This window comes from Pinus tabuliformis, chromosome X, assembly GCF_031772625.1.
Source record: "Pinus tabuliformis cultivar Carrire ecotype Pingquan chromosome X, CPIR1, whole genome shotgun sequence".
NCBI classification, from domain to species: Eukaryota; Viridiplantae; Streptophyta; class Pinopsida; order Pinales; family Pinaceae; genus Pinus; species Pinus tabuliformis.
In genome coordinates this window covers 677,913,617-678,490,332 of record NC_142308.1, presented here as the reverse complement: position 1 = coordinate 678,490,332, position 576,716 = coordinate 677,913,617, and the positions used below count along the sequence as shown (strand labels likewise).

At 38.0% G+C, this 576,716-nt stretch overlaps 1 protein-coding gene across 11 annotated transcripts; it reads right to left on the bottom strand.

Moving 5' to 3' along the window:
• Nucleotides 1-99,709: 99,709 nt before the first annotated feature.
• LOC149141796 (calmodulin-binding receptor-like cytoplasmic kinase 3) lies at nt 99,710-422,288 on the bottom strand. Of its 11 annotated transcripts, XM_089450426.1 has the most exons (9): nt 342,921-343,086; nt 342,630-342,749; nt 323,014-323,162; nt 302,846-303,088; nt 216,321-216,562; nt 186,403-186,571; nt 186,170-186,259; nt 100,540-100,838; nt 99,710-100,304 (listed from the first exon to the last, which is right to left on the bottom strand). In XM_089450426.1, the coding sequence occupies exons 4-9, from the start codon at nt 302,958-302,960 to the stop codon at nt 100,077-100,079; spliced, it is 1,143 nt and encodes a 380-aa protein (XP_089306552.1). In that variant the 5' UTR covers nt 302,961-303,088; nt 323,014-323,162; nt 342,630-342,749; nt 342,921-343,086; the 3' UTR covers nt 99,710-100,076. The 11 variants fall into 11 exon arrangements, with proteins under 11 accessions (XP_089306552.1, XP_089306554.1, XP_089306555.1 ...); XM_089450428.1 differs by lacking the exons at nt 323,014-323,162; nt 342,630-342,749; nt 342,921-343,086 and adding exons at nt 421,882-422,004; nt 422,174-422,288; XM_089450429.1 differs by lacking the exons at nt 323,014-323,162; nt 342,630-342,749; nt 342,921-343,086 and adding exons at nt 421,882-422,001; nt 422,174-422,216.
• Between the last annotated feature and the right edge of the window lie 154,428 nt (nt 422,289-576,716).

Sequence of the window (576,716 nt, the reverse complement as noted above, 5' to 3'; positions counted from 1 at the left end):
ATTCTCTTGAGTCCCGAAATGACTCTCCTTACCCAACTGCTCCCGAAGGTTCTCCTTCGGTTCCTTTAGCACATGGGGGCAATCATACGATTCCCCCACCAAGTAGTCTGGTCGCTTCCTTTGATTGGAATCGCCTGATCGCCGGTCGCCTTCCATCCCATATGCCTTTCCAGATCACAGTACATGCCTGTGCTAAGGTAGTACCCGACACTGTTTTGGATGAAGGGGCATCTGTCAGTCTTATGCCGTACACTACTTGGCAAGCTTTAGGTTCCCCACAGCTTGGGCCAGTCACTCAGAATCTGTTGGCGTTCGACGGAGGAACCTGTCCTTCTCTAGGAGTTCTCCCGAAGTTCCCTATTACTTTGGGAGGCAAAACCGTCTATATAGACGTCTTGGTTACCCAAGGTGTTTTAGACTTCAGTCTTCTCCTTGGTCGCGACTATGTTTATGCCATGGGGGCCCTCGTTTCTTCGCTTTTCCGTGTGGTTTGCTTTCCACACGATGGAAGAATTGTGACTATCGATCAATTGTCGTTCGTTAGTCCCCCAATGCCTCCTACGCAGTTGTCGTCCCCTCCTAGTTTTTATCCACTAGTTTTATCTACCCCACCGCAGATCAACTACGTGGCCACCTACCCCGTGCCTGTATCCAGTGATGACACCGTCGTGCATAGTGTCCTGGGGGCATTAGGTCCTGACTTCCAAGATGTGGCCCTTTCACTGGGAGTAACACTCTTGGAAGCACCGACTTCCTGTCCGTTATGATGCAGGTCTGGTCGGAGCATAGTTCCTTTCCTATGTCAAGCTCCTTAAAAAATGAAACTAGGTCTGGTCGGAGCATAGTTCCTTTCCTATGTCAAGCTCCTTAAAAAATGAAACTAGGTCTGGTCAGAGCATAGTTCCTTTCCGGTGTCAAGCTCCTTAAAAAATGAAACTAGGTTTAGTGGAGCACAGTTCCTTGTCTTGTGTCAAGCTCGTTAAAAAATGAAACAAAGTGTCCCGAGCATAGTTCCTGATCTTGTGTCAAGCTCATTAAAAAATGAAACAAGGGTTATGATGATAGTTCTTTTACTGTGTCAACCTCATTAAAAAATGAAACCCCTCCCTTTCCAAATCGAGTCTTTTGATTAAGATCTCGTAAAATACAAGCCGAGTCTTTCATCGATCTCGAGAGTGAACCTTCATTCCATCCACTTTGTTGAATGCAATGAAGCTTGGGGGGCATGTACCTCGATTTGCGTTATTATGCTGGGGGCATGCGAGCTTATAACAAGCATAGTTTTTCGTTTCAAGCTTGTGTAAACATGAAACAGAATCCAAGCAGAGTTCTCCATGGTTCAAGCTTGTGTAAAAATGAACCCATACCCGATTTACATCTCGTGATTGCCATTTTTATCCGCTGAATTCTGCTAGATGAGCCTTGGTTGTTTCATTCCATTGCTACCATCTCTTTGGCCGATCATATGCTCTCACTTGGTTGTTTATCCTTTCCTGAGGAACCGCAGCGATGAGTGGTTTTATTAGCCAGCCTCTTGAGCATTACATGTTTTGAGCAGTTCCACCATTGCCGGAACCAGTTGCTACCCGTTATACCACTCGTTCCTCTAGGACGAGTCTCCTTTAAGCTCTTTTCTGACTCGTAAAATGTGAAAAGATTGTCGAGTATTTTTTCCTTTTTGACTCGTTAAAGAGAATAAAAATGGAGGTCTGCTTTCAGCTCTTTTCTGACCGTTTAAAGATGAAAAGATTGCCGAGTCCCCCTCTCGACTCGTTAAAGAAATGAGAGGTGGTCGCCTTTAAAGCTCTTTTTTCGACCGTTTAAACTAAAAAAGATTGCCGGGTTTTTGTCGTTTCGAACTCGTAATTGGCTCCAAAATGACGTGCTTCTGACCGCTTTTCTACTTTTTTGGGTCGAAGTCACTACTTACGAAAAGTACTCCTCGATCATACTGGTCGGGCGGTTCTTTCGAGCATTGTTTTATACTTTTTCGGGCTCGAGAGACACAACTTTACGAAAAAGGACCCCCCTGGAGTTTTCTTTTCCGCTGTCTTTTCAGACTCTCTAAACAGGAAAAGACGTCGAGTTCTTCCTTTGTCAGGCTCATTAAAACTTAATGACATCGGACATCGTCGAAATGACGCCTTCCAAGCATATGCTATCCCCGTCAAGCTTGTCCTCCAAAAATAATCGGGGTACCTGCCAGAAATGGTGGGGAAAATAAAACTGTAATAATGGTCGTGTCGGCAGTATGTCGCTCTTGAACATGGCACTCGTCTGCATTCGTGTCTGGGTGGGGATTTCTCATCTTGTTTTACACTAGCCTCCGTGGGTTTGGGTTATCCTATTTGACCTCTCATCTGCTCATTGCCTTGTCACCATGACCTCTGCTCAGTTGATGTCAGATACTGCCAAATCCGCTGTCGTGCCGCCGATATGTTCAAGAGAAGTTGGCCTCTGCAAGCTTACCACCTCCCTCTGATGTCTCACACAAAACATTTTATCCTTCTCTGTCTCGTGTCGATGATGTGGGAAACGTTATGGCCCACCTTCGATCGAGGTTACTTCCTGTCGACTTCAGCTCATTATCCAGGAAAGTGACCTAGAGACTCCCTTCAGGTGCCTTAGAGCCTGCATGCCTCAATGGCAGGTTCTTCGTGTTCGACGCGAGGTTTTCATCATTGGCCTCCGATCGGATGATTCTGCGGGTGTTCGACACCAGCTCATTGATTCACACGCCGCGGATTGTACCTATAAGTACCTTGAGGACCATTGTCATTATTGGTGGTACCTCTCGCGTCTGTTAACAGTTTTCATTATTGGCTGGTAATCAGACGATGTTCATGCATGTTCGACCTCGGCTCATGTATTCACATGCTTGGACTTGTACTTTGTTCGGGTTGGGATGGAGCGCAAGACACAGGTTTTTGTCTGTTGCGAATCAGGCTGCGATTTTGTGGATTATTATTACATGACTCATTGATGGATGGCTGCGCCCATACCTGAGTCTTTTGGGATGGCTGTGACCATACCTCCTTATCATCATGGTCTCTTCAGCTGGGTGGCTGCGTCCATACCACAGACCTTTTCGTATGTCTTTTGGATGGCTGCGCCCATGCCTAGACTACGTGTAATAGAGATATCAGTTGTACATATGTGCAGGTTCTTCCTGGTGGTGTTCCAGTTCAGCGAGTTTTGTAAAGCATTTCACCCCTCCCACTCTCTCGGGCTTCATGCTTTAGGGGGCATCTGTTACGCAGTAATTTGTCACTGCCTCCCTGTCAGTCTCCCTACTGTATCATGAATTCAAAATAACCATGCTCATGCTCTCTAAACTGGCCAAATGACCCACTTTGCCAAAGTTTATTTCATCAGCGCGACTGTTATTAAAATAACCGCGCTGACTGGCGGCTGATAGTGCAACTGATGCGCTGCCAGCGTGGAAGCACACGGGTTTTCCGCGCTGGTCGAATTTCATAAGACAGCGCATCCTATATTTGTATTAAGTCGCGCTGACACAGCCTGCTCCGTTATTAAGATGCGATGTCAGCGCTCCAGTCCAGTTATGCACCCGCGCTGATCCTGTTTGGGCGAGTTTGTTCTAATAGCCAGCCTTCCAGATGACTCCAGACCTGGTTGTTGGCCTTGTGAATGTCGCCCTACCTTCTATGGCATGTCTGTTCGTCATTTGAGCCACCTTCCTTGGAGATAAGCTCATCCTCCCACCATTCATGGAGACTCCTTCTGCTATTTAAACCTCCACCATTGCCATGAGCAGCTAGTTTTCTGGATAGTGTGGAATTCAAGTGCTTAGAGTGCTGCTGCTAGTAGGTAGTTGGTGTGACAAGTGTGGATTTGCTAGAGGAAGCTTAAGGAAGGTTGTGAGTATTGCTTGTGTGAGAGAGAGCTTTTGGTTTGGGAGATCTACCTCTAAGGGTGAATGCTTAAGAGACTTGCTGGCTGGACCCTCTTGAGAAGGACTCAACGTCAGAACTTTGGTTGTACCTTTCTCTGTTATTGATTAATAATAGATGACTACTATTATCGTTCCATTCTCATTTGTCTTTGTAATGGTTAATGTGAATTACATCCTTTCTGACTGATGTATAATTTCATTTATTAGATTTTACGCTTGTGTTTGTGTTTCTCTTCGTGTGTGCAGGTATCTATCTACGGGGATCGTGGAAGATCGTGACCGGCCAAAGCGAAGGAGCGAGAACGACATCTCTTCATCAAACAATAGCGTTGGAATCCAAGTAGGTGTTCATTGCCTATCTCTTATTTGCAATTAGGAACTTGCACAGTAGCATTGATTGATTGTTGCTAGACCCATTCTGGGCTAGTAGGGATCGCCTCTATCCGTAGAGGGGATTTACCTTGACAGCGTGTGCCAGAGCCTTGGTTCTGTTCTATGTATTCTTCTACACTCAAATGCGAATTTGGTGGATGCTATGATATTTTAGATTTACAATTTCAAGGCGATAAGACTTATGCATAGGGATTCAGGCCCTCTACCTTGTCTAACCTGTCCTTGTTCAGCTCTCCTTTTCAGTTAAGGAATTGGGTGCCTTTCAACGTCTTCATCGTTCTTTGCTGGCATACCTTGAGCTAGAAGACATCCTTTGTTAGCCATTATATCAACTTCCTTGTTCAGAGTTCGCAGGACATGGTAGAATGAGCAGGAAGTGAAAATTTGAGTCATCTTTCTTATTCTTTCAATGGTCTTTTTTAGAGCAGAGCTATTGAGTTGGTCGTCCATGTTAATGATTTTAATCAGGATTTCGAAGTCCCCGAAGATTTAAAGGTTTTCCCCTCTGTTCCTCTGAGCTAGCTGACACGCTTTGAGCAGTTCGAGAATCTTGGCCTGGTTGTTGGTGCTCTATCCTAGGCCCCAATTGAAGTTGTCCTTTTTGTTCCCATCTGTGGAGTAAATTGTTCCTCCAGCCCCTGATATCCCCGGGTTTCGTTTGGAGGCTCCGTTGAAGAATATCGTGACTTGCCCTGATTTTTCCACCACTTTTTAAATTCCGCCTCAGAGATCCAACGTCACCACTTTGGATTGTGGCTAGGCAAGGAGATATTCTTTTTGATTCACGTAGCTAGCTGAGCTCTTCAGGGAGTAGGGAATTGTCAGACTTATGAGGTCTATTTTCAAAAGTTTCCAGTAGCAGAGCTTTGGCCTTGGCAGTCACTGAGTTGGTGGGTTGAAGTTTGTTGTTGAAGATGGCTTCATTCCTTGCATTCTAGGTTTTAGTCCATGTTGATTTTCTATTCAGAGTGTGAGGATAACGTTCTTTCCAAGTTGCGAAGAGACTAACAATTGATGAGTCCTCAGGGATTTGGGCGTTGAGCCCCATCATTGCTCGCAACCAGACCTCTTGAGAAAAGGGGCAGTCTATGAACAAGTGTTCGATCGTTTCCTGAGCCTTGCAGTAGAGAGGGAATCTGTGGGGACCAATAATTCCTCTTTTCTCTTAGTTGTCTCCAGTGAGGGTCCTTTTGTGCATGAGAATCCAGCAGAAGAAGTTGATTTTTGGGAGTCCAAATGGGTCCAAAACATGTTGCCAAAGCTTTGTAGTATGGATCTGATGTTGTTGTTCTTGAAGAGCTGCAAAGCCCAGCCGTGATGAGTAAACTCTGGTCTTCCCCAACCCCACTTGTCCCTCGAATGGAGATGCACAGGAGTCGGACCAGTGATTTTAGCTAGTAATTGATGGAGTTGAGGGAGCATCTCGTCAGGGGGGCAGTGGAGGGCCCAATTACTCTAGTTCCCTGCTAGATCCCAAGTGCATAAGTTTGTGGATACCTTTTTGGATGAGCCAGTTACGCAAGTCTGCTATTTCTGGTGCAAGATTTAGGGGTTGGAGGCCCATGATCTTGTCTTCCCACAATCTAATTCTTTTCCCGTTTCTTGGTATTATGTAGAGCTAGTCTTTAAAGAACTTCCAGCCTTGGCTGCACAACTTCCACAGCATGGTTCCTTTGTGGGAAGCTCCTTCTTCCATATTCTTTATTGAGAGTCTGTGCAGACATTTTTTAATTAGAATTTGACTTACAGGGTGTCTTTTATTTGAGAAGATTTTCCAGAAGATCTTACCTCCCATTGCCAAATTGGCCAACCCAAGATCTCTTACCTGATGTCCACCTTCAGATATTGGCCTTTTCACTATGTCTCAGCTTACTATATGATTTTTTTTTGGTTCCCCTTTCCTCCTTGCCATAGAAAATTTCAAATCAGCTTTGCTAGCTGTTCAATGATCATTTTTGGAGCTAAAAGGAATGGATCTTGGTAGATAGGAAGGGATGAGAGAACTGACTGGACCAGAGTGAGCTTCCCAACTTTGGTAAGCCATTGTTCGCCCAAAGCAGTCATTTGTGCCTTTATTTTGCTGATAATTTCCATCCAATGAGGGGCCTTACTAATACCCAAGGTTAAAGGTAGGCCAAGATACTTGAATTTTTCCCAAGAGACATAGCCAGTGAAGCCCATGGCTTGGGCAATCCTGTGTATAGTTTGCTGGTCTACCGCCCAGCCGTGCACTGCACTTTTCCTCTTGTTGACCATAACTCCGGAGATTCTGCAGAAGCTTTGGACTACTCCATTAAAGGATCTTGCTATTTTAAAGGAGGTTCCTCCCATAAGGATAGAGTCATCGATGAACAAGGCATGATTGATTGGGGTTGTTCCAATTATCGCCCTAATGCCAGGAAGTGTCCCATTGGGCTTCTCAGTTGTGAGCTTTCGGCTTAGAGAGTCTGCCATCAGAATATATAGGAAGGGGGATAGAGGGCAACCTTGCCTAATTCCCCTCGAAGCTTTGAAGTATTCTGCTGGCCTGCCATTTACTAGAGGGGCTATCCAAGGTTCTCCAATGCATGCTTTAATCAAATTTACAAATTCAGAACTGAAACCAAATGCAGAAAGAACTTGGAGGAAGAAAGAGTGCCTTACTCAATCGAAGGCATTCGCCATGTCCAGTTTGATGAGCATACCTTTATCTTTGCGTTGATGGCTGGAATGGATGATTTCCTGCACCAAAATCACATTGTCCAGGATATGCCTTCCTTTGACAAACCCACCTTGGTTGGGTGAGATGAGTTTTTCCAGCAAAGGCTTTATTCTATTTGCAAGTAACTTGGTGAGAATTTTGCAGGATGCATTACATAGCGAGATTGGCCTAAATCTGTCGAACGCCTCTGGGTTGGCTTCTTTGGGAATTAGAGCTAAGAAGATGGAGTTTATGCTTCTTCCCACTTTGGATTTTCAGAGGAAGCCTTTGATCATTTGGTAAAAATCAGCGTTGATGATGTCCCAGCATATTCTATAGAAGTGTATGGAGAATCCATTAGGTCCCGGGGCTTTGTTTGGTTCCATCTTCTATATGACATTGCTAATTTAGTCTTTAGTGAATGGCTTTAGGAGTGTTGCATTGTCCTCCTCGTTAACCATCCTTGGAACGTGCTTGAGGAAGTCATGAGATTCCTTGTCATCCTCCGTGCCTTATTCTTTGAACAGTAGCTGAAAATGAGAGGTTTCCGTCTCTTTTATCAGAGTTGTGCCTTTGAGAACAACCCCATATGGCGAGGTGATTTCAGCAATGTGGTTTCTAGAGAGGCAGGTTCAAATTTGCTTGTGGAAGAAGGCTGTATTTTTGTCTCCAGACGTAAGCCAGAGATTGCATGAATTAAGCCTCAAGTATTCTTCCTCCTCTCTGAATGTCTAGAGGGTGCTGATTTGGTGTTCTTGCCGCTATGAATTTCTACGCTGGTAACATCTTGCATCTCCAGGCCCATTTGCAGATCTAGCAGCTGCTTTGTGCTTTGTTTTCGTTGGGTAGTGGGAGAATCTGTGGGCTTTTTTATCCATTTTTTCAGGGATATTTGGTGGCTTTTATCTTTTTCTCCCAAACATAGCTAGGTGATCCAAGAACATCGATGGACCATGCCTTATTCATTGTATCCATAAACCCTTCTTTGTTTTCCCATAGTGGGCTGAAACAGAAGGGGATTGGCCCTAGGTTTTCTTCTTCTTCCATAAGAAGGAGGATGGGTTTATGGTCTGAATTCCACTTTGGTAGAATTTATGTGGAAATGATCATCTTCTCAGAGAGGAAGGAACTATGAAGAAGGAATCTATCCAACCTGGCTGATATGTGCTCCTCCCCTATTCTGTTATTTGTCCATGTGTAAAGCCCTTTTTTGGCTTGAAGTCCAATAAATACCATTGTTGAATAAGGTTTTCCAGAAAGTGGTCCCTACTGCTGGTTCCTCCTCTTTTTCCCTTTGGGCCGAGGATTAGATTGAAGTATCTCGCAATAATTATATTCTTGAGGGAGTATGCTTCCAGAAAACCAGTTAGAGTTTTCCAACATTTTTCCTTTTCTGCATAGAGGATAGGTACATAGAGATTAAAGAGAGCAAAGTTTATCTTACTTGAGAGGTGTTGGAGTTCGGTGTAAATCCAGTGCTACGTCTGAAAGGAGCTCTCAAGCTGAAACTTGTCAGCCTCCCAGAGAGTGGCTATCTCGCTGCATGTACCTCTGGCGCTTACTGCTTTTCCAACTTTTGTTTTCCATTTTCCTTTGCTGAGCTCCAGAAGGGCTTCGCCTTCTATTTTAGTCTCTTGGAGCATGAGGATCTTGGGAAGTTCTAATTTCAATAGGTTCTTGACTGCTTCAGCTTTTGATGGATTCCCCAGTCCTCTGCAATTCCAAGAGACTAATCACATTATTTATTGGCAAGGGTTGGGGCAGCACCTCCCTTGGGAGGCCTGGTTCTAGTATTTCTACCGATAGACATCTCTATAGTGGCCTGGCTGCCTTGCATTTTTTGTCTCTTTGCTTCTTCTTCTCTGGCCTCTCTATGAATTTTCCTCCCCACACTTTTCGAGGGCCTCTCAGTTGTTTCATCTTCCGAGGATCTTGATATCTCTAAGGTCTTATTCCTTGTCATATCTGCATAGGTTGGGGATCTAGAGGCACCTTTTGGGGTTTCGCTTTGGAGAGGGACTGTTTCCTCTTGCCTTTCGTTTTCTTCCATGTTGTTAGCCTGTTGTTCATCCTCTTTATCTGCTGGATCTTGGAGTTTTTCTGGTGTGCTGAGTATTTCAAATGGATTTGTGGGTATGTATGCTCTTGGTCGGACTACGCTTCGTTCTACTCGGGCTTCGGGCGGAGCACCCCTCCCAGTGGACAAGGTTTTCCCTTTGTTCCTGTTGCTCTGCTTAGTTGTTCCTGATTTCTGAACCTGAGTCCATTGATCTCCTTTCTCCTTCTCAGGTCCATCCTCTGATTTCTTTTTACAGTGCTTGGCAAAATGCCCATAGCCATGGAAGTGTTGGCATTTAAATGGGAGTTTCTCATAGTCTAGCACTTATATGTGTGTCCAGTCAGCCACCATGAGTTTAATAACTTCAAGGAGACCTTCCTCCAGGTCTACTTCTACGTAAATTATTACACAAGAGTATTGATCTCTTCTTTCTGCTCGATCGATGTATTTACCGAGTTTGTTGCCTATGGATTCTAAGGATTTAGGGTTCCAGCAGTGCAGAGGTAGATGGGGCAATCACACCCAGACCAAAACAGTCGAGGGCACATCCTGAGTTGGATCGAAGTATGGTGTCCATTGATTTAGATACAGACCTTGAGGCCCCATGAAATACGAGTTGTTTCTGAATATGAGGTTCTTGTCTTCTATTGCTTCAAATACGAATACAAAGAAGCCTTTGTCGATGAAATGGCTTTTTATTCCTTCCTTGGCCAGAGATTGCTAGTTCCTTTACACCCAGGCATCTACAGCTTTAGGCGAGGGCCATAAGCTTGTGAACTGTCCAATAAGTCCTCATTCTACCAGGTTTAATTCTGCTTTGCAGGGTTCTTCAGTCGGCAGAGCAACTGTGGGGATGGATTCCATTTTTTTTACAAACTTCTACTGGTTTTCGGTTGCTGGCTGTTTATTGCACGCTGCAACCAGATCCCGAAATGCAGCTAGCTCAGGTGGAAAGGGTGGGTCCTTTTCACGACCCCCTCCTGGGGCCATGTCTCTGAAGTTGCGCGCAGTCTCGTGGTTGACTGTGGCTCCTCACGCGCTCCCCGGGCTTCCTCCTACCGACCGTGGAGGCTGCACTAGGCTCCCACTATCTGGTTCCTCACGCACAGACGAGAAAAATTCCAAATCCGATAAGATTCCAATTAATTTAAAATTTCTTTCATTGACTTTTGATGGCCTATATGATTGCTAATTTTTTGTCATCATAGTTTTGGCAAATGGTTATGGGTACCTGGTTTGGCCCGAGACCTTGGAGGATCTACTCTCTGTATGTTACTGCTTTACCTTTTACATTTGTTTCTCACTATATCTCATATGATGCACTTTCCCACATATGATGGACTCTATATGTAGCTTCCAACTGGACATGATGTATTAGTTTTTCATTCATTAATATCAACCAATGTTTTTTTCTTACGGAAAAAAACTTGGAAGTAAGAAAATGTCCCAATGAACAAGTTTCTCATTAAAATAAATCCTCATTTTCATAGAAGTTCCTCCTTTCAAACAACTCGAGAGTAAGAAAATCTCTGAGTGAGTAGACTTGTAAATAACAACTAAAATTACCATGGAAACCACGTGGATTATTTTCAAGAAAACAATATCTAAATATACCATTAGAAAGCTTGAGTTGAAGCATATGATGTTCCATTCCAATGTCCAACATTTTTCTTGAGGTCTCCATTCTTATTATACGCCGAGGTGAAGGTTTTTTTGTTTTTGTTTTTTGTTTTTTGTTTTTTGTTTTTTGTTTTTGTTTTTGTTTTTGTTTTTGTGTTTTTGTTTTTGTTTTTGTTTTTTTGTTTTTGTTTTTTTTGTTTTTTGTTTTTTGTTTTTGTTTTTGTGTTTTTTTTTCCTCTGTTTTTCTGGTAGTTTTGATAGTGAAATTAGTTGTTTGAAGAATCTGTGACTGCATATAAAGACCATGATGATGATGAGAAAAATAAGGCTTGACCAAAAGAAGTCAGATGCTCAATACAACTGAGATGAAGGAAATGATTTAGTAATTTTTACTGATTATAAGAAAGTAAGAGACCATGAATCTTTGTGCCTTAAACATTGACAAAGCCCATATCCATTAAACAAATAAATTCACTTGGGAAATGCAACTAGAAAATCCAAAGCCACCTAAAACCAAAGAATGAGATGGTAATCTCTACTTTTTAACACCTCCACACATACACTCTCTTCAAAAATTTCATGTCCGAGATTCAATTTTGTTTTGTGGAATTTAAACCCTAGGTGTCCATGCTCAAGTTTCTTCTTGAGATACTACAAGATATGTTTTGTCACAAGCCTTCAAAGAGAGGAGAATTAGAAAAGACAATAATATTCACAGAATTTAAGATCCAAAATTGCTTATCTCTTGCTCTGATGTGGCCATAATGGTGCAGGGTTTGAAGGTACCATACACTTTGATCCGATTGCAAGATAATTTTTTCCTCCAAATCTCTTGGGTCTTGACGAGGTGAAGCTTTGCAATTTCACAATATCTATTCCATGTTGTTTTCCAATAAAATGGAAGAGGGGATGTTTGAATGGGTGGAAATAGATGTGTAAATCCCTCAAACCCTAAAATCTTCAAGAAAAAATATCTCTTTGAAGACCGAACCAAAATGAAAGTCAATACTTCAGAATCAAATGGTTTTGGGAAAAGTCACATGGTTTAAATAACTTGGACTCAAAATAAAAAATAAAAAACCATTATATTCAAAAATAATTATCCTTAACAAAATTACTCATTATTAGAATGGAGAAAAAGTGGCTAAGGCGAATTGTAGGTCTACTTTTTTGTTATATTATTCAGTAGGTTAAGTAGCGAGTTGAAAAATCCATCCCTATATCTAAACAAGGCCCCATAGCTAGCGTTCACTATCGCTTAGTTTAATTACTGAACTTTGAAAGGCATGAACTAAAAAAAAATAAAGACATGCATGAATGGATAAACAAAGTGTTTTTTCAGCAACCATACAATATTGCTAATGACCTCAAACTTATAGTATGTAGACCATGGAATGAAATCCTAGAACCAAAAAATGTTTCTACCTTATTATACTAAGAGAATATTGGAAAAGTGACAAAAAATATTGTTATGTTGCATTCAAAATCTAACTAGAACTGCAAACAAACAAACATATATTTATAGGCACATGCATATTAATTCTCATCAAATTCTATTTTTGCACAATATTACATATGCAAGAATACATAAACATAAATATCACAAATATATAATAATCATAAAGATAAATATAATTTCGTTTTTTTGTAAGCAAGGAAAAAAGAAAAACAAGAGAAATAGGGAAGAATCCTGACACTAAGATTATGTAATGTTCATCTAAAATTAATGAAAATTCAGATTTCCATGATTTCCATACATAATATTTATTGATTTTTTTTTCTAAAAGTTATATTTAACCAACTTCAATTATATTAAAAATCAATATATAAATATATATATTGTAGTAATTAATTATAAATAGTTTTAGTTATTATTTTAAAAGTGATGAATATATAATTTTGTTTTCAATAATAAGAAGTTTGATTAAAATATGTTTAGCCATCTTATCTAATAATTTATTAAAATTTAATTGCCAATTAAATATCGAAAATAATTATTATTAATTTCTAATTATTATTTATAAAATATAAATTATAACAATTATATAATGAAATTTTAATTGTCATTATTTAAAAATAAATAAAATCAAAGTTTAATACCTTTATCAATATGCTGTGCATACATTGAATTTATGAAGTGAAATATAAAACTGAAATGGAAAGCAAAAGATGATTAACTTGAACCAATTATTTCCACCAGGAAATCGTGTTCATTCATTTTTTTGGTGGGAGAGTATTGTGGGTTGAGTGATAGTGGGAAATTTGGAATACATCGGTGAACAAGATATGCCCATGTTTTACTGATTTGATTTGAATGATTTGAGTGGGTCATAGATCTGAGGTTGTTCTTCATTGAGAGGGTCCAAAACGATTGAACTATAACAAGGTACTGGGTCGTTTTTTACTTGGTTTTGTTTTTTTGGTCCTCACCTTCATCCTTATAATCATAATTAAAATTAAAAGCAGGCTAGTGTTCACAGAACACAAAAATTTCAAATAATTATGTCGACGATCAGAAGAATTCATACGAATTCAAATCTAAGTATGAAACTTTTACATATCTTAAATCAAATCCTATATGTAATGCAACACGTGTAGGTTATTGAAAATTTAGTTACAGATATGACCCATAGACTGCTCAGTGTGGGTGGTCGTATACTTTTTTTCACGCCACCTCAGGCACCCAATGTGCATAGAATTTTTTAAAGTCAGTTGTGAGCACAAGGAATAGAGTTATGCCTCCGTGGCATGGGTGGAATTTGATGTATTGGTGGAATTTCAAAATAGATCTTCTCATATGATCTTCATTCAATTTTCTGACTGTTGGTGAAAAATACAATGATTGCATAATAAGACCTGATTAATTTTAACCAATAGAAATGGAAAGAAATAAATTAAATTAACAAAACAAAAAAAAATACTATAATGTTAACTTTGCTTAATCTCGTTTAATTTTTGGTCAGCAACAAAACTAATTGAAATTCAATGCAAAATCAATTGCACTACTACTTTTTGCAGCAAGGTAATAACAAAGGTAGTCTAATTGTTTTTTACTTCTTCGGAGTGGGGTGCAAAATCTTTTCCAAATCTTAATGTATATTTTTTTATTTAAGAATATTAAAAATATGTAAGGTTTTGAGTAAAATTGGTCAGGTTTTTTTTATACTTTTTTTTTAAAGCGATCAATTATCTAACCACTTTGTACCTTGAAGCATGGTATTAAATTATTTTTTACACATAACTATGCATATGCAAATCCAATAATATTATGCAATTTCACTATTTAATACTTTTCTCACAAATGGTTATTGATCATGATTTTTGGTGGGCGTTTATGTTGTTGTTGTTGTTTGATGTCAATTTCTGGGTATATGATGTGTGCAAGATTAGAATCATTTGATGTTAATCATATTTAAAAAATAGAATATAAATATGTGTGTGTGTGTGTGTTAAGCAAAATGTTAGGCTTGAGGGTATAAAATTTGAGCTTTCATCAGAAATTCATCTAAAAGAGAAAGATGATAGTAATGATTAATTGGCAGGAATAAATTCATAAGATAATATTATTAATAATAATTGTTGGTTATTAATTAGAACTAAAATGATTAGAAGAGTAATAATCCCGAGAGAACTTTCCAGATAGAATGTGTGGAGGATTTTTTTTTTTTTTTCGTCCAACCCATCACTAGGGACCAAAGAATTGAGTGATTACAAATGAGTGATTCGAACCCTTTAAATAGACAGAGGTTTGACAAATAGTAATTAAGGAATATTAATAAATTAATAAATCTCCGTTAGGAGAAGAAGGTAAAAGTAAAGGATAAATATCAATAAATAAATCAATAAAATAAAATTAAAATAATCATGAGGTGAAAGTAAAGAATTATTATAAATAAAAATAAATATTTAAAATAGCGATAGTAAAGAATTATTATAAATAAAAATAAATATTTAAAATAGGGATAGTGTAAATGTAAATAATTATAATAAATAAAAATAAATAGTTTAAAATAGCAATAAAGTCAAGGTAAATAATTATTTGAAATAAAAATAAATAATTTAATGTAAAATTATTAAAATAATAATAAAATATTAGAGGGTTAAAGCGATTAAAAAAAGGTGGTGATGAAATTGAATTTAATTGAACTAAGTAACTTTACTAAGATGTAAATAAAGAGAAATAGAAAAACAAAAGGAATGAATAAATGAAAAGGAGAAGGGTACACATGTAAGATTAAATATTATAGAATATTGTAAAATAAATAATGAAATAAATGGATAGAAACAGCAAGAGTGAGGGTGGGAGGAGGTGGGTGTTAGAGAAAGATAAGAGGGTGAGAGATTAAAGGACAAAACGATCAAATATAAGGAAGCAAGTAAGAAACAAGAAAATGGGGGAAACGAAAAAAGGGAGGGGGGTACCAGGAAGGAGTAAAGGGAGACACCAAAGGAAAAGGAGAAAATAGAAGGGAAGGAGAGCCCACTTAGCGAGGTGGAGGATAACAAGTTTCCATGAATGACTTAATTTATAACCATCTTCTCTATTAAAGTTGTTTGGGTGCTTTTTATTTCAACGGCTTCCCTTATGATTATAGAGTTATGAAATGAGACAAAGGAAAGGAATTTGGTTTGATTAAATCAGATCAAATGTTTAGAATTGAAAGAGTGCTCAATAATGGCGAACTTTGACAAGCAAAGATGATTTCTATTAACAATGTGTTTTTTGAGGTGAGCTTTGAATAGACGCTCAGTCTGGCCAATCTATGAATTTCCACAAGAACAAGGAATTTGGTAAACCCCTGAACATTGCATGGGGTCAGACTTATCTTTGGCTGATTAGAAAATTTGTTTCGAAGTTTTATGGGGTTTAAAAATGGTCTCAATATTCCTTTTTAACATGATTTTACCAATGAGGTTGGAGGTCCCTTTTATGTAAGGGAGAAAACTTGGACTTGAGGAGGAGAGGAGACATGGAAATTAAGATTAGGATTAGAGATGGTTTTAAACACTTTATTGATTTGAGAAGAGGTATAGCCATTAGCTCTAAAATCTTGGACAAGGTGGGTTTTTCAGAGAGAATAAATCAGGGAGCTGATATTTTAAGGGCCTGGTAGATAAGAGTTTTTAAAACAACAAATTTTTGGGATGGGCGGTGGTGAGAATGGGTGTGAAGATAATGATCAGTGTGGGTTTTCTTTGTGAAGACTTGATGGGTAAGAGAACCATCATGATGGTGGGTAATAAGGACATTTAAGAAAGGAAGAGAATTATTAGATTCAATTTCCATGGTGAATTGAATATGAGGGGAAATGTCATTGAGGTGGGCGAGAAAGGCATTTAGTGTTGGTCTACCATGTTTCCAAATGATAAAAAGTATCATTGAAAAACTTGAACTAGAACTTAGGCTTTTGATGCTAGGAGACAAGAGCTTTGGTCTCGAAGTATTCCATAAAGATGTTAGCCACAATAGGAGAAGGAGATGAGCCCATCGTCATACCTTCTGTTTATTTATAAATGGTTCCTTTGAAAGGAAAAAGGGTTGACAAAAGGTAAAGTTTATCAAGGTTAAGGGTTTCAGAGTCAACAAGATTAGAGATTAGCTCAAGATCAATAAAGCGTTTAAAACCATCTATAATCCCAATCCTAATCTCCATGCCTCCTCTCCTCCTTAAGGCCAAGTTTGTCTCCATTACATAAAATGATACACTTACCTCATTGCTAAAATCCTATTAAAAAGGTAGATTAAGACCATTTTTAAACCCCATCAAACTTTGAAATAGATTTTTCGATCAACCAAAGATAAGTCTAACCCAATGCTAAGTTCAAGGGTTTACCAAATTCCCTGTTCTTGTGGAAAGTCATACATTCACAAGACTATGCGTCCCTTCAAATCTCACATTAAAAAACACATTGTTGATACCAATCATCTCTATCTGTCGAAGTCTGCCATTATTGAGCACTCTTTCAATTCTAGACAAATGATCCTATTTAATCAAACCAAAATACTTGCCTCTATCCCATTTCGTAACTCTAAAATCATAAGAGAAGCCCTCAAAATTGAAAAGCTTCCCAAAAATTTTAATAGGGAAGATAGTTATAAATTAAGTCATTTGTGGAAACCTGTTATCCACCACCTCGCTAAGTAGGTTGTCCTTCCCTTCTGTTTTTCTCCTTTTCCTCCTTCCTGATGCCCCCCTCACTTTTTTGTTTCCCTCCTTTTTTTGTTTCCTACTTGCTTCTATATATTATGACCACTTTGTCCTTTCATCTATCACCCACATATCTCTTTTTAACCCCCTCCCGCCAAATTTCCATCCACCCCTTATTTCTATCCATTTATTTCATTATTTATTTTATAATATTCTGTAATATTTAATCTTATATTTATACCCTTCTCCTTTCCATTATGATTCATTGTTTTTGTTTTTTTTCTATTTCTCTTTATTTACATCCTAGTAAAGTTACTTAGTTCAATTAAATTCAATTTCTTTTTTTTTGTAAGCTTAGGTGGGACCTTCTCATTTTCGAGTTTTTACATGTCCGTTATTCACCCCATTTCCGGGGAGGGTAGCACAAGAATCGAACCCAAGATCTCCGGTTCGGTGAGACTTCATTTCCACGGCCATTGCCACTTGAGCTACCCCATGCGGACACAATTAAATTCAATTTCATTCCCCTCTTTTTATCCCTTTAATTTCCTTTTCATCCTCTAATTCATGCCTTATATTTTATTATTATTTTCATATTTTTAAATTGAATTATTTATTTATATTTATAAAAATTCTTTGCTTTGATACTATGGGTATTTTAAACCATTTATTTTTATTTACAATAATTCTTTATGTTCACTCTATGGCTATTTTTAGTAGTTATTTATATTTATAATAATAGTTATTTTAATTATATTTATTTATTTATATTTATCTTTTACTTTTACCTTTTTTTCCTAACAATTATTTATTAATTTAATAATATTCCTTAACGACTAGTTGCCAAACCTCTATTTATTTAAAGGCTTCAAAGCACTTATTTGTAATAACTCAATTATCTAGTCCGTGATGATGGGTGGAGTGTCCACTCGAAACATTGGATAAGATAATAAAAAAAAACCTCCACACAATTCTATCTAGAAAATTCTCTCAATATAAACAATTGTAGAAATATACACCCTATCAATAATAATCCTTTCTAATATAAAAATGGTAGGGATAATAAGTATGTACAATTAATAATATTATAACACAAATATACTAGATATAATGCATCAAGATTGGGGATGGGGATGTCTTAGGAAATTAAAAGGGAGGTAAGAGAGGAAATGAAAATCCAATTGTATTAATGAGATATTACATAGAAAAGAAAGATAGAGGTGGAGAAATCAAACAAGGCAGAAGAAAGAGAAAGCGAAAAAACTAAGATTAAGGAAGGAGGAAAGGAAGAGGGAGAATATATTCAAATAGTCGAAGTGGAGAGAAGAGGGAAGGGAGAAACAAGAAGATCTCCAAAAGGAGGATCGATTAATGACTTAGGTGGTGGATAAGAGGTTTCCAAGAGTCACTAAGTTTGTACCCATCTTCCCTATTGAAATTGTCTGGGTACTCAAATAAGGGTGGTTGACTTGAGTGGAGTAGGGATGGGGGTTTTTGTGAGATCAAAGTTTTTTTCAACCAAAAGAGATTTCAAGAATCAGTTGTGAGTTGTATGGGTGATGTGCTACTTTATTTTTTTTAATCAAAATCATGCTATTAATGAATTTTTAAGTTAATGTACAAATTTTTAACTTAATATGTCTCTTAATTTAAATAGAAATAACTATATCTAGGACCAAGCATATGGTAGATCAACACCATAATATGCACTTTACCAGTGGGTCTGCAACGTATGTAGTTTGCTGAGTCAGTAGAACCAAAGGGATAGGACTCAACAATCCGATTTAGAGTGATGGCTACCGGAAAAGGTGAGCTTCTTGGTGAAAATTGTGCACCTTTCATTAATGTCATGGATAAATGTTCACTCTACACGTAACTATGGGAATGTATTTACTAGGGGTATGTATTTCGTTTAAGAACCATATATTTTAATTTAGGGAGAAGAAATGAATACCTAAACAAAGTTCACAACTTTATTATCCTGTCGCTGGCAGGTATTACATATTTGGTAAGTCGTTGACTACTGAGTTAGTGAGCTCTTGACTAAAAATTAGAAATCGCTTTCTAACGTGAACATTGCAAAACCAAAAATATTTATTTTTTAAAATAATTTGTTCTTGCATTCTATTGGTCATGCTCTTATTTGGTAATGATTTCACTCTACTGACAATAGTAAATATGAACCAAATCCTCCAGCGAAATGTATAGAGTTTGTACTGACAACAATGAATGCTCCTACCACAAATTGGATCAAATCGGATCCTCCAACGATCTTCGCAATGGTAATGTACATAGTTCCGTGGCTAATCATCATGACAAAATAAATAAATGACAAGATTTCAATTTGATAGGGTATAAAAAAACCTAAAAAAAGTTGAGGCGTTAGAAAATATTAATGACTAGACAAATAAAAATCATAAAATATTTAAAAAACAAGATAAAGGTAATATATATATATATATATATAATAAAAAGTAATAATTTAGGAATAAATAAATAAAATAAAAATGTTTCTAAGGGATCTACGCACAGAGAATTTGATGATGCTTTATCCATTAAATAATTTTTTAATCAATGTGAGAGGACAATTGACTTCTGAACATGACAACCATCCTCAATACTCCCATGAATATTTAATTTACTTTTGGATCCATCGATTTGGTCTTAAATGCACATTTATCACGTCGTCGTACACTACAAATAACATAATAACAGAGAATAAATCAAATGGCTGGAATAACTATTACAAAAATTGTTGGACAAATAAAGTATATATTAACCTAAGAAAAGACAAAAAAATAGATATACATCTAAATTCACTGTGAATAAACCTCCAAAAAAACCCACTGGATGGACTGTGCATCCATAAAAATAATAATTCCTATCCTTCCTATCCCATAGCCAATCAATTAAAAGCCATATGACTCTCTATTACCTGCATGTGCATCCACGAAAGCAAGAAAATAATGAATTCCTATCGCTGATTAGCCATAGGAAGGCCTCCATGAATTCCTATTGCTGATTAGCCATAGGAAGGCCTCCAAAGTAGAACGAGTCTTGCTATTGTACCTGATGTGGCAACTTATAGATCATTATTTAATGCATTTAGGGTTAATTAGTTCTATATTGATGAAAAATTTATATTATTTTATATAAATATTATATTTATTATTATTTTTTAATATTCAAAATTATTTAGGTAATTTTCATTGAATTATTGATGGAGAATCTTATTGCAAGGCCGATAGTAGGTGTACTGATGTTAGATGTATTAATGCCCACCACTTTCAATCATTAATTTATTTTAGATTCAAAATTAAATGAAAAAAAGCATGAGTATACGTGTTTTTCTTATTATACCTGCTACAACAAGGTATAATACAACCATTCAATAAGACTGAAAACCTATTCACAATTACATCAAAATGAAGTCATAACCTTACGAGTAAGTAATATCATCTTCAAAATTGAACTCTAATGAGAATGTAATTCATTAGGAATCCAAAACAACATGTTTTAATTATTAGTTCACAACAAACATTGTATTCTATAATCACATTAATATCAAACCAAACAAATATGTAACTAGACAACTATAGGTGATACCATGTTCACAACTGAGCTAAAAGTAGAATGTAACTAGACAATAGTTAATAGCATGGTCCACTATTTATCCATTAAATCATGTGTATTTGAGTACATATATATAAATTCCATATAAAAAAAACTAAGAACAAAATTCACATTTCCATATAAAAAAACCCATAAAACAAAATTCACAACTCACAACAACGCAATGAGTTCTAAACAAATCCAATTATAACTAAAAAATTATTTATGCAAGAAAATTATTATTATTAAATAAAAATAATAAATTTATTGATTTAACCAATCAATAAAAGCATTTAATGTAAAAGACATAGAATAACTTCATGTTATGCTTTTGTTCAAATTTGAAAGTTCATTCATATTTTCAAAGTTCTTTAATGTAAAAGACATAGAATAACTTCAGGATAAGATTTTGTTCAAATTTGAAAGTTCATTCATATTTTCAAAGTTCAATAATTAAACTTAGTGGTAGGAAACGCTAGCTATGCGACATTATTTATATTTTATATCATTATTGCCTTGAGATTTACAAAAGATCAACTTTTGGGGAAAATGATGTACCTTGAATTGAGATGGGGGGATATTTCAAATATCTTTACACTTGGATCATTTCATATTCAATATTTAATTTTAATAGGTGAATGTTTTTGGCAATTTTTTTAATGAAATTTTAATTACATAATTTTTAGTTTATTATTTAAATTGCATTTTTTTAATGTTTTTATATATAGAATTTGGTTTATTATTTAAAATGTATTTTTAAATATAAAATAAATTTAGAATTTTTAAATATTTTAAAACATTTAAATTATATAAACGAGTTGTCTTTAGTGAGATTTTTTGGAAGTTTTTCAAGTGGGTTTTTTTCCAGTCTAATTTATCTAAAATCTGACAATAATTTATTGAAATCATAAGCTTGATGGGTAACCCCTACACAATCGAAGTGCCCTAGGGGTTTTTCAGGGTGCTAAATCCATATATACAGTAAAAAACCCAGTTTAAATAACACAAGTCAAGATTTCACCTCAATTTTTTCCGTCGGATTCTGGCACCGGAAAGTCCAAAAAGTCACACTAAAGACAACTCATATAAATATAACAAAATAAATTTACATTTTTTATTTATTTAACAAATAAAACTATAAAATTTTCAATTTTTGATTAAATTTTTAAACAAAATTAACTTTATGCTCCCACACTTCTATATTCTCTTAGCAATATCACTTTTACCACGTGTTTCTGGAAATAGGTCAATAAGGTAATAGAAATATTATGGCTCTCAGTATGTTCGTGCATTTTCATTCCATAACAGTAGCAGAAAATCTTGGTGAGAAAATGACAACAAGTCAATGGTTCTTATCTCAAGTGGTTGGGATTGTGGCTTACCCATCCACCTAAGTTCAGGTCTCCATAGGCATGCTCTAGCCTATATTGATTAGGCTCAAGGAATAGGTAACCCTAGGGAGTTTTCACTCCGTTCTTGGTCAATATAAGACGTCTCAACTCTTGCTTAGTCATTGGGTATTTATAGGAAAAAAAAATGCCAACAGACTGGTAAAAGTGATAGTCAATTTTAATTTGAATATGAGCGTGCCCATTGTTGGAACTTTGAGTGCCATTATGTTCATTCCGATCCATTCGAATTTGTCCGGTAAAAGTGATGGTCAATTTTAATTTGAATATGAGTGCACCCATTGTTGGAACTTTGAGCACCATTATGTTCATTCAAGTCCATTCAGATTTGAGCAAAGTGTGGTTAAAGCCATTCTATTCATTCAAATATGAATTTGATGATGGCCATGGTTAAAACTTGTATACAAATTTGTTGCTTTTAATGGTGTTTGCAATTATACGTGCCGAGTTTCGTGAAGTGCAACTCCATTTCTTAGTAATGCAAAATTGTTAAAATTGGCAACCAGGGCAAAACTTCATGTGGGTCATCTTATTCATGGCTATTAATATTTTTATTAGATTCCTCTCGTCGAGAGGTGTAGGATTGATATAAAGATCATCCAATTCCGATAAGTATTCATGGAGATATGAATTTATTTTGATTATGGAATTATTATCAAGCCGACCTACAACTCATGTAGGCTCAAAAGCCCAACAGTCGCATCTATTCACCCACCAACGTTGTGTATAAATATAAGAGGACTTTTCCTCATTTGGACTCACTCATCTCATCACATCTCTCTCTCTCTACTGCTTAGATATGAGTCTCTTCTCTACTGCGCTGAAATGGGTCTCTCTCTCTCACACATGTGAAGCCGGAAGCTGTTGAATTTGAAGCTGCAACTGCAGAAGTAAAGATTGACTTGCGTGGCCTAGAAGATCTCCTCTTTGGAACTGCGTTGTAGGTTCATCTGAATCTCCTTTGAAAGCTGCAACTTTTGGTGGTGGAATGAAGTCAATCCGACGAACGGTTTGCAAGATATCCACTGCCCTAGTTTGAAGTCGGAAACTGCTGAAACTGAAGCTGCAACTGTAGAAGTAAAGATTGACTTGCGTGGCCTAGAATATCTCCTCATATGAACTGCGCTGTAGGTTCATCTGAATCTCCTTTGAAAGCCGCAACTTTTGGTGGTGGAATGAAGTCAATCCGTCGAACGGTTTGCAAGATATCGACTGCCCTAGTTTGAAGCCGGAAACTGCTGAAACTGAAGCTGCAACTGCAGAAGTAAAGATTGACTTGCGTGGCCTAGAAGATCTCCTCATCTGAACTACGCTGTAGGTTCATCTGAACCTCCTCTGGAAGCCAAAACTTTTGGTGGTGGAATGAAGTCAATCCGACGGTCGGTTTGTGAGATATGGTCTGCCCTAGTTTGATAATGAAGCCGCTAATGCTGATGCTGCTGATCTAGGGTTTGCTACTGCTGATATGAATCAGATTTATTGTACTATTTCTCTCTGCTGAATTATTGAAGATAAAAGAAGATTTTATCAAAGGGTTTCCCCACACATTGTGGGGTTTGTCCCTGGCTAGCCGCCACATCTTGTGTCTCTTGTCTTGGCTTGTTTTCTGTCGATCGTTTAATGTTCTATCTGCACTTTACTTTATGTACATGTGATTGCTAATCGGTGGAATATAATAAGAAAAAGAAGTAAACTGTTATAAGCATAGAACATACCATAACTTAACATGGTATCAGAGCTGAGGTGAAGACAAAGCCCGAGCAAGAGCAAGAGCAATCATTGAAGAGAAGATTGGCAAGGCTATCCTAAAAGAACTATGGGGTCCTCAACACTCTTTCATGCCGAAGACAAGCTCCGTGAGAAAGCTGACTATCACGGATGGAAGATGTCTATCGATCTAACCCTTGAGAATCAAGGAGTGTTGGAGGCAATATTATTGAGCCTCCATCAAATGCATCCGCTGCTGCCTGGAACAAATGGAAAAATGGAGAAGTCAAAACAATAGAAGATCATCCGGGACTCTATCAACAAGCACTTGGTGGCCTACATCTCTGAACTGGACACCTCCAAGGAAATCTACAATAGACTGGTGAGTTTATTTAAAGTTAATGATGCAAATCAAGTTTTGTTTCTTAGAAATAAGCTGAGGTAAATCAAGAAGAGTAAGGATGAAAGTATGCAAGCATACTTCTTAAGAATCACCGAGATCAAGAACGATCTCCTATCTATTGGGGAAACTATTACTGACAGAGAAATGGCACTTACAACTCTTGGAGGATTACCATCCGAATGGTACGTGTTCAAGACTACTCTTCTGAACTATAATGTAATTCCTGGTTTCGAGGAATTAATGGCTAGATGCATTCAAGAAGAAACAAGGGAAGAAGTGCAAGAAATGCCCATGCCTAAAGGTCCTCCTACTGCCTTTTCTTCTCATGCAAAGAGATTAAAGGACTCACACCGGGACGATGATCAAAATCCCTCTGATGGCAAATCAAAGGAATGACAAATTCAACAAGCAAAGGTAAGAGGAGAGCTGGAGATCGAGGAAGAGGACAACCATTCAAGAAGGCTAGAAAATCCAGGATGTATTAAATGCACCTAACCTTAAAAGGAACCTAGTGTCCATCTTGGCAATGGAAGACAGAGGCTACAAGGTAACCTTCAGTAATGGCAAGGTATGTATATGGGAAAATAATGTTAAAGATGCCTTTACTCTTGGGTTTAGTGTTGATTCATTATATCAGGTCGATGGAAGTCCGCTAGGTGTCATGGCTTGTGACTCAACTCTTTAGTCCGAACTTTGGCATCAGAGGTTTTCCCACCTTCATTACAAAGCTCTACCCGATGTAAGATAGATGGTAACAGGGATGCCCGAATTCCAAGTAGAGAAAGAAGGTGTATGTCCGGGATGTGCCAAAGGAAATCTCAAAAGGGGACCATTCCCCTCAAGCCAAAGCAAGACCTCCGATATATTACAGTTGTTTCACTCAGGCATACCTGAGGTTGGCATTAAGAGGGAGACTACTACACCACATACTCCTGAGCAGAATGTGTGGTGGGAAGGAAGAACCGCATGATTGTGGAAGCTGTCCGGGCCATGCTACATGATTAAAGACTTCCAAAATTTCTATGGGCTAAAACTACAAACACTGCCGTATATGTACAAAATTTGATGCCCTCATCAAGGATTGGGTTCCAAGACTCCTGAAGAATAGTTCACTGGTAAGAAACCTGATGTTTCTTATTTTAGAATTTTTGGAAGCCCTGTATATTTTCATGTGCCGAAAGAGAAAAGAAATAAATTGGGTGTATCTGGAAAGAAGGGAATTTTCGTGGGCTATGGTGAAAATAATAAAGGCTATAGAATCCATGTAGCCGGTCAAAGGGAAGTCGTAATTACTCATGATGTCACCTTTGACGAAGATATGGCTCTCAGCAAGGTGAACAATCTTCCGACTTTGAGGAGCTCTCAAGAAGCCAACAACAGGGAATCAAAAGGAAAGGCTGATGAATCAATGCCTGATGTAGAAGAACCCATGTATCCGATTGATCCTCCTCCACATGAGCCTTCCTCTTCTAGGAAGAGGCCTTCATGGCTTAGGGGCCTAGTTGATGATGCTGAAGGACATGCTGCACCCCGAGGAACTTTTTGTGAAAGTAAGAAACCTAATAGGTATAAGGGATACCTGACCATCATGAGCACGATCATACAAAATGAGCCTTCATCATTCTCATATGTCGTCAAGCATTAACTATGGAAGGGTGTTATGACCATAGAATATGAGTCTATTATGGAGAATGATGTCTGGGAAGTAGTTCCCAGACCCCAGGGCAAGACAGTTGTTACTTCCAAATAGATTTACAAGATATAGCATGCAGCAGATGGAAGTATGGAAAAGTATAAGGCTCGTTTTGTTGCTCATGGTTTCTCCCAGAAGGAAGGTATAGACTATGATGTGATATTTGCACCTGTTGCCAGATATACGACCATCCTCTCGATCATAGCCCTTGCCACTTCACAAGGATGGAACCTACATCAGATGGATGTCAAGACTACGTTCTTACACAGTTTGATCAAAGAAGAGGTCTACGTGGAGCAACCCGAAGGATTTGAGATTTATGATTGAAAAGCTCATGTATGCAGGTTGAAGAAGGCTCTCTATGGGCTGAAGCAAGCACCCCGAGCATGGTATGAGAGGATCGATAGCTACTTGATGAAGTTGGGATTCACTAGGAGTGAAGTCGATCCTAACCTTTACTTTAAGGTTGAAGATGACAAACCTATCACACTGGTGTTGCATGTGGATGACCTCTTTCTACAGGTGCAAACCCTCTCATTCACAAATGTAAGAGGGAGATGGCTTCTGAATTTGAAATGAAGAACCAAGGACTTGAAGTGTGGCAAAAGCCAAGGGAAACTTTCCTATCTCAAGGAAAATATGTGGTAAATATATTGGAAAGATTCAGTATGATGCGCTGCAAGCCTGTGACTACCTCGAGGATCTTAAATTTTAGAAGTTATATGGTAGTGATGTCGGACCAGACTTGGGAAATGCCTCTGAGTTTCAAAAAAAAAACTCATTCGCATTAATGTTATTGGTGAACCTTTGTCCGAACATATGTTTTGCAGTTAGCATTGTGAGCTCATATTTGGTTGAGCCTCACTGGATTGATGCTAGGAATCTTTTGAGATGTCTTCAGGACACAATCTCTCATGGATTAAGATACACTGCAGGACATGTGAGACTACTTGGATATACTGATGTTGATTGGGCAGGCAGTGTGATGGACCATAAGAGCACTTCCGGGTACTGTTTCACCTTGGGATCTGCTTCGATATCCTGGATGAGCAGGAAGCAGAAGTCGGTGACTTTGAGCACCGCCAAATCAGGATATATTGTTGCTAGCATGACCTCGTGTGAGGCAGTCTGGTTGCGAAAGCTCTTCAGTGAGCTGTTTGGATTTACATTAGATACCACTGTGATTATCTATAACAACCAGAGGTGGGATTCGATTATTGAGGAATCCCGTATTCGTCGATTGCTCCAGCAGATAGACATCATCTGGGATATGGTAATTTGACGAGCAAGGAAGCTCCATCACATTAAGATGATGTACAGGTTGATACACCTTGTCAAAGCCCCGAGGAAAGATCTAATCTGTGATTTTCCAAAACGATTGGAGTCGGCAAGAAACCTTTGTACAAGGGTCCTGCATGTTGCATACATTGAGCTCTGGGAGCTCTAAGGGCTTGCGGTTCCTACTGGAGCAACATATGACCATAGGGTGACTCACCCTCCCCTGGTGGTGCACACTGGAACAAGATGATTCGCTCTCTTGTGGGACAAGATGATTCGCTCTCTTGTGGAACAAGATGATTCGCTCTCCTGTGTAGCAGGATGATTAGTTCTCCTGTGAGGCCTGGATTGATGTGTTCTCCATGGCAGCCTGGATTGATGTGTTCTCCACGGCGATTGCAGTAGGATTGATGTGTTCTCCTGTGAGGCCTGGATTGATGTGTTCTCCATGGCAATTGTAGCAGGATTGATGTGTTCTCCTGTGAGGCCTGGATTGATGTGTTCTCCATGGCAATTGTAGCAGGATTGATGTGTTCTTCTGTGAGGACAGGATTGATTAGTTCTCCTGTCGAGGCATCCTACCCATGCAGTCTGGGACTCATGGGAAGTACCTCTCATTTGATCAATGAGCAGGGAAATGAAGTTAGGGACCATAGTAGTACCGATGGACGCATCATTGTAACTACCATACTCCCTACTCTAGGATGACCTCCATTGATCTGGGATCAATGATACTGGTATGGGACCAGTGGTAGGAGTTGTACCATACTATGACGCTGACTTCGGGTCGGTTGAAACTGGTCTGGGATCAGTGGTACATACTCTGAGTCTGACTTTGAGTCAGTGGAGGATGATATTGGTCTGGGACCATTGGAGTTGTACTCACTATGACGCTGAATTTGGGTTGGTTGAGTCAGTATGATACATCCTCGATCATTTCTTCTTCTTCATAATTCGGACAAAAGCAGAGCAGAACATAACAATGCAAGAGCAGAGCAGAATAGAGCAAAACAGTACAGATCAGTGCAGGCAGAACAAGACAAAGCAGAACAGGCAGAATAGAGCAGAGTAGGGCAAGGGTCAGGCTGTACAGGGCAGTGCATTTGATGGATGAATAGTAACGACCGATAGACAGATTGCAGATGAAGTTCTCCATGGTTGAGAGGGAGTGTTAAAATTGGCAACCAGGGAAAAACTTCACGTGGGTCATCTTATTCATGGATGATAATATTTTTGTTAGATTCCTCTCGTCGAGAGGTGTAGGATTGATATAAAGATCATCCAATTCCGATAAGTATTCATGGAGATATGAATTTATTTTGATTATGGAATTATTATCAAGCCGACCTACAACTCATGTAGGCTCAGAAGCCCAACAGTCGCATCTATTCACCCACCAACGTTGTGTATAAATATAAGAGGAATTTTCCTCATTTGGACTCACTCATCTCATCACATCTCTCTCTCTCTACTGCGCAGATATGAGTCTCTTCTCTACTGCGCTGAAATGGGTCTCTCTCTCTCACACATGTGAAGCCGGAAGCTGTTGAATTTGAAGCTACAACTGCAGAAGTAAAGATTGACTTGCGTGTCCTAGAAGATCTCCTCTTTGGAACTGCATTGTAGGTTCATCTGAATCTCCTTTGAAAGCCGCAACTTTTGGTGGTGGAATGAAGTCAATCCGACGAACGGTTTGCAAGATATCAATTGCCCTAGTTTGAAGACGGAAACTGCTGAAACTGAAGCTGCAACTGCAGAAGTAAAGATTGACTTGCGTGGCCTAGAATATCTCCTCATCTGAACTGCGTTGTAGGTTCATCTGAATCTCCTTTGAAAGCCGCAACTTTTGGTGGTGGAATGAAGTCAATCCGACGAATGGTTTGCAAGATATCGACTGCCCTAGTTTGAAGCCGGAAACTGTTGAAACTGAAGCTGCAACTGCAGAAGTAAAGATTGACTTGCGTGGCCTAGAAGATCTCCTCATCTGAACTGCGCTGTAGGTTCATCTGAACCTCCTATGGAAGCCGAAACTTTTGGTGGTGGAATGAAGTCAATCCGACGGTCGGTTTGTGAGATATGGTTTGCCCTAGTTTGATAATGAAGCCGCTAATGCTGATGCTGCTGATCTAGGGTTTGCTACTGCTGATATGAATCAGATTTATTGTACTATTTCTCTCTGCTGAATTATTGAAGATAAAAGAAGATTTGATCAAAGGGTTTCCCCACACATTGTGGGGTTTGTCCCTGGCTAGCCGCCACATCTTGTGTCTCTTGTCTTGGCTTGTTTTCTGTCGATCGTTTAATGTTCTATCTGCACTTTACTTTATGTACATGTGATTTCTAATCGGTGGAATATAATAAGAAAAAAAAGTAAACTGTTATAAGCATAGAACATACCATAACTTAACAAAAATTTTATATTCATTCACATTAATATGTATTGAGTTTTATCAATTTAGAGCATGTTAATGATGGCGTATTGAAGTAGCACAACCACATTAAATAAATGTGATTGATATACACTGATAGGTACATCAAACACATGCATAACCACATTAGTAAATGTAGTTAATATACATCGGTTTATATCATCCACATTAATAATTATTAGGTGTATCATAGAGATTTAAAATTGATTATTATATAATATTATTTAAATATTTATAATAGATACATAAGTAATACTTAGATTTTATAATATTAGGTTTAAAATATTGGGATTTAATATTAGCATTTTAATATTGAGTATAATATTAGGGTTTTGATATAAGTAAGCACAAGTTAAGTATTCAACTAAGTGAATAAGATTGAATTAACATTGAAATATTAAACCCAATATTACAAACCCAATATTACTCAATTTTAAACCCTAATATTGAACCCAATGTTATAAAATCTAATATTAAACCCAATATTATAAGCCCAATATTATGTTGGAAATACTGAGAGGGGGTATTAATCAATATTCCACTTAATTTTAATTACTTTCATAACATTAAATATCATTTCCATGAATCAAATAAGATAACCAACAACACATCACATCACATGAATAACACAAGAAATTTTGAGGTGGAAACCCTTATGGGAAAAAAACCACTGAATGTTTTTAATAAATGTCTTGAAAATTACATCAACAAGAAGCTCCAACTGAAAGGATGCATCAACACCCTACTTTTACCAAGTCCAACTCGAAGGATGCCCTGACACCCTGGTTTTATAAGCTCCAACTGAATGGATACTCCAACACCATGCAAGCTCCAACTTGCCCTAGTACCAACCTGCCACCTTGAATTGTTCTCGGGCTCCAACCTATATGAGACTCCAATTTCCGTGTTGCACCACCCTACCACCCTAAATATTAAAGATGTTCTCAAGATCCAACCTGAAGGAGTCTTTGGTCTCCTCTGTGCACCACCCTGAATATTGAAGGTAGAAAAATAAATGTGGGCTCTTATACCAGGGACAATGACCCACTTACAATGATATGGAAATGCCTCTTTACTACTATACAAGATGTATATAATAGTGATCCAGCAAGAAATGTCCAGGAATTCCTTTCAAAATTTTGTTGTTGTAGTTATACTTGCAATGAATGTATCAAGATCAACAATTAAACAAATTTGAGAATCTACCTCATACCTCATATCATAGAGAAGGATCAATTTGTTGCCTCTAAATTGCCTTTTGTTGCCTTTATGCTTAAAAGTTGACATGATTTTTCCTAAAATATTGGCCTCAAGTGTAACTTTGAAAGAGGACAGAAACACACCTAAGTCTACTCCTTCAAATTTTATAGTAATTGTCCCCCTTCTGCCTTCAATCAACTCATTTAGTAGCCCTTTGATCGTAACTTAACACTGTATTATGTATAACTTGATACAATCTTGGATAGATTGAGATGTACCTCAAGTTTCCTAAACCATTGATCTCAGTAACATGAAATGTTACCTTAGACTTTAATAGGCCGAATTAGTCATTTGTAAACTATTACAAAAAGGAACCGAGATGAACCTTGGGACTGGTGCAAAAATTTGTCCATAGATATCCTCAGGAAGGGTTGATTAGGCCTTAGATAGGGTCTGTTTTTCCTCCAAGATGAGCCTTAGGGAAACATCTTCAAAGGACCAAAGAGCCTCAAATATTTTCCTCAAAAATATCTTTTAAAATTTCCAAAAAATAACCCTTACACAAAGCTCTTCCCTAGCCACAATGGGGTCCAAATTTGGCCTTAGGGGAGTCTAAAATAGTTTTAAAATCTTCACAGGAACAATCTAAAAAATATTCCAAAGTCCACTTTAGGATAAGCATTAAAACAATTGAAGTAAGCCTCAAGAAGATGCCCAAACAAGCTACAAAAAACCTTCAAAGTAGGGCCGAAGGAGCCTCGGACTAACCTACTAGCCACCTCAGAAAATGACCTAAAATTTTTTCTCTGACCCAAAAAATAATCATCACATAAAGATAGTACAATAAGCCCAGATGATCTTAGAAAATCTCAGCCTAACACATAGATCAATGTGACTACGCAGGCCTTAAAATATCAGAGAGAGTAATCCATAATTAACCTTGATTTATGCATTTGAAGGGAACTGAGCTCTCTTATTTATAGTGAATGAGGGGTTTCCAAAGGGTTGGATAATATCCCCATCAAACTATGGGACTAACTTGACAATAAGATCAATAATTTCAATTTTTGTAGGCTGGCTTGATCTCTAACAAAAAAAACCTTTTAGGGAGTTAACTCGATTCTTCATTTGAGGCTGGTTTCATAATGAAAGTCATCAAATTTGGAGAGTTGAATTGGATAGCTCAGAAATAATATAAATTATCCAATATTCTATTGAATATTAATACCAAATTTAACCAATAATAAAGCTGCCTTTAGCATCTCATTTTGGGGTACCTTGACCACACAATGAGGCTTCAAATTCGACAAGACATATATCCTCAATCATAAGGAGTTATGAGGTGTGCCATCTATCATTAGAAATGACACGAAGAGTACTATCATCCTATGATGGTCTTACTTGCAATTCCATTGATCTTTCCAGTCAATTCCTAATTAAGTGTGGGGCTTCTTCTAGCTACTGCTTATGTTGACATCAATGACAACCGGTTTTCAACAATATCCCCCTTTGGCATTGATGGAAACACACTGAACCCCCCTGCAGCCATTACTTCCCCTGTCTCCATGCTTCCGATCTTCTCTCTTTATTTCCCTCCCCATTTGAAATCAATGGCAAAGGGTGACCCCCCCTTACGAAGTATCTTCCTTTGTCTTTCTGCAATATGCCTTTCTTCCCTATCTTCTGTTAGTTTTTGTAGAATCGAATGTGTTTTAGCCACTAAATTTTGTGGAGTGGCTAGAATACATGAGTCATTCAAAACCTAGAAATCGTTTCTACAAATTTCGCCTAGAAGTGTCTCAATTAGATTATTAACCAATTTTTAAATATTTCCTAAGTCTAAACTTAGGGAATATGGTTAATTAATCAATATTAATTGAGATAAGGTGTGAATCATATAGAAACTCAAACAGATCGACCCAGAAATGATCCTAGCCATTGATTAAGTTTTAATCTTGGTCGTTGGTGCTCCAACAATGGATTATAAAAGAAAATTGATGTGATGATATAAATCATCTAGTGCAGATACTCAGTTGCCCAGAAAATTTGATTTTCTCAGTAGCAGCAGCTCAACGGACAAGATAGAGCTAGAGGGTGAGTAGCAAGTGGAAGAGGAGAGAAGTAGCATTGTTACACATCAATTTGTCACCGTTTGTCACCGTCCCTGTTACCCCTTACCCGCACACTGGAGGACTCATTCCGGGACCTGTGAGAAGTGACATGACCTGAAACCACTTGCATCTTATTCCTCTAAGTATGAAGTTCATTTTCCCTGAAGACATCTCCTGCAAAATACCCAGGAAAACAACTCTTTTTGCATTAGCGCGGGTCCACAGTTCACTGCCCGCGCCAATGAGGGAAATCCTCTAAAAAGGGCACACCATTGGCGCTCTGTCTCAGAGTCGCACTCGCGCCAACCGAATTGAGTAAAGTTTTTAACCAACAAACTTCCGAAGGTTCTCTTCAACCCATTCACCAACTGAATCCATGTTGAGCTAGGATGGTTTGGCTTCGAATCTCCATAGAAGGGAAAGTGGTTTGCCACCTTTCATGGAAGTTTCCAAGTGATAAAGCCAATCCCATGAATAATGTGGTTGATCCTATCTCTTTCTTCTCTATCTATAAAAGCTTGCCTCTATGCCTTGAGCAAGCTAGTCACAATAGTCAGAGTTACAGTAGTTCTAGTTCCAGCATAGTGATAGAGAGTTTGAAGCTGCAAGAGCCTTCTTTGCACCCATAAGGCCAAATCTAAGTAAGGAGATTCTTGTCACCCAAAGAGAGAGAGGCTTGTTCCTCATCCTAACAAGCTTTGCAAGACTTGTGTAGCTGACTACCCAGCCAAAGGAGGATTTGACGTCAGAACAATGGTTGTATTCTTCTTTGTTATTTATTAATAATAGATGACTATCATTATGGTTCCACTCTCATTGTCCTATGATTGATGTTGAGTTATATCTTTTCTGACTGATATATAATTGCATCTACTAGATTTTATGCTTGTATTCGTGTTGTTCTTTGCATGTGCAGGTGTCCAATCACGGAGATCGTGGGGATCATGACCGGCTAAGGCAAAGGAACGAGGGCGACATCTCTTCTACGAACACTAGCGTTGGAATCCAAGTAGGTTCTCACCATCCACTTTTATTTGCAATTAGGAACTTGCGTGATAGCATTGTGTGATTGTTGCTAGACCCGGTCTGGGCTAGTAGGGATCGTCTCTGTCCGCAGAGAGGATTTACCTCCACAACAATTTGGCGACTCCGCTGGGGAGATCTTGTTGTTTGATTTGTAAACTTTAGACGGAGCCTGAAGTACGGCCAGGTAGCCTTCGAAACGCTATTGTTGTGCATTAGCGAAGTAGATCAACGCCACTTCAGTCAATCTCCGGTTTGGTTTACGGACTAAACAACTTGGAGTTTGTCTTGTCTCTTTGGTTTTTCTTGCTTTGATTGCTTAGATAGCTTTCTGGGTTGGACTTCTTGCTGTTTCTTGCTTCCTGGTTTGCCTAGATACTGTTCTCAAGCCTTGGGTTGCTTGCTTTTGTTTTTGATTTAGCAAACTTGATTAGCACGCTTTTTAGCCTTACAGTCGCACTATTGGCGCAAGTTGCTCAAAGACAACCCGCGCCAATCCTATAAAAGCGCGAGTTGCAGCCTGACAGTCGCGCCAGGCCTGTCAACTTTTCAGTTCGCTTGTCTTCAAGCCCTCTGAGCTTGGATTTGTATCTTGTTGTGTCTTTTTCAATTACTGGAGTGTGTTTGATCCTGGTTTGACTGGTTTTAGACCTTCATCATTCGGGTGTTTGCCTCTTTCTATCGATTTCACATTTTAGCCCTAGGGCATCTAGTGGCTTTGTGCGTCGAGCCTCCCGTAGGTGTTTTGTGTTCTTTGATCATCCGGTCAACATTGTGATTATTCTTTTGCATTTGTTCGGTAGTTGTCAAAGCTTTTTCTTGATATTCAAGTGATTTGCCTATTTTTCACTTGGGTTTCGCTTGGCTTCGTTTGGGCTTAGATCACATAGCTCATAGAGGTCTTTGTGCTTTCTTCTTGGTTTGAAGGACTGTTTTGGTGTTTTGGGGATTCGATTGTGTTTTCATTGAGTGAAATTCATCTTTTTGCTCGGTGTTACTATCTCTCAAAATTTGTTTAGTGCACTTTGCCATTGAAAAGAAAACGAACAATCTCTTTTGCGTTGAATTAGTTAAATTGAAATTAGAAACTTTTCATTGATTAGTGATTCAAATCAAAAGAAAAGTTTCGTTTATTTGTCATTAGCTGCATTAGAGTGGTTCTTGCTTGTTTGTGGTCATTTTGTTTGAAAAATCCTTAACTCTCTCGTAGTTAGTATTCATCGAACGAAATGATATTCTTTGGCATATAGTTTGCATTTAGGGAATTGTGAGAGATTACATACGGTAGGACCTGGAAATTGAAACTTAACTAAAGATCAACCATAAAATGAACTGAATAAACTTAAAAACGCATTGGAACATAACGCTCACTGATTAGAGGTCTAGGCTAGAGACGTGCTCCGGCGTCGTTAAACCTAGTCACTGTTGTTTCACACTACGGTTGGGTGATTCCTCCTTTTGTGACTCAATAGTGGTCTAGCACAGACTTGATCTCCCATGTACCGTCGCGTATATAGGGGAGACCCCACTAGGTTATCATCCTTTATCCACAGGAAGCCGTGTCTGCCGCCTTACAAGCCGTAACGCACCGAACACAACATTCGGGAAGATTCACTGCCGTACGGGAAGTCCTTGGTTTTCATACGATTGCCAAGGTGTATATGCAGTTTTACGGATTTGTTTGGTAAACCCTTTTGCCTAGTTCTCCAGAGTAGTCACTTTTGATCCTTTTCAGACTCCTTAAAAGAAAAGGCTCACTTGAGCAGTTTGTCACTTCGGGCTCACAAAACATTCGAAGGCGACTAGAGTCACCTTTTTGTCCTTTTCTCGACTCTTAAAACATGAAAAGGTCAAGTTGTGTCCTTGCGTCTTAAAATTTATTTGGCCGCGATTAACATTACCTTGTTAGATCTTGTTTGCATTAGCTTGAGTAGGCTTCTTTTCGTTCCCGATGGCAACTTTTCCGGGGTTCACCAACCCAGGGATCCCCTCTGACGGGAACCCTGGTCATTTCGCTCCTTTTGGAAATGTTGGCGCTCCTTATATGGCGACGTTGTCCCTCCTAGGGTTAACTGTTGGGTTGCCGGTTTGGTTGTTCTCAACCTATTTGGTCCCTGTCGTCTCACCGTCTGGTCAATCTGTCCCTCCACCTGAACACCATCATGTTGATTCTAAGGTGGATCTCTCCCCTTCTACGCCCACTTCTACGTCCTCATCTTCTACTTCACCTGGTGAAAGTCTAGATTCGAGTAACCGGGTGGCTAAGAAGAAGAAGAAGAAGACGAAGAAGAAGAAGGCTCCTAAGGGAGAGGTTACAAGTGTAGCTACCCCCTCAAGTACACCTGAAGTCGGGCCCCCTTCCGCTCCTCCGCGGAAGGTCAAGTTTCCTTGTCGATTATGCAAGGAGGACCATCTTCTTCGCGATTGTCCTGGCATTCCCAGGGTACTAGAAGTATGGTCTCGCGACCCGGCCCGCCCCTCATCGTCCTCTGAAGCTCACCTCGATGCTACCTTATCAGTTGGGAATGGTAATGGAAAAGGGAAGATTCGAATCCCCTATAGACTTTGTGAAGGCAATCATCCCCTTCACCTTTGCCCACTCATGGATAAAGCCTCCGTTGTCTTGGAAAGTCTTACAGCTCCTTCACCCCAACTTCTCGCTGGTTATCAACGTCTCTCTGCAGCCGCAGATTGTTCCCCTGCTGACAATGAGATTGATTCATATTCTTCTCTTGTCCAGCCTCCTCTTCCCGACCCTGGTTGTGCCCAGCCTGTTCCAGACCAACCATTGGTCGAAAAGAGTGTCGACTCGAGTCCGCCACTCGCTCACTCTGTTTCGAAAGAGAATCATGCCCATGTTCTTCTCGTCTCTTCAGATTCTATTGAGTCCCGAAATGACTCTCCTAACCCAGCTGCTCCCGAAGGTTCTCCTTCGGTTCCTTTAGCACATGGGGGCAATCATACGATTCCCCCACCAAGTAATCTGGTCGCTTCCTTTGATTGGAATCGCCTGATCGCCGGTCGCCTTCCATCCCATATGCCTTTCCAGATCACAGTACATGCCTGTGCTAAGGCAGTACCTGGCACTGTTTTGGATGAAGGGGCGTCTGTCAGCCTTATGCCGTACACTACTTGGCAAGCTTTAGGTTCCCCGCAGCTTGGGCCAGTCACTCAGAATTTGTTGGCCTTCGACGGAGGAGCCTGTCCATCTCTAGGAGTTCTCCCGAAGTTCCCTATTACTTTGGGAGGCAAAACCATCTATATAGACGTCTTGGTTACCCAAGGTGTTTTAGACTTTAGTCTTCTCCTTGGTCGCGACTATGTTTGTGCCATGGGGGCCCTTGTTTCTTCGCTTTTCCATGTGGTTTGCTTTCCGCACGATGGAAGAATTGTGACTATTGATCAAGTGTCATTCGTTAGTCCCCCAATGCCTCCTGCACCGTTGTCGTCCCCTCCTAGTTTTCATCCACCAGTTGCATCTCCCCCACCACAGATCAACTACGTGGCCACCTATCCCATGCCTGGATCCAGTGATGCCGCCATCGTGAATAGTGTCCTGGGGGCATTGGGCCCTGACTTCCAAGATGTTTCCCTTCCACCGAGAGTGGCACTCTTGGAAGCCCCGATTTCTTGTTCATTATGATGAAGTTCGGGCGGAGCATAGTTCACTTTCCTATGTCAAGCTCCTTAAAAAATGAAACAATGTGTCCCGAGGATAGTTTTGATCTTGTGGCGACCTCGTTAAAAAACGAAACAATTTGTCTCGAGGATAGTTTTGATCTTGTGGCAACCTCATTAAAAAATGAAACAATGTGTCTCGAGGATAGTTTTGATCTTGTGGCGACCTCGTTAAAAAAAGAAACACATGTCCGGAGCACAGTTCCTTGTCTTGCGTCAAGCTCGTTAAAAAATGAAACAAAGAGTCCCCGAGCATAGTTCTTGATGTTGTGTCAAGCTCGTTAAAAAATGAAACAACCATTTTTCCCAATCGAGTCTTTGATTAAGATCTCGTAAAATCCAAGTCGAGTCTTTCCAAGATCTCGAAAGAGAACCTTCATTCCATCCACTGTGTTGAATGCAATGAAGCTTGGGGGCCATGTACCTCGTTTTGCGTCATTATGCTGGGGGCATGCGAACTTATAACAAGCATAGTTTTTCGTTTCAAGCTTGTGTAAACATGAAACAGAATCCAAGCAGAGTTCTCCATGGTTCAAGCTTGTGTAAAAATGAACTCATACTCGATTTACATCTCGTGATTGCCATTTTTATCCGTTGAATTCTGCTAGATGAGCCTTGGTTGTTTTCATTCCATTGCCACCATCTCTTTGGCCGATCATATGCTTTCACTTGGTTGTTTTTCCTTTCCCGAGGAACCGCAGCGATGAGTGGTTTTATTAGCCAGCCTCTTGACCATTACATGTTTTGAGCAGTTCCACCATTGCCGGAACCAGTTGCTACCCTTTATACCACTCGTTCCTCTAGGACGAGTCTCCTTTAAGCTCTTTTCTGACTCGTAAAATATGAAAAGATTGCCGAGTATTTTTCCCTTTTTGACTCGTTAAAGAGAATAAAAAATGGAGGTCTACTTTCAGCTCTTTTCCGACCGTTTAAAGACGAAAAGATTGCCGAGTTTTCCCTCTTGACTCGTTAAACGTAAATAAGAGGCGGTCGTCTTTAAACCCTTTTCCGACTGTGTAAAAACGAAAAGATCGTCAGACCCTTGTCGTTTCAGGTTCGTTAATGGTTACGAAACGACGTGATGATGATCGTTTTTTTTACTTTTTCGGATCGATGTCACTATAAATGAAAAGTACTCCTCGATCGTAATGGTCGGGCGGTTCTTTCGAGCATTGTTTTATACTTTTTCGGGCTCGCGAGACACAATTTTACGAAAAAGGACACCCCTGGAGTATTCTTTTCTGCCGTCTTTTCAGACTCTCTAAACAGGAAAAGACGCCGAGTTCTTCCTTTGTCAGGCTCGTTAAAACGTAATGACATTGGATTCTGTCATAATGACGCCTTCCAAGCATATGCTATCCCCGTCAAGCTTGTTAAAAATAACTGGGGTACTCACTAGAAATGGTGGGGAAAATGGACCCATAATTATTGTCATGTTGGCAGTATGTCGCTCTTGAACATGGCACTAGTCTGCATTTGTGTCGGGTGGGGACATCTCATCTTGCTTTACACTAGCCTCCGCGGGTTTGGGTTATCCTATTTGACCTCTCATCTGCTCACTACCTTGTCACCATGACCTCTGCTCATTTGATGTCAAATACTGCCAAATCCACTGTCGTGCCGCCGATATGTTCAAGAGAAGTTGACCTCTGCAGCAATACAACCTCCTCTGATACCTCACATAATTTTGATTCACCACAACATTCTTCCTCTGTCTCGTGTCACTGATGTGGGAAACACTATGGCCCACCTTTGATCAAGGTCACTTCCTGTCGACTTCAGCTCATTATCCAGGAAGTTGATCTAGAGACTCCCTTCCGGTGCCTTGGAGCCTGCATGCCTCAATGGCAGGCTCTTCGTGTTCGATGAGAGGTTTTCATCATTGGCCTCTGATCGAATGATTCTACGGGTGTTCGACGCCAGCTCATTGATTCACACGCCGTAGATTGTACCTGTAGTACCTTGAGGGCCATTGTCATTATTGGTGGTACCTCTCGCGTCTGTTAACAGTTTTCATTATTGACTGGTAATCAGACGATGTTCATGCATGTTCGACTCCAACTCATGTATTCGCATGCCTGAACTTGTACTCTGTTCGGGTCGAGATAGAGCGCAAGACCCTGGATTTTGTCTGTTGGAATCCAGGTTGCGATTTGTGGATCATTATGTTCATTACATGACTCATTCACTGGATGGCTGCGACCATGCCTGAGTCTATTTATCGATCCTCTCTGGATGGCTGCGCCCATACCTTGGATCTAGATTATTATGTACTCTATTATGGATGGCTGCGCCCATACCACATATATCATGTACTTGAGATATCAGTTGTACTTCTTTATGCAGGTTCTCCGGCGGCCGTGTTTTCAGTCACGCATGTTCTTGTAAAGAATTTCCCCCCTCTCTCTCTCGGGTCTCATGCTTTAGGGGGCATCTGTTACACAACAATTTGTCACCGTTTGTCACCGTCCCTGTTACCCCTTACCCGCACACTGGAGGACTCATTCCGGGACCTGTGAGAAGTGACATGACCTGAAACCACTTGCATCTTATTCCTCTAAGTATGAACTTCATTTGCCCTGAAGACATCTCCTGCAAAATACCCATGAAAACAACTCTTTTTGCATTAGCGCGGGTCCACAGTTCACTGCCCGCGCCAATGAGGGAAATCCTCTAAAAAGGGCACGCCATTGGTGCTCTGTCTCAGAGTCGCACTCGCGCCAATCGAATTGAGTAAAGTTTTTAACCAACAAACTTCCGAAGGTTCTCTTCAACCCATTCACCAACTGAATCCATGTTGAGCTAGGATGGTTTGGCTTCGAATCTCCATAGAAGGGAAAGTGGTTTGCCACCTTTCATGGAAGTTTCCAAGTGATAAAGCCAATCCCATGAATAATGTGGTTGATACTATCTCTTTCTTCTCTATCTATAAAAGCTTGCCTCTATGCCTTGAGCAAGCTAGTCACAATAGTCAGAGTTACAGTAGTTCTAGTTCCAACATAGTGATAGAGAGTTTGAAGCTGCAAGAGCCTTCTTTGCACCCATAAGGCCAAATCTAAGTAAGGATATTCTTGTCACCCAAAGAGAGAGAGGCTTGTTCCTCATCCTAACAAGCTTTGCAAGACTTGTGTAGCTAACTACCCAGCCAAAGGAGGATTTGATGTCAGAACAATGGTTGTATTCTTCTTTGTTATTTATTAATAATAGATGACTATCATTATGGTTCCACTCTCATTGTCCTATGATTGATGTTGAGTTATATCTTTTCTGACTGATATATAATTGCATCTACTAGATTTTATGCTTGTATTCGTGTTGTTCTTTGCATGTGCAGGTGTCCAATCACGGAGATCGTGGGGATCGTGACCGGCCAAGGCAAAGGAACGAGGGCGACATCTCTTCTACGAACACTAGCGTTGGAATCCAAGTAGGTTCTCACCATCCACTTTTATTTGCAATTAGGAACTTGCGTGATAGCATTGTGTGATTGTTGCTAGACCCGGTCTGGGCTAGTAGGGATCGTCTCTGTCCGCAGAGATGATTTACCTCCTCAGATGGTATCAGAGCTCGGATTTACCTCCACAACAATTTGGCGACTCCGCTGGGGATGTCTTGTTGTTTGATTTGTAAACTTTAGACGGAGCCTGAAGTACGGCCAGGTAGCCTTCGAAACGCTATTGCTGTGCATTAGCGAAGTAGATCAACGCCACTTCAGTCAATCTCCGGTTTGGTTTACGGACTAAACAACTTGGAGTTTGTCTTGTCTCTTTGGTTTTTCTCGCTTTGATTGCTTAGATAGCTTTCTGGGTTGGATTTCTTGCTGTTTCTTGCTTCCTGGTTTGCCTAGATACTGTTTTCAAGCCCTGGGTTGCTTGTTTTTGTTTTTGACTTAGCAAACTCGATTAGCGCGCTTTTTAGCCTCACAGTCGCGCCAATTGGCGCACGTTGCTCAAAGACAACCCGCGCCAATCCCATAAAAGCGCGAGTTGCAGCCTGACAGTCGCGCCAGGCCTGTCAACTTTTCCAGTTCGCTTGTCTTCAAGCCCTCTGAGCTTGGATTTGCATTTTGCTGCGTCTTTTTCAATCACTTAAGTGTGTCAGAGTCTTGTTTGACTGGTTTTGAGTTTTTTTTGGCAAATTATTAATTTGATTTCCTTTGATCATTACTTGGAGGTTTGTCTCAGTCTTTTCACAAGTTTGCATCTTTTTGCTTTTGTTTTTGCAAAAAAAAAATTCCCCCTCATTCGCCGGGGGGGGGGGGGCTAAATTGTGTAATGAGTGCTAATCGCCTTTGAGTGTTTTTAGTTTATGATCTTTGGAACTCACACCCGTTTTTCTTGATCTGCACTTGATTTGTTCTTAGATTACATTAGAATCATCGTGTGTTTGAGAATTCTCTTGCATAGATCACACTTCTACGAACACTAGCGTTGGAATCCAAGTAGGTTCTCACCATCCACAACAAGCATTATGGGAGGAAGTTTTTCAGTTCCCGAAAGAGTCGAAGGAAGGTTGAAATCTTCAGAGGGCTAGCGTAGGTACTACATAGAGGGTGATGCAAGCGTCTCAGCGCAGAGGCTGGGGAAGCTATTTCGGAGGTAGAAAATAGTTGTGGGGTGAGAGAAAATTCTAACAATATTTTGCCAATATTTTCTTCATATTAGATTGCCAATTGGGCATCTAAATTATTGTACTTAGAATTGTTGCTAAACATTAATAATAAGACCCTCATCTGCTGCATTGGTTTTCCCAAGTTGGATTTTTCTCAGGAAAATTGTCCAAAAATAACTGTGTCAAATTTATTTTGTGTGTGCTAGAATTTCTCAGTTTCCAATATTTTATTTTCTGCAGTATTTTTATGGTGAAAATTGCAGCAGTGATTTTATTCGTTATTTGTCGTAGCAAATAAACTGCATAATTAATTTTTGAGTTAGAATAATAATTTCTAGTAGTTGCAATAGATAAAATTTCACATGGTATAAGATCTTAATTGATCAACCGAGAAGCTCAGAAGCAGAGAAAGGAATTTCGCTGTTTAGAGGGAGAAACAAATCAAAATTCCCAAAGAAACTGCGCAGAGCCCATAATAGGCAGTTCGAGTTGCTAGGGAAACAATTCGATTTTTCAATTGAAATTAGGAAGGAAAATTGAATTGCCCAAATTAGTAATTCCAACAGTCAGAGGGAGCAATTACAACTCATATTTTTGCTGAGCAAAATCCTGGTTGGACGCAGAGAGTTTTTGTTGTAGGCTGTAGAGCAGAATCCGCGTCTAGAGAAGAAGAGGAATAACACACTAAATTTGTTCAAGTATAGCCATGGACAAAAGTAACATTCAAGAGACTTCAGAATTATCTTCCAGATTGGAAGACAAATTTGCTTGCTCGGCAGGATCAACTTCATAGGGAGTCTGGCATATAGACAGTGGAGCTCCAACTCACATGATTGGGGTTAGAGAATATTTTTCTAGCTACAAAGAGGAGCAAATGGATTTCCAAATTACTATTGGAAACATAAATAAATGTACTCCAATAGGGAGAGGTACCATAGATTTTCAGGGGGAGTCAGGAGCAAGCACTAACACTTCAGATGTACTGCATGTGTCAGGATTGGGTATGAAACTGATTTCAGTATCCAAGTTACAGGATAAGGGGTATGATATTCACTTTGTGGGGAAGAAAGTGTATGTCAAACACCCGAGCTAGAAAAAGGTAAGACAAATTGGAGTTCAAAGTAACAGATTGTACTAATTACACTGATAGGTAGTAACGGTAGCAGTGGGAAGTAGTTGAATGGATTATGGCATAGGATAATGGGACATCTCCACCATGGAGCACTCAAGATGCTCAAAGAAACTGTAACATGGGTTCTTGAATTTGGAACTGAAAAAGATGATGTGTGCAAAGGGTGTGTACTTGGGAAGTATGCTAAGGCGACATTTCCAAGAAGTGACATTGTCACATGATTTTATTATATAAATGTTATTTTTTTAACTATAATTAAAGGGGATATTTTGATATTAATTATTAGTTAAAATAATATTTCAGTTTTAAATTATGATTGTAATGAGATATAAAAATACATGTTAACAATTCAAAGAAAAAAAATATTCTGCAAAAACATAAATCTAATTCTACACATCACCGATAAATTATTTTATTTAAACAAATCCTTTCAATAATAAAAATATTAATATATTTAATATTTTAAAATTATTATTACATTATCAAATATTATAATTTTTTTCTCCTATTTCTAAAATTTTAATAAAACAAAAATCAAGTAATTTTGCACAAACACAAAAACAATAACTGGCATTAGCATTTGATACTAGAAAACAATTAAAATCTTGTCACTGCGGTCACCAAAAAAACCCAAAGTGATATCTTTGATTTGGTAAATTCCGTAATCAAACCATAACTGATATAAAGTGGGATCAAATTAAAGATTTGTTTAAAGGGAACACATCTCCCAAAGTTTAAGAAGTTCAATGAATTTATTGAATTCGAAACCCTCAATTTATGGATTAAAAAACTCAAAATTAACATTCTTGGTCTAGAGAACTCTGAGTGGCACTCTCGCCATTGCAACGTAGGCAACATAAGTAAAATCAGATTACATAAGATAATTAGACATTTCGCAGCAAGCATGACTTGACCTGTAAGCTTGTTATTTAGTACATTGTCATCATTACTTAATAACACCTTAAAAACCATAACCAATCAAAGTGCAGATAAAAATATTCTAAAAATAAAATAAATTTATTTGTAATATTAACTTTGTAAACCGTTGTTTATTTTTTTTTGTCAAACCCAAATTAATTCATAGTCAACGCAAATCGATGTGTGATACCTACTGCGACAGGGATAATAAAAACTAAAATTACCATGGAAACCACGTGCATTATTTTCAAGTAAACAATGTCTAAATATACCATGAGAAAGCTTGAATTGGATCATATGATGTTCCATTCCAATGTCCAAAGTTTTTCTTGAGGTCTCCATTCTTATCATATGATGCCTGTAATCAGGAATGATTTACAATTATGTAGCTATAGCACAAAGGTGAAGGTCTATACTTTCATTCTGGTGGTTTTGATAGTAACATTAGTTGTGTGAAGAATATGTGACTACATATAAAGATCATGACAATGATAAGAAAAACAAGGCTTGATCAAAAGAAGTTAGAGGCTCAATACAACTGAGATGAAGCAAATGATTTAGTTTTTTTAACTAACTGCAAGGAAGTGAGAGACCACGAATCTTTGTGCCTTAAACACTGACAAAGCCCATATCCATTACATAAATAAATGCAATTGGGAAATCCAAAGCCTCCTAAAACCAAAGAATGAGATGGTAATCTCTATTTTTTAACACCTCAACACATACACTCTCTTCAAAAATTTCATGTCTGCAAGATTCAATTTTGCTTTGTGGAATTTAAACCCTAGATGTTCATGCTGAGAGTTTCTTATTGAGCTACTACAAGATACGTTTTGTAACAAGCCTTCAAATAGAGGAGTATTAGAAAAGACAATAATCTTCACAGAATTTGAGATCCAATTTTTCTCGCCTCGTTCTCCCATGTGGCACTCATGGTGCAGGGTTTGAAGGTATAACACATTTTGATATGATTGCAAAACAATTTTTTCCTCCAAATCTCTCGAAGGTCTTGACAAGGTGAAGCTTTGCAATTTCACAATATCTATTCCATGTTCTTTTCAATAAAATGGAAGAGAGGATGTTTGAATGGGTGGAAATAGATGTGTAAATCCCTCAAACCCTAAAATATTCAAGAAAAATTCTCACTTTGAGGCCTGAACCAAAATGCAAGTCAATACTTCAAAATCAAATGGTTTTGGGAAAAATCACATGGTTCAAACAACTTGGACTCATAATATGGCAGAGGAAATAAAAAAAAACCATATATATATAGATATATTAAAAATAATTATTCTTAACAAAATTACTCATTAACAGAATGGAGAAAAAGTGGCCAAGGTGAAACATAGGTCTAGTTTGTTGTTATATTATTCAGTAGTGAGTTGAAAATTCCATCCCTATATCTAAATGAGAAAGACTTAGTCTAATTATTTTTTACATCTTTTCGAGTGGGGTGCAAAATATTTCCCAAATCTTAATGCATATTTTTTTATTTAAGAACATTAAAAATATGTAAGGTTTTGAGTAAAATTGGTCAGGTTTTTTTTATTATAGTTTTTGTAATAAGCAATCAATGATCTAACCACGCTGTACCTTGTAGCATGGTATTAAATTAAATTTTACACATAACTACGTATATGTAATAGGATTAAATTTAAATTTACACATAATTGCAATCATTTAAAGCCAAAAATATTATGCAATTTCACTATTTAATACGTTTCTCACAAATTGTTATTGACCATGATTTTTGGTGGTCATTTTTGTTGTTGTTGTTGTTTGATGTCAATTTATAAGTATATGTTGTGTGCAAGTTTATAATTATATGACGTTTTGAGTGGTCTCACACCCATAATCAAAGGACTCAAGCAAAGCATAATATATCAAAAAAGAAAATTGGAATTGTCATAAAGGTAGAAATAACCATGTGAACGTTAAGCATATTTAAAGAATATATATATATATATATATATATATATATATATATATATATATATATATATATATATATATATATATATATATATATAATGTTATGCCCGAGGGTATAAAATTTGAGCTTTGATCACAAATTCATATAAAAGAGAAAGAAGATAGCAATGATTAATTGACGAGAATAAATTTATAAGATAATATTAATAATAATAATAATTTTTGGTTATTAATTAGAAATAAAATGATTAGAAGAATAATAATAATCCCAAGAGAATTTTCCGGATAGAATTGTGTGGAGGATTTTTGATGTTGTTAAACGTTTCAAGTGGACACCCCACCGATCACCAAGGACCAGAGAATAGAGTGATTACAAATGAGTGCTTCAAAACCTTTAAATAGAGGGAGGTTTGGCAACCAGTCATTAACGAATATTAATAAATTAATAAATATATGTGAGAAGAAGGTAAAAGTAAAGGATAAATATAAACAAATAAATTAAATTAAATTAAAAGAGTCATCGAGTGAAAGTAAAGAATTATTATAAATACAAATAAATATTTAAAATAGCGATAGTGTCAAATGTAAAGAATTATAATAAATAAAAAGAAATGGTTTTAAATAGCCATAAGGTCAAGGTAAATAATTATTATAAATAAAAAAATAATAATTCAATATAAAATTATTAAAATAATAATAAAATATAAGGTGAAAATTAGTGGCTTAAAGGGATAAAAAAGGGGTGGGGATGAAACTGAATTTAATTGAACTAAGTAACTTTACCAGGATGTAAATAAAGAGAAATAGAAAAATAAAAGGAATGAATAAATGAAAAGGAGAAGGGTACAAACATAAGATTAAATATTATAGAATATTATAAAAAAATTAAAGAAATAAATGGATAGAAATAGGAAGATGAGGGTGGGAGGAGGGGGGTGTTAGAGAAAAATAAGAGGGTGAGAGGTTAAAGGACGAAGCGATCAATCATATGGAAGCAGGTAGGAAATAAGAAAATGGGGGAAACTAAAAAGGGAGGGGGTATTAGGAAGGAGTAAAAGGAGAAACCAAAGGAAAATGAGAAAATAGAGGGGAAGAAGATCCTACTTAGCGAGGTGGAAGATAGCAGGTTTCCATGAATGACTTAATTTATAACCATCATCCCTATTAAAGTTGTTGGGGTGCTTTTCTATTTTAATGGCTTCCCTTATGATTATAGAGTTGTGAAATGAGATAGAGGAAATGACTTTGGTTTAATTAAAGTAGATCAAATGTTTAGAATTGAAAGAGTGCTCATTAATGACGAACTTTGACAGGCATAGATGATTGCTATTAGAAATGTGTTCTTTAAGGCGAGATTTGAACAGACTCCCAGTCTGGCCAATCTATGACTTTCCACAAGAACAAGGAATTTGGTAAACGCCTGAACATAGCATGGGGTCAGATTTATATTTGGTTGATAAAAACCTTTGTTTCAAAGTTTTATGGGGTTTAAAAATGGTCTAAATATTCCTTTTTAACATGATTTTACCAATGAGGTTGGTGGTCCCTTTTATGTAAGGGAGATAAACTTGTCCTTGAGGAGGAGAGGCGACATGATAACTAAGATTGGGATTAGAGACAATTTTAAGCACTTTATTGATTTGAGAAGAGGTATAGCCATTAGCTCTAAAATCTTGGACAAGGTGGGCTTTTTCAGAGGGAAGAAATTGGGGAGCAGATATTTTAAGGGCCTGGGAGATAAGAGTTTTGAGAACAACAGATTTTTGGGATGGGTGGTGGTAAGAATGGGCGCAAATACAATGATTAGTGAGAGTTTTCTTCATGAAGACTTGATGGGTAAGAGAAACATCATGATGGTGGGTAATAAGGACATATAATAAAGGAAGAGAATTATTAGATTCAATTTCCATGTTGAATTGAATATGAGGGGAAATGTCATTGAGTTGGACGAGAAAAACATTTAGTGTTGGTCTACCATGTTACCAAATGACAAAAGTAGCATCAAAAAACCTGAACTAGAACTTAGGCTTTTGATGCTAGGAGACAAGAGCTTTGGTCTTGAAGTATTCCATAAAGATGTTAGCCACAACAAGAGAAAGACATGAGCCCATCATCACACCTTCTGTTTATTCATTAATGATTCCTTTGAAAGAAAAGAAGGTTGAAAAAAGGAAAAGTTTAACAAGGTTAAGAGTTTCAGAGTCAACAAGGTTAGAGATTATCTCAAGATCAATAAAGCATTTAAACCATCTATAATCCCAATCCTAATCTCTGTGTCTCCTCTCCTCCTTAAGGCCAAGTTTGTCTCCCTTACATAAAAGGGACCACCGATCTCATTGCTAAATTCCTGTTAAAAAAGAACATTAAGACCATTTTTAAACCCCATAAAAATTTGAAATAGATGTTTCGATCAGCCAAAGATAAGCCTAACCCCATGCTAAATTCAAGGGTTTACCAAATTCCTTGTTCTTTTGGAAATTCATATGTTGGTCAGACTGGGTGTCCCTTCAAATCTCACCTTAAATAACACATTATGATACCAATAATCTCTATTTGTTGAAGTCTGCGAATACTAAGCACTCTTTTAATTCTAAACATTTGATCTACTTTAATCAAACCAAAATACTTGCCTCTATCCCATTTCATTACTCTAAAATAATAAGAGAAGTCCTCAAAATTGAAAATCACCCCAACAATTTTAATAGGGAAGATAGTTATAAATTAATTCATTGATGGAAACCTATTATCCACCACCTCGCTAAGTAGGTTTTCCTTCCCTTTTGTTTTCTCCTTTCCCTCTAGATTCTCCTTTTCCTCCTTCCTGATGCTCCCCTTGCTTCCCCCCCCCCATTTTTTTGTTTCCTACCTGCTTCCTTATGTTATGACCACTTCATCCTCTCATCTCTCACCCACTTATCTCTCTCTAACCGCTACCCCCTCCCTCTTATTTCTATCCATTTATTTCATTATTTGTTTTATAACATTTTGTAATATTTAATCTTATATTTGTATCCTTCTCCTTTTAATATTGATTAGGCTCAAGGAGTAACCGACCCCAGAGAATTTTCACTTAGTTCTTGGTTAATATAAGATGTCTCAGCTCTTGCTTAGTCATTAGGTATTTCTTGTAAAAAAGAATGACAATAGACTGGTAAAAGCGATGGTCAATTTTAATTTGAATATGAGCGTGCCTATTGTTGTAACTTTGAGCGCTATTATGTTCATTCAAATCCATTCAAATTTGACCGATAAAAGTGATGGTCAATTTTAATTTGAATATGTGTGCACCTATTATTGGAACTTTGAGTGCCATTATGTTCATTCAAGTCCATTTGAATTTGAGAAAAGAGTGGTTAAATCCATTCTATTCGTTCGAATATCAATTTGATGATGGTCATTGTTAGAACTTGTAGACAACTTTGTTGCTTTTAATGGTGTTTGCAATTATATGTGACGAGTTTTCGTGACGTGCAACTCCATTTCTTAATAATGCAAAATGTTATATTCGTTCACATTAATATGTATTGAGTTTTATCAAGTTAGAGCATGTTAATGATGGTGTATTTAAGTAACACAACCACATTAAATAAATGTGGTTGATATACGCTTATAGGCGTGCATCAAACACATGTGTAACCGCATTAGTAAATGTAGTTAGTATACATAAGTTTATATCAACTGCATTAATAATTATTAGGTGTATGATAGAGATTTTTAATTATTATATAATATTATTTAAATATTTATAATAATTACATAAGTAATACTTAGACTTTATAATATTAGGTTTAAAATATTGGGATTTAATATTAGGGTTTTAATATTGGGTATAATATTAGGGTTTTAATATTAAGTTTTTATTTTATAATATTAGGTTTAAAATATTGGGATTTAATATTAGGGTTTTAATATTGGGTATAATATTAGGGTTTTAATATTAAGTTTTTATTATTAGGTTTTAGTATAGGGTTTTAATATTGCATTTTAATATTAGGGTTTTAATATAAGTAAGCACAAGTTAAGTATTCAACTAAGTAAATAAGTTAGAATTAACTTTGAAATATTAAACCCAATATTACAAACCCTAATATAAAGTCCAATATTACTCAATATTAAACTCTTATATTGAATCCAATGTTATAAAATATAATATTAAACCCAATATTATAAGCCCAATATTATATTGGAATTACTGAGAGGGGGGATGAATCAATATTTCACTTAACTTCAATTACTTTCATAGCATTAAATATCATTTCCATGAATCAAATCAGATAATAAACAACACATCACATCACATGAATGACACACAAATTTTTTTGAGGAGGAAAACCTTATGGGAGAAAAACCATTGAAAGTTTTTAATATATTTCTTGAAAATTACATCAACAAGAAGCTACAACTTCCAAGATTCTCTAATAACCACAGGAAGAAGGCTCCAACCCCCTGATTTTATCATCTCCAACTAAAAGGATGCATCAACACCGTGCTTTTACCAAGTCCAACTCGAAGGATGCCCTGACACCCTGATTTTATAAGCTCCAATTGAAAGGATGCCCCAACACCATGCAAGCTCCAACTTTTCCTAGCACCACCCTGCCACCCTGAAGTATTCTTGGGCTCCAACCTATAGGAGACTCCAATCTTTGCGTTGCACAACCCTACCACCCTATAGATTAAAGATGTTCTCAAGCTTCAACCTGAAGGAGTCTTTGGACTCCTTTGTGCACAACCCTACCACCCTGAATATTGAAGGTAGAAAAATAAATGTGGTCTCCTGTACCAGGGACAATAACCCACTTACAATAATGTACAAATGCCAATTTACTACTATACAAAATGTGTATAATAGTGATCCAACAAGAAATCTCCAGGACTTCCCTTCAAAATTTTGTTTTTGTAGTTAGACTTGCAATGAATGTATTGGTATCAACAATTAAACAAACTTGAGAATCTACTTCATACCTCATATCATAGAGAAGGATCAATTTGCTGCCTCTAAATTGCCTTCTGTTGCCTTTATGCTTCAGAATTGACTTAGGATTTTTCCTAAAATATTGCCCTCAAGTATGACTTTGAAACAAGACATAAACACAACTAATTCCACTCCAACTATTGTAGCAATTTTCCCCCTTCTACCTTCAATCAACTCATTAATTAGCCCTTTGATCATAACTTAACATTGCCTTATGTATAGCTTGATACAATCTTAGAAAGACAGAGATGTACCTCAGGTTTCCTCAACCATTGATCTCAGTAAGATGAAGTGCTACCTTAGACTTTAATAGGCTGAATTAGTCCTTTGTAAACTACTACAAAAAGGGACCGAGATGAGCACTGGGACTAGGAGAAAAATTCATCCATAGATAGCCTCAAGAAGGGTTGATTAGGCCTCAGATAGGGTGTGTTTTTCCTCCAAGATGAGCCTCAGAGAAACATCTTTAAAGGACCAAAGAGCCTCAGAGATTTTCTAGCAAAAAAATCTTTTAAAATTCTCAAAAAATAACCCTTACACAGATATTTTCCCTAGCCATAGTGGGGCCAGAATTTGGCATCAGGGGAGTATGAAATAGTTTGAAAACATCCATAGAAGCAGTCTAAAAAAATGCCAAAGTATACTTTAGGATAAGCCTTAAAAAGGATGAAGTAAGCCTCAAGAAGATGCCCAAAAACGCTACAGAAAACCCTCGAACCAGGGTTGAAGGAGCTTCAGACTAACCTACAAGCCACCTTAGAAAATGACCTAAAATTTTGTCTCTGACCCAACAAATAATCATCACATAAAGATGACACAGTAAGCTCAAATGATCTCATAAAAACTCAGCCTAACTCATAGATCAACGTGATTACACAAGCCTTAAAATATCAGAGAGAATAATCCATAATTAAGCTTGATTGATGCATTTGAAGGGAACCAAGATCTCTTATTTATAGTGAATGAGGGGGTTCCAAAGGGGGGGATAACATCCCCATCAAACCATGGGGCTAACTTTACAATAAGCTCAATAATTTCAATTTTTGTAGGCCAACTTCATCTCCAACAAAAAAACTCTTATAGGGAGCTCACTTGATTCTTCACTTGAGGTTGGTTTCATAATGAAAGTCATCACATTTGGAGAGTTGAATTGGATAACTCAAAAATAATATAAATTATCCAATATTATCTTGATTATTAATACCAAATTTAACCAATAATGAAGTTGCCTTTAACATCTCATTTTGGGGCACCTTGACTACACAATGGGGCTTCATATTTGATAGGACATATTGCCTCAATCATGAGTTATGAGGTGTGCTACCTATCATTAGAAATGACATGACGAGTAATATCATCCTAGGATGGTCTTGATTTCAATTCCATTGATATTCCCATTCATTTTCCTCATAAAATGTGGGGCTTCTTCTAGTTGTTTCTTGGGTTGACATTAGTGATAACCAATTTCCAACAATACCCCCCTTTGACATTGTTGGAAACACATTGAATCCCCCTGCAATCACTTCTCCCCCTGTCTCCATGCTTATGATATTCTCTCTTGATTTCCCTCCCCATTTGACATCAATGGAAAAGGGTAACTCCTCCTGACGAAGTATCACCCTTTGTCTTCATATAATATGCCTTTCTTGCCCTATCTTCTTCTAGGGATTCTTGTCCATTGAAATTACTACGTAATGAAATTCACTAACATATATTAAAATCATTCATGTTGAGAATTTCTTTCTTTTATTTGCATCTCCTAAAGAGGATGCACTCTCACAATTGATCCTGACATCAATGAAAACATCATTCAACCATCTCCTTTTGACAACTACTCTCCCTGTCTTACTTTCCTACTTGAATAAATCAACCTATCTAACATGAGATATTCCACAAATATATCATCAAGCCACTGTGAATCTTCCTTCCCAAATCAAACTGCTTGAAGGATAGATCTTCAAATTTGTAATCATTGCTAGTTAGACTCCCCCTCTTCAACATTCACAATATTGGAGTCTTCAAGCTAGATTGCCTATGATGATATATGAACCTTCTTTGTTGCAGGATCATTATGAACCTTGACCTCTTCCTTTTCACCCATAGATTAATCATGGTCTTGCGACTTTACAAATCTTGTGAGCATGACCTCTGAGATTTCTTCATTCACATGTTCTTCTTGTTTTTGTTGTCTTCTCCAAACCTTCTTGTACTTGATATCAATGTTTTCCCTCATGGAAGACTTCATCATGCTTCTGCAATCACGAGTTATATGTACATAATTATAGTATATGTAACACTCTATGCGGTTCCTAAATGATGGGGAAATTGACATATACTTTTTACTGATTAATCTATTTCAATATCTGCCTTGTGTTCCTACAAACTTTCTTCTAGGGATTTGATAAAAAATTTAGTAATAATTCATGTCATAAGTTTTGCAATCCCTAGGATTATGCCCAAAGTTAATACATGAAAAAGAAACCAGGAAATATACTAGGGTGCCTGTATGAGGGAAATCATCTAGGTGGAGTAGTTCTCCAGAAGGATTCTTATTGAGTTTTCTTCACTGATGGTTGTTGATTCGACATTCTCTTGATTTATTTATATTGAATTTTTATTGGTTTAACATTCTCTTTCAAAGGATTTCATTCCTTCTTCTTCATAGGACCCTTGATGACACTTGCACAACTCTTTTGTTTCGCTTCTTCTGTTATCATCACGGAGCTTGAACCATTCTTAATAGAGTTTGGATTATATCCTAACCTAATTTTTTCATCGCATGGAATTTAACTGCTGATAATATCAAACAAATTTTTTGTGTTGTTTACAAAATTTTGTTGGAATTTTTTCTTCTAAACTTTCTTCCTTAGTGAAACTATCTTTGCTTCCAAATTTTCCTTCAATTTAGCATTTTCTTCCAATTAGTTTTTTAGTGTTTCTTTGATTATTCCAGCTTCCCCTAACTAGAATTTGAAATTGATGATGGCCTTCTCTAATTATTCATATTTTTTCTTGAGATTCTTAGAATTCTCCTTTAGCTCACTTTTCTCTTTCTCCAATTCCTTGACTTTCTTTCTTTCTAATTTAGAATCATTTAAAGCACTGACCAATTTTGTTTAGACCTACTACATCAAATTTTTCCTTTTAATTCTCCATTGCCAAGAATAACATTATTTCTGATCCACTGTTGTTGTTTCTTTCCTTGTCATAAGAAGAGTTGTCATCTTTTGAGTAGAAATTTTTCTTGAAGATTTTTCTTTTACCTCGGTTCTTGTCCTTTTTCTCATTTTTATTTTATTCCTTAGGTGATTCTTCTTCTTCATCACTATCTGAATTCTTTTCATAAGGACATTTCAAAGAAAAATGACCAATTTCACCACAATTAAAACATTTCAAAGGAATCTTACCTTTGTACTTTTCAATTCCTTTCTTTAGCTTCCTCACAAAGTTGGCTATTTCTTCATCGGAAACATCACTACCACTATAATTGGTGTTAGAATTTGATCGTTTCTTGTTCTTTCTTATTTTCCTTGATGCCTTGAAAGATGCTTCTCTTTTATATGGCCTTTTTTTTCTCATTTCATAAGTTGTAAGTATACCATGTATCTCATCCATGTTTAACATTGCAATACCTAATATTTCTTCTAGAACTGATACCTTAGAACCAAATCTCATTGGAAGACATATTAGAACCTTTCAAACACTTTATTTTTTCTCCATTTGTTCTTCCAAACCTTACAAAGTGTTTATTGTTTCATCTACACAGAGGAAGTAGGCTACAATGCTTTCATCTTCCATCATTTTTTGCTACTCAAATTATGCTTGGAAGATTTGATATTTTTCCTCTTTGACTTTCTGATCTCCTTCATATATTCTTGAAGCTTGTCTCAAACATATTTTTTTGATTTTCAATGCATTACTTTAACATAAAATGAACCTGCTAGGCCATTTAAAATAGCATTCTTGGTTTTTTCATTTCTTTCATAAAGTTTCTTACTAGTATCATCTATTGGAGGAGTAGGAGGTTTAGGGTACCCACTTACTACAGAGTGCCAAACATCAAATCCTTGTCCTTGCACATATGCTTTCATCCTTCGACTCTAGAACACATAATTCTATCCATCAAGAAGTGGAGTTCCATTCTTGGTGGAATCTATGATATTCCTCCCTGTAGTTAGACTTCTTGTGAAAGAACCCACTCTGATACCAATTGTTGGAAACACTGAGAGGGGGGGTGAATCAATATTTCACTTAATTTTAATTACTTTCAGAGCATTAAAGATTGTTTCCACAAATCAAATAAGATATTCAACAACACATCACATCACATGAACAATACACAATAAATTTTTATGTGGAAACTCTTTCAGGGGAAAATCCATACGCTTTTAATATATGTCTTGAAAATTACATCAACGACAAGCTCCAACTTCCAAGATTATCCAATAACCACTGGAAGAGGCTCCATCCCCCTGGTTTTATCATCTCCAATTAAAAGGATGTGTCAACACCCTTCTTTTACCAATTCCAACTGGAAGGATGCTCCAATACCTTGGTTTTATCAGCTCCAATTGAAAGAAAGCTCTAACACTCTGCAAGATCCAACTTTCCCTAGCACCACCCTAAATTGTTTTGAGGCTCCAACTTGAAGGAGACTCTAATCTCTGCCTTGCACCACCCTACCACCCTAAATACTGAAAATATTCTTAGGATCTAGCCTAAAGGAGTCCTTGAAATCCTCCATGCACCACCCTACCACCCTGAACATTGAAGGTAGAAAATAGATGCAGAGTCCTATACTAGGGAAAATGAACCACTTACATTGATATACAAATTCCACTTCATTGCTATCAAATATATGTATAATGGTGATATAATAAGCAATCTCATGACTTCCTTTCAAAATATTGTTGATGTAGATCATACTTGCAATGAATGTATAAAGATCAATAATTAAACAAACTTAAGAATTTGCCTCATACCTCATATCATAGAGAATGCTTAATTTCTTACTAATGAATTGCATTTTGTTTCTTTGATGCTTCAAACTCGACTTAGGATTTTACCATAAACTATTGATCTCATGTCTGAATTTGAAAAAGGATAGAAACACACCTAAGTCTACTCCAACTACTGTAGAAATCGACCCCCTTCTGTCTTCAATCAACTCATTAGGTAGCCCTTTGATTGGAGCTTAATTCTACCTTAAGTATGGCTTGATACAATCTTAGAAGGGCAATATATACCTCATATTTCCTTAGCCATTGATCATATTAAGATGGAGTGCCTCAAACTTTAACATGTCGAATTAGTCCTTTTTAAACTATCAAAAAAATTGAACGAGATGAGCCATGGGACTCATGTGAAAATTTGTTGACAGATAGTCTCAGGAAGGGCTGAATTAGGCTTCAAATAGGGTCTATTTTTCCTCTAATACGAGCATAAGGAAAACGTCTTCAAAGGACCAAAGATCTTGAAATATTTGCCTCAAAACTTGCCTTTAAAATTCTTAGAAAATAACCCTTACACAGAGCTTTTCCCTAGCCACAATGGGGTCGAAATTTGGCCTCAAGGGAGTCCAATATAAGTAAAAAATATCCACATAAATAGTCTAAAAAAGATGTTGAAGTCTTCTTCAGAACAATCCTTGAAAATGCCAAAGCAAGCCTTAGGAAGATTCCCAAAAAAGCTACAAAAAATCCTCAGATTCACGCTAAAGGACCCTCAATCTAACATTGAAATTGACTCATAAAATGACCTCAAAATTCGTCTCTAGCACAACGAATAATCATCACAAAAATATAACATAATAAGCCTACATGATCTTAGAAAAACTCGTCCTAACCCATAGATTAGCATGACTACACATGCCTTAAAATATCAGATAGAATAATCCAATTGTTAAGCTTTATTAACACATTTGAAGAGAATTGAGCTCTATTATTTATAGTGAATGAGGGGGCTCTAGAGGGGGGGTTGAAATGCCCATAAAAATGTGGGGCCGACCTAACAATAAGCTCAATGATTTCAATTATTGTAGGATGACTTGATCTCCAACAAAAAAACCTTTTAGGGAGCTGAATTGATTCTTGATTTGAGGTCGGTTTCATAATGAAAGTCATCGCATTTGGAGAGTCGATTGGAAAACTTAAAACCAATATAAATTATCCAAGATTTTTTTGAATATTAATACCAAATTTAACCAATCATTAAGCTGCCTTTAGCATCTCATTATGGGGCACCTTGACAACACAATGGGGCTTCAAATTTGATATGACATATCTCCTCAACTATGAGGATTTATGACGCATGCCACCTATCATTAGAGGAAACATGATGAGTACTATCATCCTATGATGGCCTTGCTTGCAAATCCATTGATCTTCCCATTCAATTTCCTCATCAAATATGGGGCTTCTTCTAACTGCTGTTTGGGTTTACATCAATGACACCAATTTCCAACATATTAAACCCTAATATCAAAACTTAATATTAAACCCAATATTATAAATCCTAATATTAAACCCAATATTAAACTATATATTATCAACCATAATATTATAAACCCAGTATTATAAACCCTAATATTAAACTTAATATTATAAACCCTAATATTAAACTAAATATTATAAATCAAATATTAAACACTAATATTGAACCCAATATTATAAACCCTAATATTAAAAACCCTAATTTTAAAATGCAATATTAAGCCTGATATTATAAACCCTAACATTAAACCAAATATTATAAACATCAATATTAAACCATAATATGAAACCCAATATTAATCCATACTATTAAATCCAATATTCTAAACCCAAATACTAAACCCTAATATTAAAATGAATATTATAAACCCAAATATTAAACAAAAAATTATAAACCCAATATTAAACCCTAATTATGAACCCCAATATTAAACCCTAATTTTAGAAACCCAATATTAAACCATAATGTTAAATCCGATATTAGATACCTAATATTATAAACCGTAATATTAAACCCAATATTATAAATTGTATTATTAAACCCTAATTTTAAACCCACTATTAAACCCTAATATATGAAGCCCAATATTACAAATCTTAATATTAAACCCAATGCTAAAAACTCTCGTATTAAACCCCAATATTATAAACCTTGATTTTGTAAATGTCACAATGTGACGACGAATAAATTGCAATATAATGTAACATTGTGACAATGATTGTTACATTGATTGTTACATTGTAGTAATGCTTCTCATAATGCAACGTCAGATAGATTTTTGTACCATTATAACATCACAATATTAAACCCTAAAATTATAAAACCTAATATTATAAACCCTAATATTAAACACAATATTATAAACCCTAATATTAAACGGAATATTAAAAACCCAATATTAAAAACCATAATATTAAATCCTAACTTTGTAATGTTGCTTTCGAAATTGAATAAATTGCAATGTAATGCAACATTACGACAATGATTGTCTCATTGCAGCAATGTTTGTCACAATATGACATTTGATAAATTTCTATACCATTCCAATGTCACAATATTAAACCCAATATTTTAAACCATAATATTATAAACCCTAATATTAAACCCAATTTCCCCAAAGAATAATCAGAGATTAATTATGATTATGGATTGGACACTTCAACTAATAATCAAGCTAAATATTTGGCACTTTGGAAAGGTTGGAGCCTGCTATCAGAATGCCGGTCTTAGGATATTCAATGATTGTCATAAGAAAATTTTACAAATTAAAGACCAATAGAGGATCCATTAATTCCACAATGTTGCAAAGGATTGATTTGTAGTTGGAACAATTCGAGGAGATTGCTTTCTATCACATATACATGTATTTGAATGTAGTCACGAATACACTTTCCAATCAAGGGAAATACTAAGGTAAGGTATATTGGAAATAAATCAAATTCATAGGATCATATATTTTTCTCCCATGAGGTTCATTTTGTTGTTCTAAATCGAAACAACTTGTCAATATGGCCATTCTTTGAAAAGTGGGTGAATTAATGTATTTGAAGGCCTCGGCATTAGAGGTGATGTTGACCCTAAGCTCTTCACATATGACTATTGTTGTAGTTGTGCACTAGTGCGTGGAGTTGGGGTGTACAACATTCCTTGCTTCTTCATTACAAGTCTGTGTTGACTCAACAATTGGCAAGGGAGTGATACACGGTTTAATTGGGATGTGGACTGGTATATCTCGTTGAAATTTTGATCATATAAGTTTTGCATTTTAGTCTTTAATGCAAAGCACTGTAGTGAAGGTTAAGGCTTTAACTCCATGAAAGATCCATCCTGTTCTGTAGGGATCAAAATTCAAGTAGATTTAGAATTTAATCATTTCCTTGAGCATCATTACCTTTGGCTTCATGAGTCACCAATATATACAGAGAGGATCCTTAGGGGCTTCTCACGAGCTTCAACAACCCTGAGGCTTTCTTTGTGTTTCTGTAAGACGAGTCTGAAAAGGAGGGAAGTAACAATCTCTAAGGAGCATGCTGCAGAGAAAGACCAGAAGCGTTGGAGGAAGTCTGTTGAAAACTTGTTCAATGCAATAATGAGGATGATAGAAATCTCGATTATAAGACTGCATCTAGTGGAGAAAGAAAAGGAAGCTTGGTTATAATTACTGGAGAAACATTGTGAATGGTTGCAGACAAAAATGAACAAGAAGTTGGTCATTCTAGAGGTTGAGCTTTTAATGTTGAAACTCCAAGTCAATGGGGATGCCCCATAAATTAGTGAATATAAATTCAAGTAGGAGGAGGAGGAAAGATATAGAGAGAAGGTGACCGAGGTTCAAGAGGCTAAAGCATAGAGAGACGATACTACCCACAGCCGTGAAGAAGATATGGTAAGTGTTGCAGAAGTTGGGCCCTCTGAGGTTTGTTAATTTTCTAATATTTTTATGTATTTCAAGTATGCACTTTTTTGGGGGTGTTTTGTAAAATATATGAAAGATATGAATGCAAAATTGTAGTTCAAAAATTCCACAGAGGCAACAAAATTATTCTATGGATATAATGGAATATGGAAGCCTCTAAAATCACATAAGCATGTAAATGGTTCTTACCATGCATCCAACTTTATAATACAAATAATATATATATTAAAACCAATATTATAAACCCTAATTTTGTATTGTCGCAATGTGATGTTAAATAAATTGCAATAATGTTCTAACGTCACAATATTAAAACCTATTTTTTCGTGTAAGATTGGTAGATCCCTTTTTTCTATTAATATTTCATGAAAATAATTTTGATTCCTACAAAATTGTAGGTGGCCTCAACCTGTTCGCAAGAAACTAGGTCTGTTGGCCACTTGTCTGCATCATACGCTGTCCAAAATTTAAAAAGATTTTTTCTTACCATCCATGCTACATTGGAAACTTTATCATCTATATAATTCTTACTAAAAAAGTAAATGCTAGCCGTCATATAGACAAAAATATACTGGCTGGTTTGCTTCATTCATCTGAAGAATCAATTGGGGCTGGGGCTTTCACGCTTGAACCCAGAACTTCACTTCTCATCATATTCTAGAAGCTTTGTTCAATCCTATTTAGACTGAGGTTGTTGTGGTACAACTGCATTTGGACAGATTGTATCTCCTTCTGCAGGTCCTTCATACTTTGCTTTGTAAGTCTATCCTCCTTCGGGTCTTCTCTTTCCTTATAGGTTATCATAGCGCAGGCCAGGATGTTTTTCATGACCTAGTACTATTGGATGGTTTGGCGAAACAACGTTTGGCGACCTCTGGTATTACCTGGATCTTTGACAATTATTTCCCATTCCTCTACCTCGATCTCTTGATTTTCAATGTTTATGTTTAGTTCTCTTTCCCATTCAGAGATTACCATTTTCACCTCAGCCGGGGTTCTTACGTAGTATGCGTTGATTAGGTTCTGCATACTCTCCTTCCATATTTTCCTGCCACTTTTTCTCGGTCCTTTTCTTGAATTCGATTCCAGGCCTTTCATCTTTTTTTCCGTCTTTGTCTGTCTTCTGTTTCCTTTCCTTCCCAGTTGGTTGCCTTCCTTCACCATCCAATTCTTCTTTTTGCTTTTTTATTTCCTATCCAAGCGGCTCACCTGGACGAGTGCTGGAGCGTGGTTCAAGTGCACTCTGGTTTTTAAGCTACCTGTATTAGAAACCAGAAATAAAGCATTATAAACTGTCATCAAATTTACCATAGTGGGCTTATAGTATTTTTTTCTCTGTAAGTTGGTCATGTAATTGACATCATTCCTTATGTTCTTGTTTGGGTACTCGGCCTAAGAATTGGCCTCGCTCATTTCAGGGTTCCCCACAAACTTTCCCCATTCCGGTTCAGACTTCCCAGGCGCAAGCATTTTCATCTGCTTCCCCTGCAGAGATTTGAAGGATAATAACAACACCATCATCCTGGGTTCTTCCCGTGAGGATTTGAATTGCCCCTCTGTTCGGCTCTCGCAAGACTTCCCTGCACCTCCACCCTACTATAATTTCAACCCTACCACTTGGTTTCCTAGGTTTCTTTCTTCCCTGGTTTTCGCCACCCCAGAGGGCAAGACAATGCTTCTCATTTTCCCACCAGACTACAATTCTAATCCCAGTCCATGAGAGAGCTACCATTTGCCATTGGGTCCCCTCGAAGGAGCTAAGAAAAATCCCACTTTGGATGGTTTCCCTTCCCCAAATTCGGCCCCAGTTACTGCACCTTTTTCTGCGAACCTTTTCCAGGTCCAGGATCGACTCTGGATTGAGGAAAATCGACCCTGCCAACAGGCCAAGGGAGGCACCAAGGCCATGTGGAACTTCTAGCCTTCCATAATTATCTGTGACACCTTCCTTCTCTATCCACATTCCCATCCTTATCAGCTTATATAAATTGTGCCTACAGATGCAGTGGAAACCACTTAGGATGACCCTGCTGGCTGCAATTCGACTTAGCCTTCTTCTTACTCCAGAACCTATCTACCCCGAGGCTAAGATAAGGATTCCCAACCCCCCTTCCCTGGATGACAAGCCAGTCTATCTCCCCCCAGATTGATAGGCCAATTACCCAAGAAGACTGGGAGGCCTCAGCATTTAAATCAACTGGGGACACCATTAGAATTAACCATTGTTCTGCTTCCAGATTCGCTTTAGTGCCTCTTTCTAAATGAGTTATTTGCAAGAGCCAATTCACATTTTCCAAACAACTGTAAGTGAAAGCAGAGAGCACACACCAATTTTTCCAATCGATGCCGAACAATGCTCGATGTCCTCCAACGCTTGACTCTTACCACCTTCAGTGGCACGTTCTTCCTTTTCTTTCTGCATGTGAATGCTTCTCTTCCTAGCCTTCTTTCCATTTTGTTTTCCTATCCACCTACCTAGAATGCCGCCCAAAATATTTGCCACGTGATCTCTTCCTCTATCTGTCACCCTTCCTCTCGCATGAGGGTCTTGGGATGGGGTTCCACTAAATTTCCCATAAATGCAGATCATTAAATTTTGCCTATAGTTGGCTTCTCTTGCTGCGAGTTGTCTTCTTCTGCCTTGCCACTTTCTGACTTCTGTGCCATCTATGCTTTTTTTCTTCCCTCTGCCGATCGTGCCAACTGGCGATTCGCTCTTGCCTCTGTCCGCCTTAACAACTAGCCCTGCCCTGTATTTCCCGTTTCTCCACTTCCATTTGCAAGCTCTTGTGGCCCCTGTCCTGCCTCTTCTCCCTCTGCCCGCCTTTCCATCTGACCGGTTTCTCTGTCCTTGGCCCACCATGACCTCTGACCGTCCTCTCTCCCATCTAATCTGCAAGGTCTGTCACCCCCCCATCAGGGATTTTCTCCTTTTTCCTTGTCTATTCTTAGGATTTCCTCTAGAATACTCATGCCTACCATTTGACTTAACTCATCGCCCCTTATATCAAGGTTGTTGCCTGCCTGTCCACACCCCTAGTTGGCTAAGTTGTCTGCTGCCACGTTCCCCAATCTGCGGACATGCGTCGGGACAATGTAGTCTATCCTTCATATTAGATTTCCTATTTCCTAGACCAGCCATTCCATTATCCAACTTTGGCTTATTTTCTCCCATCTAGTTCCTTGCTGGAGTTTTTTTACCATTTCTATTGCCAGTTTCGAGTCTCCTTCCACCTCAATTCTCTGAAAGCTTTCTCTCCTTGCAATTTCTAGCCCCCGCTTCAACGCATAGAGCTCAACTTCATTATTGCTCACTATACCACAATCCATGGCATACAAACAGATGGTATTGCCTTGGGAATATCTGAACACACCTCTGGAGCCTGCTGCCCCCGGGTTCCCTTTTGTTGCTCTGTCAAAATTAAGTTTGATGAAGTCTACCTGGGGGATCATGAATATGTTTGGGGATTCGCTGGGAGGAGATTTCTGTTTCCAGGAATTATTATTCAGCATTCTGGGTTTTAGACTTAATCTTGCCAATATACGTCCTTCCTGAGGATTGGTTTCCCAATCCTCTAGGTACCAGTTCTCTGTTAAGATCATTTCTCTGATATTCTGGACTGTCATTCCCCATAATTCTACTACTGTTCTCTTTTCCCCTTTGAAAATTCTTCTATTTCTTTCCTTCCACACCGCCTAGAGTAGTAATCCAATGGATATCTTCCAGGCATGGTTCAGAATGGTATTCTGGTAAGGCTTCCTTCTCCATTTTTCCATTGTTAATTTCGTGCTTGTTTGACCCCTGTCGCTAAGGTTGAATATCTGCTCACGATATTTCCATAGCACCTCACTATAACTGCAGGCGTTTAGTAGATGTTCCATTGATTCCGATTGTCCTTCACATGTACAACAAGCCGATGGTCCATGCATCCCCCTTATCTATAGTTGGTCCCAAGTGAGTGCTCTACCATGTCGGATAATCTACAGAAAGAAAGTTATTTTCGGCCATAGTTTGTCCTTCCAGATTTGATCCCATATGGTTGGCCCTTGCTGTTGTTGGTGTGCTGCTTGTAGGTGGTATCCTTCTTGTATGGTGAACATTCCTTTTATTTTGAATCCACATCTTATTATATCTGGTCCTTCCGATATCACTATTTTTCGGGACTCCATCTCCTTCTCGTAGGTTGCCCAATGAATAGATTCTAGAGCATCTGGGTAGTCTTGTTTCTTCTTCCATTTTCTCCAGTGTTCCCCCGTGTCCGGTCCCCAATAATTTTTCACTATCTGATTTGCAGGGTTATTGGTGAATTGACTTATTTCCACTATATTTGTTCTACTATGTAATTTTTCTCTCTGTTGCCACGCCTCGTTCCAGAATCTAGCTTTGTCTCCTCCCCTTATTTCCCAGAAACTATGAGTTCTTATCAGTTCTCTATTTTCTGATGCCAGATTCCATATGGCCGACCCCTTTATGTTTTCCTGGACTCTTAGCCTTCCTTTTGTCGATCGTGGCATTCCATATTTTCTCCCCCATATTTATTTCCATAGGTCTATTCCTCCCTGAATCCATCTCCACCATAGCTTGGCCCCCATGACCTAGTTTAAAATATAGGGGTCTCTGAGTCCCAACCCTCCTGCTTTTATCGACTTGATAAGCCAATGCCAAGATAGCAATGCCCATTTTTTATCTGTGTTTGGCCCTTGCCACAGGAATTTCTTAAATATGTTAATCATCCCTTGACACACTATTTTAGGGACAATTTGGCTAGATAATTGGTAGATCAGAATTGACTGAAGAACTGCTTTCAACAATATTACTCGACTTGCCATGTTCAGAGTTCTGAAGGTCCAGTTCTGTAGTCTCCCTTGGATTTTCGCCAGAAGTGTCTTCCAGTTTGCCACTCTGATTGGGTGGAGACTTAGCGAGATCCCTAAGTATTTCGAGGGGAGATTACCTATGCGGAATCCCATGATTCTTGCTAGAAAATCTTGGGATGGGGTTGTTGTATTGAAAAAGAAGATGTCTGACTTATCCTTATTAATCTCCGTCCCAGAGGCACTCATGAAATCGTTCAAGATTTCCATCAGGGCTCTAGCTTCCTTGAGGGTTGCTTGCCCAAACATCATTATGTCATCAACAAACTGTTGATGTGTTAACGGAAAATCATTACCCCTCATTCGAAGACCTATAAATTGTTCGCCTTGCACTTTTTCTTTTACATATCTTCCTAATCCTTCAACAATTAGTATGAACAAGAACGAGGACATTGGATCACCTTGTCTTAGCCCCCTTGTTGCTTTGAAAGCCTCCGTTGGAGTTCCATTAAGAAGGATTGAGAATACTGGGGTCGAGATCATCGAATAGATCTAGTTTATCCATATAGGATCAAAGCCATACGCTTTTAGGATTCCTTGTAGGTAATTCCAGCTCAGGAGATCATAAGCTTTCGATAAATCTAGTTGTATCATCATGCCTTTAGATTTTTTAGTTTTCAGGGAATGGATCACCTCTTGAGCCGTAACAATTCCATCCACAATTTGCCTCCCTTTGACAAAGTCGGTCTGCTCTTGAGAGATTAATCCAGGCAGAATAGGTTTGAGGCAGTTTACCATGATTGTGGCCATGATTTTATATATTAGATTACATAGAGCTATTGGTATGAATCCTTGAGGATCTTCTGAGTGGTTAGTTTTGGGGATAAGAGTTGGGGAGGTGGAGTTCAGGGCTGGATGCATTATTTTATTCCGTCGAGACTCCCCCACGACTATCAGGATATCTTCTCCTATGAACAGATAAGTTTCCTGAAAGAACTCTGCTGTCAACCCGTCCATGCCTGAAGCTTTGTTCTTCCCAAGGCCTTTGATAAAATCTTCCACCTCAGACTTAGTGATTTCCCTTAGTAAGGCCAAGGTCTGGTCCCTACTCACTAATTGGAGGATATGATGAGTTATTCTGTTTATATTCGGTGCCCTGTCTATATTAGGGTTTGTCAGCAAATTTTGGAAGTGATGGACTAACAGGTTCTCCATGTCATCCTTTTGAGTGAGGCGATTCCCTTCCTGGTCCACTAAGGAGAAAATCCTATTATGTTGGCGATGTTGAATCATCACTTAATGAAAAAAATCTAGTGTTCCTTTCCCCTTCCCCCAGCCATTGAAATCTTGATTTTTGTTTCCACAGGATATCTTCCTCTTGCCTCCTTTCCTCCAATGTATTTAGAAGTTGTCCTTATTCCTCCACTAGGGTATCAGTTCTTCCATAATTTATTATCTGTTATTGCACCTTCCTCATCTTTTCCTGTAGCAGTTCCTGCTCCTGTTGTATGTTACCAAACTCTTCCTTGTTCCATTTTTTTTTTGTCTTTGAGTTCTTTAAGGCAGAGTTGGAATGTATGCATTAGGTTTCTTCCTTCTTTCTCACTTTCTTTACACCATTCCTTTAGTTTTCCAAGGAAAGTCAGATCTCTTAACCAGAATGCTTAAAACCTGAAGGGTCTCTTAGTTTACCCTTGTTTCATATCCACTTCCAGTCTAATCGGCCAATGATCCGAACCCATAGATGGCAGGATGGATGCATCGTAGTATACATCTCTGCTGATTAAGTTTTCAATTGCCAAGAATCTGTCTAAGAGAGATGCTATTTGCCTATTTCCTCCTCTTCTATTGTTCCACGTATACATTCCATTGATTGTTGGGATGTCCACTAGATGTAACTCTTCTTGGATGTCCCTAAATTGTTCCATTTTGGGTTCTTCCATTGTAATCCCTCCTTTTTTCTCCTCCAACGATGTTACCAGATTAAAGTCTCCTACAATCAGCCAAAGCTTTTCATCATGCATTTGGTTTAGGATCCTTATATTTTTTATGAAATTTTCCTTTTCGATTAGAATGTGTGGTTTGTAGACTGTTGAAAGCATGAACCATTCTTTTGTCCCTATGTTTCAGAACTGACCCGTGAGGATTCGCTGCATCCCTATCCAATAATATGCTTTTACCTCCGTTGGGTTCCATATTATTGTTATGCCTCCTGTGCTTCCTTTCGCATCTGTTGCTACTACCTCATACCTTGGTTTCATTTTCCTTAGAATCTCTTCTAGTTTTGCTCCTGTTATCTTGGTTTCTTGGAGGAGCATTATTTTAGGCTTTTCTTTTTTCAGTCGATCCATTAAATATCTATGTTTTCCCTGGCTATTTAGGCCTATTATGTTCTAAGATATTACTATCATTGGGTAACTTTGTTTAGTTGTTGGTATACCGTTGATAACGGTACCACTATGCCCGTGTTTACCAACATCTATCCCATTATCTGTATTGATTCCTGTAAATTTGTCCCTCCTCTTTTCTTTCCTCCTTTTGCTCTGTTTTGATATTCCTGGGGTTTTCCTGGTGCATACCCAATTGCTCTGCGATCTCTACTTGTCTCTGTCCTTGGTTGGCCTTATATTGTTGGAAGGTCTCCTTGTACAGTTTCCTTTGGTCCTCTGGGATAAATCTTTTGTCTAGGTGCCTCCATTCATTTAACAAATTCTTGAGAACTTCCTCTTCCATGCTTAGCTCCTCCCCCTTGCCTGGGTCGATTTCCATTGTAGTGGTTTCCATCCCTACATCTACATATTTATCTGTGAGATCTATTTGAGCTTTCCGATTTGGTGTTGTTTTTGCATGACTTGAACTAATTTCTTTTCCTTTTTCCTGGTAATCCATGAGTTTGGTTTCATTTTTTTCTTCTTCTTCCTCTTGCAGTACCTCATATCTGTTTTTACTGCTCGACTGAGATTGGTTGTCTTTTTCTGGGTTTTGGGATCCCTTTGGTGGCCTTCTCTTGTTCTTAACCTCTTGGAACCCCTCATTTCCTTCCTGTGGGGGTTTCAGTTGTTTTTCTTTTAGCTCTAGGCCTTCCTAATTCAATGGGAATTCTTTAAATAAGTGGCCATATTCATGGCACCTTCGGCATCTGAACGAGATATGCTCATAGTCCAGGGTCTGTTTCCAGATGTCTTCATGGTATTCTAGCTCTACTGATTCAGGGATGGGCTCTGCTATATTCATATACACGCAGATTCTAGCATAGGAAGTATAGCGGCCTCTTTTTGTGGTTTCGACTATTTTAACAAATTTTCCTATTGTGTTCCCAATTCCCTCTAATATTTTCGGGTCCCAGAAGTCCATTGGGAGTCCAAAGAGTCTTACCTAGACTGGGGCTGCCAGGAATTTCTCTTTATCAGGGTTGTAACATTCTTCCCAATATCGCATGAACATGCCTGCATTATAATGAAAATAGGGGCCATTTTCAAATACTCTTTCCTTATCTTACAAGTTTGAGAAGATTACCGTGAATAAGCCTCTTGCTCCTAGCTTAAGTTCAATATGGCCTTTGGGTTTCCATTTCTGTTGTATCCATTTGATTAGATCTTTCTCTGTCAGTCACACTCCTATGAACTTGCAAATCATCGCATGGTCCTTCATGAAGCTGCGGTATCTTTCCAGTTTGTTCATCGTGATTACAAATATGGGTTTCTCTGCTACACATGGCAGACACTTCCCCCTACTTCTAGCCTGCCATCGCGCTCCGAGGATTGGGCCATTTGACGGATTAGTTGTTTCTTGGGCATGCGGTTGGTTTATTAATTTTCGGCTTGAATCTCCCACCATAGCATCCCAGTAAGAGGGGATATCCTCCCCCCCCAGTGTACTTATGTCATCACGGGTTGTCTAACGATTTATTGTCTGTCGAATTTGCTGAAGATGTCAGGAAATACAGGTTATGATGTGGCAAAGATGTTGAACATGTTACTTGGCATGGATTGGTTGTATGCACACAAGTAAAAAATGATTGCTTTCCATTTGATTTAGCTCTAGTTTAGGACTAAACAAAAACACTAACTTGCATAGTGTGTAACTTTGAAATTATAACGAATAAGATTCCAATTTTTTTTACCAAATATATTTTGCTCTCTTCCCTCTAAACCATAGAATTTCCATGTAACTAAAATATTAAAAAAAAATGCTATAAAAATGGTAATATGGTTCATTTGAAAATAAAAAACAAGGATTGTCCATTATAATACTAAAAATTGTGAATCCTAATACATAAAATAGCATTAAAAATTAGTATACACACAATTTACACCAAATATGAGTGTGAAGGACAACTCCAAAGAGATACAGTGATGATATTCATGATTTCTTATAGAATAGAAGACCTCCTTCACATAACCGAAATACATCCCTATATCCAAATCATATGTTCATGTTTTAATAATTACCATAATAACCTCTATATATACATTCTCCCCCATTGCATATATAGGTTCTCCATTAAATTAATCCCTTGCCAATACAGTTGACCTCTTTACAAATACATTCAACACAAATTATACCCCATGGGGTCATATGGATCATTATGGGCTTTCGAGAATGGGGCCTTTATATAATTATTGGGCGATTCTAGAAACAAAAGAAAATAAAGTGACAATTATTCTTTTATTAATTTTGCATTTTGGTCTTATGCCACCGTAAGGAACACCTAGCGTCCCCATGAGACATCCATGGCAAGAGATGATGTCTTTTACATTTGAGTGTACTAACGTATAGGTATGCATACAACTTTAAGGGGGCTTTGTTCCTTTTAAAGGTGTCTCTTTTAATATTTATTTATTATATTTATCACTTTTTAAATTTAATTAAATTTTCATATTATATATATCACATTTACATTTATTTTTATTACATTATCCATGGTTTTATATTTATTTATGTTCATAGTAGTGTGGATATGCGTTATATTCTTTCATTGACTAGTTCTATGTGCAATTTGTATGTGTCAAGGGAAATAGGGCAGGTTAAGAAAGGGTAGTATATTCCCATGTCCAAGCAGTTTGCAGGATTCCTTGTCTTAAGTTTCAGGAGTGAAACCTTAAAAAAAAAATAGGGTGGCATTTTGCATCTTTTTGGTAATTTTTGACACAACTTTTGCTTTTAGTAGTTTCGTGGTGCATGATTTGTTAGCCCATGGTTTTCTAATTTTAGTTACGGAATTAAGGTTGCAATCTAATACAAGTCAATGGGTTATGATTTCGATTTGACCATGCCACCCTGCTTACCTCGGAGCTTTGCTGGGCCTCACTCAACGCATTAATAACTCTCAGCATGCCAAAACACACATGTGTGCATTCTCCGATAAGCATGTGCATTCGCCGAGAAAAGCCCCCTAGCAACTTGAATGCCAGTTCTTGCTCCAGCATGAGAGTTCCATTTTAGGAAGGACGGCGTACTACGATATCTTGGATTCCATAGGATCTTATATATTGTATTTTAAATGATGAATTTGATTGATAATAAAAATTAGAGGTGCATCTCTAAACATTTTGTTGGTTTTGCTAGTTAAGGGTTTCTAGGGTAAATCTCTAAGTATTGTATGTGATTATCATTGTTTATTTCTTTATTTATAAAGAATCTATATATTCATCACTTATTGTAAATGTTGAAAACTTGCATTCAATATTAGTGGTTATCATATTCATGGGGATACCTTTGTTGCTAAGGGTTTAGTTATAATGGGTCTATGATAAACCTAGTTCCAATGCGAGTTTTGCAATGGTGATTCTTGTGCTAGAAAAGAATGACAAGCAATTTAAAATTAGCAATCAAGAAATTTAATGGGAAATTTTTTGAATTGTGGAAGCTCAAGATGACATATCTTTTGGTACAACAAAAATTAGTGGCTTGTTATGGATCCAAGTACTATACCTACAAAAATGTCAACAAAAGTGGAAAAAGTTCGATTAGAAGGCAAAGAGCACAATTTGGTTGAGTCTCTTAGATTTAGTATTACCAAATGTTTCGGTAGAAGATACAACCAAGACATTATGGGATAAGTTAAGGGTTTTGTATCAATCTAAATTCATGGTAAGCAATTTTTTCCTACAAAATGAGTTGTACAATCGAAAGATGAATGATGCAGACCTAGCGACAGAGCATCTAAATGCCTTCAATATTGTGGTAAGTTAGTTATTATATATTGATATTAAGATTTATGACGACTATAACTGTATCATTTTACTATGATTTTTAATAGGCTTATGGTATAGTTTGGTTGTAACCATAAGGAGTAATGCAACCACTTTACGATTTAATAATGTGCTATCATCCTTGTTGTTGAAGCAAATGAGGTGGAAAAATATGAAGAGTTAGAGAAAAAATGCTTTAACTATAAGACAATGTTCCCTAGATATAAATAAAAATAATTCCTCAAGTGGTATATCTAAATCTCGAGGAAAAATTCTAACAAAGTGTTGGAAATATGATAAAGTAGAGAATTTCAACAAGAATTGTACATCCAAAAGTGTTGAGAGAGGGAATTAATCTAATTATGGTTCCTCCAAGGAAGATAATACCGCCTTAGAGGAAGGAAAGGATGTGTACTTGTCTTCTATAAGCACACAAGTAGATCATGGTGTATGATTGATTAACTCAAGTGCCTCTTTTCTTATGACTCCCTAGAGGGAGTGGTTTTAAGAATGTGAAACATATCATGGATATTATGTTTTATTAGGAGATGAATCAATAGCCAAAATCATAGGACAAGGAAAATCCAAATTGATGCTCAAGGATGGAAGGATTAGAGAACTCTCTAGTGCTCTACACATTCCAGGGATGACTAGAAACATGATATTTGTAACCAGAATGAGTGATGTCATTGTAAAAACTATGTTTGAAAGGGATATTGTGAAGTTATGGACAACCCACATGTTAATCCTCAAACCTCTTATTAATCCCCAACTATTGGGTTATTACATTTCTATGTTATATTGTTGTGTCAGCCATAATATTTCATGGTATCCTTTGTTATATATATATATATATATATATATATATATATATATATATTAGAGTCATCAAATGTTGTCTTATACATTGTATTTATTGTAAAATGAGGTTTCCCCTTAAAGAGGACTATAATTATTGGCTTCTTATCATTTCCAAGGCGTATGGTTCATAACATTTGGCATCAGAATATATAAACCTAGGGTTTACTACTTCAAATGTGTCATCATGGAATTTTCACCATAATTCCTCTGTGTGAAGATTCAAACAATAAAGTTTTGACAAAATTGGTAAGATATCTCTAAGTACATCTAGTGAAAATTTATGATTATGTTTCATTGTACTTTCAGAGATACGTCCTATGGAAGTTAGGGTTTATGAATGGTCCTGAAATCAGGTTCAAATGAGTGATCTTGGAATTTTCACTATAACTTATTTTTGGGACATTTTGATCATGAAATTTTGATATAATTGAGGAGATATATCAAAGTAAATTTTCTCAAAATTTCAATTTTTTTTTTTTTTTCACTATAATTTCAAAGATACAACCTATGGAAATAAGGGTTTGTGAATGGTCCTAAAATTAGTTTCATATGAGTGACATTTGAAGTTTCACTATAATTTTTTTCCTGGGACATTTAGACAATGAAAATTTAAGATATTAGGGAGAGATAGAACTACAAAAAAAATCGGATTATGTTTTGCTACAATTTTGGAGATATAATATATGGAATTTAAGGTTTGTGCATAGTCCCAAAATTGGTTTCAAACTAGTGATATTGGAATTTTTGCTATAACATTCTCCAATAAAAGTTAAAAAATGTGAATATTTAGGCTTTTAAGGAGGTATAATGAGGCACCTCATCTAAAAAATTTGTAATCATACTTAAAAAAAAATGGGCAACTGGTATGTTTTATAAGTTTACTCTTGGGAAGAGGCCAAAAATCAAGAAGTTTAAGGAAATTTACCATAAATTTCACTTGGAATGCCAAATTTTATTTATACATATGGAATTGCATAGAATACATATCAAAGTACTACATAACAAAATTTCATATTCAAAAGGGCTCAAATTTCAAAGATATAGCAAGACAAAGATTAACCATCTAAATAATCTATAAAAAAGGTTTTTGAAAGGCACATAACTTATAATTGGCATAACTTTTTATTGGAAGATCTATTTTGGGGATTCAATTTTGTGATAAAGAAGAAAAATAGGAGAATTATAATGTACTCACATGGATCCTAAGGGTGCTTCAAAAGTTACTTCACCACTTAAACCTCCAAAAGGTTCATCCATGACTCATAAATGAATAGAAGATGTTCAGTACCATGTATCTAAGTTGGAAGGTTAGTTGTCACAAATGTACGGATTAGTAAAAATTATGGAACAAAAGATAGAGGAAACCAAGGAAGAAATGCAAAACTCCATGAATTCCATGGAAAATATTTTCTTAGAAAGGCTTCCTAAAGGAGATATGGAGATCCAACAAAACCATGAAAATAATGAGAAAAATTGTATTGGAACTCAATCACATATGGGGAGTATTTTATCATAATTGGAGAGCACAGATATTGAATCATGGAACTATAATTGTGATTTTTCACTCCAAGATACACATCATCGGGGCTTCAAATCAACACCAAGGAACTACTTCATTCCAAAGATCGATATGAAAAAAGTTTGATGTAATGATACTATAACATGGATATTCTAAGTGGAGAAATGCTTTGATACATTGAGTGACAACCTTACAAAAGGTGTATATTGCGTCCATGTTTTTAGAACAATATCAATTTGTATGGTATCGATGTTGAGTTTTATAGCTTGGGAGGTACTCCATAGCATTGGGTACTGGACTTGTGTGATTTGGCACTATAAAATCTCTTTGTGGGAAAAGTAACTAAGCAGTGGGAATTGCAGCCAAAGTTGTAGGCACCAAACCAGGAGTTATTTTGTTGATTGAACCTTTGTAGCATGTGTGACACCCTTAATGGAGTAAGGTGACACTAAGACAACCAAGGGATAATTTTCAAATGCGAGAAATAAATTTTGTATTTATGTGTAGTGAGCCTGTGATAAGATTTACAAGTCAACTGGCTTGTAGAGGTGCCCTAGAATGGACTAGATGTTGCACCTTAGAAACATATAAATAAAGGTAGGAAAACTCATTTGGCACATGACATGAGTAGCTCATTATAGAGGAAGAACAACTTTGACTTGGCCATAGACCTTTGGAGCCTAGCCAAAGTTGAGAAGGAGACTGTTTGTGTCTTTCTTGTGATTGGTTGGAGGCCGAGTTTGGTAGAGAGAAGGACAACTGGAAGAGGAGGAGATTTGGGCATATGTTTGGGCTTGAATACTGGGACAGGGCTGAGTTTTCTATGTTTATTGAAGGTAGGATTGAGCCCCTGAAGCACCTTGTTTGGAGGCCAAAAATCTTGTTGGAGGACCAAACAACCAAGAAAGTAGTTGGGAAAGGGCCGAGCAATAGAGCAGGAAGGAAGCGCTGGTAAAGAGGGTTCAATGTAGAGATTGCAAAGGTTTTAAAGCCAAGACAAAGTGCTAGTCCAATGCCCTAACCAGGGTCAAAATACCTCATACCTAGAGAATGCACACAACCAAGTATTATGGTAGTTTGTGACGTCGTTATCACAGGTATTTGTTTTCCATGGTTGATGTTTGTTGCTTAATTGATGTAGTCTTGTTGGACAACTTTGTTGACATCTTAAGTATAGTTGGAGGGTTGTTAGAAGGTGTTTATCAAGCCCTAATTTTTTTGAAGTATAACAAGGTTGGTAGAAGGGAAGGTGATTTGATGCCTAAGGTTGGTCTTTGAATGGAAGAGAGGGCAATCAAGAGGGATAGTGAACAAGCCCTAGTTCGCTGATTTGTAGAGGACATATTCAGGAGAAAGTGGGCAACCTCCATAGCCCTAAGGCTTGTCTTTTGTGGAGTAGTAGTGGAGCAAGTAGTGGGCAGATTGAAGACCCTAAGTGTTGCATACCTTGAAGGACAAAGAGGCAGCTAGAGGGAAGATTTGTTTGAGCCTATGTTCAACATCATAGAGGAGTTGTGTTGAATGATAGAGGAAAATTGAGGAGTTGCAGAAGGGAAAGGCAAAGGACCACTAGAAGTGTTCAGTGTACATGGACTGAAAGGAGCTTAGGAGTGTGCTACATCAACAAGTAGGTCAACTGTACTTGTTTAGGGATGATTGGTTATCATAGTTGTTGTTGATACCAAGCCCTAGTTGTCTTGTATCAAGGGCCATTATCCTTGGTTCAGGAGCCCTAGATTGCAATATTAAATATTGTTAATATAATGAAGTTGGGTTGAAAAATTGAAAAATTGCGTCTTGTGTATGAGTTGATTCACTGCTATTGTTTTACACTGTGTAAAGTAGTATTGTTGTCACATTTGACTATGTTTGTGTTTGAGATTGTACAACCCAAACTAGATTCTTGAGTGCCATGGAAATTCAACATGGTATAAGAGCTACTTTGAAGGGCCAGTGAATTAGAGTTTGCACAACATAGTGTAAAACTCAAGAGGGAGTTGGTTTGTTGTTGTTGAAGGACTAATAGCAATGGAAATGTTTTCGGTTGGCATGAGACATGAGAACATGTTGGATGGGATATCTAACTATATTTTGTGGAAGGAAAGGATCAAGTTGGTCTTGATGCTCAACAAGATCTATCATTTTGCAGACAAGGAGATCAAGAAACCAACTTACCCTATGGAGTTGGAGGTATATGAGGAGTTGGATATGAAGGCCAAGTTGATCATCCTAGATGGTGTTAAGGATCATTTGATACCTCATCTATTGGGGAAGAGTATTCCCCATGAAATGTGGAAAAATATTGAGGATCTGTTCGAGAAAAAGAACGAAAATTGACTGTTGGTATTGAAGGACAAGTTGAAGAGCACCAAGATGTTGGATGGAGAAGAAATGACTGATGATATTGTCTCAGGTTTGAGCTGAGCTTGTTGCCATCGGTGAGACTATTACAGATTCTAAGATGGTGAGGATTGCTTTGAAAGGTTCACCAAGGAATGAAAGCCCTTCATCAAAGGGATCATTCCCAGAGGGAAGCTTCCAGACTAGAACAAGTTGTGGGATGAATTCATTCAAGAGGAATTGTGAGACAAGGACCTTCATCCTAAGAAGACTTCTGATGATGACATGGATCTTGTAGGGAAAATAAAAGGCAAGCAAAAGAAGGACTTGAGTAAGCTAAAGTGTTTCAGTTGTGGCAAGTATTGTCATTATTCGATGAAGTGTCTAAAGAAGAAGGGAGATATTGAGAAGATGAAGGGGAAGGAGGTAGTAGGTGTCGCCACTTCTTATGAGTTGGATGATCTCTCAAGAATATTGGAGAGTGAAGATTTTTCTCTAGTATGTCATTTCTCCAAAGGTGTCATCGATGAGACTACATGGTACATGGATAGTGGTGCGTCGAAGCATATCACAGGTTCGTGTGATGTATTTGAGACTCTAATTGAGTGAGACTTGAAGCTGCACATGATGGTGGGTGACAAGATTTAGAAGGAGATCAGAGGATCATGGGTCGTTCCATTCAGGATATATTTAGGTCAATTAATGTGAGTTCAAGATGCATTGTTTGTACTAGAGCTCATATATAACGTATTGTTTGTCTTGGTGATCAAGCAGAAGGGACTTGGCATGATTTTCCAAGATGGGAAAGAAAATCTCAAGCCCAAAGGCTCTAACGCTGGTGGAGTGGTCTTCAGAGTTAGAGAGCATGGTCTATATAGGCTTACAGGCAAGCCCATAGATCATGGAAAGAAAAAGCGAGTACAGGTTACCGAGGATCAGTGGGAGCCAAGTTCTAGCCAGAGTATGCAGGTTCAAAGGGAGAATGTGTAGCCCAAGAAGAGTGTGTGGTCAATGGGGAGTAAGGGTACTTCTATAGTTGGAAAGAAGGAACTATGGGATGACCTAAAAGAATTTTAGGAGAAGAAGAAGCAAGAGTATTCTTGTGGTAGAGGCACTACCAAGACAAGCGTAGTTCATTATTCAAGGTATGCTGGAATGGTGAGCACCAGCAATTGGGCTAGTGTCACCGGCAGCGATGATGACATGATACTTCATAGTGGTGGAAGTACCTCCCTCACTAAGAGGGAGTGTGTTAGTTTCTGTAGCATCATATGTGTTCTAGCCACGAAATTTGGTGGAGAGGTTAGAATACATAAGATCTCCAAACCCCATAAATCGTTTCTAGAAATTCCACCTAGAAATGACTTAATTAGATTATTAACCGATTTTTAAATATTTCCTAAGTCTAAACTTAGCGAATATGGTTAATTAATCAGAATTAATTAAGTCAAGGTGAGAATAGTCTAGAAACTCAAACAGATCAACTTCAAGATGATCCTAGCCTTTGATTAAGGTTTAATCTTGGACGTTGGAGTCCCAACAGAGGAATACAAAAGTCGATGGGCACTTGGAGATTACACTTGTGGAGTTCGATTTCCTTGGCAGTTCAATTTGCAAAGAACAACACTAGTTGCCGGAGAGTCATCGATCAAAGAATAGATAGTAAGGGGCAGGGACAGTGAGTTTAGAGGAGATTTCCCAAATCCAGAGAGTCAGCTATAGGAGGTGTAATATCCCTAAGGAAATTTTACAGTAAATAATGAATGCATGCATAGACATAAACACACAAAAAATTACTCAAACATCAGAACACCAATTTAGAGCCAAAAACTGTGTTGTTGATCCATTTTATTGATAAATTATGAAGTACAATAGGTGCTTGGAAAGTATGCACTTGGGCTTGTCCAAGGCAAGATAGCTAAGCCCAAGTGATGAGTGTGAGATATCCTCCAAGCGTGCTAGCTCGTTCTCCTTGGATTTGCACTGAAATGCCTAGAAAATGAGTTGCTTGCTGTGTAGAATGGCCGCTAGGGCCTCCTCCGATGCTCACAAAATTCTGGGAAATTAACCTTGGGCTCTCCACCAAATACCCAGAATAACCCACCAAGGAATTGGCCGATGGTTGACCTTGGAATTTTGGCCTTATTTTCCTTCAATGGCTCCACTTCTGGGTAATTCAACCCTCCTGTAAATCCTATTGCAAAAATCCCCCAAAATAGCTGCAATCTCCACCAAAATACTTCCCCAGACTCCTCCTCAAGTTTCAACCCCAAACTCACTCCACTCCTCAACCTCCAAGTGTGCCTCCTCCAAGAATTGTGTAATCCCTGTCCTACTGTTGTTGAACCTCACCACAAACTTGCACTCCCTCTTGCTGGTACAAATTGGAATAGATGAGACTCCCTCCTTGGGTTGGCACTCAAAGTCCACCGAAGCAAGGGTTGATATTTCCACTAGGAAACACTCTTGTGCTAAACAACACTTGCATACTTGGCTTCAGCTCAAGCATTCTATGTCAAAGACAATTCTCAAATATTCATGAGCAACCAAAATGAGTGCCTCTTGCTCTTTTTGTCAAAGAGCCTCCAAAATGCCCATGTGGGCCCAACTCAATTTCCCCCACCAATTTCACTCTAATGAGAGCATGTTTCTCTTGTGGGCCGCATTTCTCTACGAGTGGCCCCCACGTACCACTAGTTGCACAATTTTCCTCCTCCATCCTCTAATGCTTGAGCTCACATTTGACCAAAAATACATGTGGGGCATCTAAACCCACACTTCCTAAGTGCTAATGCGAATTAATTCAAAATTGGCCAAAAATTGATATTTCCCTTAGCAATGTTGCTAAGTGGGAATATCATAGAAGGGTTGAGTTTCCTCAGTGAAGTTGTGCAAAGGAAGCGCAAAAGCTTTAGACGCTGAGTTCGATTTGGCTAAATAGAGGGTCGATTTAGTTGTTGGAGGCTGGGAAGATTTCTGGAAGGTACTAGTGAGTCATTCTCAGAGGCTGGATTAGGCAGACGACTTGATTAGTTACAGTTCTAGGAAGAGCATTCTAGTACTTGCGTAGACTTGATGCAAAGGATGACACATGGGTTTCATGGAGCCCATTTGGAGCCAGTTTCGAAGCTGGATCAGTGCCAAGTGAGACAAAATTTGTCTCACTAATTTTTGTGGCTAGTTTCTCCTGTAGTGGATTTCCATTTTGTGCATCTAGATTGTACTCAGATTATTTCACTATTGATTAATAATAAAACCCTCATCTATTGCACCGATTTTCCCAAGTTGAATTTTTCCAGGGACAATTGTCCAAAAATAACGATGTCAATTTATTGTGTGTGTGCTAGATTTTCTCAAAATCTAGCATTATTCTTTTCCGCAATATTTATTTGTGAAAATCACAATGTGAATTATTTGGTTTTTGTCGTTGCAAACTCCAATTAAATTGTTAAATAAATTAACAATTAGGAAAATAACTTCCAGTTATTGTGATACATGAAACTTTCACATGGTATCAGAGTGTGAGTGATCAAATGGGAAGCTTAGAAGCATAGGAAAGAATTTCGCTACTCAGAGGGAGTAGCAGGCCGAGATTCCTATAGGTTGCACAGTTCATTGACAAGCATACTGACTTGTTGGGGCAGAAATTCGATTTTCAGCTGCAAGGTTGCGTAAAAGTCGAGTTGCTTGGGATTTTGATTCCAGTAGTTATAGGGAGCAACAACAACTTAGATTTTCGCTGAGAAGATTCCTTGGTTGGACGTAGAGGGTTTTGTAGCAGCAAAATCAACATCCAATGGAAGAAACATTACACAAAACAGAGGGAAAATTTCTCTCAAGGGATTTCGAGTTCTATAAATCTGATTTTCCAGATTGCAGATTGGCAGTTGCTGAGTGCATATTTCCTCACGCGAGAAGGGAGTGCGTGTAGCAGAACTATTAGCCTAGCAGAGGGAAAGAGGAAGTTCTTGACATATTCAGAGATGGTCACGATTGGGCTTAAAGATCATGATAGGTTGGAGGGAGCCTCCAACTATGTCATCTGGAAGGCGAGGATGTCCTTCCTTCTAGATGAATATGGCCCGAAAGTCTACATAGATAATGTGGTGGAAATTCTCCAGGATGAAGATCAACTCAAGAAATACAGGAAGGAGATGGAAAGGGAAAAGAGATTGATCTTGGATGGAGTTCGAGATCATATAGTTTCACATCTGGTAGATAAAAACACAGCTAGAGAGATGTGGATAGCTCTCTCCATGCTACATTAGAGTTCTTTCGAGAAACGAATTATGTTCTTCGAAGAAAAGCTCAGATGCATAAAGATGAAGAAGGGAGAAGGAATAGATCCCTTCCTCACTAGGATTCAGGAGGTCCGAGATCAACTTGCAATAGTTTGGGCAGTGCCTCAACCATCAGAGCTAGTACGGTTGGCACTAAACAATGTCTCAGAGATTGGCAAGTCTTTTTCGAAAGCATATTGAGCAGATACACACTACCTAGATGGGACAGGATGTGGGTCAATCTACAACAGAAGGAGATGAGGTGAGATTTTCTTAAGAGCTCCATCAGTGGCATCGAATGAAAGGGTGTGAAGGAAGAGGAGAATGAGGCCCTTCCATCGAAGGGTTTTAGTCAGGGGCAGGGGGAGCAGAAGAAGAAGAAAGACATGCCAAAGGTCAAGTTCTTAAGGTGTCGAAAGTTTGGTCACTACAATACCCATTGTCCTCTTAGGAAGAAGGACAAGTTGGAGAATCAAGACCAACAAGCAACATCTATGGAAATAAATAAGCTTTCCTCTAGGCTAGAGGAAGAGTTTGCTATGTTTGTAGACCTACCTCCAAGAGTGAGTTGGGGTGATTTGGAGTTGTAACCTCAGAGAGCTACAGAGATGGGAAGGATCCTTGAGTTGTCCTCCTCATGGATCAATACCTTGCTACGGGGGACCACAATGTTCAGTAGCAAGATGGATCAGTGTCAGTGATATTATCAGATTCACAGTGATAGTTGCAAACTAGTAGCAGTCAGATGCCAAGGAGCACAGTGCAGTGTTGATAGCAGAGTAGGTGGCTCCATGCAGAGTTGGCACAACGCAAATTATTCAGTGACAGAGTAGATGCTAGTAGCCATCAGAGACTTGGGAGACATAGGAAACACACTGAACACAATTGGTTTAGTATTTCAAATGCTTCTCAGTTGTAGTTGTTGAAGTTGCAGCAAAAAAAGATGAGAGGTAGTTGTAGTGCAAATGTAGAGTTGGCAGCAGTACAACAGTGTCACGAGTAGCATAGATGCAACATCATAGTTGCACAGTAGTTTGCAGGCAGCAATAGCCAGGCATCAACAACGTGACATGAGGTGATACAAAGACAGAGTGTTGTGGTAGGATGTGCAACACTAGAAAGAACACAATCCTCTCTAAGAGGGAGTGTTAGTTTTTGTAGCATCATATGTGTTCTAGCCATGAAATTTGGTGGAGGCTAGAATATGTGAGATCTCCAAAACCCAGAAATTGTTTCTGGAAATTCCACTTACAAATGACTTTATTAGATTATTAACCATTTTTTAAATATTTCCTTCGTCTAAACTTAGGAAATATGGTTAATTAATAAAAAATAATTAAGTCAAGGTGAGAATAGTCTAGAAGCTCACACGGATCGACTTCAAGATGATCCTAGCCCTTGATTAAGATTTAATTTGGTCATTAGAGTCCCAACAACGGATTATAAGAAGAAGTCGATGGGCACTTGGAGAATACACTTGTGGAGTTTGATTTCCTTCGAAGTTTGTTTTATAGAGAGCAGCAACAGTTGTCGGAGAGCCAGAGATCAAAGCAAAGACAGTGAGGCATAGGGACAATGAGTTCCGAGGAGATTTTCCAGATCTGGAGAGTCATCTATAGGAGGGTTGAGTTTCCTCAGTGAGGTAGCAGAGAAACTTCAAAGGCAGAGTTTGATTTCGCCAGACAAAGGGTCAATTTAGTTGCAGGAGGCCGAGAAGATTTTTGGAAGGTGCCAGTGAGTCATTCTCAGAGGATGGATTGGGCAAACGACTTGATTAGTTGCAGTTATAGGCAGAGCGTTCTAGTGCCTGCGTAGGCTTAACTTAGGGGTTTCGTGGAGCCCATTCAGAGCCAGTTTTGGAGTTGGATCAGTGTCGGGTGAGACAAAATTTGTCTCACTAATTTTTGTGACCAGTTTATCCTGTAGTGGATTTCTATTTTGTGCATCCAGATTGTACTCAGATTATTTCATTGCTGCTTAATAATAAAACCCTCATTTGTTGCACCGATTTTCCCAAGTTGGGTTTTTCCAGGGACAATTGTCCAAAAATAACTTTGTCAATTTTATTGTGTGTGTGCTATGTTTTCTCAGATTTCAACATTATTTTTCTTTTGCTATATTTATTTGTGAAAATCACAGTGTGAATTATTTGGTATTTGTTGTAGAAAACTACAGATAAATTAACAATTAGGAAAATAATTTCCAGTTGTTGTGATAGATGAAACTTTCATAGAGTGTTTAGGTTTGCAGCTTGGGAGGTACTCCACAACCCTGGGTACTGGCCTTGTGTGAGTTGGCACCACAAAAGCTCTTTGTAGGTGAAGTACCCAAGTAGTGGGCTTTGCACCCAAAGTTGTGGGCGCGAAACCAGGAGTTATGTTATTGATTGAAACCTTGTAGCATGTGTGGCATCCTTAATAGAGCAAGGGGCTAATAAGACAACCAAGGGAGCATTTTTCAAATGAAAGAACTACATTTTTATTTCTGTGTAGTGGGCATGTGACAAGATTTACAAGTCAGATGGCTTGTAGAGGTGCCCTAGAATGGGCTAGACATTGCACCTTAGAAACATATAAATAAAGGGAGAGGAGAACTCATTTGATACATCACATGAGAAACTCATCATAGGGGAAGAACATATTTGATTTGGCTGCAAACCTTGGAGCCTAGCAGAAGTTGAGAAGGAGATTTTTGTGTCTTTCTTGTAATTGGTTGGAGGCCGAGTTTGTTAGAAAGCAGACCAAGTCGAAGAGGAGAAGATATGGGCATGTGTTTGGGCTTGAATAGTCTTGGAACAAGGCCGATCTTTTTGTGTTGATTGCAAGTAGGGTTGAGCCCCTGAAGCACCTTGTTTGGAGGCCAAAAATCTTGTTTTAGAGGACCAAACAACTAGGCAAGTAGTTGGTAAAGGGTTGAGAAATAGAGCAGGAATGAAGGGTTGGTAAAGAGGGTTCCATGCAGAGATTGCAAAGGTTTTGAGGCCAAGACGGAGGGATGGTCTGGTTCCCTTACAAGGGATGAAATACCTCAGACCTGGAGCATGCACAGAGCCAAGTATTGTGGCAGTTTGTGACATCCTTTTCTAGAGATATGTGTCTTCCATGGTTGATGTTTGTTGCTAGGTTGATGTAGTATTGTTGGACAAATTTTGTTGACATATTAAGTACAATTAGAGGGCTATTAGAAGGTGTTTACCGAGCCCTAAGTTTGACATTTTTCAAGGATAACAAGGTTGGTAGAAGGGTAGGTCATTTGGTGCCTAGGGTTAGTCTTTGAAGGGAAAAAAGGAGAACCAAGAGGGCTAGTGAACAAGCCCTATTTCACTAATTTGCAGAGGACATATTCAGTGGAAAGTGGGAAACCTCCATAGCCATAAGACTTGTCTTTTGTGGAGCAGCAGTGGAGCAAGTAGTGGGTAGGTTGAAGACCCTAAGTGTTGCAGACCTTGAAGGACAAAGGAGTAGCTAGAGGGCAGAGTTGTTTGGGCCTATGTTCAGTGACCTAAAGGAGTTGTGTTGACTGATAGAGGTAGATTGAGGAGCTGCAGAAAGGGAAGGCAAAGGACCGCCATAAGTGTTCATGGTACATGGACTAAAAGGCACTGAGCATGCTACATCCACGAGTAGGTTAGTTGTACTTAGTCCATGGTTGATTGGTTAACATAGTTGTTGTTGATACCAAGGGCCATTATCCCTAGTACAAGACCCCTAAACTATTGTATTAAAGATTGTTAATATAACAAAGTTGGGTTGAAAATTTGAAAATTTGTCTTGTGCATGAGTTGATTCGATGTTATTGTTTTCCGTTGTGCAAAGTAATATTGTTGTGGCATTTGAGTGTGTTTGTGTTTGAGATTGTACATCCCAAACCAAATTCTTGAGTATTGTGGAAATTCAACATGAGTTGCAAAAGGAAAATTGATTCATTATATCTCGGTCCACTTTTATAAAAGAATCAATAGCACATTATGGGAATATTATGAGCAATACATTCTTTAGTCAATTGGTAAATCTTCAACAAAAAGGTCAATTTACATAACACACTTAACAATTCAAAATTTGAGTCTAAGGGTAAAGAACATTTCAAAAGATATTTTGTTAGACCTCTTTATGGGAAATTTAAAGGAAAGAATCCATGTGAGTTGCACCTCTTTGATCCTAAATCCTTAGAGTATGCTTTCACTCTAGAAAGGAAAGTTGAAAGTAAAAATATGGTAATTAGAAGTGTGGTCACTAATAACCATAGAGAAAGTAATCATCCCTTTCTTAACCTCACTTAACTGATAAGGTTAACACATATAAATAGATGAAAGAAGAGCAAAGGGACTATATTTCATTTGTGATAGAAAGTGTAATGTTCCTTTTTATGGTGTTCCTTCTGACATGGTTAGGATGGACTTTCAGAGTTGGGGGTGGACAGGTCACAGGTGCAGGTTGGTGTCATCAGCGGGCCCAAGGGCTTTTGGAGGGGTTTTGAGGAGTTTCTGTGAGGTCTGATGACATTCACTTGGTATATTCCATCATTTGCATAGTTTGCCTTTCATTCTGGCGCATTCCGAAAACTTAAAAAAAACAGAGTTATTATTGGGACTGACTCAATTAATTACACTTAAGGTGGCATTCCGTGAGGAATACTTGACAAAACAACTTAGTGTAATAGCTCGTTGGAACGGGAAAACAAAGATATACAGGATGGGATGGTTAGATATGAGTTTCAATGACATGAGGAGACATGGTGGTCGAGTTACCCTTTTCTCGCATTAAAAAGATATTTTAATTAAAATAAAAGAAGGAAAAGTGCTACATGATTAAAATAATGATAAAATAAGATTTTCTAGAGGGTTCCATCATATCTATAAAAGGGAGGAGGTCATAAACTCTCGGGTGATTCAACTTCACTGGACGAGTACCCATCTCCCCTTGGTGAATTCATCCAAAATTCACATGAGAGCTTAGCAGTGGTAGTTCAGTTCAATTTTGGTGGAGGACCTGTGCAACATTGAAGCAGATCCTTGAGGTTAGTTCTATCTCAACGATCTCAGTGATTTTGTTATTTTAGCATATAAAACCCCAATTTATATATTATAATAAAAGCTGAGAGTATTCCTGCTCATTGTATGATTGAATTGCATGCATTCTCTTGTTCTATTTTACATGGCAATCTTCTATAAATTGAATGGTCATTTTATGGAGAAATTTTGGTTGAATTAGTTTTCTACAAAATTGGAAAAATATCCCATTTGCGACATTATAGTGGTATGAGAGATGTGCATCCTGCTAGCCTAAAAGTTATTACATATAAATTTTGAAGAAAAATCGCGAGCAAATTACTGAAAATATTTTTCCAAAAACTGTGTGAAATCTTCACTTAAATATTCAACAATTTCTATTTGAAATTGTCAAATTATTTGGCCAAGAATTGTTGAAGCCGGTCCAACTCATATTTCATATCAAATTTTCATTTTATAAACAGCCATGAATTAAATTTCACATGGAGGGAGCCAAGGCCGATTATGATAGAAGTCGTACGCATTAAAAATGCGGTAAATAATTTTCATTATCAAATTATTGAGGAGGGGCCACATTGAAAATTAATTTCATTTTTGAAGTGGGCCGAGAGGTATTCTTGCTGGAAACCAAAGTTGAAAAAAATAAGGGGCCGTATTGAGGTTATTTTATAAAAGAGTTCGAATATCATTTGTAATAAATCGTGGCACTTAATTTTATTTTAAAAGTGGGCCAAGCCTGCATTTCATCGTAAGGCCGAATTTCATAGTGTTGTCAAGTAGTAATCAAAGCGCTGGAACCTTGAAGAGGCCAAGTTAATCACGCCATGGTTCTTGGTGGGCCAAACTTCACATGAACGCCTGGAGTTAATCATTTTTGGAAGACCGTCTTAAAATGAGGAGGCCAAATTCTTTTTCGTTGAGGGCCAACTTTTAATTTTTTTTGATGGTCTAAATTATTAGCCCAATTATAAACAGCTGCTGTGAGCAATATATGGATGGTCGAATGTATCTTGGTAGCACATTCCCCCTTTGTCACTGAACGAATTGTTGACTCGTACCCCATCATTTTCATGCTGGACGAGGCTTGAAGTTGTACAATATTCCTTTATCTCTACTGCTAGATATGTTTTCTTGTCATTGGGTTCAATATCTGCTACCAGCGAACGAGCTAGATCTCTGGCTGCTCGTGTCTCGAATACCGGTGCGTTTGGACTGTTACACTTTCCAGAGGCCCGATTTTTGGAGTTTCCGTGGCTCAATTATGCATGGATCATTTCTGGAAGAAGATACGGGCCACAAGCATGACATGAGCCCTCTTTTGCTGGATGTAAATAATGTTGATTTCTGTGAGGAGTATGGTGTGAATGCAAGAAATGGATTGGAGCAGAAACAAACTTGAGGGTACCCTGTAGCTATGCATGATACCAAATGCAGAATACACAAGTGCATATGAACTAGAGATCAAATTCCACCTGTAGCAGAAGTCACATCCTCAGTTCATTACCAGTACACCAGAGCCTTGAAGGAAATTCAGCCATAATAAATAGTCAATATCTCCTTGTTCGAATAACAGAGGAGGGAGGCTACTGCACCCATAATTTGCATCAAGGTCGAGTTGCCTGCATCAGTAGAGTTATCTCTGGGCGTGATTAAATCTTGGTTGGAGAACTGAGATCCACTATATTTCTGGACAAAACACTCATCGTTTGGACCCTCAGTAAAATCTGAAACATGAATTGGCAGAACAAGAACCTCTAGACAATTGAGTGAGATTCATATTTATTGGAAAGTCGAGAGCCAAGTAAAATCAGAATGGAAGCTGAAGCCTCTTGCGTGGATCATTGGAATTTAATGTTGAAGCTGGTGTTACTCACTGTTTGTTGAGCTTCGGAGTTGCAGAAGGGGCAGGAACCGAGCATTGATCATAAGTGAGCTAAATGCTGGACTGATATTATGAAGAGTATTTTGTTGTCGCGGGACTCAGGTTTATCTTATAATCCCCGTTCTCAATTAATATTATGTCCGAGTATAAAGTGACCTGTGTTAATTGTCTAAGGGACCAGTGATCAGTGTTATTGTTGAGAAGGTTTAGTGTCAAAAAAAAATTGCCTATTGATTAGCTGCCTGATATGCTGTGTTTTGAGTCAAACACTGCTTGTTGTAATGAATATCCATGGAGGTCACTGGCATAGGCTGAGTTGTTGATGTAAGAAGGCCTGTGCATTGAGTTGTCCCGCAAGTAAAAATTTCCAATTAACACCTGCAACAAAGCCCTCAACACCTATTACTTAAAATTCCATTAAACGCAGATTTGAAGGGAATTTCAGGGGTTATATATTGTCCATATCCACATCTGTCATATACACTGTTGAGTGCAGGGTGACACTTGTCAGGGTATTGAGAGTGGCTTGGTGCCTTGTCCATTGTAGTGTGGCCGCTAGTTTATATGCTACTGAGACCTAAGTGTGGTGTTATAGTTGTCCTCTAAGTCACTGCGTTCGAGTTCGGCAACCTTGAAATCTGAATAGAGTTGGGCATCTAAAATTTCGCTCCTAAAATTTGAAATCTTATATAAAAGTTAAATGTAAGCAGGGTGAAAAACACATTTAGCCACAATTCTTCACAAATAAATTATGTAGATTACCCCATAAAAAGCAAAAAATCACCATTAACTTTCACTAAATTCATACATACAATTACAAATTATTCCACCGACAATACATCACAATGGAATTATATGCTGACTAATAGAACTTAAATTGACAAAAATACAATTGTCCAACTAGACAAAAATTCATTATTCCTCCCAATGATTCAACCCTCTCAATGGGTTGGTTGACAGAAACATTACTTGAAGAAGATTTATTATTGTTCCCATTAGAAAAGTTTGTCAATCGGATCAAAAGCCTTTCTCGTTTTTTCAATAATTCCAAATGCCCCAGTGGCCCAGTCGCCTAGTTATCCAACTTCCTGGTGGCTAGTTATCCAACTCCCAAAGGCCCAATTATCTCACCGGTTGATGGTGGAGTGAGAAAGTGTGACTGTGAGTGAGGTAGATTTTCACGTGTCGCCAAGTTTTAGCCTCAAGTTCACTAGGGTTACCAAACATACCATTTTTTCTTTTTTAATTATAAATGATGGAAAAATGTCGAACCACAAAACCCTGAAATGAACTTCAACGAATTTTTGGCGAATTTCATCGAATTTGTTCGTGTTCGTGTTCGGCATAAAGTTCATGTTTGTGTTTGGCATAAAATTCGTGTTCGTGTTCGGCATAAAGTTTGGCGAACATAAACGAATTTGTTTGAATTGTTTTGAGGTTCGGCGAATTTCGAATTCCAAGGATTAAATTCACCGAACTTGATGACTTAGGTTGTCATTTGAGGACTAGATATGGTTGTATGAGTGATGTATGCACTGCTTCCATGTGCCAGAGTTTGATGTGTAGAATTGTGTATTAATTCCATATCTTTGCGGAATGATGGAGTTTTTAAAACACCTCATGAACCAGCAAATAAATACTTCTATGGGCTGCAATATAGATCAAAAAACAAAATTGGCCAACAGAGCTTTCTCAAAAGAGATCCATGCCATTCTTAACTATGAGCAACCAAGAGATTTGCATAAGGAGTCAAAGATTGGACACAAAATCCTTGCACTTGAAACAAATTTGAAACACATGAAGATCACATGGAAAGTTCTTTTTAAACTTGATGAATTAGATGCACTCGTTTCCAAAGTGAGCCAGTTAGAAGGGAAGAAACTAATTTGGGCTTTAAAACTAGCTATGCTTGCTTTCATACAACACAAGTTCTTGGAGGAACCTTGTGAAGGGGTTAGACTTCCAATTGCATCTTGTCTCAACAACATCATGAGACTAATGCCCCTATAGCTCCCTACAATGATGATGTTATGAGGAAAGTCTTCAAACTAATGGCAAACACCTTACGAGACTTAGATAATTCCATGGATCCTACATTTGAGAAGAGACTTCAGGTTTTGGAAATTATGGCCATGACTAAGACTTACGAAGTCATGTTTGATCTTGAGTGTGACGATTTTATCTCAGAGATGTTCCAATGCTTCTTCAGCATTAGGAAACATCATCCTGACACAATCATAGCACACATGCAATCCATCTTATCATCATGTATGAGAGGTCATGATGCCATTTACCGGGAGTTGCAGTCGCGATTTCTGTCCATTTGGAGTAGAGAACAGTTGGTCTCACATGCTGCTTATGAACTAGTTGAGAGGTTGGTTGAGCAAAACATTGGGTTGTTCAACAGAGAATTGATCAGGGAGGAGCTACTCAGGATTGGTGGACCATGTAGCAAGAATGAGTTAAGGAAGAGGGGACTTTGCTTCATCTGCAAAGAACCTTGGGTACCTGACCACTCATGATTGAGAGATGCAAAGGAGATGGAAAAGGTAAAGCAGGGAGATATTCCTTCTACCTTTCAGGATGATGACTCTTTGTGGGATGAATCCATGGAGTCATACGAGGAGGCCTCTGGGGAGCATGAGCACTCATGTGGAGTTGTTGACATCGGGCCAGATTTGTATTCTAATTTATATGGTGAGTCGTCAGTGAACCCTATGGGAGACATTCAAGATGATGAGTCACCAATGATGATTCAGCGTGAGTAGCATATGGTGGAGCATGAGTCAACTGAGGAGGAGGATGTGCATAGTATGCATGATGAGCCTTCTGGGGAGAGCTAGTTGGAGGTTCATATTGAGTCCGTGATGGTGGAGGATGAGAAGCCACCCTTGGGGCCAACCATTGATGAGGAGCAGATAGTTGTACAAACAACTTGTAGGGTGGCACTATTTGCAGACACTTGTCCTTAGGCAGTGTTGGAGGCTGACAGGGTAGCTTTGCAAGAGGCTAGTAGACAGTAAGAGCGCGGAGTTCCTGATCAGAGGAGGGAGGAGCTGTTGGAGATGGTGGTGCATCCATCTTTGGGCCTACCCATTGATGTAGTGCAAATAGGTGTAGCGATAGCTGGTAGAACTGTAGTATTTCTAGGACGCAACCCTCTCTAGGAGTACATAGATGATGCAGGAGCACCCCGCTCAAGAAAATCATTGTATATTTGGTTGACTTAGGGGATCTGATGTTTTTGATTTCTTAATAGGAAATTTTGTATATTTTTAATAATTTGAGTGAGAAATATGTGTGTGAGGTTTTACTTGTAAATATTCTCAATTATGTGAGAATATGAGAGATGTTAGACTTGTGAAGATCTCATAAAAATCTTGGAGATTAGGAGATCCTAGAATAGGAAATTAGTTGAGTTAAAAGTGGATTGAGAGATTTGGTATAATCTGCTCATAAAGGCAGAATTTAGATATAGAACTGTTGTTGAGATCCTCAAGGGATCATTAAGAGATTTTAGGAACTAATTGAGAGATTTAAGTTGAGAGATCTATGGAGAAGAACTAGGAACCAAAATGATCCATAACTATGTAATTATTCCTATAATTGTAAGCCTATGGGCATGTAGAGAGGAGAGGTGTGAGAGAGAGTGCGAGTAGAGAGCGAGTGTTAGTTAGATAGGAAAAAAGAATGGCCAAATGCATGATAAATCAAGCCATAGAGAAGATAGACCAGAACAAATGTTTTTGAGTATATGTATGTGCAGGTTTTGTAAATGAAAGGAAGTTTTCATTGTGTAATTGTCTCCATATATACGGTTGAATGGAAGAATTCCAATATGTGTGCATAATCTGGAATTAATGAAGTTTCAATAGCTTTATAAAGTGTAAAAAAAATGATTGATTAGTGCCTTAATCTGTCATAGATCCATGTGAGGATTAGAGACAATTTAGTCCTAAATGAACTAGAGGAAGAGTTTTGTGCATGTAGCAAGATTCTCTATGAGCGGTTGTTGTTGAATCCAAAGGGCATTCAGAGCATCAGGTTATGCTACGAATCGAAGTCGTTATGTATGATTTCTGAAGGTAATTGTGTTTTCATGACTGGTGGAAAAGTCTATTGGTGAGATTGCTGCGAATTGTCGATTCTTTGTGTTGAACGAAAGAGGGTTTTGGCACCTGAGTGTAAATAATATTATCAGACTTTTGGTTTTAGAATCTGTTGTTGATGAAAGTCAATTTCATTCAAAGGAGAGCGAAAATGATTCCAAATAGGAGCAAGCAAGGGAATCACACATATTGGGACAATTTGGATCGTGATATAGAAGAGCAAAGGATGAATGACAGAGAATTGTGAATGCGTTGAGAAGGGGTCGCACTAGAAAAACAGAAAACAGATGGGTCACGCCTGGAACAAAAAGGTTACGCAGGAGTAGATGGGTCGTGTCGTGGGTTGCGCCTGAGACAGAAAGGTCACGTCGGAAAATAGAAAGGTCGTGCCAGAAAATAGAGGCGTCGCGCCAGGTGACAGAGGGTCACATCAGCCTGTAGAAGCACCGCGCTTGGTAAACTCTGAAAATCAATCTTTCCTTGTTTATGTACACTGATATGAGGGAAGTTTAATGAATCAAGGAGACATAAGAAGGGTTAAAGTCTCTTTGTTAAGACTTGTAGTGTAGCATTAGTGTCTTAAGACTACCGATTGTGGAGTATAGACCTGGTAGGTCATCATTTTGGTATCAGAGCAGATGAGTCTTGCGTATGAGGATTTTGTGGTTGCGTCATTTGAAAACGCCAGAGCAGGAAGAAGTTTTCAGAGAATCAGAGGTGCAGCAGAAGCAAAGCAGAAAAGAAGAAGAATCAGATTTGGAATCTGATTGAGGTAAATATTGTTTTATTATTGAATTTGGAAGACTGATGATTGCATGATTTAAGCTTGAAGAAACAATGAAGAGAGATGGAAGGAAAATCTACTTTGAGAGAAAGTAGATCAGATTTTCCTTAAAGACAGATTGAGAAGATTGTTTTGAGGTATAAAGAGCATTGATGACTGCAACAGTAAAAGTAGAATCAACAGAAGAGGAAACTACAACAACAACATATGCAACAGAGATTGGACAATGAGGTATGGTCTTCTTATTAATTATTGATGAATCATTGATTACAAGTAACAATATGAGGATGTTTTAATGATTGTAGCCAGAACAATAAAGTTTGATGATGATGATGATGATGAACCTATCCAACTAGAGGTTGGAAGAAAGGAGAGAGGTGACTGAGTGCAAAAGAGCAGAGAAGCTCTAGAAGGTTCAAGAGAGTGAACCAAGAGAGAGAATACCCAGGAAGAGATCAAGCTTAGAGAGGAAGCTTGATAGGGTATTTAGTAGCAAAGGAGAATTGTAGATCACCAAGATGAGCATGGATGAGCTCATGAGAAAAATGATCATGGAGGATCATAGAAAAGGTTCAAATAAATGCCATAAAGGTAAGATGAGTAATGAAGAGCATGAGATAAGTCTTGCAGTGATAAGAGCACAGTTGGATATGCTAAAGGAATGGCTACAAGAGAAAGAGAATGAAGACCAAAGATATGGATGGAGAATGAGGAAACGGGTCAAATGGAACCTATTGCAAAAGAAATGGAATGCCAAGCTGATAAACAAGTTTAGAGAACTTGAACAAAGACATATTGCTTTGTTGGAGAAGGAGAGACTCAAAGGAATTGAGTCACAACCAAGAAGATTTGTTGAAACCCAGAAAGTCCATTATGGAAGATTGGTGCTCGAAGCATTAAACGAGGTCGAAATGTCTTGTATTTTTAAAACTAATAGCTTGTTTATGTATGCAAGTACAATGCTAAATGATGAGTTTGTTGCTAAGAAGGAGAAGAAAACTATGACAACTAATGACCATAGCAAAGATCCAAAAAGAAATTATGGTCAAGAAGATGTTCTTTGTGAACTTGAAGGAAATTGGGATGATTGTTTTTCATTCCATGAAGTTGAGTTTTCAGCTCAATTAGAGAAGGAAACAAAGGTAAAGGATGATCACATATGTGAACTAGAAAAAAGAAGAATCTTTGTAGAGAATGGCAAAGACGCTAGAAGAGCTTTGATGTCTGAAACATCAAATGAGGCTAGAGAGCCTTATATTTTAAAATCTAATAATTTGTGTAAAGATTTTGTTATAGGTGCAGGAAAACCATCTATAGCTGATATGAAGACAGAGGGAGAGGAAGAAGAACAAAATCTGAATTTCGTTCTAAGCACAGATGAAGTAAAGCATTCAGATGCTATGCTTGAGAGGTATGATGCTGAAATAGATTTTCTGGAAGAATCTGAGTCAAAGAAAGAACCTCAGATTGCAGGACCACACAACAGTGGTACAAATGAAGATAATTTGCAGAAAATTATGAGCAGCAACAACTTTAAAATTGTTTTAAATCAGCAGGGAAGAAGACATTTTAATGTCTTCAATTTTTATGAAATGAAGTATGATGAAGAGGAAAATAAGAATTTTAAAATTTTTATAAGTAATTTTCAACAAAATGATTATTATTTAAATGTTGAAATTGAGAAATTAAAGAAGCTGATGATGAAAGTACCCAACAAAAGGTACATGAATGTGAAGGAGATAACCAGTAGTAGAAAGAAAATGATGATAACAGAATTGATTAGCAAGATGAAAGGAAGGCTATAGCATAAAATTTGGAGACCAGAAGAAAAAAGGATGACAGGAACAAAAACACAACAACATGAAGAAGAAAGATTGAAGAACCAACAACAAAACAAAGTTTGGGATCTTGGAGGTAGCAAGTCATTAAGACTTGTAGCTGTCACATTACTACAGAAAAGTGACAGACCTCATAGACAAGAGTTTATGAATATTTTTTCTACTGTGGGAGTCTAATGCAGGAGCATTCTGCTCGAGAAAATCATTGTATATTTGGTTGAGTTACGGGATCTGATGTGTTTTATTTCTTAATAGGAAATTTTGTATATTTTTGATAATCTGAGTGAGAAATATGTGTGTGAGGTTTTACTTGTAAATATTCTCAATTATGTGAGAATATGAGAATGTTAGACTTGTGAAGATCTCATAAAAATCTTTGAGATTAAGAGATCCTAGAATACTAAATTAATTGAGTTAAAAGTGGATTGAGAGATTTGGTATAATCTGCTTATAAAAGTAGAATTTAGATATAGAACTGTTGTTGAGATCCTCAAGGGATCATTAAGAGATTTTAGGAACTAATTGAGAGATTTAGGTTGAGAGATCTATGGAGAAGAACTAAGAACCAGAATGATCCATAACTATGTAATTATTCCTATAATTGGAAGCCTACGGGCATGTAGAGAGGAGAGGTGTCAGAGAGAGTGCGGGTAGAGAGCGAGTGTTAGTTAGATAGGAAAAAATAATGGCCAAATGCATGATAAATCAGGCCATAGAGAAGATAGACCAGAACAAATGTTTTCGAGTAAATGTATGTGCAGGTTTTGTAAATGAAAGGAAGTTCTCATTATGTAATTGTCTCCATATATACGGTTGAGTGGAAGAATTCCAATATGTGTGCATAATCTGGAATTAATGAAGTTTCAATAGCTTTATAAAGTGTGAAAAAAATGATTGATTAGTGCCTTACTCTGTCATAGATCCGTGTGAGGATTAGAGACAATTTAGTCCTAAATGAACTAGAGGAAGAGTTTTGTGCATGCAGGATTCTATGTGAGCGGTTGCTGTTGAATCCAAAGGGCATTTCAAGCATCAGGTTATGCTACGAATCGAAGTCGTTATGTATGATTTTTGAAGGTAATTGTGTCTTCATGAATGGTGGAAAAGTTTATTGGATTGCTGCGAATTGTTGATTCTTTGTGTTGAACGAAAGAGGGTTTTGGCACTTGAGTGTAAATAATATTATCAGACTTTTGGTTTTAGACTCGGTTGTTGATGAAAGTCAATTTCATTCAAAGGAGAGCGAAAATGATTCCAAAGAGGAGCAAGCAAGGGAATCACACATATTGGAATAGTTTGGATCGTGATCTAGAAGAGCAAAGGATGAATGACAGAGAATTGTGAATGTGTTGAGAAAGGGTCGCGCTAGAAAAACATAAAATATATGGGTCGCGCTAGAAAAACATAAAATAGATGGGTCGCGCTAGAAAAACATAAAATAGATGGGTCGCGCCTGGAACAAAAAGGTCGTGCAGGAGCAGATGGATCACACTTGAGACAGAATGGTCATGTCAGAAAATAGAAAGGTCATGCTAGAAAATAGATGGGTCGCGCTGAGATAGAAGGTTCGTGCCATGGGTTGCGCCAGGTGACAGAAGGGTCGCATCAGCGTACAGAAGCGTCGTGCTTGGTAAACTCTGAAAATCTATCCTTCCTTGTTTATGTACACTGATATGAGGGAAGTTTAATGAATCAAGGGGAGATAAGAAGGGTTAAAGTCTCTTTGTTAAGACTTGTAGTGTAGCCTTAGTATCTTAAGACTACTGATTGCGGAGTATAGACTTGGTAGGTCATCAATAGACAAGGCTTGTAGCACATCTTGCCCGTTTTTCCTATTATAGTGAGAGGGGCAGGTTTCCTTAGATAGATTTGGTTGATTGACCAAATAGAGCATCATTAGTTGAGTAGGGACCCATATTAACCTAGTAGACTTGTTCCTTACACAAGTGTCCATGCATTGGATTGGCGAGAGATCATGAGTTGGTACCCTATTGATGGATTATCATTTATAGTCAGAAGCATTGTACTGCAGGAGCCCTTAGAGGTGAGGGATATTACATACTTCAGTTGGAAACATAATGTAGGCTGGCCACTCATCAATATTTCAGCACATCATCAACATGAGGAGATTGACCTTGGTCTATGCCATGTGTTGGATTTGAGAGAGGTGATGAGTTGGTACGCGGTGGATGGAGCAACAATCATGGTTGGAGTTATAGCACATCAGGAGCCATGGAGCATTGATACTTGTTCTTGGTGGCATTGGGATCCAGAAGGATTTGTTGATGACAGGTTTAGTCAGAGATTAGTCTGGGATCCAAGCATTGAGGGGTCCGTTCATGGTGGGTTGACACAGAGGCAAAACATCACCTAGTGGTTCATATGGGATTCGGGCATTGGGTCTTAGTTGCAGTGGGCCACCTGATTGGTCCATAAATTTGGATTGCTTGAGGGCAAGCAATCTTAGGGTGAGAGGATTTTAATGTTCCTTTTTTTGGTGTTCCTTATGACATGGTTAGGATGGAATTTTAGAGTTGGGGGCAGACAGGTCACAGGTTCAGGTTGGCGTCATCAACGGGCCTAGGGGATTTTGGAGGGGTTTTGAGGAGTTTCTGTGAAATCTGATGGCATTCGCTTGGTATATTCCATCATCCACACAATTTGCCTTTTGTCCTGGTGCATTCTAACAACTTTCAAAAAATTAGTTATTATTGAACCTGCCTCAATTAATTACGTTTAAGGTGGCATTTCAGAAGGAATATTTGACACAACACCATAGCATAATAGCTCTTTGGAACCAGAACGAGAAGATCTACAAGATGGGATGGTTAAATATGAGTTTCAGTGACCTGAGGAGACATGGTGGTCGATTTACCCTTTCCCTGCATTAAAAATAATATTTTAATTAAAATAAAAGAGAGAAAAGTGCTCCATGATTAAAATAATAATCTAATAGGAGGTTCTAGAGGGGTCCATTAGATCTATAAAAGAGGATGAGGCCATGAGAGGACATCTTGGATTTGGTATTTCTTCTTGTATGAGAGGCTAAGAACCTGATTCTCCACTTCAGCAGTAGCCCTAAGACGGAAACCCTCGGGTGATTCAACGAGATTGGACAAGTACCCATCTCCTCTTGGTGAAGTCATCCAGAATTCACAGGAGAGCTTAGCAGTGGCAACGGCAATTCAATTTTGGTGGAGGGCTCGTGCAAGATTGGAGTAGATCCTTGAGGCTAGTTCTATCTCAGCGATATCAACTATTTTGTTATTTCAGCATGTAAAACCCTTGTTTATATATTATAATAAAACCTGAGATTATTCTTGCTCATTGTATGATTGAATTTCATGCATTCTCTTGTTCTATTTTACATGGAAATCTTCTGTAAATTGAATGGTAATTTTATGAAGAAATTTTGGTTGAATTAGTTTTCTGCAAAATCTACAAAATATCCCATTTGGGATATTATATAAAGTACAATAAGGGACATAAATTCCATGAGAAGAAAATATCCTTCGTAGACTATGAAGAAGAACAAGATCAAGAATTGGAATCCTCACAAGATATAAAGCTAAAAGAGACAACTCCAAAAACCCTCAAAATAGAAGGATATATCGAAAAGACAAAGGTAACAATGTTGATTGATTCAAGTAGCAACCATATCTTCATCAAATACAAATTGACAAAACTTCTCAATTGCTTTGTATATCTAGCACCAAAATTTCAAGTAATGATTGCAAATGGAGGTACCATAAATTATTCATGAGAGTTCCATAGTATTAGGCTAAATACGAGGGAGTATTTACTCGGTAATCCCATTATTACAATCCAAATGGGTGATGTTGATGCGGTATTAAGGGTTCAATGATTACAATCATTGGAAATAGTGGCCCTTAATTTTCAAGATTATTTCATGAGATTTTTCCTAGAAGGCATGTAAATTGAGTTTAAAGGTATCCAAAAGAAAACCTCTAAAGTGATAAGCTCTAATAGCCTGAATTCTCAAATCAAACAAATGGTCCTTTTTGAATTACACACTTTTCTTGTAGGATGTCATTTAAGGTTTTGGAAAACATACCATAAGATCAAGAAATATTTTTTTGGAAGGTCCTAAAGCAAATGTGCAAAATGTATCCATGTCTCACCGCTTTGATATATATTATATAGTATGTCAATACAAAACATGTTATATAGTACAGAGGATGGGAACTTGTCAAGTGCACAAGACACATCATCACCTATAACACATTAAATTAGGCACACACAAAACCATTGGACAGCAAACTATTTTTACTCCAAAATGATTCTTGTAACAAGTCATTTTCAATATTTTCATTATAAATAACCAATGTTGCACAGATTTTCAAGATACGGTAATGGTGCGGACAGGGGAACACACCCCAGGAAAGCTAGAGTGCACCCTCAAAATTTTGAAGGGATGGCAGGTTGGGACATATATATATATATATATATATATATATTAGAATTCACCATAAACATTTGTATTTGCTTGTAAGAACAACAAACTATATTGTATAGTATTATGCACAGCCCTTACATATGCCAATTCCAAAAAGACTGACAATCTAAAAAACTGCCGAGTGACATCTGATTATTGGTCCCTAGATACGAGCAAAAAATAGTTTAGCTTTATTTGCAACAAGGTCCATGAAGCGTATATGAACCAAAAATCTCTCTATAGCAGCTTTTCTTCCTCGTAATTCTTGCTGATGATGATTACATTAAAACATAAAAGGCATTCCCTTCTCAAAAGGCTTTGGAGATTTTTACACTTGTGCTGAAAACCACTACAAAACGCTTTGGTTTCATAAAGATAATAGATTTGTATTTTAGATTAAAAAGTATTTGAATAGGAATTTATTCAAACATTTAGTACCAAATCCATGTCACTACTATTTGATTGTTTTCACAATGCTTTGATGTTAGGAAGGTGAAAGGAATGGGACTTGAATGACCCTTGGAAACCCATGTACAAAATGTAAACACTGAGATGACCCCAAAATGAGAAGAAAAGCAATACCCAAAAGGATCATCCATCTGAAATGTTGCATTTCCTGTTTTTTTAACATGAAGGCTTTGCTAGTTGTAATTTTGTTGCTGAAAAGACAGTTAAATCACCAGAAACCCATATCAAAACCCATCATACAAACCCCATGTTTTGAGCTGCAACTTGCACAGATTTAGATTCAGTTTTGGATTGGAATAAATGATCATATTGTCCAATCATCAATGTCCATTGTCAAAACTGAATATACATGCCCAGAGTATCCCTGGAATCTGCCCAGGTCATCCCTGAAATCTGTCCAGAACATCCTGAAATATGCCTGGAACATCTTGGGGATGGCCAGAAAGTCTTCAATGAAGCGCCCAGCAGTTTGGGAACATTTCCTAGGGTTCCTTAAGTCCCTAAAATGCCAAAACAGTGGGTACAGTTCTTTCTGGGGGGCAGGTCCTCGTGCAACATAGTAAATAATAAATATTGACAGGTAAATAAGGGTTTATGTTGGATTATGTAGGCAAATCATCACTATATCTGTACCTGGCAAATAAGAATTCCAAGAAAGCACAGATTGATAGTTTCAAGGGAAGACGCCTTGGGAGGCTAGTCTTTTCTGTATCACACATACACAGACCATCTAACTGGGACATAATTTACTTGCCTTCCAGAGATGGAGCAATACCACCTGATGCTGGTTTCCCTGTGTTATCAAAGGGGTTTAACACGTCCAACATGCTGAATTGGTCTAAGTGGACATTAATAGGATTCTGCCTACTTTAGCCTTTATAACATACATCCCAAGCACTGCAAAAAGCCAATGACAAACTCATAGATAAAATGGAAACAATTGCAAGCGTTGGTACAATTTTGAGTTCAAATCCACTACCTGTATGCTTACATCCAGAAGCAAAATGCACTGCTAAAAGCTATTCAGTTCTGCTTTGTCCATTTCACATGTGACTATGATTTTTAAGACCCAGATAGTAGCAAATAATTTGGTTGTATGTGAATTCGCTCTTTTAAATTCAATGAATTTGCAACATAGCATGATGAATAATATTGATATATTTCAACATGTTCTTAGTGCCAAACTCACTTTAAGGGCAACTTATTATTTATTGTCGAAAACCACTACATTTCAACCACATAAGATACTGAATATCAGTCTATTTTGACATTGAATTGAGCTCTTCCTTTGCCACCACCATGTAGCACCTACAATTCCATTTACTGAACCTTCTCAAAGACTATTAAAAAGGAACTTCAATCCAGAACACAGATTGTCAGTTTGATTACATTTACATCTCAGGACTACTAATAGAACACGTTGAATTAGCAGATCACACATATGTTACCTTCTTTAGATACAAAGGCATTATGGCCAGGTCAAGTTCGAATAGTTACATGGATTCTATCTAATACTTGCTATTTTTTAAGAATAAATTTATACTGCGCTGATCACATCCATACTTCAGTTACAGTGTTAAAAAATGTACAAGACGTGGAGCTTCCAAATAATTGCTGTTATCCCTTAAAAAAGGACACAACATTAGATTTGTTTTGAGGTAGCCCTATAAAACAAATATTAAAAAATCAGTTATAATTAAGATTATCTCTCAACTTCAATGCCTGATAGCTTTTTCTTATAGCCCAAAGTTGCTCTCCTGCTTGCTTCATAGTTGGTCTGTCTGATTTCATAGGCGCAGAACATTGAAATGCCAGTTCGAACAACTTTTCCGCCACCGTGTCTATCCCTGGAACTCTTACCAAGTGTTCATCCAAAATTTCAGTTGCCCTACCTCCATTGAATTTGGAGAAAGCCTGGAAATGGCCACAAATGTCTTAGCATAGCCCCAAACTTAAATGGAAATAGCATAAGATAAGAGAGTTATGTCTGCTGTAGCTTTGCAGAAATAATCCATCCATACTGCCAAAACTAACATTCTTATCTATAACAATGAACAATAGAAATTTTATATATTGGCTTCAGAAAGACATTCCAACATCAATGTAAATTTCAGAGAAGATGCTAAAAAATATATATTCCAAAGATTACCCATCTGATAGTGATCCGCTCCTCAATTTCCTTCTTGAACTCTATGGGGCGTCGTCCAGTAAGAATTTCTACTAGTAAAATTCCAAATGAATAAACATCACTTTTCTGTGTTAGCTGATATGTCTTCAGATAGTCTGGATCAAGGTAACCTGCAGTTCCCTTAACTTGAGTTGAAATATGGGTTTCATTTGCTTCCGATGGACCAATTCTGGAAAAGCCAAAGTCAGCAACCTTGGCCCGGAAAGTTTCAGTCAAGAGGATGTTTGAAGATTTTACATCTCGATGAATTATTGGCTGATCTGTTGAGCATAATCAGCATAGTACAACCAGTTAGACCCAAAAGATTTTCATTTACATTCTCTCTAAATCATGAGCATACACAAAAAACATAGGAAATAAAAGTATCACGCACGTCCATAGCTGATAAGAGAGAAAGCAATGAACATGGAAGCAATAAGACGAGATCACAGAAACACATGAGAGAAGTATTTGCTACCTGTACATTCTGTGCACTCTATATCGTATTGTGCGTATATAAGATAAAGTACAGTGCGTAGCATTTTAAGTAAGGCTCCCATTAAAGGGAAAATTCTCGGATGAAACACTAAAGTGGAGAAGATAAAAGAGTAAATGGTACAGGAAGAATAAATAAGCTTATTTAACAACCACCATTTAGAACATAGAACCTACAATTCCATTTACCACACATATGTTACCTTCTTTAGATACAAAGGCATTATAGCCAGGTCAAGTTCGAATAGTTACATGGATTCTATCTATTACTTGCCATTTTTTAAGAATAAATTGATACTGTGCTGATCACACGTGAGAGAAGTATTTACTACCTGTACATTCTGTGCACTCTATATCATATTGTGCATATATAAGATAAAGTACAGTGCGTAGCATTTTAAGTCAGGCTCATTCATAGAGGGAAAAATCTCGGATGAAACACTGAAGTGGAGAAGATAAAAGAGTAAATGGTACAAGAAGAATAAAAAAGCTTATTTAACAATATTACATCCACTTTTTTGACATTAATATTAGGACATCTCATCAATTTTTTCCTGCTTAGGAGAAAGTGACCACACTTTATGCTGTGAGTCGGAAAACTGCTGTTAAAAAAAGGATTCACATAACCATTTGCCTTGAGTAGGTAAGTTCCCTTGCCAAAGTGACAAAACTCAACTCGGTAAAAAGCTCAAGGTGGCCAGAGAGTAAGACTTTGTCTCAGACTTAACAAAAGCTCAGGAAAACTTTGAAGAGAAGAATACCAATTCCTCTAACAATCTATTTGTGACTGAGAATCATCATTGCACATTCCTACCACATACGGTTTTCATATAGGAAGTCAAGTCGGTGGGTTTCAACTGTCAAAATCAGATTAATTATTGTTGGAATGGCCCTTTTTGGACTTCAGATAATTTTTAGCGGAGTGGAGGGGTGGTGGTTGCCTTCTTGTATTTGCAAAACTTTGCAATAGCTTTTGGCTTGGATCCAAAGGATTGGTGTGTTTGGGTCACTCTTTTAATCTAGGACTTGTTGATTGGTTTGCAGTCGGTTTATGATCTAACCTCAACATGGAGCATAGTAGAGTTTGTGATTGGATGGCTTCCTCTCTTCCAACAACCGAGTGGATTGTTGGAGGGGAGTTGAAGATGGTGGAGTGGGAGTGTAACAGATGTAGCAGTCTAGGTTTAGTGGTTAATGGTGCGGAGAAGCAGACACTGTTGATTTAAGGACTCCCTTCAAATATTTGACCCTAAATGGAAACAAAAGGGGCTTGACTATGGCAGTTGGTTCACTTGGATCAATTATAGAGAGGGGAAGGATCGAATGTAGGATGGATTGGATTGTTTCTATGGACCTCAAGACTCGGTATCCTTTGCATGTAGTCTTCATCTAGTAGATGTGTTGATGGATGTAACAAGTTTGAATCACCTTCCAATTTAAGCCATGGTTTATTTGAGTCATGTTGTTAACTTGCCTTCTCTATTCAAGCTGATTGTATCTCATTTGGAGTCACTAGATTTGCATGCTCTAATTTAGTGATTTTGATCCTGTTAATGAAAAATCTAGCACCCTAAAGCAAAGTCTCACTAAGAACTCTAAATTAAGGGCAACGATCAACCACCACTATCACCTTAGTAACTATTCCCCCTCTATTCCGTGGATGGATATTATCCCTGTTACCCAACATCAGTGGGTGACCCCTAGAGGAGAATTTTTCTCCTAGATTTGTCTTCAGCCAACAGCCAACAGCCCCTTGCAGCCACCAGATAGCTCGATGTGCCACCATTCTCTACCACCTGAGCCGGCTATTATGTGCCCTCACCCATCTATTATGATTGTATGTTTTAAGGTGGGCCTTCCAAACCCGAGGGTATGGCTTTTCATTATGTAATTGGGTGTTTTTGCTTACTTATCATGGACACATCTGGACATAGATTATTGGGGGGATTCGACAAAAAGAATGGGCTTGGTTTGTATTCTTGTCCCCTTGTCCAACTTCATGGTTAGTCTTGTATCCTAGTCCCATGGGATCTCCTTTATTGGCCATTAGCTTTAGAAATGGCACTACATGGGAAACCTCGATTTTGGTTGCATGGCCCTACTTCCTGACACCACATATATCACTCCCCTCCGCTCATTATAATTTCTTTCCACATTTTTTCCCATACGGGTCAACATTTGTCTATTGGGTCCACAAGGAGTTAGTCTCACCCTCTCCTTGTCCACACTTTGGGCCGGCCTTGGAACGATGCCCCGGAGGTTGATGTAGCTAAAAAGAAAGTTAAAAGCATAATTTGGCCACTTAAACAGGAAATGTAACATAAATTGCAAAAGATGGTCGAGACATAAGAATTTAGCACTTGGGCAAAAGCCAAGCATGAGCTCTACCGCCTATCATCATGGCCATCATCCTGGTTCCTAGGACCCCTTATGTGAGCCCCCAACATCATTAAGGAACCCATGATTGTCCCAACCCTTAGTGGGCGATGACATGCCCAACCTTAAGGGGGTATTCAATGCCATGTCATACACATCATGCTCTCATTCTCTAATACCCTAATTTTGGAATTTAACCAAAGAACCTAAATTTAATAATTAACATCAATTCTAATGCCCTAATTTTTGCAATTTAATCAAATATTCTGAATTTAACAATTCATTTGCAAGTATTTACCTGAAAATCTCGTTTGAAGGCATTTATGGTTTGTTGTTGCTACTGCTCCTGCTACCAAACCGATCTTTTCCTAACAGTCTATCTGGGATCAACCTATCCAGTTTCTAGACCCAAAATATTTCGAAATAGAGGTATTTTGTGTAAAAATTTCAAGTCTGAAATCCTATTGCAGCGACTATAATTAATTCTTCTAATTGTTAATTAATTAACAATTTATTTGTTACCGCAAATATCAAATAAATCACACTGCAACCTGCACAAATAGAACTGCAAAAAATAATAGCGTCGGAAACTGAGAAATATTCTAGTGCGCACACAAAAATTTTGACACTTATTTTTGGTCAAAAGTCCCCGGAAAAATCTAACTTGGGAAAACTGGTGCAACAATTGAGGGTTTTATATTATTATACAACAGTGAATTTCTGAGTACAATCTATGGATGCTCAACTGACAATCCAATCAACAGAATAAACTAGCCAAAATATCTATAAGGCAAATACCTCAACGCCATGCCTGATCCTGCTCCGACAACTGATAAATCTGGGCAATTGTATAACCTCTGCGTAGTGCTTGCGCTGACCCTAACTCGCTATGCTCGAAACTGCAAGAAAATGACGTCCTAGCTGACTCTGCCTTTGGGAGAAATTCGTTTAACCTTCTAGAGAATTTCCAGACCAACAACAACTGAATTTCTCTCTCCTTCAGCAAAATCAATCTCCCTCTGAAGCCTTTTGCACTGCCTCTTCACACTCCACTAGGAAATACGACCCTTCTGTCACTGACTCTCTGGATCTGGAAAAACTTTCTCCCAAACTCACTGTCCCTGCCCCTCTCTGTCTTTGCTTCCTTCTCTGGCTCGAACTCTTTCGGCTGCTGCCTCTGGAAAATTGAACTCTCCAAGGAAATCGATCTTAGGAGTGTGCGTTCTCTATCTACCTATCGACTTCTTATTATCTTCTGCTAGACCTCCAACGACCAAGATTAAAACTTAATCAAGGGTTAAGATCATATTAGAGTCGATCCGTGTGAGTTTCTAGATGAGTCACACCTTATATCAATTAATTATGATTAATTAACTCCTTTTCCTAAGTTTAGATTTAGGAAATATTAAAAAATGGGTTAATGATCTAATTGAAACACTTCTAGGTGGAATTTCTAGAAACGATTTTTGGGTTATGGAGAACTCCTGTGTTTTAGCCTCTCCACAAAGTTTCGAGACTAGAACACCTCTAATGCTACAAAAACTAACACTCCCTCTTAGCGAGGAAGGTGTTCTAGTGCCGCACTACTGCTACAACACCCTATCTCTGCATCACCCTCTATACGATGCTGATGTCTGGCCATTGCTCACCAACCACTGCGCAACTTTGACGTTGCATCTATGTTGCTGCCAACTCTCCATCTGCACCGCAACTCCCTCTCAACTATTGTTGCTACAACTGCAACTCAGAAGCATCCTAAATACTGAATCAATTGTATCTCATGCTGCATCTATCTTCTGAGCATCTGACTCCAACTAACCATTGCACTGTCCACTGAAGAATTTGCGTTGCTGCTGACTCTACTACTGAGCCTCCTCCTTTGCTGCCAACACTGCTCTGCACTCCTCCGCCCCTGACTACCACTAGTTTGCAACTATCACTCGGGTAATCTAACTGCATCACTGAAACTGATCCATCCTGCTACTGAATACTGTGGCCCACTGTAGCTAGGTAAGGATCTATGAGGAGGATACCTCAAGGATCCTGCCCAAATCTACAACTCTGGGACTGTAATTCCATATCACCCCACCTCACTCTTGGAGGTATATGCATTGCAAAATCCTCCAGCTTGGAGGACAACCTATTAATCTCAGCAGACGCTGCCGCCTGGTCCTACTTCTCCTGCTTGTCCTTCTTCCTAAGAGGACACTGTGTATTGTAGTGGTCGAACTCACCACATCTGAAGCACTTGACCTTTAACAGGTCCTTCTTCTTCTTTCCCCCCTATCCCTGACTAGGACCCTTTGATGCTAGGGCCACATTCTCCTCTTCACACTTCGGTCCCCTGCTACTGTTGCCGCTGATGGTGCTCTTTACTAGAGCCCGCCTCAAATCCTCCTGCTGTAGGTCGGACCACACCCTGTCCCATTTAGGAAATGTATTTATGCCCAAGATACTTTGGAGAAACATCTGCCATTCCTATGAGAAACTATTCAGTGCCAATTGTACAAGCTCTTTAGGTTGGGGTGCCTCCCAAATGGCTGCAAGATGGTCTTGGACTTCCTGAATCCTGGTGAAGAAGGCGTCTATGCTTTCGCCTTTCTGCTTCCTGATGCTCCTCAACTTCTTTTGTAGGAACATCTTCCTCTGTTCGGAAGTACTCTGATATAGCTTGGAGAGAGCATCCCACATTTCTTTGGCCATACCTTTGTCTACCACATGTGAGACTATATGATCTCAGACTCCATCCAAGATTATCTGCTTCGCGTTTGCCATCTCTTTTCTTTACTCCTTTAGCTGATCAGGGTTCTGGGGTATTGCCACCAGATTCTCTGCATAGGCTTTCAGGCCAAATTCATCCATAAGGAAGGACATCCTAGTCTTCCATATGACATAGTTGGAGGCTCCCTCCAACCTATCCTGATCTCTAAGCCCAGTTGTGGCCATCTCAAATCTGATCGAAAATCTCCCTCTTTCCCTCTGCTCGGCTGTTGGATCTGCTACACGCACTCCCTTCTGGAGCGAGGAATTCTACCCACAACTCCTGCCAATCTGCAACAGGAAATTTGGATTTCTAAAATGCGAAATCGCCTGAGAGAAATTTCCTTCTTCTGTGTGTTATTTCTCTTCCACCCGATGTTGATTCTGCTTCTGCAAACTGCAGGAAAACCCTCTGCGCCCAAACAAGGAATCTACCTAGTGAAAATTTGAGCTATTGCTGCTCTCTCTGCTCGCTGGAACCACTCAACTAGCAAGCCAAATTTTTCTGCTAACCTACACTTAAAAATCGAGCTTCCCCAAGCAACTCGATCTGCCTGGCTCAAACTCTGCGCAACCTCCAAAAATTCGTCCTGTTGCTCCCTCTTGAATAGCAAATTTTTGCTTCTGCTTCTGAGCTTCCCTGTCTGATAAAACATGCTGTAATACCATGTGAAAATTTCAAGTTTGAAATCCTATTGCAACACCGAAATTAATTCTTCTAATTGTTAATTAATTAACAATTTATTTGCTACAACAAATATCGAATAAATCACAATGCAACCTTCACAAATAAAACTGCGGAAAATAATAGCACTGGAAACTAAGAAATATTGTAGCACACACATAAAAATTTTGACACACTTATTTTTGGACAGAAGTCCCCGAAAAACCCCAACTTGGGAAAATCATTGCAACAACTAAGGGTTTTATATTATTATGCTTGCAGTGAATTTCTGCGTACAATCTATGGATGCTCAACTAGCAATCCAATCAGCAGAATAAACTGGCCGAAATATTTGTGAAGCAAATACCTCAACACCACACCTGATCTTGCTCCAACAACTGACAAATTTGGCCAGTTGTACAACCTCTGTGTGTGCCTCTGCGCAGTGCTTGCATTGACCCTAACTTGCTAGGCTCGGAACTGCAAAGAAAATGACTTCCTGGATGACCGCCTCTGGGAGAAATTCACTTGGCCTCCCGGAGAATTTCCAGACCAATGGCAACTGGATTTCTCTCTCCTTCAAAAAAATCGATCTCCCTCTGAAGCCTTCTGCGTTGCCTCTATGCAGTTCCACTGAGAAATATGACCCTTCTACTGCTGACTCTCGAGATTTGGAAAATCTTTCCTCCAGACTCACTATCTATGCCCCTCTTTGTCTCTGCTTCCTTCTTTGGCTCGAGCTCTTCAAGCTGCTGCCTCTAGAAAATCGAAGTCTCCAAGGAAATCAATCTCAGGTGTGTGTGTTCTCCATCTACCCATTGACTTCTTCTTATAATCTTATGCTAGAACTCCAACAACCAAAATTAAAACCTAATCAAGGGTTAAGATCATATCGGATTCGATTCGTGTGAGTTTTTAGATGATTCACACCTTATCTCAATTAATTCTAAATTTCTAATTAATTAACCCATTTTCCTAAGTTTAAACAGGAAATATTAAAAAATAGGTTAATAATCTAATTGAGACACTTCTAGGTGGAATTTCCATAGACGATTTTTGGGTTATGGAGGACTCATGTGTTTTAGCATCTCCACAAAGTTTCGAGATTAGAACACCTCCGATGCTACAAAAACTAACATTTTGGCCTCCGTGCCCAAAACTCCAAGAACAACTGCTTAGGTTTCCTATTCTATTCACAGATTTACTCAAGCGGTCTATTCTTCATCGTGGCTCTCCTCTCTTCTGTCTTCGCGTCCCCCACTTATATCCCCAACCCCACCACCTCCAAGCCTTCCCCCCACCGTCTCAACATCACAAATTTTTATTTAACTATGATTTCCTCGCTCTATCAATAATTGTGTTGTCATGAATGTCTTTTATTTTAACCAATTTTTAGAGGTGGTCGATTCTTATGACCAAAATGAGTTTGGTTAGTTTGGTTCATGAATCTATTAAAGAATTTCCATAGGTTCATTTAATTAATGAATTAAATAGGTCTATTCAATAGTTTTTTTTTGTTTTTTTTTTTTTATGAATTAAATGGATTTATTTAATTAGAGAATTAAATGTGTTTTTCTAATAGGTTTATTGATTTAGTAATTCTACTAATTTATTTATATTATACAATCATCATAATCACCTAGTGTGAATATATATATATATATATATATATATATATAGCGCAATGCATGTGATGCATGCATATGTAGCTATCATATACATGTTTTGTATGCATGATGATAATCACTTTTGGCGATAATTCGAGATAAGTCATTACATACACCCTTCCTTTAAAACTTCATCCCGAAGTTAGGGTTTATAGTATAACAATAATTACTTTATTGATTATTATAGTTGTGCAAGGTTTGCATTTTGAGATTGAATTTTCATTTATAATGTGAAAACACTTCTAAAATTTGTGTTTTAAATATTTATTGGTTTACAACTTTAGTAGTCATGCCCTGCCCCAGCAGAGCTTCTGAGCTATTCTAGAATCATTCTATCTTTCCTAATCTCTTTCGCTCCCATCCTATCTATCTTCTACTGGGATATGCCATGTCGTCAGCTATATTGATCTAACCATTCATAAACATCAAGGGTGTCAGTGTCAACTATATCGACCTGATTTCCCAGTAGGCATATGGCAGTGATCATCACACAGTTAGGGGAGCGTGACTTGCACAGTGCTCCCATGACTCCAGGTTTTGGAGGATAAACAGTGGGCAACACCTCCACCCCTCCTAGTAGGACCAAGGTCAATGCTTTATCATGAAACCTCATTGAGCTTTAATTGTTCTTGGAGTTTTGTCATACGTAGTCGGTTTGGTAATGATACTATCTGCAATGTAAACACTTGTCCACACATTATAACATATTCATCAACATATTCAAAGCCAATTGTATCCAAATAACAATTTCTATGCATTCCAAATATGTTGTTATCTATGATATTGATCTTTAAATTCATATAACGTATTGGCTATGTCTAGCCCATATATCTGTAAGTTAGCTTTCATATTAAGTAGTCAAATGTAGTCAGTCTTTTATTTCCATCTCATCATTCATGTTGATATGTAAAATAAAAATTATAGACATCACATCCATAACATAATTTATAATTCATATTAATATCATGTACCAACAATGTTAAGAAAATAACATACTTCATATTGGTATCCATGTACTAGCAATGTTAAACAAATAATTTGAAATCATTCTTATGTGTAACCTTTCATAGTTATTGAATAGTTCAAAATGTTAGTTTCAAGTATACAACCAAAATAAGTAAAGATATACAAACTAAGGTTTTAAGTGCTTCAAAATCAAAACAAGTTGGGGCATTTCTAGCATATGGTCTCTATGTCTTCCTAGGTAGTCGATCCAAGACTATACTTGTCCCATTTGACCTTAACTTGATCTACCAAGCGATTCCTGCACTATTGAAATTTACGTTCCAGTGTATGTAATGGTTCGACTCAAATGGTTTTCTCGTTCGATACCTGCAATTCCTTTCATTAAAGGTTATGTGATTTCCTCCAGACTCACTATCTCTACCCCTCTTTGTCTCTGCTTCCTTCTTTGGCTCGAGCTCTTCAAGTTGTTGCCTCTAGAAAATCGAAGTCTCCAAGGAAATCGATCTCAGGTGTGTGTGTTCTCCATCTACCCATTGACTTCTTCTTATAATCTTATGCTGGACCTCCAACAACCAAAATTTAAACCTAATCAAGGGTTAAGATTATATCAGATTCGATTTGTGTGAGTTTCTAGATGATTCACACCTTATCTCAATTAATTCTAATTAATTAACCCATTTTCCTAAGTTTAGACAGGAAATATTAAAAAATAGGTTAATAATCTAATTGAGACACTTCTAGGTGGAATTTCCATAGACGATTTTTGGGTTATGGAGGACTCATGTGTTTTAGCATCTCCACAAAGTTTCGAGATTAGAACACCTCCGATGCTACAAAAACTAACATTTTGGCCTCCGTGCCCAAAACTCCAAGAACAACTGCTTAGGTTTCCTATTCTATTCACAGATTTACTCAAGCGGTCTATTCTTCATCGTGGCTCTCCTCTCTTTTGTCTTCGCGTCCCCCACTTATATCCCCAACCCCACCACCTCCAAGCCTTCCCCCCACCGTCTCAACATCACAAATTTTTATTTAACTATGATTTCCTTGCTCTATCAATAATTGTGTTGTCATGAATGTCTTTTATTTTAACCAATTTTTAGAGGTGGTCGATTCTTATGACCAAATTGAGTTTGGTTAGTTTGGTTCATGAATTTATTAAAGAATTTCCATAGGTTCATTTAATTAATGAATTAAATAGGTTTATTCAATAGTTTTGTTTTCTTTTTTGTTTTTTTTAATGAATTAAATGGATTTATTTAATACATTTATTTAATTAGAGAAATAAATGTGTTTTTCTAATAGGTTTATTGATTTAGTGATTCTACTAATTTATTTAATAGGTTTTTTTAACTGATGAATTAAATAGGTTTATTCAATAGTTTGTTTTTTTTTTTTTTAAAGAATTAAATGGAATGATTTAATTAGAGAATTAAATGTGTTTTTCTAATAGGTTTATTGATTTATTAATTCTACTGATTTATTTATATTATACAATCATCATATGTGTATATATATATATATATAGGGTTATTTAATTAATGAATTAAATGGGTTTATTCACTAGTTTTTTTTTTTAAATTTATGAATTAAATGGATTTATTTAATTAGAGAATTAAATGTGTTTTTCTAATAGGTTTATTGATTTAGTAATTCTACTAATTTATTTATATTATACAATCATCATAATCACCTAGTGTGGATATATATATATATATATATATATATATATATATATATAGCACAATGCATGTGATGCATGCATATGTCGCTATCATATACATGTCTCATATGCATGGTGATAATCACTTTCGGCGATAATTCGAGATAAGTCATTACATACACCCTTCCTTTAAAACTTCATCCCGAAGTTAGGGTTTATAGTATAACAATAATTACTTTATTGATTATTATAGTCGTGCAAGGTTTGCATTCCGAGATTGAATTTCATTTATAATGTGAAAACACTTCTAAAATTTGTGTTTTAAATATTTATTGGTTTACAACTTTAGTAGTCATGCCCTGCCCCAGTAGAGCTTCTGAGCTATTCTAAAATCATTCTATCTTTCCTAATATCTTTCGCTCCCATCCTATCTATCTTCTACTGGGATATGCCATGTCGTCAGCTATATTGATCTAACCATTCATAAACATCAAGGGTGTCAGTGTCAACTATATCGACCTGATTTCCCAGTAGGCATATGGCAATCATCATCACACATTTAGGGGAGCGTGACTTGCACAGTTCTCCCATGACTCCAGGTTTTGGAGGATAAACAGTGAGCAACACCTCCACCCCTCCTAGTAGGACCAAAGTCAATGCTTTATCATGAAATCTCATTGAGCCTTAATTGTTCTTGGAGTTTTGTCATCACGTAGTCGGTTTGGTAATGATACTATCTGCAATGTAAACACTTGTCCACACATTATAACATATGCATCAATATATTCAAAGCCAATTGTATTCAAATAACAATTTCTATGCATTCCAAATATGTTGTTATCTATGATATTGATCTTTGAGTTCATATAATGTATTGGCTATGTCTAGCCCATATATCTGTAAGTTAGTTTTCATATTAAGTAGTCAAATGTAGTCATTCTTTTATTTCCATCTCATCATTCATGTTGATATGTAAAATAAAAATTATAGACATCACATCCATAACATAATTCATAATTCATATTAATATCATGTACCAACAATGTTAAGCAAATAACATACTTCATATTGGTATCCATGTACCAGCAATGTTAAACAAATAATTTGAAATCATTCTTATGTGTACCCTTTCATAGTTATTGAATAGTTCAAAATGTTAGTTTCAAGTATACAACCAAAATAAATAAAGATATACAAACTAAGGTTTTAAGTGCTTGAAAATCAAAACAAGTTGGGGTATTTCTAGCATATGGTCTCTATGTCTTCCCAGGTAGTCAATCCAAGACTATACTTGTCCCACTGGACCTTAACTTGATCTACCAAGCGATTCTTGAGCTATCGAACTTTACGTTCCAGTATATGTAATGGTTCGACTCAAATGGCTTTCTCGTCCAATACCTGCAATTCCTTTCATTAATGGTTATGTGATTTTTTAATAATGCAATATCTTAATACATGTACATGAAAAACTTTATGAACTTTATGCAAGTGGGGTGGAAATGCAAGACGATATGTGACAGGTCCAACTTTTTCTAGAACTTTAAATGGACCAATAAACTGGTGCGACAACTTTGTTCCTTTTCCAAACCAGATGGTGCTTTTGTTTGGTCTAATGCGGATAAAAACTTGATCCCCTACTTCATAATTCCTATCCGTCCTATGAGTATCATCATAAATTTTCTGTCTATCTTGTGCCTCCTTTAACTGTTGTCTAATTTGTTTTACCTGTTCTTCCATCTCTTGAATTAATTCTGACCTTACTACCACTCGGTCCTCTAACATGTTCCAATTTAGCGGTGTTCTGCAAGGTCTTCCATATAATGCTTCAAATGGAGACATTCCAATTGAACTATGGTAATTGTCATTATATGCAAATTCAACCAAGGGCAAGTACATTTCCCAGTGTGTTTGTTGATCCATAACATGCATCCTCAGCATATCTTTTATTATTTGGTTCACCCTTTCTATCAGTGCATCAGTCTCAGTATGATAAGTTATACTTAAATTTAATTGAATTCCTAAAGTTGACTACATTCAAGACCAAAACCTTGAAGTGAATTGCGAATCTCTATCTGATATGATATTTTTAGGAACTCCATGAAATCTAATGATTTCATTTATAAATACTCGAGCTACGTCAGCAACCTCATAAGTATCTCTTACAGGAATAAAATGGGTGTTTTTCGTTAGTTTATCCACCACAACCAGAATGACATTATGCCTTTGTGGGGTAAGAGGTAGTTCGACAATAAAATCCATATAAATCACTTCCCATTTTGTCATAGGAATGTCGTGAGGTTGCAAGTGTTACTGATACTGAGGTCAAGGAGGTGGTATTGCTACCTCCTTGTCCTGAATTGCAAGTTAATCTATTTTGATGTATAACTATGTGTAACAATAATACTTATTTGTAATTCACAGGTGTTCATAATTCATAGTATCACTTCGTAAAACTATCTAGCATTTTCTAGCCCTATTATGGCCATGGAAGTGGGTTTTAACACTTTTTTTTAAATTTAATTTTATAGGTATAAGGATCATATTGTATATTATGATTTATATGTTTTTAAGAATTAATGTAGTATAATTGTTAAAAAAATGATAACAATCTAGTAGGTAAGTTCTTAGATTATGCGATGCCTAAAGTTTATTGCGCGCACACACACACACACACACATATATATAGTATTAGGAATTTTAGTTACAAAATAATTTTTTACAATTTTGTTCTCACCGTATATGACTCCATGATGATTTAATAATCATAAAAGCATTTTAATAAGTGACTGTTTGTCTTTTCTTATCCTCAGTTAAATTGTCATTTTCATTTATCTTTGTTTGAACCTTTAAATTACTATAAATTGTAATAAATTTTATTTTGACAATGTGATATTTTGGTAAAATTATTATTATTATAATATTATTAATATATTTTTAAACAAATATAACTTGAAAAGTAATATAATATCCTAATTTTGGAATTTAACCAAAGAACCTAACTTTAACAATTAACATCAATTCTAATGCCCTAATATTTGCAATTTAACTAGATATTCTAAATTTAACAATTCATTTGCAAGTACTTACCTAAAAATCTCGTTTGAAGGTGTTTTTGGTCTGTTGTTGCTCCTGCTACCAAACTGACCCTTTTCCTCCTAGCCTATTTGGGATCAATCTTTCTAGTTCCCAAACCCAGAAGACTTTGAAACACCGGCCCCCGTGCCCAAAACTCCAAGAACAATTGCTCAAGTTTCCAAGTCTGTTCACAGATTTACTCAAGCGGTCTATTCTTCATCGTGGCTCTCCTCTCTTCTGTTTTTTGCTTCCCCCCTTATATCCCCAAAACCACATTGCCTCCAAGCCTTCCCCCAATCGTCTTACCATCACATATTTTTATTTAACTATGATTTCCTTTCTTTGTCGATAACTATGTTGTCATGAATGTCTTATATTTTAATCAATTTTTAGAGGCGTTCGATTCTTATGACCAAATTGAGTTTGGTCAGGTTGGTTCACCAATTTAGTAAAAAAATTCCATAGGTTCATTTAATTAAATGAATTAAATAGGTTTATTCAATAGTGTTTTTTTTTTTTTTTTAATGAATTAAATTGATTTATTTAATTAGAGAATTAAATGTGTTTGTCAAATAGGTTTATTGTGTGAAAAATCGGAAACCCGATTTTTATTGCAGCAACTGGAAATAATTCTCCTACTTGTTAATTAAATTTAACAATTTATTTACTGTGAGCTACAACAAATACTGAATCAATCACACTGCAACCTTCACAAATAAATTGTGGAAGAAAAACACTGGAAGAAATACTAGTACACACACATAAAATAACACAGTTATTTTTGGACCAATGTCCCCCAAAAAAAACCAACTCAGGGAAATTGGTGCAACAGTGAAATAATCTAAGTACAACTAGATGTCGAAACTAGCAATCCTACAACGAAATACTGGCAAGAAAATCTAGTGAGGAGAAATTCCTCACTCCACAGGTAAATCCCAGTACTAACCTCAGCTCAAATTGAGCCATCCAAATTGCCTTTGTGCAGTCACTGCGTCACCCTAGCGCAATTGCTATTGCTCTCAGCTTGGAACAACTTCTCCTCAAGCTGTATGACTAACTACTATCTGGGAAAACATCTCTCCTGGCCTCTGTAACCTCTGCCCAACTTTTGGCATTGAAATTTTGCTTCTCCCCAACAATTCAACTTTTCCTCTAGAGGCTACTGTGTTGCTCTATGTTAGCCTCTCTGTGGCTTCTCTGCCTCTCTGCAAAGGCACTCACCAGATCAGGAAATCTTCCTCCGGATTCACTGTCCCTGCCCCTCTCTCACTGCTTCGATCTCACTAGCTCTCTCTTTGGCCACTGACTGTTGCTACTCTGGAAATCGATCTGCTCATGAAATCGTACTGCTCAAGTGTAATTTTTCCAAGCCCTGTCAACTTCTTCTTATAATTCTCTGTTGAGACTTCAACGACCAATATGAGATCTTAATCGATAGCTAAGATTAACTTGAAGTCGATCCGTGTGAATTTTTAGAACATTCACACCATAACTTAATTAATTCTGATTAATTAGTCATATTCCCTAATTTTAGACTTAGGAAATATTTAAAAACTGATTAATAATCTAATTAAGTCATTTCTAGGTGGAATTTCTAGAAACGATTTCTGGGTTTTGGAGATCTCATGTATTTTAGCCTCTCCACCAAATTTTGTGGCTAGAACACATTCGATGCTACAAAACTAACATACTGATTTAGTAATTCTACTAATTTATTTATATTATACAATCATCATAATCACTTAGTGTGGATATATGTAATGTCTCGAATGAAAAAAATTTGGAACAAACCCTTCACATAAAATTATCATCTACTTAATAGAAGATTTCCATGTAAAACCCAAACCATAAATCCATAAATTGCATAAAAATATCATTAAAAATCACAACATGAAGAACAATGAGAAATGCAGCAACAAAATCTAGCTTTATTATATAGAATATATATGCCAATATAATAGCTGGAAACAACCCTCCAAGATAATAATACTGAAACTGGCCTCCAAACTGAAACAAGAAATCAAATAATTGCAACCTATGAACCCTCAATGGATTCACCAATGGAAGAGATGGGCGCTCGCCCACTCTCACTGAATCACCCAAGGGTTTCGTCCTGGGGCTACTGCTAAAGTAGAGAACTAGGTTCTCAATCTCTCATACAATAAACAATACCAAATCCAAGATGTCTCCAAATGACCTTCTCCTCCTCTTTTATAGATCTCCAAGCCTCTAGAAGCATCTTATTTTATTATTATTCTAAAAGCTCCTCCATTGAATTTATCAAGTGACCTTTTAATTTTATTTTATTTCACTTAAGTCACTTTTGGCCCTTTTCTTCCAAGTAATTAATTTTCCTTAATTAAATGATTAATTAAAGTCATTTTTAACTATGGAAAATGGAAAATCGCCCACCATACTCTCTTCGACCATTGGAAGTCTCATCTCAGCATCCCATCATGTAGATCTTCTCATTCCAGCTCCAATGAGCTATTATACTGAGGTGCTCCATCAATTAATATCCCCGGAATGCCACCTCGAGCATAATTAATTAAGTTATGCCCAATAATAACGCTGATTTTTGAAAGTTGTTGGAATGCGATGGAACAAAGGCAAATTGTGCGGATGATGGAATATGCCAAGTGAATGCCATCAAATCCTATAAAAACTCCACCGAGACCCCTGATGACATAAACTTTCCTGATTGACCTGGCCATCCCCTACCCTGGAAATCCACCCTAGTTGTACTATGAAGAAGAATAAAAATGGAAATATGACAATCCTCCCACCCCAATATTGCTTGCCCTCAAGCAATCCAAATCTGTAGACCAATTGGGTGGCCCGACGCAACTGAGACCTAATGCCCGAATCCTATACGAACCACAGGGTGATGCTGTACTCCGGATCAACCATCATGAACAGACCCTTCAACGCCCGAATCCCATACGAACCACTGGGTGATGCTTTGCTCTTGGGTCGTGTTAGCTCTGCTACAACTTCAGTGTTTAAAGGTTATAATCAGATTGAACAATGCTGATTTCAGTTGCAAAGGAGCTTGCAGAACTTCATTGTATTCTTTCTCCTTCATGTGCATCATTCCCTTATAACCCCGCTACCTCCATTTCCTTCTTTCCTTTCATCCTCCTTGTTCTCCTAACTCCATTATTACTGTTGTCTTCTATAAACCATGTTTAAGCCACCTTCTGCCTCATTCATCCTCAATCCTCCTTTTTCCCGGGGTCCTTTGTTTCAAATTACATTTAATGGTTTTTGTGCTTAGCCCGAGCGCAAAGTTGAAATGGCCATATGACCATTTCCTTATAACCGCGTGCATATAAAATATAACCCTCTAACCCTTTTTTCCTAGCTCTCAAGCTTTTTTATTTAAAACCTTTAAAAACCCGATAACCTGTTAAAATCCCCGTATTAACCTTTTTTTTGTTTTAACCCCCGAGCGCAAGGTTTAAATCCACATGACCATAGGCATTTAACTGCGTGCCTATACCACCCCTGTCACATTACCCCCCGGTTAACCCTTTACCTTTTTATGCTGTTAGATCATCCGTTGCCATAATCCAACGCTTTTCGCTGCCCCCGCATCGTGAACTTGCACGACTGTTAGCCCGCGGGGAAGCGGTTTCCCGCCGGCCACGTGGCTCACCCTGACTGGATCGCACCCGCCCTGTACGTAAACCGCTCAACGCCAAAAGCGGTGCGGGGAAACCATGAAACCGCCGTCCTGTACAGTCCCCGCCGACTATCTGCCGCGCATCTTTCGTCCCCGATCACCGTCGGATCTACTCGGCGGTGATCCGACGACCCTCATTCACCCCGATCGTTTTCCTCCCAATGGCCGCCATAGTCTGATCTCCGCCGTTGATTTGTATGATCTGACGGCTGAGATTCATTCCTCTGATGCAAGTCTGCTTCCACCATTCTATTCTCGCCTGTAACCTGTTTTGTGCTCCCGAAAGATGAAGGGGATGATCTACCTGCTCTCTGCACAGTTAAGGCTTCAACAACTGCAATTAAAGACAAGATGGCCGAAGGACAAAAAGGATTGCCTTGAGCAGTTAAAACATTTATCATTTATGGGATTCATTCGGTCAGCATTCCATCTGAGCAGAGAAGGACAACAGAATATCCAGAAGGGTCAATTTTGTTCATTAAAGCTCTCAAACTGCAGCAGAGGCCTAGTTCAGATTGTAAATGTGGTTGGTGGTCATTTATTGACTCCTCCACGCATAGTTTAGCAGACTGTTTTTGTAAACCAACCTCAATATATACTCGGAGATAGAATGTTAGAGGGGTTGATGAGTGTTATCTTGCTATAAGGTTCAACTTCTGGAGAGTGTAACTGCTATGATACCTGCAGCGTCTGGTCTTCATTTTCAGCTAATGCAAGCTTTTTTTGCTGTTAATTGCTCACTGTCCACTTCTTCTTCTTTGTTCCAGGCTGTGCCTGTTATACTTTTTTTTATGTGCTGTGGATGTTTAGCATTAGAGGGGTTGTCATCCCACCTCTGTGTTAAAATCTAGTTAGTTTCATTGAATTTGTATGCAGGTTTCTGTTGTTTTAATGCCAGAGAGTTGTCATCCTGTCTATGTATTAAAAAACAGATTTACAGACCTTTTAACTGGTTACAGCCGGCCATCACGGGATCCTGTGCATCTGTTGGTGTGGTCAGTCTTCTCCATCATCACATTTTCCTTAAACTGTGAGTAATTGGTGGTCTAAAGCCTTGTAGTCTGGGGGTGTTCACCCATGTCTGGGGTTAAGCATAGTAGAAGTGGTTATCTGGCTTGAATATGCAACGTTTCTTTTATTCATCGACCATTTTCCAACATTTTATGTTGAGTTTGTAATGTTCCCGAGCATCTCTGATATACAACCTAGGAGAGTTTCTTGGGGTGATAACATTAATTGGCGCTGTTGTCGGGGAGAGGAGATTGAAGCTCAGCTTCCCTGGGAGAACAACACAGTTCCAAGCTTTGATGATAGACAAGGTTTGGACACATATTTTGGTTGTAATCATCTATCTGGCGGCTCCACTGGAGGAAGACCATCATTTGGCGACTCCACGTTGCAGTTCTGGCACAGTTGGTGAGGCATGCTCGTAGAAATCCTTAGAAACCATCAGCTGAACCATTCCCTGATCTTGAGAAGAGCATTCAGCAGAAGAAAATATCGCAGTAAGGAGCATCAGGATCAAATAAGCCTTGGAATTTTTATGTATCTCTGCTAGTGTAGAAATACCTTCAGAGATTCATTCAGCTCCTTAGTCATTCATTTCCCTTTCGGACCTCAGTTGAAAGAAGCATCCATGTTGTCCATCATATTCCTCGGTTTCTGTCATTCTTCTCATTGATCTATTCCACTTGGTCCACCAGTATCCCTTTCGTATACCTAAGTCATGGCAAGCCAATAAGCCCTCACAAAGATAGAAAGAATAGTTGCTGCTAGGTATGGACCCTTAGTCTTGCCTACCCCTTTGAATGCCATGCCTGCAAGAGATTATCAAGAATTTATGCCTAAGTTTACTAGTGCAGAAGGAGTAACAACTGAAGAGCATTTAGAGGCATTTTATAGTTATGCTGATAACTTGGATATCAATGAAGAGGATGTCTGGATGAGGGTTTTTGTTCAAAGCCTAGATGGGGAAGCTAGAAAATGGTTTAAAGAATTACCCCCTAGGTCTGTTGCAAACATTGAGGCCCTAGATGATGTATTTTTAAAGCACTGGGGGAATAATAAAGATCTGCTCTTTTATCATGATGAATTTGGGAACTTGCAGAGAGAAGATGGTGAGATGATGTCTAAATTTAACATCAGATTTAATTATATGTACAACAAAATGCCAGCTGAAGTAAGACCTAGCCCTTCTTCTGCTATGATTACTTATGCTAATGCTTTCGATTCTCAATTCTGCATGCTGTTAAGAGAAAGAAGATGTACTTCTTTCGCTGATATGCAAGCTGCAGCCTTTGAAGTAGAAACAAATATAATTGCTGCAGAAAGACTCGAAGGTGATGCTGAAAGAAGAAGTCAGGGAGGTGTATCCTCATCATCCTCAGAGCCTAAGATAGATGAATTAGCTAGGATAATTGAGTTTTTGGCCTCTGAAGTTTCCAAACTAAAGGCTGAGCAGTATTATGAAGAAGCAGGAGTTCCTTGTGAATTCTCTTTTCCAAAGCCAAATCCACATAGAGAAACATATGAGCGTTCGCAGATTTTGCAGAGAAATCAGGATACAAACGAAGATCAAAGGGTGAAGACCCTTTGTCAAAATATAGTCATGAAAGAAGAGCTGTTTGAAGAGGAGGAGGTCCATGGTTTGGAAGGTGCTCATTTCCTAACCAGAGCTGCCTATGAAGAAGCATTGTCCAAAGACACTATTTGCCAGTTTGTTGTAGCTGCAAAACAACAAGCTGATCAACAAAATCAAGTAGTAGCAGATCCCTTTGTCCTCCAAGAATCTGTGCTCGATGCTAGCTCACCTTCACATGGCTATGCAGATCTGCAAATTAGCCTGCCTGCTTTTGTCCCCGGACCAGTGATTAAAAAGGGAGAAGAAAGCTCCCCATCATCTTATGTTTCTCTGTCTGATCAAATGACAATCCCTCACAGTGGCCCCTTGAACACTGAGGCAGGAAATAGCTCTATTCTCAAGGCTGAAGTTGATCATCTCAGTCTTGATATTCTGAAACCTGCTCAGGTGGCCTCCACTCAGATCGAAAAAGCAGCTTATCAGATGACAGAGGAAGAGAATGTACAGTTTTGGGACTCCTCCTTGGATGAGGATTGTTCAAAGAAAAATTTAGGAGCAGATCATGTTTCTGTGTCCCCTACACATGAACATATTGGTGCACCATTCATATTGATTATGCAAGCCATAGATGATAAAGATAAGTACACAGCAGCAATGATTATTTAGCAGGTGTACAAAGGCTCCCATAAAGAACATCCAAGAAGGAGAGCACACAGAAGGGAGATGAAATTTGATCCATATTTACCTATTAAGCTTAAATGTCCTAAACTTTTTGAGGTAAAGGATAAAATAAACCCTGTTTTGAAGCTCTATGATGAAGGGGCCGAGAGCAGGAGAAACAATTTTGATGGCCCATCAGTTGACCAGTTTTTGAATATTTATGTTGTTTAAGGCTCTCAAGCCTTAGTGATTGTAATCATGTTCTTTTACAGGTTTCTATTGTAGGCTTAGTTGACTCCATGCCCAATGGATACTAGGCACTGTTTTTAAGCTGGTTTTGCATGAAGGCATTGGTCTGCAGTTCTTGAGACCTCACAGGGAGGTTCTCATCCCTAGAAGGAGCCAGTGTTAGCTCTGCTACAACTTCAGTGTTTAAAGGTTATAATCAGATTGCACAATGCTGATTTCAGTTGCAAAAGAGCTCGCAGCAGTTCATTGTATTCTTTCTCCTTCATGTGCATCATTCCCTTATAACCCCACTACCTCCATTTCCTTCTTTCCTTTCATCCTCCTTGTTCTCCTAACTCCATTATTACTGTTGTCTTCTATAAACCCTATAAACCCTGTTTAAGCCACCTTCTGCCTCATTCATCCTCAATCCTCCTTTTTCCCAGGGTCCTTTGTTTCAAATTACATTTAAGGGTTTTTGTGCTTAGCCCGAGCGCAAAGTTGAAATGGCCATATGACCATTTCCTCATAACCGCGTGCATATAAAATATAACCTTTAAACCTTTTTTCCCAGCTCTCGGGCTTTTCTATTTAAAACCTTTAAAAACCCAATAACCTGTTAAAATCCCCGTATTAACCTTTTTTTTTTTGTTTTAACCCTCGGGCGCAAGGTTTAAATCCACATGACCATAGGCATTTAACCGCGTGCCTGTACCACCCTTGTCACATCACCCCCTTGTTAACTCTTTACCTTTTTATGTCGTCAGATCATCCGTCGCCATAATCCAACGCTTTTCGTTGCCCCCACACCATGAACTTGCACGACTGTTAGCCCGCAGGGAAGCGGTTTCCTGTCGGCCACGTGGCTCACCCTCACTGGATCGCACCCGCCTTGTAAGTAAACCACCCAATGCCAAAAGCGGTGCGGGGAAACCGCGAAACCGCCGTCCTGTACAGTCCCCGCCGACTATCTACCGCGCATCTTTCGTCCCCGATCACCGTCGGATCTGTCTGGCGGTGATCTGATGGCCCTCATTCACCCCGATCGTTCACCTCTCGATGGCCTCCATAGTCTGATCTCCGCCGTTGATTTGTATGATTCGACGGCTGAGATTCATTCCTCCGATGCAAGTCTGCTTCCACCATTCTGTTCTCGCCCGTAACCTGTTTTGTGCTCCCGAAAGATGAAGGGGATGATCTACCTGCTCTCTGCACAGTTAAGGCTTCAACAACTGCAATTAAAGACAGGATGGCCGAAGGACAAAAAGGACTGCCTCGAGCAGTTAAAACATTTATCAGTTATGGGATTCTTTCGGTCAACATTCCATCTGAGCAGAGAAGGACAATAGAATATCCAGAAGGGTCGATTTTGTTCATTAAAGCTCTCAGACTGCAGCAGAGGCCCAGTTCAAATTGTAAATGTGGTTGGTGGTCATTTATTGACTCCTCCACGCATAGTTTAGCAGACTGTTTTTGTAAACCAACCTCAATATATACCTGGAGACAAAATGTTAGAGGGGTTGATGAGTGTTATCTTGCTGTAAAGTTCAACTTCTGGAGACTGTAACTGCTATGATACCTGCAACGTTTGGTCTTCATTTTCAACTAATGCAAGCTTATTTTGCTGTTAATTGCTCACTGTCCACTTCTTCTTCTTTGTTCTAGGCTGTGCTTGTTATATTTTTTTTAATGTGCTGTGGATGTTTAACATTAGAGGGGCTGTCATCCCACCTCTGTGTTAGAATCTAGTTAGTTTCATTGAATTTGTATGCAGGTTTCTGTTGTTTTAATGCCAGAGAGTTGTCATCCTGTCTGTGTATTAGAAAACAGATTTACAGACCTTTTAATTGGTTGCAGCCGACCATCACGGGGTCCTGTGCATCTGCTAGTGTGGTCAGTCTTCTCCATCATCACATTTTCCCTAAACTGTGAGTAATTGGTGGTCTAAAGCCTTGTAGTCTAGGGGTGTTCACCCATGTCTGGGGTTAAGCATATAGAAGTGGTTATCTGGCTTGAATATGCAGCATTTCTTTCATTCATCCACCATTTTCCAACATTTTATGTTGAGTTTGTAATGTTCCCGAGCATCTCTGATATACAACCTAGGAGAGTTTCTTGGGGTGATAACAGGTCAACCCATCATGAACGAACCCCTCAATGCCTGGATCCTAGACCAATCTCTAACTGAACCTGTCGTCAACAAATCCTCCTAGATCCCAATGCCACCAAGAACAAATATTAAGGCTACACGGACCCTGTTGTGCTACAACTCCAACCATGAATGTTGCTCCATCCACTGCATACCAACTCATAACCTCTCTCCAATCCAACCCTTGGGATAGACCAAGGTCAATCTCATCATGTTGATGCCATGTTGAAATATCAATGAGTGGCCAGCACATCCTGCTACCAACTGAAGCATGTGATATCCCTCACCTCTGAGGACTCTTGCATTATAATTCTTTTGACTAAAAATGATACTCCATCAAAATAATACCAGCTCATGATCTCTCGCCAATCCAATGCATGGACACCTGTGTAAGGGATATGTCTGTTATGCTGAAACTTGTCCATGCTCAACTCTTGAGGCTCTACTCGGTCAATCAAAACATGTCTGAGAAATTATGCCTTTCTCCCTCTAATGGGAAGAAGTGGGCACATTGTGCTGCAAGCCCTAACTATATACTCCTAGAGAAGGCTGCTCCTTAAAAGTCCTGCAGCTTTGCTAGTTGCTTGTGCATCTACCTTCACCTCATCAGTGGGTCGGCCCAAAGATGGATGCACCACCATCTCCAACAGCTCTTGTCGTCTACTAGCCTCCTGCAAAACAACCCTATCAATCTCCAACACCTCTTGAGGACAAGTGTCTGCAAATACTAACTCCCTGTAGACTGCTTGCACATCTGTTGGCTCCACCCCAATGGTTGGCCCCAAGGGTGTCTGCTCATCCTCCATCATCACAGGTTCAATATGAACCTCCAACTAGCTCTCCCAAAAAGGCTCATCATGCATACTCTGCGCCTCATCCTCCTCATGTTCCATCATACGCTGCTCATGCTGACTCATCACTGGTGACACACTATTATGAATGTCTCCCACAGGGTCCATTGACTGCTCACCATACACACCTGAACATAAATTTGGCCTGCTATCAACAACTCCACATGACTCATGCTCCTCAGAGGCATCCTTGAATGAATCAATGGACTCATCCAAAGAAAAATCCTCGCTTTGAGAGTCAGAAGGAATATCCTCCTGCTCTACCTTTGTGATCTCCTCAGTGTCACTCAAGCATGAGTGGTCAGGTCAAGGTCCCCTACAGATGAAGCAAAGTCCCTTCCTCCTTAGCTCATTCCTACTACATGATCCCCCAAACTTGAGTAGCTCCTCGCTGGTCAACTGTCTCCTGAACAACCCAATGTTCCGCTCAACCAACCTTTCGGCTAGTTCATAAGCAATAGGTGAGACTAACTGCGCTTTCCTCCAAACAGAGAACAATCGAGACTGCAACTCCCGGCAAATGGAATCACGACCTCTCATACATGATGACAAGATGGACTGCATCTGTGCTATGACTATGTCAAGATGATGTTTCCTAATGTTGAAGAAGCATCGAAACATCTGCAGAATATGATCATCACACTCAAGATCAAACATGACTTCATAAGTCCTAGTCGTGGCCATAATTTTTAGAACCTCAAGCTTCTTCCCAAAGGAGTCTACACTGTTGTCCAAGACCTGAATAGTCTCCATTATCAGCTTGAAAACTCTCCTCATGATATCATCATTGTAAGGAGCTATAGGGGTGGTGAGTCTCATGATGTTATTGAGACAAGATGCAACTGGAATTTGTGTTGTATGAAAGCAAGCATAGCTGGTTTTAGAGCCCAAATCAGGTTTCTCCCTTCTAACTGGTTTACTTCAAAAAGGAGTGCATCTAATTCATCCAGTTTGAAAAGAACTTTCCAGGTGACCCTCATATGTTTCAAATCAATCCCCGGTGCAAAAATTTTGTTTCCTGTCTCTGGCTTCTTTTGCAAATCTCCCGGATGCTCATAGTTAAGAATGGCATGGACCTCTTTTGAGAAAGGTCCATTGTTTGCTGCTGTTAGTTTATTAAGGAGGTTTATAAAGGTTTGATCCATTTTGTTTAATGATGGAAAGTATATCAAGAAGTACAATAATGACCAATTGACCCAATACATAGATTTCTCACATCCACAACATAAATCTAACCCCATAGACAAGACTTTACTCAAAACTACAGACTCATCATACAAGATACTAGTAGCATGTTACCCTCTGCCACACTATGGCCTGACACTGCTGAGCAATATTAGACATACACTAGTGCTTACTATTTTTCTTCTTGACAACATAATCAATATAGACATTATAGGGCTTTTATGAGCCACTTAGCCATGCTACATCATACAGGTCAATAATATCTCTGCTCAGTATTAGCAAGGACATAATGCCAATCCCAGGTCCATGATTCAATGTTTTATGCAAGGATTTTCTCAATTACTTCTAGCACTTCATGACTTTGTTTATGGTTACAAATTTCAAGCATGGCTTAAGAGCAGACAACTACTTCATGGCTTTGTTTATGGTTACAAATTTCATGCATGGCTTAAGAGCAGACAACTAGAATAAAGAAAATTTTACATGCCTAGACAGTGCTGTGCTTAAATAGTTGTTGATGAAGCTCCAACAAAGTCAAAAAAACTGTGATGTGTCAGCCAGGATAGTCGATCACTGTTGCAATGCAATTCTACCACAGGGTCTCCTCAACTGAGAATATGACTGCATCCTTTTCTGAAATTCAAGCCTCTGCCTTAGTTGTTACTCTCGTGAAATTTACTGTAATAAGCTTCCACTGATAATAAAGTTGAATTGGATGCCTCAACTCATCCCTTTGCTAGAAATTTTCAGATTTGGACCTATAAATAATTAGTCGCCTCCTCAACTATTGCCGAAATGTTGTTCAACTTCCTTCAGGTCATCCAAAGATATACCAGAGATGGATCTCGGTCTCTGAAAATATCAACGATACTTGATCTTCAATGCAGATAATATGGGCTTCCGATAATTTTGGTGATCATGCCACTGGTATGAGGCTCTGGCAGCTCTGAGAGAAAAAACACCGCCCCTGAATGCAACTTCCATGCTCACTTGTCAGCCACCGTCTCACTTGTAAATTCCACGCAGGATATCTACATGAATATTTTAATTCTTTACCTCAGCCTGTCTTCACAACTTGTCCCCCACGATCACTCACTCAACCCAATTTACTCAACAAAGCACACATGCACACTTAACTCCACGCAACAACTGTCTCACAGATGCTTGGCTCCTTCTGTCAGGCATCGATTCCGGCAGTGTACTCTGAAATTTTTCATGCTGGATGCGGCCTCTGATAATGACACCGACCACTAGCAAATCATCCCTCAATCCTTTTGGCAGTGTGGTCGTCAAAGGAACACGAACTCCCCTATAGAACGACAAGTCGACAGCTACAGTCCACCCACAACACCGTGTCCATGTCAAAAGTCGACCCGCTGACTCAAAGCTGCCAATGTCATCTCTGGCCCAAAACACGGTCCATGGATCAAAACGACGAGTCGAGTCATTGACCCCTTTTTAAAATAATTTGATTGACGTCTCCCTCAAAAAATTAGACTAACGACTTCTTGCCCTCGAACTGGAGAATGAAACGGCGACGATTTGAGAGAAATCGGTTTAAAAATATTTATTTGGCCCTCGAACCAGCAGAAACCGTTTTACAATCAATTTCTCAATCTCGGCCCTTCACTAGAGATGATGCCACCTTGTATCCATTATGTCCACCGCTAACTCGACACAACCACTACGAAACTTGTATGCTTTCCTAGGCCGATGAAGGACTCGGCTTTCGACCCCTATCACAAGACGTCCTTGCTACTCTTCTTCGTACATTTCGGGCTAGATTTCCATGGGAAGCCTCACAATCCCATGCATGCACGTCCGCTTCTTCATTCTACTCCTCGAGTGGCGGCTCTAACACTGCGCAGTTTAACTCCGTAACAATAGTCAAACTATACGTGAATCGAGTGTGGGCCCGTAACTTCATAATGTTAAATTTGGTCTTCAAATCATTCATATTCTGTCTTCATGCGTCCCTCCATAAAAAAGACATACGGATCTCTTAAAAGATGACTTGGACAACTCTCGCAATGGCCCTTTAAACTTGCTAAAATTTGCAATATGATGTTTGCCTAAAACAATTTGGCCGTTTTAACATTTCGTCTTCTCCAATTCATCGAATTTTTGTTGTGCCTGCAGCAAATTGCCATAAATTTGTTGCACATTTAACAAGAAAAATTTGTCAGACCCTTAATAATTTCTCATTCCATTGCAGGAATTGGATCTTTGTTTCTTCAACAAATAGACAATTCTAGTACTGCAAATAATCTTGAAACCCTTGAACCATAATAGCGGCCACTGAAAAACCCACAGGCTGAGCCAAGATCAAGGCTCTGATACCACTGTAATGTCCCGAATGAAAAAAAATTGGAACAAACCCTTCACATAAAATTATCATCTACTTAATAGAAGATTGCCATGTAAAATCCAAACCGTAAATCCATAAATTTTATAAAAATCTCATTAAAAATCACAACATGAAGAACAATGAGAAATGCAGCAACAAAATCCAGCTTTATTATATAGAATATATATGCCAATACAATAGCTGGAAACGACCCTCCAAGATAATAATACTGAAACTAGCCTCCAAACTGAAACAGGAAATCAAATAACTACAACCTATGAACCCTGAATGGATTTACCAAGGGAAGAGATGGGTGCTTGCCCACTCTCACTGAATCACTTGAAGGTTTCCGTCTTGGGGCTACTGTTGGAGTAGAGAACTGGGTTCTCAACCTCTCATACAAAAAACAATAACAAATCCAAGATGTCTCAAAATGACCTTCTCCTCCTCTTTTATAGATCTCATGGATAGACCTCCAAGCCTCTAGAAGCATCTTATTTTATTATTATTATTCCAGAAGCTCCTCCATTGACTTTCTCAAGTGACCTTTTAATTTTATTTTATTTCACTTAAGTCACTTTTGGCCACCCATGTGCAGGCTTCTCTCATTATACCTACCCTTGTACCATGGCATGTGGCTTGGAGCCCTCCCCTGCTACCCCACTCCGTTCCACTATTATTTCACATAACACTTGCCATTTGATGGATGTACCATGGACTTGTCATTCTCTTAGAGGTTGAAACCACCTAATAGGGTCCTTTATTAACCTCCCTCTTGAGCCTGGGGACACCTGTACATTCTAAAGCCCATTATGGAAGGGCATGCCACTATGAAGTGTCCACTTGGTTCCCTGATTTGTAAGCTCATTTACTCAATTGCACTAATGAATTGTTGTACTGGAAGGTGAAGAGACGCATTGGATCTTATACAAGATTGCATGTGGGTCTTTGCCTTGGGTTTGGCCTCCCTATATGGGATCCAAGCCCTCCAAAGGGTCATGATGGCATTTGTGGGCTGAGCGTTGAGAGCCATGGGCCTCCTCCACAACAGAGCGGTGATTGCCACATCATGGGATCCTTCAGCACCAATATAGCTTGCTCCTGCCCCACTCATGCAGAGATGATGATGCACTTGGACCACAATGCCCAGTCAGCTACATGCTTGCACCAGACGCTTGGCATCTAATCCAGAAGCCCAGATGGGGTTTTGTCTCACCTAGGGAGACATGGGAGGGCTCGTCTCATCATTCTTGCCCTTATGATGGAGTATCAACATGTTTGATCAAGTTGGAGACCCATGTGACCATTCACTATGCCCCCACGACCACTTGGAAGCACCACAGATGTTTTGCTTGGAAACCAAGTGGCCAACCCCTTGGTCATGATTTTAAGAACCCTCTTCGTCATTTTGGCACATGAGGGACATATATTGGCCTTCCAACGACCCTTTGCACCATGATTATATCATTTTTGCCTCATTAGGAAGGCTTGTATTGTACTTTTGAAGCTATTTGGGTGGCATGTCACCAAATAGATTGTTATTTTGCACATTAGAGTTGTTTTAAGGGCTTATATGGCTAATTTAGCTAAATCAAACCCCTTAGGTTCATATAAATTGGAAAGACCTCATTTGTATTGCTCATCATCACTTGGATTTCTATTTATCTTGTGAAAAGAACTTAGACTTGCAACTGAAGGACGAATTGGATATTTTGGATGCATTTTGATGTTTGGAAACTTCGCTATCTTATTTTGGAGCTTCTCTTCGATGTCTTGATGGATGGATATATTCACTTTCTCTTGTAAGTGTTATTTTTAATGCTATTTTCTTTACAATGCTACATGATTAATGTATGGAATGTTTTGTCAAGTCTATTTGTGCCCTACTTGAAATGTGAATTCTTGAAAACACTGGGATTTGAAGTATTGCATGCAATACATGTTGAAGATTAAGTGAATGAATGTCCCTAGAGGTCTAATTGCACTTTGCATTGCCTTGAAACTCCATCTAACAGTAAATGAAATATAAATACTTATAATATGTATGTTGTCGCATCACTAGGGCTAGCGAAGCTGCTTAGGAGTCCTTAATTGATCGAAATTTTGAGATCAAAATAACTCTTGACTCCATTCTCCCAATTGTAAGGCACTGGGTTTTGAAATCCTTGGTGATAATCCTTAAACCTTTTAACCTTTCTCTCACCATTTTTCCCTAACCGTAGAAATATCCTAGGGCCTAGTGCAACATGCATTAGGCTGACCCATTTGAATAGCGAGTTGGTCCACTACTGCGCTAGGGTCTCCTCGAAATTTGAAGAAATTAATGTGGCTTGATTTGGAGATATCCCAAGCCCTAGCTCCAACATCATATCTAACCCTTGGTTTCTTTAGTTAGTGGCTTTCTATAGGTCAACTATACTTGAAAACTCATTGGAAGTTAACCATCTATTGACATATCTTACCCTTGCTTGTATTAGGGTATCATATTCCCAATTAACCTTTGAAACCGTAAGCCTATTTTGGGAACCCCCTTGGTCTCTCTCTTGTGATCCCAATCATTGTATGATAGCCATCTCACAAAACCCTAAGACAAGTCCTTCTCCTTCTTTAGGGTCCTTCACCTAGGCATATCTACCATATTAATTTATCCCTTTACCTAGGGCTTAGCCTGCTACCAATAAGCCTTTCGTGGAGAGCCCTCCTCAATTTTGAAGCAAGCAAGCCTTCATCTAAGTCTCTCCTTTGAATGGGAATTTGGAAATCACATCATATTTAATCAATGACCTCCTCTTTCTAGTGATTTCCTTCATACGGGGACTCCTCCCATCGGTGAAAGTAGTAAAGAACAAGGGACATCGACTGAGGTGACAGTGGGTCCTTGTTCCATTGTTGCCATTGGTCTAGTAATTGTTATTTAGGTACCCCTCCTAGGACATTGTGTGGTAACAATCCCCACAAGGGAGGCTACCCTGACAAATCTCAAAGATTAGACATCCCAAGAACTCCTAGGCTAAATACCCTACAAGGGTTTTGCTAAATACAACACCCAAAGATGATACTCAATGAAGTACGGCTCTAGGTGAAGTGAGATAATTTAAGGCAATGAGTTCAAAGGAACTATGGCTAAGTCTAGAGGGCATCAATAGCCCTAGAGAGGCTCAAATAGATCCCAAACACATGCTACCATTAAATTATCAATTGCTATTATAATTCAGGATTTTTAATCAATACAATTTACAGCATGCAAAATTTATGACAGCAATAACAAAAATAGCCTCAAGGTGATGATAAACATTAAATGAGCAAAGGCTATTAATGAGTAAACTAGGAAAAAATTTGCAACAATTTTACAATGGATGAAAATGCATAAAACAACTATGAAACCCTAGAAACAACTATGAAACCCTAGACATCAGCCTTAAAGGGTGGCTAGAAAATGCATTAAAATTTTTATTTTGTTTTTCCAAATTAGTAGATGCAAGGCTACTCCTAGGACTATGAGGTGCAAAGATTTTATCCTATTAAAATGTGAATTTTACCATAACCTAAACCTAATTTACCATAGAAAACATTAAAAAATAGGGTTTCAAATTGATTAGGATCAACACACTGATAAACTAGTGCCTTTTCTCAATCTCGGGCTAATGGAGTCAAAGGGCAAGGTCTATGGAAGAAGACCGATTGGAAAGAGATATGAGAGAGAAAACTTCTCTCTACCAAACCCTAGCGACTTTCAATCAATTGGAGATTTAAGAGCAAGGAAGTTATCCTAAGGTTTCTTGATGGAAAGTTGGTGATAATTTTGCAAAGGAGATGTTAGAGACATAAAAGATTCAATACATCAAGATGAAAATTTCAATGAAACCATAATTCTACAACAATTGCAAAATGGAAAAAGATACTCACAATAAAATTGCACAAAATCACCACAAATCACTTCTTCATCCAAGAGAAAATTCCCTCCAATCACAATATCCTCCCCAAGACAATTCACTACATCAACACTCCATTGCATCCAAGAGAGAAAGAGACCTAGTACACACTCTCTCAAGTGAGTAATGAGTGTGTGTGACAATGAATGCTCCTAAATTGTCTTCCCTCTATTTATAGGAGGGCAACCAAGATGATTTATGTCTAAAATTGGCTAAAATCCCTCAAAGTAATAAAATAAGTGATCACAAGCTAAGTAGGACACAAGCCAACCTAAGTGATAGTTATCTCAATGATAAAACATAACAATTAGCCTCTCTTAAACCCACATGTGTGAGTAAAAAGGCCTCCAAATGTGACATCATCTTCTATAAGTGAGTTCTCCATCAAAGTGTTTCATGGATGAGTCAAAAGAGTGCTATTCACTCAAAAGGCCATCTCGTCATCAATCAAGGTGTCCAATCATCATCATCAACCAAGCTTGTGTCATCATTTCAAGCCATATGAAGGGGATGTCACAAGGCTTCATCATTCATCATCATCAAGTGTACCATCCCCTCTAGAGGGGTTCCAAATCATCATCCTCATCAAATTAGCTCAACAGGGAAACATCCATCAAGAAGGTACAATGCTAGCCTAAGGGTGTCTTGTTATCTCTAGGGTACAACATCTCTCTAGGAAATGTCTCGATCTAAATGCACAACATTTCAAGTTTTGAAGGGAGAGGAGAAGGTCTTCATTAGCACTGGATACATCACGAGGTCAACACTCGTCAAAAGGTGGTCAACATCTTGGGTTTAGTGCCCAGATAGGTCATTAAGTGGGGTTGGACATCCTCTCTGAAGTGCTATAGAATTCCTATAGAATCCCTCAAGGGATGGAAGCTACACCTCGGTGTAAGCATCTAAAACATTCCCTCAAAATTGGGTGAGATCATCATCATAGATAAAAAAACCATAAGAGTATCATAGTGGTCCATATCTAATGCAAAAAGGCACAAAAGTACTCACACAAGCACCATTTTCAAATGTCTTCCTAGCTTATGATTTGTAAACATGCTACCATGCTTAGATATGGGCAAGTTATTAAAAAACCCTATTAGGTGCTTCCAACCCTAAGGGAAGGAACAATTTCTAGGTCAACCTATCAATCAATAGGTGCAAGTCATTAATGATATGGTAGGGGTTCACTTCATGGAAAATGCCATAGCCTTTGTACTAGCTATGAAATTCTATCATTCTTGAGCAATATAATGTGAAGATAAAGAAATCACGGGACTTAAGTTACCCCTTTTCTCAACCAATTTTTACCTTATGTGCCTTTTCTTCATTGATTTTCTTGGGTTATAAGCTTTCATTCATGCATCATTAACCCATAAAAGATGAAGCAGTTAATTGCTCATCAACATTGGGATATTCATAGTTTCTTTCATTTTGATTTCTCATGCATTAGCTAAGAACTCGGCGAGGGCTAATGAGGGGGGTAGAGTTCAAGCTATGCTTTTATCCACACTTTATTATATCCTAGCCAATTTTTTTGCAATTTGTCATCATGTCTCATGCTCTTTCTTTTCTTTCTGCTACATCAACCTATTAGGGAAAAGTTTCCAGGTCCCTACTCGAGAATGAGGAAAACAAGGAACCAATATTGGTGATAGATAGTAATCGACCCGAAGATGCTATGTGGGCATAGCAGAAAGATGGAAAATGTTAAGTACAGATTACCCTAGGCATGCAATATCAATCAATTCCTCATATTTGTGCCCCTCCTAGACAATGGAAAGAAAGACCTCAAGGAAGGTCACACTAGACTAGGGGCAAGGGATAATCACCAAGGTGAAGCATGGGAACAAGAATACAACCAAAAGTAGTGTATCATCCAATTCAACCTGTGATCCATACTACAATGCCCCTAAACATTAAATGTAATTACTTGATTACAAAATGGTTGATGTACCTTAAAATAGATGACCACCTTCATCTGACAAGTAAGCTAGATGAAATAAAGCTCTGACCAAAGCATGGATGGAAGGTCTTGTTGAATTTCCATGGCACTAGAAAATTGAAGTTAGGGTCTTAGAATATTTGACACAACCAACTCAAATGCCACAACAAGACTACTTTGCATAGCGGAATAAACACAATAGTGAATCACCACGTGCACAATAGACAACTTTTTATAATTTTCAACCCAACTTCGTTAAATTAATCAATCTTTAATACAACATTTTAGGGCTTCCGTACCAGGGATCATGGCCCTCATACAATCACTGACACAAGAAATAAAACTAGGGTTTGGTGTCAATCCTTCGACAACCAATCTACCCTAAACAAGACAACACTTGACCTACTTGCTAATGTGGCACCCCGTAGCCCTTTTAGTCCACGTGTCCTAAACACACCTGTCGGTTCTTTGGCTCCCAATTTGTAGCAACACCAATATTCCTATATCAGTGATAACAAGACCCTTTGTCCAATGAACTTGGCTCACCAACTATCTGCCCTCTAGCTGATCATTAGTCCATCAATGAGTCAACACATAGGGTCTTCATCAACTGCCCACTTGCTGCTCCTTAGTCCTTCAAGAAGTCAACACTTTGGGACTCCACAACTCTTCCCACTTTTGCCTTCCTCTACTGCTATATGAAGACAAACTTAGGGCATGGAAGCTACCCACTACTGTTGTAGATGTCCTCTCATTAGCAAACTAGGGCACAATGACTATCCCAATTGGTTGGTCCTTATTCCTTCAAGTATTAGCCCTTAGGGTTTTCTTCTTTTTCCCTTGTAACAACTTCTCTTTGTCCTTCAAGGGGTTTGATAACCACTGGAGTGACACCTGATGATTATATGAAGACTCCATGCCCAAGGATGTACCAATGGCACTTGTACCATCAAATATCATCAGTCAACATAGTTTTTAAACTTTACTTCTATCTTCTCATCATCTTTCTTGTACCCAGATTCCACACCCTGCGGGGAATTGTAATAAGTGATACTAGTAATGATGAGTTTTTGAGTCTGTAATAGGCCTAGGATGTTGGGACTTGATTAGGAAACGAGCACACCTTAGAGTGTTTTTTTTATCTGATTAATTATCCCTTCTTTTTCATAGGCAGATAATTTTCTAGGTTTTTTCACTCACATTTTACCCCAAAACCGGGGTGACGGTTTGAAGGTTGAACCTCTAACACATCTTAGTGTCTAGAGTTGATGTATATTACCATAGTAGATCACACAAAAAAATTCGTGAAATTTGGTTAGGTCTAGGTAGTTATCTTTTAATTTTTTAGATTTTCTGCACTGCGGAAATTGCTAATAAAATTATACTTGTAATGTAATAAGTGATGTCTAGAGAAGTTGTATGGGGTATGAGTAATGAAATTTGCACCTCTCACCCTCAAATTTCTACTATGACACACTTTGATGGGTTAAAAATGTGTTTTGAACTCTCAAAACCCACTTTTCCTAAGTTTAGTGGGAAATCTGGCAATTAATTAAGCCATACATTAAATAAACGGAGAAAAATAAATATCCACACATGCTAAATGTTGTGGAAATGAGGTGGAAAATTATGGGGAAGTTAAAGTGAAGTCCCAAGGTAATGTGGACTCAAAAAATCAAGAAAAGACATGTGCTTAAATAAAATCGAATTTCTGGCATTAAATGAGAAAGCTACTTACTTGAAAATTCGAATTTGTGAAGTTAACACACATTTGAGAGGATCTGGGAAAATATTTGGTGGAGACTTTTGTGGGAAATTGTCCCCACATGGGTTACCACCCATATACACTTGTCATTCTATCATAAAATTCGAATTTGGCACATAAGGGAAGAAGAAAATGATGTCCACTTGCCATAATTCGATTTTTACACTTGGCATTGGAGCTTCATTCAACAAATTCAAATTTCTCTTTGAGATTGTCACCTCATGTCACTTGTTTAATGACTTCTACATTGGGATTGGCTCCAATGCCATTTGTCATTGTCATTCTTCATTGGGATTTGCTCCCAACTCTCTATATAATAGAGCCATGGGCTCTCATATTGTATCATGTAATAAGCTATTGGGCTTGAGGAAACTCTGCCATTTTGTACTTGCATACCTTTTTAATAAAATCAAGACTTTCGGGCTATCTAGATGGTGTTCTCGTGGCATTATGAGGTGATGTTCTTTCATACTACTGCTATTGTGTTTAATTTCTTTCGCATGTTGAATTAATATTAGTTTATGCTTGTCATCTTGCTTGGATTGATGTGTGCAAGCTATCTTGCACATATCATTGATTTAAAATAATATTCTAGGGATAAGCTTGCCAATTCATTTTAAGAGGAATGTTTGGTTTATCTTATTCATTATATTGTTCTAGTCTTGTGCAAACTAATATATGTTCAAGTGTGTAGGAAAGATCTTTTGTATTGTGTGCAAGAATCCAACTAGAAGTGAGAGAAATCTCAATTAGATCAACTCGATCCTAGAGTCACAGCAATCCAAGACTCGGCCATTTTTTCGCTCCAAGTTTTCCATCCAACAAAGAACAAAAGGGAGTTTTCTTAGTCTATAGCTACCTGGTCATCCATTTAAATTAAAAAAAAATACTTCTTTGATTCTAATTCTTTCAAAGTTATATCTCCTATTCAAGAGTCATTTATAAAGCTAGGCAAGTATGGGGTTTACTCCCATTACTTGAGTTATTACTTTGTAAATTAAATTCTAAGTTTAGTTTTGGTTTCTTTTTCCTAATTTACACTGACAATTGGTATTTTTTTTGTGTTTTGCAACCCACAGATAGGCTTGAGCATTGGGCAACAAGGAGCTTCAGGAGAACCTTTGGAAAACTACTCACTTGTGTGTATGCAGGACCCCCTCACACTATCCAAACACTAATTTCTAGAGATGCCATAAGCACTTGGGAGAGAGTTGCAAACTCATCGAGGCTGTGGGCCTTTTAAGCCTTGTGAATCTCTTTTGGAGAGTTTTTTCCATCTTCAAGTTTGTTGTTGCTATATATTTTGGGGAGAGAGTCTAGCTTTGTTAAAGTCCCATCCTTGTAAAGATCTCTCTTGTATTGTGGGCCACCCTCTTAGAGACATTTTTACCCGCTTTAAGTGCTAAGAAAAGATACAAAAAAAATTATTGGAGGGAGCTTGGGATTTTTCTGATGACACCCCCTTCCTCATTTAGAGGAAGGATTCTTGTGGGTGACCTAATTTTGCTTTTAGTTTTTCTTAGCTTTCTAGCTTTTAATTTCATATTATGCATGCTTAAAATCAACACATTTCACTCCATATGCAAAATTTTACTAATCTTGTATTTAAATTCCCACATGCATACACTCTCAAGTTTTGCAAACTATTTCTCTTTGAAGCATTTGCATGAAGCATTAGCTTAATTTGGGGAATTAACACAATTTACAGTTCATCTAAGCATTTTAGTATAGGAAGGCCCCAAGCCTCATTAAAACTTACCTCCAACTTAAGTTGGTTGAATAGACTTTTTGGGACCCTCTACCTCTATTAACTCCTCATTGTGAGATCCAAACATTTGGGCGAGGACGAGGTCAAAGGACTAGAGTTCAATTGTAACTTTGTCTTAGCACTAATTAATAAAATAAACCAAGAACTCATTCCATCATATTCGCTTTGTTTGCAAAGTTTTTAAATTTCTTGCTACCTTGATGGTTTAAAGTCTCACATGCAAATCTTATTTCAAGAGGCACTTTGGATGCAAGCATTGTAATCTCTTTTAATTTTGCAACAAGTTTAATTTTCTTGTACTTGCAATTGACTCATCTTTTGGTTTAATTGCTTATTGTCATGAATGGTTGATTTCACTTTCAAGTACTATTATTTTGGCTTGCAAACTTAATTGCGTGTTGTCATCTTGGTCTAACTTTTGAGTTATTTTTGTATCCTTCTAAGCAAGATAGTTCCATGCTTTGCTTTGTAGACTTATTCATCTTCAAAGCATTTATAATATCTTGTGCTAACAATTTAGGGTTATTTTGGTTTTCCATTTGAAAGCATTTCACTTCATTTTAAGCAAAATACAATTTCATTTCTTAAAGAGCAAATACTTGGAAGGCACTGGTTGTTTATGTATTTCATGCTTATCTTATGATGGTTATTGCTCATATCAGTTTTTTCTTATTAATCTTAAAGAAATAATCTATTTAAGTCTAACAATTCTCCTAGAAACTCACATTATTTTTAAATTAACTTTTCATTAGGGACTACCCCACTTTGCTAACCTAGGAGATAGCTCAAACAGAGAGAGTCAGGATTAGTTTGACAACCCCTTCTCTGAGTTCTCTGCCACCAACCACACCTTGTGGAGTTGAAGGCTTTTCTCACTGACTTGTAGGTTGGTGTAGGCGGTAGGGTCAACATCTTTGGCACCGTTGCCAGGGACAAGTCTTGTACCTGGGAGATACAACTAACTTTTGGTTTTTGCATGTTGGACTTTAGAGTTAGATTCTTGTTCAAGTGGCGACTCCACTTATTTCATTTTCTACAAGAATTTACGCTTGAAGCTTGCTTCTTGTAGATTTCTTGCTAATCTTGGACAGGAGCCTCTCTCTGGAATCCATTTTCCCTTTTAGGGTCAAGTGAGCATAGCATTATGATTGATTTGTTCACCCTTTGTTTGCCCCTTGTAATTTTACTAACATTTCAAGCTATCCGAATTTCATTATGGATGAAGTCATTGAGGCTATTGAAGAGTTACCTAGTTTTCTAGGTGACAATGCCATCAATACTGAAACTCACCGTAGGAATTTCCATCTTTGTGTGAGAAAATGGTGCTATAATATTTATTGTTGCGAAAATCGCGATTTAATCGCAATTTTTTGACTCAGCCGATATTATCACCCAATTTTTACAAAGTAGTTTTTTTTTTTTTTTTTTTTTTCGAAAAAATCTCGATTCAAACGGAAAAAATTGCGACCCTTCAGGACAGCACATTTTATAAGCAAATTGATGAGTTTTATTTCTCATTTTTAGCAGACATCGGACTTGTTTGAAAACTAAGAAGGAGAGGAAGGCGTCTACTAGGGTAGAGGAGGAGAAAAATAAGAGATTTTAGCATCCCAAGTAAGAGAACTTCATGTTTGGACCAAATTTCTTCGGCAAACCGTGGTTTCCAAGTATGGGCACCAAATTTAGCCATTTTGTTTTGGTTTTTTCTTGTTTTTGCTTGGGTTTCTAGAACCCATTGATTATCAATGATTTTTTAGTGGATTTGATGGTGCTTTTTTCATTTTTGTTGCATAGAGTGGAGAGGGTTCATTTTGGTCAAAAATGCAAAAACTTGTTTGTTAGATTTATTAGTTTAATTTTTTCTTGTGCTCTATTTTTTTGCATCATTTTTTATTGGGTTTGAATGTACACTTTTTCTATTATTGTTGGATTGAGTTGAGGTTTTTTGTTTGTTTATCAAAAATTCAATGTGTTGTGTCATGTATGTAAATTTATTTATTTATTTATTTTTATTATTATTATTATTATTTAACTTGCAATTCTTATCATGCCATAGGTTCAACTTCAAACTTCATCTTACATTAAAATTCAAAAGTTCAACCAAGTTACAAACATGCCAAGGAAATTGGACCCTTTGTGAGAATTTGGTGAACCTGATGGAGGGTTTGATAGAATAAACTTGTCTTACAAGTTATGTGGATAGCATATGTTAGGGGGGGTTTATAGATTGAAGTATCACCTTGCACAAAACCTTGGACGTGATGTAGGGCCTTACACTAATACAAATGCGGAAATCATCCGAAGAGCCATGAGATCATTGGAAGAATTAGAGCAAGACAAAGTGACCAAATAAGATCTGAAGAAGCAACTAGCAGGGGGTGTGTTAGGATGTGAATATGGAAGTGGCACTGGTTCTACTTCAGCATAAATGTATACAACCAACCCTGTAGCTACCTCATCATTTTTTTTCCTAGAACCAAGACTTGTTCACAACCATCTATCACTTCAATGCTTCAAAAAAGGAGAAAGAACAAGTTGACAAGTTGTTGGACAAATTTCTCCTTTAGAGTGATATTCCATTCAGCATTGCAAGGAATGATCCATTTTTCCAACCTACTGTTGATACTATTGCAAGTGTTGGCCCAGGGTACAAAATCTCTTCTTATGATGATTTTAGAGGCCGCATTCTTCAAGATGGAAAGGTTGACTGCACCAAAAGATTGGAGGAGTTTAGGGCATCATGGGCACAAACAGGATGCACTGTGATGTCATATGGTTGGACCGACCAAAAGGGGAGAACTCTTATAAACTTCTTGGTTAATTGTCCCAAGGGGACAATGTTTATGAAATATGTTGATGCACCTTCACATATCAAAGATGCAAAATTATTATGTGATTTGTTGGATGTGTTTATTTTGGAGGTGGGTGCAAAACGTGTTGTCCAAGTCAGAACGGACAATGCTACAAATTATGTTGCTATTGGCAAGATGCTTATGGAGAGGCATCCTACTTTATTTTGGACACCTTGTGCTGCACATTGTATTGATTTGATATTGGAAGACATAGGAAAAATTTCCTTTGTCAAAGATATTGTTGACTCATCAAAAAGCATTACAAAATTTATATACAATCATGCATCTGTGCTTAGCTTGATGAGAAAATTCACCAACAACAAGGAAGTTGGTGCACCCCACCATTACATAGTTTGCCACTAGTTTCATATCTTTTCAATCCCCCTTGAATTCTATGTGGGATGTGAAGAGAATGTTTCTTTCAGATGAGTGGCGTGCTTTGACATTTAGCTGCAAACCAGAGGGAGAGGCCATATGCATATTAGTTTCATACCAGGAAAAATTTTGGGTGGGATTGCAGGAGGTGTGCAGCATTACTGAACCTTTGGTAAAGGTTCTACGATTACTTGCTGGTGAGAAGCCTGCAATGGGCTATTTGTATGAGGCCATGGACAAGGCCAAAGAATCCATTCGGGCCTACTATGATGATAAGGGAGATGAGGGATTTCAGAAACAACTCCTCTTATAGGAAGTGATTGATGAGCGATGAAACACACTCCATCGTCCCATTCATGTTGCAGGGATCTACCTAAACCCCACATTTTCTTACCCATGTGGGTTCTTATTTGATGTTGAGCTCATGGATGGATTCTTAACCTGTGTTCAGAGGATAGTGTGATCTCCAGCAGAACGTGCAAAAATCTTCAAAGAAATGGAGATATACAAGATGGCAAGTGGCACATTTAGCTTTGAGATGGTTGTGGTTGATAGGAAGACTAAAATGCCAGGTATTTTTTAGTTTGTTTCAAATTTCATTGTCTCTTCAAGTTCATAACTTCATGCTTTGCTTCAACTTTCAAATTTCATTTTTTTTCTTATGCTTATCTTATTTGTAATTTTGCTGTAGATGCATGGTGGACTTGCTATGGTGCCAGAGTACTCCATCTGCGAAAGCTTGCCATTCGAATCCTCAGCCAAGCATGTAACTCCTCAGGATGTGAGCGCAACTGGAGTGTATTTGAAAAAATACACAACAAGAAGTGCAACAAGTTAAACTTAAGCCCCCGAGGGATAGCTCAAATGGTCGAGTTCCCGTTGATAGTACTCTCCCGGTTTGAGAGGTCACGGGGTCAAATCTCCTCGATGCCCTCGGGGGTAGGCCTGATGGCCGTGACTGTCTACGTGGACGTAGCGGCCCACCTCCGGTGCCCCGTGAACCACATCGAAAAAAAAAAAAAGTTAAACTTAAAATTTGAAATATTCCAAATTTCCGATTATTTTTTTGAATTCATTAAATAATATTTTTTTTATAATTATTATTTTATGATCTTTGTACAGGTTGGAGTCCCAGCGACTTAATGACATGGTCTACATCTACTACAATCTTCGATTGTGGGTGAGGCAACTTGAGAGGATATCTGATATGGAGACCATCTCATTGGATGGGATTGACACCACTGTTGCATGGAGGGTTGAGGCCGAGAGGCCTCTCATGGAGTCTGCCGATGATTGGTTAGAGTAGGAAGTAGTGGAAGGCGTAGAAGGGGAGGAGGAGGAGGAGGAGCAATAGGAGGAGGAGGTGACACCACCTACCCAAGCTACCCCTGCCACCAATAGAGGACGTGGTCTACCTCCTGTAACTCCTAGTTCTTCAGCTTCTAGAGCACAGCAAAGTCCACGACCAACTCCACCGGCATCTGCATCTAGAGGGAAAGGATATGCTATTGCATTTTCTCGCAAGAGGGGCAGAGGAAATCAATAGTATTAGTTATTTGGTTCATCTCATTGTATATAACATTATGACTCATGATATGAGATACATTATTATATTTTTTGTTGATATTTTGAGGCTGAGTTGGGACTCAGAAGTTAGGACTTACTATTCAAGACATGATTCACTGTTATGTGTGATGTAGCAATAGAAATGATATTACACATCTTAAATATTAGTTATTTTATCATATTTATGTGTCAATGTATTTATTTTATGTTGTAGATGCTTTAGATATTAAAAAAATTGAAAAAAATGAATATTTTTGTATTTTACGATTTTTTCCCAATTTTTACCAATTTTTTCCCAATTTTTATGATTCTTTCCGATTTTCTCCCCTCGCCAATTTAATTCCGATCGCAATTTTTCAAACATTGATATTAACCATGAGGATGCTAAAATGAGACTTTTCATCTTTTCATTAGATGGAAATGCAATGGATTGGTTCATAGAATTACCTGCTAACAGTTTTGATTCTCTAGAATCAATCATTGACGCCTTTGAAGAAAAATATGGAGATGAAAGAAAGATCAAAGCGAAAGCAAATGAGAATGATAAGGATCTCATCAAGGGGTTGACTCAAATGATTAAGGATATACAACTCAACCAAGTTCAACTCATTAAGACCAACCTACGAGTTCAACTTGTAGGTTGGTGTAGGCGGCAGGGTGAACAAGGCTCTACTTAGGGCTTGGAGCAAGCCACTACAACCCTCGGAAAACTACTCTTTTGACTACTAGAAACAATTGTCCAAACTAGGACTACTCATCCACTAGCAAAAACATCAATACAAGAGGGCTAAACCATACCTCGTTTACTAGCCTTTCATCGTCCCTTTAGACCTCAGCGTTATGCACAATCTCTGAGATTTTTGGCCCTCTGTTAGGGCTTCTGTAACTACTATTACAACCCCACAACTAGGGTAAAAAATGCCTCTAATAACTGCGTTTAGCTTCTCTAACAAGCCCCTTTTGTTCGCTGTCCCTTTATCCCTTTTGCAGTCCACTGCTGGCCTTTTCGGCCCTCCAAAAAGGCCCCTATAAGACTTGTCATGCAACTAGGGCACACTCAAAAAATTTTAGACCCGTTTCTTGAGAAAACCGCCCTGAAATTTGGCATAGAAATGCCCAAAAAACTGTCCTCCACATTGGCTGCAACCTTCCCAACTCAACCTGCTGTCACAAGAAGATAGGACCCAAAACAATCCTATTTCTCTCCTTCACTAGGGCTCCTAGGTATGCGGTTGCCACAAAGGTTTTCTCCTTGATGATTTTTCACTTAGGATGTGTTGAAATGAGGCTCCCTCCTCCTTTATTTATATGTCTCTCTAGGCTAACGTCTAGCCCTTCCAAAGGTTTTCTTCAAGTCAAGGCCGACTTGATCCTCTAGCCATTTAGCCCACACAAAACATATAAAAAATATTTTCTTGCAATCTACAAGGCCTCTCTTAGTGTTCTTTGCATCCCCTTGCTCCATTAAGGGTGCCCTATAATCTCCAAGTGCCAAGTTATCAAATCCTTGCATGATTTCACACCCACAAGCTTGGGTGCAAAGGCCACCTCTCGGGTACTTAGCCCACAAGGCACTTTTGTGGTGCCAATTCCTCCACAACCCTGTACTGAAGGGTTTGGAGTACCTCCCAAGCTACCAATCTCAACAGGTCTTTGAGGCTAGCTATCTGTAGATCATCATAGGAATGTTGGCTAGCAAGTTGAACAAATAGGAGAAAAAAATTCTCCTAGGGGCTACCCACCTAGGTGGGTAATAGGTCCCTTTCCCCTAATATTTCTTGCACTATTGAGTACATGCATGGTCAAGGCTAGATGATGGTTAACAAACGAATAAGAGTTATAATTTAATCAACTTACACTTGAGGAGGTTTGTATATTTATGGAGGAGAATCTTCATAATGTCTCTCTTCAAGAGGAGGTTTCAACGTTGAAGATGGGAGTGCACAAAGGTGAGGGCATATTTCAAGGGGAGCTTGGGTGCATTCCCACCTTTAGTGGATTCAGGAGGAGGAGAAGGGATCAAAAAATTTCTTTAACATCCTCAAGTGGAAAGTGGTCGCAGAATAAATGCTTGGTCTTCACAAGTCACTTGGCTCTTTCACAAACAACCCTTTTGAGGTCAAGTGTTGGTTCCCATTTTCCTAATATTTTTGCTCCTTTCACTTTGACAAGTCAGCGATAAGCGATCATCCAAAGTGTGAAGACCATGCTTGAAGAGCTCAACCTAGAACTCCTCATTTGCTTCTTTGTTGGTATTCATTATTCTAACTACCTCTAGATGTGAAAAAAAGTAGCTAACAAGTGGGGGGAGAGATAACTTGTATCAAGGGCTACCTAGGGTCCAATGTTATTGAATTGAGATTGAAACTTGTGGAACCAACCAGTCCAACCAATTTGGAGGCAAACCTGGTTTGAATCGGTGCTTTGGACCTATTACTCACCACAAGTGGGTGACGGTTGACCCCATAGGATAATTTTTCTCCTAGATTTTTCTTCAGTTGGCAGCCAAAAACCCCAGATAGCCACCAGTGTAGCCGATATTGTGCCAGATGACCTACGCCCCCTGAGCCAATCATATGTCCCCTCACCCATTTGTTGAGAGCGTATGTTTTAAGGTGGGCCATCCAATCCTAAAGGTATGTCTTTCATTGTGCAATCGGGTGCTTATGCTTGTTTTTCCTTGGGCACACATGGGTATGGATTATTGGGTGACTTGGAAGGAGGAAGGGTTTTGACTGTAGTCTTGTTCCCTCACCTTAAATGGGGGGTTAATCCTCAACCCTAGTCCTGTGGGATCTCCCCTATTGGCTTATAGCTTCAAGATGGGCACTACTTGGGAAACCCCGATTTTGGTAGCGTGGTCCCGTTTTCTCGTTTCATATTTTTCACTCCCCTCCGCACATTACATGCCCTATTTCATCATCTTTCGACTCTAGGTCCACATGACCACTGGGTCCACAAGGCTCTGGTACTCCCCCTCCCCTTGTCCACATGTCTAGTTTGGGCATGGAACATTGCCTTGGAGATTTATGTAGCTAAGAAAAAGGATTAAAAGCATATCATGGCCACATACCAAAGGAAATAATACGATAAAATGAAAAAGATGACTGGGACAATATATTAGCACGTGGGCAAAATCCAAACATGAGCTTTGCCCCTTATCATTATGGCCATCACCCAAGTTCCTAGGGCACCTCTGAGCACCCCCTGCATCATTCAAGAACCCATGCACAAGCCCTTTTAATCATATCACCGCAAAAAATATCAATGGGGAACCCCTTCAAAAATTCAATTTTTCATGCCCAATGAGAAATTTGCACCAGATGAATGAGATTAGCCCTTTAGGTCTTGCAGCCATGGAGAAAAATGCATGTAGCTCCTTCACAAAAAAAATCAATTTAAAATTTTAACGCCACAAAAAATTTCTTTGAAAACCCTTCGATTTTAAAGGCTAAAAGAAGCCTCCTTATGCTCATGGCTTAGGGAAAATTGACCCTCAATAGCTCTCGTCCAAGCAATGAAATAGCCCAAAACTTTGATTAAATTTTACAAAAAAAAAGTACGATAATTTTCTTAAATTTGAAAGCCTTAAACCCTTTAAAAATATCGTCTATCTCTACAAAATGTCCAAGTTAGCAAAGGCTTTTGAATCAGAGAAAGGTAACAGCCTCTTTATCTCTCGATCAAAGGAAAGAAGAGCTTCAAATGCTTGTGGCCTTCTCAATAAAAAATTATAAATCATCTCCAAGCCTTTAATCATAGATCCTTCGCCAAATTCGAATTTTGAAGCCTTCAAACCCCAACAGCTAGAATAGGCACAAAAACAGTAGAAAATGAGGGTTTTAAAAGCCACGAGCAAGGGATTTGTTATGAAACCTGCTCAAATAGATAGAAAAGATAGATCAACGCATTAAAATTCAGCCTCTTCGAGAGGACAACCTCCTTTATATTACATAAATGAACAATTCTTGGATGATTCAAATGACAAAACCTCCTTTCTATATATAGGAGTCCAAGGGGTCACAAAATAACCAAGCAAACCTAACAATAATAATATAAGGGCACAAAAATAACAATAGAGAGATTCCATGGGGCACAGTAATAACAATATGGGGACAATAGAGGCACAACAATATTAATAAGGGATACAACTACAATATTAATGGGGGCATCACTAGTATTATAGGGACCTAACATGCCCCTCTCCTTCAAAGTGTTGTCCTCAACGCTTGAGTAGTTCTGGATGCTTTTGTATAAAATTCTCATCCTCCCATGTGGAATCTTCAGCAGATAAGTTCTTCCACTTGATGAGATACTCTAAAATGGATCGATTTCGTAGTTGTTGAGTTCTTGTTTCTATGACTGCTTCCGATTCCAATATAATTTTCCTTCCTCGTCAAGTTCTGCCAATATTGTTTGAACTGGGAGCTTGTCACCTATAACCTTCTTTAAACATGAAACATGGAAAACTGGGTGCACTCGAGAAGCTGCAGGAAGCTCCAATTTGTATGCCATAGTACCAATCTTTTGCAACAACTTGTATGGACCATAATACTTTGGTGACAATTTGTTATCCTTCTCAACTTGCTTGAGGGACATTTGTTTATATGGTTGTAGCCGTAGGAATACCCAATCACCTACATCAAAACTTCTTTCACTGTGATGTTGATCTGCCTATTGTTTCATTCTATTATGTGCCAACACGAGGTTATTCTTTAAGAGTTGGAGAACTTGTTGTTGATGCTCGATGTGATGTTCCACTGCTTGAACCTTAGAATTTTCTCTTAAATATGATGTGATGGATGGTGGCTGATATCCATAAAGTGCCATAAATGGGGTCATTTTTGTTGCAGTATGGAAGGAAGTGTTATACCACCATTCAACCAAAGGCAACCATTTGTCCCATTGTGTCCGTTTATCAGATACAAAGCAACGAAGATATCCTTCCAAACATTTGTTTACTATCTTCGTTTGCCCATCAAATTGAGGATGATAAGATGAGCTATGAGCTAATTGAGTACCAAGACAAGAAAATAATTATGTCCAAAAATTTCTTGTAAAAATGGGATCTCTGTCACTTACAATAATTTTTGGGTTTCCATGTAGCTTTTGAATTGTTTCCATAAATGCCGTAGAAACTGTACTGGCTTTAAATGGATGTGATAATGCACAAAAGTGTGCATACTTGGTAAGTCTGTCAACTACCACCATGATGACACTCTTTCCCTCAGACTTGGGTAAACCTGTGATAAAATCCATTGAAACCTCCTCCCACCGTTGGCTTGGAATGGATAAAGGTTGTAATAGACCTGGCGTCTTAATTTTTTTAGCTTTATTTTGTTGGCATATCAAACATTCTGCCACAAACTTTTGAATATCCGATTTAAGGCCATCCCAAAAAAATTCCTTCTTAACCCTGTGGTAAGTTTTTAAAAATCCTGAGTGCCCTCCTAAAGGAGAAGCGTGCAATTCCAGAAGAATCTTTTGTTTGAGTTGGGAATTCTTACAAAGGTATAAGCGATCTTTGTACCATAACGAATCATTTTTCCAGCTAAATGTATCAGATGTACTGGAATCTTGTTGTAACTTTCGAATAAGTTCCCATACTTCTTCATCATTCTTCCATTCCTCCCTTGCTTCGTTTATCCAATCTGGTTGGATAATAGAAATGGCGCACAACAATTCTTCCACATCCTCATCCTTTCTTGAGAGTGCATCTGCCACAACATTTTGCTTCTCTTTTTTGTATATGATTTCAAAGTCATAACCCAACATCTTTGTGACCCATTTTTGTTGTTCTTCAGAGGATAATCTTTGTTCTAAAAAGTATTTAAGGCTATCATGATCCATTTTTACCTTGAAGTGTCTTCCCATTAGGTAGGGTCGCCATTTCTCAAGTGCATGTAGTATTGCCAACGTTTCCTTTTCATAAATAACTTTGTGTAAATACTTTCCCTTGATTAGACAACTTTCGAAAGTAATGGGTCTTTCATCTTGCATTAAAACAACACCAATTCCATTTCCAGAAGCATCACATTCCACAATAAAGGTTTTTGTGAAGTCTGGTGTAGCTAAGACCGGTGCTTGGCACATTGCCTCTTTAAGATCTTCAAAGGCCTTTGTTGCTTCTGGAGTCCATGAAAATGCATCTTTCTTCAACAATTTTGTTAGAGGTGCTGCTATTTTCCCATAATTCTTAACAAACTTGCGATAATACCCTGTCAACCCGAAAAATCCTCGCAAATGCTTTATGGATGTGGGGATTTCCATTCGTTAATGGCTTTACTTTTGCTAGGGTCTACCTTAACTCCTTCATGAGATACAATATGACCCAGATATTCCACCTCTTATACTCCAAAGAAACATTTGGATCTTTTTGCATATAATTGTTTCTCTTCCAATAGTTGTAGCACCCTGTCAACGTGTTCAACATGATCCTTCCAAGACTTGCTGTAGATTAGTATATCATAAAAAAATACTAACACAAATTTTCTAAGGGTTTGAAAATGGAATTCATCAAACCCTGAAACATAGAAGGTGCATTGGTAAGGCCAAAAGGCATGACCAAAAACTCATAGTGACCCTCATGAGTTCTAAATGCTGTTTTCGGAATGTCTTGAGTCTTCATTCTGATTTGATGATATCCTGAATGAAGATCTAACTTGGTGAAGTAAAATGATCCATGCAATTCATCCAATAATTCATCAATGACAGGAATGGGAAACTTATCTTTAATAGTGAGCTTGTTGAGCTCCCTATAATCTGGACACATGTGCCATGATCCATCCTTCTTGTGCACCAATACTACTGGAGCAAAGAAAGAACTTTGGCTAGCTTGAATTATATCAGCCTCAAGCATTTCTGCAACCATACGTTCAATTTCACTCTTTTGGGCATAGGGATATCTGTACGGCCTGATGTTTGGAGGAACACTTCCTGGAATCAAATGAATAGCATGATCATGATCACGAATAGGTGGGAGACCTTTGGGAGTCACAAATACCTTGGAATGATTGTCCAAGACTTTTTGGAGATCTCGAGCAATAGATGAATTCTATGTGGAAACATCTAGCGAACATAATTGTGCAATTACACCTCGTTGTTCCTTTTTTAGAAGCTTTGTCATACCATTGGAGCTTATTATATTTCCCGGTTTCCCTGCAATACCCCTTAATTCAACTTCCTTCCTTCCGCATAAAATTTCATGAAAAGTTCTTGAAAGTTAAAAGCTATTGTACCCAAGGATTGTAGCCATTGGACTCCTAATACAACATCAACACCTCCTATTGGAATGGAAAGCATTGGGCTTTTCAATACATATTCTCCCATGGATAGCTTGATATTATGGCACTTTCTAGAGCAATTTATCGTTCCTCCATTTGCAACCATCACTTGACACTCTGGTGCTGGATATAGGAAGCAATTCAATTCTTTTGCTATCTTACAATGAATAAAATTGTGGGTATTGCCTGAATCAATCAATACTATTACCTTTTTTTTCTTGATTTGTCATTCTATCTTGATGGTTTGAGGAGTGGTAATTCCAGCCAATGCATTACAAGATATGGTCGGATTCATTTCTTCTTTATCTAGGCTTTGTTCCTAGAGTATATCCTCTTCTTTTGACCTTTCTTGCTCCTTTTTTCTTCCTCTTCACAATTTATGTAGAATAATTTCTTCTCAGCACACTTATGACCTTAGCGTATTTGTTATCACAACTGTTACAAAGCCCTTTTGCTCTTTTTTCTTCCAATTGTTGTGATGTCAACCTTATAAGTTGTGGAAGGCTAGGGGCAACAACACTTCCATCTTTATAGTTGTGAGTGGTATGCTTCCTGGTTGCCATAATTTTGCTTTCCATTTTCCTTGCTAACCTGAATGCCTTTTCTAATGAATCAGGTTCCCAAAGGTGAACATCATGTTGGATATTATCCTTTAAAGTCCCTATGAACACATCAATCCTATGCTCCTCTAGAATATTTTTTACCCTTATGTTCAATTTTTGGAACTCCTCAATGTGCTCCATTATTGAACCCTTTTGTTTGAGACTTATCAATTGGCTAAAAAAAGTGTTGCTTTTTGTATCCTCATAATGTGCTGTCAATTCTTCTGTAAAAATTGCCCAAGTGATAATCTGTTTACGAGAGCAAAGCCATTGATACCATACAAACTGATTTGGTTCCAAATATAAAGTTGCAATACGTACTTTTTGTGTTTTGCACATTATTGAGATCGAAAAATTGCTCCATCTGTAATATTCATATTGCGGGATCCTTGCCATCAAACTTCCTCATATCGATTTTTGGAATATGGTGGGTCTTCGATCCAACATTAGAGTCTATGGAATCATGATTAACATTTCTTTTGTTTTCATCATGAGTTTCCTTTACTACCCTTTCACCATTAGTGACCATTTTTTGTAGCAACTTATTCATATTTATCTTCAATTTTTCCATCTTATCATCTATGCCATCTATTTTAGCGTCCATGCCATTCATCTTAGCTTCCATGCCATCCATCTTAGCTTCTACGCCTTTCTTTAAACAATCCACCTTAGCTTCTACACCTTTCTTTAAACCATCCATCTTAGCTTCTACATCTTTCTTTAAACCATCCATCTTAGATTCTGTTACTTTTTGTGCAAGTGACACTTGTTGCACTTAGCCTTCTAATTTTGATATATCATGTTGCATTTCTTTCTCTTCTTCATGAGTCATGCTAGAGCTTTCAGGTTGCTTACTAGGTGTTTGCATTTTCTTTCCTCAGGGCATCAATTACCAATAATAATGCTTTACTATGCCCTTTGAATTCCTTCAAACTAATTTTTCAAACCAAGCTTATGCAAAAATTTAAAAAAAACTACACACCTTTTTTCACTTTGTAGGAGCTTGATATTGAATCTGATGTATCTTTGTAATTTCGGATCATCCAGTTCTGAAATTGCGACCTGTAGTAGCCCTCTACATCCTCTTTCCAATGCCACCAGTCTTATCCAAATTGGATTCTCCAAGGAAGAGTTATGCACAATCTCCCAAGATGACCTGATTATAGACCTTTCCAGAAGAGCGAACTTGTATGAAGTGCCACGTGTCACTGTTTCGACCTTTGGCTCTGAAAAATATATACAAGAAACTACAGTCCATCCTCTTTCTGTACCTTCTTATAAAATTTCAATCTGATGCTCATAGAGAAAGTTATGACGATTTTCCCCAGGTCACCTGTTTGGAATGTAATTCAGGAGTCTGCAAAAAGACCAACTTCCTCATATCATATCTCCGCAAATGTAGCGCGAAAAGCTCTGAAATTCGAACCCAAGGTTCAGTGCGATTTCATCTCAAATGGTTTTTTTTCGCTCTGAAACGTCACAGAAAAAAAAGTTATAGCGAAAATGCCACGATGACCAATTTGGAGTAGCGAAACCCTAGAATCCAAAGCTCTGATACCAAATGTTATGAAACCTACTCAAAAAGATAGAAAAGAGAGATCAACGCATTAGAATTCAGCCTCTTCGAGGGGCAACCTCCTTTACATTACATAAATGAACAATTCTTGGATGATTCAAATGACAAAACCTCCTTTCTATATATAGGAGTCTAAGGGGTCACAATATAACCAAGCCGACCTAACAATAATAATATAAGGGTACAAAAATAACAATAGAGGGATTCTATGGGGCACAGTAATTACAATATGGGGACAATAGGGACACAACAATATTAATAAGGGATACAACTACAATATTAATGGGGGCATCACTAATATTATAGGGACCTAACAAGATTTGATCTTCAAAAAAATTTCAATTTTTTTCTTGATGCCCAAACAATCCACCTGCAAATAAAAGTTACAAAAATTTCAAGAGAAAACCTCCTTCCTTCAACTGGATCTGCGCAAACCAAAGATATAAGAAAATACAAGATGAACAAAATTAAATTACAAGGGTTAGGATATATATATACAACTTTATTTACAAGAAATTACAAATGCCAAATCAAAGGAGTGTGAATCTTTGTATCGTCATAGTAATGGGACTACAATTGCAAGTTGTAGTGAACATAAACCAAGCTCTCTGCACAGTCTAAATTTATCCTATTCCTTTTAACATTGTGGATGAAAGAATAGGAGCTCCTACACCTCTTTGCAGAAGAAGTGTTTACCACCTGTGATAGGACCTGAAATGCCAAAGTTTGTAGTAGTGGAGTAGCACCTCCATGCATGTTCCACCTCTCAAGAGAAGATAAATTCTCTCAATCTCTAATTGCATGATTGCTCCCAAATGGACCAGTGCCAAGCATATAGTTTCTCAAATGTCTATGGAGCATGGTTGACTCCTCATCAAGGACTAGTTTATCCAATGCTTTCATATAACTAGATAAAACCTCTAGATCTAGGTGTGGTTTTCTCCTGCTCCCCCCAAGGCGCTGGTGTTGAAAGCCATGATGGGTGATAGTATTTAGGTGTTAGAGCATATGCTAAGGCATGCAATGGAATGTTTAGCATTTCCCATCGTTTTTCCACCTTGGCACAAATATAATTGTACAAGGCAATATCTCTAGGCTCAACAATGTCCTTAATCTGCCCCAACATGCCATCCATTTGCTCATACACCTCCACAATTATTGGTCGATCTGATTATGCAAACTAGATCATGTAATAAATAGGATTGGTGAATTGCAAAACATATTTAATCTGTGACCAAAAGTAGTTGTCAAGAATAGAGTCCTTGACTACATTAGCACCATCTCTATCAATGTTAATGTCATCCCATGATTCAGAGGTCACCATCTTAGTTAAAGCTTGTCTCACCTTCACTAGCCGCCTAAAGGTGAGGTAATAACTTGCAAATCTTGTTTTTGAAAGTTTAAGCAACTGCAACTTGGAGTAAGTCCCATAAAAGTAGTTTATCCTTGTATGCCATGTGGTAAATTTAATGAGTTGGTTCCCTCTCTTGTAAAGCTCAATAATCCATCCACATTCTTTATGCTTCATAATATCATGCATCTAAAGGTTCACTGTGTGCACCAAGCACTTGGACCAAAAGATGTGTGGATGAGCATGCTCAATAATTTTTCCTGTTGCCTTACAATTTGCTGCATTATCAATGATCACTTTGACCACATTATTAGGACCAACATCTTTGATTGATTGCAATAGGAGATTTGCAATTGTTTGGAAAGTTGCACTAATGGAGGAGTCATGACTTGCAAGAAACACTGCACAACTAGCAGAAACACCAAGAACGTCTATCAAATGTTGGTTTCTAACATTTGTCCACCCATCTGATACAATGGATGCCCCAAAATCCACCCACTCATTTGTAAAATGTGTCAAAGATTTTTGAACCTCCGTTTTTTTTTCTTTCTAATAACACAATTCTAGCTTTCTCATAGTTAGGGATCTTGTATCCTTTTGGGCTTCATTGATGGCCTTAACCATATCATGCCAATAGGGAGAGCGAAGAACATTGAATGGTACACTGCAAGCACAAAGAAATCGGACCACCTTTCCATCCTCATCATCCCTCCCAACAAAATTTAGGAAATTCCCTATTGTTCTTCTACTTCTAGAGGTTGCGGAAGCACCATGAGGAGATGAGCTACCAAATATAGAAGTTGCACTTAATTCAGAATGAGTTTTTTGTTTCTTGTTTTTCTGTTGTGCAACCTCCTCTATTTCAACATATTTTTGTCTTTGTTCCTTTGAAATCTTTGGGAAAATTGCTATCCCCAAGGGATCCTTTTCTCATCACTCTCGATCACCCCACAAATATGCCTTCTCATGCAGGTATATGAACCACTATATGATTTTCTTCCATGACAACCATGAGGGCACACAAACTTGTAGCTTCCGCCAACTTTCCCCCCCTTAAGTTTGGTCACATAATTCCACAAGAGTGTCAATGCTTTCCCCTCATGCATTTCAGTGTCCTCATGAAACCCTTCCTCCTCATCATACATTGGATCACTCATATGGGTACCATTATCCTCTTCTTCTTCTCCCCTTCTATTCCTACCCACCACCATCATGAAAACCAAAAGTGGAATGATATATATAAGCCAAAAGAACACCATTTTGGAATATGAATATAGATGGAAAACCTGCAATGAAATGAGCAAGAAGAACGAAAGAGAAAGAATAGGAGAGAGAGAAGAAAAAATACAAACAGTGACAAAAAAATAGGGGAGTTTGGGTTTGCACTTACCTCTTTAGCTCTTGTAGATGACAACGCTTTTTTACTCCTTGTTCACTCCTCCTAGCTCCTCTTTCACTCCACCAAGCTCTCCTCAAGCCTTTCTTCTCCAAGCTCTCTTCTCCTCTCTTCTCCAAGCTCTACAAAGATGCAAGAATGAGGGAAAGAGAGGGGGAAATTGCTTTCAATCCCATCTATATTTTCCCTAATGCACCATAAACCCACCCCCAACCCAAGTTAGAAGCTATAAAAAAAAGGAAAAATTCGTTGGTCACGGAAGCACCCATCGAGCCTCAGAAGCACTTGTGATATGCCTGGATTTGTGACCGATCCATCATGGATCTGAGGCGGATCTCCATCCAAAAAAGCGGTTCCGAAATCTGGACGTGGGTTCGAGCTCCCGCGGTTACAGATTTTCAGGAATACCCTAAATTTGGCAGAACCGCGGATCCAATTTTTGGATCTACAGTTTTGCCAGAGGATCCCCCAAGGATCCGTACGGGATGCGGTTTTGCCTTTACATCCTTGGGAAGGGGGAAGAATTGGGCAACACCAGGGTGACCCCATAGGAGAAATTTTCTCCTAGATTTGTCTTCAGCCGATAGCTAGCAGCCCTTGATAGCCACCCGTATAGCCGATATTGTGCTAGATGATCTTTGCTCCCTGAGCCAATCATATGTCCCCTTGCCCATTTGTCGAGAGCGTATATTTGAAGTTGGGCCATCCAACCCTAAAGGTATGTCTTTCATTATGCAATCGGGTGCTTAGGCTTGTTTTTCCTTGGCCACACTTGGGTATGGATTATTGGGAGACTTGGAAGGAGGAAGGGTTTTGACTGTAGTCTTGTTCCCTCACCTTAAATGGGGGGTTAATCCTCAACCCTAGTCCAATGGGATCTCCCCTATTGACTTATAGCTTCAGGATAGGCACTACTTGGGAAACCCCGATTTTGGTAGCACAATCCTGTTTTCTCGTTTCATGTTTTTCACTCCCCTCCGCACATTACATGCCCTATTTCATCATCTTCCCACTCTAGGTACACATGATCACTAGGTCCACAAGGCTTTGGTACTCCCCCTCCCCTTGTCCACATGTCTGAGTCAGGCCTGGAACATTGCCCCGGAGGTTTATGCAGCTAAAAAAAAAGATTAAAAGCATATCATGGCCACATACAAAAGGAAATAATACCACAAAATGCAAAAGATGATTGGGACAATATATTAGCACATGGGCAAAAACCAAACATGAGCTCTACCCCTTATCATTATGGCCATCACCCTAGTTCCTAGGGCACCTCTAAGCACCCCCTACATCATTAAGGAACACATGCACAAGCCCTTTTTATCCTATCTCCTAAAACAATATCAACGAGGAACCCCTTCAAAAATTTGATTTTCTTGCCCAATGAGAAATTCGCACCAGATGAATGAGATTAGCCCTTTAGGGCTTGTGGCCAAGGAGACATGCCTGCAGCTACTTCCAAAAAAAAAAAATCAATTTAAAATTTTAAAGCCACAAAAAAATTCTTTGAAAACACTTCCATTTTAGAGACTAAAAGAAGCCTCCTTATGCTCATGGCTTTAGAAAAAATTGACCCTCAATAGCTCTCGGCCAAGCAATGAAATAGCCCAAAACTTTTGATTAAATTTACAAAAAAAATTATGATAATTTTCTCAAATTTTGAAAACCTTAAACCCTAAAAAAAATCTCGTCTATCTCTGCAAAATGTCCAAGTTAGCGAGGGCCTTTGAATAAGAGAAAGATAACAACCTCTTTAGCTCTCGATCAAAGGAAAAAAGGGCTTCAAATGCTTGCAGCCTTCTCAATAAAAATTTAGAAATTAGCTCCAAGCCTTTTAATCATAGATCATTTGCCAAATTCGAATTCTGAAGCCTTCAAAACCTAGCAACTAGAATAGGCGTAGAAGTAGTCAAAAAGGAGAGTCTTAAAAGCCACAAGCAAAGGATTTGATCTTCAAAAATATTTCAATTTTTTCTTAATGCCCAACCAATCCACCTGCAAATAAAAATTACAAAAATTTCAAGAGAAAACCTCCTTCCTTCAGCTAGATCTGCTCAAGCCAAAGAGATGAGCAAATACAAGATGAACAAATTTATATTACAAGGGTTAGGATATATATACAAATTTATTTACAAGAATTTACAAATGCCAAATCAAAAGAGTGTGAGTATTTGCATCATCGCAGTAATGGGACAATAATTGCAAGATGTAGTGAACACAAACAAAGGTCTCTGCCCTATCTAAATTTAAATTGTTCCTTTTAACATTGTGGATGAAAGAATAAGAGCTCCAACACCTCTCTGCAGAAAAAGTGTTTACTGCCTGTGATAGAACTTGAAATGCCAAAGTTTGTAGTAGTGAAGTAGCGCCTCCATGCGTGTTCCACCACTCAAGAGAAGATAAATTCTCTCGATCTCTAATTATATGATTGCTCCCAAATGGACCTGTTGACCACTGGTGTGGCACCTGAGAATTATCTGAAGACTCCATGCCCAAGGATGTCCCAAAGAATGCTTGTACTATCATTCATCATCATATTACCAGAGTTTTAAACTCTACTTCTTCTTTTTATCATTTTCTGTTGTACCCAAATTCCACATCCTTGCGGGGAATTGTAATAAGTGATGCTAGTATGATGAGTTTTGAGTCATGTAACAAGCCTAGGTAGTTTGGTACCTTGTCATGAAGTGAATATTACTCTCGGAGGTTTTTTTTACTTGTTTAATTATCATCTCCCTACCAAGACTTGATAATTAATTGAGCTTTTTCCTCCAAATATACCCTAAATCCGGAGTACAGTTTGATGGTGAGGCCTTGGGTGAGTCTTAGTGTCTAGGGTCAGTGTATATTACCATATTAGATCACACAAAATATTTAGTGGAATTTGATTAGGTCTAGAGGGTCATTTTTTAATTTTTTAAATTTTCCGCAAGGTGGAAATTGGAATAAAATTTGTATCTGAAATGTAATAAGCAATGTTTTAAAACTCCGACTCCGGTTTAAAAACGACCGAGGATTGGCTCCGACTTTGACTCCGACTCTGTATCGACTCGACTGGTTTGATTTGAATGACTCAGTCGTAAAAATACATTAAATATTTATTTTTTATAAAAAACATAATTTTAAAGATTTTCGTTCATGCTTCCAAACACAAAGCTTTAGAATATAGAGAGAAGACAACATATGATCAAAGTAGGCTCATGAATATATCCATTATGTCAAAATGGCACCCATTGCATTGTCCAATACATACATGAATGAAGATATGGAGATCAAAACAAAAACACATAACCAAGGAGGCTAGAAATGGCCTCTACAACAAAAGTAAACTGTGAAACATCACTAGTCACTAGTACTACTGGCTACTCCTAGAGGAGCCAACATCATCTGGCTCAAACTCTAAATCAGAGTCAGACAGGGAAACCCATGGCTCCTCCTCATCATCATCTCCAACTACAATTGTAGAAGTGGTAGCACTAGCAAGCCATGCAACAACTGCATGCTGAGATAGACGAGATATGTGCTTTCGTCGTGGCTGAGTAGAGGAAGCACCTGCAACTGTAGGACTTGGGGCTGGGCCTGAGGCTGGTACAAGTGGATCTGCATTCAACTGAACATTTTGTTCAACTAATGCCTTCATCTGTAAATCCAAATCAAGACCAATATCCTCATCAAAATTAAACTCTGCTAGATGACTCTCCACTACCCAATCTGATGTTGGATCAATATCTTTCAACACAATGGGACCTGAATCAGGGCTTTTGTTCAGCGATTTGTTACATCTGAGTTGGAGGTTGTATTGGACATAGACTAGATTATTTAACTGTTTTTTATCCAAACGATTTCTCTTCTTTGTGTGAATGCTCTCAAAGACAGACCAATTGCACTCACACCCAGTAGCACTACAAGTTTGACCCAAATACGAATTGCAAACTTCTGCAATTGAGGAAAATGGCAACCAAATGCCTCCCACCATTGTGTTATAAAAAACATAGTTATGTAATGAGTTAGCTCAACAACTTATACCCAACTTTGAAATTATAAACAATTTAACAAAATAAGGATTTGAAAATTGAAATTGTTTGTTTACCTGGCTCATCTGCTTCCCTTGCAATCCTTGCTAGGTTCTTGCCAAAGGTACCTATGGCTCTGCTGAAAGAAGTGACCTGTCAGTGTATCTCCAGCTGATCACTCTCCATTGGGACCATGCGATCAATGCATTCAATCAATCCATCTCTAACCTCCCCAATCAAAGCTCCTGCCTCCAGAGCTTTATAATGATACCTTGAGTTCAGAAAAAACTCAGCTGTATATATAGGGCGATGGAGTTGATTGTTCCATCTTTCATCAATGATTGCCCAAATGGGCCCATACTTAGCCACTCTATCTTTGTATGATGCCTTTATTTTCTCCTTTGCTTGATCCATAGCCTCATAAATGAAGCCCATAGCCAATCTTTCCCCATCCACCAATCGCAACACCTTAACTGGTGGCTCAACAACCTTCACAATCTCTGCTGCCCTTTTCCAAAATATTTCGTCATTAACTTTCTTATTTCAAATCTTTTCCATCCTGTTTGTGAGATCAATGGCTTTCATTCCATTCATCACTGGAAAACAACTTTTGCAAGTTACTATGTTGGTAAAGCATAGATTGCAATGTCAAAAAATGAGTTGCAAATCTAATGATGGTAGGCCTAATAATATCGCTACCCCCTGTGTGTTTCCTCATCAGGCTCAAAATCCATGAATGGTTGTAGATACATTTTGTTATGCTTTTGGCATGCTCTACAGTGTTCTTGACCCAATCTAATTTGCCAATATCCCCATGCATGAAGTCTATGCAATGTGCAACACATGGGGTCCAAAAGATGGTTTTGTGTTTTTCCTCTAACAGTTTACCAGCAAGAACATAGTTAGAGGGATTATCTATGATGATTTCAACAACATTAGCCACTACCACCTCCTCAACAACGTCATCCAACATTTGAAACAACAATTGTGCATCTTTCACCCTATCAGATGCATCAACTGACTTTAGAAACATGGTTCCCTGTGGACAAAAGATAAGCAAGTTTATGATGGTATGGTTCCTTTGATCAATCCATCCATCTGACATGATGGTGCATCCTGTTTTTGCCCATGAGCTTTTGAAATCTTTCAAATACTCATCAATGGAGGAAATTTCTTTTCGCAAAAGAGACCCCCTTAACTCATGCATAGTAGGGCCTTTGAAGCCCTTTCCAACAGCAAATATGGCATCAAACATAGGCTCATAATATGGTGAACGAGAAGCATTGAAGGGGATATCAGAATCATACCACCATCTAGCTATGTAATCACAGGGAGTCTCTCTCAATTCTTTCTTCCAATGGTCATCTAAAGTGGGCTGCATATGACATCTACTAGCTTGAGGACCATGTGTGAAATAACTTTTTGATATCACCCCTCTTTTTCATTTTATCCTTACCCTTTTCTTGCATAGACTCCAAAGAGGGAGGAACATAGCGAAAGGGGTTGGATACATTAGTACAAGGGATAGATGAAGAGCCCTCAAAATCAAAATGGGGGTTGGTAGCCATTGTTTGTTGTATACTCCTTTTCCTCCCAATTTCAGCCTGTATTTCTTTTTTGCCTAGCTTTTTCTTGCTCAAACTTCTCAAAGTTATTTAGCAATTCCTTTCTAATCTCCCCAATTTGTTCTGATGGTGCTTCACATGGAGTAATTTGGCCTCTAATATCAGCCAAGTGTTGTTTCATCCTATGAATGCCCCCTCCACCCTCCTTAATTTTTCTATGACAAAATTTGTAATGCATTTGATTGTCAATCATTTCAGCGTATGCCCAAGCAACATCTTTCACTCTAGGAGCCATTTTTTGATTTGGAAATGAAAGGAAAAACTCTGAAAATGGAAACAAAAAAATAGCATCACTTCAATGTTCATTTCTTTTACAAAAAATACTCTTTTCAATTTCAAGATTTACACAAAGAAAAAAACAAGCAAAAACAGATTTTAGAAGTGAAAAAAAAAATACCTCTAGGCACAAACCACCTCCTCAATGCTGCTCCAATGGCTGCCCAAGAAGCTCCTCACTGTTGCTCCAATGCTTGCCCAAGACTCCTCACTGCTGCTCCAAAAACAAACTCCACAACTCTTCACAAACTCCTCACAAATTCTCACACAAATGCAATGAGATAGTTGTGAAGAAATGAGAGCAGGTTGGGTAGCTTTTATGGGGTTAGGAGAGGTAAATGGACCTAAAAAACACTCTAAAGCATATTAGAATTGACTGTGGGGTCTAATTCCCCCCCCCAAAATAACTCGTTGGTCGTGCGTGTGCGTGGTTGGCCGAGTCGACTGAGTCGGTGACCGGCTAGGCCGACTCGGTAACAAACCCGCCAATCGGGTCGTTTCCTCCACCAAGCCGATCCAACTAGGCCTTGGCTCGGTCTGGTTTGGCTGAGTCGAAGCCGACTCGACCGTTTTTTAAAACATTGGTAATAAGTGATGCCTAGAGAAGTTGTATGGGATATGAATAATAAAAATTGCACCTCTCACCCTGAACTTTCTACTAAAACACACTTTGAGGAGTCAAAAATGTGTTCTAGAACCTCAAAACCCACTTTTCCTAAGTTTCGTGGAAAAGGTGGTAATAAATTAAACCAACAATTAAATAAATGGAGAAAAATAAATATCCACACATGCTAAATGATGTGGAAATGAGGAGGAAAATCATTGAATAGTTAAAGTGAAGTCCCAAGGTGATGTGGACTCCTAAAATCAAGGAAAGGACATGTGCTCAAGAAAATCGAATTTCTGGAAATAAATGAGGAAGTTGTTATTTGGAAAATTCAAATTTGTGAAGTTAATGCACATTTGGGAGGATTTGGGATAATATTTAGTGGAGATTTTTATGGGAAATTGTCCCCACATTGGTCCCCACCCATATTCACTTGTAATTTCATCATGGAATTTGAATTTGCTTGAGGGATTCTTGATGCCACTTGGGAAATTGAATTTGCATGAAGGTGCTTTGGGATTGTCACCATTTGCCTTGGGATTGGCTCCCAAGCTTCTATATAATAAGAGTTTTGTTCTCTCACTATGTAATCTGGAATATGAGCTATTGTGCTTAAGGATACTCTGTTGGATTGTACACTCTTTGCAAATTAATACAAAAGACTTTGGGTTTACATTTGAGGTGTTCTTCTCCTTGTGTGTGGTAACTTCTTGATATTCTTGCTCTTATATTTCTGCTTGCTTCATTATGTTATTATTTCCATGGGTTTTTCAAGTTATGCTGATATGCAGCGATCTCATATTAGCATAAGGATTATTTACTTATTCTAGATTGAGAAATGTTTTAGTAGATGTCAAATACATCTCTAGAATTTTCTCTTCATTGCATTTGATTAAGCCCATGTAGATCTAATATGTTCATGTGAAGTTGTGTAGAAAATATTTCTTTGATCAAGCTTCAAGCATGAGGGGAAGTTCTTAGGCGAACCAACCCGCTCTTAAAATATTCAAGAACCCACATTTGTCAATTTCCAAAGTCTTATCATTTGGATTTGTCTTGCAGGGTTTTATTTTGAGTTTTGGGCTCCTGTCTCTAGCTTCATGATTCAATATTTATTTCTCAAATATTGTGCTTCATTTGCTAATATCTTGCTATTTTAGAGCTAAAATATGGCTAGGCAAAGAGGAGAGTTTACTTATACATTTTGGCTTAGCATTCTGTAGATTATAATATACACATACTTTGTAATTTTATTGAGCTAATACTTGGTTTGTTTTGCAGTCTTCTCTAACTTGTGTCTTGTGACAGCTTGCGAGATTTGTCTTTGAAAACTATTAACAAGTGTGTACAGGACCTTGGGCTCTCAAATCAAGATCAATTCTCTCTCTCTTGGCCGTGGGCATTGAGAGACTTTCTTTAGCAAGGCTGAGTTCCTTTTGGGGCTGCATTTTCTCTCTCTTGGCCATGGGCTCAAAGAGACTTAGCCTCTCTTCTCTTCTTGTAAAAATATGAATTTTCTTGTTCTCTTCTTTGGCCTCAATTGCCGAAATAATTTATCAAAGAAAAGTCTATATCTTAAAGGCTTCATTGAAAAATACTTTCTTTGAGTTTGGAGGAGGCTTCATCGTCTCTTGCCTCTTGTAAATTAATAAAATTTCTGATTTTTGGAAGCGTGGGTTTTACCCATTGGCATCCCTATCTCTCCACTTTGGGAGAAAACTTGTGGTTGGTTTGATTTGTTGATTTTAGCTTCTCTTCTCACTTACATGCATGCTTCAATTTGCTAATTAACACAACCATGCATCTCACTTAATTTGCTAAAGTTCACTACAATTTTCTTGTCATTTACATTTATTGCTACAAGTCACAAGTTACAGTTTATTTCCAGTGTTCGACGAGGACACGTCCCCCAGGGTTGGGTGTGCGCACCCCTCGCACCCCACGCACCCGGGATAGGGGGACATCTGGGGAAACGTTTCACCATGTCCCCCCAAAAGGGGGACGTGGGGAGACACAAGGGGGGACATTTCCCCAGTGTGGGGAATGCTTCTCCCCAAAAGGGGAACGCCTAGACGCCCCCCCTCAAAATGGTCTATGCGTCCCCCCTTAAATTTGCTTGTAAACAATGATTTATGACAGGGAAAACCTAGTATTTGACCATATTTCCCTACTAATGCTATGCAATTCATGGTAATGTTAAATTCTTAAAGTAAAAATGACATTCTCCTTTGTCTTTCATTTTCATCCTTTTCATTCTTTTACTTAAATTTTTAACATTACCATGAAATGACTCAGGATGTTTGAGAGTGGTTCCGGCCTCATTGGATTTCATATGGAGAAAGTAGAATTTTAGATCTCACTCAAAATCCAGCAGACTTAACAGTTTTTCAGGAATTCAGGATTTGATGGATTGCAATGTTTCCATTGCATTTTGTCATGTACAAGGGTATGGAATTAGTCTTTAATCAAGAGCACCAAGCCCTCTGTGTACTTTAGAGTGACTTTTAGACTCGTCACTCCATTGTTTTTGAGTTTTAGTTATATCAATTTAATATTTCAATCTTTAGATTTCAGTATCTATTATAGTCTATTTTGCTTAATACTAATTAGATTCTAGAATGATAAATGATGAATTTTAATTTTAAATCAATTTATAATCTAGAATGATGAATTTAATTTTTAAATCAATGTAGATTCTAGAATGATGAATAATGAATATGGATCAGAGTATTTCATTATTGAATCTCATGGTTTATGGATGAATCATGTATGTATTAGTAAGAATGATGAGTATGGATCAATGTATTTCATTATTTAATTCAATTTTGTACATATCATTCTATTTCTGCTTTCATTATTGAATATGAATTTGAATATATATATATATATATTAAAAAGGAAAAAAAAAATTATATACCCCGACGTCCCCCCTAAATTTCAATAAAATTTGAGGGTACTCCCACACGTCCCCCTTGTGTGTCTCCCCGCACCCGCGTCTCCCCATCCCGGAGTCTTGGTGGAACATTGTTTATTTCATAGCAATTCATTTTTATGCAAGCATCTCTATAACTTGATACATTTTGGCTTGGGTATTGTCTAAATTTCACTTATGCTTCACTATTATGCAACAATTTCACATCTTAAATTTTGATACATTGTGTATTTGGGCAATTTCACTTTCCAAAGCAACAATTTATTTTATGTCAAGCTAATCTCTCAAGTTGAAGTCTCTTTCCTTTTTGCAAGGCTATTTTGAGTACAATCTTGAGTTTATTTTTCACAAGCATTGCCATTTATTTTACATGCAAATCAATTGCTCATAAGTTTCAAGTTTGCTTTTGGTGGATCATTAATTTATCATAAGTCAAAGCAAATACTTTCACTTCACAATTTTACATGTTATAAAGCTTATGCAATCTTGTGTTTAAAGCATCTCTATCTTTTATATAGCACTTGCAAATTTACTTGCATGTCATAGTAGGCATCTTAACTTAGTTGCACATTTAAAATCAACCTCCAAGCATAAGCTTGGTTGATAGAAATCATAGGAAAAAAGACTTTCTTGGAAAGTTCTTCCATTTGGTACGAAGTAAGGTAAAAGCATTGTGACCCTGCAGTTATGAAGGTGGCTTGTCCCCTTGTAGGAACGAAGGCACACGCTGACTCATAAGACTCAGGGGACGGGTATCGTTAATGACACCTCTGTGCCCTCGCCCCCTCTTTCTTATAGTCACCCCAATTTTTACCCTTTGGTAAGAGCTCAAGAGGAGGACTTCTCACCTAGATTAGGCATTTTAGATTAAAAATAACCAAGATAATTGCATTCAAATCTAGTATAGGTGCATTTCATTCTAATACATCTCATGGTTTTACTTGCAATTGGTCATTTTACTTGTCATTGTTGAATTGAATACTTTGTTTTGGCAAACATTATTTCATCTATATTTTGCAAGTAGAATACTAATTGTTTTCCTTTTGCAAGATATCCTTGTATGCTTTGATTTAGCAATTGATCATATATATTTGAAGGCATACTTATATCTTGTATTGATTATTTCATTGTGCTAACATTTTCTTGTCTCACTTTCAGGATTACTTATGCTTTATTTGAAAGCATTTCATCTATATTAAGCAAATATATTTCATTTTTGAGCAATACTTTAAAAGGCACTAGTCTTTCATACGCTTATGCTTATCTCATGTGTTGATGGTTGTTGGTTATTTCATTTCATATTGCTCACATCATATTTGCTTGTAATCTTAAAAAGTAATCCATTTCACTCTAACATTCTCCTAGAAACCTCAATCTTTTACTCAGTTTTCTTTTAGGGACCACCCCCCATCGCTAGCCTAGGAGATAGCTTAAACAGAGAGAGTTGGGAATAGGTGACAATCGCTTCTTTTAGTTCCTTGCCACCAACCACACCTTGTAGGGTTGAATGCTTTTCTCACTAACTGTAGATAGGTGTAGACGAGAAGGTCAACGAGACCAGTGCCAAACATATAGTTGCTCAAATGTCTATGGAGCATGCTACGGAGCATGGCAAACTCCTCATCTCGGACTAATTTATCCAATGCTTTCATATAACTAAATAAAACCTCTGGATCTAGGTGTGGTTTTCTCCTACTCCCTTTGGATTTGGTACGAAGTAAGGTAAAAGCATTGTAACCCTGCAGTTATGAAGGTGGCTTGTCCCCTTGTAGGAACGAAAGCACATGCTAACTCATAAGACTCAGGGAACAGATATCGTTAATGACATCTCTGTGCCCTCAACCCCTCTTTCTTATAGTCACCTCAATTTTTACCCCTTTGATAAGAGCTCAAGAGGAGGACTTCTCACTTAGATTAGGCATTTTAGATTAAAAATAACCAACATAATTGCATTCAAATCTAGTATAAGTGCATTTCATTCTAATACATTTCATGGTTTTACTTGCAATTAGTCATTTTACTTGTCATTGTTGAATTGAATACTTTGTTTTGGGCATGATTTCATCTATATTTTGCAAGTAGAATACTAATTGTTTTCCTTTTGCAAGATATCCTTGTGTGCTTTGATTTAGCAATTGATCATATATATTTGAAGGCATCCTTATATCTTGTATTGATTATTTCATTGTGCTAACATTTTCTTGTTTCACTTTCAGGATTACTTATGCTTTATTTGAAAGCATTTCATTTATATTAAGCAACTATCTTTCACTTTTGAGCAATACTTTAAAAGGAACTAGTCTTTCATATGCTTATTCTTATCTCATGTGTTGATGGTTATTTCATTTCATATTCATCATATTTGCTTGTAATCTTAAAAAGTAATCCATTTCACTCGAACATTCTCCTAGAAACATCAATCTTTTACTCGGTTTTCTTTTAGGGACCACCCCCCATAGCTAGCCTAGGAGATAGATTAAACGGAGAGAGTTGGGAATAGGTGACAGCCCCTTCTCTTAGTTCCTTGCCACCAACCACACCTTGTAGGGATAAAGGTTTTTCTCACTAACTGTAGGCAGGTGTAGGCGACAAGGTCAACACGACTAGTGCCAAACGTATAGTTGTTCAAATGTCTATGGAGCATGGCATGGCAAACTCCTCCTCATCTGGGACTAATTTATCCAATACTTTCATATAACTAGATAAAACCTCTGGATCTAGGTGTGGTTTTCTCCTGCTCCCCGACCCCAAAAGTGTTGGTGTTAAAAGCCATGATGGGTGATAGTATTTGGGTGTCAGAACATATGCTAAAGCATGCAATGGAATGTTTAGCATTTCCCACCGTTTTTCCACCTTTGCATGAATATAATTGTACAGGGTGATATCTCTAGGCTCATCAATGTCTTTAATTTTCCCCAACATGCTATCCATTTGCTCATACACCTCCGCAATTATTGTTCGATCTGAATCTGCAAACTTGATCATGTAATAAATTGGTTTAGTGAATTACAAAACATATTTAATCTATGACCAAAAGTAATTGACAAGAATAGTGTCATTGACTACATTAGCACCATCTCTATCAGTGTTAATGTCATCCCATGATTCAGAGGTCACCATATTAGTTAAATCTTCTCTCACCTTATCTAGCTGCCTAAAGGGGAGGTAATAACTTGCAAATCTTGTTTTTAAAAGTTTAAGCAACTGCAACTTGGATTAAGTGCCATAAAAGTTGTTTACCCTTGTATGCCCTGTGATAAATTTAATGAGTCGCTTCCCTTTCTTGTAAATCTCATTAATCCATCCAACTTCTTTATGCTTCACAATATCATGCATCAAAAGGTTCAATGTGTGCACCAAGCACCCAAACCAAAAGATGTGTGGATGAGCATGCTCTATAATTTTTCCTGTTGCCTAACAATTTGCTGCATTATCAGTGATCACTTAAACCACATTATTAGGACCAACATCTTTGATTGATTGCAATAGGAGATCTGCAATGTTTTGGGAGTTGCATTGATGGAGTCATGACTTGCAAGAAAACACTGCACCACTAGCAGAAACATCAAGAACATTTATCAAATGTTGGTTTCTAACATTTGTCCACCCATCTGATACAATGGATCAATGTTGCATTAATCGTTATCGGGATAATATCGGCGCGAGAAAAAAAATCGGAAAAAATTGTAATTATCGGGAAATAATAGGAAATAATCAGGAAAAAAGCATTCGTTTGGTACAAAAATATTCATTTTTTTTTTCATTTTTTTAAATATCTAAACCATCTACAACATAAAATAAATACATTGACACATAAATATGATAAAAGAACTAATATATAAGCTGTTTAATATCATTTCTAGTGCTAAAATCACACATAAATTGAATCATATCTTGAATAGTAAGTCCTGACTCCTGAGGCCCAAATCAGCCTCAAAATATCAACAAAAAGTATAATAATGTATCTCATCATGTCATATACAATAAAATGAAGAAAATAACTAAAGTCTAATCCTATTGATTTCCTCCGCCCCTCTTGCAAGAAAATGCCACAGCTTTCCCTTTCCCTCTAGATGTAGATGTGGTGCTGGTGGAGTTGGCAATGGAGTCTACTATGCTCTAGAAGCTGAAGAACTAGAAGTAGGAGCTATAGGAGTTAGACCACGTCCTCTTCTGGTGGCAAGGGTAGCCCAGGCAGGTGATGTCACCTAGAAACATTACAATCTCCCAATCCTGAAATCTTGAAAAACTAATAAGTCTGTTGGATTTTGAATGAAATCTAAAATTCTACTTTCTCCATATGAAATCCACTGAGGCCGGAACCACTCTCAAACATCCTGAGTCATTTCATGGTACTGTTAAAAATTTAAGTAAAAGGATGAAAATGAAGATTAAGGAGAATGTCACTTTTACTTTAAGAATTTAACATTACCATGAATAGCATATCAATACTAGGGCCTAGACTTGATCATTAAGTTGCCTCACTCAAAAATTATTTGGTTCTTTCAAAAAAATTGCATTTCGAACATTTAGCATCCCTTATAAAACCTCGCTGCCCCGACTGCAAGCGATAATTTCTGATTTTATCACAATTTTTTGGAAAAAAAAGCGATAATTTCCAAAAAATCGGGCAAAAAAAATACCAGCAATAATATCGAATAAAACTCGCGATATTTTCGTTCTGCTGAAAAACTCATCATAAAACGATAATATCACGATTTTCACAACACTGCAATGGATACCCTAGAATCCACCCACTCATTTGTAAAATGTGCCAAAGCTCTTTAAACCTTTGCTTTTTCTCTTTCTAATAACACAATTCTAGCTTTCTCATAGTTGGGACACTTGTATTCTTTTGGGGCTTCATTGATGGCCTTAACCATATCATGCCAATAGGGAGAGCGAAGCACATTGAACGGTACATTGCAAGCACAAAGAAATTGGACCAACTTTCCATCCACATCATCCATCCCAACAACATTTAAGAAATCTGCTATTGTTCTTCTACTTCTAGAGGTTGCAGAAGCACCATGAGGATATGAGCTACCAAATCTAAAGGTTGCACTTGATTTAAAATGAGTATTTTATTTCTTATTCTTCTGTTGTGCAGCCTCCTCTATTTCAACATATTTTTGTCTTTGTTCCTTTGAAATCTTTGTTCTATAACATGATCAAGTAGGAAAGAATCTCTTTCACCAATGAGATGCTCGAAGGCATGTACTACAATGCAGTGAAGGTCAACAAAAGAAAATACTCACATAAGGAGTATAAGATTGTTGACTAAGAAGCAAGTAAAGAAGAAATGTTGACTAGTCCTAAAAGCAAGCAATGAAGAAGTGGTCCCACAAGGAGCATAAGGTGGTTGACCGATCTATCCATGAAGAAAGAGACCAAGCATGTGGAGAACACCATGATCACAAAGAATCTCTCTATCTGACAAAGATACTTTGAAGACATCTCCTAAAAGAAGGCAGGACAACTCTGACAAGGGAAGGAAAGACCCTTGACACCTATGAAGGCCTTGGAGATACAAAAGGTGCAGATAATTGATTCTACCCTACAAAGACGTCATGATGAAGAAAGCCATCCAGCAAAACTTAATTTTGAAGCAATAAGAGGATGAAGTCATAAAGGGTTACTCAACAGAAGCATGGGAACAAGCAAGTTCAACGAAGCATCCATGAGAAGAGTATTTTGAAGCATGGACAAGATGAAAAAGGAGTAGCCAAATGATAAGAGATCATGATATATGACAAGAAGACCACTTTCCACAAAGGAAGCAATGACATGACAAACCAGGAAGGAAAGTGATATGGATGGTGCCCTACCAAAGAAAGTTTGAAGCAAGACTTAATGACATCGAAGGAAAGAAGAAGATCAAGTAGCTGAAGGACCCACGAAAAAGAAGTCGCTAATGAATAGACAAGTCCCTATCTAAGAGGGAGTTATAACAAGTTCCCAGTTACAAAGAAACTTGGACAAGTACCTTGTCAGAGGATACTTGGGCATGTCTTCCTCAATTTAGAGGAAGTGATAGACACAACATTCTTGTCTTCACTTGGGAAGAAAGAATGGGAGGACTGGGTAATCATCTGGCATACGATACTCTTTGAGGATGTGTAGGGCATCCAAGACAATGAGTACGCAAGAGGACCAATATTCTTGGAGGGTTGGGAACCCAAGATAAGAATAGTCCTATAAGGTCATACTCAGTGAACACCCGGGTGGGTATTTACGTTGAGAGACAATGATGAAGGTGTTTATAAATCATTGGTCTCGCCAGCATTGTAGCTCATGGTCTCATGAAGAGATAGAGTTGTTAGTCAAGGCCTTGCACTATGACAATGCTGATTGATATGATGCTATAACAGATGGATTGCAAATCTAGTTTCTCTTATGTAAATTTTCAAGATTGAAAGATAGCCAAACACCTTGTAATGTTGTATGAATACCTCCCTAGTTAAGAGGGAGTGATGAAGGAAATGTAACTAGGTTTGCTCTTCAAAAATGTACTTTTGATATTTGTATTTACTCAAGAAAAGAAATATTATTTATAATATATGTCAATGAGTTTCTTGCTCATTGAAATAGGTCTAGCACAAGTTAAAGTGTTATAGGTGAGTCAAATAGTCAAAAGAAAATGTTGAAGACCTTAAGGGCATGTTGCACCATGTATATGTTTGTATAGAAGTCAAAGAATACTCCTCCAAGAAAAGTCAAGTCTCTGTTAGTTTTTGGTAGCATCGGAAGTGCTCTAGCCTTGAAAATTGGTGGAGAGGCTAAGGCACATGAGTTATAAAGAACCCAGAAACTGTTTGGTGAAATTCCACCTGAATTGTATTTTATTAAAATAATTAATATTTTTAATGGAGTTCCTAAGTCTAAACTTAGGGAAATTAAAATATTAATGGGTATTAATCAAAATATGGGTGAGAATGATCTAGAAGGCAGATCAAGTCATGTTTTAATCTTAGTCATTGATTAGAGACTTAATCTCGGTCGTTGAAGACTCAACAGGAAAAGTATAAAATGGAGGCTTTGGGTTCATTTGGAAAAAACATAGAGAGAGATTGAGGAAATTGATTTTCTGAGGTGAGAAGTTCTCAGGAGGAAAATCGATTGGGGGGATCTTGCAACTGAGGGGCAGTGAGAATCTAGAAGGACTTTCCGGAGAATACAAACAAAGAAGCAGAGAAAGCTTGCAGAGAGGCAGCGCAGTAGCCAGGAGAGTTGACGTAGAAAAGTTGCCTGTCATGCAGAATCTAGAACTGTCGGAACAGCCGAAACTATCGGGAATTGCCGAAACTGTCGAGAATTGCCAAAACAGCCAGGAGAGCTGACGCAAAATCCAGAATTGCCGAAACAGCCGGAACTACCAGGAACTGCTGGAACTATTGGGAACTGCCAGAAGAGTCGAGAGCACTGACACAGAGGGTAGAGAAGGTGATGCGGGGCTGACGCAAAGCCAGCGCATAAATAGCTAGGGTTAGCCATTCTTGTGTCGGATCAGCCAGAATTTTGCCGGGTGAAGTGAGGTAACACTCATTCAGATTTTCCACCAATATTTTCTTTGTAGAGGATTGTTAGATGAGCACCCTAGATTTGTATTCAAATATTTTTTCCTGCATAATAATAAATCCTCAGAACTTTTGCACATGTTTTCCTGCATTGGGTTTTTTTGGGGACTATTGTGTCGAAAAATAAGTGTGTCTTATGTATCTTGTTCTTTGCTCTATTTTCTGTTTCATGAGATCAAATATTTAATTAGTGTAGGCTGCAGAAGTAATTTACTTTAGTATTCAGAAGAATAACTTAGTTAATGTATATTAAAAATCAAGTAGGTGAAGTAGATTCAGATTTGCTACATTAGGGGTTCCTAGAGTCTAGGAATTTTCACATGGTATCGGAGCATTGATTTTGAAACAGGAAGAGAAGATCTAGTGTTGAGCAATGAGACCAAAAGCTGCACTTGGCAGCAATTTGAATCCCCTTGAAGGGTTTGCGCAGTCCTTGCTGAGAAGCAGATCCGAGGAAATCTCTCTATGAGTGAGACGATAGAGAGGTACGATTTCCAGTTAGTGAGTTTGCAGAGGCAGAGGGAGTGACGCAAAGCCTTAGCATAGTGCTTGAAGGGCGCAGTTTTTGTCGGGGTAGAAATCTGCTGGAAAAGAACGAAGACAGGTAGAAGGGGAATTTTCTCCTCAGAGAACTTTTTCGCCAGAAAATTCGAATTTCTCACTTGCTGAGTAGTTGTGCAGTGCTAAGCAGTGAATACAGGAGTCAGTTCGATAGTTGGGTGAGATGGCATCACATGGGCTCAGAGATCAGGACAGGTTGGATGGAGCCTCCAAATATGTCATATGGAAGACCATAATCTTAGCTATTTTGGACGAATATGATCTCAAGGCCTATGTCAAAAGTGTTGTAGTTGTTCCTACTGACAACGATCAAAAGAAGAAATACAAGGCCAAGCAGGGGAAGGCAAAGACGCTCATTCTCAATGGAGTTCGAGATCATGTGGTCTCACACTTGTAGGGCAAGGATACAGCCCGAGAGATGCGGGAAGCCTTGTCGTCACTGTATGAAGGCTCTTCCGAACAATGGAAGATGTATTTAGAGCAGAAGTTGCAATGGACTCTGATGTAGAAAGGAGAAGGGGTGAACCTCTATCTTCAGCGTCTTTAGGACACTAGAGACCAACTTGCTGCAGTGGGGTCCACTACTTAGCCAACCCCAATCGTGAGGATAGCCCTGAATGGAGTCTCAGATGAATGACAAGTTTTCGTCCAAAGCATATTGAGCAAAGAAAAACTACCTTCATGGGTGGAGATGTGGGCAACTCTTCAACAGAAGGAGTTAAGGAGGGACCTAGTGAAGGTCAACCTCAGTGGCAGCAGTGGGAGTGGCACAAAGAAGGAGGAGGAGGAGAATGCAGCTCTAGCATCGAAGGGACAATAGAAGCCAAAATGAAAGTACATTTCGAAGGTGAAATGTTTCAGTTCTGGTGAGTTGGGCCACTATGCATCCCAATGTCCTTTGAAGAAAAAGGGCAAGGATGAGAAACACGATCCTAAAGCTGCTTTAGCAAAAATTGACGAGGATGAGTTTTCCATGAGTGCCCACGCATCTCCAGGCGGGAGATGAGGTGATATTGAGTTGTAGTTGAGAGGACTACATGTGGGCAGGATCCTTGAGGAGATCACCTCTTAGAACAATTCCTTGCTACGGGAGCCCAAGATTTAGCAGTAACAAGATGGACTTAGTGTCAGCAGATGCAGTGGATTGTTTGGAGGATAGATGCAGTAGCTGGGGACCAGAGACTAATTAGCACAGAGCAAGGTTGACAACAGTGTAGTTGGCACAGTGCAGGAGTCAGCAGCAACGCAGAAGATTCAGAGGGTCAGAATCAGTAGCAGTCAGATTCCAACATGCATTGTATTATGTTGAACACAGTTAAGTTCAACTAATTTTGGATTTTTTCAGTTGCTTCTCTCAGCAAATGAGTTGCAGTATGAATGCAATGTTAGTAGTGGCAGTGCTAGCAGCATAGGCTAATGTAGGCCCATAGGCTAACTCGAACTCCTTAGGAGGCTATATATTAATGTTAGATACATTCATTAGGGGCTAATGTAGGCCCATAGGCTAATTCGAACTCCTTAGGAGGCTATATATTAATGTTAGATACATTCATTTGGATCATCACTTGACTTGGGATCTCTCTAATCATAGAGAATTTTCGTACTTTTTCCTTGGTGGATATTTTGGGAGATGGATGAATTTTGATGTATGGATTTGGGCTATTTATCTTGTTGTAATATTCCTAATTAGCCATGGCTAATTGGAATATTCGATTTTGCTCAATTTTGCCTTTTATAGTTATTTATTAAAAAAAGGTGAAGAAAGGGGGACATAACTCACTTTATGAATAAAGTCACTCCCTAGTAGCACAATGTTGTAACTTAAAAGGGGAGCCAAGGGGGGGCCCAAGGACCATGTAAAGAAGGGGCCCACGTAGACACTTGGAGGGACTGCGCAGATGGAGAAGGGACACGTGGCAAGAGAGAGGCTATGTTGGAGGAGGTGGGCCTTAGGGTTTTGAGAGAGGCCAATGCTATAAAGGAGAGAGGAGCCTCCTCATTTTGATCATTCGATTATGTTGCATTTGAGCTAGTCACTTCGACTTAGAGCACGCTGGCTGTTTAGCCTGTCTGCAGCACTGTTTAGTGCATCGAGTGTCTCCGTTCAAAGATCTCACACTTAGCCCCGGGGGACTTCGCGTGCCTGCTCGGGCAAGATAGTTTCATCAGTATTTTGCAGGAGGAGCGAATTCTGGAGTTGAGGAGGAGCTGAGTAATTTGATGACTGCGCAGTCTTGAGAGGGGAGGCACAACTCTTTTGGTAGGAGCTCCAGATTGGGTTTTTGTGGAAGATTTGAGCTTGGAGATTGAGCAAGGGATCAGCCCTTGCATATTGGAGGATTTTGGCAGAGTTTTGGAGGTTTCTCTTCAGAAGCAGCGCAGAGCCTTGAGGGATTGCGTAGATCCCCAAGAGGGTGATTTTCAGGGTCAACTATTTTAGAAAAGCTTTCTGGGCTTTTCTGGGTTTATTGAGCAGAGGCTGATTCTAGAGTTTCAACATTTTCTGAGGAGGAGGACAGCCCCAAATCATCATTTGATTCCAGGAGTAGCAGCAACACAGCAATTCTCTGGCAGTTTGGGCGCAGTTCAGAGAGAGGCCATTTCCGTACCATTCTAAGTGTATTTCTTCACTTGCCTTGTGCAAGTCGAGGTGCTATCTTTCTGATCACCTCTTATACTCTTTCCATTACTCAGTATAATAAAATGGCTTAGCATTTCTCTCCGCATTTCCCAAGTATCTGCTTATATTCTATGTATACATCATTGTATGTTGCACTATTGTTATTTCTCTGGTTGGAGTTTGCTTGTATTTGAGGGTTATCTCTGATAAGGGATATTACAGTGGTATCAGAGCATAGATCTGGCTCAGCCTGTGGACCTAGCAGTTTATGACACCGAGGGAGAAACCCTACATCTGTTACAGAGGTAGGAAATACAGAGATATTGGGCATAGGTTGGAGAACACCTATGGAGAGGGAGACTGTGTTCGAGTGGTAGACACAGAACAGAAGGAGCCTGTGGTGAACACAGAACAGGACGAGCCTGCGGTGGACGCATAGCAGGAGGATCCGATGGTAGATGAGGACGGGAAGAGATTTGTGGACATGCTCCTCAAATCAGTGCAGGATCTATCGAGGCAGATCGAGGTGATGGGGCAGAGATTCACGGCGGTGGAGGCTAGACAGCGTGAGAACCCACGGATTTTCCAAGTTGGTGAGGGATCCGGTACATCTCACCATTTGCCAAAGCAGGGTGCCATTTAGCGTGATACTACTCAGCAAATGGCCTCACATGCCCCTACACGCTCTACCATGCGCACTTTCCTAGGAGCAGACCAGGGGGCTGGAGCCCAGCAACAGACAGAGCCCGGTCATATGGGCGATCATTTTACAAAGTATCAGGCCTATGGGCAGGAATTCAAGGATGCTCTCTCATTCAGAGACTTTGTTCAGCTCCAGCGGGATAGTAGACCCCGCGACCATCACAGAGGGTACCGGCATTATCATGATGGAGACACTCACCGCACAGCTAGTAGATTCCACTTGCTTAACATTTGATGGCTCATCAAACAATTCGGCAAAGTCTTGGGTGGAGAAGCTGGACAACTATTTCCAGCTTAACCAGATGTCGGAGACAGGGGCCATCAAGGTGGCGACATTACATTTGGATGGTGAGGCCCAGCACTGGTGGTTCCATGGGTTAGTTACACTCGGACACTCCACAATGACGACATATGCTAAGTTCACCAGGAGACTAATAGAGAGGTTTGACCAGAGGGATCGAGAACAACACTTTGTTGAGCTAACAAGGCTTAAACAGACCGGGAACCCACAGACCTACATTGCAGACTTCTTGAGGGTTTTAGTGATGGTGCTAGATCTATCTGCGGCACGAAGGATCTACATGTTTGTTGAGGGGTTAACATAGCCACTTCAGGGTCTAGTCAGATCCACTGGACTAGCCACACTCCAGGATGCTATTAGCAGGACCCGAGACTTACAGGATGCCTTACCTAGGACCCGGACACCTTACCCCCAGAGACAGGCTTTCCAGCTTAAGGGGAAGGATGTGAGGATTCTGCCTCCAAAGGGGAATCCAAGACGAGCACAAATTGATGATGATGTCAGGAGGGAGCTAAAGAAGAAGCGGTTGTGCTTTACTTGTCAGGGGCCGTGGGCACCGGGACATAGATGTGGTGCTGGCAAAGTACATTTTATTGAGTTCTTCTCTGAGAGCATCGGGGAAGAGAATGAGGAGGATGATGTGGAGGTAGGAGATAGTCATGCCGCACAAGATTCTTTGCCACCTCCACCACCACCAGCAGGTGGTGCAGCGTTTGCACCTACCAAAGGGGCCCTTGCAGCATTGCAAGGAGTTCCCAAGTATTTGACGCTGCGCGTACGGGGGATAGTACGTGGCCAACGAATATCAGTTTTGGTTGATAGTGGGGCAACCCACAACTTCATCGATGCACAGATGGTTGAGCAGAGAGGTATACAGACAGAGAGCTTCGATGGCTTTTCAGTTTTGGTCCCAAGAGATCAGACCATGGTGTGTGCTCGTTATGTTCTAGAGTTATCAGTGACGATGGGCACCTACACACTGATTGACCACTTTTTCGTGTTCGATATTCCAGACACCAACATGATACCAAGTGTTCAATGGCTTATCACTCTAGGGAAGGTCACGACAGTTTGGAAGGCAATAGAGATGGAGTGGGATGATGAGAAGACAGGGAGGCATGAGAAGATATGGGGATAACACACATATCCGCCTCAGACTGTTTTGGTCATCGGATGGAGGCAATCTTCCGGAAGGGAGACGTAGAGTGGGCAGTGGAGCTGCGTGCATTAGAGGCAGGGACCACAGGGCAGACAGTGCACCCAGAGATACAGTCCATCCTTGACCAGTATGCCACAGTGTTTGGGGAGATTCCGTCGGGACATCCACCGGACCGGGGGTTTGAGCACACCATTGAGCTTGAGCAGGGCATACAGGTAGTGATTACTACCCCCTATAGGCATCCCAAGGCCTATCGGGATGAGATTGAGCGGGCCATTCAGGAGTTGCTAGCTCTTGGCACATTCAGCCGAGCACGAGTCCTTTTGCTTCTTCCATGGTGTTGGTGAAGAAGAAGGACGGCACATTGAGGATGTGCATTGATTATAGGGCCCTGAATAAGAAGACCCTGAAGAATAGGTACCCCATACCCAGGATCGATGAGTTGATGGGTGAGTTGAGAGGAGCACGATTCTTCTCAAAGATTGATTTGAGATCTGGGTACCATCAAATTCGCGTGAGGGAGCAGGACATTCCCAAGACCGTCTTCAGGTGTCACTATAGGCACTTTGAGTTTTTGGTGATCCCCTTCGGGCTAACCAACGCCCCAGCGAGATTCCAGTCCCACATGAATCACATCTTCCGCAGTCACTTAAGGAAGTTTGTGTTGGTGTTCTTTGATGATATTCTCATTTATAGCAGGACTTGAGAGGAGAATCTCCAACACATTGAGACAGTGTTGCGCATCTTGGAGGAGCAGCAATTCTATGCCAAGCTCTCCAAGTGTGAGTTTGGGTTGACGGAGATGTTGTACTTGGGACACATCATAGGGGTGGATGGAGTGAGAGTCCATGAGGAGAAGATCAGGGCCATCAGAGTTTGGCCGGAGCCGAGGAACGTGATATAACTCTGGGGATTCATTGGCATTTGTACTTACTACCGAAAGTTCGTCAAGAGTTTCTCACAACTTGCTGCACCCCTGACAGATCTGACGAGGAAGGGGGCATTCAGTTGGTCGGATACAACGCAACGAGCCCTTGACAAGCTCAAGGAGGTTATGAGCAGCTGCCCAGTGCTTGTATTGCCGAATTTTTCGCAGCCATTTGTTTTGGAGTGTGATGCGTCGGGAGAAGGGATCGGCGCAGTGTTGAGGCAGGGAGGTCACCCTATAGCCTTTGAGAGCCGGAAGCTCCTTCCACATGAGAGGTTGTATTCTATATACGAAAAGGAGATGTTGGCCATTATGCATGCATTGGCCAAATTCTGGCAGTATTTAGTGGGTAACAGGTTCAGGGTGAGGACTGATCACAACAGCCTCAGGTTCTTTTTGGAGCAGAAACAGCTATAGGAGAGGCAGCAGAAGTGGATCAGTAAGATCCAAGCGTATGACTTTGACATTGAGTATGTCAAGGGTAAGAACATGGTAGCAGATGCCCTTTCACGTAGACCAACCACGTTGTCTCTTATGAGCTTGGACACGGACTAGAGGGCTCGACTCTTAATAGAGTACTCCAAGGACAGATTTGCATGTGAAGTTCTGGATGGGCAGGTGGCGGATGACATGTACCGGGTAGTCGATGAGATCATCTACTATAGGGACCAGATCTTCTTGACTGAGGGATCTCAGCTCAAGAAGAAGATACTTCAGGCATCACATGATTCACCATTGGCCTGCCATCAGAGGTTTACCAAAACCTACAGGGCTATTAGAGAGAGGTTCTCATGGAAGAGCCTCAAGGAGGACGTACTCCAGCATATCTGGTGGTGCGATATTTGCCAGAGAAACAAGGAGGAGATGAGCCATCCCATAGGATTATTGCAGCCTCTTCCCATTCTGGAGGGGAAATGGGAGAGTATTTCAATGGACTTCATCACAGGGTTGCCCATGGTGCAGGGCAAGGATTATATCTTTGTCGTAGTTGATCGACTGACAAAGTACGCACATTTTTTTGCCATATCTGCACACTACACAGCAGCACAGGTGGCCGAGCTGTTCTTCAGAGAGGTCTTCAGGCTACATGGTCTTCTTAAGACCATCATCAGTGACAGGGACAGCCGTTTCATGGGCAGGTTTTGGCAGGAGCTTTTCCAGTTGGTGGGGACAAAGTTGACACTGAGTACCAGTTATCACCCACAGACGAATGGGCAAACAGAGATAGTTAACAAGTGGCTGGAGGGCTACTTGCGTAACTATGTCAGTGGGCAGCAGTGAGCATGGCTGAAGTGGCTGCGTCTGGGGGAGTACTGCTACAACACTACACATCACATGTCCATTGGTATGTCACCATTCTATGCTTTGTATGGATATCAGCCTTTATCTTTTGCTGACGTGATGTTTGGTGCTAGCAAGGCTCCGAGAGCTAAGATTTGGATCCAAGAGAGTCAGGATATCCTTCGAGCTCTCAAGGATAATATGGCTACAACGCAGAACCAGCAGAATCTGTATGCTGACAGGGGTTGGGTGGAGAGACAGTTTGAGGTAGGGGACTTGGTCTACCTTCGATTACAGCCATACCGACAGTCGTCACTGAAGCAAAAGGGAGCTGATAAGCTCAAGCCCCGCTTTTATGGGCCATACAGGGTGATACATAGGATTGGACAGGTTGCGTATGAATTGGAGCTGCCCCAAGGCAGCAAGATTCATAATGTTTTTCATGTATCATGCCTGAAGAAGGCATTGGGGCAGCAGGTGACAATAACAGATGAGCTACCACCCACGAATGATGAGGGGCATTTGGTGTTGCAGCCAGAGGCTATTATTGATACCACGGACAGGCAGCTACGGAGCAGGACGGTTCGGGAATTCTTGGTGAGGTGGAAGAATTTACCGGATGAGGATGCCACTTGGGAGAGTGAGAAAATTTTGCAGCATCCATCACTTTAGTTGTTGGGGGACTGTAATATTCCTAATTAGCCATGGCTAATTGGAATATTCGATTTTGCTCAATTTTGTCTTCTATAATTATTTATAAATAAAAAGGTGAGGAAAGGAGGACATAACTCACTTTATAAATAAAGTCACTACCTAGTAGCACAACGTTGTAACTTAAAAGGGGAGCCAAGGGCGGGGCCAAGGACCACGTAAAGAAGGGGCCCACGTAGACACTTGGAGGGACTGCACAGATGGAGAAAGGACACGTGGCAAGAGAGAGGCTACGTTGGAGGAGGTGGGCCTTAGGGTTTTGAGAGAGGCCAACGCTATAAAGGAGAGAGGAGCCTCCTCATTTTGATCATTCAATTATGTTGCATTTGAGCTAGTCACTTCGACTTAGAGCACACTGGCTGTTAAGCCTGTCTGTAGCACTGTTTAGTGCATCGAGTGTCTCCGTTCGGAGATCTCACACTTAGCCCCGGGGGGCTTCGAGTGCCTGCTCGGGCAAGGTAGTTTCATCAGTGTTTTGCAGGAGGAGCGATTTCTGGAGTTGAGGAGGAGCTGAGTATTTTGATGACTGCGCAGTCTTGAGAGGGGAGGACGCAGTTCTTTTGGTAGGAGCTCCGGATTGGGTTTTTGTGGAGGATTTGAGCTTGGAGATTGAGCAAGGGATCAGCCCTTGCATATTGGAGGATTTTGGCAGAGTTTCGAGTAGAGTTTTGGAGGTTTCTCTTCAGAAGTAGCGCAGAGCCTTGAGGGATTGCGTAGATCCCCAAGAGGGTGATTTTCGGGGATCAACTATTTTAGAAAAGCTTTCTAGGCTTTTCTGGGTTTATTGAGCAGAGGTTGATTCCAGAGTTTCAACATTTTCTAAGGAGGGGGACAGCCCCAAATCCTCATTTGATTCCAGGAGTAGCAGCAGCACAGCAGTTCTCCGGCTGTTTGGACGCAGTTCAGAGAGAGGCCATTTCCTTACCATTCTGAGTGTATTTCTTCATTTGCCTTGTGCAAGTTGAGGTGCTATCTTTCTGATCACCTCTTGTACTCTTTCCGTTACTCAGTATAATAAAATGGCTTAGCATTTCTCTCTGCATTTCTCAAGTATCTACTTATATTCTATGTATACATCATTGTATGTTGCACTATTGTTATTTCTCTGGTTGGAGTTTGCTTGTATTTGAGGGATATCTCTGATAAGGGATATTACACTTGTCTTGGAGCTTTATTGAGCAAATGAAATGCTGGTTGGATATACTCTATAATGTTGTAAATAAATTTTGATGTTATGATTCTTGTTGTTGCATACTGCTAAAATTAGGGCTAGTTGTTGCATTATCGAAATGTAGAATTGAGCATGTTTTAGCTAGTTTAATGTGTGGGCCAATGTTATATGAATGAAATGTCCTAGTGATTTATTTATCTCAAGAAGCTTGCGTCATTTTCTTTGAATTATAAATTCTTAAGGTCACTTTTCTTTCTTTCTCTCGACATTGGACGAAGTTGACTTTCTAGGCCTCCTTGATCAAGAAACCAAGTTCTTACTCATCATTATCCTTGACTCCATCCAAAAGGGTGATCATTTCAACCCTCATTTAACCATTTTCCCCCTTTTCCCCAAGTCTAGCCCCATTAGGTCACCTAGGGCATCAATTTCCCGGGAATTGTCCCAAGGAAAAAATTCAATCTCCTATAGGCTACTTCGTTGGTGGGTCCCCTCCATCTCCTCCAAATTTGAGGCATTTCTAATGGTGGGATCTCTGGGAATCTCAAGCCTAGCTCTCGGATTGAATTGTGCCTAGGCATCCCCAAGGCTAGGCCTCAATAGGATCAATTCAACCTTTTGAAGAAAGTATTCTTGTTTGGTCCTTTCCCCTCACGTTGTCCAGGATAGGAACATCATTGGCTGCTACATTCCATCCCCGAACCTAGGCTGGGTCCACTTGGCCCCATGTGGTCCCACTTTTCAATAAAGACTATTTGTCAAGGAACGTTTGGGAATCCAAGTTTCCCAAGGATTATATGGATTGAGAAACTTGTTCATAAGCCTATCCTGTCTCTCTCAACCCTCCAATCCTCACTCGATAAATGATTCTTGTTGTTGCATACTGCTAAAATTAGGGCTAGTTGTTGCATTACAGAAATGTGGAATTGAGCATGTTTTAGCTAGTTAATGTGTGGGCCAATATTATATGAATGAAATGTCCTAGAGATTTATTTATCTCGAGAAGCTCGCGTCATTTTCTTTGAATTATAAATGTTTAAGGTCACTTTTCTTTCTTTCTCTCAACATTGGACGAAGTTGACTTTCTGGGCCTCCTTGATCAAGAAACCAAGTTCTTACTCATCATTACCCTTGACTCCATCAAAAAGGGTGATCATTTCAACCCTCTTTTAACCATTTTCCCCCTTTCCCCAAGTCTAGCCCCATTAGGTCACCTAGGGCATCAATTTCCCGAGAATTGACCCAAGGAAAAAATTCGATCTCCTATAGGCTACTTCGTTGGTGGGTCCCCTCCATCTCCTCCAAATTTGAGGCAATTCTAACGGTGGAATCTCCGGGAATCTCAAGCCCTAGCTCTAGGATCGAATTGTGCCTAGGCATCCCCAAGGCTAGACCTCAATAGGATCAATTCAACCTTTTGAAGAAGGTATTCTTGTTTGGTCCTTTCCCCTCACGTTGTCCAGGATAGGGACATCATTGGATACTACATTCCATCCCCGAACCTGGGTTGGGAATCCAAGTTTCCCAAGGATTATATGGATTGAGAAACTTGTTCATAAGCCTATCCTGTCTCTCTCAACCCTCCAATCCTCGCCCGTTATCCCTGGTGGACCAAGTCCCTTGCATAAAGAGCAAGCAAGCTCCATTCTTCACTCCATTCTTGGGAAGGGTTTTCAGGGTCACTTCTCACCTATCAATTGACATATACTTTACAAGTGAATCCCTACAGTACAGGGATTCCTCCCATCAATGAAAGTCTGTAAAGAGAAAGGAGACTAAGCTATGGTGACAATGGGCAAAGCCTCCACAGTTGCCCTTAACCTAGTTGTTTCCCTCTTAGGAAACCCTTTAGGTCCCCTGCTGGTTTGAGTATTAACGCCACACAAACTGATTGGATTTTAAATATAAAGATGCAATGTGTAACTTTTGTGTGTGTTACACATCATGTAGATCAAAAAATTGCTCCGTAGATAGTATCCATGTTACTAGATCCTTGTCATCAAACTTCCTCATATCGATATTTGGAATATGGGTGGTCTTCAACCCAAAATTGGAGTTTCTAAAATCATGATTCATATTCCTTTTGTTTTCATCATGATTTTCATGGAGTACCTTGTCACCATTAGGAAGCCTTTCATATAACAACTTTGTCAAACCTTCCATGTCTACTTTTAAACCATCCATGTCCCCTTTTAAACCATCCATCTTAACATTCATCATTGCTTCCAATTCATTTTTTTTTGTTCTTTGTGAGAGCAAAATTTGTTGCACCTGGTTCTGTAATTTTGATATATCATGTTAGATTTATTCCTCTTCTTCATGCATCATAATAGAGCTTTTTGAGGGCTCAACGGGTGTAGCATCTTTTTGTTTGGGAGGCATTTTGGAACTAGTTAATGATATTTATGCTTCACTGTGCCCTTTGAAGTTTGAATCACTTCAAATTGATTTTTCAAACAAAAGTTATGCAAATTTAAAAATACACACCCTTTAAAGCTTGATTTTGAGCTTGTTGATAATGTTGACCTTGCAACTGTTGTATATCTGTGATTTTGGCTTCCCAAGGTCTTAAATTGCGTATTGTGGCAGCCTTTTGTCTCTTCTTTCCAACCCCACCAATTAGACCGAAATTGGATTCTTCGAGATAAAGTTATACCAATTCTCCCATGATGTCCTAATTATGGGTTCAGTAGATCGAACTTGTACAGGATGCCATGTGTCATTGTTTTAACCTTCGGCCTTGAAACTCACATGCAAGAAACTAAAGTCGGTGCACTTTCAGTCACTTTTTACAAAATTCAAATATGATGTTTGAAGAGAAATTTATGACGATTGTCCCCAAAACACCTGTTTGAGATTGAATTCTGGAGCATGCAGAAAACCTAATTTCCTTGGACCATATCTCTGAAAATATAGCAAACCAAGGTTTGAAATTGTAACCAGATGTTCATTAATATTTCGTCTTAACGTGATACCAAATTCACATTCTAAAGCTTCGCATAAAAAATTCATAGAGAAAATTCCAAGATAACCCATTTGACGCAACAAAACCCTAGGATCAAGAGCTCTGACACCAAATGTTATGTATCTAGATCAAATTAGCACAGAAACCTAAAAAAGATAGATAATAAGCCACTTAGAGGGGGCAACATCCCTTTACATCACATAAATGAACAATTCTTGTATGATTAAAATGAGAAGACCTCCTTGGTATATATAGGAGTTTATAGGGTCAAAATATAATTAGGACCTACATAACAATAATAATGCAAGACACACCAATAAAAATAGTGGGCTTCAATGAAGCACAACAATAACAATATGGGGGCTACACTAGTATTAGAATACCTGTATAGGTGATTTATGGAAACTTCCCTTGTGGTTGAAATCCTACTAAAGAGCAAGAGGAAGGTTGTTGAGGTGGCAATGGCAACCCTTCCTCACTGTTGCCATAAGGTGTGTCCCCTCGCCTAGTGAGACTTTGCACCAAGCCTACTAGATTTTACGACAATAGTCCACATGTAATTATTTCTACTCCACAATCAATGTAGATCTTTTGTTTTTCTCTAACTTTGGTTACAACCCATTTCACTTTGGTTGGCTCTAATACCATGTAAATTTTTGAAAGAGTGTGAAATTTCCATGAACTATAGCTACTGGAAATTTATCTCTTAACTTACGTAGTTTATTTGTCTCTTGTTAATTATTAATGACAAATATTGATAAACCCACACAACAATTCTTTACAAATAAAATATGTTGCAAAAAATAAAATACTGGAACTGAGAAAATAATGCACACACACCCAATAAATTTGACACCGTTATTTTTGGACACATGTCCCTAGAAAAACCCTGAAGGGAAAACTAGTGCAGGAGATGAGGGTTTTATTATTATTCTTCAACAAACATAGAGAATTACAACTTGACTTTCTGGAAAAACTTTGACAATTTTATCTCACTAGAAAATAACTGGGAAAACCCTTTTCCCTCCAGCAAATCGATCTGGCCTCCTCTAAGTCGTTCGCACTCCTCTCTGGCACTCGTACTATTCACGAAGAATGTGCAATGCAACCTCTGGGAAATTCACACAACCTCCATGACTCCTCTCTACAAGTCATCCTGCCTCCCTCTACCTCCTAAAGCTACTCACACCTCCTTTTGGCCACTGGAAGTGATTTACTGCTCCTGCAACTCACACTAGCTAAATTGGCCTCCTCTGCTGGAAAACTTAGCCTCCTTTCTTAACGCTGAAATACTAGAAACCACTTGAGAATTTCTCTAGAAATTATCACTATTGAATACCTCGCTATTGGTGTCTCCCTAGCTTCAACTGCTCCCTTGTATACTAGAAACCACTTGAGAATTTCTCTAGAAATTATCACTATTGAATACCTCGCTATTGGTGTCTCCCTAGCTTCAACTGCTCCCTTGTTGAAACACTGCAACTGGGTAGTCGAACTGCTCAACTCTCTTCAATGTCTTCTCCAAACCCCATCGTCTTTCTCTTATAATCTTTTGTTGGGCAACCAACAGCCATGATCACATCCCAATCGATGGCTATGATCATCTTGACTCCATCAATTCACTTTTTAGGAAGTCTCTAGAGCAAATCGATTTCCCTCAATTAATCTTATTTAATTAGCCACTATCCTAAGTTAGAATTGGGAGATATTTAATTATTGGCTAGTTAATCTAATTGAGGTGTCTTTGAGGCTTTTCTAACGAAACCTTTTCTCGGTTTTGAAGATCTCGTATTCCTTAGCCTCTTAGACACCATAGAGACTAGAACACTTATCCGATGCTACCAAAAACTAACAAAGAGTGCTTGCACACATTCATAAACGAAAGGGAAAGAATATGCAACAATGAAAATATGTTGTGGTGAATGTAAATCATAGGGAGATCGAGATAGTTTTCTCATGTAAGGCTTATGCACCATACACAATCAAGCACAAGTCTCATTACATTATTTATAGCACCCTATTACTTTTACAATGGTTTAAACACTAGACTCACATTAGTTACATGTTGCATGCAACTAACATTTCAATTTAAATAACCAACACATATGCACATGTATCAATATACATTTATGTGGTGACATCATTCTTACACCACCCCATAGCACACAATAATTCCAACACATTATACTAGCATAGAGTAGTTGTGAATCCACATTACACATACAAAAAGCATCATCATATTACTAGCAACTAGATTATCAAGACTAGAGAAATATAAATTCATTATTTCAAATAAAAGGAACAACCACCCCACATAACCTTATTTTATCTCATAAAACAAAATTCATATAGAATTTAGAAAACCCTGACCCAATAATTTATCATCATTTAAACTCGATTTTATATAAATTAAACTTTACCTGCATATAGGTGAAGATATGTGAGGCCATGTGCAACATCAATTGCAATGTCCAAGCGTGTTGGCAAATCCAAAAATGTTCCTCGTTGCCCTGAAAAAGGTGGACAAAGTTATAGAAATAACTAACCACCATCAACTATCAAAAGTCAAACAAAGACCAAACTTGCTTTACTAAAATAAGGAATAACCTAATTTATGCATCAATAAAACAACAACAAACAACATAATTCATACCATCTAGATGCTCTCTTAAAGTGCCATTGGGAACAAACTCAGTTACAAGAATATGTTCCTTCTCCTGCTCACAAACTCCAATCAGTTTCACAAGGCTCAAATGCTCTATTCTAGCCAACATTCCAACTTCATTCCTGAACTCTGCTGTTAGGCGTGACTCAAATGCATCCTGAAAGATATTATGACTAAAGAACATCAAAATAAATGAAGAAATTCAACCTTGGGAACAAGACTACCCAATAATTAAAGGTAACTCCAACATCCACTAATCTATTGCAATGTGGATTAATTTTTGGTTCCAAGAAAAAAACCATATATTTTATATTTCAAGCAGAAAATCAACATATACAAAGGTATGTGCTTTGAATAACTCATGTAGATGCCAACAGTCATTACATGTCTACTAAGCTGCAATTAAATATGATTTTTGTGCATAAAAAGATTCAACAAAGCTACTATCGAATATATAGAAACGAAGACCAGATAAGAGAGAATCCACTTCTATTACAAAAAGATATGTATTCCAATAACTGGCAATCAAATGAAAGGAACCTAAACTGACAATGGAAGATGGACCCAAGCATCACCCTGCTACATCAAATTTGCCTAAGGAGATGCACACTTGCAAAAAGTGTCAAATAGAGATCCACTGATTTCACTACCAAGTTGGGGAAGGCAACAGAACAAGAAGTGGAGTTTGTTGTGGACAAGTATTGTGATCCTTGGCTTGCTAAAAAACTGAAATTAGGAGAATTTGATGCTGATCTAAGAGAGGACCCTATCTTCAAAACAACAACTTAAACAATAGAGAAAAGGATTTGTGATCTTGTTTTTTTTTTGGAAATTTCCACTAGATAGAGCTATTAACAAAAACCAAACCTCGTGGTGCATGTAGTGTGTTACACACCAAAATGGGTAAACCCATAGGAGGAAATTTTTCTCCTACTTTTTACAGCCAGCCAATTAGCCAAACAACCAGCAGCCCTTGCTAGCCACCATTAGACGATGATATTCCATGTGCCTCCACCATTTGCATCAACCATGCACTTTTCACCATCCAGCATTAGCACTTGATGAAGGTGGGCTGCTATTCAAAAGATACTTTGAAAGTTTGATCATTTTGCAATCGGGTGCTTATACTAGTTTGCTTTGGGCTTTTGGTATGGATAATGGGGTGATCTAGAAGATTGACAGATCTTGATCGTAATCTTGTTCTCTCGCCTTACCAGGGGAGTTAATCTTTGGCCCTAGTCCAATGGAACCTACCTTAAAGCCCTCTCGGTTATAGCAAAGGCACTACCTAGAAATCCATGATTGAGATAGCGTGTTCCATTCTCCCTATATCATACTTAACACTTTACATGCCACATTACAAGCCTCATGTCTCACCTCCATTCTTTGGGTATAACTTGTCATTGGTTCTCGAGGATTTGGCACTCATATGTTCACATACCTTGAGTAGGGCTCGAAATATTTGACCTAAGAAGTTGATGCAACTAAAAAAAAGGAAAAAGCATATCATGGCCACAACAACAAAAAAAGAAAATCAAAATGCGAAAGATGGTCGGGACATAAACATTAGCACGTGGACAAAAGCCTAGCATGAGCTCAACCTATTTCATTAGGCCATCACCTAGTTCCAAAGCACATGATACTCCATTACATCAAAAAGGAACCCTTGCATGTCCCAACTCCAATGACTGATAAATTCACTGATCTTTAAGGGGTAATAAAACTGCTACATCATATAAAGCAAGTTGTAACCCTTGAGCTATAAGGCGCAGAAGAGGGGTGGAAAAATCAGGGCGAGTTGGTAACTCATGTATCCACGAATGCTCCCTCCTCACGTCTATATACTTAGGATGAGGAAAGCCCCATCTATTGGTCCTGTTACCACACAATTTAGCAGGGGTCCTAGGAGGGGTTCCTGTAGTGAAACTACTAGACCAAATGGCAACAACGGGACAAGAACCCATTGTCACCTCAGTCAATGTCCCCTGCTCTTTAGAGACTTTCACCGATGGGAGGGGCCCCGGTATAAAGGAAATCACCTCTAGGAGCCAAGACATTGGCCAACATGGACCTAGTTTTGAGGATTCTTCAAGATGAAACCACTAGACCCAATATGCCCCCAAGCTAGCCTTCACACAACCTGATGGGCGAGAGCTGATTCAAAGCCCAGACGAGGATGGTCTCTCATTGAGGGACTAGGGAGGGCTTGTTGCGCCAAAGGAAGCCCTATCATTGGAGAGGAGGCCTCATTTAACAGTTGGGAAACACATGGATTCCACTTGGTGGCACCCTAGCTATATCATGGGACCCCAAAGGAGATATTGAGGTGAATTTGAGGTCCAACCCTCAAACTTTGGATCTTCCAAGTATCTACACATTCTTTGACACCTCATCACCTTTGGACATGGCATGTAATGTCCCTTTTCAATAACAGAAGAAAGAAGAAAATTAATTTAATTATTTAATGTCATCTTAAAGGTGATAGTGAGTAATTAAATTAAAAAGAGGATTATAAGTGACTTTTGATTTAATTAAGAAATATAACTTATAAAGTCACTTTATTATAGAAAGAGGGCCCATGGTATTTCAGCCATTGTACTTAGAGAAGAAAAATTATAAAAAGGAGGATGAGACTTCATTTGGGGTATGAAAGAGTATTGATATTTTGTTATTTGTCCTGAGAGATCTAGTGGCTTATGTTGGATGGAGAAACACTGATCATATTTCCTGGTTTCGTGGTTGAAATACACACCTTAGGTGGTGGCGATTGGTTTCGGTAGTTGTAAAGCAACCCTAGCTAACCATTAATCTTCCAAGGAGTTCGCATTGGTCCAGCAAAGAGTTAATTTGTTCATCCAGAGAGGGGACCGAGTTATTGTGCTTCAGAGGGCTGAATTATTATATTTCAAAAGGGTCGACTTGGTGGATTGAGTTGTTGAAGATCAAATTGCAAAAATCCGATAACTAGAAACCCATTGTATATTCCAGGTTTTTTGATGTAACTTCTTTCTGAAAATTATTATTAAATAAAATTGGCTTCTTACATTAAATATTGTCCGCAACTTCTATGGATCTGTGTTGCATTTTATTGGTATTCTGGGCAAAAATTTATGCTGCAATATTTTCTGGGAATTTTTAGCTAAATAAATAAAAAGGAACTTTACAGTGGTATCAGAGTTGTTTTCCTGCTAGCCTGAAGGGTTTATTTGGAAAAATGTTGCCGAATCAGCATGAGAAACTGTTCACAGAAATATTCCAAAAATTAAAGCTCTCCATAGAAAATGTGAAAATTATAACAAAGAATTTGAAGAATTAACAAAAAGTTTGAAGAATCTCACAAGTATGGTAGATCGGACTGAAGCATGGGCATCATCAATGACAGTAAAAGGAAAAAAAGATTGCAAATCTGAAACCCATAAAGCAACAACTCAGGACCAGAAAGTAGAAACTGAAGCAAGCCCAAAAACAAATCATGACATAGATAAAAATATGGAAGAACCTACCAAGAATGATTTTCCTTGTGATGGATTGGAAGTTTGTAGCTACATAGGGAAACATAGCAGAAAACATTGTTTCAGAGTTTTCAGAAGTACTAGTAAATGGGAATGATGCGAAAACAAAGGCAGAATTATCCAGCCTTCCTATAAGTATTGGTTCCCACAATCAAGATACACGAAGTCTTTTTGCTAAACAACGTAAGTCAAATGAAGCACAGAGGAAGCCTGTGAGACTTTTGACAACAACTGTTTTTGATTGAGGCAAAAGGGTGAAGATGCATTTGAAAAGAAAGCAATTCCACAAAGCTGGTCTCGATCAATGCATAGAGATCATGAAATTGATAAATCAAGATATCTCATATGCAGTAGTTTCTATTGTGTGCCTCCAAAGAAACGAGAAGGGTATATCAGGATTCCCATACAGATTGTTGTATGGAAACACAATGGGAGTGATTCAAACCTATTTGGTTTCCGTGAAGTTGTCCCGAGTTCTTCCAGAGATTCATTCTTGGATGAATACCTAAGACAAGAAATCTGTATACTGGTTTGGTCCTGTACCAAGAATCGCTATTCCCTAGTCAGAGATGATCATGGAATTGCTTTGAAATAAATATATGCAGTATGAGAAACCAGAGTTGGACTTTGACAAGGCAGAATTTTTGAAAATGTGCAAGCGACTTGAGTATGTTTTTTGCTCTTGGTATTTAGAACAGTTTCAAGATCTGATGCAATTGTATTCTCTATTTCATCCTCCTAACGGAGCTAAATGTTGGCAAAATTGTCATTGATGTCAAAGGGTGAATGGGCCTGCGTTTGTTTGATGTTTTGTGTGCACAAATCAAGTGATTTCGTTGCAAGGACCTCCTAGTTTGGTAGCCCTGGTCTTTTCATTTCTCTTGATAGGTAGCACAATTCGTGGGTCCTCCTAGTTGAAGAGATATTAATTTTTGAAAACTAATGCCCTAAAGATAGGTTTAGCACCACCATATTTGCCCGAAAAAGATTATGACCCTCTCCTTCATTCCTACCCTAAAAGAAGGTCAAAATTTGTAATATGATTGTCATAAATCCATGTGTCCTAATCAGCTTGAGAAAAGATGATGTGGAAGTCAAAAAAAATGAATTTTAAGTATCCTAAGTCTTCTCCAATCAAGTTGGCTCATCTACTTCAATTGGTACAGGTAAGCTCTAATAAATAGTCATGGCCCTTCAAGGTTTAAAAGTTGGCCCTGTTTGGAGTAGCTCAACAAGTATAAATAAGGGATGATTCGACCTCATTTGACCACCAACTCGACTGAGTAGAACATAAGAGGAATTTGGATCTGAAGAAGAATAATATAAGTTCATAGTTGATGAAACTTATGGAAAATTGAAGGAGTAGCACTTGAAATTGATTTTTTATTTTTGTGATTCTTGGGTTATGGTTTTTTGGTGATATGTTTTATCAAATTTTGAAGTATCTGTGGAACTATTCTTTGTTGAGAATTCGGTTTTCCGCATTGGGATTTTCCGGGGACAATTGTCCAAAAATAATTGTGTCATTGTGATTGTAGTTGTGCCAGCATTTTACTTACATTTACTTTCTGCAATGTTTTTATTGTGAAGGCTGCAATAGAATATATTTCAATATTTGCCATAAGAATACAGTAGATAACTTATTTATGAGGTAATAAGTAGAAGAAATAATATTAATCACTGCAATAGGATTTCTATTTAGAAATTTTCACATGGTATCAGAGCTACAGGGAAGCAGAAGAGAGAAGCCGAAGGATCTAGCGCTGAGAAGAGAAGGGAATTCAAAATTCCTGCAGGGGCAGAAATTCGAATCTCCCAGAGGATTGTACAGTTCAAACCAAGGAGATTGGATTTTGTGGAAAAACTCTCTCTGAGTGAGCCGACAGAGAGGTAAGTCTTTTCAATCGAAATTTATTAGTGGAAGAAGAGATAGCACAACAGAAGCTTCAACAAGGAGGATTATCTCAGGTAGGACGCAGTTTTTCCTACAACAGTTGTTGGGATAGGTTAGCGTCAGAAATTGGCACAATATGGATACTCAAAGTGTCTCAGACTTATCTACCAGATTAGATGAAGAATTCGCATACCTAGCTAATTCAGCGTCAGCGGGTGTTTGGTACATTGATAGCGGGGCATTAGCTCATATGACTAGAGTACGAGAACATTTCTCGAGCTATCAAAAAGAACAAATGGACTTCCAAACAACTATGGGAAACAGAACAAAATGTACTCTAGTAGGGAGAGGCACCATAGCTTTTCAGATGAAAGCAGAGCCCAACATCCGAGCCACCAATGTTCTGCATGTGTCAGGATTAGGAATGAATTTAATTTCAGTGTCCCAGTTATAGGACAAGGGATATGATGTATACTTCATCGGGAAGAAAGTATATGTTAAGCATCCAAGATGGAAGAAGAAAAAGCAAATTAGGGTTTGAAGCAACAAGTTGTATAGGTTGCAGCTCGAATCGCCAATGGCACTGATAGGCAACAACTATAATGGTGAGAAGGAGCGAAATGAATTATGGCACAAGTGAATGGGGCACTTACACCATGGAGCACTGAGGATGCTCAGAGAGACTGTTACAGGGGTACCAGTCCTTAGTAGTGAACATGATGACTTGTGCAGAGGATGTGTGCTAGGAAAGTACGCTAAAGCAGTGTTTTCCAAAAGTAACAATAGAGCAGAGTGTGTATTAGGATTAATACACTCAGATATTTGCAGTCCTATGTCCACAAGGGCTCTTAGTGGTGGCGAATACTTCGTCACTTTTATCGATGATCACTCCAGAAAAACCTAGATCTATTTCTTAAAGACCAAGGATGAGGTCTTTGATCGTTTCTGAGAGTTTAAGGCTCTTGTTGAAAATATGACAGGGAAAAAGATAAAGGTATTGCGTTCAGATAATGGTGGAGAATATACAGACAAAGATTTCACAGATTTCTGCACAAAGGAGGGCATCAAAAGAGAGTGGACAACTCCATATAATCCGGAGCAGAATGGAGTGGCAGAACGGAAGAACCAAACTATTGTTGGGGCAGCCAAAGCCATGTTGTATGATCAAGATCTACTTAAGTATTTATGGGCAGAAGCTTGCAACACGGCAGTATATATCCAGAATAGAACTCCTCATAGAGCATTGGGGAAGAGAACGCCCGAAGGAGTGTTCACAGGGAAGAAGTCGAAAGTCAGTCATCTCAGGATATTCGGAAGCGTGGCTTATTGCCACATTCCAGACGAGAAGCGCAGCAAACTGGATCAAACTGCAAATAAGGGGTATCTCGTAGGATACAGCGAGACCTCAAAGGCATATAGAATCTACATTCCTGGCAGCAAGAAGATTGTAGTAATACGGGATGCAAAGTTCGTGAAAGACAGAGCTTTCAGGAAATTTCGTGAAATGCCTGTAGAAGATCAGTCAAGATATGTTTCGTTAGTCCAAAAGCAACAGGGGCAGCAACAAGGACAGGTAGGAGGGCATACACCTAGGTCGAGTACAGTGACCAACACCAGTATCTCCTTAGAGGGAGGAAATGTAAATGCTTCTCAATAGACGGAATGACAGAATCAAGAGGAAGAGTTGGTTGAGCATCCCACCACCAGTGGTAGAACGAGTAGAGAAGTGTGGCAGACACTGAGGAACGCACAGGACTTTGTTGGAGCTCCTAGAGCCGAGAAGAGGCAGCGTAGACAACTAGATAGATACCAAGCATTGGTAGCTCAGGTTGAAGAACCCTTTAGCTTTCAGGAAGTTGTTCAACACCGAGTATGGGTAGATGCCATGGTGGAAGAGTACAACTCCATCATGACAAATAATCTCTGGGAAGTAGTACCTAGACCAGAAAACAGATCAGTTGTAGGATCACGATGGATCTACAAGATCAAGTACGTAGCAGACGACAGCATAGAGAAGTACAAGGCAAGGTTTGTCGCAAAGGGGTATGCTCAGAAAGAAGGAATAGGCTATGAAGAGACCTTCACCCCAGTTGCTTGATACACCTCTAGCAGATCTGTTATATCCCTAGCAGCTCAAATGGGATGGGAAATTCACCAGATGGATGTCAAGACAACATTCTTGAATGGAGTGATAGAAGAGGAGGTGTATATAGAACAGTCGAAGGCTTCGAAACTCATGAGAAGAAATCTCATGTTTGCAAGTTAAAGAAAGCCTTGTATAGGCTCAAGCAGGCACCCAGAGCATGGTATGGTCGGATTGATAGTTACTTGCCGCAGTTGCGATTTGTCAAGAGTGATGCTGACACCGATCTCTATTATTTACTAGTAGAGAATGAGCCACCTATTCTGGTACTAGATGTAGATGACCTATTCCTAACTGGGTCATCTAGGCTCATCCAGGATTGCAAAAAGAATCTTGAAGCTGAATTCAACATGAAGGACTTCGGATTGATGCATTATTTTCTGGGGTTGGAAGTTTAGTAGAAGAATGGGGAGATCTTCCTTGGACAAGGAAGGTCTGCTACAGAAATTCTGAAGAGATTCAGAATGCAAGATTGTCGACCCATGGCTACTCCCATGATTACCAACTAGAAGAAAATAGATGCATCAGAGGGCAAAGAAGTAGATCCCACCTTGTACAGGCAGCTCATTGGGTCGCTTATGTATCTGGTCAACACTAGGCCAGACATTTGTTTTGTTGTCAACACTCTTAGTCAGTTCATGGTGGAACCAAAAAGGGTGCATTGGGCAGTAGCAAGACACATACTTAGGTATGTACGTGGAACAGTCGAATATGAGTTGAAGTACTCTAGAAGGGAGGACATTAGTTTGAATGGGTTCACCGATGCAGATTAGGCAGGTAATTCAGTGGACCGAAAAAGTACCTCAGGGTACTGCTTCAGTGTTGGATCAGGGATGATATCTTGGTGCAACAGGAAGCAGAAATTGGTAGCACTCAGTTCAGCTTAAGCAAAATATATGGCAGTCAGCACAGCTATGTGCGAAGCCATATGGCTCAGAGAATTGCTTGTGAGCTTATTCAAAAAAAGGATGGAAGCGACGAAGGCTTCTACGATAATCAGAGTTGCATCAAACTCACTAGGAATCTAGTATTTCATGATTGGTCAAAACATATAGATATTCGTTGTCACTTTATCAGACACTGTGTTCAGCGTGGGGCAGTACAGCTACAATATGTTCCCACAGGAGAGCAGGTGGTCGATATACTCACAAAGGCTCTCGGAAGAGCTAAGTTCACTTAGTTCAAAGAGCAGTTGGGTATGGTTGAAAAATCGTTCAAGTAGCAGCAGCAGTTTGAAGTATAGGGACAGTTGGCAGTAGCAGTGCCAACTGTAACAACCCATCTCAAATCACGAGCAACATATTAATATTAGCATGCATGTGAGGCCTGCATATGGTAGCTACATATGCATGCATCATATACATTGCACTAGTATATATAAATATATATACACATCGACTATATATCGACTATTCATGGAGAATGTCTAAATTTGAGATAAATGAATTAATTATCAAAGGTGTAAATTAAATGCCTAATTCTCGTAAATGGAAGAATACACACTCAGTAAGAAATATAGTTGAGGTTATTCATATGTTACATATATAACCCCCCAAAATGTGTACTAATAAACTAAACCATATATACCTTATGATTAAACTTGACATTTTATAAAACATAAAGTAAATTGTAATATTTAAAATCATCATGGTCTTATACTAAATTATAAAATAAAGTACCAACTGTCATAACTAATATGACACCATTCGGTATGGTGAGGATCTGATTCAATTAAAGGTAGATATGATGACAAAGCAGCCACCGCCTAACAAAATCTTATCCTTCCATAAAGGCGGTGAGCAGATGCGTAGAGAGGAAGGAACCTCTGCTATTTAAAGGGGGGTTCGATGCCTGTGAAGGGGAGGGACTGTGAGTGGGAAAACTGAACCGGGGGCTATTGAAGGACGAAGGAGAGTGCTGAAGGAAGGGAAATTATCCATACTGCTTGTAATTCGGAACTATTGAGCCTTACTTGTTTTGAAGTCTCTGGGCACGGGGGAACGGTATGCTTCGGTTGAGAGGCATACTGGATTGAGTATCCAGGCATACTCGGTTCGGCTGGGTGGTTTGGTCATTCGGTAACGAGAGAAGTTCTGCAGCAGATCAGTGCAACAGCAGTGGCAGATCAGGTAAGTACTCCATCAGTGGCAGATCAGGTAAGTACTCCATCAAATAGATTAATACCGTTTCACAGCTTCATCAATCTTTACATCAATCTTTACAGTTTCGGTAAGAACTTCTTTAACTTAGGACGGTCATTACATATGGTATCGGAGCTGGTTCAACTTTCGGACCTGTTAAGCTTGTTAAAAGTTTCTATTATCAGACAGCATCTAACAGAAAGAAGCCCTCTTTAAACATTAAGAAGAGAGGAGCATTGAAGAGAGGAATAAATACACAGCAAATTTCTGCAATAATTCCTCTGACTTTGAGTTATAGTGAAATTGTCGTAGTAAAATGGCCAACATGGCTGAATTCTGTAACCATGATTACTACTGCCACCAATATCCTGTTGGTTCTTTCTGCTTGCCTCTTAGCTCTAGGATGGCTACTTTTATGATGAATTACGTTAAGGATTTCCATCAAATTCTTTATGACATCTGTTAGTGATTGTATAGTTAATGCATTTGTTGCTTTTACATTGAATGACTTCATTTTGAGTTAGAGAATCCTGAAGAGACCATATAGAGCTGTGCATAGAACATCTTTGTTCTTGATCTCAATTTTCTACATCAAGAAATAGAAGTTAAATGAAATGAACTATCCTGTTTTATCATGTTGCAGCCAGTGGAGATCAAGGGTTTACAATAACGCACACCTATCCAACAGTGATCTCCTGTTGATGGATAATAGCTGTGTCTGAGCAAAGATATTTGGTTGGCAGTTGTGATTGATCTGTAGAGAATTGCTATCATAGTATCAAGGACTTGTTTCCAATCCTAAAAATAAGGACAATATTACTGATTCCTCAGCATCTTTCTAAATAATTTTCTAGTCTAAACTATCTTCGAATAAGTGAATTCCACATAATATATGCCGCCATTTTGTAGTTTTGATATAAAGTGGTTTTTTTTTCTAACCTTTTCTAGTCACATACTGTCCACGCACATTATTCGTTTGTGTTATCTATTGAGTAATATTATGAATAATCACTTAAAATCTTTATGCAGATATAATAATCTATGAGCTGTTTTTCCCCCTTTCTGTTACTTGCATCATTTTTTGTTTTCACAATTTTCTCAAGATCCAATGATATGTACTGTCATTGATAAGTAATTAACAACTGCACAATACTTTGCCACCATTTAAAGTTTTGGATGTCACACTGTTTTCTTGCATTTTTCCTGTCGTATATTCAACCTATGCAGACTTCGTAAGAAATCTGAAGATTTTACTGCCTATGGTTCAGGTCAGCTGGTAAGATATGCTGTGGTCACACAGTTTTCATATCAGGTCAGAACATTCTATTAAAGACACCCGAACCATCTATGATAGTGACAACATTCTCTGTGGAAAGATACTACAATGCAAATGCAGGCTACAGTAACAAGCATTCATAATTATATCAAGACATCTGAGTCCTCTACAGCACGATCATCTTATGTGGACAGTCTACATCAATTCTTAAGAAATGGCAAAGACAAGAAGCAAACACAACAAATCTAAACCTGTGACTTCTATGATGGCATCTGAACCTTTAATGGCACTCAAGTCTTGAAATCTCTGTGGAAATTATGCCTATGTGGCATCAGAAGTATAATTTTCTCCAAGTTATATAACTCTATGAGGAAAGTTTGAAATTAGTTCTAGACCGAGACATAGAAATTCGAGAGTTTGTTCTATGAAATCTGAAGTTAGTTAGGTCTCAAAAGACAAAGTTCTGAAACATGTCATCCTACAGTAAAGGATCATCTCTGAAGCAAAAGGCCGAGACTCTCAAGGATCTAGAATCAGGCCTCAAGACTACAAAATCAAAGAATTATGACAACCAGAAGCCATCTCTGTGGCACTGTATGTAATCGATGGAAAAGGCCGAAGCTTGCTGACATGCTATCCGAACCTCGTCTGAATAGGTTAAATTGCAGCCCGCAGAGAAATCTTTCAAGGAAGACGATAATAATTTATAACCGTCGCTGCCAGTGATAGGGGGCGTCGAAGGCCCTCCCAGGTGATGAGGCTGGCGTGCAAGGCGCATGTCAATGGATTTCGACTTGTCCGATGCCAGCTAAACGATTGCGTGTTTAATTAAAGCGTGAGTTTGATAGTTGTTGGACGCGTAAAGAATTACGTGCCCCGTGGGCTCTTATGAGCCATCATACGCCGACATTTAATTAGTAATAAGATTTCACCGACTTCGTTTTGCTTTCCCTTCCTTCACCAGTTGGGCGACCGATTATTTATCCTTCTCGTCCGACTCCGATTTCGTTCTTTTCCACAGTGGCTCATATTTCTCTATATAGTTCGCATTGTTTACCAGATGACTTGCATTATATTTTCTACAGCTGTTTTGTATACGTTGCGGCTCACATTGAGGCTCGCATGGTCCGTATTTACTCTGTGGAACGCTTTACTTTTGAGGCTCGCTCTATACTCTATATTCAGAACACAGTACCCTCGATGACTATGATCTATGATCTATGATCGCAAATAGAGACAAAGTAAGGTATAGAGACGAGGCCGCAATTTGGGGCAACCTCGGAGTTGCAAAGGAGCTGAAACCGAGTCCCAATAATACCTGAGGGTTGAAATGACTTCTGGTCACGTATTCAATTGACTGGGAATTTTTCATTGCAGCGATTGGATGCATACAAATATATGATTTTACTGTATGGCTGAATTGTTGATATGCAGAGGGCAGATTTGATAGCTCGAGTCAGACAGTTTAAGAATTGATCTGAGTAGAATTACTATGCTCTGTAGTAAAAAAAAAAAAAGAAAAATCCGAGGTTTCTCAGATAGATCAGGATCATCGACATATATTTTGATGGGGCGTTACGTCCTTGTTGTGATAGTCAAGAACGTAGAGTTTATACCATGGGTTTTCCACACACCCGGCGGTCACCGTTTGGGTTGAGTTTTGTTATAGGCTTAAACCAGAAAATGATGTCCGACCTGCCGGATTCGAACCAGCGACCTAAGGATGTCAAAAGCGCAGGTTTGAACTCGTCACCTTCCCCTCCCAATTTTGTGCCTTACCATTCAACCAATGAAAAGGAAGAGCAAGTAGTCTCTGGAGAAGCAAACGCTGTGGATTCACACTACTGTCATTTGACAGTGCCTTCAGTCTGTTCACCTCTGCATCATCTCAGATTTGAGCCCAGACTTAATTACCTGTTAAGGTTAAGTGCATGCGCCCCACTTCATTAAATTTAACCAACTATGACAAAAGAATAGGGAAAATCACGTGCTTTCCTAGGTTTAGGTTGTGGATTCAATTCGTTAAACACGCATACTATGGAGCTATTCGTTCCTTGTTTCAGTATTTTACGTGGAGATAATAGGAATGAAAGCATGTATTTCCTCTGGTGAAACTCACTCAGTTTTTCTTCTAATATTTCTGAATTATTTGATGGGTTTCTACTGGAATTATGTTTTTGTATTATTTTTTTTCTTCCAAATTCAGAAATATTCCATGGAGTTATTCCCGCAACCCTTTTTGTGTTTTATGAAACACCATAGTGGGTGATGCGTAGTTGTGAGTAGTTTAAATAATTTTAACAGTAACATCGCATATATATCTGACCAGGGGATCGATTCACTAAGTGATGATGTGGTTCCATTATAACGAAATCTAAAACTTTCATCTAAAGATATATAATAGGCACATTACAAATTAGTAGAATTTAGCTTGATCAACTGTTGGTAGACTTAAATGCTTTTTTGTTTTGATCTGGTTGGAGTTATGATCCCCAATTCTATGTTATCATGGTAAACCCGACCCCACTTTACTTTAAAGTGGGGGTTGTTAAGCCAGCCAATTCATACACATAATTTGGGCACCATACCTGATGGGGTTTTGAACCCAGGTCATTATTGTGGTTACCCCCTCTCTTAACGTCTAGATGCAAGCTCAAAGAAGAGCTTGATCAACTAATTTCAATATCTTATTTTTAATTATTTGTTCATGCATTTTCACCATTTTTCATCTAGACAAACCATTAATTCTCTGTCATGTTGATTATGTGGCTATATAACTTTTTTTTAATATTAGTCTTGATTTCTTGATCTTCATTCAATGTAGCTTATGGTTCTTATGAGTTATCCTTTTTCTCACTGAGAATCTGAAGGATGCTTTTACAAAATTGGCACAGATATTTATACCAAACATTTCTGGGTGCTCTTCTATTTTTTTTCTCCTTATCTTATGGATTGGGTTCAGTTTCAACTTAAGTAGAAGCTCACTTTTGCTTGACTTATTGTTTCTTAGGCTGATATCTGAGAATTATCTGCCCATGTATTCCTCAATGCTTTTGTTCCTTTCCTCATATGTTTATAAAATTCAAGTGGGTTTCTATCCTTTAGCTTCCCTTTTGAAGTTTTTGGCATCCTTCCTTGCTATCTTCTAGTTGGTGGATGCCCTTAATGCATCTTGTTTCTCCCTTGTTGGGAAATTTCTTGATTTTTTCCACATTCAAAATAAGGTCTACATTTCAAGGGAGTGTTTTTGCAGTCTACTGTCTACTTCTAAGCATGGTCAAGGAATTTTAAATTAATAGAAGTTGGTAACCCCTCCATTTCTAGATGTATTATAGCATATTTGGCTATCCTTTTATCATTTGTAACTTTTAAAACTTTCAATAGTTTTCTTGAGGTATTGTTTGTGCTTTCAAAGAGTGACACGATCCCAAAGATAAGTTTGGAAGGCTTACTGGAACATAGGTTGTGAAGGTGGATTTTTCCAATGGATAAGGTCAATAGGAATTTTAGCATCCAAAGGAAAATAAAGATAATAGACAAGGATGATAAGTATTTAACAAAACTTTTACTATATATTGTTTTATAATCTTTGATCACCTTACAATTATTTGAGAAGAAAGCAGCTACTCTTGAATAAATGAGACAAATTTCATAAAGAGGTTTATTTGGCAGTCCCATGATGCAGAACCACTAAATCTACATGCCCAGTTGTCACACAGCTCGCACAGGTTCATATATCCGTGTGAGGAAGCATCTCTGTGGGATCATGCCATGTGACGAAAAGAAGGGTAAAGCAACAGGAGTCAAAACCTGTGATAAAGTGCCAGCAAAAGATAGAAATAAAATGAGGGACCAGGAAACTAACTGGGCTTGGTTCTCCAATTTCAAGTTTACCAAAGGATATGAAGTCAAATATCCAGGAAAAGTCTGTGGAATATAATGCAAACGTAGAAGGCAATGACATTAACAATCTTCCTGGTCGTGAAGATAAAGCTTCTGAAGGAGCAAATGTGACAGATGCTGACACTGCAAGGCAACAAGAAATGGTTGTTAGCAAGCCTAACAGTGAAGATTTCAGTGTGCATCAATGAAGAAGTGCTCCAAAATGCACACACGAAGACAAAGACTGAAGAAAATAGTCCTCATTTAGAATCTTATGGTGTTGATCCTCAAGCAGGAGTTAAGTTAGAGCCTATGACAGAATTAGATACCCGTAAAGTGGATTCTAATATTGAGCAAGTTGGTGGGAATTCCACACTGGGTAAGAAGATACAAGACATGCAAGAGAACCCTTTGAGAAAGGGAGTGCAAGAGAAATCAACTGAAGACAATGAAAGCGTTGATAATCAATATCAGCAACAAAAGACCGAAAGTTCAGATGGAAGTGGAGTGCATGCAGATGAACAGGACAAGGGGAAGGAAAACACTGTGGAAATGGATATAACTGAGCCCTCATATATTATCTTAGATACACAATTACTTCTGATGAATTGATAAAAGAAAGTAGTTTGCAGAAGAGTTGAACGAAAAGGAGTTGACGTATTCTCTAGAGATAAGTACTTTCTTGAATATTTTGATATTATGCTTAGTCTCTTGTAATTGTAAATTTTGCTTAGATAGATTCGTTGTTATTATTATTTATGCTCCAATAACAATCAAGTGGTAAATGATGTTTATATTCTTACAAACTTCTAGATATTTATTTTGTTAGTCATCCTCCTTTATAATTACTAAGGGACTCACTCCTCAACCTGTCTTCCTCTACCTTGCATAGAAACCACAAGTTGTTGAATGGTTAGAATCTGCTCTTGCCTTTTATAATCAATGGTGCTCTGTAATGATATATTCTTCACTGTTGGGTTGACGCGATTTAGGAACATCTTTAACAATTGTTTAAAGGCTAGTTCTGTTGTTGCATGCCTACCTCATCCATGAACAGAACCATCACATAAACCTTAAACCTCACACATTCTACTGCTGGTGCATTTGAATACAGTTAATACAGTCTTTTGTTATTTGCTCCTGTAGTTATTGTTCGGGACATTTCAATCTCTAAGATATTTTGCTGAGATGTGATGAAAATTCTACTCTACTACAAACTCGTAGATATTCCTCCTTAATAATTGAGTTTGTATAAAGTCCTTCTATGAGACCTTTCTTCAAGTTCGTATGAAAACTTCTGTAAGTGTTTTCTTAATAGTTTTACTTCAGAAAATATATATACTGTGGTCAAATAACATTCAATGAGGCCTCTAAAGAGTCACATATAGTATCTTCCTCACTCAAAATTACCCCAGCTGTTATACATAATTTAGCCATGTTATTATCTATACCACAGTAAAAGATGTAGAATTCCCTCCTGTATATTCTCTTAGTTTCTAATAAATTTCTGAAGTGCTGTGTGAAGGTTACAGTGATCCCTTTTTGCACATAAGTTGTTATCTGTTAGCTATAGGTAAGCAGTTTTCCACTATACTTTCAGTTAAAATGATAACAGAACCAACCAATTGAGCTCAAGCGGTTATATACACCATTCACAATTATTCAACAAGGGATACACTGTTATTAAACACCATGTGATGAGGAACTAACTCAGAATTGCAAACAGCCATTAACTCATTCATGTAGAAGCATAAAAGTAACTAGTATAATGCATAGAACTTAAGTTCGGACCCTGGAATGTGCGCTGGCAAAAGATCTGGAAACAGTAGTTCACTTGGCATGAATATCAACTCCTTGGTAGTGAATCAGTCAATAGGAACGGTTACTACGCAAACATTCAGAACTAATTTAGCAATAAGATAAGTGATGAATACAACCTGAGCAAAGGTTCCGTGAGCATAAATTCAACCTATAGGGCCAAAGTGTTGGAAGAGTACTACCATTTAAACATAGAGCAGTGTTCGGTGTAGTATTGTTAAAAGAAATGTCGAGTACAAAATATGTTCCCAAAATGTGTTGCATACCATACTTGAGCTAGGTATTTCAAGCAGTTATATATAAAAGAATACACCAATTAACATTATTGTAAAAGAAGGAATTGAGATTTGTCCTTGCTAATGACTGTCCATATGATGCATTCGTTACCAAGTAAGACAATAACCCAGTTAGTTGTTACTGAGCAAACACATACAGATCAATGAAAGTTTGGAACATAACGATTTGTGCTCGTAAGATCAACATCAAGTGTCAGTTAGCAATTTAAAGTAATGAGTTTTATGCACAAAGCAATACACGAAAGAATGATTATATGGTAAATATGAAAGCTAATGACATGAATAGATTATGACAAGGTATGTTAAACTTTAAATGACATGTATGAAATATACATATGTTAGGTGTTTTGTTTGAAAATATTAATGCACATGTTATAAATGCATGGACAAGTGTTTATGATTGCAGATAAAAGGTACCGAATGTGGCATGATTGCAGATAAAATCCGTTACCAAATGACCACGTGATGACAGAAACTTCAGAACAATTAAGGCTCAAAGAGATTCCATGAAAGGGTATTAACCCTGATTCTACTGGGAGGGGTGGAGGTGTTGCCCACCGTTTATCCTCTGAAAACCTGGGATCATGGGAGGATTGTGCGAGTCACGCTCCCCTAGACGTGTGATGATGATTGCCGGATGCCTACTGGGAAATCAGGTCGATATAGTCGACGCTGCCATCCTTAGAGTTTATGCATGGTTAGGTCAGTATAGCTGACGCCATGGCATACTCCAGTAGAGGACGGATAGGATGGGAGCGGAAGAGATTAGGAAGGATAGGATGATTTAGCATAGCTTGGGAACCTGGATTGGGCAAGGCATGACTATTAAAATAGGAAATCTATCAGCGTTCAAAATCTCAAATTTTAAAGTGTCCTCACGAGTATAAATGAAAAAAAATTCAATCACATAATACAATCCTTACATACCTTAAAGGAATTATCAATACACTTTATAAACCCTTAACTTCGGGACGAAGTTCTTTTGAAGGAGGGGTGTATGTAACAACCCATCTCAAATCACGAGCAACATATTAATATTAGCATGCATGTGAGGCCTGCATATGGTAGCTACATATGCATGCATCATATACATTGCACTAGTATATATAAATATATATACACATCGACTATTCATGGAGAATGTCTAAATTTGAGATAAATGAATTAATTATCAAAGGTGTAAATTAAATGCCTAATTCTCGTAAATGGAAGAATACACACTCAGTAAGAAATATAGTTGAGGTTATTCATATGTTACATATATAACCCCCCAAAATGTGTACTAATAAACTAAACCATATATACCTTATGATTAAACTTGACATTTTATAAAACATAAAGTAAATTGTAATATTTAAAATCATCATGGTCTTATACTAAATTATAAAATAAAGTACCAACTGTCATAACTAATATGACACCATTCGGTATGGTGAGGATCTGATTCAATTAAAGGTAGATATGATGACAAAGCAGCCACCGCCTAACAAAATCTTATCCTTCCATAAAGGCGGTGAGCAGATGCATAGAGAGGAAGGAACCTCTGCTATTTAAAGGGGGGTTCGATGCCTGTGAAGGGGAGGGACTGTGAGTGGGAAAACTGAACCGGGGGCTGTTGAAGGACGAAGGAGAGTGCTGAAGGAAGGGAAATTATCCATACTGCTTGTAATTCGGAACTATTGAGCCTTACTTGTTTTGAAGTCTCTGGGCACGGGGGAACGGTATGCTTCGGTTGAGAGGCATACTGGATTGAGTATCCAGGCATACTCGGTTCGGCTGGGTGGTTTGGTCATTCGGTAACGAGAGAAGTTCTGCAGCAGATCAGCGCAACAGCAGTGGCAGATCAGGTAAGTACTCCATCAGTGGCAGATCAGGTAAGTACTCCATCAAATAGATTAATACCGTTTCACAGCTTCATCAATCTTTACATCAATCTTTACAGTTTCGGTAAGAACTTCTTTAACTTAGGACGGTCATTACACCAACGACAACACATATGCAGAGGGAGTTGTAGTATAGATGTAGGATTGGTAGCGGCAGTGTCAAAGGCAGCAGTACAGTTGCAACAGTAGCGCAGTAGTTGGTAGACAACAATTCAAACATCAACAGTGCAGAGGACGATGCTTCAAAGTCAGAGCAATATGCAGTAGTAGTATATTGCTAAAGCACATTCCTCACTAAGAGGGAGTGTTGATTTGGGGTAGCATCAGATGTGCTCTAAGCCTCAAATTTTGCAGGGAGGCTTGGACTCATGCATTCCAAAGAACCCAGAAACCGTTTTGGGAAATTCCACCTAGAGACAATTATATTAAAATAATTAATATTTTTAATGGGGTTCCTAAGTCTAAACTTAGCAAGTTTAAAATATTAATGAGTATTAATATAATTGTGGGTGAATCTTCTAGATAAAGATGGAGATCAAGTCAAAACGATCTGAGCCTTTGATTAGGAGTTAATCTAGGTCGTTGGTTATCCAACAGGAAGATATAAGAAGGGGCTTGAGGGTCATTTGGAAAATAGACTAGGTAGATATTCAGTTGCCCAACTAAAATTGATTTTCTCACAGGTCTAAGTTCGGCAAGAGAAAATTGATTCAGAGGGATAGTTGCAGGTGCAGGAGAGACAGAGAGGGTTCAGCATTAGTCAGAGAGATAGGGACAAAGACGTAGAGCAATAGAAGGGACAGCGCTGGGCAGATTGACGTTGGGAGAGGCAGCGCTAGCTTGAGCCATGCAGGCACTGCGCAGGCCAGTCTAGAGGCCAGAAAAAGTGACGTTGGGTAAGCCAGAGAGACGCAGAGGGTGGAAGAAAAACTTTCTCGAATCAGATACTTGTTCAGGAACATTTGTAATATTTCTCAGAAAACCTTACTGCTGGGTGTAAGTTGTACATGAAGATTTTTGTTGAAGAATAATAAAACCCTCATCTGCTGCACTGGTTTTCCCACATTGGGTTTTTCCAAGGACAATTGTCCAAAAATAACTGTCATTGTGATTGTATTTGTGCCATCATTTTACTTACATTTACTTTATGCAATGTTTTAATTGTGAAGGCTGTAGTAGAATATATTTCGATATTTGCCATAAAATTCAGTAGATACAACTTATTTTTGAGGTAATAAGTAGAAGAAATAATATTAATCACTGTAGTAGGACTTCTATTTAGAAATTTTCACACCCACCTCCCGCCTACTGCATCCTCCATGTCTTTGGATTTGCATTCACTTTGGGATTTGCTACATGAGTAATCATATAGGCAGACATATTTAAATTGACTTGATGATATGTTGGCTGCACTGGCTTTATGATTACACTTAATAATAGTTTCTTCATATGCATGTTAGGGTAGGATACATTGCATGATGATTTTTGCATTAGAACTAACCACATATGGAGTTTCTCATAATAGATTAGATTGCATTTAGGTTAAAAAAAAATTGCATATTTTATTTCTTATTGGTTTATAGGCTAACATTGAGCATGGGTGATCATAAGACGTCATGAAAAACATGCTGCCCCATGGCTTTGATCTTTGACATGTGCAGATAACAGGTCTATGGTGACCAGAGATTGTTGGAGTTCTCGTGACCTCTCGTTCGAGCAGACTCATCCTCCTCTTCGAGAGATCATGTCCTAGTTGGACGCAGATGTTACCCACCACTTAGTGGGTGATATCCCGAGGAGACTTTTTTCTCTATGATGAACCTCAGCCAACAGCGCCTTGCAGCCTCCTACTAGCTCGTTGTGTCATTTCTCTGCCACCTGAGCCGGTCGTGTGGTCCCTCCCCCACCCGTATTGATCGTCTTCGAGAGATCATGTCCCAGTTGGAGGCATATGTTACCCACTACTTAGTGGGTGATATCCCCAGGAGATTTTTTTTTTCTATGATGAACCTCAGCCAGCAGCCCCTTGCAGCCTCCTACTAGCTCGTTGTGTCATTTCTCTGCCACCTAAGCCGATCGTGTGGTCCCTCCCCCACCTATATTGATCGTATGTTTGAAGGTGCGCCTCCCGAATCTAAAGGTATGTCTTGTCATTTGGTAATTGAGTATTGGGTTTACTTATCATGGATACTTCTGGATATGGATTGATGGGGGAATTTTGCAGAAAGAGTGGGCTTAGTTTGTGCTCTTGTCCCCTTGATCTCTTTTGGATGTTACCCTTGGATCTTAGTCCCGTGGGATCTCCTTTATTGACCATTTGGTTCTAAGGTGGTACTCCTTGGGATACCTCGGGTTTGGGTGCATGGTCCTGCTCCTTTACCCACATATATTACTCCCTTTCCACTCACTATACCCCATTCATCATTTCTCTCACCTGGTTCCACATTTCCATTCTGAGTCCACAGAAGACCAACCTCCCTATCCCCTTGCCCCCACCTTGGCTCAAGCATGGAATGATGCCCCGGAGGTTGAAGTAATTAAAAGAAAAAGAAAAAAGCATAATTGACCACACTTAATAGGAAATTGTACCACAAAATGCAAAAGATGGTCGGGACAAAATAAGTAAGACGTGGGCAAAAGCCAATACATGATCTCTACCCCAATCCATGGTCATCACCCTGGTTCCATAGGCCTTAGATGAGCCTCTTTTATCATTCGAGAACGAATCATTGTCCCAACCTCTGAAGGGTAATCACTACTATATCTTACACATCATGCTCTTATCTTTTGAGCACCAAGTAGTTAATTAAAGAAAATCAATAAAAGGAAAAAGGCATATAAAAAAGGGTGGAAAAATCAAGCTCGGGGCACCTCATGTACCATGATTGCTCCCTTCTACACATTACATATCTAGGTGTGGGCTTCCATTTATCTAGCTAACCTTATGCCCCAATACATGGCCCAAGATTGCCCCTCTCCTTCCCTACTCCATTCCACTTATTTATCACGTGTTACCCCCATTAGAGGGATGTACCTTGGACATACTGTCCCCTTTAAGGGCTGAAACAACTTAATAAGGTACTTGGTTAACCCCCTTTGGAGCTTGGATACACTAGCACATGCCAAAGCCCACTATGGAAAGGCATGCCATTATGAAGTGCCCACTTTGTTATCCATGATTTGTAAGCTCTTTTACTCGATTATTTTAATGACTGGTTGTATTGGAAGCCTAGGGGACACATTGGATCTTATGCATAATTACAGGTGGTTTCCATTTGGGTTTGGTCTCCCTATACAGGATCCTAACCCCCAGAGGTCTACATTGGCACATATAGGGTGTGCATCGAGATCCATTGGCCTCCACAGCAACGGACAACACTACACGGATCTTCATTGATGCTCAAAGACTACTAGCGATCCACTTTTGGGATGATGGTGATATGCTTGGTACATTATGCCCAACAGGCCCCCAAAGGAGCCCCACACACTTGGCAGGTGTCCCAAGGACTTGTATGTGTCATGACAACGTTCATTTTCCACCACTCAGACCCTTGAAGAGGATCTACAGGCATCTCTGATTCATATGGAGACCCATGGGGTCATTTATGTGCCGTTGGACCCACTCGGAGCACCATAGATCTACTACTTGGAGAACAAGGGGCCACCCCCTTGTCCATCATATTCCGAGGAATTTATTTTTTAGTATGGAGGGCCCCACGACATGTACATATTATTATTTGACCCCTTATGAGGCTTATTTTTCCACTTGTGAGCTAATTTGGTGGGCTTGTCACTAATAGGGGTTTTATTTGCACATTATTTTATCATTGGAGATGGATGAATTTTGACGTATGGATTTGGGCTATTTTTTTTTTGTCTTGGAGCTTTGTTTTGCAAACAAAATGTTGGTTGGATATATTCTATAACGTTGTAAGTAAATTTTGATGTTGTTATTATTGTTGCTGCATACTATTAAAATTAGAGCTAGTTGTTCCATAATTGAAATATGGAATTAAGCATGTTTTAGCTAATTTAATGTGAAGGCCAATGTTATAAATGAAATGTCCTAAACATTATTTGTCTCAATAAGCTTGCATCATTTTCTTTGAAGTATAAATGCTTGAAGGTCACTTTTCTTTTCTTTCTCTCAACATTGGATGAAGCTGACTTTTCGGGCCTCCTTGATCAAGAAACCAAGTTCTTACTCATCATCAGCCTTGACTGCATATCCCCAAGTGAATTAGGCATTGATCCCTCAAAAAGGATGATCATTTAACCCTCTTTTGTTAGGATATTCCGACATATAGGAAATAGTTAGGTATAACTTGGTCTAGTGTAGATTTAGGTAAAGTGTGTTTCTTTACTATGTACATTTGTAACTTACAATCCGACGGTCACGATATGTTCTAGACATGAAGTGATCCGACGGTTCATTCTCTCCTTGGTATTACTGACACTTGATCCGTGGCTTAGCACCCGATTGATCCATGACCTCTATTTAAAGAGCATGGAGGGTCATTTGTAGGGTGACCATTCATGAGAGAAGCTTATGTAAATTTTATTTCTTTTATTAATAAATTTCCTGAAGTCGCCGCGTTGGCTCAGGCTGTGGACTGTTTCCCTCTTTGAGGGTTTTAACCACGTCAAGAATACTGGTGTATTGATCTGTGATCTGTTTGTGAGCGGTGTACTTTGGTGTTCTATCTGAGAAACTTACCATGTACATTCCTACATGGTATCAGAGCTATTTGAGGGCCACATCCGTTGGTGATCCAAATTGGAAGTTGGTACAACTGCATTCGACTATCATTTCCTAGATCTACTGTTTCTGACCGCTTTCGGGCCGAGAGGGCTGCTCTATTGTGTTAGGAGCATCTGTTCCAGTGAGGAACACCTTTTGTTTCACACGAAAAGGTTTCCGGTAGCCCTAGCTACGTCATTTTTAAGATCTGGAGGTATACAGTGTTTATTTGCAATTTTAGTTATTTATCTCTCTGTTTATTTCGGTTTATTTATCTCTCTATTATTTATTACCGAATCTATACTTTTCATTTCAGCGTATGTTCTTTGCCTCGCGACTCTGTGTGATCTGGGCAAATCAGAAACAAAAAGTAAGGATTTTTCTCATGCGTATGCTCTTTTTCGCCGCGCCTTAGTGTGATCTCGGAAAATCAGAAACATTGAGGAAAATATTTAGTTTCCAACGAAAGCTAACTTCAAGCCATAAGGTTTGGTTTTTTTGTATGTCCATATTGGGTTGTGTGGTTTTTTGTTTTGTAGACAAAAAGGGTTTTTTCAAGTAAGCACGCACCCCAAAGCTTCAGTGACTAAAAAATAAAAAATAAAAATAAATAAACACCCCCTTCCTCTTTTCCAAAAATTACTAACCTTTTAAACTAGCTCAATTGCTCCAAAGTTACTCTATGAAAATAGAGGTCTTGAGTTCAAGTCTTTCTTTTTTTGAGTTACATTTTCAAAAAGCACATGTAACTTATGTTTTAAAGTTATTTTATGTAAAAGTGTTCTCACCCATTATAAAAAGTGAGTCACTTATAATTCTAAAGTCTCTTTATCTTTTATTTAAGTTACAATTTAGTGGGTAGCTCATAAAGTACCATTGTAAAAATGTCTTTCACCTATTTATAAAAGTGGGTCACACAAAATCTTTTTTTTAAAGTGAGCTACTTAGATTAAGTTTGGAAAGGGGGGAGATTTTTTTTAAATATCATATTATCATTCACTTCTGCACATTCACACACTTCATCAGCATCTTCAACAACTTTTCTTCAAAATGCCATAACTTCTTCATCCAGAAGCTGTTTTCAAAGCCATTTTTTTTTAATCTGCCTAATTTTTTGAGATCTTTCCATTGGAACACTTAATTTCAGCATCTACGGCTTCATTTTCTGTTAAAATGGAAAGTCCACGCCAAGTTATTCTTGACAGCACCAACTACTTCCAATGGTGGTCCTACATTGTGGATTTACTTATAAGTAAAGTTCTTTACAAAATAGCCTCAGGCCAAGAAACTAAACCTAAAGAAGAAGATAAGGCAGCCAAATGGGAAAATAGTCAAGATCAAGCACGTGGGTTGATAGGGATGTCTATTTCTCTAGACCTTAGATTCCATATCGCAAAACTTGATACCCCTAATGAAGCAATGAAACAACTCACTAAAGTTTTTCGAATTAAAAATGAAATTAGGGCCCATCAAAGCAAAAATGAGTTGCTTACATTAGACCCCAATAATTTTTCTTCCATTGAAGATTTTTTGTCCAAGTTCAAGACCCTTAGACTTCTCTTGGAAGGTGTTAAGGTTAAGAAAGAAGATGGTAGCCTTATCTATTCCATTCTTACTAAGCTGGGACTAGCCTACTCTGTGTTTGTTTCCACCTTCCATTCTACTAGAGAAACCTTTATTTCTCAAGGACAAGACTACAAGTCCCCCTCTTTAGATGCCTTTTGTGATTCTTTAATAAGAGAACAAGAAAAACTCTTACATCTTGGTCTTCTTAATCTTGGAAACTCTTCTAAGAAGGTCTTAGCTACCCAGCAACAACCAAATTCAAAGAATCCTAAGAAGCAACGTCCTAAAAAGAATGGTCCTAAACCAAACAAGGGTCCTAAGCAATTTCATTCTCAAAATGAAAAATCAATTCAACAAAATGATAAGGCAAATAAAAGCAACGGGAAGAAGACTGATAGGCATTGCAATTTTTGTAATCGAGATGGCCACTTCGAATCCAAATGATTTAAGAAGATGGAAGCCTTGGAAGCAGCAATGAAGAAGCATAACATCCATTTGGAGCACTCTTCAACTTCAACTTCATCTTCAGGAATAACACTTTTTGCATATGGTTGTCAAGCATCTTGGTCTCGTTATGCACTAAATGTATCTTCTTCTTCTCATTCTCATGAGTGGCTCATTGATTCTGGAGCTTCTTATCACATGGACAAAAACAAAGCCATGTTTTCTACTTTAAATGATTGTAACACCAAAAATATATATGTTGGTGATGATAAATCTCTTAGTGTTGTAGGACTAGAACTATTCATCTAGACAATGGTCAATTTAATGATGTACTATGTGTTCCAACCTTCCTGCAACCCAAAAACTTCTGTCACAAAAAATGGAAAGAGTTATACAAAAATTGGATCACTGACAGCGACCCAAAAACTTGAAAAAGAAAAAATGGGACACTGTTTATCGAAAACTTACAGCAGCTTGCCAAACAAAGGCTAAGAGAAAAGAGAGAACAGGAATAATTGGCATTACATCAACAATTGGATCAGAAATCGCATAAGCCTCAGGTAATTTTCCAAAAAAGGGATTATTTGAATGAATAAAGGCATCATCTAGAAAAATATTGAACATAACTGGCATTTTTATTCTCCAATAAAATTTAGGGGGGGTAAAGCCAGAAAAGTCTTTGATTGATCGAATCGATCGAAGCTCTTCGGCAAGTTTGACCGAACTTGGGGTTGGAAGGGATGATTCTTTCATACATACAACATTTTACCCAATCTAATAGAAAATGATCAATGAATGGATATTCTTGTCCCTTTTTTTGTTTCTCCTATTATGTCCAATTCCATCAATAACCTATTTTGTTGAAATATCCACAAAAAGATTTTCCCCAATTGAGATCTGATCTAATGAATCTTGGATACTAATGGGTTGACAAAAAATTTGATATAAGCAGAAAAAAACAGTCATACAGAACTATTTTTAACGAAATGAATAATATGATTGACTGGATTGTTCTTTATCCAACTGAATAATTGCAATATTCATTATATTGCCAATACAATCTGTACATACTATGGTATACACCTTTACTCCACCATTCATTTTGTTACACATGAACTCTAAGCGGACCAAACCGACGGATTGCTAATCCATAGTACATATCATCCGTACTGAGGGTTTGAATCCCTCTCTCTCCGTTCGTCCACTATTGATCCTAAAAACGAATAACCCCGAATCTAGACCCATTAACCTAGAGACTTTTTTCAATATTCTTTACATCCGGGATTACGTCCTGGATCGTTCGATAGAAATCCAAAGATAACAAGAGAAATGAAAAATACCACTACTGCGTAAACGAACAACTTAAGAGTAAGCATTATGTAATCTCTGGAATCCTGATTATAAGTACAACAGAATAGATCATCAATCTTTGTACCATATATGGTTATTGAATACCAAACAATAATATTATTGTTACAAATCACGAAATTATTTCTCTGAATCACGTGCGAAAATCAATTTGAAAGAAGGATATAATTTTTCTCTTTGTTTTCAAAATGGTCTTTTTTCCCTCTTATTTTTTTGGATCAACTAGATATTTATTGAATATTTATGAAAATAAGTCATTGGTGATCGTATCAATACGTGACCCAATAGCCCGATCCGAAGTGAGCGGTGGGATCGGAAGGTGAGTGGAAAAGTTTTCATCCGGGAACAGATATGGTATCTGAATCTGGTATCGTCGGGTGGAGCAAGGATAGAACTTTTGTCACAAAAAAAGGAAAGAGTTATACAAAAATTGGATCAATGACAATGACCCAAAAACTTGAAAAAGAAAAAGGGGATACTTTTTATCGAAAACTTATAGCAGCTTGCCAAACAAAGGCTAAGAGAAAAGAGAGAACAGGAATAATTGGCATTACATTGACAATTGGATCAGAAATCGCATAAGCCTCAGGTAATTTTCCAAAAAAGGGATTATTTGAATGAATAAAGGCATCATCTAGAAAAATATTGAACATAACTGGCATTTTTATTCTCCAATGTAAATTAGGGGGGGTAAAGCCATAAAAGTCTTTGATTGATCAAATCGATCGAAGCTCTTCGGCAAGTTTGACCGAACTTGGGGTTGGAAGGGATGATCCTTTCATACATACAACATTTTACCCAATCTAATAGAAAATGATCAATGAATGGATATTAATGGGTTGACAAAAAATTTGATATAAGTATTCATTAGCATATGAATAGGGAAATAGGATGGGAATGCGGCGTGGCCAAGCGGTAAGGCAGCAGGTTTTGATCCTGTTATTTAGAGGTTCGAATCCTTCCGTCCCAGACTTATTTCATTGGTTCCTGTTTTCCCTTCCTTCGCTCTTCCCTTTTTTCTTTCGTAAAAGATCCAACTTTGTTTTCCTTTTTATCATAATTTAACCATACTTATCAAAAGGAAATGTGATTACAATAGGGAAGAGATGAAGGGATATATATGTAGTGCAAGATGGGAATATGGATCAATTTGAGATAAGGTTCAATTTATGAAATTAGCCCATTGGATGTATGCTGGTCCTGCTCATATTGGAACTCTACGAGTAGCTAGTTCATTCAAAAATGTCCATGCCATTATGCATGCTCCTCTAGGAGATGATTATTTTAATGTAATGCGTTCTATGTTAGAACGGGAAAGAAATTTTACTCCTGTAACTGCCAGTATAGTAGATCGTCACGTACTAGCACGTGGATCTCGAAAAAGAGTTGTGGATCATATTATTCGAAAAGATAAGGAGGAAGGTCCCGATCAGATAATATTAACACCTACATGTACCTCTAGTATCTTGCAAGAGGATTTCTCTCTAGTATCTAGGCTGTCTCTAGGAAGCTTTCTATGTCTCCCGAAGCACTTGTGCTACGGGTGCCATTAAAAGCGACTATAGTAACAATGACCACAACACCATCCGAGGGTATAAGAATCAGTGTTGATAATATTGGTATTGGCAAAATATCGGCAAGGGTCTAGAAAACATCTTATCGGCAATATTGGTGAAAATATCAGCAAATATCTGCAAGCATAAAATATCAATTTTTTTAGATTTTTAAACATAGCCGATATTTTGCCGATATTTTTGCCAATATTTTGAAATATCGCGGTATTTACTCGGCGATATATCATTTTGCCGAAAATATTGTGATATTTTCGAATATTGCCGATATTATCAACACTGATAAGAATACCCATCAAGTTAGAGAGTTACCGCCCACTAGGTGGAAGTCAGCAAGTGCCACAAAGGTAGGCATTCCATGAAACAAACAAAACAGGGGGTAGCCATCGCTGTCCACACCAACGGGGATTTAAGAGCCACTTTCACAAATATTTTCGAATATCGCTGATATTATCAACACTGATAAGAATACCCATCGAGTTAGAGAGTTACCGCCCACCAGGTGGAAGTCAGCAGGTGCCACAAAGGTAGGCATTCCATGAAACAAACAAAACAGGGGGTAGCCATCGCTATCCACACCAACGGGGATTTAAGAGCCACTTTCACAAGATAACACACACTCACATGGCTTTACACGGCTATAAGGCACATCCTTTGGGCTTATATGGTGTGGCCCAAAAAGTTCTGGAGTATCCCTGCCGAAAGAGGGGCAACAACGAGGAAGCACCTACAGAGGATTTTTGGCCATCTTCTGCATGCTCGACACCTAGCCTATGCAGAAGCACCTAACCGAGCTATAATCATCAACACAAAAACCTTTGCCATTTCTCAATTTCAAAGCATATTGAAGTGGTTGTTTCAGAAATATTCTATGTTGCACTGTTTCAGGTAACAGTAGTTTACAGCCAGAAGGTCAAAGGTATAGCAGAAAAGGCCACAAAGTGAAACAGGTGTATTAGATAAATCTGGTCTTAGTACCTGGAGTTATCTCACAAACACAACTGGGGAGAACTGGCATGTTTCAAGAGAGACAGAGAAAATAACCCCGCCTAGCTGATTACATACATTTTGGACATTTTGAACGACAAACTTTAGTTACATGTTGCTTCTCTCTGTATTCAACAAAGAGAATGAAATAGAAAAATGAACTCTGAATTCACCTGAATCATTATAGAAGACTTTGACACTAGCCCACTTACTTCTCTAGATTTGCAAAATACATAAATATGAGTGAGAATGGCAAGTTATATGTTCTCTGCTATTGCATCATCTTGTCATTTTATTCCTTTTCCTTATATAGAATATTTTCCCAGCCTTTATATGTTCAAAAAACTCATCTTTTACATGCTCAAGCAATTGCACTAGTTATACCTTCTTAGCTCGTTTAATAGCAACAACTTGGCCATTATCCAGCTGACCTCTATAAACTGTTCCAAATCCCCCTTGACCAATCTTTAATGATGGTGAAAAGTTGCGAGTTGCTTTACTAATCTGAGCTAGGGAAAACATAATAGCTCCAACATTGCTTTGCTGTGGAGAAAGAGCAAACCGATGTGGGCTAGCTGTTGTCAATTCACTTGTGGAACTTGCCTCAAAAGATGAAATTGAGTCCACTGTATCAACAAGATTCAGAGTTAACAAAGGATTAAAAAACCCTCACGTATATAACAAAATAGGACTCAATTAAAGTAGTTTTAAGACAATGAGAGCAGCATAATACAAAATCAAAAAGGCATGTCCAACCCATGTAGTTTTTTTTTTTAGAAAATAAGGATTAACCTTTCATGTAAAACAATAGTTCTAACTTCTATACTAACAAAGTGTTCTTGGTTGCAAACAATGCAAGAAAGCATGCCTTGATAGGGGGAAGCAATATGAACTGAAAGAACCACTTAAAGCCACTCCATTTCAAGGAGAATAGAATATAAATTTGCCCAATTTTGTACTCGTTAGAACAAAAAAAGAAATTACAGCATTTAAGAGACACAATTCATTCAAACTAAAACTTGCTCAGATACCCAAGGATCCCTTTAGTAGAATACCAAACAAAATTTAGACACAAAGTGCAGAATCTTTCAAGGAAGCTCAATAACAAAATATGATAGTTAAACTTAGTGGAAAAAAATGAACAGTTTTGAAAGCTCTCAAGAATTTTCATACCCACTAAAAAAAATATTTGCATCATTGATATGTGGGTGGAAGAAATGCATAAATTTCGTTGAAATAGGTCATAAGACAAAATGACAAAATTGCACTTAGAGACATTAAACTATGATGTCCAACAGATGACAAACCAGTGTTGCAAACAACAGCATTGGCAAAAAGTCGCTGAGGGTATTGTTACCCCTCTTTTTAGCAGGGGTAACCTATAGTAAAAAAAATTATGAACAGGGCAGTTTGTGGCATGCCATAGCCTGCCTTCTTGAACTGGTTGCATTTTGATTTTTTGGTACTTTCATGTTTCCCAAGGCAGTTCATATTGTCTGAGGCACTTAACGTATATCAAGGCATTTGACACACCTCCCGAGACAGTTTTAGGGCTGTTTGTGGACAATTGGACACCTCCTTTGCATGCCACATGTAACAACGTTGAGTGCTGTCCTCATAGGTCACTTTATGAGCTGATATGGAGGGCCGATTTGCACACATGGAAGCCATGGGGCATTATTCCAGCATTTGATAACTTGGATGACTGACTAGGATGAGGTGACATTCTCTTGAGATGTCTTCAATTATTTGGACTTTCCTTGAAGCATTCACTTGAAGAATAAATCAGCTATAATGGAGATTCATTTCTTCATAATTTGACGTCATTTGGCTGGATGCAGGTCTAATGACCCAAGTTTTGGCTTGTAGAGGCATCTTCCATGCCTTATGGAGTTCCTTAAGCCAAGGTATGACCATGGGCTGACTTTGGGAGCATTATGTGGGGTTATTGGAGGATTATTTGAGGCCTCTATTGAACTGTTTTGAAGGAGGCTGCTCCCTTATAGTCATTTCAGCTGTTAGGTGATTTTGAGATTGATTTTTGACTTAAAAAGCCACTACCATACATCATGGAGACCCCTTGGTCCATGGTATGGGTATGGACTATCTTTTGGGACACTCTTTGGAGATGTTGAACCTTTGCATTGCATGATTTATGGTGTTGAAATGGAGGAGCCGCCCACCTTTAGAGATATATATCCACACTTTCATGAGGTCATTGCTCAAGAAAAGGAAGTGTTACCCACCATCCGTGGGTAGTATGTCATGTCCCTTCATAAATTATTTTGAAACAAGATTAATTTTTATATTATGGGACCAATTTCAGAGCTAGTGGATCCCATTCGATTTTATTAGGAGATTAGACTTAGGAAAAGTTATTTCTGTTGTGGTTAAGTTACACATGGCGGCCACCCACGCTAGGGAAATACGCACTCCCTAGTTCGATGTGCATGGAGGTGGTTAAGTGAGGGCCCACGATGGAGGAAGAATTGGAGGGAAAATTGCTCCATGAAATCTATATAAGGAAGGCAACTCTCCTCATCTCATTCATCTTTTTGGCATATCGATTTCTCTTTGGTTGCTTGAGCTGCTTAGTCAAGTCACTTGCTATTCAGCATGAGTTCTTCAAATGAAGAGCTCACCCTTTCTTAAGGGGACTTCGAGTGCCACCCTAGGAAGGTTTTTCTTCATTTCTTCAGGAGGAGGATCTCATTGTGATTTCCAGCAGTTGCATTCATCTCCAGGTGGTGTGTATTACTGGAGGACGCAGTGAAGAGGAGGTCAAGTTTGCTTGTGGTGTGTTGCAGTGGAGTTTGGGTGAGAGATTTTCCGGAGAGGAGGCATAGGAGGATTATTGTCATTTTGGAGAGTTTGGGAGCTGGAGGAGTGTGCTACTTTGTAGGGTGACTTTCGCACTACTTGGGCCAGCGCAGAGGCAACACTTGGTGCTCACATGGTGGGTAGAGTATCAGTCTTTGAGGCTGAACTTTACGGGGAGGTTAAGGGAGACATTTGGAGAGGAGATTGCTTCATTTTCAGAGCATTGGAGGAGGTTTCATTGTTGTTCCTTGCAGGCCGTATTTCTTGAGCATTTTGTGTGAAAATTCCTAGTCCAAGGAACCCCTACTGCAGCAAAAACTGAATTTACTTCTCCTACTTGACTTTAATAATTATCAAGTTATTTTCGAAATACTGAAGCAAATTACTTTTGCAGCCTACACTACTTTAAATATGATTACATGAAATAGAAAACTCAGCAAAGAACAAGATACATAGGACAACTATTTTTGGAAAAAATATTCCCCAGAAAAACCCAATGCGGGAAAACCGGTGAAGCAGCTGTGAGGGTTTTCTATTGTTAAGCAGTAATTCTGAATACAAATGTTGGATGCCCTCCCGGAAATCCAGTGACAGAGAAAATACAGTGGTGGAAAACTGAGTGAGTTTTACCTCACTTCACCCAGCGGATTTGGCAGCAAAACTAGCTAACCCTGGCTACCTCTGCATTGGCCCTGTGTAGGCCTTGTGTCAGCCTTATAGGCTCTGCATCAGCTCTACATTGTCTCTTTTGCCTACTGCGTGAACCTTCCCGCCTGTTCCGGTAGTTTAGGATTTCTGCGTGGAGGGCAGCTATTGCTTCTGTGCTGGCCCTTCTGGCTCTGTGTCAAAGCCTGCGTGGGCGCAGATTGGCCCAGCGTCAATCCTCCTAACTGCTACGCTATGTCCACTAGCTTCTCTCTGCCTCTCTGTCAGTACTCCCGAACTATCCCTGCCCCTCGGCTGCAAAATGATCACTTAGTTCGAAATCTCAGCTTCCTAGCCAAGAAATTGAACTCCAGATCAATTCACTCTCTCCATATGTGTTTCTAAATGAACCCCAAGCCTCCTTCTTATACTTTTCTCGTTGAGACTTCAACGGCCGAGATTAAGTCTCTAATTAACGTCTAAGATTAAGACTTGACTTGATTCGCTGTCTAGAACATTCTCACCCATATTTTGATTAATACCCATTAATACTTTAATTTTCCTAAATTTAGACTTAGGAACCCCATTAAAAATAATTATTTTAATAAAATACAATCAGGGCGGAATTTCACCAAATGGTTTCTGGGTTCTTTAGAACTCATGTGCCTTAGACTCTCCACCAATTTTCATGGCTAGAGCACATCTAATGCTACCAAAAACTAACACTCCCTCTTAGCGATGAAAGTGCTCTAGCAACAATGTCCAACTGCATGCTGCTCTGTCTCTAAAGCACCTCCTTTCTGCATTGTTGTTGCCACCAACACTATGTTGTTGTTGCAACTGTACCGCTACCCATGACACTGCCACTGCCACTGCTGCATCTACACTACAACTCCCTCTCAAATGTTGCATCTGCTATGCTACTAGCACTGCCACTACTAACACTGCGTTCGTACTGCAACTCAGTTGCTGAGAGAAGCAACTGGAAAATATCCAAAATTACTGAACTTAACTATGTTAAGCATAATACCATGAATATTGGAATCTGACTACTAATAGTCTTTGACCCTTTGAATCTTCTTTTTTGTTGCTGACTTTTGCATTGTGCCATCTGCACTGCTGCCAACCTTGCTCTGCAGTGATCAGTCTCTGGTCTTCAGCTACTACATCTATCTCTCCAAACAATCCATTGCATCATCTAACACTAAGTCCATCTCGCCACTGATGAATCTCGGGCTCCCGTAGCAAGGAATTGATCCAAGAGGTTGACTCCTCAAGGATCCTGCCCACATGTAGTCCTCCCGATTACAACTCAATATCGCCCCATTTCCCTCCTAGAGATGTGTGGGCACTCATGGCAAACTCATCTTCATCAATCTTTGTTGGAGCAGCCTTAGGAGCATGTTTCTCGTCCTTATCCTTTTGCTTCAAAGGACACTGGGATGCAAAGTGGCCCATCTCGCCATATCTGAAATATTTCACTTTCGAAATGTCCTTCTTCCGCTTCTACTTCTGTTGTCCCTTTGATGCTAGAGTTGTGTTCTCCTCCTCCTCCTTGGTCTTCGTGTCACTCCCACTGTTGCCATTGAGGTTGACCTTAATTAGGTACCTCCTTATTTCTTCTTGTTGAATAGCTGCCCACATCTCCTCCCATGAAGGTAGTCTTTCCCTTCCCAATATACTTTGGACAAAGACTTGCCATTCATCTGAGACTCCATTCAGGGTTGTCCTTAACATCGCGGTAGATTGAGGAGTAGACCCCACTGCAGCACACTGGTCTCTAGTGTCTTGAAGACGTTGAAGATAGGAGTTAACTCCTCCCTTCTGCATCAATCTCCGCTGCATCTTTTGTTCTAGGTACATCTTTCGTTGTTCAGAAGAGCCTTCATACAGTGAAGACAAAGCTTCCCACATCTCCCGCGTTGTATCTTCGCCCTGCAAGTGTGTGACCACAAGATCTCGAACTCCATTGAGTATGAACCTCTTCGCCTTCCCCTGCTCGGCCTTGTACTTCTTCTTCTAATCATTGTCAGCAGGAACAGTGACAACGCTCTTGACGTAAGCTTCGAGATCGTACTCCTCCAGAACAACTAAAATTTTGGTCTTCCATATAACATAGTTTGAAGCTCATTCCAACCTGTCCCGATCTCTGAGCCCATGCAATGTCATCTCACCCACACTGTTGAACTGACTCCTCTAGTCACTGCTCAGCACTGTTGCCCGACAAGTGAGAAATTCGAACTTTTGGCGAGAAAAGTTATCTGAGGAGAAAATTCCCCTTCTATGTGTCTTCGCTCTTTTCTGACGGAATTCTGCCCCCGCAGAAAATCCGCCCTTCAAGCACTACGCTGAGGCTTTGTGTCACTCCCTCTGCCTCTGCAAACTCATGAACTGGAAATCGTACCTCTTTGTCAACTCTCTCAGAGAGAGATTTCCTCATAATCTCTGCTTCCCGACAAGGACTGCGCAATCCCTTCAAGGGGATTCGAATTGCTGCCAAAGGCAGCTATTGGCCTCTCTTCTCAACACTAGATCTACTCTTCCTGTTTCAAAATCAATGCTTCGATACCATGTGATAAATTCCTATTCCAAGGAACCCCCACTGCAACAAAAACTGAATTTACTTCTCCTACTTGACTTTAATAATTATCAAGTTATTTTCTGAATACTGAAGCAAATTACTTCTGCAGCCTACACTACTTTAAATTTGATTACATGAAACAGAAAACTGAACAAAGAACAAGATCTATAAGAGTTATTTTTTGACAAAATAGTCCCCAGAAAAACCCAATGCGGGAAAACCGGTGCAACAACTCTGAGGGTTTTCTATTATTAAGCAGTAATTATGAATACAAATGCTAGATGCCCTTCTGGCAATCCAGTGACAGAGAAAATATAATGGCAGAAAGTTGAGTGAGTTTTACCTCACTTCACCTAGCAGATTTCAATTGATCCGACAACAAAACTGGCTAACCCCGGCTACCTCTGCGCTAGCCCTTCATCAGTGTTACAGGTTCTGCATCAGCTTTGTGCTGCCTTTTCTGCCTACTGCGTCAACCTTCCCAGTTGTTCCAACAGTTCCCCGGTAGTTCCGGCTTTCTGCGTGGAGGGAAACTATTGCTTATGCGCTTGCCCTTTTGGCTCTGCGTCAAACCTGCATGGCGCCAAATTGGCCCAACATCAGTGCTCTTAGCTGTTGCGCTGCCTCCACTAGCTTCTCTCCGCTTCTCTGTCAGTACTCCCAAACTATCCCTGCCCCTTTGCTACAACTAATCACTCAGTTCGAATTCTTAGCTTCCTAGCCCCGGAAATCGAACTCCAGATCAATTGATTCTCTCTGTGTGTGTTTCTAAATGAACCCCAAGACTCCTTATACTTTTCTCGTTGAGACTTCAACGGCCTAAATTAAGTCTCTAATCAACGATTAAGATTAAGACTTCACTTGATTCACTTTCTAGAACATTCTCACCCATATTTTGATTAATACCCATTAATATTTTAATTTTCCTAAGTTTAGACTTAGGAACCCCATTAAAAATATTAATTATTTTAATAAAATACAATCCGGGTGGAATTTCACCAAACGCTTTCTGGGTTCTTTAGAACTCATGTGCCTTAGCCTCTCCACCAACTTTCATGGCTAGAGCACATCCGATGCTACCAAAAACTAACAGTTTGGAGGGCGTAGGGCCTATTGGAGGCCGAATTTGGGAGGTTGTTTTCAGGCCAAATCTTTTCCAGGTTTCTATGGGTTTTGGCCAAGGAGCTTGGCGCTGAAGTTTCATCATTTTTTTAGCACTAGAGACAGGGTTTCTTGCAGCTCCTTTCCAGCCAACAGTGTAGTTACTGGGAGACAACTCGGAGCATTAGAGGAGCAATCATTTTCCAGCTTTGAGATTATTGTTTATCACCTGGGTTCTGTCAAGCTTGCCCTTGAGGCAAGCCCAGGTGCATTTTCCATACTATTGTACTTGCTCCATTTCATTAATAAAATGGCTCAGTTGGTTCTCATTTTTGGAGTATATTGAGTATTTGTTGATTGTTTAATTTTTCTGTGTTGAAAATCGATTTTGCTTTGCATATCATTGTTTATATAAGTTTGGAACATTACAAAGCCTTGGTCTTGGCTCAACCTGTGAGTTTTTCAGTTTTTAGTTACAGTGGTATCAAAGCTTAGATTTTGGCTCAACTGTGGGAAAACTTTTCTATGAGTGAGGAGGACCAACAGAATATTACTTACAGGAGGTAGAGGTACCAGAGCAGGGAAAGGGAGTTGGAGATTACTCCAGACACGGAGGATCGTGGGAAGACTGTGGTAGCAGAAGATATGGGTGAGCCCAAGAGTAGGGAGGAGATGGCCTTCAATAGTCTCTTGAAGGCTTTGAGTGATTTGGCAAAAGGGCAGAAGGAGATGTTGGACGAGATCAAGATGCAGAACCAGGAGTGGAGCACTCATCGGGAGTTTGTAGTTGGAGAGACTTCAAGGGCCTCTCAACAGTTCGATCACCTTTCACCTACTACGCAATGACCATCCTCGAGTGAGCCAACTCGAGCTACTTTACCCTCTTTTATACCTTTGGCATAGGGTGAGACTGGTGGAGGAGAGGATCCATTGTTGATGGGGAAGCATTTCCGAGAGTAGCAGTCCATGGGGGCAGACTTCAGAGACTTTTGCAAGCTCAAACAGAATGAGAAGGGGAAGGGCTATGGCACGCAAAACTATGAGTTGCATCGTTCTATTGGGAAAATGTATTTTCCTACATATGATGGCACTACCAAGTGCACAGCATGTGCTTGGGTAGAGAAGTTGGACACATACTTCCAACTGAACCAGATGACAGAGGTAGAGGCCATCAAGATGGCCACATTGCACCTAGAAGGGGAGGCACACGATTGGTGGTTTCATGGTTTGCCCACTCTGGGGCATGCCAATGTGACCTCCTAAGAGGACTTCATGTGGAGAGTAGTGGAGCGCTTTGATTAGAGGGATCCAGAGGCTCACTTCAGAGGGTTGATGTGAAAATTCTATTAATGCAGCAACTAATTTATTTTACCTACTTATTCTTAAATAAGTTATTTATGAAACCCCTTCAGTAAATATTAAAATAAATTCTACTGCAGATATCACACCATTATACAGAAACAAATACATGCACAAGAATCGAACACATCAACACAGTTATTTTTGGACAATTGTCCTCGGAAAAACCTAATGCGGGAAAACCGGTGCAGCAGAGGAGGATTTTATTAATCAGCTTTTCTTGAGTACAACTAGGGTGCCAAACTAGCTCACCCAACAGAGATAAATTCTCTAGCGCCTCCCCTAGGCTCAACATCAGTCCAGCTAGCCTCTGCGCAACTCCCAGACTCTCTGCGTCATCACTCTGCCTCATTGCATTAGCACTTGGCCTCTCTACGTCACCCACGCAGGCCCTCCAGTGACTGCATACTCCTGCTACCTCTGCGTCTTCCCGAGTGGCTCTGCGTCTACCTCTCTAATCTTTGCGCTGGTCCTCGGCACTGTCCCTGCCTCTTTGTTACGTACTCGCTACCTCTTGCTGCAATCCAGTCTTCTAGTTCGAATTTCTCAGCAAGCCCCGCTCCAGAAATCGAACTGACTGGTCTCCCTCAGTGTCTCTCCAACTGACCCTCAAGCCTTCTCTTATACTTTTCTTTTTTATGAATCAACGGCCGAGATTAAGTCCCTAATCAACGGCTAAGATTAAAAGACTTGATCTTCGTCTCCTAGAAGCTTCTCATCCTTATCTTTATTGATATCCATTAATATTTTTATTCTCCTAAGTTTAGACTTAGGAACTCATTAAAAATATTAATTATTTTAACAACTCTTCATCCGAATGGAATTTTGCAAAACGATTTCTGAGTCTTGGAGATCTCATGTGCTTTAGCCTCTCCACCAATTTTCATCGCTAGAGCACATCCAATGTTACCCCAAATCAACCCTCGCTCTTAGCGAGGAACATACTCTAGTAATACTCCACAACTGAGCATCACCCTAATCATCCAACACCGGTACCTGTGTTGATGTTTGGCCTTCCTACCCAACATCCTTTGCACTGTTGCATCTTGTACTGTTGCCCATGGCTCTACCACTGCCACTGCTACATCTGTACTGCAACTCCCTCTACATCTGTGTTGTTGCTGGTCCTTCCTCCTAACACTGCATCCGCACTGCAACTCCCTCTGCATCCGTGTTGTTCTTGGTCCTTCCTCCCAACACTGCATCTACACTGCAACATCATACCAATTTTTGCTACTGAAATGGATTCTTTATCATCCCCGTCTTCTCCCTGCAATAAGCAAACTTTGTTCTTCCAAGGGCCTTGGTAAAGACGTCTGCCACCTGTTCTCCTGTAGGAGTGTACTTCAACTATACAGCTCCTCGTTGGACACAGTCTCTGACAAAGTGACACCGAATATCAATGTGCTTTGACTGATCATGAAATACTGGATTCTCAAAGAGCTTGATGCAAATCTGATTATCACACATGATCCTGGTCGCTTCCATTGTTCTTCTGAATAGGTTCACAAGCAGTTTTCTAAGCCATATGGCTTCACACGAAGCTGTGCTAGCAGCCATATATTCTGCTTCAGCTAAGCTCAAAGCTATGGATTTATGTTTCCTACTGCACTAGGAGGTCATTCCCGAACCAATGTTGAAACAGTACCCAGAGGTACTTTTCTGATCCATTGAACTTCCAGCCCAATCTGCATCAGTTAATCCACTCAATCTGATATCCTTACTCCTGGTGTACAAGAGTCCATAATCAACTATTCCCTATATATATATGAGAACATGTTTGGTTGTTGCCTAGTGCGCCCTCTTCGGTTCCACCATGAACTGACTGAGGATGTTGACAGCGTAACAAATGTTTGGCCTGGTATTGACCAGATACATCAGGGACCCTACGAGTTGCCTGTATAAGGTGGGATCAACATCATTGTCTTTTGATGCATCAATTTTCTTCCAGTTGGTGATCATTGGAGTAGCCATAGGCCTACAGTCCTGCATCCTGAATATCTTCAGAATTTCTGTAGCATATCTCCCTTGTCCAAGGAAAATCTCCCCCTTCTGCTGCCAAACTTCCAACTCCAGGAAATAATGCATCTGTCCCAAATCCTTCATGTCGAATTCTGTGGCTAGATTCTTCTTGCAATCCTCGATGAGCCTGGATGATCCTATCAGGAAGAGATCATCCACATATAATAGTAGAATTACAGGCTCATTCTCTACAACCAGATAGTAGAGATTTGGATTTGTGTCATTCTTGACGAACCCCATCTTCTGCAAGTAGCCATCAATTCGACCATACCACGCTCTAGGTGCATGTTTGAGCCCATACAAGGCTTTCTTCAATCTGCATACATGAGACTTCTTCTCATGTGTCTCAAAGCCTTTTGGTTGTTCAATGTATACTTCCTCTTCTATTACCCTGTTCAAGAATGTCGTTTTGACATCCATCCGATGAATCTCCAATCCCATCTGTGCTGCAAGAGATATCATGATTCTAATAGATGTATACCTGGCTACTGGGCCGAAGGTCTCTTTGTAGTCAATTCCTTCCTTCTGAGCATTCCCCTTAGCCACAAACCTGGCTTTGTATTTCTCCACACTGCCGTCTGCAACGTATTTAATCTTGTAGATCCATCTCGAACCTACCACCGATCAGTCTTGAGGTCTAGGCAATACTTCCTAGACAGCGTTCACCATTATAGAGTTGTGTTCCTCTACCATCGCATCCATCCAAACTTGATGTTGAGCGGCCTCCGGAAAATGGGAAGGCTCCCCATCCTGAGCTACTAAGACCTAATATCTATTTGGTTGTTTTCTCTCGCTTTTATTATTTCTCGGTGCACCAATGAAATCTTCTACATCCCGCAAAATCTGTCGAAGTTCCCGGCTCGTTCTTCCTCTGGTAGCAGGTGCATCTATTATCTCCTCCTCTTCCTGTGATTCTTCCATTCTGAGGGAGAATTCTTGGCTTCTGCTGGTTGAAGTGGTTTGACCAACGGCTCATCTTTTCACTGTTCCTCGGAAGGCATTTCTCGAAATTTTTTGAAGGCTCTATCTTCCATGAACTTCACATCTCGTCAAACTACTACCTTCCTGCTCCCTAGAAGATAGGTTTTGTATGCCTTTGATGCAGGAGCATTCAACCCAAGAGAAAATCATTGTAATTAAGTAGACATAGGGGGTCATGTAGCTTTAGAAAAGTAGTTTCCTAAGTCTCAAGTTAATGCAATATTTAGGCCTTTAAGAGATTTAATTAGATAATGGAGGAAGTTGTAAATGCTCTCAAATAAATGAGAACATGAGTGGTGAATAAATGACAAGAGTCAGAAGTCAATTAGGACCCTTAGAACAGTTCATGATTCGAAGGACGAGAGAGAGCTTTTAGGAATTAAATAGAGATTGGAAGTGGACATAGAGGACAGAGAGGATTTAGGAGTCAGTTCAATAGATATAGGAGTTGAACCAGGACAAGCTCAACAGAACTTCTTGGCATATATGTAAGCCTACGGGCAGAGCTCAAAAGAGGCCACTGATAGCAAAAGATCAGGCCACAAGACACAGGGTCTCGTTATGTAATCAACTATTTATATGTTTATATATAGAGGAATTCGATTTTGAGCGTGGAAATGTGTTAATCGTGTGTCTATTGATTGATTACTGGTGAACTCGTAGGTTTTGTAACAAAGGGTGCAGAAAAAATCGAGGCGGAGTACAGAGGAGAAGAACGAGCCAAGCAGGTCGTGATGGATCTTTGAATCCATTGAGAGATTAAATAGAATCCATAGTCAATGATAAAAATCACAGAAATCAAGCTCAGGAGGGAGTCGCAGCAGAAATAGTGAAGGAATTAAAACCTTTGAAGAGGAGCTAAAACACAGAAAAACTGAAGACTTAGCATAAAAACTAAGTAAAAAGGAGAAGCGAAGGAGTAAAGCGTTAGTGCTCAGCGACCGTTGGATCTTGAAGATCAACGGCCAGGATCCAATTGCAGAGGAGACGAAGGAATATCGCATCAGGGAGCATTAACGAAGGAAGGCGGTTTTGTAACAGTTAAAGTGGATTTCGAGCGGCCTCAAAACTGTAAGCGGTATTGAAGGACGAGCGTCAGTGTTGCGGGGGAGCGCCCCCCCCCCCTCGCTCCCGCTCCCGATCCGCGCTCCGGGCGGGAGCGACTCGGGAGCGGGTCGGGAGCGCGCTCCCTAAAAAAAATTTCGCTCCCTGCCTTTTCGGGAGCGTTTTGCCTTTTTTGCATTTTTTTTTTGTAGTAATGTTAGAAATGCAATTTTTTTTGAAAGAAACAAATAGTTTTTGAGTGGGGCAACTTAATGATCAAGTCTAGGCCCTAGTATTGATATGCTATTCATGGTAATGTTAAATTCTTAAAGTAAATGTGACATTTTCTTTAATTTTCATTTTCATCCTTTTACTTAAATTTTTAACATTACCATGAAATGACTCAGGATGTTTGAGAGTGGTTTCGTCCTCATTGGATTTCATATGGAGAAAGTAGAATTTTAGATTTCATTCAAAATCCAGCAGACTTATCAGTTTTTCAGGATTTCAGGATTCGGGGATTGCAATGTTTCCATTGAATTTTGTCATGTATTAGGGTATGGAACTCATATTTAATCAAGAGTACCAATCCCTCTATGTACCTTGATGTTAGTGACATTGGTTGTCGAACTCCTCTATCATGACCCTTCTAAAAATGTACGCATCACTCAAACAAAATCTTGACTTGACATGCTATGCTTTTTCTATCTTATGTTAATGCTTAGAGGGTGATATTAATGACAAAGATCCCTATACAGATACAAAGGTAATGACAAAGATACCTCTGGATATTAATGCTTGGAGGGTGATATTAATGACAAAGATCCTGATTTTGCAACAAGACTAAAAAACTAGACATTTCTCGTGGTGGCAAGAGGCCCAAGCATAAGAAATAGATAATAGATTTACTTTCTTTTCTAGTTTCTAGTAGCTTTTATAACTATTGACTCTTTCATATTTATTATGATATTTTTTTAAACAATATATGACAATTTAAGTTTGAAGTTGGCAATTATAACTCATTAGTAATGAATTATGAATATGATGCTTCATGAAAGTTGAAAGTTGTTTCATTTCATTTCATTTTATAACATTTCATTTCATGTTAGATATTATTTGTTGTAATGGTTACACTTAGCTTACAAGTACAACTTTGGTGATCAATGATGATAAATGTTATATATTGAATTTTGAAAGCTTGAAACTTTAAGATTGATGAATCATGAGACTCAATATGTTGTATGTTACTATGTTACTAACTTGCGGACGTGGTTGATGAAGATTATAACTTCTAGATGATTGTTGTTATATGGTTCAATCTATGCTTTTTTATGTTTTTTATATCTAATTCATCATTCTACATGTTTTTGCTGACATATATGTATCAAAAATTAAAAAATATAAAAATATATATATTTTTAAAAAATCGCTCCGGGATTCGCTCCCAAACCGGGAGCTTCTGAAAATGGTCGCTCCCGCTCCCGCTCCCAAGTAACATTGACGAGCGCCGATTCCACTCATCAAACGACGCGTGGCAACAGAGGACAAGAGGAAACCACTTTATCGGGTGGTTAAACCTCGCGCTTGTTGTCTACCTAATAGCAACAACAGCCGTCAGATCTGTTGGGTACAGATCAACGGTGGAGAATAGGCGCACACGTTTAAACAATCGGGATCAATCTCAACCATTGGATTGGGGGATACAACGGACGGTCAAGATTTGATCGGAGGCTACACTGATCGGCGATCAGAGATTGGGCTTATCGAAAGTTAAAGTGGAAAGGCTCAAAGGAGGCGGACTCGACGATAACTATAGTCGCGATTGTAATGTTTTTGAGACTCACTTATGGGTGTCTGAGCGGAGTTTTAATGTAAATTCCTTTGTATTATATAAAGTGCATGGCAGAGTCTCTTAATGCAAAAGTGGCGTTAAGGATTCCAATAGTCGCATATCGAAGTAGGAGAGGTGATGATATATATATATGTGTGGTGTGCACGCGAAAGAGCCGATTGCAATCAGCGATAAAGGTGGTGTCTCGGGATCTGTGCAGGAGTTGTACGAAAGGCGGAAAAAGGTGTGTATGCACATAATTCCTTTATAAAAGGGTTTTAGAGGAAAATAGCGTCGATAGAGAATTTCATGCAATATAATATATATGAACCAAGGTTTTGAAAGGGAAGGTTACATATATGCAGCATTAAAGGTTTTATAAAGGTTGTGAAGGGGTTTTAAGTGCCGATAGGAAGGATTTAACGGAAAGCTTTAATAAATTCTTATATGAAGGCTCGAGGGTTGATTAAAGTCTCAATAGAAGGTTTAAAACGGGGTGATTGAGTTCCGATATAAAGGAACGGATAAAGAGGGCCTTAACCATTAGAGAAGAAAGATTTGACTCCTTTGTGAGTTAAATACCTAGGACAGATGTGTTTATGCATTTACATGCATATTGTGGGTGTAAGTGGGGGTAACCCTGCGTCAGCCTTAGCATTCTCGCTATATCTCACTAGATATCCTTTCTCTGCAGTTTGATCTAACTTCTTCCTTTTCTCCTCAGGTACATGGCAATATGCTAAACTCCCAAATATCCTGAAATCGTTGACTTCGGGTGTCTTCCCAGTGAAGACTTTCTCTGGAGTAATCTTGCCCAATGCCCTATGAGGAGTTCTATTTTCGACATAGACTGTCGTGTTGCATGCTTCTGCCCACAGGAATTTTGGCATATCTTGATCATACATCATGGCCCTAGCTGCTTCAACCATAGTCCTGTTCTTCCTTTCTACTACTCCATTCTGCTCCAGATTGTAAAGAGTTGCCCACTCTCTTCTTATACCCTCCCTAGCACAAAAATCAGTGAAGTCCTTATTGACATATTCTCCACCATTGTCTGAGCACAAAACTTTTATTTTCTTCCTCGTCAAATTCTCCACCAGAGCCTTGAACTCTTTGAATCAACAGAAAACCTCGTCCTTGGTGTTCAGAAAATAAATCCAAGTTTTCTTGGAGTGGTCATCAGTGAAGGTGACGAAGTATTCGGCACCACTAAGAGCTTTAGTGGACATTGGTATGCAGATATCTGAGTGTATCAATCATAGTACACTCTTGGCCCTGTTTTTACTTCTAGGAAACGCTGCTTTGGCATACTTGCCCAGAGCACATCCTCTGCATACATCATCTCGTTTTGTACTAAGATCTAGAACTCTTGTTACAGTTTTCCTGAGAATTCTCAGAGCCCCATGGTGCAAATGTCCCATTCTTCTGTGCCATAGTTCATTCAAATCCTTGTCTCCATCACTGCCTATCAATGCCATTGGTGATTCTAGCTGTAAGATGTACAACCTTTTACTTTTGATTCCGATCTACACTTTCTTTTTCCAACTCGTGTGTGACGTATACTTTCTCCTTAATGAAGAAAACGTCATAGTCCTTGCTTTGAAGTTGTGATACGGAAAGTAAGTTCATCCCCAGTCCTAGCACATGCAACACATTGGTCGCACGGAACCACTCTCCCATTTATGTTTGAAAGACTATGGTACCCTTCCCTACTGGAGTACACTTTGCCTTATTCCCCATGGTGATTTGAAAATTCATCCTTTCCTCCTAATAATCTGAGAAACATTCATGGATTCGTCTCTTAGAAGCTTCTCATCCTTATCTTTATTAATACCCATTAATATTTTTATTTTCCTAAGTTTAGACTTAGGACCTCATTAAAAATATTAATTATTTTAATAACTCTTCATCTGGATGGCATTTTCCAAAACGATTTCTAGGTCTGATCTCATGTGCTTTAGCCTCCCACCAATTTTCATGGCTAGAGCACATCCGATGCTACCCCAAATCGACAGTTGACCCATCTCAGACAAACAGGACACCTGGAGCATTATATCTCAGAGTTTTTGAGGGTCTCAGTCATGGTACCTAATTTGTCAGATGCGAGGAGAGTATACACTTTTGTAGAGGGGTTGACAGAGCAATTGCGGGGACTGGTGAAGTCACGCAAACCATTTACTCTTTTGGAGGTGGTATCTTGCACTCGAGATTTGCAGGGGGCTATTCCCAAGACCCGAGCTCCATTTCCTTCACACACTCCCTACCCTCAAAAGGGAAGTGACACTAGAGCACCCACAGTGCAGAGAGCAACCCAAGGGCGGGGTCAGTTGGATGACGAGACCAGGAGAGACCTCAAGAGGAGGAAGTTGTGTTTTACATGCCGAGAGCCTTGGGCACCTGGTCATCGGTGCACAGTGAGCAAGGCCCATTACATTGAGGTCTTCTCAGACAGTGATCAGGAGGATGATGGGGAGTTGGAGTTTGGTGGAGGAGACAGCGAGGATCCAGCAGGGAGGGGACAACCACCACCACCACAGGGAGAAGCATCTTTCGCACCAGCCGAGGGAGTAAGCGGGATTCCCAAATTTTTGACCATGAGGATCAGAGGTACGGTGCAGGGGCAGCGTGTCTCAATTTTAGTAGACAGTGGGGCCACCCACAATTTTATTGATGCTCAGATGGTCTAGAGGAGGGGAATCACCACTGCAGAGTTTAAGGGATTTTCAGCCCTAATACCAAGAGACAGGACTATGTAGTGCACTCGATATGTTCCTGCTCTGACTGTGACTATGGGGAACTATTCGATGACAGACCACTTTTTCGTGGTGGATGTACCAGACACCAATGTGGTGTTGGGTGTCCAATGGTTATATTCCCTTGGTTGGGTTACCACCAATTGAATCAGCTTGTGATGGAGTTTGCTGGATCGGATGGCAGATCGGTGGTTCTTCAGGGCATTCATTCATACCCCCCTGAGACAGTTTCGGCCCACAAGATGGAGGCCGATTTGAGGCATGGAGACATAACATGGGAAGTAGAGCTGAGGATTTTAGAGGCTAGGGAGAAGACCATGCCACCACATCCAGACATACAAGCAATACTAGATAGATATCCAGTAATCTTTGGAAATATACTGCCAGGACAACCACCTGACAGGGGATTCAAGCACACTATAGAGCTAGAGACTGGTGTGCAAGTAGTCATTACTACACCCTATAGGCATCCCAAGGCCTATAACGACAAGATCGAGAGGGCCATCAGGGAGTTATTGGCGTTGGGTCACATCAGACCGAGTTCCAGTCTGTTTGCTTCTTTGGTTGTGCTCGTGAAGAAGGACGGGACCCTCTACATGTGTATTGACTACAGGGCCCTCAACAACAAGATGTTGAAGAACAGGTATCCCATTCCGCGCATTGATGACTTGATGGACGAACTTAGAGCAGCCAAGTACTTCTCTAAGATAGATTTGCAGTCAAGGTATCATCAGATTCGGGTGAGAGAGCAGGTCATCTCAAAGACAACTTTTAGATGTCATTATGGGCATTCCAAGTTCCTGGTCATGCCTTTTGGGTTAACCAATGCACCGACTACTTTTTAGTCGTGCATGAACCATGTGTTCAAAGGCCAATTGAGGAGGTTTGTACTAGTATTCTTTGATGACATTTTGATCTAGCAGCACATGGGAGGAGCACCAAAAGAACTTAGAGACAGTCTTGCGTATATTGGAGGAGCAACAGTTCTAAGCCAAGATGTCCAAGTGCGATTTTGGGCTAACAAAGATGCTTTACTTGGGGACACATCATAGGTGCAGATGGGGTAAAGGTGGACGGGGAGAAGATTCGGGCCATTCGGGATTGGCCAGAGCCCCAAGATGTGATAGCATTGAGAGGACTTTTGAGCATTTGTACCTATTATTGGAAGTTTGTGAAGGGCTTCTCATAGTTGGCAACACCCCTTACTGATCTGATTAAGAAGGGGGATTTTGCATTGACAGAGGGAGCTCTGGCAACATTTGATCGCCTCAAAGAGGTGATGAGTTGTTTCCCAGTATTGCCACTCCCCGATTTTACTCAGCCTTTCACATTGGAGTGCAATGTATCAGGTGTGGGGATCGGGGCAGCGTTGTCCCAAGGAGGGAACCCCATTGCTTTCGAGAGTCGGAAGCTTCTACCTCATGAGATGTCGTATTCCATTTACGACAAGGAGATGTTGGCCATAATGCATGCATTGGCCAAGTTTAGACAGTACTTGGTGGGGAGTCGATTTCAGGTGAAGACAGATCACAACAGTCTTCGCCATTTCATGGGCAGCAAGGCCTCAATGATAGACAACTGAGGTGGGTCAACGATGTGCAGGCCTACGATTTTGATATTGAGTATGCGCAGGGGAAGCACAATGTGGTGGCGGATGCACTATCCTGGAGACTAGCCGGGCTTTCACTCATGAGCATTTGTCATGATTGGAAGGCTCAGTTATTGGTAGAGTACTCCAAGGATTGTCAAGCATGCAAGATCTTGGAGGGCAGCTATGCAGATGAGTGCTACAGGGTGATGGATGAGGTTATTTATTATAAGGGGCACATATTTTTGGTTTCGAGATCCCAATTGAGAGAGCGCATCCTTCGAGCAGCTCATGATTCTCCTTTGTCTGGGCACCAAGGGTTTAGGAAGACTTATATGGCAGTGAGAGAGCGCTTCACTTGGAAGGGCCTCAAAGGAGACGTGTTGAGGCATGTGCAGGAGTGCGAAGCTTGCCAGAGGAACAAAGGAGAGTTGACCCATCCAGCAGGATTGTTGCAGCCTCTTCCCATCCCTGAGGGGAAATGGGAGAGCATCTCTATGGATTTCATCACCAGACTTCCCTCGATGCAAGGGAAGGATTGTATTTTTGTGGTGGTCAACCGGTTGACCAAGTTTGCACACTTCTTTGCCATACCGACACAATATTCAGCCTCACAGGTGGTAGAGTTGTTCTTTAGGGAGGTCTTTCGTTTGCACGGACTCCCTAAGACTATAGTCAATGACTGAGATAGTCGATTCATGGGAGGATTTTGGCTAGAGCTCTTCAGGCTAGTCGGTACCGAGCTCACCCGGAGCACCAGCGATCATCCACAGACCGATGGCCAAACAGAGAGGGTGATTCAGTGGTTAGAGGGCTATCTCGGGAACTATGTGACAGGGCAGGAGAGGGCTTGGAATCAATAGTTGCACCTGGGAGAGTATTGTTACAACACCACCCATCACATGTCCATTGGTATGACCCCTTTCCATGCTTTGTATGGTTATGATGCTTTGTCTTTTGCTGACATTTTTTTTGGAGACAGTAGGGCCCCAAAGGCCAAGGATTGGATCCTTGAGAGCCAAGATATCCTCAAGGCTCTTAAGGATAACTTACAGACAGCCCAAAACCAGCAGAAGATGTATGCTGACCGGCATCGAGTGGAGAGGCATTTCCCCCGACTTGGTCTACCTTCGATTGCAGCCTTACCGTCAGTCCACGCTAAAGCAAAAGGGGGCCAAAAAGCTGCAGCTGAGATTCTTCGAGCCTTACAGAGTGATCAGGAGGGTTGGAGAGGTGGCTTACGAGTTAGAGCTACCACTAGGGAGCAGGATCCATAACATCTTTCATGTATCATGCCTCAAGAGGGCGTTGGGGCAGCAGGTTACAACAGCTGTGGAGTTGCCTCCACTAGATCATGATGGGCATTTGATTTTAGAGCTAGAGGCCATCTTGGAGACCAGGGAGAGCAAGCTCAAAAGCAGGGTCATCAGAGAGTATTTTGTGCATTGGAAGAGTTTACCAGATGAGGATGCCACTTGGCAAGGGGAGCACATACTTGAGCATCTAGCCTTAAAGTTGATTGGGAACAAGCAACATTTGGGAGGGGAGGACTGTCATGTCCCTTCTAAATTATTTTGGAACAAGATTAATTTTTATATTATGGGGCCGTTTTTGGAGCTAGTGGGTCCCATTCGATTTTATTAGGAGACTAGACTTAGGAAAAGTTATTTTTGTTGTGGTTAAGTTACACATGGAGGCCACCCACGCTAGGGAAATACGCACTCCCTAGTTTGATTTGCCAAGATTAAAAGATCCTGGAGTGTTTCTCAACGGCCAAGATTATTTTGACAAGGATCAAAGAAACTAGTCATTATTATTTCATTTGGAGGATTTATCTATAAATTAGAGAATCAGTTGAGTCTCTAGTCATCTTGATCTCTGGCTAGAAAATTTCTGCTCAAGCAGTTTTGTAACTATTGTCCCACTGGGAACTATTTTTTCAATCATAATAAAGACTTTGGGAAGCAATTCAAAGTGTTCTTGCTTATTGATTTGTGATATGTGTTGACTACGGGCATCTATATGTTGTGTTGAATATTGGTAAAATTTGTTTTTTCATTAGATGGAGATAGAACCATACTATTGATAGTTTTGTGTTAATCTTAGGTGGTTTGATTCCCCATGTGACCTAACAAATTATTTTGAGATAAATTCATATTGTTTGCAGGTACTTCAGTCCTTGGCTACCAAGTTCACAAACTTGGGCAAGAATCATTTTTACTTGGATTCCAAATATTTATATGGTGGATTAAATATTCGTTAAGGCTATAGTATACATTGGGGTTTCTAAAGTATTTTTAGCCATTCTTCAAAGGAAAAAACTCCATAAAAATATTGTTCTCAAAAATCTAAAATTTTTAAAACCCTTGTATATTTGGATCTTGTAAATAATTTTGTAGATCTAACTTGTAAATTATTTTTTCTAACTTGGGTTTTGGGGATTTTTAGTATTTTGTATATATTTGGGGTTTGGGTTTTTTATTTTCATTTTTGTAGGTTTGATCAACGAATCAAGTGAGAGAAGAGCTAGATCAAGGCCCTTGACGGTAAGATCTAGTCTCTAGACAATTTTGCAAGGGCATTTACTGAAGATTTGACAGCAAAATTCAGGTCCGGAAGAATAAATAAATGAATAAAAATTTCGAGACACGGGCTTTAAGTTTTTGGCCTCCTCTTGCCATTTCTGCCCCAGTCTATCATCTTAGTCCATTTATACATGTAAATTCGCTTCCCTTAGCCTTGTTTTCCAAATATTGGCCTCTTTTGCCCCAAAATTGACCTGAAACCCTAAACTGAAGTTTTAAAGCTAAATACTTGGCAGTTTTGCAGGATTAAGGTCTCAAAATTCTTATTTTTCAAGCGGCAAAGTGATCCCAAAGTTTCATCGATTTTCAACAGTGGGATCTTCAAGGCCTTGGGCCTAGGGTTTGACCTCTAAACCCTTGTTTTTTGTAGTTTTATTACAGCAAGCAAATTACTAATAATTAAGCCCTAAAATCACAAACTAAATGGTCAAAATCATTTAAAATTGCAAAATTTTCATTTTCACAAATTTTGGCTTGTATTTGAGTTTTGCCCTAGATCTAACATTTAAGCTTGCTGGATTTTTCTACATAACTGAAATTTTCTGTAGTTCTAAAATTTCTTAATCAAATACTTAATAACGGCCAAGAACTAAAAATTTTCAATTTCTGGAAAATTTTACTATTTTTGGAAATATTAGGGTTCATCTTAAGCATTGATGGGTTGTTTATCTATCATTGTTTCACTGTTGTAATAACATATCAGTTCTAAAAATTTTGAAGCACATCCTTTAAATAACTCCAAAAATTAATTTTTTCAAGTTTAGCGAATTTTTTCTATTTTTGGATATATTAGGCATCTATTTTTGGCTTGATTAGTTTGTTGATCTGTGGTTAACAGTTTAACTAACTGCTGTAACAAACACATCAATTCTGAAAATTGTTAAGTCAAACTCTCTAAAAGCCCTAAAATTGAAATTTTCAGGTTCTGGTGCATTTTACTATTTTTGGGCATGTTACTCACCATTTTGTGGGTAATATCCCCAGGAGAAAAAATTTCTCCAAGATGGACCTCAACCGGTAGCCAGTAGCCCCTTGCAACCACCAGCTAGCTAATTTGTGTCATTTCTCTGCCAACTAAGCCAACCATGTGGTCCCTCGCCCATTTGCCATGATCGTTATGTTTGAAGGTGGACCTCCTGAACCTAAAGGTATGCCTTGTCATTTGGAAATTGAGTATTCTAGTTTGCTTATTATGGACACTTCAGGGCATGGATTAATGGGATAATTCGGCAGAAAGAATGGGCTAGCTCTGTGCCCTTGTCCCCTAGACCCCTATGGGTATTTACTATTAACCTTGGATTCTAGTCCCATGTGATCTCTTTTACGGACCATTTGGCTCTAGGAATGATATTTCATGGGAAACCCCGATTTTGGTTACATGGTCTCGCTCCCTTATCCGCTTATATCACCCTCTTTCCATTCATTATTACCCTATTCATCATTTCTCCCACCTGGGTCCACATTCCTCCACTGGGTCCACATAGAGTTAGCATACTCCTTCCACTTGCCCACATCTTGGGTCATGGCCTGGAATGAAGCACAGAGGTTGATAAAACTAAAAAAAAAAGATAAAAGTATACATGGCCACACTCAACAAGAAAATGTACCACAAAATGCAAAAGATGGTCTGGACAAACACATTTAGCACATGCGCAAAAGCCAATACGTGAGCTCTACCCCATCATTATGGCCATCACCCTAGTTCCTGAAGGTTCTATGAACCTCCTTCATCATATAGGAACCCATGATTGTCCCAACCCCTGGTAGGCAATGAACCGCCCCACCTTAAAAGTGGGTATTCATTGTTATATCTTACACCTCATGCTCTTAGCCCTTGAGCCCCGAGCAGTTAATCATAGAAAATCATAAAAAGGCAAAAGGCATATAAAGAAGGGTGGAAAAAACAAAGTCGGAGCACCTCATGTACCATGATTGCTCCCTCCTATATACTATAAACCCAAGTGTGGGCTTCCCTCTTATTAGCTACCCTTGTACCCTAGCATGTGACCCAGGCAATGTTACTTGGGAGCGGGAGCGGGAGTGGGGAGCGAGAGCGAAAACGGGAGCGGGAGTGACCATTTTCAGAAGCTCCCGGCTTGGGAGCGAATTCGGGAGCGATTTTTTAAAAACATATATATTTTTTATATTTTTTAATTTTTGATACATATATGTCAACAAAAACATGTAGAATGATGAATTAGACATAAAAAACATTAAAAAAACATAGATTGATCATTGAACCATATCACATCAATCATCTAGAAATTATAATCGTCATCAACCATGTCCACAAGTTAGTAAAATACATATTACAACTGCAACATATTGAGTCTTATAAATCATGATTCATCAAATTCAATCTTAAAGTTTCAACTTCAAGCTTTCAGAATTGAGAATTCAATAACATTTATCATCATTGATCACCAAAGTTGTACTTGTAAGCTAAGTTTAACCATTACAAGAAGTAATATCGAAGATATTTCTAAGTCCTAACTTCTAACTGTTAACATGATATGAAATGTTAAAAATTTATAAAATGAAACATGAATAATGAGATGAAATGAAACAACTTTAGTCTTTCACAAAGCATCATATTCATAATTCACAATCATTACCAATGAGTTATAATTGCCAAGGCCCAACTTCAAACTTCAAATTTTCATTGTCACGGTGATATAATGTTTACAAAAAATATCATTATGATATGAAAGAGTCAAGAGTCAAGGACTCAAAACTCAACAGTTATGAAAACTAAAGTCTAATAGAAACTAAAAAAGACAAGTAAACTGTAAATCTACATGTGGCCCTTGCCACGAGAGTCTCCAGGAGTATAAGCAAGTCGTGGTGGTCTTCTAGGAGTCTCCCGCACAGACCGACGACCAGAACTAGAACCTCCACATGAGGGTGTAGATGGAGGTGGCGACAGCAAAGGAACAAGACTCGGACCTCGAGCACTGCTACTGGATGGTGGAGGTGGAGGTGGCATAGCTGCTACAGCTGCTTCATTTTCATCCCTTACAAGTTCCTCTTCTAGTTCTTCAATATGTACAATGCCATCCTCCAAATTGTCATCCTCTGGGTGATTGTCCCAAATTTTATATGTGGGATCCTCATTAGCCCGATCACAGTAATGACTCAACAACCTCAAGTTGTAGTGCACATAAACCAAGCTTTCTGCTCAGTTTTCATTGAGTCTTTCTTTTCACATTATGTATATAGCTGTAGGTGCTCCAACACCTCTCTGTAGAAGAAGAATTTACAACCTGTGAAAGAACTTTTTTTGCCAATTTTGGCAAAAGTCCGTGGCCGCCATATGTTTCCCACCATGTGAGAGATTCAAATTTATCTTTGTCGTCCATTGCATGGAAGTTACCATACAAACCAGTGCCACTGAAGTATCTGCCTATTTCAAGGCGCACAGCTGCACATTCCTCCCTGTCAGGTACCAACTTTTCTAATGCTTCCAAATATCCTTTAGTTACCTCTGGATCTAAATGGGGTTTGGTCCTAACCCCACCCCCTGCTGCAGGTTGGCCCAACCAAGATGTAGAGTAGTATTTTGGCGTAAGGATATACGCCAAGCAATGTAGTGGAAGGTTAAGCCTATTCCACTGTTCACACACACAATCATGAATCAGTTTGTACAAGTTGGGATCTCTATTATGAACAATGTCTTTTATTTCCCCCAACATGGTATCCATTTGCTCATACACCTCGCCAATCACTGGTTTGTCTGTATCTGCACACCGAATTATGTGATAAATTGGCTTGGTGAAATCCAATACCTGCCTCACACTTGTCCAAAACTGCCCATCAAGAGCGGCCTCCTCCACCATTTCAAAACCTGCCATGTCAGCTACATTTGTAGCCCTTTCCTTTAACACCTGCCAATGTGGACTTGATACCATGCTAGCTAATGCCTCTCTTACCTTCAAAAGGCGCCTGAAGGTGAGGTAATAGCTATCAAATCTAGTCTTCGCAATCTTCAGCAACTCCAATCTCGAGTGACTGCGGAAAAGGCCATGGGTATTGCTATGATTTGTAATAAATTTTATCATTTGTTTGCCTTTCTTGTACAAATTACCAATCCATTGGTATTGTTCATTTTTGTTTTTGACAATATCATGCAACAGAAGGTTCAATGTGTGAACAAAACATCCAGACCAAAATATGTTGGGGTATTTATCCTCAATAATTGCTCCTGCTGCCTTACAATTAGGAGCATTATCAGTGATGACTTGGATGACATTGTATGGGCCAATACGCTCAATTGTTTCAAGTAATGCTTCTGCAATGTTGATGGCGGTCTTGAACTTGTCTGAGTAATCATGTGCAGCTAGAAAGATGGGACCACTAACAGACACAGCAAGAACACTTATCAATGGCTTGCCTTTTACATTTGTCCATCCATCAGATACAATGGACACCCCATGGTCAGTCCAAGAACTTGTCATTTTATTCAAAGAATGTGATATTTTTGCGTTTTCATGATCAAGGCCAACGGTTCTTGCCTTGTCATACCCAGGGCTCTTGTATCCTTTAGGGGCATCATTTATGGCAGAAACCATTTCGTGCCAATAAGGTGAGCGAAGAACATTGAATGGTATCCCACATGCATAGAGAAACCTGTAAACTTTTAAATCCACATCATTCCTACGCCCCTCATCAAGGAAATCTGATATGGTTCTACGCCTTAAAGATGATGACCCTGTGCCTCCATGTCCATATCCACTGCCTTGGGAGGATGCTGAAGGAGTTCTTTGTGATTGTGAGCTTGGTTCAAAGAAACCCCTTGATTTTTTTGTTCTGTATTGGGGTTCCTCCTCTTCCCTTATGTATTTGGCTCTCTCCGCTGCTGACACCGCTGTACAAGTTTTGATTCCTATTTGTTTCTCTCCATCCCATGGCCTTTTCCCGCAGAGGTGTCTTCCAGCACGGGTGTATGAACCTGTGTAATCAGTGTTGCAATGGGGGCAATGAAATTTAGTGGTTCCACCCCCTCTCCCTGTTTCAGCCCTGTTAACATATTTTCACAATGGAGTTTGGTCTTGTTTAGTTTTTTGAGGGTCATGTTCACCCTCCTCCAGCTCCTCCTCACCGGGGTTTTCACCCATTTGACTTTCTCCGGCTTCTTCATCCCCCTCTTCAGTTTGAGGCTGGCCCCTCCGTTTCCTACTCTCCAGCAACATAATAACCATAAAAGGGACCAGGAAGAGGAAAATGCCAAGAAATATAGCCAAGTCCATGGTGTTTGATGTTTGTAGGGTTTTGATTCTTGAATCTGCAAATTAATTTAATTTATTGGGATTAATTAATTTAATTTATTAATTTAATTTAAATACATGATTTTTAAACTCAATAAGCTAAATTAAATTAACTAAATTACTACCTAACCAGCTAAACTAACTAAATTACTAAGTTACTTACCTCTGCAGGCTTGCTCCTCGCTCCTTGGCACTTGCTCCTCGCTCCTCAACATTTGCTCCTCGCTCCTTTGCTCTTGCTCCAGCTCCAAACTCAAGCTCAATGAAGTAACAAGGAATATTTTTTTGGCCCATTGGGCCTTTAAAACCAAAAAAAAAAATTAAAAATTTAATTTTTTTTGGGTCCGCGGAATTTTTTTCCGCCAACCTGCTCCCAGCCCCACGCGAATCGCTCCCGGAGCGATTTTTAATGCCCGGGAGCGATCGGGGAGCGATCACTCCCCGATCACTCTCGGGCGTTAAAAATCGCTCCCGGAGCGATTTTTAATGCCCGGGAGCGATCGGGGAGCGATCACTCCCCGATCACTCTCGGGCGTTAAAAATCGCTCCGGGAGCGCCGGAGCGATCGCTCCCTAAGTCGATTCCGAACAGACCAGGGAGCGCAAATTTTTTTGAGGGAGCGCGCTCCCGAAAATCGCTCCCGTCCGGGAGCGCGCTCCCAAGCCGCTCCCGCCCAGAGCGCGATTCGGGAGCAGGTTCGAGAGGGGGTGGGCGCTCCCCCGCAACATAGGACCCAGGGCTGCCCCTTCTCATCCCCTACTTCATTCACCTGTCTGTCACATGCCACAACCTTTTGAAGGATGTACCTTGACTATATTATCCCATTTAGAAGTAGAAACCACCTAATAGGATCATTGATTAACCCCATTTGGAGTTTAGGAGGCATTGGCACATCACAAACCCCATTACGGAAGGGCAAGCCATTATAAAGTCCCCACTTGTGGTCCATGATTGGTAAGCTCATTTACTCGATTTCTCTAATCACTTCTTGTACTGGAAGGCTAGGGGACGCATTAGATCTCATGCAAGATTTCAAATGATCTCTATTTTGGGTTTGGTTTCCCTATACGGGGTCATAATCCTCAAGATAGTTATATTGGCACATGTAGGGTGTGCGTTGAGAGCCATGGGCCTCCACAACAGCAAACAACACTCCATAGATCCCCATAGCCATTCAGAGATTGCTTGTGGTTCACTTATTGGACGAGGAAGATGCACCTGATCCATCATGCCCACCTAGCCCCAGATTTGCACCATACATTTGGCAGATGATCCAGGCCTTGCACGATGATGTGGCACCACCTATACCATCATCCTAGCCCTTGCAGGCGATCTACAAACATCTTCGTTTTGTTTGGAGACCCATGACGACATTTGTGTGACCCCCACATGTCACTTGGAGCACCATAGGTTATTACAAGGGGTCAACCCCTTGTCCACTGCTTTTGAGGGTCATATTCTTCAGTGTGGCACCGATGGACCTCATTAGGCCACTTAGAGGGCCCTACGACATGCATAGATTATTATTTGACCTCTTGAGAGGCTTACTTCTTCATTTATGAGCGAGCTAGTTTGGTGGGCTTGTCACCAAAAGTTGAATTATTAGAACATTATTTTATTTTTGGGCTTATGTAGGCCAAGGAGGCTAATTCGACTTCCTAAGTTGTGTATAAATACAAGTGAGATGAGCTCATTTGCTCATCATCACTTTGGTTTGGATCTCTTATCTCTCTTGAGATTTTTGCACTTTTTCTAGAGGATGAATTGGAGCTTTATTGATGAGTTTTGATGTGTGGATTTTGGTCTATCTTCTCTTGGAGCTTCTCTCTTGTCAATTTTGAATAGTTGGATATACTCTGTTACAAGTAAGTACATGATTTTTGATGTTATTCTTGTTTATTTTTGTTATATACGTAGGACTAGGATTTTCGTTGTTGTAGGGCTAATTGTCGCATGCATTTACGGCTTAAAATTGTGGAATTTGTCTCTATTATAGCATCTCTAAATGTATGGGCCATGTAATATGAGAGAAATCTCCTAGGGGTAATTCTATCAAAGAATTTGACTTTGATAAGCCATTCATTTTGCACATCGAAGTATAAAAGCTGCAAGGTTGCTTCTTCTTGACTAGCGTAGTGATCTTGAGGCCTCCTTGACTGGGAACCAAAAAATCCTACTCATATTCATCATAGACTCCATTCTCCCAAAGATTAAGGCACTAATCTACCAAGCGTGGTCACTAAAAATCATATTCTTTCACCTCCTTCTAGATCTAGCCAAGTTGGGGTAACTAGGGCATCAATTTCCCTACAAGCTAGCCATCTAAAGAGTTCAATCTCCTAGGGTCTCCTACATTAGCCTTTCCTCAAGATCTCCTCCAATTTTGAAGTCGTTCCGACGGTGGAGTTGGGAGAAAAGCCAAGCCCTAGCTCCAGGATCAAATCTTGCCCTGCCATCTCCAAGGTTAGAACCTTATAGGGTCAAAGCAACATCTTTAAGTGAAATTATTTCTTTGATCCTTTCCCCAACCTTGTCTAGGGTAAGAATATCATTGGTTGCTACATACTTTCCTCATACCCTAGGCTGGGTCCACTTGGCCCCTTATGGTCCCGCTCCTTTGGAAGATCATTCTTCAAGAACCATCCGGGATACCAATTCTAAGAAGGATTTTAGGGGTTGGGGGACTCCTTCACAAGTCTTATCCCATAAATCTAAGCCTCAAATCTTTTCTTTCTTTCCCTACAATACATAATACCTTGCTTAGAAAGAAAGCAAGCTCCATCCTTCAAACTATTCTAGGAAAGGGTTTATTTGGGTCACTGATATCCATTAACATATCCTTCATTGGTGACGCCATACGTAATAGGTCTCCTCCCATCGGTGAAAGTCTGTAAATAGAATGGAGCCTTAGCTGAGGAGACAGTGTACTAAGTCTCCATTTGTTGCCCTTCACCTAGCATTTGCCCTTTAGGTCCCCTGCTAGTTCGAGCGATAACATTTTGGCGCCATTTCCGAGTATACGAAACGTGTGTTTTGTTCCCCATAGGACATATCAACATATCATTATTGGCGATTCCATTGGAAGAACAAAACCCTAGTTCTTCATTGAAATTTAAGGTCGATGCTTGTAGGGTGAAGCAAGCATTTTTCTAGGCATCTTTAATTTCACCTTGGCAACTCCTACATATGTTTCATGTATACCTCAAATAGGTTGTCATTCTTTCGTAAATTTCCCGCTTTGGACATTGTTAGCATCCCTGGACATCCTAATCATGTCGCGGGAAGGATGCTACGTGGGATGCCCGTGTTTGATGGTGATCCACTCTCTGCAATTAACCACATAGAAATATTTAATGCACATGCTTCAAGAGAGAAGGTTGTCCACCAAGATGTCCTTATGTTATTATTCATGGGATCTCTCGATGGTCATAACTCATGGCTGCATGATCATGAACCTAGGAGCATCTCATCTATTGAAGAGTTCGTTGATGGCTTTCTTAGACATTTTCAAGTACACCCTACATTAAGCATCCAAGAGGAGCCCTCATCGACCATCATCAAGACATTAACAATCTAGGTAATGAGCAAGAAGACGGGTCCTCCTTCGGTCCACATGATGAAAATGATGATTTTGAGGACACATGTGCTGGGAGGGTTGAATTTATGGAAAGTAAAATTGAGACCAACCCTACCTTTCTCTAGGAGATTACTCCTAATGAATCCTCTTATGAAAACCTTGAGAGAAATGATCCCATTAGCCCTTTGAAAAATGACATTGAAGATTATTTCTACATTGAAAAGGAGAAATGGGAAATTGTTGGTCCTCAATTTGATTCTGCTCCCATTTACGACACCGACAAGGAGGATGAGGATGAGATTGGTCTTCCCTTCCCCTCGGGCATTATTTACGATGACATGCCCATTGATACCCTTGGGAAGGAGAATCTTCATTTTCCTTTGAATAAAGAGGGGCAGTTGGAAGAGATCAATTTTCCTTTTAGGGGAAACCAAATCTTTGATACTAAGGAAATTGATAAGGCTCCCACCTCTCCTAAGTAGGATTTTATGTTCAAATCACTTGAGCCTTTAGGTTATGATTTTGGGAAAGCACAACCTGTTGAATACAATACTTCTTTCTCCCTTTTTCCTATTGGTCATCATCTTGTGTCTTCATCAAGCGATCCCCTCACCTCTGCTCATATGATCTCAAGTAACTGTGAGCCCTTTTCCCCTCCCGAGTATAGTGTGAAGGAAAAGCCCATCACTGATTATACTTTTCCTCCTTGGACACACCCTCGGGGTTTTGATCACTCCATAATCTCCCCTCTCCAATATAATCATCATGTGCAACCTACTTGTGTATCTCCATCTCGTCGGCCTCCCTTTCCTGCTAATCATTACCTGATGAAGCCATAAGCCATGTTGTAAATAATAAGGACAATGGTGGAAGTGATATAACGAAGGTCGTCATCCATCGAAAGTTTATGAGCTTGGTTGTTGACATCTCTATATTTTGGTTGCAAGAGAAGATCTCATGGACTAGGTTACATCATTTTCTTACCTCTTCTCAAATAATCATCCATATGTGGGCATCATAATTTCCCACCTCCCGCCAATAGCACCTCCATGTGTTTGGGTTTGCATTCGCTTTGGGACTTACTACATAAGTAATCATATAGGCAGGCATATTTACATTGACTGGATGATATGTTGGTTGCACTGGCTCTATGATTACACTTAATAATAGCTTCGTCATATGCATATTACGGTAGGATGCACTGCATGCTCATTTCCGCATTAGAATTAACATCATATGATATTTCTCATGGTAGATACATGCATAATTGCATATTTTATTTTTTGTTGATTTTATGGCCTAACATATAGCATGTGCGATGATGAGACGCTGAGAAAGCATGTTGTCCCATGTTTTTCCATCTATTATATGTGCAGGTGACAGGGCTACGATAACCAACAGATTATTGGAGTTTGTTGATTTTGGGTAGCATCGGATGTGCTCTAGCTCTGAAATTTTGTGGAGGGACTAGAACACATGAGATCTCCAAGACCCAGAAATCGTTTGGAGAAATTCCACCCAGATGAGGAGTTATTAAAATAATTAATATTTTTAATGGGTTCCTAAGTCTAAACTTAGGAAAATAAAAATATTAATGGGTATTAATAAGAATATGGGTGAGGAGCTTCTCGATGAAAAGGATCAAGTCTATTTTAATCTTAGTCGTTGATTAAGGACTTAATCTTAGCCGTTGATTCATGAACAGGAAAAGTATAAGAGGAGGCTTGAAGGTCAGTTGGATATACACCAATTGATCAAGGAAGTTTGATTTTTCTGGGGCATGGTTTGCTGAGAAAATCGAACCAGTGATCTGAGTTGCAACAAAGGGGCAGGGATAGTTGGGGTTGGAGGATCTTCTCCAGGACCCCGAATACACAACAAAGAGAGGCAGAGACAAGCCAGAGGACGCAGCATAGACTAAGGGAGGTTGACGCTGGGCCAAAAGGGCCCACGCATTCCCTTACGCAATGCTAGCGCAGGGAATTTGCCACTCTTGCAAAAGTCCGAATTCAACCGGGAGCAGTAGGATCAGCCGAGAAGGCTGACATCAAAGCTCCAGGACGTAGAGGAGGCAGTGTAGAGCTAACGCAGTGTCTCAGTGTGCTCCACGCAACTAATGCGAAGGGGCAACGCCATTGTAGCCGGGCCGGGGATAGTCAGTCCAGTTTCCGGATTGAAGAGATTTTGCAGGGTGAAGTGAGGTAATCTCACTTAGGTTTCTGCCAGTATATTTTATCTTTGTAACTGGATAGCCGAGAGGGCATCCAAAGTTGTATTCAGAACTACTGCTTAATAATAGAAAACCCTCAGTGTTGTTACACCGGTTTTCCCGAATTGGGTTTTTCCGGGGATGTTTGTCCAAAAATAATGGTGTCCCTTGTGTGTTTGTCTCGTATCTACTTCAGTTTATGATTTGTATGTCAGTGTAGTCTACAGTAGTGTTTTTCATCTGTGTTTAAATAATTAAATAACTTGTTGAACGTAAAAACAAGTAGGAGATGATAAACTAGTGATTGCAGTAGGATTTTTTATGTGTAGATTCAGAAATTTTCACATGGTATTAGAGCATTGCAGATCATAGGATACTGAAGCCATCATCCGGGAGATCCAGCAAATCTGTTGCAGAGAGGCAACTGTCCCGAGAGAGCGTTGTTCCAGAGCTAGAGACGCAAAGGGAGAGTGACACAGTGCATAAGAGGTGCACAGTAGCTGGAAGGAGCCCACGCAGTGAACGCATCAACTATCTAGGCCAATGCAGAAGCAGAGGGGCAGATTAGGATCACGCAGAGCCACGTCATCTTTTTGAGCCAAGAAGGACTGACATAGTGGCCAGGAGGAGCTGATCTTGCTCATGCAATGACTGCGTAGAGCCAGAGCTCAGATTCTTTAGTTGTCAGGGTTGTAGGAGCAGTGCATATTCGATCTGTGGTGCTAGTGGGACGTTGTTACTGTTGTTGCAGAACAGTGTCTCTGGAGACAAAGGCGAGGTAGAGAGAGTCACTGCCTTGAAAGATTTCTAGCCAAACGAATCTAGATCCGGGTTGCAGCAGCAAAGGAGGATTGGACAGGAGTGATTCGACATTTGGCTGGAGGATTTCCGTGAAGGAGATCAAGACTCGAAGGAGTCTAGAGGAGCTTGTTCCTTAGAGGAATTCTAGCGCCAAAGAAATCCATATCCAAGTCTTGTTGTATTAACAGCAGGAGAGGGAGAAGAGAACCAGTCCTATATTTGTTGAGCAGAGATGGCAATCAATGGACTGAGGGATCGGGACAGATTGGATGGAGCATCCAATTTTGTCATCTAAAAGGCCAAGATCCTAGTAGTCCTAGATAAGAATCGCATCAAGGACTATGCCTTGAAGGTAGTTGTTGTTCTGGGCAACGCTAATCCGTTGCAGAAGTATGCGGAGGCCCAGGCGAAGGCTAAATGCATGATTCTAGACAAGGTCATAGAGCATGTGGTCCCACACATTGCTGAGAAGGAAACAACAAGGGAGATGTGGGAGACGCTGACCACCTTGTACCGGGCGAATTTCATTCAACGAAAGATGATATTAGAGAATCAGCCGAGACAGTACCAGATGTAGAAGGGAGAAGAGATCGATCCCTTCCTTCTTAGGTTGCAAGGGATTCGAGACCAACTGACTTCCGTGGGGTCTACACCAGATCCTGAGTTCATGGTCAGGACTACCCTGAATGGAGTCACCAAAGTTGGGAGACATTTGTCTAGAGTATTTTGGGCAGAGCTTCTCTCACTAGTTGGGAGGAAATGTGGGCAGCTCTTCAACAGAAAGAGATCAGGAGGTTGACCAAGGCAGGAAGTAGTGGCAAAGGAGCCCGGGTCAAGAAGGAGGAGGAGGAGGATGCAGCCCTCGCATCATCGAGACAGCATGGGCAGCAGAAAAGGAAGAGAAAGGATATATCCAAGGTCAGATGCTTCAGGTGTGGTGAACTTGGACATTTCGCCACTCAGTGCCCTCAGAAGAAGGGCAAGGAGGAGGCTTCTAACTCAAAGGCTGCTCTAGCGAAAGCTGACAGGGATGGCGAGGATGACGATTGTGCCATGAGTACTCATGCACCTCTAGAGAAGAGGTGGGGCGACATTGAGCTGTAGTCGGGGGGACTACACAAGGGCAAGACCCTTGACGTGCCCAAACTCTTAGATCACATATGGCTACGGGATCCCTTAACGACAGAGGCAAAATGACGGGTGTCAATGGGTGCGAGGTGTGATGGAGCAACAATGGTAGAGCTAGGGTGCCAAAGTCTGAAGCATCGCAGTGGATGTTGTAGCAGTGCAAGACGCACATAGCAAATTGCAGCAACGCACTAGCAGCAGAGGGTCAGCACAGATTAGCAACAGAGGTAGCTTCAACATCACGAGGCATCCATACTGACCAGCATGTCAGGTTTTGGGTGAAGTTTCAGTTACTTACTTCTTAGTAACTAAGTTGCAGTGCAGCAGTTGGCAGTGGCAGTGCTATGGGTAGCATGATGCAACGTTTTGAGAGGGAGCTACAGTAAAGATGTAGCAGTGACAGTGGCAAAGTCATGGGTAGCAGTATACGATGCAGCAGTGCAGTGGATGAAGGGCAACAGGCCAAGCATCAGCAGCACAGAGGATCGATGTTGTGGATCGGTGTAATACTTCTATTGAGAAGTATTGCTAGAACACATTCCTCGCTAAGAGGGAGTGTTGATTTTGGGTAGCATCGGATGTGCTCTAGCTCCGAAATTTTGTGGAGGGGCTAGAACACATGAGATCTCCAAGACCCAGAAATTGTTTGGAGAAATTCCACCCGGATAAAGAGTCATTAAAATAATTAATATTTTTAATGGGTTCCTAAGTCTAAACTTAGGAAAATAAAAATATTAATGGGTATTAATAAGAATATTACTGAGAAGCTTCTAAGTGACAAGAATCAAGTCTGTTTTAATCTTAGTCGTTGATTAGGGATTTAATCTCGACCATTGATTCATCAACAGAAAAAGTATAAGAGGAGGCTTGAGAGTCAGTTGGATATACACCAATTGATCAAGAAAGTTCGATTTTTTGGGGGCGTGGTTTGCTGAGAAAATCGTACTGGTGATCTGAGTTGCAGCAGAGGGGCAGAGGGATAGTTGGGGTTGGAGGATCTTCTCCAAGACCCTGAGTACACAACAAAGAGAGGCGGAGACAAGCCAGAGGAACCAGCAAAGACCAAGGGAGGCTGACGTTGGGCCAAAAGGGCCCACGCATTGCTTGACACAGTGCAAGCACAGGGGAGGAGCTACACTCCTGCAGAAGTCCGAATTCAGTCGGGAGCAGTAGGAACAGTCGAAAGGCTGACGTCAGAGCTCCAGGAGGCAGAGGAGGCAGCGCAGAGCTGGCGCAGTGTCTCAATGTGCTCCACGCAGGCCCACGCAACGAATGAGAAGGGGCAGCGCAGTTGTAGTCAGGGATAGTTAGTCCACTTACCAAATCAGAGAGATTTTTCTAGTGAAGGGAGGTGATCTCACTTGGGTTTCTGCCAGTATATCTTATCTCTATAACTAGATAGTCAAAAGGGCATCCAAAGTTGTATTTAGAACTACTGCTTAATAATAGAAAACCCTCAGAGTTGTTACATCGGTTTTCCTGCATTGGGTTTTTCTGAGGACGTTTGTCCAAAAATAACGGTATCCCTTGTCTGTTTGTCTTATATCTATTTCAGTTTATGATCTGTATGTCAGTGTAGTCTGCAGTAGTGTTTTTCATCAGTGTTTAAATAATTAATAACTTGTTGAATGTAAAAGCAAGTAGGAAATGATAAACCAGTGATCGCAGTAGGATTTCTGATGTGTAGATTCAGAAATTTTCACAGATTTCTAGTTACCTCCTGTTCGAGTAGCTTCGCACACTTCTTCGAGACATCACATTCCAGTTGGAGCCAGCTTTTACTCACCATTTTGTGGGTAATATCCCTAGGATAATTTTTTTCTCCAAGATGGTCCTCAACCGGCAACGAGCAGCCCCTTGCAGCCACAAGCTACCTCATTTTCAATTTCTCCGCCACCTGCGCCAGCCATGTGGTCCCATGTCCATCTTCCATGATCGTATGCTTGAAGGTGGGCCTCCCAAACCTAAAGGTATGCCTTGTCATTTGGAAATTGAGTATTGTAGTTTGCTTATCATGGACACTTCAGGGCATGGATTAATGGGGGGAATCGGCGAAAAGAATGGGCTAGGTTTGTGCTCTTGTCCCCTAGATCCCTTTGGGTATTAACCTTGGATTCTAGTCATGTGGGATCTCTTTTACTGACCATTTGGCTCTAGGGATGGTATTTCATGGTAAACTTCATTTTGGTTGCGTGCTCCCGCTCCCTTATTCGCTTATATTACCCTCTTTCCATTAATTATTACCCTATTCATCATTTCTCCCACCTGGGTCCACATTCCTCCACTGGGTCCACATAAGGTTAGCATAAACCTTCCCCTTGCCCACACCTTGGGTCATGGCCTCGATTGAAGCTCGGAGGTTGATGCAACTAAAAACAAAGATAAAAGCATACATGGCCACATTCAACAGGAAATGTACCACAAAATGCAAAAGATGATTGAGACAAACACATTCAGCACGTGGGCAAAAGCCAATACGTGAGCTCTACCTCATCATCGTGGCCATCACCCTAGTTCCTACAGGTTCTATGAACCTCCATCATATAGGGACCCATGATTGTCCCAACCCCTGGCGGGCAATGAGCCGCCCCACCTTAAAAGGAGGTATTCACTGCTATATCTTATACATCATGTTCTTACCCCTTGAGCCCCGAGCAGTGAATCAAAGAAAATCATTAAAAAAGGACATATAAAGAAGGGTGGAAAAATCAAGGCTGGGGCACCTCATATACCATGATATCTCCCTCCTATACACTATAAACCCAAGTGTGGGCTTCCCTCTTATTAGCTACCCTATACCCCAGCATGTGACCCAGGGCTGCCCCTTCTCATCCTCTACTTCATTCACCTATCTGCCACATGCCACCACCTTTTGAAGGACGTACCTTGACTATATTTATCCCATTTAAAAGTAGAAACCACTTAATAGGATTATTGGTTAATCCCGTTTGGAGTTTAGGAGGCATTGGCACATCCTGAACCCCATTATGGAAGGGCAGACCATTATGAAGTCCCCACTTGTGGTCCATGATTGGTAAGCTCATTTACACGACTTCTCTAATGACTTGTTGTACTGGAAGGCTAAGGGACGCATTGGATCTTATGCAAGATTGCAGATGGCCTCCATTTTGGGTTTGGTCTCCCTATACAAGGTCCTAATCCTCCAAAGGACTATATTGGCACATGTAGGGTGTGCGCTGAGAGCCATGGGTATCCACAGCAGCAGACAACACTCCATGGATCCCCACAGCCATTCAAATATTTCTCGTGGTTCAATTATTGGATGAGGAAGATGCACCTGATCCATCATGCCTAGCTTCCCCAGATTTGCATCATACACTTGGCAAATGATCCAAGCCTTGCACGATGATGTGGCACCACCTACACCATCATCCTAGCCCTTGCAGGCGATCTACAGGCATCTTCGATTTGTTTGGAGACCCATGAGGACACTTGTGTGCCCCCACATGTCATTTGGAGCACCAAAGGTTATTACAAGGGGCCAACCCCTTGTCCACTGCTTTTGAGGGTAATATTATTCATTATGGCACCCATGGACCCCATCAGGCCTCTTAGAGGGCCCTACGACATGCATAGATTATTATTTGACCTCTTGAGAGGCTTACTTTTTCATTTATGAGCTAGTTTGGTGGGTTTGTCACCAAAAGTTGAATTATTAGAACATTATTTTATTTTTTGGGCTTATGTAAGCCAAGGAGGCTAATTCGACTTCCTAAGTTGTGTATAAATACAAGTGAGATGAGCTCATTTGCTCATCATCACTTGGGTTTGGATCCCTTATCTCCCTTGAGATTTTCGCACTTTTTCTAGAGGATGAATTGGAGCTTTATGGATGAATTTTGATGTGTGGATATTGGTCGATCTTCTCTAGGAGCTTCTCTCTTGTCAATTGTGAATGGTTGGATATACTCTGTTACATGTAAGTACATGTTTTTTGATGTTATTCTTGTTTACTTTTGTCATATACGTTGCACTGGGATTTTCGTTGTTCTAGGGCTAATTGTTGCATGAATTTACTGCTTAAAATTGTGGAATTTGTCTCTATTATAGAATCTCTCAATGCATGGGCCATGTAATATGAGCGAAATCTCCTAGAGGTAACTCTATCAAAGAATTTGACCTTGATAAGCCATTCCTTTTGCACATTGAAGTATAAAAGTTGCAAGGTTGCTTCTTCTTGACTAGCGAAGTGATATTGAGGCTTCCTTGACTGGGAACCAAGAAATCCTACTCATATTCATCACAGACTCCATTCTCCCAAAGATGAAGGCACTGATCTACCAAGGGTGGTCACTAAAAATCATATTACTTCACCTCTTTCTAGGTCTGGCCATGTTTGGTACCTAAGGCATCAAGTTCCCAACAAGCTAGCCATCTAAAAAGTTCGATCTCCTAGGGTCTTTTGTGCTGGCCTTTCCTCAAGCTCTCCTCAAATTTTGAAGTCGTTCCAACGGTGGAATTGATAAAAAAGACAAGCCCTAGCTCCGGGATCAAATCTTGCCCTGCCATCCCCAAGATTAGTACCTTATAGGGTCAAAGCAACATCTTTAACTGAAATTCTTTCTTTGATCCTTTCCCCCACCTTGTCTAGGGTAAGAATAGCATTGGTTGCTACATACTTTCCTCATACCCTAGACTGGGTCCACTTGGCTTCGTATGGTCCCGCTTCTTTGGAAGATCATTCTTCAAGAACCATCCGAGATACCAATTCTAACGAGGATTTTAGGGGTTTGGGAACTCCTTCACAAGTCTTATTCCATAAACCTAACCCTCAAATCCTCTCTTTCTTTACCTAGAATACATAGTACCTTGCTTAGAAAGCAAGCAAGCTCCATTTTTCGAACTCTCCTAGGAAAGGGTTTATTTGGGTCACTCATATCCATTGATGTATCCTTCATTGGTGACTCCATACGTACTAGGTCTCCTCCCATCGATGAAAGTTCGTAAATAGAAGGGAGCCTTAGCTAAGATGATAGTGGGCTAAGTCTCCATTTGTTGCCCTTGGCCTAGCATTTATCCTTTAGGTATCCCCTTTAAGCCCCCCTGCTAGTTTGAGCGGTAATAGGGCATAGAGGCCATCTATTTTTTACAGTTTTATTTTGCTAATTTGTCTTTACTTACAGCTGTAAATCAAGAAATCAAATCTGAAATTTGACTGAATACATAATCTTAAAGTGATCTAAGCAGGCTAAAGTACATTTGTTGGTCGTTGGAATTTCAATGTTTTATGTGTTGGGCAAGTTTCATCATTTGAAGTGGTTTATGCACTATTGTTACAACATTGATAAGATTTGAATTTTTTGTAGTAGTATTGGTAGTATAAATCTGTGATCAACATCTTGATTGACTATTTTAAGCATTTGGCATCTTGGGTTACTTGGTATCTTGTGGAATATTGTTGAAATTTATACTTGTATCTTTAAGCATTTTATCTTGTCTAAGATTGCAATTTTCTATTGTTAAGTATTCTTAAAAGGATTCTAATTAAATACTTAAACAACTTAAGAAAATCTCAAGATAAATCTCACTCATAATCTCTTGCATAAGCATACTAGATCTAGATTTGCATTAATAATTTACCTCCTAGCATAAGCTAAGTTGATAGAGGTATAGGACAACCCTTCTTATCTAGCTTGAGGGGACAACCCTTCTTATCTAGCTTGAGGGGCCTCGGCAAGACTTCGGTGGTTAACACGGTGACCTTGCAGTCGTCAGAGCCACAGTCTTTGCAGCGCCGAAGGCATCGGGTGATAGAAGCCTAACAAAAGGTATCTTTAATCAGGCCCTAGCCTGCTTCCTGTTAGCCTCCTTCCCACAACCTACCTTGTAGCCCAGCTTCAAAACAGTGAAAGCAAGATTACACATAGACTAGGCATTTAACTAAAATTTACCAAGATCACTGCATCTCACATATGTCCTAGGACTTGCATATCATATAGGTTAGTCAATCATTTAATCAACGGATGCTTATCTAGTCATTTGGTTCCAATTCATAAGAAGCAAGAATTTGTGACTCCATTAAGGCACTAGTCTCATAATAGAAAATCTAATTTAATCAATAATCCTGCTTAATTTCAACCAAGGGGTTTGGCCACTCATCCGTGTCTCCCAAGTAAGTTGATTCTCAACTTGATCTCCTTCACTTCATTCCCTAGGAACTACCCCCCATAGCCTGTTGTTGGGAGACAGCTAGAACAGAGTCGGCGGGGATCAGAGTGACAACCCCCATCCTGAGTGTTGTTGTAATGCTTGTACAATCCAGGTGACAACATTTTTTTGGCACCATTGTCGAGGATAGATTTTTCCGTTCCCGGGGCTTACAACAACTTCTCAATCTTTCAATCTTTCCATTTTTCTTCATTCCTCGTCCCGTCAACGCCACAACATTTTTTGGCGTCATTGTCGAAGACCAATTTATTGGACCTTGGTGTTGACTACATTCTCATTAATCTTCGTAAGCCTCTAATCCATTTTCAACTTCTTGACACTGCATTCACTAATCTCCTTATCGCCTTATTCACTCCTCTATTTGCACTTTAGCACCTAGTCATTTGGGTCAGTTTCCTGTTTGGGTGGCGACTCCACTGTTTCATCCATTCACGAAGGCTTACATTAGTTAGAACCCTTGTAGTTTGCTTAACCTTGCTCTCAGAGCTCGGTTAAAACAATTAAATTCTAGCAAGCATTCATTTTTCTCAGACAGGAAGCCTTCCTTGATATCCCCCTGCTTTTTCCCTAACTTTTTTTTTTCAATTTTTTGCCTTCTGAATATTGGAGACAGAGTCATATTCAAGTGGCAACTACACTTCTTTCATTTTTTGCAAGAATTTTTGCTAGAGGCTCGCTTCTTGTGAATCTCTTGATTTTCTTGAACAAGGATCTCTCTCTCTGACATCCATTAGCTTCCCTTTCCCCTTAAGCAAGTCATCATGGATGACTTGTCCGTCCCTTTTTGTTGTACTAACACTCAAGGTTATCCTCATGACCCTCCAGAAAAGGAAGACGAGGTTAAAGAATTAATAGAGATCATTAAAAGTATGCAAGTTAAGAGGAATAATCAATTTGTTGATATGTAGAATCTCATAAAGAAGATATAAGAGAATCAATTACACCATGTTAGTGATCAAGAAGCACCATATTGTAGATACTATAATCACTATCATGATGAATCCACTTGTGTCATAGAAAGAAGAGTCCTCGATAGTGGAAAGGAAAGAACTAGTAGACAAATTAATCATTTTGACAATAGAAAAGAAAATGATAAGCATCTTATTGAGGAACTAACCCAGATGATCAAAGACATGTAGTCTAGTCAAGCAAAATTAATAGCAGATCACGCCAGAGAAATCACTTCCATGGGAAACAAGTTACAGGCAATGGAAGTTGCTCAATATAATCAAAGGATCAACTTTCAAAACATGGTGGATACCATAGAAGAGGAACATGTTGAGGAGTTAAGTTCCAAAAAACCAAATCTTAAGTAAATGAATTTTATTCAAGAAGATCATAATAGAATGATAAAGGACATAGAAGCTAATCAAATATCACTTCAGAACGGGTTATTAGCTAGAGAAGAAAAGCATACTGAGGAGCTGAAAATCATGGAAACTAATCGTTCTAATCAGATAACCACCATGCAAAACCATTTGATCACCGTGGAGGAAAATCATGCCAAGGAAATCAGTGATATTAAGGATATGCATTCCAATCAAATGAAAGCCATAGAGGATATGTTGCATAGCGTGAATAAGACCACGGAGGCTAATCACATACAACAAATGAAAATTATGGAATCAGTACATGCTAACAAAATAAATCCCATAAGAATTAACATGTCACTCTTCAAAGTAAGCTACAAATGTTGGAAAAATCACAACTCCAGCCAAGACCAAAGGATCTGGTACATGAAACTCCAGCCTGCCCAAACAGCCTTCATCTTATTATGAAGAAGTCATTGATTCCATTGGGAAATGGTTAAACGAGAATGATCTAGGAAGGAAGGAAACTGAACAAAATCAAACTGATGATTGCAACATCGATCCAGTAGCTTGGACTGAAAAGGGTCACGAAAATAAGGAAGAGCAGGTCACAAAAATCAGTGGCATTCCAAATTTTCTAGATGAACGTTATCTAAATCAAATAGAAATTTTCATGTTGATCGCGTCAACATCAACATCGTATCCTAGTGAGGGCAAGCGTAAAAGGCGAAAGAGAAGAAGGAAGAAGTTTGATGCATCCGATGCTCGGGAGCAGCTCGATATTTAGATAAGACAGAGTCCTAGCATTGTTAGAATTCAGCATGGCACATCCGAGAAGTAGCCCATAGACTTGCCGAAAAGTCGGTAGATGCTAAGTATCCACGATGTTGAGGGCATCTAATGCCATGGACATCGTTTTGTATAGTATCTCTAACCCTAATCCCTTTTTATTTCATGTCGTTAGATAGTTTATTTCACGCATTTATATTATGTTTTTTATATTTCAATTTGTTAGAATAGATTTTCTATTCCAGTGGTATTTTTTATATATGCATGATGATTTCGATGTTGAATGGATATCTATTTGATGGACTTTTGTTTCTTTGGATGCAAGATTCTGGGATTCTCACGTTACTTCTTGGAAGCAACGTGTCCCCATATGGAGCCAGAGATTGCACTCAAATTGTCAAAGTTCCAGGCAAGCAGAAGTACAAACTTTTTCAACAAGGATCGAATCACATATCAGCGGTCCATGTGTCATGGTCATCCCATTCTGCAACTTATATATTGTCTTAGTAAACCTTGAGTCTATGTAACAACCTAGGTAAGCCTATAATTTGATGATGAATTCTATCCTAGGAGGTTTTTTAGCCTCACTGATTACCTGCGTTTTTCGACTCGGCTAATCCGAAGAGTTCTTTCCCTCCATCTTAAACCCCCAAAGCTAGGGTGAAATTTATTGTCGAATTATTAACTAAGTCCTAGTGTTTTACTCGAATCTGATGTAAAAGTGGTTCAGGAATAATTTAAGCTAATTGGCTAAATTATTTTATTACAAATCACCCGATTTACTAGATCATATTATGTCGTAGATGGGTTATGTGTCTTGAGGTTTTAAAACAAATGTGTATTCCCTCTTTGAGTTTTGTAAATGAAAAATCATATGTATTAGAGGGTTGGAAAAATAATTGATCCCCTCATGTGTAAATTAATTAATTTTCTAGCAACATAAAATTAAATCCTAAGCCAGAAAATTAATTAATTAGAGTCAAGTTAAATTGTCTTAGGAAACTAAATTCTCCCATTGGAAAAAATCGCGAGTCTTAAAAGAGTCAATTTTTAAAGGTCCTCCACCAATGTAATATTGTATTTTTCAAGAAAATTTGGACCCTTGGACCTTGGTGGTTAAGTGAGGAAATTAGCCCAAAATAATTAATTTTGAGCTAATTAAAATTGAATTAAAAGACAAATTCGAAAATTCCTAAAAAATCAAAGGCCAAGATTAAAAGATCTTGAAGTGTTTATCAACGGCCAAGTTATTTTGACAAAGATCAAAGAAACTAGCCATTATTTTTCCATTTGGAGGATTTATCTATAAATTAGAGAGTCAGTTGAGTCTCTAGTCATCTTAATTCCTGGCTAGAAAATTTCTGATGAAGTAGTTTTGTAACTATTGTACCATTTGGAACTATCTTTTCAATCATAATAAACACTTTGGGGTGCAATTCAAAGTGTTCTTGCATATTGATTTGTGGTATGTGCTGACTATGGGCATCTCTATGTTGTGTTGAATTTTGGTAAGATTTGTTCTTTCATTAGATGGAGATAGAACCATATTATTGATAGTTTTGGGCTAATCTTAGGTGGTTTGATTCCCATGTGATCTAACAAATTATTTTGAGATAAATTCATAGTCCTTGCAGATACTTCAGTCCTTGGCCTCCAAGTTCACAAATCCTTGTTTTCTGCAATTTTATTACAACAAGCAAATTATAATAATTAGACCCTAAAATCACAAACTAAATGGTCAAGATCATTTAAAATTGCAAATTCTTTATTTTCACAAATTTTGACCTCTTGGGTATTTGAATTTTGGCGTAAGATCTAACATCTAAGCTTGCTGGATTTTTCTACATAACTGAAATTTTCTGTAGTTCTGAAATTTCTGAATCAAGTACTTAATAAGGGCCAAGAACTGAAATTTTTCAATTTCCGGAAAATTTCACTATTTTTTGAAATATTAGGACTTGTCTTACGCATTGTTGGGTCGCTGATCCATCACTGTTTCACTGTTGTAATAACATATCAGTTCTGAAATTTTTCAATCACATCTTTTAAATAACTCCAAAAATTAATTTTTTCAATTTCAGCGAAATTTTTCTATTTTTGGAAATATTGAGCAGTTATTTTTGGTTTGATTAGTTTGTTGATCTGTGGTTAACTATCATATTAAACACATCAGTTTTGAAAATCGTTGAGTCAAGCTATCTAAAAGCCCTAAAAATGAAATTTTCAGGTTCTGGTGCATTTTACTATTTTTGGTCATAGAGGCCATCTATTTTTAGCAGTTTTATCTCATTGATCTGTCTTTACTTACTGCTGTAAATCAAGAAATCAGATCTGAAATTTCACTGAATATATCATCTTCAAGTGATCTAAGCAGGCTAAAGTACATTTGTTGATCATTGGATTTTTAGTGTTTTATGTGTTGGGCAAGCTTCATCATTTGAAGTGGTTTATGCACTATTGTTACAACATTGATAAGATCTGAATTTTCTAAAGTAGTATTGCTGATATAAATCTGTGATCAGCATCTTGTTTGACTATTTTAAACATTTGGCATCTTGAGTTACTTGGTATCTTGTGGAATATTGTTGAAATTTACACTTGTATCTCTAAGCATTTTATCTTGTCTAAAATTGCAATTTCCCATTGTTAAGAACTCTTAAAAGGATTCTAATTAAGTACTTAAACAACTTAAGAAAATCTTAACTCAAGATAAATCTCACTCATAATCTCTTGCATAAGCATACTAGATATAGATTTGCATTAACAATTTACCTCCTAGCATAAGCTATGTTGATAGAGGTATAGGACAACCCTTCTTATCTAGCTTGAGGGGCCTCAACAACTCTTCGATGGTTAACACGCTGGAGGCATCGGGTGATAGAAGCCTAACATAAGGTATCACTAGTCAAACCCTAGCCTGCTTCCGGTTAGCCTCTTTCCCACAACCTACCTTGGAGCCCAGCTTCAAAATAGTTAAAGGAAAGTTACACTTAGACTAAGCATTTAACTAAAATTTACCAAGATCACTGCATCTCACATAGGTCCTAGGACTTGCATATCATATAAGTTAGTCAATCATTGAAGCAGTGGGTGTCCATCCGGTCATTTGGTTCAAATTCATAAAAAGCAAGAATTTGTGACTCCATTAAGGCACTAATCTCATAATAGAAAATCTAATTTAATTAATAATCTTGTTTAATTTCAACCAAGTGACTAGGCCACTCATTCGTGTCTCCCAAGTAAGTTGATTCTCAACTTGTTTTCCTTCACTTCATTCCATAGGGCTACCCCCCATAGTCTGTTGTTGGGATATAGCTAGAATGGAGTGGGCAGGGATCAGAGTGACAACCCCTGTCCTAAGCGTTGTCGTGGTGCCTGTACAATCAGGGCAACAACAGGGCTAGCACTACATGGGAAATCTCGATTTTGGTTGCGTGGTCCCACTTCCCGACACCATATACATCACTCCCTTCCGCTCATTTTAACCTCATTTATCACCTTTCCCATCTGGGCCACATTTGTCCACTGGGTCCACAAAGGGTTAGCCTCTCCCTCCCCTTGCCCACACCTTGGGTCAGGCCTAGAATGATGCCCCAAAGGTTGATGCAGCTAAAAACAAAAGAAAAAGCATATTTGACCACTCTCAACAGGAAATTATACCATAAAATGCAAAAGATTGTCCGGACATACACATTTAACACGTGGGCAAAAGTCAAACATGAGCTCTACCCCTTATCTATGGCCATCACCTTGGTTCCTATCGGCCCTAGATGAGCCCCCCTCCAACGAATCCATGACTATCCCAACCCCTAGTGGGTAATGAAATGCCCCACCTTAAAGGGGGTATCTACTGCTACATACTACACATCATGCTCTCATTCCTTGGAGCCCCAAGTGGTCTTGAAGAAAAATCAATCAAAGGCAAAAGGCATCTGAAGAAGGGTGGAAAAAAAAAGGTCGAGGTAACTTATGTACCACGATTGCTTCCTCCTACACTCATATAACCAAGTGTAGGCTTCCCCTATTATAGCTACCCTTGTACCATGGCATGTGGCTTGAACCCTTTCCCTTCATCCCCACTCCATTCCATCATTATTTCACATACCACCTACCATTTGATGGATGTGCCATGGATATGTCACCCCGTTTAAAGGTTGAAACCACCTAATAGGGTCCTTGGTTAACCCCCCTTATTGAGCTTGGAGACACCGTACATGCCAAACACCACTATGCAAGGGCATGCCATTTTGTAGTGTCCACTTGTGTTTCATGATTTGTAAGCTATTTTACTTGATTACTCTAAGGATTTGTTGTATTTGGTCTCCCTATACAGGGTCCAAGCCCTCCAGAGGGCCACATTGGCACTTGTAGGGTGAGCGTAGAAAGCCATGGGCCTCCACCATAGCAGAGAGCACTTCATTGATCCCCAACAACATTTAGTGATTTCTCGTGTTCCACCGTTTGGATGAGGATGATGAACCTGGATCACCATGCCCAGTCGGCTTCACACTTGCACCATACACTTGGCAGATGTTCCAAGGTCCAAATTGTGAAAATTTCATCTATCGCAACAACTGGAAATTATTTTTCTAATTGTTAATTTATTTAACAGTTTATTTGTTGTCTACTACAGTAAATATCAAATAATTCACACTGTGATTTTCACAGATAAATTTGCGTAAGAAATAGCGTTGGAAACTAAGAAAATCTAGCGCACACACATAAAAGTTTGAGACAGTTCTTTTTGGACAAATGTCTTCGAAAAAACCCAACTTGAGAAAACCGGTGTAGCAGCTGAGGGTTTTATTATTATGCAGCAGTGAGAAATTTTGAGTACAATAATCTAGATGTCGAAATATGGCTATCCCACAGAGAAAATACAGCAAAAATAACTAGAGGGAAATTACCCTCACTCCGTGCAATTCCGGCACTATACTGCTACTGAAAAGCAAGTTTTCAAACTGGGCCTGCGCATGCTCTACGTGACTCTGAAGCTGCCTGCCACACTTGTTGCCTGAATCGACTGATAATCAAGTCGTCTTCCCTATTGTTGGCTAGGAAAACGTCTCTCTGGCACTCTGGAACCTCTACCCGGCCTATGGAACTGAAAACGTTTGCCCTCTTCAACAAATCGAACTACCTTCTAAGGCTTTTGCACTAGAACTGCGCAACCTCCTGGAGAAACTTCGGCCTCTCTGCAATTTCACTCACTGGATCTAGAAAACTACATCCAGCCTCACTGTCCCTGCCCCTCACTATCTCTGTGTCGATCTTTGGCTTTCTGACAACTGTTGTTGCCCTCTAGAAATCAAACTGCCAAGGAAATCGAACTCCACAAGTGTATTCTCCAAGTGCCCATGGACTTCAACTTATAATCCTTTGTTGAAGCACAAACAACCACGATTAGAACTTAATCAAGGGCCCAGATTATTTTCGTGTCGATATGTGTGAGTTTCTAAAGAATTCTCACCTTGACTTAATTAATTCTGATAAACTAACTAGTTTTCCTAAGTTTAGACTTAGGCAACATTAAAAAATAGGTTAATAATTTAATTAAGCCATCTTTAGGTGGAATTTCCAGAAATGGTTTTTGGGTTATGGAGATCTCATGTATTCTAGCCCCCCACCAAGTTTCGTGTTATGGAGATCTCATGTATTCTAGCCCCCCACCAAGTTTCATGACTAGAACACATCCGATGCCACAAAAAACTAACACTCCCTCTTAGCGAGGACTGTGTTCTAGTGCTGCACACCCTGCCACAACACCCTGTCTCTATACCACCCTCCTGTCAAGTTGTTGATGTATGGCCATGTTGCCCACTAACCACTGCGCAACTCTGACGATGCATCTGTGTTGTTGCTGACACTGTTGTATCGCTACCAACTCTGCATCTACACTGCAACTCCCTCTCATCTGTTGTTGTTGCAATTATAACAACTACAATTGAGAAGCATCCAAAATACTAAATAAATTGTGTTTAGTATGATGCATCTATCTCTCGAGTCCTAACTGCTACTAGCTACTGCATTGTCCACTGAAGTATTTGCGTTTTTGCTTGTTAGTTTTTGGTAGCATCGGAAGTGCTCTAGCCTTGAAAATTGGTGGAGAGGCTAAGGCACATGTGTTATAAAGAAACTAGAAACCATTTGGTGAAATTCCACCCGGATTGTACTTTATTAAAATAATTAATATTTTTAATGGGGTTCCTAAGTCTAAACTTAGGAAAATTAAAATATTAATGGGTATTAATCAAAATATGGGTGAGAATGATCTAGAAGGCGGATCAAGTCATGTTTTAATCTTAGTCGTTGATTAGAGACTTAATCTTAGCCGTTGATTAGAGACTTAATCTCGGTCGTTGAAGACTCAACAGGAAAAGTATAAAATGGAGGCTTGGGGTTCATTTGGAAACATACATATACAAAGAGAGAATTGATCTGCAGTTCGATTTCTGGGGCTAAGAAGCTGAGAAATTCGAAATAAGTGATCGTTCAGCAGCAGAGGGGCAGTGAGAATCCGAGAGGACTTTCAAGAGAATACTAACAGAGAGGCAGAGAGAACTTGCAGAGAGGCAGCGCAACAGCCGGGAGAGCTGATGCTGGGCCAATCTGGGCCCACACAGTCCTAACGCAGAGCCAGAAGGGCCAACGCAAAGCAGAAAAGTTGCCTGTCACGCAGAAGCCGAAACTATCAGAACTATCGGAACAACTGAGATAGCTGAGGCAGAGGGCAGAAGACGTGACGCAGAGCCTCAAAGGCTAATGCAGGGCCGATGCAGAAATAGTTGGGGTTAGCTTATCTTGTGCTGAATTAGCCGGAATTATACTGGGTGAAGTGAGGTAAAACTCACTCAGAGTTTCCGCCAGTGTTTTCTTTGTAAAGGATTGCTAGCTGAGCATCCTAGATTTGTATTCAGATATTTCTCCTACATAATAATAAACCCTCAATACTATTGCACCGGTTTTCTCGCATTGGGTTTTTCCATGGACTATTGTGTCCAAAAATAAGTGTCCTATGTATCTTGTTCTTTGCTCTGTTTTCTATTTCATGAGATCAAATATTTAATTAGTGTAGGTTGCAGAAGTAATTTGCTTCATTATTCAGAAGAATAACTTGATGAATGTAATTTAAAATCAAGTAGGTGATGTAGATTCAGATTTGCTGCAGTAGGGGTTCCTTCAGGATAGGAATTTTCACATTACTGACTCTACTTTGTGCCACTCTACACTGCTACCAACACTACACTACTCTCTTCAACATCTGAATATTACTACTCTGCAACTATCACTCTGGAATCTAACTGCATCTCTAACACTGATCCATCCTCCTAGTAAATATTGTGGGTCCACATAGCAAGGTGATGATCCATGAGGTGGACTCCTCAATGGACCCTGCCCAATCTTTGCAGTTCTGGACTAAAACTCCAAGTCGCCCCACCTCACTCCAGAAAGTATGGTTGCCATCATCCTAAAGTCTTCCTCTAACCTGGAGGACAACTTTTCAATCTCGGTTGATGTTCCCTATTGGTCCTGCTTCTCCTGCTTGTCCTTCTTCCTGAGAGGACAATGCGTCTTCTAATGACTGAACTCACCCCATCTGAAGCACTTGACCTTTGACAGGCCCTTCTACTTCTTCTTTTGCTCCCTCTGCCCCTGACTGGGACCCTTGGAAGCTAAGGCCACATTCTCCTCCTCCTTCACACCCTTTGATCCGCTACTACTGTTGCCACTGATGGAGCTCTTTAGCAAAGCTCCCCTCAATTCCTCCTACTACAAGTCGGACCACATTCTGTCCCATCCTGGTAGTGTGTCTCTGCCCAATATACTTTGAACGAAGACTTGCCAACTGTACTAGCTCTGATGGTTGAGGCGCTTCCCCAACAGACGCAAGCTGATCTCGAACCTCCTGAATCCTAGTGAGGAAGACATTTATGCCTTCCCCCTTCTGCATTCGGATGCATCTCATCTTTTCTTCCAGGAACATCTTCCATTGCTCGGGAGTTCCTTTGGTAGTATATTTGAGAGATATATGCGAGACTATATGGTCCTGGACACCATCCAGGATCAACCGCTTCACCTTCGCCATTTCCTTCCTATATTCCTTCAACTGATCTACATCCTGGGGAACTGCCACCACATTATCTATATAGGCTTTTAGGCCATATTCATCTAGAAGGAAGGACATCCTAGCCTTCCAGATGACATAGTTGGAGGTTCCCTCCAACTTGATCTCTAAGCCCAGTTGTGGCCATCTTTGAATCTATCAAAACTCCCTCTTTCCCTCTGCTTGGTTGTGGTTTTGCTACACGCACTTCCTTCTGGAGTGAGGAAATTTGCACTCAACTACTGCTAATCTACAATCTAGAGAATCGGATTTTTGGAACTCAAAATCCCCTGAGAGAAATTTTCCCTCTACTATAAGTGCTTTTCTCTTCCACCCGACACTGGTTCTGCTATTGCAAACTGCTGCAAAACCCTCTGCGTCCAACTAAGGAATCTGCTCAACAAAAATTTGAGCTGTTGTTGCTCCCTCTGATTGCTAGAATCACTCTTTTGGGCAAATCGACTTTTCTGCAACGCTGCAACTGAAAATTGAACTTCTGCCTCAGCAATTCGACCTGTCTATCAAGGCACTGCACAACCTCTGAGAATTCGACAAACTGCTCCCTTTGAACAACGAAATTCTCTCCACTTCTGAGCTTCCTCGCTGATCACTTACGCTCTGATACCATGTGAAAATTTCATCTATCACAGCGACTACAAAATATTTTTCTTATTGTTAATTTATTTAACAATTTATTTGATGTCTGCTATGGAAAATATCAAATAATTCACATTGTGATTTTCACAAATAAAACCACGAAAGAAAATAGTGCTAGAAACTAAGAAAATTTAGCACACATAAAAATTTGAGACAATTATTTTTTGACAAATGTCCCCGGAAAAACCCAACTTGGGAAAACCGGTGCAGCAGCTGAGGGTTTTATTATTATGCAGCAGTGAGAAATTCTGAGTACAATAATTGGATGTCGAAATCTGGCTATCCTGCAGAGAAAATACTGGCAAAAATAACTAGAGGGAAATTACCCTCACTCCGGGCAATTCCAGAACTTGATTGCTACTGAAAAGCAAGTCGTCCTACCTGCTGTTGGTTGGGAAAACGTCTCTCCAGCACTCTGAAACCTCTGCGCGGCCTCTAGAACTAAAAACGTCTACCCTCTTCAGCAAATCAAACTGCCTTGGTTTGTGTTGAATTAACCTTTTTCCTTTGATTTAAGAGATGCTACTAAGTTGGGATAGAAGCGGAAAGTTGGTATTTGGAACTTATTAGATAAAAGAGTTTCGATTAGGAGGGACGACGATGGTGGCAAAGAGGCTTTATGCAATTGATTTTCATGCGAGCTTCTAGTCCAGCTTCATGGGCAATCTCGGCGGTCATAGATCGAAATCTCTATGTCGTCACAATAGAACTGCCTACACCACTATGATATCCACCGAACAAGACCCTATGAGCTTATGCTATGATCCAGGGCACGAGATTTCAGTTTTTGCTTGGCTTCTGTTTGGACCCTTAGAGGTCGTTTCCCTCTCTAAACTACAGGCATTTCTATAGATCAGGCAAAATACTGTCAGATCTAGTCATCCATAAGACAGAGCAATCCACGCTCCAGCCAGATCTGAACATCTCTTTACGTCTTGGCTCCATAGTGGTGGTTTGGCACTCGTACCGGACAAATTTGCATTGTGAACCAAGGTACCGCATCCCCGGACCAAATCTGGAGAAACAAACAATAGATCGGGCTCCGCCATGCCCAGATCTAATGAATTCAGAGTTCTACTCTACAGATCGCTCTCTGTCATAGTCATTCTACACTAGATCTCGTTGTCTTAAGCTAGATCCGGATTATCTGCATCGAGTTGGCATAGATCAGGCGACTTCTGCAATGAATCCCATCAACAAGCCTTCAAAGACGACCACAATGCAATCTAGGTCTCTAGAATCAGAATCGCCTTACGACATCAATCTGGACCTTGAATCTTTGCAATAGGTAGAACCAATCCGCTTCCAAATTTTTTTAAAAACCCCTGCCAGGAAGTCTTCATTAGTTTGGGTGCATGCTACAGACAAAGTACTCCAAATGAAGCAAAATATCATGCAAAAATATGGATATCCAGTGCATCTACAACACCTGATCTGTGAGGGCAGATCTATGCAGGATAATCGGTATTTATAGGAATACAACATTATATCAGCGACCACCATAATCCTCAATCTACGTCTGAGAGGTGGAGCAACGGGATCCAGTAAAACAAAAGGTGTTGGAGGAGGCTCTAGAATCAGTACATCTAAAGGTACAGAATCAATACAAGAACACATAAATGGAGGACTCTCCTACAAGAATATTCTATAGGGAAAAACTGCAGCTACAACACCCACAGAACAAGCACGCATTGCCCCCAACCCCTACATAGTGGAGCAACTGAATTATATTCCAGAACTGCATATAGACACTACAAAAATAGATGATCAATACACTACATATGAATCACAAGCCATTATTTGCAGATTCAATACCACTGGAGGTCTTTGATTGGATCTTCACAAACTGGACAATACACTGTGAAATACACCTCTGCTCCAAAGGATTTTTCATTGTAAAGTTCCCATCATCGGAGGCACGTGACATTATTCTTCAAGAAGGACCGTGGTTCTGGGGATTGACGGGCCTCTTCATTACCCCATGGTTCCCAGAATTTGATGCAAACTCCATGATTGTATCCAGAATGTCGGTATGGGTCAGGCTGCACAACCTCCCCCTACATTTCTGGCATAATCAAGTCTTAGAAGGTATTGGGAATATCATAGGGCGTTACATCAAAACAGATACACAAAGAATGGAGGAAAGAATCTATACTTTCGCATGAATTTGTGTGGAAGTGGATCTCAGCAAAGGCTTACCGGACCGCATACAAATGATTCATAACAAGCAGAATTGGACTCAGCTCTTAGATTACGAGAACACAACCTTCAGATGTAGAATTTGCCGGCAAACAGGACATCTACAAAACACGTGCCCTGAAGCCAAGAAAGACACTCGAAGGAAGAAGAAAGTAGGAAAGCAACCCAAAGGATGGCAATTCCCCCCAAATGAGCTTGATGAGGAAGAGGACGAAGCAGGGAATGATCCCATTCCTAATGAAAACAACCATACACCTAATGAAACAGAAGAAAAGGGGAATCCATCACATCCATCTGACGTACAGATCACCCCGTCTCAGCCAGCAAAGATACCAAAAGAAAAGGATACCAGCGGAATTAAAAATCAACATACATCAGGAAACTCAAATTCAGACATGGACTCTGCAAGAATAGAAGAAGGAAATCAGCTCGCTCTTGTCTCTTCCACGCCATCTCAAGGAGAATGGTGCAAGGTAGAGAAAAAGAAATGGAGAAAAGCTTAACTTTTCTCTTCATTTGTATTTAGTTGTTTTTTTGTATGAACTTATGATCATCATTCATAGACTAGATGATGGAATGCTATTAAGCATCTGCAACATGTAATTTTGTTTTCATTAATAAAATTACGATTTTTCCTTGGGAAAAAAAATCACGCTGCCTTCTGAGGCTTCTGCGCTAGGACTACGCAACCTCCTGAAGAAACTTCGGCCTCTCTACAATTGCACTCGCTGGATCTAGAAAACTCCTCCAGACTCACTATCCCTGCCCCTCGTCTCTGCGTCAATCTTTGGCTTTTCGGCAATCGCTGTTGCTTTTTGGAAATCGAACTCCACAAGTGTATTCTCCAAGTGCTTATCAACTTCTACTTATAATCCTTTGTTGGAATACCAACGGACAAGTTTAGAACTTAATCAAGGACCTAGATTATTTTCCTGCCAATCCGTGTGAATTTCTAGAGAATTCTCACCTTGACTTAATTAATTCTAATTAATTAATCAGCTTTCCTAAGTTTAGTTAAAAAATAGGTTAATAATCTAATTAAGCCATCTCTAGGTAGAATTTACAGAAACGATTTATGGGTTATGGAAATCTCATGTATTCTAGCCCTTCCACCAAGTTTCGTGACTAGAACACATCGGATGCTACAAAAAACTAACACAAATGAGGATGTGTCTCACCGCGGGACACAAAGGAAGGGCTTATGGCATCATCCTAACCCTTGCAGATGGTTTATAGGCATTATCAATCCACTTGGAGACCCATAAGGATGTCATTGTGCCCCCACACCCACTTGGGGACACCACATGTGACTTGCTTGGATATCAAGGAAGGGCTTATGTCATCATCCTAACCCTTGCAGATGGTTTACAGGCATTATCAATCCACTTGGAGACCCATGAGGATGTCATTCTGCCCCCACACCCACTTGGGGACACCACATGTGACTTGCTTGGATATCAAGGGGCCAACACCTCATTCACTATGTTTGGAGCTTATTCTCACACATTGGCACACTTTGGACTCCACTAGGCCTTCTCAATGGCTCATGATGTTTACTATTTTTCCCTCTTGAGAGGCTTATCTTTCTATTTTGAGCTATCTTGGTGGGCTTGTCACCAAGGAATGTTATTGTTGCACATTATTTTATTATTTGGGGCTCAATTAGGCCAATTAGGCTATTCGAACTCCCTTATGGATTGTATAAATAGATGAGAGGCTCATTCATTCCTCTCATCATCACTTGGATTGGATTAGTATCTCTTAAGAGATTTTCGCACTTGTTGTTGGGATGAAATTTTTGGAGTTTTCTTGATGCACTATGATGTTTGGATTTTTGCTATTGTCTTTGGAGCTTCTTTCTAATGCAAAGTTGATGAATGGATATACTCTCTCTCTCATGTAAGTGAACTTTTAATGCTATTCTTGTTATCTTACTTGTCTAATGCATGTTATTGTTATCATTATTCTTGTATGGGTTAAAGTAATGCGAAATTCTTCTAGAGACCTTGAATAAGTGATTTAATGCATGCGTTGCTCTTTGAGGGATTGGGTGAATGTTCCTAGAGGCACCTCTTAGGTTGAAAGACCTTGAAACTTTATCTCCTTTGCAAATTTGAAGTATAAATCCCTAATAACCTAGTTGTTTCCCTCGGAAGGGCTAGCAAAGGTCAATTAGGGCTCCTTAGCTCAGGAAAATTCTTTATCTATGTGTATCTTGACTCCACTAAGCCCAAGAAGAAAGGCATTGATCCTCACATCCCTTTGGTGGTCAAATTTAACTCTTTTTCCACTTTTCTCAATTCTAGGCCTAACCCTAGAGGGTCACCTAGGGAATCAAGGGAAATTCCTTGTAGCCATCCAAAGCCCTTGAATTTTGGTCCACTATTGTGCTGGAGTTTTCTCAAAAGGTCCTACAAGTTTAAAGCAAATCCGACAGTGGAATCCCGAGATATAGCAAGCCCTAGACACGAGACCATTTCTTTCCCTAGGTTGATTTGGGTTAGTGTCCTCACTTGGATCATTACATTCAAATCTCAAAAGAAAATTAGTCCTTTGATCCTATTTTCTTCTCTAATTAGGTCAAGCCCATCTTTGGTCCATTAACTCCACACCCTTGACCTAGTTTGGGTCCACTTGGGTTCTTTGTGGTTCCACACTCTATAACTCAAATTCCACAAGGATTACATAGAATCCATCTCTCCACAAGGATCCTTAAATCTAGGAAGCCATGTTTCAAGGCATATCCTCCAAACCTAGGCTCAAGTGTCATCTTAGCCCTTCCTAGAGAGCCTATTACTTTGCTTCTCAAGCAAGTACGCTAGTTAATTGAGTATCTCTTGTGAATAGGCTCTAGGAATCACTCTCCATCCATTCATTGGTCCATTCATCTTGGTGATTCCTCTTATATCGAGTCTCCTCCCATCGGTGAAAGTCTGTAAAAAGCAAGGAGCCTTAGCTGAGGTGACAGTGGGCTATCGCTCCATTGTTGCCACTTGACCTAGTAGTTACTCTATAGGATCCCCTCCTAGGACGCCTGCTAGTTTGAGCGGTAACAAGAAGAACGTTGGAAAACTTATTAACTTGGAAGGCACCTCACCACTCTTTGAAACTTTGACCAAGGAGGACGTTGACCATCCACATGATTTATGGAACATTTTGGAGGCTTTATGTGGACCATTTTATTCTTCTTTGGAGGATTGGCTCCCCAAATCATCATACATATGGCTTGACCACATTATTTTTATGATGTGTCAGTTTACTTGATTTTAGGAATTAGTTAGATTTAGTTTTCTTAGGATAGATCTAAGGAATTAAATCGAATAATGTTATTTTATTGTAAAGGAAGTTAGATCTCACTCTATAAATAGAGGTGAGCTTCGTTGTTTTCACTCATGGTTGGATTGTGAGAGCACTACATTCCTTGGAGCTTAATGGAAATATCTTTATGGGTGCATTTTTGTTGTTAAGGGATTATCTATTTGGTAAATGTTTTTTACTTCAAAGTTTTTCTTTAATGGTCATTTCTTTTACATTATTAAAGGCATTATTGTGATTCCTCAAGACTAACACATGGCTACCAAGTTCGATTCATTTGAAGGGCAACTTTGTCACTTGGAAGGAGGACATCTGGAGTCTCTTCTCACATAGTCTCCTTTGTTGGTTTGGAGTGAGTTTTAATTCTCCTTTCTAGGCCATACTCCAAAGTTCCTTAGCAAGAGCTTTGATCCTATTTCATGCCATATTCAATCTTGTGGTTGAAGGATTTTCCCACAAAGGCATCCCTTCTGGTGGGGCAATGATTTCGTGATTTTTCCTTGATTAGTCGAGGGGTTAATTTAGCTATCAAGTTCTAGCCTATAGCCCTAATCGACAAACATCAGATAACCAACTTGAGATGGTTTTATTCTTGGTCTTATCTTGTCATTTGATTTCTCCTGACTCCATAGCCCTAGAAGGATATTGGCATTGATATTCATATACCTCCATCACCCTTTTTTCCTTTTTACCAAAAAAATTCTAAAAAATCTCCAAAAAATTGTTTTACTAAGGCTACCATCAACATCACCTTCTAGTCATTTGATTAAGCCTCCGTAATCCTATTAGGGAAGACCCCTTGAGTCAAAGCAGAGCCAGCCCAAAACGAGAGGGCAGGTTGTAGAAGTAACAGTGGGTGACCTTCCTAAAGGGTTCCCATCAAATTGTGCATTGTGGATTGGGGATTTTATCATGCACATACAATTTGGTCAGTAACAGGTCTCAACAACAAGACATTTGAAACATCATGGAAAAAATTGATTGATAGCAGAGAGCATTAAAAAGAAAATAAATCCTATTTTTTTAAATATAGAATAACACCACCACCAAATATGAAAAGAATAAAAATATATAAGATATAAAATGCCAAATGATCTTGTCTAGGTATATGCACAAGAAAGAGAACAAAGAAAGGATTATGCATTTATTATATTTTTAGAATTGTCATCACATAAAGCATATCAAATCTCTGTAAATTCATTGCAAGAAAAGCAAAGATTCTTTTCAAGCAAATCAGTATGGTAGTTCAAAACGTTTATCACATACCAATGGTAGTGAGTAATACATACAATGCTATCATCTAGATTCCATACATTGATTTTCAATAATAATTAGTACAATAGAAACCCTAGATAACTGACTATTCCATGCATTAGACACTAATAAAAATATATCAAATCCAAGGCACACTTACAAGATAGAATGCATGTATAGGACTTTATTGCTCCAAAGTAACATCTCCAAGACCAAAGAAATAGCTCCAAATAGCAAAGTACACCATAGAGTCACATCTCCACAAGAAAACAAGAAGGCCAAAATTCTCCAAGAGGGCCAAAATAGTCACAAGTGATGATGATCCAATACAATGAGCCTATTCTCTATTTATATGAGGATTTATACTAACAATTAGCCTACAAAAGGACCTAAAACAAGTTTCATGCTAAAATGTAGCTAGGTTACAAGCCAACCCATTAGCTTAATTAAAATATGTCCTAATTAGCCCACATGCGTGAGTCGTAAGCTCTCATACCAACATCATCAACAATAAATGCTCAAAGTGCCATGTCAAAGGGTGATGAGGTGTCCAAGAAGGTATAGATGTGTGCAAGATCCATGATTTGAGGGTTGGCCCTCAAATTCACCTCATTACCTCCTCTGGGGCCCTAAGATCCAGTTGGGGTGCCATAAAGTGGTCTCCATGGGCCCCCAACTACTAAATGAGGCCTCCTCTGCTCCAGCGTTAGGAGCTTCTTGGTGCAACACACCCTCCCCAATCTCTCAGTGTAAGACCATCCTCATCTGGGCTTTGAATTCGTTGTTGTCCATCAATATGTGTTAAGGCCAGCCTGGAGGCATGTTGGGTCCAGCTATGTCATCATGAAGAATCCTCAAATCTAGGTCAAAGTCAACCAACGTCCTAGGTGTTGGAGGTGCTCTAGGACATGTGTCATCCAATGGTGCTGCTAGGAAGCTCAAAACTCTCAACGCTTCATATGTTTGTGCCAATGTACTTCTTTGAAGAGCCTAGGTACCTGCGGAATAGGTGCCCAAGACTTGGGTTGTTAAACCACCTAACAAAAACAACATGGATTCTAATTAATGCAACCAATCATTAGGGACCAAGATCAATAATGAATCTAAGTGAACCAAACTTGGATGTTAAGGGAAATTCAGTACTTCAAACGAGGATCCCCTTCCAAAATTAGGATCTTGATCTCACAAAGATGTTTTCTCCCTAGACAGGGGTTGCTAAAGGTCAACCCTATTAGGTGCTTCCAACCCCTAAGGGGAAGAAACAGTTCCCTGGTCCACCCTTCAATTAATAGGTGTTAGTGAATAATAATGATGGTAACGAAGGGGAGAATACTTCATGGCCAAGTGCCATGGTCAAAGGAACCAACTAATGGGGTTGTCCACATCCTAAGTGTAGAGATGTGAGGAGGGAGCATTCGTGGATGCATGAATTACCAACTCGGCCTTGGTTTTTCCACCCCTCTTATGTACCTTTTACTTCTTGATTTTTCCTTGTATTATTACTTATAGCTCAAGGGTTAGAGCTTGCTTTGTATGATGCAGCAATTTTATTACCCCTTTAAGATGAGTCAGTTTATCTCTCATGGGGGTTGGGACATGTAAAGGTTCTTTCTTTTGATGTAATAAAGCAACATGTGCTCAAGAACTAAGTGATAGCCATTAGAGGTATGTAGTGCTCATGCTAGACTTTTGCCCATGTGCTAATCCTTATGTCCCTGACTATCCTTCGCACCTTAACATTTCTTTCTTTGTTTTGTTATGGCCATGATATGCTCTTTATATTTCTTTTAGCTGCATCAACCTCCCAAGCCTAAATTTTGGGGCCCTACTCAAGGTATGTGAACATATGAGTGCCAAATACCCAAGAACCAATGGCAATTGGAACCCGAAGAGTGCAGGCGAGATATGGGCTTGTAATGTAACATGGAAAGTGTTAATTATGACATATGGGAAGATGGAACTGCGCTATCTCAATCAGGGCTTCCCAAGTAGTGTCCCTCCTATACCCAAAGGGCCTCAAGGGAGGTCTATTGAGTTTTCACAGCACTTCAGAATCAGGTTTGAGTCTAAGATCACAATCACAAACACGTTGAAACACCACAACACTACTACTTTGCACAGCGTTAAACATATAGCAGTGAATCAATTCTTGCAAATGACAATTTTTAACCCACAATGTGTTATATTACAAACTTTAATACAACAATCTTAGGGCTCTTGTACCAAGGATCATGGCCCTTACATACAGCCCTAATACAAGAACACAACTAAGGCTTGGTGTCAACAACTATGAGACCCAATCTTTCCCTGAACAAAGCACACTTGACCTACTTGCTAAAGGTGCACACTACAATTGTTTCATCCCACGTATCTTTAACACATCAGGTTGGTCCTTTGCCACCTCTTTTGTTGATCACGACAACTTCTGCAACCTTAGAATGCTTGCATCTCCAGTCGTCCACTCTGCCACTATCAGTCTTCTAGCTACTTATAGAATGACTAAACATAGGCTTTCGAATCTGCGCACTAGAAACCTTCTTGCTCCACCAAGATGACCTGCTCTTAGGGTCTATCGCTTTGCCCTCTTATCGCCGATTTGACAACTTCAAACCATTGAACTAGGCCATCAACAAATCTGCCTCCTAACAGTCCATTACCTCCTCCAATGATCAATGTACATGAGATCTTCAAGTAGGTTGACTTCTCACAGTAGATAAGTCATCTACCCACTACATACATGCCCACGAGAAACATTGTTCACAACTTCGTTTATGAATACAACTCGGCTGCCTTCACACACTGTCTTGGCTGCTCCAAGATCATTTTCATAAGGTCTTCCAATCACAACCCACTTCACAATGAAAGTCCATTGCTTCACTGTTGAAACGAACAAAGTTCGTTCTTCAAGCTAAATACTCCAAAGACTTGGAATATAAAGATCTCCATTGAGATACAAGAATAAATATTAATGTGTAAGAATAAGAATCATGATACAATTGGGAATGAGGGTCTTGTATATATAGCCAGGAAGTACCCTTTCACGAAAAGTCATGTCTGTAGAGACATGCCTCTTTGTTTAACTAATTATTATTTAATTACGTATTATTATGATTGTTATTTATGATCTATATTTATTACTTTTACATAAATTATGTTCATAACATTGCCTTCCCCTTCAAAAAGATTTGTCCTCAAAGCTTGTTGATAAAAGGACTTGATCTCTTTTTCTGCTATGAATGTCTTCTCGTCTCGAGACAGTCATCTTTGTCGATACAAGTTGAGATGATCCTTGGAGTGACATATAAAATTGTCACATGGAAGAAGGATCTGACCATCCTAAATTAAACTTTTGTGAAACCTTTTGATTACTGGAAATTTGTGATGAATTGTTATCACTGAACTGAGTTATGCGCATTTCATTTTTCTTAAGAACATAAGTTTTTTGTTTATGTTCTGAGTGATATGGACCCGTAGATTGATTGAGATGTTTGTTCTTGTGATTTGGATGTAGATAAAGAGTTCTTTTGATTTCCCTTATCATGTGTGTGGCTAGATTCTGATTTACTTCAGGTTCCGATGTCATCGAGTTGGTTACAAAATCTTCACTTGGAATTTCCTTTGTCTCAACATCTGAGTGTGTTTTTTCTTTAATTGATGTGTCTTCTTCTTGAGTTGTGGTATTCACTGGATCAGTATTCATTCCATTTTCTTCTACTTGGACTGAAATGACTGGAGACTTCGATACTACTTCTTGAAGTTGTTCTAACTTGTCATTAAGTGACGTCTTGTCACGTTTAAGCTTCTTTATTTGTGTAAGGAGGTTTTGGTTATGATTCCTTAGACGTAAAACCTCTTCGCTTTCTGGATTGTTGATTTTATTCTTAGTAGCCTCATCATCTTTTAAACTTTTGATTTGTTCTAATAATGTTTGATTAAGGTTCTTTAAACGTAAATTTTCTTCTTCTTGTTCCAACAAGTGCTTCTTGAGTTCCTTCTTTATGGCCTTAACTTTCTTGACTTGTTCGAGTAGTTTTTCATTGTGTTCTTTGAGGCGCAAAATTTCCTTGTCTTTATTGGAGATGACTTCTTCAAGCTCTTTCTGCTTCTTTGGTATAGTTTTTTTATTATCTTGAAACATTAATTCTGAAATATCCTTAAAGTCTTTTGATGAAGGCTTTATCGGTTTTGACTTCATTGTCACATCCTGGAAAATGGTCATCTTCCTCTTGTAAGGAAACATCAAAATCTTTTTTTCTAAGTTAAACATGAACGTACCCAATTCTTTTAACCAAGGTTGACCCAAAATAATGTCAATTTTTGGGTTAAACATAGTTACGACATAGAATTGAGAGGTGCATTCATAGTGGTCAATTATTACTTGTAAGTCATTAATTTCATATTCTTTTTTGCCAAAAATATCTGTTCTTTCTCCTATGTTTGACTCTGGAATTAATAGTTGATTTGCCAAACTTGTGTTGATAATGGATATTAATCTCCTTCCCTTGGGTATTCCCTTTTAATGTAATTAATCTACAATCTGCAATTGGAATACTTTTAGAGGAAAATTTTCCTTCATTTCCTTTTGAATTAGACTCCATTTTTCTTTAGTCCATATTTATATAAAAAAATTCTAACTTAAGATTTGTTTTTAGGTATATATATTTTCAAGTTCCTTGGGCGTGTACTTCAAGCCTCCTTAAAAGTGCCTTTTTAATAATTTCTTTCTATACTTCAAAAACTCCTTTTCTACTCCTAGTAAAGTCACCTTCAAAATATAATAAAACTTTTTTTTACTAACTTCAATTTATATATATATATATATATATATATATATAAATTAATTCTTCCTATACCACTTTAGTTATATCTCCTCTCATATAGTAATGAAATATATATATATATATATATATATATCTTTTTATAACCTTTATATAATAATTAAACTATATCTATGACTTAATCAACGAATTAGTCGTGGAATGTAGAAAGTGGTGGAGACAGGCACGACTTTCGACAAAACGGTGTGGGCGTGTGGAACACGTGAGAAATGGCGAAGGAACAGTGATCGGAGGAGAGCGAAGGTAGATTGAGGCAATAAACAACAGAGTAAGGAAAGTGGACGACGGGAAGTTTCTTATCAATGGAACAAGTTGCAATGGAAGTCGACGGCAACAAACAACAGTTGGGATGCAGACTCTGAGTGGATGGAAGTGGTCAGGCAATGGCGACATGGTGGTGGTTGGGATACAGATGAGAAATGGAGGCGTTGAGTTGAGCAGTGACAACTGCAACTAGGAACGATTTGCAGGCAAAATCACATGGCGCAAGGTTCGACGTGTCCTTCGACCGTTATGCAGTCTTCAAATTTATTTATTTTTCAGTGATTACTAAGGATTATGGCGACGGCGTTGATGGCATGACAGAGGCGTGGAACAGACTGCAGCAGTCGAGAGTGGCGGCTGGTGACCACTATTGTGATGGTGCAGCGGCAGTTGCGGAAAAAGGCTATCTGGTTGAGCAGAGAAGTTTGTGGGCTCGAAGATGAATTTGCAGCAATGGTTGTGTGAAGTAAGCGGCAAGGCAAAATGTCTCGATGGGAGAGCAGAATCCATGGGCAGTCATCGGAATCGGCGGTTGGAGTTGCAGTCGTCAGAAAACTGTGTGGCCAAACGATAGGCATCAGGCGTGTTGGCTAGCAATAGTGGTTGAAAAAATGTGGATAGCCGAAGGCCGTGGCTCTCGGACTCTGTGTGGGGGGTTGTCACCCTTCAATTTTTTTTTTTTAATATAGCTATTTGATTGATTAATTTATAAATATTTTTTTTTCTTTAATATATAATCAGGATTTTTTTTTAATTGGCTAAGGGCCTCTGACGAACTCAGCAACAGAGAAACTCCGAAAGTTTGTAGCTAACACTTCAACAACAACAAAGTTGACGAATTTCGATTGTCAAAGCCCTGACAGTGGAATGGAGAACCTCCAAATACTTCTATAGCACAACGCTTCAATTACACGGCAATAATGTTGACGAATTTGATGGTCAAAGACCTGGATCAGAGAACACAGCTTTGTGCAACAATGGAGCGGCCAGACAATTGAACTGCTCTAATACCAATTAAACGAACAAAGTTTGTTCTTCAAGCTAACTAGTCCAGAAGACTTGGAATATAGAGATCTCCATTGAGATACAAGAATATCTATTAATATGTAAGAATAAGAATCATGATACAATTGGGAATGAGGGTCTTGTATATATAGCCAAGAAGTACCCTTTCACAAAGAGTCATGTCTGTAGAGACATCGCTCTTTGTTTAACTAATTATTATTTAATTACATATTATTATGATTGTTATTTATTATCTATATTTATTATTTTTACATAAATAATGTTCATAACCACTGTCCTTAGGGTATCCACAAATCTTCCCACTCAACAGTGAACACCCTCCTACACTCATTGTTCTTAAGGCCTCCTCAAATCTGCCCTCTTGACATCCTTCTAGCTCCTCCTAGATGACAGTCCTTAGGGCTTGCATGATCAGACCTCTAAACAACCTTTCAACTATTGTGATTGATTGCTTATTAGGGCATAAACAACCTACCCTCAAATAGTGATAACACTGCCTCTTATTACTAAACTTAGGGTTTACATGGCCGACCACTAACAATCCACATAGGTATTGTTCTTAGGCCACTCTCATTTTTTGTTCACACCATACCATTTCACACTTCTGCTCTTTTCTACTCGCACTTGGGTTCAACTCCTTGAGGTTATACTTCGGCTTAACAACCCACAGAGACGAGCCGCATTACCTTAGACACCGCAACCTTTACACAGTCATCAACCAGTGACTTGTTAGGATCTTTTAGATGACTCGGCACCCTCTCCTCTATGCACAAAACCAAGCGGATTGCATAGGTTTCTTGAGCATACTTCACGTGGTTGTGTATCCAAAAACATCCCTAACTAGGCATGTAAACCCCTTTCCTAAACAGCGAGGACAGATCCTCCAACTAGCAACGATCTCCTTAGGCTTTAGCCCATACACAGCCATACCACAGTCCTTTCTTTACTTTCAACCTACCCTCAGACTTGGGCCATATTCCAAACCTGTAGTAACCCAGCTCTCGCTGTGGCAACCCTCTTTCACAGCCTATCAATCCCTTTTACACCTACGTTGTAGCCTGAGGTTTCTAGGGCCTCTTATCCTCATGCAACCAAGCCTTAAGGCCTCCTTTCTTAGCAAATCAAAGGCTCAACCCTACTCCAACAGACCTACAGCCCTACCATCCTCCATAGAGTAGAAACTCATACTAGTTGAGACCTTTCTCCACTGAACTCAGCTGCCTAGATCTAAAATGAATCCCTTCCTTGAGCTCGACAAACTTGGACTTGTGCAAGACTTCAGATCCCTTCTTGTTGCGGCTCCTTGAGGGAGATCAATTCACATTGGCTAAGCCTCCTCTTGAGATATAGTTGCCCTTATGGATCAAATCTTAGCGTCATTTGCAACCCTACTCAACCTTGGAGCTCGACTCCTAGGGCTACATATTTCTAGCCTCCACACTCAATGAGGCTCCTCTCATTGATATCTTAGGCCTGTTTAAATACTCTTCCCTTTAGTCACTTAGGAACCCTCTAGATCTATGTTTTTCATCCTCTTGACCTTAATAATTAATAATAATATCTTTCTAGGTCATGTTACCCACCACCAATGGGTGACCCCATGGGAGAAAAAATTCTCCTAAGATTTGTCTTCAGCTGGCAACCAGCAACCCCTTGCAGCCACCTATTAGCTTGATGTGCTACCAGTCTCCACCACCTGAGCCAATCGTTGTGTACCCTTGCTCATATATCGTGATCGTATGTTTGAAGGTGGACCGTCCTATCCAAAAGGTATGATTTTTCATTATGTAATTCGGTGTTTATGCTTGTTTTTCTTAGGCACACTTGGGCATTGACTACTGGGGGACTTGGAAGAAGGAAGGACTTTGATTGTATTCTCATTCCCTTACCTCAACTGGGGGGTTAATCCTAAATCCTAGCCCCATGGGATATCCTTTACTAACTATTAGCTTTAGGAGTTGCACTACATTGGAAACCCTGATTTTGGTTGCATGCTCCTACTTCCCGATACCATATATCTCACTCCCCTCCACTCATAAAAAGACCTTTTCACATTTTTCCATCTGGGTCCACATTTGTCCATTGGCTCCACAAGGTGTTTGCCTCCCCTTCCCCTTGTCCACATTTTGGGCCAGGCCTAGAACATTGCCCCGGAGGTTGATGCAGCTAAAAAAAAAAAGGATAAAACCATAATATGGCCACATACAACACGAAATGTACCACAATATGCAAAAGATGGTTGGGACAATAAAATTTAGCATGTGGGCAAAAGCCAAACATGATCTCTATCCCTTATCATTATGGCCATCACCCTGGTTCCTAGGGCCCATATGAGTGTCCTTTGCATCAACAAGGAACCCATGATTGTCCCAACCCCTTGTGGGCAATGAACTGCTCCACCTTAAGGGGGGTAATCACTGCAATATTTTATACATCATGATCTCATCTCCTTGAGCCCTAAGCAATAAAAAGAAGAAAAATTAATAAAAGGAAAAAGGCATATGAAGAAGGGTGGAAAAAAAAACATCACGATAATTCATGTACCACGATTGCTCCCTTCTACATTCATACACCCAAGATGTGGGCCTCCCTCGTCATAGCCACCCTTGTACCATGGCATGTGGCTTGGAGCCTTCCCTTTGCCCCCACTCCATTCCATCATCATTTCACGTGACACCTACCATTTGAAGGGTGTACCTTGGACTTGTCATTCCCTTAGAGGTTGAAACCACCTAATAGGGTCCTTCATTAACCGCTCCTACCCAGGAAGGTAACACTAATACAAGATCAAAGCCTTGAATTTGGAAGGGAAACCCATTACGAAGTGCTCACTTTTGCCCTTGTTTAGCAAGTTTATTTACTCAATTGCACTAATGAATCATTGTATCAAAGGGTGAAGAGATGCATTGGATCTTATATAGGATTGCAAGTGGTTTTTCATCTTGGACTTGGCTTCCCTATATTGGATCCAAGCCCTCTAGAGTATCACAATGGCATTTGTAGGGTGAGCATTGAGAGCCATGAGCCTCCATCCATGCACAGCAATAATTGCCACATCATGGGCTTCTTCAGCGCCACCATTTGCTTGCTCGTGCCCTAGTTGTTCGAGATGATGATGCACTTGGACCACGTTGCCCCAGTCGTATACACATTGCACCTGACACTTGGCAGTTGTTCCAAGGCCCAGAGGAGATTATGTATTTCCTAGGGGGAGACATGGGAGGGCATGTGTCATCTTCTAGCCCTCATTTATGGAGCATTGCCTTGATATTGAGCCACTTGGAGACCCATGAGACCCATTTGGAGCCCACAAGGCCCAAATAGGGGTTTGGAGATGTTTTGCAACATACGAAGGGCATCACCCTCTTTGTCATAAATTTTGAGGCCCTCTCCCACATTTTTAGCACAAGAGGCCTCAATATTGCCTCTCCAACCTACCTCACACGCATGATGTCAGCTACACGTGGGCTTGAAAGAGAATTAATTTAATTTTTAAAGCTATCATGGTTGGCTTGTAACCATGGTTGGGTTACTTTGCACATAGGACATGTTAAAGGGGCTTTATGTTTTGTTATTTGAACTCATAGCACATGTATAAATAAATGAGACTGTAGGTTTTAACCTTGTACAAAAATTACCTGCATACGAATTCTAAAAACAGAAAATAAAATGGCGAGAGAATAAAACATAAAACAGATATACATAGAGATTTTCCCCTGGATTCCAAAACTGGGACTACCAGATTGATTTTTCATTATGTTCCTTTCAATGTTACAATACATATATATACATGCCGAAGCATCCATAAACCCCAATCCATTAACCCTAGATTAGAACATAACCGTAGTTCCCTTGACTAGATCTACAAAATACCATGGACGAAAAACCATCATGCCCAAAACCATGTGCGAAATCCATGCACAAAACCATAGGTAGGTTCGTCCACCTAATATAGGGTCCAAAAAAAATTAGGGCGCTGCCCCGGACCCCGTGCAGGGGGGCTACCATCCCCCTGCATAACCCCCGACAAGGGGGGCAGCTGCCCCCCCTGTGACCCCCCGATAACACCTGGTGCAACGTACACGGGGAACTACCGCCCCCCCGTAACCCCCCCCCCCCCCGGCATGTGGCATAGTCATGGAAAGAATATAACACAACCAACATTCTCCCACTTGTTTTCTTTCCACAGGGGGCCACAGGAGAGCTTACTCATTGATTCAGCCCTGCAACGCCCATTGTTTCTCTACACTAAGAGAACTTCTCAATGCTCACATACTTTGTCAATGCATCAGCAGTATTATTCAAAGTGTCTTCCCTCTGCACTGTCTTTCGATATCCCTGTTTCACCTCCTCCTCAGTCACTGACCACTGTTGATGCCCTCCTCTTCCTCCACCCTGCAACTCTCCCTCTGAGTTGAGTATCTATTGGTGTGTCTCCAAATGATCCTCAAGTCTTCTCTTATACTTTTCCTATTGATGAATCAATGGCAAAGATTAAGTCTCTAATCAACGGCTAAAATTAAAATAGACTTGATCCTCGTCTCTTAGAAGCTTCTCACCCTTATCTTTATTAATACCCATTAATATTTTTATTTTCCTAAGTTTAGACTTAGGAAACCATTAAAAATATTAATTATTTTAATAACTCCTCATCGGGTGGAATTTCTCTAAACGATTTCTGGGTCTAGGAGATCTCATGTATTCTAACCCCTCCACAAAATTTTGGAGCTAGAGCACATCCGATACTACTCAACATCAACAAATTGTGCAATTATGTCACTGTTATACTTGTCTTCAAATCTGATTATGATTATGACAGTCAACAGAAGGATGGATGATAGGGACAATCAACACTACAAGGCCTAGAAGCCTTCCTCCAATTGTTGATATGCCAAGTTGAGTGATTCAAGAGCAATGTTCAGGCTTCAAAGATGCAATGTAGCTTCTCCAAGCACTTGCAACCACAAAGTTAACCTCTGAACTAATGTGATCAAATCCTCAAACCCTCACGGCTAGGGCTAAAAGAGCCTCCTAGGGCAGTGGCTAAAGACAAGATGACTGATAGGTCAACTACAAGCCCTCAAAAATTGTGTTTTTCACCCAAACAAGTGATGAAACCCTTCAAACACACCTGCAATCACAAAACTATTAGCCCTAGACTATGTGTAATAATGAAATATGCTTCCAATTGCAAGTGGCTAGGGTTTAGAGACCTTTAGGGGTCGCGGCTAAGGTGAAAAATGCCTTTAGGCCTTGTGGCCAAGGCTAGAAGGTTGATTGGGTTCACAAAACCCCTTACCAATGAATGTTAGGTCTACAAAACCAATGATTAGTCAAGTAATTGCAAGCCCTTACGGATCATATGACAAATATTCAATGAGAAACCACTTCAAATCCTTGCCAAAATTGTGATTAGGCATACAAACATAAAATGTTAGAGCCAAAATCAATATTAATGGAGTTATCAAGCCAACAAGGGCTCTGGCTAGGGTTTCTAGGCCTTATTAGGCCTGCGCTAGGCTACAATAAGCCTATTAGGCTTGTGGCCAAGCCCAACGAGCTCCAAAATCCTTGTGGCTACCTTCAAACAAGAAAACAAATCAAGTATGAGCCAGAAAAGAAGATAATATCCACAAAACTTTGCTTGCAAAACCTTCAAATGATAAATCTTTGCCAAAACGTTGATTCTGCAATGAAATATAGCCCTCTAGGGCTAGTGGCCTCCACAGAAGAGCTGGACGTCGAGGATTGGAGACTTGGGTGTTGTAGATTAGGGCCTCCAAAGGCTAGATCTACCCCCACAAAGTGAACGACTTCCTCCAAAAGGCTGGGCGGCTCCCTTGAAGTGTGATTCAACCCTCAAATCCTAGTGGCTAGGTTAGGAGAGGGTTTATTCCTTTCACAAATTCAAATTAGCCCCTTGATCTTGTGATAATTCACCTACAAAGTCACAAAAGGCTATCCATCCTCCACTATTTATAAATAAAATTCAAATTTGAAAATAAAACCCCTCTAATTATTTTACGCTAGAAAAATAAAATACAAGGGTTAGTAAAATATTTACAATATTCACAAATTTAAATTACAACCTCTAATAATCAGATATAACTTTAATTTCTCAATTGAAATAGAAGAAAATTTGGGTGGAAAATTTATTTTTTTATTTTATGCCATGGCCAAGTTGGTGCCAAGCAACCGTTAGTTAAGCCAAGGAACCAAACAAGTTGAAGTCACTCCAAAGTCTATATACTTGGGGCTTCCAAGGGTTGAATAATGTGATGATTTCTGTTGGAATTTCTAAGCCTATCCGTTAGAAACCCTTCATGTACTTTCTGGTTTATTTTTGCCTACTTGTTCTGTTAAATTAACAAGTTATTTACCATGTAAATACTGAAAATAAATACAAGTACATGCTCAACACATTACAGATCGTCAACTGAAGGAAACAAAACAAGCACACAAGTGACACCATTGTTTTTGGACTAATGTCCCCGGAAAAACCCAATGCGGGAAAACCGGTGCAGCTATCTGAGGGTTTTAATTATTAAGCAATTTTAGAATACAATCTGGGTGGCAAAACCAGCTCACCCAACAAAGAAAAATCTCGGCAGTAGTACCTCTCCTTCAGAGACAGATATTCCGGATGAAACCCTGGATAAACACTCTGACAACTCCTCAGCTCCAATTTGCCCCACGAAAACCCCAGCGCCAGCCCAGCGTCAACCCTTTCTAGCCTAGCATCACCCTAGCTCGGCCTGCGTCAGTCCTTTCTAGCCCAGCGTCACCCTAGCTTGGCCTGCGTCAGCCCTTAGAGCCTCTGCGTCACCCACGCTAGCTCTCTGAGGCATTGCGCAGCTCCTCGCTGCCTTTGCGTGAGCCCGGACTGGATCTGCGTGAACCTCTAGCTAGCTCCGCGTCACTCTCTCCTGGATTTTGCGCTGATACTCCTGGTACTATCTCTGCCTCTCTGCTTCTGTATTCACTACCCCTCAGCTACAACTTAGATCACTCTTTCGATTTCCTCAGCAAACCCTACCCCAGAAAATTGAAATCTTGATCAATTTGGTGTGTTCTCCAAATGACCCTCAAGCCCCCTCTTATACTTTTCTCGTTGACAATTCAACGGTCGAGATTAAGTCCCTAATCAATTACTAAGATTAGATCTGGCTTGATCCATGACTTTTGGACCATTCTAACTCAGTTTTATATTAATTCGCATTAATATTTTAATATCTCCATTAAGAATATTAATTATTTTAATATCTTCCAAACTGGTTAGATTCTGCCCAAAACATTTCTGGGTCATGGAGATCTCATGTCCTTTAGCCTCTCCACCAATTTTCGTGGCTAGAGCACATCCAATGCTACCCCAAATCAACAATTTCTCTGCACACATAAAAGATAGATTGTTAACTCATAGGGCTTCAATCCACATAAGAAACCCAGGAGATCTAGAGATACCTGCAAGATCAACTAGATTAGAGTGCTTGCTCTATCCCAGTAACTAATGCAAGATACATGTGCAAATAGTTAATCAAACCACTAGCTAATAAAATAACAATCTTCAAAAATGACCCAATTAGAGTTTTAAAACATATCCAGCACATACCATAGATCATTGAACGGGAGACACCATGAATTGATCCCCAAAGACTTTGATTTTATTAGTGCAAAAGAGAAATTACATCCAACAGCTTGCTAAAGATTTTTCATTCAATACATCCTTTTTTGCTCTAATGAGGCGCCTTATGCTTCCTTGTATAGAAAAGATGAGAGTTTTAGACCCCTCCACATGGAAAAACGACTAGTTTGACTTGATCCAAGCTTGATCCTTGTCAAATTAATTTTGACCCTTGATAATTGCTGCACAAATCTCCAAAAACTTCAACCCCTTTGAGAAAATCGAACTTCTAGATGCATTTGGCCCTTTGGAGAATCTTCAAAAATAAAATTGTCATAACTTGGGCAAAATAATCAACCACCTGTTCGAACAAAATCGATTTGCTGGGAAAATAGTCTTCTTGGTCCAACGATTTCTTTTTACAAGGACGTTCCACCTTGGAAATGAGCCTTTTAATTTTAACTTGAATTTTTCACTTTGAAAAATAGCCTCAATAATTTTTTGATAATTTATCCACTTGGAGAGTAATTAATTTTTCTCTCATTTTAATTTTTTATAATTTTTGGCTAATTATTATTTTTATTTTTGCGAGAAAATAAATAAAATGACTCAAGAGGGGATTACACATATTTTTCCACCCTCTAAGTGGGTCTAAAAAATATTTTGGCAATGGTGTCTAACTATGAGTAACCATTCACCAAAAATATTCCTAGACAACACTTTTACATCAAGATATTACAATAATCACCCATAGAAGGGGAATTTTACAATAGACACAACCTCTTAGACTCAACCAAATTCTGTGACACAAGACACATGATCTAGTATGATAAAAATACATAGACTCGATAACACTAGGACTCACCTAAGACCTTATCAGAGAATTCCACTCTAGCTTTGGGGGATGCTTGGGAGAAAAACTCTGCTAATTATTTGTGTTTAGAAACACAAATAATTTAGGGAGGTTAAAAAACTCCCTAGAGTGAAACCCTTTGTTAAGAATCAAAGGCTTACCTAGGTGTTTTTACATGGTTTCATAGTCATACTATAGATATTTTTACAATAATATTGCAGAATTTGGGATTACAATGATGACAATGACTCGTAAAAATTTATCAGTTGCTTGGCACTCTGCCTCTTAGAATTGTTGACATGTAAATGGTCAACAGAGCCCATGATTGTCCCAATATATGAAGAAGGGTGGAAAAACAAAGGTCGAGGTAAGTCATGTACCACGATTGCTCCCTCCTACATTCATACACCCAAGGTGTGGGCCTCCCTCATCATAGCTACTCTTGTACCATGGCATGTAGCTTGGAGCCTTCCCTTTGCCCCCACTCTATTCCATCATCATTTCACATGACACTTTCCATTTGAAGGGTGTACCTTGGACTTGTCATTCCCTTAGAAGTTGAAACCACCTAATAAGGTCCTTCATTAAGCACTCCTACCAAGGAAGGTAACACTAATACAAGTTCAAAGCCCCGAATTTGGAAGGGAAACCCGTTATGAAGTGCTCACTTCTGCCCTTGTTTGGCAAGCTTATTTACTCAATTGGACTAACGAATCATTGTATTGGAGGGTGAGGAGATGCATCAAATCTTATACAGGAGGGCAGGTGTGTTTTCAACTTGAACTTGGCCTGCTTATATAGGATCCAAGCCCTCCAGAGAATCACAATGGCATTTGTAGGATGAGCGTTGAGGCCCATGGGCCTCCTTCAATGCAAAGCATCGATTGCCACACCATGGGCTTCTTTAGCACCACCATTTTCTTGCTCATGCCCTAGTTATTCAAGAAGATGATGCACTTGGACCATGTTGCCCCAGTCGGTTACACATTGCACCCGACACTTGGCAGTTGTTCCAAGGCCCAAAGGAGATTATGTCTTTACTAGGGAGACATGGAAGGGCATGTCTCATCTTCTAGCCCTCATTGATGGAGCATCGACTTGATCTTGAGCCACTTTGAGACCCATGAGCCACATTTGGAGCCCACAAAACCCAAATAGGGGTTTGGAGATGTTTTGCAGCATACGAAGGTCATCACCCTCTTTGTCATAAATTTTGAGGGCTTCTCCCACATTTTTATCACAAGAGGCCTCAACGTTGCCTCTCTAGCCTACCTCTCATACATGATGTCAACGACACGTGGGCTTGAGAGAGAATTATTTAATTTTTAAACCTATCATTGTTGGCTTGTAACCATGGGTGGGTTACTTTGCACATAGGACATGTTAAAGGGGCTTTATGTTTTGTTATTTGAACTCATAGCACATGTATAAATAGATGAGACCTAGTCATATTCTAAACCATCATCACTTGGATTTTCGGCCTAGAAAAAGAATTCGGACCTAAAATTTGTGGAGTGTTTTGGAAAATTTGGATGAATTTTGATGTTTGGATAGTTTCACTATCTTTCTTGGAGCTTCTAATTGGCATCATTATGGATGGATATGTTCTTCAATATCTTGTAAGTGCTATTTGACGATGAATTTCTAAATTTTGTTAATGCCTAATGCATGGAATATTGCTTCAAGGTTATTAATGTGCCCTAATTGATTAAATATTGTCTAAAAATTGTAACTACTGGGAGATTTTGCATGTATTACTCATAGATAGTGAATGAATCATAATGTTCCTAGGGGATTTATGCATTTTGATCCTTGAAACTCCATTGACAACCATCTAAAGAAGCATAAATATCTAAGGGGTAGTGAAAGCCTACACCTTTAGGTCTCCTTGAAGAGTAGGTTGTCCATATTGAAATCTTTCATGACTCCTAACCTCCCAATCGCCAAGCACTAGTCTTGAAATCCTTGATGGTCATCACAACTCAAGTAATTTCTCTTTGTTTAAATTTCCCCCCTAACCCTATACGACTAGTTAGGGCCTTGTGCAAATTGCATTAGAGAGGTCGCATTGAAAAACTAATTGGATAGATTACTGCGTTGTTGTCCTCTCTAGTGACCCTCAAATTTTGAGGCAATTCCCACAGCTAGTTTGAGAGAAAACTCAAACCCTAGCTCAAATTTTGGAGTTGATCTTGAACGTTTTTTGATAGTGGTATTTGAAGGTCATATGTCCATCAAAGAAATTCATCTCTCTTGGCATTCCTCCTCACTACCTCGACCTAGTGTGCTCTTTGAAGAGTCGCCTCCCATGATCGATCATAAACCCTAGGTCTCGTATGGTCCCACTTTAGGCTTCTCAAGGATAGCAAAGGCTTATCTAAGGAGGTATAGGCATCGTACAAAGCTTCTTGCGTGGTCCTATCATATTTGGAGTCTTGATCGTAGGCACTCATCACTATTGAACGTTTCTAAGCCCTAGGTCTAGTTCTCCTTCATAGGTCTTTTGTGGACAACCCTTTTAGCTTCTCTTGAAGCATTTGAGCCCTTAGTTGAGCCTCTCCTTGAATGGGCCTTGAAAATCACTACATATCTCATCATTGATCCTCTCATCCCAAGTGATTTCCTCCATACTGGGACTCCTCCCATAGATGAAAATCCAAGAAGAGTAGGGGACTTAGGTTGTGGTGACAGTGGGCCTCTGTCCCAAGTGTTGTTGTGCCCTCTAGCTTTTCGCTTATTCACAAGGCCTACTAATTGGTGTAGCAACAGGTCTCAAACCCATTTCTTGGGTCCAAAACCCCATTGCTTGCGTACACTTGCCCACAAAACCCATTGTGGGTCAACTTCTCCGAAAGCCAATACCCTAGGGTTGTGGGAGTACCTCCCAAGCTACATAAATCAACAAGGTCCCACTGGACTAGGATCAAAGATTAACCCCCCAGGCAAGGTGAGAGAACAAGATCACGGTCAAGGTATATCAGTCTTCTAGATCACCATATAATCCATACAAAATGCCCCAAAACAAACAAGTATAAGCACCCGACTGCAAAATGATTAAAGTACTTTTTGAATCGTAGCCCACCTTTGTACATGTGTTCATGTCGAGATGGGTGAGAAGCAAATGGCTAAATCAAGTGGTAGAGATATATGGCATATCATCAACTAATGGTCTCTGGAAAGGGCTATTGAGTGTTTGGTTGGTTGTCAAATGTAGGAGAGAAGGTTTCTCCTATGGGGTTACCCATTTTGGTTGGTAACAATCACTTTATGACTTTATGTCTTGTAAAATCATTTTAATTTATTTCTCATAAAGTTATGTCAAAGGGGTCATGTTGGACACTTTTGCCTAGTCTAGACACCAAGCCTTAAGAACACTTGTCCTTGGACATTTTTTCTAATATTCTTGGACAAGCCATGTTATTGAAGGGCATGTTAGTTTTTGTAGCATCGGATGTGTTCTAGTCATGAATCTTGGAGGAGGGGCTAGAATACATGAGATCTCCACAACCCATAAATCGTTTTTGGAAACTCCACCTAGAAATGACTTAATTAGATTATTAACCTATTTTTTAATGTTTCCTAAGTCTAAACTTAGGAAAACTAGTTAATTAATCATAATTAATTATGTAAAGGTGAGAATAGTCTAGAAACTCACACGGATCGACTTCAAGATGATCCTAGCCCTTGATTAAGTTTTACTATTGGTCGTTGGTACTCCAACGGAGGATTATAAGAAGAAGTCAATGAGCACTTGGAGAAGACACCAGAGACACTTGAGCAGCAATTCCTTGTGTAGAACGAGCTAGCAACAATAGAGTTTGAGCCAAAGAGGGACGCAATGTAAGTGAGAGGCAGGGACAGTGATACGGAAGAAGATTTCCAAATCCGGAAAGGCAGCAGCAAGAGGCCAAGTTATTCACAGTGCATGTAGCTCGAGTACGAGAAGCGCGAGTACGGACAGTGATAGGCAGGGACAAAAGCACGAGTACGAGAAGCGCGAGTACGGACAGTGATAGGCAGGGGCAAAAGCACGAGTACGAGAAGCGCGAGTACAAGTAGCAACACGACTGTAGGTAGAAACCCGAATACAAGCAGTGGCACGAGTGCAGGGAGAAGCCCTAGTACGTTCAGCTGCGCGAGTATAGGCAGAAGCGTTAATATAGTCAGTCGCGCGAGTGCAGGCAGCACGAGTGTCGAGGTTGCTTGTGGAGGAAGGGAAATTCCCTTAGATAATTTCGGCCAGATTTTCTTGCTGTGGATTGCTAGTTTCAGGCATCCAAATTTTACTCAAATTTCATTGTTGCATAATAATAAAACCCTCATCTGCTACACCGGTTTTCCCAAGTTTGGTTTTTCTAGGGACATTTATTTAAAATAATTGTGTCGATTTTTATGAGTGTGTGCTAGCATTTCTTAGTTTCCAGTGCTATTTTTCTTCCGCAGTATTTAATTGTGAAAATCACAGTGTGAATTATTTGATATTTGTTGTAGCAGACAACAGATAAATTGTTAAATAAATTAACAATTAGAAAAATAATTTCCAATTGCTGTGATAGATGTAGTTTTCACATGGTATCAATGCATGAGTGATCAGCGGGGAAGCTCAAAAGCGGAGGAGAGAATTTTGCCACTCAGAGGGAGCAGCAAGCCAAAGTTCCTAGAGGTTGCGCAGTTCATTGACAAGTAGGACAAATTGTCGGGCCAAAAATTCGATTTTCAGTTGCAGAAAAGTCTAGTTGCCCGGGATAGTAATTCCAGCAATCAGAGGGAGCAGCAGGAGCTCAGATTTTTCGCTAAGCAGATTCCTTGGTTAGATGCAGAGGGTTTTGCAACAGCAGAATCATCATCGGGTGGAAGAGAAATTACATAGACGAAGGGAGATTCCTCTCATGTTTCTAGCCAAGAAATTTGATTTTCCCAATTGCAGATTAGCAGTAGCAGCTAGCAGATCTACGCATTCCAAGAGGGAGTATGAGTAGCAGAGCAGCAGTTGAGCAAAGGAAGAGGGAGTTTCCAGATCAGATTCAGATATGGCCACAGTAGGGCTTAGAGATCAGGATAGGTTGGATGGAGCTTCCAACTATGTCATCTGAAAGGCTAGGATGTATTTCCTTCTAGATGAATATGCCCTGGAAGCCTACATAGATAATGTGGTGGCAGTTCCCCAGGATGCGAATCAGCTCAAAGAATACAAAAAGAAGATGGCGAGGGTGAAGCGGTTGATCTTGGATGGAGTCTGAGATCATATAGTCTAACATGTGGCAGATAAAGTTATAGCCAGAGAGATGAGGGAAGCTCTCTCCACGCTATATCAGAGTACTTTTGAGCATCGAAAGATGTTCCTTGAAGAAAATCTCAAATGCATCAAGATGCAGATGGGAGAAGGCATAGATCCCTTCCTCGCCAGGAATCAAGAGGTCTGAGATAGCTTGCGACTGTTGGGGCAGCGCCTCAACCATCAGAGCGTGTACGGTTGGCACTAAATAGTATCTCGAAGCATTGGCAAGTCTTCATCCAAAGTATATTGCGCAAAGACACGCTACCTAGATGGGACAGGATGTGGGTCAATTTGCAGTAGGAGGAAATGAGGCGAGCTTTGCTTAAGAGCTCCATCAGTGGCAGCAGTAGCAGCGGATCGAAGGGTGTGAAGGAAGAGGAGAATGTGGCCCTAGCATCAAAGGATCCCAGTCAGGGACAGGGGGAACAGAAGAAGAAGAAGAAGAAGGACCTATCAAAGGTCAAGTGCTTCAGGTGTGGCAAGTTTGGCCACTACAGTACCCAGTGTCCTCTCAAGAAGAAGGACAAGCAGGAGAAGTAGGACCAGCAGGCAGCATCCGCGAAAATAGACAAGCTTTCCTCTAGGCTAGAGGAAGAGTTTGCTATGTTCACAAATATACCTCCAAGAGTGAGGTGGGGTGATTTGGTGTTGTAGCCCCAGAGAGCTACAGAGATTGGGTAGGGTCCTTGAGGAGTCCACCTCATGGATCATTACCTGGCTACAGGGGCCCACAGTATTTAGTAGCAAGATGGATCAGCGACCGTTGATGCAGTCAATACCAGAGTGACAATTGCAGACTAGTAGCAGTCACATGCTGAGGAGCGCAGTGCAGTGTTGGCAGCAGTGCAGAGTGGCATAGTAGCAGAATCATCAGCAGCACAGATTCTTCAAAGACAGTGCATATGCAAGTAACAACCAGGACTCAGGAGACATATGCACCATACTGAACACAATAGATTTAGTATTTTAGATACTTCTCAGTTGTAGTAGTTGCAGTTGCAATAGTTGCAGTAGTAAACGATGAGAGGGAGTTGCAGTGCAGAGGAAGAGTTATCAGCAATACCGCAGTGTCAACAGCAACACAGATGCAGCATCAGAGTTGCGCAGTGGTTGGTGGGCAGTATGGCCAAACATCAACAACATGACAGGAGGTGGTACAGAAACAAGTTGTTGTGGCAGAGTGCGCAGTAATAGAACACAGTCATCGCTAAGAGGGAGTGTTAGTTTTTGTAGCATTGGATGTGTTCTAGTCACGAAACTTGGTGGAGGGGCTAGAATACATGAGATCTCCAAAACCCAGAAATCATTTCTGGAAATTCCACATAGAAATGACTTAATTAGATTATTAACCTATTTTTTAATGTTTCCTAAGTCTAAACTTAGGAATACTGGTTAATTAATCAAAATTAATTAAGTCAAGGTGAGAATAGTCTAGAAAGTCACACGAATTGACTTCAAGATGATCCTAGCCCTTGATTAATATAATATTCCTAACGGAAATATTAAGTGAATAACATAAACATTCACTATGACAACAACTAGGAAATTCAACACATAGGCAAGAAATCACAACACAAGAGGAAATGCACCAAAACTCTAAGCCATTTTATTTATTTCCGAGCAAATAAAGTACAAATGACTGTAAAAGAGGAACATGGGCTTGTTACAACAAGCAAATCCATACCTAGGTGATGATCAAGCTACCCAAATGTCAGATGAACTCCCCACCATGATTTTGCGCTAACCCAAAAAATTATTACTAGTGTTGTTGTAGATGAACTAAGATTTTGGCCCGCAAATCTACTCCAAAAATTCTACAAAATTAAATGTAGGCTCTCCACACTAGCTTCAACAAAACCCAAAATTATCTCGCGGACCCAAGTAGTGGAAATGGTCTTGGGGTAAATTGCGCCCTCCTCCAACAATTTATGCTGCTAATTGTTGCATGGAACTAGGAATTTTTCCCTCAAAAGTGCTCAGAAAATTATGTAAAATTAATCCTAGACTCCTCTCACCAAACCCACAAAACACACAGAAAGGGTTTGGGCTGAATCCACTGACCCCCGGTGACCCCCAACAAGTGTAAATTGCTCAATTTGGTCAGAAAATGCCCTACAGTTTAGATACTATTGAATTTGGCCCAAATCCTCCCTAACTCCTACAAATTTCTCCCCTCAATCACCAAGCAGATCCCAGCTCGAATGCTCCCCAAATTCTGAATCTCTGCAAGTGCACAGAAACTGGTTGTAAACCCCTGCACAGGCCCTAGAATAGATAAATTCAGTCCTCCAAAATGCAGCACTCTCAGCCCTGCAAATCCCCAAGGAAAAACTCATCCTCCTTATGGATAATTCTCTGCAAATTCTCTGGCCAAAACTCCACTATCTGCTAGCTTCTCTCAGCCCCTTCGAATTTCCTTCTACACCCTAAGAGAAGCATGCTCCAACTGGAAATAGTATGCAATGTAGCTCCTAGAGAAGCCCTAAGATGGACTCCTTCTTACTCCCCTAAGGTGACACTCCAAGTTCACTGAAAGTAGAGGTGGAATTCCACATGGAATTCCTGGTGCTAAACAACACTTTTCTTCTTGTGCTAAACAGCCACTAGAGAAGATGAAAGGTGAAATGTAATAGTAAAAAGATGATTAGCAAATGAGTCCATCCTCCTTTTATAATTTCTCCCCGTGCTTCTAGACTCTTTTTTTAATTATTATTATTTTATTGGCGGGGGCCATTTTCCACCAAGTGACTTTTGTCTCCATTTTAATAAAATAATAATTTTCCGCCAATCTCCAATAAAATAATACTTGCCACTATTCTCCAAAATAATATTTCCCCCCTTTACTTATATCACCAAAATTAGGCAAAATTCCCATGCTCACAAAAATGGGGATATTACAATTAAGTTTTAATCTTGGTTGTTAGTACGTCAACAAAGGATTATAAGAAGTCGATGGGCACTTGGAGAAGACAACAGAGACACTTGAGGAGCAGTTCCTTGTGCAGATCGAGCTAGTAGCAGTACAGTTTGAGCCAAAGAGGGACACAGTGTTAGTGAGAGGCAGGGACAGTGATCCTAAGGAAGATTTCCAGATCCGGAGAGGTAGCAGCAAGAGGTCGAGTTATTCCCAGCGCATGCATTTCGAGTACAGGCAACGCGAGTACATGCGAAGCCTATGTACAAGCAGCAGTGTGAGTGCAAGTAGGAGCCCGAGTCAGGGCAGAAACACGAGTGCAGGCAGAAGCCCGAGTACGGGCAACCGCATGAATACGAGCATAAGCGTCAGTAAAAGAAGTTGCGCAAGTACAAGCAACACAAGTGTCTAGGTTGCCTGTGGAGGAAGGGCAATTCCCTTAGATAATTTTAGCCAAATTTTCTGGCTGTGGATTGTTAGTTTCAGGCATCCAGATTGTACTCAGAATTTCACTGCTGCATAATAATAAAACCCTCATTTGCTAAACCAGTTTTCCCAAGTTGGGTTTTTCTAGGGATATTTGTCCAAAAATAACTGTGTCGATTTTTATGTCTGTGTGCTAGCATTTCTCAATTTCCAGCGCTACTTTTCTTCCGTAGTATTTATTTGTGAAAATCATAGTGTGAATTATTTGATATTTGTCACAGCAGACAGCAGATAAATTGTTAAATAAATGAACAATTAGAAAAACAATTTCCATTTGTTGTCATAGATGTAATTTTCACACTTTGGAGGTTGGACACTACCCAACACCACTGGCTTGCCCTTCATTTGGAGAGAGGATCATCTTTTAGGGGCTTCGACCCATAGATTTTGTACATGTGGCTTCAGGAGCCCCAAATTGCAATATTTTAGATTAATTAATGTGTGAAATCAGCTTTGGTCCCTCCTTAGGCTAATTTAGGGGATTTTAGCTTAGAAAATTATTATTTTATTATGAGGGTTTGTCATGTGCCATATTAAAAATTGTAATATCTCTTATGAACTCTATTTTCTTCATATGCAGAATTTGTCATCAAGAATCCATTAAGGAAACTAGATTGCATTCCTTAATCTCAAGTCTCCTACTTGTAAAGTTGCTAGTGTTAGATTGAGAGGTTATCCTTTCCTTTTTCCACTCCATCCAAGGTTTTCAGCTATAGACTTGCCCCTTATTTGACTCCATATGCCTAGAAACTAATTAATGAGCCAAAGCATTGGTCTCTCACTCTCCATCATTTTCTACTTTTTGTAAATTATTAAATTCAAGTGGTGTGTTTTTAGAAATCGGTTGAGCACCTCCAAAACCTATCTTGAGCCATCGGTTCTTTGACCAAGCTACTTCATTTCACCCGCAGCCACACTTTACTAAAGACTATTCTAGGGTGCAAAATAGTCAAAGAACAGGTTCGGCGTGGGCTGGAAAGAAACGGCGGCAACGGCGAGTAAACGGCCGAACGTGTGCAACCTAGGGATCACTGAGCTACTCTTTCGCTCTATACAAATCGGGGCGAGAAGTGGGGCATAGCACAATTTGGGAGGGAGAAGGGTTTGGTTCGCCCGCCAGCCAGGGTGACTGATCCTATCGTAGTGTACTCCTATTGCACCAGCAACCGATGCTTGTCGAGCATACAACGATGCATGAATAGCCTTATTCTTTTATTTTTTCATCGAATATTGAATCGAGGGAGGAAAGGGCGGTAGATGGTAATGCGATGTCCTACGCCGCGCGTCCCCGCCGAACCTGTGTTGCGTTGTGGAAAGGGCATCGAAAGATGGGCGAATCAGGAGAATGCCATATCAACCAATATGGGTTTCAATACTGGGTAATATCGTATGGTACAACTAAATGGAACCAAGCAGCCGAGGAACTAACTGGATAGGACCTTCCTTATAGATCGAGCACAGGATAGGCAAGAGATCCTATGAGTTATGGGGAATATATGCCCCAAGATCTACTGAACAACTGACCCCCTGCCCTGACCCGTACAATGGTTTTGGGTCTCGTGGGCTTCTGCGCTATTATCTTGGGTGGGCATACATAATAGCGCATATTAGTATTAGGCTCAATATGCATGTGCAACGAGGCGAGGAAGGAATAGGCAGGCACCACTCTGGATCCAAGTGGATGTTACGCTACGCCTGACCCGCTGAGCGAGCGATCTATGGCGATTCTGGGCACATGCACCAGCCTCCTCAAAGAATCATTTGGCTAGGATCCTTGTAGTCATCTAACCTCTAATTCCCTCTAGGGAAGCCTCCCTTATGGGGATAACATCCACCCACAAAACATCAAGGAAATTCAAAGCTAAGGTGATAGTGGCAGTGAATCCCATTGTTGCTGAGCATCTAGTCTGGCCTAGCACTAGGGTGCCTGATTTTGTGATAACAGTTTTAGCACTATTGCCAAGGAGGAGTTGAGTCGTAATTCAAAGTCTAAGATTCAATTTCCTTGAATGATCTCATCCAAAAGTCAAGGATAAATCTATTCATCTAGCGACTCCACAAGAAGAATGAAGTCCTTGTTCTTTGAATATTTTGAAGACCTGGTGCTTGCAAGGTGAGGCTAGCACCAATGTGAAGTCATTTGAAGCTCACATTGGCGTCTCCATTCTAGAAAAATACAAAGTTGTACTTATTTTCAATTTTTGTATCATTTGTGTTAAGATGGCTGCAAGCAAACTGCATTTGCTTGCCCACCAAATTGGTGGAATGATGGTCCAGGATTTCAAGGGTATGTGAAATCTTTAAATCAGTCTTGGCAAGGAAATGGTCATTTAGGTGCTTGGGAAATAAGCCTAGATGATGCCACTACTGAGAATGAAGATGCAGCACTGCAAAACGAAGCCCAAAGTGTATGGCGATGATCCTCCTAGACTCTGTGATGAAGCCAATGAAGGAAAGGACAGTTATGTTTTCTTGACAGATTGGTGTGAAAAATCCTGGAATGCAACAACTGGAGTTTAATCTTCTAACTATTAGCAGTTTATTTTTCTTTTGTTTATTATTAACAACAAATAACAATTAAATCACTGATGCATTCTTCACTATAAAAAACACTGCAGAAATATAAAATACGGAACTAAGAAATAGATGCACACACACAAAAAATTAACACCGTTATTTTTGGACAAATGTCCTTGGAAAAACCCCGAAGGGAAAATTAGTACAGCAAATGAGGGTCTATATTATTCTTCAGCAAATTCAACAATCTACAACTAGCAAAATATACTGGAAGACACCCTTGTCTCCCTCTGCAACTAATCTGGCCTATTCTAGCTTGCTCGCGCTCTCCCTAGCCACTCGCACTGCAGCCCATAATACAGCATGGCTGAATAAATTCGTACAACCCCAGATCTGCCTCCGGGTGAGACATCTAGCCTCCCTCTACCTCTGGAACCTACTCGCTCTGCCTCCAGAACATTGATCTGACTACTGGAAACTGAAACAAGTCTCTCTCGACTAATTGCATTGGGGTTTCTAGCTATTCACACTGCATTGTATGGCCTCCTCTGCAAATAATTTGGCCTCTTTCTTCTTGTCTCCCAGACATTGAAAATACTATGGAAATCTTCCTCCAGAATCTCCGTTGAACCCTCTCTCTGATGCTTTCCCTATCTTCAATTGTGCCCTTGTTGAATACCTACAGCTGGGTAGTCGAACTGCTCAAATGATATTCGATGCACCTTCTCCAAGCCTCGACTTGCTCTTATAATCTTATGTTGGGCAACCAACGACCAGGATCTAATCCCAATCAATGGCTTAGATCACTTTGACTCTATCAATATAAGTCTCTAGAGCAAATTTGAATTACCATAATTAATTAACTTTAGTTAACCACTTTTCCTAAGTTAGACTTGGGAAATAATTTAATTATTGGCTAATTAATTTAATTAAGGTGTTTTTGAGTTTTATCTCACGAAACCTTTTCTGGGTTTTGGAGATTTCGTGTTCCTTAGCGTCTTAGACATCTTAGAGACTAGAACACATGTCCACTGCTACAATAAACTAACAATTGGTCCTATGAAATACAAGCTGGGAAGCAGATTCCCCAGACACCTAGTGGCTGTCTAGAAGATGGGGTTATTGACAACGTACTTTGAATATTGATAGAAATAACAAACAGAAGAGCACCTCTGGTACTGCTGAAGTTAGGAAGCATTCCATGATAGTCATTAAGGAAGAAACTTTTGAAAGTGCTGTCCCATCTAATCCTGACTATGGTAGTTATAATAATTGACCACTGCAAACCAAGGAAATCAATCATCATATATGAATTGAGAATCAAAGATCTAAAGGAAAATTGGATACAAGGAAGATCTTCCATAAAGTCTTTCAACCTCATGATTGTGATGAATCTGTTATAACCCTTAAGGCTGACGGCAGCACAGGTCTTCCAGACTGCATAGAAGAGTCGGATAGGGTTCAGTATCATACTGGTAATGGAAACAAACTGATCTGCATTCTTGACCTCTCCAATTGCAGGAACAAATGCCAATATGCTGACCAGGTTTGAATCCAATATGATACATCGTGAAGATCAGTCCAATAACATTCATGAACTGTTTCAAGGAGGTGATGTCATTATTTCTTTTGGTGAACATGAGACTCTTTTCCCAAGCAAAAAGGGTGAAGGGAATCAATTGTTTAATACATTTTTATTGGAAATCTATGCATATAATCATTCGTGCTTTGATGTGTCTCTGTTTTCAATGATGATCGAGCATGAAGGGAGATGGTATTTCTCTGCAAGCTCCAGAAAAAGATTGGTGAGAGATTCTGAGTTTCTCAAGCATTCCTGCGTGGAGAAGTTGTCCCCAAGTTGGAGCCAGATCTTGCCCACAAGGTTTTCTGCATAAGCAAAAGGAGTCTTGAGGGTCTTTTTCTAATGGAACTAGGTATGAATGTGCAGTACACCTCACAGTGGTTTTGTCTAAATTTTGGTCAGCAAGTTGCAGAGTCACCCCTTCTTGCTACCAGCCCGAGAGGTCAACCACAGAGTAACTTGAACAGTTGCCAAAGCCCTAAGGTGAGCATCTTGGAGGATTTTGGCTGGAATCTGAGATTTATGATTGCCCCCTTCCTGACCTTCTGTGATTGAGTTGACGTAGCAGGTGCACTTCCTGAAGGCCATTTCCAGCAGACCTGAGGTGTGGTAGTGTTGCTTCAGGATATGTGAAATGTAGTTGATAGCAGCCTGAGCTCAGAAGAAGATTCAGGGCCAAAGAGGATGAGTAGAGGCTGCCGATTTTTCTGTGCAAAGCAGACATCACTCCAGCAGACGAGTTTCAGACCTGGAGAAGCCTGGCATTATTATACATCAGTGTTGGGTGAACGATGATAAGGAAAGCAGTGGTCTGTTAAGTGAGAAGGCGGAATCCACGTAAAGAACTGCAGATGTGCCTAGGAAAAGGCAAATCTCCAGGCTATTATATTGAGACAAATAGCCCCCCAACCATAGTATGTATGTAAAACCTACTTCACAATATAATGTATGCATTTTCAGAAAAATAAACACAATTTACCCCTTTCACAAGTATAACAGATAGCAATGCAGAACACCAATATAGATATTAGGATGCACATATCTGTAAAAAAACAAAGAGAGTATCTCTATGCCTTGCTAAGATGCCTTACACAGGCCAAAGGAGACTCTGTCACAGAATAGTCAGAGACTTGAGCTTACTGCCCCTGCCTAAATAAAGTATCCCTTTTGCTCTGTTTATACATGAACATTCTTTGCCCCTAAATCAAAAATATTCTTTTAAAAAGGTTCTTTAAACATCAAAAACTTTAAGAACTAATCCATATTCACGGGTTAAAATCATCTGACAAAAATTATATATAGAAACATCACTGTTGTCATGAACTAATCTAACAGAAACAGTACAATTAAACAAGTTTTCAATGAGAAAGAAAATAAAATGCAAACCTAAAATAATCAAACTGGAGAATTTTCAATTAACTCACTTGGAGGAGGCACAAGACAAGGGCGTTTTTCTTCTTTCTTTTTGAAACCAAAGCATGGGCATATAGCCATGAATGAAAGAAGAAAAATCCCTCCAGCCGTTCCAACTGTTGGCATTGCAGTCGTTGAATAAGTTGAAATGTGTTTTTCCTTCACAACAGTGGCTTTCTTAATACTGTTTTATTGTGATTCATTTGTTAAGATCTTTGAAATTATTTTCCTTGCTGCTCATTCTGATGAACGACCTGTACATGTTACCATTAAAATAAAAATCAACACTAAATTTTTACAAATACAGGATATTGCTAGAAATAACAGAAAATGGAGCCTATGTGAGTTTTAACCATATAATTAAAGCAATGAAAGAAGTCAGACTCAGAAAACAAGAAGAATCCAATACTGAAAGGAACCAATAAAAATGTGAACTACCTAACAAGACAAATTTGACCAGGAAATTGAATAAAACTCTTGGAGGAACAAGATCAACATTAATCATCACAAGAATCTAGCTTCACCTGTTAATTTGTATGAAACTCTAAAACTACTTGGTGAATAATTGGGCTAAAAGAGCATATTAATGACATCTCAAGAAATAGGTCAGAAAAATCTGGGCTAGCTGAGCATGCTTGTTCCTCCTCACATTATATTTGCATGGAACAAGCAAAATTAATCCATAAAGAAGACCATTATTTAAAAAGAAGAGTTAAAGAAGCAATTGAAATCGAAAAATCCTCCAATAATATGAATAGAGACGACGGACTAAAGTTAAGTGACACCTGGAAACCCCTATTAAATAAAATAAAAAAGCAATAAACATAATAATAACTGAATATATAATAATAATAATGATAATAATAATAAAAATAATAATAATTAAATAATAAATAATAATAAATAATAAATATAAATAAATTAATAAATAAATAAACAATAATAATAATAATAAACAAATAATAGATTTATTTTATTTGAAATTTAAATAATAAGTATATATATATATATATATATATAAATAAATAATCAATAATATAATAAAATTATAACCAAATAAATAAACAATAATAATACTTAATAAATATAATAAATACCTATCTAAATAAATAGGTATTTATTAATTTATTTTTTTTTAATAAATAAATAATAATAAGTTAATAAATTAACAACTAATAATAATAATAATATTAATATTAATTAAATAATAATAGATTTATTTTATTTGAAATTTAAATAATAAACTATATATATAAATAAACAATAATATAATAAAATTATAACTAAATAAATAAATAATAATAATATATAATAAATACCTATCTAAACAAATAGGTTCTTATCAAAAATAATAAGTTATATGTATATAATAAACAATAATATAATAAAATTATAAACAAATAAATAAACAATAATAATTTTTAGTAAATATAATAAATACCTATCTAAATAAATAGGTATTTATTAATTTATTTTATTATAATAAATAAATAATAATAAGTTAATAAATTAATAATAAATCAATTTTTTGTTGAGTACTATTAGTTTAACATTGGCAAATGCAAGTTGCCAATACGACAACCAGGGACAATGGCAGCGGAGAAGGTTTCTGCAGTCATCTTTTACGCATCTTTCCAGTCCAGCATTCTGGGCAACCTCAGCAAGCACAGCTCGGGATCCTTTTGCCTTCATAGCAGATCTGCACTCGCCATTATGGTCTCGGCCGGACAGTTACCCGTGCGCTTTTGCCATGAACCAGTGCATGAGATCTCAGCATTCGCATGGTCTTTGTTTAGATCTAGGGCAAACAATCGCTCTCCGAAACGCAGTCTTATCTTCAGATCTGACAGATCCGGTCACCCAGAAGGCAGAAAGGCCCATGCTCTAGCCAGATCCAGAGATCTGTATACATCTTGGCTCTGTCCTATTCCGAACCGCAGTCTCCAATCGCAGAGAAGGATCTGCATGGAAAATATGGACAGTGCTGCCTGGAGCCTGGAAATCCCAAATTATTTTGCCGCCCCTACCAGATGAAGTTCAAACAATCTCAGAAAATCGGGGTTCGCATCGCCGTCAGCAAAGGACTCGCAACCCACCTCACGGATCAGCTACCTCCGTCCCTGGGAGAACGATGCAAGGAGCCGGGACGTTCACTTCAAGCATAAGAAGGTATAAAATCCCCGGATCCGTCGATGATCAATCAGATCGGGCTCTCATCAAACAGATCGGCCAAGAGCTTGCAGATCCGATCCCCCGGATGGGAAATAGCCACGGCAGATCTGCTCTAGGAAGCACAAGAAGCCCTGGCATGGGGTCAAGGCCCTTCTCTGACTCCTTTCAGATCCAAATTTCTCAGCCTACAGGCAGAACCATCATGCAATGGGTCAGTCCTTCAGATCTGGTGCAGGAACTCAAACTGAATCTAGAACGCAGGATGGGGATCCCATCAAGCCTTCAGCGACTTCTCTTTCAAGGTAAACAACTTGAAGACCCTCTTCCCCTCTCTTCTTACAGCATTTCCAGGAACAGCTCTGTGGTGGTAACCCTTCGTTTGAGAGGAGGTGCTGCGGGACAGTCATCCTCTACTCGGCCATTCTCATACAAAGACGCAATTCACTCTGAGAACCCCAAACCCCCGGAAGCCCTTAAATATAAGGCCTTCTTAGTGGACAATATTGAAGAAGTTCCCTCTGCTGAACTCATCCATGAAGATCTGGCAACCCAACTTCAAGAATTTGCAGAAAGAGCCATCATTTGCAGATTTAATGGACAGTGGCCGCGATCTCAGGATCTCTATGCATGGATCCATGCAAACTGGACACATCATTGTAAGATCTTTTTTTGTTCAAAAGGTTACTTCATTGTTCTATTTGATAACAGTAAGCATTATGAAAAGGCCTTAGCAGAGGGCCCTTGGTTCATGGGAACTGCAGGGCTCTTCTTGACTCCTTGGTTCCCAGATTTTGATCCAGCTACTGCAGTCATTACCAAGACACCTGTATGGATCAGGCTTCCAAACTTACCTGCCCACCTATGGAGTACTCGTGTCTTTAGAGCTATAGGCGATACCTTGGGCAGCTTCATTAGGGGAGATTTATGGCGGGAATCCAAAGGTCTCTACTCATATGCAAGAGTATGTGTGGAGTTAGACCTGAGCAAAGGACTTCCAGAACAAATCAATCTCAAGATAAACGACTTTGTCTGGACCCAGACACTGGATTACGAGAATACTGCTTTTCGGTGCCGCCATTGCCACCAATCTGGGCATTTGCAGAATACATGCCCATCTCGCCCGGCAAAAAAGAATAAGGCCAACGTCTCCAAGCCCAAGTCCAAACGATGGGCTCCTTGCTCTCCTCCTCCAGTCGTGGATTCTGATTCCTCCAGCTCTGAAGATGAAGATAGCGATGAAGAATTGAATCAGGCCCCTTTTTTCGTGGTCCCTTCCACCGATGGTCTGGCGCCTTCCTCTGACTCAGCCACTGCTCAGAAACGCGTCCATTTGTCCTCCTCCTCTGATTCAGAAAAGGAGGGCTCCCCTGTGGAGGACCCCAATCTTCAAGTTGTTATCGCTCATCCACCCCAAAATGGTTGGGTTGAAGTAAAAAAAAGGAAAGGGAAAAAGCTTCGTGTTGAGGCCTCTACCCTTTCAGGGTAGGAATCAATGCTTCTTTAGGCTCCCAGCGACTTGTTGTAGCTCCTTGTTTGTTTAACTCCTTCTCCGGAACCGAGGTTGATAGTCCTATCATTTCCGGTTGCCGGTTTCCTGTCTCTCTTGAATGTATCCTCTTGTACAATATTTTTTGCTTAATAGAATTAGTCTAAATTCAGAAAAAATAAATAATAATAATAAAAATAATATTAAATAAATAATAGATTTATTTTATTTGAAAATTAAATAATAAACTATATATATATATAAATAAACAATAATATAATAAATATTATAACTAGATACAAATAATAATAATATATAATAAATTCCTATCTAAATAAATAGGTATTTATTAAATTATTTTTATTTATTTATAATAAATAAATAAAAATAAATCAATAAATAATAATGATAATAATAATGATAATAATAATAATAATAATAATAAATAGATAATAAATTTATTTTATTTGAAATTCAAATATATAAATATATATATATATATATAATAAACAATTATATAACAAAATTATAACTAAATAAATAAATAATAATAAATATAATAAATACCTATCTAAATAAATAAATTAAATAAGTATTAATTAATTTACCATTTATAAGCCGACTACTAATGAAAACAACAGCAATGCTTTTCAAATAACTATTAGTAAGCTCCGTAATTTTCACGCTCTCTCTTCTCAAAAACAAATCTCATTGCCCTGATGATGGACTCACTAAGCTAGTCCGAAACGTTGGTTTCAAAACTGTTCACAGGTTCTTCCTCAAAATAAAAAATTGAAAACAAGGCAACCAATACTGAAACCAAATTTACTTTCACCAAGATACAGAGTTTCTTAACTGATAAGCAATGGAATATAAACACACAGATAAAAACACAACACACAAATTTGGCACAATTATTTTTCTCAGGAAACCCAACTGGGAAAATCTGCTTCTTTGATGTGGCATTTTATTGATTGAGCAAATAGATCAATTACAAGTCAATCTGTCTTCTTGAGAACACACTTGTTCTCCTGCTGTACTAGCGAGACTCTGTCTCTGCAATCCTCTGACCCTGCTCCTATTTCCTTGCGCAAATCCTGGCCCTACTTCCTTGTGCACCAGACCTCCTATTTCCTAGCGCAAAATTGCCTCCTATTTCCTAGTGCTATTATGCCCTATTATTTACCACAAGAAGCCTTCCTAAAAATGTGCACACTTGCTCCTCAAGGATACACACACCACAAGCAAAGATATCTCACAAAACTTGTGCACTCAACAATTGAATAATACATGTGCCTTCCACATTTTATAGATTCGATCCATGCTAAATTAGGCAAGTACAAATTTAGAACTTGAATTGTGATTGACAAGTTAACTGAGTCGAACTGGTTCTCTCTCCAATCATCACTGGAGTCACAACTCGTCCTTTCTTCAATCAATGACCGAAGTTAACTCGTTCTATCTAAATTCGAACTACCACCCAGTCCTATAGTTAAACTGGAGAAGGGTCCACGTAATTGATCCTCCAACACTACGCATGAACTGAAGTCTATCTCATGATATCGAACCGTGCTAAGGGAAAGACAACTCGTGGTCTCTCTAGCTAAGGCACAAGCCAAAGAAAGCCTTCACTCACTATAATTTTCAACACTCCCTCTTAGCGAGGAAGAGATTATGTACAACTCCCAACTTATCTATGAAATAGACAAAATTGCCTCTTGCCAATGCCTTGGTCAAGATATTTGTTATTTGTTCCTCTATTAGAATGTACGATAGTTTCACTACCCCTTTTTGCACACAATCCCTAAGATGGTGATACCTGATCTCAATATGCTTAAAGCAATCATGAAACACAAGATTCTCAGAGAGCATAATGCAACTCTTATTATCACAATGTATCACAATATGCTCCATGCCCTATCTGAAAAGTCCCACAAGCAACTTCCTCATCCATATACAGCCATGTACTCAGCCTCTGCTGAACTGAGTGCAATTGATCTCTGCTTACTGCTAAACCAGGAAATAGTTGTTGACCCAATACTAAAGACGTAACTTGAAGTACTCTTCTAATCTATGGAGCTCCCTGCCCAATCTGCATCTGTGAAGCCCTCAAGCCTCACTTCATCAACCTGTTTGTACCACAATCACATGCTTCACACCAACCCAATGAACTCTGGTCGATTCCATCATGAACTGACTCGGTTGGTTTACTGCAAAACAAGCATCAAGCCGTGTGTTGACCAAATACATCAATGACCCAATGAGTTGCTTGTATACTTTAGAAACTACTCGCTCTACTCTACTAGCATCCACCTTGCTCCAGTTTATGACTAGAGGCATGGTCATGGGCCTAAAATCTTGCATATGAAACCTCTGGAGGATCTCTATAGTGTACTTCCCCTATCCCACAAAGATGTCACTGTCACCCTACCAAACCTCCAATCCAAGGAAATAGTGCTTAAGCCCCATATCCTTCATCTCAAACTCCCTTGCAAGGTCTTCCTTGCAATCCTAAATCGGGTTGTCTACTCCAGTCAATATAAGATCATCAACATAAAGCACTATAATGAAGGGAAGCCCTCCAACCATGATGTAGTACAATCTCCCAGACATCATTCTTCATGATGGAGGAATATTCCACCACCATGGCATCCTGCCAAACTTGCTAAGAGGTTGCCTCCTCATAACAAGAAATCTCTATGTCCACCAACTCTGTCATTAATGCCATATATCTTGCGTACCTTTGTGGCTGCTTCCTCTGCCTGAACATAGAGCTAGGAGCCTCAACTCGCTCCTGGGCCTCCTGAATCAACCTATTAGCCCACTTGGCTCTCTTCCTCCCTATGGTAGGAGTCACTTATTGAATGGCTTCCTCCACTCATCCCAGTCTCTCCTTCTCATCCTATATTGACTCCTGGTCATCCTATTGTGCTGCCCTCTTGCCACCTGGCTGAGACTCATTCTACGACCCTGGTTGAGGCTCCTGCTTGGGAGCGAGTAGCTCCCCCTCAAGTACTCCAACCTACTCTCGCTCTAAGGACTCCCTCAGAGCTCTATCCTCTGAAACCTCACGTCCCGCCCAATAATTGTCTTCTCGAGTCCTAGTAGGTACACCCTGTATGCTTGAGTTGTCTCACTGTATCCCATGAAAATTCCCTTTTCAGTTGTGGGCTCCAACTTCTTCTTGTTATCTTTGGACACCTGGCAATAAAATTTTGTGCCAAAGATACGAAAGGGTCAAACATCAGGCTTCTTGCCTGTGAAAACCTCTTCTGGTGTCACTCTTCCAAGCACCCTGTGTGGACTCTTGTTTTGCAGAAATACCAGTGTTATATGCCTCTGCCCACAAGAACATAGGCAGTCCTTGATCATGCAAAATGACCTTGGCTACTCCAATTATACTGTAGTTCTTCCTCTCAGCCACCCCATTCAGCTAAGGGTTATGGGGTGTTGTCAGCTCTCTCATAATTCGCTCCTTGGCACACAAGTCCTTGAAGTCATTGGAGACATATTCCCTGCCATTATCACTCCTCACTACTTTGATCTTCTTCCCAATCTAGTTTTCTATCAAGGCCTTAAACTCAATGAACTTGGTTAAGACCTCATCCTTCTTCTTCATAAAAAATATCCAAGTTTTCCAAGAATAATCATCTATGAAAGTAACATAATACTTGCACTTCATGAGAGAGAGAAGAGAAGGGTCTGTTGTCGCTCAGATTGTACAGGCACTGTAACAACGGCTCAAGGCGGGGGTTGTCACTTTGATGCCCACCCACTCCATTCTAGCTATCTCCCAATAGCAGGCTATGGGGGGTAGTCCCTATGGAAATGAGATGATGGAAAGCAAGTTGGGAACCAACTTGCCCAGGAGACACAGTTGAGTGGCCTAGCTACTTGGTGAAAATTTAGCAAGATTAAGGATTCGATTAGATTTAGAATTGAGACCAGTGCCTTATGGAGTCAAAAGTTCTTGCTTATTATAAATTATGACCAAGTAATCGGATGGACAACTGCTGCTTATATGATTAACTATATGAAATGCAACTCCTAAGACCTAAGTATGATGCAAGGATCTTGGTTAATTTTAGCTTATATGCCTAGTCTAAATGGAACCTTTCCCTTAACTGTTTTGAGAAACAGACTTCAAAGTAGGTTGTAGGATGGGAGCCAATAGGAAGCAAGAAAGGCTTGATTAACGATACCTCCCCCTGTGTTCCAACCACCCAATGCCTTTGACGCTACAGAGATTGTGCCTCTAACGACCGCAAGGTCATTGTCTTAACCACTAAGAAGGGTTGAATCCCTCAAGCTAAATGAGAAAAGGTTGTCCTAGGAGTCTATCAACCAAGATTAAGCTTGGAGGTAAGTTATTAATGCAACTATGCTTAGGATGAAATGCAAGACTCTAAGTGAGTGTTAATTTAAGATTGTTTATGTGATTTAAGTACTTCATGTTGGTTAATTTATGGCAAGAGTACTTAACAATGTATTGAAAGACAATCTTAAACAATAATAATTGCTCAATAATACAAGTGCTAATAATAAACAAGAGATCCTCTAGAGCAATTGCTCAAAAATATAAATCCACAACAGATAAACAATAGAGCAACAATTAACTAGTGATTTAGTATGATAAGCCAATGACTATTATCCAGAAAAGACAATAAGAAAGCAAGTGTTCTTAGCCAACATTCTTCAATAGGTGATGTGCAATTAGATTTACCAATCTTCAAATTAAGAACACTTGGATGTAATTTATATCATCACCAATTAAAACAAGTTACTTCAATGCCACTTATTAAACTCACAAGATGTCACTATGCCCAAAGATACCGAGGAAAGATATGATTAGAATGCTTTAGTGAGTGAGCTTATTAGATGTGAAGTATGAATTTTGTAGCATATAAACTCACAAGGAAAACACAATGTCAGCTACTTTCACAATATCACTACTATCGACAAGAAGGTAAAACTATGAAAGCACTTATGCAATGTTCCGATGACCCTTTAATGAGCAATAAGTGACTAATCTGACGGCAGCAAATAATTTATAACAGCAGTAGGCAAGTTTGCCCTAGATGCTATTTTCAAGATGCATATACTTGCCCAATGTAAGAAAGAGAAATCCAACTATCAAACCAACTTTTCCAACTCAACAATTTAGATGTATTCAGTCTTCTTATGATGAAATTACCACAGATATATCAGTTCTGAAATGTTTATTACAGCAGTAAGAAAATCATACACTTAGTGAGTTACTGGTGTCAAAATGTGCCCAAATTTGAGAAAAAAAATCAATTTTTAGGTCTCTTAAGATGCAAAGTTCAGAATTATATCAGATCTGAAACAACTTGTTACAGCAGCAAATAGAACAGAAAATCAGTGAGTTATTGATGCAACAACAAGTGCCAAATTAAGCCCTAATTGCCAAACTGAATTAAAATATATATATATATATATGAAAAATGATTTTTGAGCTTTGTTAGGTGTGTTAATCAGAAAATATTCAGATCTGATTCAGAAATTATGCAGAGAAATTTCAACAAGCAAAAATGTGGATCTAGGCTAGATTTGCAAAGCCCAAGCATCCAAAACTTTAGGAGTAATTATTTTGCAAATTTAGAGTATTTTGACCAATTAGATATATTTTTAAGACACTTCTAACACTGTTATGAACATGAATCTACAGTTGTAGCGAAACAAAGATAAAATGAGGGTTTAGAGAGCAAACCCTAGGCCCAAGGCCTTGTAGCCCACTTGCCCAAATTGTCAAAAATTTCTCCAATGCTCATGCAGCCTTAAAACACCAATTTTGAGCAGCTTTCTCCTACAGAACCACGAAGTATTCAGTCCCAAAAATTTCAGAAGTCAAACTAGGGCTAGAAGGGAGCGAAGGGCTAGGGAAAAGAGGTCAAAGAGGATCACAAAAGGAGGAAGAAGGCCAAGAAAGGCTAGCGGCCTAAGGAGGATGGAGAATGCCAAAAAGGCTTGACGCAGGGAGAAGGAAGCCCTCTTAGGGCTTGCGACTAGGGTTGGAGGCCCTAAAGGGTTGTCATGGGCCCCAGAAGGGCCACGGCCTCGGGAAAGAAGGCCGAAAGAGGGGGCCGAGGCTTCTAGGCCTCATGGTCAAGCCTAAGAAGGCCCTAAAACTCAGACGCTGGGCCAAGGAGGGGAGGTCGAGGCCTCTAGGGCTTACGGCCTCAAAAATGATGACGCAGGGGGCTAAAGGGTTGACACAGGGCCTTTAGAGGTTGGCACTAGTCTTGGAGAGGCTAAATCTAGGCCTGAGAGGGCTGAAACATGAAGCCCCAACTTCAGAAAAAATAATTTCCTTCAGATCTGCAATTTTACTCAATTTCTTCAATGGCTGGCCCTGCAAAAAAAAAAATAGAGACTAGATCTTACCCTCAAGGGCCTAGATCTAGCTCTATTCCAACTTTCTCCACTTGATCTCACCTGCAAAAAATAGATTTACAAATACCCAAAACCTCAAGTAGCAAAAATAATATACAAAATTATTTTATAATTTTATTTACAAATATACAATGTTTGAAAGAAATTTTGAGAAATATGGAGTTTTTCTTTGATAAATGGCTAAATATACTTTGGAAAATTAATGCACATTATAGCCTTAGCGAAGTTAATCAACCATATAAATATCCAGAGTCCAAACAAGGTGGGTTCATGCCCACAATTTGTGAACTTGGAGACCAAGGACTGGGGAACCTACAAACACTATATATTTTTCTCAAGAAAAATTGTTAGACATATGGCGAATCAAATCATCTAAGATAAACCCAAAATGTATCAGTAGAATTATTTTATCCCCATCTAATGAAAAACAAATTTTAAAATCAATAAGCGCAATATAGGAAAGCTCTTACCCATCACATACCACAAATCAATGAACATTGAACACCATGAACTGCACCCCAAAGTCTTTATTATGATTCAAATAACCATTCCCTGTGGGACAATAGTGTTACATCAATTCTTCTACAGCAATTTCTTAGCCAAACATCAGATGATTTTTGGAAAAAATGACTCTAATTTATAGATAAATCCTCCAAGTGGAAAAATAACGACTAGTTGGCTTGATCCTCATCAATATAATCTCGGACGTTGAAAAATACTCGATTATCTTTTAATATCCACCGTTGAATTTTTATTTTTGAGGAATTTTCAAATTTCTCATTTAATCTCTTTTTTATTAGCTCAAAATTAATTATTTTGAGATAATTTCCTCAAAAAATTGACTTTGACTTAACCAATAAGGTCCAAGGGTCCAATTTTTCTTGAAATATCCAATATTCCCTTGGTGGAGAACCTCCAAAAATTAATTCCTTCAAGACCCACGAACTTTTCCACTTGGAGAATTCAATTTCTCTAGGAATTTTTATTTTGACTCTAATTAATTAATTTTTTGGCTTAGGATTAATTTTATTTTTGCCAGAAAAATTAATTAAATAACACTTGAGGGGATTTATTATTTTTTCCACCCTCAAACACTTTAGCCATGGTTTCTAATTGCGAGGGTACATGCACTAAAATATTTTTAGTAAACATTTTTACATTTACAACCCTCAAAGGGGGAACACCCGTTCGGTATAGACCCTCAAAAGACATACCCAATTCTGCGACACAATAGGATCTAGTAGACCAAGTGATTTGTAATAAAATAATTTAGCTAATTAACTTAAATTATTCCCAAATCATTTTTACATAAAGCTCAACTAGAACACTATGACTCACCTAAGACTTTGATGAAAAATTCCACCCTAGCTTTGGGGTGAGGCTAGAGGGAAAAACTTTGTCGGCCATCCAAGTTTAGAACACAAATGAGTCAGTGAGACTAAAAACCTCGTAGGATGAAATTATTGCCAAAATAATAGGCTTACCTAGGTTGTTACATACATTCATGGTCTTACTAGCATCATTTACATTACAAACTTACATAATGGGTTTATAATGACTCAATAAACTGTTGATTGATGATCTGATCTTTTAAAAAAAATGGCAAATCTGCTTCCTTGGAACTTTGACAAAAATTGTGCAACAGGGCCCACATACATTTGAATGCACCAACTCCAAAATCTCTTTGGCTCTGCTATCTCAGCCCTGAAAAGATGACTTGGAATACTTGCCAAGCGTGCCCCCTTTGCACACATCATGTAGATCAAAACTACATTTTGTAGTCATGCAGCTATCTGCTAAAGAATCTTTCAGCATTCCATGATGCAAGTGACCCATGCGTATGTGCCAAAGTTCTCACATGTCTTTACTCTACTCGCCTCTTGCCTTGCTACTCGAGGTTGCGCATGTCTCAACCTGCAACCTGTAGAGATTCTCCATCCTCACACCTATCTGCTTATTACATCCAGAAGCTAAGTGTTGGAGGTAAGCCTTACCCTGCTGAAGATGACATCATAACCCTTATCCTCAAGGGTAGCTACTGAAAAAAGGTTCTTCTTCAAGCCTGGAACATAGAGGACATCTCTGAGATGAAAAGGATTACCTGACTCACTCTGAAAATTGGCGATACCAACTCCCCTAGTTGTGTACTTGCCATCATCTCCTAGCTCGATATGAAACTACATGTCCTCCTCCAGCTAGCTGAAGCCTGAAATACTCCATGTTCTAGGTCATATGGAAGGATGCTCTAGAATCTATATACCATGTGTTGATGCCTATTGATCTTGCCATGCAAGCTATCAATGAGAAATCTTTCTCAAATTGGGAAGAAAATCCATCTACCTCAATTGATGCAACAAAATGATCCTTCATGGATCCCTTCTTCCAATTAGGACACTCAGTGGCATAGTGCCCAAACTCATGGCAATGGAAGCACTTGATCTTGCTCAAATCCTTCTTCTTATTGTCACCCTTCTGACTGGACTCAGCCTTGCCGTTTCCTTTCTTTCCCTTGGCTTTGTTTCCTTTTCCTGTCGGAGCAAATTTCTCCTCGTCCTCTATCTTCGTTGATCTACCATCTTTCGTCCCTCTCTGGATTTCTTGTTGAATGCAGTCAATCCATAACCTTTCCAAATTGGGAAAATTTTCTCTACCACTCACTCCATCCTGGAAACTATACCAAGACTTATGGAGTCTCAAAAGCGCAAGGCTCACAAGGTATTTTTCTACTACCGTCTCACCCACACCACTTAGCTAATCCCGAACCTGAGTGAATTTTGAAAGATATGTGATGATAGACTCTCCTTTACCCATCCGGATATTTCTTAGCTTCTCCTTAAGAGCTAGCTTCCTGACATCACTGGAACCCTGATACAGATCTAAGATGGCTTTAAACATCTCATATGTTGTCATCTTCCCATGGAGATGAAGGTTAATATGGTCCTTGAACCCCTCTAGAATGTTCCTCCTCGCCTTGGTATCATTCTTGTTATGTTGGGCCAATTGTTGGGCAACTTGAGGTGGCGCTATAGCCTACTTTATAAACTCGAGTACCCCATTATCTTCCAACACTAGAGATATCTGCTCATTCTATGAGCAGAAATTAGAGGCTCCCTCCAAATAGTGATCTGCCCTCAATCCTTGGAACAACATCCTACTTATCCAAAGAACTACTCTTCAAAATCTAGCACTAGCCTTCCTCACTGATCTTCTCTTTTCACTAACTGATCAACTTGGTGTTGGTCTTTATGTTGATTTCTACTCTAATACCATTTTAAATTTCCACGAAACTCTGCAACTACTTAGTGACTAACTGAAAACAAGGCAACCAATAATCGCAAAAGTTCCAAAAATAGATTCTACACACAAAAATAATCGCAGAAGTTCCAGAAATAGATTCTACACAGAAAAAGAATCGCAGAAGTTCCAGAAATAAATTTTGCACACAAAAATAATCGCAGAAGTATACCAAAAATTAATTTCACACACAAAAATAATTGCAAAAGTTATTCTAAAATCATAACCCTATATGGAAGGGAGAAAATTCAAGAAGTTTGTAATTTTGAACAGCTCATATTACAATTGCTAAGCAAAAGTCTGATCTTATATTCTTAAAACATTGATAATGCTACCTGTTGTTGCTCAGATTGTACACGCACTGCGACAACAACTCAGGTCAGGGGTTGTCACCTTGATCCCCAATGTCTTCGTTCTAGTTGTCTCCCAACATGAGGCTATGGGGGGTAGTCCCTATGGAAATGTGAAGATGGAGGACAAGTTGGCAACCAACAAGTCCAGGAGACATGATTGAGTGGCCTAGTTACTTTGTTAATTTTAGGAAGACTTAAGGATTAGATTTGATTTGAATGTGAGACCAGTGCCTTATGGAGCTATGTTACACGAGAACCGCTCCCAAGAGTTGGGAAACCCGTTCTAATGGTTCCCGCGCTCTCAGGAGCTTTGGAACTGTATGGGAACGTTCCCTTTTCAGTGGGAGCTCCAATGGGAGCTTGGGAAAGTTCCGGGAGCTTTGAAGGCTATTTTTTTTGGAGTTCCGGCATTCCCTGGGGTTGGGGAATACAAAGCCTGTAGAGAAATATGTTGAACTGCCCACAAAACATGAGCCTAAGTCGAAACCTTCGCACGAAGAAAGGCCGAAGACATCCTTTACACTGATATCCTTAATTGAGAAACTGGAGCAATCTCCTAATGGGATAAGGAAGTGTGTGGCATCTTTATGTAAGGGCAATATCTGGGATGTCATGCTGATGAGTATTTCTTTTGTTGTTATGTATATATATCGCAAAAGATTGTGTGTGCAAGAGTTTCTTTACTTTTTCTCTTAAGAATAACTAGAGAAACATATGTAAGAGTGTTCCTTTGTAGTTTTAAGCCAGATTGTTTCAAAGACTCGTCATGTGTCGTAATGAACTCGACATTTTAATATTTTATATATATAAAAGGGAGAGACTCATGTGTCGTAATGAACTTGACATTTTAATATTTTATATATACAAAAGGGAGAGACTCAGGGAGAGAGACACCCAAAGAATATATTTATATATAAGAGAGATTATATATTTAAATTGATTTTAATATTTAAATATTTTGATTCAATATTAATTTTGATTATTATATAAATGATATAATTAAAAAATAATTTTTATTTTTATATTTTATTTTTTTTATTATATAATATTACCGCTCCCGATTAGCCATTTCCTGTAGATTTTGCGGAAAACTCTAACCGTTCCCGACACCCGTACCCAAGTCCCCAACGTTCCAAACTCATGCAACATAGTTATGGAGTCAACTTCTTGCTTATTACCAATCATATGCCAAGTAATTAGACAGACAATCGTTGTTTCAATGCTTCACTAACCTATATGATATGCAAATCCTAAGACCTAAGTGTGATGCAAGAATCTTGGTTACTTTTAGTTATATGCCTATTCTAAGTATGACCTTCCTCTTAATTGTTTTGGAACTAGTCTTTAGAGTAGGTTGTGGGATGAAAGCCAACAGGAAGCAAGCAAGGGCTTGATTAACGATACCTCCCCTAGTGTTCCAACCACCCGATGCTTCCGGCATTGCAGAGACTGTGGCTCTGACGACTGCAAGGTCACCATGTTAACCACTAAAAAAATGTTGAATCCCTCAAGCTAAATTGAGAAAGGTTGCCCCTAGATATTTATCAACCAAGCTTATGCTTGGAGGTAAGTTATTAATGCAACTAGACTTAGGATGCTTACGCAAGGAATACGAGTGATTTATTAGATTAAGATTGCTTAATTGTTTAAGTACTTAAGTAATGATTATGACAAGAGTACTTTAACAAAAAATGGAAAAAACAATCTTATCACCAAGAATGTGCCAAATTATTAAGTGTCAATGTTAAACAATAGATCAATCCACAAGATGCTTAATGATAGCAATTTAGAACACTTATTCAATAATGAAAGTTACTTGAAACAATTTAAAATCTTTCAAGATATTTTAACAAAGTAAATGTCAACGATCTTATGCCAATATTAAGAGATGCTCACTTAGAATGATTCACCATCATACAACCAATAATCTCAAGATGTCAATGCTTAAAATAAACAAACAAAATTATCAAAGCTTCTTAAGATAAGATGGCAAAACAAGACTGTGTTTAGCAATTATCCATTGATTCCTTTTGAGATTTACAATGTTCTTTAGACAATTAGAGGCTCAACACAGTAATGCCGATTATATGTCAAGATACTTGAGAGCGAGAGAGATACTTTAATGCCAATTAGATTTTCAATGCTTAAACCATTCAAGAAGATTAGAGCTTAGATGTGTGGGTGATTTTAGTGCAAAGTTAATGATTCTTAGAGCTAACACAAGACAAGCAAATGTTAGATTCCAATGTTTAAGCAATCCTCTTCACAATAGCACAATAAAACAAATCTTCTTCATAATGAACTTATTAGAGCATGTAACAATGAAAATCACTATGTAACATGACGTTCACTGTTAAGATAGATTTAAGGCAGTAGTAAACAAAATCACTTTTGTTCCAAAATGACAAGCAAGTTATGGTCAAATGTGAACAATGAGACACCTAATGACTTGTCAAATAAAAATTAAGTTAATCAACTTTCTTATGGTGTATTTTCAGTGTCATATCAAATCTGAACAATGTGACACCTAATGACTTGTCAAATGAAAAATTAAGCGAATCAACCTGCTTATGATGTATTTTCAGTGTCATCTTAAAGCACTTATAACAGAAGTAATAAAAGAGTGGAAACAGTGAGCTACCAACGTGAGAACATGTGCCAAAATCTGCCAAACAATTCCCAAATGTCAAAATAAGCCTATCAAATTGAAAATTTGGATTTTTTAGCCCTCTATGATGTGATTATCAGATCTGATCCGCTGGTTATGCAGAGACATTTTGTCAATAAATAAGTTAGATCTATGCCTAATAAACTAGATAACCGGATTCGTCTTATAGGCCCCACGAATCCCGAATCCAGCGTGTCCGACATGATTCTGCCCTGATTCGTGTCCAAAAACCATGACACATTGCGTCCTTTCCTGACTCGTCGAATCCGAGGTCGTGTCACAATTTTGGCAGCATGTCCTGTTTTCCAGGACTCGTTAGGTGGCAAAAGTGACCTGCACGGGTATGAAAAGGCCGCATTTGGTCATTACAGCCACGCATATTTTCATTTGGCAAGCATTTTGGCAGCTTAATGATCAAGTCTAGGCCCTAGTATTGATATGCTATTCATGGTAAAAGTGACATTCTCCTTAATCTTAATTTTCATCCTTTTACTTAAATTTTTAACATTACCATGAAATGACTCAGGATGTTTGAGAGTGGTTTCGGCCTCATTGGATATCATATGGAGAAAGTAGAATTTTAGATTTCATTCAAAATCCAGCAGGCTTATCAGTTTTTCAGGATTGGGGGATTGCAATGTTTCCATTGAATTTTGTCATGTATTAGGGTATGGAACTCGTATTTAATCAAGAGCACCAATCCCTCTATGTACCTTGATGTTAGTGACATTGGTTGTCAAACTCCTGTATCATGACCCTCCTAAAAATGTACGCATCACTCAAACAAAATCTTGACTTGACATGTTATGCTTGTTCTATCTTATGTTAATGCTTAAAGGGTGATATTAATGACAAAGATCCCTATACAGATACAGAGGTAATGACAAAAATACCTCTGGGTATTATATTAATGCTTAGAGGGTGATATTAATACAAAGATCCTGATTTTCCAACAAGACTAAAAAAATTAGACATTTCTCGTGGTGGCAAGAGGGCCAAGCATAAGAAATAGATAATAGATTGACATGTATTTGAATTTTGTATGTACTATGCATGCTAATAGCTATAGATGAAGATCTATATTTGAAATCAATAAATTTGTATCATTAATTAAAATTTGTGTAAGAAATATCTAGTTTTTAATATATATATATATATATATAACGAATCCTACGTGTCTTGTTCCGGGGGGTCAACGTGTTTGAATCCGACACCACGAATCTCGAATCCTACGTGTCCCGAATCCCCGTGTCAAGTGACTTAGCTAATAAACAATGTTCAATTCACCAAATGACTAGTAAATTTTTTCCATGAATTTCTTAATGCATTTATGCAACTTATATGTGATTTTTGGGGCACTTAGATTTAAATTTTATCACAGTTATGAATGTATTCAGAGAGCTGTAGCAAATAGTGGGGCAAAATGAGGGTTTAGAGAACAAACCCTAGGCCCAAGGCCTTGAAGATTGCTTGCTTAATTTGCATAAAAATTTCCAATGGATGTGCCACCTGAAAACACAAGATTTTTGCCAATTTCTTCTGCAAAACCCACCAGTATTCAGTCCCATAAAATTTCAGAGATGAAATGAAGGCAAGAGAGGGCTAGGAAGAGCGCTAGAAGGCTAAGGAAGAGGCAAAGGCACACAAGAGAGGACAAATAAGCCTAGCGGCTAAAGGGAAAAGGCCTAATAGCCCTATCATGAGGGCTAAAGAGGAGGCCAAGAGACCTAAAGGGGAAGCGGAAGGCTCAAGGAGGAGGCCAAGAGGGAAAGCAAGGGGCTAGGAGGAGGAAGAGGAGGCTTGAGGTGAGGACAAAGTCAAGAATGGCCTGCGGCCAGGCCTTAAAGGCCTTAATGGCCCACGGAAAGCCCTAAAGGGTTGTCATTTAAGGTCGAGAGGGGAGGTCAAAGCCTCTAAGGCTTACAACCAGGAGGAAAAAGGTAGGTCAAGGCCCTTAGGGGCTTACGACCAAACTTTAGGGCTAGAAAAAGGCTGACGCAAAGGGATAAGAGGCTGGACGGCTAGCCTGGAGGAGAATGTCGGGCCTAGAAGGCCTGAAAAAATTGAAACCCTTGCTCAAAAATCAAATTTTGTTTTAGATCTTCAATTTTGCTACAAAATCTTCAATAGTTGGCCCTGCAAAAATTGTAGAGGATAGATATTACCCTCAAGGGCCTAAATCTAGCTCAAATCCAGGTCTTTTCCCTTGATCTCACTTGCACAAATAAATTTACAATAACCCAAAACCCCAGTATATACAAAAATTCAAAAAATCTCAAAACCCCAAAAAACCCCAACTGCAAAACAAGGTTAGAAAATAAAATAATTTACAAGAATATTATACAAATTATATTTACAAAATATACAAGTGTACAATGCTTAGAATAATTTTTTTGTAGATTTTGACGATGGCTAAATGTATTTCGAAAAATAAATATCAAACCACAGCGTTAGCTAAGTTAGAAAACCATATAAAATATTCAAGATCCAAACAAAGTCAGCCTGTGCCCACAGTTTGTGAACTTGTAGCCCAAGGGTTGGAAAACCTGCAAACACTATATAATTTCTCAAGGATAAACCATTAGAACAACAATGAATCGGATCACCTAAGATAAGCCCAAAACTTATCAATAGAATGTTCCTATCATCTACAATGAATTAATGATTTAATAAAATATTAAAGCATAATATAAGAATGTATGTACCCAACACAAACCACAAATTAGTAGAACAGAGACACCATGAACTGCACCCCAAAGTCTTTTATTATGATTATTCAAAATGTCCCAGCAAGACAGTAGATTTACATCAACTTTTACAAAGTTACACTGGTCAAACATCGGATGGATTGAGACACAAATGACCTCTAATTTATAGATAAATCCTCCAAGGGGAAAATAACGACTAGTTGGCTTGATCCCCATCAAAATAATCTCGACTGTCAATAGATGCTTGATCAACTTTTAATCTCTGCCATCGAAAATACTTATTTTTGAGAAATTTTCGAATTTCTCATTAAACCCATTTTTTATTGGCTCATAAATAATTATTTTGAACTAATTTCCTCAAAAAATTGACTTTGACTTCACCACGAAAGCCCAAGGGTCCAATTTTTCTTGAAATCTCCAATATTCTCTTAGTGGGAGACCTCCAAAAATTAATTTCTTCAAGACCCATGAATTTTTCCACTTGGAGAATTTAATTTCTCTATCATTTTAATTTTTTATTCTAATTAATTAATGTTCTGGCTTAGGAATTAAATTTATTTTTGCCAGAAAAAATAATTAATTGACACTTGAGGGGATTAATTATTTTTCCACCCTCAAATACTTTAGCCATGATGTTTGATTGCGAAGGACCACGCACTAAAATATTTTTTACATCAGATTTTACATAATTCAACCCTCAAAGAGGGAAAACCCGTTCATTATAAACCCTCTAATAAATCACTCAATTCTGCGACACAGTATGATCTAGTAGACCAAGTGACTTGTAATAAAATAATTTAGCCAAATAGCTTAAATTATTCTCAAATCACTTTTACAGAAGACTCGACTAAAACACTATGACTCACCTAAGACTTTGACAATAAATTATGCCCTATCTTTGGGGTGAGGCTAGAGAGTAAAAATGTGTCGATCATCTATGTTTAGAAACACAAATGACTCAGTGAGACGAAAAACCTCCTAGGATGAAATTTTTCACCAAAATAATAGGCTTAGCTAGATTGTTACATACATACACAGTCTTACTAGCATCATTTACATTACAAATTTTGTAGAATGGGTTTACAATGACTCAAAAACTAATGGCTGATGATCCCGATCCTTTGAAAAAATTTGGTACAACTGCTTCCTTGGAACTTAACAAAATGTGTGCAACATCTGACTCCATATGGGGACATGTTGTTTTGTACGAAGTAACGTGAGAATCTCATAATCCTGTATCCAAGAAAACAGAAGTCTATCAAATAGATATCCATTTAAAATCGAAATCATCATGCATATATAGTAAATCTGCTAGACTAGAAAAAATATACTCTAACAAACTAACATATAAAAATACGAAACATAAATACATAAAATAAAACTACTTAATAACATGAATGAAAAGGAGTATGGTTAAAGATACTATACAAAGATGCCCTATGGCATCAGATGTCATCTATGTCACACAATCTGGAACATCTACTCGTTGATCGGTAGATCAATAGGTTGTCTATCAAATGTCCCTCTCTGACACTTGACCCTCTTTGGTTGTTAAAGCATGTAATAACCGTGGTGCACATCACTGTCAATCTGAAACTTTCTTCTTTTTCTGCTCGGAGGAGGGGATGGGCGGTGGGACGAAGGAAAATGATAAACTGGTAGAACGAACTCTGCTTCATATTGTGGCGGATGTTCCTACGGTTCAATCTTTTCACCAATTTTCAAGCCTCTTTGGAACTTCAACGTGGTATCTTCTCTCTACTTCTCTATATAGTCTGACCATACCACCTGGTGCTGCGGGGATAGTGGCGTATGATAAATCCATCTGAATACACCCTACTAAATCAACTACAAACTTCCGTGAAAGAAGCATTCCCCACACATCTGGAACATCAATAATAGCTATATCCATGGTGATGATCATATAAGGATAATTAGCCAAAGCACCCTGTAAAGCTTTGACCACACCAAGGACCTCAATCCCCTTAGAATCCATAGAGAAAATGTTATGATAAGGCCTAGAAATCCTTAAGTTTAATTGATCCATAACCTTCGTAGTCATAACATTTGTTGAAGCACCTAAATCCAGGATACAATTGTGAAGTAGGCGGTCATTAACATCCAAGGTCAAGAAGAAAGGATGATGATCCTCGTTAATCATGTAGCAGTTTAAATCCTTTAACTTGTTTTCTTCATCTTTAGGATGTGTGTCAATCCTTTCCTGTTGAGCAATGCCCAAAGCTTTGAAGAAGGAAGCTCTTTGTGACGGAATTTTTAAGAGCTCTAAAACTAGAACTTGCATTTTGATACTATTGATCTACGCGACCCAATCAACTTTCAAACCTGACTTATATCTCTTGGACACAACTTGCTTATTCTGACTTTTCTCTTTACCTTTCCTCTGGTAAGTATAACCCTTACTTCTAGCAATTTCCAGAATTTGTTCTTATGATGGTTTTTCACTGTATGCTTGTGTGATGGGATCCTTCTCGTCACTGAAGTTATTGATAGTGAAGGATGAAGAGATCATGTCTGCATAGCGACTATCCTTAGAAGCATCTTGACTAACATTATTTATCTGTTGACTCTTTCCTTCTTCTAAGATCTTTCTAGCAAAAGCACATGCACTTTCTTCATGGAAACTTTCACAAGGTCTGCAAAAAGGGATAGGCTGATCAACAACATTAGCAGACTCAAGTGGAGTAGGGGGCCTTTGATCATTAGGAGGGTTCCTTCTTGGCCAAGGATTGTTGTTGCCTCTGCTATTATTATTATTTCTAGGTTGCATATTCTACATTTGATTTCTTTCCATCTGAATCATCGTAGACTGTAAGTTACTTATTTGCCTAGTATGCTCAATTCTCATTTCCTTAATCATTTGAGTCAATTCTTTAATTAAGTCACACTCTTCTTCCTTAGCCTCTTTTCCTTTAGGTTTGATCGGACCTCTTTCAAAACCAAGAATCTTTGACTTACCTGAAGCCTTCTTATCCTTTTCCAATTCTTCAGTTGTACTATGGGCAACAGCTAGAGTGGCAAGGTGGGCACGTCTTATCTCATATTGAGTATCAATACAAAAAGCCTCAAGGTATTGTTTTAACATTGTCTTGTCAAGCGGCTTGTAATCTTGAGTCATATCCTTTAGAAGACCAATAAATCTTTGATTAAATTCCTCAACCATCTCATTTTCTCTTTTCTTAATAGTGTTGAATTCTTTAATCAAGTATTTTCCTTCTCTTTTATCCCCAAATTTATTCTTGAATGCATCGCTAAGGGCTCTCAAAGAGTCAAAAGCATTATCTTCTTTGCCATGAAACCATTCTAATGCTCTATCTTCTAATGATAGGAAAAACAACCTCATTTTGACATCTTCGTGACTGGATGCAGCTGCATGAGCAAATCTTCGTAAAAAGGTGTTGAACTTCTTTATGTGAGCTTCGACATTGATGGGATTATTCCCTTGGAAGATCGGAAGCTAGTTCATAGTGGAGTCATCTGGCAATTCATGCAAATATCCTTAGATGTTGGTGAAGTTGCAAGGCATGTAATAATCAGTCATGAAGCCTTGATTTATATGATTAGGGAATAGAAAATGGATATCAGGGAGAGCTTCCTGTCTGGGAAAGATAAAATGTTTTCTAGAATGTAGTTTGTTTAACCGAGCTCTTAGAGCCTTTTGGGAGCGGGGTTAACCAAGCTACTAGGATTTCTTCTAGAATAAGCGCTTGTGAATGGATGAATAAGTGGAGTCGCCACCCAAATAGGAAACCAACCTAAATTTTCAGGTGCTAAAGGTGCAGATAAACAAGATGAAAGGATTAGTGAGAGGAAAAAAGATAAGGTGATGAAAAGATGAAGAACAATGAAAGAAAGGTGCCAAAAAATGTTGTGGCGTTGACAAGACTAGGAATGATGAGAGATGATAAAAGAAAAGATGTCGTGAAAACCAAGGATAGAAAAATCTATCCCCGACAACAGTGCCATAAAATGTTGTCGCCCAGAGTGTACACGCACTGCGACAACGACTCAGGTCGAGGCCTGTCACCTTGATCCCCGAGCTCTCCGTTCTATCTATCTCCCAATATTGGGAAATGGGGGGTAGTCCCTATGGAAATGTGAAGATGGACAAGTTGGCAACTAACGAGTCTAGGAGACACGATTAAGTGGCCTAGCTACTTGGTTAATTTTAGCAAGACTTAAGGATTAGATTTGATTCGAATGTGAGACCAGTGCCTTATGGAGTCAACTTCTTGCTTATTACCAATTATATGGCAAGTAATCAGATAGACAATCGTTGCTTGGATGCTTCACTAACCTATATGTTATGCAAATCCTAAGACCTAGGTGTGATGCAAGAATCTTGATTACTTTTAGCTCTATGCCTATTCTAAGTATGGCCTTCCTCTTAATTGTTTTGGAACCAGTGTTTAGAGTAGGTTGTAGGATGGAAGCAATTGAGAAGCAAGCAAGGGTTTGATTAACAATACCTCCCCTTGTGTTCCAACCACCTGATGCCTCCGACGCTGCAAAGACTGCGGCTCTGATGACTGCAAGGTCACAATGTTAACCACTAAAAAGGTGTTGAATCCCTCAAGCTAAATTGAGAAAGGGTGGCGCTAGATATCTATCAATCAAGCTTATGCTTTGAGGTAAGTTATTAATTAAACTAGACTTAAGATGCTTATGCAAGGGGTACGAGTGATTTCTTAGATTAAGATTGCTTAATTGTTTAAGTACTTAAGTAATGATTATGACAAGATTACTTTAACAATAAATGGAAAAAACAATCTTATCACCAAGAATGTGTCAAATTATTAAGTGTCAATGTTAAACAATAGATCAATCCACAAGATGCTTAATGGTAGCAATTTAGAACACTAATTCAATAATGGCAGTTACTTGAGACAATTTAAAATCTTTCAAGATATTTTAACAAAGTAAATGTCAATGATCTTATGCCAATATTAAGAGATGTTCACTTAGAATGATTCACCACCATACAACCAATAATCTCAAGATGTCAATGCTTAAGATAGACAAACAAAATGATCAAAGTTTCTTAAGATAAGATGGCAAAACAAGATTGTGTTTAGCAATTATCCAATGATTACTTTTGAGTTTAGCAATGTTCTTTAGACAATTAGAGGCTCAACACAATAATGCTAATTAGATGCCAAAATACTTGAGAGAGAGAGAGAGATACTTTAATGCCAATTAGATTTTCAATGCTTAAACCATTCAAGAAGATTAGAAGATTAGAGCTTAGAAGTGTGAGTGATTTTAGTGCAAATTTAATGATTCTTAGAGCTAACACAAGACAAGCAAATGTTACATTCCAATGTTTAAGCAATCCTCTTCACAATAGCACAATAAAACAAATCTTATTCACAATGAAATTATTAGAGAATGTAAAAATGAAAGCCAATTATGTAACTTGAAGTTCATTGTTAAGATAGATTTAGGACAGCAGTAAACAAAATCACTTTTGCTCCAAAATGACAAGCAAGTTATGGTTAAATGTGAACAATGAGACACCTAATGACTTGTCAAATAAAAATTAAGCTAATCAACCTCCTTATGGTGTATTGTCAGTGTCATATCAAACCTTAAAGCATTTATAACAGCAGTAATAAAAGAGTGAAAACAGTGAGCTGCCAATGTGAGAATATGTGCTAAAATGTGCCAAACAATTCCCAAATGTCAAAATAAGCCTATCAAATTGAAAATTTAGATCTTTTAGCCCTTTATGATGTGATTATCAGATCTGATCCACTGGTTATGCAGAGATATTTAGTCAATAAATAAGTTAGATCTATGCCTAATAAACAATGTTCAATTCACCAAATGACTATTAAAATTTTTCCATGAATTTCTTAATGCATTAAGGCAACTTATATGTGATTTTTGGGGCACTTAGATTTAAATTTTATCACTGTTATGAATGTATTCAGAGAGCTGTAGAAAACAGTGAGGAAAAATGAGGGTTTAGAGATCAAACCCTAGGTCAAAGGCCTTGAATATTGCTTGCCCAATTTGCAGAAAATTTTCCAATGGATGTGCCACCTAAAAACACAAGATTTTTGTCAATTTCTCCTGCAAAACCCACCAATATTCAGTCCCAAAAATTTTCAGAGATGAAATAAAGGCAAGAGAGGGCTAGAAGGCCGAGGAAGAGGCAAAGGCACACAAGAGAGAACAAATAGGCCTAGCGGATAAAAGAAAAACGCTTGATAGGCCTGCCGTGAGGGCTAAAGAGGAGGTCGAGAGACATAAAGGGGTAGCAGAGGGCCCAAGGAGGAGGCCGCAAGGGAAAGCGAGGGGCTAGGAGGAGGAAGAGGAAAGTCGAGGTGAGGAGAAAGCCAAGAATGGCCCGCGGCCATGCCTTAGAGGCTTTAATGGCCCACGACAAGGCCTAAAGTGCTTTTGTCTAGCATCTAGAGGGGAGGTCAAAGCCTCTAGGGCTTACGGCCAAGCCCTAAAAGGCCTTTAAAGCCCACAACCAGGAGGAAAAAGGCATGTTGAGGCCCTTAGGGGCTTACGACCAACCTTTAGGGCTAGAAAAAGGTTGGCGCAAAGGTATAAGAGGCTGGACGACTGGCCTTGAGGAGAATGTCAAGCCTACGAGGATTGAAAAAATTGAAACCCTTGCTCAAAAATCGAATTTTGCTCATATCTTCAATTTCGCTGCAAAATCTTCAAGGAGTAGGCCGAGAGGGAAAGCGAGGGGCTAAGAGGAGGAATAGAATGGTCGAGGTGAGGAGAATGCCAAGAATGGCCCGCGGCCATGTCTTAGAGGCCTTAATGGCACACGACAAGCCCTAAAGTGCTTTCGTCTAGCATCTAGAGGGGAGGTCGAAGCCTATAGGGCTTACGGCCAGGCCCTAAAAGGGCTTTAAAGCCACAGCCAGGAGGAAAAAGGCAAGCTGAGGCCCTTAGGGGCTTATGAACAACCTTTAGGGCTAAAAAAAGGCTGACGTAGAGGTATATGAGGGTGGACGATTGGCCTGGAGGAGAATGTTAGGCCTAGGAGGATTGAAAAAGTTGAAACCCTTGCTCAAAAATCAAGTTTTGCTTCAGATCTTCAATTTTGCTACAAAATCTTCAATAGTTGGCCCTGCAAAAATTGTAGAAGCTAGATTTTACCCTAAAGGGCCTCGATCTAGCTCTAATCCAGCTTTTTCCCTTGATCTCACTTGTACAAATAAATTTACAATAACCCAAAACCCCAATATATACAAAAATTCAAAAAATCTCAAAACCCTAGAAAACCCCAGCTGCAAAACAAGGGTTGGAAAATAAATAATTTACAAGTATATTATACAAATTATATTTACAAAATATACAAGTGTACAATGCTTAGAAGAATTTTTGAGAATAGACTTTTTGTAGATTTTGACAATGGCTAAATGATTTCGAAAAATAAATGCCAAACCACAGCCTTAGCGAAGTTAGAAAACCATATAAAATATCCAGGATCCAAACATAGTCAGCCTGTACCCATAGTTTGTGAACTTGGAGCCCAAGGGCTTGGGAACCTGCAAACACTATATAATTTTTCAAGGATAAACCATTAGAATAACAATGAACCAGATCACCTAAAATAAGCCCAAAACTTATCGATAGAATGTTCCTATCATCTACAATGAAATAACAATTTAATAAAATAATAAAGCACAATATAGGAACACTCGTACCCAGCACCTAAGTCACCAGATTCGGCGAACAAAATCGTTGAAGTTCGAAATTCGCCGAATTTGAAAGGAAAACGAATTTAATCGTTCGAGTTCGCCGAATTTTATGGCGAACTCGAACGTAATGACGAATTCGAATTTTTTGGCGAATAAAATCGTTGAAGTTCGTTTGCGGTTCGAAAAAATTCGTTTAGGGTTGAAAAAAATTCGTTGAAGTTCGTTTTTTACGCGCGTTTTACCAAATGAATAGTCTGCGGGTTTCATTGTTTGCCGGGTTTCATTGCGCGGGTTTCATTGTTCGCTAATCGCAACTTCGCCGGAGGGTTTCATTGTCTCAACGTTACGTTTGAAATAAGATGACGTGTCCCTCAACGTGGCATATGATTTAGATGGCGGGTTTAATTTCAATATTTAATATGTTTTACATTTCTGTGACATTTGTCGGCGGTTGAGGCGACGGTCCTTACTTCTCTCACGTATTTATAAACTCAATTTCACTGTAAACTCTTTTTCTTGATAATAAACACACGGGATGGTATGCCGTTTGAGTTTAAAAATATTTTATTTTTCATACCCTACATTGACCAAATACACGGTCGGTTCCTATCCACCTTAGTAACTTCACGTTTATTAAAAAAAATATTAAATCAATTAAGTGAAAGTAATAGTTGAGAAATTTGGACACATTGTGGACCTATTTTTATGTTCCAAAACATTTAACGCGTTTCTCCTGGTTTATTATTACTGGATAAGGTGGAACCAAATTGTAAGCCCCAATGTTACATGATTTTTGAAAAGTGGCGGACCTTAAGAAGTTGTGGCTCTTTATTTTTAATTAAGATACACTTCTATATGCATAACTCATATGTACAGAAAACGGTAAAGCAAAGGGAATCTATTTCTAATTTTATCCAGATGTACCATTTGGCAGTATTGAAGAAGTTGATACAAGCTAAGTCATTGTTCAATTTAGTTGTTTTATGATTTCATAAGAAGAATACTATTATACTACATCACTGTCATATGAAAATTCTAAACTGTTATGCCAACAATCCTTTTGAAAACGCTCAACTTTTCTAGCCTCTGTTCTCTTGCTAAGCCAAAAATTTATTTGAAAATGACTTTAAATTGATTATATATATATATATATATATATACATTTTTTTTCGAATTTCTATATGTCGAACTTTATTGACAAAATTTTAGTTGCCGAACTTTATTCGAATTTCATGGTCGTCGAACTCGAACTCGAACACGAACCTGGTGACTTAGCCCAGCACATACCATAAATTAGTAGAACAAAGACACCATGAACTACACCCAAATTCTTTTATTATGATTATTCAAAACGTTCTCGGCAGGACAGTAGCTTTACATTAGTTTTTACAAAATTACACTAGCCAAACATCAGATGACTTGAGACACAAATGACCTCTAATCTATAGATAAATCCTCGAAGAGGAAAATAATGGTTAGTTGACTTGATTCTTGACAAAATAATCTTGATCGTCAATAGATCCTTGATCAACTTTTAATCTTTGCCATCGAAAATATTTATTTTTGAGGAATTTTCGAATTTCTCATTAAACCCATTTTTTATTAGCTCAAAAATAATTATTTTGAGCTAATTTCCTCAAAAAATTGACTTTGACTTGACCACCAAGGCCCAAGGGTCCAATTTTTTTTTAAATTTTCAATATTCCCTTGGTGAGGGATCTCCAAAAATTAATTTCTTCAAGACCCACGAATTTTTCCACTTGGAATATTTAATTTCTCTATCATTTTAATTTTTAACTCTAACTAATTACTTTTCTGGCTTAGGATTTATTTTTATTTTTGCCAGAAAAATTAATTAATTGACACTTGAGGGGATTAATTATTTTTCCACCCTCAAATACTTTAGCCATGGTGTCTGATTGCGAAGGACCATGCACTAAAAAATTTTTACATAAGATTTTACATAATTCAATCCTCAAAGGGGGAATACCCGTTCGTTATAGAACCTCAATAAATCACTCAATTCTGCAACACAATATGATCTAGTAGACCAAGTGACTTGTAATAAAATAATTTAGCCAAATAGCTTAAATTATTCCTAAATCACTTTTACAGAAGACTCGATTAAAACACTAGGATTCACCTAAGACTTTGACGATAAATTCCACCCTAGCTTTGGGGTGAGGCTGGAAAGAAAAACTTTGCCGATCATCCGTATTTAGAAACACAAATGAATCAGTGAGACGAAAAACCTCCTAAGATGAAATTTGTCACCAAAATAATAGGGTTGCCTAGGTTGTTACATACATACACAGTCTTACTAGCATCATTTACATTTTTGCAGAATGGGTTTAGAATGACTCAAAAACTTATGGCTGGTGATCCCAATCCTTTGAAAAAAATTGGTACAACTGCTTCCTTGGAACTTTGACAAAATGTGTGCAACACTACCAACACTTATGCAATGGATCCAGAAATAAAGTCTACACACAAAAATAATCGCAGAAGCGTAAATTATGAAGGCAACCAATACTGAAACTAAATTTACTTTCACCAAGCTACAGAGTTTCTTAATTGATAAGAAACAAAATATAAACACAAAGATAAAAATACAACACATAAATTTGGCACACTTATTTTTCTCAGGAAACCCAACTAGGAATACATGCTTCTTTGATGTGGCATTTTATTGATCGAGCAAATAGATTAATTACAAGGCAATCTATCTTCTTGAGAACACACTTGTTCTCTTGTTGTACTAGCTTGACTCTATCTCTGCAATACTCTGACCCTGCTCCTATTTCCTTGCACAAATCCTAGCCCTATTTCCTTGCACTCCAGGTCTCCTATTTCCTAGCGTAAAATTGCCTCCTATTTCCTAGCGCAATTCAACCCTATTATTTAGCACATGAAGCCCTCCTAAAAACGTGTGCGCTTGTTCCTCAAGGATACACACACCATAAGCAAAGATATCTCACAAAACTTGTGCACTCAACAATTGAATAATACATATGCTTGTGAAATTTCCACGATTGCCATAAACTAGAATTCAATCTTCTATCTATTGGAGATTATTTGTCTTATGTGATTTACTTTACAGAAAATAACGATTAAATCACTATTGCAATCTTCACAAATAAAAACGTTGCGGAAGATAAAATACTAGAACTGAGAAAATAATGCACACACACAAAATAATTTTGACACTGTTATTTTTGGACAATAGTTCCTGGAAAAACCCCGATGGCAAAACCAGTGCAGCAGATGAGGGTTTTATTATTATTCAGCAATTCGAGAAATTACAACTAGTTGTAGTAGAATAGCAAACCTTTGGCAACTAATAATATCCACTGAAAAAAAAAAATATGGAGACTCTGTCTCCCTGGGCAACTGATCTGGCCTCCTCCAACCAATTCAAACTCCTTCCCAACACTCGCACTCCTGCCCAAAAATGCGCACTATTGGCTCTGGAAATTCGCTCAGCCACAGGGGTCACTTCCCAGCAAGTCATACTACATCCCTTTGCCTCCTTGACCCACTCGCTTTGCCTCCTGGAAATAGATTCGGCCACTGGCAACTAAAACGTGATCTCTCCGGCGACTTGCACTGCGAAAACTGGCTACTGGCACTAGTTAATGCGGCTTCCTTCTCTGCAATAAATTGATCCCCTCCCTGCCTCTGGCAACTAGGAATCACTGTGTCCCAAACCTCTGTTGAATACCTCGTTGTTGGTGTCTCCCTAGCTTCAACTGCGCCCTTGTTGAATCACTGCAACTGGGTAAGTCGAACTGTTTGGACTCACTCTTATATTTCTCCAGCCCCGTTGACCCTACTCTTATAATCTTTTGTTGTGCAACCAATGGCCATGATCACATCTCAATCGGTGGCTATGATCATCTTGATTCCGTCAATTAACTTTTTCGGAAGTCTCTAGAGCCAAATCGACCTCCCTTAATTATTTTGATTTAATTAACCACTTTTCCTAAGTTAGAGTTAGGAATATTTAATTATAGTCTAATTAATCTAATTGAGGTATCTCTAAGGATTTTCTGACGAAACATTATCTGGATTTTGGAGATCTCGTGTTCCTTAGCCTCTTAGACACCATAGAGACTAGAACACCTATCCACTGCTACCCCAAAAGCTAACAGTGCCTTCGTCATCCTTTTATAGATTTGATCCATGCTAAATTAGGCAAGTACAAATTAGAATTTGAGTTGTGATTGACAAGTTAATTGAGTCGAACTAGTTCTCTCTAAATCATCACTTGAGTCACAACTCATCCTTTCTTCAATCAATGACTGAAGTTCCAACTCTTTTTGTTTGAACTCGAACTGCCACCCAATCTTGTAGTTAAACTAAAGAAGGGTCCACGTAACTGATCCTCCAACACTACGCATGAACTGAAGTCTATCTCATGATTTTGAACCATGCTAAAAGACAGGCAACTTGTGTTCTTTGGGCTAAGGCACAAGCCAGAGAAGGCTTTCGCTCACTACAATTTTCAACATCACTGATTTTCATATTGCAACCATACTTGATAGCACTGGTCTTGTTGCACCTATTTTGTCACAAGTCCAAGGAAGCAGTTGTGCAAATTTTTTCAAGATTTGGAATCATCAACCAACCACCTGTCATATCATTGTAAACCCAATTCCACAAATTGTAATGTAAATGATGCTAATACGATCGTTTAATTATGTAACAACTTAGTTAAGCCTATGATTTTGGCGACAAATTTCATCCTAGGAGGTTTTTTAACCTCACCGCATTATGTGTGTTTCTAAACACGGATAATCGGCAAAGTTTTTCCTCCAGCTTAAACCCCAAAGCTAGGGTGGAATTTATTGACAAAGTCTTAGGTGAGTCCTAATGTTATATTGAGTCTTTGTAAAAGTGGTTTGGGAATAATTTAAGTTATTTGGCTAAATTATTTTATTACAGATCACTTGGTCTACTAGATCATATTGTGTCGCAGAATTGGGTAATTATTATGAGGGTCTATAACGAATGGGTATTCCCCCTTTGAGGGTTGAATTTGTAATATCTAATGTAAAAAATATTTTAGTGCATGGTCCCTCGCAATCAGACACCATGGCTAAAGTATTTGAGGGTGGAAAAAATAATTAATCCCCTCTATTGTCAATTAATTAATTTTTCTAGCAAAATAAAATTAAATCCTAAGCCAGAAAATTAATTAATTTAGAGTCAAAAAATAAATTTTAGAAAAAATAACTTCTCCAAGTGGAAAATGACCAAAAACAATTGTGGGTCAAAAAGACATTAATTTTTTGAGGTCCCCCACCAAAGCAAAAATGGATTTTTTAAGAAAAATTAAGCCCTTGGACCTTGGTGGTTAAGTCAAAGTCAAAATTTTGAGGGAATTAATCCAAAAAATCAATTTTTGGATTAATAAAAAATGGTTTTTAAGATAAATTCGAAAATTCCTCAAAAATAAATATTTTCGACGGCAAAGATTAAAATATGATCAAATATTTATCAACGGTCGAGATTATTTTGACGAGGATCAAGCCAACTAACCGTTATTTTCCACTTAGAGGATTTATCTATAAATTAGAAGCCATTTTGCTTCTCAAATCATGATGATGACTCTGGTTCTAGACTGATGTAATTTTGTAACGTTGGTATTAAGCCACTGTTCTGTTGAAAACGTTTGAATATCATAATAAAAGACTTTGGAGTTCATTTCATGGTGTCTTTGTCTCATTGATATGTGGTACGTATTGGCTATGTATTTTCCTATATTGTGCTAATTTTTATATAAGCTTGTTATTTCATTTGTCGGTGGTAGGAGCATTCTATTCATAGATTTTGGGTCTATCTTAGGTGATCTAATTCACTATATGTCTAACAAGTTTGCTTGAAGAAATATATAGAGATTTGCAGGTACACCAGCCCTTGGGCTCCAAGTTCATAGACTGTGGGGATGAGCTAACCGTGCTTGGGCTCCAGGAAATTTTTATGATTTTCTTACTTCGCTAAAGGTTGTGGTTAATAATCTATCCTTCGAAATACATTGAGCCATTGTCATTATTTAAAAATTTATTTACTCAAAAAAAATTCAATCTACAAGCATTGTATATTTGTATATAATTTTGTAAAATATTTTTTCTAACCCTTGTTTTGCAGCAATTGGCGTTTGGGGATTTATTTGAAATTTTGTATATATTGGGGTTTTGGGAAAGTTCTATTTCCATTTGTGTAGGTGAAATTCAAGAAGATTTGTTGGGATTTTGAGCTAGATCCAGGCCCTTGAGGGTAAGGTCTAGACTCTAAAAAATTGCAGGGCCAGCATTCAGCGATTTTGCAGTAATTTGGGGAATTTTGAAGATCTGAAGTAGAAATCAATTTTTTGCAGGGGTTTGAAGAAATTTTGGGGCCTTCTAGGCCCAATGTTTTCCTCCTGGCCCTAGCCGTTGTCCTTTTTTCCTCTTCCTTGGCTGGCCGTAGCCCTGAATAGGCCTCTAAGGCCTTGTCGTCGACCTTCTAGGGCTGCTGCCCTAGGCCGCAGACCTTTCTTGGCCTCTCCTCCTTCTCCGTTGTCCTATTCTCCTCTATCGTGGGCCTCACGACTTCCTCTAACCCTACCTTAGGCTTATCCCTAGCCTCCTCCTTTTTTCCCCTCCACTCAGCCTCCTACCCCCTCGGCCTCCCTCCTTATCCCTTCGCTTCCTCTCCATACCCTAGGCCACAGGCCTTAGGGCCTTCCTCCAGCCCCTCAGCCTTCCCTTAGGCTAGATGGCAGCCCTTCGAGGGCCTATCGTGAGCCTTAGAGGCTCCTCCCTTGGAGCCGCAACCCTTATTGGGCCTTCTCTTGCCCTAACGCAGGCCTATAAGGACTTATTCCTCTCAGCGCAAGCCTATCTTGGCCTTGTTCCCTTGCTGCCCCCTCATCCTATCCCTTTCCTTGCCATTTTTGCCTCATCTCTTTCATTGTTTAGCTGTCATTTGATTTCTGAGCTAATATTGGCTGTTTTGCAGAAGATTTTGGGCAAAATTTTGTGGTGACAGGTGGCCTTTCCACTGAAGAAATTTTGGGCAAAAAGGGCAGGGACCTTCTAGGCCAAGAGGCCCATTGGTTTGATCCCTAAACCCTCATATCCTCACTGTTTACTTACAGTCATTTGATTGTTCAATAACAGTGGTAAAATATCCATATCAGTGGCATAAAATTAATTGATAAATTGCCTAAACACATTAATAAGTAACTTGCACTCATTAGATATTCACTGTTTGGCTCATTTTATGATTTATTGCTGACTGTCATAAGCATACTAAGGTCTGATATAAACAGTGACATAAGCATCTTTTCATTATTTGCATTATATCTCAAGTGCTCTCATCTAACTCAAGAGGAAGTGGTAATTTTGGTACTGTTTTGGCATATGTGTCGTTGATTAACTCACTGCTGTCCTATTGCTCATTGACTGTCACTTGAACATAAGTAACATAAAGGCTTTCATTTGTTTATGCCCTATTGATGAAAAATTGCTCATTGTTGAAAGGGTTGTTTACATTGAATTGTTGAAGTAATTTGGTAATTGGTGTAGTATCTTATTGCTAATAAGGACACTAACACATTGTTGTCTCTTGTGATTTGCATAAGCTTCAAAGTTTCGATTTTGCACTTAATAAGCTCACTCACAATCACATAAGCTTAAGATCTAATATCTTTTGTGGATGATAACTTTATCTTGGGGATATTGATGATCTATTTTTAAGAGCATCTATCTTGTTGTTTAATACTTGGCAATTATATCTTGGTTAAACCTTGTATCTTGTTGGCACTTGTGATATTGAGCACTCCATCTTGTGTTTAAGATTACATTTTATTTATTGTTAAGTACTCTTGGTCATAAGATAATCATAACTAAGTACTTAAAGTCATACACAATCTTAACTCAAGAGCACTCGAGCATTTTGCATTTACATTTTAGGTCTAGATCTGCATTAATTAACTTACCTCCAAGCATAAGTTTGGTTGATAGAGAGATAGGAACACCCTTCATCCCTTAGCTTGTGAATGCTAAACCCTCTCTTGTGGTTAAAACAGTGACCTTGCAGTTGTTAGAACTTAGAGCCACAGTCTTTACAGCGCCAGAGGCACCGGGTATGTTAGATTTCAAGGAGAGGTATCATTAACCAAGCCTTTGCTTGCTTCACCTTGACTTCTATCTGTCACTTACTTTTGAGACTAGCCTCAAAATAGATAAGGATCAAGGGATACACTTAGCTAGGCATATAATTAAAATCAATCAACACTCTTGCCTTACACCTAAGTCATAAGATTTGCGTAGCATATAAGATAATTAAGCATTCAAACAGCGGTTGTTCATTCGGTCACCTAGTTCATAATTGATCTAAAGCAAGTAGTTGAACTTGACTCCATAAGGCACTGGTCTCATATATAATTCGATCTAATCCTTTATCTTGCTAAAATCAACCAAGTGGCTAGGCCATTCAATCCTGTCTCATGGACTTGTTGATTGCCAACGAGTCTTGCATTTTCACATTCCATAGGGACTACCCCCATAGCCTGTTGTTGGGAGACAACTAGAACGAAGAGGTCGGGGATGAGAGTGACAACCCCTGACCTAAGTCGTTGTCGCATCGTGCCTGTACAATCTGAGCGACAACAGGTCCCATTCTAGTTTTCCTCCCTCTGCATTCACTAGACTGTTCATCCTTGGAATTTTGACTTACATTCTCTTGGAGTGATACAAATTTTTTGAGAGACGCCCTTGAGCATTTGCCTGGACTTCATCAATTTTAGGGGTGTTGCCTTTGAAGAAAGAGGATGAACCAAGCCTGCATTGAAGCTTAAAGAAAATTAAGCAGTTTTATGATAGCTACAAGATAGATGCTTTCCAATGGAGACTAACCATTCCAAAAGGGCATTGTATAGAGTATCTCCTCTACTTGCCTTTACTAGCTTTTCAAGAGTGTTGGAAGTTGAACTAGACTTAGTCACCGAACCACCACAAGGGTTTCATGATTTGTAGACATGGGACCTGAATTACTTATGCGGTAACCTTCTTTAAGAATATGATGTAACTGAAGCATCAACTAAAATATTCCAAGCAAAAGTCATCACAAGTGTCTTGGAACAAGAACTGAAAGGTGTGACGTTGAGGTAGTAACAAACTCAGGATGCAGCATGGAAAAAGAAAGGTTTTTACCATGGGAAGCTACTTGCCAAAAAAATGAACACATGCCCACTAAAGTAGGTGGACAATAGCTAGTATCAACCCCTAGTCGGGAAGAGATTACATATGTTCAAAAAAGAATAAGGGGTGAAGGAGCCCATTTGTGAATGAAAAAAATGGAGCAAAAGGCCCTAGTTGAAGGGAGAGACTATGTGACAGAGCAACAGGGTGATCAAGGTTTGGGCTGGAGTAAAGAACCAGATCTGAATGAATTTGACACAAACCTTTGGAACAATGAAGAATTCAAAGCTAAGATGAAAATCTTGAGAAAAGAGTTGCTATCATTTTCTTTCTCAGATAAACTATAACGAACAAAGTTCGTATACTCATGAATATTCAGAATATCTGGAATATGTAATTATCCAATATAGGACAAATAATATTTATATATAAGAATGTTGAATGTACAACAGATTTGATGGTTGAGGGCCTTGCTTATATTCTAGGCAACATGCCCCTTCAATATGCTAATTTTTTATTAATTATTAATCGTATAAAATATTAATAGCATTGCCTTCCCCTTTAGAAAAGCTTTGTCCTCAAAGCTTATTAATGGAAATGCTTGATATCTTTTCCGTCTCATAATGTCTTCTTGTCTTTCTCAATTCTCGGAACTGACATCTTCGATGAGACAAGACGATATGTGTTGGAAATACTAAGGGGGGTGAATCAATATTTCTTTTCAAAGCATTAACACATCAAGAGAACAGTGCACAATAAGATTTTAGGTTGAAACCCTTCTGGAAGAAAAACCACTGAACGCTTTTCTAATCATTTTATGAGTACATAAAATGCTTTAGATCCAACTGAAAGGAAAGCCCCAACTCCCTAGTACTCTAGAAAAGCATTCAATTTTCCAGCTCCAACTGGAAGGACGACCCAATGCCCTGGTTTTATCAGTTGCTACTGAAAGGATGCTCCAACACCCTTGCAAGCTCCAACTTTCCCTAGCACCAACCTAACACCCATAAGTATCTTTAGGCTACCACCTAAAGGTGACTTCAACCACCTGCCTAGCACCACCCAACCACCCTGAAAATGAATTTGACAAATATTGTGGGCTCCCGTACCACAGACAAGGACCCACTTACAATGAACAATGAAAACCCAACAATGAAACCCTTACAGTCAAACTTCTTGAATAATGACAACAGAAAGGTATGCCTTACAACTTCAAAAAACTTTACTCCATAAACCCTACTGCAATAATGACAAAAAAAACCTTACTGCAAGTGCAGAACTTCAATGATAAGACAGTGCAACCCTTACCCGGTATACTGCTGTAAGATGATATCTGGAAGAAGCTCTTACGGCTTCATAATGATTAGTCAACTAAATATAAAACTGCTGACTATGAAACCCTGTTGTAAGATGAATAGACACCTTTCAAACTTCTGCAACAATGACAAGATTCTTACCGCAATATCACGATGAAGGCCTTTACTGCTGCAGATGACAATCTGACAATATTTTGTTGCAAGATGATGAAGCTACTCTTGATACTAACTGTTGCTATCATAAAACCCTACTGCTGGCAAACTCCTTTTGCAAGTCTCAGAAGTGTGTATTATTAATCACAGGTGATCAGCGTCTAACCTTTGGAGATTCAGCACTGTTATATGAATGATTTTGATGCCAAGACAAAACTTCAATGTTACCCAACGTCAAATTATATTTCCCAGTTAACATATTGTATGAAGGTCAAATCTTTCCACTGTAACTTCTTCAAGGCTTTAAACCATAGGCCACAAGTGTGTACTAAATATGTGTCTAGGACTGCTCAGAGAGGTCAGCTCTAAGAGATGCACATACAGTAAGTATAAATGTATACATATGCTCAAAAGGACTGCTGCAATTAAGTGACTTCTTCGCTGGCCATGGAGGACATTTAAATTTCAAACTTCAGAATTCTAGACTTTTTTTTTTTTAACCACATGGTGAATCGGTAACTATCAAGTTTAATCCACGGGAGACCCAGGATCAAACCTCATTGCTGCCACTATAACACCAAGAGCATAACCAACCACCTGCAAGTCGGGTATGCTAAGATCCTATGATTTTAGCAAGAGCAGACCCAGCGGTCAGGGGGGGTCCGCCCCTCTAGCCGCCACCACAGCAGGTCACTGTACTCTTCAGGATGCCTCAGAATGGTATCAAACTAGGGTTCTTCTTGAATTTTCAGAGTGTCTCCATAGTTAAATACTTCAGGTCCGCAGGTGCTTTTCAAGCCTTAGAAGTATTGTCTTAACTTGTTCCACCAGACTTCAGGTACTCTTCTTCAAAATAGTCCTAGGCCACAAGTGCTTTATGTGCCCCAGATAGATGCAAATCTCAGTGAGTTGCCCTAGGCCGAAATTTTCAGAATAAGGCCTCAGTTAGAAACTTAGACCACTTTATCTCTGAAAATGGTGCATTGACTGCCCAGAAATGTGCCACAGAGGATTGGATTAGGCCTTGCTTCGCTGGTTTTAAGAAGCCACAGAGACAGACCTTTAAGTTCAGAGTTTGATGCCCTAAAGACAGTCGAAAGGTGTAAACCATATGGCATGCAAAGCTTTTACCAATTGATTGCTTTTTTCTAGATAAAGGGAAAATATGGTTGAGGAGAAAAGTTATCTACAATATAATATTACGACTACTTTTTAATATTCCCCATTTTTAGGCTCATCAAGGACCGGAAGAAAAGTTTGGTTGCTTAGTTTGTTTGGCTGGAAATTCATGAGTTTGGTAACATTATGAAAAGACCCACCAAAAACGGTAACCATTATTTAAAGCAGTAAAGCTTGGTGTTGATGAAGTAAGCCTGATAATACTTATTGTCGTTTATTTACAACTCTATACAAAGTTACTAGATTCAAAGTAAAGATAACACGTAATGATCCAGAGGCAAGGAGACAGATAAATAAAAATTGTTCTAATTGTGATCATATTTTTATAGCTTCACAACCATCAAGAAAAACTTCAATTTTCAATCGAGTGAAGAAGCCCTTATAAAGTGGATCTAATCTAGCGGTCGGTGGACAGAAAATCGCCAGAGACTGCCTACAATTTCAGATTCCCGGTCTTAATTGTCTTGGCAGGAAAATTTTAAGTGAAGATTAATAGTTGTGCCTTGTTTGGGAAAATTCTTACTAGAGGTGAATATTCATGTAAAAAATTATACCAAGTGTGTGAGAATTTGCGCTAATACTTCAAGATTTGAAACTGATTACTTATTTCTAGGCAGAAACTTCTGAGAGATTCGTTTATGAGATAGTTCCATTTCGGTAAAATGCCAAATAACAGCTCCTAACATTGTGTCTGATTCAGACACCTCTGGAACAGCGAACCCAACCCTAAAAGTGGGTTATACTTCTGATCAGGCACTGTAAGCCTAAGGGCTACTTAGAAGTTACAAGTTACAAGTTACAACTGATAGTTAAATGTGTGATTTATTCGCAATTCAAAATGGATGGTGTGAAGCAGCTCTATTACAATAAATACAATAAAATTTGATTACTTCCTCTGTTTTTTCTATTTAAATTGGCGATGAACTCTTCAAATATTTTATGAGCTGTTTTGATAGCTTAATTTGTCTGAAAATAGTTCATGTAAACTACTAAGCACCCCTATCCCTACCATTGTTGCCAGTTCATGTAAACTACTAAGCATCCCTATCCCCACCACTGTTGTCTTTCTGATAGACTATGTATCATCAGCCAAAAAGAATTTTGCAACAGTTCCCTACAAAAGAAAAAGTATCAGTTTATATATATGGAAATTTTAAAAACGAAACTCAATTGTACCTGTAGAAGGAGAAGAAAAGGGAGAAAGCGTTGGAGAAAAACAAATCCAAGCTGCAAATAGTCCGACCCTCTAGCTTTGACACCACGGGACGTCATCAATTAATTGGATAGGGCAGTCTCCTACTACAAAATCGAGCTGATTAACCTACGTGAATCTTAGAAGAAAATACATATCAAGGTCACCGAAAACCCAGAAAGTTTCTTATAATTATAATTATCAGGCTTGTAGACCAGTTTTTGGACATACAATTCAATTTCGTGTTTGTTTAACAGGAACAGGAGAAACCTTACCTTTCATCTTTCTCTTCTCTGTAGATGATCTGCACAAGGGGTCGTCGTAAAGCAGAAATATCTACGCCCGCCAAAGCCCACAAATACTGCTCACTGTTCCACGACGAGCATAGATACCACCAGTGGGTTGGAATTGAAATTGAACAAAAGAGGAGGATCGAAAGTGAGACGAACATTATTATATATGTGTTTTTTTCTAACCCGGATCGTTCGTAACAAGTTAATTGCACTATTTTTTCTGACGGTTTTTGGACAAACGACAAACGGTTACCGGACAAACGTGTAAAGTATCTTATAATTGGGTTCGTTGCAGGACTGAAGGTGTGTTTATTAGCCTTTTATAAATGTCAAATTTCTTAATCAATATAATTTTATATATAGATATGGTAAGTTGTGTGTTTTTCTAATTCCAATAAATTGTGTATTTTGATTGAAAATGTTTTCGTGGACACTTCATTTAACAATAAAATAATAATAATAAATACAAAAAAACTTTTTCATGGTTTCCCAAAAATAAATATATATAAATTCTAATGATTAAAATCTTCCTATTCGAATACATTTTTCTACGTAATTTAAATAATTATCAAATAACTAAATCATTTATGAGATATATTATGAAATAATTTTAAATCTTATTTAATAAAACTTTATTTTATATATATATGTAAAGCAATAATATAAAATATAATTAAATCATTTACAATAAATTATATATGGAAAAATATATAAAATATTTTTATGAAATAGTTTAAATTTTTATTTAATAAAACTATATTTTACGTGAAAAGAAATATTATATTTTATATTTTTTAATATATATAAAAGGAAATATCATATTATATTATATTGACGATGATGATCCATAACGTCCACTGAAATCAAATTTTGGTCTATCTGATCTAAAGAAATGAATTATTTAGTTTGATTTAAGATTTTATTCCTATGCTCAAAAAGCTTGGAGAGAAGCCTCTCGAGCTCACTGTAATTTTGACAACGTAAAAGGTTAGGAAGGTCAGTGTTGCAACAAAGATTTTGAAACTGAGATCTAATGTGGTTGTACGCCTCGGCGCACTCTAAGAGGAAGTGATTTTCATCATTGATATTCCTATTCTCACAGAGATGGCAGAACCTTTCCATCCATGGTGTTTTAGGACTGTCGAACGACCGGTTTTACTATGGAGCTCATGAGAGTTCATTCTAATCTTGGCTATATCAATTTTCTTTTTTGAGCTAGTTAAAACAGAGAGATACTTTTGATCTTCTAGGGTGGGGTTGATGACCTCCTTATAATATCTTAATTACTATGGAGCTCATGAGAGTTCATTCTAATCTTCACTATATTAATTTCTTCTTTGAGCTAGTTAAAACAGAGAGATACTTTTGATCTTCTAGGGTGGGGTTGATGACCTCCTTATAATATCTTAATTTTCTTTTAGCTGGTAAATCTTTCTCACACCACATTTTTCTTTGAACTTAGAAATTTTTCTTTGAACTTAGAAGTAACAATATTTTTAATGTTATTAAGGTTTTGCAATGCAACATTCTCATGTATCTCCCAATGGTTTAACCAGGCCCTAGTGTCTTTATACCAACCTCGTTTGAGCCTTAGGTGGTTTTGGCTTGAATTTAAAGCTAGCTTAGGAAGTCTATGGTCTCCTATGTTATTGAGTTTGTGCTTGTACAACATAAGCCTAGTCATAGCTAGGCTCTCGATAGGGGAAAGACCCACTTCTTAAGGAGAATAGGATAGGGTGTGTTGCTTTTAATTTTGATGTTATACGTTATAAAACACTTCTGGATTTGCTCAATCTTTCTCCAGGATTCTCTAGAGATGCTACAAACCCAAACCTCACATCCATATAAGATAATCGAAGTGACTAAAGTTTCAAAGAGGAACTTCTTTCTAGGTACTTCTCAATGCTATAGTTCCCCTTGAGCTTGTGATGAATATCAATTCCTAGGTACTTGTAGGAAGACACTTCCTCCAAGTTATTATTGTCATACATAAAATTAGCGTAAGTATCATTTTTGGATTTGATAATCATAACTTTTATTTTCTCAGTGTTAAATCATACCACTGGTAAGACAAAAATCCTTAAAAATTATAAATTGCTTATATATATATATATTATTTAAGTCTAAATATTTTAAAATTTTTTAAATAATTTATATTAATTTTATTATAAAATTGTTCATTAAAATATTTTTTATTATTTAAATTTCATTTTTAATTTATCATTTTCAAAAACTTTTAATATATATAAATTATATAATTTCAATCATTAATATATTTTAATTTTAATATTTTTTAAATTATTTATGAATTTTACCAAAAATATATATATATATATTTCAAAAAGTAAAATGTTGAAATATACAAAATATTTTATGATTTCATTTTTTCCAAATTATTATAACTAAAAAATTATTTAAATTACAATTTTACATTAATAAAATTATTATTTTAAATATAAAAATAGATTAATCACTAATACCCTTATAACAATCTAATCATACAATATTATAGCTCATATTTATAATTCCAATTGCATAATTTTAAAATTAAAAATATAAATTTCCCAAAGTTCCATTTCATAAAACATTTAACTTACCACATAATAAAAGTGGATAATCATAAAATATTTAAATTAATACATAAAAGTTGATAATCATATATAAATATATAGAATGTTTTATTATTAAAATGGATTAAATTCTTTACAAAATATATATTATAAAATTATTCCAAGAAATAGTTTAATAAAAATTATTATTATTATTTTATTAGAAAAATATGTAATATTTTACTTTTTCATTTAATTAATTAATTTAGTAACAAATAATTAAAATAAAATAAATTTTAGTTAAATATATTTTAAATCACTATAATTAAAAATAGATAAATCATATTAGGTAAATAAACTTATTATAACAGGGTGAATTGCATTAAGTAATATAATTTTCCATAAACATTTTTAGATGGGCAAGATAAAATAAAAATAAATTTATTTTAAAATAGGAATAATTTTTAACTGAAATAATAAAGTAAATTTAAATTGATAAAAATATTAGTTTATGAAAACATATAGTATTGGTCTATAACATTTGATGATGATGATGGTTAATCTTCACTAAGACTAAATTTTGGTCTATTGGACCTAAAGAAACGAATTATTTAGTTTGATTTAAGATTTGATTCTTATGCTCAAAAAGCTTGGAGAGAAGCCTCCCGAGCTCACTGTAATTTTGACAACGTAAAAGGCTAGGAAGGTCAGTGTTGCAACAAAGATTTTGAAACTGAGATCTAATGTGGTTGTACGCGGGGCACTCTAAGAGGAAGTGATTTTCATCCTCCATGTTCCTATTCTCACAGCAGAACCTTTCCATGATGTTTTAGGAACTGCCCAACAACCTGTTTCACTAGGAAACTCATGAGAGTTCGTTCTAATCTTGGCTATATTAATCTTCTTCTTTGAGCTAGTTAAAACAGAGAGATACTTTTGATCTTCTAGGGTGGGTTGATGACCTCCTTATAATATCTTAATTTTCTTTTAGCTACTAAATCTTTCTCACACCGCATTTTTTCTTTGAACTTAGAAGTAACAATATTTTTAATGTTATTAATGTTTTGCAATGCAACATTCTCGTCGATCTCCCAATGGTTTAACTAGACCCTGGTGTCTTTATACCAACCTCGTTTCGAATTTAAAGCTAGCTTAAGAAGTCTATGGTCTCCTATGTTATTGAGTTTGTGCTTGTACAACATAAGCCTAGTCATAGCTAGGCTCTCGATGGGGGAAAACTCACTTCTATAAGGAGAATAAGATAGGGTGTGTTGCTTTTAATTTTGAGGTTATAGGTTATAAAATGCTTCTGGATTTGCTCAATCTTTCTCTAGGATTCTCTAGAGATGCTACAACCCCAAACCTCACATTCATATAAGATAACAGAAGTGACTAAAGTTTCAGAGAGGAACTTCTTTCTATCCCACATTACGAGGTTTGTCCTTTTACAACTATTTTCAAGACCAAAATAAACTTTCCATTCCCCATTAATCATTTTCTCAATGTTATAGTTCCAATTGGGCTTGTGATGAATATCAATTCCTAGGTACTTGTAGGAAGACACTTCATCCAAGTTACTATTGTCATACATAAAATTAACATAAGTGTCTTACTTAAATTTGATATCATAATTTTTGTTTTGTCAATATTAACAATCATACCCATACTAAAACAAAAATCTTTAAAAAAAATTAAATCAAACTAAATCTATTTAAACTTTAAACCTAAACCTAACCAACCCCCCAGTAATCAAATCTCTTAATTTACAAAATTCCCTATGGATAAAGATAACCCCATAATAATTATTTTATTGGAAGTCAATTAAGGAAATCCGGGAATACCGCTAAAAGGCATAATAGTGTGAATCTTTGAGCGGCCATTAAAATGTCTGACCCGGAACTTGTTAAAGCTAGTTGTATGATTGGTCGTCCATACTGTGAATGGAAAATAATTGACTAGTCGTAAAATTTAATATTGAATCTCGCACGTGTTTGGACTTTTACTTAAAAAAGTGAGCCTTAGTTGGAAATGTGTATAATTTTTTATTTAGTAACGTGCTTTCCAGTTATAATTATTTAGTTTTGTGTTTATGCATTTTTTTTTTAATTTTTATAAAAAAGAAAAGAATATATATTAATAAAAAATTATAACAATGAAATTTTATTAAAATAATGTTTCGCGTATTTTTTTAATAAATTTTTAATATAAAATTAAAAAAAAAAAAAATCATTATTAACGATTATATAAATAGAATTGGTGGTGCTTTTCTAAATCATATTTTTATCTGGATTGTTGAAAGATGTAAGAGGAAAAAGCTTGGATGCAGCAAAATAATAAATGGTTTAGTAAATGGGGTATTTGCTTGAAGATGTGTCCCATAAATAGCGAGAAGATAAAAGTTTTTGTTATGGAAAAGTTCCACAAATGTATTTGGGATAAAGAGCTAGGAAGAAAGAAAAATTATTATGTTGAAGTGTTTAATCCTACTCATAGTCATCAACCAAACGTATACATAGAGGTCAATATCTCTTTGAGAGCCAAAATTCTTATTGCTTAGTTAAGGACTAACTATCATCGGTGCTCGAAAAGCCAAAGGAAGTGTGGGAGGAAAGAATATGCATTTTTTTCTTTCGAAAAAAGTGGAAACAGAAAAACATTTCATTTTAGAATGTGAAGCCTTCAAAGACAACAGGGAAAGTTATGCAGATACGCTGGCAGCTAGCTCTTGGGATAATCTATTTAGCGAGGTGTTTGTCAAGAAGTTGGGAGCATTTATTTTGAAGCTTCACCAAAAAAGGGACTAATACATCATACAGATGAAAAAGCAATATGTCCCATAGGATATCTTTAGCCTCGTGGACGTTAAAAATTTCTTTCTTTCTTTTTTTCCAATGACTAGAACAATGTTAACACCTCAATCACTAAAATCCCTTTAGATTGTATACCCATTGGCTTAAAGGTTTACACCTCATCTCTGAAATCTCTTGAGCATGGCAGCAAGCTCTTGGGATAATCTATTTAGCGAGGGGTATGTCAAAAAGTTGGGAGCATTTATTTTGAAGCTTCACAAAAAAAGGGACTAATAAATCAAACAGATGAAGAAGCAATATGTCCCATAGGATATCTTTAGCCTCATAGGCGTTAAAATAATTTTTCTTTCTTTTTTTCCAATGACTAGAACAATGTTAACACCTCAATCGCTAAAATCCCTTTAGTTTGTATACCCATTGGCTTAAAGGTTTATACCTCTGAAATCTCTTGGACATGGAGATAAACAATCGAAAAGGTTGTGAATTGTAATTTAAAATATTATTTATTTATAAGATTAGTATATTGTGGGATGGTAAATAAATAATCAAAAAGTCATAGATTTTCAATTTCTCTAAATAGGTGATATATATTTTAAAAATAATTTGAAAAATAAATATAATATATATATATATATATATATATATATAATTTTCATTAAAGAGTTGAAAATTACATGTTGTAGATACTTATAAGCATATGTTGTAAGTGTTGTAGATACTTGTAAGCATATGTTGTAAGTGTGGTCATGCCACTGTTTGTGTTGAGGTATCAAAAAAAAAAAAAAAAAATATCCTAAGTTGGGAGACTATTAAAATTTACATATGATATGCCTCTCAAGTATAAATATGAACACAAATAACAGTGCAAAATTATAAGTACAATCATAAGTCATGATAAATCATATAATCAGGGTCTGTTGGCCCCATTCTGTTGTTGGTCTTCATATGGTCAATGATAATATATGTAGAAGACATGTTTTGTCCGCTCCTAGATCATCTAGAGCCCTCATGGCTGGTGCATGGCTTCCTTGGATAATCCATCAGAAACTTGATTGTATTCCCTGTATATATGATGACAAGAGATATAATCAAATTGTGTTTTCAGCAGCATAGTCTCATCCAATATGTTCCGGAGTGTGTGCACATGACATGCAGATTGTTGGTTAAACCAGTTTATGATAAGTTTGGAATCACCAAAAATCTGAATGCAACGACATCCCTTCTCAAGTGCAAAATATAATAAATGACGAAGTGTAATGAGTTCACCAGAATTATTAGTTTCGTCCACCAGTCACATATGTATCTTATAGAATTGATTTTCAGTGATATGAAGTAAAATACCCCCACCACCCTGTAGCTGCGCAGAACCATCAAAATATGCCCATGGAAAATTCTTGTCAATAATCTCAGTAGTTATATTACGGACTGTGTGGGGGCGGTCTTCCTCCGAGATATTATGATAAATAGAGATGAGGTGTGTTGTGGCATGAGGCCAATGTGGGATGATACCAGAGAAGATGAGTTTGTTTCTCTGTAGCCAAATACTCCAGCAAATCAGGAGAGGGAGATTCTGAATCCTAGGAGTGTGTGTTGCAGACCACCACGATTGCCATGCTTCCAAAATATTAACTCCTTGCCATCTATAGTGAAGTTGTAGATTTGTGAGTACATCTTGCCAAAATGTGATAGTAATAGGACATGTGAGAAATAAATGATCGATAGATTTTGATGCATGTTTGCAAAGTATACACCAGGTTGGTCCATGATATGATCGCTTTTGGAGGTTATCCCCTGTGGGTGCTTTGTTGCGAAGAATGCACCACATAAATAGCTTAGCTCTGGGAGGCGCCTTCAATTTCCAGAGTACACTCCACCACCAATCAGATACAGGGGGTTTATGACCAGAGTAGATAAGTGGGTAACCATGCTTTGGGGAGTAAACACCATTCTGTGAGTGTGCCCAAATGAGCTCATCCTCCCCCTCAATGATCTGAACATGAGATTCAATAAGAGAATTAATATAAGATTGCCAATTATAGAGCCAGTTGGGAGGAATACCCAGATGGTCTACAGATTTCCAGGCTTGGTTGAAGATAGTAGAATTGTCCTGATCAACAATATGGGAAAGTCTAGTGATACCTGCATTAGTGAGGAAGTGAAGTAACTCCTGTGGTAACTGATAAGCGTTCCCACATCCAGACCAGGGATCCAAACCAATACGAACCAGGTTGCCATTTCCAATCCTCCAGGTTAATCCATCTCAGATGAATGCTAATGAGTTGAGTACCGCTCTCCAAACTGTGGATATATTTGTTCTGTTCCAATTTGGTTGCCTGATCCAATCAAGAGTATGGAGTGGGGAAATGTACTTCTTAGTGACCACCTCTGACCATAGATTCCTGGAAGTGAGAAAATTCCATCCCATTTTGGCTGCTAAAGCATTTTCAAAGGCTTCTAAAAAAGAAATATGGTGTTGAAGGAGAAATTGAGAAATGCCAAGATTTCTAAAACTAACATAGTTGCATCATACCTAAACAAAATCGCTCAGATTAGAGATGACTTGGCAGCAATGGGGGAAACTATTGATAGCGAAGAGTTAGTCAAATCATCCTTGAGCAAATTTCATCTGAAATGGGATGTTTTTGTTGATGGGATCGTCGCATGGAAAAGTCTCCCTAGTTGGGATAGATTGTGAGATGATTTCGTATAGGAAGAGACAAGGAAACGTTCCAAAACTGCAGGCCGACATGATGGTAAGGATGATGAGGAGAATTTTTCTCTTGTTGTAAAGGGAAGTGGGGGATCTGTTTGCATGAAGGACATGAGCAAAGTGAAGTGCTTTGCATGTCACAAGACTAGTCACTATGTAAGTCAATGTCCATACAAGAAGAAGAATAAGTATGGATCATGTGGTTACATCAACATCAATTGAGATTGATGACTTTGCGGAGAAATTTGAGAATGAATTTCTCTAGTTTTTTGTGTCTCTGACAATAGTACTATTGCATATGAGGACAGTGGGTTATGGCTAGTGGACAGTAGAATGTCTAGTCACATGACGAGGATGAGGTTAGTGTTCCGCAATATTTTAGAGACAGGCTCAGATTGTAGTGTGTTTAGTGGGACAAGTACCATGCATGCAATGAAGGGGGTTGGATGTGTTAGATACCAGCTAGAGTTAGGAGGATTTCTGGAGGTGACAAGGGTGTTATTTGTTCCAGGGTTGATGGTACACGTGCTCTCAATATCAACATTGGAGGATTCTTGATATAGAGTTTTGTTCCAAGATGGAAAAGTGCTTCTATATTCAGATGGAGTGATCTTGGATGCAGTTGTAGTGCTTGGCATTAAACAGGGGTAGTCATATAGGTTGTTGGGACAACCTATGGGTATCTCTGAGGGGATAATAGATACATGAATAGTGTTAGTTGCTAAGAGGGAGTAGGTGAAAAGGAAGAGTGATTCTTCAGGTACTTCCAGGAGCCTCAATTGGTATGATATGACATTATTAGATGCTAAGGATCAAGATCCTAGGAGCTTGGTTGGAAGGAACAAGTCTTCAGATAAAATCCCACAACAGATAGTAGGGAAGTCTTCTAGTTAATAGGGAGCAGCTACAACAACGAATAACGTGGTGGTGTTGGAGACAGATCCAGGTGGAGGAGGTTCTTCCAAAAGTATCTCTGTCTCTAAGAGGAAGTGTTGAATTTTATAATTCAGAAAGTACTTCTAGTCTTGTGTCTTGACTAGAAGAACCTTGATTTGCCTCTTTAGGAGATTGCATGCGACATGCAGAGTGTGCAAGTGAGTTGCACGCATGCAAATGTGTTACATGTGACATGCATGTAAAGTGCACGTAAAACAAGCTAAACTTATGACTTGTACTTGAGTTAAAGTAGAGAAAGCTAAATATATGATAGTGAACTAAAGTAAAGTCACTTATCTTCAATTAACTTGGCGAGTTAATTTTGGCCGTCAATCTTAGCCTAGGAAAGTTATAAATTGACCCTAAAGTGGGGAGCTAAGACACAACAACAACACAAGATTGAGAGAGGCTTCTCAATGAGAGTGTGTTGGGTCCAAGAAAATGCAATGAGGTTGGTGATCAATTTTGTATTTTCTCAGTTGGGCCATTACCCCAAGACGAGAGCCCAAGTAAGTTTTGTGATTAATTTATTAATAAAGAACAGTTGATTGGGCAGAAATCTGTTTATGTGTATGTGATTCAGATCGAGTAACTTTTACTCCCACTAAATATTTTTGGTTAGGAATCTAGCTATGTGTTTGTTCAGTATTTAATTGCTTTGAATTAAATAACGAGTGTTGGGTTTGGGAGATTCTAATTTCTAGCAACCACAACCTACGAGAATTTGGGTAGGCTACTATGTCAATCCGTTCTGCTATTATGGTTGGGAAAGGGACATTTAAAATATCCTAGAAGAAAAATGACCATGCATTAATTAAGATATATTAGTTATCTCAATCAATCCATTAATTTAGTAAGGATTAGCTCAATCAATTGGACAATCCACCAAAGGCATGTTGTTAATGGGAAGGAGTCATAGGTTCCAATCGAATTGAGTACCCCTAATTACTAGTGGCTTTTGTAACTGGCAATTGACATAGTCCTCAGACCTCCATTTGTATATTCCAAGTAAGAAGGGTGTACTGTTCCCTCAGACCTCCATTTGTATATTCCAAGTAAGAAGGGTGTACTGTTCCAAATTGAAATTTACAGCTAATAACATACACATGAACTAGGTTATAGCAAATAAAACCATAAACATGCATGCACCATCAAAAACACCAAGAAGTTGGGCAAATACGCTGAGTCATTTTATTAAATTATGAGTTGTAAGGAGTACATATAGCAAGGAACAAGTGCACGTGGGATTGCATAAGCAAGCTAGAGCAAACCCAAGTGGAGGAAATGACCCAAGAGCTAAGAAACTTCGGCCCAACATCCTTCTGTGCTAACCCAGTAACTGCTTCTACACTAGAAATGTTGAGGATGACCCTCTATGATGTGTGGAATCCCCTCAAAATGCAGTTGTAACTTCTCCCAAAAATACTCATCCAAACCCAGAAATGAATATGTCCAAAACCAATCACCCTAGAAATGTTGAGGATGACCCTCTATGATGTCCGGAATCCCCTGAAAATGCAGTTGTAACTTCTCCCAAAAATACTCATCCAAATCCAGAAAGGAATATGTCCCAAGCCAACCAGTGGAAAAACCCACAAAATGGTGCAATTACCCGCTAAATAATAAAACGTACTGTTGGACAAAATGAGATTTCTAGGCTGAATATTGCACAGAAAATTATGCAAATTTAACCCCAAACTCCTCTCAACAAACCCACAAAAACCCAAAAAAGTTTTGGCTAATTTTGACCTTCCAAAACTGTTCAAAAACCCAAAAAGAGTTTTGGCTAATTATGACCTTCCAAAATTGTTTTATTTTAACTCTACCCATTCCTGAACAAAGACTACCTCCCCAGGGATGAAATCTGTTGAAATCTTTCTTATTTCTCCTCAATCTACAATAGGAATGATAAAGAAAGTTATCCGAGATGTTAGAGAGAAGCCCGGATCAAATCCGGGCACAAAATAGCTGAAATCAACTCCACAAAAGCCTTGTCCAGTGACCCCGTGAGCGGGTCCTAAAAAAATAAATTCGTTCCTCTGAAAAGCAACAATCTAAATTCGTTCCCCTCAAAAGCAACAATCTCCCGCCCTGAAATAACAATCTCCAACCCGGAAGAAACCTCTGAGAAATTCTTTTGTGAAATATTTCTATTTCGGTAAAATGCCAAATAACAGCTCCTAACATTGTGTCACGTCTGAAACAGCGAACCCAACCCTATAAGTGGGGTATACTTCTGATCAGCCACTGTAAGCCTAAGGGCCACTTAGAAGTTACAACTGATAGTTAAATGTGTGATTTATTAGCAATTCAAAATGAATTGTGTGAAGCAGCTGTATTACAATAAATAAAATAAAATTTGATTACTTCCTCTGTTTTTTCTATTTAAATTGGCGATGAACTCTTCAAATATTTTCTGAGCTGTTTTGATAGCTTAACTACAAAGCACCCCTATCCCTACCATTGTTGCTAGTTCATGTAAACTACTGAGCATCCCTATCCCTACCACTGTTGTCTTTCTGATAGACTATGTATCATCAGCCAAAAAGAAATTTGCAACACTTCTCTACAAAAGAAAAAGTATCAGTTTATATGTATGGAAAATTTAAAAACGAAACTCAATTGTACCTGTAGGAGGAGAAGGAAAGGGAGAAAGTGTTGGAGAAAAACAAATCCAAGCTGCAAATAGTCCGACCCTCTAGATTTGACACTACGGGACGTCATCAATTAATTGGATTGGGCAGTCTCCTACTACAAAATCGAGCTGATTAACCTACGTGAATCTTAGAAGAAAATACATATCAAGATCACCGAAAACCCAGAAAGTTTCTTATAATTATAATTATCAGGCTTGTAGACCAGTTTTTGGACATACAATTCAATTTCGTGTTTGTCTAACAAGAACAGGAGAAACCTTACCTTTCATCTTTCTCTTCTCTGTAGATGATCTGCACAAGGGGTCATCGTAAAGCAGAAATATCTACACCGTCCAAAGCCCACAAATACTGCTCGCTGTTTCACGGCGAGCACAGATACCACCAGCGGGTTGGTATTGAAATTGAACGAAAAGAGGAGGATCGAAACTGAGACGAACATTATTATATATAGGGGGTTTTTGGACAAATTTCTTAATCAATATAATTTTATATTTAGATATAGTAAGTTGTGTGTTTTTCTAAATCCAATAAATTATATATTTTGATTGAAAATGTTTTGGTGGACACTTCATCTAATAATAAAAAATACTCAAAAACCTTTTGATGGTTTCTCTTATATATATTCTAATTATTAAAATCTTCATATTCGAATTCACTTATATATAATTAAAAAATTATCACATAATTAAATCGTTTATAAGATATATAAGATATTTTATGAAATAGTTTTAAATTTTATTTAATAAAATTTCATTTTATATAAAAAGTAATATTGTAAAATATAATTAAATCATTTACAATAAATTATATATGATATGGTTTCTCTTATATATATTCTAATTATTAAAATCTTCATATTCGAATTCACTTTTATATATAATTAAAAAATTATCACATAATTAAATCGTTTATAAGATATATAAGATATTTTATGAAATAATTTTAAATTTTATTTAATAAAATTTCATTTTATATAAAAAGTAATATTGTAAAATATAATTAAATCATTTACGCTAAATTATATATGATAAAAAAATATAAAATATAGTTTTATATATAAAAGAAATAATTTATTTATATATATAAAAGAGTTTAAATATTAATTAATATTGATGATGATGATGGTTAATGTCTATTGAGACCAAACTTTGGTCTATGACCTAAAGAAACGAATTATTTAGTTTGATTTAAGATTTTATTCCTATGCTCAAAAAGCCTGGAGAGAAGCCTTCCTAACTCACTATAATTTTGACATCGTAAAAGGCTAGGAAGGTCAATATTGCAACAAAGATTTTGAAACCGAGATCTAATGTGGTTGTACACGCCGCACTCCAAGAGGAAGTGATTTTCATCCTCGATGTTCGTATTCTCACAGAGATGGTAGAACCTTTCCATCCATGGTGTTTTAGGAACTGCCCAATGACCCATTTCACTATGGAGCTCATGAGGGTTTGTTATATTAATTTTCTTCTTTGAGCTAGTTAAAACAAAGAGATACTTTTGATCTTCTAGGGTGGGGTTGATGACCTCCTTATAATATCTTAATTTTCTTTTAGCTGCTAAATCTTTCTCACACCACATTTTTTCTTTAAACTTAGAAGTAACAATATTTTTAATGTTATTAATGTTTTGCAATGCAACATTCTCATCGATCTCCCAATGGTTTAACCAAGACCTAATGTCTTTATACCAGCCTCGCTTGAGCCTTAAGTGGTTTTGGCTGGAATTTAAAGCTAGTTTAGGAAGTCTATGGTCTCCTATGTTATTTAGTTTGTGCTTGTACAACAGAAGCCTAGTCATAGTTAGGCTCTCGATGGGGGAAAGACCCACTTCTATAAGGAGAATATGATAGGGTGTGTTGCTTTTAATTTTGAGGTTATACGTTATAAAACGCTTCTGGATTTGCTCAATCTTTCTCCAGGATTCTCTAGAGATGCTACAGCCTCAAACCTCACATCCATATAAGATAACCGGAGTGACTAAAGTTTCAAAGAGGAACTTCTTTCTATCCCACATTACAAGGTTTGTCGTTTTGCAATTATTTTCAAGACCAAAATAAGCTTTCCACCCCACGTTAATCCTTTTCTCAATGCTATAGTTCCAGTTGGGCTTGTGATGAATATCAATTCCTAGGTACTTGTAGGAAGACACTTCCTCCAAGTTACTGTTGTCATACATAAAATTAGCGTAAGTGTCTATCTTGGATTTGATAATCATAACTTTTGTTTTGTCAGTATTAACAATCATACCCATGGTAGAGCATAAATCCTTAAGAAGTCTAAGTTGCTTATCAAGATCAGATGGACACCTTGCGAGAAGAACGATATCGTCAATGTAGAGAAGAAGGATGATCACTATCCCAGCTATGATCGTGCTAGCACATCCTGCTTCCTCTAAACAACCTTCTAGCTTGTTGATGTAAATGCCAAATAGGGTAGGGGAGAGGGGGAAACCTTGTTTAACTCCGATATTACACTTAATATCTTTCGACCACCCCTCATTGCTCTTTAACTTGGCAATTACATTCTCGTATAACCTTATAGTGATAGCTCTCAACTCAAAAGGAACCTTTAGCTCTTCTAATCTATTCCATAGGTTGTTTCTAGGAACCGTATCGAAAGCCTTTCTAAAGTCCACAAAGCAACAGAAGAGATTGGATTTATCATTGCGGCATTCCTCCACAATGATCCTAAGCGTAACGAGGTGGTTTGTTGTTGAGTGTTGCCTTCTAAAACCCGCTTGGCCTTTAGCCCGCTTACCTTCACTTTCAAGCCATATGCTCAACTTCTTTTCCAAAATAATACCATATAACTTGGCTAGGAGAGGGTTGATCATAATTGTCCGATAATTATAGGGGTTATTTGTATCCCCACTTTTAAAAATAGGGATAAGGAGGCTTTGAGTCCATGGTTTAGGGAACCCTTGATTGAAAAGCTTGTGGATGTGGGGGATGAGGATAGGACCTCCAATTTTTAGGATTTCCGCCTGGTAACCTTCAATGTCCTTAGCTTTCCCATTAGCCAACCGATTAATCCCAAAATCAATGTCTTCTAATGAGAAAAATTCTTTTGCAGTGAGTAGGGTTTCAAAGTTATCCATGACATTTGGAGATTCATAAAGCTTTTTAAGATAGGAATTCCAGTTGTGTAAAGCAATTTTATTATTATCTTTAGTTTTCCTAGTTAGAATCTACCTCCAGAATTTCTTAGGAGCTACCTTAGAGAGGTGTAAGATATTCTCTTGTCTTTTACGAATATACTGCCTTTTTTTCCTTTTAGTTAGGGCTTTGTATATTTTTATCTTGTCAATTTTAAGATATTCATCAACAGCTTCCTTAATTGCTCTCCTCGCACTTTTACAATCTTTGTCATACCTCGGGTTGGTTTTGCTATTTCTTTTATTACTTGAAACTTCAATTGAGAACTTGTTAATAGAATATGAGAGGGTTGTAGTAAAATTATGATAGAGTTCTTCTATGTTGTCTATACTAGATAAATGAATCAAATTAGTTTTTAATTCATTTAGAAAGAGATCCTTTTTTTTTTATTTCTATCAAAAATTAAGTTCTTTTGGTTATCAGTATTATCTTCTATGGGATCTCTGTGCATGACAAAATTGAGAGTTATAAGTAAAGGCTTATGATCAGAGTTTAAAATGTCAAAATTTATTATTTCATTGTATAAAGGGAGATCAAAGATAACATAGTCTACTAGGCTGCTACCAAGCCCATGAATACAGGTCATCTGGCTAGAATTGAGCCACTTCTTTAGACCATTAATTTTATTATAAAATTGTTAATTAAAATGTTTTATTATTATTATTTAAATTTCATTTTAAATTTATTATTTTCAGAAACTATATAATTTCAATCATTAATATATTCTAATTTTAATAAATTTTTAAAATTATTTATCAAATTTTACATAAAAGTTAATAAGAAAAATATAATTCAAAAAGCAAAATGTAAAAGTATCCAAAATATTTTATGATTTCATTTTTTCCAAATTATTATAACTAAAAATTAAATACAAAATTTATGTTTAAATTACAAATTTATTAGTTTAAATATAAAAATAGATTCGCAATCATTAATACCTTCCTAACAAACTAATCATACAATATTATAGTTAATATTTACAATATTATAGTTAATATTTATAATTCCAGTGGTATAATTTAAAATTAAAAATAGAAATTTCTTCTATTTCATAAAAACATTTAACTTACAATTAAATTTGATAATCATAGAATATTTAAATTAATACATAATAAAAGTTGATAATCATATATAAATATATAAAATATTTTATTATTAAAATGGATTAAACTCTTTACAAAAATATGTATGAATAAAATTATTCAAGAAAATTATTTAATAAAAATAATAATAATTATTATTTATTAGAAAATATATAATATTTTGTTTTTTCCTTTAATTAATTAATTTAGTAATAAATAATCAAAATGAAATAAATTTTACTTCAACTTCATTTTAAATCACTATAATAAAAAAGAAACTTAAATTATTATAATAGTGTTATTTGCATTAAGTGGCACTATCCAACGCACTGTGATAGAAAATTGTAACATAATGTAATATAATTTCTTATAAACATTTTTATATGGGCAAAATAAAATAAAAATAAATTTAGTTTAAATTAGAAATAATTTTAAACTAAAATAATAAGGTAAACTTAACTTGGTAAAGGTATTATTTTATGAGAATCTATAGTATTGATCCATGACATTCATGTGGAATATAATTTATTTAACACAGGAAATTAAATCAACCTAGATCTATCTAAACTCTAAACCTACTAAACACCCCAGAGGGATTGAATCTCTTGATTTGAAACCTCTTTTAGAGTGAAAATGGATTTGATCCCTTTGGTCTTGGTAGATGGATCTAGGTTAGTATTTAAAAGATATGTAAGTTTAAATTTATATGGAGTAGAATATATAGACCTTTGTAAATTTTAGTGATTAACTGGTTGTGCTAAGAAACGTTTCTTATTGTGGAAACAAAAAATCTCATAAACCAATTTAATATCTAAATTGACTATAACTTTAAAACCAATTTAATATCTAACTTAACTATAACTTTAAAATTAAATTTTTATAATTATAATTATTTATTTTTTATCAAATAACTATAACCTAAAATAATTACTATTATCTTCCCAGTGAAATTTCAATCCCACAAAAATTAACATGCTAACTCGTTGAGAATAATTTTTATATAAAAATTAATTAATAAATAAATAATTAAATAAATTATTTATCCCTTTTCCAGCGTTACCAAAGACAAGATTCCCTATGGCCAGAGAGAACCCTACAAAAATTAACATGCTAACTCGTTCAGAATAATTTTTATATAAAAATTAATTAATAAATAAGTAATTAAATAAATTATTTATCCCTTTTCCAGCGTTACCAAAGACAAGATTCCCTATGGCCAGAGAGAACCCTAATAATAATTATTGCATTGGAAGTGAATTAAGAAAAACCCTGAATACCACTAAAAGGCCCAACAGTATGAATATTTGAACGGCTATTAAAATGTCTTGAGCGTGGAACATGTGAAAGCTAGTTGTATGATTGGTCGTCCATCCCGTGAGTGGAAAATAATTGACTACCTGTAAAATTTAATATTGGATCTTGCACGTGTTTTGACTTATACTACAAAAAGTGGGCGTGAGCGTGAGTTGGGAATGCGTATTATAATCTTTGATTTAGTAATGGGCCTTCTACTTGTAATTATTTAGTTTTGTGTTTAGGTATTTTTTTATAAAAATCGAAATGAATATATTTTAATAAAAAATATAATACAAAATTATAACAATGGAATTTTATTAAAAATAATGTTTCACGTATTTTTCTTACGATATTTTTTAATATAAAATTTAAACCATAAAAAAACTTCATCGTTATTAACGATTATATAAATAGAAGTTGGTCGTGCTTATCCAAACGATATCTTTGATCTTGATTGTTGAAAGATGTAAGATATCTAATGACTTAGAACAATGTTCACACCTGTCACATAGCTCGTACTTGAATTTAAATATAACTAAATTTTTTTTTATAAGTTGAATATATCAACCTCAACCATATATAAAAGCTTACACATGCGGGTATAAAGTAGGTCCGATGTGTTACCATACTACTCCCCCTATGACCATGTGCACACACTAACGGATATATATATAACATGTTTGATGCATCCAACTTACGGAGTCAAGGTTTGTTATGGTTTAATGGTTCTACATATGACTATACCATTTCAACTTTATGCAGCGGATGGTTCTTAAGTTTATCGTCACAGTACTGAAACCCAACTGTCTTTTGTTTGCTGGCAACCCCTCTTCATTACACCTGGACCTGCCTTTAATGCCGCCGGCCTGATCACGTGATCGGCCATGGCTTTGCAGGCTGGATCCTTCCCGCCTTCAGCACTTTGGCATTACCGCCAAGATCCATGGCAGGGAGGTTTGGATGATAATCAACGCTGGAGATTACTCCACGTCGCAGGGTTATGTATTTGTGCTTATAAGGTTTATGGCCCGCGTTCATCGGGGTTTTGTTGTTTCCATTTGGCGCTCCAAAGCTCGGGGTAACACTCTGTTACCACTGGGCGTTTGCTCCACGATTCCTGCTTCGGCCTTCTTCGGTTGCCCTCGACAGCACATGCATCCTCATCGTAGAGTCACCGCTCCAAAGCTAGGTAAGGTCTCCACCTGTTGGTTTGTTTTGCATTAATGTTCAGAGTTCTCATATTAATCGCACAGTGACGGCCTCATTGCTGATTGACAGGTAATGACGAGCCCGCAGTCGTGGCTCCTTCAGCGGCATAAGCTGCCCTTTGCTGCTACTAAGCTGGATATACACAGGTACTTCTATAGCCACGAATCCCCCTCTCATATTATGAACTACTAGTTAAGGTTTTGGTATAAGATTGTCGGAGGGTATTCTGCTGTTTCAGTTTATAATTTCCGCCACCTTTCTTCTTTGGTTGGCGCAGATGGAGTTTCACTGCCTGCTCAAATCCGGGGCCATACCCATTGGGGTTTGAGTATGTGCAGCCCGATACTTTTCCTCCATTGCTTACAGCAGATTCTGGGTCGAAACTCTCGGTCATAAGTTTAGCTGCTCAATGGCTGCCTTTGTATTATGATTTAGGGACATTGACTCATTTATATAATCTGTATCTGTATTTACTTTGTAGCTTCTGCTGGTTAATGAATTTGGGACCGAACCCATATGATTTTCTTTAAGTTCTTTTAACTACTACAGAGTGTGAATACCTGTGTAAATTAATGTTATCTCGGCCTGTTGTCTATCGCCGAACATTATTATATTTCCAGCTATTTCTTATCGTTTCCTTTATAAAAAGCTCCCGTAAGGGTTTCGAGTTTCAGCATCTCTCATTATTTGTTTATATGTATCTTTTGTAGTCTATTCATGGTGATTATGATTTTTAAGAGGGTTTGGTAAGTCGGCATACGCCGCTCCCCCAATCACCTCGATAGCCCAGCCGGGACTCGCGCCTGCATCTAATCCAATAGATGTCTGGCCGTCTCGGCGAGGGTTAAGAAAATGAGACTTTCAGTCATACAGATTTAAGGTTATTCCCTGGTATCGTTCTAATACCGCCGGGACATGGACTCCGACTATTATATACAGTTTGCTCTTAAATCTTTATTATGAATTATGGGAGTTAACAGTGTAGAGTTCTGATATGAATATAGTAACGACCATACGTTTATTCCTCTGTCATAACAACATTATTCATTTACTGTGAATATGAAGTTATTATTTTTAGGTACAGATGCTATTGCATGCGACTTATACACTACATATTATTCATCTATTGTTAAATGTATAGATGTTTTGTACTCGACAGTATTATTAGAGCAGTCCATTTAAATTTACAGTGGTTCCTCTGTTTGTTTTTCCCTTCTTACGATAGGGTTTGAACGTGAACCTAAGTTCTATTTCCGTATCTCACAGTGGTCATGAGAACAGCGACAGTGGCCTCAGGCTTCTGCCGGTCTTAAGGTCTTCTTCAGTCGCAAACTCGTTCTGCTTGCTACTTAAACTTCTGCCTGTCGTACCCTGAATACTTCCAGTCTTATAAACTAAAGTTTCGATGGTCCTTCTCCAGATTTACACTTACTATATCACGTGACAGTAAGGCTACCGAGGCTTTTCGAATCAATAAGTTTAATGCATAAATTTCTATTATAATGTCTCAAGTTCTCCTTCACAGGGTACTCGGCCCTGCAATTACAAACCCTAGCCCCTTCGTTTATCTCACTCTGTTCTATTAAGTAGCCTTTCTTGCCACGTATGCAGAGTTAAGTAATTCTAATTGACACAATGACATGCATTACTGTGTCATCTTCTCATTCGCAGTTATTCTATTCACTTATGACACTGTAGGGTTTCTAACCTCTACTGATAATATGCAGTACTTATAAGTATCACAGCAGTTGTAGAGTCTTAAGGTTTTGTTACTTACCTGGTTACCGCTTGTCGAGAACGTTCTTCAGTACTCCTTCTGCAAAATCCCTGTGTTAAGCTCGCTATCCTCCCAACCTTGAGACTTGTCCTTCGGGACCTGAGTCTCCCCCCGAGCTTATGCTTACCGGATCCCAATCCTCAGTAAGACAGCACCTAGGGTCTTGACTATCTGATCTTTACCAGACTTAGTCCAAAACCAGGTATGTTCTTTTTCTTTTCTTTTCTCCCTTTCTGTCTGTCACTACAGCACACCATTCTCCATCCACCTTCTCTCTCCCCTGTTAGGGTGCTCGCTGATTCATTTAACCAATGCCAAGAATTAGTTGTAACTGATATGTAATTTAAAATTACTTTTACGCAGGTTTGATTAACTGATTGGTAATTTAAAATTACCTTACATGGGGTTAATCACAATAGGTATATTACAACACCCCAATCGCTAAAATCCCTTTTCACCTCATCTCTGAAATCTCTTGGGCCTCGAGATAAACAATAGGTCATGAATTCTGAATTTCCCAAAATAGGTGTTACAAATTTATATATTTAGAAATTAATTAAAAATATTTTTTATTTTTAATATTAGAATATTCAGGGATGGTAGATAAATAATCAAAGAAGTCATATATTCTGAATTTTTCTAAATAGGTGATATATATTTAAAAAAAAAATTATCAAATGTTTTGTATAGGAATAAAATTTAAAATTAAACTAAATAATTTGTTTCTTTAGGTTTGATAGACCAAAGTTTGGTCTCAGTAGACGTTAACCATCATCATCATATTTTTTATTTTTATTTTTAAATAAATCTCTTTCTACATTAATATTAGAAAATATTCATACTTATTTTTTAATTTAATTTATGATTTTCTTTAATAAGTATCATATATTTAAAAATAAATATATTTTGTTAAATGTTACATATAATTTTTTTTTTTAATAAATCTCTTTACACATAAATATTAGAAAATATTCATTTTTTTAAATTTAATTTATAATTCTTTAAAAAATAATTTTTATTTTATTTTTTAAAAATAAATCTCTTTCCACACAAATATTAGAAAATATTCATTTTTTTAATTTAATTTATAATTTTTTAAGAAATCATTTTTCTACTGATAAAACATATATGATATATAACATTTAATGAAATATATATAATTTATGATAATATAATAATCATTTAAATATGGATATGTGCATGAGTATGATTGAATAAGTGAATTTTATATAATATAAATTATATCTATAAAATAAAAGAAATTTCTTCCCATAAATATTTAGTACTATGATTTGAATATTTTTATACATTTTAAAAATAAAGGAGATAATACAAATTTATTTGGAGAACATTATCTTTATGAAAGATTATTTTTATTGATATAAATACTTGTGGTTGATTGAAATAACACAAGGAAATTGAATGTGTGGTTATGATAGGGAGTTTATGATTTGTGGTATTATGGATTTGCATATTAACTATGGCATTGTTGTGTGAAAGTCTAATTGGGAGGTGATCAATGTCATTGGAGCTCAAGTTGTTCATGTGATTGCAACCAATTTTTTTTTATTTTTTATTTGACATCGATGTTGCTTTTGATGTCTAGGATTGGTAAATGGAAGTACATTTGTGAATTTATTGTTGTGTGAGGTGATCTTCGATGAAAACGCAACAAGAAAGTCTCAATTTTGATTTTGCCTTAATTAAATTGACGAAAATTGAAATTCCACATTAGCAGTCAACTTGGAGGAGTTAACTGAGACGGCATGGATCTTGTCACTTAGTTAAGAACACTCAATTTGAATTAATGAGTTGAAGTTCAGTTTGCTTGAGTTGATTCCTAAAAAATAGGAGTCTAGCTCATTTAATTCGAGTTAGGGGCATGAAGTTCAGTTGTGTGGTTGGTCTGTTGGGGGAACTAATGGAAGGTCAAATTGTGGAAGTGGAACTTCAACCACACTCATTGATCAACCAGATAACTGCTAAATCGTCCTAAATTAACTCATGCATGTAGAGAATTTGAGTTACCTAGTTGAGATGGAGATTTCAAGGCGGTGTACTATCAGTTGCAACATATTCTAATGTGCAGGTGGTGCATGTCAGAGGAAGGGCCTAAAAGAATTGCGCAATCAAGATGAGGGAATTTCCTAAATAATAGGGGCATAATTGCCAAGGGAACAACGCAAGGAAATAAGAGCTTGGAGGATTGAAAAATTGGCTAAGTATTGGCCAGATTCAGTCATCCAAGCAGAGGGATAGACTATACACTTACAGGGTGTGCTCAGGCTTGAGAAAGCATATGTATTTCTTCTCTATTCTCTGATTAATGCAATATAGATAGTAAGGGGTTTTGAGCAGTTGCTTTCCCCTAGATAAATCTTTGTGCATGTGTGATGTTTCCTTTTGCATGTCTATGATTCTTGTTTTAGATGGTGAATTTACTTTCACAAATCAGTAGAGTAGCTTCAAGTCTTGTGATTTAGTAAATTTCATGAGCAATATTGAATCTACACATTAATTTCTACATGGTATCAAAGTCAGAATCACTGTAGAGCAGAGATTTCGAAGTTATCATTGCAGGAGGTTTGAATTTGAAGATTAATGTTGCAAGATTTTCAGGATTGAGAAGATGGTTTTCAATGGAATCAGGCTCGAGTATGCCTTGGAAGGAACCTCAAACTTTTTTGCATGGAAGGACCTCATGGAGGCAATATTGGATGACAATAGAGACAAGTTCGTGTATTTTAGAGACAAGCTGGGGATCGTGGAGACTACCCCTCTCGTTGAGAGGGAGAGATGATATGTTTTCAACACGGATGGACATTCTCCTGAAAGGGAGAATGGGTCCAAGAGACCCAGAGGGCTCAACAAACAGTGTTGAGTGACTGTCTCTTGGAGGAGGACCCTAATCACACACTAAGAATGGTCGAGTGAGGTCTTGGACCCTGATCACACACTAGGCATGGTAGAGTGAAGTCCTTCAACATCTAGACCTTGATCACACACCGGGAAGGGTGGAGTGAAGTCCTAGACCCCCATCACACACTAGGTAGGGTGGAGTGAGTTCATTTTCAACATCTAGACCCGATCACCAACCAGGAAGGGGTTGAGTGAGGTCTTGGACCAGAGTGCTCACCAGGAAGGGTGAATGAGTGCTTTCTAATTAGGTGTCTCATCATTTTAGCCTAGGTCGGGGCCATGGGATTCGAGGAACGGTCACTCTAAAGGAGCGAGTCCTGATATGATGATGGCAATGGCATGGGTTTGGTACCACCCCAGATATGGCCACTAGTGGATGTTGATGACAGATGATGATGTTGGTAATGATGGATGACCTTTTTCTTTAGTGAAATTTGTTCAAATTGAAAACATCTATGATGGTCATTATGAATACCTCCCTAGTTAAGAGTGAGTGTTGAATTTGTAACTATGGTCAATCTTCATAATGTACATTTGGTCAATTGATGTAATTGTGTGTTTATAATTGTAAATCATATTTATAAATGCTTGAGTTAAAGGAAAAATTATTTTAATTCAAATTCCCATTGTGACTTTTAAAAATTAAAAAATGAATTTTTGAAATGTAAATTTTGGTTCCAAAAATGACAAGTTGGCTTCCCTCCAAGTCAAGTTGCCCTTAGCCAAGAGACATGTCCATTCACCCAAGGTAGACTACTATATAAATGCATCTCAACCTCCTCCATTTAGGCATTCGCATTCCCACACACAAGAAAGTTTATGGGCAAGCAAGCGAAGCACAAGGAGGACAAAGTAGGAAAAAGAAGAAGGTCAAGTTTTCTCTCTTGTCTCTGTCTCTCTCTCTCACAACTCGCACATGTGGATTGATCTCTCTCTCTCTCTCTGGTTCGCATTTTGCTGGGGAAACTATTGTAGGGAGTCAATTTTTTGAGTAACTAGGGCAATTGTTGCAGGGCCGAAATTCTGGGGCAACGGGCTATTACAGGAAGGCCAAAATTTTGGGTCAGACAGACAAAGTGAAGTGCAAGATCAGTTTCGTTGACTTGACTTGGAGGAGAAGACCAGGTTTGACCATAGATCTAGGTGTGTCTCTCATTGAACAAGAAGAATTTCTCTATTGAAAAAGGTTGTTGGATTTTCCCCCTTTGTGGATTTTCCTAGGGTAAATATTTTCTTCTTTTGTGTGTTGTATCTCTATTGTTCCATTGTTCTTTATGGTTGAATTTTTGAAGTAATATTGTTGAATAATATATTGAAATAAGTTAAAAGAATATCTACATCGAAAGTAATCATTAGAATTTCGGAAATATTGTGCTAACCTTAATTGCAATAAGAAAATCAAACTAGGAACAACATTACCAACCTTCTTTCAGATATATCTGTAACCATCACTATCAACTTCTGAAATTCTAAAATATAGATATTTGAAGTACTTGTTTTCCATAGTTGTGCCAACTCCCTAAAATGTAATTCAAGATTCTTCTTGTCAAAGCGCTTGATCAACCTCTCTGTGAATTCCAAGTAGGAAGTGATACTGGAGTGACCCAAAGTGGTTAATCCATGGTACCACAATTCATGAGCTTCGCCTTCTAGATGTAATGTAGTGTATTATATGGCTTATTTTTCTGTTATATGATTGAGTTGGAAGTATTTTTCCAACTTTTGTACCCATGCTCTGGTTGTGCAATTAGATGAGCCATCAAAAGAAGGGATGTTTATCTTCTTTGATTTCTTTGGAAGCTCATAATTTTATGACCCATGATTATAATATCTAGGTTTGTTCTTGTACTTGATAGCACATAAATAATGTAGGGGCATTGTTGCATGAAAATCCTCTCTTATTCTGATACTCCCCTAGATAATCAGTAAAATATTCACCTTGCCTTTGTTTCCCTTGCTGCTCTTCCAAAAAAATTGGTAAGATGGGCCTAGGTGTTATTCTACTTTATAATTGAGGACTATATTGGGTGGGACTATAAGTGTTGCTCACCTCAACATGCTGCCCATGGTGGCCATTCCACCCTCCTACACCATTGTTGTGCTAGTTTTTTGTAGCATTGAACACGTGTTCTAGTCTCGATTTGTGTGAGAGAGGCTAAGAACACGAGATCTCCATAACCGAGAAAAGGTTTCACGAGATAAGCTTGCAAAACACCTTAATTAAATTAATTAATCATCATTTAAATTTTTCTTAAGTCTAACTTAGCAAAATTGGTTAATTAATAGTAATTAATTAAGGAAAGGTGAGAAAGCTATAGAAACTCACACAAAATGAGTTTGAGATGATCTTAGTCATTGATGGAGTTCTAATCATGGTTATTGGTTCACCAATGAGAGATTATAAGAGCAGGTCGATGGGGATGAATATAGACACATCAAAGGAGAGTGAGTTCCTTAGCAAATTGAGATATCCAACTGCAAAAGTCAAGCAAGGAAGAAGATTTCGAACTAGAAGGAAAGCAAAAGTGAGAGGGAGTAACAACAGTGATTTCTGATGGATTTCTAGTTCTAAAGAGTCAGAAGCAAGAGGGTCACATTATTCCTCAGTGAGGCTACGCAGAAGGCTTCAGAGGGTAGTTTGATTTAGCTGGAGAGGAGGTCAATTCATGTGCTAGTGCCCAGAAGAGGTTTCAGGAGGCCAAGGGAGTAATATCCAATGGTTGAGTTGGGAAGAACGACGGCATCAGTGGTTGAGTTGGGTAGAATGACAGGATCAAATCCGCTCCACAAGAAATGCGAGTAGAGCTTGCATTGAGGCTAACGCAGGGGTTTCGAGTGGCCCAAATTGAGACAATTTCAGAGATGAGCTCAATTGCCAGGTGAGACAAATTGCCTCACTAATATTTTGGTCGGATTATTTTTTTGAGGATTTCCAATTTGGGCATCCAAATATTGTACTCAGATTTTGCCACTGCGTATAATAAAATAAACCCTCATCTACTGCACCAGTTTTCCCAGTTGGGTTTTTCCGGAGACTTTAGTACAAAAATATTGGTGTCATTTTTATTGTGTGTGTGCATCTATTTTCTCAGTTCCGTTTTATTTTCCACAGCATAATTTTATTGTGAAGAATTGTAGTGTGATTTATTCGTTATTTGTCGTAGCAAATAAATTGCATAATTAGTCAGTTAGAAGAATAATTTCTAGTTGTTGTGTATTTCAAGGATTTTTCACATGGTATCAGAGCAGGTTTGAAGACAAATCAAAAGCTCATAAGTGAAAAGGAGAATTTTTGCAGTTTCAGAGGGAGTTATGAGAAGTATTTTCCAAATCTGCACAGAGGCCAGCCAATAATACAAATTAGCAGAGGCAGGGATTCAATTTCCAGTTGCAGTCAGCAGAGAAAATTCGATCAGCCTCAAAAGTAGAGATTGCAGGTGTGGATTTGTCAAATAGAGAGTTTTGGGAGCATATCAGTCAGTTCGTTGAGGAAATATGGGCAAAGTTGATTTGCAGCTAATTTTGCAGTCAGAGATTAGCATCAGGTGGAAGAGAAAAGCACACAAAATTATACTCGGGGATGTCATATGTAGATTTCTTAGATTTCTCCAGTATGGCCGCAAACAGGCTTGACATTCATGAGGCTACAAATTTGTCTTCTATATTGGAGGACGAATTTGCTCAGATAACTTGCCTATCTAGCTCAACTTCACAAGGACTCTGGTATATTAACAGTGGAGCGTCAGCCCACATGAAAAGAGTTAGAGAATACTTCTCCAACTACAATGAGGAGGATATGGACTTCCAGATAACAATGGGAAACATGACTAAATATACTCCAGTCAAGAGAGGTACCATTGACATTCAGAGGCAGCCAGGAACAAGTATCAGTGTTACAGATTTATTACATGTGTTAGGACTAGGTATGAACCTAATTTCAGTATCCCAGTTACAGGATAAGGGGTTTGATGTCTACTTTGTAGGGAAGAAGGTGTTCATCAAACACCAGAACTAGAAGAAGGTGAAACAAACTTGGGTACGAAGCAACAGATTGTATAGGTTGCAGTTCGACTCTCCAATAGCTCTAGTTGGCAGTAATAGTGGGAGAGACTTGAATGAGTTATGACATAGGAGGATGGGACATTTACACCATGGAGAACTTAGGATGCTAAGGGAGATAGTAACAAGTGTTCCAGAATTTACCACGGAACACGATGATGTGTGCAGAAGGTGCGTGCTTGGGAAATATGCTAAGATATCATTCCCAAGAAGTTGTAGTAGATCAAGTAGAGTTCTTCATCTTATACACTCAGATATTTGTGGCCCTGTGTCTACTATATCTCTCAGGGGGTATGAGCATTTTTTCACCTTCATCGATGACTATTCCAGAAAAAATGTAGATCTACTTCTTGAATACCAAGGATGAGGTCTTCAATTGCTTCAAAGAGTTTAAAGCACAGAATGCAATAGGGAAGAAGATCCAGGTGCTTTGCTTGGATAATGGAGGAGAGTACACAGATAGTGACTTCAATAGTTTCTGTCTGAAGGAAGGAATTAGGAAAGAATGGATAGCTCCTTACAATCCATAGAAAAATGGTGTAGCCAAGCAGAAGAATAGGTCTATAGTCGGGGTTGCAAAGGTGATATTATATGACCAGGATTTGCCCAAGTTTTTATGGGCAGAGGCATGTAACATGACTATGTATATACAAAACATGGTTTCTCACAGAGAATTGAGGAAGATAACACCTAAAGAAGTCTTCTGAGGGAAGAAGTCAGAAGTTAGTCACTTTATGATCTCCAACAGCATAGCTTATTGCCATGTGCTAGACAAGAAGTGCACTAAGTTGGATCAGACTGCAAAAAATGGGTTCTTTGTTGGGTATAGTGAGACTTCGAAGGAATTCAAGATCTATATCCCTAGCAGCAGGAACATTATCATGAGATGGGACATAAAGTTCATGGAGGATAGATCCTTCAAGAAGTCTCGCGAGATGCCAACATGTGATCATAGTGAGTCAACAAAAGCTCCATTAGTTCAACAACAAGGCAGTTGTCGGGACAACATCATGGGCAGTCACAAGGATCAAGTACAGTTACCAATACAAGCATGACCTCAGGTGAAAGAGACCCTGTGATTTCACTACAGACGAAGTAGCAGAGGTAGGAAGAAGGGTTGGTCGATCCTCCCACTACTAGTGGTTGAACCAGTAGGGAAGTTCATCAAACATTGAGAGATGCAAAGGAGTTCGTAGGAGCTCCTAGGACGAACAAGAGAGAACACAAACATCTAGACATGTAACAAGAATTGGTGGCACAGGTAGTAGAACCTTCCAAGTATTAGGAGGCCGCACAACATCAGGTGTGGATAGATTCCATGGTGGAAGAGTATAACTCCATCATGATAAATGATGTTTGGGAGGTGGTGTCGAGGCCTGAGGATGGGTCAGTTGTGGGCTCATGGTGGATGTATAAGATCAAGTACGCTGCATATGGAAGCATGGAGAAGTACAAGGCTAGGTTCATGGAAAAGGGGTATATTCAAAAGGAAGGGATAGATTATGAGGAGACCCTCGCCCCAATTTCCAAATATACTTCTATCTGATCGATTATATCTCTAGTAGGATAGATGGGACGGAAGATTCACCAAATGGACGTCAAGACAACCTTATTGAACGGGGTGATAGAGGAGGAGGTATATACAAAATATCCAAACAGATTTGAGGCACATAAAAAGAGAACACATGTGTGCAAACTGACGAAATCTCTTTATGGTCTCAAGCAAGCTCCCAGGGCATGGTATGGTGGGATTAACAACTACTTGTAGCAGATGGGATTTTTCAAGAGTGACGCAAATCCCAACCTTTATTATTAGATGGTAGAGGATAAGCCACTCATCCTAGTGTTGTATGTGGATGACCTCTTCTTGGTGGGTCATCATGGCTCATAGAGGAATGCAAGAGGAACCTGGCAACAAAATTTGACATGAAGGATTTGGGACTGATGCATTATTTCCTAGGTTTATAAGTATGCATGGAGAAGTACAAGGCTAGGTTCATGGAAAAGGGGTATGTTCAAAAGGAAGGGATAGATTATGAGGAGACCCTCACCCCAATTTCCAAATATACTTCTATCTGATCGATTATATCTCTAGTAGGATAGATGGGACGGAAGATTCACCAAATGGACGTCAAGACAACCTTATTGAACGGGGTGATAGAGGAGGAGGTATATACAAAACATCCAAACAGATTTGAGGCACATAAAAAGAGAACACATGTGTGCAAACTGACGAAATCTCTTTATGGTCTCAAGCAAGCTCCCAGGGCATGGTATGGTGGGATTAACAACTACTTGTAGCAGATGGGATTTTTCAAGAGTGACGCAAATCCCAACCTTTATTATTAGATGGTAGAGGATAAGCCACTCATCCTAGTGTTGTATGTGGATGACCTCTTCTTGGTGGGTCATCATGGCTCATAGAGGAATGCAAGAGGAACCTGGCAACAAAATTTGACATGAAGGATTTGGGACTGATGCATTATTTCCTAGGTTTATAAGTATGGCAGAAGTACAAGGAGATCTTCCTTAGTCAAGGGAGATATGCTACAGATATTCTGAAGAGGTTCAAAATGTAGGACTGTAGACCTATGTCTACGCATATGGTTACAAACTGGAGGAAAATAGGTGCATCAGAAGATGAGGATGTTCACCCCACCTTGTATAGACAGCTTATTGATTCCCTCATGTATCTGGTCAACACTAGGCCAGATATTTTCTTCGTGGTCAACACTCTTAGTCAGTTTATGGTGGGACCAAAGAGAGTGCATTAGAAAATAGTGAGGCACATTCTGAGGTATTTGTGTGGCACGGTCAAGTATGGATTTAGGTATACTCAAGGTGATAGTATCAGGTTATGGGATTTCACAGATGCAGATTGGGCAGGTAGTTCAGTGGATCATAAGAGCACATCTGGGTTTTGTTTTAGCGTTATATCAGGGGTGGTCTCTTGATGCAATAGGAAGAAGAAGTATGTGGCACTGAGCTCTGCAAAGGCAGAGTACATGATATCTAGCATGGCAACATGTGAAACTATATGGCTTCAGAAGCTGCTAGTGAGCATGTTCAGTCAGAGGATGAGGTGACCAATATCTACTATGATAATCAAAGTTGCATCAGGCTCTCTGAAAATCTAGTGTTTCATGATAGGTTGAAACACATAGACATCTGATATCACTCCATTAGATTGTGTGTAGCATGGAGCAGTCCAGCTACAACATGTTCCCACAGAAGAGCGGCTGCAGATATACTCATGAAATCTCTAGGAAGAGCTAAGTTCGTCTATTTTAGAGAACAAAAGGGTATAGTGGAGAACCCATTTCAGTAGCATTTGGATCGTCTTATTCAGTAGGTGGAGTCAGACTCTAAGGGACAGTTGCAGAGCTAGTAGCAGTCAGTTACTAAGGGGTGCAGTGACAATTGGGCACATACAGGTACTCAATAGACAAAGCAGAGCTAGTTGCAGTTTGAGACTTGGTGAAGTGTTGTAGAGCCAGTTGCTAGAATTTGGTTATCAGTTGATGTAACACCCTCCTCCCACATCTACCCAAACAACCGACCAACCGAGGTAAACATGCGACAAGAGGCCACTATGATAAGATTCAACCTCCTTGGTGACTTTAAGGAAATGGAATCTACGGAACATCACACACAGCCATCCAACATCATCCACATAACCTTCAAAAGACAAGTCAACCACTTAGACTGCTTGTCCTTGGGTCCCACTGTTGTTTGAGAGACTTGAGGGCAGGGTAATGCTCCCTAGACACTGCCCAAGCGAGTTAGTTTCAAAACTAACGCTCCCCAGACACTACCCAGGTGCTTTATAACGCTTCCCAGACACTGCCCAGGCGAGTTAGTCTCAGCACTAATGCTAGCATTCTGGGATTTGAGCCACCTTTTTCAACCCAAAGCCCGGGACACTGCCCAGAATGGAATGATCATTTAGAATTGGTAAGGATACAAGGTAACAAGGATACAAAAGCAATAATATGAACAAAATCATAACCAGACCCCTACTAGCCATGACAATAATTTCGTCAAACATATCATCAACATGTAACCTACAGGTGTAAACAACATAATTATGTGTAGGGATCTAATACTTATCTGAGAATCGCTATGAATCATTATTTCCTCATGTCTTTTGCTGCCTTATCACTTATTGGGTCATAAATACAATATCCATTCAAACACAAGTAAAAACATGTTGAGAGCCAAACATAGTTGCTGCCATAAAATGTACATATAACCAGCATAATAGGAACATAAATACAATGGACATATCAACCATCAAAATCCATATATATATATATCAATACCTTTGCACATGAAAATCAAGGGAATGAATTTCTCATTAATAAATGCAATGAACCAACTAGTGATGGGACTACCACGTTCCACCTGACCATAGATTGGTTGAGTCAAGTTTCTCTTCAGCTAATCACCCCCGTGCCATATTCCAAGCATGAATGTGGGACTCATAGAACACGTCAAAGACACCAATTATTGTGGATGCCACTGGAGTTCTCCACCTACATTGTGAGGAATTTGAGTGCCTCCTAGTCTCTCAGGCTTTACCGTGCATCCACAGTCCGATCCAGGGATCACTAGGCCCTACACTGAGACATACTCTCTAGGCTTTATTGTGAATTTCATCCCGGAATCACTAGGCCCAACGGAGAGAATATCCACCTCTTGGCTTTACCGTATATCTCGCCATTCACCGGCAAGGATTCCTAGGCCCACTGAGGCACGCAATCTAGATTTATCGCAACCCACAGTCTAGTTCAAGGGTTACTAGGCCAGTGGCTTCGTGCATCCTTAGTTTGGTTCAAGGACCACTACCACCATGTTGTCAATTCGGAGATCCACCCCACTCAGCTTCGATCCAATCCGGTCATCCCCCACAAAATGCATGAGAGAACACATGTCATCAAAGCTATCAAGAAATGGCAAGGCTAGGCTAAAAATACTATCACACTTGGAAAAACCCATGCCATGGTAGAAAAGAAACACATGTGATCCCATGCATGCCAAATCTGGCAAGGAAAATACACATGCAATTTGATAACTGCAATGAAGCCTGTTGTAGTTGCTTGATCCTACCTTTCGCTGCTTGATCTTTGCTTCGTCTTGCCAAAGTGCTCCAAGAAAACTCTAAGTGTCCAAGAGTATGAGAGAGAGAGAGAATAACGAGAGAGCTCCAAAGCTAAACTGACAAAAGGTTACCAACTGATTCTCAGAAGCCTTTTTATGAATGAGGCCTCTATTTTCTTCATTTTCCATTATTTTCATTCATTTTCCTCCTCACATGCAACCTGTGACCTTTTACCTTCCTTTTCTCCTAATTTCCATTATTTTCATAAATAATTGTGCCAAAATGCCTTTTAATGCCTTAGCCATTTCCTTTTCCCATTTCCTTAGCCATAAACAATCAAATGAACACCCCCTTGGATGTCTTGCCCATCATTCATCTTGGAATAAGTGTCCCAGTCATCTGTGGTTATTATTTTTAACATTTATTACATGGAATTTTCACTAGGGTTGTTACAGTTGTAGTAGTTGCAGCAGCATCAACATGAGATCAGTTGCAGCATAGAGCAGAGTTGGCAGCAGTATAAGGAGGCATAGTGCAGATGTCAGTAGTAGCACAAATGCAGGATGGTTCAGCTATAGAGTTAGCAAATGAATCAAAGTATGCATAGTAGCTTGGTGGACAATGACAAGTTGTTATAGATGTTAGACATCAGCAACGTGAGGGAAGATGTTACGGGAGAATACAGAACACCTTCCTCTCTAAGAGGGAGTGTTAGTTTTTTGTAGCACCAAACATGTGTTCTAGTCTCGATTTGTGTTAGAGAGACTAACAACACGAGATATTCATAACCCAGAAAAGGTTTCGCGAGATAATTTTGTGAAACGCCTTAATTAAACTAATTAACCATCATTTAAATTTTCCATCGGTTAATTAATAGAAATTAATTAAGGAAATGTGAGAAAGCTCTAGAAACTCACATAGATTGAGTTTGAGATGATCTTAGTCATTAATGGAGATATAATCACAATCGTTAGTTCACCAATGAGATATTATAAGAGCAAGTCGATAGGGATGAAGATAGACACATCAAAGGAGAGAGAGTTCCTTAGCAGATCGAGTTATCTAGCTGCATAAGTCGAGCACAGAAGAAAATTTCAAGCCATAACAAAATCAAAAGTGAGAGGAAGTAGCAACAGTGATTTCCGGTGGATTTCTAGTGTCGATAGTCAGAGTCAGCAACAAGAGGGTTGCATTATTCCTCAGTGAGGTTGCACAGGACCTGCGTAGAAGGCTTCAGATGGCAGTTCGATTTAGCGGCAGAGGAGGTCAATTCGGGTGCTAGTGGCCGGAAGAGTTTCTAGGAGGCCAAGCGAGTCATCTCCAGTGGCCGAGTTGGGTAGAACAATAGGATCAGAGCAGCTCCATAAGCAATGCGAGTAGAGCATGTGCAGAGGATGACGCAGGGGTTTCGAGTGCCCAGATTGAGCTAGTATCGGAGTTAAGATCAATGGTCGGGTGAGACAATTTGTCTCCCTAATATTTTGGCCGGATTATTTTGATAAGGATTGTCAATTTGGGCATCGAAATATTTTACTCAGATTTTGCTATTACATATAATAAAATAAACCCTCATCTGCTGCACTGGTTTTCCCAGTTGGGTTTTTTCGAGGACTTTTGTCCAAAATAATTTGGTGTCATTTGTATTTAGTGTGTGCATCTATCTTCTCAATTCCAGTTTATTTTTCACAGCGTAATTTTATTGTGAAGAATTACAGTGTGATTTATTTGTTCTTTGCTGTAGAAAATAAAGTGCATAATTAATTAGTTACAAGAATAATATCCAGCTGTCGCATTTCAAGAAATTTCCACATGTTGTTGCCATTATGTTGAGTTCCTTGAATACTAGAAAATGGTTATTGTAGGAAGGCCAAAATTCTGGGTCAGATAGGCAGAGCAAAGTACAAGATCAATTTGGGTGACTTGACTTAGAGGAGAAGACCAGGTTTGACCATAGGTCTAGGTATGTCTCTCATTAAACAAGAAGAATTTCTCTATTGAAAAAGGTTGTTGGGATTTTCCCCTTTGTGGGTTTTCCCTGGGCAAATCTCGTCTTCTTTTGTGTGTTATGATCTCTATTGTTCCATTGTTCTTTATGGTTGAATTTCCGAAGTATAATTACTTAATGATATATTGGAATAAGTTAAAAGAATATCTACATCAAAAGTAATCGTCAGAATTTCAGAAATATTTTTATAACCCTAATTGAAATAAGAAAATCAACACTATAAACAGCATTATCAACTTGCTTTCAGATATATCTATAACCATCACTGTCAACTTCTGAATTCTAAAATATAGGTATCTGAAGTACTTGTTTGGCATAGTTGTCCAGCTCCCTGAAATGTAATTCAGGATTCTTCTTTTCAAAGTGCTTGATCAACCTCTCCGTGAAGTGATATTGGAGTGGCCCAAAGTTGTTAATCCATGATACCACCATTCATGAGCTTCACCTTCTAGATGTAGAGTAGTGTATTATATGGCTTTTGTTTTTGTCATAGGGTTGAGTTGGAATTATGTATCCAACTTATGTACCCATGTTATGGTTGTGTAGCTAGATGAGTCATCAAAAGAAGGGATGGTTATCTTCCTTGATTTCTTTGGAAGCACATAATTCTGCAACCCCTGATTATAATCTTTAGGATTGTTCCTATACTTGATAGAAAAGAAAGCTTGTAGGGACAATATTACATGAAAATTCTTTCCAAATGCTCGATACTCTGTTGAAGAAAGTGTAACTAGGTTCGGTATTCATAATGACATGATCTTTGTAAATGATGAAATAAAAGAAATAAAATTATTTGTATGTCTTGTTGCATGGGTTTCATGAGTAAGAGGTTTATTTATTAATCGCTCCCATTGAAAGCCTAAGGATTTATTTTAAGTCAAAGAGTCAATGTCATGTATGAAGAAGCTCTTCTTGAGCCTATGTGTAATGTATACAAGTCTATAGAAATGTCTAACAACCCTCCAAAGACAAGCACAATCCCTCTTGAAGAAGTCGACCAACAAATCAATTTAAAGAGAAGTCATGTCAGCTCATATAAGAAGAGACATTAGTTCACTCTGTCATGTCGGCTTATTATGGAGATAAAACCACCATAAATACCCAACTAGGGTCTATGCAAAAGAGCAAGTGTAGGAAATCGAATTCTCTGTAATTTCGGATGGTACAAGTCTAAGATTATTCACATGACAGTGAGGTTCAGATTTCGAATGAACAAAATCACTGTAATTTTCGGATGGGTGCCATTGAGATGAAGTTTTTCGGTCTCTTCACAGTATTAATGGTTACAGTCTTGACATAGGTATAATGATAAGGATCTCGGTGCAGGAAGAGAACACTCTGTCTCAGCATACTGGACAGTATCATGAAGATCTTGGTGCAGGAAGAAAACATAGTCACAAATCTCGACATAGTAGTGATGACAAGGATCTCAGTGATCCCACAGTATCACACTTTGTCTCGGAATTCATCCTGGATGTAGTCATGATCTCGGTATATTTGTGATGAGGAGATATCACAATGACACACTCTGTCTCAACATACTTCTAGATGCAATCATGACAGATTCAATTATGATCTCGGTATAGTCATGATCTTGATGGAGATAGAGTTACAAGGTGAAGATCTCAGAAAAGGTGTGGCAATGATGCAACAACAATGATCTCATTGTTATGATGAATATCTCAGTTAAGGTGCAATAATGATGACCTTGGGGTCGCAGCAGTAATGATGGTGATCTCAGCAATGACAAAGAAGAGGATTGGCGTCTTGGTCTTGGACTGGCCTAATAGGTCAAGGGTCATGGTCTTGGTATTAGTCAATTGGAATCTCTATAAGAAGAATTTTGTGCAGGTTTTCCTCTCAAAGAGTGAGAGGTTTTGGCCCTCGCAGAAAGCCAACATCTTGTGTAGCTCTTGTCTCTTTTGCTTTGGTAGCTATTTGATGAACTAAGAAGACACACTCTAATAATATCAAGAGAAGATTGTGTTAATAAGAAAAAGTTTAAAATGCCTCACAAATAGTTATCATGGCAAGAAGAATCTCATTAACTTAATTTGCCCTAGATTCTTCAACATGGTATCAAAGGTAAGGTGCTGAAGTCAAAGGAAGGGCAACAAAAAGAGACATTCAAGGATCAAGTTCCAAGAAGGGCATCAAAACAAGTTGAAGGATATCAAAGAAAAGGATCAAGATCTACATTGACGGATCAAACCTTAGATCAAAGAAGAAATCTACAACAACAAGAGCTTTTGTCTCTGTAGTCATCATCAAAACACCACCAAGACCCTCATCAAGTTGTCTACAAATCAAGGTAGCTCGAAGGACCTCAAAAACAAAGATTACATCATCTTGGAGAAGGTTGAAACCATAGAAGCAGTCTTGATCTACACTACAAAAGAAGGCAAAGCATATTGAAATAAGGCATGGTCATCTTCAAAGGATAATCTCCTTGCCCTAGAAGAAGATCATCTGACGAAGCATCAAATCATCATCATCAAAAGGAGCAATTTTTTCTATTGAAGGATGGACTTCTCATTTGAAAGAAGATGAGCCAAGAACAAGCCCTAATACATCTTTTTCAACCATTATCAAAGTAATCAAGTGGAAGAGTTCATCTTCGCATGTAAAGTAAGTATTTTCATTAATCAATTTGGTAAATGACTTCATGATTGCAAGGAGATATATAGGTTAGATGGGTCGTCAAAGGTCCTTGCATGGAATAAGGAGGATTGTCATAATCCTCATAAATAAGAGAAGTCAATGAACATATCAAGGAAAAAGGTCTCCTTTGAATTCATGGGAGGGGACTCCTCTATAGAAATAAAGAAGACATAAAATATATATATGAAATGTTAGAAGATATACTCTCTGAAATGTCGTGAAGAAGGTCATATCACTTAGACCTGATTGAAGGTATAATGAAGGGATATCTTCATAAGATCTCAATTAGGAGATCTGATAGAGACGATAAGAAGATAATCACCATTGTTCTAACTAATGAGAAAGGTAACAAATGTCCATGAACAAGAAGGTTACCTCATTCGACAACTTGTGGTCTCTATGCTAGGTAGAAAAATACAAGTTGAAGACAAAGTGTTGAAGGTTAAAGGACTCAAACATGTGCAGTAGGGAAAGGGAAGTTTGGTCCTCAAACAAGACAAAATAGTATAGCTAAGATTCAATGCTATGAAAAGATTATGGAAAAAAGCTCATATCACCGGAAAGATGGAGGAAGCTGAAGAAAAGAGCCAAGGAAAGAGGGAGTAACAGATCTCTACTATGTTTGAGATGGTATCCCTCACAAAAGGGTCTCATCATAAGCTCCAAAATCTTTTGTTATGGATATGACCATGATAAATAATAAGATGCATCATGGCATCATGAAAGCAGAGCTCGTGACATCACCATGGGAATCATGAAGGACAAAATCCATGGCAGTCAAACATGAAGGATATAACTCTTGAGAACCCCACTGGACATTGAAGGAAAAAAGTCATCCAGGACAAGGCTCATCATACATCAAGTCAAAAAGCAAACATCTACCAGATGGGGATATGCAAGATCCTCAAGATTCTCTAATGGAATCCTCATCAGAGGGTTCAGTAATCTAGGGAGGAAGCAAGTGTTTCACCAGGAACTCGAACTTATGGACTTCATGAGATGATGGTATGATGACATGAGAAATGAAGCAGATCAAGGGATTGAAGATATTTTCAATCAAGAAAGACGTTAGAAGAAGCATAGATGACCTAAAGGTAAAAATGAGGTATGTATGCTTGTGTTTAATATTATAATGTCATGTCATATGGTTGCAGGTAACATGGATCATTACTTCTATCTTGAGAAGCATGATCAAGGGAAAAAGGGTCTCCTCCTCTGAAAGGATGCAGGAAGGCATAAGTCACACTAGATGAAATCAACATAATATGTCCTCATATGAGGCATGAGGTGGTTGACTACAATGAAGGAAATCTGATTGAAAACGCCTAGAAATAGAATGTGTGAGGAAGGAAGAGATCGTGAGATATGCAACCATGATGAAGGCAATCAACATCCAAAAGACCAGGAAAATTTGACTAGGAAATCTCTCAGAAAGATATGAAGACTCTGATAGAAGTCTGAAAAAGATGGAGACCCTTGACAATGGATATCTTTGGGAGATGTATCAACATGTATGCGAGATGTTGATACCTACAGGAAGATGTCATGATGAAGGGCCATATTGTAAGGTACTATTTGATTTAATGTTATATTTTGATTTCTTTAATAATATCTAGATGAGTTCATGCAAGGCAACTGGCACAAGAGTTGTAAGTACAAGTACACTAGAATTCATGTGGTGGATGGAAATTCTTGAAAGAAACATGATGAGCAAGAAGTAGCCATATGATGAAGGTTCCAGATATGTATCAAGAAGGCCACTTTCCATGTAGAAAGGAATGGCATGACGAACCAAGAAGGAAAGTGATTGATGGCTAATTCCCTACAAGGAAGAAGCTTGACTTGAATTTCATGACATCAAGGAAAGAAATTTATCAAGCAGCTGAAGGGCCCACAAAGAAGAAGTTGTTGATGAAAAGGAGAGTCCCTAGTTAAGAGGGAGCTATGACAAGTCCCTAATTGAGAGGGAGATTGGGAAAGTTCTTGGTCAGAGGGAAATTGGGTACATTCCTTTATAGGAATGGGCATATCTTCCCTAGTTGAGAGGGAGAGATAGACACAACATTCTTATCTTCACTTGGGAAGAAAGGATAGAGGATTGGGTAATCATCTGGCATCAGATGATATTTGATTATGTGTAGGGCATCCAAGATAAGAGTAGGCAAGAGGACCGATATTCTTTGAGGGTTGGGAACCCAATATAAGAATAGTCCTAGAAGGTCATACTCAGTGAAAACCTGGGTGGGTATGTACCTTGAGAGACAATGATGAAGGTGTCTCTAGTCATTGGTATTGCCAACATTTTGCTCTGATCTAATGAGAGATAGAGCTATTAGTCAAGGCCTTGTTGTGGAAACAATGTTGGTTACTATGATGCTATACATATGGGTTACTAATCTGATTATTCTTATGAGAAATTCTTTATATTGAGAATGACCAAGTACCATTATGAACACCTCCCTAGTTAAGAGGGAGTGTTGAAGAGAGTGTAACTAGGTTCAATCTTCATAATGACATGCCCTTTCTAAATGATGAAATAAAAGAAATATTTTTTTATGCCTTGTTGCATGGGTTTCATGAGCAAGAGGTTTATTTATTAATGGCTCCCATTGAGAGCCTTAGGATTTACTTTAAGTCAAAGAGTCAGTGTCATGTATGAAGAAGCTCTTCTTAAGCTTATGTGTAATATGTACAAGTCTATAGAAATGTCTAACAAACCTCCAAAGACAAGAACAATCCCTCTTGAAGAATTTGGCCAACAAATCAAATTAAAGAGAAGTCATGTCGGCTCGTATAAGGAGACACATCAATTCACTCTGTCATGTCGGCTTATTATGGAGACGAAACCACTATAAATACGCAACTAGGGCCTGCGCAAAAGAGAAAGTGCAGGAACTCAGATTCTCTGTAATTTTGGATGGTAAAAGTCAGAGATTCTTCGCATGACAATGAGGTTCAGATTTCGGATGAACAACATCACTGTAATTTTCGAATGGGTTCCACTGAGATGAATTTTTTCGATCTCTTCACAGTCTTAATGGTTATAGTATCGGCATAGGTATAATGATAAGGATCTTGGTGCAAGAAGAGAACACTCTATCTCAGCATACTGGACAATATCATGAAGATCTCGGTGCAGGAAGAAAACACAGTCACAAATGTCGGCATAGTAGTGATGACAAGGATCACGATGATCCCACAGTATCATACTCTATCTCGGCATGCATCCTGGATGCAGTCATGATCTCAGTATATTTGTGATGAGGAGATCTCATAGTGGCACACTCTATCTTGACATACTTCTAGATGCAGTCATGATAGATTCAATTATGATCTCGATATAGTCATGATCTTGATGGAGACAAAGTTACAAGGTGAACATCTCAGAAAAGGTGTGGCAATGATGCAGCGACAATGATCTCATTGTTATGATGAAGATCTCAGTGAAGGTGCAATAATGATGACCTCTGTGTAGCAGTAGTAATGACGATGATCTCAACAGTGACAAAGAAGAGGATTGGTGTCTTGGTCTTGGAGTGGCCTAATAGGTCAAGGGTCATGGTATTGGTATTCGTCAATTGGAATCTCTATAAGAAGAATTTTGTGCGGGTTTTCATCTCAAAGAGTGAGAGGTTTTAGCCCTCGCAGAAAGCCAACATCTTGTGTTCTTGTCTCTTTTGTTTTGGTAGCTATTTGATGAACTAAGAAGACACACTCTAATAATATCAAGAGAAGATTGTGCTAATAAGAAAAAGTTAAAAATGCCTCACAAATAGTTATCATGGCAAGAAGAATCTCATTAACTTAATTTTCCCTAGATTCTTCAACATACTCCCCTAGATAATTAATAAAATCTTCACCTCGCCTTTGTTTCCCTTGGTTCTCTGTTGGCTACTCTTCCAAAAAATTTGGTAAGATAGGCCTAGGTGTTATTCTACTATATGATTGAGGATTATATTGGTGGGACTATACATTAGAAAAATTTTGAGGTAAAAAATGGGCCTCAAAACAAAATGTACAACAAAAGTCAACACTATAAGAACCAATAGGATTCAATATGATGATGTCAACCATGGGGGGTGATTCAACATTTTTGGAGTAAAAAGATGAAAAGATACAAATATAAAAATATAGAAAACTACTTTTTCAACTCGTATTTTCAACTTATCTCCCTATGACTTTACCCAAATTTTGAATGGGAGCACTCGTTGGATGCATAATTTAATTTTGGACCTAAGGAGTACCGATGTTGCATACTTTCGATGGACCCTACTACACGAAAAACTTGAAATACATGAAAAAACTTTTTTTGTTTTTTGTTTTTTTTTTAGGATCCATTGAAAGTATGCAACATGGGTACTTCTTGGATGTAAAATTAAATTTTGCATCCAAGGAGTGCTCCCGTTCAAATTTTGGGTAAAATCGTAGGGAGATAAGTTGAAAAAACATTTTTTTCTTTTTTCCTTCCAAAACTTGATGATGTAATATAATATTATTTTAGTATTTCCAGTGTTATTTTGTAATATTCCTTAGGAGACCCATTTAGAACTCAAAATTTCTCTAATGAGTGTTTCTCACCTCACCATACTGCCCATGGTGGCCATTCAACCCTCTTGCATCATTGTTGTTGCCATTTTGTTGAGTTCCTTGAATATTGGCAATATATTGAGTGAAAACCTACACCAATTCTTGTTTCCCTTTTTCCATAGTCTACACCAAATCCTATTGTTCTCTTACCAAGTCATTTAAGGCATTCAAGATGCTCCCAAAATATTAATTGTTTTTGTCTCCCATTTCTTCTATTTCTTCTTCTGATTTAGTGAGGGGGATCGTTTCCTTTCTTTTTCCTTCTACATGTGACATGATTCCTATCATTTGGATTCATTCAGGGATGGACTAGTTCTCATACCACTAAAAAACTTCTTCATAAAATTTATAGAAATAACTTTACCAAAATAATTATTAAATTCCAACAAATTTGGATAACCAACAATCACAATTTTTTTTTTTTTTTTTTTAAATGCCACAGCAAAACCTAGCCAATTTTTTTAATAATACTGAGAAAGGTTTACATCAAATTATTTTTGGAAAATACTGGCAAATTAACAACTGGAGATAATTCAACCTCCTTCTAGGAATTCTCTAGCTCAATCCTTGGCTACAAATCCTATGGCAAATTCGGCTAGCTCTTATTTGGCCCTTCAAAAATTAAAATATGGCAAGAACACTTCAGCTTTTTTCGAAAATCACCCTGGCACCTGAATCTTGCTCTTCCTGGATGCAAGTCGAGTTTTGGCAAATTGATCTCCTCTCCTCTACAATAAATCGACCTAGTGCAAGACTTCTCAAACCTCCAATTTTTTTGTTTGTCTCTGTAGGTGACTGTGCCCTCAATGAAGAAACTTAGCCCTCTTACTCATCCTCCACAACTCTAGAATAATTTGACCTTCACAATTCAACCTTCCCTGGTATCCACAATTTGGCCCTCTACAAATTCAATCTTTGGCAAATAATTCAGCCCTATTCTTGTCCAAGTGATTCAACTCTCCTTATTTGTCAATTCGGCCCTTCTTCAAGTGGTAAGATTTGCTATTGATTCAGCCTCCTTGAAGGGATGCACATTGTTGCAATTGGACCCTCTTCTAGAATAAAATCTTTGATCCTTCATCTATGGTGAGTGTCAATGATGAACCTAAAGTGGTTCTCCCTCTTGAATAATTAGGGTGGATGTTTCACCACTGAAACTGATCACCACCAATTAGGGTGGATAGCTTCAACACCAAAACTGGGATCTCCATAAGGGTTTCCGCTCACACAGTGAGCTACTAGAGCTCCAAGTTCAATTCTCAAATCAACCACTCATGTCCTCCTTGAGCCTCGTTCTTTCTTTTTATAATTATTTCCTCTTCTCCAAATACCATGGGTCACTTCATTTTTATCAAGTGAATTACCACTTTTCTATTTAATTATTAAAATGTTGTCTTTTAAATATGATGACATTAAACAATTAAACTTATGTATCCCATTTTGTTGAGTTTTGTAGCTTGGAAGATACTTCTAGTCTTTTGCCTTGACTAGAAGAACCTTGATTTGCCTCTTTAGGAGCTTACATGCGACATGCAGAGTGTGCAAGTGAGTTGCACACATGCGAATGTGTTACATGTGACATGCATGTAAAGCAAGCTAAATTTATGACTTGGACTTGAGTTAAAGTAGAGAAAGCTAAAGATAGGATAGTTAACTAAAGAGAAGTCGTTTATCTTCAATTAACTTGACGAGCTAATTTTGATCGTCAATCTTAGCTTAGGAAAATTATAAATTGAGCCTAAAGTTAGGAGCTAGGACACAACAACGACATAATATTATGAGAGGCTTCTTAGTGAGCGTGTGCTAGATCCGAGAGAGTGCAGTGAGGCTGTTGATCATTTTTTTATTTTCTCAATTGGGCATTATCCCAGGACAAGAGATCAAGCAAGTTCTGTGATTAATTTATTAATGAAGAATTGTCGATTGGGCATAAATCTATTTATGTGTATGTGATTCAAATCTAGTAATTTTTGCGTTTGTTAAATATTTTTTGTTAGGAACCTAGTTGTGTATTTGTTCATTATTTAATTGCTTGGAATTAAATACCGAGTATTGGGTTTGGGAAATTATAAGTTGGTATCAAAGCCCCAACTCTCAATCGATCTCATAATTATAGGTGTTAGGTTTGTGTCGGATCACTAGAGCTAGGTTTATTGGGATCATATGAAGTGGAATTTTTTTTTAAGGCTGCAAGGAATTTCCTTTTTTTTTTATGGGAAATTTTTGAATTGAAGAAATGAAGGGGGATGATTCAAAAAAAAGGGAAAAGAGGAAAAAGGAGGGTCCGTTTTAAAAAAATTAATAAAAAATGGTGAAAATTACTATTGGTTAATGGAGTTTGAGATGACTACTGGGTTATGTTGCAAGGACAAGTTGGATGGGGCAGGAAATTTTAGCCCATGGAATAAGCAAATTGTTTTATTATTTGAGGAGTATGATTTGTGGGACATCATGGAGAAGGTCGTCCAAATTCTCACTTTTCGTACTCAATTGGCTAAGTTTAATAAGAAGAACATGAAGCCCAAGAGAATAATCATGGACTCCATTAAAGACCATATTATACCTCATGTGATGGGGAAGAAGTATGTCTTTTTAGATGTGTGCATTCTTAACCAAGTTATACCAGAGTACAAAGAAAAGTAGAAAGATGGTGTTGAAGTAGAAACTGAGAAATGCAAAGATTTCTAAAACTAACACAGTTGCATCATGAACTACAATAGAGAAAAGGATGGAGCTCTGATACCCTCCACGAATAGTGCTTGATACAGGCTAGGGTTTGAGTGCAGTAACTTTTTGCTGCACCTTCCCTTCGCTTTCGACGAGCTCTGACACCTCCCTACTGTAGTACATCCCTGACGTCATTCTTCGCATATCCTGTTTCCCATTCGCGGCTTTGAGCTTTACCCTCGTTTTCCCCTTTCTGCAATCGGTCACTCCTATTGATCAGGTGCTCATGTCCTAAGTGTCGTAAAATGCTCAAAATTTAAAGTGCTTAGAACTGGTTCAAAGTTGAATGACTAGAAATTGCTCGTCTTCCCGATTCCAGCGCCGCAAATGGTTCGAAAAACGGTCGCCGTATGAGGAAGTTATGGCAAAAAGAAGAATTTGTCCATAACATTAGAAATTTTAATTTTTCAAAAAAAAATAAAAAAAGGAATATTCCGCCAGCACGAAATCCGAGGCAACCACCCAAACATTAAATGAAACTGCAGTTAAGTTGGCGGAACTTTGGCAGGAGCGCCAAATTTGGCGGACCCGCCATAATTGGCAGAGCTATCTAGAGTTAACTAAAGTTAGCTGGAGTTTTTCTAGGGAAAAACTGGAGAAACTTTAAATGGCCATAACTTTGGCTAGGAAAGTCGGTTTTGGACGAATTTTTTTTAGATTTTGGGTATTTTCGACCTTCTGAAGCCATTGGTGCAGGTCTTACAGCCATCTGAGGTCATTTGCAGAGGTTTTGGAGCCGTGAAAGTTCTAGGAGCCCCAGGGCCCAGTTTTGTGAAGACTGTATAGGGTTGCAGGTATCCATTGGAGGTGATCCAATAGTCAATCCTGAAGGATTCAAGTGTTCTGAATCCATTTTTACCATCTATTTCTCCTGTATATGCTTCTATTCAGCTGTATTTTTCAATTTGAGCATTTAATAAAAACAAGGACAAGCCCGGTTGGGAGCTTTGGACCCAGCAGACGTAGCCCTGGAGGGGGTGAATTGCTTTATCAACTTCTTTTGCATTTGTGGTTGATTTATTTTGCAGAAAAAATTTGTTTTAATATGTTAAACAGTTCTGCTATGCTTAAATGGGTCATGAACAGCTGAAAATTTCATGTGTTTTCTTTTTGCAAGACATGGAAATCTTTTAAACATGTTTAATTCTGAATTGAATACCTTGCAAACAAATTTCAAGTAGTTTCAAATTCAGATCACCTATAACGATGGTTTTTTACACTTACTGCAACAGTTGGCACGTAACATCCGAATCGGTTATGGATTTGGACTTAGCTGATTTTTATGAAGACCCTCTTGAGGATGTCTCCATCTAGACATCCCCCCACTTGAACACAGAAGGAATACCCCCCTTCAACAGTGAATTGTCGGAGGTTATTTCTCCATTATCCTTGATCTCGGGGTCCTCATGTTCGGTTGTAAACCTACCTGCGGTCCCTCCCTCCTGGCTAGTCTCTGCTACCCATCCCTCGTCGTCATCCTCCCTACAATTTGTGGCCCATTTCATAGGCTCGAACCTCGCCACTTTCTCCTTGGGCTGCCCACCTTTCCCTCCATCCGTCGGTTCCCATTTCCCTTCATCATCCCCCCTTGGCGAACCCTCGATCATTGCTCAGGGTACCCCTCTCTCGGTACCGTTATCATCTCCCCTCTTCGGTAGTTTTACGGACATACCGCCTCTCTCAGATGCTTTCCCCTATGGAACTAGTCTGAACCCTTCAAACCCTCAACCAAGCCCTCATATCAGCGGATCACAAGAGGATGCCACCGACGCGGGCCACGGGCTGGGCAAAAGGAAAAAGTGTGTCAAATCTAGGGCACAAGATGTAATTATCAACCTGGGAGAAGATATACAGTGGGGAGAAACCATGGATACTGTCGATCAAGTCTTGGTTGGTAGGGTTCGGGGGAGGAGCTACACTGCGGCACGACTAAAGCAATGGACAACAGAAGTGTGGGGGCAACATTTGGCTGAGCTACCCTTCGTACAAACCTTTGTCTGCAGATGGTTTGCGCTGCGATTCGTCAGAGCTGAGCATACAAATTGGGTCTTGTCATCTTTCTGGCACATTGAACAGGCCCCTATGCTTCTTAGGTGATGGAACCCTCTTTTTGACCTTGAGAGGGAGAAATTAGGAGCTGGGCCACTATGGGTCCGTCTTCCAAGTCTGCCATTACATTTTTCGTTTGAGGACATCTTCAGGCGCATTGGGAACTCTCTGGGTACCTATCTGGAGTATGACAAATCATACCTCTCCACAGGCATCATGGCATATGTGAGGATTTTGGTCCATCTAGATACTAGGGAAGGGTTGCAGGAACACATCACATTGCGATGGAGAAATTTCACTCGGACACAGATCCTTGATTATGAGAGGGTTCATTTTAGGTGTAGGAGATGTCATAACGTGGGTCACTTATTCTGGGACTGCCCCCTGAATGGCAAAGCACGAGCAGCAGAAAAGAGAAAGACACTCCCTACAAAGGATATTCAGGCACCTGCGAATCACACCTCTTCTGAAGCAGCAATGGAACACTCTGCCCCTGAAGCAACAGTGGAAACGCCAGCCAAGAATCCTCCCAAGAATTGTGGCAAAGCACCATATTTTCCTCCCTCTCCTCCTCTGACCAAGGAAAGGGCGACTACGGAGGCTGCACTATCTTCAGGTTGTCCACTTCTAACCCCTGCTCTGTTCATCTCTCTATTTCATCTTATAGCATAGCTTTATCTTTGGTGAATCATCAAGTCTCTGCTTTCATACCCCCGCCCCCCATTACATTGGCATGCTCTCTGCACCCCCGTCCTCCCATTTTCTCTTGCACCCCCCCATCTTTCCTCAAGACGACCCCATCTAAATCCTATGATTCTGATCAAGGGTCTCTATCCCACAGATACTCTCTCCGATCCCTATCCCGATCACTGCCTCCTGACTCCATAGGCATTGGTCTAGTATCTCCCCCCATCCCCCCGAAGCCACCAAGAGGCAGACCTTCCTCCCTATCCAAAGCCAAGATGCAGGTAGGGGAGGAGATTGCCTCGGGGTGACAACTTGCTATTGATCGGGTTCTTAGAGCACAAAACACCCTGGGTACATCTCCCCTATGAAGCTGCTATCTTTTAATTGTCGAGGGTTAGCTAGCCCTGAGAAAAAACTAGCTCTTTGCAAACTTCTTAGGACTGAACTTGTAGATGTCATATTCCTACAAGAAACCCTGGGTCTTGCGGAATTTGTCTCTCACCTGCTAGAATCCATGCTTCCTGGTTGGTCTTTTCAAGCCCTCAATGTCAATGGCCGCTCGGGAGGCATTGCTATGGGTTTCAACACTCGAACTATCAGAATTTGTAACATATGGGGAGGCATTAGACACATCGGGGCTGACATTTTCTCATCTGAACTGGGAACTGACATCAAACTTATCAATGTATACATGCCATGTCAACACCATGGAGAATTTTGGGAACATTTAATGAATTCCAATCTTCTGCAAAAGGACAACCTACTTGGAGGAACAAAAGGATTGGAGAAGACAGCCTTGCTAGAAGGCTTGATCACTTTCTCATCAAGGAGTGATTGCTGGGTATGGGCTATAACTACAAACAATGGGTCGGGTCAGGAGGTATATCAGACCATCTGCCGATATACCTTGAAATAAGAGGAGGACTGAACAAACCAAAAACCACTTTCAAATTCAACTCCACTTGGTTGAAGGATGCAACCTATACTCGATTGGTAACTGAATACTGGAAGACCCACCCTCCTGTTGCTGGTGGGAATATAGCTGAAGGTTTTTCACATAACCTTAAAGAGCTGAAGAGACTATCTAAAATATGGGCTCACAACAAGAGAGAACAAGATGATCAAACCCTAAGGGACATTGAAACAGAGATTGCGGCCTTGGAAAATGAACAAGGGGGGGTCTTCACCACAAATGAACAGAAGGAAAAGCTCACTACCTTAATATCTAAGAGAGGTAAAATTCTAAAGGATTGGGAAGAAACCTAGAGGCTGAGAAGCAGAGCAATATGGTTGCTGGAAGGAGATGACAATACAAATTTTTTCACAAACATGCAAATGGTCAAAAAACTATCAACTCCATTTGGAAACTGACAAATGAGTAGGGGAATACTGTGAATACCTTCCAACAATTAGCTTCCTTGGCCACATCCCACTTCAAGCAAATCTAAAAGGCACCTCCCAATGTCACTCTAGTAGAAGTCATTCGAGTGGCTCATCTATTTCCTTTGTTTGTGGATTAGGAGGCTGCCTTGGAGCTGAACAGGGAGGTCAAAATGGGGGAACTTGAGGCTAGCTTGAAATGGTTCAAGCACGAGAAGAGCCCAGGACCAGATGGTTGGTTGGTGGAGTTCTACATAGCTTTCTTCGACATCCTTGGAGAAGATCTGCTTAAGGTCATTGAAGATTGTCGGATCTCTGGAAGAATATATGAGGCCTTCAATTCCACATGCATCGCCTTCATCCCCAAATCATACATCCCCTCCTCCTTTGATGACTTCCAACCCATCTCCCTATGCAACTTTATCTACAAAATCATCGCCAAAATCATTGCCAATTGCCTCCGACCCATCATATACATCCACATATCTTCTAAACAATTTGCCTTTCTCCAAGATAGACAGATACATGAAGCAGTTGGTACTGCACAAGAAGTGATGCACTCTATTCAGATGAAGAAGATGAAAGGTATGATCTTAAAGGTAGATCTCTCAAAAGCCTTTGATCGGGTAAGTTGGTTATACCTCAGAATGCTTCTAACTCATCTAGGCTTCCCTTATGAGTTTATAAAATGGATCATGTGTTGTATAACAAATATATCCTTTAGTGTCCTTGTCAATGGAGCAGCTTCGCCTTTCTTCCACTCTGAAAGAGGTCTCAGGCAGGGGTGTCCTCTGTCCCCATTATTATTTTTACTTATCATGGAGGGGCTCAACAGACTTATTAAAGAAGAGCATAGCAAGGGACGACTTAAGGGAATCAAGACCACTGACATATGCATTCTGACTCACTTACTCTTCGTGGATGATGTCTTGATCTTCATCAATGGTGGTATTTGGGATCTGACTATCTTACAAAACGCCATCACCCTATTTCAAACTACTACAAGGATGGTCATAAATAATACTAAATCCACCATTACAACCATTGGAAGCCCTATGGATACAAGATAGTAGACTGGACATGGTTAATATCCAAGATGGAAAGAAGGCTCAACATCTGGTATCATAAGTACCTCTCCAGAGTAGGAAGACTTGTACTCATCAAAGTTGTTCTTGAAGCCACCTCGGTATATTGGATGTCACTAGCATGGATACCTAGAGGAATCCTCTCCAGAATACAAAACCTCTGCAGAATATTTTCCTGGGCCAATTGGGAATCACTTACTCTCCCAAAGAAATGGGGAGGTTGGGTTATTAAAAAGTTGGAAGACTTCTCCTCTACACTGGCGGCCAAGCTGGGCTGGAAATTGATAACATCAAGCAACCTCTGGACTAATGTGGCTTTTCTAAATACATAGCCCCTCTAAATCTGATGGATTGGCTCAGATAGCCAAACTGGAACAAAACAGGGATTTCTGTCATCTGGAAAGCTGTGTTAAATTCTATGTTTATCATCAGAGGAGGACTCACTTGGAGAATCCAAGCGGGCACATCAATGCTCATTGGTTTAGACTCTTGGATCGGGTGTGGTAATGCCCACAGGATGCCTGAAGAGCTCAAGCTCCATCTTGCCAACTCATGTATCACACATATCAGCCACATTGCAGACATGGAATGTTCCACCATATTTTATTAGGCCTAGAAAACTGCTCACAGCCTGCACATCCCACAACACTGGCATCAATATTGGGCGGACTATATATAAGCATTAACAAAATCACACATCAAAATTATAGAAGGGGAGGATGAGATTATTTGGGCGCATGCTAAAAATGGGATTTACTCCCCCAAGGAGGGATGTCTCTATTTAGAAAATGTTCATAGACCACATGCTATCGAACATTGGTGGAAAAACATGTGGAAACTAAAAGCACCTCCCAGAACTAGACTATTCATGTGGTCAATTATAAAAAAAGCCCCCACAGGTGACAATATTATCAAAAGAGCTCAACATGGACCTTTTTGGTGCTGCTTATGTAAGAACAATTCCAAATATACAGACCATCTCTTCCTCACCTGCCCAGCCACAAAGGACCTCTGGAACTCTATTTTCTAGACCATCCCCACTGAGTGCACATGGCAGGGCTTGACAGTTATGGAAGCTTGGACCACATGGTGGACCTCCGCAACCCCGACCAAGGCTAGAAACCTTCCTCTCCTCATTTGTTGGGCAATCTGGATTGCCCGTAACCGATGCATTTTTCAGGACACCGCTCCTCATTGGCCCTCCATCACTACCCACCTTCTGGCAGACTACCACACCATTCCTGAAGACGATGATAATCCTCCCCCCAGGCACATTGTCCCTGAAAACATCAATCACTCTCATCCCTGGGCATATTTTGACGGTTCAGCATAGGAAGATGGGTGTGGGGGTGGTGCCATTCTATATCTTTCAGAATCCCATCACTTCCAAATCCAAATGGGCTTGGGCAGGGGCACAAACAATTTTGCAGAACTGATTACTGTTAAATATCTCATACAATTTGCTTTGGAAAAACATTGCAGGAATCTACAAATTTTCGGGGACTCAAAAATTGTATGCAACTAGATTAACAAATCTACAAATTGTTCTGCTTACACTCTGAGACCCATTCTGGACGAGGCCAGCAGACTCATCACACATTTTGAATTCTTTGTTTGTTGTCATATCTATAGGGAACACAACACATTTGCCGACTTGTTATCCAAGGAAGTAGCGATCCGGCCTCGAGGCACATGGCTGATCCAGGAGCAAAGGGACGGTGCTCACTATCAATATTACCACCATCCATTCATGGATTTTACAGTTTAACTGGCTCAACAAGAGCCTATTTTTTTGCATATGTTAATAGTTTTTCATAATTTATGTATATAATATGACAGACATACATGCTCTCTGCATAGATAATTTTGTTTCACTTTATCATGAACATTACTGAAGGCAGTGCCTCCCTGCGTGGAGTGCACTATGCTATTTTTGTCTCTTTTTCTTACTAGATAGGTTGTTAGCCTCACATAATGCATATGTGTATCGCATCTACAACATGTAATTTTCCTTTATTAATGAAAATTATGATTTTTCCAAGGGGAAAAAACACAGTTGCATCATATCTAAACAAGATCACTCATATTAGAGACGGCTTGGCAGCAATGGGGGAAACTATTGATATTGAAGAGTTAGTCAGATCAGCCTTAAGTGAATTTCCTCTGAAATGGGATGTTTCTGTTGATGGGATCGTCGCACAGAAAAAAAAATTTCCCAGTTGGGATAGATTGTGGGATGATTTCGTATAGGAAGAGACAAGGATATGTTCCAAAACTGTAGGCTGACATGATGGTAAGGATGAGGAGGAGAATTTTCTCTTGTTGTAAAGGGAAGTGGGGGATTTTCTTGCATGAAGGACATGAGAAAAGTGAAGTGCTTTGTGTGTCACAAGACTAGTCATTATGCAATCTAGTGTCCATACAAGAAGAAGAATAAGAATGGATCATGTGGCTAGATCAACATCAATTGAGATTGATGACTTTACAAAGAAATTTGAGAAGGAATTTTCTCTAGTTGTTTGTGTTTCTAACAATATTACTATTGTGTATGAGGATGAGGACAATGGTTAATGGCTAGTAGATAGTAGAGCATCTAGTCACATGACGAGGATGAGGTTAGTGTTCCTCAATATTTTAGAGACAAGCTCAAACTACAGTGTGTTTAGTGGGACAAGTACCATGCATGCAATGAAGGGGGTTGGGTGTGTCAGATTCCAACTAGAGTTAGAAGGATTTCTAGAGGTGACAAGGATCTTATTTGTTCTAGGGTTGATGGTACACGTGCTCTCAGTATCAACATTGGAGGATGCTTGATATGCAGTTTTGTTCCAAGATGGACAAGTGCTTCTATATTCAGATGGAGCAACCTTGGATGCAGTTGTAGTGCTTGGCATTAAACAGGGGCAATCATACAAGTTGTTGGGACAACTTGTGGGTATATTCGAGGGGAACTTCGATACATAAACAATGTTAGTTGCTAAGAGGGAGTAGGTGGCAAAGAAGAGTGATTATTCAGGTACTTCCGGGAGCCTCGATTGGTATGATATGGCATTGTTAGATGCTAAGGAGCAAGATCCTAGGAGCATGGTTGGAAGGAGCAAGTCTTTAGATCAAATTCCACAACAGGTAGCAGGGAAGTCTTCTAGTTCATAGGGAGAAACTACAACAACGGATAATGTGGTGGTGTTGGAGACAGATCCAGGTGGAGGAGGTTCTTCTAGAAGTACCTCCCTCTCTAAGAAGGAGTGTTGAGTTTTGTAGCTCAGAAGTTACTTCTAGTCTTGTGTCTTGACTAGAAGAAGATCGATTTGCTTCTTTAGGAGCTTGCATGCGACATGCGGAGTATGCAAGTGAGTTGCACGCATGAAAATGTGTTACATGTGACATGCATGTGAAGTTCACATGCATGTAAAACAAGATAAACTTATGACTTGTACTTGAGTAAAGTAGAGAAAGCTAAAGATATGATAGTTAACTAAAGTGAAGTCACTTATCTTCAGTTAACCTGGCGAGCTAATTTTGGCGGTCAATCTTAGCTTAGGAAAGTTATAAATTGAGCCTCAAGTGAGGAGCTAAGACACAACAACAACAAAATATTGAGAGAGGTTTCTCAGTGGGAGTGTGTTGGGTCCAAGAGAGTGCAGTGAGGTTGGTGATCAATTTCGTATTTTCTCAGTTGGGCCATTACCCCAGGATGGGAGCCCAAGTAAGTTTCATGATTAATTTATTAATAAAGAACAGTGGATTGGGCATAAATTCGTTTATGTGTATGTGATTCAAATCTAGTAATTTTTACTTCCACTAAATATTTTTTGTTAGGAATCTAGCTATGTGTTTGTTCAATATTTAATTGATTGGAATGAAATATCTTTTTTCCTCTGGAAAAATCATTATATATTTCATTAATAAGCAGTTTTTTACATAAGATTCTGTTATATACAGAGTATCTTCAATTGTTGTTTGTTGCATTACCACGCAGGGTATGCTATCAGTTCATTGCATTATGCTGTTCATCCTAACAAAAAACCAAAATAACAGTATATTTCTGTGGAGAGCTGTCAACAAAAAATATATTTAATGTGCTATTTGCTGATCTAGGGTTGGGTATCCTGGATCTATATATGGCCGGTGGTAAAATTTTTGCTCCTGCTGATCAGTGATCTCTGTAATCTCCCATAGTCCTCTGTCCATCAGCGCTGCCTCCTTGGAAAGTTTGTCGGCACCCTTATTGTGTTCCCTGTATATATGAGAGATAGAAATATAGTTAAAAGCTGCTTTGAGATCGAGTGCTTCTTGTAATATAGTGCTGAGAGAGTGCATGTGACAAGTAGCTGTGCCATTAATCCAATTAATAATGATCTGTGAATCTCCAAAAATATTGATGCTAATGCAATGGTGCCTCAATGCAAAGTGTAGAAGGTGACGAAGTGTAATCAGTTCAGCAAAGTTGTTTGTTCCGACCCCCAGGCCAGCCTTAATTTTGTAATGGTGATTTTCTGTTACATGGAGGATGAAGCCTCCTCCACAGCTCTGTTGGTTTGCAGCGCCGTCGAAATATGCCCAAGGCATGCTTGGGTCGATGGGAGGAGGCGGAACAGGTTGTCGAGATGGCGGAGGGGGAGGGTCGGGTAGTTCCCTCAGGGCAGCTACAATACTAGCCTCGAGCAAGGGCCAGTGAATAGGTTTGTCATAAAAAATGGCGCAGTTCCTTGATTTCCAAATAGCCCAGTTAACAATGATGGGAAGGTTTATCGATTTCGTCCCTCTATTTTTCTTTTCCCATTCATTCCATGCGCTTATGATATCCTGTCCCCCCCAATCTCCTGCGTAATTTGTGTGCGCCTTGAGATTTCGCCACAGGTCTATGGTAGCACGACATCTCAGGAAGGTGTGTTCTATCGATTCCGAGTCTTCCTTGCAGAGCACGCACCAAGTGGGACCATGAATAGCTCTTTTCATAAGCTGATCACCAGTGGGTACCTTGTTCCTTAGTATGCACCAGCTGAATAATTTTGCTCGAGGGGAGGCGGAATATTTCCAAATATTCTGCCACCAGTTTGCAATTTCTTCAGGCTTCCGGTCCTCAATGAGATGTATATAGCCATCCTTGGGTGTATATACACCGTGATCTGCTCGATGCCAAACAAGTTCATCCGGGCCCTCCGAGATGCGAATGTGAGTTTCCACTAATGCATCTCTGTATTCATCCCAGACAGTGTGCCATCTTCGCAGGATATTTAATTGGATTGCCGATTTCCATGCTTGGTGGAAGATGTCTGATTGAGCTGGGTCTGCAATCTGCGAAATAACCTTTATGTTTCGAGCTGAGAGAAATGCAATTAGATCTTGTGGGAGTGTATGTCTGCCTCCACTTCCGGACCAGGGATCAAGTCCAATTCTTGCACTGTTACCGTCTCTGATGCGCCATACTAGGTTGTCCCTGATGAGAGGTAAGGAGTGCAGAAGGGCCTTCCAAATCGAGGATATACCAGTTTTGTTCCATGTAGGCAATCTTACCCATTCGCTGATGCTGAGAGGCCAAATATATTTGTGGAAAGCAATATTTGTCCAAAGACTGTGGGTTGTCAGAAGAGCCCATCCCATTTTTCCAGCCAGAGCTCTTGCAAATATCAGGAGTTCCTTCAGCCCCCATCCTCCCCATTTCTTAGGCAAGGCAATCTTGTTCCATCCGATCCATGCGAAGATTCATTTGTCTTGGTTCCCAGCCCATAGGTATCGATTGCACAGTTGTTGTAGCTTAGCCAATATGTTCCGGGGTATCCAAGCCAGAGCCATATATAATACAGGGGTGGCTTCTAGTACAGCTTTTATCAAGATTAGTCTCCCAGCCCTGGAGAGGTATCTGTGGCTCCAGCAAGTTAACCTTTTTTCTATCTTCGACACAAGCCATACCCAATCAGCGATCTTCTGACTTGTCGGTTTGAGCCAGTATCCCAGGTATTTGAGCCCTCTATCCAGTGGCTGTGTGCTATAGGGAAAAGCCGTACTAGCAACATGTGATTCATTTACAGTGGTGCCGACCATAGTGATAGAAGATTTTGTTCTGTTCACTTCCATACCCGTCGCTCTTGAGAACAGATCAAGGATGCGGGAGAATGAGGTTGTGTCCTGAATGCTTCCATCCAATAAAATTAAGACATCGTCTACAAATAAGAGATGAGTGAGGAAACAGATGTCTGATATTTTAAGGCCTCGGATAGATCCCTCCCTGTTAGCAGAAATGAGGAGCCTACTGAGGGCTTCTATTACCAAAAGAAAGAGCAATGGCGAGAGGGGGCAGCCCTGACGAAGCCCTCTTTCAGAGTGAAAGAAGTGAGAGGCAGATCCATTGATCAGAATACTGAAGGTGGGGGAGGTGATGCATGCCATAATCCAATTGATTAAGGAGAGAGGGAAGCCAATATGGATGAGGATCATTTTTATGTACAACCAGCTTGCACGATCAAATGCCTTGGAAAGATCTATTTTCAGCAGGATACATTTGAGGTGTTTAGTCCAGATGGAGTGGATGGCTTCTTGTGTCGATCCTATGGCTTCATGAATCTGTCTATTCTCCAGAAAAGCAAATTGTTGTGGTGAAATATGTCTGGAAAGGATAGGCTTAATCCTATTTGCAATGATCTTAGAGATGATCTTATAAAGCACATTGCAGAGGGATATGGGGCGAAAATCATCGAAAGAGGATGGATTGTCAGATTTTGGGATGAGGGCAATAAATGTAGAGTTTATGGCATGATAGATACTTCCCGAGGTCCTACTCTCCTCAACAACTTTAAGAATATCTCCTCCCAGTAGTTCAAAGAAAGCAGAGTAGAACTCTATAGTCCATCCATCCGGTCCAGGGTTCTTTTCCTTCTTGAACCATTTTATGGTGCTTTCCAATTCTGCCATGGTGATAGGTGCTTCCAGGTCCTCTAAATCATCTTCCTCTACAAATCTGGGAAATTTGGTGGCCACATTGATGATTTCCGCCAGATTTGTGCCCACAGGGCTCTTGTATAGGTTTCTGAAGTGTGAGGTACCCAGATTAGATAACTTGTTGAATTTATCTGCCCGGCCTCCCTTAGGGAGGGGGAGGTTCCAAATGGTATTTGCCACTTTCCTTCCTTTGGCGAAATTATGGAAGAATCTGGAGTTCTCATCTCCAGCTTTCAGCCATGTGGCTCTACTGCGAAGCCTGATAGATTACTCCCTTCCCTTTAGGATAACATTCTTCTGGTTTTCCAGATCCACCAGTCGTGCCTTGTCATCCTGTGATAGGAACCCTAAATTTCTCTCGTCCAGAAGGCCCTTCAAGTCATCCTCCACCTTGATAAGATGTTCATCTTCACTCTTCTTTTTCTCCTTAGCCCAATTGACCACTATATGTTTTAGCTCAGTTAAGTTTTTCACGAATCCCCTTGCCACCAAAGATTCTCGTTCAATGGGGTGAGCTCTCCAGAATGTTGTGATCAAGTTTGAGAAGCTAGGGTCTTGTAGCCACAGATGGTTGAATTTATAAGGAGCCTTTGGTTTCTAATCCGGACCCCGAATTTCCAAGGCTATAGGGGTGTGATCTGAGATGCCTCCATTGCTCACCCACTGTTTGTATGAATGCAGTCGGTGAACCAAGGGACCTTTCATTAGGAATCTATCCAATCTTCTAGCCAAGGCAACCTCTCCTGTTCTTCTATTTCTCCAAGTTGGCTGAAGCTTCTGTACGGGGATATCAATGAAATCGTGCTGCTCCATTAACCGTCTCATGTAATTTGTGATGGGGTCAATCTGGGCCGCCTCTCCCCATGACTCACTGAATCCCAGGGAGAAATTCAGGTCTCCCCTGATGATGATGTGATCGAGAGATAGAAGGTTGCAGCTGAGGATTTTTCTCCAGAAATATTCCCTCTGATGACAAGGTCCATAAATATTGATGATCCGGAGGGGGAGACCGAGTTCGATGGAGATGATGTCTGCTCCTAGGAACCCCTGACCGCCCCAGGATGATACCAGCTTGATTGAGATGGGGTTAAATCCGAGCGCCAGACCCCCCGATCTTCCCATGGCATCCATGGCAATGAAGTTCCATCGAGCCCCTACAGAGGCTAGTGCGCGGGTACAAGATTTTGCCATTCCAAGAGTTTCTTGTAACAAAATGATATCCGATGACTCGACCTCAAAAAGTCGTTTTAGGGCAAGCTTTTTAGGGGCGCTGGCCAGTCCCCTACAATTGAAGGAGATATACTTCATGGGGGACCATTCTTAGGGGGGTTTGTAGCTCTAAGGACCCCTATGATGGTAGCTTGGCGCCCAGCTGCAACTTCTGCGCCCGCCAGTCTAATAGCTTTGTTGAGGTTTGATTTTCGTCCCCGGGTAGGATGGTACCCAGAGTCAAGTGGGACAATACCCAGGCCATCGATGGGATCAGAAGCCTCCGGGCGGGATGCCCAAGGGCGAAGGGAGTAGGGGTGAGATGAAGACGACCGGGATGAAATGGGCGAGGGGGGCGGAGATGAGAAAAGCAGAGAGGGCGGAGCAGTGGATGTCGTCGGAGGGGGAGGGGGAATGTCACACTGAACCATTGTGCAAGCAATTGAATTTTCATGCACAAGTGAGATATCAGATGAGATAGAGAGAGGGATAGGAAAGGTACCCGGTTCTTTCGCGGCCGCTGCTGCTGCCCGTGCCCTAGTCATTGGAGGCGAAGGCGGGACTTTTTGATGCTCAAGCTCTTTTGCTGGGGTGCCTCGAGGATCTGCACTGTTCTTGGGGGAACGAGGAATTGATGGAGGTGCACTAATCCTTGGCGATCGAGGAATAATTGGGGGTGCCCTGCCGAGACCGATTGTGCCTGTTTAGGCGATCCATCCTGGCTGATGATTAATGGATAATCCTTGTATACATGACTGACTTGGTGGCACCGGTTGCATCTGAAGGGAACTCCTTCATAATCCAATATCTGTGTTCTGCTGAAGTTCCCCCATCTCAGGGTCATTTTACCCTCTAAACCTTCCCTGGTATCCAGGTGGACCAGAATTCTAGCCATGATTTTTTCATTTGTCTCCTTGTATGATCGATCGTGGTCTAAGTATGTTCCCAGCGCATTCCCAATCTTGATGAATGCCTCCTCAGACCAGTATTGTAGTGGTAACCCCGGCAATCGAACCCATAGAGGTCCTGCTCCGATCTGCTCACGTTCCGGGTCAAATAGAGGGCTCCATATTTTCAATAGTACTGGTGCCAATTCTATGTGCCAGTACTGTGCCAGAACGATGTTCGTGTGTTCCTCTTTTGAGAAGTGAAGTGAGAACCAGCCTCTAGGGAGCTTTTGTACCTCCGGCAGCTCCGTGAACAATTCTCCCCAAATTTCTTTCACCCATGATTTCAGTCTTTCCGCCGTGAAAGTACGCCCTCGCACATGGCCTACCAGAGTCGTTCGCACCAGTGCCATGGTCTCTTCAAAGTTGGATGGATCGCCAAATGATACTGATACGTCTTTCACGGTTTCTCTGATACACTTTGTCTTCTTTGAGCGAGGAGCTGTAGGATGGTCGACGAGCGGATTAGATGTCCCGACCCCAGGAGAGGGTTTTACGGGCTGAGGATTTAGGGCAGGCGTGCTAAAGCTGCCCGAAGGCCTGATCTCAGCGGAGCTCAAGGGGTTTGTCCCTGGCGACCTATTCTCCCCCGGATGCTTCAGATGATCTGCAACGGGGAGGTTTGCTTCTGGTGCGATGGGAGGGTATACATCAGCCCTAGTCTCCGCAAGATCTGCAACAGGGAGGTTTTCTACTGGTGCGATGGGAGGGTTTACTTCAGCCCTAGACTTCGAAGGAGCGGAGGGACCATTGCTTCGGGGCGACGACGAGAAATCGAGAGCAAAATCATCGGGCAAGTAATTTGATAGGAGAAGGGCGGTACCTGGCGAGAGGGGAGGTGCCTCCAATGCGCGCAGTATGGGTGAGGTTGGCAGCGAGACCACAGGTAGAGGGTGCTGAACGGCGATGTTGGCAGCAGCTGGTGCAGGAGAATGGTTAGGGTTACCAAAAATGGCAATGCCTTCAAGTGGGTCCGCCGAATAATCTACCTGCTCCATCTCCTCGGTATCCTCCATACCGGTCAACTGTTAGTTAAACCGCAATCGCTGTCAGCTGTCGGATACCCAAGCTCCTAGATCGCCGTCTCCTCCAGATCGTCTCCTGTGCTGTCCGGTCGGGAAGGCTCCCGTAAACCTTCGGATCCTGCGGCGAAAGTCCTAGCCCTTTCCGATAGCCCCGTGACCGCTCGACAACGCACCCGTAGACCTGCAACACCTGCGGCTAAGTTATCCTAGCCCTCTTCGATAGCTCCGCGAGACCTCCATCAGAGCCCCGTTATATGATTGGAATGAAATATCGGGCATTGGGTTTGGGAGATTCTAACTTTTCCCAACCACAGCCTACGAGTATTTGGGTAGGCTACTATGTCGATCCTTTTTTCTATTATGGTTGGGAAAGGGACATTTAAAATATCCTAAAAGAAAAATGACCATGCATTAATTAATATATGTTAGTTATCTCAATCAATCCATTAATTTAGTAAGGATTAGATCAATCAATTGGACCATCCACCAAAGGCATGTTGTCAATGGTAAGGGGTCATAGGTTCCAATCGAATTGAGTACCCTTAATTATCAGTGGCTTTTGTAACTCGCAATTGACATAGTGGCTTTGTAAATGGCAATTGACATAGTCCTCCATTTGTATATTCCAAGTAAGAAGGGGGGGGTAGTCGACGGGGTTTATCTCAGGTGTATGGGAGAAATTATTGGTATCCTCCCCATCCTAGTGACATATTGTGCTCATAATGATTATATGGTTGTAATGACCTTGAGACTTGCTATTGAATGGCTAGAAGAATATCTAGCCCTTGCCCTTGAAACTGGGAAGTGGGGTTCTTGGTTACATGGAATATATATATATATATATAGAGAGAGAGAGAGAGAATAGATTCATCTCCGTCCTAAATTGGATCTCGATTCTCAAATTATTTTTTATTCCTCTAAGTGCTTTATAAATCCAGAGATAAGCTAGATCTGCACCAATAAAAACAATCTATATTGCATTATATGAATTTAGAGAGTAAAATCAACCAAATGGAATGCAAAGCTTTTACCAATAGATTAGTTTTTTCTAGATACACCAATAAAAACAATCTATATTGCATTATATGAATTTAGCAAGTAATATCAACCAAATGGCCTGCTTTACCAATTGATTGATTTTTTGTAGATACGACAATAAAAACAATCTATATTGCCTTATATGAATTTAGAGTGTAAAATCAACCAAATGGCATGCAAATCTTTTACCAACTAATTGGTTTTTTCCGGATAAATCTCATCTAAAGGGAAAATATGGCGAGGATAAGAGTTATCTACAATATAATATTACGACTACTTTTTTAATATTCCCCATTTTTAGGCTCATTAAGGACTGGAAGAAAAGTTTGGTTGCTTAGTTTGTTTGGCTCGAAATTCACGAGTTTGGTAAAATTATGAAAAGACCCACCAAATATAGTAACCATTAGTTAAAGCAACAAAGATTGGTGTTGATGAAGTAACCCTGATAGTACCTATTATCGTTTATTTACAACTCTATACAAAGTTACTAGATTCAAAGTACAGATAACACAAAGTGATCTAGAGGCAAGGAGACGACAAATAAAAACTGTTCTGATTGTGATCATGATTTTATAGCTTCACAACCATGAAGAAAAACTTCAATTTTCAATCGAGTGAAGAAGCCCTTATAAAGTGGATCTAATCTAGCGGTCGGTGGACAAAAAATCACCAGAGACTGCCTACAATGTCAAATTCCCAGCCTTAGTTGTCGTGGCAGGAAAATTTTAAGTGAAGATTAATAGTTGTGCCTTGTTTCGGAAAATATTACTAGAGATGAATATTCATGTAAAAAATTATACGAAGTATGTGAGAATTTGCACTAATACTTTAAGGTTTGAAACATACCACTTATTACTAGGAAGAAACTTCTAAAAAAAATTGTTTATAAGATATTTCCATAATGTCATGTCATATGGTAGCAAGTAACATGGATCATTACTTCTATCTTGAGAAGCATGATCAAGGGAAAAAGGGTCTCCTCCTCTCAAAGGATGCAGGAAGGCATAAGTCACACTAGATGAAATCAACATAATATGTCCTCATATGAAGTATCAGGTGGTTGACTACAATGAAGGAAATATGATTGAAAACTCATGGGAATGGAATATGTGAGGAAGGAAGAGATCGTGAGATATGCAACCATGATGAAGACAATCAACATCCAAAAGACCAGGAAAATTTGACTAGGAAATCTCTTAGAAATATATGAAGACTCTGATAGAACTCTGAAAAAGATGGAGACCATTGACATTGGATATATTTGGGAGATGTGTCAACATGTGTTATGAAACCAGCTCACAAAAGATAGAAAAGATAGATCAACGACTTAGAAATCAGCCTCTTCGAGGGGGAAACCTCCTTTACATTACAAAAATGAACAATTCTTGGATGATACAAATGACAAAACCTCCTTTCTATATATAGGAGTCTAAGGGGTCACAATATAACCAAAGCTGACCTAACAATAATAATATAAGGGCACAAAAATAACAATAGTGGGCTTCTATGGGGCACAATAATAACAATATGGGGACAATAGGGGCACAAAAATAACAATAGTAATGGGGGAATCACTAGTATTATAGGGACCTAACATGCCCCTCTCCTTAGAAAAAGTGTTGTCCTCAACACTTGAGTAGTTCTGGATGCTTCTGTATAAAATTCTCATCCTCCCTTGTGCAATCTTCAACGGGTAAGTTCTTCCACTTGATGAGATACTCTGAAATTGATCGATTTCGTAGCTGTTGAGTTCTTGTTTCTTTGACTGCTTCAGGTTCCAATATGATTTTTCCTTCCTCATCAAGTTCTGGCAATATTGTTTGAACTGGGAGCTTGTCACCTATAACCTTCTTTAAGCATGAAACATGGAAAACTGGGTGCACTCGGGAAGTTGCAGGAAGCTCCAATTTGTATGCCATTGTACATATCTTTTGCAACACCTTGTACGGACCCTAATACTTTGGTGATAATTTATTATCCTTCTTAGCTTGATTTAGGGACATTTGTTTATATGGTTGTAGCCGTAGGAATACCCAATCACCTACATCAAAACTTCTTTCGCTGCGATGTTGATCTGCCTGCTATTTCATTCTATTTTGCACCAAGGTGAGGTTATCCTTTAAGAGTTAGATAACTTGTTGTTGATGCTCGATGTGATCTTCCACTGCTTGAACCTTAGAATTTTCTCTTAAATATGATGTGATGGATGATATCCATAAAGTGCCATAAATGGGGTCATTTTTGTTGCAGTATGGAAGGAAGTGTTATACCACCATTCAGCCAGAGGCAACCATTTGACCCATTGTGTCTATTTATCATATACAAAGCAACGAAGATATCCTTCCAATCATTTGTTTACTATCTCAGTTTGCCCATCAGATTGAAGATGATAAGATGAGTTATGAGCTAACTGAGTACCAAGACAAGAAAATAATTCTGTCCAAAAATTTCCGGTGAAAATGGGATCTCTGTTGCTTACAATAATCTTTGGGTTTCCATGTAGCTTTTGAATTGTTTCCATAAATGCAGTAGAAACCGTACTCGCTTTAAATGGATAAGATAATGCACAAAAGTGTGCATACTTGGTAAGTCGTCAACTACCACCATGATAACACTCTTTCCTTCAGACTTGGGTAAACCTATGATAAAATCCATTTAAACCTCCTCCCAACGTTGGCTTGGAATGGATAAAGGTTGTAATAGACCTAGGGTCTTAATTGTTTCAACTTTATTTTGTTGGGAAACCAAACATTCTGCCACAAACTTTTGAATATCCGATTTAAGGCCATCCCAAAAAAATTCCTTCTTAACCCTGTGGTAAGTTTTTAGAAATCATGAATGCCCTCCTAAGGGAGAGGTGTGCAACTCCCTAAGAATCTTTTGTTTGAGTTGGGAATTCTTACATAGGTATAATCGATCTTTGTACCATAACGAATCATTTTTCCAGCTAAATGTATCAGATGTATTGGGATCTTGTTGTATCTTTTGAATGAGTGCCCACACTTTTTCGTCATTCTTGCATTAATCCCTTGCTTTGTTTATCTAAGCTGGTTGGATAATAGAAATGGCGCAAAGAAATGCTTCCACATACTCATCCTTTCTTGAGAGTGCATCTGCCACAACATTTTGCTTCCCTTTTTTGTAGATGATTTCAAAGTCATAACCCAACATCTTTGTGACCCATTTTTGTTGCTCTTCTGAAGATAATCTTTGTTCTAAAAAGTATTTAAGACTATCATGATCTGTTTTTACCTTGAAGTGTCTTCCCATTAGGTAGGGTCGTCATTTCTTAAGTGCATGTAGTATTGCCAACATTTCCTTCTCATAAATAGCTTTGTGTAAATACTTTCCTTTTATTGGATGACTTTTGAAAGAAATGGGTCTTTCTTCTTGCATTAAAACAACACCAATTCCATTTCCTGAGGCATCACATTCCACAATAAAGGTTTTTGTGAAGTCCAGTGTAGCTAAGACCGGTGCTTGGCACATTGCCTCTTTAAGATGTTCAAAGGCCTTCGTTGCTTCTAGAGTCCATGAAAATGCATCTTTCTTCAATAATGTTGTTAGACGTGCTGCTATTCTCCCATAATTCTTAAAAAACTTGTGATCATACTCTGTCAACCCGAGAAATCCTCATAGATGCTTTATGGATGTGGGGATTTTCCATTCCTTAATGGCTTTAATTTTTCTAGGGTCTACCTTAACACCTTCATGAGATACAATATGACCCAGATATTCCATCTCTTGTACTCCAAAGAAACATTTGAAACTTTTTGAATATAATTGTTTCTCCTCCAATAGTTTGAGCACCCTGTCAACATGTTGAACATGATCCTTCCAGGACTTGCTGTAGATTAGTATATCGTCAAAAAATACTAACACAAATTTTCTAAGGAAGGGTTTGAAAATGGAATTCATCAAACCTTGAAATGTAGAAGGTGCATTGGTAAGGCCAAAAGGCATGACCAAAAATTCATAATGACCCTCATGAGTTCCAAATGGTGTTTTTGGAATGTCTTCAGTCTTCATTCTGATTTGATTATATCTTGAACGAAGATCCAACTTGGTGAAGTAAATTGATCCATGCAATTCATCCAATAATTCATCAATGATAGGAATGGGAAACTTATCTTTAATAGTGAGCTTGTTGAGCTCCCTATAATCTGGACACATGTGCTATGATCCATCCTTCTTGTGAACCAATACTATTGGAGCAGAGAAATAACTTTGACTAGGTTGAGTTATACCATCTTCTAGCATCTATGCAACCATACGTTCAATTTCACTGTTTTGGGCATAGGGATATCTGTAAGGCCTAGTGTTTGGAGGAACAGTTCCTAGAATCAAATGAATAGCATGATCATAATCACAAATAGGTGGGATGCCTTTGGGAGTCTCAAATACCTTGGAATGATTGTCTAAGACTTTTTGGCGATATGGAGAAATAGATGCTTTCGATGTGGGAACCTCTAGTGAACATAATTGTGCAATTATGCCTCGTTGTTATTTCTTTAGAAGCTTTTTCTTTCCGTTAGAGTTGGCTATCTTTCCCAGTTTCCTTGCGATACCCCTTAATTCAACTTCCTTTCCTTCTGAAGAAAATTTCATGAAAAGTTCTTGAAAATTAAAAGCTATTGTACCCAAGGATTGTAGCCATTGGACTCCTAGTACAACATTAGCACCACCCATTGGAATGGAAAGCATTGGGCTATTCAATACATATTCTCCCATGGATAACTTGATATTATGGCACTTTCTTGAGCAATTTATGGTTCCTCCACTTGCAACCATCAATTGACACTCTGGTGCTAGATATAGGAAGCAATTCAATTCCTTGGCCATCTTACAGTGAATAAAATTATGGGTACTGCCCGAATCAATCAACACTATTACCTTTTTCTTCTTGATATTACCTTCTATCTTGATAGTTTGAGGAGTGGTAATTCCAGCCAATGCATTACAAGATATGGTTGGATTCATTTCTTCTTTCTCTAGGGTTTGTTCTTGGTGTATGTCCTCTTCTTTTGACATTTCTTGTTCCTTTTCTTCCCCCTCTTTACAATCTATGTAAAATAATTTCTTCTCACCACACTTATGACCTTTAGTGTATTTTCTTTCACAACTGTAACAAATCCCTTTTGCTCTTTTTTCTTCCAATTGTTGTGGTGTCAACCTTGTAGGTTGTGGATGGCTAGGGGCAACAACACTTCCATCTTTACGATTGTGAGTGGTAGGCTTCCTTGTTTCCATAATTTTGCTTTCCATTTTTCTTGCCAACCTGAATGCTTTCTCCAATGAATCAGGTTCCCAAAGGCGAACCTCATGTTGTATTTTATCCTTTAAGGTCCCTATGAACACATAAATCCTATGCTCCTCTGGTATATCTTTTACCCTTATATTCAATTTTTGGAAGTGCTCAATGTGCTCCATCATTGAACCCTTTTGTTTGAGATTTATCAATTGGCTAAAAAAAGTGTTGCTTTTTGTATCCTCATAATGTGCTATCATTTCATCTGTAAAAATAACCCAAGTGACAATTTGTTTACAAGATAAAATCCATCAATACCATACAAACTGATTTGGTTCCAAATATAAAGTTTCAATGCCTACCTTTTGTGTGTTTTGCACATTATGGAGATCAAAAAATTGCTCCATCTGTAGCATCCATGATACAGGATCCTTGCCATCAAACTTCCTCATATCGATCTTTGGAACATGGTGGTTCTTCGATCCAAAGTTAGAGTCTACGAAATCATGATTAACATTTATTTTGTTCTCATCATGAGTTTCCTTTACTACCCTTTTGCCATTAGTAAGCATTTCTTGTAGAAACTTTGTCAAATCCGTCTTCAAATCTTCCATCTCAGCTTCCATGTCTTTCTTTAAATCATCCATTTTAGCTTCCACATCATTCATCTTAGCTTCTACGCCTTTCTTTGAACCATCCATCTTAGCTTACACGCCATACATCTTAGATTCTACATCTTTCTTTAAACCACCATCTTAGCTTCTGTAACTTTTTGTGCAAGTGAAATTTGTTGCACTTGGTCTCGTAATTTTGATATATCATGTTGCATTTCTTCCTCTTCTTCATGAGTCATGCTAGAGATTTCAGGTTTCTTACTAGTTATTTCCATTTTATTTCTTCGGGGCATCAATTACTGATAATAATGCTTCACTATGCCCTTTGAATTCCTTCAAACTAGTTTTTCAAACCAAACCTATGCAAAATTAAAATAAAAAAAAACTACAAACCTTTTTTCACTTTGTAGGAGCTTGATATTGGATCTGTTGTATCTCTGTAATTTTGGATCTCCAAGGTCTGAAATTGCTTCCTGTAGTAACCCTCTAAGTACTCTTTCTAACCCCGTAAGTCTGATCAAGATTGGATTCTCCAATGAATAGTTATGCCAAATCTCCCACGATGACCTGATTATATACTAGTTCAGTAGAGCGAGCTTTTACGAAGTGTCACGTGTCACTGTTTTGACCTTAGGATCTAAAACTAATACACAGAAAACTACAATCCGTCCTCTCTTTATAACTTCTTACAAAATTTCAATTTGATGCTCAGAAAAGTTATGATGATTTTCCCCAGGTCACCTGTTTGAGATATAATTTGGGATCCTGTAAAAACCCTAACTTCCTTGGATCATATCTCTGAAAATATAGCGAGACAAGATCTGAAATTTGGACCCAAGGTTCAGAGAGATTTTGGATCAAATGGGGTTTTTTTCACTTTTGAAATGTCGCAGAAAAAAAGGTTATAGTGAAAATTCTACGATAACCTGTTTGGAGCAACGAAACCCTAGAATTCAAGCTCTAATACCAAATGCTATGAAACCAGCTCACAAAAAGATAGAAAAGATAGATCAACGACTTAGAAATCAGCCTCTTCGAGGGGGCAACCTCCTTTACATTACACAAATGAACAATTATTGGATGATACAAATGACAAAACCTCCTTTCTATATATAGGAGTCCATGGGGTCACAATATAACCAAATCCGACCTAACAATAATAATATAAGGGCACAAAAATAACAATAGTGGGCTTCTATGGGGCACAATAATAACAATATGGGGACAATAGGGGCACAACAATAACAATAAGGGATACAATGACAATAGTAATGGGGGAATCACTAGTATTATAGGGACCTAACAACATGTATGCGGAATGCTGATACCTACAGGAAGATGTCACGAAGAAGAGTCATCTTGTAAGGCACTATTTGATTTGATGTTATATTTTGATTTCTTGAATAATATCTGCATGAGATCATGCAGGGCTACTGGCACAAGAGTTGTAAGTACAAGTACAAATAGCATTCATGTGCTGGATGGAAATTCTTGAAAGAAACATGATGAGGAAGAAGTAGCCATATGATGAAGGTTCCAGATATGTATCAAGAAGGCCACTTTCCATGAAGAAAGGAATGACATGACGAACCAAGAAGGAGCTTGGGCAAGTTCTTAGTCAGAGGTAACTTGGGTACATTCCTTTACAAGAATGGCCATATCTTCCCTAGTTGGCACAACATTCTTAACTTCACTTGGGAAGAAATAATGGAGGATTGGGTGATCATCTGGCATCCAATGCTCTTTGAGGATGTGTAGGGAATCCAAGATAAGAGTAGGCAAGAGCACCTATATTCTTTGAGGGCTGGGAACCCAATATAAGAATAGTCCTAGAAGGTCATACTCAGTGAACACCTGGGTGGGTATGTACCTTGAGAGACAATGATGAAGGTGTCTATAGTCATTGGTCTTGCCAACATTGTGCTCTGATCTAATGAGAGATAGAGCTATCATTCAAGGCCTTGCTATGGAAACAATGTTCGTTACTATGATGCTATACATATGGGTTACCAATCCGATTATTCTTATGAGAAATTCTTCAGATTGAGAATGACCAAGTACCATTATGAATACCTCCCTAGTTAAGAGGGAGTGTTGAAGAAAGTGTAACTAGGTTCCGTCTTCATAATGACATGCTCTTTTTAAATGATGAATTAAAAGTTTTTGTTTTGTTTTGTTTTGTTTTTTTTATTTTTTATGCCTTGTTGCATGGGTTTCATGAGCAAGAGGTTTATTTATTAATGGTTCTCATTGAGAGCCTTAGGATTTACTTTAAGTCAAAGAGTCAATGCCATGTGTGGATAATCTCTTCTTGAGCCTATGTGTAATGTATACAAGTCTATAGAAATGTCTAACAACCCTCCAAAGACAAGCAAAATCCCTCTTGAAGATGTCGGCCAACAAATCGAATTAAAGAGAAGTCATGTCGGCTCATATAAGAAGACACAGCAATTCACTCTGTCACGTCGGCTTACTATGGAGATGAAACCACTATAAATACCCAGCTAGGGTCTGCACAAAAGAGCAAGTGCAGGAAATCAGATTCTCTGTAATTTTGGATGGTACAAGTCTGAGATTCTTCGCATGACAGTGGTTCAGATTTTGGATGAACAACATCACTGTAATTTTCAGATGGGTTCCACTGAGATGAATTTTTTCGATCTCTTCACAGTCTTAATGGTTACAGTCTCGGCATAGGTATAATCATAAGGATCTCGATGTAGGAAGAGAACACTCTGTCTTAGCATACTGGACAATATCATGAAGATCTCGGTGCAGGAAGAAAACATAGTCACAAATATCTGCATAGCAGTGATGACAAGGATCTCGGTGATCCCACAGTATCATACTCTGTCTCGGCATTCATCTTGGACGCTGTCATGATCTTGGTATATTTGTGATGAGGAGATCTCATAGTGACACACTCTGTCTCGACATACTTCTAGATGCAGTCATGATAGATTCAATTATGATCTCGGTATAGTCATGATCCTGATGGAGACAAAGTTACAAGGTGAAGATCTCAGAAAAGGTGTGGCAATGATGCAACAAAAATGATCTCGTTGTTATGTTGAATATCTTAGTGAAGGTGCAATAATGATGACCTTGGTGTAGCAATAGTAATGATGATGATCTCAGCAGTGACAAAGAAGAGGATTGGTGTCTTGGTCTTGGAGTGGCCTAATAGGTCAAGGGTCATGGTCTTGGTATTCGTCAATTGTAATCTTTATAAGAAGAATTTTGTGTGGATTTTCCTCTCAAAGAGTGAGAGGTTTTGGCCCTGGCAGAAAGCCAACATCTTGTGTTCTTGTCTCTTTTGTTTTAGTAGCTATTTGATGAACTAAGAAGACACACTCTAATAATATCAAGAGAAGATTGTGCTAATAAGAAAAAGTTAAAAATGCCTCACAAGTAGTTATCATGGCAAGATAGGCCTAGGTGTTATTCTACTTTATGATTGATGATTATATTGGGTGGGACTATACATTAGAGAAATTTTGAGGAAGAAAATGAGCCGCAAAATAAAAATGTACACCAAAAATCAACTTTATAAGAACCAATAGGATTCAATATGATGATGTCAACCAAGGGGGATGATTCAACATTTTTGGAGTAAAAAGATGAAAAGATAAAAATATAAAAAACTACTTTTTCAACTCGTATCTTCAACTTATCTCCCTACGATTTTACCCAAAATTCAAATGGGAGCACTCATTGGATGCATAATTTAATTTTGGACCTAAGGAGTACCCATGTTGCATACTTTCGATGAACCATACTACACGAAAAATGTGAAATACATGAAAAAATGTTTTGTTTTTTTTTTGTAGGGTCCATCGAAAGTATGCAACATGGGTACTCCTTGGATGCAAAATTAAATTATGTATCCAAGGAGTGCTCCCGCTCAAAATTTGGGTAAAATCGTAGGGAGATAAGTTGAAAATACAAGTTGAAAAAATAGTTTTTTCTTTTTTCTTTTCAAAACTTGATGAGGTAATTTAATCTTATTTTATTATTTCCCCTCTTATTTTATAATATTCTTTAGGAGACCCATTTAGAAATCAAAATTTCTCTAATGAGAGTTGCTCACCTCAGCATGCTGCCCATGCCTCCTGCACCATTGTTGTTGCCATTTTGTTGAATTCCTTGAATATTGGCAATAGATTGAGTGAAAAACTACACCAACTCTTGTTGCCCTTTTCCATAGTCTACACCAACTCATTTTGTCCTATTACCAATTCATTTAAGGCATTCAAGATGCTCCCAAATTGTTAATTGTTTTTGTCTCCCAATTCTTCTCTTTCTTCTTTGTTTTTGTCTCCCATTTCTTCTCTTTCTTCTTCTGATTTAGAGTGAGGGGGATCTTTTCCTTTCTTTTTCCTTCTGCATGTGACATGATTCCTATCACTTGGATTCATTCAGGGATGCAAACCCTCAAGCTGGAAGGAAGAACAACTCTGATACCACTAAAATAAAACTTCTTCATAAAATTTCTAGAAATAACTTTACCAAAAAAATTATTAAATTCCAACAAATTTGGATAACCAACAATCACATTTTTTTGTTTTTATTGAAAATGCCACAACCAAACCTAGCCAATTTTATTAATAATACTTAGAAAGGTTTACATCAATTTATTTTTGGAAAATACTAGCAAATTGACAACTCGAGATAATTCAGCCTCCTTCTGGGAATTCTCTCACTCAATCCTTGGCTACAAATCCTATGGCAAATACGACTGACTCTAACTTGGCCCTTCAAAAATTAAAATATGGAAAGAACACTTTAGCCTTTTTCAAAAATCACCCTGGCACCTGAATATTTCTCTTCCTGGATGCAAGTTAACTTCTGGAAAATTGATCTCCTCTCCTCTACAATAAATCGACCTAGTGCAAGACTCCTCATACCTCCAATTTTTTTATTTGTCTCTGTAGGTGACTACGCCCTCAATGAAGAAACTTGGCCCTCTTACTCATCCTCCATAACTCTAGAATAATTTGACCTTCACAATTCAACCTTCCCTGGTATCCACATTTTGGCCCTCTACAAATTCAATCTCTGGAAAATAATTCAGCCCTATTCTTGTCCAAGTAATTCAACCCTCCTTCTTTGTCAATTCAGCCCTTCTTCAGGTGGTAAGATTTGCTATTGATCCAGCCTCCTTTAAGGGATGCACATTGTTGCAACTGGACCCTTCTTCCAGAATTAAATCTTTGATCCTTCATCTCTGGTGAGCGCTAATGAAGAACCTAAAGTGGTTCTCCCTCTTGACTAATTAGGGTGGATGTTTCACCACTGAGACTGATCACCACCAATTAGGGTGGATAGCTTCACCACCAAAACTGGGATCTCCATAAGGGTTTCCCCTCACGCAGTAAGCTACTAGAGATCCAAGTTCAATTCTCAAATCAACCACTCATGTCCTCCTTCTTTCTTTTTATAATTATTTCTTCCTTCTCCAAATACCATGGGTAGCTAGAAATGCCATGGGTCACTTCATTTTTATCAAGTGAATTACTACTTTTCTATTTAATTATTAAAATGTTGTCTTTTAAATATGATGACATTAAACAATTAAGCTTATTTATCCCATTTTGTTGAGTTTTGTAGCTCAGAAGGTACTTCTATTCTTTTGTCCTGACTAGAAGAACCTTGATTTGCCTCTTTAGGAGCTTGCATGCGACATGCAAACTGTGACATGCAGAGTGTGCACGTGAGTTGCATGCATGCAAATGTGTTACATGTGACATGCATGAGATGTGCATGTAAAGCAAGCTAAATTTATGACCTGTACTTGAGTTAAAGTAGACAAAGCTAAAGATAGGATAGTCAACTAAAGAAAAGTCGTTTATCTTCAATTAACTTGATGAGCTAATTTTGGTCATCACTATTAACTTAGGAAAATTATAAATTGAGCCTAAAGTTAGGTGCTAGGACACAACAATGACATAAGATTGAGAGAGGCTTCTTAGTGAGCGTGTGCTAGATCCGAGAGAGTGCAGTGAGGCTGCTGATCAGTTTTTTATTTTCTCAATTGGGCCATTATCCTAGGACAAGAGCTCAAGCAAGTTCCGTGATTAATTTAATAATGAAGAGTTGTTGATTGGGCATAAATCTATTAATGTGTACGTGATTCAAATCTAGTAATTTTTGCTTTTGCTAAATATTTTTTGTTAGGAATCTAGTTGTGTATTCATTCATTATTTAATTGCTTGGAATTAAATACCAAGTACTGGGTTTGGGAAATTCTAACTTAGTATCAGAGCCCCAACTCTCAATCGTTCTTAGAATTATAGGTGTTGGGTTTGTGTTGGATTGCTAGAGGTAGGTTTGCTGGCATCATATGAGGTGGATTTTTTTTTTTAAGGCTATGAGGAATTTCCTTTTTTTATGGGAAATTTTTGAATCAAAAAAAGAAAGGGGGAAGATTCAAAAAAAAAGGGAAAAGAGGAAAAAAGAGGGTCCGTTTTAAAAAAAATAATAAAAAATGGTGAAAATTACTATTGGTCAATGGAGTTTGAAATGACTACTTGGTTATGTTACAAGGATAAGTTGGATGGGGCAGGAGATTTTAGCCCATGGAATGAGCTGATTGTTTTATTATTTGAGGAGCAGGAGTTGTGAGACATCGTGGAGAAGGTCGTCCAAATTCTTAGTTTTTCTACTCAATTGCCTAAGTTTAATAAGAAGAATATGAAGCCTAAGAGAATAATCATGGACTCCATTAAAGACCATATTATACCTCATGTGATGGGGAAGAAGTATGTCTTTTGAGATGTGGGCATCCTTAACCAAGTTATACCAGAGTAGAAACCAAAATAGAAAGATGGTGTTGAAGGAGAAACTGAGAAATGTCAAGGTTTTTAAAACTAACACAGTTGCATCATACCTAAACAAGATCACTGAGATTAGAGATGACTTGGTAGCAATGGGGGAAACTATTGATAGTGAAGAGTTAGTCAGATCAACCTTAAGCGGCTTTCCTCCGAAATGGGATGTTTTTGTTGATGGGATCGTCGCACAGAAAAATCTGCCCAGTTGGGATAGATTGTGGGATGATTTCGTATAGGAAGAGACAAGGAGATGTTCCAAAACTGCAGGTTGACATGATGGTAAGGATGATGAGGAGAATTTTGCTCTTGTTGTAAAGTGAATTGGGGATTTGCTTGCATGAAGGACATGAGCAAAGTGAAGTGTTTTGTGTGCCACAAGACTAGCCATTATGCAAGCTAGTGTCCATACAAGAAGAAGAATAAGAATGGATCCTGTGGTTAGATCAACATCAATTGAGATTGATGACTTTACAGAGAAATTTGAGAAGGAATTTTCTCTAGTTGTTTGTGTTTATGACAATAGTACTATTGTGTATGAGGACATTGGGTGATGGCTAGTAGACAGTAGAGCATCTAGTCACATGATGAGGATGAGGTTTGTGTTCCTCAATATTCTAGAGACAATCTCAAACTGCAGTGTGTTTAGTGGGACAAGTACCATGCATGCAATGAAGGGGGTTAGGTGTGTCAGGTTCCAACTAGAGTTAGAAGGATTTCTGGAGGTGACAAGGATCTTATTTGTTCCAGGGTTGATGGTACACATGCTCTCAGTATCAACATTGGAGGATGCTTGATATACAGTTTTGTCCCAAGATGGGCAAGTGCTTCTATATTCAGATGGAGCGACCTTGGACGCAGTTGTAGGCTTGGCATTAAACAAGGGCAGTCATACAAGTTGTTGGGACAACTTGTGGGTATATCCGAGGGGATCTTAGATACACAAACAATGTTAGTTGCTAAGAGAGAGTAGGTGGCAAGGAAAAGTGATTCTTGAGGTACTTCTAGGAGCCTTAGCTGGTATGATATGACATTGTTAGATGCTAAGGATCAAGATCCTATGAGCATTTTTAGAAGGAACAGGTCTTCAGATTAAATTCCACAACAGTAGCCGGGAAGTCTTCTAGGTCAAAGGGAGCAACTACAACAACGCATAACGTGGTGATGTTGGAGATAAATCCAGGTGGAGGAGGTTCTTCCAGAAGTACCTCCCTCGCTAAGAGGGAGTGTTGAGTTTTGTAGCTTGGAAGGTACTTCTAGTCTTGTGTCTTGACTAGAAGGACCTTGATTTGCCTCTTTAGGAGCTTGCATGCGACATGCAGAGTGTGCAAGTGAGTTGCACGCATGCAAATGTGTTACATGTGACATGCATGAGATGTGCATGTAAAACAAGCTAAATTTATGACTTGTACTTGAGTTAAAGTAGAGAAAGCTAAAGATATGATAGTTAACTAAAGTAAAGTCACTTATCTTCAGTTAACTTGACGAGCTAATTTTGGTCGTCAATCTTAGCTTAGGAAAGTTATAAATTGAGCCTAAAGTGAGGAGCTAAGACACAACAACAACACAATATTGAGAGAGGCTTCTTAGTGAGCGTGTGTTGGGTCCAAGAGAGTGCAGTGAGGCTGGTGATCAATTTTGTATTTTCTCAATTGGGCCATTACCCCAGGACGGGAACCCAAGTAAGTTTCGTGATTAATTTATTAATCAAGAACAGTGGATTGGGAAGAGATCTGTTTACGTGTATGTGATTCAAATCGAGTACTTTTTACTTCCACTAAATATTTTTGGTTAGGAATCTAGCTATGTATTTGTTCAATGTTTAATTGCTTGGAATTAAATATCGGGCGTTGGATTTGGGTAGGCCACTATGTCGATCCCTTTTGCTATTATGGTTGGGAAAGGGACATTTAAAATATCCTAAAAGAAAAATGACCATGCATTAATTAATATATATTAGTTATCTGAATCAATCCATTAATTTAGTAAGGGTTAAGTCAATCAATTGGACCATCCACCAAAGGCATGTTGTCAATGGAAAGGGGTCATAAGTTCCAATCGAATTGAGTACCCTTAATTACGAGTGGCTTTGGCTTTTGTAACTTGCAATTGACATAGTGGCTTTTGTAAATGACAATTGACATATTCCTCCATTTGTATATTCCAAGTAAGAAGTGGGAGTAGTCAATGGGGTTTATCTCACATGTATGGGAGAAATGATTGTTATCCTCCCCATCCTAGTGACATGTTAACCTCATAATGAGTATATTGTTGTAATGACCTTGAGACTTGCTCTTGAATGGCCAAAAGAATATCTAGCCCTTGCACTTTAAACTGGAAAGTAAAGTTCTTGGTTACATGAAATATATATAGAGAGAGAATAGATTCATCTGAGTCCTAAATTGGATCTCAAATTATTTTCTATTCCTCTAAGTACTTTATAAATCCAGAGATAAGCTGATCTGTGCCCATAAAAACAATCTATATCGCATTATATGAATTTAGAGAGTAAAATCAACCAAATGGCATGCAAAGCTTTTACCGATTGATTGGTTTTTTCTATATAAAGCTCATCTAAATGGAAAATATGGCGAAGAGAAAAGTTATCTACAATATAGTATTACGACTACTTTTTTAATATTCCCCATTTTTAGGCTCATTAAGGACCGGAAGAAAAGTTTGGTTGCTTAGTTTGTTTGGCTGGAAATTCACGAGTTTGGTAAAATTATGAAAAGACCCACCAAATACAGTGACCATAGTTAAAGCAGCAAAGCTTGGTATTGATGAAGTAACCCTGATAGTACTTATTATCGTTTATTTACACAACTCTATACAAAGTTACTAGATTCAAAGTACAGATAACACAAAATGATCCAGAGGCAAGGAGAGGACCAATAAAAATTGTTCTGATTGTGATCGTGCTTTTATAGCTTCACAACCATCAAGAAAAACTTCAATTTTCAATCGAATGAAGAAGCCCTTTCTTTGGCTTATAAAGCCAGTTCATTGATCTTCAGAAACATGGGATTGTGACTTATTGTGACTTATTGTGACTTTCTGCGTTTTTTATATCTATTCAGAATGTGTAGCTACTTATTCTTGTGTAGTTTTTTTATTCTGATTTCTTTGGGATCGGTCAAATTCGTTCTATATGGTGTTATAGTTGGGCAGTTCTCACTGTCCCGAAATGTCTTGTTGATCTTTATATTATTTTAATATAAATCTATGATGATATTTCTATTTGAAAAAAGGAGAAGCCTTTATAAATAGGATCTAATCTAGCCGTCGGTGGACAGAAAATCGCCAGAGACTGGCTACAATTTCAAATTCCCGGCCTTAATTGTCGTGGCAGGAAAATTTCCAGTGAAGATTAATAGTTGTGCCTTGTTTCGGAAAATTCTTACTAGAGATGAATATTCATGTGAAAAATTATACCTAGTATGTGAGAATTCGCGCTAATACTTTAAGATTTGAAACAGACCATTTATTACTAGGAAGAAACTTCTGACAAATTTGTTTATGAGATATTTCCATTTCGGTAAGATGCCAAATAACAGCTCCTAACATTGTGTCTGATTCATCTGGAACAGCGAACCCAACCCTAAAAGTGGAGTATACTTCTGATCAGGTACTGTAAGCCTAAGGGCCACTTAGAAGTTACAACTGATAGTTAAATGTGTGATTTATTCGCAATTCAAAAGGGATTGTGTGAAGCAGCTCTATTACAATAAATACAATTAAATTTGATCACTCTGTGTTTTTTCTATTTAAATTGGCCGATGAACTCTTCAAATATTCTCTGAGCTGTATGATTGTTTAATCGGTCTGAAAATAGTTCATGTAAACTATTAAACATCGCTATCCCTACCGTTGTTGCTAGTTCATGTAAACAACTAAGCATTGCTATCCCTGTCATTGTTGTCTTTCTGATAGACTGTGTATCATCAGCAAAAAATAAATTTGCAACAGTTTTCTACAAAAGAAAAGTATGAACTAGCAACAATGGTAGGGATAGAGGTGCTTAGTAGTTTACATGAAAGTGGGGCATACTTCTGATCACGCACTGTAAGCCTAAGGGCCACTTAGAAGTTACTATTGATAGTTAAATGTGTGATTTACTTCACAGTTCAAAATGGATTGTGTGAAGCAGCTCTATTACAATAAATAAAATAAAATTTGATTACTTACTCTGTTTTTTCTATTTAAATTGGGTGATGAACTCTTCAAATATTTTCTGAACCGTTATGATAGTTTAATTTGTTTGAAAATAATTCATGTAAACTACTAAGCACCCATAACCTTACCATTGTTGCTAGTTCATGTAAACTGCTAAGCATCCCTGTCCCTACCATTGTTGTGTTTCTGATAGACTATGTATCATCAGCAAAAAAGAAATTTGGAACAGTTCTCTACAAAAGAAAAAGTATGAACTAGCAACAATGGTATGGACGGAGGTGCTTAGTAGCTTACATGAAAGTGGGGTATACTTCTGATCATGCACTGTAAGCCTAAGGGCCACTTAGAAGTTACAAATGATAGTTAAATGTGTGATTTATTCGCAATTCAAAATGGATTGTGTGAAGCAGCTCTATTACAATAAATAAAATAAAATTTGATTACTTCCGCTGTTTTTTCTATTTAAATTGGCGATGAACTCTTCAAATATTTTCTAGGCTGTTATGATAATTTAATCTGTCTGAAAATAATTCATATAAACTACTAACCATCCCTATCCCTACCACTTTTGTCTTTCTGATAGACTATGTATCATCAGCAAAAAAGAAATTTGCAACAGTTCTCTACAACAGAAAAAGTATGAACTAGCAAGGATAGGGGTGCTTAAGTGGGGCATATTTCCGAATCTCTGATCATGCACTGAAAGCCTAAGGGCCACTGAGAAGTTATAATTGATAGTTAGATGTGTGATTTACAGTTCAAAATGGTTTGTGTGAAGCAGCTCTATTACAATAAATAAAATAAAATTTGATTACTTCCTCTGTTTTTTCTATTTAAATTGGCGATGAACTCTTCAAATATTTTCTAGGCTGTTATGATAATTTAATCTGTCTGAAAATAGTTCATATAAACTACTAACCATCCCTATCCTACCACTTTTTGTCTTTCTTATAGACTATGTATCATCAGCTAAAAAGAAATTTGCAACAGTTCTCAACAACAGAAAAAGTATGAACTAGCAAGGATAGGGGTGCTTTAAGTGGGGCATATTTCTGAATCTCTGATCATGCACTGAAAGCCTAAGGGCCACTGAGAAGTTATAATTGATAGTTAGATGTGTGAATTACAGTTCAAAATGGATTGTGTGAAGCAGCTCTATTACAATAAATAAAATTCAATTTGATTACTTCCTCTGTTTTTTTCTATTTAAATTGGTGATGAACTCTTCAAATATTTTCTGAGCTGTTCTGATAGCTTAATTTGTCTGAAAATAGTTCATGTAAACTACTAAGCACCCCTATCCCTACCATTGTTGCTAGTTCATGTAAACTACTAAGCATCCCTATCCCTACCACTGTTGTCTTGCTGATAGACTATGTATCATCAGCCAAAAAGAAATTTGCAACAGTTCTCTACAAAAGAAAAAGTATCAGTTTATATATATGGAAAATTTAAAAACGAAAATCAATTGTACCTGTAGGAGGAGAAGAAAAGGGAGAAAGTGTTGGAGAAAAACAAATCCAAGCTGCAAATAGTCCGATCCTCTAGCCTTGACACTACGGGACGTCATCAATTAATTGCATTGGACAGTCTCCTACTGAAAAATCGAGCTGATTAACCTTACGTGAATCTTAGAAAAACATACATATCAAAATCACTGGAAATCCAGAAAGTTTCTTGCAATTATAAATATCAGGCTTGTAGACTAGTTTCAGCACATACAATTCAGTTTCGTGTCTGTCTAACAGAAACAGCAGGAACCTTACCTTTCATCTTTCTCCTCTGTAGATGATCTGCACAAGGGGTCACCATAAAGCAGAAATATCTACGCCCGCCGCAGCCCACAAATACTGCTTACTGTTTGACGGCGAACATAGATACCACCAGTGGGTTGGAAATTGAACAAAAAGAGGAGGATTGAAAACGAGATGTGTGTGTTTTAAAACCTTATTTTGCCATATATATATATATATAATTTAAATTTAAATATATATTTTTAAATAATTAGTATTAATTTTAATTATAAATTATTAATTAAAATGCATATTTTTTATTATTTAAATTTTATTTTTAATTTATTATTTTTAAAAATTCTTAATATGTATGAATTATATAATTTCAACCATTAATATGTTCTAATTTTAATAATTCTTTTAAATTATTTATTAAAATTTACATAAAAATTAATTAAAAAAATAAAATGTTGAAATATATAATATATTTTTTTTTTGAATCAGAGACCGGAGAATCCATAGTATGAACATTTTTATACCAACGTTTCAAATCTCAAGTGGGATCCATCATCAGGATTGAAGAATGATGATAAAAGAAGAGCAAATAAGGGAAATATATAATATTTTTTTTTAACCAAAATTTAAATACAATTTTTTTTTTTTTTTTTTTTTAATTTATATTACAATTTTACATTGATAAATTTATTATTTTAAATCTCTGCGGCCATTTTATGGGTTTCTGCGGCTTGGTTGATATAACATAAATCTTTGCGGCCATTGTGTTTGAAGTGACGGTGGTAGTAGGCTGGAATCACCCGTGAGACAGTGGACAGTTATTTAGGGCTAATTCTGTGGATGAGGAAAATACAAAAGAAGGACAAACAGAAGTTTCGGATCCGAAGCAATCTATTTGAGATATCGAGTGAACAGGGTTTCAAGGCAGTGAGAGTTTGATATTCGTTTATGACTAGATACGCAGAGTATTGCAAGAAGTAGAGGCACGGGCTTGGCAAGAAGCACACTACATATTTTTGTCCAAATTCGAGGGTTTTTACCTTTGGATCTGCGGTCAATCTAATCCAGGACAAGTACGATCTGCAGTCAGGTTCGCTGATATCAAGTGCACACATTCTTTATCTTTTTCTAATACATATTTGGTCATATATTTTCAAGTATGAATATTTCACCACAACTACCAAAGATTACCAAAAGCAGACCTAGCACAGTTACTTTACAAGGCCTTTATGAGTATATAGAGTCTTTAGAGAAACGTAGAGAAGAAAGAGAAGTCAAGCTACAAAAAGAGTTAGAAGCCATGTTGGAAAATAAATTTGCATCTCTTGAAGACACGATCCAAAAACAAATAGAAAATAAAGTAGAACTATTGGAGAATAAAATGGTGGCAATGGAGATTAGGTTGCATGTTATAGAAAAACAAAACCAAGATACTAATCAAACATCCCAGTAAGGAGATGCTAATACTTTAGAGAGTTTTAAGATAAATGACATGATTAAAGAACTAGAAGAAAAAGTTAATAGTGGCCTCACCCTAAATAATGTGGTAGATAAATTAGATATCAAACCAATTAAAGATGAAATGAAAAAATTAATAGAATTAGACCATGAGCGTAACAAAAGGGCCTTGAACCTTATAATCTTCGGTTTAAAAGAGGAGGTAGATGAGGATACTTTAGCCATAGCCCAGACAGAATTACATAATAGATTACAAATTGAAACAACGTGTCTCACAGAAGCAACAAGGTTGGGGAAATTAACTAAGAATAAATGAAGGCTGATCCGAATAAAGGTGAGCTCTACTAATCATAAGTATGACATAGTAAAACCTCAAGTCTAAAAGGAACGAGAATATCTATAAATGAAGATCTCATTCCAGAAGATCAAGCAGAATTAAGAAAGGAGGTTCAAAAGGTAAAATAAGCTAGGAAGAAGGAAAATGGACAATAATCAGAAATAGAAAAGCCTTTATCTGAGATAGAAACCAAAAATATAGTAATAAATAGCAATTCAACATGCTCCGGATTCTTTCTTGGAACTGTCAGGGTTTTCCATGGAACAAAGGCCCCAAGCTAAGTTGGATCTCAAATGATGTTGATATTATTTTGCTTGTTGAAACTTGGGAGCACGAAGAATCTAAGGTCCCTAACATAGATGGCTTTACGCTATGGTCTACCTGGAACAAGCGATCCTCCCGTAGAGGCATTGGGGGAATAGCTTGTTACATTAAGAGGATCATCTCCCCCCATGCTAGGATTTATAAAAACGACCCTTACAACCAATATAGTTGGATAGAGATCACTGACATTAATAATAAAAAGACCTACATAGCCATATGTTATTTTCCCCCCATCAATTCTAACTTCTATAAAAAGAAGAATCTAGATAAAAATAATCCCTACAATGGTTTAGAGAATGATATTTCTAACCTAAGGAATGAAGGTAATATCTTTTTAATAAGGGACTTTAATGCTCGAACTTCAAGCAACCAAGCTATTATTCTAAGCAATCATTCCAACCCTAATCCTCTTTGGTTAGACGAAGACCCTACTCTAGCTAGTAGGTACAAAAGGAGCTCTGAAGACCTCGGGGAGAATTTGTTTGGGTTGGAGCTAGTTAAGCTCTGTAGTGCTCAGTATCTCATAATTTTCAATGGTCTAAAGAAGTGGCCCAGTTCTAGCCAGATGACCTGCATCCATGGGCTTGGTAGCAGCGTGGTAGATTATGTTATTTCCGATCTCCCTTTATACAAGGAAATAATAAATTTTGACATCTTAAATGACCACGAGCCTGACTCTGATCATAGGCCTTTACTTATAACTCTCAATTTTGTCATGCATAGAGATCCCATAGAAAATAATCCTTATAACCAAAATAACCTAATATTTGATAGAAATAAAGACGATCTCTTTCTAAATGAATTAAAAACTAATTTGCTCCCTTTATCTAGTATAGACAACATAGAAGACCTCTATCATAATTTTACTACAACTCTCTCATATTCTATTAACAAGTTCTCAATTGAAGTTTCAAATAATAAAAGAAATAGCAAAACCAACCCATGGTATGACAAAGATTGTAAAAGTGCGAGGAGAGCAATTAAGGAAGTTGTTGATGAATCTCTTAAAATGGGCAAGATAAAAATATACAAAGCTCTAACTAAAAGGAAAAAGAGGCAATACATTCGTAAAAGACAAGAGAATCTCTTACACCTCTCTAAGGTAGCTCCTAAGAAATTTTGGGGGCAGATTCTGACTAGGAAAACTAAAGATAATAATAAAATTGCTTTACACGATTGGAATTCCTATCTTAAAAGGCTTTATGAATCCCCAAATGTCATGGATAACTTTGAAACCCTGCTCACAACAAAAGAAGTTTTCTCATTAGAAGACATTGATTTTGGGGTTAAACGCCTGGCAAATTCGAAAGCTAAAGACATCGAAGGTTACCAGGCAGAAATCTTAAAAATTGGAGGTCCTGTCCTCATCCCCCACATCCACAAGCTTTTCAATCAAGTAGTCAAGCAAGGGTTCCCTAAACCATGGATTGAGAGCCTCATTATCCCTATTTTTAAAAGTGGGGATACAAACAACCCCTGTAATTATCGGACCATTATGATCAGCCCTCTCTTAGCCAAGCTATATGGTACTGTTTTGGAAAAGAAGTTGAGCATATGGCTTGAAAGTGAAGGTAAGCAGGCTAAAGGCCAAGCGGGTTTTAGAAGGTATCACTCAACAACAGACCACCTCGTTACGCTTAGGATCATTGTGGAGGAATGTCGTAATGATAAATCGAATCTCTTTTATTGCTTTGTGGACTTTAGAAAGGCTTTCGATATGGTTCCTAGAAACAACCTTTGGAATAGATTAGAAGAGCTAAAGGTTCCTTTCGAGTTGAGCGCTGCCGCTATAAGATTATACAAGAATGTAATTACCAAACTAAAAAGCAATGAGGGGTGGTCGAAAGATATTAAATGTAATATTGGAGTTAAACAAGGTTGCCCCCTCTCCCCTACCCTATTTGGCATTTACATCAACAAGCTTGAAGGGTATTTAGAGGAAGCAGGTTGTGCTGGCACGATCTTAGCTGGGATAGTCATCATCCTTCTCCTCTATGCTGACGATATTGTTCTTCTCGCAAGGTGCCCATCTAATCTTGATAAGCAACTTAGGCTTCTTAAGGATTTCTGCTCTACCATTGGTATGTGTTAACACTGACAAAACAAAAGTTATGATTATCAAATCCAAGAAGGACACTTACACTAATTTTATGTATGACAATAATAACTTGGAGGAAGTGTATTCTTACAAGTACCTAGGAATTGATATTCATCACAAACTCAACTGGAACTATAGCATTGAGAAAAGGATTAATGGGGGGTGGAAATCTTATTTTGGTCTTGAAAATAATTGTAAAACGACAAACCTCGTAATGTGGGATAAAAGGAAGTTCCTCTTTGAAACTTTAGTCACTTCTGTTATCTTATATGGATGTGAGGTCTGGGGTTGCAGCATCTCTAGAGAATCCTGGAGAAAGATTGAGAAAACCCAAAAGCGTTTTATAATGTATAACCTGAAAATTAAAAGCAATACACCCTATCCTATTCTCCTTATAGAAGTAGGTCTTTACCCTATCGAGAGCCTACCTATGACTAGGCTTCTATTGTACAAGCACAAAGTCAACAACATAGGAGATCATAGACTTCCTAAGCTAGCTTTAAATTCCAGCCAAAAGCACCTAAGGCTCAAGCGGGGGTGGTATAAAGACACGAGGCCCTGGTTAAACCTTTGGGAGATCAACGAGAATGATGCATTGCAAAACATTAATAACATTAAAAATATTGTTACTTCTAAGTTCAAAGAAAAAATGTGGTGTGAGAAAGATTTAGCAGCTAAAAGAAAATAAAGTTATTATAAGAAGGTCATCAACCCCACCCTAGAAGATCAAAAGTATCTCTCTGTTTTAACTAGCTCAAAGAAGAAAATTAATATAGCGAAGATTAGAACAAACTCTCATGAGCTCCACAGTGAAACAGGTCGTTGGGCAGTTCCTAAAACACCATGGATGGAAAGGATCTGCCATCTCTGTGAGAATAAGAACATCGAGGATGAAAACCACTACCTCTTAGAGTGCCCCACGTACAACCACATTAGATCTTAGTTTCATAATCTTTGTCGCAATACTGACCTTCCCAACCTTTTACGATGTCAAAATTATATTGAGCTCAGGAGGCTTCTGTCCAAGCTTTTTGAGCATAGGAATAAAATTCTTAAATCATACTAAATAATTTGTTTCTTTAGGTCCAATAGACCAAAGTTTGGTCTCAGTGGACGTTAACCATCATCATCATCATCATCAACAATCTAACCATATAATATTATAATTAATATTTATAATTCTAATTATATAATTTTAAAATATAAATTTCTCTAGAAATTCCATTTGATAAAATATTTCACTTATCAAATAAGTAAAAGTTGATAATCATATATGATGATGATAAATATATAAAATGTGGTAAAAGTTGATAATCATATATGATGATGATAAATATATAAAATGTTTTATTATTAAAATGAATTAAACTCTATATAAAATATTTTATTATTAAAATGGATTAAACATTTATATAAAATGTTTTATTATTAAAATGAATGAAACTCTATATAAAATATTTTATTATTAAAATGGATTAAACTCTTTAGAAAATAGATGTTGCTTGATATATTAATAAAATTAATAATAATAATAATAATAATTATTATTATTATTATTTATTAAAAATATATATAATATTTTTTTTATTTAATTAATTTAGTAATAAATAATTAAAATGATATAAATTTTATTTTAAATTACTATAATAGTTAAACCATATTATGTAACTAAAGTTATTATAGTAGGGTTAATTGCACTAAGAGGTGCTATCCAAGCTAATATGATAAAAAGTTATAATTTAATGTAATGTAATTTTTTTAAACACTTTTATTTGGTCAAAGTAAAATAAAAATAAATCTACTTTAAAATAGAAATAACTTTAAACTAAAATAATGAGGTAAATTAACTTGGTCAAGGCACTGATTTATGAGAACCTATGGTATTGACTCATGACATTCATGTGGAATATAATTTATTTAAAGGAGGAAATTAAACCAACCTAGATCCATCTAAACTTTGAATCTACTAAGGACCCAAGAGAAATCAAATCTGCAAACCTCTAAACTTTGAATCTACTAAGGACCCAAGAGAAATCAAATCTGCAAACCTCTTTTAGAGTGAAAAGAGAGTCGATCCATCTCTTCCATTGGTAGATGGATCTAGGTTAATATTTAAAAGATATGTAGGTTTAGATTTATATGGAGTAGAATATATATACTTTTGTAAATTTTAATGGTTAAATGATTATACTAAGACGCTTCTTATTCCACAAACAAAAAATATAATAAACCAATTTAATATCTAACTTTACTATAACTTTAAAATTAAACTATTAATTATTATAATTTTTTTGGTCAAATAAATATAACTAAAATAGTAAGAAAAATCGCTATTATACTAACTCTTCTAAAATGATTTCTACATAAAAAATAAACAAAAAATAATTAAGTAAATTATTTATCCCTTTTACCTGCGTTACCCGACACAAGATTCTACAGCTAATAATTATTTTATTGGAAGTCAATTAAGAAAAACCGGGATACCGCTAAAAGGCATAATAGTGTGAATATTTGAACGGCTATTAAAATGTGTGATCCGGGAACACGTTAAAGCCAGTTGTATGATTGGTCGTCCATACCGTGAATGGAAAATAATTGACTACTCATCAAATTTAATTCTGGATCTCGCACGTGTTTTGACTTTCACTATAAAAAAGTGAGCGTTAGTTTGGAATGTGTATAATGTTTGATTTACTACTATTATTTAGTTTTGTATTTTTCTTATTTTTTTAAATCGAAAAGAATATATATCTATAAAAATGAAATTTTATTAAAAAATAATGTTTGACGCATATTTTGTATGAAAATTTTTAATATAATATTATATAAAACTTAAACCATTAGAAACATCTACATTATTAACCATTATATAAATAAAGTTGATCGCGCTTTTCCCAACTATATCTTTGCTCGGGATTGTTGAAAGATGTAACATATCCAATGACTTAGAACAATGTTCACACTCTTGGGTCTCTATATACCCAATGACTTAAATGTTCACACCTCATCTCTAAAATTTCTTATGCCGGGAGATAAACAATTGAAAAGGTCATGAATTCTGAATTTCCCAAAACAGGTGTTACATATTTATATATTTAGGGAGGCTTTGGTTTTCCAAAAGATTTTTCTAAATGAGGTGAGGAATCTTTTCCTCTACCTTCTCCCTAGACTACCATTATGCCGTTCCTGGAAGTTGTCTTTTGAACCCTATCTACCAAAGGTCATTTTTCCCCTATCTATTAGTTTTGAACTTCTTCTGCAACAATATATCTTCTTCCAACTTCGCATAAGCTTAGATGCCAAGTCATTTATGGTAGGTAGGGCCTACTCAGTTTCCTAATCAAATATAGAAGGTTCATAGAGTTGCAGGCTTTCCAAATTCAATACTAAGTAAATGTGCATATATAGGGGTGGAATAAATCTATTTGCATTACCACCCACCTTATCCAATACTTCAAAAGGACCATACTACAAAGTCTTTCTCTTCTTACTAGGACCTTGTAGTCTTTAGTTGTTCAGATACAACCAAACTCTATCTCCCACCTTTAATGTTTTCTCAATTTTGTGCTAATTATGTTGGCCTTTGTACTTTTTTATGTGACTTCTTCAATGTCTCTTGTAATTGCAAATGGATCTAACTAATCATTTTGTTTCTTTGTATTGAATGCTCCTGCTATTATGTATGCCCTTGCCCCTCCTTAATGTCCACATACAACATCCAAATGTGAAAGAAAAAAATACTCAATGAAAGGCTCAAAAGGGGACTTACAGGAAGAAGTATGGACTTCTTTATTACAAGAGTGTTGAATATATATCATATTTCCATCCTAGTTCTTTGGATGCTTCTTATTGTAATCCCTAAAATGTTTAACTAGTCCTATTGGCAACTTTTCTCTACCCATTGATCTGCATATGGAAAGATGTAGTCCAAAAGGCATTAAGAAATATGATACCCTTATATGAGATTATACTCCTTGGTATTCCAAAGTGCACTCAAATCTATTCAAAGAACATGTTTGTTGTTTCTTGTAATTTGATAGTCTTTTTACATGGCATAAGATTGTACATCTTGTTGAACCTATAAACTACCACAAATATATAGTCATGTCCTTTTCTGGTTGTTGGCCAACCACCACAAAATCCATGGAAATGCGTTCCTAGGGTTGAGTGGGTGCAAGTAAGAGATAGTATAAACCTTGATTTCTATTATTGGGCTTGTTGGTATAACAAAGTATGCATCCTTAATATACTAAGTTAATACCCTAAGCTAATGTAAGCTAATATATTACGCTAATAACCTTTGTAAGTCAACAATTGTCTTCTCAACATGGCAAATGTTTTACAATCTTAAAGAAGTGAGCCTCTCTGATAACCTACAAATTTTCATCTTTATAGTTGCGTAGCTTATATAGCTTGCAAAGCAATCCATCATGGAGATGATAATTATCCTTACTGTCACCTTCTTCCACATGAATTTGGTTTTATAACTATTGCCAAACCTCTTTAAAGTCCTCATCCTTTTTGTATGCATCATGGGTAAAAGGATCCATGTGCAAAATAATTCTCAATTATAATCTTGAATGTAGATTTTCCTGTAGATTCACAAGCTCATGCAATTTACTAAAGCACAGGACAAGAATCTATTTCTACTTTCAACCAACGGAAGGCAATAGATCGATGAAAATAATATGAACATGAAGAAGACAAATCAATGGCATATAACACAATAAGTTTTTTTGGGGAAAGCCACTGCTCAAAACCCCACCTATCTATATTTTATTAATCAGAAATATTAGTGAAGATACAAAGCTTGTTCTCACAAGAACAATTCCGCACAAGTATGCTCAACTCTCTGCCTTACAAGCTCTCTCTTAGACAACACTTAGCCAATTTCCATTGCCTGCCAAGCCCCTATTTCCTTGGTCAATTCCTAGGATGAATAACCCGTATTTAAGGGGAATTCATGCTTCCAAAATTGTGCAATCCTAATTAGGCTCTCTTCCTGATTGCATGCCTGATATTTACAACTCAGTAAGTCACACAACTGATAGTACATTATCCCTACACTCTAGTCTCAACTAGGTATTTCTCAGAAATGACATGGATGAGTTTCTGATGAGTGAATCTTCAGTTATCTGGAGTAGCACTTGTGGATGCATCGGTGCACTAACTAACTGTTAATCCTCTACTAGTTCAACAAACTGTTAGCACTAGTTTAACTTAATATAACTCAGTAAACTGAATTATCTAATTACAACTCAATCTTCATATTGGACCGCTAAAATTTAGAAAGAACACTTACATGACTTCCAAAATACTTCCAACTGGAAATTCCTAAGCTAATTAAGTTAATTAAACTTAATTAACTATATACAATTTGCTATGAGAATAGAATTCAATTTTAATTCATAGTTTAATTCAAGGACAAATTAAACTGGAATTTCTTGTTGCCATTTCTCAACACTCCCTCTCAACAAGAAAGGAATTATCTGTTACCCCGATCATGTCTCTGTGAAACTCGAATTTACATCTTGACAATGCCTTTGTCAAAATGTCAGCATCTTGCTCCTCCGTGGGAATGTGCTCTAACAACATGATCTACCTCAATACATAATCTATGAGATGATGATATAGGATATCAATGTTCTTGGACCTATCATGAAAACTGGATTCTCAGAGAGTTTGATACAACTCTGATTATCACAGTAAATCATTGTAGGATCCATCTGCTGACCAAACAAACCAACCAGGATCTTCCTCATCCAAATGGCCTCGCATGATGCCTGAATTGCAACCATGTACTCTGCCTATGCCGAACTGAATGCAACCGATCTCTATTTCCTGTTGTACCAAGAAACTTCCACTGACCCAATACTAAAAATCCCTCCTGATGTGCTTTTCCAGTCGGATGGAATCCCTGCCCAATCTGCATCCGTGAAGCCTTGAAGCTTCACTCCCTCTGTTCGTCTGTACCATAATCCGTATTGAGTAGTGCCCCTGAGGTATCTCAATACATGCTTTGCCACCTTCCAATATAGCTTGGTAGGCCTAACCATTGCTTGACTCAACTGGTTAATTGCATAGCATAAATCCAGTCATGTGTTCACCAAGTACATGAGTGAACCCACAAGTTGCATGTAAACAATAGCTTCCACTACCTCTCCTGAAGTAGCATCCTCCTTCCTCCAGTTACCAGCTAGAGGAGTCTCCATAGGCTTGCAGCTCTCCATGCGGAACCTCCTGAGTATCTTGTTGGTATACTTGCCTTGAGACACAAACAACTCCCCATCACCCTGCCATACTTCCATGCCCAGAAAGTAATGCATGAGCCCCAAGTCCTTTATCTCAAACTCTCTTGCAATGTCCTCCTTGTAAGATTTGATCAACTGATCATCACATGTTAGTATGAGATCATCAACATAAAGTACAATGATTAACAATATACCTTCCACTACTATGTGGTACAGATTCGCATCCGCTTCACTCTTCGTGAAGCCCAACCTGGTGAAGTAGCTATCTATCTTGGTGTACTAAGCTATAGGTGCTTGCCTTAGCCCATATAACGCTCTCTTGAGCTGACACACATGTGACTCATGGTCGAATGTTTCAAAACCTTCAGACTGCTCTACGCACACCTCTTCCTCAATCGTGCCATTAAGGAAGGTTGTCTTCACATCCATTTGATGTATCTTCCAACCCATCTAAGCTAATAGTGCCAATATAGATTTGATCAATGAGTACCTTGCAAAAGGAGCAGAGGTCTCATCATAGTCAATCCCCTCTACCTATGAATATCCACAGACCACAAATCTAGCCTTATGCTTCTCCACACTACCATCTACAACTTGATTTATGTTGTAAATCCAATAGGAGCTCACTGCGGACTTATCCTTCGGTCTCGGGACCACATCCCAAACACTGTTACGAACTATGGAGTCATACTCCTCCACCATGGCATCAACCCAAGTCGGCTGCAGCACTGCTTCCTCAAAGGAATATGGCTTTATCACAACACATCCGCTCATAAGAGCCATGTATCTAGTGTACTTGTCAAGTGACCTCCTCTGTCTGAGTTGTGATTTGGGTGCTCCCACATTCTCTCTAGCATCCAACAACAATCTATCCGCCTCTCTAGCGCACTTTCTCCCATCTCTAGAAGACTTTGCCTGAGTGGATGTCTCTAGTCCCGGATCCTCTGCATGTGGCTGCTCCACATCAATCTAAGGATCCTCAACCTTAGGAGCTAAAAGCTCCTCAACCACATGTAGTTGAAGCTTCCTCTCAAGGGAAACTCACATGGCCTTCTCCTCATTGAATCTGACATCCCTGCAAACCACTGTCATCCTGCTAGTTGACAAGTACACTTGATAGTTGTGAGGTGTATCGCTATGCCCCACAAATATCCCCAACCCTATTGTCGGCTCAAGCTTCTTCCATGCATATTTGGTCACATGGCCATATACCAATGACCCAAAAATCCTGAAGTGACCAACATTTGGCCTCTTACCGGAATAAGCCTCCTGTTGTGTCTTCATCCCAAGTATCTGATACGGGCATGGTTCTGAACATAAACTGTTGTGTTGTATGCCTCAACCCACAAGTGTAGTGGTAGGCCATGATCATGCAACATCACCCTCACTGCCCCTATTATGATTATGTTTTTCCTCTCGACCGCCCCATTCTGCTAAGCGTTATGGGGTGCTGCCAACTCTCGTTTAATCCCTTCCGTTGCACAAAAGTTCTTAAACTCGTTTGAGACATACTCACCATCGTTATCATTCCGTAGAGATTTAACCTTCTTGCCTGACTCTTTCTCCAACAATGCTTTAAACTCACAAAACTTTGTGAAGGTTTTATCCTTTTTTTGCATTAAAAATATCTAGCATTTTCGAGAAAAGTCATCAACAAATATAACATAATACCTGTGTTTGGTCGTGGATGTTGTCGAGAATGGTCCACACACATCTGAATGGACTCGCTCTAGAATAGCCTCTGCTCGACTGTGTCTGTTGTGAAAGGAAGACTTGGTGTATTTACCCAAAGTACACCCCTTGCATCTATCAACTTGGTCTAGTGTACCTTTGGGCAAATCGGTGGAGATATGTTGCATGATCTTCAAAGCCCCATGATGCAAGTGGCCCAATCGCCTGTGCCACAACTCGCCAACGTCTCAGCTCTGTACCATCTCTTCTTTCGTGCTCAAAGCAGCATAATGCTCTACCTCCAGCCTATAGAGATTCTTCACCTAAATCCCTATCTTCTTTACTTGACCCATGGCTATGTGTCGAAGGAACGCCTTTACTTTCAAGAAGATCACATCATATCCTCTATCCTAAAGCATGGAAATAGATACCAAGTTCTTCTTCAGCCCGGGCACATACATAACATTCTTCAAGGTGAGTGGAGCCCCATGCTCCCTCTGAAAAGTAACTGTGCCCAATCCATTAGCACTATACCTCCTGTTGTCACCCATCTCGATATGCATATGGAGATCTTTATCCTCTACAATTTCCTAGGCTAAGGAGGAGATCGAAAGAGGTAACCTCATTGATAGCCAGAGAGGGATATCTCAAAGAATTTGTCAATGAATATATGCAAAGAGACAGGTTTTAGGCTAGATATATAAGTTTGTTTTGAGTTCTTGTGAATTTAGGTTTTTTAGGTTTGTTGGACTAGGGTTTAGAGCAGGTAATTAGGTCTAGGCTTCAAGTATGCAGAGACAAGTATAAATAGGAGCTAGATATCAGTGTGTTATGGTGCAATTGGAGTGTTTTTCAATGTAGTATAGATTTGTGAGCTTAAAAGAAACTAATGAGCATGTGAAAGCATGAATTCATTAGCTTTAGAAGAAAGGAAACACAAGTATGAATTCCACATAAACAGAGCTTAAATTCAAGATTCCTGTCTATATAACTGCAAGGAAATTCATAGGAAGAAGATAAAGCATGTAAAGAGAGATGATTTATCCATTAGAAACTGATAGAAAGAGAAAACAAACACCATAGACTCACTGAACTAGAGTTCCTGAAATATAGCTGCAACTGCTCCTGTATTAGCTGAAGAGAACATAAACATACAAGCCTTCTCCACAAAAGTCCAACCCTTCTCTTTGAATGAGAAATGGTACATATATACTTAATTGAACCACTTCCCCACCTTCAGGAGTTGAATTCCTAGGTGGTGGAACTGATTCCAAGATTCTCTCAACCAACAGGTGAGAGTGAGAAGGTCAAATACAAACACTTCTTGTAGACTTTGTTTTGGATTTTACTTCCTTAATGAGGCCTATTAAACCACAAAAACAACCTATCATGTCCATTTATTCATGCTTACATCATCTAACCTTGAACTAACTTCAATTACATCAAGAGTTTTGACTTTGACCAAGTCAAATTGAAAACTAGGAAATTTACACAGTGAAATTTAAATGAAAAACACAGAAATTTGCAGAAGCACAGCGCCGACTTTGAGCCCACTTTAAGGTGCCTTCCTAAGGTCCAAATGAATATATGAAAGAACGTTCAACTAGATTTTCAAGTCTAGTTTCCATAACACCTTGAATTTTTGAAAATGACCCATGGGAAGGCCTTCAAAAACTCATTCTCCCAAGGTGTCTCCAGAAGCGCAACGCCTGTCAAAAAGAGGGGCAGAATGCTGATTTTTTGACCACTTTTTCCTCTTTTTCTCAAAATTTGGGCCCTCTCTAGAAAATCTGATGAAATGGGTTTTGAGAGGATTCCATGATATTTCCAAAACTGCAAACCATTTGTCATTTGGATGACTGAGGAAAAAACGCAGCTCTAAGGTGTTGCGCTTCTGTGACTGGCCAATTTTCTGAATTAGGCACCAAAATAGCCAAAAAACCAAAAATGATCAGAATTCCTCCAAAATTGGTCATGAGCTGAAAAATGAGGTATGTTAAGCCCTCATGGATGCTTCAACAAGCATCTCTAAGTTACCCTTCTCATTTTGGTCCTTTAGGGTTTCTTTGAGCTTGTTTTCCAGCTGTTTGACCTTGATGTTACAAATCATATTTTGGTTTGGTAGTGATGTGCCATGTGCCTTAGTAGCTAGTTATCTCTATTGGATTTGTCAAGAAGCTTCTCCAAGTGGTCATTGAAATTATCTAACAATACTCCATGTCCTCATTAACCTCTAAGGTAATTCTGTCCTCCAAATCTAGTTCTTCATCTAGCACGATGTGTTTGTTCTCCTCTTTCAATGCCTTCTTGAGTCCTTTGGTCCTCAGCCTCTTTTTCTTGCCTTATCTTTCAATTTCTTCAGGTTCATTGGTCTTCAATACTGATTTTCCTTTACTTGCTTGCTGCAACAGTTTATCTTGCTCTTTCTCCATGATAATTTGTTTAGCCTTTACCTGACTGTTTTCTTGTTCTAGGAATGAGATGACAAACCTTTCCCTTGCCATGTTGTCCATGAGTTCTCTAATTTGAGAGTCTTTTTATTTGATAGTCCGCTGCATGCTTGAAGGCTCATTTTCTGTTTCCAAGTACACCAACTCAAACTCATTCTCAATCAAATCATTATCCTGTACTGGTGATCCCTGTTTTACTGATGTATAAGGCTTGGCCCCTTTCTCAACATGAGACCCAAACATGAGCCTTTTCCTCTTTGGTACATCCTAGTCACCTCAGGTCTAGGTGCTTTAAGAACCTCCATTGATTGACTTGATGATCCAACTTCCATCGACCGTGTTGACATGTTTGGATGTTGAACTGAAACATTAGACTCATGCCATTTCAAAGTTATCTCCATGAAAGAATCCCATGTCATGTTTTTCTTTGCAAGCTGATGGAGAACTACAATCTTGATCAAACTATGATGAAAGAGACTAGGATAGTGTTCTTTGTTTTTCACCTGTACCTTCTCGGACATCTTGACAAGGCTTCTACACAGATAGTTGCACATGTTGAGAGGTTTTTGAGTTGTAAAGTGCATTAGAAGCTGGATGTGATAGGCATACAATCTAGAAAACCTTCCCTCACATGTGAAAAATTTCATGAAAACCTTCATTAATGGAGAATACTTCTCCAACAAGTACCTAAAAGGTATGATATGTGTATGGGTTTCCCTATATGGTGTTTTTAAGAAGGACCTATAATTTTCAAGATCTAAATTCATGCCCTTAAACCAGTATTCTCCATGATCTGGTATCCATGTAGCAAGTGAAATAGCAGCCACTGAAAATGTGAACTCAACCCCAACAATGATAGCACTTTCCCCTTTCAAATGAGTGGCAATCCAATCTGTCAACTGTTCATGAAAACCTACTTCACACACCCTTTTGCAAAACTCTAGACAATCTACATCTTCAAAACACTGCTTGATGAAGGGTGATGTGTTGATTTCATTGTAATTGGTAGGTTCATATCTGAGAATTTTGCCTCCTTTATGGTGTTTTTTCCTCTCTGGTGAAGAATCTCCTTCCATGATGACAAAAACCTTGTATACAAGCTTAGATTAGCAAAAAACCACGTTGCAAGCTTCAATTTTGAGTTTGGGTGATTTTTGGACAATTTTGGGCTGTTTTGGCACAAGTGCAACGCAATGTCTAGAAGCGCAGCGCCAGCCTCAGAAGCTCAACGTAGTATCTGGAAGCGCAACGCCTTCAATTTTTTGCCAAATTTTCCTAAAAACCCGTGTTTTTCTTGCCAATGGAGGAGAGATCTCGATGAACAAAGGGAAATAGAAGGCAAATGAAGTGAGTTTGGTGCTTTTTTGGTTTACATAGGCAAGTATGTTTCCGTTTTGAAAATAAATGGGCCCCACATACCTTTTAAAAAACTAATTTTTCACCTTTAAGACTAAGTCACTTTGGAGAGCTGAAACCTGAGTTGCATTTTTACCTTTTGAACACTGAAACTTCTTCTCCTGGAACCTTTGAGACTAAAATTATGAAGAACTTGTGAAAATTCATCAAGCTAATGTCAAAAAGTTGCTTGTCATGATTCATTTAATGTTGGATTTACACATGATGAAGATGGACCTTGAAACCCTAATGACTTAATGAAGACATGAGACTGAGTGGAATGGTGATGATGATGACTGATATAATGAAAACATTCTTTTTATTAGGACAAATTCATTTGAGTGAGGGAGGTGACCAACATGTGTGATTTTCTAAAAGAATGAAAAGATTCCTAGACAAACTAGCCAGTGACCAAATTTTTCTCTGTAAACTTAGTGACATGATAAAATTTGACCTTAAGACTCCCGACAGACTTGGTAAAAGCATATTTGATCACTGGTGGAAGGCAGACAAGATTGAAACTAACAAACACCATGCATGCAATGAGGGAAAATTCCAATTCGACTTGAGAGGCCAAAGCCTCACCTGCCGCTTCTCCTGAGGACTTCTTCTTGGACTTCTTGAGTGGATAATTTGTAGCAAAATGGCTCAGTTCGTGACAATGAAAGCACTTAAATTTTGTCATGTCTTTCTTCTTACATGCATGGCAAGAATCTGATTTAGAATGGGAATATTTCCCTTTCCCCTTCTTTGCCTCAATCACTAAGGCACAATTCTCTTCATCATCAGTCTTTGATGAAGACTCATCCTTGGTGTTTCTCCTGCATCAAATCCGACCATAGTCGTTCCCAATCTGGAAGCTTCTCCTGACCATTGACAAAGTATTGATAACTATGCCAATTCTTTAGGAGTTATAGATAGAAAGACTCACCATATCATCCTCGAAAACTGTGATTCCAACACTTCCAAGTTCATCACGACATTGAGTGAACTTGGTCAAGTATTTTGGAATAGTCTCACCTTTCTCCATTTTGATTTTTCGAAGTTTGTCCTTTAGTGCCATTTTCCTTTAGTCACTGTTGTTTTGATACAAGTCCATCAATGCTTTTCACATAGCATACGGAGTTACCTTGCCATGGAGACTCGAGACAATGTGGTCTTGAACTCCCTCAAGGATTATTTGCCTCCCCTTCACCACAAGCTTCTTCCATTGAACGAGATTTTGTGCATCCAATGTTGTTGGATTAGGAATGTCTTGATCAACAAATTCCTTCAAGACATTATCTTCTAGCATAGCCTCCATTCTGTCCCGCCATGCTATATAATTCGAGCTTCCTTCCAAGGCATACTCGAGTCGCAAACCATAGAACACCATTTGTCGATCCTAAAGTATGTATTAAAAATTCGAATTTCACCTATAACCCAAAACCCAAAACTTTGAAATCTCCTCTAGTATATTGAATTCATCTTTGATACCATGTAGATTTTCCTATAGATTCACAAGTTCATGCAGTTTACTAAAGCACAGGACAAGAATCTACTTCTACTTTCAACCAGCAGAAGCCAATAGATCGATGAAAACAATATGAACAAGAAGAAGACAAATCAATGTAACATAACACAATATGTTTTTCTGGGGAAAGAAACTGATCAAAACCCCACCTATATGTATTTCATTAATCAGAAATACGAGTGAAGATACCAAGCTTGTTCTCACAAGAACAATTCTGCACAAGTATGCTCAACTCTCTGCCTCACAAGCCCGCTCTTAGCCAATTTCCATTGTCTGCCAAACCTGATGCAGGAGCATATGACCTCCCTTAATCAAAAGAGGAATCCAAAGCGGAGAAGAGGACGACGTGGACCATCAGAGCTGAACAGGGGACAAATCTATTTAAAACAGAGTAAATGATGGAATGGATAAAGTCTCTCAAGACTTTATTAAATGTAATCTGCCACATATGTATGCATATAGAGAGATTTAGGGGTTGTTAGAGGATTGATCAGATCCTTTCAGTGATCCGATCCAATATTCCTGTAAACGATGAACCTGCGTGTTCTATATATATCGTGAGATAGTGATAGATAGATATAGTGTGATTGTAAAAGATTTGTAAGCTGAGAGAGTGTTCACAATGTAGTCGAGAGGAAGCTTGTTTCTAAGGCTGAAATGCCTTAGGGTGTAACTCAATTCTGTGTATAATATAATACATGTGTGTTTGTGGATTTCCGCGTATCTGTGTAATTATACTTTTCGAGTGATTCTGTAAATATATGCATTGAGGACTTAAATCCCATTTGTAGAGTGTTGATCGACCATCGATCACTGTAGGATCGATGGCGATCCAATATTAAGTAAATACATCGATATATGAGTGTTCTGTGTGTTAACGGAGTATGGCAGAAAACCATGTTTATAATGCAGAGTCCATCAAAAGCAAGCGAATCAAGCTAAGGAAGAATAGATGAGAGAACGCACAGGAGCCGTCGGATCTGTGAGATCAACGGTCCAGATCAAGTCTCATGGGGTAGAACCTTTATATCGCATCGGCGAAAATCCCTTGGGTGATATCGGAACCGGTCCTTAAAGAAATGCGATTGCGATTATGCGATGAAGCGACAACCGTCGGATCGAGAGTCAGAATTGACGGTTGCGATCTAATCGCTTATCGAAAATTGGAGAGGTCAAGGGCTGGCAGATGAAGGACCGCCGATGTGCCAATATGCGATTTAGCGCTGACCGTCAGATCCGAAGGAATAATGGACGACAGAGATCAGCCGATTGGAGATTGGAGAAGGCAGAGGTCAGAGAGCACTATATAAAGGAGTGGAGGAGCGGACCTGCCGATATTTATATATGCAGGTGTAATCCTTTTGAAGTCTGGCCAAGTGTTCGGAGTGGAGTTTCTTGTGTTTCCCGTGTATTCCTTTGTTTTGTGATAAAGTGTTATGGTCTTGGTTTTTAAAGAAAAAGCCGAATAAGTGTATGGTCCCGGGTTCCGAAGCTTAAGCGCTATAAGAACGCTTTCGATATGTATTGTGGGCCATAACCCACAGGCCTCAAGATCGAATATTGATATGAAAGGTGTTTTGGCCTTACCCCAAAATCGCTTTTCATCAAAACCCCTATTTCCTTGCACAATTCCTAGGATGAATAGCCTGTATTTAAAGGGAATTCATGCTTCCAAAACTGTGCAATCCTAATTAGGTCCTCTTCTTGATTGCATGCATGATATTTACAACTCAGTGAATCACACAACTAATAATACACTATCACTGCACTCTAGTCTCAACTAGGTCTTTCTCATAACTAACATGCATGAGTTTCCGATGATTGAATCTTCAATTATCTGGAGTAGCACTTGTGGATGCCCCAATGCACTAACTGACTGCTAATCCTCTACTAGTTCAACAACAGTTAGAACTAGTTTAATTGACTATAACTCAGTACACTGAGTTATCTAATTACAACTCAATCTAAATCCATTCTAGACCCCTAAAATTTAGGGAGAACACTTACATGACTTCCAACTCAAAATTACTAAGATAATTAAGTTAATTAAACTTAATTAACTATTTACAAGTTTATATGTGAATAGAATTTGATTTTAATTCATAGTTTAATTCAAGGATAAATTAAACTGGAATTTCTTGTTGCCATTTCTCAACATGTGGATGGCCTTAAAAGTGTGTCTTCCAACTTATTAGTTTCACCGTGCTTATGTTTGATGACTAGATGAAACTACTACAAAAACCCCCTCCAGTTGTAGTGTTTATTTTTCTAAATTTTATTATGGGTTTGTGAATATTATAGTGGTTGGATCAATGTGGATAATGATTTCTAACAACTTGAACTAGGACAGGATATAATACCTTATCATACATAGTGTAGTTTAAAACTCCCCTATGAAACATTTTAGAATAATAACATATGGTTTACCCCCCCCCATCAAGACCATTCCCATAGTATATCCACTTGAATTTGTCTCCACTTGAAAGGGCTTTTGCAAGTTAGGTAATGTTAGAACTAGTGCTTGACCAATCTTCCCTTTCATATCACCAAAAGTATTATGTTGATTATTTCCCCATTGGAAACTCTTACCATTGGTTGTAATGGAATGGAGTGGCACAAAAACCAATAAAAATGATTATATGAACTTCTATTCATGTTTCATTGCTCCAATATAGCTCATAACTTTAGTGAAATTAGTTGGGACTAGCCACTTAAGGATGCCCTATAGCTTCGCAAAATATATCTTTAGTTCTCCTCCACCAATCAAGTACCCTAAATACACCAATAGTTGTTCATCAAACTCACATTTCTTAAGGTTAGCTAGGAGATGATGCCTTTGTGGAGTCTCTAACACTTGCATGAGATGTGAGATATGCTCTTCCAAAGCTATAAACTAGTATGTCATCTAAATAAACTATTATACATGAATCTAAATAAGGATGTGATACATCATTCATCAATCACATAAGTGTAGTTGGTGCACTACATGTACTAAAAGGTCTGACCGACCATTCATACAAACCCTTCCTTATCTTGAAGGCAGTCTTATAGGTGTCTTTTTCTTTGACACATACTAGTGTTATCCCAATTTGAGATCTAACTTAGTGAAGTACTTGGAATGTTGCAACTAATGTACCAAATCATCGATCCTTGGTAGGGTATCAATTCTTGATGTGATATTGTTCAAGGCTTTGTAGTTGATACACATTCACCAAGTTCGGGTATTATGATGATAGGAGATCCAAAAGGCAAGATGTTTGGTCAAATTTCTCCCTCCTATAATAGTTATGCAACTATTTCTGCACTTTGTCTACTTCTGGAACAAACTATCTATACAACCCAATGTGGGGACTTAGGCAAAAACTATATATTGTGATCCACTTACCTATTAAGTGATAATCCTTTGGGCTCCTAAAACACTCCTCTATACACTTACAAAAGCTCCCCCAACTTTTGTTTCTACCCTTTAGCACATCCATGCAGGGATGCCCTTACTCTTCTTGATTCATCCCCTAACTTATTCTCTCTTAGGAAAAGCAATACAAAATTTCTACTGTAACTTATCAAATTTTTGGCTTGGTTAGCACTCAACATAGAGATCTTTGATCTAGACTTGTGTGAGTTGATGGTGAAATACTCCCAAACACACATGGGGTATTCCAAGACACAACATCACACACATCAAGGGGTGACCTTGAACTTTACATCCTTAATTACCCATCCCAATGGATATGGCCTAGGATGATGATGCACTTATTCGAAGGTTTCTCACCAAATCATCCACTATGTGGTCAACCTATGAAACATAATTGAATAGAGTATCCACCTTGGTTTTTTTGCCCTAGATCTTAATATGGAAGGATTTTTCATCTTTGTCTTTCATTGTGATGAAGGCTACTTAGATTCACCTTCTTATACACTAAAGTGCATGTCAGGCCAGGCAGTAAATCCACAAAACAAAAACTGAGTCGTATATTATTCCATAGGTAGGTCTTTGTTATATACAATAGGGAGTGACTGCTCAGTTCATCTCCCGATGACTGTTCACATTCCTAATTTAATTATTTACATAAAATTCACCCAATCACAAGGATTAGGTGTCAACATTCCCCCCCTTAATCTGAAGGGATGTTGGTGAGTCCAAGCATCATTCTGAATCGTTCAAGCTTTTCCCTTCCAAGCGCTTTGGTGAAGATGTCTGCAATTTTCTCATTTGTGGAACAATGACGGAGATGGATTGTTTTGGCCTCAACATGATGTCGAATCAGATGATATTTAGTATTGATGTGCTTTGTTCGATCATGGAACTTTGGGTTCTTGGCCAACTTTATTGCAGAGGTGTTGTCAATCATGAGTGGAGTTGATTGTACTTGTTTTACCTGCAAATCTTCAAGAATTTTCCTGAGCCACACAATTTCTTTTGTTGCTTCAGCTACTGCCACATATTCTGCTTCTATTGTGGAATCTGCTGGAACTGATTGTTTGCATGATCTCCAGGAGACAACTCCTGATCCAAGACTCATAACATATCCTGAAGTAGATACCCCAGTTTCTTTGTCTCTATCGAAGTCTGAATTAGAGTATCCGATCAAGCTGAAGTCATCCACCTGTGTGTACTTGATTCCAAAGTCTTGAGTTCCCTTCAAGTACTTTAGAACACTTTTTGCAGCAGACAAATGTCCCTCACAAGGCTTTTGCATAAACCTGGAGAGGATTCCAATAGCAAACGAAATGTCCGGTTTGGTTGTAGTTAGGTAGATGAGACTTCCTACAAGCTGTCTATACTTTGTTGCATCCTCAAATTCTTTTCCTTCAATAGATGTGAGCTTTAAGTTTTGTTCCATTGGAGTAATGAGAGGATTTCACTCTGTCATGCCAAATCTGTTCAATAGATCTCCAATGTATTTCTTTTGAGAAAGAAATATGGACTTTGGATGTTGGGTTACTTCAATGCCAAGATAGTAATGAACATAACCCAAATCACTCATTTCAAAACTTTTCCCCAATTCCTTCTTTATGGATGCAATGTAGCTTTCATTGTTCCCTGTCATTAAAAGATCATCTACATATACCACAAGATATACAACTATTTTGCCAACTTTTTTGACAAATAAAGTTGCATCATCAAGATAAAAATGATTGAAATTCAGTTTCAGAAGATGCTCATTTAGTTTTTCATACCTGGCTCGCAGTGCTTGTTTGAGGCCATACAAGGACTTCACAATTTTGCATACTTTATGTTCATGTCCTTTCACAGCAAATCCTTCAGGCTGGGACATAAAAACATTCTCTTTTAGATCTCCATTCAAGAAAGCAGTTTTTACATCCATTTGATGGACTTTCCAACCGTTCTGAGCTGCTAGTGCAAAGAGTGTCCGGATGGTAGCCCATTTTGCTGTGGGGGCAAAAGTCTCCTCATAATCGACCCCTTCCTTCTGTGCAAAACCTTTTGCCACAAGCCTAGCTTTGTGCTTGTCAAGTGAGCCATCATCTTTATACTTTTTTTTGTAGACCCACTTGCAGCCAATTAATTTGGTTCCTAATGGAGGATCAACCAGCTTCCAAGTGTCGTTCTTTATGAGGGCATCATACTCCTTTTGCATTGCTTCTTTCCATTCATCATGAGAAGCAGCTTCTTTGAAGGTAGTTGGTTCAAAATCTGTAGACAAGTTCAATTCACAATCATAAGAAACATCCATATCAACAGGTGAATTAGAGTCATCTACATCACCTCCATTTTGTCGGTTGGAATTTCTGGTCCCTGTTTTTCCAATTTCATCAGGATGAACACTTCAAGTGTCTTCGTCAGCCACTTTGGGGGACCTTTCTGAGATGGTCCAGGCTGCTCTGTTGATTGAGTTGGGACTGAATCAAGATTGAGTCTCCTAATTCTATCAATTACATCACTTAAAGCATAATCCGTTGTTGGAGTTTCATGTGGGGGAGAGTGTTCTTCAGAAGAAGATTCCACATGTTGATCTAGTATAGGAATCCCCCCTTCAAGATGTGGAATCTGATTATCAAATTCTTGAAATGATTTTGTTTTTGCGAATCTATCCAGGCGATCAAGTTGTCGCTCAACAACATTGTCAGTTTTGGATGATTCAAGAAAAATTACATCTCTAGATACAACAAACTTTTTATTTACTTCATCATAGAGGCAGTATGCTTTGGAGGTGTTTGAATACCCCATGAAGATACACTTACGACTTCTAGCACCAAGTTTGTTTCTATGTACCTTTGGTATCAAAGCATAACAGGTATAACCAAAGACCCTGAGATGTTTTACGGAAGGAACATGTCCATACCACAATTCATAAGGAGTCTTGTTTCTTATAGCATTAGATGGACATCTATTCTTTATATATGCAACACGTAGAACAACATCATCCCAAAACATTATCGTTACATTTTTGAAGAAAAGCATGGATCATACCATATTCAAGATTGTTCTATTCATTCTTTCAGCTACACCATTCTGTTGGGGATTATAAGGCACATTTGTTTGATGTTTGATCCCATGTTGGCGAAGATAGTTTTCAAATTCATTTGATGTGTATTCTTTTCCATTATCATTGCGAATAGACCCAATATGAGATTGTGCATCATTTTCAATCCATTTATGAAAATTCTTGAATGTTTGAAAAGCATCAGATTTGTTCTTCAATAAATAAACTCAACACATTTTGGTGTAGTCATCAATAAATGCCATGATATATTTATTTCCATTTGCAGAAGGGACATGCATTGGACCACATAAATCTGAATGAATGAGTTCAAGTTTCCTATGTGCTCTTGAATGTGAATCATGAAAAGACTGTTTTCTATGCTTTCCTAGAATGCAAGCATCACATTGCTTAAGTTTTCTAGGAATTGTAGGCAAACCAGCAACACCATTTTTCTTCAATAAAAAAAGCGGAGACTGTCATAGTTCAAATGTCCAAATCTAGCATGCCATAATAAACTTGATGGAAGTGTACCTTCTTCATGATGAGAATTGTATGAGAAATGTTGTGCATGAGCAGATGTTCCTTGCAGTTTGAGAAGCCTTTCTTCTTCTATTCCCCTCATGACAAGTGAGTGGTCAGATGCTTTTCTTAGCTCAAGCTTGCCATTAAACATATGAATGAAGTGACCTTGCTGGCGGATGTGGACCAAGGACAACAAGTTTCTCTTGAGCTGTGGGAGATATAGAACATGATCCAGAAGAAAGTCTGGAAGACCAGGCAATTTAAGCCTGATTGTGCCAAGCCCCGATGGCTTGATTTTTGTTTGATCTGAAAAGTATACTGCTCCATCAACATTGGCAGTGAAATCTTCAAAAAAATCTTTTCTATGAGTCATGTGGCAGGTTGCTCCTGAATCAAGAAACCAATCATTTTTCCATGAATCAAGTGAAGCATTAAACAAATCTTCATTTACTCCAATGTTACATTGTGCCTCAACATAGTGAGAAGATTCAGGTGCTTTACCTTTGTCTGTATCATCAACTTTACCTTTCTGTTGGTTACTTTTCTGCTCAATTTTTTCCCATGGTAACTTGCATGTAGAGGCATCATGTGATCCATTTCTTTTGCAGCGAATGCAGTGCAGATCTGCCTTTTCTCCTTGAGAATGTCTGCCCCCCCGCCTCTGAAATATCTTACTCTTCCTCTTCGTCCACCTCTTCCTCTTGTAGAATCTTGAGCAGGATGCTTTTCTTTATGAGCAAGGCACACAATCTCTTCAAAAGATTCAGGGGCTGTCTTCTTTCCAAAAGTTTTCTCTCTTTCAGCAAACTTTTTCACAAGAGAGTCAAAGGTTATATCTTTGAGATTTCCATTTGCTTGCAATGACTCAAGATAATTGGAATAAGTAGGATAAAATGCCTTGAGAAAAGAAATAAGAGGAATATCCAACTCAACCTTAGTGGAATTGATATCATGCATTATAAACTTTACTTCAGATGCAAGAGCAAGACGATCATTATTTTGCAGTTCAAGAGTGAATAGTTTAATCATAAGTTGAACAACTTCAAGTGCAGAATGTGAGTCATAGAGTTCTTTCAGCTTTTGTAAGGCTTCAAAGGCAGTTGAATATGACGAAATATGGCGACTCACCTCTTCATTTACAGATGCTGCGATTAATGCATAAGCTTTGCCATTCTTGTTTTCCCAAATGACGAGCTCTTTGTTTGAGGTAGGCTGTACTGGGTCATTGTCTCCTTCTCTGACACACACTCCTTTCCACAACTCATTGAAAATGAGGGTGTGTTTTATCATCCGGGACCATTCAGGATAGTTCTCCTTGCCAGTGAGAACTACTCCCACCATGGATATGATTGAATGCATTCTGTAAAAAAAACACTTCTGCTGATAAAAAAATACTTCTGCCAATATACAGTAAAATTGTACTCAAAAATTTCTGTGGGAAACGATTTTGGTTGTTTAATTCATATCACAGTCAATAATCAATCATTCACCGTGAGCTCTACAAAGTTGGAGTAGCAACGGCATCAACTGCGAGCTCTACAAAGTTGGAGCAGCAACGGAATCACAATTTCAAGCTCTGATGGCAGACATCTCATGTAATCTGAGAATGTTTTAAACAAAACATTAAACATCTATATTCTAGAGTTGTTGCTTACAATTTGCGGCAACATAATAGTAGAACTAATGAAATCTGCAAAGCTCATTGAAAAGACTAAAAAATCACCATAAATCCCTTTGATTCTCTAGACCTTGAAGCCACGACTATTTCTCTTACCACGAGCCATCTCAAATTTCCTACCCTATGATCGAACATATGGTTTAGTGTGGCTGTGGGGAACACCTGGTGCTCTTCCAAAGTGCCTGACAGCCTCACGATGGCTCTTGGGGCCACACAACAAGAATTCCTTCCAAAGTGCTTGACAACGTTAAAACATATGGCAACGTTAAAAAATATGGGACAACGTTAAAACATATGGGACAACGTTAAAAAATATGGGACAACGTTAAAACATATGGGACAACATTAAAACATATGGGACAGCGTTAAAACATATGGGACAACGTTAAAACCAGGAGACACATGCTTGAAGCGCTGGCATTGGCAGGTAGATAGAGCTTATGGTTTCTGCTGAGGGTTGGAGGCAAAATTCCGCTCAGACTAGTATACAGTGGGACAACGATCAATATATACTGCGTTCTGGTGGCTATGATTCCATGAGAGGGCAACGATAAAATATATGTTGCATTCTGGTGGCTATGATTTCATGAGAGGGCAGCTATAAAATATATGCTGTGCAATATTTACGAGGATATTGACGTGAGTCAAGAAACGAAGAGACAGTGAGCTCAAGAAAAAAAAATTAAGAGCAAGAAAACTAATGGTGTCGCATATTTGATAGCCACTGGTATTTCGACTACTTGAAATAGAGGGCGTTCACTTAAAAATGCATATGACAGAGGGCGCAGATAATTTCAGACTGTGGAGAGGGCAGTAGACAGACTCCACACAGGGCAGTGGATAGATTGCAAGACAAGACGCAGAAAGGAGTTACAATACTATGCCAAAAATGGAGCTGGCTCTGATACCATGTCAGGCCAGGTAGTAACTCCACAAAACAAAAACTGATTCGTATATTATTCCATAGGTAGGTCTTTGTTATATACAATAGGGAGTGACTGCTCAGTTCATCTCCCGATGACTGTTCACATTCCTAATTTAATTATTTACATAAAATTCACCCAATCACAAGGATTAGGTGTCAACAATGCAATTAACTTTTCATCTATATCGTAGAATCTCTCTATTAAGTTGCATGAATCCATGCCAAGTAGTTTCTTCTTCTTATTTGTCTCATTTTTATGATTCTTTGGACTGAGCTTCGAATGTAGCTTCCAATACTTTTCCTTGGTGTGGCCATCAATATTGGATCCCTATATGGATCTGCAATAGCTGCCATTTTCTTTTATTTTCCTTTCCACTTCCTCTTCCACTCCTTGGAAGAATCTTAGTGGTTTTTTTAATTAGAACCACTTGGATATCATGTCTTATGACACTTGTTCTCCATGTATTGTACTTGCACATAAGACTCATCAATATTCCTAGGCTTGAAAAGCATCACTTGTTTTGATATATGGTTGTGTAGACACCCTATATAGTTGATCCAAAAATGGATCCTGGATAAACCTCTAAGTCTAAAAGACTTCATATAATAGGTAAAAGGCGCCAAATGACACAAATCCTTTGTAAATCAGAGGAAAATGAAGATCGCAGGCTGCTCTCGGAAATAGTCTCATGGTAGAGATCTCCTCAATTTGAATCCAACGCAACTTGAGTGGGCAAAATGAACTTCAGATGCAGAAGTTATCGCATGTAGAAGATGCCAAGTTTCTTTGGAAAAAGAGGAAAATCTTCAAAAAAAATAGCCTAAAAGGCTTTATGAAGAAAATCGCATCAGAGGAGGACTTAAAGTTGGGTGGAAGGCACCCCCGATCAGTGATCGCTGATGATCATATCGGCGGATCGGGTCAGAGACGGGCATATGCACCCATAAGGAAAAGGCCTCGGGTCGATGAGATAGTGTGATCACCGACATCGGCAGATCGGTGTCGATGATACCAAAGGAAAGGAGCCTCGGGCTGTGTGACTTGCGATTTGCGATTGCAATCGACCGATCGACAGATCGACGATCAACAAATCGATGATCAACACACGCAAAGGGGAAGCCCCGGGCCGTTGCGACTTGCGATTGCGATCAGGACTGGACCCGATGGGGTTTAAAAGCCCGATTTCATAAAATTTCAAATCGGGAATTCAGATTTTCCTTTGTATTTCCTGTTTAATGGATTTTTGGCCAATTGGCCATGCTCCCGAAGCAATTGCGATATGTGATGGAAGGCGGATCCGATAGGGATTTTAGGGGCAATTTAATGGACTTTCACGTCTGGGATTTCGTGCCCGATAGTGTTTTTCCTATGTATTGCATTATGTGTCCATTTCTGCACAGGAAGGCAAAACGACCAGTTTTCCCATGTGCCGGTCCTTTTCCATTGGAAACATCCATCACACCTGTGCGTTATGAAGTTCAGAGAGCCACATAGGCGAAAGGGAATGATTCCTCATGATGGCACAAAGAGGAATGGATAGGAAGGCACAGAGTTGGAGGATGCCTCAAAGACTAGAGAGCCAAGCGAAAAAGCCAGTTTTCCTTCAGGGAGTTCATAGCGGAGCAAAGAGCCACAGAGCTGAGCACTGATAGAGCCGAGAGCTCACATTGTACATCCCACAACTGCAGCTGTGATAGAAGGTATAGAGCTACCAGAGGATGGGGCGATTGCAGGGGATGTTTCCTCAAGATGAGGAAGGGACAGAGAGCTTAAATGATCGAGCTGCAGAGAGCCACGAGAGCGTGGAAGGCTGGAAAACAAGCGAAGGGACAGAGAGCTCGAGAACTTGAGAACCGAAAAGCCAGAGAGCTCAATTGACAGCAACGTATTGTTGCTGAAGGTTGTTGGAGTTGCTTGGAGGTCGAGCAACTCACAGAGGCACGTAGAGGCCGAGAGAAAGAGCTCAGAGAAGCTAGAGCAGAGAGCCACAAGCCACAGCCAGAGCCGAAGAGCTAGAGCGAGAGCCGAGAGCCAGAACCAGAGTCAGAGCCAAGGAGCCAGAGCCAGAGTCAGAGCGAGAGCCAGAAAGCTGAGAGCTTCAGAGCCAGGGTTGAGATGGTAAAGTAAGCCCATCGTGTTCTGTGTAAACCGATGGAGTTGAGTCAAAGATTTGTAAAAGAACCACTGCCGTAATCCCAGAGAGCCTAGTTGAGTTGACTAGAGCTCACAGAGATGTAGCCCAAGAGTTGTGGGTGAACTCCTAATTAACTTGCTGTTATGTGTTTGCTTTACTTGCTGCATTATTTACTGTTCTTTGTATTTAAAATATCACCATAAGCAACAGTAATTACAACACTTAACAGTCAAAAATAAACACAAGCATACACCTGTTTCAAGCACATTTTTAATTCTGCATTGGTTAATCGATAAGACTTGGGAAATTTAAAGCTTTGGAAGTGGGAGAGGTTCTTGTAAGTTAGACAAGAAGCCTAAGTGCCCCATTTTCAGATCAGGTGGTATCAAAGCTTAAGATTGATTAACCACACCTTTAAGAAGGTTATATCAGAATGCTTGATTGACAGAGCAAAGATTGCTTGTCTAAAAAGTGTTTAAACAGTCAGAGGTTGATTGTATGCTTGTGTTGCAGACTGACTATTTTCTGAGTTTTCAAAGGTGAAGGGAAAAGCTATGGATAGCTAAGTCTAGGAGAGGACAAGAAGGAAGAAGGGCTGAAGGCATTCTCCTTATCCCGAAGGACCCCAAGGCAATCATTGAAGCATAAGAGGTTTGTTGCAAAAGGATGCTTGTATTTTGATTTATTGCATTTCTTTGCTAGTGGAATGCAAGTTGCAGAATGGGAAAGTTGAGTAGGCAGACTCACTTTATTGCTGCAACATTATATTCATTTCAGCTTCGAAAGTACAATGTACTTAAGCGAAAGTTGAAGGATGAAACCTTATATTTCATTTCAGCTTCGAAAGTGCAATGTGCTTAAGCGAAAGTTGAGGGATGAAATGCATGCATGAGCTTGAGATGCATGAACACATGGATGTCAATGATTTCCTTATTTTTGTACATGTATGTGTAATTAACTTGCAAGGTTGACTACTTTGACATGCATGTGATGCCATGTTGACTTGGAAGAAGTTAACTTGGTCTCCAAATGGAGATAATGATGAAGTGTTTCATCTTTTGAAAAAGAGTCCTAATGGTCTTTTTCTACATGCTTGACTTGAAGGGCCATTTGTTTAAAGGCATGTTTTACGGGCTTGTTATCTAGCCCATCATTTGTATGCAAATATAAGACATGGAGGTGTTCACAAGATGTGAAATTTGTTTCTTTTGTTGAAGCAGGAGTTAGTCCATCTAGTGGTTGTACGTATGCCTGTTGTTGTTAACAATTGTTGTTGGTAGCCTTTCAAACAGGTACAAGTGAAAGTTTTGTGGAGCAGATGAACTTCACATTTGTTTGAGCCACCTTGGATCAATGATCAAGGCAAAGAAGTTCAAACCACCTTCTATGATCAGTTCAGCAGAAGTTTTGCAGAAAGGAAAGGAGGAAGACAGTTCTTCCTAGGAAGACCAGCCCATCCAAGAAGGGAAGTGGCCAGAAACTTTGGTTCAGAGGCACTATGCAAAGGAAAGTGTAGGGAGGCTGAAAGAAGAGGGTGAGTCACTATCATTTACTGTTCAAATCAGTACATCAGTATTTTGGAGACCAAAAGTTCTCTTAGTGGGAAGGCGTGATCCAAAAATGGATCCTGGATAAACCTCTAAGTCTAAAAGACTTCATATAACAGGTAAAAGGTGCCAAATGACACAAATCCTTTGTAAATCAGAGGAAAATGAAAATCGCAGGCTGCTCTCGAAAATAGTCTCATTGCAGAGATCTCCTCATTCTTAATCCAACGTAACTTGAGTGGGCGAAAATGGACTTCAGATGCAGAAGTTATCGCATGCAGAAGATGCCCAGTTTCTTTGGAAAAAGAGGAAAATCTTCAAAAAAAAAAGCCTAAAAGGCTTTATGAAGAAAATCACATCAGAGGAGGACTTAAAGTCGGGCGGAAGGCATCCCCGAGCAGTGATCGCTAATGATTGGATCGGCGGATCAGGTCGGAGACAGGCATATGCATCCATAAGGCAAAGGCCCCGGGCCGATGCGATAGTGTGATCACCGATATCAATGGATCGACGTCAGCGATACCAAAGGAAAGGACCCCCGGGTCGTGCGAATTGCAATTTGCGATTGCGATCAGTGGATCGACGATCGACACACCCAAAGGGGAGGCCCTGGGCCATTGCGATTTGTGGTTGCGATCAAGACCGGACCCGATGGGGTTTAAAAGCCCGATTTCATAAAATTTCAAATCTGGGAATTCAGATTTTCCTTTGTATTTCCCGTTTAATGGATTTTTGGCCATTGGCCATGCCGCCGAAGTGATTGCGATATGCGATGGAAGGCGGATCCGATAGGGATTTTAGGGGTGATTTAATGGACTTCACGGCCAATATTTCCCGCCCGATAGTGTTTTTCCTCTCTACTGCATTATTTGTCCATTTCTGCGCAAGAAGGCAAAATGACCAGTTTTCTCGTGTGCGGGTCCCTTTCCATTGGAAACTGCCATCACACCTGTGCGTTATGAAGCTTAGAGAGCCACAGAGGCGAAAGGGAATGATTCCTCATGATGGCATAGATTGGAACAGACAGGAAGCCGCAGAGTAGGAGGATGCCTCAAAGACCAGAGAGCCAAGCGAAAAGTCCAGTTTTCCTTCAGGGAGCTCACAGTGGAGCAAAGAGCCACAAAGCTGAGAGCTGATAGAGCTGAGAGCTCACGCTGTACATCCCATAGCCGCAGAGCTGATAGAAGGCATAGAGCCGCCAGAGGATGGGGTGATTGCAGGGGATGTTTCCTCAAGATGAGGAAGGGACAGAGAGCCCAAATGATCGAGCTGTAGAGAGCCACGAGAGTGTGGAAGGCTGGAAAACAAGCGAAGGGACAGAGAGCTCGAGAACTTGAGCACCGAAAATCCAGAGAGCTCAATTGACAACAATGTATTGTTGCTGAAGGTTGCTGGAGTTGCTTGGAGGTTGAGCGACTCACAGAGGAACGCAGAGGTCGAGAGAAAGAGCTTAGAGAAGCCAGAGCAGAGAGCCACGAGCCACAACCAGAGCCGAAGAGCCAGAGTGAGAGCCAGAGGGAGAGCTGAGAGCCAGAACTGGAACAAGAGCCAAAGAGCCAGAGCCAGAGTCTGAGCCGAGAGCCAGAGCCAGAGCCAAGAGCCAGTGCGAGAGCCAGAGCCAAAAAGTTGAGAACTTCAGAGCCAAGGATGAGATGGTAAAGTAAGCCCATCGTGTTCTGTGTAAACCAATGGAGTTGAGTCAAAGACTTGTAAAGGAACTGCTGCCATAATCCCAGAGAGCCTAGTTGAGTTGACTAGAGCTCACGAAGATGTAGCCCAAGAGTTGTGGGTGAACTCCTAATTAACTTGCTGTTATGTGTGTGCTTTACTTGTTGCATTATTTACTGTTCTTTGTATTTAAAATATCAGCATAAGCAACAGTAATTACAGAACTTAATAGTAAAAGATAAACACAAGCATACATCTATTTCAAGCACATTTTTAATTCCACATTGGTTAATCAATAAGACTTGGGAAAATTTAAAGCTTTGGAAGTGGGAGAGGTTCTTGTAAGTTAGCAAGAAGCCTAAGTGCCCCATTTTCAGATCAATAGTTGAGGAGTGCATATGGGCTTTCAAGAGATATACCTAACATAATCATCATTTTATTGAACTCTGTGGTGTACTCTTTCACACTTTACCCTTATATCTTGATGAAGTGATGTCAATGGATCCACTGTACTCTACATACTTGATAGGGTAGAACTAAGACTCAATGAATATTTTAAAAACCTCACACTTAGCTACTAGTGGATCACCCTCTAGATTAAACACCTCCATGTGGTTTTCCCTCCAGGTTAGTGCATGGCCCCATAGCTTTAGTTAGACAAATGAAGTTCTCTATTCTTCATCTATATCATGGACTCTATAATACACTTGTAAGTGTTGCAACCAATGATTCAAATTAACATCATCAATCTCACCTTGGTATGTATTAATGATAAATTTTGTTTCCATTTTAAATAGAGGTTGTGTAAAATCCCCAATTTTGATTTTCCACATTAGAGACAATTTTGGAGAAGGGGAGAAATTTCAGACATTGGGGCTTAGAAGGAAAAAGGAAAATTACACCTTTAGTGGAGAGTGGGGACCACAAGGAGAGAAAATTCAACCCAAGTGGCAATTCACACTAGTGAGAAGAGAGAGAGAAAGGAAGGGGTATGAATTAGTGGAAAGTGGGGACCGCCAAGGGAGAGAGGGCCAACATTTATAAATAGATATTGGAGGCCTCCATTTGGTATCTTTGATCATTTGACAATGTAGCATTAGTTTTCTTGAGCTGCTTAGCCAAGGCAACCATGCTATTCAGCACGAGGAATTTCTGAGTAGGAATTCCACCCTCATTTCAGAGAACTTCGATTGTCTCCCTATTGAGGCAATTTGGGGAGCTGAACTTAAAGTTTCCATTGTGAATAATTGCAGGTTACTTCAGCTAGTACGTGTTCCTTCCAGGGCGTAGAGGTGGCCCAAATTTCTAATTTCTTGTGGGAAGATCAGTTACGGAGGAGCAGAACGCCAAAGGATTTGCAAGTATCTTCCCTTATTTTAGCGGATATTTTTGTGGTGATTAGCAGGGTTGAGTTTGACGCAATTATTGGGGTTGAAATTATACATTTCTGGAAGTGTGTAAGGGTCTCTAGGCAGGCTTGTGCAGAGGCTAGAGGAATAGAGGTTGAGGAAAGATAAGGGATGAATATTGGAGGTATTCCTCAACGAAGAATTTAGCCAAAGTTGGGATAGATTTCCAGTGGTGGATTTGGGCCTAATTCAACAATATAAGTACTGTGGGGCTTTTTCTGGACAAATTGGGTGATTTTCACTTGTTGGGGTCACCGGGGGTCAGTGGATTCATATCAAACCTTTTTTGGGTTTTTGTGGGTTTATTAAGAGAAGTATCTCACTAATTTTATAAAAATAATTGGGCAATATTCAAGCCTAAAATCCTCATTCTTATAGCATGGAAAATTGCAAGTTAGTTGGGGAATTTTCACCACATTGTGGGTTCGATTTTGGCTTGGAGACAAGCCGAACCTTTTATGGGTATTTTCGGGTTTGAGGAGAGGAGCTCACAACTGCAATTTCAAATCATTTTGGCCATTATTTTGAGCAGAACGTCCAATTCTATTTGGTAGTATGTAGGATATTTTCTGGGCAGTGTGTATTACTAGTTTGGAGCCATTTCAACAGTTGGGTCAACGATATTTCACCTGGGATTTACATAGCTTTCTTGGCAAGCCTAGGTTCCATTGTTCTATCATTTTATACTTATATTTCCACATATTGATTAAATGGCTTGTATTTTTTGCTCAGATTTACTAATGTTCTAATTTGGGTGCTTGATTTTTTATTTTGTTTGTTTTTTATATTTTAAAAGTTCAAGTAATAAATTTAATAAAGGAAAAATAAGACCAAGGTCATGGGACACGTATTTCAAGCTGAACATTGGGAAAAACATCCTAGTGGGTGTTCATTTGGTTTATTATGGCTAAGGAAATTGACAAAGGCAATATCAAAGGAATTGAAAAGGCAAAGAGACATTAATTGGCATTTTATTTATGAAAATAATGGAAAATATGAGAAAAGGAAGGTGAAAGGTCACAAGTTGCATGTGAGGAGGAAAATGAAGGAAAATAATGGAAATTGAAGAAAATAGAGGCCTCATTAATAAAAAGGCTTATGAGGATCAATTCAAAACCTTTTGTCTGTTCAATTTTGGAGTTCTCTCTATTCTCTCTACTCTCTCATACTCTTTCACACTTAGAGCATTCTTGGAGCACTCTAGCATTGGAGAAAGGAAGGAAAGGAAAGGACAAAAATAAAAAGGAAGCAAAGATCAAGCAAGGAAGAGTTGCGCAAGCGGCTACAACGGGATTACTTGCATGTATCAAGTTGCATGTATGATTTCCTTGCTAGTTTTGGCATGCATGGTACATATATGTGTGTATTTGGTTCTCTTGTGTCATTGACATGGGTTTTTCCAGCTATGACAATGGTTTTCAGCCTTGTTTTCCATTTCCGGATAACCATGGCGTGATGGGGTTCTTTTACTTGGTTGAGTTGGATTGTTGTATGGCTTCGAAACTGAGTGGGGTGGTCTCAGGAAAATTCCCAAAGGCCTAGGAATCCCTTGAATGGTAATAGTGGGATACATGGTAAAGCCTGAGGGAGGAGACGAGAAAAATTCCTCATGGTTTAAGTGGAGCGATCCAAAGTCATCCATGCTTATTTAGGGCCTAGTGACCCCTTGACCAATATATGGGGGGATTGTGGTAAATCTTGTAGTGTATGTTTCTTTGTTTGGGCCTAGGAATCTCTTGATTGGTTATGGAAGGATACACGGTAAAGCTTGTGGAAGCCCTGGTTGGTTTTATTATGAGTCCCATATTCATGCTTGGAATATGGCATGGGGGTGATTGGTGGAAAGAAAAAATTGGTTCAACCCAATTTATGGTCGGGTTGTATGTGAAAGTCCCTGACTTGGTTGGCTTTTTCATATGTTAATAAAATCTCTTTTCCTATCGTATTTCATGAGTAAACGTGCTTGTTATTATGTGGCTTTGATGGCTATTCTATCATTCTTATTTGGTTGGTTATATGCTAGTTATAAGCATGGATTTATTGTAGACTTTGGTTATGGATCTCATCATATTTTGTTTATTAAATGAAATGTTAATGAATGTATGACCTAATAGATGACAATGCAGCTATTGTGAGAGGGCATTAGACCTTCTTGATGAATCTCAGATAAGTATGAGGCCCCTATGTTTAGATGTGTTTATATGACCTGTACATTACATGTTTATGATGTTCTTGACAAAATTCGTATCATGGTTAGGATGAGTCTGGTCAGTTATGTTAGCACTCCTCAATTTCCCAAGGCTGAGAAAGGAAGCCAAGAAGGTAACCCCAAACCACTTTGGACTTGGAAGCTAGCCTTGAAAAATCAGAGAGGCCTCTCTCTTTAAAAAAGCTCACAGTCAATGGAAGTGATTGGAGAATATATGGATTTTAGGCTAGGTATTTGGCACAGTAGGGTTTGATTTTAGGGTTTGCTGGACAAAAGCACTAGGTCTGAGAACTAGGTCAAGTATCCCAAATGATCAGCTGCAAAGATTAGATGCGGAAAGGTAGATGTAATCAATGGCACAAAGTGAATTTTTCATTGTAGTATGGTGAAGGGAAAAAAGAAGCAAAATGAGCATGTAGGTATGAATTCATTTGTTTCGAAGAAAAAACACTTATATGAAAACTTCAAACAAAACAGAGCATATTGATCATGAAACCTTATTTAAAACTTAAGAGATAATGACCAAAAGAAAATAGCTGGATGCTAGAAATACTTAATCATCAATTGGATAAAGAAAACTGGAGAAAAATAGTGCCACAAACCACATCGCAAGAATCCCATAAAAATAGTTGCAACTGCATAAATTTATGCAAAAATGTCTAGTACACTAGTCCAAGAGATGAACTTCAAGAATCCAACCCCTCTTTTGACTTCATTTAGTCTACATATAGATGAAAACAATCATTCCCTCTCAAGGGTCGAATCCTACCTTCTAGGAACGGATTACAAGATTCTCTCCAACCATGCAAAAACCTAGGGAGATTAGAAATCAATTCCCTTTTTATACTAATTGACTTAGTTTGACTTTGAAAGCATTGATTACAAGGAAATGAACTCTAACCATAACTAGAATATTTAATTACACCATGCAAAATCATTAAAATACTAATTACATTGACCAAATCTAACTCTTTACCATGAAAAATCAGAAACAAGCTTCTTCCACATAAGCGCAGCGAAAATTGTAGAAGTGTAGCGTGTGATAATAGAAGCACAACAAACTTTGGGAAGATGTTTTGAGGACTTTGGTGGATCTCTGAGCTTAGATGAAGGTTGGTACAGGTAGATTAGGATGTCTTCTATACCTCTGAAGCTTCAAATCACCAAAAAATCATCTCCAAGACACCTCAAAACTCATTCTACCACAACTACTCCAGAAACGCAGCGTGTGCCTCAAAACAGTGGTAGAAGGGTGAAAAATTGATGGTTTTTGACCTTTTTCTACAAATTCATGAGTTGAAAAGAGACACAAAGTGGATTTCTGAAATTTACTAGTCAAGAGACACCTGCACATGCTTACCATTCTTCATTTGGAGCCTTTGAGAATAGGGTCAAATTTCTGCATCTTTTTTTTTTTTTTTTTTTTAAATAGGGATCAAAGATTGAGTTATATCTCTTCAACCATAATTTAAAAAAAAAATGGGAGAGGATTTTGTAGATGAGTTTTTTTTTGAAGAAAAATCTATCTCCGTTTTGTTAAATTCATTCCCATATGTTCAGAATCCAAGTTTGAAGTTGGTCACTAAAAACGAAACAAATCTTATAGAAACGCAACAAAGGCGCAACATAAGCACAACAAACTTTGGAGAGTATTTTGGAGGCCTTCTCGGATGATTTTTTGGCTGAAAAAGGTATGGTTGGAAATATGATGATGTATACTACACCATGGAGTCATCAAGCACTACAAATACCTGCTCCAAACCCTTTGAAAATTGCCTTGAAGTCAAACTGTCCCAAAAGCGCAGCGAGTGGCCTGAAATAGTGGTAGCAAGGTGTAACCTTGATTAGGGATAGTAGTTTATGAAGCTATGACCTCTGTTGACACTGGAAATTTAACCCCTACTATAATGGCGTGATTCTTCTTGAAACTAGTAGCAAATAGGCTTGTTAATTCATGGTGGTAACCTATTTCTTGCACTTTCTGACAAAACCCTAGGCAACATGCCTGCTCAAATGTTTTTTCTAATAAAATCTAAAGCATGAACTCTTTCATATGAGTTGGCTGATATATTGAGATATATACTCCCTTGAATCTACTTCTGTCATTAGTTTTCACCATGTTTTCACTTTGATTTTGATAAGAAACCCTAGTTTGAAATAGGAAAGGGAAAGGGAATGAGGCTGCAAAACAAGGGAAATAGTGCAGCAAGTTGGGGGAGAGAAATGAAACAGAAGGGGAGTGAAATAATTTGTAGGAAAATTTTTGGAGATGGGGATGAGTGTTAGGAAGAGGAGGGAAGTGGAATTTCTAAGAATGGATGAGGAAAAGGGGTGAAAAATGACAAAAAACAATCCTTGGCTAGAAGCGCTATGAGTAGCTAGGGTTGAGGAGAAAAATGATGGGATGAGGGGATTTGAATATGGAGAGTGACGGGGAATGTGTATTTAGGGTAATTAGGGATGTCTACACTTAGAAACTAGGAAATTTGTCTTTAAAACAATCAAATGACAATAGGGATGAGAAACTAGCAAAAGTGCAGTAGAAAACCTAGGCATGCAATTTTGATGATTTTCTGAGGGAAAAATTAACATGCAAGGTTTGTAGAGCTTCACTTACTAGTGTAGGGAGGATGTGAAAGAAATTTTAGGAAATAATTGAGATTTTTGTGGTCCCTTTTACCTTCCAAGGCAAAAGTGCAACATGTTGGCCAGAAACGCAACAGGATCTCCAAAAGCGCAGTAACTGAATGAGAATAGCAACAATTGAGAATTTCGACCTTGTGATAGCTATGGCATGAATAAAATTGATGGAGGGGAGCTCTTGGAAGCTTGGAAATATAGAATGAAGTGTTTGATATGCTTGGTTTCTCCTTTATAACTCAAGAATTTGATTTTCAGCTTAGATAGTGGAATGACATCATATGTACTTTGATTGGATGCCTTGGTGATGTGACTTGTACTGCAACATCTTTCTTCAATAGGAAAGATATATGTCCATGTGACATGAATGTACCTTTGATTCTTTTTTTGAAATTTTTTTCCCTAATTACTGACTCCCATGATGGTGACTATGGTGATGACATGACTCCCTACATGACTTTTGATGACATGATCTAATGATGACACCAAATGCATATCTTAAACCATGATTTGGAACTTTGAACCCTTTAAAGTATGAATGTTTATGATTTGATGACCAAAATGATGACCAAGGCACTCATTTGATGACCTATCACAAGGAATTATGATATGACCATGATGACATTTTATGACCTTGAAAACAGAGGGAGTAGTAATAATACCTAGACACTGACCAATGACCATTTTACAACTAGGAGATGTCAACCTGTACTTGAAAATATAACAATTTGACCTAATAACCCTATCAATCACATGGAAAGAGTACATTTGATCACTAGAACTAATGGACACTAACAAGTTCCTGGTTCAAGTTTTGCATTAGAAGCCTTGTCTTCTTGTTACTTATCATTTATGAGAATGTCATAAAGTTCTAGACAGAGGCCTGAGTCCTAGAATGAAAAAGTGGCTTAGAGTTCAGGGTTGCTGGCACAAAACTTCTTCAAAAAGACTACAGTCACATGGAGGCCTTGCTGTGGGAGTGACTAGAGGCTTCCATTCGCATGGAGGGCTTGTCATGGGAGCAACTAGGGGTTTAAGCAAAAGTCCAGTTAAATTAGGGGTTGGGCAACTCTTCATCACATGTTTACCCCGATGGACCGGTTAGCTTGGCTAAATGTGGGAGGAGGGTGGTTATAGAGTGGTATCAGAGTGGGTTCCATTTTTTTTTGTTTTTTTTGTTTTGTTTTGTTTTTGTTTTTGTTTTTTGTTTTTTTTTGTTTTTGTTGTTTGTTTTTTTTGTTTTTTGTTTTTGTTTTTGTTTTTGTTTTTGTTTTTTTGTTTTTTGTTTTTGTTTTTGTTTTGTTTTGTTTTTTTGTTTTGTTTTGTTTTGTTTTTTTTTGGGTTTCATCCGCTTTGTGTGATATTTGATACCACACAATGGTATCAGAGCATGGTTTACCCCTTGGATTGGATGGTTGAAATATGGTTTTCATGCATTCATGTCAGTTGAATATGCATTTGTTGTGTATGTATGTTTTCTATGTGGATGTATCCATGCATTTTCATGATTATATTTGTCGTGCATGGGGCCATGGTATGGGATTGGTATGGTCATGCATGGTAACTGGATGATGATTGAAATTGCATCTATATACTGTTATGATTATGTTTATACATGTATTGTGCTAATTTGGTTGACCTTGTAGACAATATATCCTCCCCTGAACTATATTGAGGTATGTTGATTATGTTTATATTTTGGTTTAGATAACATGGTATACTTGCAGGAAGAATATCAAATATGACTAGTAAGATGGTAGAGTACAGTTCACGAGACTCTCCCTATAGATCATATGAGCAACATGGTGATGAGTACTCCCCTCACATAGCAGACACTTTGATAAGTTTGAAGGCATAAATAAAGAGTTACAAAGCGGATAATGACAAGATAATTCAATCATAAGAGAGACTTGCTAGGGCACAAGAGAAACAAGTAGAGGTTAATGTAGTGATTCTTTAGAGCTTATCAGACTTGCAGAGGCAGGGACCACTTAGGATCAGTCATGGACAAGACAACGAGACTAATAGAGGCCATGGTAGGATATCTCATGATGGGCGCAGGTCGAACATGGATGATACCGTTAGGGATGGAAGATTCTTGGATACACCTGATAGGAGAGGCAATGGACATAGGCATTATTCTAGTTATGGTTCAGATAGGTACCATGGTCATCATCGCCATCATCCATACATGAGGAGTGACAGGGGATATTTGAGTACAAGAAAGCCAAGCCACCTACATTTGATGGAGAAATGAAGAATTCAAAGGATGCATAAGCTTAGTTGCTTGGAATTAATAAGTTCTTCAGATTGCATGATTACTCAGAGAATATGAAGGCCAAAATAGCTACATTCAATCTTAAAGGGAAAGAAGATATTTGGTGGGAATATGTGAAGAATGTTGGAGGCATTTAGGAAGAGGAGTTGACTTGGAGGGAGTTTGAAAGACTTTTCAGGAAGAATTATCTATCAAAGAGATACTATGATGACAGGGCGAAGGATTTCTATGAGTTGAAGATGGGGTCTATGACCGATGAGGAGTATACTAGCAGATTCTTGGAGTTGTTGAGGTATGTGCCTTATTTTAAGGAGGAGAAGGAAAGATTAAGAGATTCATCAGTGGGTTTCTAGTAGCGTTCAAATACAGGATCAAGTTTGATGAGCCTAGATTGTTGGAGAAAGCGATTAGAAATTTGAAACATTGTTATGAGCAATCAAAGTGCAAGACATAATCTCAGCAAGGTTGGAAAGGGAAATACAAAGCTAAGAGAAAGTGGCCACCAAAGCGAACAAGACATCAGGATGCAGGTGAGAAAGAGAATGCAGTTCCTTACAAGAGTTTTAATGTAGTCGGATAGGGACATGGGTCATAGCCTAGAGGGAAGCAGAATAGAGGTGATGGTAAGGGACAATTATAGTGTTGAATATGTGGCAAGGAGCATCTCAAGAAGGATTTTCCATTGTATTAGGGCGGTAGGCCTTAGATATACAATGCACAAGAAGCGCAAACAGTTGGGGATGTTGGAAAGAGCATTCTTTGAATTTATGCAACATTGGATAACAGACATGCAGATAACCAAGAATCTATTATCAAGATGGACAGTAAGATTGATGATTAATTTGTTTCTATTTTGATTGATCCTGGATCTAATTATAGTTATGTTAACACTGTCCTAGTGGATAAGTGTGGTTTGAATAAAGAAGTACATGCAAAATCTTGGTTAATGCAGATGGCTACAGGTACAAAGAAAAGAGTTCATCATTGGGTAAGAGCTTGTGCGTTTGAGTTGAATTGTATGCCTACATTACCGTACTTTAATTTCCTTCCATTAGGATCATACAATATGTAGTTGGGTATGGACTGGTTGTATCTTCATAGGATCAAGGTGGATTGTTATGAAAAGGCTATTGAGTGCTTGGATGACAATGGAGAATAAAGTATCTTGCAGGGTAAGAAGAAGGCAACATCAGTTAGAATGGTAACAACTATGCAGGCAAAGCATAGTCGCAGGAAAGGATGTGCATTGTTAGCAATGCATATTTATAGTGATAAAGGTAAGGATGTTGAGGATGTGGAGGTATTGAATAGGTACCCAGTTTTACAACAGTTTCAGGATGTGTTCCTAGCAAAGATTTTAGAGTTACTGCCTCACAAGCAAGTGGACTTTTCTATTGAGTTGGTACTGGGGGTAGCACCAACATCAAAGGAACCATACAGGATGAGCACACTAGAGTTAGTGGAATTGAAATTGCAGTTGAACGAAATTCTTGACTAAGGATACATTAGGCCAAGTGTATCATCATGGGGTGCACCGATATTGTTTGTGAAGAAGAAGGATGGTACTCTCAGGATGTGCATTGATTATAGGTAGTTAAAAAAAGTAACCATAAAGAACCATTCATATGTTGTCAAGGATTGATGACTTTTTTGACCAGTTGAAGGGAGCAACAATGTTCTCGAAGATTGATTTGAGATCAGGATACCATAAGGTACGCATTAAAGAATAGGACATCTACAAGACCACTTTTCGGACCAGGTATGGGCATTATGAGTTTGTTGTAGTTCCTTTCGGTTTGAATAATGCTCTAGATACTTTTATGTGCTTGATGAATAGTGTGTTGCGTCCTTATCTAGACAAGTTTGTTATTGTATCCATTGATTATATCTTAATATATTCTAAGAATGAGGAAGAACATGTCGAACAGTTAGCAACAATATTAAGATTTCTAAGAGAGCATCAATTGTATGCCAAGCTTAGCAAATGTAGTTTATTTCAGATAGAGGTACATTACTCGAGGCATGTTTTTTTCCAAGGAAGGCATAGTAATGGATCTGGAAAAGATCAAAGCTATTATGGAATGGGAAACTCCTAGGAATGTGGATGAGGTCATATCATTCATGGGGTTGACAGGTTACTACAGGAGGTTCATCAGGAAATTCTCATGGATTTCCTATCCTATTACATCATTGCAGAGGAAAGGAAAGAAATTTGAATGGACAGAGGAATGTGCAACAAGTTTTGAGAAGTTGAAACAGTTGTTGACAAATGCTCCAGTTCTAAAGATTGCAGACCCAGATAAAGAGTTTGTAGTGTGTACAGATGCTTGCAAGAGAGGACTTGGTGGAGTCTTGATGCAAGAGGGACAGGTGGTATGTTATGAATCAAGGAAATTGAATGAGCACGAGCAGAATTATGTTACACATGATCTTGAGTTGGCAACGATCGTACATGCATTGAAGATGTGGAGACACTACCTTCTTGGAAGGAGGTTTTTACTAATGAGCGACCATAATGGATTGAGATACTTATTTGACCAATGGAATTTGAATGACAAGCAAGCTAGATGGTTGAACATGATCAGTGAGTTTGACTTAGAGATTAGGTACATTAAGGGAAACGAAAATAGTGTCACATATGTTCTTAGCAGAAGGGTACAGGTAAATCATATAACATTTATGAGTTCTTATGGGTTAGATTTATAGGATTAGATCTTACAGGAAATTCAGCAGGATGACAGGTATAGGGAATTTAGGCATAGGTTGCAGTAGTAGAGTACAAGTGATCAATATGTGGACTATAGTCTCACAGAAGATGGTTTGGTTAGATTTAGGGACAAGATGTATGTGTTGGACAACAGTGAGCTCGAGAAGCTTATCTTGAGATAATTTCATGCTAAGTCATATTCAGGTCACCCAGGGTATCAGAAGACATTGACAGTGATGAAGAAGTTCTATTATTAGCCGAATTTGAAGAAGGAAGTGGCATAATTTGTGGCTAGATGTTTAGATTGTCCAGGTGGTCTACTACAACTGATTCTAATTCTATAATGGAAATATGAGGTTGTTTCCATGGATTTCATTACAAGTTTTCTGAGGACATCCAAACAACATGATTCTATTATGGTTGTGGTTGACAGGTTGACAAAGGTAGCACACTTCATTTTAACGAAGTCTATTTATTCAGCTAGTGATGTAGCAAAAGTCTTCATTAGAGATATTGTGAGATTTCATGGTGTACCGAAGAAGATTGTGTCAAACAGGGATGTTAAGTTAATTTCCAAGTTTTGGAAGGAGTTATTTCCCGGTTTTGGTACACATTTAGCCTTTAGGACAACTTATCAACCACAAATAGATAGACAGATAGAGAGGGTCAACAAGATACTGGAGGATATGTTGAGGATGTATGTCATGAATCAATAGCAAAAGTGGGAAGAGTATCTTCCATGGGTATCAGGAGTCATTGAGCATGAGCTTGTTTGAAGCACTGTATGGGCGGAGTTGTAATACTGCCATCGGTTGGAGTGATCCGGTGAACAAAGTATTGATTGGACCGGACATGTTGGTAGAGATGGAATAGGACATGCAAGTTATCAAGCATAATCTAAAGGCAACATAGGATAGACAAAAAAGTTATGCAGATCAACATAGGGAATTTAAGGAGTGTCCTATTGAGGAGCATGTGTACTTGCACATCAAGCCTAAGAAGAGATCCTTGAGGATTGGGTGATTTCCGAAGCTAGCACCTAGGTATTGTGGGATTTTCGAGATCCTTGAGAGGATTGGACCAATGGCCTACAAACTTGCACTGCCTCCAATAGTGAAAGTCCATGATGTTTTCCATGTTTCATTTCTTAAAAGATATATAAAGGATGTTGATCATGCTATTGATTGGTCTATATTGCAGGTGGAGCCAAAAGGAGAATTCCATCCGGAACCTTAGTGCATTTTGCAGAGAAATATGCCCATGCTCCAAAACTGAGCAATAGAGCAGGTTAAAGTGCAGTGGAAGCACTTTGGGCCCGAAGAAGATACATGGGAGATGGTTGATTAGATGCGGGCTATGTATCCGTCGTTGTTTTCCAGTTGAGGCAAAGAAATTTTGGTATATCTATATATTCATATGGATGTAAATACCACAATAAGATGTGTTATAAAGCTCCAATACATGGTATGGGGGTCATGTTGTTATGTTTGTCATGTTGGTTTGCTTTTCAACCGGTTGTTCATTGTAAATACTGCAACAAGCTTAGTTATAACGCTCCATGGGCAATATGATTTCGTTTTCAGCAATTTTGCTGGTTGTAGGTGTCATTGAACACCGAGGATGATGTTTCCCTAAGGGGGAGGGGTTTGTAACAACCACATATTAAAAGTTCATGTAATAAAGTTAATAAAGGAAAAATAAGACCAAGGTCATGGGACACGTATTCCAAGCTGAATGTTGGGCAAAACATCCTAGTGGGTGTTCATTCGGTTTATTATGGCTAAGGAAGTTGGAAAAGGCAATGAAAAGGAAAGAGGAATTAATTGGAATTTTGTTTATGAAAATAATGGAAAATAGGAGAAAAGGAAGGTGAAAGGTCACAGGTTGGATGTGAGGAGGAAAATGAAGGAAAAAATGAAAATTGAAGAAAATAGAAGCCTCATTAATAAAAATTCTTTTTAGGATCAGTTCACAACCTTTTGTCACTTTAGTTTTGGAGCTCTCTCTATTCTCTCATACTCTTTCACACTTAGAGCATTCTTGGAGCACTCTAGCATTAGAGAAAGGAAGGCAAGGGGAGGTAAAACAACAAAGGGAAGCAAATATCAAGCAAGGAAGAGTTGGCGTAAGCAGCTACAATGGGATTACTTGCAGGTATCAAGTTGCATGTATGATTTCCTTGCTAATTTTGGCATGGATGTGTGTATTTGGTTCTCTTGCTGTCATTGACATGGGTTTTGACAGGTGTGCCAATGGTTTTCAACCTTGTCTTTCCATTTCTAGATAAACATGGTGTGATGAGGTTCTTTTAATTGGTTAAGTTGGATTACCGGATGGTTTCGAAACTCAGTGGGGTGGTGTCGGGAAAATTCCCAAATTCCTAGAAATCCTTGGATTGGTAATGGAAGGACACACGAGAAAGCCTGAGGGTGGATACGGGAAAATTCCTCACAGTTTAGGTGGAAAGGTCCGGAGGCATCCATGCTTGTTTAGGGCCTAGTGATCCCTTGACCGGTATATGGTAGGATTGCGGTAAATCTTGTAGTGTATGTTTCTTTGTTTGGGCCTAGGAATCCCTTGAATGGTAATGGCAAGATACATGGTAAAGATTGGTTGTATAGATGAGGGTTTAGGGCCTAGGAATTCCTTAACTGATAATGGCAAGATAGATGGTAAATCCTAAGGACGCCCTAGTTGGTTTTATTGTGAGTCTCACATTCATGCTTGGAATATGGCATGGGGGTGATTAAATGAAAGAAATATTTGGTTCAGCCCGATCTATGGTCAGGTTGTACGTGGAAGTCCCTGACTTGGCTGGCTTTTACATATGTTAATAAAATATATTTTCCTATTATATTTCATGATTAAATGTGTTTGTTATTATGTGGCTTTAATGGTTATTTTATCAATGTTATTATGTTAGTTATATGATGGTTATAAGCATGGTTTTATAGAAGGCTTTGGTTATGGCTCTCATCATGTTTTGTTTAGTAAATGAAATATTAATGAATGTATGAAATAATAGATGACAATGCAACTATTGTGAGAGGGCATCAAACCTTCTTGATGAGTCTCAGATAAGTATGAGGTCCCTATGTTCATATTTTTTTATGTGACGTGTACATTACATGTTTATGATGTGCTTGACGTAATGCCTGTCATGGTTAGGATGAGGCTGATTAGTTCTCGGTTCAAGTTTTGCATTAAAGGAATTGTCTTCTTGTTATTTATCATTTTTGAGAATGTCATCAAGTTTTGGGAAGAGGCCTGAGTCCTAGCCTGAAAAAGTGGCTCATATTTTAGGGTCGTTTGCACAGAACTTCCTGAAAAAGACTACTGCCGCATAGAGGCCTTGTTATGGGAGCGACTGGAGGCTTCCAGTCGCATGGAGGGCTTTTCATGGGAGCGACTAGGGGTTTAGGTCAATAGAAAGATAGTTAACTCAGGGGTTGGGCACTTGGAGTGGTTGGCTAGCCCCTGAGTGGTCTGATAACTCATGAGGAAGGTCAGTTTGGTTTTGGTTTGTCGATTCCATTTCCTAATTATACTTGGGGATTTGAATCATATCATAGAAACTCTTTGTCACATGTTTACCTCGGTGGACTGGTTAGCTTGGGTAAATATGGGAGGAGGGTGGTTATAGATTATCTTAATTATGATTTGGAATACGATTGAGTTAATGTTCCTATTTTCCCCCACCGGGCATGAAGGATCCCACCATTTGCTGCCATCATAAAGAACACATCAGGAATAAGAAACCACCTGGAGTATCATCCATTTCCCTTTGTGTTATGCCACACTTAGTTAAATTCTCAGCGATGAGAGCTTTCATGCACTCCTGTATTTCATATGCCGCCCCCTTCTTTTCCTGTAGGCTCATGATTTCCCTTAATCGTTGTCTAGATAACCTCACCTTGGTCATGATAGGAAGTTGTGTCATGGATCATGGGTATCCTCCTCTATGCGCCTCTCCATTCTTTGTGAGAAAATTTGCAATTTTCTCTGTGCTGTCAACAATGCCCGCTCGTGGTCACTATGTCTACATTTATTTTAATTATCACACATTCTTTAATTGGCCCAACCTTTGGTCTTTATTGGTTTTCTCAGAGATGGAGAATATGATTCTCTATTCATCTCTCTATTGGCACTCTTCAGTCCCTTGTCTTTGCATGGTGGCTCTGGGGCTTCCTCTGGCCTACAAGACTCACATTAATGGCTCACCTCTCCCACCGAGTCCTTTGTTTTCTCTCCATTTGCAGGCTTCTCTGATCATGCTTCAATCTTGTATTTTCTCTCTTGTGGGTTATCAGTGGTTACTCTCAGTTTTGTATGGGTTCCATATCAGTGGTAGTGGGTATTACCGGAATTGACAGGTCATGGCTTGTAATATACAAAGGCTTATTAGCATGGTTTATCAGTGTCACTCGGCCCTAGCTACACTCCCAGAGGCCTCTCTAGAAATTTCTTCCTCTTATTTGGACTCTCGTTTGTTCCCTGCTTGCGAGGGACATCTCAGTGGTTGCAGGTATAGGGTGGTGCTAGAAGTCTCAAACCAATGGGCATTGACTAATGAGTTATGGTTGGAAGGTACATGTAGTACGTATCTCACACACTATAGGTGCTCATGGTATATCAGAGGAGCCTCTCAACATGGTTCAACAACTGTTGCATTAGGTGTGGAACTTCCAGGCTCTAGTTGTTAATTGTTGGTTCATGAATTCTATCTCGCAAGTGTCTACAGTTCTAGGCTCAAGCCTTTTTGTAGCTCATAGTCCGTTAAAGTTGCCACTTTGTGTGGCTCAACATATGTAGCTCAATGCATGGAATATTCAGGTTATTATGCAACGATAATTCAATAGCTAACTATTTCTAGGTGGTTTCTTTTTGGGTAGCTGTAGATGGGAGGTTTCTTTTTCAATTGGCATAGCTCTATAGAGCAGAGTCATTGTATTTATAATCTCTTGGAACACCTTGTGGACTTGAGAAATGCTTTATTTTTATTTTGTTGTATTGATTAAGCACAACACCTGTAATATTAAGCTTGTCAATTTGTGCTACTGAGATGGTTTCCCAACGGGCAGGCCAGTAGCACAAAGAACTATCACTTGTAATACTCAATTTTAATAATAAAATGCTAACCTTTACACACAAAAAAGAGTTAATGTCCCTATTTGACACTCACAAATTAGTAATGTATTGATAGATTATTAACCTTGCATTCTCTACCTAGCTTGAAATTCTCCAAACGATATTAGTAGGTTCCCTTGTGTGGATATGGTTAGCAAAGTCTAGAGCAAGACAAGCAACGAGGGGATATAAAGGAATCCATATCATAATAATTTTGGCCCTTGGCTAATGACCAAGGTTGTAGCGATTGATGGCAAAGAGAGCAAGGGTCAAGTGTAGTGTAGTTTGGTGCAATCTTAGTGGAGCAAAAAACAAAGAAATTGATTACAGTGGCCCATTGCCATTGTTTTTGGGGTTTACCAAAGAAAAAAGGGGAAATAGAATATGCCCAATGTAGCATCATCAATCAAGCATGAAGACGGAAATGTTGGCAAAATGAATTTGCTAATTAAATCAAGTAAGAGAACCAAGTAAGATACAACTATGCACTAAACTCAAGAAAATATGTTTTTTGGGATTTGAGAGTGGAAAAAGGAATTTGATGCTCACATTATCATTCAATGAAATTGATGATTGGAGCTTAATATGAAGGTAACATTTATCCAAAAGTCTCTCAAAAATATTGTTAACTTTATTAGGATACCTCATGAAGTAATAATTCTAATTCCCCTATGAAGGACACGTGTTTTGAATAGGACCTCCCCTATGAAGGAAACTATTTTTGAAGAGGACCTCCCTTATTGTTACAAATAAATGACCTCTAAGATTATTGGGGGATAGAATTGTGATGACTCCCATGGACTTGGTTGAGAACACAAGTGAGATATTCCATTTATTCATTTCTAGGAAGGACTAATATGGAACGAAATTGGGTTTGGTCATTCTAGAGGGAATGGAATTAGAAGCCCATTATTGGTCAATAATTTATTTACGTTATATTATTTTATGTTTTTTAGGGTATTACTTTTTCTTGAGAAATTTTTGTGGCAATATACATGCCAATAAATTATGAGTAATAATAATAGGAAAGCTGAGACTGTAAGAAAATTGGAAACACAACCAACCCTATTTTTTAGATATCAATCAACACTTATTACTTATCCTTTATAATACATTGTCATTTGGTTTGGTCATATCCTTTCCTAAAATAAAATCTAAGTAGTATTGCAAAAATAAACATCAAAGGATGGAGAAGACCAAATAATTATAAGAGTCACGAATCTCGTGGGAGTGCCTCTTGCCAAGCTTAATAGACCCAAGTAGCACAATTTAGTGAAGACATGTCCAAATCAAACTAGAAAGTGATGGTTATAAAACACAAGAGACAATAATAATTGGATCTATAAATGAATATTGTCAGTTTGATCCATAAGAACTTGCATAAATAAAAAAAATTACTGAAGAAAGTTATCTAGCTGAAATCAGGCTCGCAACAAAATATATTGCTAGTTGAGTTGGTATTTTTAGACCACCAACTCTACTAAAAATAACCTAATCAACAGTAGTAATGACAAGAATCAACATAGACCTCTACACTTGTAGGAGGGAGATGAAGACCCAAAAGAATTTACTTCATATGTAAGAAAATATGGGGTGTTATTGATGTAGTTGATGAAGCAAAATAACTGGCATAGTTTGTTAATTCCTTGAGACACAAAGCACTTACATGGTTCATGAAATTTAACAATATCAAGACAAGGATGAAGGAAGAGATAAAAATGGCTCTTTAGCTTTATTCAAAATGCAATATGAAATACATTTGGCAATGCATAAGATAAATGAGACAATGCAACAACCTGATTTGTTAATAAGATGTTATGATCACAAAAGACTTAAAGAAACTCCATGCAATATAGATAAAGAACTTTTGATGCAACTGTTTGTTACTAGTTTATTGCAAAATATAAGATCTCTATTAAGAATGCATGAAATATAAACTTTTGAAGAATATTTTGAACAAAACCCAAAAGATAAATAAAAATAATCATGAAGTATCACAACAAACAATAAAGTATTAGAAGAAATGTTGGAAAGGTAGCAAAGAACATTCAAATAAATGGCATTACTAACAAGGAGAGTAGAACTCTTGTCTACAAATTGTATCTCTAAAGGGCATACAAAGGATGATCACCCCATCGAAATATAAACTAATAATTCTATGAAATACATAAGAAAAGTAGAATTTTTTAGACGATCATGAATCTATAACTAACCACAATACAAGAAACTAGTCAAATAACAAGAAGAATATGAACATTGGAAGCAATGGTCTATTATTGGTGAAATGAACAATCCTTCCTGAGATGGTGTTTAAGTTTAACTGCCTACCTTCTTAAAGGTAGAAGAACATGTGTAAACTTCCAAAACTTGACACATTAAAATGTGGTTACAATGGAAGAAGACAAGCAACCTCTAAATCTATCAATGACATACAGGAATCAAAAGGAAACCAAGAATGGAGATCAGCTAATAAATGCAAAGGAAAAAGCAGTGGAAAAAAAGTTTGATGAGGATAAAGAGGTAGTTGTGGTGGTGGTTGAGAAGGAACATAGTGAATGCATTGCTTTATATACTATAAACATTATAACAAAAGCTACATGTTCCCATTGAAGAAAAAACCTGCTTATATTACTATTAAATTTTTGAGGTAGAAGATTATTTTCTTGGTGATTTCCCTATAATTTTAAAAATATCAAACAAACAAGAAATGTGAATATGTTTTGGAAATTTGAAAACATGAAGCAATGAGCTATAAAAAAATTAATGTTGATCAAAATAGGAGCAAGAACATGGGAATACACACTCATTCGAAGGACTCTCTAGAACCATCTTAGAAAGAGAGAGGACAAAATGAGGAATCATCATGTTCAAAAGGTTAGGTAAGGAGGGAGATCAAGATGTTGAAAAATGTGTAGCTAGGTTTGGTCTTCATAAATATGAAATGTACTTTTGATTCTTGTATATTGTAAAATGAAATAAAAATTATTATTTATTATTTTTGAAGCATGTGTTTCATGCTCAAGTTTTTATTTTATTTTATTTTAGAATTCAAGCACCCATTGAGTGCTTCTAGGATTTGTCCTAGGGTCAAGAAGTCAAAAAGAGTCATTGTCATATAAGGAAGACCCCACGCGCACATTGTAACTTGTAAGAAGAATTATTTTTGTATTTTAAATTGTCAATATACCTTCCAAGACCAAGTCATCCTAGAAGCTAAGAAGTCAACCTATTCTAGGGAATTTCGTCCACCTTGGAGGCCTAGATATAGGAAGGAAATCGACCTCATTAGGACATCATTCATCCTCTCATCATTCAAGTGAAGGAGAATAAGAAGAAGGCCAACTAATAAGGAAGAACGATGAAGACAAGTTTTTGGGTTATTTCTCTCTCTCTTTTCACATGTATGAAGGAAAGAAGGCTAGGGTTTTGCCCCTGCAAGATCGAATTTGAAGGAAGTGCAAAAAGAAGGTTGAAGGAAGGCTCATTAGGTCATCTTCTAGCCCTAGAAGAAGGAGAAAATCAAGCGAAGGTGAAGAGAATCCATATAATCCTTAAATCATGTCACACTTGTGAAGGCAATAGTTGTTGGAGGGGCCAAAAATTTCAAATTTGCAGTAGACGCCGAAATAGTAGTTGGGGGTTGAAGTTGTGTTGCTAGAAGATATTTGACCGGGTTTGACTTGGACAAAGGAAACACATCATCAAGAAGGTTGGACTTAATCTTGGTCTAGAGGTGATGAAATTCGCCAATTGAAGAATCTATAAGAAGATAATAGATTTGCGGGTTTTCCTCTCAACTGGAGAGGTTTTGGCCTTGGGTTGCAACCTATATCCCGTGTTCCTGTGTATTGTTGGTCTTCTTGTTTTGGTAGTTGTTTGATGATAAGAATAACATAATAACAAGAGAAGAAGATAATAAGTAAGAAAAAGTAAAAAGATGTCACAAACAATTATCAAGTATAAGAGAAATCATCCTAACCACTGCCCTACAGATTTCTCAACATGGTATCAGAGCTAAGGTTGGATAAGGGCATGATGAAGATCAATACTCCCTTGAAGAATTCTCTAAAAAAGTGTTCTATTATATAAATTCATCTCAATAAAGGTATTAAGGCATTGTGGGATCTCCTATTATCCATAAAGAATGATATGACCAAGACATCTACAAAGGATGAAGGATTATTCTCAACACTTATTGGCATAGTTGAAGATGAGAATATATGGGTAATCGATAGTGGAGCATCAAGACGTATGACTAGTAAGCATAAGAAACTAAGGACCTTATCAAGAGGAAAATCCCCCCTACTCCGTTGAGCTTGGTGATAAGAAGAGCTATCTTGTAAGAGGAATTGGATCAACCTCGCTAGAGCTAGAGAATGGAGGAAATATCCGTCTCAAAAACATCCTATTTGTTCCAGGTTTGCGAAAGAATCTACTCTCTATTTCATGTCTAGAAGATAAGGGAGATAGAGTTGCTTTTATACATGGAAAGATTGTAGTATGGGATAAAAAATCTAGCATTGAAAATGAAAATATGTTTGGGATTGGTGAAGCAAGAGTTTATAAATTGCCGAATCCTCTCTTTGAAGCTTTGGTTCACATTGAAGTAAGTCCATGTGAACTTTGGCATAGAATATTTGGTCACCTTCACGACAAAATCTTACCAACTCTAAATTAAATGGTGAATGACATCCATGAACTCAAGGAGGATCACGAAGAAGTATGCAAGGGATGTGCATTGGGTAATAATGTCAAGAGACCATTTGGAAGTAGTGCTTCAAGGTCAAAAGAAATTATGGATCTCATTCATTCTGATGTCTGTGGTCCTATGTCTACTAAGTCTCTTGGAGTTTATCTATATTATGTGACATTCATTGATGACCATTCAAGGAAAACTTGGGTTTATTTGTTGAAATCCATGGATGAAGTATTCATCAATTACGAGAATTAAAAGTTGAAGTGGAGAACCTTACAGAAATAAGAATAAAGATACTAAGGTCTGACATTGGAGGAGAATACACTTCAAACGAAATCATAACTTTTGGTAAGGAAGCTGGGATTAAGAGGGAGTTGATAGTCCCATATAATCCCGAACAAAATGGAGTTACATAACAAAATAATCGAGCTATTTAAGAAAGTGTAAGATCCTTGCTACATGATCAAGATTTTCCAAAATTTTTGTGGGGTGAAGCAACAAAGGCTGTTGTATATATTAAAAATAAAAGTCTCAGAGATCACTAGACAACATGACTCCTAAATAAGAATTCACTGGGAAGAAACCAAGTGTGGACACTCTCCAAATATTTGATTGTATTATTTATATTCACATACCGAAGGATAAGAGAAAGAAGTTGGATCCTACAAGCTTGAAGGGAACATTTGTTGGATATAGTAATACTTCAAAGGCATATAGGATCTACATAAAAGAAATACACCGAATAGAAGTCAGTCAAGATGTGATATTTGATGAAAATATTACATTTAAGGAATGAAAAGATCTCTAAATGGACTCTGATGATGAATAACTTCCTATATTTGAAGAGGAAGGTATTAGGGAGGAAGAAGATTTAAATCATGAAAATGAATGTCCTAGTGAACTCGTGCAACCTATTGTCATCCTTGAAAGTAGAAAGAGACCTAATTGGTTCAAATCTACTATTTTAGATGCAGAGGGATATGGAGCATCCAAAGGCACATTTAGGGAAAGTAAGAAGCCTAAAAGATATTTTGGGTATGCAACCTATATGACGAAACTAATAGAAGCATAACCATCCACCTTTGAAGATGTTGTCAAACACCAAGAGTGGAAAGATGCCATGAATGAAGAGCATCAATTGATAATGAAAAATGGAGTTTGGGAGATCGTATGGAGGCTTGAAGACAAATATGTGGTAACTTCTAAGGGGATCTATAAGATTAAACATGTAGCAGATGGAAATATTGATAAATATAAGGAATATTTATGGCTAGGGGCTTCTCTCAATAGGAAGGCATTGATTATAAAGAGACATTTGCACCTACAACAAGGTATACAACTATACATTCACTGGTCTCTTTGGCAACATCGATGGGATGGAAAATCCATCAAATGGATGTCAAGATTTCATTCCTGAATGACACTATTGATGAAGAAGTTTATATAGAGCAACCCTTGGGATTTGAAGTCAAATATAGAGAGACATATGTTTGCAGGTTGAAGAAGGAATTGTATGGCCTTAAGAAAGCACCAAGGGCATGGTATGCAAGGATGGATGCATACCTACAAAGATTGGGATTCTCAAAGAGTTATGTTGATTTAAATCTCTATATCAAGGTTGTGAAGGATGAGCTCGTAATCATTCTTATGTATGTGGATGGTCTTCTCATGACATGTGTGGAAGGTCATATTCAAGAGTGAAAGAAGCAACTAACAACATAATTTGACATAAAGGATCTAGGGTTGATGCACTATTATTTGGGACTGGAATTTTGGTAGGGACCTGATGAGATTTATCTAGGTTAAGGAAAGTATGTGATTGAGATGCTAAAGAGGTTTGACATGATGGATTGCAAACATATGACAACTCTCATGATCGCAAACTTGAAGAGGCTAAGAAATTCTAAATCAATCCCAGTGGATCCGACCAGGTATAGACAATTGATTGGCTTGCTGATGTACTTGATAAATACTCGACCAGACATTTGTTTTGTAGTGAATGTTCTCAGTCAATTCCAGGTACAACCCAAGCATGATCATTGGATAGTATCCTAGCATATACCGATGCAAGGAAAAATACACTACTACCTGAAATATGATAAGAGGAATGATGCCCACTTGATTGGATATATAGATTCTGAGTGGGGAGGCAGTGAGCAGGATGGAAGAAGTACTACTGGAGGATGTTTTAGTTTGGTATCCTCCATGGTCTCTTGGATGAGTAGAAAACTAGAATATTTTGTTTTGAGTAGTGTTGAGGCTGAATATATTGCAGCCTATGAAGTAAGCAGAGAATTTGTCTTGTTGAAGAAGTAGTTGTCTGACTTGTTTGAATGACCAATGGACCCTGCGGTGATAAATTGTGACAAAACCAACGGTATAAGGTTGTTTGAAGACCTAGTGTTTCATGGAAAGACAAAACACATAAGTAGAAAGTTTCACTATACTTGAAGGCCGATGCAGGATGGAGTGTTACAACTATGGTCTATCTCCACTAATGAATAGGTAGTTGACATCTTGACAAATTATCTTCCTAACAAGAAGCTTGTGTACTTGAGAGACAAGCTTGGTTTGGTTGATATATACTCCCTAATTGAGAGGGAGAGATAGAAATATCATTCTTGTCTTCACTTCGTGAATAAATAATGGAGGATTGGGCAAGCATTTGGCATCTGATACTCTTTGAGGATGAGGTAGGGCATCTAAGATAAGAGTAGTAGAAAAACACTGATATTCCTTGAGGACTAGGAACACTTGGGTGGGGTATGTGCCTTGAGAGACAAAGATGATGGTTTATATCAGTCATTGGTCTAGCCAACATTGTGCTTTGATATTTTGGAGAGATATAGTTGTTAGTCAAGGCCTTGCTATGTGAAAATGCTGAATGATTTGATGTGAATATATGGTTCAACAATATAACTCTTCTTCTGATATCTCTTCATATTGAGAATGTCCATGTACCATTTATGAATACCTCCCTAGTTAAGAGGGAGTGTTGAAAAATGTGTAACTAGGTTCGGTCTTCATAAATATGAAATGTATGTTTGATTCTTGTATATTGTAAAATAAAATAAAAATTATTATTATTATTATTATTATTATTGAAGCATGGGCTTCATGCTCAAGGTATTTTATTTTAGAAGTTAAACACCCATTGAGTGCTTCTAGGATTTTTCCTAGGGTCAAGAAGTCAAATAGAGTCATTGTCATATAAGGAAGACCCCATCAGGCACTTTGCAACTTGTATTTTTTTTTTTTTTTTTTGTATTTTAAAGTGTCAAGGTACGTTCCAATACCAAGTCAGCCTGGTAGCTAAGAAGTCGGCCTATTCTAGGGCATTTCGGCCACCTTGGAGGCCTATATATAGGAAGGAACTCGACCTCCATAGGACATCATTCATCCTCTCATCATTCAAGCGAAGGAGAAGAAGAAGAAGGCCAATGAAGGAGCAATAAGGATGAAGACAAGTGTTTGGGTTATTTCTCTCTCTCTTTTCACACTTGAAAAGGAAAGAAGGCTAGGTTTTGCTGTTACAAGATAAAATATGAAGAAAGTTCATAAATAAGGTCAAAGGAAGGCTCATTATGTCATCCTCTAGCCCTAGAAGAAGGAGAAACTCAAGCGAAGGTCAAGTGAAGCCCTAGAAGCCTAAATCAGCTCACACATGTGAAGACAACAATTGCTAGAGGGGCTGGAAATTTCAAAGCTGCAGTAGAAGCCAAAATTTTGTAGCTAGGGGTCAAAGTTTTACTGCTGGAAGATATTTGACTGGGTTTGACTTGGACAAAGGAAGCACGTCATCAAGAAGCTTGGTATTGGAAGGGTATTGGTATTGGTCTAGAGGTCTTAAAATTCGTCAATTGAAGAATCTATAAAAATAGAAGAGTTTTCTAGGTTTTCCATTCAATTGGAGAGGTTTTGGTCCTGGCTTGCAACCTATATCCTATGTTCCTGTGTATTGTTGATCTTATTGTTTTGGTAGCTGTTTGATGATAATAATAACATAATAACAAGAGAAGAAGATAATAAGTAAGAAAAACTAAAATACATCACAAGCAATTATCAAGTATAAGAGAAATGATCCTAACCATTGCCCTATAGATTTCTCAACACAAGAGTCCAATCAAGAAAATAAAAAAGAATGAATGAGATAGAAATTGAAGAACTTTTTAGCATATTGAATGAATATAGTGTAGCTATAAAATTTTGAAGCTTCTAAACTAATTGAAAAGCTACAGTAAAGAAACAAACAAGAAGTCATAAAGAGAAAATGCAAATTAGTGATAGTTGAGGATTTATCACAAGACTCTAAGGATCCACAAGTTAGCCTAAAGATCGAGGGATTTCTTAGTCCTTAAATGGTAGTTAAATTTGGGTGGTGAGTGAACATTCTTAAAATGTTGACTTCGATTGGTATGAGAAAACTTGACTTTTTATCATCAATATTTTTAAGATTTTGTGATCAAAGAGTTGTTGAACATATTTGATTGCTAAAAGGACAATAAATGAAAATAATGAGATTAATGCCAAAAATCACTTTTTAAATAATCAACTTGATGGAAGGAATCACAACATATGCAAGTATAGTTAGTAGATCTTAGGGATGTGAAATAAAAGCAACCATATATTCAGAAAAAAGATAGAATCAAATTGAAGGGAAGAACACAAATAATTAAAACCCTTTTGAAGTAGAGCCTTGTGAAAATTAGTGGAAGATGAAGCAAATGCTAGAAATAACTTTAAAATAATGCATAAAAGAGAAGGAGGGATAGAATTTAGCATGAATGGAGAATTAAATTTATGGATCCTTCTATTTATCAACTGTAACTCAAGCATGACATTATGTGATCGAAAAATGAATAATTACAAGGAAAGAGAAATAGATTGTTAGGGGATTATAGAAATCCCTAGAGGCAACATCATAGCCTATTTTCCAGCTATAGTGTCCACCATTCATTGTATAATAATTAAATGGTACCCTAGCATGATCTCAACAAATAAGAATTTACTTGTTTCCTATAATTAAGAATGATAGAATAATAATCACATGTGGTACATGTTAATTAAGTTTAAATGAATGTAGGAGAATAATGGAAACTGCACAACTTATTTGAGACTTACACCCAAAAAGCTACTTATTGGTGGTATTTCTCATTAACTACATACTTCCTATTATGTAAAACTTGTCTCGGTGAAAGAGTCAAAATTTTTCTGTTAAACAATGGTGGTTTTGGTTTCCCATGGTTTTGTGCCCATGTATTGCATTTAATGAAGCATTTAAAAGGCTTGGGAGTACTTCATTGTAATTTGTCATGGATGTGGGTGGTGAAGGTTTGATATTGGCCAGGCTTGGCAATGGGAAACTAATATAATATTCAGTTAGCTAGTTTTTCCTGCAAATTGGGGTTTTTCCAAGTTAATATTTTATTGTTATTGTCGTTTAATATTTCTCTCGTAATTTTTTTTAGCACTTCCATGATAATAATTTCATTTTCTATTAAGAGATTTGGGGGTTATAAATTTACAACAATTGCAATTAAATTTTTTTTTTAGACATTGCACTCAACATAGAACATATTTGAAGAATGTGACATAAATTGGAGAAAATCTAGATATCAAGATGAGAGGAACTAGTCCCATTTTTCTCTGAGTACATTGGAAGGTCCAACACATAAATTCTATAAGGTTGAAGAAGTGAAATGAAAAACTTGGAATTGGCAATACTTAAAATAAAACTTTATAATAAATTCTATAAGGTTGAAGAAGTGAAATGAAAAACTTGGAATTGGCAATACTTAAAATAAAACTTTATAATAGCTTTAATTTCAAATAATATAAGATTCACTAGCACCAATATTCCAAGTGATGTAATAATTCATTGAAAAGGCATTAAAAATAACAAAAATGGACAAAGGAAAGGCAAAATAAGTAAAAGCATCAACTTATCCAAGTGATGTAATAATTCATTGAAAAGGCATTAAAAATAACAAAAATGGACAAAGGAAAGGCAAAATAAGTAAAAGCATCAGCTTAAACTTGCAGCAGAATCAAGGTAACCAATTGGAACAAGTAGGAGGATGAATATGAAAAAAAAAAAAGGGAGTTGTCCAATTCAAACAAATCCCCATACAATACAAAGAAGCATATAGAAAATACAGAAAGAACCAAGAATAATAATTAGACAATAAAAGCAAAGAAACATAAACTAAGATGAAACGACAAATCCGCTTGCAAAAAGGGATAAATCATAAAGATCAAAAGAATAAACAATAATTACGAAGAAAAGTCACATAATAAAAAAACGTATAAGAATGATCACGAAGAAAAATTGCAAAAGGGAAACGTGGATAAATTAGAAAACCAAGAAAGGAATTCAAAATTAGAAAACCAAGAAATAAATTCAATGTGTGGATCCATTTGTACTCCTCACTTGAAGAATATTTGAGTGTGCATATAATGGATGATGAGGAGAATCTAATTGGAGAGAGAGCATGGAAAAATACATTAAATATCAATGGTAGAGCACAAGATTCCATGTGTGCATCCAACTATGTGAATTAAATATGGTTGGTAAGCTATTTAATCATGTTTCTCATGTGAATTTGAACATAAAACTTGTAGAAAAAGCTAATGAAGGTGAAAAGCAAACAACAAAGTGATAAGAAGTTGCACATGTATAGATTGGAGAGCCAATCTATACAATAAACAATGCTAACGATAAAACAATAGAAATGTTAATGAAAACACATGGAGCCATTGACTTATCGACATTTATAACAATTCAAGTGTATAGATAGGTGTTGGGTCAATTTATTGAGTAAATTAACACAAGTATTTAATTATCAACCCGGGTTTGTAGAACTTAGAAGCATGTCCAAAGTCTATGGATTCCAATGGTAGTCAATGTTAGAAGATGAATTATGGAAACTGAAGGAAATACATATTACAAATATAATTAGAAATAAAATCTAACTAAACAATTTCTAATTCAATATGTAATAAGCAGTAGCAGTGGCTCATAACTTAGGAGAACCAGATTGACCTTCTCGACAATACTACTTCATGAACAAAAATTAAAATCACTAATGATCAACAACCTATGATACATGAAAGAATAAAGGAAGAGGCCCGTAACTAAGGAGATCCATGTTGTCTTTCTTTATAAGTTTATTCATTATTAACACCATTGTATGAAAACTGGAAATTCAGAAAATAACTTAAGGAAGATGAATTCTAGTTACTACTCTTGATCAAATAGAAGGAGAGCTTAACTTAAGCACTGATTTGACCCTTCATATACAGATTAGAATTTAAACTAAGATTCATCAACAAACATAATAAAACATCATACATCTAAATAACTGAAATAAACATAAAGCAAACTAGTTTATGAAATTGTAGCTAAATTAACCTTAAAATGCACTTAGCTCGGTATGGGGGCCCTCCACCCTTGCCTTGCACACTTGAAGAAATCTCAGCTACAACAACTTCAGTAAATCAACCAAGCATGAATAAAAAATTGAAATGAAACAGGTTCTTCAATTAACTTTCAGTCTTCAAAGAGTCTCAAAATCAGATTACATAAATTCTACATCCTTAAGCCTTCAATAGTCTTGGCTTAAATAGAGAAATAATAAAAAAAACTTGACTAAAAAGTCTCTAACAACCTTATCTATCCTAATCCCATCTATCCTGGTCGAATCCACCCATTCAGTTACACAAAATTTGGAAAAATCCCAAAAATCACTAATTTTGACCTATTTCCTAGGGATTTCCTAAATGACTGGTCCTGTTTGACCAGCTTTGACTGGGCCTGTTTAAGCTCAGTTTGACCGAACCAATAGGAATTCGTTCAATCTTAGTTCCCAAGCTTTCTAGAAATGTGCTCAACTCGTGCCTAGGTGTCCTGCAAGTATGACTTCAATGGAGCCATTATGAGAATTTCTGATCCTGTCCAAAAATGCACTTAAAATCCAATTTTTGTAAAAACATCTAAAAATTGCAAAACTTAATTTATATACCTGGATATGCATAAATTGGTCAAAATAAGGTGTATATGGATGGTAAATGGATGGATAACATGGAAATTAGGTGTATTTTAATAAACAAATTTTGATAAAAAATGAGGGCCAACATCTCCCCCTTGCTTACTCTCAAGCATGTCCTCATGCTTGCCTCTGTCTCCTTGACTTTTTGCTTCTATATGATGATTGGCCTGCTGATGTACCTGTGGCTCCGACCCTTGAAGATGAAGCTTCCTGTTGAGCTACCTGTAAAAGGATATCTATGCCTTCATGTACTTTTTCTCCTTCCTTGTAGATGACATTCTTTACTTTTTCCCCTTTCTTTTTCTCTATTTTTCTAAAAAGAAATTTCATCATTTCTCTTTGAAGTGCTACCCTTTGTAGTATTCTTCACCTACCAGTGGCAAAATTGTGGCTTGGGCTATGTATTCTGGAGTGATGGGGACACAAATGTCTTTGATGTGTGATGAGGTTTCACCACCAACAGACAAATACAACAACTTTACACAATTCTTCCTTTGATGATAAAACAACAGAAATAACACCAATAAATCACTTTGGATGAGTAGCTTCAGAGAAGACAACAAATACAACTTGAATTTTGTAGTACATTATGACACAACATTCATGTCCCTCTCATATTAGCAATATCAACAACTTCACTTAAAGGAACAATATCCATTTTCCCTCACATCTTCACTGAAAGAAGCCAATCTTGCAATGTTACACAGTCACAGAGAAAAAACCAATCGAACAAATCAAGGCTTTTTAAACTTGTGTAGGGGGTTTTCTTCTTGTATAATTCCACTACAAAATAACTTGTGCCAATCCTTTTTATGACTAGGCATTCAATTTCAATTTAGCAACTATTTTTCCCACACAATTTACAAAATAAGGGTTGAAATAACCATAAAAATATCCCAAATAGCAATGAATTTGAGAAAACTGTTTGTGAAGAGTCTAATTGGGTTCATTATGAAGAAAACCCATGTTTTCATTTTTCAATTTTCATTTTAGTTTGCTCAGGAAAAGCAACGAAAAATAGTGGCTTCTTAAAAATCGAAATGTATTTAAAATTTCATGATCATTCAATTTGGAATCAATTTCTGGAAGATTAACCAATGCGTGCATTCAATTGGAAATCAATTTATGGAGAAAAAAACCATTCTGCAATTTTGTATGTTGTTTTTAAATTTAATAACACCACTACTCACTGCTTTTTAAAAAAAAATCAAATTCCGGAAATGGGCAATTTTCATAAATTTGAACAAGTATTTTTTTAAAATTTCACCTTCTTCACCTTCTCAAAAATTGAATGCTGGAGTTTTACTTTATGTTGGAGAAATCGAAATGTTGAAGGCGATCTTATTTGGAGACATTGAATGCCGGAGAATGCTCAAGGTAGCCACTGCATGCAACATAACCACTCATTCATTCTCTACCTTCTTGAGAAATCGATTCTTAGAAAATGAACATCAACCTACAAGGCGATCATAATTATGCTCAGTTACATAATCTTCCTCAAAAAACGAAATCTGGAAAATAAAAATCATCCTTCTCTTCCTTCAATTTGTGTGTCTTCTCTCTTCTGTTGCAAAAACGAGTTTGCTGCTCTGACAAAAAAAATTTACTATGTAAATAAACAAAGTTTTTCTTGTATGTGTTATTTTCTCTCTTCAAATGCTTCTCCAGTATCCTGTTTACCTCTTTTCTAATGCCCTTGACAAAGAGATGAAACCAATCCTCAAAAAAATGAACTTACTGCTTCCACAAACACAAAATTTTGATATAGAAAGATTATAAAAACATAATAAACATGTTTTTATTAATCTATTTCTTATATTCTATCCTTTGTTTCATCAAAATTTTAAAAAACTCCTCTGTCTCTGATGTAGAATTCTCTGTTTTTGAATTGACTGTGTAGAAAAATTAAATATTTGTATTTTTATTTTTATTTTTTATTATTTATTTATTTATTTATTTTTATGTCACAGTGTCTTTTTGTTCTTCGAATTCTCACATAATTTCTCCTCTCTTTAAGACAAAATCACCATGCAGTCTTTTTGCAACGATCTAAGCTCACTGTGTGCAAAATTTAAAAAAAATGGCTCACTATATATATGTCAACATTCATCAAATAACTCATGAAATGGCTTCATTGCATTTTCAAAATCCATAAAAACATTGCTTTCTATATACAAAAACATTTTGATCATGTTTGTATTACTTCTTAACTTATAATTCAATCTCTGTTTTTGTCAAAATTCATCAAAAATCCCTTCTTAGTTTCGAAAATTCTCACTGTGCACATAAATGAAATGAATTTGCCCACACAACCATACATGAATGTAATGAATTATGCCCACTGTGTTAAAAATAAGAAGAATTATGTTATCCGTTTGTATAAAAGTCGAAATTAAAAACTCTGTGTGTAGCCATGCATGAGAAAATTACAGGATTACGTGATCTGGAAGTGATTTTTGAGATATCTCTGAGATAACTTGAGTCCCTGTGTTGAGACAACACCATTTCAATCAGAAATTTCCCTCAATATTTCCAAGGATTTGTTCATTAAACCAATGGAAAATACGTGTTTATTGGTGGTAGAGTTTAAGTGAACGGTGGCAGTGACAAGTTTTAAATAGTGGCAGAGGCACTAATTTATAACTTGAATTCAGAGATTTATTTATCTAAATATCAGTTGCATTTATGAGAAAAATCTGGGTTTTGCTCTTACCTTCTTGCTTCATGAGATCTCTGCACTTAGGTGGTGTGTTTTTGCTACACAACTGCCAGATCTCTTGGCTTAAATCCTAGTCAACTCCACTTACTCCATTTTTCAAAAATTTTCACAAAATTCTCCTATCTACTTTTAAAAATTCTCCGACCTGGCAGTGACTTGAAGACGTTTCTGAGTTATTAACTTGTGTTCCTCTTCATTCTACGGATTTTTTGGAATTTGTTGGTGAGCTTGGTCAAATTGGCGTAGCAAAGATCTCGGCTTGTAATCCTCTTCGTTAAAACCAATGTTCAACTTCCCTACTTATTTCCACACTTCTTCTTCAACACTGTGCTCTGCATTTCTCTCAATTCTGGTTTCTCTCACAAGGTTTTGACTATACACAACATTGAAATCTCTTTCCTGGGCTTACTTTGAGCTGTGATGGTGAAAGAAATATGTAATGCAGGTCTGGACTATGCAAAAAAAAACATAATACAAAGCACTGTAATTGTTTTTCAGAGCATTTGAACTTTATTTGACCATTTCAATTATGCCAACTCAATGCTCATTGTACCATGACTACGTCCTCCCCGCGGTTACATCGTTCAGATTACACGGTGTACAGGCCTGTCTTGTCACTGCAACATCATATTTTTTTATCATGGCTGCTTCATGCATGCCTTTCATTATATTTCATGCCCACTTTGTATTATATGCCCATTAGTTCTTTTTTCATTTTTTTTGGTATGTTTTTCATTGTAATTCTTCGCATATATCTTTAGGCATATACCTTAGCGCCCATACTTTGTCACTTTGTCTCTTATGTCTTAAATTTGTTTTAAAATGACCATAGGATAGGTCATTTAAAATCAAATTTTTTTCGACATTTAACCTTTGTATGGTTCATGTAGGTCAACAAAATTTCTAAGGGGAAAAACATTGCCCTTATTTTTCAATCAAAATTGCTTATAAAAATGTATAGGGAAATGATTTTTTTTTTTTAATATGGTAGGATAATGTATAAGGAAATGATTTTTGTATGGTAGGAATAGGGTAAATGGTAGTTTGTAATATAGTTTATTATGATGAGGTTAATGGGATAAATTTGGAATGGTAAACGTAGTGGAGGAATGGTAAATGTAGTGGAATGCATATCAAGTTAAACTAGTTTTATCAATTTCTAGATTTTTTTTCAAAAATCAAAGGTTCTAAGAGCAATTTTTTTACACTTACTGTACTTGTATTTCCATAATAGCTTGATGTCAATGCTAACTGATAATGTCCTTTGCTGGTTCATTTTTGACTCATGATGATGGTTCTTCAAGGATATTCTTTGATGGAATGTAGACACTAGTTTCTACATCTGATATTTAGGTCCGTTTTATATTGACTTTGTTCAGGTCCCTCACTGATGAATGTGGATGCAGGTTCTTTATTCAGGTCCCTTATCAAACCATTGCATGGTTTTCTTTTTATGAATATTCCCCCTTGCTGATCTTGAGACTTGTCCTCAAGTCTTGTGGAGAATGATCTTGCAAAATGACCGAAGAAAAAGTAAAAAAAAATGGGGAATTCATATTGGCCAAACTAGTTGGTTTTCCCATATGAATTCAAGTTTTTATTGTGTCAGTTTCTTGGATTTTCACAACTAAACTCCTTTATTTTTTTTGATCTTTTTTCTATATTTTTTTTTGTTCTTTTCTTTTCTAGATGGAGGTGGGGTGTAATGGAGTAGGGAAGTATGAAAAGCTTATGAAAATAGGTTAGGTTGAAGTCATGATCTAGTAGTAAATGGATAGATAATAAGTCTGGACTTCAACATGCATGATCGCGAAGCTTAACATACAATATGGATGATGGATGAAATCATGAACAATATGGCTTATGAAAGGCTTATTTGGCAATGGATGTGACTTTTCATGGTACAAAACTTGACTTCTTTTTCTGATGATTAGCTTCATTCCTTTTTCCACGATCTCAATTCATGTTGTAGGGTCTGTTGGTGTTGTTGGTCAACAACTAAGAGCAAGCTTCACAAATTTGAGTTTCATTGGATGAAATCAATATCAGGTGAATTCCCACTTCATTTTCACTTGAATACTTTTATTTCATATTCATAGATATGAATTTTTAAAGGTTGATTTTGAAAATCCTTCATCTATGAAATTAACCTCTAGAATCTTCCCGGGACCTGCAAAAACATAGCACTTATGTGCAATAAAATACTAGATGATGGAGGAAGAGAGGTGTACAGTCTCTCTTCTTCCAAGAAATATGTATAATAATTACAAGCAATGCTTAAAAACAAGTCCAAATATGATATTCAAAGAAATTGCATTTGTTTACCCCTTGAGGAATGGTGGCCAGCCTAGACCTCCTAGCGGTATTTCATTCACAAAATATTTGTTTTATGTCCAATTAGAGTGATTCCAAAGCCAATTTAAAGTGAATTCATATAGCTACTTCCAGTATAAATAGGTTTTCAAAATGGTTTGAAATGATATGCTAAAAATGATAAAGAGTACCATGTTTGATAGAGCTACTTGTGAATTTTTTACTAGACCAACAATCACTATTTGAAGTGTAACTTCTTCGTTAGAGATCGTATTGATGTAATTCAACTTGGAGATTAAAGTAGATTCATTTGTCTTTCCAGTAGAAACAGGTTTTAAAAATTCTTAGGCTTGATATCACAAAATTGGTGATGAACAACCCTAGGAGGCAGAGTTTTACTATGCTGATTTGAAGACATGCAGTCATTAAATGTGGCATATATTTTTCATTTGACCTCCAAATGAGATGATTCAAGTTGGGTATTGATTTATACTTGAATATATATCTCCCGTATAAATATGTTTTGAAAAGAGGATGATTTGGTATGTTAAATATGCCAATGAACAATCAAGACCTAGAATTGTCACCATGCAAATTTTTCGACAAACAATTAGTTTTTTAGGAATAAATATTTCATATGATACCCGATTGAGGTGATTCAAATTTATTTGGAAACTAGATTCCAAGGGCTATCTTCCCTATGAATTTTGGGTAAAAAAGTTTCCATTATACACCTAAAATCAAGGTTGTATTAACTCTTTCCTCAACATTTCACTTGAGAACTAGTTTTGATTTTGATCACATTTTTATTTGTGATATAAATTGAAATTTTCAAAATAGATTCAAAAACTAGATTTCAAGAGATATATTAAAAAAAACATGATTTCAAAATGATCCTATATGGTTACCCAAAATAGGATTGTTCTTACTGCATTTTTCCATGTAATCCTTTCAAATGAGTATTGAACAATGATGTGAAATTTTATTCATGAGAATTTAAACCAAAAGTCTTATTGTGAAATCATTCTACCTATTTATTTATTTATGTTATTCTATCCTACTCTATTGTAGAAAAATAAATCATTCTCTCAAGTATAAGAGAATTTCCAATGCATCCATTTTCGTAACAAGATCATAAGTAAACTCACATCCAAATTTGAAAAATATACTTTAATGAATGTTTGGACATGAAAAATTATTTGATCATAAAGATTTGATGCTAAAGAATGTTGAAAAATGGAGTAGTGTTGTGACCTAATGACTAGTTGAAACCAAGTTTTAAGATGATCTTTGTTTGCTTGGCTCTTGTTAATTGTCATAGCACAAAATTCTTCTTGTGGTACTTGTTCAAAATCTTGTATGCACAAGGGATCTTGTGATATACATGCTAGAAATTCGCCAATTTCTAGCTCTAATGTTTGATCTTCAATGCATGTTATCCATGACTCATTCACCTCCTCACAATAATAGCTAGAAGAAAGTTCTAGATTCTCTTCTTAAGGATCTTCCTCATGGATGATTTGTTCCTCTTCTATATGTTGAAATAAAGATTCTTCCCTAGTGACCATTATAGGTTGTGGACAAGGGTTTAAGAAGATCCTCGTGGTGGCATACCCTCCTTCTCTAAACGACTTATTTAACATCATTTTTTAAGATTTTGTTTTGTAAATGGATTTTGTAGTTTTTTTTTTGGGTTTTGTTTTGGTAATCTACTTTTCTAATTTATATGTCTATATATAAATAACCATAATGAAAAGTGTTTTTTTTTTTTTTTTTTTTTTTGTGTTTTCTAAACAATCTTCCTAATTGGCCATATTGAAGTATGCTTCCCCGGCAACGACGCCAAAATGTTGGGTCAATTTATTGAGTAAATTAACACAAGTATTTAATTATCAATCCGAGTTTGTAGAACTTAGAAGCATGTCCAAAGTCTATGGATCCAATGGTAGTCAATGTTAGAAGATGAATTATGCAAACTGAAGGGGGGATAACATGGGGGTACAAAGGGAGGTATCCAAGGGAATAATGTAATAATGGGATGGGCCATAGTAATAAATAAGGTGGTTAACCTATATCATATAAGGGACCACAAGTATTTAGTAATAATGTAATGGGCCCATGGTATTAGATAGATGGTATTGAGGGAACCATGGTAATGACCCATGGTATTGTATGTATGAGGCCTATAAAGAGGCTAGAGACTCCACATTGAGGGGTGTGAAGGATTATTGTATGAACAAGCATATGGCTTGTGGAGTGTTTTCTTTTCTTAAGGAGTGAATATATGGTGTTGCCCTACCTTAAGGGTTTGATCAATAAAGTGAATAATTTCTATCTATATTCAGATCTTGTTATTTCTTGGGTTTATTTTCATTGTCTTATATTTTTATATCAGATCTATAACAAGTGGTATCAGAGCACTTTCCTGGGCAAAAATGTAGAAATTTTTTCTTATGTTTTGTAGGAAATTTTTGGGGCGGTGAGTTTGCAGATTAAATCTGTATGTTTTGGTGCAAGATCTACAAAATCTAATTGCAGATCTGGATTCTATGTGAAAAAATACCCGATTTTAAAAAAAAATCGGTCGAATCGGACTCCAGATGAAGGAGATATCGCTGATTTAAAAATCAGTGGGGTTGCAGACAATTTTTCGGGGTAGCGAGTTTGCGGCACAGATCTAGATGTCCTAGTGCAATATCTACAAAATATAATTGTAGATCTGAGTTCTTTGTGAAAAAATACTCGATTTAAAAAAAAATCGGTCGAATTGGAGTCCGGATGAAGGAGATATCGCTGATTTAAAAATCAGTGGTGTTGCAGACAATTTTTCGGGGCAGCGAGTTTGCGGCGCAGATCTGGACGTCCTAGTGCAAGATCTACAAAATCTAATTGAAGATCTGAATTTTTTGGGAAAAATTACCCAATTAAAAAAAAAAATCAGTCGAATTAGAGTCCGGATGAGGGAGATATCACTGATTTAAAATTAGCTCTTTTTTGTAGAAATTTTGGTGACGACGGGAGAGTTGTAGTGTAGATCTGAAATTCCAGTGCCTGGATCAGGATTTCTATCACATGGGTAGATGCAAAATGGTTGTTCCATTTCCAAAAACAGGTCATAATAGGGATTCTGAGCAATATTGACGAAATTGTGGCCATTTAAAATTTTCGCCAAGTAAGTGATTTTTTCTCAAACCCTCTTCATGGAAAATTTTACTGGAAAAGATGATAGCCCTACTATTGAAGAATACATAAAACAAACTAAGTCAGTATGGGCAAAAAATTGGAAGGATTCAGTGTGGCTTAATTTCAGAGATGAGGCTTACAAATGGTATTTCTCACTTGACGACAAGCAGTTGTCCAAACTTTCAGATGCAGAATTTGAAAGTGTCGTTTTAAACAAATGGTCTTGGACTAGAAAAAAGGAGAATGAGACACGTAAAGGGTTATTTTCTACGGGTGTCTCCTTATTGCAGATTCATGGATTGATTCAGAAGGAGAAAATCGTTGTATCTATAAATCCTAGTTGCAAGCACAATTTTATGAATGTTAATTTGGTAAAAAAATTGCAAGTTCCAGCAAAACACAATGAAAACATACAAGTTGATGATGAGGATGTTCAAGTGTATAAGGATTTGAAGATTTCTATGGATAAGTATGTGTGGCATGGTGATCTTTATGCTTCAGAGATGGATAATATGGATGTTGTTTTAGGATATCCTTGGATGGAATCCATGGGTACTATCAATATTAATGTGCAGAAGAAATTCCTGAAGCTCTGATATAAAAAGAAGAAAATTACATTACGGGATATTTCCATCAACAAAAAAGTAGAGTCCATGAAGGTTGACACAGAAGATGTTCCAGGGACTGACATATCAGATGATGAGCCATTGATGATTGACAATCAAACACAAACAGAGACTGAAGCAGAAAATGATACAGGTGCTGATACATCAGATGAGGGCTCAGTGGTTGAAGTAATATTGGAAGATAAGACACCACAACAGGCACCACAACAGGCACCACAACAGGCACCACAGCAGGGTGAATTAAATAAAAAGACACCGTGGGTTAAAACTTCAACATATCATCACCCACATCACCCCGCAAGAAAACAACCAACAAAATGGCAACCAATTAGCCACAAGGACAACAACCCCCGCATGACAGATAGAGAGGAGCGAAGATCCACCTACTACACATCAACACAGAAGAGCTACCACGGTCAACTTCCATCTCAAGCGAGCGAGGCACCAGCAAGATCGAGGGTTCACCTTTCTCTTGGATGGCTAGATGCACGTAGTGGCCTACTCTTTTGAGCAGATCTTATTATTTGTGTTCTTCTCATGTTTCGGGGACGAAACATGTTAAGGGGGATGGAATGTTATATACCTAGGGGGGATAACATGGGGTACAAAGGGAGGTATCCAAGGGAATAATGTAATAATGGGATGGGCCATAGTAATAAATAAGGTGGTTAACCCATATCATGTAAGGGACCACAAGTATTTAGTAATAATGTAATGGGCCCATGGTATTAGATAGATGGTATTGAGGGAACCATGGTAATGACCCATGGTATTGTATGTATGAGGTCTATAAAGAGGCTAGAGACTCCACATTGAGGGATGTGAAGGATTATTGTATGAACAGGCATATGGCTTGTGGAGTGTTCTCCTTCCTTAAGGAGTGAATATATGGTGTTGCCCTACCTTAAGGGTTTGATCAATAAAGTGAATAATTTCTATCTATATTCAGATCATGTTATTTCTTGAGTTTATTTTCATTGTCTTATATTTTCATATCAGATCTATAACAATGACTCATTCACCTCCTCACAAAGATAGCTAGAAGAAAGTTCTAGATTCTCTTCTTAAGGATCTTCCTCATGGATGATTTGTTCCTCTTCTATATGTTGAAATAAAGATTCTTCCCTAGTGACCATTATAGGTTGTGGACAAGGGTTTAAGAAAATCCTCGTGGTGGCATAGCCTCCTTCTCTAAATGACTTATTTAATATCATTTTTTAAGATTTTGTCTTGTAAATGGATTTTGTAGTTTTTTTTTTGGGTTTTGTTTTGGGAATTTACTTTTCTAATTTCTATGTCTAAATATAAATAACCATAATGAAAAGTGTTTTTTTTTTGTTTTTGTTTTTTGTTTTGTTTTTTTGTTTTTTTTTATGTGTTTTCTAAACAATCTTCCTAATTGGCTATATTGAAGTATGCTTCCCCAGCAACAGCGCCAAAATGTTGGGTCAATTTATTGAGTAAATTAACACAAGTATTTAATTATCAATCCAGGTTTGTAGAACTTAGAAGCATGTCCAAAGTCTATGGATCCAATGGTAGTCAATGTTAGAAGATGAATTATGCAAACTGAAGGAAATACATATTACAAATATAATTAGAAATAAAATCTAACCAAACAATTTTTAATTCAATATGTAATAAGCAGTAGAAGTGGTTCCTAACTTAGGAGAATCAAATTGACCTTCTCCACAATACTATTTCATGAACAAAAATTAAAATCACTAATGATCAACAGCTTATGATGCATAAAAGAATAAAGGAAGAGGCTCCTAACTAAGGAGATCCATGTTGTCCTTCTTTATAAGTTTATTCATCATTAACACCATTGTATGAAAACTGGAAATTCAGAAAATAACTTAAGGAAGATGAATTCTAGTTACTACTCTTGATCAGATGGAAGGAGAGCTTAACTTAAGCACCGATTTGACCCTTCATATACAGATTAGAATTTAAACTAAGATTCATCAGCAAACATAATAAAACACCATACATTTAAATAACTGAAATAAACATAAAACAAACTAGTTTATGAAATTGCAGCTAAATTAACGAGAAAGTGCACTTAGCTCGGTATGTGGGTCCTCCACCCTTGCCTTGCACACTTGAAGAAATCTTAGCTACAACAACTTCAGTAAATCAACCAAGCATGAACAACAAATTGAAATGAAACAGGTTCTTCAATTAACTTTCAGTCTTCAAAGAGTCTCAAAATCAAATTACATAAATTCTACATCCTTAAGCCTTCAATAGTCTTGGCTTAAATAGAGAATAATAAAAAAAACTTGACTAAAAAGTCTCTAACAACCTTATCTATCTTAATCCCATCTATCCTGGTCGAATCCACCCATTCAGTTACACAAAATTTGGAAAATCCCAAAAATCACTAATTTTGGCCTATTTCCTAGGGATTTCCTAAATGACTGGTCCTGTTTGACCAGCTTTGACCGGGCCTGTTTAAGCTCAGTTTGACCGAACCAATCGGAATTCGTTCAATCTTAGTTCCCAAGCTTTCTAGAAATGTGATAAACTCGTGCCAAGGTGTCCTGCAAGTATGATTTCAATGGAGCCATTATGGGAATCTCTGATCGTGTCCAAAATGCAATTAAAATCCAATTTTTGTAAAAACATCTAAAAATTGCAAAACTTATTTTATATACCCGGATATGCATAAATTGGTCAAAATAGGGTGTATATGGATGGTAAATGGATGGATAACATTAAAATTAGGTGTATTTTAATAAGCAATTTTTGATAAAAAGCGAGGGCCAACAGTAGGGTAAAACTAGTAAATCCAAATCCAAATCCAAATACCAAAATACCCTAAAATTAGAAGTCAAGGTTGATTGGAATCAAAGCACTAAATTAGAAGAAATCAACTAGAATAAACAATCATTATTTTTTTGCAAATGGGCCATGGTGAATAGAGAATGGACTTGAGAAATGGTCCATAAGCAAGAAACATGTATTAGAGACCTCTTAAGGGATCCATGGGTTGTAGTGTTTGATGGGTTAAAAGAATAAGTGATAAATTTTATTATTTGTTGATACCAATACCAAATCCAATCCCAATACCAAAATACCCTAAAATTAGAAGTCAAGGTTGATTGGAATCAAAGCACTAAATTAGAAGAAATCAACTAGAATAAACAATCATTATTTTTTTGCAAATGGGCCATGGTGAATAGAGAATGGACTTGAGAAATGGTCCATAAGCAAGAAACATGTATTAGAGACCTCTTAAGGGATCCATGGGTTCTAGTGTTTGATGGGTTAAAAGAATAAGTGATAAATTTTTTTATTTGTTGATACCAATACCAAATCCAATCCCAATACCAAAATACCCTAAAATTAGAAGTCAAGGTTGATTGGAATCAAAGCACTAAATTAGAAGAAATCAACTAGAATAAACAATCATTATTTTGTTGCAAATGGGCCATGGTGAATAGAGAATGGACTTGAGAAATGGTCCATAAGCAAGAAACATGTATTAGAGACCTCTTAAGGGATCCATGGGTTGTAGTGTTTGATGGGTTAAAAGAATAAGTGATAAATTTTTTTATTTGTTGATACCAATACCAAATCCAATCCCAATACCAAAATACCCTAAAATTAGAAGTCAAGGTTGATTGGAATCAAAGCACTAAATTAGAAGAAATCAACTAGAATAAACAATCATTATTTTGTTGCAAATGGGCCATGGTGAATAGAGAATGGACTTGAGAAATGGTCCATAAGCAAGAAACATGTATTAGAGACCTCTTAAGGGATCCATGGGTTGTAGTGTTTGATGGGTTAAAAGAATAAGTGATAAATTTTATTATTTGTTGATACCACAATGGGAAATTTTGGATTGACTAACTATTGAAGGTTACTACAAACATGAAATCATACACTTACCAGAAAAAAGCATTAGAGGTGCTAGGGATAAAAGATATAAAGAGATTATTTTTGAAGTTCACAAGAATGGAGGTTAAAGATAAATCTACATGCTTGGTCCATAGTAAAAATTAAAATAAATAAAGAAAGTGAATTTGTGTAATTCTATTAATACGCTTCATCATGTAAAAGAAGGGATTCTAACATTGCAGCGAATGCTTTACTTGCTATTAAAGGCCAATGAGATTGGTCCATTATGTATATTTGGTAAAAAAACTTAGAAAATCACATCAAAGCAAACTACTAAGAATGACAAAGAAATTAGAAAATATATTGGATTTCCTACATTATTGATTTTCCTTATAATGCAAAGGTTGAAGCTTCGATGAAAACTTGAATTCACGAGTAAAATGACCTTAGAATGTGGAACTTTTCATTTCACATTGAATTGGAAAATTCAAACAACTTATATCCCTAAGTAGATGTTTAACAAATGCATAAAAAATGTTAAATCCAATTGTAATAGATGAATGGTAAAGCAATTGATTAGGAGAAATTTTCATCTTTCATTCTTCACATTCATTTAGAGTTAGGCTTCACAAAAATATAGTAAGATAGAGTAAGGGGAGAATCTAAAGAGTTAAAGTATTATCTTGCAACCAAATAGATATTTTTAAATGTTAATACACAATCTACTACAATAATCCATATTCCAGAACAACCACATTGAACTTTCATGATATTATCACACCTATTGGCTTGAAATATGAACAGAGGAAGATCCTGGGTTTGAACATTGGGCGTCAACAAAGAGGTTTGTTGTAGTCTATCACCACTTTGACATTTTTACCTCACTTCACAAGAAAGTAAGGCGTCTCACTCGAGGTGTGTCGAGACTCAGAAAGATAAGGGATCATGGAGAGGCATCAAGAATCAATGCAATACACAACTAGTTCAAGGAGTCGTAACAAAGGTCCACATTAAGAGAAATGCATCATACACAAAGTATAAACTCACAACATGAGTAAGAATAGATAATATAATTCAAACTTGTACTAGAAGGAAGAAAATTTAAAAGGGTCATTCATTCCATCGCATTATATAGACACAGAACAATCCTGCAACTTCCCCTTTTATTAACATATAAAAGCATCATCACAATACATCATTATAACCATCACAAATAGTATGACATTCTCCTTAGATCACATTACAAAGTAGAGACCATAGAAAGAACATTTAGCAACAAATGGGTCTTGTTCAACACAATGACAACATCTCGGCATAAATCCTTGTATCTCCTTTTTCTATATTCCCTCGGTCCTATTATAGATTTCCTTCCGCAATCCCCCTCACCTTATCTACCCATTGTCACCTCAGATATCAAGTCCACTGTTCTTCAATGGCTTATGTAGACTCAAATTCAACTACTTGTTCCACGTCATTATCTTTATTGGCAGTCTCTGCGAACTCTACCTTGACTGTGCTTTTATTAATCTTTCCCACACATTTCTTTTAGCATCTGGTTGTTCTTGAATTACTCTTTTCCTTTTCTTCAAAAACCTTCTGTGCAACTTCGTTCCTGTTAGACCCGGTCAAAACTTGCCAAAATTTTGTTCCCCCCAAAAAAGGACCTAATGGGCCTCGATCACAATCTATTGACTCATCCTCGAATCAATCCATATTTGGCGCTTTTTTTGCTGGTAGCAGTTATTGTGCCCCTTCCTACACTATTCCTCCCTGTGTCGCAGGTGCACCTTCAAACAAAGGACCCAACTCAGGAACTAACTGTATGATGCCAACTCTGAACCAAGAGTAGTCATTGATCACAGACATCTAGGAATCCATTAAACTTGTAGCTTGAGTGAGAAATTGGGGGCGAGTTCAACATTGGGGTGTTCTGACCACACCCCTAGGACAACATGACATTGGTGGTGAGCTGCCTCAACCTCCAGAATTATTACAAGGTAGACTGTTTGAGGTCACGCAACACAACTTTGGTAGCGCGAGAGTCTTCTTCAATATGGGTGATTTGTTTCTCCAAAAAATCAGTGCGAGCAAACAAATCCTATTATTGGTCGAGATCGGTGGTGAGTAAAACTTGATTGAATAATTTTTGGGATTATTCATGCAAATCATATACAAAATGATTCTTTTTAGCAAGTAACCCAGACTAGTCATGAACTTGCCAGAAGATTTACTGTGCATCTGTAGTAATTTGGAAAAGAGAGTCTTTAAGTGAAGCCACATCTCTGATTTTCTTCTCAGTTTCTGTGGCATACTCGGTGGATGGTTCTGGAAGAATTATTTAGGCAATGGTAATGGTGTGCTTCAACTTGTGGTTTACATAAACAAGTTCGGTGCACGCTGCTCCGATTGGGTCGCAACATTTAGAAAGAGTACAAGAAGAAAAATATTTTTGTGTGTTCGACACCACTTCAACAATAGTTGACCATAGCTTTTGGAACTTGGCACTGATATCCTCGACTCGATGATACAATTCTTCCTTCTCATGTAGAAGTTGATCCCGCTCAGCTGCAAGGGAAATAATCTGTTGTTGTTTTTGTTCATTATTAAGGACTAAGTTATTGTGCAGGGATTCTGCTTGTTGAGCAAGAACTTGTATAAAATTAAACAATTGAGATGATGACCAAATGTGGAGATCACCAAATGAAATTGTGCCCGATAGAGGAAATTGTGCTTGTAGAGGTTGTTTGTTAGCAAAATATTTTTCAGCATGGCCTTGTAGGGAGGTCTCTTACTCCTGGCTCTACTTAGTGTGGAGTTTGATGCAGCCTTCTTCAACAGTGTGCGGTGACAACTAGGGAATAAGGCTAGAATACAGTCCCACAATGCCTAGGGCTTCTCGGCACTTACCGAGATCTTGGCTGAGTTGGAGGAGCTGAGATGTTGCCACTTCTAGGCCTGGCACCAGAGGCGAGGTATGTGGTATAGGCACCGCGACAGTATCAAAAAAGGTGGTGCTCACATCTATTAGATACACTGGGGGATTTCTCGGTAATTTCCTAGATGATAGAGTCAACCTCCATTTCAGTCTCGAAAGTAAGAGGGTTTCTGGTTTGTGGAAGATCAGAGATGGTGGTGGAGGGGGATGCAACATCTAGTGAAGGGTTGGGAGATGGTGGAGAAGTTGTAGGCATGGATTGCTGGGGTTCCTCAATTATTTGAGCACCAACGATAAACCCTTGGGGTTCCTCACCTGTGACGTCAACGATTTGGGGCTGGTGAGGAGGTATATTTTTTCAAACTGAGGAAGGGAAAAGGGCAGAGAAGTGAAAAGGATTGAGAACGGTCGGTTGAGTGGTATTGATGGGGTCCATGGTACCCAAAAAGACAATTAAAGGCCTAAAAAATATAAGGATTAATTGAAAAACTAGTGTGAAAATTAGAGAAAAGGGACACAAAACTTACCAAGGGACAAAGAGATTCCCAAGTATTGTGAGCAAAGAAAACAATCTCCTTGAATTGCTTGAAAATAGGATTGAGTACCTCCTCAGCTATGTGTTTCCTTGATAAGGAAAGACTCTCCCCAGGCGACAGACGTGGCAACATTCTGTCAAATGAATAAAGAGTCTTATTATCCCGTACCTCATAGTTGATACTAGGCTAAGAGAGGAATTTATTTTGGAATGTCTCTTTGGAGAGGTAGAAGAGAAACAACTTCATGTGAAAGGTATATGCATTGACAACTTTGGGCCAAATGTAAGTGGTGTCGTGACTTAGACAAAATTAAATAGTGTGTGAGTACTCATCCAGAAGTGGTCACGATATCTATGTGATCTGTTCTGTGATGCTCACCATTTTAGCATACTAGCTGGTGGAGGATTCTTCATTAACCTCTTTGTTATTGGGTTCGTCGGATAGTCTCCATGGGAGGTATGAAAGTGCGAAAGGCTGATTATTAGACACTGGAGCTGGATACTGTCCTTCAGGGGTGCACCACTTCATCATGGCGATAACTATTGCGAGGTAGCCATGAATAAAATAGGTATCCCTCTTATAGATGTCTTTGCAGGCCTCGAATAACTCACTCAATAGGTAGCTGCAGCAATTTAGTTTCTCTCCTCAATTGCAAGGCTCAACAATAGAGATTGTATCTAGTGTTCCCTCACCCTTAGTGTAGTGGCACATGATTTTCCCGGCTATAATGTGGCATGCAAATTTTATTGGCCACGTATTAATCTTGTCACTGACAACCCCTCTACCTCCTCGTTGAGTATCATATTTAGTGTAAAAATTGTCCCCACCTTTCTTCTTCCCCGACTTGGAGGTATTTTGGAAGGCATACGAAACATATACACCAGAAGCAGACTACCCTATCAACCTATGAAATTCATTGACGTGTATCGGGTATTCTCGATCCATCCATAGAGACCCTCCATGCAACTAGCTGATCATAAACTTAATACATCTCATTGTCGCTCTAGTGGTACTGAAAACAAGTAGATTTTGCATATTCATCAAGGAATATTGTTGTAGTGCTCAAAATTCTACTTTAAGGTGAGAATAACTACTTCCATCTTGTTTTTCTGAAGGTTTTGTTAATACCTCACTTTTAAGAGCAGGAAAATGGAAAGAATTAGACAAATCATTGTCTACTAGTGAGGTTTTTTCATACTTCCCTAGGAGATCCTCCATCTTGGTAATGTGAGCATATGATTGAATTACAAGAATAGTAGGCTTAGGGACACGGGTCATGGCTATGACTCGACGAATATAGACATTATGAACAGGAGGTTGGTATTTAGACTGAGAACTAGAGGATCTTGACACTGGAGCTAGGGTGACCAACTCGACCCACCAACTTCTTATAATGAAAATGTTAGCATTGCCATGCATATTATATAGAAAGACTTGACACTATGTCTATGATTAAACCGCTTAACTAATAAATATGGAAATTTCCCATAATTGATCCAAATCATGAAAATAATGGCGACTATGACATAGATTTGAGGTGGATGACCCAAAAGACTTAAAAGGTGGGTGATAATTATGACCAATTGCCTAGAATTGATGACAAAACCACAAAGTTGACAACCAAAATATATTAGAGGTATTATGGGAAATATTTCAATCGTAATTCGAAAAGACTCTGGAAATTATTATGGATTTTAACAGACAAGACTACTGACATGTGCTTCTCCTTGGCCACAAGCAGTTGCGGCAGGTCACAACTAATGAGACGAAAAAACCAGATCTAAGTAAATTTATTCAAAGAATAAAAAATTGACGTAATTGAATCGATCATAAACCTACCTACGAACCCCTTTTGGAGATAAAAATTGAGTGAGAAATTTGTTAGCCATAGAAGGGCTTCAGGCATGCGCCGTTCACCCATCCTGGGAGCAGAATCCCATCTAGTTGTGAAAGTTTAACAACTCCTGAATCTCGTACTTTTGCAACAAGGAATGGACCCAACCATTGCATTCGTAGCTTCTCGGGATGCTTCAAAAAAGTGTTGTCATAGAGTAAAACCTGATCACCATTAGAGAAGGAATTTTTCTTTATCTGTCGATCATGCCATGCTTTCTATCGTTCCTTCTCAACAGTGTAGTGAAAATATGCTAGGAACCTCGCTTCATCCAATTCCCATAGTTCATTTAGCCATTCTGTAATGGATTCCTCCTCTATCATTTTAGTAGATTAGGAAATAAAGAGATTAGGGACAATGAATTCATTTGGGACCATGACTTCTCTCCCGTAAACAAGCTGGAACATAGTGTATTTATGCAACCACTTCATAGTGGTACGATAAGCCCATAATTTAGCTAGTACTCGCTTGTCCTAATCATCCATGTTTCCAAAGAATATCTTAGTGAGTCCTTTCTCGGAAATCTTGTAAAAAGATTCGACTGTACCATTAGCCTGTGGGTGATACAGTTTGCTCTTATGGTGATGGATCATAAAAATCTGCAACAGAGTATCAACAATGTCGTTGATGAAATATGACCCTTGGTCACTGGTGAGGATCCTTGGGCACCGAAATCTATTAATAATGTTCTGAAACATTAACCAATCAATTGTATTAGCAGTGCGATCCTTGATAGTCTTATCTTCAACCCAATGAGTCAAGTAATATGTCGTAGTGATGATGTACTGAGCATGAGGGTGTCGTGCAAAAGGGTTAATGGGACCCACAAAATCAATATCCCACTTTTAAAAAGGTTGAAGTGCTCGGATAGGGTGGAGTGGAAGCTTGTACCACCTGGATGGCCTACCAACCTGCTAGAAAACATCATACCTCTTGAAATACTCTTTCACATCCTTTAATAGAGTGGGACACTAGATCCCCATCAACAATACTTTCCTTGCGGTATCTTTCCCCATGACATGTCCTCCCCCAACTCTAGAATGACACTCCCAAAGCACATCCTCCTTCTCATGGTCTAAGACAACACCACAAGATTTGATCTAGCCCCACTTTGTACAATTTCCCTAGGATAAGCTAATAATCTGCAGCCTGAACCACCATATGCCTCATCTGGGTCACAGTGTGATCATCAGGGAACTTACCAGTGACAAGGAATAGTGTGATGTCTTCTAGGCAGTCAGAAATGACTTCAACCCAAAATAACTCTACATCAAGCAATTGGTCATCCACTCACCCTCCTACTTCTCCAGACTCCAGTTGCGAAAGATGGTCAGGCCCCATGTTAGTTCGACTTGGTTTCACGATGAATTTGAATGTAAACACCTAAAATAGCAAGAGCCATCTGCATATTTGTCCTTCCAAAGTAGATTTATTGACTAAATACTTTAGCGCTCAATGATCAGTAAAGAATTTGAATCGTCCCTCAAGTAGATAATGCTTGAACTTCTGAAGGGAATATAACATTGTAGGAGCCCCCCTTTCTGTGGTAGTATAATTATTTTATGTTGTAGAGAGATTCCTTCTGGTAAGGTATATAGGATGATCTAGATTTCCCTATCCCGGTTGAGCTAGAATGGCTCCTAAGGCAATCCCAGAAGCAGCTATATGCACATGAAATTCCTTGTTCCAGTCGGGGTAGACTAGAACTGGTGCAATGGAAAGTTTCTCTCTCAAAATATCAAATGCAACATCACACTCAACATCCCACACAAAGCGCTCGACTTTCTTCACTAGCATTTCTAGAGGAGCAGTGCTTAGGGCATAGTAGCGAATAAACATGCAGTAGTACGCGGTATGTTTGAGAATCGAATACAACTTCTTAACACTGGTAGGCGGCGACATGTTCAAGATAATTGTGACTTTGGTTGGGTCTAGGCATACTCCATCCTTGCAAACAATGTGACCGAGTAAAGTACCAAAAGGAACAACAAAGATACATTTATTCAAATTTAAGGAGATATGAAACTGCCGATAGTGATTAAACATGATCCGCAAGAGATTGGAATGCTTCTTTAGGAGGCCGTAAACCATCCAATCATCCATATAAACCTTTAAGAACTTGTTGATATACTCCCAAAATGTTACAATAAAAATCCTTGATAAGACTGTTGGATCATTCTCAAGGACAAATGGCATCACATGGTAAGCATAGGATCCCCACTCGGTCATGAATGTAATCTACACTTGTCTTCCTTTACAATACGTTCTTGGTGGTATCCTGAAAATCCATCAGTGAAGGAGTATGCTTCATTTCCAACAACATTGTCTAAGACTTCATCGTTGAACAAAGTAGGGTATGGGTCATGCTTGTAGGCATTGTTAAGGCTTCGATAGTCTACACAGACCCAAATATCATTAGAATCATTTTTATATTGAATGGCAATGGGACTAACCCAGTGAACTTCATCAACAGGGAAAATGAGGCCGACTGCTAGCATATTTTAAATTTATTTCATTACTTTCTCCTTTACTCTTGGGTTGAACCTATACAATCAATGCTTCACAAGCCTTGCATTCGGCTTCAACATGATTTTCATTTCTCCTAAATATCCTTTAATCCCCTTGAGCTCCACAAATGACATAGAAAAAAGATCTCCATATTCCCTTAAAAAATCAAAGATCTCCTTAGTGGTCTTCTCATCCCAGTAGTCGTTGATGGAAGCCAACTTAGATTTCTCTTCAATACTGATGTTTTGCTTTCAAAAATTTAGTGGTCCTAGATGTAAGGCATTTATAATAGGACCCTCTTTTATGTCTCTTCCCTTTTGAACTCCTTGAAGGTCAAATGTCTCAATTCCTATATATTAACATCATCAGGTTCAAGATTCACCTTCCCACAAGCCACAACTTCATGCAACCCCAATTCATAGATGTGTTTGAAAATATATTGGTTTGTGCAGATCCTCAATAGGCTCCGCTGTAGAGAGAAATACCCTCTTCACTGCTTTTAAGGCATCAAGAATCCTCTCATATTCATCTGCAAAGGAGAAATTAGTGGTAAAATAGGTTCTCATGAGGTCATATCCAATACTCTACCTTTTCATCTCCTCCTTTAGATACCAAGCCTGGGAGAATGTTCCTAAGGTATGAATGAACTAATTCACCCACATAATTTCAGGAACTCCTTCCTGGTCCACTTATCTCTTCACCTTTGAATATGCTTCTTAGGGCCAGTGTATCCCTCATATTTGGGAAAATTGGCTGAGTAATCACCTGAGGGCTTGAATCAACATAAGAGAGTGGCCTTGACTGCTTCCCACCCTTGAATATGGTCGTAATGAGCTCTCCACCACCTCGATGGTGTTTCTTGAAGGGTGACGTCCAACAAGGGGATATTATGCATCTCTTCAATCCCCATCTAACCATCATGGAATAAATTAATGGTGGAACACATGCCATTAAAAGTGGAAACATCTCGTAGCTCCATACCAATCCATCGGGCACAACGAACAATTGCACATCGTCTGGAATGTAGCACATGACCTCCATGTTTCCAATCATCCCATGCAATATCTGAATCGATCTTTAAGCTCTGAACACTCCAACTAATAGAACCGTATGTTGTGCGGTTGATGTAATCCTCCCTCTTTCCTATGGTGAGTTGCTATATCTGGTCTAGAAGATTAAACTCTTCTTTGTTGTCCACTGGCTCTATAAATATGGGAAACTTATAAGGATCCAGGGTTGAATCACTCTAACTCCATCTAATTCAAAGGTAATTGTCTCCCCTTTTATATCAATTACAACATAGTTCTCAAAGGCACAATCTATCCCCAAAAATGTAGGATAGGAGTCTTTGTCTCCCACAATGTCTATAACTTCAAAATCTGCATATTACTTCACTCCTGCGAAATCTACCTCGAAATCCTCCAAATGTTCGACTAGAAGAATGCAACACTGATTAGTTATCCACAACTGAATTGGGGAAAATGCCAGTTTTGGTTTCCCAAGGGCTTTTGAGGTCTTCCTTAGTAGGATGTTAACATTAGAGACCAAGTCTAACATAGAGTCCTTGATCTAGAATCCTTCAATCTGAGCATCAACATAGAATTCCCTTCCAGTCCTCCTTTTGTTTTTCCAGACCCGTCTCAAGTGTTTTTTTAGGAAAATTTGTAGAGATAAGTCCCTCTAAAAATTCTCTTTCTTTCACAATTGTCTTAAGATTGTTGTGTAGCTGCCTCGACATTTTCTCATCATCCATAATTTGTAAGAATAATTTGAACCACTCCATCATAGGTTGGGGTGGGTCATGCGAGAACCTTGGGCTCCTTAACTTTGATGGCTCTATTCGTTCCATTTGAGAATTAAGGGGTGGTGTCAACTGCTTAAAAGCTTTGACCGCGTCCCTATAATATTCTCTTTTCTACAGAGAATCATAATATTTCTTAGGTGATGCAGGTTTGATTACCGTTAGTTGTTCCTAGATACCTAAATATGATTCAATTCTTTTCCCCCCTTAGGTAATGATATTAATATTTGACTTCGAAGCATCCCAAGGCTCTACATTAATAAAGTTTGCTCCTCTCTGTTGGTTATGCTCCTCCTACCTAGTAATCATATCAGTTCAGTCCTTTGTTGCATGTGTTTTGACTCTGCACTGGGAACAACAAGGCCTTCTGGGTAGCATATAGTCACGGGAAACATGCCCCTCTTGCTCATAATTATAACAACATATTGGACCTATTCATGCAGTTCAACCCTCCCCCCCTTTTTCCTTCACCTCCTCAACCCCGAGGAGTTTCATTTATTCTAAAGGTAGAGTGGTCTAGCTAGTTAGCTAAAGCATCTAGAGCTTGACATTGATCGATGTGGTGAGTGGGCCACCCTTAGAATTCACAGAAGACATTGTTTGGGACATTTGAGTATTTTCGTAAGATAAGGCAGAGGTAGGGGATGCCCATACGTCTTAGGCACTCTGTGGCATGATGTCCTTCAACATGGCAATTGGTAAACCACACTTGAGGTCACACAGGTCGTGCAAAGTGCATGTCCTTTAACTTTTCAGTTAGGTCAACATTCTAGTGTTGCAACCCAATAAGGAAAATACCATTGGAAATAGATCCCCCATGGTGCTCATGAGGATACCCTGCCATAGCTTCAATCTTGGTTGCTTGTTCAAGCACATCCCGTAGAGTGTCGATCTTCTGTTGAGTCAATGGTGTCCGCATTAATGGTGACAAATCCTTAATGAACCAATCCTGCTTATGGTTGGGATTGATAAGATAACTTAGCTTGCCAATAACGTCCTTAAACCATCACATCATCTCCCATGCAGTTTCCCCTTCTTGTTGCTTTATATCCCATAACTCAGACAACCCTTGTTGATTTGTCTGAGGAAGTTTGAATTCTTGAACAAATTCCCAACGAACCTCATCTATTGTTGGATTTTGATGCAGAGCAGACCACTTAATGAACCACCTAAGAGACCTCTCCCTTGGGGTGGTCTAAAACTCAATGAGTTTAGTAGAATTTTGGGTTTAGCGAGCTCTCCATATAGCTTCACATAAATACGAATGTTGTTCGACGTCCTCATTCCACCTTCCCGAGAACTCAAGATATCGGGTGAATGAACCCGTTATATTACCAACCATCCTTGACTGACCAAGTGACACAAGTATGGACCCCTAAGAGCTGGGTTGCAAAGATCATGGAGAGCCTGAGTGAAAACTACTACCACTACCAACCGAAGTAGCAACTGTGTAGGTATTGTATTCATTCCAGACCTTTAGGAATTTAACCAACTTTGAAAGAAATTAAATAGGATCTTGATAGGGTAACAAGGGGAGGTTAAAGAAGGTGTTAGTTGTGAATTTGGGGAATGAAATGTTACTCTCAAGGGATGAATCATCTTTAGAAAATAGTTCCTCATAACCAAGTACATCTCTTCATCGAGAGAGTTATCCTTGCTCATTATTCACACTATAGGTCTTGACCCATCTAGTGTCTCCATTCCTTCTGACACACATGGATATCTTCTACTCCATTCCCTCTATCATGCATCAACTATGATTTCCTCTCCTACCTATCTAGGACTAGCCTTGCCATTACCCCTCTCTTGTTGGAACTCTGACTGACTCATTCCTACTTCCTGCAACTTTAGACTACTCAACACCACTCATATTTGGTGTAGTTTTCTCTATCTCCTTAAGATATCATGTATATTTTTCTCTTGCCAATCATCAACTATGTGCGCCCTCTTTTGTGCCCTCAAATATCGAGCCTTCTACGAGTCATTTATTTCCATTGCAACAACATCTTTATCTTTGGAAACCAGGTAGCATTGCTCCACTCAGAGCTACCCCTAATACTTGGAGTTTAAGCAGCCATCATATGGTCTTGGAACTGTAGTAGGTTTTCTTCTACCATCAAAACTTTAACCCAAAGGGGGATCTCCTTTAGCAACCATTCCCTCAACCTTGATCTGAACACAACTTCCTCTTTGGAGAAGGATATATGGACTTCTACAATGAACTCAATAATGTAGCTCTCTAACGTTGCTTGTACCCAAAAGTCAATGACCCTTGTCAATTATATATCTAGCCTATGTAGATAACCTAGGTTAGAAAAATTCTAGGTACGAGGAGTTTTATGTCGATCCCCAGCTCCCCCTTTTATCTATAGCCTATGCATCCAGTTATAAAGTTCTTCAGGTAACTTACACCAAAATATCTTGTATTGTTCACATGCAAGCTCAACTTACAAAACTTCTTCCTTCACCTGCTTCACACTCTTTTGGTGAACTTGTGCTTGTTGGGAAACAAAGTGATCAACTTGCTTATGCCACCAATCTTGAATGTCTCCTTTAAGGATCCTTGATACCGTGATCTAGATCCCTTGAAAATTACTTGAAACTTCAGTCATGTGGATTCGATGGTTAGCTTTTTGGTTGTCCAATGTTACATTTATTCTAGGTATGTTTCCACGCGTGTTTCCCACAGGTTCAACTCCTTAAATGTCGAGCATAGTCCTGACTATAGCATCTTTATGTGGAAAATTTGAAAACAAGTGATTCCCTTTGCAACCATATCATTTAATGGGTGAATACTTTGGTCCCTTTCCCATTAATTTCAACTTCTTCTACTCACTGGGTGTGAGATGACTAGGTTAATTTGTTTAACACTAGTCCATGAAGAATGAGGGCTTGTTCCCCTTCTTCCTTTTCTCCATCTTAGCTATTTTTTAATCATCCCTAGACTTTTGGAGTGATGGATTACTATTACTATGCTCATAGAGGTATTTAGCTTTCCTTATAGCTTCCTCGAGGGTCTTAGATTCATCAAATTTGATCTTATTGGTGTAATATCGAGGAAGTTACTAAGGAACGAGTGAATTTTGACTTTTCTTAACTGAGGCTTCTATGATTAGAATAGATATGAAATTCATCTCTTGAATCCATCATATAGAGTTTTTTCCAGTCGATGTTTCGAACCATCAAGTGTGGTTCATCTTCAAAACAAGTTAATGAGGAAATATGATCAATCCCAATGAATAAATATAGAGGGAACCAAGATCAAAGGGAAATAAAAAAAGTCAAAGAATATAATCGTTATGCTAAAAGTCAAGAAATCAAGGCAAATATAGCCGTTGGAGGAAAATTTAATGAATACGCTAAAAATATTTTTCTTTTTTTCTCAGTAAAGTCTACTTCTATATTAAGGAAAGAAACATATTTACATGGTTTACATCATCCGAGGAGGCTGAGGCCAGTCCTCTGACAGTAGCAACTGGTATAGACTATCAATCTGCTGAGAAAGATTTACAAAACCTTGTCCATTTGGGATTTCCTTGGACAGCAGACAATTTGAGTGTGGACATACAAAAATACAGACACTGTTGACATAATTGACTTTAACATTTGACAAGCTTGCTGAACTGACCCGAAACATGCAGCCATGGTAAGGCTGAGTACTAGGACTGAAAGAAAAAACTGAAATAGATACTATCAGAGACATAAACAACTTTGCAAAACTAGAGAAGAGCACCCGAGGAGGCTTAAACTGGATGGCTGGGCGACGCTGGTGGCTGCCCATTCTCCGGACTGGGTGAGTCGAGCCAGATAACGAGCTCCTCGCCATTCTGAAGCTGTCCATCCGAGTCATGGCCTTCTTCTTTGCCCAAAGCATAATTGATAGGCGGCATAATTTCTTGCACAGACGCGTCTTGCTGAGGCTGGGTTTGCTGAGGCTGGACACTCTGCGCTGTTGCTTCCTGAGGACGGGGGGCATGATAAACCAGGCCATTCATGTCCCCTAGAAGAATGTCGCTGCCTTGGATACTTACAGAGGCAGGGGAGGTCGAGGAGGGGTCTTCAGGTGCCTCCTCCGAAAGATAGACTGAGAAATTAACAATCACATCTGACCCATTGAGTCTTCTTGGAATTCTGAGTCGGAATGTCTGGTATGTATCCCTCAAAACCAGAAACTACTGCTCAGAACTGGAGGACGCGGGACGCACTGCAGCCATAGGAGTAATTGGATGCGGCTCTTCCACAGCATTTGCAATCCTAATTCCTGATCTTCCACCTCGTCGCGGCACCCCTCTACCGCGCGGCATGGCTACTAACCCAAGGTCTTTGAAACTCTGATCTACCGCCCTAATTCGGCCCGACAGAACCTCCTCTTGCCAATTGCCAGCACTGAAAGGCTTGCTCTGATCATGAGCGGCCTGGGCTTTCCCATTTAATAGCGAATTCTCCTTGATCACCGCGGGCAGAGGGCGATGAGCCATCTTCCTTGAGCACATCGGGTCCTGAGCTACCTCGCTTGGCTTGAATGCGCCGTTCCTCATGAGCAGAATTAACATGCCCTCACCTGCCAGGAGCATTGTCATAAAACCTTCCTTCATCGCCTGAGCATGCCGAATTGTCCTCGCGGCCTCGTCCCAGGTGTCGATGCAAGAGCCTGACTTAAATGCGCTTAATGACACCCGCATCCGGGGGAATACGCTAAAAATATTGATTGAAGGGCTCACAAATAATAAAAATAAAAATAAGTATTAATAAGGTATTGGGGTTTATTCTCAAATAAGGTTAAAATGAATAAAACAAAGCAACATTAATAATTAATTAACACACAAGAAGTCAAAAAAAAGTCTTAAGAAAACAAAGTAAAGGGGGGGGTTAATTTATGTTGAAGTAGCTAATAAAGGGATAATTATCAATAGGGGAATTATTGTTAACAGTATCAAATATAACAATAATACTAATAGAAATGATAAAAGTGTCTAATTGTTTATAATACAAACAAGAAAATAAAGATATTCCTAAAAGGGGATTATTATTAATAAGGGGGCTAATAGTAATAATGAAATTATAATTAAGTAAGAATTATGACAAGTAATAATTGCTCTAATATATTCTCAATCTATAATGTGTTAAAAGTAAAAACAATATAACTAATTTTTTTGGATAGATAAACATAATAATACTAAATCATGAAGAGCAAAGAGAAAATGAAAAGAAAGGACGGAACTAAAAAGGTGAAATAGAAACAGAAAAGAAGGAAATCGTCTAGAAGCAAACTTAGGGGCAAGTGTAGGGATCTAGTTTTTTCTAATTATCCAACCATCATTCATGTTTATATTGTTGGCCCTTTCTCAATTTCAAAGGTCTCCTTGAATTTCCTGTGGTGATAGTGGTCAATTTTAGACAGGACACGAGAATATTAAGTACAAATATGATGTTTAGTTTTATCTGAGTGTTCAACAAGGGTTGAGGAGCGAGCCTAATTATGCTTGATATCAACATATTTCTCTTGAATTCGAAGATTAATGGAACAACCAATATCACCCACATAAGGGTTCCCATGAGAACAGGGGATCATGTAAATGTCTTTCATGTTTGAAGGGTGAATGGGGTATTTAACATACGTAAGGGAGGATCTAATGGTATTGAGAGGTTTAAAGGAAGTAGAGATGGTATTATTTCTTAAGATTCGAGCAAGTGTGTCAGATTTTCCTTGAATTAAAGGAAGTTTAACCTTGGCAATAGGGTTGTTGGATTTTATCTTAGCTTTATGCCCTTTCATGGATTTTTGGAAGGCCTTGAGACCTTGACGTTTCTTGTGACCCTTTTTCTTCAAACACTTCAAAAGATGAGGTTTTTTTGAGTCAATGTGATTATGATATGAAATTCTTAAGGCTCGGGTAGCAATGGCATTTAAAAAAATTAATTTTTGGGCAGGATGATGACGGGAATTGAAGTGTAAATATTGTTCGTTGTGGGTATTTTTATAGAAGACCTCATGGGAAAAATAACCAACCACATTATTGGAGCCTTAAGGACATCAAGGAAAGGAATTATTCCCTCAACTTCAACATCCATGGTGAACTTGATGAAATCATAGACTATTAAGATGTTGCCTGAAAATTTCCAATTTTCCATGGCCATGGGACTAGATGACAAAGATGTCAAGGCTTTACTCTCAAAATCCTCCATAAAAATATTAGCCACAATGGGGGAGAGAGGGGAGCTTATGGTGATCGCACAAGTTTGCTCAGAAATTTCATTTTGAAAGCTAAAAAATGTGGATTTTAGAAAATTCCTACTAATTTGGAAGTATCAAGGTCTGTAATACTATTAATAATATCAATGGTTTCATTAATTGGGATCCTAGTAAAGAGAGAGAGAGACAACGTTGAAACTAACGAAAATATTATTTGGTTCCATCTTATAAAATTTAATTTCATTAAATAAAGAGGAGGAGTCTTTGCCGAAAGATTTAAATTTACCAATAAATGGCCTAAGCTTGTGGGTGAAGTGTTTTTCCAGAACATAAGTGGGTCCACCAACAGTATTAACAATCTAGGGGAGGCCATAGATCCTATAGGCAAGTGGATTGCTCTCAATAAGCTTCACGTTAATAGTGCAATGTTCACTATTAGATCGGATATAATTTGCAACTTCTCTTGAAATTTTCTCTAGGGGGTCCTTATTAAGTTTTTATAAATATCACTACTGTTAAGGTGGCCCAACATCTTGGTGGTGTAATCTTTCTTATCCAAAATGGAAACAACTCCACCTTTGTTAGCATTTAAAACAACAATATGTTGGTTGTCATTAAGAGATTTTAGAGACACAAATTCTTGTTTAGTGATATTTCTTTTAGGGGATTTCACTTTTCTAAGGACAATAGAATAGGATTGTATGATAAATTCTTTATGGTTATTAGTAATTTCTTTAATCCCAAATAAAATATTGCGCATGATATCTTCGATTGAGATTTTGTGAGGTGTAATAGCAAAATTTAGACCTTTTTCAAGAAGGCTCTGCTTGTGGTTATCAATATAAAAAATGGAAAGATTGAACACTTTTTTTTTCTAGGAGAGAAAGGTTTAGTAATGGTGACAACATTGCTAATGGGGATAATAAGAATCATAAGTTTATTTTTGCTTTGCTTTTTTGGAAATTAACGAAACTAGAAAAAAATTGGATGCTTTGTCTTGTCAGTTAATTTTTCTCCATGTCATTGATGCTCGCTCAACCTTAAAATACACTAGGTTTGAGACTCTCTCTAAAGAAAAACAATCCAAAACAAATTTCTGACTAGTTAATGGCTCTTCTCGTTTGACTGGTTCCCTTTGACATTCTTTCTCCAGAATCCAAGTGAGCTATGAGTAATTATTTGCTCTGAAATCTTGGGTTAACCTCTCGTCTCCTGAAAACCATGATCCCACTCACTCTTCTCATTCTAATTTAATTCACTCTTCCCATTCTTTCCTGTAGTATGTGCTTTCCTGGTTATCTTCCGAAGCTCTTTCTACGTCTACCCCGACTACTAATGTTGTTATCCCCATTAACAATGTTTTTGTCATTACTAAACCTTTCTATCCTAGAGAAAAGGTGGTCAATCTTTCCATTTTTGATATTGATAACCACATGCAGAGCCTTCTTGAAAAAGGGTTTGAATTTTGATATTGCCCCTCACAAAATCTCAATCAAAGATATCATGTGTAGTATTGAACTTGGGATTAAAGACATTCCTAAGAAACTTAAGGAATTATTATACAATATTATTTTATTGTCCTTAGAAAAGTGAAAGCCCCTAAATGCAATATCATTAAACAACAATTCTTGTTTGTAAAGGCACTTAATGACAACCAATAGATTATTGTTCTAAAAGCTTACAAAGATGGATTCATTCTAGATTTAAGAGATCTGTGGTTTGTATCTTTTGAGTCAGTTACCGGAGAATCCACAGTATGAACATTTTTATGCCAACGTTTTAAATCCCAACTGGGATCCATCATCAGGGCTTATGAATGATGATAAAAGAAGAGCCGCTTAGGAGGAAATAAATAATAATGAGGAAATAAATTTTTAAGATCAGCAGAATGTCGGCTGAATATTTATTATTGATTTATTTATTAATTAATAATTCATTCAATTATTTATTTTTATTTTTATTTTTGAGTATTATATATTAATTTTTACAGGTGAGTAAGTAAATTAGTTTAAAAACATAATCTAAATGGTAAGATAATAGTTATTTAATATATGATAATAATATAATAAAATTTTTGTTTAATTTAATTTTTATTTATTCATTTATTTACTTATGATTGTAGTTGGGAAATGTTTATTTATATTAATATATAATAGAATTTTAAGGATTAGAGAAATAAGAATATTGTATCTATATTTAAAGTTATTTGATTTAAAATTATATTAATATTAATAATAATTAATTTATTAATTAATTGTTATAAATTAATAAATAAATATATTAAAATAATCAATATTAATAAATGTTAATAAACAAAACTAATAAAGTTAATAGATATTAATAGGGTTAAAATATTAATAATACTTAATTAATAGAGTTAGTAACTATTAATAATTAATAAAACATTTAAAAATGAATTAACAGTAATTAATATTAATAATAATTAATATATTAATTAATTGTTATATTAATATATTAAGCTAATTAATATAAAATGAAAAGTTAATAAAACAAAATTAATGCTGCTAATAGATATTAATAGAGTTGAAAATATTAATAATACCTAACCAATAATGTTAAAATATTTAAAATAGAAATCACTTAATAATGAATTAACATTAATTAATATTAATAAATAATATATTAATTAATTGCTCTATAAATTAATTAATATATTAAACTAATTAATATTAATGAATGTTAATAATGTTAATATTTGATAATTAATATTAATTAATATTATGATATCATTATTAATATCAATAAATAGAATAATAACTTTTTACTAAGATTTATTTATTCATTTATTAAGAATTTATTTATTTATTATAAATTTATTTGATTATTTATTATTATAGTTATTATTTATTTTTAAGGTAAGAATAAATTTTTATAGATAAGGAAGAAGATATGCTATACCTGGGACGTGTTGGCGATCTTGATTTCCCTGATTAAGGGAAGCCAGCTCCCGCTAATCTCCACACCATTGTCTCTGTTCAGATTATGAGGATGTTTGATAATTTCAAGCGCTTCTCTGATCTTTCGTCTATGATGCTGTTCTTCCCTTGCGACAATTGAGGCGCTTTCCAAGCATATATGGTGTTTAGTTTTTGAGGAGTGCTCTGCCAAGGCTGAAGTACGAGTCCTTTCATTCCTAATATCAGCGCCATGTTCCTTGAGCCTTGTGTGTAGGGAGCGACCTGTTTCACCAATGTAGCTTTTTCCACATGAACAATCTATTTTATAGACTCCTTTAAGCTGATGTTTGTCAATATCATCTTTTACAGACCTCATACCTTGCCTAATCGTTCCAGGGGCAGAGAAATGCGTGATTATGTTTTTCTTCTTTAGGATTTTAGCGATTTTGTCTGTAACTCCATGGATATAAGGTAGAAAAACTTTACCACACTGAGGTTGGTCTTGAGCCTTAGGTTCATGAGATGACAACCTTCTCTCAGCTCTCTCTATGGCTCTTTTAATCTCTTGTTCTTTGTAGCCTATACTCTTAAATGTTGAAACTAAATGCTTCTTTTCTTCATTCAGATGCTCAGAGTCAGAAATTCGAAGGGCTCTGATAGCAAGAGTGTTTAGAACACCAAACTTCTGGGCCGGGTGATGGTGGGAATTAGCATGGAGGTAACTTTCTGTGTGGGTTGACTTCCTGAACACCTTATGCCCTAAAGAGCCATCCTCTTTTCTGATGATGAGAACATCTAAAAATGGGATGCTCATGTTTTCTTCAAGTTCCATAGTAAATTTTATTTCAGGAGAGATAGAATTTAGGTGCATGAAAAACTTGTCAAGTTCAGCTTTACCATGAGTCCATTTTATATTGGTATCATCTACAAATCACTTCCACCAAGCTGGTTTTAAAGGGTAAGATTCAAGGGCTTTCTTTTCAAAGTATTCCATGTATAGGTTGGCCACGATTGGCGAAAGGGGTGATCCCATTGCCACACCAGATGTTTGCTCATAAAATATTCCTTGGAAGGTGAACACAGTTGACCTCAAGCAGATTTCAGCCAATTTTGCAGTCCCTGGATCAGTAACATCTTTTATAACTTGAATGGCTTCATCAAGAGGAATCTTGGTGAATAAGGATACTACGTCAAAGCTAACAAGAATGTCATCACACTCAATCTTCTCATTTTTAATAAGATTCACAAAGTCGTGGGAGTCTTTGATGAAGGAATCAGTATTTCCGACAAGGGGCTTAAGAATTTTAGCAACATACTTAGCAAGCTCATAGGTTGGGGAACCAATAGTATTAACTATTGGTCTAAGAGGAACACCTTCTTTATGGATCTTGGGTAATACATAAATTCTTGGGATGGTTTCATAGGAAGGGATTAATTTCTTCTTCAATTTATCGTCAAGGTTGGAATCTGAGATGATCTTTTTTACATCTTTCATAATTTTGGGGATGGGATTACTGTTCAGCTTCTTATAACTGCCACATTTTAGGTGTTCATTCATTTTGCATACATAATCTTCTTTATCCAAGATGACTGCTGCTCCTCCTTTATCCGCCTTAAGAACCACAATCTTGTCATTGTTCCACAAGGATTTGAAGGCTCTTTGCTCTTCTTTACTTAAGTTGCTTTTGGGAGTTTTGGCTTTCCTCATAATGAGAGAAAATTCTTGCCTTAGAGTTTCTTTATCTTCCAAAGGAAGGTTATTAATCCCCTCCTCTATGCTGCAAATCATCTTCTCAATAGGAAGGTTTTTAGGAGTAATGGCAAACCCCATGCCTTTGCTGAGGACATTAAAGACTTCAGGATCTAACTCTTGGGAAGACAGATTGACAACTTTTCTTTTTAATTTTGTCTCACAAGTGTTTTCTGAAGACTGACTTTTTTCAACTGCACCTTGATTATTGTCTCCAGGGTCATCTTTAAAGTTACCCTTTCCGCTGTCTAAACCATGATTCTGCGTACCATTTTTGAAACCGCTAACTTGATTGTTCTTAGAGGAGCCTGCGCTATGCTTATTATAATCTACCCTTGAATTATCTAACAGCTGATCGTTGTCATCTGCGCTGAGAGAATTACCATTGCCGAGTCTGGAATCATCACTCAGAACCCTATTTTGTGAAGAATTATTTGCGCTGTTTTGAGAAGAATTATTTGCGCTGAGCGGATTACTATTGTAAACGCTGCCTATTATGTTGACTGTGCTGTGCTTATTATCCATGCTATGCGTTTTAATGTTTAAACAGTTTTCAATGACATTCATATCATTCACGCTGCTCTTCTTTAGGAGGAGGTTCTGCGCCCTGTCCAGCCCTGAATTGAAACCCGCGTTATTCTGCGTAACATTTTTGAAATTGCTGACTTGATTGTTCCCAGAGGAGTCTGCGCTATGCGTATAATAGTCTACCCTTGAATTATCTAACCACTGGTCGATGTCACCTGCGCTAAGAGAATCACCATCGCCGAGCGTGTTAAACGCATACCATCTGGAATCATCACTCAGAACCCCATTTTGTGAAGAATTGCTTGCGCTGTTTTGTGAAGAATTATTAGCGCTGTGCGAATTATTATTATTATAAACGCTGCCTATTATGTTGACTGTGCTGAGCTTATTATCCATGTTGTGCGTTTTATTGTTTAAACAGTTTTCATTGACGTTTATATCATTCACGCTGCCATTCTTTAGAACGAGGTTCTGCGCCCTGTCCAGCCCTGAATTGATACTCACGCTGCTAGAAACGACATCGTGTGAGATATGACTCAGTGTTTTGACTTTATCATGAGATCTGCTTAACAGATTGGATAATTTCTTGTTTTGCCTTGTCTGAGCAATCTGTCCCTCATTATCAGCTTTTAGAGCAGTCCTGGAATCAATAATAGACCAGAGATTCTTGTTGATGCTGTTAGCTAGTTTAAGGTGCGCTGAGAGAGCTAAGCATCCCAGATTTTCCAGAGAAGCCCTAACCCTTTTAATTTCTGACCGAATTAGAGAGAAGCTTAGTTGAAAAAACGCCTTGCTATTATATTTGTTCTGCAATCTATGCTTGACTTGTGCAAATGGAGGAATGAGATTATTGTCCCGACAGTTTTTAAGAAAATGAAGATCCGCGGCTCTTCTTGCTATCCTCATTCTAAGTCTTTCGAGTAAAAGTATTTCTCTCCAAGCATCCCCTCCGTATAGGGACAAGATTCTGGATTTAAGAGATCTGTGGTTTGTATCTTTTGAGTCAGTTACCGGAGAATCCACAGTATGAACATTTTTATGCCAACGTTTCAAATCCCAACTGGGATCCATCATCAGGGCTTATGAATGATGATAAAAGAAGAGCCGCTTAGGAGGAAATAAATAATAATGAGGAAATAAATTTTTAAGATCAGCATAATGACAACTGAATATTTATTATTGATTTATTTATTAATTAATAATTCATTCAATTATTTATTTTTATTTTTATTTTTGAGTATTATATATTAATTTTTACAGGTGAGTAAGTAAATTAATTTAAAAACAGAACCTAAATGGTAAAATAATAGTTATTTAATATATGATAATAATATAATAAAATTTTTATTTAATTTAATTTTGTTTTATTTAATTTTTATTTATTCAATTATTTATTTATTCATTTATTTACTTATGATTGTAGTTGGGAAATGTTTATTTATATTAATATATAATAGAATTTTAAGGATTAGAGAAATAAGAATATTGTATCAATATTTAAAGTTATTTGATTTAAAATTATATTAATATTAATAATAATTAATTTATTAATTAATTGTTATAAATTAATAAATAAATATATTAAAATAATCAATATTAATAAATGTTAATAAACAAAACTAATAAAGTTAATAGATATTAATAGGGTTAAAATATTAATAATACTTAATTAATAGAGTTAGTAACTATTAATAATTAATAAAACATTTAAAAATGAATTAACAATAATTAATATTAATAATAATTAATATATTAATTAATTGTTATATTAATATATTAATTGTCATTTTGGATAAGAAATATTGCATCACCAAGATGTTGTACCACCTTAACAACAGTGGTAGTTATAAAAAACTAAACAAGAAACCCTTAAAGAAAATAACAAGAGAAGTAAAAAATTCTATCCGATATAATAGTGAATGTTGCATTATCAACAAGAAGCTTATTGAGAGAAGTCCTCTCACCCCGAGGATCTATGACCTTCTCAAGATCCATAAAGATGGTCATCCAAAATGATATTTTGGTTAGTTTTGATGTTGTCTCTCTCTTTATTAGGATCTAATTGATGAATCCATTGATATTATAAATAGTATTATTGATCCCAATGTTGCCAAATTAGTAGGCATTTGCTGAAAATCCATTTTCTGAAGCCTTCAAGATGAAATTTATGAGCAAATTTTTGGAGTTTCCATGGAATCCCCTCTCTTCCCCATTGTGTCTAATATTTTCATGGAGGATTTTGAGAGTAAAGCCTGAGATTATTCCCCTCTCTGCCCTAAAATTTAGAAAAAGGTATATTAATGACACCAATGTCATCTAGCCCCATCTTCCATTGTCATGTTTCCAAGCTTGTTTTCAAAGAACAATTGCATTTGTTTATCATCATAGTTTTCAGACATGTACTTCTGTTGGAATTACTCCTCAAATTATTCCTAGGTCATATGTGCTTCATTAACATTCTTAGCTTGCATGAGATGCTCCCACCACATTTCTTCCTTACCTTACAAGTGATAAATAGTTATTCTGGCCTTCGAATTGGGTGAATCATTATAGAATTGTATGTACCTATTTATCCTCACTAACTATCCTTTTGACTCCTCATATTTCTTGTGTTCTCCATTTAATGAAGGAGGTCTATTTTTCTTTAGTTCCCCTTTTAAGTCATCATTCTTATTCTTCTTCTTTGGAGGTCTAGTTAGTGGTGGGCTCTGACTAGATCTTACATCAAAAGATGTGCCTGCTCTTTTCATAGATTGACTTAGAGGGAGTGGTTGATGTTTCGAGGTTGTTCTATATTGCCTTGAGTGACTAGTATCCTCCCTCCTTATAGATACCACTTGTTCCATTACCTACCTGAATTCAGTTATCTAATCAATCTTTAGATGCAAGTGCTTTAAGCTTTGCAAAAAATATGTATGAATGCATTGCTTCTCAATATGGGCTCTTAACAATCTTTCAATATTGGCCTTTATGATTATTGAAGCCTTGGCCACTCCCTGGTCCTATGCTTTGTTGTGCATATGACCATTTTAATCTATTCATCATTATTAGAGTTCTTTCCTCTTATTGTAGCGCAATTTTTTTTGAGTTTTCATTTTTCTATAGTATCAGATTTCAGCTAGTGTAGGTTAAAATTTGATTTTTTTATTAAACAAAATTCAAAATTTGGATATGTCTACCCAATTTAAAGCATAGGTAAGAATCCAACAACTTAGTCCTACGTCTCTTAAGCAAACTATGATTGATGGTTCCTGTTCATTTCGAGATGCCCCAATGTGCTCGAAAATTAACAAGGGGATTTGAAATAATGTGACAACAACACACTACTATTGGCACATGGTGAATAATGAGGCTATTCGATCTGCCACCCCCCGCCCTGTCCCCATAAATGGTTTGTGGTATCAAGTGGGTGGAATGTGGTGTGGGATAGGTGGGTCAAGTGTTATAAGTGGAACTGACATTAATTGAACATGCTTCTAGATGGAAGCCAATTGTGCTACTTATGTGTAACCTACATAAACATGATATCAACAAAAATTTGAGAGATAAGCAAGAATGTATTTCCCATGGAGTTTCGTCTAGTGGAAATTTGTTGTGTGCCCAAAAAATGTTGTTTTAGCAATAAAAGCAAAAAAGGGGCTAGTTAGTTTCATTTGTATATGTTCAATGACAATAAAGCGATAAGACCTATAAGTACCCTTGTACCAACAATTGTCTCCAAGCTTACCAATACTCTCTTCCAACATTTCTACTAGGTAATTCTTACTAATTTCTTGTTTAATTTTGAAATGAATACTAAGAAACCTAACCCACAACCTTTAGAGGGTTCATGACCAGTAGACCTAGATGAATTGCCTCTAATAAACTAAGAAGGGGATGTCCACAATACTCACTGTGAGTTAAACTTATATTAATTAGAGGAATGATCATACCAACAATTCACAGAGCACAAGATATCTATTTATTCTAGGAGTTGTATCTAGCCTTATTCACCATTCCTCAGACTTACGCTTTTCCTAAATTTGTAACCCAATGTGCCAATAACCACATCCCGAGTAAACAAGTTTTGTCTTCTAAAAGTCATGATATTCTTTTCATTATAAGCCTCCAATCTATTGGCGTTTTTGAGAATTTTACAAAACTCAAAGTATATTGTTATGAACTTCCATCTTATCAACTCCTAGCTTTTATGCCCATGATTATTTTGGATTTAGAATACATCAGACAAAGTTTAAGTTTAAGCCATCTAAATTTTATTTCCAAGAAGCATCAAGCTACTTTTAAATTGAAAGAGGAGATGGGTCCATTCTTGGTTAATAATAGAGTTTCTCTCCAACAGGTGGAGGATTTAATCAAACATATGAATTTTTCTCACGGGTAAATTTGGACTTATGATCCCTATAGAATTATATCAGATAAAAGGACTAAACAAGGTTCCACACCTTATGTTCATGGGGCCAAACTAAATATTGAAAGGCCGACCAACAAGGATACTTGGGGAGTAGAATAAACCAAAAGAATGGAGCAACTTCGAAAGGGTTAACAATCATCCCAAACACCTCAATCAAAGGAAAATAGTCTAAAAGGAACTTTTATTCAAAGCCTCCAAACTATTTCTAAAACAGAGGAAAAATATTAGCAGTTTAGAACAAGACAAAGGACAAAAGAGGAGGGAGAAACAAAAGTATCAATACGGAGCACAAAGGAAATGACATCATGTGATTCTACTTTGAATTGAAAGATGTTTCTAATAACTTTTATAGTTCATGAACATCGACCATAAATGTCACTTTCAACTTTAGCAAGGAAAGATAACATGTATTCACAATTTATGGAAATAAAGAATAAAAACATTAAAATTAATTAGAATTCATAGTCATAATTATGGATTTAGGTCTGAGGCTCATCTCAAACCAAGTAACTATCTGCCTTGGACTATGAAAAGGTTAAGTTAAATATGGTTGTGTGGAGCCAAAATCTCCAATAATCAAAACAATTAAAGACTATAGAGAAATAAAGCTTACAATAGATCTCAAGAAAATACATTTGGTGGATGAAATATACCTACATGGGGAAATTTGTGAAATGATATTTAGAAGATTTACAAACACTGCATTGAATGCATCTAAATTGGAGAATATGATATCGAAGGTCACTAATCAATTGAAACAAGAGAAAATTGCTACTAGAATAAAGTAGACGAAGATAGATGAATTGGAGCAATTGATCATTAAGTTGGGGGTAGACCAAAAAGATAAAACCTAAATATAAGTCCTAATCAAGTCACGAGATATAGATATTTAGGAATTGAGAATGAAATTGATTATGTGGAATATAGAGCATGTGCAAACACCTGAGTTGGATGTAGTACAAAAATAAAAGGAGCAGTTATTGTCTATAATCATTGAGATGAATAAAAAGTTGGAAAATTATGAGAAACATGTTGAAATTTTATCAAAAGAAATAAATGAACATATTTTTCCATCATCTTCTTTAGCAACATCAACGCCTATTCATCCATATAATAAATTGGCTAAATGGATGTCTGGTTTAAGCTTAATAGATGTAGAAATTGAAAATCTCTGAAAGACAATTTCAATTAAAAAATGAAGAAATTGGCAATTTGAAGGAGAAGGTAGTCGATAGGAATGTTATCATGAATATTGATCAATATCTTAAATCCATACTTAAAAATAAAATAAAAAATAAAAGAACAAACAAACAAACAAACAAACAAAGAAACAAACAAACAAACAAAACAACAACAACAACAACAATGACAAAATCAACTGGTAGGCATGGGAGCCTTCACTAAATCAAGGCGAATTATATGGGCAAGAATTGTTACTGAAATTTCAAATATGTGGAAAATATTTTGGAGTGATGGGGGAAAGTCAGATTTGGTCTAAAATATAGAAAAAGTAATCCAATAGTCCCAATATGAATTGGGGAATAGACCTCAAAAATCCAATAAGCCTGTAAAGTTTTAAATTCTAGACTATGGAAGTAATTGCATGCTTTGGGAGTTTGAGATAGTAATTCACTGGTAATGGAGGCTAACATAGTCTTGACCAAAATAAATTTACTTTAGAAAGCCCAAGATAAATGCATAATGGTAACGAAAAGTGTAGATGCATTTACTAATAAACCTAATACTATGTTGGAATTGGGTCTTATATCTTATTAGGATGTAAATAAAAATTTATATCTTTGGATGTTTACAGAGAGATGCTACTGAGGGAAAGGAATAAAGTAGACAAATTTGCACATATGAAAGGAGATCTGAAATGAAAAATGGTAGTTAATAAGCTAATTGATTATTTTTACTTCCTTTGTCAAGTAAAAAATTATTTTCCAATTACTCCCAATTACCAAAAATATACCAAGTTGATTGTTGCCTATAGGCCGTTATCAACATTCCATCATCCAATTGGATCATATTGGGACAAGATTTCCAAGTTTTATTTATGAAGATTCTGAGATCTCAATAAAATGCAGTTAGATCAAGATATATAGCAAATTATTAGTTCAAGTTGTTTAAACCGATTTCTATTTTGTAAAGTATATCCTATGAAGAAGGTTTGGAATTTTGGACAAAACTTGAGATTGTATTATTTTTGTGAAAGTATGTGGACAATATCATTTGAAATTGATCAATCATAATAGATTATTCTTTTAGTTATTTTCATTTCATACTATCTCTTTATGAACTTATTGCTTATGAATCACAATGTTTGCATCCATAAAATATTCAAAGTTATAAGAAGTACTCTTTGAGAAGCTAAAGTTGAGTATGAATTTTCCCTTAGATCAACTATAGCATCTCAATAAGTAAAGAGATTTTTGTTTGGATTCAATTTGTTTCTATCATACCTCCTCTTAGTGAATTTGTATGTTGAGTATTTCATGTAGTTATTGTCTCTGAAAATGTGTGATTGTTGAAATATTATTTCAGTGCATCTTTTTCATTGAGATATTGGAGAATTTGTTTGATGTTAAATATATTTTAGTTTATACTTCTTATTCTACAACCAATTCGTTTATATACTTAAGTGTTTTTTTGTTGAGAAATGTAACTAGTTTCGGTCTTCATAATTGTTATACTCATTTCAAAATGTATCCTATGTAACAAACAAGAAAAAGAACAGAAAAACTATTATTATCAAAGCATGGGTTTCATGCTCATTATTGATGGTCTTTTAGGTAAAATAATGTTCTTTGTGCTTATAGGGTTTGTTAGGTCTTAGGATTTATTGTCACGAGTCAAAGGAGACAACATCATGTTTATTAGACCCTTCCAGGAAATTTGTAATTGTAAAAATAATTATTTTTTAGTCTAGAAAGTCCTGGAATCTCCAAGAGTATAAGCCGGCCCTGAGATCCTCAAGTATGCCTAAAGGGGGGAATTACACCACTTGAGAAGGCTATAAAAGGAAGCAGTTCGACCTCATTTGGACACACACATTCACAAGTTCAATCTATCAAGGAAAGAGTTCAATATGTAGTTGGGAAGCAGGGAAACAGAGAGCAAAAGTCTAGGAGAAGTTGGGAGTACAAAATTTATTGTTTATGGGCTCTATATATCTCACATGTGTGAAGAAGCTAGGGGTTCTGCAGCCAGAAAGAGGTCGAAGTTGCAGGTCTGAATTGCTAAGGAGCGAAGTTGTTGCTAGGGAGCAGAATTGCGGGAACAAGTTGCTGGATAGAACAAAATTATTCTCTTGACCTTGTTGACCTTGGTGAGAGTTTTTTTTCTCCAGGAAGGTCTCAAAGGAAGATATATTAGGGTTTCTATAGCAGTTTATGGGATGAAGTTGTTGGAGGACGAAGTTGTTGGGTCAAGTTGTCGGGCAGTTGCCGGCAAGTCGAAGTTGCAAGGAAGAAGCAGTTTGAAGGAAGGTCTTGAGGACGGGTTGACTTGGTACTGGGAGAAGGACTTGGTCTAGGGATTGGGTCATTGTATCTCATTTGAAGTGGATTCTAAGAAGAGAAGAGGTTTTGGGTTTTCCCCTTGGAGGGGTTTTTCCCTGGCTTAGAGCCTATATCTGTGTCCGCTTATGTTGTTACTATTTCTTGATATTATTTGGTGAAAGATCTAACTAAAGAACATAAATAAGATAACTAAGTTTCACAGGCAAGTATCAAGGTTGAAGAAAACAGGTTATAGTTGTTGCCACTTTAAATTTTCTAGCATGGTATTAGAGTTAAGGTGAGGAAGGAAAGAAACTGGAAGGACACTAGAAATATTTTTTAATCAAGGACTAAGAAGCTCTCAAGGTCTAAAAGAAGAAGATTTTCTCTGGAAGCGATTCAATTAAAGGATCATTGCTAGAAGAACCTTCTAATATAGGGTTTCTACATTGAACAAGATCAAAAACTACATCAATATCGCATGAGGGGTGTTGATCTTGCAAAAGTAGGTCTACTGGGAAGGCATCAATCTTGGAGGTTGTTCATGGAGGAATCCTAGGGAACATCTTTCAAGGGCATCATCAAGAACTCTCTGAAGGTCTTGAATATATCAAGAAGGTTGTAAATATTATTCAAGTAAGTACTATAATATATCATAATTGTTTAATCTTGAATTCATGTAAGTTCTTTCTACAAGGACAACAACAAACTCTTCGAAGCAGTAAAATATCTAGCATGGAAGAAGAGGATTGACTTGATACTCATAGATCAAGGTGTGATGGGATATGTTACTGGAGAAATTACTTAACCTGGGAAAGGCAAGACACAAGAACTAACAAGCTACAAGAAATGGGAAGTAAGATCTCAAATGATCATAGTATAATCAATCAAGGATTCTTTTGTTCCTTTTGTAGCAAATTTGAAGACTTCCAAGGCCATGTACGACAAGCTAGTGAATTTGTACTTTATAAGTACGACATGTCAAATATGTATTTGCGGAACAAGTTATATAGAATGAATAAATTGAAGGATGAAGATATGACATCCTTCCTCATGAGAGTCTCTCAGTTAAGGGGCCATTTACAAGGACTTTGGGAGTCAATCGTTGATTCATAAGTGACTATATGTGTTCTCAATGCATTGCCACCGAAATGGAGCAAATTTGCAACAAGTATCTAGTCTAAGAAAGATTCAACTCCCTTTGATGAGTTGTGGGCACATTACATACTAGAAGAATCAAGAATCAAGGTCAAGGATTACATTGGATCTGATGAGAAAATAAAGCCTTTATAGCCCGATTCAAGAAGATGAAGAAGGGAAAGTTTGGCAAGTCTAAGAATAAAGATATGTTCAAGGTGCAATGCTTCAAGTGTCAAGAATTTGGACATTATAAGAGGGATTGTCCAAATCAACAGAACAATAAGAGGAAGGACATGAGTGAAGATCATGTGGCCGATGTCATGGGAGAACCTAAGAAGAAGGAAAAGAAGGAAGAAGTGAAGTATATTTACTACTAAATAAGGTTCACTGACTTATTGGTTCTCTATGAATGTTAATTTTTCTCTTGAATGATATGTTTTACATAAGCATCATAGGATAGAATCATATGATAGTAGCATGTCCTGAACTTATATGATTATGTTGCTTGGTAGAAATCATATAGGATAGAATGTTAGACCATTTTGCATATTGTTCATCCAGATATTATCTAACACTATGTTAGAGGTTGTCATCTTGCTTAAGGGGATCATTGTGTTCCTAGAAGGACCATTATATTGAGAAGTCCTTATGAAAATCATTATGACAGAAATATATGTATTTTATGTAATGTGGAAACATGTTGGTAAAAAGGGATGAAAGGTTGCAATGGGTTAGAATGAAAACTTTTTATGGATAGCTAGCTAATTGGATGAAAGGATGGGAATACATGTTGTAAAGAAAACTTTGGATAAGATTCACATGGAACAAGGTTGATTAGAAAGGTATGCTTAAGTATTTATGATGTTGGAAAAATAATAGAACTTGAATTACTTAAGAATGTATAAAAGATTAGGACTTTCTCTAGAATATGTATTTGATAATGATTAACATCTAGTATAATCTCTGGAAGAAATTTGTAACTGTTGGAATTAAGGCTAATTTGTTGTCCTTGATGGAAAATTTCTTGACAAAAGTGTTCTTGATGTCAACATTGATGACTGTGGAACTAATGTAGATTGGTACAAATGCTACAGAGGATATGGACAGAGAAATGATATTTAAGTTATAGATGAATGAAAAAGGTGAAGTTTGAGAAAGTATACGCGGTTACTGTGAAGAAGGGTCGCGTACATACACAGGTCCTGTGAGAAAAATTCACGTACATAATCTGAACCATGGAAATCTAGATACTAGGGGTCGTTACCATGGTATTTTCCCAATGTAATTTGGGCAACAATGTTTATTTGATCCCGTCAACAAATACTATCGACATTACTAAAGGATTTACCTAAGGTATTGGCTAAGGAAAAAACTATATAAGAAGATGGAGATCAAGGTGTTAGGTGTGAAAGTAATGGATTATTCATGTGTGATCAGATCTGGAATAGGAGTGAAACAAGGAGCAAGGAGAAGACTCAAATCTGAAAGATCTGAAGATATGTTGATATATATGCTTGATTGATTTACTAGTTGAAAATGTCTAAGTACCTAATAATGATGGATATGTGATTATAATAAATAGTTGTGATCTAAATGAATTTTCAGAAGTCTATAGTTGTGACAATGCAATTTGCGAAATGGGAATTGTGTTTGTAGCAAAAGGTTTGAGATCTGTACACAGGTTTGTTTATGGATAGTCACGTACATACACGAATTTGTTTATGTTAAGTCATGTGTATATTCTGAGATTTGTTTTTCAATACATTGAAATATGTACATGCGTGTTGCACATGATAAGCATGTATATACACAGGTTTGATTAAGAACAATCATGTATAGATTCTGAGTTATATATGTTCAGATTTTGCAATGTCATTTGATGATGGCAGTTGATGAGTTTTGTTGTATTTGATATTGTCTGCCAATGATGTCTTGATCAGGATGGTTTATATCTGATGTGGTTTGGTTATGCATTGATTTGATTCAGTTGTAGTTGTTGATTCAATATTATATGATTAATTTTGTTCAATCATTAGATGATTTGATCCAATGTTTGGTTTCAGAATTTTTAATTGGTTTCGGCTTAATGTCGGATGTGGGTCCAGTTTGAAAATATGATGAAAGGTGGCCTACAGGTTGTTTGATGAATTACAGTTGGATCCAATATGAAATATTATGAAACATGGTCCACGAAGGGTGCTTAGAGTTGGAGCCTTCAGTGAGGGAGTCAGAGCTTCCTTCCAGTGGTGGCTAGTAAACTTGGTCAGTGAGTAGGAGTTCCCTTCTAGTAGGAGCCAGTAAACAAGATTAGGGGGTTGTATCTCCCTTCCAGTGGGTGTTAGAGAACAAGTGGAGGTTATAGCCTCCTGTAGGTGGGTGTGTGTATGCTGGTAAGATTTTGTGCTAGTACAAGATGTAATGAAGTTTTTCTTTATGATAAAAGAAGAAGACAAAGATGATGACATTGGTGGTTTTATCCCACATTAGGTTTCCACCTAAAAATCTTGGTGTTTTATATGTGTTTCTTATATGTTGTGATTTATCTGTTCTTTATTGAATAATGGATTTTAAATGAAATTAATAATATAATGATAAAGTTAAACTTAGAAGGAAAGTATGAGAAATAAGTAGACTGAATATATGTTGTTTTACATCACTGAAGTCATGTATACATGCGGGTTGCATAAAGAATAGTAGCGTACAAAATTCAGAATATGAAATGAAATTTTTTAAGTGAATTAAAAATATTGATTCACCACCAACCCCCCCCCCCCCCCCCCCCCCATTAGTATTTTTCCTAACAATTTGTATCAGAGCAGGTCGCTCTAGGAGAAGCTTAACCACTTGAGAGTGAATTGGGGAAAATGGGAAAGAAGCAAAAGAAGAAGGTAACTCAAAAGAAGAAGTAAGTTCAGGAAAAATGTGGCAGTGAAAGTGATATCTCAGATGCAATGGAAGATTCAGGAGCACTCCACTTTCTGTTAATAAAAAATGAAGAATACAATAACAAACAATTATCAGGTACTAGTTTTTGTTCTAATTTTGGTCAATTTCCTTGCTTGTGTAATTATGATGATAGTGAAGATGACAATGAATCCACTGATATTTCCTTCTTGGGTAAAAGTGAAGATAATCATTATACAAACAAATCATATTCAAAACTAATGACCCTAGAATCATAAATTAAAAGGCTTATAGATGAAAATACAGATCAATAAAAGTTACTACAACAATTCTATTTAAAGGAGTGTGCCTACAAAGAAGATATTGTCACATTAAAAACCCAGTTGAAAGAAGGAAGGAAAATTGAAGAAGGAATGAGGAAGAAATATAAATAGAAAGAAGATTAGTGTCAAACACTGGAAGATGAACTCAGAAAGAAAAGCTCCCAGCTACAGGAGGCAACGAAAATTGAAAAAGATGCAAAAATCAAGAAACTTAAGGAAAGAATCAATTACTATGAGGGACTTTAAGCCAAAATCATCTCTCTCAAATATGATCTTGAAACATCAAACATGCAATATGAGGAGATACTTCAAGTATTTGAAGAACAAGAAAATGTTCTTAAGGGAGAGATCGTTGAATTGAGAAATCAGCTAGAAAATAAAAAAGGAGAAAACTAGGCCGAGGTAAGTATTCTAGATGGTAAGCTAGCAGAAAAGGATAAGAAATTGAAATTTAAAGATAATATTAATATTTTGGATACCATTCTTAGTAGTCATAGGTCTCCCTCCATTAAATATGGTCTTGGATTTCATGGAAACTATTAAAGAAGACTCTAGTTCATAGGCTTGTGCAAAGAACTTGAAGGATAACAATGTAAAATCTGAAATTCTTGATAAAGAGATAGGAAGTCAACCAGACCAACAACAAAGGAAAGTGAATTATGGAAGGAAATAGATGATAAAGAAAATATAATTGTGTTTACACCAAATAAATGCAAATTTATAGAATAAGAGACTAGAAAGGTTATAGCAAGAGGATTCAGAAATGCATACAAATGATATATGCTAGTAAAGAAGAATTTAGGCAGAAATAAGAGTTATAGTTCCTCTTCTTTGGATTCAGAGTAAAAGAATATGGACCCCACTGGAGTCTACTTTTTCTTAATGCATTGTACTAACAGTGACTGCAAAAGTGAATGTGAGGTACATAACCTCATAAGGAACATGTAATGATTATTAGGTCCACAAGATTAGTGGTATATGATCTTAGGGGGAGTTATGCATGTGAATATTGATGATGATGTTTGTAATGTGTATATTATTGACATTGCATTTGATGAAGTAATAATATATAGGAATAGACAAGACATGTTTAGGGGGAGATGTGGCTATAAAGAATCAACAATTTATTTTATGTATGGGGATCTTAAGAAAAGTAGTCACGTGTATACATGGATCTTGATCTAGACAGTCATGTATGCTTCTCTGTAATGAAAAAGAAGTGGCACAAAATCAGGGGGAGCTTCTCATATTTTTCCATCAGTTATTATTGGTATTTTGGTTTTCATATGGACTTGTCGCAGACTGTTAATGATGTCCATATGCTTCTTAGAAATGGTGTTGATTCATGATAAGGTTATGAGCTGATCTTATGTTATTGTTGTTGAAATGGTTCTTTGGTGCATTTGTTGAATGATGAGATGGATATGATTAGATTTGATGGTGAAGTAGTGGCATAGGTCTAGTGGGAGCATCTACTATGCTTCTAATGGTCCATTGTTGGCATTATCATTTCTTAAGCACTCCTTGTTTCAATTTGATGAACTATGATGAGTACATATCATTGTATGGTTATTATTGTTGTTACAACTAAAGATACATATTTTGTTTTCATTGTGCATGGATGGCATGAATGTAAATTTATGGATGGGATATGTTTCTTGAGTTGCATATGGTGAAGTTATTAATGGTGTCCTAATCCTACTTGACACACTTGATAAGGAAGATATGTTTTTCTCTTAATGATGTTGTCTATTAGTCCTATTCTACTTAATGGTTTGTGATGTTGGAAGTAATCTTTGTTTGCACATATGTTATTGATGCATGTATATGCTACCTATGGTTTTGTGGTTCAAGAGATTGCTATCATTGCTCAAGGAATGTGTCTATTCCTATATATGGAGAGAGTGTGTTGACCTTCATTACATGAGGTCAAGGGGATGAGTTGCTGACACAAATTTATGGCACTATCACATGCTTCTGTCATATTTGGTTGATGATGCTGGGAATCACTGCACATTTCATCACATATTGATGATATTGGAGAAATTGATGCTACATTGTCTTATCTTACATGTTGAGGATGTTCATGTTGTTGTCTATGTTGCTGCTATCAGATGTTTATGTTGCAGATTCCTATATGGTGCATGATGGTTGTTGATGACTATCATGGTCTTGCTACCTCATTGTTGAGGTCCCTATTTTTGGTTATAAGTGTCATATATGTCTCTTGATGTAAAGGTCATGTAAATACCCATGTTGTAAATCATTGTAAAATTCAATCATGTATGGGCTATTGGGATCAAATCATGCTATGTATGTAATCCCATTATTTTGGGACATTGACGTTGTTGGATGTGGAGCTTGATTATCTTCTTGATTCGAAGGCCTTGTTTCAATCGCGTTTGGATCCCAATCCATGACGGGGGGTGTGGGGGGGCTTGCCCCCCACTATTGCTTCCTGGGGGGTCCGGGGGGGGCTAAATAGATGAAAAATTGCCTTGTACAATATTGTAATTTCATAGTCAATCTGGGTCATTCATTAGGCAGATGATATGACGGTATAAGTTATGATTAATTTAGGGTTCCTTTCCCTAGAAGGAAACCCCTTGTTTTATATGAGGGAATTGTATTCCAGATGTGTATTATTATTCTGAGCGAGAGTGAGAGAGAAGGGAGATTTTGTGAGAGAAAAGAGGAAATTACATTAGATCTGATGTAGGTTATATCTCATCATTTTGTTGGATAATATAAAAGGAAGGATTGGTTGTTTCTCCGTGGATGTAGCCCAAATTAGGTGAACCACGTATATCTGTGTCTCTCTTGTTTTATGCGTTTATATATTTGTGTTTCCACAATATTTTGTGTATTTCATTGCTCCGTTAATTAATTTCTAACAACTGGTATTAGAGTTGAAGGTCTATTTGGTTGATAAACTTGCAGGAGAGAAGGGTTCCTGGTTCGAGTGGGAGAAATGGTAGAAGATGGTAGGTTCAAGGTCGAGAAATTTAACTGCCAAAACTACCGATTGTAGAAGATGCAGATGAAATATTATCTACATCAGAAAGATATGTACCTACCATTAAGCAGAAAATCAAAGAAGCCGATGAGTATGATGGATTTAGAATGGGAGATTCTCAACAGAAAGGCACTAGGAACAATATGACTATGTCTAGTAGCATCGATGGCATTTAACATTTCAAAGGAAACGACAATAGAAGGTTTAATGACAACATTGGCCAAACTATATGAAAAACGATTGACATCAAATAAGTTCTTTCTTATGAAGCATCTATTTAATATGAAGATGTCAGAAGGCAGATTTGTTGTTGATCATTTAAATGAATTTAACACAGTTACTAATCAGTTAAGTTCTGTAGGGATAAAATTTGATGATGAATTTAGGGTTATGTTATGTTTGTGCTCGTTGCTAGAAAGTTGGAATGGCTTAGTTATGGATATTAATAACTCTATCTTTGGATATAGTACTTTAAAGTTTGATGACGTTGTTGTTGCCATCCTTAGAAAGGAAATGCGACGGAAAAGCTCCGATGAGACATCAAGTAATGCTTTTACTGCAAATACTAGGGGAATAAAAATGGAAAGAGGAAGGAACCCAGGAAATCACAGTAAGTTAAGAAAAGGTAGATCCAAATCCATATCAGGGATAGTGTGATGGAAATGTGGGAAGAAAGGACACCTGAAGAAAGACTTCAAATCTCATAAAGGAAAAGAAGGAGATGGACAACAAGAGAACAATCATGAAGCAAATGTGGAAAGTGACGTGTTTCAAGATGCTTTGATTCTTTAGTTAGAAAATATTATTAATGCATGGCTGGTTGATTCAGGGGCTTCATTCCATGCTACACCTGATAGGAAACATTTCCATGAATATGTTCAAGGAGATTTTGGACATGTTAGTTTGGGTGATGATAAACCCTGTAAAATCATTGGAATGGGTAAGGTTTTTATAAAGAAAAAAAATGGAAACTAATGGTTATTGAAGGAAGTAAAGCATGTTCTAGATCTCAAGAAAATCTAATTTCAACAGGGCAGTTAGGTGGTGAAGGTTGTGTAACTACATCCACAGACAAAACCTGGAAGGTCACTAAAGGAGCCCTGGTAATATCAAAAGGAGAAAATGTTGGTCCATTATATTTATGCAATGATATTCTTATTTTGTTAATGCTTTGTACTCCATAAGAGAATATATGACATTGTGGCATCATAGACTCGGGCACATGAGTCAGAAAGGGATGCAGATTATCCACTCAAGAAATTTGTTGCCAGGTTTGAAGCACGTTGATTTGGATTTCTATGAAAATTGTGTTTATGGAAAACATAAGAGAGTCAGATTTATCAGAGTTAGGAAGGAAGAGAGGAGCAAAAAATTAGAGCTTATGCATACATATGTATGGGGACTTGCTCAGGTATCTCCTCTCGGTGGCTCTCGCTATTATGTTACTATTATTGATGGTGCAACTAGAAAAGCTTGGATTTATTGTATTCAGAATAAATCTGATATATTTGATACTTTCGAGAAATGGAAATCTTTGGTTGAGAATGAGACAGGAAATAAGTTGAAGTGTCTCAGATCACACAATGGAGGTGAATATTGTAGCAAAGACTTTGATAACTATTGTTCATAGAATGGGATTCGTAGAGAGAAGACAGTTCCAGGAACACCACAGGAAAATGATGCTTCAGAAAGGATGAACATGACAATCATGGAGCGTGCAAGGTGCATGAGATTGCATGCAGGATTTCCCTTACAATTTTGGGCAGATGATGTAGATATTGTTGTTTATCTAATAAATAGAGGGCCTTCAGGTTCCTTGGATAGTGGTACTCCAAAGGAGGCATGGACAAATAAAAAAACAAACTACTCATTTTTAAAGACTTTCAGTTGCTAAGCCATTGTTCACATTAATAAGGAAAATAGAACAAAGCTTGAGGAAAAATTAAAGAAATATACCTTTATTGGATATGGTGTTAATGATTTCGGTTATATCTTATATGATTATGAAAATCATAAAATCATTAGGAGTAGAGATGTCATATTCAATGAAAATTCCTTGTATAAGGATCAGATGCAGGGAAAGAAATAGGAAAAGGAAAACAAAGAATACATAGTACTTGATGAGATAAAAAAAAGAAAGTAAAGGTGCCTGAAAATCATAATGTTCAAAAGCCACAACAACAACAACAACCACAACAACAATAGGCACCTAAAACATCTGAAAGTGGTGTTCAAAGATATACTAGGATAAGTGGACCCCCTGAACGATACTCTCCTTCATTATATTATGTATTGTTTATTGATTCTGGTAAACCATAAATATATGAAGAAGCAATATAGTTAGAAACCAGGAAGAAGTGGGAGCAAGCCATGGAAGAAGAGATAGACTCCTTAATGCATAACCAAACTTGGGATTTAGTCAAGTTTCATGTAGGTAAAATACCATTGCTGAATAAATGGGTTTACAAGTTGAAGGGAGAAGATGGAGGTAAGTCTAGGCTTGTGCTGAAGGGGTTTGCACAAAAGAAAGGTATAGATTTTGATGAAATTTTTTCTCTTGTTGTTAAAATGACTTCAATTAGAACTATTTTAAGTCTAGTGGCAACAAAAGATTTGCATCTTGAGTAGTTAGATGTAAAGACAATATTTCTCCATGGGGATTTGGAGGAAGAGATATATATGTAGCAGCCAAAAGGGTATGAGGTCAAAGGGAAGGAGAAATTAATGTGCAGGTTGAAGAAGAGCTTGTATGGCCTAAAATATTCTGCAAGGCAATGGTATCTAAAATTTGACAGGTTTATGTCTGAACAAGGTTATACTAGATGCCATTCTAATCATTATGTTTATCTTAAGAAACAAAATGATGGCAGTTACATTATATCTCTATTGTATGTAGATGACATGCTTGTTGTAGGGTCTAACATGCGGGAAATAAATGTGCTCAAAGGAAAATATGCAATTTCATTTGCAATGAAGGATTTAGGTGCTACAAAACAAATCCTTGGTATGAGAATAACTAGAGACAGGAAAAATCACAAATTAACATTGTCTTAGAGTGAGTACATAGAAAAGGTGTTGGAAATATTTAATATGCAAAATGAAAAACTAGTTAGTACACCTTTGGCTAGCCATTTCAAACTAAGTATGGAGATGTGTCCCAAGACTCAAGAAGAGATTGATTATATGTGTAAAGTTCCATATGCATCAACATTTGGAAGCTTAATGTATGTAATGGTCTGCACAAGACCTGATATTGCACATGTAGTGGGAGTTGTAAGCAGGTATATGAACAATCCAGGAAAAGAGAATTGGATGATAATGAAGTGGATTCTTAGGTATTTGAGAGGTACCACAAATCAAGCATTATGCTTTGGTGGTTCAAACATTTCTCTACAGTGATATGTTATGCAAATATGGCAGGTGATAGAGATAACAGGAGGAGCAACACAGGGTATGTGTTTACTATAGGTGGAATAGATGTCAGTTGGGTTTCAAAATTGAAAAACAATGTTGCACTTTCAACAATGCAAGCACAATATATTGATGCTACAGAGGCTAGTAAAGAAATGATTTTGTTAGAAAGGTTTATGGATGAGGTTGGCAAAAAGTAGGAGATGATCAGGTTATATAGTGAAAGCCATAGTGCCATTCATATTGCAAAGAATCCAATATTTCATTCTAATACTAAACGTATACAACTTAGGTATCATTTCATATGGTCAATTATGGATTATGGATAATTGAAGCTGGAAAAGATACACACTAGCTAGAATCCTGCAGATATGTTGACAAAGGTTGTAACCAGGGATAAATTGAGTTGTTTCTCAGTTTCAATTGACCTTCAATAATGATGATGAAGATGAGAAACAACTAGGTCCAAAGTGGAAGCATTGTCCAACAAGTGAAGCAATGATGGAGTTGATATAATAAGTCTCCAAGTGGGAGATTGTTGGATGTGGAGCTTGATTATCTTCCTGATTCATAGGTCTTGTTTAAGCCACGTTTGGATCCTAATCATCAATGGGGGAGGGGGGGTGTGGGGGGGGGGGGCTTGACCCCCTACTATTGCTTCCTTGGGGATCCAGGGTGGGGGAGCGAGTGCATGTTTGGAGCCCCCCTTTAGCATGAGTTTGGGGGCAACGCCCTTGAAGCTAAAAATAGATGAAAAATGGCCTTGTAAAATATTGCAATTTCGTAGTGAATTTAGGTCATTCATTAGGCGGATGATCTAAGGGTAGAAGTTATGTTTAATTTAGTTTTTTTTTTCCCTAGAAGGAAACCCCTCAGTTTATATGAAGAAATTGTATTGTGGGTGTGTATTATTATTCTGAGTGAGAGAGAGAGGAGACTGTGTGAGAACGAAGAGGAAATTACATCGAATCTGTTGTAGGTTGTATCCCTTCATTTTGCTGGATAATTAAAAGGAAGGACTGGTTGTTTCTCCATGGACATAGCCCAAATTGGGTGAACCACATATATTTATGTCTATCTTGTTTTAAGCATTTCTGTATTTGTGTTTCTGCAATATTTTTTGTATTTCATTGCTCCGTTAATTAATTTCTAACAGATGTCAAATTTAGGTCAAATATGTAAACCCAATATGTTGGGTGTCTGATGTAATCATGAGTCATTGGTGTTAGGAAATGTCATATTTGGTTGATTCATAAAGTCTTATACTCTATTGAATATCTATAGAAGGTTCAACATATAATCAGGGGGAGCATGGTTAGTATGCAAATTTCATGATTCATAGTCAGCAGATCATACCTACAAATATCAACACTACAAGGGAAGTACTTCATTTAGACTGGTTTAAACCTTTTCCTTTGATGTCAAAGGGGGAGAGAAGCTTGGTGTTTGGAGAGAAGACTTGGATTTTGTAGATGTGTATGCAGGTTTTTACAGGTGGTGTCCAAACACCAATGTGGTTGCCATCAAGTCCAAAGGGGGAGATTGTTGGCATTACGGTTACTGTGTTGTCATTAATGGAAACTTGTTTGATAAAAATGTACTTGATATAAATAACGATGATTGTGGAACTAATGAAAATTGGTACATATGCTACATAGGATATGGACTGAGAAATGCTAGTTCAGTTATAGATGAAAAACAAAACTGAAGTTTGAGAAAGCATATGTGGTTCTTATGAAGAAGGGTCGTGTACATACGTAGGACCTGTGAGAAAAAGTCGTGTACATAATTTGAACCATGGAAATATGGATACGAGGGGTCATTACCATGATATTTTCCCATAGTAATTGGGGTGAAAATGTTTATTTGATCCCGTCAACAAATACTATCGACATTACTAAAGGATTTACCTAAGGTATTGGCTAAGGAAAAAGATATATAAGGAGATGGAGATCAAGGTGTTAGGTGTGCAAGTAATGGAATATTAATATGGGATCAGATCTGGAACAGGGGTGAACTAAGGATCAAGGAAAGGACTCAGATATTAAGATATATTGATATATATGCTTGATTTATTTACTAGTTGCAAATGTCTAAGTACCTAATAATAATGGATCTGTGATTATAATAATGTTGTTATCTAAATGAATTTTCAGAAGTTTGTAGTTGTGATAGTGAAGTTTGTAGAATGTGAATTGTGTTTACAGCAAAAGGTTTGAGACCTGTATGCAAGTTTGTTTCTGTATAGTCGCGTACATATGTGGATCTATTTTTGTTAAGTCGTGTGTATATTCTTATATTTGTTTGTTAGTACATTGAAATTTGTACACGAGTGTTGCACATGATAAGTGTGTATATACATAGGTCTGCTTAAGAAAAATATCATATATATTCTAAGTTATATCTTGCCAAAGTTTGCAGTGTTGTTTGATGCTGACAGTTGATGAGTTCTTTTGTCTTTGTTGTTGTCTATCAATGATGTCTTGATCAGTATGGTTTATATCTGATGTGTTTTGGTTGTGCATTGCCTTGATCATTTGCAGTGGTTGATTCAGTATTGTATGATTCAGTTTGTTTAGAGATTGGATGATTTGATCCAATGTTTGGTTTCAAAGTTGTTAACTGGTTTGGGCTTAATGTCGAATGTGGGTCTAGTTTGAAAATATGATGAAAGGTATCCTACATGTTGTTTGATGATTGACAAGTGGATCTAGTTCGAAATATTATGAAACATGGTCCACAAGGGGTGTTGAGGGTTGGAGCCTTCAGTGAGGGAGTCAGAGCTTCCTTCTAGTGGTAGTTGGTAAACTTGGTCAGGGGGTAGGATCTCCCTTCTAGTAGGAGCCGGTAAACGAGATCAAGGTGTTGTATCTCCCTTCCAGTGGATGCTGGAGAACGAGTGGAGGTTGTATCATCCTACAAGTGGGTGCCTGCATGTTGGTAAGAGTTTGTGCCAGTACAAGATGTAATGAATTTTTTCTTTATATTAAAAGAAGAAGAAAGAGATAATGACAATGGTGGTTTTCTCCCACATTGGGTTTCCACCTAAAAATATTGGTGTTTATGTGTGTTGCTTATATGTTGTGATTTATCTATTCTTTACTGCATACTAGATGCTAAATGAAATTAATAATGCAATGATAAAGTTAAACATCAGAAGGAAAGTATGAGAAATAAGTAAATTGGATATACGTTGTTTTACTTCACTAAAATCACGTACACATGCAGGTTTAATAAAGAACATTGGCGTACAAAAGTCAGAATATGAAATGAAAAAGTTTAAGTGAATTAAAAATATTGTTTCATTGCCCCCCCTTTCAGTATTTTTCTTAACAGTAACTTGTTAATCAAGTTTGATCCTTGGGAACTCTGATGCAAGAAGGAAAGTTCAATTTGATATGGTCAATGAAGGTGTTGATTATATGAGAAGGTCACCATGGGGAGGTAAGTATATTTAATTTTTGGTTTGGTTATTTGGTTCATATATTATTTTTCTACCTGGTAGAATGGTGCAGGAATACATGATGTAAGTTAATGAAATGTCAATTGTATGGATGAAAAGGATTGATGGAAGCTCAATATATAGCACCTGGAAACTATGAATTCAAGATGATTTCATCTTGGAAGGTAGAAGTGCGACAAGACAACATGAAGGTCGAGGCATATCACTTCATGAGGAAGCCACGATCAGATAGAAGTTTGGGAAGGCTCAATAAAATGCCTTCATGGTAAAAATGGAAAGAGATGAGAAATATAAGATGACATGGATCTCGTCACAAGAACAAAGAGTGGAGATGGTTCCATGATACCTCGAAAAGAAGAAGAGACATAAAGGAAATAGGGAGATATGTAGCTATGGAAAAATTGGAGGTTGATACTCTGATGAAGACAAGCTATAAGGCTTATGGTGTTGATTTCCATTATTGGAAGGAAGTCCAAAATCTCCTCTGGTTTTTAGAGGGAGCAAAAGGAGTCTCCTTGAATAAGGAGCAAGGATCTATTCTCAAGATTAAGGGAGAATAGGGATGTCCTCTCGGTTTGAGAGGGAGTGATATTTGATATCACATGTGAATTCTCCTCTTTAGGTGTTGAAGATAGAATAACAGAGGATTGGATAAGAATTTGTGGTTTCCTTGTGGATATAACCTCCAATAAAGGAAAGGGACTGACACTCTTCGAGGATAGGACATGAATCCAAGAGAAGAGTGGTCGAAGAGGACCAATATTCTTTGTGGACTCAAGTATGGAGATTCAAGATAAGAATAGTCCTAAAAGGACATACCTTGTGGACACCCGGACAGGTATGTACCTTAGAGAGGTAGTGCGGTCTCACACATAAATCCTCCTAACACAATGCTCTTGAATTAAATAAGGGCTTATCCAGTTAGGCCTCAGGGACAATGTTGGTCATAATAATGATGCTTATAGTATGGATTATCAATACAAATCTTCTTGAGAACTCTTCAGTTTGAGATGTGATGTTGTATTGGTTGTACAATTATGAATACCTCCCTAGTTAGGAGGAGTGTTGACAAATGTGACTAGTTTTGTTCTTCATAATTATTGTACTCATTTCAATATGTATCCTATGTAATAAACAAGAAAAAGAAGAAAAAATATTATTATCCAAGCATGGGTTTCATGATCATTATTGATGGTACTTTAGGTAAAATCATGTTCGTTATGCTTCTAGGTTTTGTTAGGCCTTAGGATTTATTTTAATGAGTCAAAGGAGTCAACATCATGTTTATTAGATCCTTCCGAGTAATTTATAATTGTAAAAATAATTAGTTTCAAGTATAGAAAGTCCTGGAATCTCCAAGAGTACAAGTCGGCCCTAGGATCCTCAAGTTGGTTGAAAGGAGGGAATTCGACCACTTGAGAATGCTATAAAAGGAAGCGGTTTGACCTCATTTGGACACACACACTTACAAGTTTGATTTATCAAGGAAAGAGTTCAATTTGTAGTTGGGAAGTTGGGAAAAGGAGAGTAAAAGTCTAAGGGAAGCTGGGAGGACGAAATTTATTATTTTTGTGCTCTATCTCTCTTACACACGCAAAGAATCTAGGGTTTCTACAACCAGAAAGAGGTTGAAGATACAAGTTTGAATTGTTGGGGAGCGAAGTTGTTGCCGGGGAGAAAAATTGCAGGAATAAGTTGCTAGATAGAGAGAAATGATTCTCTTGACCTTATTGACATTCAGGAGAGTTTTTTTACACTGGGAATGTCTTAGAGGAAGATAGGTTAGGGTTTTTGCAACAATTGTTGGGATGAAGATCCTAGAGGACGAATTTTTTGGGTCAAGTAGTTGGGAAGTTGTTGGCAAGTCAAAGTTGCAAGGAAGAAGTAGTTTGAATGAAGTCCTTGAGTAAGGGCTAAATTGGTACTGGGAGAAGGACTTGGTCTTGGGATTGGGTCATTGTATCTCATTTGAAGCAGATTCTAAGAAGAGAAGAGTTATGGGTTTTCCACTTGGAGGGGTTTTTCCTTGGCTAAGAGCATATATCTGTGTCCTCTTTTGTTGTTACTATTTCTTGATATTATTTGATGAAAATATATAACTAAAGAACATAAAGAATATAACTAAGTTTCACAAACAAGTATCAAGGTTGAAGAAAATAAGTTATAATTGCTTCCACTTTACATTTTCTAACACTTTTTTGGTTGATAAACAACCTCTTGATTGATCTATCTAAAACCTATTGTCCCATAGCTCCAATATTATTTACAATATGTATTCAATCATTTATAAAAATAAATGCTAATGCCTTGGCATGGTTCCCTAACTAAGAACTATCTCAAGGAAACAAAAACTCTGACCTCCCCCCTTTTAGGGCTATACGATCTTACAGTATCTATCATATCCACTTGTATTTCTGTTATGGAAACTACACATTAAGAGTTTTTTAGGCCATATTAGAAATCATATTGGTTAGGGTCTCTCTCTCTCTCTCTCTCACACACACACACACACACACACACACACACACACATATATATATATATATATACATATATATATATATATATATATATATATATATATATATATATATATATATATATATATATATAGCGAGAGAGAGAGAGAGATTTTGTTGAAAACCCATTTGCACAATGGGGTTTGGATGTATTGGCCCTATAAACCTAAAGTACATTGAAGGGCACTCATATATAGTGATAATGACTGACTATTTCACAAAATGGTGTGAAGTTGTAGCATTGAAGATTATTGATTCATAACAACTCATTCAATTCTTGAAGGAGAATTATCTAGATTTGATGTCGTGAGAAATTTATAACAAACTATGGTTATATTTTTATAGGATCAATATTCACAAAGTTTTGTGGAGAATATGGAATACTAATGGGACATTCATCTAATTATCATCCACAAGGTAATGGTTTGGATGGATTGACAAAAAAATCATTGATTCAAACTCTTAAAAATATAGTCTCAACAAATCAAAGGGATTGGCATAGAAAATTGACAAATTCTTTGTAAGTAGGCAATATCACTCCCAAAATAAGCTATGCCCTAGTATATGGAAAAGAAACAAGGTTCCTAATACATTGGGAACTCAATGCTTTGGTTATTATAATTAAAACTAATGATGAAGAAGGGGTAAACCCACTCCAAGCAAATTATGATCGATTGATTCAATTGGATAAAAAGAGCTCTTATGCTATGACAACCATCTATAAAAGGCAACAATCTATCAAATAATGCTTTCATCGCAGCACCACATTGAAATATTTTCATAAAGTCTGACTAGTATTATTGTGGAACAAGGCGAAGGAAAATAATTCCCTTAGTACATTTTGAAGCCCTTTGGATTGGGCCTTTCCAAATTGAAAAGTTTTGCAGTTTTAATTCTTATCTAATGAAAGATATGGATGGTAAAATGCAATAGTTTCCCATAAATGTGCAATATCGTAAACAATCCTTTGATTGAATATCTTGACATCTCTCATGTGCATAGTTTTCCTTTTATCACCAGCCATATTCCTTCTGTACATAAGTTATATTCATGTAATATCAAATTTTTTACCTCTTTATTCTCCTTTTGACTTCATTTCCCAATGGAGAGGCTTCTTGGATTCTCAACAACTTCTAGGATATCGTTATCTCGTAATTGGAGCCAAATGTTGATAAAGAATCCTTGACCAATATGTATATCTATTAATAAGTTATTTCTGAGACATGCCCCTTAGTTTTATTTTTAAATGTGAGATGATGAATATACTCTAACCCTTTGAAAATATTAGCCGCACATTTGAAAATTAAGAAAATTTTCAAATTAATTGCAAAAGAACCCATTAGCTCATTGTTATGTCAAACCCCTCTCTTATGAATATCATTCTCAATATTTTTTTTCACATATGTAAGATATTGGATACCTATCCTCCATATCATCCATTCTTGTATTACCCCTTGCCCCACAATACCCCAACAATCAGTCGATTTCAATGCTTGCATAATGCAAACACATGAGGTCACTTTACTTTGTCAATCCACTATGACACTGCACTTATGTGTCTTTTATTTCACCCTTTGCAACTTCCAGAATATAGCACTTCCATACTTAACCATTTCTATAGGATGTGGTTGTCGAATACATCCTCTACAACTTCATTGTACCACCCACCCTAGAACCCCACATCCTGCAATTTTGTTTTTACCAATTTTCACCTTGTTTCATTCAAATTGCATCGTCAAATTTTCCATATTATGTCTATTGAGTTTCCTTTCTTAGTTGGCATTTTGTACAAAGCACCACCTTCGAATATAAATGAAATCAAGAGATAATCAAAATATACAATAAGAATATGTTAAATATCAAGACCAACCCCTTCATGACGATTTCAATACTCTAGTCAGTACATCCAAGCAACAAAAACAAAGAGGGCCTACCATAACAAGTGTTGATGTTGGTTATCCTCATTATTCTTAAATATGTTATTCAAATTCTTGAAGCCAAAGTTAGATAAACACCAATGAACTAAGGTGAATTATGATAGAAGATGCTAGTGATAAAGGTCACAAAGATGGTCCATGAAAGAAAACTGAAAGATCACACCTTGTTTCTACCAACTCCAAATGAAAAAATAGGTAGTTGAAAAGTGTGTTCAAGGCATTCAAGAAGAAGAAATAAAAAATAGGTAGTTGAAAAGTGTGTTCAAGGCATTCAAGAAGAAGAAATAAACTTTAAAATATTGAGATTGATGCTTTGACTATAATGCCCGATGGAGAAAAAATACAAATGACTAAGAACATAACAGTAGGTGAGGATTTTTCACATCAAAGCCCTACTATTTTTTAAGATTTAGTAACATTACATCATGATAAGTATGATAAACACAATAAAAAAATTGCAAATGGGGAAAATTAATTTGAAGAATAATAAGATTATTGAAAAATAGAAATCACGGGGATTAAACCCTCCAGTTGCATCGAGCCAATGGATATGCTAAGTGCGTATTTAATTATTGGACAATAGAAAGAAAACATAATTATAAGGAAAAAGATAATTGAACTGAAAGTTGTTTTATGTCGTAAACCAATATTTATTGAACCAATATCTATTGGAATACTTGTCGGAGAAGCACATGAATCAAGCTCAAGGTTGAATAGAGATTCAAGTATGCTTAAAGAGATAATAAATTATGCTGTAGAAAATATTAACAAAAGACTCTCTCTGGTTCTTGAATCCTATGAGTTGGCTAAATATTCTATAGAATTTCATTCTTCAAGGAATTCGTACAAAAATATAGAAGTTTATGAGCATTTTTACAAAGAAATTGTAATATAAATGAAATTTAGAGGAGGGAATAAAATTTTCCATGCAAAACACAATTCAAACAAATAAAGGCACGTTGGTTGGAAAGGATTAATTCATTACACAAATAATTTTTGGTTGCAAATCTTTGGTTGCGACATTGTTGTGGGAAAAGGAACTTAAAAGGATTAATTCATTAGACAAATAATTTTTGGTTGCGATATTGTTTTTTAAAATGGGAGGGGCCAGTTCCCTTAAGAAGCGTATATGGGCCTTCTTTTTGTACAATTATATGTGTCAGAAGAATCTGACAGCCAACACATTGGGACTTTCACATTACAACCGCATACAATCGAATATACGCTGCAGCACAGCGGAACATATCGGGATCGAACGTTGGTGGGGAGCGTGGCAGCCGACTACCCCAACCAACGAGCCATGCACTCACGTGCTTGGTTGCGATATTGTTGTGGGAAAAGGAACTTAAGTAATTTTCAAATCAATTGACATGGCGAAGCGCTGGATGGCCATACATGATGATTGATTCTATACTAACTAAATTTTGGATGCAAGAACTATTTGATGCACTCAATACTTCTTAGGATGATAATTTTGGTACTATCACTAAATTTTCCCAAAAATATATTAGAAAATGGTTAGTTCACTTTGTTAATAAGAATGATGAACAAACAAATGTGACACACGACCTATTGATTCAGTTAAAAGATATTGAAGATCAATTATTTGACATATGGGTAAAGCATGAGAAAATGACAACACCATTATGAGAGTTTATTGAATAATGGTTAAAGGGTGCCTTGAAAAAAATAGTGGAATCCTAATGACCTAAAAGATAAAATCAACAATTACAACATTTAGGGTCTATTTTGAAGGCACAACATTTAAAGAAACCTTCATAAGATGGAGAAATAGAGAGCCTTCCTAGCATATTAACTAAAGCAAAATCCCCCTCCAAGTCTTGATTCTCTAATATTCCTATTAGTTAAGTTTCTATATTATAGCCATCATTATAAATATTCATTTCCTCTTAAAAGCTTGGTCATATATTAGGCAATTTTTGTTTTTATTCCATGTTTATCATTTTTGAAAGGAGAAGTACCACCTTTCGAAAAATGAAGATGGAATTCCACTTTTAAGGTTATCTCCAATACTTTGAACAATATTAGATATCAACACCTACCAAGGAGAGTATACCTTCTTACACTAGACTGCACATTTGGTAGCCAAGATGTTACCCTAAGTCATAATATGAATCAACCCTAGACCTCCCTCATCCTTGGGTGTAATTCAAATGTCATGAGGTACCATAGGGAGGACCTAAGCCTTTCTATACTTGGACCACAAGTGGGAGTGAAGAAATTTCTTCAATATATAAAACTGAGCCATATTAAGAAGCCAACAAGATACACAATAAATATGTAATACTAGAATAATCACATTCACTTTAGTGAGTCTTTCAGGAAATGGAAGGTATTTGTACTACAAAAAAATGAGTTTAAACTATAAACATTGCAAACAAAATCCCAAGTAGCCACTGAAAAGAGGCCCAAAGCAAAGGGAACGCCAAGATATCTTACTTTGACAGATGGATAAATAAAGGTCCAAGCAAGAGGAATCCAGTCAGGGTGATTGTTTGAACCGTCAAGTTTTTAAGTAGCTTTACGATCACTAACCATAACCTTGTAGGACTGGAAAAACATGGACAAGTGACATCTAATACCAACTACTAACTCCTATTTAACTAGTATAAATAACACAGAACCATCTAAAAACTGATTATTCACCATCATAGAAGCATTTGGACATGTAATTCCCCAAATTTTCCTTTCTAATGGGTTGCATCCAATAAATATCCAAGGGTAGCAAAACTTAGAAAGATAAATATAGGGTGCTAACAAGCATCCCTACCTAATCGAACAATGGAGAATAATACAAGGAGTGAGGAGACTATTCAACCAAACAAAAGTCTAGGCATAAGAAACCAAGGTGTTATGTGAAAAATCCTTAATTGCAATTACTGGAAATTTATCTTCTAATTATTCTGTAGTTTATTTGTTATTAAGACAAATATCAATAAATTCACAATTGCAATCTTCACCAAAAATAAAATGCGTCGTGGAAAAAAAAAACTGGAAGCTGAGAAAATAATGCACACACATAATAAAATAGACACTAATATTTTTGGATTAATAGTCCCCAAAAAAACACCGAAAGGAATTCCAGTGCAACACATGAGGGTTTATTTTCGTTATTATGAAATGGTAAAATATGAGTACAATAATCTGGATACCTAACTGGAAATCCTCTAGCAAATAATCTCGCCAAAATAATTAAATTATCCCTCTACCAAACAACTCGGCCTCCCTCTAGCTTGTTTGCACTACCTCTTTGGTTGCTCACATTGTTGGCCTCTGTGGTTTGTACAACCTCTGTAACTTCTCCAAACTAGGTCATATAGTCTCCTCCTTCCACTAGAAAAAAATTCTCTACCTTCCAAAGTGTATTTCTAGACTTCGACAATTGATCCAAACCCTTCTCGGCAATTAGTTAAACTAGACTAGGTAACTCGCACCACTTGAATGACTTTATTTGTAGAATATTGTGGCCTCACTTCTACTGACTCTATGACACTGGAAAATCCTCCATAAAACTTTGTTGTTGCTCCCTCAATCACTAATGCTTTCCTTCTTCTGGCTTGGACTCACTTCCTTGCTAAAACTCTACAATTGGATAACTCAATCTACAAAGGAACTCGCTTCCCTTTTGTGCTAATTATATCTCATCCCATCCCATTGACTTACTCTTATAATCTCTTGTTGGAGCTTCAACGACCATGATTAGATCCTCATCAATGACTAATATCATCTTAGAATCGATCCATGTGAGTCTCTAAAGCATTCTCGACTTTCCTTAATTAATTCCCATTAATTAACTTGTTTTCCTAAGTTATACTTAGGAAAAATTTAAATGATGGTTAATTAATTTAATTAAGGTGTTTCCTAAGATTATCTTACGAAACCTTTTTCTGAGTTTTGGAGATCTTGTTTTCCTTAGGCTTTGATGCCGGGCCAAGTTGACAATACCCACAGTATGCATATAAAATGCATAATCTCATTCATCCCAGGAATTTCAATCTCCCTGCCTAGTCAACCCTTCATAAATTACGGTTTAAGGCCCCTTAATAAAATCTCATGTGGAAATGTTTCAAAGACTATTCAATAGTCTAAACCTTAATTAACCTCTCCAACGGAATCTTATTCAACCCTCATAAACTTTGGTTAATTCTTAAACCCACGCATATTAACCATACCCTCTTACTCTGGTCTCGGATTTACTCAACACTAATCATACCATGGTTAATTGCCCTTAATCTGCTTTATTTCTATAATAACCTCATATAATAGAAATATACATAAACCACATTAACCTTACCTTTCCACTTTTTCCACGGCCTTGACACATTTTCCGAGGCCCACCTTTATCGGTTCAATCTCCACCATCAATTTCACTTCCTCAGATCAATTGTTGCTGCGCGATTTCCATTCATCATCTGGAACTCAAACAAACTTAAACTTGCGTCCATACACTTCTTGGGTCCACTCAGAAATTGAACAACAATTGAACATAAATTGAACAGCAACTGAACAACAACTGAACAACAACTGAACATCAACTGAACAACAACTGACCAGCAACTGAACAACAACTGAACAACAATTGAACAACAACTGAACAAAAATTGGTATTTGAACAACAATCGGTCCCACGTTGACTTCCCACGTTGAATTTCCCTTTTTGCATAGGCGCTTCACTCTACGCCATTGATCTTACCATTCAATCTGATGGTTGATAGTCACCCGATCATCGCACATCGCATATCGCAATTTCTCTCGGCCAGGGTTCATTCACTCATGAATGATGCGATGTGATATTAATCCAATGGTCAGCATCAACAGTGATCCAACGGTCTGTGGCCCTTCAACTAACACACGGATTACCAAACAACTCAACCCCCGTAGTTGACTGTGACGTAAGCGTTTGAGATATAGATCGACGGTTGTGATTGATTGCGGGCCTCCAGCCATGATCAAAACATCTACACACTCCTAATCCCCACAGTCTATTCCTACACCATTCTTCTTCTATCATTCATATTCGTCGATCTAAAATATCTGACGGTTCTCATTCTTTTCTGCCTACTTCACGTTTAGGCCATTTCTTAGTGTTCCTGTGGTTTCGGGTTTCTTCCAGGGTTCTGGTCTTTAGTTGTTCTGCATCACAACTTCCTCCTGAGCTTAACTCCACTCACGCCTTTATGCTTCCTTCACCTTCACTGTAACATTAAAGGCTTCCTCCTGTACTGTCGGTGTGTACAAATCCGTAACACCTCTCTGTTACTCTTCTCTGTATTTCGCCTCTGATTCTGCACATGCAACTTTTGTTACATAGAACTTACTCTAGTTCACACACAGATTATAACTAAATTACTCCATACACACACATAAACTCAGAATCAAGTTGTTTGTATTAATAAACAGATATTTACACAGTTTCTTCTCTCAGGCTTGATTTCCAATATCAGTGGCCTCTGTTTCACAATCTACCTATAGGCTTACAATCAAACCTCTAACTACTAACTTTTCTTGACTAACTAGCTAACCCTGACTATGCCTTTTAGGATTACATTTATACAAAAGGATTCTACAACCAATTCCTGGTTTAGATCCATAAAATTCTCAACAAAACCCTAAAATCTCTTCCTTATCTCTAAGGATCCTCTCTAATCCACAAAATCATGAACTAGCTCCTAATCTAAGATTTACAATTAATTCTCAAATCTCTCAATCTCTCAACTATCCTAATTCTCTCATGTTCTCCTACATTCGAGAACATTTACAATATGCTTCACAATACTTAATTAATTCCTATTTTCATTAAAATCACTCAAAACCTAAGTAATTACATTAATTCAACACTTAGGAAACCAACTTCCTTAAAATACAAGACCCCCTATGTCTACTAAAATACAATGATATTGTTGAGTTGAATGCTCCTACATCAGACTCCCAAAGTAGAAAATGTTCATGATCTCCTGATCATGTGTCTTCATATGTTGATAGAAAACCTCCAGGGTCCCAAACTTTAGTTTGTAGTTGTCTGAATGCTCTGCGCCTTTGCTGTTGCTGTATGTCTACTGTCTTTTGTTTTATTTTTCTCTCCTTGTCAATCAGGTTCAAGTTTTGATTGATCATCCTTCTTGTTGTTATCAATCTTCTCCATATGGATTGTTTCATCATCAACTGCCATAGTTTTTCAATTTCCATTTCCAGCACATCCTTGGGCTGGTCCATACTTTGCCACTTACTATTACCTCTTTCTCTTTGTTTCAGGTTGTTGCTATTGTCTACTAACTCTTCAAACTGTTTTTCTTCTCTTTGAAGTTGTCGAATTCTATCACTTACTCTTTTTCCTACGCTTACTTTTTCTTCGCTTATTTTTACTTGTTTTGCCTCCCTTTCATCCTTACCCTCTTTCATGATTATCTCTTTCTGTATTGAATCTTGACTGTCCAACATTATCTCCAGCAATTGAACATATCTATTCCATGGATTAAATACTTCCACAAAATTTTCCTCTTTCATTTTTATTTGGTTGCTCATCTGTGCCAAATTTTTTCCAGCATCTACAACTAAACCTGCACTCACAAAACAATTATTAAAATAAAAAACATAAGGCCTCAATGCCTCTTCTTCCTTTGGCAACACATCAATATGCTGCTCTAATTCTTCCTCCTCTATCAACACATCAGTATGCTGATTTGAATTCTCAACAGAATTCACGAGACTGTCAGCTAGTCTCTCCTCCACACCATCTGTTTCAATGATGTCTTCCTGTCCTTGTCCACTGTAGTGAACTTCTTCATTCTCATTCAGTTCTGATTTTATAACCTGAACACTTACTTTTTGGTTTTCTAGCTTTTTCTCCAAAAGACTTAACTCATGCCATAAATTTGCCATCTCACTTGGAATTTCTCCTAAAAGCTTTGTACAATCCTCACTATATTCTTCTTTGTCACAAGTATAACTTCTTGTTGACACTACTTCTTCATTCTTGATTAGAATAAAATTCTGATCCTCCATCTCTGTGATAGTTTTAGATGTCTGTCCATCACTCTCCCTTTGGCCATTTAAGAAAATCAATTCCTCTTTGTCCTCATCAATAGAAAATTCCTTATCATAAGACATAACTGTCTCATCTCTACTAAAGATATTTCTTCCACTAAGAAAGTAATTTATGAACTCCTTTTGTTGTAATAACTCAACTTGATCTTCATTTGAAAGACAAACATCATCATACTTGAAAATATCAGCTTCATTCAAGACAGTTCCATAAGATGGTTTGTCTTCTGCAATACTTGCATTCACACACAACTTGTCAGTTGTAAAACCACAAGACCTCATGATCTCATTTGATGATTCAATCACCAAGTCCTCCTACTGTTCCAAGTCCTTTACATGACGCAAAAATATTTCAATGGTCTTCTCTTCAATCTCATCAAGTCCTTCACTTGATTGCTTGATATCCTTCTCTAATTTTTCTTTCAGAACATAATTTAGATTATGCTTTTCTTCTTCCTCCTATATGTCAATATCATTAAATTTTCCTTCTTCACATGTTTCACCTGCAAACATACACAAATTATCAGATTTAAAATCATGTGACCCTTTGGTCTCACTTGAAGTTTCAGTCTTCAAGTCTTCATCTTCACCCAGAACTTCACCCTGCTCTGGTTCACAAATGGACACTTCCATTTCCAACTCAGCTTCTCTGAGTTTTTCCATCAGCCACTTTACTTGCTTCTGTCGTAGCCTTCTCTGTAACTTATGCCACTTCACTGGCTTTTTCTTCAAGACCCAACCTAGTCTTTGGTTTTCCTCAAGTATCATCATTAATACATTGAGTTGTTCTTTCATCTCAACAATCTCTTTTTCAATTTCCTCTTGACTCATCCTCTTTCCATTCTCCTACTTCACTTTTCTTCTACTGTGGTTTCCTTTAGAACCTACACTATGACTATCGATAGTCATCTTCTTCTCCATCTCTATGAGTTCCTCACTCATTCACTATGAGCTACATTAAAGCCTCTGCAACATCAAGTCCTCCCTGCTGCCACTCACCTCACCAAGCTTTTCTCCATACTTGGTATTTTGGAAAGCTCTTGGTTCGCTATCTCTGGAACCTCCTTTGAGCACTTCTCTCTGCTCCTTCTAGGCTTCAACTCATTTGCATCTTCTAAGAACACAACTGTCCTCTTTATCCAACCTCTGTTGAAATTCCTCAAGGTTCTACCACATTCTGCTTTCTTTTATAAACGTTTACCTGCTTCTTTTATCCCTTAGCAATTCTACCCACATCCTTTGTGGAATTTCATTTGCGAGCTGCAACAATACCTCTGCATGATCTTGTTCTACCATTCACCTACACTTTGAATGGATTGTTCTCTGTTTCTTTACATCTGCAAATTCTCCCAATATTCTGCTATACTTTATCTCTGTGTGCCTACTGTTTGTCAGATTAGAATCTGATCTCCTCTTGCCTGCATACACATCTTAAAACATAACTCTGTTCTAAATTCTTTTCAAAGAAATTTTCACACATAATTTCTTTGTGCTGCTTTACCAAATGTCTCAACCACAATTCTGCTCTAATACCAAAATGATGCCGGGCCAAGCCGACAATACCCACAGTATGCATATAAAATGCATAATCTCATTCATCCCAGGAATTTCAATCTCCCTGCCTAGTCAACCCTTCATGAATTACAATTTAAGGCCCCTTAATAAAATCTCATGTGGAAATGTTTCAAAGACTATTCAATAGTCTAAACCTTAATTAACCTCTCCAGTGGAATCTTATTCAACCCTCATAAACTTTGGTTAATTCTTAAACCTGTGCATATTAACCATACCCTCTTACTCTAGTCTCGGATTTACTCAACACTAATCATACCATGGTTAATTTCCCTTAATCCGCTTTATTTCTATAATAACCTCATATAATAGAAATATACATAAATTGCATTAACCTTACCTTTCCACTTTTTCCATGGCCTTGACACATTTTTCGAGGCCCACCTTTATCGGTTCAATCTGCACCATTGATTTCACTTCCTCAAATCAATGGTTGCTGCGTGATTTCCATTCATCATCCAGAACTCAAACAAACTTAAATTCACGTCCATACACTTCTCAGGTCCGCTCAGAAATTGAACAACAATTGAACATCAACTGAACAACAACTGAACAACAATTGAACAACAACTGAACAACAACTAAACAGAAACTAAACAACAATTGAACAACAATTGAACAACAATTGAACAACAATTGGTATTTGAATAGCAACCGATCCCACGTTGACTTTCCCTTTTTGCACAGGTGCTTCACTCTACGCCGTTGATCTTACCATTCAATCTGATGGTTGATAGCAACCCGATCATCGCACATCACATATCGCAATTTCTCCAAGCCAGGGTTCATTCACTCATGAATGATGCGATGCGATATTAATCCAATGGTCAGCATTAGTAGTGATCCAACGGTCTGTAGCCCTTCAACTAACACACGGATTACCAAACAGCTCAACCCTCATAGTTGACTGTGACATAAGCGTTTGAAATTTAGATCGACGGTTGTGACTAAGTGCAGGCCTCCAGCCACAATCAAAACATCCACACACTCCTATCCCCTGCAGTCTATTCCTGCGCCATTCTTCTTCTGTCATTCATATCCGTCGATCTAAAAGATCTAACAATTCTCATTCTTTTCTGCCTACTTCGTGTTTAGGCCATTTCTTAGTGTTCCTGTGGTTTCAGGTTTCTTCGAGGGTTTTGGTCTTTAGCTGTTTTGCATCACAACTTCCTCCTAAGCTTAACTTCACTTGCGCCTTTATGCTGCCTTCACCTTCGCTGTAACATTAAAGGCTTCCTCTTGTATTGTCGGTGTGTACAAAGTCGTAACACCTCTCTGTTTCTCTTCTTTGTATTTTGCCTCTGATTCTACACATGCAACTTTTTTTACATAGAACTTACTCTAGTTCACACACAAATTATAACTAAATTACTCCATACACACACATAAACTCAGAATCGAGTTGTTTGTATTAATAAACAGATATTTACATAGTTTCTTCTCTCAGGCCTGATTTCCAATATCAGTGGCCTCTGTTTCACAATCTTCCCGTAGGCTTACAATCAAACCTCTAACTCACAACCTCTAACTACTAACTTGACTTGACTAACTAGCTAACCCCTGACTATGCCTTTTAGGCTTACATTTATACAAAAGGATTCTATAACCAATTCCTGGTTTAGATCCATAAACTTCTCAACAAAATCCTAAAATATCTTCCTTATCTCTAAGGATCCTCTCTAATCCACAAAATCATGAACTAGCTCCTAATCTAAGATTTACAATTAATTCTCAAATCTCTCAATCTCTCAACTATCTTGATTCTCTCATGTTCTCCTACATTCGAGAACATTTACAATATGCTTCACAATACTTAATTAATTCCTATTTTCATTAAAATCACTCAAAACCTAAGTAATTACATTAATTCAACACTTAGGAAACCAACTTTCTTAAAATACAAGACCCCCTATGTATACTAAAGTACAATGATATTGTTGAGCTGAATGCTCCTGCATTAGTCTCTTAGACACAAATCGGGACTAGAACACCTATCTTATGCCACAAAATCTAACACTCCCTCTTAATGAGGAAGGTGTTCTCTCTCTAATCCAACATCTCTACTCTTTTGTAGCTAAATCATGCTGCTAGTGTATGAAATTTGTAACAACTTGTCACTATCCACCAAGCTACTGCGCATACTCTGATTCATATGATAACCTTGTAGTTGAAACAATTTTAATCTATGTTGTTGTTGACACTGCACTGTGCCACCCTGCACTGCTGCCAATACTGCCTATGCTGCATCTAATCTCATGTTGCAACTATTGTTGTAGCTACTATAACTGAGAATCAATCTATTCTCCTTGTAATTGGCTTCTACAACTATCCCTTGAGTTGTTGACTGCAACTAGATATGCTCTTTCTACTGAGTATCTGACTACGCCCAACTGTTTTTGTGCCCCTCTAGTATCTGAATGCAACTAATTTTGCAGTGTCTCTTAAGATCTGACTGTGCATATTGACATCTCGATCTCCCCACTACTAAATGTTTTGGGCCCTCGTAGCTAAGGTAATGATTCATAAGGAAATACTTATTTGATGTTGTTCCTCATTGGACCCTGCCAATATTTCAACTCTAAAGCTTCACAATCCTCCTCCATCTAGAGGTATAGATGCTATCAATGAAAACTCCTCTAACCTAGAGGTCAACTCATCTATCTATGTTGAAGTTGTGGTTTGTTGTCCCCCCTTCTTGTCCTTCTTTTTCTTGGGACACTGAGTGTTGTAGTGACCAAACTCACCACATATGAAGCATTTGATCTTTGATATATCCTTTTTTTTTATTCTCTCTTTTATCTTTGTCCCTTATTGTGACTCGTCTTTACGTTTCCCTTACTAGAAAGGGCTACATTCTCCTCCTCCTTCTCAACATTCAGCCTTTTGCTACTACTGCTGGTATTTCCCTAGACAAGACTGAGCCTAAGCTGGAAATTTATCTCATCCAGTGATCCCCTAGAAAAATGTTTCCCAATCTCTAGTAAACCCATTCAGAGCATTTCACACAAGTTCAATGTCTTTTGGTTTCTCCCTTACAACTACTAGCTCACCTTGAACATTCTGAATTTTGGTGAGGTAGGGAGTTAATCCTTCATCCTTTTGCATCTTTGTTGTCCTTTGCTTCTCCTTGACAATCATCTTACGATTCTCTAATGGATCTTCGTATATCTTCACAACGACATCCCACTGTTGAGTCTTGAAAATGTCATTCATTTGCATTATAATGTCACTATTATGTCCATTATATCACCTCCATTTCACCTCCATTTCACTACTATGTCACCACATTCATCCCACTTTCATTATCATTGGGCCACCTTTATGTTTTTCCAATCTTTATTATTTCTAAGCCTTTTAAGTGAATTTGTGGTTAAACATTAGAAAATAATGTGCATATGCTTATACCTAACAAATGGGTTGAGGTTGTTGACATGTGTAGGTTGAAAGGAGACTTCTAGAAGACCCTTATGTGGCACCCCAAGGCCAAATTCGAATTTGAATGGAAAGAATCATGGGATCATGAGGATATGTGTCACATCTCCTAATTGTATTGTAACTCTAAGAAGACATGTGTCTTATCAGTTCCTATTTTGATTAGGACTCTAGAGGTAGAGGGAGAGATTCATGGACTATCATTAATGAGATGGCTCTCATCTTTTTGTATAAATAGGAGATCTCTCTCCTTCATTTGTTAGTCCTTTTTAGTCCTTTTTAGTCTTTTTAGTTTCTAGTTCTCAAGTTTGTAGTTCTTCCTTGATGGCTTTTGAAAGCTTTGGAGGACTTTGTTGTACTTTGTACTTTTGAAGAAATTGAATAAAGCTTTGATGTTCTCAACATGGAAGGAGATGTGAAGTAGATGTCATGGAGCATATTAGGATGTAAGGTAGAGTAGATTTCATTTTGTAAATATTGCTTTGTAGAATGTAAGGTAGATTAGATTTTTCATTCATGCAATTTTAATTCATGCAAGTGTGTTTAATTTTGCTTTGATTTCATGACTAGTGGCATGTGTGATCATCTTGTCTATGTTGCTGACCTTTATTTTTCGGTAGTTTGATTTTCATTAGTATCATTTCTTTAACTTGCACTTTACTTTCTGCTCTTAGATATCAAGTTGTTCATCTATTGATGGTTCTTTTTCCATAATCAAATAACTTTATTGGAGCCAAAATATCACTTAGTACAGCTTGGTTTAGTTTGCTTTAAGACTCACATTGCTGACTTGTTCATAACTGTTCTCAAATGATAAATCTAGCTGAAAGGCAAAAAGGTTAAGAAAAGGTTAAAGTAGTGTGATTTGTCTCCTTTATGTAGTGTCACTTAGATTTCATTTTCATTTTAAATCAGTAGCAGAGATACTGGGCCGATGTCATTAGTCCTTTATTTGATGTCTTTATTTTCCTTTAAGCATTTGATTTCATAGGTGGTAGGGGGCCCCTGCCTTGTATAGATGTCATTTTATTTTTGCATTTTATTTCACCATGTATATTAGTTGTACATAAATTGCTTTCAAGTTGATTGTAGATTAGTGATGCACATAGTCTTTTAATGAACTAATGACATGATAGAATCATCTTGTCCTTTTGCTGAAGCAGCAAGGATACTGGGTCTCATAGTCATTCTCTCATTATTTGATTATTGCATTTTATTTCAATTGAACTAGTTGTATATTTACACTTTTGTTTAAATACTAACTCCATCAATAACATGTTTTAAGTTCTTTTGAAGTGCTAAGTTTTGGAAGTTACCATTAAGGACATAGGCCTTGTCTTGAAATCTTTATCCATACTTGTCCTTTAAAAGTATTCTTAAGACCTTAGAATAGGATTTCCATTTGCATTAAACACTCTAGAAAACCAACAAGAACAAAACCCCAAAAACAACATAAACTATAAAACAACGAAGTAAGAGAAAGGTTAACTAAGCACATATAGTGCACCACACTTCATCAGTTTACGATCCCCGGATTGATAATTTATGTAGAGCAATTTAAGACATTAAATTGACTAGACATTTTGGCGCCGTTGCCGGGGAAGTGTAATTAGGAGACCTTATTTCTTACATCTAAAAAAAAAAGGGTTAATAATTCTTGAGTATGCTCTCCTCTTGCACTTTGTGTGATCTGGAGGATCAGAAAAAGAATTGTTAAGTAAAAAAGAAAAATAATAATTCTTGAGTATGCTCTCCTGCTGCACTTTGTGTGATCTGGAGGATCAGAAAAAGAATTGTTAAAAAAAAAATAGGAGACAAAATAAACTTCATCACTTCAATTGATTCAAGAAAAAAAAAAGAAGAAAAAAGGAGAAGAGAAGAAAAACAATCTATGGCTATCTCCATTCCTAGTTTTCGCTGTGGCCTCTGCGCATGATTCAAATGTGCAAGAAGAGGGATCCGTTATTTCTGATAGAATTGAAATACATACTATGCAAATTGAGCCCCCAAACCATACTGAGGATATATTCATAACTCGATGTTGTTCATCTGTTGTCATGTATCCCAAAGGCTTTCCCAAAATCTTCATGAATGGACTATTGCCTTTACTGTTGTCTAATCCGAGAGCGGAAAAATGATCGCTTGTTGTCAAAGTCAATTAGACGAGGTGTCTTGTGCATAAGAGAGTAATGTTGGTTGTTGCGTAGGAAAGGGAGAAGCAGCCTGGGTTCATATTCTGCATAAAGCTCCACCTGGAGGCCGTGAAAGTCTTTGCCTGCATGAGGATCTGTTTCAAACAGTGCATGCAAATATTCATGCAATAAATATCTGTAGGTGCTATTATTCTCAGCCTTCCGCAACTGTGAGACCACTTCAGATGGTTTAATAAACTCTCTTTGTTGGACTAGTAAGGCAACTGCCCTTTTTGGATCTAAGTCATGAGTGCCAACGCCTTATCTTGCAAAGCATCATGTAGATTATGCTCCTCAATAAATTCAAATATGCCAGGTTTCCTCAGATCTGCATATATTGCAAAAGCTTTCTCGTACTGTTTATCAATGACATACAAGTCAGCTAGGGCCTTTTTCAAAGTTGGAGTCATGAAACTCATGTTTAGCTGATTATCGGATTTGCAGAAAACATGTGTGCAAACAGTACGGATTGTGAAGTACAGAGATGCAGGGGGTTGAATGATTTGGATGATTTGGATGTTTTGAACCTGTGTAACACACCTGCAAAACAGTAGATCAAACAAAAACAACGAATGAAGCAATAAAAACATCAACTCAGAAAGAATGCAGAACAGAGAACAGTAAACTCAGAAAAACGTAAACACAGAAAAAACGTCAAACTTAAAACGTTCTATTTGCCCAAATGGAGACGAATTTCAAAAAAATAAAACATGGGTTTTTTTGCCAGGTGGGTTAATTAGATAACCCAGAAACCGTTTGAAGAAATTCATGGCGGTCTGGGAGAAATCTTCGGTTCTTTGGAGCCTCTTTTTTGCCACCGCGTGAAAAAAACTGGATTTGAGTTGATTAACTGATAGTTTGATTAATTGATTAACTCCGCGTGTCTGAGGAGGAGAAATACAAATAGGAGTCATCTATGTGCTGTTATTCAAGCCTAATTATAGTCTTATTCATTGTACTCTTGAGACGTGACCGTAATATCCGCAACCGTTTGATGAGATGTGTACACAGTCATCAGATCTGGAAGGTTCCCGCCGTTACTCTACCCATACCATACACCTCACATGCTTTGCTGAAAATTCGTCAAACTCAAGTGATTTATTTGAAGTGAAAGTCAAATCAGTTAATTGCAGCTCAAACGTGTAAATTGCATAGTTCAACAGCGTCTATCAGTGAAGACAGCCAATCACCATCCAATGGCATGGTACAAGATCATTACTACAAGCGAAAGAAGAACCAACTTGTTCGCAGTAGCTTGCCGATGGATGCCAAAACCTTTGAGTGCTGCATGGATATAATCTGCTGTTGCTGCCCTTGAGAGAGCAGAGAATGATGCGGTCATCTTCCCATATAGGAAATTCATGTCACAAAGAAAAAAAAAAAAAAAAAAACAACAACAAAACATTAGGATTTGGACTCCAAAGGATCAAAATAATTTTGTTATGGACTTTTTGTCATATGATCCTCTGATATGATCTGAAGTTTTTGTTGTAATTACTACACTCTGTTTTAGTGTTTCCGCAGCTCACACAGGGTTTCCGCAGCCAGCACCACTTTCCGCAGCTGTTTTGTTAAACTCTAGGTTGCAGGTGTCATCAAGCAAAACAAGTCACATGGGTAGCTGGGAGAATGTTGGTACATGGATGGTGTCCTATTCATTTGATCAAATTTGATGAAAAAGACCTCGGTCAAAGGGAAGTCAAATTGTGTGTTATCACAAAGTCGCCACACTGAGTCGTCACACAAAGTCGCCACACTGAGTCGCCACACTAAGTCGCTGCATGTCAAGAAAAAATAATAATTTTGAATCAATGAAATGAACAAGTTATTTTCTCACTTTTCTGAAGGTATTGATTAATTTTGGATTGATGATGAAAAATGAATGGCTAACTTTGTATCCAAGATTTTTAGCTACAGAACTGTGCACATTCCGCAGCTAAAGTCCAATTTCGCAGCCAGAAAAACCTCAGTGTTCAAATCAGCCTATCTTTCTCATACAAAATCAGATTTTGATGATTTAAGTACCATTGGAAATATCTCAACAAGATCTATACAATGAGAAATATATCATTAGAGTTTGAAATGGCAAATAATGAAATAAATTGCTGAAAAGAAGCAACATCAACTTGAGGCACTAATTCCAAAACATGTATAAATTCTTTTGATTTTTCCTTTGAGAACTTGTTTCATTAATACAAATTCTTAGTTTTGTGTGTAAATATCATAACTAGAGAGATTGATCACCTCTCTCCTTTGATAATCTTACATTCCATTGCGGAAGAAGTATTAGTTTTTTTGCAGGTTTCAGGAGGAAGGACAAATGACTACAAGAGAATGGTGTCTCTCTAAGAGACCAATTTGTTTCATAAGAGGATGATCAGCAAAAAAGAGGAAATATGTTGATGCAAATTCAGATCCAAACACTTGAAAAACTTTCAGATACTATTGTCTCCATCACATCCATCCATCACATCCATACTTCATAATAAACCATTCACCTCATTCCACTCCATATTTTCCATTTTCATTCACATACACTTTCCATCTCTTTTTGTCCATTCATAACCCACAAATAAAAGCAAGAAGCTCATTCACATGCTTATTGCCCATTGCCATTTCTACTCTCCATGTTCATCATCCATTTCCTATCATTTTCATTCAGCAAATAAGCCCTGCTTCAATGCAAATTATTGAGTCCATAGTCCTTCGAGTCTAAGTTCTTTGTAAAAACACCTTGAGGCTTGCATGCCTTAATGGCAAGTCCTCATGCTGACAAACAATGGGAATACATTAATGTCCCTTGTTCGTTAGATCTTCTAGGTGACTCGACATCAGCAAATTCATTCGTACCTAGCAAGATGTGTTTGGGCATCTTGACTCTCATTGTCATCAATGGTGAGAGTTCTCGTGTTGACTAGTGGCATCCATTAATGGCCACTAAGCCAACAATTTCCTACTATGTTCGACATCAGAACATATTTTCACATAGTAGGAATTGTGCCAATGAGTTTTGAAGACATGAAGACTATTATTTTCAGCATTTTGGAGCAGATTCAACAAGTTTTAGTAGAAGCAATAAAAAGCCATCTTATCTCTCTATCCATGGCTCCTCTTGTTCAGCCACTTGAAGAAGAATATGATCAGAATTTTTCAGCCACCACACATACAACTCATCCATTCCAAAGGGTAAGTGAAGGTACGTCATTTTCTAACTTTTGACCATAGAATTCCATAAAAAGCTAGAATGATAATTGTTGGAAAAACATTTCTCTTCCTCATTTCATAAAATTGCCAATACCATCAGTTGGGGGGGGGATACATTCATATTCATATCTTGCCATGTTCATATCATATTCAAGAGTTCACATACTTCCAACATATATTAATTATTACATTGCTATTATGAGCATACAATGGCTTTTGAAAAAGTGCTTAAAGGATAAATTGGATACAAACAAAATCATGGTTGTCACACAAGAACCAACCATCATGCAATCCAATAAAGATATACTTTGCAACAATAATCAAAATATCATTATGCAAAGTTCAAAGATCAAAATAGAAGACAACAAAAAAAAATGGTTGTAACACAAGAACCAACCATGTTGCAATTCAAGTGAAACACTTTGCAGAAATATGAAGTTATCAAATGATAGCATGCAAAGTTAAGCCAAAGCTCAAGGATCAAAAGAGTTAATGTAATAAATATTGCATGAGGACATGCAATAGCTTCAGTTGGGGGGTATGTTGAGTCTTGAAAATGTCATTCATTTGCATTATAATTTCACTATTATGTCCATTATATCACCTCCATTTCACCTCCATTTCACTACTATGTCACCACATTCATCCCACTTTCATTATCATTGGGCCACCTTTATGTTTTTCCAATCTTTATTATTTCTAAGCCTTTTAAGTGAATTTGTGGTTAAACATTAGAAAATAATGTGCATATGCTTATACCTAACAAATGGGTTGAGGTTGTTGACATGTGTAGGTTGAAAGGAGACTTCTAGAAGACCCTTATGTGGCACCCCAAGGCCAAATTCGAATTTGAATGGAAAGAATCATGGGATCATGAGGATATGTGTCACATCTCCTAATTGTATTGTAACTCTAAGAAGACATGTGTCTTATCAGTTCCTATTTTGATTAGGACTCTAGAGGTAGAGGGAGAGATTCATGGACTATCATTAATGAGATGGCTCTCATCTTTTTGTATAAATAGGAGATCTCTCTCCTTCATTTGTTAGTCCTTTTTAGTCTTTTTAGTTTCTAGTTCTCAAGTTTGTAGTTCTTCCTTGATGGCTTTTGAAAGCTTTGGAGGACTTTGTTGTACTTTGTACTTTTGAAGAAATTGAATAAAGCTTTGATGTTCTCAACATGGAAGGAGATGCGAAGTAGATGTCATGGAGCATATTAGGATGTAAGGTAGAGTAGATTTCATTTTGTAAATATTGTTTTGTAGAATGTAAGGTAGATTAGATTTTTAATTCATGCAATTTTAATTCATGCAAGTGTGTTTAATTTTGCTTTGATTTCATGACTAGTGGCATGTGTGATCATCTTGTCTATGTTGCTGACCTTTATTTTTCGGTAGTTTGATTTTCATTAGTATCATTTCTTTAACTTGCACTTTACTTTCTGCTCTTAGATATCAAGTTGTTCATCTATTGATGGTTCTTTTTCCATAATCAAATAACTTTATTGGAGCCAAAATATCACTTAGTACAGCTTGGTTTAGTTTGCTTTAAGACTCACATTGCTGACTTGTTCATAACTGTTCTCACATGATAAATCTAGCTGAAAGGCAAAAAGGTTAAGAAAAGGTTAAAGTAGTGTGGTTTGTCTCCTTTATGTAGTGTCACTTAGATTTCATTTTCATTTTAAATCAGCAGCATAGATACTGGGCCGATGTCATTAGTCCTTTATTTGATGTCTTTATTTTCCTTTAAGCATTTGATTTCATAGGTGGTAGGGGGCCCCTGCCTTGTATAGATGTCATTTTATTTTTGCATTTTATTTCACCATGTATATTAGCTGTACATAAATTGCTTTCAAGTTGATTGTAGATTAGTGATGCACATAGTCTTTTAATGAACTAATGACATGATAGAATCATCTTGTTCTTTTGCTGAAGCAGCAAGGATACTAGGTCTCATAGTCATTCTCTCATTATTTGATTATTGCATTTTATTTCAATTGAACTAGTTGTATATTTACACTTTTGTTTAAATACTAACTCCATCAATAACATGTTTTAAGTTCTTTTGAAGTGCTAAGTTTTGGAAGTTACCATTAAGGACATAGGCCTTGTCTTGAAATCTTTATCCATACTTGTCCTTTAAAAGTATTCTTAAGAGCTTAGAATAGGATTTCCATTTGCATTAAACACTCTAGAAAACCAACAAGAACAAAACCCCAAAAACAACATAAACTATAAAACAACGAAGTAAGAGAAAGGTTAACTAAGCACATATAGTGCACCACACTTCATCAGTTTACGATCCCCGGATTGATAATTTATGTAGAGCAATTTAAGACATTAAATTGACTAGACACCCACGTGTCCTTTGTTGTTGCCTTCTCTGCAATATGTGGGACAATATGATCTTAGACTTCATCTAAGACCATCCTCTTAGCTTTGTCCATATCCTTCTTATACTCATGAAAATGAATGGGATCAGTTGGTACAACTATTTTTACTATCACGAACTCCTTCAAGCCATGCTCATCCAAAAGGAATTTCATCCTGGCCTTTTAGACACAAAAGTTCGAGGCCCTGTCAATTCTATCTTGATCTCTGTGACTTGTTGTGGCCATCTTTTTGAAACTCAAATAACTAGAGACTGAAACTAAAAATATCCTTCTCTTCTCTGCTTGTCCTCTCTTTTGTTGTTCACACTCCTTGAGGAATGTGCAAATATTCCTTCAGATGTCCTTCTCTGGCTAATACTTTGCCTTCAACTACTCCCTGAGACTACTCGCTCAACGTTCTGTGTGTCCTTCTCTTGGAACTGACCACAATCTTCAATCCATGCAATTTGAACTAGATACTATGAAAAATTTACACTGGAAAATTAAATTGCTTGCTTCATCCCTCTGAAACTAGAAATTATGGATCTCCTCCTAAAAATTGGATCTAGAAACCCTCTGAGAAATTCTAGAAATTCCTCTTCAATGTGCTTTTCTCTTCCTATCCCTGCATAGATCTGTAGTTAAAACCCTTGTTGCAAAAAAAAAATTAGACCCATATCTACTTAATGAACTAAATGATATGCTCACTGGAATCGTCTATTTGTCAAATCTGTTGCCTATGAATTCTACTTTTGAGGCTATTCAAAATTTTCCTACACATGCAACTGGAAATTGAACCCTCTTCCACTGCAAGTTCATACCCCTGGTTGGCCTGTGCATATATGGAGAAATTATGCCCATATATCCCTCTAAATATGCCCAACATTTTTCCTCTTACTTCTGAGCCTCTAATCTGATCTTCAATGCTCTCATACCATGTGAAAATTCCTTGATTTCAATTACTAGAAATTTATCTTCTAACTAGTATGCAATTTATTTGTTATTACAACAAATATCTATAAATTCACAATTGCAATATTCTTTAAAAATAAAATATGCTGCAAAAAATAAACTGGAAGAAGAGAAAATCATGGACACACACAATAAAATAGACACCAATAATTTTAGATTAATAATCCCCAGAAAAACCCCGAAGGGAAAATCTGTGCAGTAGATGAGGGTTTATTTTTATTATTATGCAGCGGTAAAATATGAGTACAATAATTTGGATGCCCAAATGGAAATCCTACAATAAATAATCTCGCCAAAATAATTAGGAGAAAAATTTTCCCTCTGCAAAAAAACTTGGCCTCCCTCCAGTCTACCTGCATTGCCTCTTTGGATGCTCATACTGCTGCCTTGCATAGTTCGTACAACCTTTGGAACTGCTCCAAATTGGGTTTTCTATCCTCATCCTACCATTTTAAAAATTCATTCAGCCTTATAGAATGCCTTTCTAGCCTCCAACAACTCATCCAAACCCTTCCCAGCAATTCACTCTACTGGATTGGCTAACTCGCACCACCTCGACGACTTTCTCTACAAAATATTTTGGCCTCCCTTCTACTGACTCTATAGCACTGGAAAATACTATGGAAATATCTATTTTTTGTCCCTCAATCATTGATGTTCTCCATATTCTGGCTCGAAATCACTTCCTTTCTAAATATCTACAACTAGATAGATCAATATGTCAAGGAACTCACTCCCCTCTTGTGTCAATTGTATCTCATTCCATACCATCAAATTTCTCTTATAATCTCTCATTCGAGCTTTAATGGCCACGATTAGATCCTCATCAATGTCTAAGATCATCTTAGACTCGATCCATGTGAGTTTCTAGAGCATTCTCGAATTTCCTTAATTAATTCCCATTAATTAACTAGTTTTCTAAAGTTAGGAAAAAATTAAATGATGGCTAATCAATTTAATTAAGGTGTTTCACAAGCTTATCTCGTGAAAGCTTTTATGGGATTTGGAGATCTCATGTTCCTTAGTCTCTTAGACACAAATTGAGCCTAAAACAGATGTCTAATTCTACAAAATATAACATGTTGATCATCCCCAAGAATGATAGCATGTCAATAATGAAATGGTCAATTTGATCATAGGTTTTTTCAAAATTAATTTTGAGGAGAAGATCATATTTCCTAGACTCCCTATCACACTCAATGCCCTCCCAGGAATAAATCATTGTGTCTAAAGTAAATCACACCTAAACAATACTTGTATGCTTCTTAAACACAATCTTCTTGGAAACATCCTTTACTCGCACCACCACTGCCTTAGCCATGATTTTTTAAGAAATGCTTAATAAAGTGATTGATAAACATCCCTCAATTTTCTCCCTAATAAAATTCTTCATAATGATCTTGATAAATTCCTAGTTAATGGAATCCATCAAACATCTTGAGGTAATGACCCTAGAATCTAGGTGACTAAAGTCATCTCCAATTGTATCCCACATAGTTTTACAAAAATTATGATATAGTCCATGAATCCTTGAAGATTTTCCATTCTGCATAGAGCTAAAGGCTGCAAAGATTTCATGCTTTATGAAATCCCTATCTAACTTGTCATAATCTACAACAAATACCTTGTCTAGATTTCCTTGTGACAAACATTCCTAGTAGAAACGATTATCATTGTCAAGGGATAAGGAGAAAAAATAATTTATCAATGTTAACCAAACATACCTTGTACCTTGAAGGGATATTCCTTGAGTGAACCATTGGCTTTGCAAAGGCTAGATACTTTGTTAGCTATCACTTTCTTCTTTAAGATCCAAAGAAGAAATTGGATCCCTCATCACCCTCTTTAATCCACTACAACCTAGCACGGACATTGGCTCCTCCAACAATATACTCCTCCTCCTTACCAATACCAACTCTAAGTGTGCTACACCACTTTGAAGGATAACGTTATGTAAGTAACCCTCAAGCCTAAAGAAAAGAGCATCCTCTAACTTGTTCCTGGCCTCTTGAAGCTCCCATCTAGTCTCGTATGAAATCATATGCTTCCATCCATGCATGAATTTTATAGTCCCTTGAATGGCCACCTCCAACATCCAACCCATGTCCCTAATAGGACATGGAATAAGTTTCTAAACATTATCAACCAGAGCATGGAAAACAAGTGAATCTGAATGAAGAACATTCCACTCATATAAGGAAAATGGTCAAATCAATCATATAACCCACTAAAATGGAATTCTAAATGAACCAATGGTTCAAGCCAATGTTCCATCATAAAATTAATTGATCAAAGCCTTTTGAAAAAAGGAAATATCATTCTAAGGGCCATACACGTTACTAAGTCTCATTTGCACCCTCTCCTTACATTGATGAAAATTGAACGAAGAGAACCAAACTCCACAATCCAACCCTTTTTTCTCTCAATTAGGGTGAAAGAGATGAAGAGTAGGCCTACAACTCAACCATGATTTCTTCTCCACACCACATACCATCAAAATTACATTTCAACTACGATCACCCTCCCATTCCACCATGTTGAAGTCACCATCAACAATATAATCTACATGTTCCAAAGAAGCCACTCCCAAAGGCCAGTTTGAGATAAACTGATGTGATGTGCATAGAATGACAAATCTAAGTAATTTGTCTTGTACCAAAATAGTAATTCATGCACACTAGTTATTTGAGGCACGACCATGTGATGCAACAAAAATATCAAGGCGAGGGAATATATAAAGCACTGCCCCCTTTGCTCCTTAAAAGTGGTTCATTGTTTAAAATGGGCCATTCCACATACAACGCTTGTGGCTATAGGATTCAAAAATAGTAGACTTAACCTCCTAGGGAAATACCACATCTAGCTTAGCCTTCTGTAAAAATTTCTTAGAAAATTTCTTACATTCGAACAAGCTAGTCACTGTATTTCTCTTTGTAATATTAGAAAGATCTAATCCTATGGAGCATTGTAATGACACATTAATGTGTGTATGTAACAATAGTGGATGTATTTGTATTAGAAAATTGTTACAGGTGCATTGATGAGCATGATAATATAGATATATAGTAACCATCCAACATTTTTTCTTGAGAATTATCCAAAATTACTACTAGTATATCATTTGAAAAATACTCCCAAAATCAAGAAAACTTAAAAAATAATATACACTATCACTAAATAAAATCATGATGATTATAATCTTCCTTTTGACTCTCTGCATCAGTGATGAAGTTTTGGTCCACCTACAACCAGATGTTGGAAAGAAACATATTGAGCTTGAAGGTCCTAAATTTGTATCCTTTTACTATGCAAGATTTAGAGTATGAATGTAGCTTAGAATTTCTATGCTCTTCCTATGAATGCATCCTACCAATAATTCATAAAATTGAGTCCATATTATTAGTGATATAATCACTCATCTCTTCTTAGAACTCTCTAGATTTATGCAGTTTCACACAATATAAATCTGCTATAATTCCATGATCTATTTTTATATCCATACATAACACTTGAATGAATCCTTTATCCTTACCCATATCACTCAAACTAGCAATCCCAACTTTCCAAACTAGCATTCCCTCAAAAGAAGAAGAAGAAGGACAACTGCTTGTGTTGAGAGGAGAAAAGAGGTTTATGGAGAAAAAAATTTCACCAACCCAAAAAGAACATGAAATACAAATTATACCAACTAAACCAAACTAATCCAAGTGAATTAGAGTCTGAAGAGTCTTACCCACCCTGAACAACTTGACCTGAGTTGCATGAACTCAAGAAACCAAGGTGACAAAAATTTGAGAGCCAAAATTCGAAACTAGAGATGATGACACCTTGACCTCATATGCAAGGTCCAATAGAGCACAAACCCAGTATAGCACTAAGGATAGGGTCCTACAAGGATAATCTAAGAGAGATATAATCTAATTGAAAGCCCCAAATTGAATTAAATTGGTACATAACCAAGAGCAACAACCTAATATGTCATCAATAATCTTAAAAATTCAAACCTAAATAAAGATCAATTATCCCACCTATAATAAAATTAAACCTCTAGAGAAAGTAATGTGCACAATCCCACATTAACCTTCGAGTGAGAGAGAGTGTAATAGGTTGAGTGCTCCTTGATAATTGTGATCTGTAATTAATCTTTCCATGCACATTTACATGCCTTTTATCTATCATGCAGGTTTGGTTCATAGTTATATTTTGATAATTAGGGGACAAGGAATAATACTTCTCCACTTTTTAATCTTAATTTCCCACAATTCGTAAGAGATACCTTATTAGCTAGACAATTTGCCTAAAATGACCCTGGGATGCGAAGAACTCAACACTTTCAAACCAATCATTTCCTTTATAATTATCTTGATGGCTTGTATTAAATTTCCATCACTCATAGAGGAGGATCTTAACACAAACTTGATGATTGAAGTTGATTCCCCTCTTGCAATTAGTATTTTGATATGATTTTCATCAGTAATCCTCAATCCTTAGAATAATGTTAATGCCTCTACATGATTGTTTGAATCTCTATCCAATCTCTAGTCAAAGATGTTTTTAGGTTTCCATTGGGATTAATAATTAACCCCCTCCTCATACTTGTCACCTCTAAATTTTAATATTTTCATATCATTTAGTTGCAACCTTATAATAGTTCCTTACTAAATTTCTCTAGTAACAAGTGAGATCAGGGACACCTCTTAAACATTTAAGAGTTTTGGGGTGGGTCTAATCCTTCATTGCTTAAATTTTCTTTGGATCCACATGTACATTGTGGCTATTAATATGGCCCAAATATTTTATTTATAGACATGAAAGGAACATTTGGACCTCAAGAGAAAGAGTTGATGATCAACAAATAGTTGTAAGACTTGAACCACATGGGTGACATGGGTATGCCAAGTTTTATCATAGATTAATATGTCATAAAAAATATGACGAAAAAACTATGAAGAAAGGAATGAAATATTTCGTTCATGAGACTTTGTTACATAGTATTTTGTCATGTCTCATGTTCACTTCCCTTTCCATTCATGGAGTGCCAAAACATTGACTTCTGTGCATAATATCCATCATGATATATAGACGAAAACCTCCTTGAAGAATCAAAGGAAAGCTGCCCTGAAATCATTCTGGAGAAAGTTGCCTTAAAACCTAATTTTTGGCATCAGCACGTTTTGCTCCACTGCCTGCTCGCACTGATGGCAGGTTGCTCAGTTACACACTCACACTTCTAGCGTATGTTTTCATAGGAAAACTGGTGTTGAACTCCTTCTGGCAGGCTTTCCCAAACTGGAGGAGAAGCTTCACTTAGTAGAACCTTCGATAACAACGAGCTGGATATTGGTTGTTGTTGATATGGCCGATCTCTCTCATTTGGGCCTCTTGATCTTATCATCATGGGATTTCCCCTTGAGATGTGGACCTTCCTCCCTCTTTTGTGGATCCATAACTCCCTCTCCCTTCCTATAAATTCACCCCCTTTCATTCCCAAATGGTTGGTCATTGATTGTTGCATCTCTATGCTGAGATTATGCTTACATGCTTCCCATTCTAGCTTGGAGAAGGAGTGCTTGAAGAGTCTTTTCTTGGAATTGGACATCCACCCAAAGGAAGGCCTCAACATCAAGGCATAGGTTGTATGCTTCCTTTTTTAGTTTCTTAATATATACATATGATGTTCACTTTCCATAATTTTGTAAATATTTATGTGATTAGATTAATGTTCCTTGATCTGTTAAGTAGTTAATGCTTGATATATGTTATATATGCTCTCATGTCTTGTATAGTACTTTGATCTTCCTTGCAGGTTTCTAGATGTGAAGAACGACTTAGGAGCAAGGCCTGGAGTGAAATATTCAAAGCCATCTCTGAAGAACGAGCAATTAGCATTAGAACAAGGTAGGTTCCTCTTTCTTATTGCATTTGTCAAGCATAAGCTAGGAAAGTGAGTATTAGATTGTTTGGTTTGTTGCTAGACCCACTCATTGGGCTAGAGGGATCGCCTCTATCTGCAAAGGAGATTTTCCTTCACAATAGACTTTGGAAGGTGAAAGGGGTGTTACAAATACTAAAATGAATTACCAAGAACTCGAAATTCCCTTCTTGAATGTGGAACAAAATTTTAGGAAGGTATGCTTCCATGTAAATTTTAGGAGAGCCTAAGTAGATACCAATTTTGGTGAAGAATTGGGCATTATTGGAGGGGCTAGTTGACTTAGTTGATTAGCCTTGTCAAGTCAATATATATGACCAAATTTTGGTCTGTATTGTATGTTAGTCAACTCCCCATCAAGTTGGTTGACTGAGCCTATTAGTTGGTATAACTATTGTAACTGTCTAAAGGAAGTATAAAATTTATGTATTTGACACTATGGGCTTGTTGGTTCTGATATATAATATAAGGGTGATTTTGTTGGATCTCCACTGCTTATGTTATCTCTCTTCCTATTTATTCACTATGTATATTGTTGTATGTGATTGCTTTTTGTATAGATTGTTGGCAACCAATGCATACTATTTACTATATTACAACATCGATTCCATTGTCGACAACTTCTAGACCCTAGTACATAAAATATGCATATCCAAATGATGATTTTGGAATAGATATAGGATTGGTGATAGAGAAACATCAATAACTACTTGAAGAACTATGCTCAAGGGAATCAACTATCATTGACAAAAGTGATGTCACACTTCTTTACAAAAACCAACAAGAAATTGATTGACTCGATCCCTTCATAATTAAAGAAGTACATCGACTATCCATCTAATGTGGTCACCTAATACTGATGTGTGGTTGATTTTAAAACTAAATAAAATGGGATGGATAAATATACACAAGTGGGTTGAAAAAATAATTGATGATTTTTTCAGGGAGAAAGCAATTGAAGAACATGCCTCAATTAATAAGATCAAGGAAAAGTTTCACGACGAATTTCATGAGGGATTTTCTGCACTATATCTACTTTATTCCATAAAATCGACCTTGACAAGGGAGTCTAACATATCTTGGAATATAAATCCCATTTATAACCACCACTAAAGTTTAACCACAACGAGCAAGAGAGAGAGAAGAAAAATTAGAATAGATTCAAGGACCCAACATGAGAAGAATATGAAAGTTATATGAGAGAGTATAGGGGTATACTCACAACTAAGAATTTGAGATAACAAACCAATGGGGTATGCAGCAGTATAAACGACCGATCAACATCAAAAAATTGAATGAGAGAAAATACAGAAGAGAAATCACAAGAGGCGCATGAGAAAAGGATCCTCCAGTAGTCAAACCAAAAGAGAATGTGAGAGCAATAGATCGAAGATACACAAGATTCATCTGAGGATGGAATGGAGCACCCAGATTAGAGAGGCATTGACCCATCAGCTCTTAAGAGAGGTGAAAATATACAATTAATCTTTTGTCCAAGATGACATGTAGAAATTATGGAAGTTAATGACTCTAGAACTATGACACCACGATCTCCTATGGTGAATATAATAAGTCCTTGTGTAAGATACTTCCTCAATAAAAGGCACCATATCTAATTAGAACCTTCCTTGTTCTAGTATAAATGGGATGACTAAGGAAATATAAAGGATCATATCCTAATAGAAATACCAAAAGAGAAGAACACTTGATTCAATAATGAGTAAAATCATGATATACTTCTCCATATTAGACATCTCACGAACATACACCCCTTATCGAAGTTAATAACTACAAAAGAAAATGAGACAAGTCAAGATGATGTACTATCACATATTGAAAGAAATCTGTTTTCATCAAATATTTAGATAAATAATGTCAAACGAACAATATCACACCATGATCTTTGTGTGCCATAGTAAAAAATGAAAATAGTGACCCTCTAGTCAAACATATACAAATTTCAAGTGTTGAGGAAAAATGTGACACCACCCTAATACTCCAGTAGGATGACCTCCAGTCCAAGATATTTTAACACAAGATCCTTCACTAAAAGAAAATATTGGGTTGATTCATATCCCTATCTACTAGAGCAATGAAGACCCCAGAGCATTGGTTTGTTTGTGAAGAAATCTAGAACACCAATGATGTTAAAGATGAAGAAAAACAAGCCCACAAGGGCCAACTAAATTGGTGATTGTCATGTTATGAAGTAATATGTAAACCATGAGATTGAAGGTTCAAATCCCTCATGGGTCAAACAAAAAAATATATGAAGAAAAACAAATGGCTCAATTTGCAGGAGCCCTAAAAAAAAGAGCTCTGACTTGGTTCATGAATTTCACATATAATCAAGTCAAAACCAAGAATGATATTAAGATAAATTTCCTCTCCTTCTATAAGGCTCAAGATATTAAGCATCTTGCATCCCAAAGGTTTAAATAAATCAAACAAAAGTTAGGAGAAACAATTCATGAATATGATAAGAGATTTAAGTAATTGTTATTTATGAGCAACAAAACTCTCCTTGTACAATGGTACATTGCTATACTCTCACACTGAATTGGAGGGCCATTGAGAATGCATGAAATTTCATCATGCAAAGAAGCTTTGAAAAATTCCCAGCTTGTTGAAACAGATGACGGTTGGTCATCAACCTCCTCATTGAGAAAAAAGAGAATCAAAGAAATATTTGAGGCATTACAACAATCTCTCATGAATATTACTATGCGGTGGGATGAACTATGCACCAATTGCTGAAGTGAGGGGAAAATTAAGGATAATTCAAAATTCGCATATCACATTGAACAAGACATTTGATGAGTACAATTAGATATATACTATGAAATTTTCCAAATTGCATTGAATTACATCACGAGAGAATGGCAATCAAATCTAAAGAATGTGAAGCCAACGCGGTGTGTTGTTAGGTCCCTATAATACTAGTGATTACCCCATTACTATTGTAGTTGTATCCCTTATTAATATTGTTGAGCCCCTATTGTCCCCATATTTTTATTACTGTGCCCCATAAAATCCCTCTATTGTTATTTTTGTGGCTTTATATTATTATTGTTCAATCAGATGGGTTATATTGTGACTCCATAGACTCCTATATATAGAAAGGAGGTTTTGTCATTTGAATCATCCAAGAATTTTTCATTTGTGTATTGTAAAGGAGTTTGCCCCCTTGAAGAGGCTGAATTCTAAGGCGTTGATCTCTCTTTTCTATCTTTTTGTGAGCTGGTTTCATAACATTTGGTATTAGAGCCTTGGATTCTAGGGTTTCGCTGCTCCAAATAGGTCATCGTGGAATTTTCGATATAAATTTTTTTCTGCGATGTTTCAGAAGCGAAAAAAAAAACCCATTTGAGATGAAATCGCACTGAACCTCGGGTCCGAATTTCAGAGATTTTCGCGCTATATTTGCGGAGATATGATGTAAGGAAGTTGGTCTTTTTGTAAACTCCTGAATTACATTCCAAACAGGTGACCTAGGGAAAATCGTCATAACTTTCTCTCTGAGCATTGAATTGAAATTTTGTAAGAAGCTACAGAAAGAGGACGGACTATAGTTTCTTGTGTATATTTTTCAGTGCTATAGGTTGAAATAGTGACACGTGGCACTTAATACAAGTTCACTCTTCTGGAAAGGTCTATAATCAGGTCATCTTGGGAGATTGTGCATAACTCTTTCTTGGAGAATCCAATTTGGATCAGACTAGTGGCACTGGAAAGAGGATGCAGAGGGCTACTACAAGACACAATTTCAGAACTGTATGATTTGAAAATAAAGAGATCCATCAGATTCAATATCAAGCTCCTACAAAGTGAGAAAAGGTGTGTAGTTTTTTTTAAATTTTTGCTTAAGCTTGGTTTGAAAAATTAGTTTGAAGGAATTCAAAGGGCATAGTAAAGCATTATTATCAACAATTGATGCCCCGAGGAAAGAAAATGCAAACACCTAGTAAGCAACCTGAAAGCTCTAGCATGACTCATGAAGAAGAGGAAGAAATGCAACATGATATATCAAAATTACGAGACCAAGTGCAACAAGTGTCACTTGCACAAAAAGTAACAAAATCTAAGATGTTGGGTTATGAATTTGAAATCATCTACAAAAAAGGGAAGAAAAATGTGGTGGCAGATGCACTCTCAAGAAAGGATGAGGATGTGGAAGCATTGTTGTGTGCCATTTCTATTATACAACCAGATTGGATAAACGAAGCAAGGGAGGAATGGAAGAATGATGAAGAAGTATGGTCACTTATTCGAAAGCTACAACAAGATTCTAGTACATCTGATACATTTAACTGGAAAAATGATTTGTTATGGTACAAAGATCGCTTATACCTCTGTAAGAATTCGCAACTCAAACAAAAAATTCTTATGGAATTGCACACTTCTCCCTTAGGAGGGCACTCAGGATTTTTAAAAACTTACCACAGGGTTAAGAAGGAATTTTTCTGGGATGGCCTTAAATCGGATATTCAAAAGTTTGTGGTGGAATGTTTGGTTTGCCAACAAAATAAATTTGAAACAATTAAGACCCCGGGTCTATTACAACCTTTATCCATTCCAAGCCAACATTGGGAGGAGGTTTCGTTGGATTTTATCTCAGGTTTACCCAAGTCTGAGGGAAAGAGTGTCATCATGGTAGTAGTTGATAGACTTACCAAGTATGCACACTTTTGTGCATTATCACATCCATTTAAAGCCAGTACAATTTCTACTGCGTTTATGGAAACAATTCAAAAGCTACATGGAAACCCAAAGATTATTGTAAGTGACGGAGATCCCATTTTCACTGGAAATTTTTGGACAGAATTATTTTCTTGTCTTGCTACTCAGTTAGCTCATAGCTCATCTTATCATCCTCAATCTGATGGGCAAACTGAGATAATAAACAAATGTTTGGAAGGATATCTTCGTTGCTTTGTATCTGATAAACAGACACAATGGGTCAAATGGTTGCCTCTGGCTGAATGGTGGTATAACACTTCCTTCCATACAACAACAAAAATGACCCCATTTATGGCACTTTATGGATATCAGCCACCATCCATCACATCATATTTAAGAGAAAATTCTAAGGTTCAAGCAGTGGAACATCACATCGAACATCAACAACAAGTCCTCCAACTCTTAAAGAATAACCTCGTGTTGGCACAGAATAGAATGAAACAATAGGAAGATCAACATCAGAGCGAAAGAAGTTTTGATGTAGGTGATTGGGTATTCCTATGGCTACAACCATATAAACAAATATCCCTCAAGCAAGCTAAGAAGGATAATAAATTATCACCAAAGTATTATGGTCCTTACAAGGTGTTGCAAAAGATTGGTACTATGGCATACAAATTGGAGCTTCCTGTAACGTCTTGAGTGCACCCAGTTTTCCATGTTTCATGTTTAAGGAAGGTTATAGGCGACAAGCTCCTAGTTCAAATAATATTTCCAGAACTTGACGAGGAAGGAAAAATTATATTGGAACTAGAAGAAGTCACAGAAAAAAGAACTCGACAGCTACGAATCGATCAATTTCGGAGTATCTTATCAAGTGGAAGAACTTATCCGTTGAAGATTCAACATGGGAGGATGACAATTTTATACAGAAGCATCCAGAACTACTGAAGCGTTGAGGACAACACTTTTTTGAAGGAGAGGGGCATGTTAGGTCCCTATAATACTAGTGATTACCCCATTACTATTGTATTTGTATCCCTTATTAATATTGTTGAGCCCCTATTGTCCCCATATTTTTATTACTGTGCCCCATAAAATCTCTCTATTGTTATTTTTGTGGCTTTATATTATTATTGTTCGGTCGGCTAGGTTATATTGTGACTCCATAGACTCCTATATATAGAAAGGAGGTTTTGTCATTTGAACCATCCAAGAATTGTTCATTTG

What these genes read in the sequence shown, in the direction of transcription:
- LOC149141796 (XM_089450428.1), bottom strand. Translation starts at nt 302,960, where the DNA reads ATGCCAACAGTTGGAACGGCTGGAGGGATTTTTCTTCTTTCATTCATG. An exon ending in TTGTCTTGTGCCTCCTCCAA is followed by an intron (nt 216,563 to 302,845) that starts GTGAGTTAATTG and finishes TTGTTGATACAG; the next exon opens with TGGACTCAATTTCATCTTTT. An exon ending in AGCGGATCACTATCAGATGG is followed by an intron (nt 100,305 to 100,539) that starts GTAATCTTTGGA and finishes GGCCATTTCCAG; the next exon opens with GCTTTCTCCAAATTCAATGG.